This window comes from Mesoplodon mirus, assembly GCF_964341445.2.
Source record: "Mesoplodon mirus genome assembly, chromosome: 5".
Lineage (NCBI taxonomy): Eukaryota > Metazoa > Chordata > Mammalia > Artiodactyla > Ziphiidae > Mesoplodon > Mesoplodon mirus.
The window spans coordinates 137,183,175-137,670,761 of NC_138980.1; the positions used below are offsets into that span (position 1 = coordinate 137,183,175).

A 487,587-nucleotide genomic window follows, 5' to 3' on the forward strand; every position below is an offset into this window, starting at 1 on the left:
CAAGAGTTGTTGGGAGGATTAAAGATAAATGATAGATGTTTTTCTTCTGATGAGACGAGATAACAGAAAAGTACCGTCTTCTTCATAGACTGCAGATCAGATTTTCATGTCCCCTCCAGCTCCACCCTTCTCCCTGCCCTACCCTAGCAGGCTTTTTGCCCTGGGAGGTGTACACTACACTGAGGTGTAGGCAGCAGCTTTGTTGCATTTACCTGATGGGGACATCAGGACATCAGAGGGATGGAGGAGAGTGAAATGAAGTTCATTCCCTCATCTCTTTCCCTTCAGGGTCACCTGAGGCTAGCTGCATCCCAGATAATAACCTCTCTTCTCAAGGCAGCCCACTCTATGACTGTCTCCTCCTAGGGACTGTTGACCCATCCCTCTCCTTGTCCCTTTAGGCTGGGGTGGTAATAACTCCATTATTGGAGTTATTGGTGGTAATAACTCCATTATTGGAGTTGGAATTATTCTACTCATTTAAACTACAGCTACTTCACCATCCTTTGTGGATTCCTCTATTCTACGCACATCTTTTAAGATAGGCTCTTTACTAAACCCTCCTTAAATGATCCTAATATGAGTGTGCTATCTGTTACTCATGGGAACCAAATGGATACATTATTTATTACTGCTTAACTGAAAGTATATTTGCCCAAGATTCTTTTATTTAAAAGAGTTTGGAACTTTTAGGGGAAAAATGTGTGGTTGCTTGTCATTTGATATTAAGAGGAGAAAAATGTATTAATGATGGATGATGATGATGATGATGATGATGATGGTGATAGTTAAGCATTGTCTATGTGACAAGTGTACTCCTCAACACTACTTTATACACATTAGTTCATTTAAACTCAAACACACATAAGTATTATTTTTGACCACATATAAATAACACTTTATTTGGAGATTAACCTCTCATCAGAAGAAATCAACCATGAGAGGCCTCATAACAAAGGCCTTCTGACTCATCTTCCTGATACCCTCCCATGGTCCAATGTCCATACAACATCCAGAATGATCTGGATTACTCGAATCCAGATTATAATTCTCTGGATTATTCGGGCCACTTAAAGTTTAAGTCAGATCATATCCTTCCCCTCCTCAAAATCCTCCCATAGTTTCTCATCACATTTATTTTTAAATTTTTATTTATTTATTTTTAAATTAAAAAAATTATTTGTTTTATTTATTTTTGGCTGCGTTGGGTCTTCATTGCTGTGTGTGGGTTTTCTCTAGTTGCAGTGCATGGTCTTCTCACTGTCATGGCTTCTCTTGTTGTGGAGCATGGGCTCTAGTAGTTGTGGCATGCGGGCTCAGCCCCTGTGGCCCATAGGCTCAGCAGCTGTGGCTTGTATGCTCTAGAGTGCAGGCTCAGTAGTTGTGGCACACGGGCTTAGCTGCTCCACAGCACGTGGGATCTTCCCGGAGCAGAGCTCAACCTGTGTCCACTGCGTTGGCAGGCAGATTTTTTTTTTAACATCTTTATTGGAGTATAATTGCTTTACAATGGTATGTTAGTTTCTGATTTATAACAAAGTGCTTCAGCTATACATATACATATATCCCCATATCTCTTCCCTCTTGCATCTCCCTCCATACCACCCTCCCTATCCCACCCCTCTAGGTGGTCACAAAGCACCGAGCTGATCTCCCTGTGCTATGTGGTTGCTTCCCACTAGCTATTGTTTTTACATTTGGTAGTGTATATAATGTCCATGCCACTCTCTCACTTTATCCCAGCTTACCTTTCCCCCTCCCCGTGTCATCAAGTCCATTCTCTAGTAGGTCTGTGTCTTTATTCCCATCCTGCCCCTAGGTTCTTCATGACCATATATATATATATATATTTTAGATTATGTATATATGTGTTAGCATATGGTATTTGTCTTTCTCTTTCTGACTTACTTCACTCTGTATGACAGACTCTAGGTCCATCCACATCACTACAAATAGCTGAATTTCATTTCTCTTTATGGCTGAGTAATATTCCATTATATATATGTGCCACATCTTCTTTATCCATTCATCTGTTGATGGACACTTAGGTTGCTTCCATGTCCTGGCTACTGTAAATGGAACTGCAATGAAAATTGTGGTACATGACTCTTTTTGAATTATGGTTTTCTCAGCATATATGCCCAGTAGTGGGATTTCTGGGTTATATGGTACTTCTATTTTTAGTTTTTTAAGGAACCTCCATACTGTTCTCCATAGTGGCTGTATCAATTTACATTTCCACCAAGAGTGCAAGAGGATTCCATTTTCTCCACACCCTCACCAGCATTTATTGTTTGTAGATTTTTTGATGATGGCCATTCTGACTGGTATGACATGATATCTCATTGTAGTTTTGATTTGCATTTCTCTAATAATTAATGATGTTGAGCATTCTTTCATATGCGTGTTGGCAATCTGTATATCTTCTTTGGAGAGATGTCTATTTAGGTCTTCTGCCCATTTTTGGATTGGGTTATTTTTTTTTTTTGATACTGAGCTGCATGAGCTGCTTGTAAAATTTGGAGATTAACCCTTTGTCATTTGCTTCACTTGCAAATATTTTCTCCCATTCTGAGGGTTGTCTTTTCATCTTATTTGTGTTTTCCTTTGCAGTGCAAAAGCTTTTAAGTTTCATTAGGTCTGATTTGTTTATTTTTGTTTTTATTTCCGTTTCTTTAGGAGGTGGGTCAAAAAGGATCTTGCTGTGATTTATGTCATAAAGTGTTCTGCCTATGTTTTCCTCTAAGAGCTTTATAGTGTCTGGCCTTACATTTAGGTCTTTAATTCATTTTGAGTTTATTTTTGTGTATGGTGTTAGGAAGTGGAGTGTTCTAATTTCATTCCTTTACAAGTAGCTGTCCAGTTTTCCCAGCACCATATATTGAAGAGGCTGTCTTTTCTCCATTGTATATTCTTGCCTCTGTTATCAAAAATAAGGTGACCATATGTGTATGGGCTTATCTCTGGGCTTTCTATCCTGTTCCATTGAGCTATATTTCTGTTTTTGTGCCAGTAACATACTGTGTTGATTAATGTAGCTTGGTAGTCTAGTCTGAATTCAGGGAGCCTGATACCTCCAGCTCCGTTTTTCTTTCTCAAGACTGCTTTGGCTATTCAGGGTCTTTTGTGAAATTTTTTGTCCTAGTTCTGTGAAAAATGCCACTGGTAGTTTGATAGGGATTGCATTAAACCTGTAGATTGCTTTGGGTAGTATAGTCATTTTTCACAATGTTGATTCTTCCAATCCAAGAACATGGTATATCTCTGCATCTATTTGTATCATTTTTAATTTCTTTCATCAGTGTCTTATAGTTTTCTGATTACAGGTATTTTGTCTACTTAGGTAGGTTTATTCCTAGGTATTTTATTCTTTATGTTGCAATGGTAAATAGGAGTGTTTCCTTAAGTTAACTCTCAGATTTTTCATCATTAGTGTATAGGAATGCAAAAGATTTCTGTGCATTAATTTTGTATCCTGCTACTTTACCAAATTCATTGGTTACCTCTAGTAGTTTCCTGGTAGCATCTTTAGGGTTCTCTGTATATAGTATCATGTCACCTGCAAACATTGACAGCTTTATTTCTTCTTTTCTGATTTGGATTCCTTTTATTTCTTTTTCTTCTCTGACTGCTGTGGCTAAAACTTCCAAAACAATGTTGAATAATAGTGATCAGAGTGGGCAACCTTGTCTTGTTCCTGATCTTAGTGGAAATGGTTTCAGTTTTTCACCATTCAGGATGATGTTGGCTGTGGGTTTGTCATATATGGCCTTTATTATGTTGAGGTAAGTTCCCTCCATTCCTACTTTCTGGAGGGTTTTTTTTATCATAAATGGTTGTTGAATTTTGTCAAAAGCTTTTTCTGCATCTATTGAGATGGTCATATGCTTTTTTTCCTTCAGTTTGTTAATGTGGTGTATCACATTGATTGATTTGCGTATATTGAAGAATCCTTGCATTCCTGGAATAAACCCCACTTGATCATGGTGTATGATCCTTTTAATGTGCTGTTGGATTCTGTTTGCTAGTATTTTGTTGAGGGTTTTTGCATCTATGTTCATCAGTGATATTGGCCTGTAGTTTTCTTTCTTTGTGACACCTTTGTCTGCTTTTGGTATCAGGTTGATGGTGGCCTCATAGAATGAGTTTGGGAGTGTTCCTCCCTCTGCTCTATTTTGGAAGAGTTTGAGAAGGATAGGTGTTACCTCTTCTCTAAATGTTTGGTAGAATTCGCCTGTGAAGCCATGTGGTCCTGGGCTTTTGTTTGTTTGAAGATTTTCAATCACAGTTTCAATTTCAATGCTTGTGATTAGTCTGTTTATATTTTCTATTTCTTCCTGGTTCAGCCTCATAAGGTTGTGCTTTTCTAAGAATGTGTCCGTTTCTTCCAAGTTGTCCATCTTTTTGGCATATAGTTGTTTTTAGTAATCTCTCATGATCCTTTTATTTCTGCAGTGTCAGTTGTTACTTCTCCTTTTTCATTTCTCATTCTATTGATTTGAGTCTTCTCCCTTTTATTCTTGATGAGTCTGGCTAATGGTTTATCAATTTTGTTTATCTTCTCAAAGAACCAGCTCTTAGGTTTATTGATCTTTGCTATTGTTTCCTTTATTTCTTTTTCATTTATTTCTGATTGATCTTTAAGATTTCTTTCCTTCTGCTAACTTTGGGGATTTTTTGTTCTTCTTTCTCTAATTGCTTTAGGTGTAAGGTTAGGTTATTTATTTGAGATGTTTCTTGTTTCTTGAAGTAGGATTGTATTGCTATAAACTTCCCTCTTAGAACTGCTTTTGCTACATCCCATAGGTTTTGGGTTGTCATGTTTTCATTGTCATTTGTTTCTAGGTATTTTTTCATTTCCTCTTTGATTTCTTCAGTGATCTCTTGGTTATTAAGTAATGTATTGTTTAGCCTCTATGTGTTTTATTTTTTACAGATTTTTTCCTGTAATTGATATCTAGTCTCATAGCATTGTATTCAGAAAAGATACTTGATACGATTTCAATTTTCTTTAATTTACCAAGGCTTGATTTGTGACCCAAGATATGATTTATCTTGGAGAATGTTCCATGAGTGCTTGAGAAGAATGTGTATTCTGTTGTTTTTGGATGGAATTTCCTGTAAATTTCAATTAAGTCCATCTTGTTTAATCTATCATTTAAAGCCTTTGTTTCCTTATTTATTTTTATTTCGGATGATATGTCCATTGGTGCAAGTGGGGTGTTAAAGTCCCCTACTATGATTGTGTTACTGTCGATTTCCCCTTTTATGGCTGTTACTATTTGCCTTATGCATTGAGGTGCTCCTATGTTGGGTGCATAAATATTTACAATTGTTATATCTTCTTCTTGGCTTGGTCCCTTGATCATTATGTAGTGTCCTTCTTTGTCTCTTGTAATAACCTTTATTTTAAAATCTATTTTTCTGATATGAGAATTGCTACTCCAGCTTTCTTTTGATTTCCATTTGCATGGAATATCTTTTTCCATCCCCTCACTTTCAGTCTGTATGTGTCCCTAGGTCTGAAGTGGGTCTCTTGTAGGCAGCATATATATGGGTCTTGTTTTTGTATCCATTCAGCCAGTCTATGTCTTTTGGCTGGAGCATTTAATCCATTTACTATTAAGGTAATTATCGATATGTATGTTCCTATTACCAGTTTCTTAATTGTTTTGGGTTTGTTATTGTAGGTCTTTTCCTTCTCTTGTTTTTCCTGGCTAGAGAAGTTCCTTTAGCATTTGTTGTAAAGCTGGTTTGGTGGTGCTGAATTCTCTTAGCTTTTGCTTGTCTGTAAAGGTTTTAATTTCCCCATCAAATCTGAATGAGATCCTTTCTGGGTAGAGTAATCTTGGTTGTAGGTTCTTCCCTTTCATCACTTTAAATATGTCCTGCCACTCCCTTCTGGCTTGCAGAGTTTCTGCTGAAAGATCAGCTGTTATCCTTATGGGGATTCCCTTGTATGTTATTTGTCATTCTTCCCTTGCTGCTTTTAATATTTTTTCTTTGTATTAAATTTTTGACAGTTTGATTAATATGTGTCTTGGCATGTTTCTCCTTGGATTTATCCTGTATGGAACTCTCTGCACTTCCTGGGCTTGATTGACTACTTCCTTCCCCATATTAGGGAAGATTTCAACTATAATCTCTTCAAATATTTTCTCAGTCCCTTTCTTTTTCTCTTCTTCTTCTGGGACCCCTATAATTTGAATGTTGGTGCGTTTAATGTTGTCCCAGAGGTCTCTGAGACTGCCCTCAATTCTTTTTATTCTTTTTTCTTTATTCTGCTCTGCAATAGTTATTTCCACTATTTTATCTTCCAGGTCACTTATCCGTTCTTCTGCCTCAGTTATTCTGGTATTGATTCCTTCTAGAGGATTTTTAATTCCATTTATTGTGTTGTTCATCATTGTTTGTTTGCTCTTTAGTTCTTGTAGGTCCTTGTTAAACGTTTCTATTTCATTCTATTTCCAAGATTTTGGATCATCTTTACTATCATTTCTCTGAATTCTTTTTCAGGTAGACTGCCTATTTCCTCTTCATTTGTTTGGTCTGGTAGGCATTCTTTACCTTGCTCCTTCATCTGCTGTGTGTTTCTCTGTCTTCTCATTTTGCTTAACTTACTGTGTTTGGGGCCTCCTTTTGCAGGCTGCAGGTTCGTAGTTCCCGTTGTTTTTGGTGTCTGCCCCCAGTGGCTAAAGTTGGTTCAGTGGGTTGTGTAGGCTTCCTGGTGGAGGGGACTAGAGCCTGTGTTTTGGTGGATGAGGCTGGATCTTGTCTTTCTCGTGGTCAGGTCCGCGTCTGGTGGTGTGTTTTGGGGTGTCTGTGACCTTATTATGATTTTAGGCAGCCTCTCTGCTAATGGGTGGGGTTGTGTTCCTGTCTTGCTAGTTGTTTGGAATAGGGTGTCCAGCACTGTAGCTTGCTGGTCTTTGAGTGGAGTTGGGTCTTAACATTGACATGGAGATCTCTGGGAGATTTTTGCCGTTTGATATTATGTGGAGCTGGGAAATCTCTGGTGGACCAATGTCCTGAACTTGGCTCTCCCACCTCAGAGGCACAGGCCTGATACCCAGCCAGAGCACCAAGACCTTGTCATCCACATGGCTCAGAATAAAAGGGGGAAAAAAAGAAAGAAAGAAAGAAAAATAAATAAATAAAATAGCATAAAGTTATTAAAATAAAAAATGAAAATATTTAAAAATTTAAAAAATATTAAAAAGTAATAAAGAAAAAGAAAGAAGAGAGCAACCAAACCAAAAAAACAAATCCACCAATGATAAGAAGCGTTAAAGCTATAATTAAAAAAAAAAAAGGACAGACAGAACCCTAGGACAAATGGTAAAAGCAAAGCTATACAGACAAAATCACACACAGAAGCATACACATACACACTCACAAAAAGAGAAAAAGGAAACAAATATATATATTGTTGCTCCCTAAGTCCACCACCTCAATTTGGGATGACTCGTTGTCTATTCAGGTATTCCACAGATGCAGGGTACATAAAGTTGATTGTGGAGATTTAATCTGCTGCTCCTGAGGCTGCTGGGAGAGATTTCCCTTTCTCTTCTTTGTTCGCACAGCTCCCGGGGTTCAGCTTTGGATTTGGACCCGCGTCTGCATGTAGGTCACCTGAGAGCGTCTGTTCCCGCTCAGACAGGACGGGGTTAAAGGAGCAGCTGATTTGGGGGCTCTGGCTCATGCAGGCCGGCGGGAGGGAGGGGCTCGGATGCGGGGCGAGCCTGCGGCGGCAGAGGCCGGCGTGACGTTGCACGAGCCTGAGGCGCGCCGTGCGTTCTCCCGGGGAAGTTGTCCCTGCATCATGGGACCCCGGCAGTGGCGGGCTGCACATGCTCCCGGGAGGTGAGGTGTGGAGACTGACCTGTTCTTGCACACAGGCTTCTTGGTGGCGGCAGCAGCAGCCTTAGCGTCTCATGCCCATCTCTGGGGTCTGGGCTGGTAGCCGCGGCTCGCGCCCGTCTCTGGAGCTCCTTTAAGCGGCGCTGTGAATCCCCTCTCCTCACGCACCAGGAAACAAAGAGGCAAGAAAAAGTCTCTTGTCTCCTCAGCAGCTCCAGACCTTTTCCCGGACTCCCTCCCGGCTAGCCGTGGTGCATTAGCCCCTTCAGGTTGTGTTCATGCCGCCAACCCCAGTCCTCTCCCTGCGTTCCGGCCGAAGCCCAAGTCTCAGCTCCCAGCCCCCGCCCGCCCCAGCAGGTGAGCAGACAAGCCTCTCGTGCTGGTGAGTGCCGGTCGGCACCGGTCCTCTGTGCAGGAATCTCTCTGCTTTGCCCTCCGCACCCCTGTTGCTGTGCTCTCCTCCGTGGCTCCGGAGCTTTCCCCCTCCGCCACCCGCAGTCTTTGCCCGCGAAGGGGCTTCTAGTGTGTGGAAACCTTTCCTCCTTCACAGCTCCCTCCTCCTGGTGCAGGTCCCGTCCCTATTCTTTTGTCTCTGTTTTTTCCTTTTTCTTTTGCCCTACCCAGGTACGTGGGGAGTTTCTTGTCTTTTGGGAGGTCTGAGGTGTCCTGCCAGCGTTTAGTAGGTGTTCTGTAGGAGTTGTTCCACATGTAGCTGTATTTCTGATGTATTTGTGGGGAGGAAGGTGATCTCCACGTCTTACTCTTCTGCCATCTTGAAGCTCCTCCACATATGAGTATTATTATTATCTCCCTTTTTCAGATCTGGAAAAAGCTCAGAGAGGTTAAGTAACTTACGTAAAGCTACACAGAATGCCATTGGAGAGTTGAAATTCTAACCTGTCTATTTGGTTTCAAGATCCATACTCTTAGCAAGGCCTTGCTGCCTCCTAGGTAAACAGGCTGAGAAGGGCCATCACTTTAGCCATCAGTTTTCAGTTAAATCCCTTTGTCTATTCAGATTTCTACAGGTTCTAAATTCCTATAGGAAAGTACCTCTTAATGATGGTCTTTAAATATGTCAAGGCAAATTTGTTAAAAACCTGATTAATTCAGGAAATCTTACCAGGTCAAATCCATCATTTGTCTGATTTGACTGATTAGTTACTTTAAAACCACTGAGTCACTAGTCCACTGGGGCAACTATTCCATGGTTACCCTTAAGGGTACTCATTAAATACTGAATGAATAATTAAATATTTCAAATGAGTTTTTCTCTGATAGTGTGTAAGCTTCCCACAGCATTTAGCTGATTTTTCCCCCTCCCTAGATATGAAATATTTGGTTCACAGTTTATATTATTTCTGTTCACTTCTTAAATTGATCTAGGTGAATAAGATAATTTCACATTTTCTGAGAACTTATGAAATGCTTGGCATTATAACTAATCAGTAAAGGTGACTAAATTCCTGGAGGTATAGTAGCTGAGAACTTAGCATTTGTGGGTCAACTCCTCCCTCCAATCCCCACCTGCTTAAACAAAATCCATGCATACTCAAGGAAATTATTTTTATTCTAAGAACTCACATTTGATTGTGTATTTTTCTCTAACCTCAGGCAGGCGTTTTCATCAACCCCGGAAACAGGCTTTCTTCCTCACTGCCATTTGGGTCCCCAAGTCATATCTAGGGATATTCTTAGCAACAGTAAATTCTATTTCTCTGGCTCCAGCTCCACTTTGCTGTTGTGGGATCTCTGGCCTCCTTAAAGCCATCTCCCTTTTATCTTCATAAATCTTGAGGCTGACTCACACGTGTTCAGACAAATCTTTGAGCCTTGAGAGGGCGCTACTGCAGGTTGCTGGGTGAAGGTCCCTGTCTGCTCTCGTGGGGACCACTGAGTTCTCGTGCTGCTTTAGGCTGGCCTGCCCCAGGGGCCCACACAGACGCTGTGTTCCCCTGGAGTCCTCTCTCCTTTAGTTTTGTATGTTTTATAAAAGTCTGTATAGTTACTTTGTTTTGTTTATGTTTTTCAGTGTGTAACTCACACTACTTTGCACTTTGATATTTTTCAATCATTTGAGCAAAACAAACTTTTTCAGACCTTGCTCACTGTTACTCTTTTCCTTCAACCTCAGACACAAGTCTTCTGAGAAGCTTAGAACAAATCTAAGTGACAGAACTACATGCTGTTAGGACCAGTCTATACATACAATGTCAGAGTTCTTGTGGTTTTTTCAGGCCTGTCTGCCTCATCCTCTTATCCTCAGATTAGCTTCTTTCCCAAAAGGCACTTCAACCCAAATGTAAATACGCCCTATAAGTATGTAAATCATGTCCAGATACAGCTGAATATCAGAAATGAACACAACACATCTAACTATTCTATTTGCTCTTTCTTCGAAGCTCAAAACAGAATTTTCTTCCTAATGTCTGGCGAAGGTGAAGGTTAAGCAATGAGGCTATCATATTCATGTGGCAACTGCTGTAGAATAATTCTTTAATGGTTGCTGCTTGACTAGGTAAACAGTTTCTCTCAACCATTCCTTGCAACCTCTTTGAACCGAAGGGGTATGTTTACGCTAAGTTTACTGAAGAGCCACTGGAATGTCTTCCATGTACTGTAGATTATTGCTAATGAAACAAGAGACCATTATGCAGTGGTCAGAGGGCTTGCAGATGTAGGTAAGATTGCAGCAGTGAACAAAGCTAACTTAGTGATCCCTTAATGCAGCAGTTCCCAACATTTTTGATATCAGGGACGGGTTTCGTGGAAGACAATTTTTCAATGGAAGGGGGTGGGGGAATGGCTCAGGCGGTAATGCAAGCCATGGGGAGCAGCAGATGGCCCACCACTCACCTCTTGCTATGCGGCCCGGCTCCTAGCAGGCTGTGGAATGGTACCACGGCCTAGGGGTTGGGGACCCCTGCCTTAGTGGAAAATTGAGGGGTCCGTAGCTGTACCAGCCAGATCAGGACATACACAAGTCAGTATGCATTTTCATTCCATACGTGTAACTTTAGGTTGTGGCTACCATACCTTTTTTTTTTTTTCAGCCACTAGAAATGTACATTTGAATGTTTAATGAGAAACAGATGGTGCCTGAAATCTCTAACTTACATTTAACAAAAACTGTTTTGGAAATGTTGCTCCTGTATACTTTTACTGCTTTAAACACAGCACCATTGTAACCTGTTTTGATGAATAATTGAAGAATTACTGTCCTACTCTAAGACAGCATTTCAAAGTGCATGTGTTAATCATATACTTGATTAAACATTTCCTTGCCTTTCTCTTCAGAATGCCAATTGGCTTTTGAGTGGATAATTGTTGCAGTGAGAGCAGTGACATTGAAAACAACTATTGCCTGTTTGAATTACTTAAGCACCACCATGAAGAGAAATACCTGTGATTTGCTTTCTCGGAGCAAAAGTGTAAGTACTTTTTGTTTTCATTTATTTTCTAAAACTGTGTATCCACAACTTTTTACTGTTTTCTTTTGGATTTTCATACTGTGCTTTCATATTGAGACTTGTGAGAAATCCTTGGTTAACTTTCAGTTCTCTGACTGTATGCAGCTTATTAACAAATGAAGACTTGTTTGTCTCTGTGGCCTGGTTGACATTTGATGGGAATTCTGTTTCAGCCAGTTTATATGCCTTACCGTTCATTTGTATATGCCTACTGCTATGATACTGGAAACCCTGATTTTTGGATGCAGGCAGAAAATATAAAAAGTTGAAACTGAGGAAATTTATGTCTTGAATATCAAACTTTCTGGGCAAGTTCAAAAGGATAAATTGAACTTACATTACTAGGTACTTCAGTCAATCACATTCTGCAAGTTCATGTACATGATGAATAATGTGAATACTTAATCAGTGGGTCATCACTTCCATGAGCTTTCTACCATGGCATGTGTCTTTAATCCTCTAATCTCCTCCTTTAAATTTTTTTTTTTTTTTTTTTTTTTTTTTTTTTTTTTTAGTGAAAGTCCTCAAGGCCCTGATGGAGATTGTCTTATTTCCACTCAGTGTTCTTAAGGTGCCAAAGTGGTGATCATTTCTAGATTTCTATTAGCTTATGAAAGAGAGCATAAACAAATAGAGCAACTCAAAGAAAGCTACACAAGGCAGGGATGAAAGTAGTCTGTTAATTTCCATCAGGCGAGCTCTAAGAACATGTCCCTTTGTTCATTTACCCAAGGGGAAAAAAGGCATCCAAACAGATGTAGTTATGACGTAGGAACATTCATTTGAAGGCATGAGAAAAACCACAAATGCAAACACATTTCTCTAGTACGGGAACACTTTGTGTTACAACCAGTGATTCTATGGTGATGGCCCAAGGCCATTTTTAATTCTTTCTATAGAATTAATTACCATCAAGCTTTTAAGGGTGAGCAATGCAGGAGTAATGGGGAGGGAAGCATAGTGCCCAGTAGGGTTTTTAAAAAAATGAGGATGTACCCAGAAGTGTGCCAGTTCTTGGACTGAATACTGACTCTGTTTAATAACCAACCAAGGAAATTCAACAAATTCTGAGGGAATGTCCAGATTCATTTGTTTTACTTGTTGGTGTTTAATTGTATGGATTATTGTGTAAAATCAAGGGCCATGGCATGGAGCCTGGAATTCCTTCTATTATCATAGAGCTGCTCATTGTAGTGGGAGGTGACCTGCATACAAATTACCAAACTGCAAACACATCTTTCTGTTACTGAGCTTTTCTTATTATAAGTTAAATTTGAAAGCAAACCATACATATAATACTTCCTTCCTTTATTAAATTTCAGAAACATGTGATGTGAAAAATATGTATAAAGGTGAAAGGGAGAATATTTTGAATAATTAAAAATATATTATTAAACATTTCCCTGTTCTTGGAGGAAAATATTCCAAAGGCAAATGATTAACTGAGCTGTGACTTTAAGGACCTCCGAGTACTTCATGATGCTAGGAGATTTCCTATTTATATTTGCTTTATGCAAAAATTTTCATCTTGGTGGAAAGGCTCATGCTTCCCAGATTAAGAGAATCTGAGTTACACACACTTGTCCAAATGTAAACAGTAGAGCTCTCATTTCACTGCTTCTTAGCTTCTTGAAAATCCACTAGCATAAAGAAAGTGCTTCCACTTAATTAAATGACTCTAAGCAGGAGATTACTGTTTATCCGAGAAAAGAGCCAGACTTTTTGCCTAGTGAGAAGTTGTCACTTTAGAGTTTTTAAATTTTATTTTGCACTGGTTTAAGAATGTCACCCCCACCCCTTAAGTCTTTGCCATAACAGAGTCCAAAATTGTACACTTAGAAGTAGATGTTTCCCGTTTTTGATGAGGAAGGTTTAAAGAATTAATTTGATTTAGAATCTGAGAATATTTTTCTTTGGCATTATGGCATTTGAAAATCCAAAGAGAATGTTCTAAGTGTTAAAATGGGCTCGGCTCCTCCCTGTGTGTCTCTATGTATCTTGCTTCTGTCATTGTGAAAACTTAAGGAACACGAAAGAGGAGGGAAAAAAAGACCATCTTTAGACAGTCACCTTATTTGTTCTTGAGCATTTAAAGCAGTGTTCATATTTTTCTCCTCTCATTCAAGACCTGGTGCAGTGTCCCTTTTAATGACAAATGCTCTGAATTCTTCCTTTATTTGGAAGGGATCCATGAAAAATTTTAACTATAAGAATATAAACAAACCACTTTTTACTTAAAGCAACAGTTTGCTGGTTTTGGAGGATAATTTGTAGTTGCAGTGGGTACAAAAGGGAGGAACTGGGCATATGGACAGTACCAAAGTAGGCATGGCCCCATTGGCTACCACAAGCAGAAGGTTCTCCCGTAAGTTTTGTGGTATGAAGGCCTTACCTCTTTTTAAAGTTTTCAAGCCACCTTTTATTGGACTGGCATTTTATTTTTGCAGGTATAATTAAAGTTCTAACATGACAGCTGTGCATTTTATACCTCTTGGGGTGCTTAAGACTATATTTTTTTCTGGGTGTTGGTTCTCTGTCCAAAAGGGCAGATCTCAAACAGATTTCTCTCTGTGTTAACCTCAGGAAGTGTCTTTGCCATTTATGTAATCTGGGGACAATTCTTGCTGTTCTGACTTTTGCTTCAATGGGACTGAACAAGTGACATTTGCACAACAATTACAAAATCTAAAATTTTAGTGTAAAAGTATTTTATCTCAAAATAGTGATTGGTAAAATGAGGTTTGGTGAGTTATTACTCTCCCATAAGCTTCATAGCTGGAAAATCCCATGTACAAGGGATGCTTTATTTTTATTTACTATTCTGAATCATAACAGATCAACTGATTTCTCTATTTAAAACTTGCTTTCTTCTGCCTCAAATATGTTTTCATGAAGCCACTTAATTTGATCTAGAGCAGCATTTAGTTGTAAACATCTAGAATTTTTTTTTCCCTGCTACCTGCATAGCATAGCAATTTGGGACAAAGACAGAATGGTTAGCATAGAATACCCTTTCTGAGGCTGTTAGAAGATTTTATGAACGCACTTGTAGCAACAACTCTGTTTTTAATTAAACAGTTTAATTTGCTACAGTGGCCAAGACTCTACCCCAGCCCTTTAGTGACCTGAGTTAACTCTGTTGACTCTTTTCAATCCATTGGTTCCAAAGGGAAAGGAGCCATTTACAGTGACCCCATCACCACATCTGTGACTCAAGCTTTCCTTGGCATTTGTCCAGTGAAATAGTAACATAGTATGACTCTTCCAAGGTTAAAAATTTAACTCTTGCAGCTTGTACTTCTGTTGAAAATAATTTTTAAAATAACAGATTTACTAGTCTTTGTATTCAGAATAATAATCATGATCTCCCAACATTAGGTTCTGGCATTTTTCAATATGGATATACTTTCACTGATCGAACTTTTTATTGTCTACCCGGTATAAGGGAGCTGGTGTGATAAAGTACAGCAATCTCCAATGTAGGCTTTAAAAAGAAAATATTAGGAATTCTATTTATATTTACCTTTTACTGTCATCTGCTTTCAAAATCAGTATAGTTTAGAGATCACTGGTGCAGTGAAAATAGTTGTTGAGTTCAGAGATGTGGAATCAATCCCCAGATCCACTGGTGTTTAAAGATCTGACTGTTAGTAAATTACTTAATTTTTTTTGAACCTTAGTGTCTTTATCTGTAAGATAGAAAAATATCATAATGAAGGTGAAAACACCTATCACATAATAAGTTGCTTGATAAATTCTCTCCATTTTGAGGTTTGCAGATGCTTTTTTGTAGCTACAGAGCAGAGTGATAGTATCTGGCCCAGAAATGGATCAAATGGAAATGCCTGGAAATGAAGCAAGTTCTGCTCACTAAAGGGGTTCAAGTCTAGCTTCCAAGACCATTTAGTCAATATCTATATCATGTTAAAGATTCAGGCATAAGATGGGTGGTTAAACTATGTGAGAGTTCTGTTTTCTATCAGTTATGAGTTTCTTTGATCCTAGGTCCTGTTGTACCATTCATAAAACTGAATTGAAAATCAGTTCCCAGGTAAATATAAAATCAAAACATTGGGGCAAAAAGAGTATATTATCAGCTCAGGCTGCCATAACAAATTACTGCAGACTAGGTGGCTTAAATAAGAGAATTTTATTTTCTCACAGTTCTGGAGGCTGAAGTCCAAGATCAAGGTGCTGGCTGATTTGGCTCCTGGTGAGAGCTTTCTTCCTGGCCTTCTCACTGTGTCCTCATGTGGTAGATGAGAGAGAGCAAGCTCTCTGGTATCTCTTCTTATAAGGGCACTAATCCCATTATAAGGACCCCAGCTCATGACCTCATCTAACCCTGATTACCTCACAAAGGCCCCACCTCCAATATAATTACATTGGGGGTTAGGATTTCAACATGTGAATTTTGGAGGACACAACTATTCAGTCCATAACAATGAGTCTGATAATTTTAAGGGATGATATTAATAAGTGACTGTGATATTGGTGGCTGATATTCTGGAGTCCACATATTCTCCCAACCGGATAACACTGAAAACTATCCAGTTAACATGTTTCTCTTCATTTCCTATTTTCTAGATTTTATGTTAGGGGAACTCAGTGATGATTTTTGAGGTTCCAATCAGCTCTCTTCATAAACCTCAGGGGCTAATTTTATTTTTACTTAAAATATTTTTCCTCCCTTTACTATTCCTATTTTGCTTATTTTATACTGTTTGTTCTTAACATCCAATCCAGTAACATAAGTCTCCAAAGTACTTTCTCCTGTCAGTGGGTTTACCAGTTGAGCTAACTTTTTAGAGGTTTGTAAATTTCAGACCTGATTATCTCTGAGCCACCCCAGTTCTCTCTGTCAATGCCACTGCTTTTATGCTAACCAGGAATGAGAAGTAAAGGTACAGACTAGGGGAGAGACACATAAAATTGTCTATATTGATAGTGTATTTTTAAATCAGGGGTTACTTAAAAATTTTTTTTAAGTACTTTTCCTTATAATATCTCTGTTGGTATTCTCTCAACTCATGAATTTTTATAGACCTTCCCGTCTAGAGAATGAACTGGATAAATTTTAATATTTCTTCATTAATCAACTCTCTTATGTATTGAATTCTAATGTATCTTGTAGTATTTTACATTAAATTCTCCATTTCTTAGTACCTTGTATCATTTTCTTCCTACCAGTTGGAGAGATTTACGATATCTTCTGCTCAATAGGATTTGTTGGTTTCTTGACGAAATTGCCCTCATTTGACTTAGGATTCTTTCGGATGCTCTATACTTGGATAAAATTTTCATTCACTAGATGCCTGTTAATTGTCGTTCCCTGTTCTTTTTTGATAGAATTGTTGTTTAGTATTTATTCAAAACTGGAAGCAAATCCTGGGCTGTTTGGAGGGCACAGAGTATCTGGGAAGTACTTAGCATTCTGAATTTAAAGCCCATCTAAATGGGCTTCCAGTTTTGAGACCAGGAGCCGTGAGCCCACCTGGTGAAGTATGCTCAGCAGGCTTCCTAGAATCTCCTCTTTTCACAAAAGACTTTAGATGTCCAAAATTTGTAAACCAAATTTATCTCTTTCTTAAAAAATAATGTTTTCTAGTTATACTTTTACATTGCTGAGTTTTGAGAAGCAACTGTTCTTTTAATGGCCCAGGCTGAGGAATTTGTGCCATTTCATTCCACTGGTGCCTACTTGGAGAGGGGAGACTGAAAAGAAATTTAGAAAAGATGATACATTTTGTTAGGGCACTTCAGAGGTATCTGCATTTGATTGTTCCTCACAATTACTCTGTAAGACTGCTTATTCTGGGGGCTTTATGGTTCAAGTAAAAATAATGGATCCCTTTCCAGACTGGCCTCCTTTCTCTGCTATATCCATCACCACCTAAGGTATGAGATTGACAGAATTGTAACAGCTTAGAATCCTGATGAAGTTAAGTATATAGAAACTGGATTTTTCACTGCTGGTGTCTCTTTAAGTCCAAAGAAGGTCAGAGGAGATACTATTGGTAAAGACGCTTTGAAACGTGCAAAGTACAAAGCAAAACTAAAATAATATTCTTGCTTGTGTCTTTGTTAGCAGTAAACTGAAATGAGAACTTGTAGTTTCAGAGGTTTTATTCCTTTGGTCATTACTCCTGCCTTCATGCTTCATGCTTGTGCTCTTTCTTTACAAAATTCGAAACATATTTATTGAATGGCTACTGTGTGTTAGGAACTGTGCTTGCTAGGCTCTGGGTATCCAATGGGGAGTAAGATACATATGGTCTCTACTCTTATAGAGCATATTTGACAACTAAATTTATAACTGTTATAATATTCTATTTATTATTTCATCCCCCCACCCCACCCTGACTGCCCAAGCCTGTCCCACTTTAATCTTTAATTCTTCCCAGGGATGCTGAAGTCGCATCCCTCTTACACCTCTGTGTACTTGTTCTTTGCATCCTGGGTATCCTCTTTGGCAGGATATTTTAAACTGTGAATAATGTACCATGCTTGTCAATTACGCTCATTGTTTCAGAAACATAGATTATTTTCAAGTGGTTAAAAAGAATTTTTCTCAGATAATCAACAATAGTGCAAGAATAGCCGAGTATAAATGAATGTGAGTATGGAGGAAAGGTCTGAAAGAGTAGGGGCTGATCAGCCACCATTTGCTCTGAAATCAATCACATGACAATTTTAGTGGCCATAGTCAATCATTACATTGTTGCCTTTGAAAAACACCTCCATTTTTTTTCCCCTGATATTGTGATGTGTTTGCTACTTCATTTTTGGACACTTTCGAGTTGGAGTTGAATTCTGAATGATTATATCCAAGAAATAATTGCCTATACTGTACTTCACAATGTAAACATCAAAGATACGTAAAAATGGAGAGAAGTTTTGTTGAGTTGATGATAAATATTAAGGAATGACTCGTACAGATAGTATTGCTCCGTAACAAAGTGAAATTATGAAGAAAAGCATAATAATTTGGTGACGTTTTCTATTAATAGTATATTGCTCCAGAAAAAAATGTTTACTTATAAAGGCCACTTAGTTTTAATTAAAGCCAGTTTTCTTTTTCTTAAGTTAGAGTTAGATGTCATTTTTTATTATTAAAATGGCCACCTATAAGCAAGTATTTTGAAGGTTAAAAATGATGTCAGTTAAACTTACCAATGTGTTTACACAGTTTCCCAAGGTCAGTGCTTTCAAAGTCAGACCAGGGATGGTCCTTAAGGTCCTGAGTTATAGTCCAGGTTTTGCCACTTTGTATCTATGTCCTGGTAGGGGAAGGAGGATGAGAAAACCATAAATCATTAGATTATTATCAAATGCTCTCAATATCTACTATGATTGTTTCAAGGGTAAAATGAGAAAACAGTATTGAAAGCACATTGCAAAGTAAAAATAAACAAAAAGCCAAACCAACCAAGCAAAAACACCCCCAAATAATGTTGTTTGGTACTCAGTTGTAACACATGCTTCTGTACCAAGTGATTTAAGTCTTAGGCATTTTTTAAAAATAGAATTGGTCCACTGATAAACAGATTAACAAAAAAACCTTCACTTTTATTGTTAGAAAAAGTCATTCTTGACAGTTCACACGTTCCCCTAAGTTGTGTATATTAAAAGCCTTAATGCCATGGCCAAGAATGGTTAATGGTTATGTTGTTAGAGCCCCTGACCTTGCTTCCTAGTTTCTTCTATTGCCTAGATTGGTCACACACCACACACATAGAATTTGGGGTACAGGTCCAGTATTAGCACAAGCACTGGGAATAAGACATTTAGCTTATAACTCTCTTATGGTCATATCTGTCCTCCCCGCAAACTCCTTACTATTATGGAAGCCTGGACTTCGGTGTTGGCAATAATGCTTCTGTGCTAGTGATTTGGCCATATTTATAGCCCTCAGCCTCCTGAATTTAATTCAGTCAACAATATTTATTAAGCCCTCACCAACTATTAGACTGTACTACAGCAGTCATACCCCATGGAGCTGCATACCAAATGATACCCCAGAAGTTTGGATAATTAACAGTCCACCAATTCACTTCCAGATTGAGACTTAAGCTCTTCAGAGAATCTGGCTCACTGATCATTAAAAACCAAATGTATTACAACTACTCAAACAATAATACCACAGTGCTACAATAAAAATCATCTTTTCCACAAACTCATTTAAAACAACAAGCTACAAGTTTTACAGGTCTTCATTTCTGCTTTGTACTTTAAAATATTAAATGCCCAACTTATGTTTTTCTAGAAGAGGCCATTACATAGCATTAATTTACCAGCAGGGTTGCATTTCAATATAAGATGAATTATACCAAGTGAGACCTAGATATTGCTCAGAAGCAATAGTCTCTGAAGGGATATTCAAAGATAAACAAGGGTGTTGAGGAAACCATGAGAAATCCCCAGAATGTACACATAGAAAGACATAAAAGATTCTTTTTCTGTTGTTGTTGAATTGCTCATGCAGGAATTCAGAAGATGTATTTCCTCACCCAATATAAATGAAATAATTGGCAAAGTAGTCAGAGAGGAGTATCTCCTCCAGTGGGTAGTGTTGTTATCTATTTGGAGAGCATTTGTATGTTCTGACTTCCCAAAACAGTGCTGAAAAACGTTTAAGGTGAGAAGGGAAAACTGAAAACACCCTCCCCATGCAAATGGAGTTAGATGTTGACAAAAGTGGCTTAGAATAGATATAAGTGAAAAAATTTCTGATAGAGTTTTCTAATGTTGGCACAGTCTTTTCTGAGGAGATTATGAGATGGTCTTATAACAATATCTTTCAAAGTTCTGATCAAGTCTTTATGTTTTTTAGACATATTGTTTGCATAAGCAAGGTCGGTTCTCAGCAGAGAGCATCCCCGTTCCACTAAAAATATTCGAAGGGACTGAATTATCAATGAATCCAGACAGTCACTAAACCCTATTACTTCAATTACTCCCAGAAGAATAACTTCTTAACTTCAGAACATTGAGGGGTTCTGGGTTGAACTATCCAACTTCTGGTTTAAGCTCAGAGATTTAGAATGTTGCAAAGAGTGTCAGTCCCACCCTGCCATCAAGTAAAAATCTAGACACACTACATATTCATGACTTTAAAAAAATCCGTCAGAGAATTGAGGTTGTAGGACAACCAAGTAACCCCAAATCTGGAAAGAGACAGGCAGACACTTGTTAAGAAGAAGAGAAAGGATGCCGTCATTTGCTTACATCAGATGCTATGTAAAGCAGTAAGGAGAGTCAGAGAAAATTTTTAATGAATTGCTAAAGGTTGAGTGTGGGCTAGCGTGAGACTATGGACACACTGGCCGTTGCATAGGCAGGGTTGTGGGGGAATCCTGTAGCAGACTTTTCCTCTACAAACCTCACCAGGTGCTCACGGGGAAGACTGGGGAGAACAGCAGCCACTATTGAAACCAGACCCATCTCCCCAGTGGAATTAAAGAGCTACTCTGTAAAGGGAAGAGCAGTAAGAACTTCTGACTTAGGGTACTGGGGGAAATCCATTGGTGAAGAAGGGAACAGGAAAATAAAGCTCTGTCTTCAGAGTGGGAGGTAAGAATATGTGCTAGGACCAGCGCTACAGTTGGAGGAGGAGCAGAAGCACTTGTGATGACCTCATCCCTGAGCCCCGGGAGCACAGTGCCTACCTAAGACTGAGGCTTAATCAGAACATCAAGGAACACTCTTCTTCCCTGATCTCCCATCAACATCCTAACAAGCATTGAGTGAAAATAACAGTGGAATAGGCTGCAAGAGCTTCCAGAGACAGATTCTCTGGGGGCCCAGCACAAAAGAGAGACCCAAAACTAAGGATGGAGCAGATATTAAGAAAACAACCACTGGAAAGCCATTCCATAATCCAGGGTTCCCCAACCCCCAGGTTGGTCTACAGCCTGTTTGGAGCCAGGCCACACAGCAGGAGGTGAATGGTGGATGAGCGAGTGAAGCTTCTTCTGCTGCTCCCCATCACTCGCATTACTGCCTGAACCATCGATTGCATTACTGCCTGAATCATCACCCCCGCCCCCATCTGCAGAAAAATTGTCCTCCACGAAACTGGCTCCTGGTGCCAGAAAGGTTGGGGACGGCTGCCATAACCTATGCACGTGGTGTTATTAGAGAAACTTGATGCCTGTAGTGCACTGAGGTTAATCATAAGAACAAAACCCCTCAAATCTAGTCCCGTTCCTGACTAGATTAATTCAAATTCCCATGCAAAAGGCCTAGCAGAAGGAAAACTGTGCTCATCTTTAAGCATAAAAATTTATTCACCTCAGTATCCACTGTTCAACACAAGATATCCAATTTTCAGTAAAAAAATATTAGGCAAATAGAAAGACAAGAGAAAATACTTCAAAAGGACAAAATAATATACAGAAGCATCCCAGATATGGCACAAATGTTAAAATTATCAGACTAGGAATTTAAATATGATTAGTATGTTAAAGTTTCTAATGGAAAAGATTGACAACATGTAAGATCAAATAGATAATTTCAGCAGAGAGACGGAAACTATAAGAATCAAATGAAATGCTAGAAATAAAAAACACAGTAACAAAGATGAAGAGTGTCTTTGGGCCTATTAGTAGGCTTGACACAGCCAAGGACAGAATCAGTGAAATTGAAGATAAGTCAGTAGAAATTACTCAAACTGGAATACAAAAAGGAAAGAAAACGTAGAAGAAAGAGAACGTAACAGATCATCCAAGAGCTATAAGTGGTATAGCATATGCATAATTGAAATCACAGAAGGAAAAGAAAGAGAAATTGAGGTAGAAGAAATGTTTGAAGAAATAATGACTGAAAAGTTTTCAAAATTAATGACACACACCAAGTCAGACTCTAAATAAAGCTCAGAGTACACCAAGCAAGATACATACCAAAGTACACACACACACACACACACACACACACACACACACACTCACACTCACAGAAGCATATCATATTCAAATGACTGAAATCAAGACACAAAGAGAACATCTTGAATGTAGAGAAAGAAGACAAATTACATACAGAGGAACAAGGATGAGAATTACAGTAAACTTATCCTCAGAAACTATGCAGGCAAGGAGCCATAGGAGTGGCATCTTTAAAGTACTGAGACAAAACTGTTAACCTAGAATTCTATACCCAGTAAGAATATACTTAAAATATGCAGTAAAAATACTTTATTGGAGTGAACTATTCCACTTTCCTATCCTTTTTTTGTGTCCCCCAAATAACATGCACATATGCTCTCATGATTTTTGCTTTCCTTCTTCAAGTCTGAGAGGCTGAAGATATTCCTCCTGTTCAGGACCAACACCTCCAGCTCCTCAGAGTACTTAGTCAATTACCCCCTCCCTCCTACATACTCAACTGCAGTTTTGCTCATCTCTTTTCTATCTCTCCTTTTGGCCTTGGTAAATGAATTAGATCTTCAATTTGCTTTTGACACTGCTGCCCATGTGTACTTCTTTGGACAATTCCTCTTCTCTTCCTGATATTTATTTAAATATTTCCTTTCAGGTCTGTATGCCCCTTAAACAATGCTGTTCCCCAAGATCCTGTCTTTGGCCCACAAGATATTATAAGATAATCTTACCTCCTTTCCAGTCTTTATCTGTTTTCTGTTTGTGTCTAAATCTCCATGTCCATTTCAGATTTCTAGTTTTAGTTTCAGAATTTTATTCAGTTGCAGGTTGGACATTCATTATCTCCACACATTTCCCAAACTAGATTCATGCACTATTCTTTCTCCTCTCTAAACATGCTTCTGCTTTTCTATTCTCTACTGCATTTGCTGCCCCAGGCATCAAGCCAATGGCCTAAACCAAAGCCCTGGGAACCTTCCTCAACTCCTTGCTCATTATCCCTCCCAACATCTAAACAAGCAACAAATGTTACTGCAGTTATCTGAGTCTTCCTCATTCCGACTGTACTTCCTACTCTGCCAATGACTTGGGAATCACTTTATTTTTCCTTACCATGCTGGGTGTCATTAAAGTATATACCAAAGTAGAGAGGACTAATAAAATTATGTATGTGTTGTATATGTAAGCTAGTAACATTTGTTTCTTTATCCATTTCTGTTGCAGATCTTACTTTTTCCTATTAGCAATGTACTGTCTTGTTTTGAATCTATATCTTTTCACAATTGCTTTTGATTAGAATTTAAACTAGTTCTTAAAGGCTAAATCTGCAACAAAGTAGAAGCTGACTTTATAAGTGTATGTGTGTGAGTGTAGTTTCTATTACAGCCATCATTCATAATTCATTATTTTTTTAAGAATAATTATAGTAAAGGCTGATCGTGCATATATGATTTTGTATATAAACGGATTGGATGAATGTTAGATTTTTATACTAGATATCAAGTGGAATTAAGATCTAATATGTGTGCTAACATGACTAATAATAATAATAACTTATAATTGTAAAATACAATTGTTTCATATACCATCCCAACATTTTCTTGTTCTTTTCATCACAAAAACTTGCAGGTAGGATACATAGTTATTTTTATCCTCATTTTACAGAGATTCGAAATGAACCTTAGTCAGATTAAGTGAGTTAGTATGCCCACACAGCTAGTAATGGAGAAGCCTAGATGTACTTCCAGATCATTTGATTCCAAATTCCTTCCTCTGGTCACTATACCACTGAGCCTCACATATGTAACTGTGTGACTGCAGGCATCAGTTATATGCTAATGCACTTTTACACCATGTGTTTACTAAAAATAAATTGTAACATACCAATTAATTCTGCTGTTTATAGATTGGACAATGGTGTTATATGGTAAACGGTAAACTCCAGATGTTTTTGCATTCTGTAGTGTGACAGAAAATGGAGAAGATTGTTGTTTAGGGAGACATTTTAATTGTGAATGGAGGCCCCCAGCCTTGTTGGAAAGAGAGGTTACATCCTAAGAAAGATAAACCCTTTTGCATAATAAAGTGCTAGAATTTTTTAACGTGCCCGTGGCTGTTCAAGGGAGATACAGTTTGGGGAAAGGCAGTGTTCTGGAGGACTCTGGGAAGTGAAAAGGTGAGAGAAAGCCCTTGCAGGGAAGGAGGCACATGGCAGCAGGTGGGGACTTACAAATGGTTCCCACAGCAGAGATGGCCTGGTTAAAGCCCCTTTAGGAGTACTGAGTTGACGGGTTTTAAAGATTTTGTTTGTTTTATTTTTTTTTTCCCTCAAACCTTTCTTTAAGCCTGTAATTACAACATCATTGTAACAATTTTGCCCCAGGGTGTGAGGAGGAAGAAGGCTATATTCACACTTGAGACAAGGGAAGAAAAGAGCAGGGAGGAAGCAGTGATGGTACATTAGCTGGGACAACTGTTCAGAGGGAGTTGTGACAAATACCACCTTGGTACATGCAAGTTCCTCTCCCTTGGGTATTGCCCAGAAATGGTGGGAAGGGCTCTGAATGTCACATGGTTATCTGGCAAGAGCGCTTTGTTCATTGTTTGTCCACAGAAGTCTGAATACTTGGGGGCAAATACTTTGTGTATCTATCTGTGTGCATGTATGCACACACACACACACCTGTGTGTATACTGCTACTGGAGTTTTTGGCATAGGCTATGCTATTTCAAATTACCTTATAATATACTTTTGTAATACAATATTTTGTAACAAAAATGTATTGAGCGCTACCAAATACCAACACGTTATATATGTTTACTCATTTTAGTTAATCCTCAAAACTATTCTGTGAGTACCATTTTTATCCCTATTTGATGGACAAACTGAGGTACAAAAATGAGCTAGGACTTAACGCTTAAAATACCTACAGTATAAATATTTGAAATAATGGCATAGAATAAGAGGAAAATGCCAAAAATTTTATGTAGGTTTTAACAATAAAACTGAATAGTCAAGTTATTTTAAAATATTAAAGTTATTATATGCATACATCTTGATCAAAAGTAGATTTTAGACTTGTTGTCTGGGTATAGGGAGGGAAAGTATTAAGTTATTCAGTTTCTTTCTTATAACTGTAAATAGATTGTAAGATGGTACCTATGCAAATGGCAGTTTCTCTTAGATAATTGGCCATGTGGGCCATATGACCTTTTGAACATGTTTTTCCAAATGCTAAATTCTAATTAGAGCACGGTCTTTCAGATTTGAGTGAATTCGTCTAAGTGGCTAGATAGGTTTTCATCCTTCCTGGAAAAGAGCTTTATAAAGCACATGTGAGCTTTGGAATAGCAAGAGCTTTTATTCAAATCACTCCTTGCATGAGTTAACCCTTTCTTCTACCTCAGATCAGCATAGTCTTCATCAATGTCCCGTCTCTGCAAAAGATATTTCTCTTTACATATCCTGCACAAGATAATTTCAGGAATCAGCTGAATCTTCTTAGACATATATAGGGTTTTTTGGTTTTGTTTCTTGCTCTAAAAACAATTGCTCTCTCCTTGTATTTGCAAAGGAGTAAACAAGTTTGGTTTGTGTACATTATTTTTTTTAATTTTATTGAAGTATAGTTGATTTACAATGTGTTAATTTCTGGTGTACAGCAATGTGATTCAGTTTTATATACATATACATATATATATATATATATATATATATATATATATATACACACACACACACACACATACACTTTTTCATATTCTTTTCCATGATGGTTTAACACAGGATATTGATATTAACACAGGATATTCCCTGTGCTATACAGTAGAATCTTGTTGTTTATCCATCCCTTATATACTAGTTTGCATCTGCTAGTCCCAAACTCCCAATCCTATCCTCCCCCTTGGCAACCACAAGTCTGTTCTCTACATCTATGAGTCTGTTTCTGTTTCATCATTTGTGTCATCTTTTAGATTCCATGTATAAGTGATATCACATGTACTTGTCTTTCTCTTTCTGACTTAGTTCGCTTAGTATGATAATCTCTAGGTCCATCCTGTGTACATTACTCTTACTTAATCTTTCCATCCAGCTGATGCACACCACGAATGCCAATGTGTCGAGTCCATCTTTGATAGATGGACTCTCCTTTGTTCCAAATTCCACTATAGTTTAGTTTCTGAAGGCAACACAATTTTGCAGCATCTATAAAATAGTTTATTTCAGTAATCATGACCCTGAAATATGTTGCCAGGTACATATTTTGATCCCCAAACTTGAAAATATTTTCATGATTAGATTGTTGTGCTTTCTATCTTGCATGGCTTTCTGTTTTCACTTGAGCTTTCCTAGTTTTATCCTCCTCTTTAAAATTAAATTACTGAATGTTTTATTTATTTCCATTACTGAATACAAAAAAATTAGAGTCAGATGAATGTATTCTTCAGAATTGTATAAACAGTTCATTGTAATTTAGTAAGAAGTTCTCATCTGTTATTTCATCTATGTCATTATATATCATCTATGTCATCATCTGTTTCTCTCCATAGTTTTTCTGAAGCATTTTCATTCTCTTATCAAGTGCTCTCTTTTGTGTGTGTACAGAGACCTCATTGGGATAATTGCTATACAAAAAATTCATATGATGCTTTTCAATTTACAAAGTGATTTTACAAACAGTACCTTATTTGAGACTCATAATAACCTTGTAAATTAGGCTGCGTTATTATCTTTTTTTTTTTTTTGCAGGTAAGAAACCACTTTTATCAGGAATTGGGAAGGCATTTGCAATGAAGACTTTTAAATCCAAACCCTGAGATGTGTTTACTTTCCTTCCCTCTTTTTTGATTTGTTCCCTTCTCTTAATCCTTAAATTATGCTGACCAGTGTTCAAAGACCAGCCTATCAATTACTAGCTGTTACTGAGCTATAGTTGAGCCTTAGTTGTCTCATCCAAAAATAATATAGATTAGAAAAACTACATCATACGCTTGTTATGAAAACTAAACAGATAAGGCATGTTAAGATGTCTAGCACAGCACCATACCATATATAATAGTTGCATAATAAATACTAGATTTCCTTTCCCCTCACTGCTACTTAAACTTTCTTTCTTCTGAAATTTAAAAATTTTTACCAAGTCACCCAGACTAGACTCAGAAAAATCATGATCAGTATAATTTATAAGGTAAAAATGCAGCAGAAAAGAAAGAAAAAACCTGAAAATAGAGTGAAAACTGTGACCTGTTTTCTGTGAAACAAATGTGAAATTGAGTTTTAGTCTTTCAGGTGGGATAGTGCAAACTAAAAATAATTTGCATGTCCACAAAGAATTAGTGAAATAAAATTGTGTTAAAATCCAGAGGAATGGAAGTTAATGAAATAGGTTATTTTATTCTTGTTACTGTAGTCTCTCAATTTCTTTAGAATCTGTCTCTGCAGTAATGAAGGGGAACAAAGGGATGGATGATAACATAACTTATTTGGATTTGGAATGTGTTTTACTTGTCTCTCTCTCAGCATGGGTATGTCTGATCTCATGGGGACTTAAAGAAAACAATATATTTTTGTTAACTGACTGGTGGATTAATGAATAAATTTTAAAAAATGGAGTTAGAAAACTGGCCCATTTCTTCATGTCTTGCTTTAACTCAGCTTTTCCCTTTCTCCGTTCTACAGTAGCAATGAATTCTATCACATAGATAGACTCAGAAACTAACCCCAGCCAAGAATCCCTGTGTTCTTTGTGAGGGAAAAGGATTTAGGATGGTAACTGAATGTTTCAGTTGAAAAAAATTTAGCTAATTAATTTGAGATTTTTTTCCTAAATATTGTATAAACCTATGATGAAATTGAATAATAAGCAGTGGAGGTATGCCTTTTATTTTGTTACAAGGTAATTGATCTTTTCCTTTACAGCTTCCTCATTTTTGTATTTTGCTTAACAAGGCTTTTCTACTCCAAGATTATGGATAATTTCACCCATGTTTTCTAACATTCTTATGGTTTTCTTTTTTCCCCTAAACTTGACAAACAAATTCATTTCCTTTCAATTGCATTAGATGCTGAAATGATAGCTGTTTGAAACAGTTTTTAAAGATTAATAATCCTCCATGGTGAGCTGTCTTACACGTATTGTGATTTGTTATCGTACAGAAGAGGGAAAGAAGGCATATTCCATAGTAATAACAAGTACGACAATAAAAGCTATATGGAGTGAACTGAGAAAATGTATCATTCTTTTTTCTTCTTTTCAGTCATCATGTTGCATGAGGTACAGCCATATTAGTGAATAAGTACTAACACATAAATATACATATACACATACAAACGGTGGAGTGGACTGCCTATTCAGGAGGGGTTCCCAGAAGAATGGGTGGCATGAAGAGACCCATAATGTCTTGTGAGAGAGAGTGGAGCCTAAGGGGGAACTTTGGTTAGAAAAGAGCCAATGGATTATCTCTAGTGAGAGATCAGAAAAGACAGGAATGATAGAGTTGGAAAAAGTGAGTCATCAAATTCTTCCTCCTGTAGATACCATGCCAAGCAGAAATTCTGCCCCAAACCACCAGCCAGGGTAACACTCTTCTTCACAAGCTTTTACTTTTAACTCTGGTAAATCTTGGTTAGATCTTTTGAGTTCTTGGTTAGTCTTCTGTGTGTGACTCTGCCCACACCTTACTTCAGTCACTGCCAGTCAACCTGGAGGTAGGCAGGGTGGTTTGCAACTTGAAATCTAGAAAATCTAGGTCCCAGGGCTTTGGCCCCAATAGCACAAACTTCTGTGGTATGAATCCTGTGCACTATCCAGTGACACCTTTAATTAACAACTGGGTTGTGGCCCTGAGTTCTGTCAAATAGCTTATGTCCTCCTACAATTTCTTAAGAATCCCAGCAGAGTCTAAGTGAGCCAACATTTTCATCACATCTTCCTTGACTATAAGTTACCTGTTGACTAAATCATCTTGTGAATGTGTTTTCATTTTTTAACATTTAGTATTTTGTCCTCTCTATAATCAAGGTATTTATCAATGCATGTAAGGAGTGACATAGACATTCAGCCATATATTTTTTTCTAAACTGGTATCCCCGTATTTTTGCACCATTTACTGAATAATCTGTCTGTTTAATGGAAGTGGAAGTTTTTTGAATAGAAGGAGAAAAGAAAAATGACTTTCAGATTTCATTAGATTTTTTGGTTTTGCCATATAAGGGAGGTTACACTCAGCCTCCTGAAAAATTCCATTTTAAAATGATGTTTAAGTGCTAACCCGTGTCTCTTGGTGATCTGCCTCTTACTTGTAAATAAAGGATTTCTTTTGAACATTTTGTTCTTTTGAACATTTAGTATTATTTTTTACTTGATGTTTAGTATTATTATTTTTTGTAATTTAGGAATAAATTTATTGTTGATACCTCTTAACTCATTGCTTGATTCATCTCCATGTTGAGTTTGGGAAGAAGTATTTTTATTAAATGATAATTTTCTTTAAAAATGAAGTACTACAAATGAGAAGAATAATAGGAGACACTGGAGAATAAATGGTTATTTGGAAACTAATGGGTATTAAAGACAGCTTTGAGGCATTTTGAGGTTAATATAATTAAATGATACATTCATTTCTAGGAAAACCTTCCTCAGCCAATAGATGAGGCTCTACCAGGTGGCTGCTGCTAGATGGCTTTCCTCTCCAATACCTTCTCCTCTGCGTTATGCCCAGATATCTATCAAGGTAGTGCAGGTGCTCTGGGGCCCGTCTTCCCTTCTTCTTTCCTGTGTTCAGTGTCAGTGTTCTCTTCCCCAATCTTACCCCTCTCCTGCTTATCTCAAGGCTGGGGAGGACATGAGAAATAGCTCCTCCTTAAAATAATTGTAAGAAATAAGCTTATAGTCTTGCTTACTAAGGACATACAACACCCAGTAGAGGAGGTATCTTTTCAGAGTCTCAATATGGTCAGTTACTTTGCATTTCCATCCCTTGTCATCCCTTTCCAGCGCCCTGCTACAGCTGAAGTGCTTCCCTGCAGTGAGGAGAACAATTATTATAATCATCAGAAGAGAATAGATATAGTGTAATTTAGGATCACTCAGTTCTTTGTCCATCTGCTTTTTCTGTCTATAGAATCAGACCCACATGTGCTTCTGCACTTGGGTAAATATAAAGATGGATTTCCTATTAGAAAGAGCAAAGAATTCCAGAAAAGGCTACTCAAGATACCAAGTTTCTCAGAGGAAATTAATGATTTCTAACCCTGCCCAGTGAGAAAATAAGTAGAAGTAGGCTCAAGAAATTTCTCAAGAGGTAAAGATATAGAGTAATAAATAGGCAAGACAAGAGGGATAGAAATAGAAGGAATGGGGAGAATGATGATGGAAAGGAGAAGTAAGCACACTTAGATATTTTATAAAACTGAAAAAAAAGCAGTTGATGAAACAATATAACTAGCCCAGGGTTTATCCCAGACTTTGAATTAAAAAGAGATGCCTAAGCCCATCTTTTTCCTTCTTCCTACCTCTTTTTCCTTCTTTCAAAATGACCTTGAATTTCGGTTTGGTAGGTTTTGGTGCAGCTGTTATTTGATAACAACACATTGTGTTTTTCAATTTACTTAGATTGTTTAAAAAACAGATAACTGAAAACCATCTGTTTGTGTTTCTGTGTAATTTGTTCTCAGGACAGGGACTAAGAAAAAATCATTGAAAATCCTGCTAGGAAAGTCTCTCATTAATTTAAGGAGTTCTACCAACTCAGTCTGTAGTACCAGGTGAAAAGGGTTCCAAGCGTGGAGATTTCTGGGAGAAGCAGAAAATTAATTTCTTCCTTTACCCTTTGTGGTTGGGTGGCATTGTTTTTATTCTCCTGGCAGTGTCTCTCACAATGTAATGTGCATTTGAATCATCTGGAAAAATGCATATTATTAAAGTTTACCCCATTTTACCCCATTTAAAGTTTACTGACCAGTTTACTTTGGTCAGTCTGTCTGGGAAGGTCAGGAACCTCCATAGTTAAACAATTCTCCAGAAGATTTGGATGTAGTCCAAGGACCACAGTTGGATGAACATTACTTCTTAGGATGATAAATCTGTATTGTATTTTGGGAAGGCAAATTCAGGACCGGTATTCTGCAGCTCAACTATTACTACGAAGAACTAAATAAAAAATACACACACACACACACAATCCCCAGAACAACTCAAATAGCATCCAACAATGGATTTTAAAAAGGTCCTTAGAGATATAATAGAATATGATCAAACTCAGCTACTGAGACAAATAGGCCAACTCTATGTTGATGTGGAGGAGTAATGGAAAACCTTTCAAAGGATCATAGTTAATTGCAGTTATTGACATCAAGCCTTGGGTTCTGGAAAGTATTATCAGTTTTACACAGTGCTAATCTGCCATATGTGGGACATGCTGAGTAAATCTATTTTGTTGAAGTCCCTTTTGTAATACTGTGCTGTATTTTGTTGGGTATGTGTTCTATTTTTTGGTTTTAACTTAAGGTTTTAACTTAAAAATATTCTCCCCTGCACTTTTTCCCCTTAACATTCTAAAGGACATAATACAGCTTTTCCCTTGTTAATAGTAGAAGACAGGGAGGATTTACTCATTAGAAGATGGTGGTGGGTTCAGCAGGCTGGATCTTTCTCAAGGACATGGATTCTATCACTAAAGATGGATGTGATTTCTGGATGACCATTAGACCTCATTGTGCCTCAGTGTTCTCCTGTGTGAATTGGGGGCAGGGCATAGTGGATGATTTCTGTGGTCCTCTCTAACAATAAATAAAATAATGTGCTAAGTACTTTCATCTGTTGTCTCATGTGAACCTCACTAAACCCTTCATCTCTAGTCAGGAAGATTGTCATTAGAGATAAATTAAAAAGAAGATAGATTTAACAGTACCTGAGTTCACTCGCAGGTGGTAGTGATGAATTCTAACCCATATCTTTTTGCTGGCTAGGGTTGGGTTGTGAGTGTTCTTATTTGTGATTTCTTTGTCCTGGGCTATCTGTTAGTAATTGACTTGGAGTGGAGTGTAAGACTGTGAAGGGGAGGGGAGAAGGAGCTACGTTTCAATCGTAAGACTGCTGCAAGTTTGCCCAGATAAGGAAAATTATTGTTGGGCTGCTTCAACTATGGAATCAAGAAAATGACTGCTATTTGTGCCTCTTGCCATTAGGTGGGGCAGTTGAAGAGTGGGAAAATAGCATTTTCAAGGGAAGTGATTTGTACTCAATGTTTTTCTCTGAAAGTAAGTGGTAAATTATACCTTCCTTTTATAGAGTCCAAACTCTAAAAGTGGCCAGACTCTTAGTTTCTTTTAAAATTCTATCAGCGAGGAAGAAGGGGCATATGGGTGGTAAAGTTAATGTAATGTAATACTCAGGTTTTAATTTTAATATAAAACTCCCATTTAGGATTCAAAAGCCAAAATGGAGTCTGAAGTCAACTTATATATTATACTTTCCCAGAAAAGTCAGTAAAATGTGTGAGGTTGGGAGAGCAAAATAACAAGTTTATGAAAGTCCAGAAAGAGGAAAGGAGCCATGGCAGTTACTGCAGCCCTCTTCTCAATGCCTATTGATTTCCTTTAGCATCCTGGGTACTTAACTGTTTCCCTCTCCTTCCACTTTCTTTTTGGAAAAGTCCATGCCAATTAATTTACCTGACACTTAATGGATAATTCATTAAGAAAACCTTTTGTGCCAAGCACATCATGATGAATTTTGACTGCTAGTGCTACTTGGGCTCTGCTTTGAAGTGTTTTTATTGACCCACTTATAGATTTAAGTTGTTTGCATAGAACTTAAAAAATAACTTAGGAAAATTTCAAACCAGCTCTTTAAAGAATAGTGACTTTATACTTACACTTGTCAATATCTACGTTTAGGGAAAAGTATAAGAGATAAGGAGAGGAAGACAAGAATACTAGAGGTAGGTGAGAGAAATATTCCTGGTTACTTGTGCTGTATTTTCTTAAAGAGTCCATAGGGCTATACTATTGAAGGTAGAGGAGAAATAGTAGATTTGGAAATTTACCTTTCAGATCAAAGAAGCTTTTCATGAGATGAAGCAATGGAATTTTGTAGTTTAGAAAAGAAGAATTAATGAGGAAATCTATTCAATAAATACTTGAATAGATGAGTGGTCAAGCAAAATGTTTTCTGACTTTACCTAACACGTGTATATTTATTAGTATTTTTGTTTGAAGTAGCTAAAATTCCCTGCAACTCACAGAGCTCTACCTTTTTATCAATTCCACATTCCTAGGAAATTTGCATGAGCTTTTTAGAGGATTATAAAATGTAGGAGTAACTAAATTTGATAGGAATCTCTAACGTTTCAAATGATGCTCCTTTGCACAAAGAAACTTGGAGCACACTGGATTTGTACATTGCTATAATTTTAAGTGGTAATCAACATCACTATAAGATTCTCCTAACAACTTCTTCCTCAATTTCCAAGAAGCCAGTGAAAGAAAGAGATTAGAATCAAGTTTGGGCTGCTTTGCCCAGTTGAGTAGTATATGGTGCTAATTAAGTTAACAGTGAAAATATTGAAATAAATATTGAGTATATGATATGTACTAGGCACCCAGCTAAGCATGTAATTAGTTCATGAAATTCTCACAATAATCTTATGAGTTTAGTACTGTTAATTAACACCATTTTTTTCTTCATAGGGTTGAGTCTCAATCCATCTGGTTTATATATATTCAGAGAAAAACTGAATCTAGTGGTCAGGATTAAAGCCAACTTGCTAAGATTATCTGAGTATACATATATCTGGGTAAACAAATAATAATATATTGCATTATTATTTACAGGAAAAGGCTAAATGTATTTGGAGCAGTGATATAGGTTTGGATGACCCAGTAGTTAAGGATCATCATGCTTTCTGAGAAGAAAGGGAATAAAACCTAAGAAACTTAAGATCTTATATTGATTTTGTTTAGTGCCAAATTCTGTAGATGTTGACTATCTTTCTCTTTTCTTTTTTCTCATGTTAACTTTTAATTCAGTCATTTTTTGTCATAAGTTTGTGTCATATAATATTTGTTAATACAGTATGTTTGTATTATATTAAATGAAATAATGACAGTAAAATACTTAGCATGGTGCCTGATATGTTATACATGGCCAATAAATGTTAGCTGTTACCACTAGAATTATATCATGTTGTCCATTAAGGGTTTCTAAGAGAGAAGACAAGGGTTGTTGAAATTTTAGTGAGTTGGTTTTCTCCACTCCAGACTTCTCCATTAATTTATTTTACCTCAAGGAGATTTTAGCTGCTTAAAAACAATTAATGGAAATTGAGATTATGACATAATTGTGAGTTGTTTATATATCCATTTTGTTTTTTCTTTATACCAGAAACACATTTGTGTTCATGTTTGTCTGTTTTAAAATCTCGACCAGACAAACTTACTGGAGAGAATCCATGTCTTTGGGTTGAAAATCCCTGCCATTTGTCAGTTTTCCCATAGGTATTGTTATGTGGATGGCAGATGGATGGATATAGATTTCATGCAGAAGAGTTTTACTTTTATACCCATTTTAGACCTTGATTGTTTCCTGACTTTGCCTCTTCTAAATTGCTCTCATTTGTGAAATCTGGACAGTAACAGCAGTGCCGTAGGTATGTGGTAGCTGCTAGTGAGGAAACACATGTGCAGTGCTTGTTGCAAGCCTGCACAAGACGGCGCTCAATCCTTGGAGGATGTATAGCTGCGGCCACAGTGGTGTTAGAGTTAGAAGGTGTTACAATAAAGAGCAAAATGCCTTGTTGTCCACTATTTCTGCTGGGGAAACTGGCTTTTATTAGTGGTGTACAGAGGCAAAATTCAGATAATAGCAAGAATTTTCTGAGGGGATCTTTCTTTTTTTAAAATCACAATTTAAGAAAGAAAACTCCTATAAATGGGCCAGTAGACTCACAAATAATTTTTGTTTTATTTCATTAGAGAGAACTCATTCTTAACCACTTGTCTAAAATAACACGCTCTTCATTCTCTAACTCTTCACCTTCTTTATTTTTTCCTTGTAGTACTAATCACAACCTGACACATTTTATGGTAATTTTTTTATGGATTGTTTCTTCCCACTAGCTTCATAAGGGCAGATAATTTATTTGCTTTGTTCACTGATGTTTCTCTATAGCCAAGAACACTCCTGGCACCTAGTAGATGTTCAATAAACATTTGGATAATGAATGTATAAATGAAATAAGGAAATTCATGTGGCTAATAAATAATTGAAAAATACTCTGCTTTGCAAGAAACCAATGAAAGTAAAAACAATGTTCATCTATCAGTGAGTGATATGTACACAAAAACATGTATATCCAATGCTCATTAGGGTGAAGTCAAACAGGCATTCATACAAAATTGGAAAACATCTTGCTGGAAAGTATATTGTAAATATGTGTGTCTTTAAAAATATCTCTATACCATATTTTAATTCTAGGAATGTACTTAGGAAAAAAATCCAAAATTAAAAAGTAGTCTTTGTTGAACAAAAGTCTTTACTCAACACTACCGATTTAGTGAAATTAGTTTAAAAATCCTAAATGCCTCAAGGGAGAGGGAATCATTAAATAAATTATGATACATCACTCTCATGGTATACTATGTAAACATTAGATTTAGGTTTACTAAGAGTTTTTAAAACACAGAAAAGCTGAGACCATGAATTTAAGTTAATTTTAAAAACAGCATGAAAATAGGAATATATGATATTATTTTTAAAGCATACATAGAAATAATGAGTTGAAATTTTGCCAAAATATTAACAGAGACTGGGGCAGGTAGAATTGTAGTTGATTTTGTTTTACATTTCTCTATACTTTTATTTTCCAAGTTTTCTGGAACAAAGCTTTTATAACTGAGAAATCTTTATTTTAGACTGATGATAATCTAGAATTGATTATGTTTTATACTATGGACTTACGGTTTTTCATGAAGAAATTAATGTAGACTAATATTACTTTTATTATCTAAGAATGTGCATGTAACTTAAGAATTTCTAAGTAAAATTAAATTTTAGCAAATCACTGAGACTTCTAGGGGAATGCCCACTATGGGAATAAGAAGATCTAAAGTCTAAGGAATATTAGCATATCCTTTTAACCATCAAAAATGTTTTGAACTTTGGATTCTGGTCGATGAAAAGAGAGGAGTAACTTGGATTTAATAACTGGATATATACTACACGGTATTAGAAGGCAGCAGGACCTTCCAGGAAGTGGTAGGAGCAACAATGACTATGGTTCTGTCTTGTCGTGGCTAATCCAGGTTCTAGACAAAAAGTTCTTTCTAGCCTCTTTTTCTAGCAGCTTTGAAGACTGAATCCTTGATTCCTGGATTGTGAGGTACATTTCCAATTCTGGCTCTGCCCCCAGCATTCCTAGCCCCTAAATTGACCAGCTTGACTACACAGGCTCCTCATTCTCTCATGATATGTGTCACTGACCAGAGATTGTGAAACTCAGCCAGCACACTGGGGCAGCAGGCCAAAGCACAACATTTAATAAGAAGACTTTCCTGTCATTTAATTCACTTAGTTCAAAGCTGAATGAGCTATTGGATTTGGTTCAAGAACATGCCCTAATTCTTGGGCTGGTTCTCAGACCTTCAGAAGTGGAAGGCCTTTTAAATTGTTTGATATTCAGTGTTGAGAGAGGAGGGAAGATGCAATAAGAAAATGAATTCTACCTGAACTTCTGCAGTTATAATCTACTGTCCTATCATTTGTTGATGTAAAGGTCTGTGTGTTGTTGTAAATCATCTCCATGCAGCCTAGCACAGTGCCTGTCATGTAGTATATGCTTGATAAATATTTATCAAGTGAATTTCAAACACTTCATTTTCTTTGTTTAATCCATTCATGTCATGGAGCCATTGCATTTTTTTACTAATAATTTTAGAATACAAAACTTACTCCACATTTGAATACAGAATATGTAAAGAACTACTGTAAATCAATAAGAATGAGACAGATATCCCAATAGGAAAATAAACAAAACACTCCAAGAGACACTTCCCCAAACAGGATATCCAAAAGTTCAATAAACATATGAAAAGGGGCTCAATCTGATCATCAAGGAAAAACAAAACTACTATACCACCAAACACCCACAAGAATTGCTAAAATATAAAAGGCAATACCTAGCGTTGACAAGAATGTGGAGCAACCAGAATGCTCAGTCCCTGTCTTTAAGGTTGTGTATTGGTACATGCACTTTGGAAATCTGTTTGGCAGTATTTATTCAAAGCTGAACATGCATATATCCTATGACCCGGCAATTCCACTCCGCAGTACATGCCAAACATAGCTGCATGCAGATGTTCATCAAAAGATTGCACCAAAATGCTCATAGTTGCACTATTTATAATAGACAAGAACTGGAAAGTACCCAGTTTCCCATTAAAAAAAGAACCAATGACTAAACTGTAATATATTCACACAATGTAATACTAATCAGCCATGAGAATGAATGAATTACAGCTACGTTCGAAAATATTGATGAATCTCCCAGACATAAGTTTGTCAGGCACAGAAAAGTGCATGGTGTCTGATTCCATTTACATTAAGTGCAAAAATAAAGTAAAACTATATTTTGATGCTAGCCATGAAGAGAATGGTTATGGGGGGAGTGCTATGACTAGAAAAGCGGTACATGGGGGACTTTCAGGGTGTTGATAATACTCTGTTTTCTCACCTGGGTGCTGATTGTATGGTGTACTCTTTGTAAAAGTTTACTTAGCTATGTGTATATGATTTGTGCATTTTTTGGTATGTATGTTATTTTTCAATAGAAAGTTAAAAGAATTTTTATCATTTTTTTCAATTAACTCACCAAATTTTGATTTTGAGCTTATATAATTTTTTATAGTTTTCTCTATTTTTTTATACAACAGGTTCTTATTAGTCATCAATTTTATACACATCAGTGTATACATGTCAATACCAGTCACCCAATTCATCACAACCCTACCCCCACCCCCCCACAGCTTTCCCCACTTGGTGTCCATACATTTGTTCTCTACATCTGTGTCTCAATTTCTGGCCTGAAAACCGGTTCATCTGTACAATTTTTTTAGGTTCCACATATATGCATTAATATACATTTGTTTTTCTCTTTCTGACTTACTTCACTCTGTATGACAGTCTCTAGATCCATCCACGTGTCAACAAATGACCCAATTTCGTTCCTTTTTATGGCTGAGTAATATTTCATTGTATATATGTACCACATCTTCTTTATCCATTTGTCTGTCGATGGGCTTTTAGGTTGCTTCCATGTCCTGGCTATTGTAAATAGTGCTGCAGTGAACATTGGGGTGCATATGTTTCTTGAATTATGGTTTTCTTTGGGTATATGACCAGTAGTGGGATTGCTGGGTCATATGGTAATTCTATTTTTAGTTTTTTAAGGCACCTCCATACTGTTCTCCATAGTGGCTGTATCAATTTACATACCCACCAACAGTGCAAGAGGGTTTCCTTTTCTCCACACCCTCTCAAGCATTTGTTGTTTGTAGATTTTCTGATGATGCCCATTCTAACTGGTGTGAGGTGATACCTCATTGTAGTTTTGATTTGCATTTCTCTAATAATTAGTGATGTTGAGCAGCTTTTCATGTGTTTCTTGGCCCTCTGTATGTCTTCTTTGGAGAAATGTCTATTTAGGTCTTCTGTCCAGTTTTGGATTGGGTTGTTTGTTCTTTTAATATTGAGCTCCATGAGTTGTTTATATATTTTGGAGATAAATCCTTTGTCTGTTGATTCATTTGCAAATATTTTCTCCCATTCTGAGGGTTGTCTTTTCATCTTGTTTATGGTTTCCTTTGCTGTGCAAAAGCTTTGAAGTTTCATTAGGTCCCATTTGTTTATTTTTGTTTTTATTTCCATTACTGTAGGAGGCAGATCAGAAAAGATCTTGCTGTGATTTATGTCAAAGAGTGTTCTTCCTATGTTTTCCTCTAAGAGTTTTATAGTGTCCAATCCTACATTTAGGTCTCTAATCCATTTTGAGTTTATTTTTGTGTATGACATTACAGAGTGTTCTAATTTCATTCTTTTACATGTAGCTGTCCAGTTTTCCCAGCACCACTTATTGAAGAGACTGTCTTTTCTCCATTGTATATCCTTACCTCCTTTCTCATAGATTAGTGGACCATAGGTGCGTGGGTTTACCTCTGGGCTTTCTATCTTATTCCATTGATGTATGTTTCTGTTTTTGTGCCAGTACCATATTGTCTTGATTACTGTAGCTTTGTAGTATAGTCTGAAGTCAGCGAGTCTGATTCCTCCAGCTCCGTTTTTCTTTCTCAAGATTGCTTTGGCTATTCAGGGTCTTTTGTGTCTCCATACAAATTTTAAGATTTTTGGTTATAGTTCTGGAAAAAATGCCATTGGTAATTTGATAGGGATTGCATTAAATCTGTAGATTGTTTTGGGTAGTATAGTCATTTTCACAATATTGCTTCTTCCAATCCAGGAACATGCTATAACTCTCCATCTGTTGGTATCATCTTTAACTTATTTATCAGTGTCTTATAGTTTTCTGCATGCAGGTCTTTTGTCTCCCTAGGTAGGTTTATTCCTAGATATTTTATTCTTTTTGTTTCAATGGTAAATGGGAGTGTTTCCTTAATTTCTCTTTCAAATTTTTCATCATTAGTGTATAAGATTGCAATAGATTTCTGTGCATTAATTTTGCATCCTGCAACTTTACCAAATTCATTGATTAGCTCTAGTAGTTTTCTGGTGGCATCTTTAGGATTCTCTAGGTATAGTATCATGTCATCTGCAAAGAGTGATAGTTTTACTTCTTCTTTTCCAATTTATATTCCTTTTACTTCTTTTTCTTCTCTGGTTGCCATGGCTAGGACTTCCAAAACTATGTTGAGTAATAACAGTGAGAGTGGACATCCTTGTCTTGTACCTGATCTTAGAGGAAATGCTTTCAGTTTTTCACCATTGAGAATGATGTTTGCTGTGGGTTTGTCATATGTGACCTTTATTATGTTGAGGTAGGTTCCCTCTATGCCCACCTTCTGGAGAGTTTTTATTATAAATGCATGCTGAATTTTGTCAAAAGCTTTTTCTGCATCTATTGAGATGATCATATGGTTTTTATTCTTCAATTTGTTAATATGGTGTATCACACTGATTCATTTGCATATATTGAAGAATCCTTGCATCCCTGGGATAAATCCCACTTGATCATGGTGTATGATCCTTTTAATATGTTGATGGATTCTGTTTGCTAGTATTTTGTTGAGGATTTTTGCATCTATATTCTTGAGTGATATTGGTCTGTAATTTTCTTTTTTTATAGTAACTTTGTCTGGTTTTGGTATCAGGGTGATGGTGGCCTCATAGAATGACTTTGGGAGTATTCCTTCCTCTGCAACTTTTTGGAAGAGTTTGAGAAGGATGGGTGTTAGGTCTTCTCTAAATGTTTGGTAGAATTCACCTGTGAAGCCATCTGGTCCTGGACTTTTGTTTGTTGGAAGATTTTTAATCACAGTTTCAATTTCATTACTTGTGATTGGTCTGTTCATATTTTCTATTTCTTCCTGGTTCAGTCTTGGAAGTTTGTACCTTTCTAAGAATTTGTCCATTTCTTCCAGGTTTTCCATTTTACTGGCATAGAGTTGCTTGTAGTAGTGTCTTCAGATGCTTTGTATTTCTGTGGTGTCTGTTGTAACTTCTCCTTTTTCATTTCTAATTTTATTGATTTGAGTCCTCTCCCTCTTTTTCTTGATGAGTCTGGCTAATGGTTTATCAACTTTGTTTATCTTCTCAAAGGACAAGCTTTTAGTTTTATTGATCTTTGCTGTTGTTTTCTTTGTTTCTATTTCATTTATTTCTGCTCTGATCTTTATGATTTCTTTCCTTCTGCTAACTTTAGGTTTTGTTTGTTCTTCTTTCTGTTGTTCCTTTAGGTGTAAGGTTAGATTATTTATTTGATTTTTCTTGTTTCTTGAGATAGGCTTGTATAGCTATAAACTTATGTCTTAGAACTGCTTTTGCTGCATCCCATAGCTTTTGGATCGTCGGGTTTTCATTGTCATTTGTCTCTAGGTCTTTTTTGATTTCCTCTTTGATTTCTTCAGTGATCTCTTGGTTATCTAGTAACGTATTATTTAGCCTCCATGTGTTTGTGTTTTTTACGTTTTTTCCCCTGTAATTCATTTCAAATCTCATAGCGTTGTGGTCAGAAAAGATGCTTCATATGATTTAATTTTCTTCAATTTACTGAGGCTTAATTTGTGACCCAAGATGTGATCTATCCTGGAGAATGTTCTGTGCACACTTGAGAAGAAAGTGTAATCTGCTGTTTTTGGATGGAATGTCATAAAAATATCAATTAAATCTATCTGATCTATTGTGTCATTTAAATCTTGTGTTTTCTTATTTATTTTTATTTTGGATGATCTGTCCATTTTTGTAAGTGAGGTGTTAAAGTCCCCCACTATTATTTTGTTACTGTTGATTTCCTCTTTTACAGCTGTTAGCAGTTGCCTTATGTGTTGAGGTGCTCCTATGTTGGGTGTATATCTATTTGTAATTGTTATATCTTTTCTTGGATTGATCCCTTGATCATTATGTAGTGTCCTTCCTTGTCTCTTGTAACATTCTTTATTTAAAAGTCTATTTTATCTGATATGAGAATTGCTACTTCAGCTTTCTTTTGATTTCCATTTGCATGGAATATCTTTTTCCTTCCCCTCACTTTCAGTCTGTATGTGTCTCTAGGTCTGAAGTGGGTCTCTTGTAGATAGCATATATATGACTCTTGTTTTTGTATCCATTCAGCAAGCCTGTGTGTTTGGCTTGGAGCATTTAATCCATTCACGTTTAAGGTAATTATCAATATGTATGTTCCTCTTACCATCTTCTTAATTGTTTTGGGTTTGTTTTTGTTGGTCCTTTTCTTCTCTTGTGTTTCCCACTTAGAGAAGTTCCTTTAGCATTTGTTGTAGAGCTGGTTTGGTGGTGCTGAATTCTCTTAGCTTTTGCTTGTCCATAAAGCTTTTGATTTCCCCATGCAATCTGAATGAGATCCTTGCCAGGTAGAGTAATATTGGTTGTAGGTTCTTCCCTTTAATCACTTTAAGTATATTATGCCACTCCCTTCTGACTTGTAGAGTTTCTGCTGAGAAACCAGCTGTTAACCTTATGGGAGTTCCCTTGTATGTTATTTGTCATTTTTCCCTTGCTGCTTTCAATAATTTTTCTTTGTCTTTAGTTTTTGCCAATTTGATTACTATGTGTCTCGGCGTGTTTCTCCTTGGTTTTATCCTGTTTGGGACTCACTGCACTTCCTGGACTTGGGTGGCTATTTCCTTTCCCATGTTAGGGAAGTTTTCGACTATAATCTCTTCAAATATTTTCTTGGGTCATTTTTCTCTCTCTTCTCCTTCTGGGACCCCTATAATGCGAATGTTGTTGCATTTAATGTTGTCCCAGAGGTCTCTTAGGATGTCCTCATTTCTTTTCATTAGTTTTTCTTTATTGTCTTCTGCAGCAGTGAATTCCACCATTCTGTCTTCCAGGTCACTTTTCCGTTCTTCTGCCTGAGTTATTCTGCTATTGATTCCTTGTAGTTTAGTTTTCATTTCAGTTATTGTATTGTTCATCTCTGTTTGTTTGTTCTTTAATTCTTCTAGGTCTTTGTTAAACATTTCTTGCATCTTCTTGGTCTTTGCCTCCATTCTTTTTCCGAGGTCCTGGATCATATTCACTATCATTATTCTGAATTCTTTTCTGGATGATTGCCTATCTCCACTTCATTTAATTGTTTTGGTGGGATTTTATCTTGTTCCTTCATCTGGTACATAACCCTCTGCCTTTTCATCTTGTCTGTCTTTCTGTGAATGTGGTTTTTGTTTCACAGGCTGCAGGATTGTAGCTCTTCTTGCTTCTGCTGTCTGCCCTCTGGTGGATGAGGCTATCTAAGAGGCTTGTGCAGGTTTCCTGATGGGAGGGACTGGCGGTGGGTAGAGCTGGGTGTTGCTCTGGTGGGCAGAACTCAGTAAAACTTTAATCCACTTGACTGCTGATGGGTGGGGCTGAGTTCCCTCCCTGTTGGTTGTTTGGCCTGAGGCAACCCAACACTGGAGCTGACCTGGGCTGTTTGGTGGGCTAATGGCAGATTCTGGGAGGGCTCATGCCAAGGAGTACTTTCCAGAACTTCTGCTGCCAGTGTTCTTGACCCCATGGTGAGCCACAGCCACCCCCCACCTCTGCAGGAGACCCTCCAACACTACCAGGTAGGTCTGGTTTAGTTTCCCCTGGGTTCACTGCTCCTTCCCCTGGGTCCCAATGCACACTCTACTTTGTGTGTGCCCTCCATGAGTGGAGTCTCTGTTTTCCCCAGTCCTGTCGAAGTCCTGCAATCAAATCCCACTAGCCTTCAAAGTCTGATTCTCTAGGAATTCCTCCTTCCGTTGCCTACCCCCAGGTTGGGAAGCCTGACGTGGGGCTTAGAACCTTCACTCCAGTGGGTGGACTTCTGTAGTATAAGTATTCTCCAGTCTGTGAGTCACCCACCCAGCAGTTATGGGATTTGATTTTATTGTGATTGCGCCCCTCCTACTGTCTCATTGTGGCTTCTCCTTTGTCTTTGGATGTGGGGTATCTTTTTTGGTGAGTTCCAGTGTCTTCCTGTCGATGATTGTCCAGCAGCTAGTTGTGATTCTGGTGTTCTTACAAGAGCAAGTGAGAGCATGTCCTTCTAGTCCGCCATCTTGTTTCCAGTGTTGCTTATTATATAATTTTGATCATATGAACTTAGCCCCATAGTGTCTACTGATGTGATCTCATGATGCCATGGGAAACATTAACTGATAAATCCTCTGCTTGAAATGTTTACGATGGAAGTGTAGAGTTTCGTTTTGTTTTATTTTTAACATAAGAGAGCGAAGGGGAAAATATTTTGCTTTGAAGAGAGATTTTTGAAGTTTTTTTTCCTCTATGAGTTTAATCATTTGCTCAGCCTCCTCATTCACATTGAGAAAGGAATGTATATTTGAAAGAGGGAATAGAGCAATACAGTTATTAAATAACTAGGGTGAGTTATCACATAATCCAGATTGTGAATTGTTGACAAGTGACTCTACATTGTAAGAACTTATATGGTTATTTTTTTATTGTTTTAAGGTTAGAAACATAAGTCTCTGTTTGTCAACACTAGTGTGTCCAGCAAAGTGTCTACATGAGCTATTTCCAAGTTCCCATTTATGATAAGGAGCTATGGGGCATGAATACACCCACACTTTTACCTACATATATAGAGATAACAAACTCATCTGGTTACCTAGTTACCTTTTATTGTGTATTCACATTTTTCCCAACACTCAGGGTTATACTTGAAAAAGATTGGAATGCTTGGCCATCCTCTGAAGGAGGTGTATGAGCTTTATTATTGAGGCCAAGTCTTCTACCTTTGTTTACATGAAAACCTAGTAGTCAGGGACCTTGTCATATCTATTTTCTGTAAAGTACTTTCTGCAGTTGTCAAGATCAATAACTCAATTTGTAATGACAGAGAGCACAGAATTCAGCCTTTAGAATAGAAATGGCTGCTTATTTACCTCGTGGAAGTATTCCTTCTGACACTCTTCCACCACTGAGTATAGATTCTGTCTGAGAGGCACTTTTTAAAACTTTCCACCAATTTTTCATGTTGTCTAGCATCTCTGTGATAATAGTAATAATGCATGACAGATTTTAATATTTTATAGTTTACAAAATATTTTCCACCTGAATTTTCCTGTTGGACTTTGACAAAATCCTATAATGTGGTTGTGTATTATGCCATTTTGCAGATGAGGAAACTGAGACTCAGAGACAGAGCTTAGTTTGCACAGCTAAGATGTATCAAAGGCAGGCTTTCCAGCCTAGTCCAGAGCTTTTTCTATTTTATTCCACCCCTGTAAGTTTCACCTTTCATATAGCACTATAGAATAAAAATTATGGATTTAGCATATTATTTAGTTCATTCAGTATATATGATATGCTTTCTGTGTGCCAAATATTGGTGCAGGTGTTGGAGATACAATGATGAACAAGATGGAAGCAGTCCTATCTTGATGGAGATCATAGTGAGTGGTGGGAGTACAGACAAATAACTGAGCAATTAAAATAGGAAGGTGCACCCTGTTTTTATCTTCTTCCATGTACTATGCTAGGATCTACATAGGGTGTCATGGGAATACACAGGAAGGGCACATGACCTTGTATGGTTAAAAGCTTTCACTCTTTTTCTAAAGGCTTCTATTAAATGATACCAGAAAATAGAATCTACTAGATATTCTAGATGACCAGTTGGAAGGGGAAAGTAATATTTGAGCAACATCCTTGAAAATTACATTCAATGGGAAAGGAAGATTATAGCCCAGTAAAAGTAGCTGTTAGGCTAAAGGTGAGTGGCCACGGGTCAGTGTCTGGATTTCAAAATGTAACCCTGAAAAAGAAAAGAAGGGAAACAGGCTCACAGCAAAAATCGGATTAGGCTCAACTGTATTGACCACAGTTTTAAACATAGACAGCTCTGAGGTATCATCAAACACTCATGATGAAACACTGCATTTTTGTTTGTGAAGATTCTCCATAACAAAATTCCTCCATCTGTCTTTAACTTGCCCAGAAAGAATCAACACCCTTAAGGCTTCTTGGGGCTCAAACTATGGCTATGTTCTATCCAAAGCCCTTTGAATTTCTGGTTGAACGCAAATGTACATTAGGGTTTGACTCTAGAAGTCAAACTTATCCGTCATTACTTATGTGTACATCCTGCTATAAGCTCCCAACAACAGCCATGTCCTTGTGCTTAACGATTACAGGAAGAAGGTAACTGTTGAGGACATTGTTTCTGAACCTGAGGTCTGTGGAAAGTTTTCAGGAAATCCTTGAACTCCGAGAAATGGTGTGAAAAATTGTAATGCCTCCTCTGTGCATTCTCCTGGGGAGTATACCCACAGCTTTCATTAGAGACTTAAAGGGATCTGTAGGCTTTACCCTCCTCTCCAAAAAAAAAAATGGTGGCGACTCTTGTGGTAATGACTTTTGTTTGGTGGTGAGAGGCAATAAAATAGCCATTTGAACATCAGATTATTTGGATACATCGTCGAAAATAGGCATCTAGAGAAACATTCTGTTGTAGCCAGCCTCTAAGATGGCCTCCAATGATCCCCTTTCACATTGCACCAAGGTTGATCTCTGTGACCGACAGAATACAGCAGAAGTAATGGTATGTCACCTCTGAGATTAGGTTATAGAAGACTGTGGCTTCTGTCTTGAGTGTTTTCTCACTGAGAGTCATCAGAGAAATGGGGGGAAGCCAGTCAAGACTTGTCTTCCCAAGTCATGAAGACACTCAGATGTGTTCTTCAAATTAAGAAGAAGCCAACATGATAAGGCATGGAGGCCTCTTGCCAACAGCCATCAAAGGGCCGAGGCCTGCCAATAACCATGTGAGTGCCTGTGGCAAGATTCTCCAGCCCTGCTGAGCCTTGAGATGACTGGCCACTTAACTGCAAGCCCTTGAAAGACGCTGCACCTGAACCACCTGACTAAGGTGCTCCTGCATTTACCGTCCTCAGAAATTGTGTGAGATAATAGATGTTTGTTGTTTTAAGCTGCTATGTTTGGGGATAATTTGTTACATAGCAACATATACCTAAGGCACATTATCTTGACTCATCACTATAAAAAGAAAAGTGAGTATGTGAAAAATGATGTTTGTAAAATACCAACTTCCCTGTTAATCCTGGGAAATTAGAGCTGGAAATAAGCACATGCGAGGCACTTCTTTCCTCCTGTTGGTAAATAGTGCAGTGTGGGGCTTCCCTGGTGGTGCAGTGGTTGAGAGTCCGCCTGCCGATGCAGGGGACACGGGTTTGTGCCCCGGTTTGGGAAGATCCCACATGCCACAGAGCGGCTAGGCCCGTGAGCCATGGCCGCTGAGCCTGCACGTCCGGAGCCTGTGCTCCGCAAGGGGAGAAGCCACAACAGTGAGAGGCCTGCCTACCACACACACACACACACACACACAAATAGTGCAGTGTGGCCCATTCACAGCCAGCACTTGGGAACCTGTGTGATCCCCACAGCAAGGAACACCCTCAGGACAGAAGCAAACAAGTTTTCTTTTCAGTGATTTCTTTGTTTCCTTTTAAAAGGCACTGGTTTTCAAATATCTCCTGGGTAAATCTTTCTTATATTACCACCAAACATGATCAACTCACCAGAGAATTCATACTTTGCCAGTGATCATGGGAATTACTAACGTAATCTTTTACAGCAACAATTGTTATCTTTTTCTTGTTACCATTGTGGTTCCTTCTTTATTAGGAAGCCAGCTGGTCCAGCTGATCCAGTTCTTGGGCTGCCAAGGGCATTTTTGTAAAACAGCTTTTTAAAACTGTGTAGGGACTCATTCATTAGTGAAATGTGCAACCAATCAGTTGACTCAATCTTATTTTAAAATGAAATAGAATTTTGGAGTTCAGAGTATAATACATAATAAGGTATTTAATTTATTTTTTGGTTTAGCATTTTTTTAGAGCTATATGTATATTTTTATATCTGTATGTACTACTTGAGAGATCAAATGTAATTTTTAATGTGACTTGCAGTAAAAATGCTTGAAAGTCACTATTCTATAGCATTTTGATTATGGAAACATATAAAAAAATCCAGATTTTTGGAAATATTTCAGGGATGGACTATTTTTTGATGGGAGGGATTGGCAATGCTGGCAGAACCCATTGATGAAATGGGTTTTCCCGAAGAAAATGAATTTTTTTTTTTTTTGCGCTATGCGGGTCTCTCACTGTTGTGGCCTCTCCCATTGTGGAGCACAGGCTCCGGACGTGCAGGCCCAGCGGCCATGGCTCACGGGCCCAGCCGCTCCGCGGCATGTGGGATCTTCCGAGACCGGGGCACGAACCCGCGTCCCCTGCAGTGGTAGGCGGACTCTCAACCACTGCGCCACCAGGGAAGCCGGAAAATGAATATTTTACTCCCAATTACTCTGGAAAGTCCCTAATCCTCAGGTAAGGAAAGAAGCACTATTTTGAGACAGGGCAGAGTGTGTGGAGCAGCAGGCGTTTTCCTTTCACTGGTGCCGGGAGGATCCAAGACTTGCCTGTGAAACAGAGAGTGGGCTGATGTAGGTCCTGGCCACGTGGCAATGGCCATGACACGCAGCACCTGTGATCAGCAGCAGTGGTAGCTGGTGAGGGTGCAGTGCTTGCAGAGCTTCCGGCCCCAAGAAGGCACACCTCAGGCCTCCTGGCAAGTGGAGAGAGGAAGTGAGACTGGCCCTTAGATAAAGGGAAAGTAGTGTTCCTCCCGTGAGCCTGAACAGGGAGCACTGGCAGCAGAGCAGAAGAAGCTGAGCTCAAGAATGGGGATCATTCTCACAGAGGTTGCAAGGCCAAAGAACTGGAGGGAATGTTCCAGAGCCCATGTGAGGCAGAATCCTAGAAAATGCCAAAAAGGAGATGGCTGGTAAGTCTTGGGGGCCAGGATTGGTGGGGTCTTTTAGAGAAAAGCTAATTTCCAGCCCATGAGCTTGGGCTAGCTCTCAAGGAATAGACCTGGGAGCTGCATTAAGTGAACATAGAGGTTCCAAACTTCATGCCTGTCCTCTGCGAGGTAGGGCTCAGGGCAGCCTGTGGAGTATCTGAACACAGGAGAGCTGTGGTGATTCTTCGGTTAGCAATTGATGCTGAGAAATAAATATATACAGAGAAGGAGTGACTGTCCTCTAGGGTCAGCCCAACCTCATAGTCATTACCATAACTAAAGTAAATCTCTGAGCTAATAATGTTATCAGTAACCCTTTCTTTGTCTTGAATGTTGTGTTTTCCTTTGGACCACTTTTTTTTTTAATTTTTAATTTTTTAATAAATTTATTTATTTATTTAGTTTTGGCTGCATTGGGTCTTCGTTGCGGTGTGCGGGCTTCTCGTTGTGGTGGCTTCTCTTGTTGCAGAGCACAGGCTCTAGGCCCGGGCTTCAGTAGTTGTGGTTCGCAGGATCTAGAGCACAGGCTCAGTAGTTGTGGTGCACAGGATTAGTTGCTCCACGGCACGTGGGATCTTCCCTGACCAGGGCTCGAACCTGTGTCCCCTGTGTTGGCAGGCGGATTCTTAACCACTGCACCACCAGGGAAGCCCTGGACCACTTTAAAAATGTAGAAGCCACATGAGGGGTAATATTAAGTTCATAGTTCAACTTTGTGTTAATGAGTGAATCAGATTCCTTTCTGAAGTGAGTAGAGAGTGACAGAGTACTTGGTGGAGAAGGGAAAATGGTGAAGAAAAGGTCAGTGAGGACATCCTTTGCCACTTTGCAATTTTCCCAGGCGGCTGGCCTTGGCATTTGTGCGAATGGCTCTATTTGATCTTGGACACCACAACCCATCCAGCAGGCTGTACCTGGGGGATGGTGGGGTGGGGGGGGGGATGGAACATGAGTCCAAGGGCAAAATTCTGCATGATGTGGAAGTAGATCAATCAACCACACTCACTTATATAACATCTACTACCAGGGACAAAGTTCTGTGCTGAGCAATAAACATAATTCCCCCATAATTTATACTCTTGTTGAAAGAGAGGACATATGTAGCAAAAGTCACCTAATAATAAAAAACAAGTGAACATCTTATTTACATGATATAATATTTAGATGGGTTTCAAGTGAGTTTTTTCAGCACCAAATTCCATGACGTTGTAATTTTTCCTGAACCAAATGCCAAAAGATCTCAAATTCCGATCTTGTTTATTTCAACTGGTAAAATGTAAACACCATTCATTCATTCATTCATTCATTTGTTCTTTCACCAACTATACCGAGTACCAGCTTTAAAGACTCTATGTGAGTTACTTTGGGGGACAGGATTTCTGGAAACTAGAACTCTCCAAACACCTTTCCAAATTTTGTGACATTTTCAAATAGGAACAAGGTTGATTTGGGTCAAACGAGGTTCTTGAAGTAAAAGCAAAGTCATTGCCAATAAGCCAAAACTCCACGGATTGCCATGGAAGCAATGTAGAAATGACCCTTAAGTAAATTAGAACTGGTGAGGACTTCAGTAATTAAAGTCTCTTCCCTGTAGCTTACGCGGCAATCAGGAAGCAAGGGTAGTTTATATCAAGGTCTCAAAAATAAACATACAGCTTGCCAGCCCCTGGAGATGGAGACGTCATTCTTGAGCGTGCTGTATGCAGGGCTCAGAGATAAGTGATGGGCCTCTTCTCACCCTGATTGAAAATATATTAGCTTCTTTAAACCAAGAATTATAGTGATTTCAGTGTTATACTTATAAGGGGTGACTCCTGGGACTTGCATAAACCAAGCTTATTTAAATACTTTTCCAGGAAAGAACATATGCTACTATTAAAGAGTCGTGATAGAACAACTGTAATCCCATGAGGTAAAGCTATCTGAGAATATTCATGTTTGCTTTCAGATATGAGTCCATGATTTATGTGGAATAATTAAGTGTCTCTCTAGATGTCTACTCCAGGGGAGACTCTTGAAACTTTTACCCCTTTCATGTCCAAACTTGTTCGTTATTTCAAGACTGGGAGAATTCCAGTCATACATGAAGTCTGTGATGATATTGAAATTCACTCAGTTAATTCACTGATAAAATTTTTTGAGTGTCTGTTATATGAAAAGTATACAGTTGGTGCTGTATAATGTATACATGTGGACAAAGGCAAAATTCTGTCTCTCGAGGTGCTGAGGTCTGATAAGGAAGAATAACGAATGCAAAGATACCCAATTCCAAAACTGAGAGAGGAAGTTGGTGTGGTCTAATGGGTAAATGAGGAAATGAACTGGGATTTGAGAAAAGGATGGAATTCCAGGTGTGAACACTGGGGAGGAGGGATCTTCAATGGACAAGTAATAAAATGAATGATGGCCAGAATGAAACTAGAAAAAACCTGTTAATGGAATAACGGTGAGCAATTCAGAACAGCCAGAGAATCATCTCACTGTGCAGTGCTCCGTGGCTGTCACCACGTGCCTGGTCCCGGTCCCTCACAGCCCTGCCTGCTAGAGGGAGGGTAGCAGCTTATTCTTTAGAAATGGCGAGCAAGGGAAGGAAGTGCTTTCCTCTTCCCAAGCAACAGGCACATTTAATATGGGATTTCTCTTGGCAGTGCCTTAAGCCATGGAGTTATTTGGCACTTTAGTCTGTGTGTGACAGGAGAGAGAAGAGACGGGAAATAAGCATTCCTTCCAGCATCCCCTCAGATATGAAGAAGCAGGACCAAGAACCAGCTCTTCCTCCCTACTTTGAATTTTAATGTGGACAAGAGCCTTATCTTGCCTTTGCACCCTGGAAAGGGCAGCTGCCATTGGGATGCTGAGTGGAAGAACTTGGAATCCACTTCTGGGGCGAGCCAGTCAGCGACTTGGTGTTTGCGGAGGGTCCAGGGAGGAACAGAGAAGAGCTCTCACCGCTATACTATTCCAGGGTTGCTGCTGAGTCAGAAGAATAAACAAAGTGCTTCAGAAGTCAGAGTATTTCACATCTTTCTTGATTATTCATTTCTTCTCCCAATTCTTACCACTCAGCCCACCAAACCCTCCTTCTTGATAAAATTTTTCTTATTTAATGCTATATCTTATTTAATGTTAGGAGAAGACTGATTTGGGATCATATGTGTATGAATTATATAAATGTGGCTGATTACCTTTTCTGATGGCAAGGCAAGCTTCTTAATTAGCTCTAACATAAATGATTATTATTTTTTTTATTGTTCCATGGTTCTCAACCCAGGCTTCATATTAGAATAACCTTGAGGGCTTTAAAAAAATCCCAATTTCCAGGCTGCTCCCAGGTCAATTACACCAGAGTCCTGGGGTTAGGACTCAGGCATCAGCATTCTTTAAAGCTCTGTAGGTGATTCCAATGTGCAGCTGATGCTGACGACACAGTTCTAAGTGTCTTGAGGGTGAATAATAAACCCAAACTAGTAGTGGATGAAAATATGTGTGCATCTAATGTTTAAGTATCAGATTATTAGCAGTTCTCAACAAATGTATTTCCCTTTTTAAAACAGTCTTCTGAGAAGTGACCTTCATACATGTGTTGGTTGTTTTTTTTGAAAAGGGAAATTTAAGACTTTCTTTTTTTTCCTTTCTTTTTTTTTAGCATCTTTGTTGGAGTATAATTGCTTTACAAGGTTGTGCTAGTTTTTGCTGTATAACAAAGTGAATCAGCTATATGTATCATACATTTGTTATAGAGTATTATTTTAGTGATGTCTCTCTGCTAGTGACGTGAAGCATGTTGCATATAAACTGTCTGGAGACCGTGGTGTTATTTGCAAACATGCCAGAGAATGCAACAGATTTTACAAAGGTTTATGAAAACAATATGCTTCATTTTTGTTAGTATAGAAGCAGCTTCAAATTTAGCCTCCTGTTAAAGAGAAAGCCCAGAGAGCAGAAGTGAGAAGAGTCTGATTCCTTGTTCACTCCCAGCTACTGTGAGAGCCCCTTACTTCTAAGCCTTATGACATCTTTGGCTGTTTCCTCTCTTGACTCTTCAATCAAACGCAAGATCTGTTAAATCTATCTCTGTGATTTCCTTTTACACCTTCATTTCTCCGTTTTCATGGTTACTATCCTAAATCAGACTCTTACTATCTTTGCCTTGGTAATTGTCATAGGCTCTCCACTTCATTTTTTCTTATATGTAGCCTCTAGCTCAAAGATCTGAGGGCATGATGTCTTCACTCACCTATAGTGGTTATCCACTGCCCACAGAAATATTACAACTCGTAAAGCCAGGCATTCAAGCTCTCCATCATCTGGCCCCAGACCTGTTTTCCAAGACTATTCCCTTTGTGTGTAGTTCTGTGGAACTGATCTAGCTGCTCAGTAGTCCTCAGATATGGCTATGTTTTTTCCTGCTATCAAGGCCCTTGCTCCTGCTGGTATTTCTGCCAAAATCCACATCCTATCCAGTATGGAAGGCTCACATTTCATCTGCTTCACAAAACCCTGACCTTCACAGCTAAAAGCAATAGTTTCCTACTGTGATCCCATTACAACACTTTATCTGGACCACTTCTTAAACATTTCTCAAAAGCCCCTTAATCCTTCTGCCTCTGTTCACTTATTTGTAAACTTGGAATAATAATACCTACCTGAAAAATGGCTTGTGAAGAGTAAATAAGATCATATATGAAAAAGCCCAATTTTTAAAGTCTTTCCTTCCTCTCTCCCTCCCTCCCTCCCTCCCTCCATTCCTCCTTCCTTCTTTCCTTCATTTACATACTTGTTTTATTGTCCATTATATCTTTGTAATTTCCTTGTGGGTAGGGTCCTGTGACTGATAAATTCTTGTTTTTTACACAATTCTTATGGTAATGTTTTGCAATGTAAGCCCTCATGTACATGTTTGTCATAAAAGGGCCCAATATTCATGACTTGCTATAGAAGTTATAATCAAGGTTTAGGAGAAGAGATAAAGGTCAGAAGTCCAGTTATTGTTTTGATGGTGTAATAGTAATAACAATTATTATTATTATCATAATTTAAAATTATCCTATGTATTTACCCCAAAACTCATTGAGGAAACTTTTGTAATCTTGAGAAATCAGGAATCAAATTAGGTAAATTGATTTAGGTCAGACAGCTTCTAAGCATTAGGCATGGATTCAGACCAAGGCCTCTCCAACTTGAAAGCATGTGTTATTCTAGCACACGAGGATTGGTTAGATTCTCTCTAAGGCCATGTCTGCCTGGTGGCAATCATTGCAGGTAATCCTTCTTTTTTCACTATAATTGTGTCCTAGGTCCACAGGAAAGCAAGAAGCAGCCATGGCAGGAGGCCGATAAGAAGAAATTCTGAACAGAGTGACTATGATTGGGTAGAACAGATGCAGGAATGAAGAGATTAAACAAGCTCTGGTTATTACCCTGTTTGCATGCTTCTTAGGTTCATGTTAGAGTCCTAAAACAACGCCTGCTGTGACTGCATCCTTAGGAGTGGCAAAAGTCAGTGATCTTCCAAGAGGCAAGTGTGGATTCCTCCTTCTTATTCTCTCCCCAGGTTTAGTTTCTGTGCATTCTTACTTTTCCCGTGGTCAGTAGCTGACCTCTTCCCAAGGGATGTTTGGCCCTAAGGAAGCTAAATGCTTCCTTTGCCACTGGTTATTTTCTGTGCCTCTGGTATGTTTTTTACAGACTCTCCTAATCATGTCATTCTAGAGGGTCTCCTTTCGTAGTTGCTGTTGAGGAGACAGGAGGTCCTGACACTACATTCTTACCACCCCACATCGCCCAAGATAGAAGAACAGATTCTCTCTCTGAGCAATTTGGATTTAGGACACATTGATTCTACTGTCTCTTTACTGGGGCTTGTAATGGGAGGGCCGATTTTCAGAGAAGGAAGAGAGTGACACTGATGTGCCCGGGGATAAATAGATGAGAGACTGTGAGCTCCAGGGAGGAAAAGGAGACAGTGTATAGCTGCCTTGATTCTTGACAGCTTTCTGGGTGGGTTCTAATCTCACAGGCAGCTTAATTGCTTCCCTAGCCTTGAGTTCTATAAAATAATCCTATAGCCTTTTAAATAAATTCCTCCTTTCAGCTTAAGCAAGCATGAATGGGTTCTGTTTTTTACAGCCAAACAATCCTCTAACTGAGAGTTAACTAATTTTTAAACCATTATCAAAATTCAAGCTTAATTTGCTTTTGCTCATGATGAGTCACTAATCTATGTTGGGTCCCCATGATCCCATTCTTTATTAGGATCTACAGTTGACCTCTAGGGTATATTTCATAGCCCTTCATGTCTCTTCTACATAACTGCTTATTTATGGAGTTTCATGATGTTTTAAATACTTTGGTTTCATAGCAAACACATTTCACTTAATCTTTCAGTTCTGCAATAATACTTCTAGGCCAACCCTTCTATTCTACCATTTCTTTCTTCCTTTCTTTTTCTCCCTTTCTCTCTTTCTTCGTTTCTCTCTCCTTCCCTCTCCCCCTTTTTATTCCCTCCCTCCCTCCCTTCCTTCTTTATCTGTATGATATCAGGGAGTAGAAGCATCAGGGAGAACAACCCAGAATTGTAAACTAGAAGTCTTCCTTCATCCAGCTTACTAAATCGACTGAGCCCAGTCACCTAACCTCTCAGGGCCTCACTTTAAGTAAAGTGGGGAAACTATACCCATGTCTCTTCCAGCATGGAAATTCTATGATTCAATGATTCTGTCCCCATTCTGGAATATACCATGTAGAGATAGAAATTAGTGGAAAATTTGTTCAGAGTACATGTTTTCCAAACTTATTTGACCGTGGAATACTTTTTTTTTCTATTGACATATAGTTGATTTACAATGTTATGTTAGTTTCTGGTATAGAGCAAAGTGATTCAGATATATATATTCTTTTTCGTATTATTTTCCATTATGGTTTATTACAAGATATTGAATATAGTTTCCTGTGCTATAGAGTAGGATCTTGTTGTTTATCTATTTTATATATAGTAGTCTGTATATGCTAATCCCATACTCCTAATTTATCACTCCCCCCTCCCCACGATTCCGTTTGGTAACCATAAGTTTGTGTTCTGTGTCTGTGAGTCTGTTTCTGTTTTGTAAATAAGCTTACTTGTGTCATATTTTAGATTCCACATATAAGTGATATCATATGGTATTCGTCTTTCTCTTTCTGACTTACTTCACTTAGTATGATAATCTCTAGGTCCATCCATGTTCCTGCAAATGGCATTATTTCGTTCTTTTTATGGCTGAGTAGTATTCTATTGTATATATATATACCACACCTTCTTTATCCATCTGTCGATGGACACTTAGGTTGCTTCCACATCTTGGCTGTTGTAAATAGTGCTGCTATGAATATTGGGGTGCATGTATCTTTTCGAATTAGAGTTTTCGCCAGATATATGCCCAGAAGTGGGACTGCTGGGTCATATAGTAGTTCTATTTTTAGTTTTTTGAAGAATCTCCATACTGTTCTCTACAGTGGCTGTACCCATTTACATTCCCACCAACAGTGTAGGAGGTTTCCTTTTTTCCACACCCTCTCCAGTATTTGTTATTTGTAGACTGTTTAATGATGGCCATTCTGGCATGGAATGTGGAATGCTTTTTAAATAATTACATATTGATAGAACACCAGCAATAGCTCATGGGATATAATATGCACTTAGATTAAAGAGAACAAAAAATGGCCTATGATAACTTAGTTGCTGCAAGGAATGGTGAAAAACAATTCATATTCTAACTCAATACAGGACCAAAACAATAATACATATTAAACAGATTAAATCATTTTCATTTGTATTGGGAAAATGAAAAGAGACAAAAATAGCTGAAATAAGGTTACATAGTAAAGAGCAATAATTATTAAGAGTCAGCCTATGGATATCAGTAAAAGAAGTGGTTAGATACACTGAAACGTTGATATTTAGATTCTACCTCATGCATTTATGGCTCATGCAATTTCCTGGGTTTCTCTCTATTTCTTCAATACAAATTGTTGCATGAGAATAATATACAAGTCTATATAAATACATTAAATATCTTTTAGAAGAAACGATGTTATTGGAAAATTTTTTGCTTGAAACACCTCAAGATTTTGCAGTTTGAGAAAAGTTGACCTAGGTGAACCGAACGCCATATAGGTTTTCAGTGAGTAGCCTGTTTTTCCCCTCCTGCTCTCTCCACTGCCCACATGCTTGCATGCATGGCTATTAGATTGATTTATTCTCTCCTGGGCTTTTGTATTCTATGACATTACATATATTTCATAACAGTAAGTCTGGCACTGCAATTTTATAGACGTCAGTGGCAGTGGTCCTTGTATAGGTTTAAACTTACCTGATCGCATTATATCCCTTGAAAATAGCCTTGCTATTTAAGGGATTGTCACTGAATCTAGTATGTATGATTAATGTATAATGCTGCCTATTAAGAACTTTGAATGTGTACATTAAAAGAGTTGTAAATTGCACTTCATCATTGGTTTGTTTCTTTCATATATCTTGAGAAAAACCCAATGGCTGTAGCATTGCCATTTTGTGACTAATCCTTCATGTAATAAACCTAAGCTTCAATTATCTTGAATGAATGGTCTATTTAAGAAACCCTTTGGCTTAGTGCTGAACTGTATTCCTACTTAAGGAGCCAAACATCATGGAGAAACTTCCAGCAATGTATAATAGCAGCTTCCTCATTCTGGAGTTTTAAACTTCTACCTTCAGGGGTAAATATATGGATCCTAGAACCATCAGAACTTCCAAGATCTCATTGCAGATACTTGAGTGAGCAGAGTTGTACTAGGATAGAATTGCTAATTTCCAGAGTTGGAATTACTGAGTTAAAATATAATGCTGCTTTCAGCAAAAAAAGCCCTTAATGGCACAATTTTACTATACTGAACACAATTTTATTTGATCCATTAAAAACAACAGCGTGAATGTAGATGCCAACATTATAGTGATGACTAATAATTGGAAGCAGTTACTTATAGCACTTTATACTAGTACATATTTCTTACCATTTATACTAATATTAATTTTTGTGGCTTTAACCTTGGCTACAGAAGGCACATAGCATAGTTTAGTGAAGTTGGCCTCACATTTGTAGGCACTTCAGAATGCATATTTTAAGGACACACACACACTTAAGTTCAGTGAGAAAGTGAATATTTTGTTCAAAGAACAATATGCAAAGAAAGAAATAGCATGAGTACAGAATGAGAAGGACCTCACTGTGTTTACAGTTCTCATGGAAAAGAATAGTTAATTGCAAGTACTAGATGAACCAATGTTGATATATCTGAGCTATCAGTGGAATATATCAATGTGATAAATCTGTCTAAAATCCTCTAAATGGAAACTTCCTGTGAGAGAAAAAGAGCCAACTTTAATTGAAATATTCTTGCTCAGACAAGAAAGTTATCAGAAGTTCATTGTGCACTAACAATAGTCAGACCACCTGTGGAGTATCCTGCTCATTGGCAAGCTAGAGCAGTTTCCCAGTATAATCTGCAGAATAGTAGCTCTTTGTATATTAACAAGTATTATTAGGAGGAAAGTCTGTGGTCAACAAAATTTGGAAAGATGAGCTGTTAAGCAATTCAACCGGTGTCTTTTGGGTAGTACTTCTCAGAGACTAATGTATCAATATACATTGTAAATGTCCAAGATGGGATGACATAGGGAAACCTGGAGTGAAATGGCCTACCCCAGTGTCCTGAAATAATTTGCATTCACCCCAAAATACTTACATTCTCCCTTCATCCCCTGACCCTTCTTCTAGGACTCTGATCCTCCTATCATTGGCTTTCCTGCCACTCTCTTGACTATTTCACTCTCCAGTGGCTGTTTTACTTCTTTTTTTACTTCTTTCCTCAGACACAGACATGCTCTGTTTCATAAAAATAATTTTAATTTTGCTTCTCTCTCCAGATGCATACTCTCTTTTTTCTTCCTCTTGCTACTTCTGGTATTTGATGACTTCCCCCCTTTTCCTCCCCACATTTTCGAATGAGGACTATTTTTCTTTCTTGGATAATCTTGCAGACTAGTATTCCATGGTATATGCCTGGGGGCATGCTCAGTTAGAGATGCTTAAAAGAGGCAGAGAGAAAGACAATGCATTTGAAAATCAGGTATTTGTCTTTCAATGGTTGAGGGGTTCATCAGTGAGAAAGGGGATAGAATTATTCTAGTTTCCTCTAGAACAGAGCTTATTAACCGTGTGTGTGTGTGTGTGTGTGTGTGTGTGTGTGTGTTTGTGTGTGTCCTAGATCCCTTTGGAAGACTGGGTAAGCCTATGAATGCCTTCTCAATATGAGGTTTTTAAGTATAAAATATAATTATAGGATTAAAAAGGAAATTAAATTATCAAAATATTAAGATTAATTTTTCTATAGTGCTATTGTGCATCTTGATTAATGCATCAGGTAACAAGATCTAGTAGGTCTAATGTCTACCATACTTTGTTTTGAGATATTTACAACAACTCTAATAAGAAAATATCTGTGATTACCATCAGTGACAAAGTTATACAAACTACTGTGGTTTGGTGACTATATTCATAATGGAAGGAAATGTTATTTTTCAGTTAGAACTTAGTGAAAATGTAGATGTAATGATTTCCAACCAAATTTATCAACTTCCTGAATTATTTGTGGACACCAGCTTTAAAATCACTTCAATAAATGATGGAACGTATACTTGCAAGGAGTCAGATTTAAGTTTATTGTAAGAAAAAATTTTATAATTGAGTTGTCCAAGACAGGAAAGCACTTTCTCATGAAATAGTGATCTACCTGTCAGTGGAAATATTCAGTTAGCTACTGGATACCAAATGTTGAGAATTTTGTAGTATAATACTAACTCATATTAGTTAACATCTTTTGAGTGCTTACTAGGTTTCAAATACTGGATTAGGAGCAATTTACGCTTTAGTTCTTTTAATCTTTATAACAGTTCTATGGGGTTATCTTCACTTTATAGATAAGACAATTTAAGTTTGGGGATTTGCCAAAAGTTTGCTGCAAGTAAGTGGTACAGTGTGACCTCAAACCCCGAATCTGGGGGACTCCAAAGCCCATGATTGCAGTTTATTTTGGTGGTAATTTTGGGGGCTGATTGGAAAGGTGAGAGAATTGGAGATCTTTGAGAGTCCATCCTCTTCAACTGATAGATGTTAGCAGACTGAAAACCCAGAGAAGTTAGGTGACTTACTCCAGGTGACACACTCCAGGTGACACAATTTGTGGCAGAGCCAGAAATTGGACTTTGATGTCTTGTTTATGGGGAAACATGAGAAGCTTTTATTCTTTGACTTACCATCTGGTAGAAGCCAAACACATCCTGAAGAAAGAGAAAATGGAAGACACTATGGTTTGCAACAGAGTGTATAATCCCTTTCTACTTCTTCTGGACAACACAGATGTCTCAGAGTGCCTTTACTGTGTTAGTGCATTCATTCTTATGAAGACAAAGTTACTTGATATATCAAATAAGGAGCTGTCCAGTAGTAAAATCTGTGCCTTTGATATGTTTATATTATGAATAAAAAAATTGCTCTTGTAATAACCATGTCCTTATCAATTTTTTAAACATTTTTATTGGAGTATAATTGCTTTACAATGGTGTGTTAGTTTTTGCTTTATAACAAAGTGAATCAGCTATACATATACATATATCCCCATATCTCCTCCCTCTTGCATCTCCCTCCCACCCTCCCTATCCCACCCCTCTAGGTAGTCACAAAACACAAAGCTGATCTCCCTGTGCTATGTGGCTACTTCCCACTAGCTATCTATTTACATTTAGTAGTGTATATATGTCCATGCCATTCTCTTACTTTGTCCCAGCTTACCCTTCCCCCTCCCCGTATCCTCAAGTCCACCCTCTAGTAGGTCTGTGTCTTTATTCCTCTCTTGCCCCTAGGTTCTTCATGACCATTTTTTTTTTTTAGATTCCATATATATATGTGTTAGCATACGGTATTTGTTTTTCTCTTTCTGACTTACTTCACTCCATATGACAGACTCTAGATCCATCCACCTCACTACAAATAACTCAATTTTGTTTCTTTTTTTGGCTGAGTAATATTCCATTGTATACATGTGCCACATCTTCTTTATCCATTCATCTGTTGATGGACACTTAGGTTGCTTCCATATCCTGGCTATTGTAAATAGAGCTGCAATGAACATTTTGGTACATGACTCTTTTTGAATTATGGTTTTCTCAGCGTATATGCCCAGTAGTGGGATTGCTGGATCGTATGGTAGTTCTATTTTTAGTTTTGTAAGGACCTCCATACTGTTCTCCGTAGTGGCTGTATCAATTAAAATTCCCACCAACAGTGCAAGAGGGTTCCCCTTTCTCCACACCCTCTCCAGCATTTATTGTTTGTAGATTTTTTGATGATGGCCATTCTGACTGTTGTGAGATGATATCTCATTGTAGTTTTGATTTGCATTTCTCTAATGATTAATGATGTTGAGCATTCTTTTATGTGTTTGTTGGCAATCTGTATATCTTCTTTGGAGAAGTGTCTGTTTAGGTCTTCTGCCCATTTTTGGATTGGGTTGTTTGTTTTTTTGATATTGAGCTGCACGAGGTGCTTGTAAATTTTGGAGATTAATCCTTTGTCAGTTGCTTCATTTGCAAATAATTACCCCCATTCTGAGGGTTGTCTTTTCATCTTGTTTATGGTTTCCTTTGCTATGCAAAAGCTCTTAAGTTTCATTAGGTCCCATTTGTTTATTTTTGTTTTTATTTCCATTTCTCTAGGAAGTGGGTCAAAAAGGATCTTGCTGTGATTTATGTCATAGACTGTTCTGCCTATGTTTTCCTCTAAGAGTTTGATAGTGTCTGGGCTTAAATTTAGGTCTTTAATCCATTTTGAGTTTATTTTTGTGTATGGTGTTAGGGAGTGTTCTAATTTCATTCTTTTACATGTAGCTGTCCAGTTTTCCCAGCACCACTTATTGAAGAGGCTGTCTTTTCTCCATTGTATATTCTTGCCTCCTTTATCAAAAATAAGGTGACCATATATGCGTGGGTTTATCTCTGGGCTTTCTATCCTGTTCCATTGATCTATATTTCTGTTTCTGTGCCAATATCATACTGCTTTGATTACTGTAGCTTTGTAGTATAGTTTCAACTCAGGGAGCCTGATTCCTCCAGCTCTATTTTTCTTCCTTAATATTGCTTTGGCTATTCGGGGTCTTTTGTGTTTCCATACAAATTGTGAAATTTTTTGTTCTAGTTCTGTGAAAAATGCCATTGGTAGTTTGATAGGGATTGCATTGAATCTCTAGATTGCTTTGGGTAGTATAGACATTTTCACAATGTTGATTCTTCCAATCCAAGAACATGGTATATCTCTCCATCTGTTTGTATCATCTTTAATTTCTTTCATCAGTGTCGAGAATCCTGAAGATGCCACCTACTAGAACTAATCAATGAATTTGGTAAAGTAGCAGGATACAAAATTAATGCACAGAAATCTCTTGCATTCCTATACACTAATGATGAAAAATCTGAAAAAGAAATTAAGGAAACACTCCCATTTATCATTTTAACAAAAAGAATAAATACCTAGGAATAAACCTACCTAAGGAGACAAAAGTCCTTATCAGTTTTATCTCCCATGTGTCTCTTTGGCATATTATGAATCCTAAGTAAATGCCTAATGCATGAATGAATGAGTATTATTGCCCAGTTTGCTTTAATTCCTACCTAAACCCCACAAGTAATTGAGTGTAATGCAATAATTCTGTTTTTTTCCACTGAATGATAATTATAATTAAATTTACCATGCGTTTATAATGAAGGAATGGACTGTCCAAATTACTTCAAAATCCAACATGTAAATTCTTTCTGCAGTGGGATTACATATAAGTAATAAAAAATTTAAAAACATTTTTAAAAAATAAACTTTATTTTTTAGAGCAAGGCAGAAAGAAGGCTAGATACAGAGTGTGATTCTGATTGCAGAGGACCTGGAGGACTACATTAAGGAGATGTTAATAGTCTTGAGAAAAATGGGAAACCATTAACAGGTTTTGACAGCTGTGACTTTTATTACTGACCTCATTAAAATTGAGAGGAAGGTACAGAGATTTCCTATGCACCCACTGTCTTATATGAATATTAGAGGGGACAACATTGCTAAATGGCCACAGGTAACACAAAAACTCTAATAAGCTGCAAACAAATGTTTTCATTCATAACACTTCAAAAATCTTGGCCTCAGTTCTGTTATTTTGCAATTTTTTTTTTTTTTTTTTTGAGGGAGAGACTTGAGGGCAGGCCTGGTTTGTTCAACCTGGGCATTCACATAGGGCCCTGCACTTGGATGGGTCCTGTAAATTATGTAGCAGGTCCTAGATGAAAGAGAGATACAAATCAAACTACAATAGTCAAATTACTGATTTGATATGGAAATTAAGCCTGAAAAATATTGAGAACCCAGAAGACATCTCAATCTTCTTAGTAATGCTTTCTCTCATGCATTCAATATTTTTTGTTTCCTGTCTTTTCCACCTATAGAACTTTTTAGGTTCCACCACTGTGTCATTATTGGCACTTTCTTCCCCCCCTCCAGAGACTTAAAAAAGAAGTTATGATTAAGCATATGCAATATCCAAAGATTCCCCAGCATCTTTGCCAAGCTGCCATATGAGCATTTGCATATTGTTATATATAAATATGTATTTAAATGAATTTTTGTACCTTTCTAAGCAAAGAGTATATAATATAAATATCTGCCGTTTTCTTTTCAATTTGAGATAACTATATTTTGCTTAATTGCTATTCAACTCACTGTAGCACAAATATTGATGACAAAATTAGAATTTGCTTTTTACTTAACTGTCAGTCAAAGGAGTAAAATGGAACATTGTTTTCCTCTTCTGGTAAGAGAGTAGCTTAACTATAATTTACTTCAAAAAAATATACTGTTTCCCAGAAAAAGAAAACTTTAAATTATTTTGACCCACTCAGATTTAAGAAAATGCTTAAAAGCAAATTAACTGCTCTTTGACTTTGAACATTCTGTCCGTATCAATGAAATATGGTAAATTTCATCTTAGTAAATCGGTAGGAATGAAAGGTGATTGTGGGCTGTGAGATAAGTGCTGCCCACCTGGGTAGATTCCAAAGTAGTCAGCCTCAGTGTATCAGTTAGTGTAACTGATATTTACTGCTGTAACAGATAAAACCGCAATTCCAGTGGCTAAAACAATTGAAGTTTCTCTCTCATTCATGCAGTCAGTTGATATTTCTGGTCGGTGGGCTGTCTTCTGCCTGGTCATTCAAACACCTAGATTTCTTCCTATGAATCTCTGGCTTCCTATTCCTCTTAAGCTTCAAACATCTCTCCCATCACTAGCTGAATGGGGAAGCCAGAGAGGTTTTCTGTGAGCCGGCCCAGAAGTGGCATACATTGCTTCCACTCACCTTATATTCCCACGTCCATGAAGGGGAAATGATCTAGCTGTTAGCCCAGAGAAGAGGGAATTAATTTTGCTGCCTCTCTGCCTCTCTCTGGTCAAATGACAGTGTGCTATAACCAAATTAATTCCTTTCTATAATCCTTAAAAAAGTGTGTTACATCACATTATAATTACAATAATATGTGCCTGTTTCTTTTGGACAATACTATTCAGTAGACTTCTTGACTGATCTATGCCAAGGTCATTGTTATTGACTCAGGGTTATAATTTTGGATAAGTTATTCCAATATCAGAGGCTTCGTGTGTGTTATTCCATATATTTTCCAATGGCCAGATAAGGGACTTCCATGGCCATCCAGTGGCTAAGACTTTGGCTTCCAATGCAGGGGGTGTGGGTTCTATCCCTGGTCAGGGAGCTAAGATCCCACATGCCTTGTGGCCAAAAAAACAAAACATCAAACAGTAGCAATATTGTAACAAATTCAATAAAGACTTTAAAAATGGTCCACATCAAAAAAATCTTTTAAAAAAATGGCCAGATAATAAGTGGGGCCTTTCCCAATCTTACTAGTTGGATGTAGTTTCTCCTCCCTCTGTGTTCTCATAGCACCTCTTCCTTGGTGTCATTTATAAAACTGTCTCCTGGTTTTCTTCTTTCATTTCTGAGTTCTCTTCACTATCTCCCTTAAACTTCTACTTGGCTGTTAAGTGTTGGGAGTTCCTCAAGCCTGATTCGAGATCCCTCCTTTTTCTTAACCTGTATTTTCCACGCCTCTGATTTCAATGATCACTTATACCAAACTGACTAATTTATATATTCAACCCATTTGCTCTCTGGAGGTTCTGAACTACTGATTTGTCAGTATCACCCATTGAGATACCACTTTATATCCAACATATCCAAAATTGAAGACATGGTCTCCCTTACTGCCTGCTCACTATGCCATATTTTCCTCCTGTGGACCTTGTAAATATGAATATCAACCTTCATCCAATTATCTGTCTTCAACCCTTCTCTTCATTGCTACAAGCATTCTATCACTAAGACCTCTCAATTTTACCTTCCAGTTATCTGTTGAATCCATCCTTCTCTCTTTATCTTTACCTGTGACAACCTATCTAAGCTGCCCCCCCATCTACTCTGTTGTCCACATTGCAATAAGAGTCATTGTTTCAAAACACAAATCTAAGCTTATCGCTCATCATATGCTTTTATCTTAAAACCTGTTAATGGTTTCCCATTGTTCTCAAGACTATTAACATCTCCTTAGTGTAGTCTTCCAGGTCCTCTGCAATCAGAATCACACTCTGTATCTAGCCTTCCTTCTGCCTTGTCCTGATGCATTCTCTGCCTCCCTCTCTGAGCTCCTCCTACATTAATTTTACGTTCTGTTCCTGTCTCTCAGGAACACTTGCTCCCATCTCTCTTTCTCCTTTACTTGCTGAACCTGTCCTCATCCTTCTCACCTTAGAAAATTCACTTCACTCTAGAAGACTTCTCTGAACTGCTAGACTAGGTCAGGACTCCCTACTTTATGCTAACATAGCCCTATATATTTCTTTTGTTTTGTTTTTACTTCAGTAAGTTTCTATTTTTCTACATCTTCCTCTAGATATTTGAGAGCCTATATGTCTATAAACTTGAAACCTTGAGTCTGCAATTGGAAAGACCTGTCTATTGTTCTTTTTTGTTTTTTGTGGGCTAATTTTCTTTTTTTAAAATTTATTATTTACTTATTTTTTTGTAATTTTATTTTTTTATTATTTTTTTCACACACACAAACACACACACACTATATTTTATTTTTACAAGAGATAAACTGATGCCAAGCATTGTAAATGGATGACCACAACAAAAGCAACAGTGATTGCAATTACCAAACACAAAACCCACTCATACTATGTCATAATATTGACATTCAGTCCAGTAATCCTCCACTGTAACAGCTCCTTTACTTTGCAGTGAAAGTTGATTTGTATATTTTTTGCCTCTGAGTCCTTGTGGGATTTTTTTTTTATTCAAACAGAAAGTCACAAAAATTATAATCATCCTCATCAGTTCACTCGGTCCCATGTAATTATTTTTTTTATCTTGATCTTTTGTTAGCACTTTTATGAATTCATCAGTTTTCCATTAGAGCTCTGAAAATGCTTATTCATTCAGTTCAGCAGTATAGTCAGTTACCAGAAACCTGAACTTGTCAGTCTTTTCCATGAATTCCTTGAAGATGAAACCCTTTTATAGGAACATTTTTGCAAAAGCATCAGAGTACACCCAGAACTGTCTGTAAATGATAAAAGACTTAAAAATGACCACAGTTAAAGATTTGATGAAAGTTCATAATAATGCAATTGACAAGGAAATTTAGTTATTTCTGAGACATACATTTTAAAGTAATAACTAGAATTATGACTTATAACATTATACCGGAACATATAAGATTTTTAGAAATTTCATGTAATGTCTGAAACATTAATATTAACATATTTCCATACAAATAACCCAAAGAAAGTTTAGTATTAATTGGTTTTTTGTTTGTTTCTTTGTTTTATACTGCAGGTTCTTATTAGTCATCAATTTCATACACATCAGTGTATACATGTCAATCCCAATTGCCCAATTCAGCACACCACCATCCCCACCCCATCGTGGTTTTCCCCCCTTGGTGTCCATACGTTTGTTCTCTACATCTGTGTCTCAACTTCTGCCCTGTAAACTGGTTCCTCTGTACCATTTTTCTAGGTTTCACATACATGCATTAATATACAATATTTTTTTCTCTTTCTGACTTACTTCACTCTGCATGACAGTCTCTAGATCCAACCATGTCTCAACAAATGACTCAATTTTGTTCATTTTTATGGCTGAGTAATATTCCATTGTATATATGTACCACATCTTCTTTATCCATTTGTCTGTTGATGGGCATTTAGGTTGCTTCCAGGACCTGTCTATTGTAAATAGTGCTGCAGTGAACATTGGGGTGCATGTGTCTTTTTGAATTACAGTTTTCTCTGGGTATATGCCCAGTAGTGGGATTGATGGGTCATATGGTAATTCTATTTTTAGTTTTTTAAGTCACCTCCATACTGATCTCCATAGTGGCTGTATCAATTTACATTCCCACCAACAGTGCAAGAGGGTTCCCTTTTCTCTGCACCCTCTCCAACATTTGTTGTTTTGTAGATTTTCTGATGATGCCCATTCTAACTGGTTTGAGGTGATACCTCATTGTAGTTTTGATTTGCATTTTGCTAATAATTAGTGATGTTGAGCAGCTTTTCATGTGCTTCTTGACCATCTGTATGTCTTCTTTGGAGAAATGTCTACTTAGGTTGTCTGCCCATTTTTGGATTGGGTTGTTTGTTTCTTTAATATTGAGCTGCTTGAGCTGTTTATATATTTTGGAGATTAATCCTTTGTCCGTTGATTCATTTGCAAATATTTTCTCCCATTGTGAGGGTTGTCTTTTTGTCTTGTTTATGGTTAGCCCTATATATTTCTTTCACTGTGCTTAGATATTCTAATCATTTGTATATGATTAAATGGTCAATATCTCTTTTATTTACTGAAAAGTATCTGTGTGCTCATCATTACATTAGCAGTATGTAGAGCAATGTCTGTAGCCAACAAACATTTTTATTTCCAACAGCTCCTCCTTTTTGAATCCCAACTCGTCTATCATCTAGTACAGAGTGAGCCCACAATAAATAGTTATTTAATTAAATTAGATATTAGTGGTTAGCATTTAAGTATATTCAGTTGATTGCATCCTTCACAAAATGGCATTATTGGCCCACCCACTTTGATTCCTAATCAAAATTGCAAGAGTGCCATTTTGTTTCAGACACATAAGGTTGCTATTTTGAAGCACAGTTTTTACTGATAGATTGACACTGTCTTGAAGATATCAGGTTAATTTATTCCTATTTCACTTCTTTATCCATCTGTTTCTAAAGGAGTAGGGATTTGGTAGGAGTAGTAAATACATGTTAACTATTTGTATAATAAAAATTCTATGTAATTTTTAGTGTTCACTGTTAAAAATAAGGAAAGTATGATAGAATAGAAGTAAAATCTTTTCTTTTTGGTATTTAGGGTATTGTTTTGGCATCTTTGACTTGTATTACTGACCTCAGGCTTAAATTTGGTTTTATTTTTTGAAGATAGCTAAATTTGGGATAGTAAGTTATAAATTTTTTGTGGCAAACCCCAGGGTGTCTATATGATCAGACAGGTGCAATTCACTATTTGAGTCAAATGTTGACGATGTGTTACAATTTAAGATATGCTTGATGCTTTATTAACTTGGACACCTAATCTTCTGAAGCTAATGAATGGAAAATCATAACCAAAGGCCTATTTAGCGCAAAAGAACCATGTCTCCAATTATTTCCCTTTCTCAAACTGTTGCTTCTCTGAGGCTAGGATCTTTGAGATATTAAGGGAGAATTTTAGCTCAAAATAGCAACAACAAAAAAGCACAGCACTTATTTTCTTATTTGGATGGTCTTTAGCATTCAGTTCTTAGCACTTATCTTTGCCAGAAATAAAATTTTGTTTTACATTTGTACATTGACAGGGAAGCCAGGATAAAGACAGCACCAAAGAGGGTAAACTAGATGATTCACTAATTCAACAAACATTTTGATTTCCACTATGTGCCAAAAATTCTTCTAGGTAGTGGAAATGTATCAGTGTGGGTAGATAGTTTCTGCTCTCAAGGAGTTTAAATTCTCAAAGATAGGTAAGAAACCAGATGAATGCAGATATAAATGTAGATATAGATGCAACTCTATATCTATCTAATTGTATGTGTATATATATATGTATATACAGTTATATATATATTTACATACATATGTATTTGTGTGTTTTATATATATACATATGTATGTATATATAAAGAGTTATTCAGAGAGCAGATCAGAGAGATCATGTAGGACTGAATAGTCATTGCAGAAGATTTCCCTTTAACTATGAGTGCGATGGAAGACCATTGGAAAGTATCATCCAGAATGACACAATCTCTCTGTAAGATTTATTGGGATCACATGGTGCACTGTGTTGAGAATAGAAAATAGCAGTGAAAATTCAAAGACCAGTTAGAACATATCTTAGATTAGGTTCCACAGAAGCAGAGATTGAGATGGAGATTATCAAGGAAGTGATTGACTATGAGAGTACTCTTAGGAGAAACCTACTAAGAAGCAAGGGCAGCAGGATGAGGCGTGGGGAGAAATTAAGCAAAAATTTATCTTCATTTAAACCCAGCCTTCACCTAAGCCAAACTAGAAGGCGATCTAATCTGGAGGGGCATCTCTGGAATATGAATGGCACCACAAAATATTCCACTTTGAGATAAGAGGCCAGCTTTGTATCCCTGTATCAGTAGATCACTGGGCTTCCAAAGACAATTCTCTGGAGATGCAGCTATGAGCTGTTTAGCAATCAATACTCATAACATCTGGAAGATGAGTGCACCTGCCCAGTAAAGGGGATCTGGACAGAGTACCAATAGTATCTGTACAGAAGAAAAATGCATTATTCCAGGTGGAGGATAATAATGGCTTGGACCAGGGTGATAGTTGTGTTTTTAACAAGACAGACAGACAAGATCTAGATATATTTTAATAGTAGAGTTGACAAGATTTGCTGATGGATTGATGTCAGCTGCCTGAAAGAAAGAAGTCACGGATGACTATATGAATCCTGAACTGAGAAACTATATAGAGTTTTTATTTACTGAGACGAAAAGGGGGAGATCAGGATTTCCATTTTTAATTTGGTATATGCATTCAGGCATATTAGTGGAATAGTTGGGTAGACAGTTGGTTACATGAGTCTGGAGTTCAGGTCTGGTTTACAAATGTAATTTGAGTTCTGATGATTTTAAAGATAAGGAGCTGCTGGCAAGAAGAACAAGAGAAACCAATTCGATGTACTGAGGTTGGGGACCTGAGAAGGATACAGGAAAGGATATTGAGAAGAAGCAGCTGGCAAGGCAGGATGACAACTTAGAATGAGGGAAGTTTTGGAAGTCAAGTGAAGACAGTGTTTCAAAAAGGAAGAAGGGATTAATTGCTGAGTGTTGCTTATTACTTGAGTGACAACTGGGCATTGACTCATGTATTTAGCATTGAGGAGGTCTTGGGTGACCTTGACAAGAGCTGTTTCAGTGGAGAGCTGAAGATGAAAGCATGGTGGGAATGGATTCAAAAACAGGTGGAAAGAGAGGAAGTGAAGATCATGAGTCTGGACAACTCTTCTGAGGAGTTTTGCTCTAAAGAAGACAAAGAATTGAGACAGCTGGTAGTTGAAACCTAAATGGGATTTTATGTTGATTGGAATAATTCATAGAAGTGAATTAGTGATGCATGAAAGAGGGTAATGACTGGAGAAATATTCTTGAGCAGGTGAAAGGAGAGGGGATTTGATATATAAATGGAGGGTTTGGTAAATGTGATGGAGGAAACAGAGGAAATTATTTTCTATTTTGCTCTAATTTTTTTCAGTGAAATAGTAATCAAACTGTCAACTGAACATGAGAATAGGCAGGAAACTGTTGAAAGCTGAAAGAGAGTGTGAAATAATCATCTTTGGGTAGGAGAATGAATGAACTAAGAAAATACAGTAAGATTTCTGGACAGCTGTGAGGGTTTAAAGATTTTAAGGAATAATCTCAGAAAGCCCTGAGTGCTTAGAAAGTTGAGGTTAGGGGGAAGCATTATATTAAAACAATCACAAATAGTTGAAAAAACCCATATACCAGTTTATCTATATCACAGAATTAAAATATTACATCCATTAGAATGTTTTAAAGAAGATATTGGGGCCAATCAGACCCAATAATCTCATTATATGGTTCAGTGCGATGCTGAAAATTTTGATAAGCATATTGCATCGTTATGGGAATTAGAGAATCTGATGATTTGCTTTGGGATATTAAACAATAATGTTTTAGTTTTATCTTTTAGTTATTAAGGTGAAAGGGAACAATGGGCTATTATGTTGTTGTGGGCACATTAGTTAATTTATTTGGAATGTTTCAGAACTTTTCCTTAGCCAAATTTTCTTTTGTGGTAAAATTCAAATGCTGATGGAGTGGCTTCAGAGAAAAATCAGAAATGTCACATGGGACTGGAAATCCGTTTTTCCCCTGCCATTTGATATGTTTATCTAAGAAAAATATGGACAATCTCCTCATGTGTCTAATGCCCATTCCTTCTTTTCCATGGTCACTGAACATCAAGTGACACTTTGACACTGAGATGATGCTGTGAGTTGAAAATACTTTCTTTCAAACTAACATTTGTCAAGCACTTTCCTGCCTTTCCAGAGCCTTTAAATGCATCTTACTAGCAGAAGAGTGACTTGAGAGGGCAACACCCTTTAGTAGCTCACGAGTCTGGCGCTACAGGTCACCCATTGTCCACACCTTCTTCTGGTTCTGAGGAGCAGTCCTTGCATTGCTAGACCCTTTGTACAGCAGACCTGGTTTCTGGGCCCTGCCCTCCTGGCAAATGGGACACCTCACTTTGAGAGCCCAGGGCTAATGTCCTCCATAGGTATCTGAAATTTATAGACATTAACTCCTACCTGGAGTTACTCAGACACATCACCTCTCCTGTTAGTACATTAATGCTCCCCATTAAGTACCATCAGTTCTGTTTTAATGCTTGTTTTGAAAACATGAATTTGTTCTAATGAGATGGACATACTAGGGAACAATTTTGACAAGCAGTTAACAAGTGAGAGTAAATAATTTTAATGGCTCTATGCTATGTATCACCACTGGGATACATAACAATGTTATTTTCTCTAAGAAAACCGAAGAGTTTCTGGGCTTATATATTATTCTTTTATACCCAGAAATAAGGCTTGTCATAATTAATTAAATGCCAAGTCCAGTATACAAGATAGCCACTAAACTTTGAGTCTGCCTAAAGGTCCTATTTTTAGGTTCTGTCTCAAAGTTTCTCCTATTCTCTTTCTTTACATCTTTTCTCAGGGTGAGATCATATAAATCTGTAGCTTTGAGTCCCATTTACATATTGATAACATCCAAATCTCTCTGTATATGTCCAAAGACTAAACTTTTCCCAAGTCCAGATTTTGATTTATATCTGAAGTTACCCGAAGTATTTCAAACTTCTTAAATATAAAATTGTTTAGTATTTCTCCTACTCATTGATACTTTTGCATGTGTCTGTGTATTTGTATGATTATATCACATATATTTATATGTGTTAGGTAAGGTCCTGTGTGCTTTATCTATATTAGCTCATTAATTCCCCCAAACAACCTAATGAGGTAAATCCTCCTATTTTGCCCACATTACAAGCGAAGAAACTGATACAAATAGATTAAGTAAATTGTTCGAGGTCAGTGAAGAAGCTGGGATTTGAATCCAGATAATCTAGACCCAGAGGACATCCTAATTCCAAACTTCAAACAGTCCAGCAGGGCAAAAACCTGTAAGGATTATTTTAATTCTTTATTTGAATCTCACTTAAGCAAGTACATTCCCCGATAGAAAGATATTCAGGCTTTGGTTACAAAACATCCTTTTAAGAGCATTTTGTTTACATTTACTTACTCATTGCTTTTTTGTGAATTCTTGAATCTTACAGAACATTTTTGGTGTTCAGCCAAATTGGAAACTATTATGTGAATGCTGTCCGTAGTATTTTCTTATGAATGTTAACCAGTGCTTCTAAATCACAGATAAAACGTGAACATAAGGTTTGTGTCACCAAGTAACTGATGATAAGGCTGGAATGGTAGATTGAGAGTCAGATTGTGGAACACTTTAAATGACAAACTGATGAGATAGGGGGCTTTATTTTGCTGCTGGTAGCAGTGAAAAATGTTTGCATTCAAGGGCTGATGTGAGGTTCAGCTCATGTTTTAGGAAGAACCAGCTGGTCATGTGCTGGAACTTTCTGAACATTAAGGCATGAACAGACCTTCAGTGCTCTCCCCTCTTGTCTGGTGCTGTGGTTCTCCATCTTTAGTGTATGTCAGAATCTCTTGGAGAAGCTTGTTATAAAATCCTGGGATTGCTTCACAATGAGACCCCAACTCCTGAGAATTTGTTTGAGTAGAAATGGGTTTAAAATGCAGGAAAATGCAGTTTAATAAACACCACACTGGAAGAGTATGATGCAGGTGGTTTGAGAAACACTGATTTAGTGGCTGTGGAATTAATACAAATGTCAGGTAAAAGTAGGGTGGTGGGAAAGTAAGAGGTGGAGTTTCAATTCAGAATGGCTATTTGAGCCCACATATTTTGCTCTCTCCCTTCCAAATGCTCACTGAACATACACACGCACACACGTACACACAAACACAAGCACACAACCCGTATCCACCCTGAAAAATGGGAAAGGTTTCCTGCAGAGGTCAAAAGAGTGAGGTCTATGCACCATATATAGTACAGGGAGGACCAGGCTGAGGAAAGCAACAATCAGCTTGGAATCCCAAGCACAAATGGAAAAACCTTCACGGGAAGTAAATGCATAAAACTCCCTGGAAGAACCTCACCAAATTTTCAAGGGTGGAGGTGGAGGAACTGAAACAAGGGCTGACCATGTGACCAGGAGCATAAGTAAACTTCAACCTTAACAAAGTCTGAAGGAACCGTAGGTCACCAGAGAAGTCTCCTAGGGATGTGGATTGATTGAGTCTGTTGCAGTGATTAGTTCAGGATAAGATTGTTTAAAGCAAGAAAAGATATGAGGATTGATGACAAAATCTTGTTTGGTTTATGTCCACATTTAGGAAATAGGGAAGAGGCAGTCAGCAGAGCTGGTAGGAAACCTGACAGCTATCCAGTGACCTTGAAGCAAATAAATTAGTGGCTTTCAAGAGAATGTGGTTAAATTCCACAAGAAATAGAAAGATCAAATAACATGTAAATTGAGAGTTGATCAATTGTGTGACAATTTGGAGTTCATGGTCATCTTTGTGAGAGATGTTCAGCAGGGTGGTGTGAGCGCAATTCAGGTTGGGGGATTGAAGTGAGTAAGGGAAGAAGAAAGTCATCAAAGGTTGACTAGTATCTCTCTGTGTTTTTCCTTCTGTGAGTTTGGTAGCAAAAGGGAGAGAAAGAGGGTTGATAACTGCAGGAGTAATCAGTGAAGGAATATTTTTATGGGCATGAGGTCCTCTCTTCACATCTAGGAAGAAGAGGGAAGGAGCCAGAGAAGTGAATAGGGAAATATTCAAGATGGCAGGGAGCAAGGTAATGATTGATGATGCAGCATGTGTTGTGGGATCAGAATCTCATTGGGACTAATATAAATCTTGTTCCTGGGTAATGAGGTAGGATATTTCATTCTTATTTTATTATAATTAATTTAATCTTTTGAAAAAGAAATATAGTGACAATAATAACTCCATATTTTCAGTTTATAGTTGAATAAAGACTGATTTATAAAATGTTGACATTGTTATTTTTGAGATGGTAAGGTAAAGATCGGGAAGTGAAAAATGTGAAGGACTGAATTTAAAGAGAATGTGTTGGGTGCGTGCTTTGCAAGTAAGTAGTAATCCAGAATATATCCAGTCTCTAAAAATACTAAAAGAGAAAGATGAGCTAGTAGGACTTGTAGAAGAAAATGGATTGATAACTCTTAAAAGTTGAGGGAAAAAAGAAAAGCCAATCAATTGGTCTTATAAGAATTGCCATTCTTATAAGGATCATTCCTTCATTTGGGAAAAAAATGTTAGTTACTATATTAGTCAGCTTAGGATGCCATAACAAAATGCCATAGATGAGGTGGTTTAAAAACAGAAATTTCTTTTTCACAGCTCCTGAGACCTAAAGTCTGAGATTAAGGTGCCACCATGGTCAGGATCTGGTGAGAGCTTTCTTCTTGGGTTCTGCCTTCTCACTGTGTCCTTACATGACAGAGAGAGAGGGAGCTTGGATTCTTCTTTTTATAAGGACACTAATCCCATCATAAGAGTACCCTCTCCTGACCTCCTCTAAACCTAATTATCTCCCAAAGGCTCCACCTCCAAATAACATCACATTGGATGTTAGAGCTTCAACATGAATTTTGGAAGGACACAAATACTCTGTCTGTAACAGTTACTCTTTTTGAAATTTAATTCTGTTTTCATGTAGTGACATGTGCAAAGGTTTTTGTTTTTTCTTTTTTTATTGAAGTACAATTTATAATATTATTGGTTTCAGTTGTACAACATATTCATAGCATATTCTATAAAAATATAATTCTGTTTTTATAGATTATGCTCCATTAAAGGTTATCACAAAATAATGGCTATAATTTCCTGTGCTGGACCATATATCCTTGTTACTTATCTGTTTTTTATATATAGTAGTTTGTATTTTTAACTCCATACCCCTATCTTGCCCCTCTCCTCTTCCCTTTTGCCACTGGTAACCACTACTTTGTTTTCCGTATCTGTAAATCTGTTTTGCTATATACATTTGTTTGTTTTATTTATAGATTCCATGTATAAGTATTATCATATAGTATTTGTCTTTCTGTGTCTGACATTTCACTAAGCATAATATTCTCTACCTACATCCACATTGCTGCAAATAGCAGAATTTCATTCTTTTTATGGCTGAGTAGTATTCCATTGTGTGTGTGTGTGACATCTTCTTTATATGTTTGTCTGTTGATGGACACCTTGGTTGTTTCCATATCTTGGTTATTGTAAATAATGCTATTATGAACATTGGGGTGCATGTATATTTTTGAATTAGTCTTTTCATTTTTTCCAGATATATACCCAGGATTGGAATCAATGGATCATATGGTAATTCTATTTTTAGTTTTTTGAGGAACAGCCGCAGTGACTGCATCAATTTATATTCCCACCAACTGTATACAAGGGCTCCCTTTTCTCTACATCCTCACCAACATTTGTTACTTGCAGATGTTTTGATGATAGCCATTCTGACAGGTGTGAAATGATTCTCGTTGTTTTGATTTGCATATTTCCAATAATTAGCATCATTGAGCACCTTTTCATATGCCTGTTAGCCACCTATATGTCTTCTTTGGAAAAATATCTATACAGGTCTTCTGCCTGTTTTTTGATTGTGAGTTTTTTGTTATTGAATTGTATGAGCTGCTTCTATATTTTGGATATTAACCCTTTGTCTTTTATATTATTTGCAAGTATTTTCTCCCATTCAATAATTTGCCTTTTCATATTGATTTTTTTTTCTGTGCAAAAGCTTTTAAGTTTAATTAGGTCCCATTTGTTTATTTTTGCTTTTATTTCTTTTGCCTTAGGAGACAGATCCAAAAACAATGTTGTTACAATTTATGTCAAAGAATGTTCTGCCTGTGTTCTCTTCTAGGAGTTTTATGGTTTCTAGTCTTACATTTAGGTCTTTAATCCATTTTGAGTTTATTTTTGTATATGATGTGAGGGAATGTTCTATTCTTGTTTTACATGTAGCTGTCCAATTTTCCCAACACCACTTATTGAAGAGACTGTCTTTTTTCCATTGTATATTCTTGCCTCCTATGTCATAGGTAAATTGATCATAGGTGCATGCGATTATTTCTGGGTTCTCTGTTCTGTTCCATTGATCTATGTGTCTGTATTTATGGACGTACCATACTGTTTTGAGTACTGTGGCTTTGCAGTATAGTTGGAAATCAGGGAGGGTGATATTTCCAGCATGGTTCTTTTTTCTCAAGATTGCTTTGGCAATTCAGTCTTTTGTGGTTCCATGTAAATTTTAGGAATATTTGATCCACTTCTGTAAAAAAATGTCACAGGTATTTTAATAGTTATCATATTAAATCTGTAGATTGCTCTGGGTAGTATGGACATTATAACAATTTTACTTTTCCTAATCTGTGAACACAGGATATCTTTCCATTTGCTTGTATAATACTCACTTTCCTTCATTAGTGTTTTATAGTTTTCAGAGTATAGATCTTTCACCTTCTTGGTTAAGTTTATTCCTAGATATTTTATTCATTTTGATGCAATTTAAATCAGGATTTTTTTTTACTTTCTTTGATAGTTCATTATTAGTGTATAGAGATGCAACAGATTTCTGTATGTTAATCTTGTATCCTGCAACTTTACTGAATTCATTATCAGTTGTAATAGTTTTTAGGTTAAGACTTTAGAGTTTTCTACATAAATTATCATGTCACCTGCAAATAGTCTGTTTTACTTTTTCCTTTCAATTTAGATGCTTTTTATTTCTTTTTCTTGTCTGATTACTGTGATTAGGACTTCCAATACTATGTTAAATAGAAATGGCTAGAGTGGGCATCTTTGTCTTGTTCCTGGATTTAGAGGAAAGGCTTTCAGCTTTTCACTGTTGTGCATGATATTATACACAAAATCATACACAAAAATGGGTTTGTCGAAAATGGCCTTTGTTATGTTGAGATATAGTTCTCTCCATACAAACTTTGATGAGAATTTTTATCATGAATGGAAGTTGGAATTTTGTCAAATGCTTTTTCTGTTGAGTTGATCATGTGACTTTTCATCTTTCCTTTGTTAATGTGGCATATTACACTGATTGATTTGCAAATACTGGACCATCCAGGCATCCTGGGCATAAATCCCACTGGATCATAGTACATGATTCTTTTTATATATTGTTGGGTTCAATTTGCTAATATTTTGTTAAGGATTTATATATCTATATTCATCAAAGATATTGGCCTGTAATTTTCTTTTTTTACAGTGTCTTTGTCTGGTTTTGGTATCAGGGTAATGGTCGTCTCACAGAATGAATTTGAGAGTGTTTCATCTGCTTCAATTTTTTAAAAAAATAGTTTGAGAAGGATATATATTAGCTTTTCTTTATATGTTTGGTAGAATTCACCTTTGAAGCTCTCCAGTCCTGGAAGCTTTTTTAATTACAAATTCAACTTCACTACCTGTGATTAGTTTGTTCAAATTGTCTGTTTCTTCTTGATTCACTCTTGGCAGGTTGAATCTTTCTAGAAATCTGTCCATTTCTTCTAGGTTGTCCAATTTGTGGGTATATAACTGTTCATAGTATTCTCTTATGATTTTTTTGGATCTCTGTGGTATCAGTTATTATTTTTCCTCTTTCATTTCTTATTGTGTTTACTTGGGTCCTCTCACATCTCATGTGGTGAACCTGGCTAAGGTTTAATAATTTTGTTTATTTTAAAAAAAAATACTTCTTGGTTTCATTGCTCTTTTGTTTTTATTTTTGTTTGTTTGTTTTGTTTTTTTACTCTCTATATATTTCCTCTCTGATCTTTATTATTTTCTTCCTTCTGCTGAATTTGGGCTTTGTTTGTTCTTCTTTTCCTAATTCCTTTAGGTGGTAGGTTAGGTTGTATATTTGAGATTTTTCTTGTTTCTTGAGGAAGACCTGTATCACTGTAAATTTCCCTCTGAGAGCTGCTTTTGCTGCATCACACAGATTTTGGAGAGTTTTGTTTCCATTTTCATTTGTCTTGAGGTATTTGCTGATTTTCTCTTTGATTTTTTCATTGACCCGCTGTTTTTTTAGTAATATGTTGTTTAGTCTCCATTTGTTTGTTCTTTTCCCATTTTTCTTTCTGTAATTGATTTCTAGTTTCATATGGTTGTGGTCGGGAAAAAATGCCCTATTTAATTTTTATCCTCTTGAACTTGTTGAGAGCTTGTTTTATGGCCCAGCATGTGATCTGTTCTGGAGAACATTCCATGTGCACTTGAAAAGAATGTGTATTCTGCTGTTTTGGGATGTAATGTCCTGTATATCTCTATTAAGTCTAACTCATCCATCATCATTTAAGGCCACTGTTGCCTTATTGATTTTATGTCTGGATGATCTGTTAATGATGTAAGTTGGTGTTAAAGTCTCCTGCTTTTATTGTATTATTGTCAGTTTTTCCCTTTATGTCTGTTAGTATCTTCTTTATATATTTAGGTGCTCCCATATTGGGTACACATATTCTTTTTTTTTTAATGTATTATTTTAAAGTCTTTATTGAATTTGTTACAATATTGCTTCTGTTTTATGTTTTGGCTTTTTGGCCACAAGGCATGTGGGATCTTAGTTCCCTGACCAGGGATTGAACCCTTGCTCCCTGCATTGGAAGGCGAGTTCTTAACCACTGGACCACCAGGGATGTCCCTGGGTGCATATATGTTAATGAATGTAATATTCTCTTCTTCTACTGATCCCATTATCATTATATAATGCCCTTCTTTTGCTTTTGTTATACAGTTTGTTTTAAAGTCTATTTTGTCTGATATGAGTATTGCTATCCCCACTTTCTTGTAATTTCTGTTTACATGAAATATCTATTTCTATCCCCTCACTTTCAGTCTGTGTGTGTCTTTTGCCCTGAAATGAGTCTTTTATAGGCAGCATATAGAAGGGTCTTGTTACCTCTATCCAATCAGATACCCTATGTCTTTTGATTGGAGTGTTTAGTCCATTGACATCTTTAGTAATTATTGATAGGTATGTACTTATTTCCATTTTATTATTTGTTTTCCTATTTCTTCTCTGTTTATTTTTTCTTTTTGTTTATTTCATTGTGGTTTGATAATTTTCTTTAGTAGTATGCTTGTGTGCCTTTCTTTTTGGCTTTTGTATATGTATTGTAAGTTTTCAATTTGTTGCTACCAAGGGGTTCATATACGTTGACCTGGAATTGTATCTACTTATTTTAAACTGGTAGTCATTTAGGTTCAAACGCATTCTAAAAGATGTACATTTTTACTCCCCTCCCCCATATTTTATTTTTGATGTCATATTTTACATCTTCTTGTTTATTTGTTAACTGTTTATTGTAGTTATATCTGCTTTTACAACTTTTTTGGTTTTTAGTCTTCATATTGGGTTATTTAAGTGGTTGATCCTCAATCACTAATCATTATATTTGTATTTTTTAGTGGGCTCTTCCCTTTCCTGTAGATTCTTCTTTTCCACTTAGATTTTCCACTTTAACATTTCTTTTAGGGCAGGTTTAGTATTGCTGCATTCTTTGAGTTTTTGTTTGACCAACAAGGTCTTTCTCTCTTCTTCAATATTAAATGATAATCTTACTGGGAAGAGTGTCCTAGGTTGCAGGTTTTTCCCTTTCAGCATGTTGAATATATCATGCCACTCTTTTCTAGCCTGCAAAGTTTCTACAGAAAAATTAGCCGATAATCTTATGGGGATTCCTTTATATATGATTCTTTGTTTTTCTCTTGCTACCTTTAGAATTCTCTCTTTAACTTTTGCCACTGTATTTTTGGTATGTCTTGGTGTGTGTGAGCTCATCTTGTTTAGCACCCTCTCTGCATACTATACCTGGATATCTGTTTCCTTTTTTAGGTTTCAGAAGTTTGCAGCCATAATTTCCTCAAATACATTTTCAGTACCCTTCTCTCTCTCTTCTCCTTCTGGGACCCGTATAATGTGGATATTAGTATGCTTATTGTTATCCCATAGATCTCTTAAATAGCTTTCAGTTTAAAAAAATTTTTCTTTTTGCGGTTCTGATTGGGTAATTTCCTTTATTCTATCTTCCAGAGCACTTATGTGTTCTTCTGTATCACTTAGTTTGCTGTTCATTCCTTCTAGTATGTTTTTAATTTCAGATAATGAATTCTTCATTTCTGATTGGGTCCTTTTTATATTTTCTACTTCCTTGTTAAAATTTTCACTTTTTTTCATCTATTATTTTCCCAATTCAATTATTGTTTTTATTACCAATGCTTTGAATTCTTTATCTGGTAAATTGTCTATTTCTCTTTCATTATTTATTTTTTCAGGGTTTTTCTTTTGTTCTTTCAGTTGAGAGCAGTTCCTCTGCCTTTTCAGTTTGCTTAACTTTTTCTGCCTCTAGAAGATTAGGTGACACAGTTACCTGTTGCAGTCTTAAGGGCGTGTTCTTATATGGGAGCATACCTATAGAGACTGCATGTGCCCAGTGCCTTTTATGGGAGAGTTGGATTTGACATGGATGCAATTCACATCTTTCCTCAGGGTGTGCTGGCTGCTATCACCTTGGTTGGGGGTGGAGCTGGAGATGGAGGGGCTAGAGCTGGACCAGGTGTGAGGTGGGACTTTCCCTCTACTCAGTGGCTGTCACCGCCTTATTGGTGACAGGGGTCTGATCCCAAGTTGTTGGAGCAGAAGCCCTGTGGGTCAGGCCTAAGCTGGTTCTGTTCCCTTTAAGTGTGTATTTTCCCCTCTCCCAGCACCAGGACCCTTGTGGGGAGTGTTGAAGCAGGTGGAGAGGGGGCTCTGCAGGCTCTCCACTTGTATTGGTTATAGGCAGAGGTCTGAGTTGCCTGCGTAGGTACCCACAGTTGTTTACCTCACTCTGCTCAGACACAACCTTGGGTGCAAGTCCCCTTTGTCCCTCTGAGCTGATCACTGCCCCTATACTTCACCTCCCTCACCCTTTTGTGGAGCCACAGCACAGGACAGGCAGTGTTCACATTGACTCTTGGTGTATAATGGGCATGAGCTATATTGGAGCATTTGCCATCAGAGTCGTGGGCTGCTTTTGACATGTTGCTTGTGATGTGCCATCTGAGTTACCACCAACAATAGCAGCAGCTACCCCACTCAGGCTTCACCCAAGAATGTGGTCACCTCTGCTTCCCATGACCAAATGTTCCCCCTGGTTGTGGCCACCCTTGATCCAGTGCTATGCTGTGACATGGAGTGAGCAGGGCTGGAGCATCTGTTTGGCTCAGGTCGAGGTACATGATGAGGCACAGGAAACCTGGCAGCTGCTAGAGAAATCCTCTCTTGGCCCTCTCTGCCCTGCCTTGGGGGCAAACCAGCACACATGCACTCCTCATGAGCAGAGTCCAGGCTTCCATAGCCCTCATTGCTAGTCCCAGCAGAACTCCAGCCAGCCAAGGGGGCTCATCTCTCCTGTGTAGAACCCCAAGACTGGGGCACCCAATCTGTGGCTCTCACTGCTTACTCCCCAGCATGGGTCTCCAACCATGTATTCTCCCTTTTCCTCTGAGCCCCCATTCAGGGGCACAGGTCCCAACCTGATTGCTTTTCTTTCCTTCCTACTCAATTACATGTGAATCTTTCTTACAGCCTTGATTTTGTAGGAGTCTTTCTGTCAGATTCCAGTTAGTTTTCATTGACACTTTTTCCACATGTAGATGTATTTTTGACATGTGACAGGTGAGTTCCACGTCCTGTTACTCTGCTATCTCTACTGATTTCCCCCATAACAGTTACTCTTAAATAATCCAATACTAAAGCAAAACATAATATTAAGGTTAATTTAAAATTATATCACTGCTAAATTATAATTATTCAAAATTATTTATGAATACGGATAAGGGTTGGAAGGAAATATTGTTTTGTTAGGACTATGCAATTTTGAGTAATGTTAAATTATTTTTTTACTGAAACTACAATAATCTTGTGGAAAAACTCTTAAAAATATAGACAACTTTGGTTCACACTTGTAGAAAGTTAAATGTTTTATTCAGGGCTCTCAGTTTCACATATTTTGATTGGGTTGCAAAGGGATTAACAAAAATACTGCTTGCTTTAACCATTCTGTGTAGGTTGCTATGCTCATTGACATGATAGATACAAACTGCTATTCAGTCACGTGTAATATAGGAAGATATTTTTGCATTCCAGATGTCATTTCCTGTTGTCACTGAGTTTGCAATTTGTGAAGTATAAGAATTTAATTTTTTCCTGTTCTAATTTTTTGTATCTTTAAGGTTCTTGATTTTCTTTCATTTAGCAACAGCAAACAACTTTTCTCATAAAGAAATATCTCATTAACCCAATTATAGATAATCTACTAGTTTCTGCACTATTAGGTATTTATAAAACTGACAGAATTTAAATATGTTTTCCTTGCTTCTCTCTACTGAGAACAATACATTGGTCAAATTCCTTTATGAGTGACTTTAGAAAAAGTTGGGAGACTTCCAAATGATTATATTGTGCTGATGGCATTGTGTGGTATTTGGGAGTGGCACTAGGCATGAGGAGATTTCCCTCATTAACATCTTTTAGAAGCTCAGAATTAAATGTGTAGAATTTTTATATGCTACCGCTGTGCCTGTAGAACTCTCAGTCTCAACCTTTTTTTTTTTGTTTTTGTTTATTTTTTTGGCTCATTGGTCTGTGGCTTGGCTGAGATAGCTGTACTTCAGGATGCAAACTGAGTTTAGGTCTACTCTAGGTGTACTACCTGGGGCATGCCCTTTCATGGATGATGATAGCAGTGCAAGAAGGGTGATCAGAAACACAGGATGCCTCTAAGTCCTGGCCTCTAAACTCGTACACGTTTGCCCACATTCCGTTGGCCAAAGCCAGTCATATTACCAATCCACCATCAGTGAAGCTGGGAAGTACACTCCATTGACAGTGATCCCTTTCAAGAGAGAAGGGAAACTTGGGGAAATATAATATCACCTACCATACAATATTTGTATAAGTACAAAGAAGTAGGAATCTGAGGTCATTAATATAAACAAAAGGCACCTAAGCAACGTATTGTTTTCTTTCTTTTACATTTAAGCCTCAAATAATTTGAATTGACCTATTCTACAATCCACATAAGCATTGGGTTCTTTTTTTTTTAATTTTTTTAATTAACAAATTTAATCAGTTATACATATACATATGTTCCCATATCCCCTCTCTTCTGCGTCTCCCTCCCGCCCTCCCTATCCCACCCCTACAGGCGGTCACAAAGCACCGAGCTGATCTCCCTGTGCTATGCGGCTGCTTCCCACTAGCTATCTACCTTACATTTGGTAGTGTATATATGTCCATGCCGCTCTTTCGCTTTGTCACAGCTTACCCTTCCCCCTCCCCATATCCTCAAGTCCATTTTCTAGTAGATCTGTATCTTTATTCCTGTCTTACCCCTATGTTCTTCATGACATTTTTTTCCCTTAAATTCCATATATATGTGTCAGCATACAGTATTTGTCTTTCTCTTTCTGACTTACTTCACTCTGTATGACAGACTCTAGGTCCATCCACCTCATTACAAATAGCTCAATTTCGTTTCTTTTTATGGCTGAGTAATATTCCATTGTATATATGTGCCACATCTTCTTTATCCATTCATCCGATGATGGACACTTAGGTTGTTTCCATCTCCGGGCTATTGTAAATAGGGCTGCTATGAACATTTTGGTACATGACTCTTTTTGAATTATGGTTTTCTCAGGGTATATGCCCAGTAGTGGGATTGCTGGGTCATATGGTAGTTCTATTTGTAGTTTTTTAAGGAACCTCCATACCGTTCTCCATAGTGGCTGTACCAATTCACATTCCCACCAGCAGTGCAAGAGTGTTCCCTTTTTTCCACACCCTCTCCAGCATTTATTGTTTCTAGATTTTTTGATGATGGCCATTCTGACTGGTGTGAGATGATATCTCATTGTAGTTTTGATTTGCATTTCTCTAATGAGTAAAGAACTCTCAGTCTCAACCTTTTTGTTTATGGGCAAAAGTTTACGTGTACAACACCAAGTGGGTTGGACACTGATGCTTATGGCTGCTGCAGCCTTAAGAGAGACTATGGGTTATGTGTAATTCTTCAAGCTCCACCTATAACCCATCACTTGTCCTTTTAGAGGCCTGCATTGACACCTAGGCCAGGGACTGTGGTGTGAAGAAGACCTATTCTGGAGATGTGTTAAAGATAGACCAAGAATTATGACAGGTGTTATCCTATATTAGTTTTGTCTTTTATTCATAAATATGGTATTCACTACAAAAAATAACCTCCAAGTTTAAATCTTCTTTACTAAATTGTGATTGTAGAGATAAGGACAGAGATATTTGGGCTATTCCCCTCTCTGCCATTAACATCACTTTGTCAGTAAACTGATCAATAATTCACTTATTTCATATCAGAAGAAACATTTCCCTTTATAAAAGTACTGAGTACCATAGAGATGTTGATACTTTAATATAATGGAATTATGTGAATCTGTTGTCCATGTTTCCAGATCGTAAGTGATTAAAGACCCTAAGATCTGGAAATATGAAGACAAAACACACAAGGAGTACTTTGCCAGGAATTTGAATTCCAATGATCTGGTTCTTTGATTTGGGTAGATTTTATTTAAGTTGTATAAGCTCAGGCTCCTCACTGAGAAACAGAGGTAATATTTATGTCATAGGGTTTTATTGTGAATTACATAAGAGGTAAATGTGAAGTTCTTTGTTCTGTATTAAGTACATAGTAAGTGCTCAAAAATATTAACTTTTAATCATTATCATTTTTTTTGTATCTCCAATCACATGTTTACATAGTCCATTATAATTAAATGTAATCCTTCATTCATAAGTGACACCACTGAGGATGCTTCTATGTCCAATTTACTCAGAGACTGCCTCTTGGTGAGGAGGGAGCATGGTGGCGATTCTTACACTGGTGGTGATTCTGAATATGGCAGTGATTCCTAACCATTCCCATGTTGCCTACCAAGTTCCCTCCCTTCCTTCCTCCCTCCCTCCCTTCTTTCCTTCCTTCCTTCCTCTAATTATAAATCCATATATACAAATATATATGTATACACACACACACATATATATAATACCTTTATCAGTCTCAAATATGGATTAAGAAAGTGATAGCTATATTGTATTTCTTACTGTTTCTAATCCACTATGACATTCTATGTTATTTCAGTAGGATTTTAATGAGCAAACTGATGACAGATGTGAGTTTCTTTGCAGCCTAGTGAGATTTTTGTCTCCATCAAAGAAAAGTGTTTTGGGGCAACATCAAGGATAAGCTTATGGAATTAATCATTTTTTTTCTTCAGTGCACTCCATCTACTAGAGTCAGTAATTGTGTTCTCTGGTTCATCATACTCAGCATAGTGTCGTGACCTCCAGATCTGAAGCAACATATTTTCTGAGAGATGCTGATTGTGCTTCATGAAATTCTACAGGACCAAGTAAATCGAGGATGTCTTTGTTCTGCATATGGCTAATCTAAATTATATAGTCTTAGCCATTAAAACATTAAAATGTACTTGATGGCCAGTTATAGATCACAGAATTTTTACAAATGTGCTTTATATTTTCTAAGCACCAACACAGATTTTTTTACATTTAAAGCAACTACTGTACCACATCACTTATATTTCAAAAAACTAAGTTTCCATCTTATAAAAATAAATACATGGCTGTAATCTACAAAAATCATCAATTAATAACTACTGTGAACTTCTATTGTATGCTGAATCTGTGACATACTACTAGTTACTATGAGGATGTGGGATTTACTGAGTCAGGTAGAGCATCAAGTCCATTATTCTCATGGACTACCCATTCCTTGCATCATAGCTTCAGTTGTGTGAATTCATTTCAACAGACTTTTTCAAACATCTTCCATGTGTGAGGCACTTTTGTTGGTACTGGGGAAGGAGAACAGATGATCTAAATGCTTCTACATACCGGTACAGACAGTCTTCGGACAGTCAGAGGTATCCTTGGAGTTTAACTACATGAGGGGGTTATTGGAGCTCTAAGCCTTCACCAATAGACAGGGAAGTTTTAGATGGCCACTAGAGGTTATATAGTCAAGGGAGAATTTTTTTTTTTGGTTAATACTGTGTATATGTTTAAATGCTTGTGCAAAAATGTCAGCTTAGAAGGAGAGGTTGAAGACATAAGAGAGAGTGAAGAACTGATAGTTTTGGCAAAGTCTCTGGGTAGGCAGAAGTGAATGGAACCTAGAGAAAAAGTTTAGGGACTGGCCTTGTATCAGTGGAGTGATGTCTCTTCCATTGTCTTGGAGGGAAGGTAGAGACTCAGGGAGGCTATTGCCATGTATGCCCTGAGGGAACTGGGATACACAGTGAGCAAAAATGGTATTATGAAAGGAGGCATGTCTGGAAATGTCCACCACCTATGCCTCTGCCTGACCCCTAGACGAGGTACTGCCATGATTCCTTCACAGGGAGCAGCATTAAGACTAAGATAATGGCAATGTAATGTGTGGGACTAGCTGGGAGAAGGTATATCTGAAAGTTTCTTGAGGGGAGAGTCTATCTTATGTTCATCTTTGTTATCTTTGTTGCATCCATCCCAGTCTTGAGTATTGTTGGTACTAAATAAGTTTATGGTATTTGTTGTGTTCAAAAAGGATGGACACATGGTTTGTTAAGAAGCGAGATGATGGCATGAAGGAGTGATAATGCAAACTTGACTCTTCTGCTTCGGACAGGATTTTAATTTGGTTGATACACAGTTATAGTATTTAATGTGTGATTTGGAAGCAGCAGAAGCCCTGATGGTTGGAGCATATAATTAATATTTTTGTAGAAGTTTACAAATACATGATTGGACCTTTTCATATATTAATTCAAAGCAAGTCCATAGGAAATCTCTCTTCAAATGAAGTTGACCTATGTCTCATCTTTTTGGATCGGCTGGTCCAATCTCTATCACTGTAAAGAAGTTTTCAGGGGCTTCCCTGGTGGCGCAGTGGTTGAGATGCAGGGGACACGGGTTCGTGCCCCGATCCCGGAAGATCCCACATGCCGTGGAGCGGCTGGGCCCGCGAGCCATGGCCGCGGAGCCTGTGCTCCGCAACGGGAGAGGCCACAGCAGTGAGAGGCCCGCGTACAGCAAAAAAAAAAAAAAAAAAAAAAAAAAAAAGAAGTTTTCAGATGACGCAGGGAAAATAGAAGCAGGAACCTTGTGAATCTACCCTCCTCTGGAGATTTGAGATGGAGGTATAAAATAAAGGGAAAAAAAGTTACCCTTCTCCATCTCCTAGTGTGAAGAATCCCAGAGTCATTCTTCTTTGTGTTCTCTACCTATACCTTGTACAATATAGACCATAGCCAGGTATTCAGAATTCTCAGTTGACTCGTACTCTGAAGTGGGTGTAAACACCCTTCCTGAGAGTATGGTTTTGAGAAAATAACCTAATCAGATGGTCTTATGACAAGACCAAAGTAATCTTTTTGACTTCCTTCTTAGCTGTAAGCTTACTGTGAAGTTTTCCCTGAAATACAGTTTTCAAAATAATTAGATCAGGGATATGCTATTTTGACTAAGTAGAAAACACAGTAAAGGGACTCACTCAAGTTGTGACTAAAGGTTCACATTGTCCTTATGGGATCAAGATGAGCAAACAACATAATAACAAATCAGAAGTCATACTGTTCACTATATTAGTTCATAAATTTGGGTAAACATAATTCCACAGAGTTCAGAACAGTACTGATTATTCACTCCATGGAGGAGATGTCAAATGTAAAAAGAGCAATGCATATTATTGGTTATAATGTCTGAAACTGAGCACATAAGCATTCATTTTTATTAGTCAATAATGTTTCAGAACGGAAATAGACACAGTCTTTGGACAAGATCTTTATTTCGACATCAATCAGTATTAATAAAAAATCTAGAGAAATTTAATGACTGCCCTCCTCTTCTATTAGCCAAGTCTCCTTGAGGCAGTTGAATTGATCAGAGGTTTAACCAGGTTCATTTGGATACTCCATGCAAAATGTGAAGAAATTGACTGTGGGATCAGTGATGTCCCAGAAGTTAGATTTTCTTTGAAGCCACACAATCAATATAGATGTCATAAAACTAAAATAAGGTAAAAATGTTTTGTACTCAATTGTTAAATTAGCATTTAAAAATTTAATTTAAATTTAATTTTTAGATTGAAGTATAACTAATTTACAATATTATATTAGTTTCAGGTGTATAACAGTGATTTAATATTTTTTATAGTTTATGCACCATACAGAGTTATTAAACTTTTATTGACTATACTCCCTGTACCATACATTATATAACTGTGACCTACTTATTTTATAACTGGTAGTTTGTACCTCTTAATCTGCTTCACCTATTTTGCCCGACCCCCACCCTCCCTCTTCACTTGTTTTTCTCTGCATCTATGAGTCTATTTCTGTTTTGCCATGTTTGTTACTTTGTTTTGTTTTTTAGTTTCTGTATATAAGTGAAATCATACAGTATTTGTCTTTTTCCATCTGACTACTTCACTTACCATATAATACCCTCTAGGTCCATCTGTGTTTTCACAAATAGAAAGATTTCATTCCTTTTTATGACTAACATTCCATTGTGTATATATACCACATCTTCTTTACCCATTCATCTGTTAATGGACACTTAGGTTGCTTCCATCTCTTGGCTTTTGTAAAGAATGCTGCATATACCTTTTCAAGTTATTGTTTTCAATTTCTTCGAATTATACCCAGGAATGGAGTGCTGGATCATATGGTAGTTCTATTTTAGTTTTTTTGAGGAACAGCCATAATGTTTTCCATAGTAGCTGCACTACACGTCTCTGATAAATAGTGATGTCGAGCATTTTTTCACATGCCTGTTGGCCATCTGTGTATCCTTTTGGGGAAATGTCTGTTCAGGTCTACCCATTTTTTAAGCAGGTCATTTGTTTTTTTGATGTTGAGTTTTATGATATTGAGCTGTTTATGTATTTTAGATATTAACCCCTTATTGGTCATATCATTTGCAAATATTTTCTCCCATTCAGTAGGTTTCTTTTTATTTTGTTTTTCCTATGCTGTACAAAAGCTTTTAAGTTTAACTACGTCCCATTTAAAAATTTTTGCTTTTGTTTCATTTATCTTAGGAAACAGATCCAAAAAATAATTGCTCCAATTTATTTTAAAGAGTGTTCTGCCTATGTCCTCTTCTAGGATTTTTATGATTTCCAGTCATACATTTATGTCTTTAATCATTTTGAGTTTATTTTTGTATATGGTGTGAGATAATGTTCTAATTTTATTCTTTTATATGTAGCTCTCCAGTTTCCCAGCACCACTTATTGAAGAGACTGTCTTTTCTCCAATGTATATTCTTGTCTCCTTTGTTGTAGATTAATTAACCATAAGTGTGTGGTTTATTTCTGGGCTTTCTATTCTGTTCCATTGATCTTCACATCTGCTTTTGTTTCAATACCATACTGTTTTGATTACTAGCTTTGTAATATAGTCTGAAGTCAGGGAGCATGAAAAATCTAGTTTTGTTCTTTTTTTAAAGATTGCTTTGGCAATTCATGGTCTTCTGTGGTTCTACATAAATTTTAGGATTATTTGTTCCACTTCTGTGAAAAAAGCCACAGGTATTTTGATAGGAATCACATTAAATCTGTAGATTGCTTTGCGTGATAGGACATTTTAACAATATTACTTTTCTTAATCAGTTAACATGGGATATCTTTCCTTTTATTTGTATAATTTTTCAATTTCCTTCATCAATGTTTTATAGTTTTCAGGGTATAAGTCTTTCACCTTCTTGGTTAAGTTTACTTCAAGGCATTTTATTCTTTTTGATGTGATTTAAACAGGATTGTTTTCTTGCTTTCTCTTTTTGATAGTTCATTATTAGTGTTTAGAAGAGCAACAGATTTCTATACACTAATCTTGTTTCCTGCAAATTTACTGAATTCAATTGTTAGTTATTAGTTTTTGGTGGAGACCTTAGGGTTTTCAACATAAAGTATCAGGTCATCTGCAAATAGTGACAGTTTTACTTCTTCTCTTCTAATCTGGATGCCTTTTATATCTTTTCCTTTTCTGATTGCTGTGGCTAGGACTTCCAATACTATGTTGAATAAAAGTGGAGAGAGTGGGCATCCTTGTCTTGCTCCTGATCTTTGAAGAAAAACTTTCAGCTTTTCACTGTTGTGTATGTTATCTGTGAGTTTGTCATTAATGGCCTTTATTATGTTGAGATATGTTCCCTCTATATCCACTTTGCTGAAAATTGTTATCATGAATGCTGAGGAATTTTGTTAAAAGCCTTTTCTGTATCCAGTGAGATGATCATGTAATTTTTATCCTTTGTTTTGTTGATGTGGTGTATCACATTGGTTGATTTATGGATATTGAACCATCCTTGCTTTCCTAAAGTAAATTTCATCTGATCATAATACGTGATCCTTTTAATGTATTGTTGAATTTGGCTTGCTGATATTTTGTTGAGGATTTTTGCATATCTGTTCACCAGGGATATTAGTCTGTAATTTTCTTCTTTTGTAGTGTCTGTCTGGTTTTGGTATTAGGGTAATGCTGCCCTCATAGAATGAGTTTGAAAGCATTCCTTTCTCTTCAGTGTTTTTGGAATGGTTTAAGAAGGATAGTTACTAACTTTTAAAAAAACCCTTGGCAGAATTCCCCTGTGATGCTGTTTTGTCTTGGAAATTAGCATGCTGGCAGTTTTTTGATTACTGTTTCAATTTCATTACTAGTAATTGGTCTGTTCATATTGTCTATTTCTTCCTGATTCAATCTTTAAAAATTGTGTATTTCTAGGAATTTATCCATTTCTACTAGTTGTCTAATTTGTTGGCATATAATTGTTTGCAGTAATCTCTTATGATCCGTTGTATTTCTATGATGTCATTTGTAACTTCTCCTCTTTTATTTATGATTTTATTTATTTGGGCCCTCACTTTTTTGCTTGATGAGTCTGGCTAAAGGGTTATCAGTTTTGTTTATCTTTTAAAAAAACCAGCTCTTAGTTTCATTGAATTTTACTATTTTTTTTAGTCTCTATTTCATTTATTCCCACTCTGATAGTTATTTTTTCTTTCCTTCTACTAACTTTAAGCTTTGTTCTTTTTCTCCAGTTCCTTTAGGTGTAATGTTAGGTTGTTTATATGAGATTTTTCTTGTTTCTTGAGGTGAGCCTGTATCATTATGAATATCCCTCTTAAAACAGCTTTTGCCATGTCCTATAGATTTTAGAAAGTTATGTTTCCATTTCCATAGGTCTCAAATATTTTTTGATTTCCTCTTTGATTTCTTCATTGACCTATTTTTTTAGTATGTTGTTTAGTCTTCACGTGTTTGTGTTTTTTCCAGTTTTCTTCGTGTAATTGATTTCTAGTTTCATACCATTGTGGTTGGAAAAGATGCTTGTTATGACTTCAGTGTTCTTAAATTTACTGAGACTTTTTTGTGGCCTAGCACGTGAGAACATTCCATGTGCACCTATCTTGGAGAATGTTCCTTGAGTACTTAAAAAATTATATATTCTGCTACTTTTGGATGGCAAGTTCTTAGGTATCTATTAAGTCCATCTTGTTTAATATGTTATTATTATTTTTTTTTTTTGCGGTATGTGAGCCTCTCACTGTTGTGGCCTCTCCCGTTGCAGAGCACAGGCTCTGGACGCGCAGGCTCAGTGGCCATGGCGCACAGGCCCAGCTGCTCCGCAACATGTGGGATCTTCCCGGACCGGGGCACGAACCCGTGTCCCCTGCATCGGCAGGCGGACTCTCAACCACTGCGCCACCAGGGAAGCCCTAATATGTTATTTAAGGACAATGTTTCCTTATTAAGTTTCTCTCTGCATGATCTATCCATTGATGTAAGTGGGTTATTAAAGTCCCTTAATATTATTATATTAATGTCAATTTCTCTCTTTATTCCTATTAATATTTACTTTATATATTCATGTGCTCTTATGTAAAGTGCATATATGTTTATGAATATTATATCCCATTCCTGGATTTCCCTATTTCTAATTATGTAATGTCCTTCTTTGTCTTTTGTTATAGTCTTTGCCTCAAAGTCTATTTTGTCTGATATAAGTATTGCTGCCAAGCTTTCTTTCCATTTTTATTTGCATCGGGTATTTTTATCCATCCCCTCACTTTCAGTCTATGTGTGTCTTTAGCTGTGAAGTGAGTCTTTTGAAGGTAGTGCATAGATGGGTCTTTTTAAAAATCCATTCAGCCACCCTATATCTTCTGATTGGGGCATTAACTCATTTGCGTTTAAAGTGACTACTGATAGGCAAGGACTTACTGCCATTTTTTCATTGTTTTCTGGTCGTTTTTGTGGTTCTACTTGGTTCTTCTTTTAGTCTCTTCCCTTGTGGTTTGATGATTTTCTTTAGTGTTATGTTTGGATTCCTTTTCCTTTGTGTTTTGTGTATCTATTGTAGGTTTCTGGGTTTTGGTCACCATAAAGTTTGTATATATTGACCTATATGTATTTGTTTTAAGCTGATGGTCATTTAAGTTCAATCACATTCTAAAAGCTCTACATTTTTTTTACTCCTATCCACATTTTATGTTTTTGATGTCATAGTTCACATCTTTTTCTGTATCTCTTGACTACTTATTGTAGTTATAGTTGACTGTATAACTTTTGGTCTTTTAACCTTGATACTTATAAAGTTGTTGATCCTCTGCCTTTACTATTTATTTGCCTTTTACTAGTGAGATTTTTTCTTCATATATATTCTTATATCTTGTTATGGCTTTTTCTTTTTCCCTTAAAGGTGGCTTTTTAACATTTCTTGTAAGGCTGGTTTAGTGGTGATGGACTCTTTTAGTTTTTGCTTGTCTTGGAACCTGTATCTTCCTTCAGTTCTGAATGGTAACCTTGCCAGGTACAATATCCTTGGTAATAGGTTTTTTCTTTTTAGCATTTTGAATATATCATGCTATTCCCTTTGGCCTGCAAAGTTTCTGCCAAAATATCAGCTGATAGCCTTATGGGGGTTCCCTGCTTTTCTCTTTCTGACTTTAAAATTCTCTCTTTATCTTTAATTTTGTCATTTTAATTATGATATGTCTTGGTGTGGATCACTTTGGGTTCATCTACTTTGGAACTCTCTGTGCTTCCTTGACCTGGGTATCTGTTTCCATCCCCAGGTTGGGAAACTTTTCAGCCATTATTTTATCAAATACATTTCTACCCTTTTCTTTTTCTCTCTCTTCTCCTTCTGGAACCCATATAATGTGAATGTTAGTATGCTTGGTGCTATCTCAGAGGTCCCTAAAACTATTCTTTTTATTAAACACTTTTTTCTTTTTGCTCTTCTGATTAGGTGATTTTTTTCTATTCTGTCTTTCAGGTCACTTATGCATTCTTCTATATTACCTAATATGCTATTGATTCCCTCTAGTGTTTTTTTTTTTTTTTTTTTTTTTTTTTTTGCGGTACGCAGGCCTCTCACTGTTGTGGCCTCTCCCATTGCGGAGCACAGGCTCCGGACACGCAGGCTCAGCAGCCATGGCTCACGGGCCCAGCCGCCCCGCGGCATGTGGGATCTTCCCGGACCGGAGCACGAACCCGCGTCCCCTGCATCGGCAGGCAGACTCTCAACTACTGCGCCACCAGGGAAGCCCTAGTGTATTTTTTATTTCAGTTATTGTGTTGTTCAGCTGTAATTGTTTTTTTTAATATTTTTAAATTATTTATTGAAGTTCTCATTGAGTTCCTCTATTCTTTTTCTCAGTTTTTTGAGTATTTTTGTGACCATTTCTTCAAACTCTTTATCAGGTAAATTACATATTTCCATTTCATTAGGGTACCACCCCTCCCCTGGGGTTAACTTGCTCTTTATTTAGAACATATTCTTCTGTCTTCTTATTTTGTTTCATTTTCTATGTCTCTATGAATCGGGCAGAATAGTTACCTCTCCTGGTCTTGAAGGTGTGTCCTTGTGTGAAAGTGTCCCTATGCGGACTGCATGTGCCCAGTGACTTTAGCAAGGAGGCTGGAACTGAAGTAGATGCAGACAGAGGCTTCTCTTGGGGCACACCAAGGGCTGCTGCCTTGGTGAGTGGGGCTGTAGCTGGAGCACAGCCCAAGCTGGGGGTTTCCTGGGGCGTGCTGAGGGACAGAATCTTGTTTGGTCTGCAGGCTGGTGTTGGCAGGCTGGTTAGAGTGCCAGGTACTTTTCAAACTTCTGCCTCTGTGCTGGGACTCAGAGTGAGTAAGTTTTTGTGTATACCCTTTAATATTGGAGTTTTGATTTCCTATAGCCCTCCAGCTCTCCCTGTCATAAGCCCTGCTGGTTTTTAAGACCCATTATAGGGGCTCATCTTCCTAGTACTGGTCCTCAGGGCTGGGGTGCCCAATGTGGGGATTGAACACTTCATTCCTTAGGGAGGTCCTTTGAGTTTATGATATCCCCTTCAGCTTTTGGGTTGCCTATGGGTCCTGACTAGATAGCACCTCTGTCCCTCTTACCCTTCTCAATGTGTTTTTTCCTTTGTATCCTTAATTGTAGAAGAGCTACTCTGCTAATCTTTAGGTTGTTCTCGGAGAGAGTTGTTCTATATGTAGTTGTAGTTTTGGTGTGTCTGTGGGAGGAGATGAGGTCAAGGTCTAACTACTTTACCATCTTGATCGCCTCCACAAATTATCATTTAATCATGAATTAAATCTAGATTTTTGGTAAAGAAAATCTTTATATATTATAAATCTTTATAATAGGATAGTCTAGGCATATCCTGGATTCATGTTGCAAACTTACCTCCTGTCATGAAGATATGAGAAATTTACTTTTCCTTTGGATAAAGGCAACTAGCAAACAGAGATGGTTATCCCAATTACAAGGTGAACTTAGGATGAACTGTGTGTGGCAAATAGTGCTGTCAAGTCCTCTTACTTGAGGACTAGATAATACTTATCTTGAGAATATATATGGAATTGGTTGTATCTGCTTGGCTACATAAAATGGTGAGATTTACCTTTGTCTTTGTAATCTCTTAATGGATTTCCTGGGATATGCATCATACTCTGGTTTAAAGCTCATTCAGAAATAAAACTGTTTCTTTCTCTAAAAAAAATAGTCTAAGCATAAAGCAATTATTTATTATTTCTATGTCAGGTGGGAAAAAAACTAACACTTTTCTTAATTTTAGCTTTTTTATTATATTAAATAGTATTACCATTTGCATTTACTTTATCACAAGGTATATTTTTCTTTATCATATATCTTTATAGAAAACCTAGTAATATTCCTGTGTGACTGGTAGATTAATTTTAGATATATCAGTCTAGAAAAGTGAATGCCAGTGTAAGATATGAGTGAAATCTATAAAATACATATTGCAGTTCTTAGGCTAATTAATTAAATGCTAGGCAGGGCAGGGGTGTATTTTCTAGAACATTTTCTCTGACTAGAACCACTGAGTAAAACACATTACCATAGTGATGACTAATAAATAATTACCATCTTTAAAATTGTTTAAGCTCCCCAGTAATATTTCCAAATACAAGAATTACTAGGTAAGATGTTTAACAGATGCATGCTACTTTTGTTTTCCAGCTACATGCTCCAACTAATTTCCTGGCAATCATCACGTTCAGTGCTTACAATATCATCAACATTATTCTTGATATTTAAAATATAACTAAAAATACCCTGGTCAGATAATTTTTATTTTCTTCAAATAATAGCCTTGTTGTTTGCTTTCCGCTCTTTCCCTTCCCAGAAAATCATCTAACCCTAATGAATAGATTTTGAAAAATTTACATTTAGATACTTATCTTGACTTTTACCTATTTATATTTTATAAGCCTTTTTTTTTTTTTTTTTTTTTTGCGGTACGCGGGCCTCTCACTGATGTGACCTCTCCCGTTGCGGAGCACAGGCTCCGGACGCGCAGACTCAGTGGTCATGGCTCACGGGCCTAGCCGCTCCGCGGCATGTGGGATCTTCCCAGACCGGGGCATGAACCCGTGTCCCCTGCATCGGCAGGCGGACTCTCAACCACTGCGCCACCAGGGAAGCCCAGCCTTGTTTTCTTTTAATTCAATGAGAAGGATAGACAGTATGCTTCACTTCAAATCACTCTTCTCCTCTGATGATTAAGACTTGCTTTTAAGTAAAGTTCATTATACTTGTCTCTGTTTTGTCTTAGGTTTATTTCTTTCTGTGAAGCTTCTTATTCCCCTCCTACAAAATACACTTCTGGAGGGCCACCAAATCACTGTATGTGTCCACACCTGTATGAATTACAGAAATGGACAGATTGGTTCAAGTTCGGCCTGGCTACATATTCTTTTTTTTTTTTTTTTAACATCTTTATTGGCCTATAATTGCTTTACAATGGTGTGTTAGTTTCTGCTTTATAACAAAGTGAATCAGTTATACATACACACATGTCCCCAAGTCTCTTTCCTCTTGCATCTCTCTCCCTCACACCCCCCCCATCCCATCCCTCTAGGTGGTCACAAAGCACTGAGCTGATCTCCCTGTGCTATGCGGCTGCTTCCCACTAGCTATCTATTCTGCATTTCGTAGTGTATATATGTCAGTGCTACTCTCTCACTTTGTCCCAGCCAAACCTTCCCCCTCCCCATATCCTCAAGTCCACCCTCTAGTATGTCTGTGTCTTTATTTCAATCTTGTCCCTAGGTTCCTCATGACCATTTTTTTTCTTTTTTTTTCACATTCCATATATATGTGTTAGCATACCGTATTTATTTTTCCCTTTCTGACTTACTTTATTCTGTACGACAGACTCTAGGTCCATCCACCTCACTACAAATAACTCAATTTTGTTTCTTATAATGGCTGAGTAATATTCCATTGTATATATGTGCCACATCTTCTTTATCCATTCATCTGTTGATGGACACTTAGGTTGCTTCCATGTCCTGGCTATTGTAAATAGAGCTGCAATGAACATTTTGGTACATGACTCTTTTTGAATTATGGTTTTCTCAGGGTAAATGCTCAGTAGTGGGATTGCTGGGTCGTATGGTAGTTCTATTTTTAGTTTTTGAAAGAACCTCCATACTATTCTCCATAGTGGCTTTATCAATTAACATTCCCACCAACAGTGCAAAAGGGTTCCCTTTTCTCCACACCCTCTCCAGCATTTATCATTTCTAGATTTTTTGATGATGGCTATTCTGACCAGTGTGAGATGATATCTTATTGTAGTTTTGATTTGTATTTCTCTAAAGATTAATGATGTTGAGCATTCTTTCATGTGTTTGTTGGGAATCTGTATGTCTTCTTTGGAGAAATGTCTATTTAGGTCTTCTGCCCATTTTTGGATTGGGTTGCTTGTGTTTTTGAAATTGAACTGCATGAGCTGCTTGTAAATTTTGGAGATTAATCCTCTGTCAGTTGCTTCATTTGCAAATATTTTCTCCCTTCTAAGGGTTGTCTTTTCATCTTGTTAATGGTTTCCTTTGCTGTGCAAAAGCTTTTAAGTTTCATTAGGTCCCATTTGTTTATTTTTGTTTTTATTTCCATTTTTCTAGGAGGTTGGTCCAAAAGGATCTTGCTGTGATTTATGTCATAGACTGTTCTGCCTATGTTTTCCTCTAAGAGTTTGATAGTGTCTGGGCTTACATTTAGGTCTTTAATCCACTTTGAGTTTATTTTTGTGTATGGTGTTAGGGAGTGTTCTAATTTCATTCTTTTACATGTAGCTGTCCAGTTTTCCCAACACAACTTATTGAAGAGGCTGTCTTTTCTCTGTTGTATATTCTTGCCTCCTTTATCAAAGATGAGGTGACCATTTGTGCGTGGGTTTATCTCTGGGCTTTCTATCCTGTTCCATTGATCTATATTTCTGTTTTTGTGCCAGTAACATACTGTCTTGATTACTGTTGCTTTGGAGTATAGTCTGAAGTCAGGGAGCCTGATTCCTCCAGCTCCGTTTTTCTTTCTCCAGATTGCTTTGGCTATTCGGGGTCTTTTGTGTTTCCATACAAATTGTGAGGTTTTTTTGTTCTAGTTCTGTGAAAAATGCCATTGGTAGTTTGATAGGGATTGCAATGAATCTGTAGATTGCTTTGGGTAGTATAGTCATTTTCACAACATTGATTCTTCCAATCCAAGAACATGGTATATCTCTCCATCTGTTTGTATCATCTTTAATTTCTTTCATCAGTGCCTTATAATTTTCTGCATACAGGTCTTTTTTCTCCTTAGGTAGGTTTATTCCTAGATATTTTATCCTTTTTGTTGCAGTGGTAAGTGGGAGTCTTTTCTTAATTTCACTTTCAGATTTTTCATCATTAGTGTACAGGAATGCAAGAGATTTCTGTGCATTCATTACGTATCCTTCTACTTTACCAAATTCATTAATTAGCTCTAGTAATTTTCTGGTAGCATCTTTAGGATTCTCTATGTATAGTATCATGTCATCTGCAAACAGTGACAGTTTTACTTCTTCTTTTTTGATTTGGATTCCTTTTATTTCTTTTTCTTCTCTGATTGCTGTGGCTAAAACTTCCAAAACTATGTTGAATAATAGCAATGAGAGTGGGCAATCTTGTCTCATTCTTGATCTTAGTGGAAATGGTTTCAGTTTTTCACCAATGAGGATGATGTTGGCTGTGGTTTTGTCATATATGGCCTTTATTATGTTGAGGTAAGTTCCCTCTGTGCCTACATTCTTGAGGGTTTTTATCATAAATGGGTGTTGAATTTTGTCAAAAGCTTTCTCTGCATCTATTGAGATTATCATATGGTTTTTCTTCTTCAATTTGTTAATATGGTATATCACATTGCTTAATCTGCATATACTGAAGAATCCTTGCATTCCTGGGATAAACCCCACTTGATCATGGTGTATGATCCTTTTAATGTGCTGTTGGATTCTGTTTGGTAGCATTTTGTTGAAGGTTTTTGCATCTGTGTTCATCAGTGTTATTGGCCTGTAGTTTTCTTTCTTTGTGACATCTTTGTCTGGTTTGGGTATCAGGGTGATGGTGGCCTTGTAGGATGAGTCTGGGAGTGTTCCTCCCTCTGCTTTATTTTAGAAGAGTTTGAGAAGGATAGGTGTTAGCTCTTTTCTAAATGTTTGATAGAATTCTCCTGTGAAGCCATATGGTCCTGGGGTTTTGTTTGTTGGAAGATTTTTTTTTTTTTTTTTTTTTTTTTTGCGGTACGCGGGCCTCTCACTGCCGCGGCCTCTCATATTGCGGAGCACAGGCTCCGGATGCGCAGGCCCAGTGGCCATGGCTCATGGGCCCAGCCGCTCCGCGGCATGTGGGATCCTCCCGGACCAGGGCATGAACCCGCGTCCCCTGCATCGGCATGCAGACTCTCAACCATTGCGCCACCAGGGAAGCCCTGTTGGAAGATTTTTAATCACAGTTTCAATTTCAGTCTTGTGATTGGTCTGTTTCTATTTCTTCCTGGTTCAGTCTTGGCAGGTTGTGCATTTCTAAGAATTTGTCCATTTCTTCCAGGTTGTCCATTTTATTGGCATATAGTTGCTTGTAGTAATCTCTCATGATCCTTTGTATTTCTGCAGTGTCAGTTGTTACTTCTCCTTTTTCATTTCTAATTCTATTGATTTGAGTCTTCCTCCTTTTTTTCTTGATGTGTCTGGCTAATGGCTTATCAATTTTGTTTATCTTCTCAAAGAACCAACTTTTAGTTTTATTGATCTTTGCTATCGTTTCCTTCATTTCTTTTTCATTTATTTCTGATCTGATCTTTATGATTTCTTTCCTTCTGTTAACTTTGGGGGTTTTTTGTTCTTCTTTCTCTAATTACCTTGGGTGTAAGGTTAGGTTGTTTATTTGATGTTTCTTGTTTCACAAAGTAGGATTTTATTGCTATAAATTTCCCTCTTAGAACTACTTTTGCTGCATCCCACAGGTTCTGGGTCATCGTGTTTTCATTGTCATTTTTTCTAGGTTTTCTTGATTTCCTCTTTGATTTCTTCAGTGATCTCTTGGTTATTAAGTAGTGTATTGTTTAGCCTCCATGTGTTTGTATTTCTTACAGAGTTTTTCCTGTAATTGATATCTAGTCTCATAGCGTTGTGGTCGGAAAACATACTTCATACTATTTCAGTTTTCTTAAATTTACCAAGGCTTGATTTGTGACCCAAGATGTGATCTATTCTGGAGAATGTTCCATGAGCACTTGAGAAGAATATGTATTCTGTTGTTTTTGGATGGAATGTCCTATAAATATCAATTAAGTCTGTCTTGTTTAATGTATCATTTAAAGCTTGTGTTTCCTTATTTATTTTCATTTTGGATGATCTGTCCATTGATGAAAGTGGGGTGCTAAGTCCACTACTATGATTGTGTTACTGTCGATTTTCCCTTTTATGGCTGTTACTATTTGCGTTATGTATTGAGGTGCTCCTATGTTGGGTGCATAAATATTTACAATTGTTATATTTTCTTCTTGGATTGATCCCTTGATCATTATGTAGTGTCCTTCTTTGTTTCTTGTAATAGTCTTTGTTTTAAAGTTTATTTTTTCTGGTATGAGAATTGCTACTCCAGCTTTATTTTGATTTCCATTTACATGGAATATCTTTTTCTCTCCTCTCACTTTCAGTCTATATGTGTCCCTAGGTCTGAAGTGGGTCTCTTGTAGGCAGCATATATATGGGTCTTGTTTTTATATCCATTCAGCCAGTCTGTGTCTTTTGGTTGGAGCATTTAATCCATTTACATTTAAGGTAATTATCGATATGTATGTTCCTATTCCCATTTTCTTAATTGTTTTGGGTTTGTTATTGTAGGTCTTTTCCTTCTCTTGTGTTTCCTGCCTAGAGATGTTCCTTTAGCATTTGATGTAAAGCTGGTTTGGTGGTGCTGAATTCTCTTAGCTTTTGCTTCTCTCTGAAGGTTTTAATTTCTCCATCAAATCTGAATGAGATCCTTGCTGGGTAGAGTAATATTGGTTGTAGTTTTTTCTCCTTCATCACTTTGTATATGTCCTGCCACTCCCTGCTTGCCTGCAGTTTCTGCTGAAAGATTAGCTGTTAACCTCATGTGGATTCCTTTGTGTGTTATTTGTTGTTTTTCCCTTGCTGCTTTTAATACTTTTTCTTTGTATTTAATTTTTGATAGTTTGATTAATATGTGTCTTGGCATGTTTCTCCTTGGATTTATGCTCTACGGGACTCTCTGTGCTTCCTGGACTTGATTAACTATTTCCTTTCCCATATTAGGGAAGTTTTCAGATATAATCTCTTCAAATATTTTCTCAGTCCCTTTCTTTTTCTCTTCTTCTTCTGGAACCCCTATAATTCGAATGTTGGTGCGTTTAATGTTGTCCCAGAGGTCTCTGAGACTGTCCTCTGTTCTTTTCATTCTTTTTTCTTTATTTTGCTCTGCAGCAGTTATTTCCACTATTTTATCTTCCACCTCACTTATCCGTTCTTCTGCCTCAGTTATTCTGCTATTGATCCCATCTAGAGTATTTTTCATTTCATTTATTGTGTCTTTAATTGATGCTTTATTCATCTTTAGTTCTTCTAGGTCCTTGTTAACTGTTTCTTGCATTTTGTCTATTCTATTTCCAAGATTATGGATCTTGGAAATAGAATCTTGGATCAGCTTTACTATCATTATTCTGAATTCTTTTTCAGTTAGACTGCCTATTTCCTCCTCCTTTGTTAGGTCTGGTGGGTTTTTACCTTGCTCCTTCATCTGCTGTGTGTTTCTCTGTCTTCTCATTTTGCTTAACTTACTGTGTTTGGGGTCTCCTTTTTGCAGGCTGCAGGTTTGTAGTTCCCATTGTTTTTGGTGTCTGTCCCCAGTGGCTACAGTTGGTTCATTGGGTTGTGTAGGCTTCCTGATGGAGGGGACTAGTGCCTGTGTTCTGGTGGATGAGGCTGGATCTTGTTTTTCTGGTGGGTAGTTCCATGTCTGGTGGTGTGTTTTGGGGTGTCTGTGGCCTTATTATAATTTTAGGCAGCCTCTCTGCTAATGGATGCTGTTGTGTTCCTGTCTTGCTAGTTGTTTGGCATAGGGTGTCCAGCACTGTAGCTTGCTCGTCATTGAGTGTAGCTAGGTCTTGGCATTGAGATGGAAATCTCTGGGACATTTTTGCCATTTGTTATTATGTGGAGTTTGGAGGTCTCTTGTGGTCCAGTGTCTTGAACTTGGCTCTTCCACCTCAGAGGCACAGCCCTGATGCCTGGCTGGAGCACCAAGAACCTCTCATCCACAAGGCTCAGAATAAAAGGGAGAAGAAAAGAAAGAAAGAAAGAAAGAGGAAGATAAAATAAAATAAATTAATGTAAAGTAAAATAAAATAGTTATTAAAATAAAAAATAATTATTAAAATTTTTTTAAGTAATAACAAAAAACAAAGAAAGAACAAAAGAAGAGTGCAACCAAACCAAAAAACAAATCCACAGATGATAACAAGTGGTAAAAACTACACAAAAACAAAAAACAAAAAAAAAAACCAGACAGACAGAACCATAGGACACATGGTAAAAGCAAAGCTATACAGACAAAATCACACACAGAAGCATACACATACACACTCACAAAAAGAGAAAAAGGGGGAAATATATATATATATATATGCTTGCTCCCAAGTCCACCTCCTCAATTTGGGATGATTCATTGTCTATTCAGGTATTCCACAGATGCAGGATATATCAAGTTGATTGTGGAGATTTAATCCACTTCTCCTGAGGCTTCGGGACTGATTTCCCTTTCTCTTCTTTGTTTGCACACCTCCCGGGGTTCAGCTTTGGATTTGGACCTCACTCAGTGTGTAGGTCGCCTGAGGGTGTCTGTTCCCTGGCCCGACAGGATGGGGTTAAAGGAGCAGCTGACTCGGAGGCTCTGGCTCACGCAGGCTGGGTTGAGGGAGGGGTATGGAGTGCGGGGCGAGCCTGCGGCGGCAGAGGCTGGCATGACGTTGCACCAGCCTGAGGCGCCCCATGTATTTTCCTGGGAAAGCTGTCCCTGGATCATGGGACCCTGGCAGTGGCGGGCTGCACAGGCTCCCGGGAGGGGAGGTGTGGAGAGTGACCTGTGCCTGCACACAGGCTTCTTGGTGGCTGCAGCAGCAGCCTTAGCGTCTCATGCCCGTCTCTGTGTCTGCGCTGATAGTCGCGGCTCGTGCCTGTCTCTGGAGCTCCTTTAAGCGGCACTCTTAATCCCCTCTCCTCGCGCACCAGGAAACGAAGAGGCAAGAAAAAGTCTCTTGCCTCTTTGGCAGCTCCAGACTTTTTTCCGGACTCCTTCCTGGCTAGCCGTGGCTCAGTAGCCCCTTCAGGCTGTGTTCACACCACCAACCCCAGTCCTCTCCCTGGGATCCGACCGAAGCCCAAGCCTCAGCTCCCAGCCCCGCCCACCCCGGCGATTGAGCAGACAGAGCCTCTCGGGCTGGTGAGTGCTGCCGGTCGGCACCGATCCTCCATGTGGGAATCTGTCCGCTTTGTCCTCTGCACCCCTATTGCTGTGCTGTCCTCTGTGGCTCTAAAGCCCGCCCCCCCTCCGCCACCCGCAGTCTCCGCCCGCGAAGGGGCTTCCTAGTGTGTGGAAACCTTTCCTCCTTCACAGCTCCCTCCCCCTGGTGCAGGTCCCGTCCCTATGCTTTTGTCTCTGTTTTTCCTTTTCTCTTTTGCCCTACCCAGGTACGTGGGGAGTTTCTTGCCTTTTAGGAGGTCTGAGGTCTTCTGCCAGCGTTCAGTAGGTGTTCTGTAGGAGTTGTTCCACATGTAGATGTATTTCTGATGTATTTGTAGGGAGGAAGGTGATCTCCACTTCTTACTCTTCCACCATCTTGAAGCTCCTCCTACATACTCTTCAGTCCTGTCTAATGAGTCCTATTCTTCTACCATGTGCTAGTAATACATGGTAGGAATCCTGGCATAGTAATTACTGTCCCTTCTTGAAATAGTTCAACCCTTAATGCCCTTCCTCTTTTATCCATCTTTTCTTGTTTATCCTAACATAAAGTAATAGTTATAAATGAGCTCAGATGTTTGACATTCTTACACATTTCATGTCTACCTAAAAGCAAAGGGGAGTCAGTAATCATCATTTCTTTTGAGTCTGACTCACCAGGAGGAAACGGCGAGCTCCAGGATCTCTGACTTAGGCTTGTGTCTGTTCTGTCATGCAGTGAGACAGCAATACTGACTGAATTATTTTCTGGAAAGTGTTCTTCTGTGACCTGTAGTATTCACAGTGCCGCCCCATGGGAGCTCATAAATTAATGGGAATCATGGTACAAGGACACTCTAAGAACTTCCTTTACTACAAACCCCTTTACCTCCTGGTGAATGATGTTTCTGTTCTATTATTTCTTCTTTACTAAAATGAAGATTACAAGTAGAAATGGAATCAAAGATCGAATTAGCAGGAGGACATTTTCCTTTTCCTGGTAGACTGTAGAGCCGGGTATTCAGTTGGCTGTTTACAATGCATGTCCCTTCTAGTTGGTCATGGCCTTAATCCTCACTGGTTTGAGCACAAGCATATTAATTGTAAAATATATTGAATATGACCCCATGATTACAGACATTCCTGTTCTTAGTAATCCTTAGAGCCGAAGAAAGCCTTCTGTCTGTATTCTGTTCTGACCTTCTGGGTCATTATCTCTATCTTTTCTTTTTTATTAGATCTCTATCTGCCCTCCATCAGTGTGTCTGATAATGCTAACTACTGATAAACTAGCTCCATGGCTACTTCAGTCCTGGAGTCTTAAGATTCCTAGGGAGGGTGCCAGGCACATTAAAATGTAATCCTATCAATTCAGTTAAAGCACTGTTTGTGAAAGTGTAAGTGTCATTCTGCATTTTTCATCTCCCCACCCCAGTCTCCCTTCCACACTTCTTCTATCCCTTCCCACCCTCTTTCATTACCAGCACTGGATAGCTAGTGGGATATGTGAAGGATTTCTTCTCTACCGATTGAATTCAAAAGCCTTGATTTATAACCAGACTTCCAGTGCTTTACTTTGCTAGTAAATTAAAAACCATCTGGACTAGAAGGCCTGGTTAGATAATTTATAGTTTATTGTAATTCTAAAATTAATTATATTTTAGTCCTCTGATACCCTATCTAGATCAGATTTCTAAGATGAATGCCAGACACATCAGGATTCAGTAGCTCCAAACTCCATTGAAATCTTCTCCTAATTTTCTTGGGTTGACTTGAGTATATTTTTAAAAAATTATTTACTTTCATGGTTTGGAAAGACCCAGACAGAAAGCAGCTTCAAGTGTCAGTGGCAGCCGGAAGGAATACTAATAAGTGTTAGTCATCCACAGTAAATTAAAAATATAGTAATAAAGAAAAATTAAACTGCAGTATGTTTGCATGTTTGCTCTATTACCATAAATTCACACTCTCATCTTCTATTCTCTGAAAAAGAGTGGGTGTGGCAAGAAGCATTTGTTAAATTCCATTAGCATTTTTAGAGAAAATTACTCTACTAAATGATTCAGGATTCAGCTCCCAGCTTCCAAGGTTCAACTCAGCTGTGTGAAACATTTTATTTTGTATACAAATGATACCATAGAATTCTTAGGACTTGGAAAGATTTGTTAGCAGCTAGCCCAAATCCTCTTAATTTTTAGGTGAGGTAATGCTAACAATTAGCCCAGGTTCTCATACCTAGCTACTGATGGTGAAGAGGTAAAAATTCACCATTCCACCTTCAGGCTGAATGTTGATCAAAATACTTCAGAAACAATATTTTAGACTAGACTACAATGCCTTGCTCTTGGTAGGTAAATGAACAAATATAAGATGTACCCTGAGATTCAGAATTGGCCCTAATAGGGTCTACATTATTAAAATTTGTTTTTCTCCTCACTTTGTTACTGAATAAGTTCATTTGGAAATGAATAAACGCAGTGATGCAACCAGATATTAAGTCAGATTTCCCAGGCTTTGAATTTTAGATGTGTATTCATTCCGTTTCTCTAGGAAATTTGTCTTTCTCTTTCTCTGCTTAGTTTTGATGTATAACAGATTCTGTTGCACTGGAGATTGTTAAGACTTCATCAAGTGAGGATTCCCTGACTTCTGCCTCCCTGCTGGACCACACAAGTAGCCAAACTAATTCATGTCACATCATTCTCAACCCCACAATGCAAGACTCTATGTAGATCTAACACTGCTATAGCCAGTGATCCTAATTTCCTAGGAACATGATCACTTTGACAATTTGTACATTTGTTGTCTCTGTCAAACTCCAAATCACAGAAAGCTGTTAATTCCAAATCACCTTTTGCAAAACACATTTCAAAGTCTTCTCACAGATTGCTCAGAGTATATTCACTAGAAGGTTAATGTGATTTTCTTTCTTTCTTTTTTTTTTTTTTTTTCAGTACTCAAAAAAGCTTCCATTTTTAATTTAGCTTTCTGACTCTGCTTGTGCCCCCAACACTTTCACAATGATTTTCTGTTCCTCAATAAGGAAAGCATGCTTGATCCTGTCATGGACACATTTAGCACACATGAAACCACCACAGAATTTTAATTTTAGACCACCTCATAGCAACTTTACATCTCACAGTACAAATGCTTCAGAGTTGGCCTGGGCACACACCACAAGCCCCAGCTTTGACTTAGGAAAAAAACTCATGCTCCAGTGTGTATATGTGACCATATTTCCTAAGAGATAATATTTGCCCATGTTTTCCCACTGTAGGCAATAGGTAAATGATAAAAACCATTTAGTGCATAAGCTCATATCACAGAATTTCAGTAGAATCAATAATTTAGTTAAAATTTAGGTAATGTCTTGTCTGAAAAAGTGCAAGATTGAAGAACCCTGAGAAGAGTAACAGTTCCTGAAGGCAGGAATAGGAGGTTCAGATATCTTCACTGTTGTTTCCAGTGTGCTGTCAAATGTGTGTCTGATTTATTGGTGCTATTTCTTATTGTGAAAGAAGAGTGGATTAGGGAAATAAATGCCAGTGTAAATATTCTAGGTCCACTTAAGTATTTGTGGCAAATTTATTCCTTCATTTATGTCTATTTAGTTTGTTCTTATTTCTACTAGAAATTTTTGATTCATTTTTATTGCTCTTTTTATCAACATTAGTACTAAAGGCTATGTATTTTCCTCTGAATGCCGTGTTAGCTACGTAACATAGCCTATGATATATAGTATTTTTCATTATAGTTGTTTTCTGAAAAGTCTGCAATTGCAACTTGTTTTTCTGCTTTGATCTAAAATTATTTAATAGAGATCTTTAGAATTTCCAGGTGTAAAGGATTTTTGTTGTTATTGATCTCTGATTTTATTGTTTCTAGTTTGGGGATTGTGAATAAAGATTATTATCTTTATTAGATATACTATTTTGGAATTATGGGGTTTCTTTGGGACCTAATATGTTATCAATTTTCATGAATATTCAAAGCACTTGAACAGCGGGAGTATTCTTTATTGTTCAGGTACATAATTTAATGTGCCAGTGTATGTCTATAATATCTACCTTATTGTTTATTTGGGGGTCTTCTATCACCTTATTTACTTTTTGATAATTGAGAGACATAAAGTTTCATATTAGTGTGTTTCTCACTATTCCTCCTTTAATCATTTATCATTATGCTTTATGGGAATTGCTGCTCTTATTTTTCATACAGATGTTTATAAGTGTTAGTTCTTCATTGTGAATTATAGAATTCAGCATTATTTATTGTCCCATTTAATTTTTTCTCTAATATTCTACATTGTCTGATAGTAAGATCACAACTTCTGGTTTCTTTTTTCATTTGTATGGTATATCTTTTGTCCGTTCTTTCATTTTTAATTTCTCTGAAGCACTTTAATGTATCTCTTATATGTGGCATAGTGTTTTTAATCTGTAAAATTTTGTAGTCTAATCTGAAAATTTTTTATTGTAATAGGTGATTTAAGTCCTTTACATTTATTGATATGACAAATATATTTGAAATTAGTTCTGTCACATTATTTTATGTTTTACACATTTACATCTTATTTATTTTTAAAAGTCTTCCATTTGTGGTTTATTTTCTTGGATATTTTGTTGTTCTTTTAGAATATGCAAGTTTGTTTCTAGTGATTCTTTTGTATTTTGTGTTTATATGTCTTTCTTTAGATATAATCTATTTTATCTAAAAGAGCATTTGTAAAATTAATTGGTGACCTCTTCCTCATTCCTTTCCTTCTTCTCCTCTACCAACCAATATTAATTAATAGTGTATTTTGCCTAGTATTTACCTTTATACTCCTAAACTTTAAATGATATCTTTTGAATTCCAGTCATTATATGTGAAGCAGTCAGTAGTTATTCTTCCTTGTCTCCTAGTTTTCCTTCTATTTTTCTTAGTTGAGTTACTACCATGCTATCAGGGTATATTATATTTGTATGCTCTTCTCTCAGTCTTATCCTCACTTTTATTTTGCAAATAAATTAGATAAAATAGATTCAGTCAGTACCCATCATTTACATTTTTCTCCCCAAAGTTTCCCAGTTATCCTCTACTAGTTTTCTCAGCAATGGCTGATAGGAACAATATTCCTTAAGTTTGTGGACATTCATAATTCTGTGTTCACAATTTTTATATTTGAAGAACATCTTTGCTTAAAATCTTGTTCCTTGAATGTCTTCTAGGTTTTGCTCCACTGTTTTCTGCTGTTAAAATTTTCTATTACAAAGTCTGGGGCAAAGCTTATTCTAGTTTTTGTTTTTTGTTTCTTTTTTGGTAATGACTAGATAGTTTTGCTTTTAGGCCCCAAAGATTCTTCCTTTATTTTTAATATTTAACATTTAGCAGGATATCTTAGTGTTTACCCTCTGGATCAATTTTCCTAGGTATGTAATATGCCCTTAAAAATTTTGGGGGCGTTTTTAAATTATAGATAAGTATTTTTTAATCATCTTTTTTTTCTTCTTCATTGACTCTATGTATATATCTCCTTTGTTGTCTATATATCGCTTTCCTTTAAATACTCAAAAAATTCTATCTTTATCCTATTGATTTTCTTTACTTTTTTCATTTTTTCCCTCTGTGTCTAATGTGATTTTCAATATGTCTATCTTAACTTATAGTCATTGTAATGGAAACTTTTTTTAAGATGCCTTTTCATTCTTTCTCAATTTCTCCCCTGATTCTGTTAGTTTTTTCTTCCTGTTGTTTGGGCATCTTTTAATCTCCTTTTGGCTGTCAAAATTTTCACTGAATTCTACGTTTGCAATTCTTTTAGATTTACAATTGCTTTGATAATTTTAAAACAGTTCACGGTAGAGTAGCAGTTTGTACTTTCTCTCTACACTTCTGGAACATTTTCCTGATTTGTTTTTTTAATGTGCAGGGGACTTCTGCTGCTGTTTTTCTTTTTTTCTTTTTAATAGTATCTTGGGATGGATGTGATGATCTTATATTTTAAAATAAACCTTAGATTAGAATGAGTTGGATATTCCTGCACCACCAATATGAAGAGGATACTGTGAAGAAGGGTTGGGAGGCACCAGAGTAGCTTTTCTGACTTCTCAGATTAAGGGTCCCCTCCTGCTGCTCTCTGGTGCTTTGTGCAGCCAGGTTCACTTTGATCCTCAGCACCAGGACCCCTAGACATCCTCATTCTTTTCCACCACACCTAGAATGCTCATGGCTGCACTTTCTCCCCAACACACCTGCAGTTTGGTTGGTTTGGGGTGTTTGGGCCCAGCCCATCCTTATAGGTAATTTAGTATTTGTGGGTTTTTTTTTCCCCTCTTTTAATTTTTTTTATTTTGCTAAAAAGGTATTGTGTATGTGTGTTTGTGTGTGTGTGTTTATATGGATGTTCAAGTGTTGAGGGGGAAAGGGTGGTTTCTCACTCTTGCTCTATTCAGTTTTAAAGAAAATAATAGGAGCTTAGCAACACAATGAAAAAGTGCTGAGAGGTAAAGAAGAGAAAGAGCAAGACTCTCAATTCCCATTCCATTTCTGCCATCTCTTTTGTCAAGATAGGCCATGTCTCTCCTCTCCTATACTAGAAAGATGTTCTCACATTTAAGGTCTGTAGCAACGTATGGATTCTATGATTCAATGAAGTTCCATATTATATTGGTTGTTAGTCCAGTTTCTTCTCATGGAAGTTACTTTTTCTGAAGGCAAAGAAGAATTGGCCTGCTAATAGAGAAAAGTGGCACGCCACTACAATGAAAAAAAAAACAGGAGCCCTGGATGGAAAAATCAGGCCTGGCTCTACCTAGGAGGGCAATTAGCATTCTACTCAGCTTTCCATTAATTATTCAAAGAACGATTATGCTCCCTTATGTTTGTTTGGTTTAGGCTCTGTGCTGATAATTTTACTAAGAGTTTGCCAAAAGCAAGAAGTAAGTGGAAGTTAGTCTTAAATCACCATGTCTGGCTGTGACCTGTGATAAAAAATTTAATGGGAATGTTCAGTTTAGATGAGGGTAACAGACATTCATTGGGTACAAGGTACTAGAGATATATTTAGAGCTAAGTTAGAAATAGTTCCTGCTCTTTGAGTAAGTCAGTCATCTTCCTCAAGTAAGTAATCTCACTTCACATCCAGTGAAGTTGCAACTGACTAAGAGAGAGTTTTCTAGTCTCTTTTTATCCCCATTAGCCTATATAAGCAGGTATATATTTAGTTTCTTTCTGGGTCTCAGGGTTCTGTAAACTTCAGAATAGAGACCTTTCTGCCTTGTGTATTACTGGATTCCTAATGCCCATGACAGCACCTGATATAGCACACACACATGTATGTGATATATTGAATGAATAAAGAAATATATTAACAGACAAAGGAGTTGTTACTAACTGATCTCTAACACCATTTTATTGTTCTGATAATTGTGGATTTTTTGTGTCTTTGGAAGAAAGTAAGGTAACAATCATAAACTATACACAAATTTGCTATGTCATCTCAGACACTCAAATATAAAATATCCTATACCAAAATGGTAAGACTGAATTAACTTTAGTAATCAAGGTATACTCTGAACACTGTATTATCTAATTACCTTTTATTGAGAATAAGTTCAGAAAAACAGCTCATAGTTCTTTTTGCTTAAACTGTATATATGTATAGTTTTCAGATATGAATGGGATTTGGAATCAGAAAGACAAAGCTTCAAACTCCAGTTCCTCCACTTGGTCTCTCTTTATGCTTCAGCAAATAACTTGATCTTTACAAGCCTTCGTTTTCTCATTTGTAAATAAATATAAAACTACCTCATAGCATTCAGTGACACAGTATGTAGTACATGGCCCTTATGAAACACTGGTTTTCTTATCTCTCCTTCACTCTTCTTTCATTCTCATTTTCACTCTTTGCCATGCTCGGTACTTCATTCTCTGGCTATGGTTTTCAGGAGAAGAGTATTACTGGATCACTTTCATTTTTAACCTAACACATCACTTCCCATTTAGTTGAAATAAATATCAATTAGAGTTCACACTTCTGAAGCCCTGAAAATATATTATCTGTTCAATTTCCAGTTGACTGGCACAGTAAGAGTCTTGATAAATTTAGAAATGCCCATTTTATTGGTGTTTTGTGAGGCATTAGCTGTTATTCTCAAAGAAGGAAGAGATTTAGTAAGGAGACTTGGGTATGAGATAAAATAACTAGCTGTTTCCTTATAAACTAATGGCCCAGAAGTCATGTAATTAAATACCATAGAGGCTCAGAATTTCATCATTCCCTGACGGAAACATCACAGTTGCCTCAGTCATTAGCTTTTAGGATTTCAGCGCTGACCAGCATATTTCTGGTCTCATTAAAGCTATGCATTAGCATTCAGTGACTTGTAAAAATAAACTTCCTTTTAGATAGTTTCATGTGCCTGTACTGTAAAGAAAATCCAAATGAATATACAGCATGAGAAAGACCACAATTTAAAGGTGCCTTCTTTCATCCTCTATATTCTTGTTCATTCCGAAGCACAGTAAACTTGAGCCAGAGAGCAAACAATTTGTCTTTACAAAATTTGAGCGTTTGTTTTCTCTTTTTTTTTTTTTGTAATATGTGGGCCTCTCACTATTGTGGCCTCTCCCATTGTGGAGCACAGGTTCTGGACATGCAGGCTCAGAGGCCATGGCTCACGGGCCCAGCCGCTCTGTTTTCTCTTTTTGAAAGAAAATGAGCAGCTTATACAGAGATTCCCTCTGTGAAGAATTGACCTAAATTATAATTTTAAAAAATTCTATTATATAGCATTTTGTTTTCTTGTTTCCCCTGGTGAATTTTGCTTTCCATGAAGGTGAAGATAAATGACTAGTGCTCATACAAAAATATAAGTATTTAGCAAAATTAAGTAACTGTATTAGCTTCCTGTGGGTGCTGTAACAAAGTACCACAAACTGAGTGGATTAAACAATAGAAATTGATTGTCTCACAGTTCTGGAGGCTAGTATGAAATCAAAGTACTTGATTCCAAGAGTTGGTTCCTTCTGAGGGCTATGAGAAAAGGATTTATTCAAGGCGTTTCTCCTTGTAGATGGCTGTAGGTGGGTGGCTTCTCTCTATGTTTCTTGACAACATCTTCCCTCTACATGTCTCTGTATTCAGATTTCCCCTTGTTTTATAAGGACACCAGTCACTGGATTAAGTCCCACCCTAATGACCTTATTTTAACTGAGCTATCTCTGTAAAGACCTCATCTCCAAATAAGGTCACATTTTATGGTACTAAGGGTTAGGACTTCAACATATGAACGGGGGTGTGTGGCACAGATTCAATCCATAACAATAACCATTTAAATATGGGTGTTCTTGGGCTTCCCTGGTGGCGCAGTGGTTGAGAGTCTGCTTGCCGATGCCGGGGACACGGGTTCGTGCCCCAGTCCGGGAGGATCCCACATGCCGCGGAGTGGCTGGGCCCGTGAGCCATGGTCACTGAGCCTACACGTCTGGAGCCTGTGCTCTGCAATGGGAGAGGCCACAACAGTGAGAGGCCCGTGTAAAAAAATATGGGTGTTCTTTTCCTTTAAGCTTGAAGTCCCACCTCAATGATAACCAATGCCATCTTAGTGTGTACTCTTTAGAACAACATAAGAAGGATTTCCACATTTTTATTAACATTCAGGTTACCTTCAAGTTTGTTTTCAGTGTTTTATAAACTGCCCCATCAGGGACTCCCTTTAGTCACTCACTCTTCACCACCCATAGGTTACTCCCTGACATCCAGTGATGAGCACTTTGAGATGCACGAAGAATGGAAACTCAGCTTTGCTAAAGTCATACAGTTAGCATGTGGCAGAGGCGAGATTCAAATATCTATCTGGTTGACTCTAAAGTTAGTGTTACTTGTGTGGTCAACAATATTATATTTTAAAATGCTCATTTGCTATTTATCTTTTTAATAAAGATACTGATTTTTTTCTGAATATAAATATAGAAAGTGGTCACTGAACAAAATTTAGGGGAGCTCCCCCAAATTACAGAAATGAACATTAAAATTACCCATGATTTCACCATCCAGAGATAATCATTATATATTAGCTTTCAGAACCTATGGTTACACATTTTTGTGTGTGTGTGTGTGGTACACGGGCCTCTCAGTGTTGTGGCCTTTCCCGTTGCGGAGCATAGGCTCCGGACGCGCAGGCTCAGCGGCCAAGGCTCACGGACCCAGCCGCTCCACGGCATGTGGGATCTTCCCGGACCGGGGCACGCACCCTTGTCCCCTGCATCAGCAGGCGGACTCTCAACCACTGCACCACCAGGGAAGCCCCATGTGTACACATTTTTAAAATTCCATTTATATCTTTATGTCTGTAGAACTACATATATAATTTCACATATCACCAAAAATTCTTTGCAATAAAAATTTTCAAATCTCAAATCATTTGCCCAATTAAAAATCACCCTAACATTATATGGTGAATTATTATTATTATTATTTTTTATTACGCAGGCCTCTCACTGTTGTGGCCTCTCCCCTTGCGGAGCACAGGCTCCGGACGCGCAGGCTCAGCGGCCATGGCTCACGGGCCCAGCTTCTCCGCGGCATGTGGGATCCTCCCAGACTGGGGCACGAACCCATGTCCCCTGCATCGGCAGGCGGACTCTCAACCACTGAGCCACCAGGGAAGCCCTGAATTATATTTTAAGTATGTGAAATAAGAGTCCTTTTTCATCTTACATTCTTCTGGAAAGGCTAATGCACAAGCCTGTAAAGGTACACATGGAATTCACTTTCTCTTCTTACTTTCTATGCTAGAGTCCTAAGGGAGGAGCTAAGACAGAGTGAGGGCAGGGCAACAGCCAGCACTTTGTCTTTTTTTCACTCTTGGTTCATCTCTAAAGCCAGGACTTCTACCCAGGCATGAAAGTATTTGCATAAGTGGCCCTTTCTAGTCCCTTGTGCTGATATAAAATGGGGATTTTTGTCAGAGGAAAGGCCCCCCAAAAATTTGAGGTAGGATCAAGGATAAACCTTTTGGTCATCCTCTTGAATGTAAACAGAAGAGCCCAGAAGAGTATGTCATCCATGGCAACCATATCTAGTTGTTACAGAATTTAGAGAACCCGTTGAATCCTTTCAGAGGATGACCAGCGGACCTATGTTACATCAGATATAGCACCTAGCACAGAACTAAGGACAGGATCTGTGCTGAATATGTCCTTCATGTTTGATACAGTATCATTCCAAGGCCTCTCCAGGGAAATCCCACATCTGCCTCACCATCTCACTTATTTATATTATGTGACTTACACACTTACCCCTACAATGTCATCTCCTGAGCACATTAGATCTGACACTTAACCACTTATAATCTGTTGGTTTTACATTTGACTCTGAAAGTTTTGGTGCAGAAAGGCTGGGATCAGTCCTGATGAAATGCTTGACTCCGGCAGGCTGTCTTTCATAGTGAGGAGGTCTGGCTCATCTGGGCAGTTCCATGGTTGGTCACAACACTTTCCTTGCACACTTGGTTGTTTACAATAGCCCCAGCCTGATGCAGACCCGTGGATCTTGCTCCAGGGCTTGTAAATAAGCCTGGACCCTGTTCACATTAATAAATCTGACCTTAGTTCCAGTTGGTGGTAAGATGAGCTTAATGATGCACTGTTAGCCCTCACTGGAGTAGAGTTAAAGGAACTTCACTGCCAGAAAGAGTGACATTTCTATGGTGGTTCTTCTGAGGTTTTCTAAGGTTGTTTGGAAGCACAAAGGTCCTGACTGTTCCTAGTGCCCTCCCTGCACTCTTGAGTCAACAGTTGTGTGTACATTAAGCAGCAGATGGAATCACTACGACTCATTCACTTTATAACCATTTATCCTTATGCTACCTTATGATCTATTTTTTCAGATCATTGTGACAAGTTTTCTACTCTTGTGGAAAATCCCTTTCATGGTTAAAGCTTTTGGTAAATGCTATGAAGCTTAATAATTCCCTCTACTGAATGGGAATAATTATGCAGTGGTTCATAAAATGCACTCATGGTCTCATTTAGTCATTAGAAAAACTAGAATATGATGCTTAAATGTGAAAAAATTCACAGGCTAAAGAGCCATAATATTGGACAATTGTTTTCTTTCTGAAGCTCGTTGGAGATGGAGTCACAAATCAGTTAATGTTCAAAGCAATTATTTGTTTTAGTTTTTTTTTATCAAAAAGCCTACAGCTTCTTTTAAAAATAAAGCTTCCACATATTCTAGCTTATTGAAAAAGCTATTTGAAAAATTCTACCTCAACCTCCCTATTGTTTTATCTAAAATATTCAAGGTTTTCTTAATATAAATTGTCAAAACTATGTGTTTATTCTCATAATCATTTAACTATTCAGTTTGTGTGTGTGTGTGTGTGTGTGTGTGTGTGTTTGCTATCAGAATAAAAGTCTGGCATTCCTAAGCTGCAGGGTATTTTCAATGAGTGCAGTAGGTAGCTTTCATGCCCTTTTATTGCTAAGTAATTAAAAATGATCAGAGCACATGCTTTTAAAAATAATCACAGATAGCTGTAAACTCTATTGTGTTCATATTGACACACTCTCTCTTCTATTTAGAATTTTCTATCTTGTCATATGAATAATTGCATTCTTTTCAGGTCCACTTTTTACATAGACATGATCTCTAACCTAATTGTCTAAACTAAGCAGAACTCTTCTGATTGCAAGTGACAGAAATCCAACTCAAGGTAGCTTAGCTATTTAAATAATAAAAATAATAATGATGACAATGTATTAGTTATTTTAGCTGGAAGGATATCTGAAGACTTATAAATAAGAGGAATAACTATAGAGCCAGAGCCTCAGAGACTCACCTCATCATTAATGGAACTTTCTTTCTCCATTAATCTCCTACCACTTCTTGATTTCATCTACACACAGGCTCTTTCCACGTGGAAAGAAAGATAATATGACTGGCTGTTCCTGGAAGTTGGGAAGTGAAAAGCAGGAGTAGGAGTCCTGCCAGACTCCTATGAAATGAGGGTGTGATTGTTTCCCAAAGCATGGGAGGCTAAGAAATAAAAAATACCTGGCTATACAACCTAAGGCAATTGTCCCTTTTCCTCACCCTTTGCCCTGATCTACCCAGAATCTGCTCTTCCCAAGCTCCCTTTCCCTCTCAGTGTGCATTCCCACTGGAAAATTAACCTGTGAGTAACCTCTTCAGACTTCCATCCTTAAAAATACAGGGCAAAGTCAACAGCTCTGTTATGCTTCCAATTTCAGTAAATTAAACAAAGCCCCTAGTGTTTTTGTCCTTCCTTATTACTCTCAGGAAAAATTAAATGGGTAAACTCAGGGGTTATATTAAGAACATTTTGTAACAACTACATAAGGCATGGGCACTAAACAGTCAGAACTGGTATCCATCTACATGTTGGCAACGCATCCTAGAGGCCCTGCTATAACCCAGGCTTTAGTTTCCAGTTGCTGGGTAGTGGCATGGTCCCAGGTATCCTGTGGGTTGTGGCAGGCTAATAGTTGGGTATTCAGGGCAGCTCAAAGCAGCTTAGCAACTGCATAGAGACTATCGTAATATTTTTGCAGTAATACGTAACCACTGACTTAACAACCTGGGTTACAGTGTAAGTGTATAGGATTAAGGGTTACTTAAGAGAATTAATTGTGCACAACTGACTTTAAGAGAATTAAATGTTTGGGATATCAGCCAAAGGTGATATGCTTTTTAAGTAGTTGCTCTGTAGCATGTTTCTTGTTTATTTTGTTTTGTTTCTCTTTTCCTGCATGTATTTATTTTGAATGGGTCACTGAAACTCTGGAAATTATATTCAAATTTTGGTGGATAAGTGGTATATGCATGAGTTTTTTTTCCCCCTGAGGAGACTAGGCACTTCTACCAGGTTCTCCAATGAGCCCATTCCACACACACACATACATGCACACACACACAAAATGTTAAAAAAAATCCCTGTCATAAAATGTCATATATATAATCTCCGAAAGTGGGGAAGAATATATCAAGCTCATGTAAGAGTCATGTCAAATAATTAAGTTACAATTTTGAAGGGAGTAGGACCATAGCACATGCCTACAGTTTCTCACTGGAAATTTTTCTTCGATGTTTACAACACCTTTTTGTATGCTTACTCTTGGAGTCGAATTAATCTTTAAATGAGGGATTTATTTTGTGTCCATTCAGCTTAGCCCATTGCCAATTCTGGTTCACATGAACTCATGGGTTAAAAACTACCAATATTATATTAGTCCTCATGAATTTCTCCACAGAGTGATAAAGTATAAAACAAGGCTCAATATCAAAGATAATTGGGCCTAGAGCTTGTCTACTTTTATAGAACATTAGCTGAAAAAGTCTCAGTTTGCAATTTTAATGAAGAAAACTGCTCTAAACTTTAATGGGAATGTCTAATAAGCCAAAAGTTTAAAAGCCAAATGGAGTCAGAGCTGTCTCTTTGATAAATGATAAATTCTGACCTTTGGCTCCAGCCAGGCCAGACCATGTCCTTAGAGTTACTAAAGATAAACAATTGGCAAAGAACACACTCATTATTCAGACTGAAACTTAAACAGTTCTAGGAGTACTTCCTTAAACAGTTCATTTTTATTTTATTTTTTATTAATTTATTTATTTATCTTGGTTGCGTTGGGTCTTCGTTGCTGCACCCAGGCCTTCTCTAGTGGCGGCAAGCAGGTGCTACTCTTCGTTGCGGTGTGCAGGCTTCTCATTGCGGTGGCTTCTCTTGTTGCGGAGCACGGGCTCTAGGTGCTTGGGCTTCAGTAGTTGTGGCACATGAGCTTAGTAGTTGTGGCTCATGGGCTCTAGAGTGCAGGCTCAGTAGTTGTGGTGCACAGGCTTAGTTGTTCTGTGGCATGTGGCATCTTCCTGGACCAGGGATTGAACCCATGTCCTCTGCATTGGCAGACAGATTCTTAACCACTGCACCACCAGGAAATTCCCCCTTAAACAGTTCTATGTGTGCTTTATTTATTAACTTTTTAGGAAAAGCTGTATAATATGAAAAGATCCCTGAGGCCCAGGCAATAAGTGAGTGAGGACTATACAAATTGCAGCCAGTGATTCTATTTTGAAAAGTTAAGGAAAGGAAACTTCTCAGGTGGTACATTTGGTTATGAACGTCCAGGACTCAATTTTCCATAGTGTTTACATTCTTCCTTGCTTATTGCAGCTGATGACCAGGCTCAGATTTTCCCATAAAAATATATTGTATTGAGTTTGTTTTGAAAGAATATAAAATTCTGTAGGTTTACGTTATTAAACTTATAAACGGCTTCTTCCACTTTTCCTTTTTGCATGTTTCTGCTCGAGCCTAACCATTTTTTCCTTGTTGTTTGTTTTGTTTTGTTTTTGCCATTCAACATATCTTGTCAACTGTAGCACTATTTCCATATTTGGTGTCTAAAATTATAAAATTTATTTGGTGTGAGGCGAGGGAGAAATTTCTTTCTAAAGGAACTTAAGCTGAAGTCCTAAAAAGTTCTGGGCTTATTCACTTTGTTAACAAATATTTATTGTACAATTGGAAGTTAGTCATCAGCTGTATTCACAGCAGTGAACAAAATGAACCTGGTCTCTTAGGGCATTTACAGTTAAATGTAGGAAACTGACATGAATTAATCAGGGGAACAAATAACTGTATAATTATAAATGAACATGAGAGCTACAAAACAAATAAAAGATCACCAGAGAACTTTGAAAAAGCGATAGAAGGGGTTACCCCAGATGGAGAGAAGCAAGATGTTGTATTCTTTGGGAAGGAAATATTTTAGTTATGAGCTGAAGAAAGAGAAAGGGTCAGCAATTGTGGGAGAAGAAAAATCTAAGAGGAGGGAACAGCATGTACAAAGATCAGCTGAGGATCTGATGATGGAAGGTCAGTATGGCTACAATGAGTTGGGGTGGGGTGGGGAATGGCATGAAATGAAGAAAGAGGGAGCTTCGTGGCAGCCCTAGTGCAGTTCATGTAACATTCTCCCTCTGTCCAGACGCAGGGTAGGATCCCACTTCCTGCTCCCTCGTGTTTGCGTGGGGGGAAGGGGTGGTGCATGCTGATAAATCTGGCCAGTGAGTTGTGAGTACAAGAGATGCTTATCACTTTCTGGCCAAGTCCTGAAATAAGGCTAGTAATGGATAAGATCACCTCTGCAATGGAGTGGAACTTCCTAGCCGTAAGCAAAATGGGGAGGAAAAATGGTGTTGGGCGCCATATGAGGGGTACCACAGGTCAGGAAGAAGAGAGGAAGGGCTCTTTCAGAGGCAGAACTGAGGGGTACAACCATTTTGTGCAATATTGTAGTAGGTTCCGCTATAGTGTGGGGTGGAGGGAGAGTGGGGAAAACCTTCCTTTAACCGGCAAAGAAGGAAGAAAATGATGGGAAGTAATGTCTAAGACCTTGATGAAGTTACCTTTCTCAATCTCTAATTGCTTCATAGAAATAAAGAAATAAGCAAATAAGCTATAACAAAGTAAAGTATTAGTCACTTTCATGTGCACTGAGAAAATCTCCAGAGGAGCCCAAGGCCAGTGAGGTAGGCTGTTTATCAGGCCTGCCCACCCAAAACTCAAGAACTGGTGACCCCGTCAAAAGAGCAGGCGACACCATCTTTCAATGCTTGTTAGACTCCACCTGGTGTAGAGCTGTGTCTGAGGCCTGCCTGATGACTTGATACAGTACCTTCTCTCATTAATGTCTTCAGGAAGATTTAACACTTGGCAGTCCCTTACTAAGTCAAATCAGGGGCATTACGTGGAGCTACGGTCTTTAAACTGGGCATGTGTAACTTGGGTTATGTAAAAGCCTTACAGAGATTACCTGATTGGGAGTCATTTTAAGAACATCATTTTTAAACCCTCAATTAACATGTGTTTTCTTTCCTAAAACAGATCTACCTGAGAATTAATTTGGATGGAGTCACAAGTTCTCCTTTTCCAGTCCCCTTTTTCATAATTGTCCCTCTCCCATTTTACAAAAAAAGAAGAGGGGCTTCTCTGGTGGCGCAGTGGTTGGGAGTCTGCCTGCCGATGCAGGAGACGCGGGTTTGTGCCGCGGTCCAGGGGGATCCCACGTGCCATGGAGCGGCTGGGCCTGTGAGCCATGGCCACTGGGCCTGTGCGTCCGGAGCCTGTGCTCTGCAGTGGGAGAGGCCACAGCAGTGAGAGGCCCATGTAAAGCAAAAAAAAAAAAAAAAAGAAGAAGAAGAAAAAAAAATTTGACCCTTCTCCACCCCTACTATCACTATGGTGCATTGCTATGAAAAATATCTAATTTTTTTCAGTAGAAATCAAAGGGACAATTTGACATACTGTCTTGGTCGCGGTATTAAAAAAGTGAATCACTCTAATAATTAACAATTTTTTGTGTGCAGGAAAAGTGGTCATCAGTTTTTTCCCTTTTAACAAAATAGAAGGAGGAGCTTTCAAGTCTAAAGCTGATAGAGAGTTGAGAATAATTTTTGATATTACATCATTTGGTTTTGGGGTGTATTTTCTTTCTTGGCGTGTATCAGGATTTCAAGGGATTTAATGATATTTCCATAATAAAACTCCTCCCATTCCCACATACTTATTTATATGTAGCACTTACTATAGAATTAAAATATAGGAATAGATTTCATTCTGAACTTTGTCTCATTCTAACAGTGAGATATATTCACCCACAAATAAGTGAGCAAATTGAGAAATTCAAGACCATCTGTTTCATCAAGATGAATTTCCAATGAAATTTTAGTTTTTATATTGAACAGTTGCTAAAACTTATAAGATGTTTTGAATAAGTATGTACTATATAATTATAATGATAGCTCTACTCAGAAGAAAAATTTGGATGGTACCGAATTACTATGGCATTTAGATTTCCGTGAATACATTTTAAGAAAATTATTTAACAATTTTATTGTAACATGTCAATTTTACTATTGGATAACCCATTCCTTGAAAATATTTACACTTATGATGAAAAAACTAGATTTGACTTGAAAATCTATGGGGAAGTAAATAATTTATCAAAATTATTTTACATAATATAAAACTAAAAAATGTGAAGATCACTGGCATCGAAGGTTTATTCCCAGATATGACCACCTATTCTAAAAATCCTTTTAGATTATTACCAACTATTGCATAGTGTACCCAGTTGGATCATTATGTATGACTGAAGATATATAGAAATTTGAGACATGGACTTGATGGCATGAAATGTTAGCAGGCAACAATAAGCCATAGAGAATTATAGTCCTGCTGAGAATTATCAACCTGTGGCCTTTTGAATTTCCTGGAAGTAGAATTTTTTTTTTTTTTTTTTTTTTTTTTTTTTTTTTGCAGTACGTGGGCCTCTCACTGTTGCGGCCTCCCCCGCTGCGGAACACAGACTCCAGATGCGCAGGCTCAGCAGCCATGGCTCACGGGCCCAGCCGCTCCACAGCATGTGGGATCTTCCTGGACCGGGGCACAAACCCGTGTCCCCTGCATCAGCAGGTGGACTCTCAACCACTGAGCCACCAGGGAAGCCCTGGAAGTAGAATTTTGAAGAGATGTTCTTAAAAAGGTGAATGTGGGTGTCTGGAGGAGTACTAGCCACAAAAGTTTGGGGAGAAAGGCTTCCTACCTTCCTGGTTGGAGTGAAGGCTCACTATTCTGAGGATAAGCCTGTGGAAAAATAGAAGGAAAGAAGAGGAGGACATAAAAAGTTTGATGCAAATGAAGCCAAAGGTTAGAAATAAAATTAAAGCAGATAGGGCTTCCCTGGTGGTGCAGTGGTTGAGAGTCCGCCTGCCGATGCAGGGGACATGGGTTCGTTCCCCGGTCGGGGAAGATCCCACATGCCGCGGAGCGGCTGGACCCGTGAGCCATGGCCACTGAGCCTTTGCGTCCGGAGCCTGTGCTCCGCAAGGGGAGAGGCCACGACAGTGAGAGGCCCGTGTGCCGCAAGAAAAAAAAAATTAAAGCTGATAAACTATTAAAAGAGTAGACTTATGTAGTGAAAATGAACATGGAAAGAAAGTTAAATTAAGAATTAAGAAAAGAAGCTTAGAACTAAAGGAAGGAAAAAATATCAAAGTAAGAAAATCTTTAAAGAACAATTAGTAAACTGTTGAAGGTGAAAGGGTGATAGAAAAAAATGGGTGGAGAATTAAATTTCATGGTGCATGGTGACTTAGTGCCAGGTAAGCAGAGAGCAGTGGGTCCCCTCTCTTCCTTCCAGTAAGACCTGGTAGCTTGCACCCCAAGGAACGGAGGTGTCCTTCTATGGTTAGCCATGTTTCCTTAATGCAGATAGCTCAGGTGGGTGAGTGGCTGAGTTTGGCCCCCAAGAAAGCAGTTACCCTATATTTTAACATTGTATTGGAAAGACTCGAAGATGAGATAACACTGCCTAGATGAAGCAAATGATGGCTTACAGGATGGCGCAGAGAGACTGGGATGAGAGGAATTTGCATCCCCTCCACTCTGTACCTCTTTCACAGTGTCACATTTCCCTCTGGTAGGGCTGGTTGTCTCTGAAAGCTGATAGAGGGAAGTTTTGAGACAATAAAAGAAGAGCCTACATACAGAATAGAGCCTTGCTTCCTTCCTCCCAACCCTCACATAGAAGCAAATCTGTGCCTTCCAGCTTCTGATGCCCTTGACTGAAGAAGGGACCTCTAACAGCACTCTGTCCATTCCATGCATCACTGCAGTGAATGAGAGCCTGAATTCTAGACTAGGTCGGGGCCCAGAGTGTCCCCAAAAATGTATGATGCCCAGCAAGGGAAAGGAAGCCCTGAGGACAGCTTGCCAAGTATTTGGGGAAAGAAAGGGGCAATTGGATGAATGGGACTAACGTCATGTTTATGAGTTTTAACTCTCTCTTTTTTTTTTTGATAAAACCAACTTCTTTTCTAGCCACCCTTAGCCATTGTCCATCCCTCAGTAGCCTGAGCCACACAGCTTCTCAAAGCACAGAGTTTTTCCCCGTTTTCCCATACCTATATCCACTCTGGGAATGGGAATCCTCTTCTCCCTTGCAGCTGCTGCTATTATCAAAGGCCAGTGAGACCACTGTCTCGCCTATTATGGCCTCTTGTCTAAGATGTTCAGTAGGGATGAAAACATTTTAGTAAAAGCATGGATTGCATATGAAATAACCTGAAATCTTGAATCATTTACTTTAAAAAATGACTCCCAGTGTGTCAAGGAATTTGGTGACACTGTTTTTAGTGAGTGTTTCTTAAGTGGGATACCTGGCAGGGATAGGTTCAGATTCCTCCTATGCCTTTTCTCAGAAGCACCAGCCTATGACCACCATGTCACTTAGTATGTTCTTCTGGTAATTTTTCGTTCCTGGGAAGATCATTTTACCTCACGACATGTATTTCTAGAAGCAGAGAAATGTCTGACGAAACTAAACATTTTTGGAAGTTATAATAGGATGTGTGCTTTTTGAGGTCCATGTCAGAGGTTTTCCTGAAAATATCAGGTGAAATTATCTGACATGGATAATGAAACAGTTTCTTCTGTAAAAATAGAATGAAGAAAAAGAAAGAAAAAGTCTTATTACTTTAGTATTACTATACTATCTCTATATTTCAGGCAGAACTTCAAAAAGCCTGTGTTATGATAAACATGCTATAAAGAGCAGGCATTAATTTATGTTGTAAAATGTCACTGACTGAATGTGGATGTAACTAGCTCTCACAAAGACCCTCTACTCAACTCCATGCTGTATTTTGTCACCTATAGCATGAAACAGAACTGTTTGTGCTCAGAGATTTTTTTTCAATGAATATAGTTACTTCATCATCTGACTATAACTCCTCTCTTCATTTGGGCTAAAAAACCAAACCTTCAACTGCGAATAGGTATACAGGGGTGAGTATTTTTTAAAATGAAAGGTGGCAGATACCATTTCCCAAACCCCTGCTGTAGTCAGCTCAGGCTTTATTATATGATAATATACAATGAGTGGCTTTAAGGACAGAAACTTATTTTCTCCCAGTTTTGAAAGCTGGAAGTCTGAGATCATGGTGCCAGCATGGTCAGGTTTCTGCTGAGATCTCTCTGGCTTTCAGACAGCTGCTTTCTTGCTGTGTTCTCCCATGGCAGAGAGGGAGGGCTCTGATGTCTCTTCCTCTTCTTCAAAGGCATTGACCCGTATGGCACCAATTAACCTTAATGTCTTCCTAAGGGCCCCATTTCCAAATATAGTAACATTGGGGGCTAGGGCTTCAATGTATTAGTTTTTTCAGGGGACGCAATTCAGTCCACAGCACCTACTATTCTCTTGCCTCTTATTTCCCTTCCCTTAACACCACCAACTGCAAGTCCAAAGTATAAAACTCCTTCCTAGCTCACCTTCCAATGTAAAAGTGGCTGTGCAGATCAACTCAGGCAAAGAGGTGCTGCTATAGCAAACAGCCAAATTCCAAATTCCCTTTTGGGCACAGTTAGGACAACTAGGTGTATAATCAGTATCACAGAAGTCACGCCTTCTCTGTGACATAGAGCAGTTAACCCTCATTCTGGAATATTCCCTCACTTGCCTCAGGAATTCTGCCTCTAACCAGTGCTGTGATACAGCTCTCTACTGTCTGGGGGAAGCCTCTATGATTAGTCTTAAGCCCAGTGATACATTCTGGAGTTGCAGAATTAATGAGCACAAGTTTGGGGGCCAGTCAGACCTGATTCTGAATATGAGCCATGTTATTTACTACCTGCCAGAACTCAGCAAACTATTTAATCTCTCTAACACAGAGTTTCATTCTTTAGCAAAAGAGAATGACTGAAACTTAGCTTGCAGAACTTTTGCAAATAGAGATAGTAAAGTGACATGCATCCAGGATTATGCCGGGAACATGGATTAGTGACTTGATATGTGATACTGAGAAGAAGGAAAGGAAAAAGGAGAAATCTGCTTAAGGAGTACTTTTAAGTAATCAAGATGATCTTCTCATTCACTAAAAGAAACTACAGCATTTTTAGAAGGAGGACGTTGGGAAAACCATGATGCTTAGTTAAATAGGCAGTAAGGCGCTGAAATTCTCAAAATGTCGCAAATGTGGGGTCCATCAAGACACAGTCGTATTCTAATGGACTTTCTCCTCTTGAACTCCATTAGATTGTCTAAATTTGGGGTATTTTCTTAATTTTTACAAATCATAATAGTTCATTTATTATTTTAATTTCCTTATAACCAATTTATAAGGAAGTTAAAGGAGAACCTTCACATTTCTTCCTTCCATGATGTTCAAGAAACTAGACTGAGCTTTCTTCCCTGTCTCTTTCACTCCTAGTTTATATTTTCAAAGCCAAGTGCAGATACCTCTCTGGGCCCAATCAACCTTCTTTCCTACTGTCCTAGTCTGTCACACAGAATCCCCTTAAGGAATGCATGCTGTCCCTTAGCGGAGAGGCAAGCAGCTGGGCTTAACATCAAAGCATACAGGACAGCTCGGCACTTTTTCCAGAGTTAAGAGACTTCAGGAACATAAATCAGTGAAAGGTGGGCATATATGAGTGAATACATCAGATGTCAGAGGACAGAACTTAGTTGTGTCAAAAGAGGGCAGAGAATGCTATCCTTTTAGTGCTCTTGTTTTTGAAGTTTCTTCTTCCTTTTTCATTATTTTATTGTCTGTGACCATTGCAGAAACATCAGTAATTACAGAGAAGCAAAGTAGTTTCTCTGGAAGAATTATAGGTGGTGATGAATGACGATGTAATCGTGTGACAATAAAATGCTGTATTAAGTACTGAGCTCCCTGCCAGATTATGGAAAGAACGCATGAGTAGATAAAAGCATGATAATTTTCTTTTTTTACTCTGTCTCAGGAGAAAGCAATGCATGCCAGCATAGATGAAAGCAAATGAGATTAGTTAAAAGAAGGAACTTAAATAATGTAGACCAAGCCAGAGTAGTGATTATGAATGAGATGACTCATCTAATGAAAGCATAAATGAGGAAAAGTGTGGTTTCATCTTAGATTTTCCTGGTCATTTTCCTGAGGTGATTTTATGCTTTAGGAAGGAGTCACACAATAAAAAATGAGACAAAGACTTGATAATTATGTGGTTAGTTGAATTAAATGAGTCTAGACCCAAATGGAATATTTCACTTCTGTTTTCTAGGTCAACTGTCTACATTGTTCCAATGAACTGAGTTGGCTGTAAAAGCTCACTGTACTATCAAGAGATCATTCAGAAACATCTCCAGGTGTTAAGTAGAGCTATCATGGAAGAGTACGTTGTGTGCAGGGACATACAATATATTGCAAGATATCAATAAAAACTTTAAGATCATGTAAACTACTCACACAATCACCATAAGGTGTAATATAGAACATGCATGTAAAACATAGATTTCACACATGAAAAAAGAATAAGTCATACACCCTCCCTTTTGTCCCCACCTCCCACCCACTTGCACTGTATTTGCAATAGCCTACCTGTTAAGGATTCAGGATCAAGCATAGATTCTATCTGACTTATCCAATTTCTTAGTAGCAGAATAAAGAGCTTCTTGGGAGAAAGAGGCTTATACTCAAAACCTGCTTTCTAAGTCCCTTTGAGTTGAGCAACAAAGGAAACTAAAAAGGCCCAGAAGTCGCGATGGAAGGTGTGTATCCAAGGTTTATTAGGAATGATTTGCTACTTTATTTGGTTTTCTGTCCTACATTAGGGCATAGGCTTTGCCTAGAGGGTACGAATTACCTGTAGTTGCTGCTCTTTTAGTAGTCCAGTCAGTGCAGAATGATGGATAAGGTGTATAGGACAGCAGTCTATTTGCCTGAGTTTTCGCCTTTGAAAACTCAGCCAGATAGACAACATCACATTTCATTATCTGACCCTGATGAGGCATGACATTTAGATTGGGAGCAGAAATGCCAATATAATTGGAGGGTTTGGAAATGGCCCTTTGAAGAAAGGTGATGAATTATCATTGATTTAATCTAAGAAAAGAAGATGGAGAAATGATACCGGAGGGGGTTAATTTCATATGCAGCTTGTTCAGGAGATTGCATCTTAACCGATTTTGAATGACATGCGCTCAGCTGTGCATGTGGCCTGGTGTTGGTAGAGAGAGTCAAATGAACAAGCTCGAAGGTCTTCATTGGATGTTATTAAATTTTTTAAGTGGACGGGTAGAAAATGAGAAGATTGCTCAGTGCCACAGAAGATTGCTGTGCCTGCCCTTAGTGCTGCCTGGATTTCCTCTAATTGAGAACAGTATGAAGAGAACTCTGATTGTCAAAGTCTTGCTCTTCTGTGAGAGGTAGTTATGGACAGAGGAATAAATGCTGGAAAGCTTGGTTTCTAATGATAATTGCACTCCTTATTAGCTGTGTGACCTTGAACAAAGTATTTAACCTCTCTCTGTTCTCATTTTCCTCATTTGTAAAATAGGCACAACAATAAAACCTACCTCACAGTTTTGTTTCAAATATGAAATGAATCAATATTTTGGGTATTTGGAACATTTTCTGGCACAAAGTAAGCCCTCCATAGATGTTGTTTTCAATGTATATTTTTTCCAAGATGAAAATAGCTTTATTATTTTTCACCTGATTATGAAAGTGATATGTGCTTATTATTTAAAAGATAGATTTTTAGAGAAAGATACAAAGATGAGGAAAAAAATTATTTGGAATCAATTTACTCTCAGATAACTACAGTTAACATCTAGATATTATCCTTCCAGTTTCCTCTGTGTAAAACATACAAAATGTATAAAATTATATTATACACACATGTCATGGAACCAATTCCCTATTGACTCCTGTTCCATCCCACCCCTAAAATAAAAACACATATTGAGCTGTGACACAGTCATCTGTCAGAATCCATTGCTCTTCCAAGACAATATCTTCTACAAACTTTTTCTTGACCAACTCACTCTCTTTTGAATCCCATTATTATTATTCTATGTGTGTATTCCATGTAGCCCTTAACATACTGCTTCCTCCTCCAACCAATAATATTGAATACCTTTTCTGTGTCAGGCACTGTGTGAGGTGTGGTTCTCCAGTGGTGAGCAAAGAGGAGCAGGGTCTCTGCCTTGCTGGGACTTAAGTCTCAGGGAAGAAAAAAATGCACTAATCAAATAATTGTACATATACATGTATAATTTACAGACAGTTGTAAACTTTTAGAAGGACTGTCCCAGAGTAATTGCTCTGTAATAAGTTCATCTACAGGATGAATTATAAACAGTTATAGAAACTGTGTTTATAGAGAGTCAATACATGTTATAAACCTGGTCATTGTAAGAATAACAATTAGGAGGAGGGGGAGGATTGGAGGAAGGAATGAGAGGATAGAAGGAGAGAATGTGAAAATATTAAGATGCTCTTTTTTCTAAGAGGGGAGAGTGAGTTGTCTAAAATTAAATTGTTTGAAAAATAATCCTAATGCCTTCAAAGTTTTCATAATCTCTTTTTTTTTTTTTTTTTTTTTTTTTTTTGTGGTACGCGGGCCTCTCACTGTTGTGGCCTCTCCCGTTGCGGAGCACAGGCTCTGGACGCGCAGGCTCAATGGCCATGGCTCACGGGCCCAGCCACTCCGCGGCATGTGGGATCCTCCTGGACCGGGGCACGAACCCGTGTCCCCCTCATCGGCAGGCAGACTCTCAACCACTGTGCCACCAGGGAAACCCCATAATCTCTTTTCTTAATCCTAAAATCCAATATAATATCCTGTGGTTATATAAAGCTTAACAATTGTATCTTCAAGTTATTTTCCTTCTGTTAACATTAGTTACAATCAAATTTAATAATTTTAAATAAAAATAATAAGTATATAATTCAAAGTTTTAGGAAAATATTTCTCTTTCTCTCTCTCCCCATCAATCTACTTATCATAATACATTCTTAGAAAGATGTCTGGAATCACGTTTGCCTAATGTTAATGTTTAATTTCTTGTGGTGAGATTATGAAACTCTCACTTTCATCATTTTTCTTTATTTGTAACTTATTTGAGGTAAGTATATATCAGTTTTTTAAAAGTTGGTTTTCTTAAGAAAGAGAGATTGAGATGGAGGCAATTATGCCAAAATGGTTGTAACAGAAGCTCCCTTGAAAGTTGTCTTCACAATTAAAAATTGTATCTAAGATGCTTGGCACAAAGCCTGAAATACAGTGATTGATAAATAAGATAACTATGATTCAACTGTGGGTTATTATTTTTGATAGATAAAGAGGTAAGTGAGCCTTACATGGAAGTGGTAGCTGATACATTTTGGAACATTTAAGCCTGAACTGGGTAAGGGGAGGGAAACGGTGGAAAGAAAAATAACATGTTGGGAAAATCATGCTTTAAAGAATTTCCATAATCATTGTTGTTTGCACCACAGAGGGAAGGTAGGAGCCTACACTGTTTTGTCTTCAGTGATTTGCATACCATATGTTACTAATCTCCTCTATTAAAGTCTTTAATCCAAGGTCGTGTAATAGAATCTCTTATTTTTTTCTTTTAGTACTTTTATAGTTTTGGTTTTTTACATTTAAGTGTTAAATCCATCTGTACTTGTGATTATGATTTTGTCAAAAAGGATTATAATGTTTTTGTTCTAAATGGTTAACCAGTTGTTCCATCACCATATATTGGAATGACCATACTTTTCTCATTTACTTGAAATTCCACCATTATTATGGTAAGATTTTTGTGTTATTGTTGTAAGTTTCCACATGTACATGGTCTGGTTTTGACCTCTTTCTGTTCCATAATCAATTTTTCTAGTGCCTTGCCAATACTACCTTTGATTACTACAAATTTATATGAATCTACATAAAGCTAGTAAGAATGGAAAAGAGAAGAGAGATTGGAGTTTTTTAAAAAAGAAAGTAAAATTGGTGCACCTCAGTGGCTGTTTGCATGCAGACGTGAGTAAGAGAGAAGAGTGAAGGATGACTCCCAAATATCTAGGTTGTTTCTAGTTGGGAGGAAAAAAGGAAACAGGAGGAAGCAAGGAAAAAAAGACACAGGAGAAATAAACAGGAGGAAGAGCAAGTCTGTGGGGGAGGATGGTATGTCACATTTGAACATGGTGCATTTGAGGTTTCTGCAAGATATGTAGGTAGAGCAGACTTACAGGCCTTGAGGTATGAGAGTTGCAAATGGAGATGCAAGTTCAGGAGTCATCAGATGTAGTTTGCAGGTGAACCCATAAGAATGAATGGAATGATTCCAGCAGTGTGGACTGGAGGCAGTGGCTGCAGTGATCTTCAGTATGACCGGGGCGCGGGGGCGGGTGCTTCCTCTTATAGTGAATGCAGTTTTCTTGCAGCAGCTGTGGATACTCCTGAGGTAGCCTCAGCTTATTGGTGTAACCTCTTTGCATCATCATAGATCTTTTCATTCTCCAGACTTGGCTCTTTAAGCCCTGGGAAATGTTCTTGTCTAGTATTTCTTTGACAGTAGTAGCTGGAAGTAGTAGTTGGATGTATGATCTCTTAGATGATCTTCCCTATTTCTTCTGTTTCCTATTTTTTGTTTCTCTCTTTTAAAAAAAATTCTACTTTCTATGAACTTTTCTCACATTTGTATTCTACCTCTTCCACTGAATCTCTTATTTTAGCAATCCTGTTATTAACTTTTATTAGCTCTGTCTTGTTTTAGGATTGTTACATTATCATGATACCTTATTATATTGAAGCAATATTTTCTTAAATCTCTCTTAGCATATAATTAGAATTACTAATTAAATTTCTCCAAACTATCTGTTTCATCCGAGGTCATTTTATTTTCTTTGCTTGTGTATATTGGGTTGTCTCCTTCAAGACACATTGCCTTCAGATGCCTGATGAGCCAGGATCATCATTTGATTCAAGTTCAAGAGAGGAAAAACTGAACGGACTCTGACTAGTAGTTTGCTGTGAATGGACAGTTTTATTGGGGGATCAGAACATGCCAGATTGTGGAGATCCTTTGTCTGGAGCTATTACTGTTTTCATTCACTTACTTATTTTAGTGAACTTTTCGTTTCTAGTAAAGAGTCCTTAAATATTTCCCTATGTCAGAGTGGCCTGACTAGTGGGTGTCTGCTTTCCTACAAGGATGGGTAGTGGCTACTTCTACACGGGGAGGCTTAGAATTATTACTCCTATTGCCAGTTCCCCATTTCACTTCTGTTCTCTTTCCTGACTGCATTGTACTTGGTGGTTTGGAATTCTGAGCCATTTTGTTTGTGTAAATCAATCTCTCTTACTTATATCCCCTCAAGACACTCCAAGCTATGGTTTACTCTGTTTCATTAGTTATCACTTCTTTATCTGCTTTGACTTTTATAAGTTTGTCAAAATTTTCTGTTTTCAGATGACTCTCTTCCAATTCCTTACTACCATTATGGTTTTGTTTTGTACTGTTCTCCCCTTTATGACATCTGAGCTGGGGGAGGTAATAAATACATATGGCCATATTAGTCAGGGAAACAGAAGTAATTCTAGGAATTTCATACAAGACAGTATATAATACAAATAATTAAAAACATACACAGTCATTCCAAGAACTTGAAGTTAGGGAATCAGGAAGCTGTTACTAGAATTCAAGAAACCAGTGGTGCAGAGGTCACAAACGCATGCCACCAGTGCTCTCAGATGTCCACAATGCAAAAGTAGGTATTCTTAGCAAAATTCCTAGTGTTTTATGGGTTTTTCCAAATGCCTGTCATGTGTGTACCATTACAATATCACGCAGAATACAGGAAGCACATTTTTGTTGCAAAATATATATATATTAGACAATGCCAAAATAGAGTTTCTCATTTCACTGATATTTCTAGTTTCCCAAAGAGGCTAGAAACAATGTATCAGTATAGGTGACACCACATTATAAATGTATATATTTATACATAAAAGTTTGAGATAAGTAACTGTTCAGGGTTCAAGAACAATAAATAAATATGATTTGGGATTTATTTTCTCTCATAAAAATAAACAAGCAGGACTTTTATACTATGGCGTTACAATGTGGCATCTATCATATGGATGACAACATGCCTTATGCTTTTTTCTCTAAAATATTATGGGGGAGTGAGTTTAGCAATATAAACTCTTTTATTTTATTAACAGTAAACTTGCAGATGTTATTATGGGGGTTTCCAACTTTTATGATCTTTCTTTTATCAGTTCTCACTTACCTTCAATCCATAAAAAAGCTTCTTGTAGAAATACTTTTTTTTTTTTTTTTTTTTTTTCAGTACGTGGGCATCTCACTGTTGTGGCCTCTCCCGTTGAGGAGCACAGGCTCTGAACGTGCAGTCCCAGTGGCCATGGCTCACGGGCCTAGCCGCTCCACGACATGTGGGATCTTCCTGGACCAGGGCATGAACCCGTGTCCGCTGCATCGGCAGGCGGACTCTCAACCACTGCGCCACCAGGGAAGCCCAAGAAATACTTTTTAGCAGCCCTTAAGTTCATTCCATCTTCTCTTTCCTCAAGAGACAAGTTAAGAATGTAGACAACATTTTCTCCGGATATTACTTTCATTTATATGTTTATACATTTAGATTGACAGTTTTCACAAAAACAACACTAAAATCCAAGACAAAAAGAGGAAGCTTTTGTAAAGTATGACTAGTTCTTAAGGGGATGGTATCATTTAACTCTGAAGGCTTTCTTTCTTTCACTTTTCATTGTTTTGGTTTTAGAGACCACTTGTAGAATATTTCTCTCAATGTAAAATGAGCAGATCAAATGCAAAAAAAAACAAAGCCCAGAGTTTAGTACACTGCTCATTTTTATTATGTTCAGGTAGAGTTTTAATAATTTTAAGAAGAGACATGAGTGAGAATAATCAACATAGTTCAAAATGCTCAAAACTTTAGCTATACATTCAGGAGCCTTTAAAATTTCACCTTTTTTTTCAAGTTTCCTTTAAACATCAATTTTTTTTTTTTTTTCGGTACGCGGGCCTCTCACTGTTGTGGCCTCTCCCGTTGCGGAGCACAGGCTCCGGACGCGCAGGCTCAGTGGCCATGGCTCACGGGCCCAGCTGCTCTGTGGCATGTGGGATCTTCCCGGACTAGGGCACGAACCCGTGTCCCCTGCATCGGCAAGCGGACTCTCAACCACTGCGCCACCAGGGAAGCCCCTAAACATCAATTTTTGATGCCTTGCTTTTCCATGGGTTTGGTTAACCTGAGGGTCATTCACAGTGTATTTTCTTGTCTATTTTCTACACTTTAAGTAGAGGATTTAAAACCAATGAACTATAAAGAAGAAGCAGATTTGGAGAATCTTATTAAGTTTCTCTCTGGAACAGTCGTACTCACACAAACATGTTATATACAGTTTTAGGGGCCTATCAACCCTTCTATATATAGCCAAGTTTAAGCTCTTCTTTCTAGTAACACAATTGCAGTCAGTTGTAACACTGTGTTCCAGAACTAGAGACAGGAATTATATAACTTCTCTCTAAATATGACATCTGTTTCCTTCAAGTAAAAAATGGCTTCAGTCATAAGTACCTATATCCGTATCCATTTAAATACACTTGACATTAATGAAACACTAGAGATTGGAATCCAGTATCATATTTATATTAATTAGTCAATATTTATGGAGTTTTGGGCACTGTGAAATTCAAATAATACATATTCTCTACCCTCAGTGATGTCACAGCTAGCTAATGAGAGAAGCCAGCACAGAAAAAGAAAAAAAAAAAAAAAGAGCAATACAATGTCCTAAGTATAACACAGAGATAGTACCACAGGGTTGGAAAGAACTAAAGGTGGTATGGAAGAGGAAGTGAATGAGGAACGGCTTCTGAGAGGAGGTGTTGCCAGAGCTGAATATTAAAAGATATGAAAGACTTATTCATGTTGATATGGAAAAGATTAAAGAAGGGAGGCATGGGTTTTTCTGAGCAAAGAATGCATATTGAAATCACAGACATATCAGCTAAGGCCAGGTATGTGGGGGAATCCAAGTACTTACTTTAGTGTTGTTAAAACAAAACAAATATGAGTCATGGAGTAATGACAGATGAGACCGGAGGGATTGGCTGAGGGGGATCAAATCACACAGGAATAATCCCATATGTGATGCTAACAGTGGGATAGGAGAAGAGGCCTTGGAAGCTACTGACGTATTTTAAGCAGGGGAGGGACATATTAATAGAGTGATTTGTGTTCTTCAAAGATCGCTCTGTTGGCTGCATGAAGAATAGATTTAAGAGGTAAAAGATTGACTAAAATGTTGTTTTCATAGCTAAGGGAAGAGATAAGACCCTCTATCAAGGTAGTAAGAATGGAGAGAAGATAAATTAGATTTAAAAAATTAGAAAGTAAAACTCAGCACGACTTGGTGGCTGTCGGATGCTGAGTGACAAAGAGAAAAGAGTCAGGAATGACTTCTATATTTCTAGCTTGTTTTCCTGGGTGTACCTAGGAAGACTAAATTTTGATAGATGGGTGAAAGAAGAAGGACCCTGCAGAATGTTCTGGTTGGAAAGACACAGAAAATACCCTGCTGGTATCTCAGGATCTATAGTCTCAGTTTCACTTTGTTGCCAAGTTCTACTGATTCCATATCACTCTTTTGAAAAATTTTTTCATGGTTAAATGCCAGTGGCATAAATTTAGGCCTCTAAGACATATACGCCTTCAGATGCCTCATTGCAGAGGACCTATACGACTTTATGTGAAGATGAGGGCATCCTAACACTTGTATTTTGTTACTTCTCAAGTTACAAATCTATGGATATTTGCTGGATTGATTACTGGTCTTTTTTCCATTTTACATAACATCTTCACTGATAATCCTGGCTTGGTATGAAGCTTTTACCTTCATCATCTAAATGTCTCTTAGTTTCCAGTTTCTTCTGTGTAAAGAGTTTGGTTTCATCAAATATAAGCTGACATTCAGTTACCTATCTAAATCATCGGAGAACTTAACATTTTTATTCATCTTAAGATATGGCTGAAATCCCAATTCTAAAGCAATTGTTTATACATGTGAGAAAATTCTTTTCAGTTGGCATTATTAGACATTGGAATGAGTTTCCTAGTAAGATGTTAAATGTGCTATCCAAAGACGTTTTTAGGCTAGATAAGTACTGACTGTGAGTAAAATAGGTATAGTTCTCTCTGGAGAGAGAAAGTCCTAATAATATCGAGCTGTGTATGTGTATGTGTGTGTGTACATACACACACACAAACACATGCACACATGCTAGCTTGTATGTGCAAAGTGGTTTTCACCAAAGGTGGTTGTAAACAAAATGTCATAGATTATAAAAACTGAAAAGGACACTTTATTTTAAAGATATAGGAACTCAGGCCCAGAAAGATAAGGTAGGTTGCCCAAGATTGAGAGCAGAGTCCAGAACCTGAGCCTCTTAACCTCTCTTATAAAATATATCATTGTGCTTTCAAATTATAGATGTATAGACAAGAAGAAACTCTGTGATTATGCAGAACTCATTTACAGCTCCCCAATCCTACCCCAAACAGTCTGCAGTCTCTCTTCCATGGGAAATCCATTGAGCACAAAAACTGATCACTGTGGTTGGCCACACTTTTTTGACAGATTATACTGCTACTGTTGTTTCCCTTCTTTCCCCGTCATTTACATTATGACAGACCTCTGAGCAGAGTCTTAGTATAAACTTCTGATTCTCAGCACACAAGCCTCATTTGGAAAAGATGTTTAATACATCTTTTAAAAAGGCCAGTGGCCTTTTGTATTTTCAACTGAGATAGAAAATGCTGTGATGGGTTCATTCAAGGGAGACACGATATCTTAAATACAATGAAGAAGTCAAGCAATTTTTAGGAGTAGAAGTGAGAGGATGATTCATACGTAAATTTGTATTTTCTTTTATGAGTTTTTTTTGATGTGGCAGTTACCCAGGTTTTATGGTGAGATGAAATGAAAGGCAATGAGCAGTGATTGAAAGATTTCTCATCTCCCTACAATTTTATTAGGAAAAACTGTACAGCAAGGACACAGTTCATGCACTGCTTTCGTTTATTAGTATTTGTATATAAAAGTGAAGTCTTTCATCACTTTTCTTCCCTTCCTCACTTCTCCTTTCTTCTCCCCACCAATACCCCCCGCCCCCCAGCCTTGGTTTCTCTGTTAAGCTTTTCTTTCTTTCTTTTTATCCTTCCTTGTAAGTGATTTTGCTTCTTCATGTTACCACCCTTTGTCCATGGTCTCTCCACCCTATGGTATGAGACGAAGACTGTATATATAGAGGTTAACAGCACCAGCTCTGTAGTCAGGCTGCCTGGCTTTGAATCCTGGTTCTGCCACTTACTAACTAGGTCACCTTAGGGAAGGCACTTAACTTCAAGCTGTTTCCACACTTAACTTCAAGCTGTTTCCATTTTCTTATCTCCTGTTGGATAATAGTGTCTATATCTAAGAGTTATTATGTGGATGAGGTGAGATAATACATGAAGGTGCTTAGAAGGCATGGCACCTGGTTATTTTTATAATACACAGTCATAGCTTCATATGTATATTTATATATATATTTATATTTCTATTTATATGTATGGCTGTGTATTATAAAATGTGTAATATATGTATAATTATTATATATAGTTATATAATAATTTATGTTATGTAATACATATAATAAATATTACATATTTATAATATATATAAACTATGCATAATAATTATACATAATATTTATTATATGTGTATTTTAGCCATTTAATATTAATGAGAAGAAGGAGTTGGTTGTCCTAAACCAATTTTTATAATTTATTTATCTTTGGTTTGAAGAAAGGTATGAGGTAATCAATCACAATCTGACATGTGCACACCTCAGAGACAGTAACCACCCTGACTTGACCTTGTTCCTCCTCTGCCTAGACTCCTATGCAAATTTGTCATCACTGCTGCAAGTTTGGAGCTTATATGAGGCAGCAAAGGGAAGTACGTATGTGTCAACAGAGACATCATTCATAAACTAATGAGGTGGTTTCCTTGGTGATTTTATACTATCCCTTTTCTCATCTATTTAATTAAATTGAACAGATATTTGCCATCTGTCATATACACTGTAAGATAATCCTGCTAAATGAAAAGGTGTGTAGTTTGGTCCCTGCCCTACAGGAGCTGCCAATCTGGAAAAGCTGAGTAATATGCAATGTAGAAGATACGGCTGTATTTGTTGATGCTGTTGATCTTTGTGATGTCCTAAATGATGGAACTTTTTTTTGCTTTCTTAATCTTTGATAATGATTTCACATCTGTAATTACCTCTATACATATATTGAGTTGCTTCTTGATATCTGTGAATATTGCAGCATTCTGGATGCTTTATGATCAGAGTTAAACTTTGGAGTTTCCCATGAACATGTTAGGTGTTCAACCTTATTCCTTCTCCCCACAGTTTTTGTTTTGTTTGTTTCTACAGGTAGACTTTTCCAGGCAAGAGAACAGCATTTGATATAGAGTAAAATGTGCTTCTTTAGGATAGAATAACTTAAACTGAAAAGGCTTATGGGGTCTTGATGAGTACCCTTTAGTTTAGAAGTCAGTTATTTTCAAATGTTACCATTAAAATTGACTAACGTGTAATATGTTTTTAATTTGTCCCTGCAGGGCATAAAAGGGTTTCTGGTTGCCTAAAGGAATTGATTATGCTTGCCTCTATGTACGCTTGCTCTTAGAGGGTGACTGAGACATGACAAGGAGTGACCCATATTTTTCCCCTAGAGAAATGGAGGCTCTGGACAACAGTACCACAAGAATACAGTGTAGAACAATGATTATAGCTACAAAATTCTACGAAGAAATAAGCCAAACACAAGACTATAAACCAACATTTTCATTTTTCAACCAGTGGGATATAGATACCGTCTATAGATCTCATAATCCTAGAGTTTTATTCATGGAGTGATTACTTCTCAGAATAAGACTTCAGAGCAATTTATGACTTAATGGTTGGTGTTTTTAAAAGAGCTAGTAATGATAGTTGATTCATAAAACTCAAGTGATTAATCAAAGGCAGTGAAACTTTCATAAGCTTTTATTTTAATCAGCTAAAATGATTAAAGTATCCTACTTCAAGGTAAGAAGGGAATTTTTTTTTTCTTAACACAGTTATGAGAGAATTCTAGGTTCACTTAATTGTAAGTAAGAATCTTAAAGAAGGAAAGAAAAACTCATTGTTTAAAATAATTCCTCAAAAGTCTTGAAGTAATTGGAACAAGAATACACCATTAGGGTGATGTGAGAGAGTTAAGGCCACTGTTTGTTTTCTGACATACTACTTAGGGACTGACTGGGGCATTGTAGAGAAGTAGTTCATTACATTATAATGTAACATTAGTCTTGAATGCATACACCTAGTATCACCTATACCAATAATGTATAAATGGATAATTTGTTCTTTAAATAGTACCTCATACCAAAAATGCCAATTTAAATAGTTAAGCACCTGCAAAAAATTTCCACAAAGTGTGAAACTTTGAGTAATGGTTGAGTTTAACCAAAACAGAAGGTGATTAACTTATTTGGCCAAAGTTACAGTGAAATAAATGACATGACAGTAGCCATACACAAATTTAACTAGAACCATGTCATTCTGTGTCCAAAGGTGGGATCTACATCCAACCAGCAGGTTCATCAACATTTACCTTTTATGAACAGAGGAAATTGGTGAAAGATTGAGAGATGGGATAATAAAATCCCACTTCACTGGGGGAAAATCAAGCCTCAGCCACATCCTGCTGATGACGTGTTAGCACTATTGTCCTTCTATACAATATGCTTGTACCTAAAAAGAGGCATTGCTTTTTGTGTGTGTGTGGTGAGCTATAAGTGTTTACATTAGAAAAATTCAAAAGAGAATTTTGCTTAGATCTTGATAAAATATGAACCTTGTGGCTGAGGGAAACTATAGATAGATAAATGAGTCCAGTAGTCTTGGACTTGTGAAACTTAAAGAATTCACCTCAAGAAACAAAGATAACTAGACAACTTGAAAGAGGAAGTGTTTCCAGTTTGGTGAGTAGAGTCGAGTTGGCATTCAAAATCTATGTGTTTAGAAATGAATGATAAAAATATAGAACTTACAATATTTTCAGAATTTATTTTCTACAGCAAGTATTATGTTCAAGAATGTTAAGTGGGGTGTCCTGAGCAGCCATTGTACTTCACCTGGCTCTGTTTATTTGTCATCATCCAAAAGAGAATGAAAGGAACCTCAGTACAATAGCAGAAGTTCCTCCTTGTGGCTATTATAATTTTACTGCTGAGGAAAGGACATCTGTGGGTTTTTGACTAGACTAGAAAGCATCTTAAAATTCAGAAATTATAAATAAGTATTTTGGTGTGGGTTAAATTAAAAACACAGGATTACATGGTTTCAGGGCCACAGACATCTTAGACATAGGTAGTAAGAACTTTGTTTTATATGGGATTTTTCAAAACTGAATATGACCTGCAAGAAAAAAAAAAGTGGAAGCAACTAATTTTTCCCAAATCTTCAAATTAATATTGATATAAGCATATCATTTATATTTCATTTTGATTATATGATGTCTAAATTTTGATGTAAAATTTTATTGCAGATCAATTTGATAATAACCATAACACTAAAACAAAGTAGTTGTCTTAAGATCTTTTAGTGTTGTTCAAGAAATCACTTGAAGAATAAAAACCATCAGAATAGGGCTTCCCTGGTGGCGCAGTGGTTGAGAGTCCACCTGCCGATGCGGGGAACACGGGTTCGTGCCCCGGACCGGGAGGATCCCACATGCCGCGGATCGGCTGGGCCCGTGAGCCATGGCCGTTGGGCCTTTGCGTCTGGAGCCTGTGCTCCGCAATGGGAGAGGCCACGACAGTGAGAGGCCCGTGTACCGCAAAAAAACAAACAAACCATCAGAATAAAAGTTGGACACCTATGTTCCATATTTCAATACTAGCTTTGATTTCTTCAGCTGAAAAAAAACTGTATATAAATGGGTTAGGAGTTATATGCTTTCATAATGTGTTGTATGTCTCCTTTGTAACACTCATTTTATTTAATTAATCTATTAGTTATTTGGGGGATTATTGTCCAATATATGTCTTCTCTGTTTTACTAGAAACTTCACGAGGGCAGAGAGAATTCTCCCTCTTGTTCAGCCTTGAAGTTTTGAGACATGGCATAGCCATTGGCACAGCATAGGTACTAATAAATATTAATAGGACCAATGAATGAGTAAATTAATGAATAAATGAATAAATGGGCCTGAAGTAGAAAAGATATGTCACAAGTGTTAATAAGAGCCAATTATAAATTAATGCATTACTCTCTCATTTGAAATGGAAACAAATTAGGGACAACTCATGAACCTTAAAACTTTATGTGAAAATCTACTGCCTATAAAATGAAAATAACAATGCTTGTCTTTTATTTCCCCATTGAAATGTTATAAAAATGGTTTGGGGAAATGTTCAAATGAGCTTTTTAGTTCTGTACTTTATACATCTATTAAAATTTTTAGGTGCTAAACATTTTAACACGTAATGCTTATAGTATACTCTGGCTCCCTCACCTTCAGAATTTTGTAATGGCTTCTTCTCTCTCCAGCCCTACCCACAAGATAGTATTATTATGTATATATTCTTGCTTTGGTTTTGTGCTGTGATGGAGAACCATAAAGTCCTATCTGAATTAACCTCGCATCTAGCTAATTGAAGTGCGTGGGATTCTTCTGGTCTCTGATAACATCTCATAATGAGTTCTCACCCTTGCAGCCAGAGATAATGTTAAGATTTATCATAAGATCAAATATTTAGAAATAGTATGCATTTGGAATTTTGTACGTATTTCATGTTTTCTCTCTCCTTCCCTTGCCCCCACCCTCCTGGGCATGAATGAAATTTTAAGACCATTTATAAACAAAGTACTGTTTGGTTTGAGTAAACCAAAGGACCCTGAAATGTCCAAGTCAGGGTTCATCGACCAGATTTACTTCATCCCCACAGAGGTGGGCACCTAGGCCTGTAAGGACACAGGTTAACTGGGGAACGGAGGCCCTTGTTAGGTCCTCTTGGTGGCTAGACGGCACTGACTCAGTGTCAGGTCATAAAGGAGACTCAGGATTTGTTCATTTCTTTTCCAAAATTCTGTGAATTTTATGACTTCTCCAATGTTCTTTTAAAAAAGATTTTGAAGGTATGAATATATATATGCCTTTTCGGATATATTCATGGGCATTTGCAGAGAAAGTGGAATAAATCATTAGGTTAACATTGTGTGTAAATTTACCAACACCTTTTTAATATCGCATCAGCCACCTTGTTTGTTATTGTGATTCACTCTGCTGATGAGCTCATATCCTTTTTTGTTGTTTTAAATGTAGGAATTACCATATGTCAGGGGACCAGATGTTGCTGAAAATAAACAAAATTTCCTCCTTATTTTAACTTGAAGGCACTGATTGGTGGGTCCTCACTCTGTTATGTTCTGTACGAGGGTGTGTGCACAAATCATAGGACATTTGTGCCTGGATCCAGTGATACATGTTATTTGAAATATTTAGAGCCATGTTTATCTTATGAATTTGCAGGTGATTTCTCTTTTCTTTTTCTTTTTTTTTTTTTTTTTGCGGTACGCAGGCCTCTCACTGCTGTGGCCTCCCCCGTTGCGGAGCACAGGCTCTGGACGCGCAGGCTCAGCGGCCATGGCTCACGGGCCCAGCCGCTCTGCGGCATGTGGGATCTTCCCAGACCGGGCCACGAACCCGTGTCCCCTGCCTCGGCAGGCGGACTCTCAACCACTGCACCACCAGGGAAGCCCTCTCTTTTCTTTTTAATAATTATTTTTTCAGAAAACTAACAAAAAATCCAACAGTTTCACATGAATAAATTCACTTGTTGCACATCAAACAAAAATGAATATGATATTTCCAAGCAATGATGAAAGATGATGACTGTAATATTTCCAGCTAAACTTTACTTTGAAACTCATCAGTTGGTATCATATATTTGATATCTGTTAAATTCTGTAGGCCTAAGCAAACTGAGAAGAGTATAATTAATTTTATTTGTTGTGTAACATTAAAAAATTCACAGTTTGAATGTGCTGGGAATGTTACATTGGCTCCAGTAGAATGGCCAATGGTAGAGATTTAAAACACCAAAGACTTCCTTGTGTCAAGCCTCATACTTGGGAGGCCCACATGATATCACTGAGATTCCTTTGGCAATGCAAACATTGGAATGAGCCTTACTGGCCCCCTCCCAAGAACTAACTTGGTTATTTGATTTATGATTGGACCCTCTCTGTTGGGGAGCAGAGGTGGCCATAATAACTTCTGTCATTAAAGAAGAGCCCACTATGTTATTTTCACAAATCTAATATGTAATTTATTATACAGACCATCGTTTTGGTTTGATGATCCTTAAGTATCTCTAGATAGTATTATTATTTTGGATTTTGGAATAAGACACAGTGTAACCTGATGGAAGGAAGAGGGGGTTTACAATATCACAGAGTTTGGGTCCTGTTGTCATAGTGAGTCTCAGTATGAACAGGGGCAAGTTATTTAACTTCTCTGAGCCTTATTTTCTTCATCTGTAAAATGGAGATAACAGTCTCTCCCCAGGAAGGTTAAAGTAAGGATTAGCTATGATAAAGTATGTAAAATACTTAGCAGCGGGCCTGCCTCCAATATGTGTGCAGTAAGCTACTATCAATTCGATCAGTAAACTCACATAGCACAGCATGGACTTCCTGACTGCTTTCCGGGGACCATGTGGATCCAGCAGAGAAAGAGCTATGCAGAAGCGAGAGCTCCAGGACTATGTCTGGAATCCAATCCCATTGCTCAATGCCTTGATATATGTTTCTAAATATTTTAAATATTATCCTTAATCATTCCCGTCTTTCAGAGAAAGAGAAATGGCTACATAATGCAGGTAAAGTGCCTAGTGTAGTGACTACCACATCATAATGTTAGATATTATCATAATTTTTATTACCAGCTGTGGTAGGCTGAATAAGGGCCCCCAAAGACATTCATACCATAATTTCTGGAACCTGTGAGTATATGAAAAAAGAAACTTTGGCAAAAGAAACTTTGCAGATGTGATTAATTTAAGGATGTTGAGGTGGAGATATGCACCTTAGTTATCCAGGTGGATCCTAAATATAATCATAAGAGGCCTTATAAGAGAGAGGCAAGAAGGTGAGAGATGTAAGAATGTAATGTGACAACAGAAGTAGAAATTGGTATGATGTGGCCACAAGCTGAGGAAAATTGGTAGCTTCTAGAAGCTGGGAGAGGAAAAGAATGGACTCCTACCTGGTATCTCTAGAAGGAACCAAGCCTGCTAACACTAATTTTGGACTTCTGACCTCCAGAACTGTACGAGGATAAATCTGTGCTGCTTTACACTTTTAAGTTTGTGGTAATTTGTTATAGAGACAGTGAGAAATTAATACACTCGCCACCCATAACCATATTTCTAAAAACCTTGAACTCTACCATCCCCTGAAACTATCCTTAATTTGCATGATTCTTGTTTTTGTGTATATGCTCTTCCTATTCACTTCTCCCCACATTATTGCCCTTCTCACATCTTTTTCACCCAGGAAGTTCCTACTTACCTTCTAAGATAGTATGATATAGTCTACCAGTGAAGAAAGGAGTCTCAAGACTTCTTTGAAACTTTGTAGTCCTTTATCTATAGCTCATGAAAAGGACTCTGAGTCAACAATATATATTATTTTTTATTTCATCCAAGAACCTACCCTAGAAATATTTTTACTGGAGAAAAAAAAAAAACTGGGAACAAACTCTGTGTCTTTTTCTCACATGCCTATTGCCAAATTCCTCTCTCTGCTCTGCTTTCACCACTGATTCTAGACATTGTGTTGATGACTGTGATCTTACATGACCCTTCGACTTATCCAGATGGTGTGAAAATGCCCCTCTCCAAAAAGCCCACACCAGTTTTCAGCTTGCCAATGGGCAGAATCTCTAAGTGCTTAGGGTGTCATCAAGAATGATGGACACATCTGCCTGGCAGGTGGGCAAAACTAATACTGAGATTAGTGGTTAGGCTAATGGCAATTACTTGATTTTAACAGATTTTTTAGCTACCTAGTATCATTCACTCTATTTTTATTATAGTAAAAAAATGTACAACATAAAATGTACCATCTTACTCACTCTTTTTGAGACTATATTTTTGAGTCCTGGAGTATAAAAATGGTAGGATAACCAAGGCATCTACTTTCTTGTAGAACCATCAACATTGACTTTTAAAGAGAGGTTTGAATGTCTTGTCTTTGAAATTCTTATTGCAAAGCTCTTCAAAACCCAAAGCAATTATTTATGAGGTGGTTATCAGACATTCGAGATAAATTGCTGGGGATTTTTATGTTCTGGTTCTCAGTATACAACCAAAGGTAGAATTTGACAGTGAAAGAAAATTCTGCCAGTCTCTCAAGGAAAATTAGTGCTTTGCCAAAAAACAGCACAGATGAAAGGTGAGGCACTTTACCAGTGATATGTAGATCTCAGCGGGTAGAGACTCAGTTGAAAGTATATTGGGAAAGAGACACTGTGTGCAGACTTGGATACAGACATTTGTTTTGCCAAATCTGGAGATGATTTCTGATCACAATGGCACTTTCAGGAGAGTCAGATGCTTGATACAGAGATGTTTTATTTGGTGATGATGACCATGGGTTATCCACAAAATGATGCCATATTAAGTTTTCTGCTGACCTGCCTGCAAAGACGTAAAGATTTTTCAAGAAGGAGACCTGCAGTTCTTTGAAATATGCAATATAGATTTCAAAGATGGATGTAGTTTTTCTTTTTGAGGAGCTCTGAACAGCAACAAAGTTTCACAACCTTCTGCAATATCTCCTGCTTTACACTGTCACCTAAAAGGACCCATGAAAAAGTAGCAAAGAGGGGAAAATCATGTTTTTGAATGACAACTCTGTGGAAAGCTCTATGACAGGTGCTTTCATTTACTTCTCACAACTATCTTACCCAGTAAGTTATCCCAGATTGTACAGGAAGCAACTCGGAGAGGGTTAGTGAATTGCCTAGAAAAGGTAGGATTTGAACACGGGACTGTACTATTCCAAAGCCCACAATGTGTTTTATATGACACCAAGGTAACATATCGTGAGAATGAGCATCTTTCCTACTGAGAACAACTGACTCTCTGTAGACTGTCTTACCCTTTGAGTTTATAGAATGGCTCAGAAAATACTGTTTTGGGGTCATGAAAGGGAAGTTTAAAATAATATTGTAATTCTACAGATAAATACATGATAGAGAAGTAGAAAGGATGTAGTAAGTTTTGCCAAAGTAAAAAGCCTGATTTATTCAGTGTGACTATACACATTGATCAAATGAAATGGGTAAATGTCAACTTACCACAGTTTAAAGAGGAATAGACTTATGTTCTTTCCAATAAGTCACTAATTCTATTGGTTACTGTCTTCAAAAGAGTCATCATTTTTCTTAAATATAGCTCAATCTATAATAAGATTTTACTGTATTTCCCTGAATTACCAAATTCTTCTATTTCCAAGGCTCTATTAAAAAGACAATTTATTGTGTCTCTCACTAACCAACTGATAGTAAAATATTGATGCTTCATTATAGCTTCTAAAGATAATGGCTAGTAAATAAAGCTGATTTTATTTTTCGTATAATTTGCTTCAACTTCGCTGATAGTCTGTGGTATATTTCCTATATATATATAATTACATCAGGTTTTGACCGTTTTGTCCCTGAGCTAAATAATTCATTATTTTAACCTTTACTGAATGATCAGTAGTTTCTCTCTGTCTCTCTTATTGTAAGACATACTATTTGCTTTTATCCGTCCTCATTATAGATCCAGATTTGGCATAATTTGGATAGGGATTTTAGTACAGTAGTCCCCCTTTATTCACAGGGGATACATCTCAAGACCCCCAGTGGATGCTTGAAACTGTGGATAGTACTGAACCTATATATACTATGTTTTTTTCCTATACATATGTACCTATGATGAAGTTTAATTTATAAATTAGGCACAGTAAAAGGTTAATGACAATAACTAATAGTGAAATAGAACAATTACAGCAATATACTGTAATCAAAGTTATGTGAGTGTGGTCTCTCTCTCTCTCAAGCTATCTTATTTTGCTTTACTCACCCTTCTTGTGATGATGCAAGGTGATAAAATGCCTACGTGATGAGGTGAAGTGAAATGAATGAGGGAGGGATTGCTGTGCAGCTTTAGGCAACTATTGACCTTCTGGTAATATGTCAGAAGGAGGATCATCTGCTTTGGATGATCCTGAATCATTGAGCTATTATGCTATAGATGGTTGGAAATCCTGGGCAGGACAGAGTGGGACAGCACCAGATTTCATCACACTACTCTGAAAGGCATGCAATTTAAAACTTATGAATTGTTTAATATTCCATTTAATATTTTTGGACCTCAGTTGACCACAGGCAACTGAAACTGCAGAAAGTGAAACCACAGATAAGAGAGATACTGCTGTTAAATACTCTTACCATACATATCTTACAATTTTTTAATGTGGAATTTCAGTAAAAAGTGGTGGTTTAGCAGCAGGTAAAGAGTTAGATTGAAATTGTGTACATGAACTTTTTCTTTTTCCATTAGGCAGGATTAACTGATTGAAATCTACTTTGGTTTTGATTCAAACACATTTAAAGGGAGAATGTACATGTAAATTATCTGTGGGTTTCTCACTGCTGCTGTTCTGAATGTTTGCAGCAGCCTGCAGACTTGCACCAATTTTTGGCCACTGTGATTTCCTGGCTCTTGTTTTGATTTGCTCCACAATGGCAGGATGTGATGGGAACTGATGTGGTAGTGAAATAAAGGAAAGCAAATAGCCCCTGCAATGTTTGATTTCCTGAAGATATATTTGCCACATGAAAGACTTAAGTTTTTTGTTCATAATTAATGTTTGTTCAATCAAAAGACTTCTTCTGTATCAATGGAATAAAGCAGAGTTTCTTTAATTATGAGTAGTGATCTCCCATACCCCTTTTCTCATATACATTTCAAAAGATGCTAAAGACGTCAAAGAAGATACATATCTCTGAATATAAGGAAATACTCTCTTTTTAGAAATAAAATGTGAACGGTTTGAATTGTCCGCTACATTTTTATGTTCTACACCCATTTTCAACAAAGCATTGAATTTTAAGGTGCCATATTACCTATAAATAAAATATGATTGTGGAGTGTGTTTATTTTTAAAATTGTATAGCTCTTTAAGGTTTGGCTTATACTGATTTCAAAACTTGACTATAGGTTTTTATTCTGAATACAGGAATGGTTGTTTCATTGGAAGTATCTGGTTTACAGTTTTCAGCTCCACTGATCCTGGTTATTAACCAAATTTGTCAGCACAATTTGGGTCTTGGTTATTGAGGAGAAGTCTGTGTGATTGGGGCTTAAGGACAGGGGAATTAATTAGATCAATTGCTCTTGACTCCTACCCAATGCTTCAACCAAGCACTTTAGACATTAATGGGTGAAGATTGAAATGATTATATAACCTCCAGTTATGGTCTAAGAGCTCCTTGGTGCATTTACCTGGGTTGATTAAGGATTTTAGGTAGCCAAAATTGAGAATATAATTCACAGTATGACAGGTTTCCACATCACTGAGGATAGTGCTGGGGCTTCCATCCCACCACTGTCATATGCACAACTCACCTTGTCTACCACATCCTCAGTGTTAACCACCACCACAAACACTGTACTCTCATCTCAACTTCAACAATTGCCTTCAGTTTAACTAGCTGGTGCTACAGAAGGATTCTTAATGGATTAACCATAGTCCTAGCCATAAAGGAAATTTCAATTTAGTGGGAAGGACTGATATGTACCCAATTAGTTATACTGGAAAGCAGAGTGTGCTTACTATACTGAAATAGAATTATCAAGTACAATAGATACCTAGAGAAGGGAGAGGGTAGTCTGACTAAAGGGATTGGGGAAGATCTTATGGAGAAGTTGCCAAAGGCTTGACCTTGAAACAAAGACAGAGGTTTATTTACTCAGCAAATCAACAGGTATTACGTGTCCAGAATGCAGGGCTCATGGGAAAGGGCACACTGGGCAGAGATAATATTGAGAGCAAAGATCAGAGGTTAAAAAAAAATAGAGTCTGTAGAATGGAGAGTTATTAGTGTAAAGAATTGGAAGAGGTGGTTGAGGATTATCAATCAGGGGCATTTTATGAAGTGTGCTCATTTTTAAGAGATTGGGATTATTTTCTGCAGTCAGTGGAAACCATGGAAGATTTCGAGCTGGGGAGTAAAATGAATAGAGCTATGACTTGGGATGGATGGATTGGAAGGAGGGAACAATTATACTAAGGAAAACCAATTATAAAAGTTTAACAATAGTTTAGGCAGGCAAGGAAGGACATCTGACCCAGGGTAGTGGCTGCAGAAACAAAGGACTGATTTGAAGAATTTTGCCAAGGTGCATGTTGAGGGGAGGGGAAGAAACACAGAAGATAGAGGAAAGAGGCAAAGAGAATTCATCGAAGGCCAGCAGCCTGACAGAGATAAGGAGCAGAGGAAGAGGGTCTGGCTCTGAGGAATGATGTTGTGTTTGGGCAGATAGAGCATGAGAGATGAGAGAAATATTTAAGGGTCCTCTGCTTAGAAATGAATGACAGTTGAGGCCATGAGAGAGCATGATATTGTCAGGGATAGAATACAGAGCATAGATCCTCAGAATTCTCCAACTCATTCATGAACCCAGAATCACAGAGGAGATCAAAGTTTTAACCCAGGTTCTCTGGTGGCATACTTCAAAGTGCAACATTTCTTTAGTATCATGTGTTTTATTTTTTTAAAAATATGTGTAGATTCTTCCTTCTACTCCATGATCTAGTCACACTTAAATTTCTTCCTGATTCATTCATTAATGGGCAAGATTATGCTGTATTGAGATTCATTTATTTAATCAACAATTCTTTACTGAATGCACTAGACACCATTTCAGGCACTAGGGATATGCCTGTGACTGAAACAAGCAAAGCCCATCTTGGAGCTTACAGTCCAGTAAGATGGAAACCAACAATAGGCAAGAAATTCAAAAAATGGACAGGATTTTTCAGAAAGTAAGTACTAGGATGGAAGCAAAACATAGTAATGGAATCAGGAGTGGTGGGGGAGTGAGAGGGCATGGTCTAAGAAGCTTTTGAGTAACTAGGAGGATACAGTTGAGTTAAGAGCTGGGGAGCAAGTCATCTGGGCAAAAAAATCACATCTGTAAATGCCTTCGGATGTGAGGAGGCTACTATGGAGAACAAAAGGAGGGTAGGGAATTATGGCACAGAATGAAGTTCAAAGAGTGAACAGGGGATTGGCAGACCATGCCAAGAAGTGAATTTTATTTTCAATGCCCCAGCAAATACTGAGGACTTCAAGCAAGGGGATTAATGATCTGATTTAGATTTTTAAATGATTCCTCAGCCTGCTGTGTGGCAAATGAGTCGCATGGGGCCAAAAGTAAAAACTGAAATAACAGCTGACAGGAATGGCTGACGGATTCTTGTAGGTGTTGAGGGAAAGTAATGACTAAAAGATGAGTCCCTATGTTTTTATTCATTGAGTTGATCACTTTCATGTATAATAGGGCTAAATTAAAGGCAGCTAATCATGTATTTTGGGTTCAGCATATCTATACTTTTTCTTCTCTGTCTTGGAGTCACCTTATTCGAAGGAGGCAAATTCACAGATACGTATGGGTACTCAGAAAATCATTCTTAAAGACACGAGCTGTATATGAGGAGCAAGTCAGAATCACAAAAGGAAAGATGATGCCATGTTGTCAGGCTGATCTTGACAAAAGTTTGAATGAGCTCATCTACTTGTTGAGTCGATGGCTCACTTGTCTACTTGTCTAGTAGGAGACAAAGAGTCTCTGATCCACCGGTTAGTTTTTTTTACACTCCCATGAAAATATTCATAAAGGACATTTTCAACAAGGAAATATGAATAATGATATTTGTTTTGTGACTAATGCCATCTTTTTGTCACATGTAAATGACTGAGCCACAAATTATTCACCTTCTGATATCTCTTTTTAACTCTCAAACTTCTATTCCATGTTACAATTTGTCACACTCTATAAAAACCATCACCATAATTTTACCTTGGAATAGTTGAATCATGAGGTTCAAATGTTAGGGGAGAAATCTGCTAAAATAAACCATCCCATGTGACCTGCAATTTGTTAGAAGTGTGAACAATAAGTTAACTCATAACATTTAGGGTTTTTGTTTGTTTTATCATAATGTCTGTTATTTGCATGAAAATAAACTAATGAATGACTGGATTAAAAAACTAACCATGAGTACTATTTTTTGCTTGAGTAAGAATGAATTTAGGTAGTATTGTAAGCTTTCTAAGTCTCTTCTCATTGTATTACAATTTTATCTAAAATGAAGAATATTAAAAATACTGTATTTTGCAAAATTATCCAGTTTTACTAAGTTGTTCAACAGCCTGAGAAAAATCAAGGAAAAAAAAAAAAGAAAACCTTTGAAGCTGTCTCTTGGTAAATGCAAATATTATAAGGATGAGTGTATGTCTGTTTTATTCAGTGTTGAATCCTAGCATAGTGGTTGGCACGGTAGGAGCTTAAAAATATTCTGGATGAAAGATTAAATCATTGGTTGCTGGCACAGTGAGGGGCATAATGTCTTCTGCGCATATTAGTGCTTCCAAAGGCCTCCTTAACATGGATTTGAGTCCAACATTTTTTTCTAGTCAATATCATGCTAACTAAATTGCTTATATTTTGTTGAAGATTTCTTCGCCAGTTCTACCTTCAAGTACTTTAGCAAATAACACGCCTCGACAGACTCCATTATAAGTGTAGATGACTAATAAAGTAGTTAGATCATTCGTATGTGAGTTTTCTTCCTAATATTAGGTAAAAATCCAGTTTATCTTCAGGTTCTTGATTATTCAACAATGGCTTGCCTTGTAAAAGTACACATTGTCACCTTGGTGGCCTGTTTTTGAATCAAAACAGATTCAAGCACACCGTGCTCCACCAAACCTCCCTTGTCTGGAGTTCTGCCTCCTGTGGTGATTCTGAAACAAACCTTGATGATGCTTCATGCAATTTTTTTCTCTGTGTTTTTGAAGCATTGCTCACAGCCAAGATTTCTCTCTCTGAGCTTTTTAACTTTCAAACTGTTTTCAAAATTGGTTTAAATATTATATATTCAATGAGATGTTTTCAGGGAGCTATTTGTCAGGATTTTTCCATTCAGTGGACATCAAGACAGGCTTATTGCATCTCCACAGTGATTGAAAACCTATGTTTTTAAAGGAGCATCAATACATACCTTCTAAATGTGTGGCCAACTGTGCTCACTTCAATTTATCTAGTTGTGGTTGGGGGCTGTGCTCTGTTATTTCGAGCCATCAAATTCCCTGTGACACGCCCTCTGCTTCGAGATTGTTCTGCATTTCCTTTATCTTTTGCATTTTTGCCACTTACAACCTTTTGCTCCAACCATTACTGTTTTTGACCACCTCTCAATATTTCCAACTGAAACTGTAATTTAGAATAAATATATTTTTGAAGCAATAAATAGAGAGTGACACTGAGTTTTCTAAAGTCTGAATCTCTAGACTTGTTGCTGTTTTCAGACTAACTTCAATGGGAAATGTAACTAAACAGAGTTTCATGTTTGTAAATAGGACATTTGTCCAAGTACAATTGTGGTAGGAAGTTTAATCAACTTGCGGGAGCCAAAGGCTTTGTGTGTGTTTGCATGTGAGAGTGTGTGTGTATGTGTTCAATGTAAAATGAAATTAGGAAAACACACTGGTTTATTAAAAAAAAAAAAGACAACAACAACACTTGTTTTTTTTTTTTTTTTTTTCCAAAAAATGACCTGCTCATCTAGAAAGGCACTTGTCACCCTATGTTCAGGGGCTATGAGTGCCATCTGTGATCCTAACAGTGCGTTAGTTCACTGACCCGGTTACAGAGATAGTGACTCTTGGTTCTCCAACAGCTCTAGAGTACTGCACTTTCCAATCGCTCACTGCATGTATCTTCTATTTAGGGGGCTAAAAAATAAAATTTGCTGACCTGAAATAGTAGAATTCTGCTTGCGTCCAAGGGTGCTGTAGTCGAATATACTAATACGATGACTAATATTCGAACATACCATGTTCTTCTCGAGGCTGTAGATGTGCTTTTGCATAACACACAGCCTTGTAATGCATCCCAGCATGAGAAGCAGAGATGCAGAGAGAGTAGATGTCAGGAAACACCTTGTCTTAGGAATGGAGGGAAGGAAAGGACCCCGAGAATCAGAGAAAAAAGTCTGGAAGGTGAGAGGAAAATCAGGAGCATCTGGAGTGATGCAAGTGAGGCAGGAAGACATGTTTAAAATGAAAGCGGTGGTCGGTGGAGAAATGAGGAAAGATAAGAATTGGAACAGGCCCTTCTGAACTGTAGTCTAGGGAATTATTGGTGTGTGGGCTGCAACTGAAGTTGCACAAATAGAATATAACCGCTCTTTCGAAAGAAGATTGGCATTGAAGTAATGAAGACAAAAAGCACTGATGCTTAAGAGTATGGAAGAATGAAGAAAACAATTGAGGCAGAGAAAGGGTTTAAGGAAGATTGAAGGTAGTAATAGCTAACAATGTTTGGCTGCTTACTGGGTACCAGAGTTCTGAATGCTTTAACGAATTCAATCTTCACAATACATCTATGAGATAAGTACTTCTTTTTTTTTATTCAAACAGAAATTCACAAAAATTATAATCATCCTCATCAGTTCACTCAGTCCTATGTAATTAATTTTTTTTTCATCTTGATCTTTTGTTAGCACTTTTATGAATTCATCAGTTTTCCATTAGAGTTCTGAAAATGATTATTCATTCAGTTCAGCAGTATAGTCAGTTACCAGAAACCTGTACTTGTCAGAGTCTTTTCCATGAATTCCTTGAAGATGAAACCCTTTTATAGGAACATTTTCACAAAAGCATCAGAGTACACCCAGAACTGTCTGTAAATGACGAAAGACTTAAAAATGACCACGATTAAAGAGTTGATGAAAGTTCAAGGAAATTTAGTTATTTCTGAGATATACATTTTAAAGTAATAACTAGAATTATGACTTATAACATTATACCAGAACATATAAGATTTTTAGAAATTTCATGTAATGTCTGAAACATTTATATTAACATATTTCCATACAAATAACCCAAAGAAAGTTTAGTATTAGTTGGTTTTTTGTTTGTTTGTTTGTTTGTTTTATACTGCAGGTTCTTATTAGTCATCAATTTTATACGCATCAGTGTATACATGTCAATCCCAATAGCCCAATTCAGCACACCACCATCCCCACCCCACCACGGTTTTCCCCCCTTGGTGTCCATACGTTTGTTTTCTACATCTGTGTCTCAACTTCTGCCCTGCAAACCAGTTCATCTGTACCATTTTTCTAGGTTCCACATACATGCGTTAATATATGATATTTGTTTTTCTCTTTCTGACTTACTTCACTCTGCATGACAGTCTCTAGATCCATCCACGTCTCAACAAATGACTTAATTTCATTCCTTTTTATGGCTGAGTAATATTCCATTGTATATATGTACCACATCTTCTTTATCCATTCGTCTGTTGATGGGCATTTAGGTTGCTTCCATGACCTGGCTATTGTAAATAGTGCTGCAGTGAACATTGGGGTGCATGTGTCTTTTTGAATTATGGTTTTCTCTGGGTATATGCCCAGTAGTGAGATTGCTGGATCATATGATAATTCTATTTTTAGTTTTTTAAGGCACCTCCATACTGTTCTCCATAGTGGCTGTATCAATTTACATTCCCACCAACAGTGCAAGAGGGTTCCCTTTTCTCTGCACCCTCTCCAACATTTGTTGTTTGTAGATTTTCTGATGATGCCCATTCTAACTAGTTTGAGGTGATACCTCATTGTAGTTTTGATTTGCATGTCTCATAATTAGTGATGTTGAGCAGCTTTTCATGTGCCTCTTGGCCATCTGTATGTCTTCTTTGGAGAAATGTCTGTTTAGGTCTTCTGCCCATTTTTGGATTGGGTTGTTTGTTTCTTTAATATTGAGCTGCGTGAGCTGTGAGATAAGTACTTCTAAGGCATGGGGAGGTTATGTTACTCGCCCAAACTCATACGAACAGGTGATGATGTCAGGATAGCAACTCAGAAGGTTTAACTCTGGAGGCTTGCTCTTAACCACTCCATCATATTACCTCTCTGTGCTAGAGAGAAATATTCAATGGAGCATTAATGTCTCTTAGCTGGTCACAGTTAGGGATGAGAATACATGTGTGCTGAGGAATCGGCATTGGAAGGAGGAAGAGGAGGAATGAGATGAAGATGCAAGAGGACTTAGTGTTTTTGAAATAGAGAAGGGGAAGGATATGGCAATTTAAGGGTTTCCACTTGGTACAAGAAAGAAATACCTTATGAATTAGGGGACCAGGGAAATAAAAGAGGAGCTTAAGGAAAATAGATGAATTGGAATCATCACTGTGTGGTATGTGATAGGGAGTCAACTGAGGTGGAAACAAGTGATTACTTACTAGCAGTTAGGGGCCCACACAGGCACAGGGACACATTTGTAGTGGACGCTGTTAGCTTTGCAGCCAAAGCAGAGGAGAAGGAAGATGGTGAGGTGTAACGGGGACTGTGAGTTCTTAGAGCTGGGATACTTTCAAGAACTTCAGTTGTTACCTCTGTCTTTAATAGAAAGAGGTAAGTATGGCAAAAACTTGCAGCCATAATTGGTTTGCACATTTTTTTTTAGTGTATTATGATTAAAGGAAGGCATTTTAAGACCTTACCAAAAATATTGTAAAATTCTTGAGTCTAGGCACACTCCATATGGTCAATTAATTTCCCATTTCTCCTACTGCAGTATTTCTCATGCTACAGAAATTCAGCAAATACAGTGACTTATTGTTATTCAAAGGATTGGAGGGAACCTACGGGAAGGGAGGGATGGCAGAGGAGTCCCTCTGAAGAATTTTTAAATTCCATCTTCTAAGTTAAGTCCATTTTGGAAAAGGAGCTCTTTTTAGGGAGAATGAAGCTGTCAGAACCACTCCCATGATGATTTTTCAAGCTGTTCTATCCAGACTTCTAAACTGGAATCTTTGACAAAACCACAGTGGGAAGACAGCAGCCATTAATACAGTGCCAGGGGTAAAGAGAAGAAATGTTTGGTCCTATTAATTATACAAAAATATTCAATATTTACTGTCAAAATGTGCTTCTTGACAATGAACTTGAAGCAGTCCACCAGCAGAACACATTAAAGACAGAGCCTGTTCCTGATTTTTTAGTGGGTTAAGGAGAGTCGAGGGGTAAGGTGGAAAAGCAATGTCTAGACTTACAGAAGGGTTAATAAAAAGTATGCTTGGTGTATTTAGTACTCTTGCACCTAACACAGAGCCCCAGAAAATTGACTTGGAATTTGATTTCAGCCTTTCATTCAGTATGCTAATGAGAATATAAAATTTGCACTCTTCACATAAATAAACATATCCTCAAATGTGTTATTTTTCTGCATTGGCAGATGGATCACATGCTCAAAATCACAGTGAATTATTATTCTGAGCAGCTTTGCACAGCACTCTGCATCCACTCTTGTTGTTTGCCACATGCTACAGCACTGCCTGTACCCTGAGCCTGGGTCTCAAGGTAGCTACAGTGTGATATTTTCCTAGAACAGAGATAGGCAGGCTTTAATTGACCTCATTATTCTTGGATCCTCAAAGGCTTCCGTGGCTGTGCCCATTCACTAATACTATTCTCTTGGGCTGTAAAGCTGTGCCCAGTTATTCTTATTGCATGTCATCGAGTGACTCGGTGACAACTGCAGCAGCCCTTCTCGCATTCCAATGACTCCATCCCTAATTTATTGTTACTTAAAGACTCTAGGGGCCAATAGAATTTTGTGTAAGAGGGCTGAGCTTTTCCCCTTGCAGTATCTTTGTTTGGGCTTATACCCCTTTCTTATTTTTATAAATAGTCCTTTAAGTGAAGGCTGAAGCCATAAGGTGACCAAATAGCTGTGCTATCTATTAAAAATCCCCAAATGGTCATTATATAGAGGGAAACGTGATCCCAAATAATTGGTTTGAATGAAATTGGGTTTCACTGATTGGAGTTTGGCAAATTCCCAGTTATAGGCTGACCCTGGACTGTCCTCAGAGCTAAAACTCTGAGGGAGAGTAGCTTATTTCTAAGATGGATGGTTAGAAAACAAGATGTTTTACTTACCTAACGCTATGTAGTGAACCCCCAACTTAGTGGCTTAAAGTGATCATTTTTTTTTTCCTCAAGATTTGTTGGGTCAGACATTTGGGCAGGGATTGGGTGGGTGATTCTTTTACTTCACATGGCATCAACTTGGCTGCATCTGATGAGTGGCTGAGCTGGGCTGGGAAGTCCCAGAAGCCTTTACTCACATATGTGCTGCTCATGGTTTCTCTGTATGGTCTCTCTTTGTCTGTAGTAGTCAGGGTTCTCCCAAGAAACAGAACTACCAGGATGTATATACACACACATTTATTTTAAGTAATTGGCTCAAGTGATCATGGAAGATGGCAATCCAAAATCTGCAGGGTGGGCTGGCAGGCTGGAGAACCAGGGAGAAGTTGATATTGCAACTCAGGTGTGAAGGCAGCCTACTGGAAGAGTTCCTTCTTTCCTGGGGATATTGTTCTTTTTCTTGAGGTTGTCAACTGATTGGATGGGTCCCACACAATGATAGAGAGTAATCGGCTTTACTCAGTGTCTGCTGATTAAATGTTAATCTCATCTGAAAATTACTTTCAAATCAGTATCCAGATGTGTTTGACCAAATATCTGGGTACGGTGGCCTAACCAAGTTGACACATAAGTTTCATCATCAAACTCTTCATGTGGTTTGTCATCATTCAGTAGTCTAGCCCAAGCTTCTTTACAGCATGACAGCTTGCTTCCCAGAGAGTGAAAGTAAAATCTGTCAGTAATGGGCTCAAAAGCCCCAGGGCATCATTTCTGTTGCATTCTGTTGGTCAAAGTAAGTCACAGATCTAGCTCCTAGTCGAGGGGAGAAAAATAGAATCACTTTGTGGTGTGAAGAGCAGCATATGTGGACAGGGAGGAGAGGAATGGTTGGTGACCAGCATCACAGCAATTTCCTTTTTCTTCCCTGAAAGTTTCATCACATTACAGAATTAGTTCTCAGGCTCTAAGTCCAGGATCTTTTCATCTAAATCAGGTACATCTGAAGTTGAGCCTTTTCAGGTATAGCTTCTCTTGATCCAGAGACTTGATTTCTCAATAGATTAATATAATCTCTGTACATCCCTATCCACCAACACACAATGATGAGACAAGGATTATTGTATTTCTGGCACTAGACCTGGCCATTCGAAAGAAGGGAAATGGGAGGTACGTAGCAACCATTGTTTCACAGAAATTCTGAAATCCAACTGGGAACATGTTATCAATTCCCTCAAATCTAGGGACAAAGAATGCTTCTTAAGAAGGGCCCAGTTCTCTGGGTGTGATTTTTCTATTCCATTGTTTTCAGTGGCTCTTGGCTCTGTCCTCTAAATCATCCTCCTTTTCCATAAAAAAAAAAAAAAAAAAAGGCCCATGTTTGTAGCTGAGTGGCTTTCTCAGCCTTGTTTTATGCCAGTAAAAGTTTAGAGGCCTCTCTTTTCATTTTGTCCAAGAAGGCACAGTTCCTTTTAAAACTTTGTGGTTTTCCCATGTATCCAATTATAGTCCATTTCATTAAGTAAAAGCTATTCCCACAAATTTCTTTAAGATAGACATTTTCTGACTTTAGGCTAGGAGTCAAGATGCTATGGAGCAACATCCTTAAGATTTTTAGAAGCCCTTATCTTCCAGCTGAGTGTACCTTACAAGGGTTTTAAGAGAGATCTTACTGCCCCATCCTTGATTTGACATTTGCTCTGAGACCACATTTTATCAGCAGCTCTCTGGATTTGCTAGCGGCTCTCTGGATTTGATCAGAAACCACTTCTTACTCTGAGAACCTTTTGCCATCTGGAGGGGCTGAGAACGAGAAATAACTCTATTTTCTAACCCAGCAAGTCCTGGATTGGACTTTGTGGCTTAAAACAACAATTTATTATTTCTTGTGGGCAAGTCTTGCCTGAGAATGTCTTCTGCTCTAGGTGGTATTGATTAGGTCACTCAGTTGGCTACATTTTATAGGTAGGTGGTCTAGGCTGGAAGGTCCAAGAAAGCTTAAGTCACATACCTGGTACCTCTAAGCTCATCTACATGGCTTCTACATGTTAATAATTTTGGGCTTCCTTACAGCATGGCAGACCCAGACTGGTCAGACTTTTTATATGGTGGCTGGCTCCAAGAGCAGGTGTTTTAAATGAACAAGCCCTGTCCAACGTGTAAGTGCTTATCACACCTTTGCTTGTATCATGTTTGTCAGTGTCCTTTCACTAAAGCATGTCATATAGCTAAGCCAGAATCAGCATGGGAGAGACCACATAAGGTTAAAAAATAACAAGAGGTAGCATTTATCGAGGGACATTCATGTAACGGTCTCCCACAGAGAATGCTTTTACTGTCAGACAGAAATAGATCTGTCACTTTCTTCTACCTTTTATTAGTGGCGTGGCTTAGGGTAAATTGCTATACTTCTGGGCTTCTTGTTTTCTGCCTGTAAAATGGAAAACATGATATAAACATTACTAGATTTTTGTGAGAATTGTACACACACACACACACACACACAGAGAATACCCATGGTAGTACTCAACAAGTAGTTTTCACATTTTAGTAGTGTATTTGTCAGACCAGCAGTCAGATATTGAATGCACCAACTGTGGTTTGGTTTTGCCATATCAGGGTCAGTTTATAATCAGAAGCCAGGGCTTGGGTAAATCAATGTGATTGATTAACGGGAAAACTTGGAAAGGCAGGTGGACCTAAGAGAAGATTAGGTCTTGGCTAAAGCTGTTGGTGTTGGTAGAGATGGGAATTTGAGCTCAGGGCTCAAAGTGGCATGAGAATGCCCAGTGATGATGAGGATTGGAACCAAACGTTAAGTCAGTATTTTATGTGGTCCAAAAATGCAGGGTCAAGAAATTGTTATGGATCCAAACCAGATATAGAAGCTTAGGAAGTCATATGGAAATCAGGGACCTAGGTTAGAAATAGGAAATCAAGGGCCAGAATACAAGCAATATGCTTAGGCAAACGGTTATGGGTCCCAGAAGCAAGAGAAAAATTTGATGATTTGCAAAGCTGTTGAGGTCAGACTCCAAACATTATTGTAGCCCAAAGTAGAAATGGGTCTTAGTTTGTGGGCAGATCTTGACCCATGGGTGGAAAATGACATCTGGTTAGAATAGGGTTGGAGCAGTTAGGTAGCTCCTAGTGCTAGAACTCTTTTTCTAGTTGTCCCTTCAATTATTTCAATGAGCTAGTCTTTATCTGCTTGAGAACATGATGTTTTCCTAAGGAGGGGCTTCCCATGAAAATGCTATCAGACTCTAAAGTTGTCTAAGGCATTTGTGGTACCCATATGCTCAAAAAATTGATGCTGTCTCTACCATCTTTTGTTCCAGCTGAAGAATAGTCCATTCTTTGGTTACAGCAATTTTATTCCTTGAATGTGTTCACACCCACAGGGAAATTGGAATTACCAGTGCTACTGTCTGAGGCTGAGTTGCAGAAGTCAAGATTTTTCTGACTCCTTCTGAATATCTTACCTAGACTTGTAGCTTGTCAGCAAGCTACAGCCCACAGGCCTTGTCTTTTCCTCTCAGGTCATATGGATATTCAAAAGTGGAGTCTATGGATAGGTCGTTGACCCATGAGTCAGAGGAACATAAGTTTTCTGGAGTCTCACCCCCAGTGGTGCTGGCAGGTTGGGGCAGTTTCCACCCTCTTTTGTTTGGCATTCCCTATAAAAGATGGAATCTTTTGTGAAATGATTGCTGGAACTAATTGGACCTTTTGTATTTGCAGACCTGTTTCCCTCAGTGAAACTAACAGGGGTGGTCAGGAATCAGAATTCGAATTTTATTCTCGTTGGCACTGTGCTTGCACTGTTGCACTCCTGAAACTCAAGTGCAGATTGAGATAAATTTCTCCTGTGAAATGATACAATTCGCCTGGAAGCATCTGCCTTTTTTGTCATACAGAGCTCACTTTTTGCTGTTGTTGATGTAACTGAGATGATCTTAAGAGGTTTTAGGTTGAATTTATTTTAGGCAATACTAATAATTAGATGTTTTACTAGTCTTTACTATGAAGGTTTGAGAAACCATTACTACCTATAAAATTAAAGAAAGTAAAATAATTTAATACTAAAAATTTACTTTAAAATTGCACATTAGCCAGCTGTACTATGCTGTAGAAAAACATTGTCTATGTACTACTATTTAAGAAGAATATGACATTTCACCATATCTTTATAAATGCTTGATGACAAATAAGAAAATTATATAGCTCTCACCAAATGGCAACTTTTTATCATGTCAAATCTACCTTTGCACAAATAAGGTTTTAGAAGTAAAAAAAAAAAATAGTGAGAATGAGTATGAGTTTGGGGCTTTAAAGCCTCCCAATATTTGATATTTCTGGTTCAAATCATTTATTAGTATTTAGTCATGGCTGTTAAAGGTGTCTTTCAGTTTAAGATCTGGTTATTTTAAGCTGTTTGTGGATACATTTATATTTATGTAGAAAATAATGGGATTTACCAAACGTTGAACACATTTAGAAGCATGAATTTAAGACTTTAAACCTAACACTGCCCTCAATTCTCCAGGCTCTAGACTGTAACATTGCAGAGGACTCAGGACTGTAACTATTGTTCATCTTTCCTTCTTAATTACTTGTTGCAATGAAGTATACACATATAATTGTTCATTCATATAACATTTTGAAATAGGATGTTAAACAAGAACAGTGTTGGAATCATCTGCAACTTACCAATAATGTCTAGAGAAAACCCCTTAACTTATTCATGGTATTATATTAAAATCGGATACAGGGAAACAAAATGGACTTTTTCCAAGGGTAATATATTCAGGTTAGAAAAGGTAGAATAAACATGGGAAATAAGTGAAGTTAAACTAGGTGAAGAAATCCATCCCCCCCACCAAACCCTACCTGATGTGAATGAAATGGCATAGAAAGAACTTTTAGATGTGATCACTAGACCTCTGTAATTAATGCTATAGAGACAAGAACAAAATGCACAAAGAACCTAGTGATCCATGCAATAAGCTTTTCCAAGATGAAGCATGTGCTCAAAATGAGGCAAGAAGAAGTATATAAAATAAATAGACATCATGAACAGTACTATATTCCTCTGCAGTGAGTGGGTTCAGCTTTCTTGGTATATTTGCATTTGATTGCTCTTACTTTGTGAGAAAATAATGTGCTGAGAAAAATCCCGTCTGAACCACCAAAATGCCCCTAGTATATTGGCATCAATCCCTCATTTATCAATTCTCTATGAATTTATTTGCATATAGAAACATGTAGCAGAATACATTGTGCTTATCATGTGCCAGACACTAGTATAAACCCCTTACATGCTTTGTCTCATTGAATCTTCTCAAAAACTGCATGATGTGGGCTCTATTATCATGCCCATTTCACAAACGAGGAGACACAGCCATAAGTAACTTATCAAAGTCTTTGAGGAAATACCTAACAGTATGTTAGAGGTAGGATTGAATAATCCTAATTTTCAGGAAGAAGAGGAAAGTGAATTCCCTCCAGTTATATCCTTAGGGAGTAGGACATTAATCTTATTTCCTTTAGTTTTTTTTGAAAATTTTCCTTTGGTACTTTCTTAGAGGCCTTCCATGGATTCCTATCTAAAATTACCCCTCATTCCCACCCTCCAGATTTTCTATCTACCTTCCCTGTTTTATTTTCTCCTGAACACTTGACACTGTCTAATGTTATATATAGTTCACTTATTTATATTGTTTACTTTCTCTTTCACCACACAAATGAAATTCTACAAAGGCAGGAATTTTTGTCTGTCACTACTGTATATCTGGTGCCTAACATAGACAATGAATTGTTGAATGGATGAATGAATCAAGTGATTGATCTTAGATAACATTCTAAAGTGGACCTTTAAAAAAAATTCTTGTGAGCCTTTAAAAAGAAAGTGGTAGGGCTTCCCTGGTGGCGCAGTGGTTGAGAGTCCGCCTGACGATGCAGGGAACACGGGTTCGTGCCCCGGTCCGGGAGGATGCCACATACCGCGGAGCGGCTGGGCCCATGAGCCATGGCCGCTGAGCCTGCACGTCCGGAGCCTGTGCTCCGCAACGGGAGAGGCCACAACAGTGAGAGGCCCGCTTACCGCAAAAAAAAAAAAAAAAAAAAAGAAAAAAAGAAAGTGGTAATCATGTGGAATTAGTATTAGGTCGCTTATAGTGAAGTGTATCAGATTAAGCTAATTTTCTTTTCCTACAGGACGAATGTATCAAAGGAGTGATATATGCATTACCTACCAGGATTTCAGCAAGCATTTGATCAAATCTTCCATAGTGATTACGATCTTCTTGTGATTAAGATGTAGAAAGGCAGTTGATGGTACCATTAGACAAAGTCATAACTGAGTGGCTGTTTTCATGCATCAGTGTCTGTTTAGAGAGAAGCTTCTAGTAATTGACTAGAGGAGTTGGCCTCTTTTTAAATATTTTATTGGAGTGTAGTTGATTTACAAGTTTGTGTTAGTTTCAGATGTAAAGTGATTCAGTTATATATATGCATATATTCATTCTTTCTTAGATTATTTTCTCATATAGGTTTATCACAGAATATTGAGTAGAGTTCTCTGTGCTATACAGTAGGTCCTATGTGGAATCTAATTTTAAAAAAAGATACACATGAGGATTTGGTCTTTAGGTCTCTTCTGTTCACCATTTTTATTGTTAATTTTGGTAGTGGCATAAGGAGCTAATTCACAGATAAGGCAAAACTACGAGAACAGCTAGTATGGTTATTAACAAAATCAGCATACAAAAAGTACTTGACAGACTGAATGGGAGAGGTAAATATAATAAGACAAAACGTAAGAAATGAACATATTAAAGGAGAGAAGTACTGATTGATGTTGTTTGAGAAGCAATAAGGGAAGAGGTGAGAACAGTTTAACAGCAATTGGAGATTTAGGTGATTGAAAATAGTTTGAATCAATAACATTATGTGATTCCCCTGCATCCCCAAATATTCACTCATTCTTAGGTTTTATAAATAGAAATGGGTCTAAAACAGGAAAGGTAATAATTTGGCTCTATATTTGTGTTGGTTTTCCCCATACCTAGAACTTTGATGCCAATCCTGATGATTCACTTTAAGGAGGACATTGAAAAGTTGGAGTAGATTAAAAACTTGCAAACGTGGAGAGAGAGGTTAAAACTATATCACATGAGTATCTAAGGTGGTAGCTCCAAATGTGTAGGCTTCAGATGTGTTTTATATGGCACACACAGAGGTTTTAGAAATTTGAATTAGTATTAGATGTTTCAAATTGAGTATATGTTTCAGTAAAATATAGGTTTCTGGGTTTTGTTCTTACATTCTTATATGGAAACGAACCATGGAGATGTAGAGATTCTACTTTTGTGCTCTTCTCAGCCCACTTTAAATTTGCTATAAATTCCTGGTTCCTATAGTAATCTGAGTGCTTGACACCTGAAAGAAAAAGCCTGGGGAATGCATGGCCTGTAATACAAAGTTGGAAGTGCAAGAGATACAAATATATCTGGAGAGCTTTCATAGGGCAGAACAATTAGACCTAATCTGTGTGACCCCAGAGAGCTGAACGCTGGTGGTAATTATAGAGAAGAAAATTCCCATTAAATATATCATTTTCTCACAGTGACCTGAGACTTGCTATGTTTTATTCATCTTTGGTTCATCAGTACTGAGAAGAATTTCTGACACATATTGGCACTCAGTGACTACTTATTAAATGAATGAAATACAACAGGTTGTGAGTGGTGAGTCCCATTCTAGGAGCTGCTGGAATGTAAGCTTTTGGAGAAAAGAGATCATTGTTCATTTTATTTACAGCTCTGTACCTAAATCAGTGCAGCCACGTGGTAGGTGCTCGTTAAATATTTGCAGATTCCATGATCAGAGATAAAGGTAGGATCATGGTCTACTTGTCAGTAGTGTAGGAAAAATCAATTAGGTATACATGTGAGGGGTCATAGAATAAGGGGAATATTGAACTAGATGATATTTAAAGTCACTTCCAACCCTGAGAGTCTATCAGGCAAGTGACATGAAATGAGATTATGTATTTTACATCAAATATTAAACAAGGTAAAAGTAAAGTAGAATGTATACGATAAAAAATCTGAGAGGCAGGGCTTCCCTGGTGGCGCAGTGGTTGAGAGTCCGCCAGCCGATGCAGGGGACACAGGTTTGTGCCCCGGTCCGGGAGGATCCCACATGCCGTGGAGCGGCTGGGCCCGTGAGCCATGGCCGCTGAGCCTGCGTGTCCGGAGCCTGTGTTCCGCAACGGGAGAGGCCACAGCAGTGAGAGGCCCGCGTACCACAGAAAAAAAAAAAAATGTGGGAGGCAGATCATTGAGCCAATTATTTATTTATGGTAAGGACAAGAAAATGATTTACTGAATATTTTAATTAAAATAACCAATTATTTAACAGTCTTTAATAATGGACTATATTTTATACCCATATTGATGTCTGTGTTTACTCACTTTTCAGCTATTATTCCTATGTGATGAAAATACATTTTTGTCCCTTTATATTTGTAATCTAATTTATAAAATCCACATTATCTTGAGGTTTGGAGTGATTTGTTATTTTATCCTTCAAGAAAGCCAATAATAAATCAAACCACTGGGAACTGGTTTCAATTTTCATTGTTTGGCATGGTTACTGAAGGTGATGTTCTGAAAAATCATCTTATAACTAACCTAGAAAATAATATCTGGAGTCCAAAATGTGGCAAAGGGACAAAATTAAGTAACTAATTTTTAAATGCTTGTTCTAAAAATTCTATGCATCTTTTATTGTGAAGCTCTAGCAATTTTAATATTCTCAAAATCAAGAAAGAGGAGAAATATTGCTTTATAACCTCAAAGGACAGAAAAGTCTTAAAGCCCTGATTTTGAGTGCCAGGGATGAATGTATCTAGAATGCAGTCCTGAGAGGGGTGTAGGCTAACCATGAAAAGCAATGGCTTAGTAAATTCTGGAAAACTTTTAGTATATCTGAAAGAGATATGGTAATTGATTTTTGCTAAATGTTATTGATAAAGGATAATATTTTCCTCTGAGTATTTAGCCCAGGACAAAGAAAAGAGCACCTAATTGTATAAAGGTTACTGGATATGTAATGGTGGGATTTGATCTATGAGTCATCATTTTTACAGTGCAGATAACGAACAATGCAGAAATTCCTGTCACAGAGTGGTATGCAAAACCTTAGAATCCTATATCATCATCATCATCATCACTATCATCATAATGTGTTGAATGGACACATCTCCTGTCTCTGAGGAACACTTAGCAATTTATGAATTTGTTTTAGTTTTTACAACTTCCTCATAGGGCATGGAGCACCTATAGCTTTAACCCTAGTTTCAAAGTCAGCCTTAGGTAAAATGATGATCTAAGCACTATTTTATTTCAGTGACTCTTCTACTTGCTGGTATCCCCTCCTTGTGCAGCACAGCATCTTATTTTTCTTTCCTAGATTTAAAGGAGAAAATCCTTGACTATTTATATTTTTAAAAAGTATAATGGAAAATTTCAAACACACGCAAAAGTAGAGAGAATAGTATAATACATGCTAAAGACTCATCACCAAGCTTCAACAATTCTCAATACACAGACATTTCTTGTTTCATCTGTATCCCCACCCACATTTCCTTCTACTAGGATTGTTTTGAAGCAAATCTAATATATAGTATTACTTCATTTGGAAGTATTTTAGTATGTGTCTAAAAATAGGCTTCTAAAAAATTACCTCAGAAACATTAAAACACCTGAAAATTTTCCTGATAATTTCTGAATATCTAATTTCTCTGATTTTTAAAATATTTTCTAATTTTTTGTTTGAAATTAGTTCCAAACAAGGTTAATAGATTATAATTATTCTGTGTCTTAATTCTCTTTTAGACTATAAATTTCTCTTTTCTCTCTCTGCAATTTTTTGTTGACAAAACTGGGTCAAATATGCCATAGAAATTCTCATGGGTTTGATTTTGCTGATTGCATCCTTATGGTATCATGCAATGTAGTCACCTGTCCCTTGAACTTTCTAAAATTAGTATTTAAATCTAAAGCCTTGATAAGTGACTTACATTTCATTATTTGGGGAGAATAAATATATTGTGAAATGTAGTTTTTACCTCAAACTTTCATTTATTAAAGATCTGAAATACTAACTATAAATATTTTCAGTGCTTTTGTTATTGTTGTTTTACCACATCTAATTCTTTCTTCATAGTCTCAATCTCTTCCCCTTAGACAACTTGAATTTGTACCCTTTCCTGTGTCTCCTATTCCTACTTCCTCTCTTTCTTTGAACCTTTTCCTTCCTATTTGCCTTCACATTTCTTGCTAGTATTGCAAATGGCGGGAGGTGAAGAGCAGTATCAATAACAGGATACGAAGGGCTGAGTGGGGATGGATGGTAAGTCAGGGAAGTGGTCACATCTTTTGTATCAGAATGCAGTGGTGTTCACTAGTCAGTTCTTTGGTTTCAAATTGTACATTACATATAATTAGATTTGAATGTGGGTGATTTAGATAACCAGAAGATAACATCCTAAAGATAATTATTATGATCTATTTCCTTCTAGTCTGTTAGCAGTGTGTGTGTGTGTGAGTGTGTATTACATATTTTGAGAACATTCTGTATATGTCCTATTGGCTTCTGTTTTTTCCATTTGACAACATGCTGTCTAAATTTCTTTAATAACTTCTTTTTAGTAGCTACTTTGTATTTATGATATAGATATATTTCTAAGGTCATTTGTTTTAGCTGGATGATTTTTGATTGTCTCAAAGTTTTCACCCTTAATTTTGTTACAAATAACACCCTTATTCAAAATGTGGAGCTGCATTGCTGACAACCTTCTTAGGTTAATTTCCAGAGAAGTGGTATTACTAGGTTAAAGGACATGACTGTTTTTTAAGGTTCTTAGTGCACACTGTAAAGTGACTTTCCAGAAAGTTTCTTTCATCTTTTATTTCTCTAGTTGGTCATCTACTCTCTTGATTAATCATAGTATTATTATCATTAAAAAAGTTGTCAACATAATGGGTCAAAAATGGGGATATAATGATCTCATGGAATTTATTATTACTAGAAGGAGGACCCAGTTTTTTTTCTGTGAATTATTATTTATGTTCAAAGCTAATTTTTCCATTGAGAGAAGAGTGTTTTCCTTACTAATTTGTAAAAGAATTTACATAGTAAAGATATTTACCATTTGACATACCAGGTGCTAATATTTTTTCAGTTTATAATATATCTGAAGTTTTATATATTTTTATAAATGAAAGTTTCCAATATTAAAAAAATTCATTTGTGATTTCTTCCATTGTCATTATGCTTATAAACAGTTCCCCACCCCAAAATCAATTAAATGTTTACTTATATTTTATTTTTATGGTTTATTTTTTTATGTTAAAAAAACACATAACATAATATTTACCACCTTAATGGTAATTTTTAAGTGTACAATACAGTGGTGTTAACTATATGTACATTGTTGTACAGCAGGTCTCTAGAATGTTTTATCTTGCAAAGCTGAAACTCTTTACCCACAGAACGACAAATCCTCTTCACCCTTTCCCCAATCCCTGGCAATCACCACTCTACTCTCTGTTTAAGAGTTTGATTACTTAAGATACTTCCTAAAAGTGAAATTATTCAGTATTTGATATTTTGTGACTGACTTATTTCACTTAGCATAATGTTGAAGTTCATCCATGTAACATTTGACAAGATATTCTTTTTTAAAAGGCTGAATAGAATTCCATTGTATGTATAAATCACATTGTCTTTATCCATTAATCTGTTGATGGACATTTGGTTTGCTTTCACCTCTTGGCTATTTTGAATAGTGCTGCTCTGAACATCAGTGTACAAATATCTCCCTGTGATCTTGTTTTCAGTTCTTTTGGATATATACCAAGAAGCAGGTTGCTAGTTATATTTATAGTTATATATATATATATATATATATATATTTATTTATTATATATAGTTATAATATATATAGTTATATTTATATTTTTGAAGAAACTCCATACTATTTTCCAAAGCAGTTACACCATTTTACAATCTCACCAACAGTTCACAAGGGTTCCAATTTCTCCACATCCTTGCCAACACTTGTTATTTTGTCTTTTTGATAGTTAGCCATCCTAGTGTATGAGAGGTGATAGCTCATTGTGTGTGTTGTTTTTTGTTTGTTTGTTTGTTTTTTACTCATTGTGGTTTTGATTTGCATTTTTCCCAATGACTGGTGATATTGAGCATCTTTTCATATGCTTATTAGCTGTTTATCATCTTTGGAAAAATGTCTGTTCAAGTCCTATGCCCATTTTTTAACTGAGTTATTTGATATTTTGTTGTTGAGTCTTAGGTGTTCTTTATATATTCTGGATATTTACCCTTTATCAGATATACTATTTGCACATATTTTCGCATTTTCCTTTGTGCATCTTCTATTGATATTTTCTTTGTGGTTACCATAGGGATTACATAAGATATTTTATAGTTTTAACAATCTATTTTAAACTGATAATTTCAATCAGATACAAAAATACTACTTCTTTACATCCCCCCACACATACTTTATGTTATCAGTTTTATTTATTATATATTTTTGTATTTTGTATGCACTAACATAGTTTTATAGTTATTGTTTTCATATGCTTTTATCTTTTAAATTGAATACCAGGATTTAAATTGATTTGTGTGCCACAGGATTCTGTATTTGTGTAAATATTTACCTTTACCAGAGAGCTTTATATTTTCATATGATTTTGTGTTGCTGTCTAATGTCCTTTGTTTCAACTTGAAGGACTCCCTTTAGCAATTCTTATGAGCCAGATCTAGTGGTGATGAACTCCCTCAAGCTTTTGTTTATCTGAGAATATATTTATAGCTTCTTCATCTTGAAGGACAATTTTGGCAAATATAATATTCTTGGTTGGCAGTTTTTTCTCTTTCAACATTTTGAATATATAATCCCACTCTCTTCTAGCCTGTAATGTTTTTGCTGAGAAAATTCACTGACAACCTTATGCGAGCTCCCTTTTCTCTTGCTGCTTTCCAGATATTCTCTTTGTGTTTGACTTTTGACAGTTTGATTATAGTGTGTTCAGTGTAGCCTTTTTTAAGTTTGACTTAGTTCAAGCTCTTTTTTTCTGGAATTTGGATGTCCAGTTCCTTCCTCAGAATTGGGAAATTTTCAGCCATTATTTCTTCAAATAGCTCTCTGTACTTTTCTCTTTCTTCTCTTCTGGGACTCCCATAATGTGTATATTAGTTTATTTTATCATATCCCATAGTCCCTTAGGATTTCTTCAATTTTATAATGCTTTTTTATTTTTATTCCTTTGATGGTATAATTTCAAATGACCTGTCTTTGAGTTTGCTGGTTCTTTCTTCTGCTTGATCAAGTCTGTTGTTGAACCCCTCTAGTGAAATTTTTCAATTCAGTTATCACATTCTTAATTCCAGAATTTCTGTTTGGTTCTTTTTTATGGTTTCTATCTCTTTGTTGATATTTTCATTTTGTTCATACACCATTTTCCTAATTTCATTTATTTGTCCATCTGTGCTCTCTTGTAGTACCTTAAGCTTCTTTAGGACAATTAGTTTGAATCTTTTAGGTAATTCATAGATCCCCATTTCTTTAGGGTCAACTTCTGGAAATTTATTTTGTTCTTTTGAATGGGCCATGTTTCCCCGTGTCTTTGTGTGTCTTACTTTTTGCTGTTATTTGTGCATTTGAAAAAACAATACTTAGGTTTACAGAGAGTGTTTGTAGACAAGAGGAGGTCCTTCACCAGCTAGCATGGCTAGAAATTCTAGAGGCCTCTCGAAACTTTTCTGGGGATGCATCTTCCCTGGACTTGTGCATGTAATTTCTCAATTAGTGAGGTCTCCCTGTTTCTTTTTCAGGAGTTTATAATCTCTTGCTCCCTCTGGTGTCTGTCTGCAGTACTGAAGATTCTCTAGCACTGCAGAGCTCTCTTTTGTTCTCAGTGGCCCCCACACATCCCAAGTATTCTGGCTCCCCATCAGTGCTCTGAATCAGGTGAGACAGAAACCAGTTCCTTGGGCTGTTTCCCCCCCCACACACACAAAAGGTGTAACACTAAATGTATATTACACTCTTCTCTTCCTCCCCACCCCAAAAGCCATGAGTTGGGCTTTTTCTCCCATTTGCACCAAACTGTGCTGTCTTGGGAGATAGGCTATCACAGTTGAAATGAAATGGCTTTTCTCATGAATTTCAATGTGACTGGTCTTGGCTTTGAGTTTGCTTGGGTACTAAAATTTCTTAGCTGGTTTCTGGAAGTTCTCATAAAGGCTCTTAGGACTGTATGTTGTTGTTAAGTCGGTGTCTCTGTCAAGGAACAAGGTCTGGAGCTTCCTGTTCCACTATCTTGCTGATGTCACTCTATGGCTTACTTTTTTGTATTTAGTACTTTTTTTTTTTTTTTTTGTGGTACGCAGGCCTCTCACTGTTGTGGCCTCTCCCGTTGTGGAGCACAGGCTCCGGACGTGCAGGCTCAGCGGCCATGGCTCACGGGCCCAGCCACTCTACAGCATGTGGGATCTTCCCAGACTGGGGCACGAACCCGTGTCCCCTGCATCGGCAGGCAGACTCTCAACCACTGCGCCACCAGGGAAGCCCTGTATTTAGTATTTTTAATATTTAACATTTTTATTTCCTCTTACATGGTCTACATAGCAATTTTCCCCAACACTGACATAATTGTTCCTCCCGCATTAGTTGATAGTGTTTCCTTTAATACATATTAAGTTCTTCTATAAGAAATATTTAAGAAAATCCATCCATTAAACCAGGTTTTAATCAAATAATGATAACAATTTCTTCATCTTTCCTGTAGTTCTGTGCCTATTATTTCTATTTCCCACATTACTGAATTGGCCAGAAGTTCTTGAAAAGTGTGGACAATCGTACATTTGAGTTAACAACAGTGAGCTTTAGTGTCAGGTAAGCCTGATCTGAAAACCTGGCTTGACCATTTACTAATAGTGTTACTCTAACCTCCCTAAGGTGGGAGGTAAGTGGCAAAATAACCCCTCTAAGCCTCATTTTCTGAATTTGTAAAATGGAAATAATAACAGTCCTTCCTGCAGTTTTTAACGAGGATCAAATAGCTACCTATGTACAACTTGCAATATAATAAATATTTATTAATGATCCTAAATAAAAGAAGTGTTGGGGCACATCCTTGTAGTATTCCTTATTTTAATAAGAATAAAAAATATGTTTCACCATTGACTATAACATTGAATGTAGACTTATATAATATTAACATTCTTCTGATCCTTAGTTTATCAATAAAATCCTTAATAGTTATTTGAACATCAAAGCCAAGAGTGAAAGCTCTGCAGGCTCCTTCCATGTGAAGTGGGAATTTGGCATTACTTTGTCTCCCCTTTCCTCCTACACCTCAGTCTTTATTAGTTTATTCTACAGACTTACTTTACTATTATAAATATACCTTATCAAAAATGATTTTAGTTTTTTGTTTTCATGTTAGTAAATTTTTTTATTAATGTTGGTATTTAAGTATAACTTGAAAATGAAGACACTAGATCTTTGTGCTCCCTTTAATGTTGTGGTTTGGCACCTGATTACTCAAGTGATAGATTTTTCAAAACAGTCAGAGAATAAGCCAGCTAAATTTTAACGTGTTTTTCTAGGAAGACATAATTTTCAGGGGCCAGAAAAACAGTGTTAGCTTCTTTCATGTTGATGTGCTTCTATTACTGTGTATATCGTTGTGAAGAAAATAATTGATAGAAATCATGTTTTTCTTTAAATTTTCTCTGCCAACCAAATAGAATCCACTTCATTTTTCGAGGTCACTCAGGAAAGATACAATGCTATTTACATAAGGTTAAGTGAATCCTAGAGTTTCAGACAGACTTTCTCTTGATGAAAATATACATTAGAATATTACTGAATGAGAAATTTTTCTATTCCTTTTTAGGAACTTTGTAGAAGTTCTGATGAGCAAATTATAGGAAATGGATTTAGAAGAACTTCAGTGATTTCTGTCTGTTCTAAGCAGTTTGAAATCACACTCTATATTTGGATTATGCTCTGTAGATGTATGAGAGCTATCTGCTAACTTTTTGTTAACCAGGGGTGGAAATTTTCATTTTCATACAGAATTCATTTTTTTAACATCTTTATTGGAGTATAATTGCTTTACAATGGTGTGTTATTTTCTGCTTTCTAACAAAGTGAATCAGTTCTACATATACATATATCCCCATATCTCTTCCCTCTTATGTGTCCTTCCCTCCCACCCTCCCTATCCCATCCCTCTAGGTGGTCACAAAGCACCGAGCTGATCTCCTTGTGCTATGCGGCTGCTTCCCACTAGCTATCTATTTTATATTTGGTAGTGTATATATGTCCATGCCACTCACTCACTTTGTCCCAGCTTACCCTTCCCCCTCCCCATATCCTCAAGTCCATTCTATAATAGGTCTGCGTATTTTATTTTTAACGTTTTTATTGGAGTATAATTGCTTTAAAACGGTGTCTTAGTTTCCCCATATCTCTTCCCTCTTGCCTCTCCCTCCCTCCCACCCTCCCTATCCCACCCTTCTAGCTGGTCACAAAGCACCGAGCAGATCTCCCTGTGCTATGTGACTGCTTCCCAGTAGCTATCTATTTTACATTTGGTAGTGTATATATGTCCATATATACACTACAAATCTCTCACTTTGTCCCAGCTTACCCTTCCCCCTCTCTGTGTCCTCAAGTCCATTCTCTAGTAGGTCTGCGCCTTTATTCCTGTCTTGCCCCTAGGTTCTTCATGACCTTTTTTTTTTTTTTTAGATTCCATATATATGTGTTAGCATATGGTATTTGTTTTTCTCTTTCTGACTTACTTCACTCCGTATGACAGACTCTAGGTCCATCCACCTCACCACAAATAACTCAATTTCTTTTCTTTTTATGGCTGAGTAATATTCCATTGCATATATGTGGCACATCTTCTTTATCCATTCATCTGTTGATGGACACTTAGGTTGCTTCCATATCCTGGCTATTGTAAATAGAGCTGCAATGAACAATTTAGTACATGACTCTTTTTGAATGATGGTTTTCTCAGGATATATGCCCAGTAGTGGGATTGCTGAGTCATATGGTAGTTCTATTTATAGTTTTTTTAAGGAAACTGCATACTGTTCTCCATACTGGCTGTATCAATTTACGTTCCCAACAACAGTGCAAGCGGGTTCCCTTTTCTCCACACCATCTCCAGCATTTATTGTTTTAGATTTTTTGATGATGGCCATTCTGACCAGTGTGAGATGATATCTCATTGTAGTTTTGATTTGCATTTCTCTAATGATTAATGATGTCGAGCATTCTTTGATGCGTTTGTTGGCAATCTGTATATATTCTTTGGAGAAATGTCTATTTACGTCTTCTGCCCATTTTTGAATTGGGTTATTTGTTTTTTTGATATTGAGCTGCACGAGCTGCTTGTAAATTTTGGAGATTAATCCTTTGTCAGTTGCTTCATTTGCAAATAATTTCTCCCATTCTGAGGGTTGTCTTTTCATCTTATTTATGATTTCCTTTGCTGTGCAAAAGCTTTTAAGTTTCATTAGGTCCCATTTGTTTATTTTTGTTTTCATTTCTATTTCTCTAGGAGGTGGATCAAAAAGGATATTGCTGTGATTTATGTCATGGAGTGTTCTGCCTCTGTTTTCCTCTAAGAGTTTAATAGTGTCTGGCCTTACATTTAGGTCTTTAATCCATTTTGAGTTTATTTTTGTGTATGGTGTTAGGGAGTGTTCTAATTTCATTCCCTTACATGTAGCTGTCCAGGTTTCCCAGCACCACTTATGAAGAGGCTGTCTTTTCTCCATTGTATATTCTTGCCTCCTTTTTCAAAGATAAGGTGACCATATGTGTGTGGGTTTATCTCTGGGCTTTCTATCCTGTTCCATTGGTGTATATTTCTGTTTTTGTGCCAGTAACATACTATCTTGAATACTGTAGCTTTGTAGTCTAGTCTGAAGTCAGGGAGCCTGATTCCTCCAGCTCTGTTTTACTTTCTCAATATTGCTTTGGCTATTTGGGATCTTTTGTGTTTCCATAAAAATTGTGAGTTTTTTTATTCTAGTTCTGTGAAAAATGTCAGTGGTAGTTTGATAGAGATTGCATTGAATCTGTAGATTGCTTTGAGTAGTATAGTCTTTCTCACAGTGTTGATTTTTCTAATCCAAGAACATGGTATATCTCTCCATCTGTTTGTATCACCTTTAATTTCTTTCATCAGTGTCTTATAATTTTCTGCATACAGGTCTTTTGTCTCCTTAGGTAGGTTCATTCCTAGATATTTTATTCTTTTTGTTGCAATGGTAAATGGGAGTGTTTTCTTAATTTCACTTTCAGATTTTTCATCATTGGTGTATAGGAATGCAAGAGATTTTTGTGCATTAATTTTATATCCTGCTACCTTACCAAATTCATTGTTTACCTCTAGTAGTTTTCTGGTAACATCTTTAGGATTCTCTATGTATAGTATCATGTCATCTGCAAACAGTGACAGCTTTACTTCTTCTTTTCCGACTTGGACTCCTTTTATTTCTTTTTCTTCTCTGATGGCTGTGGCTAAAACTTCCAAAACTATGTTGAATAAGAGTGGTGAGAGTGGGCAACCTTGTCTTCTTCCTGATCTTAGTGGAAATGGTTTCAGTTTTTCACCAATGAGGACAATGTTGGCTGTGGGTTTGTCATATATGGCCTTTATTAAGTTGAGGTAAGCTCCCTCTATGCCTACTTTCTGGAGGGTTTTTGTCATAAATGGGTGTTGAATTTTGTCAAAAGCTTTCTCTGCATCTATTGAGATGATCATATGGTTTTTCTCCTTCAATTTGTTAATATGGTGTATCACATTGATTGATTTGCATATATTGAAGAATCCTTGCATTCCTGGGAAAAACCCCAGTTGATCATGGTGTATGATTCTTTTAATGTGCTGTTGGATTCTGTTTGCTAGTATTTTGTTGAGGATTTTTGCATCTATGTTCATCAGTGATATTGGCCTGTAGTTTTCTTTCTTTGTGACATCTTTGTCTGGTTTGGGTATCAGGGTGATGGTGGCCTCGTAGAATGAGTTTGGGAGTGTTCCTCCCTCTGCTATATTTTGGAAGAGTTTGAGAAGGATAGGTGTTAGCTCTTCTCTAAATGTATGATAGACTTCGCCTGTGAAGCCATGTGGTCCTGGGCTTTTGTTTGTTGGAAGATTTTTAATCACAGTTTCAATTTCAGTGCTTGTTATTGGTCTGTTTTTATTTTCTCTTTCTTACTGGTTCCGTCTCGGAAGGTTGTGCATTTCTAAGAATTTGTCCATTTCTTCCAGGTTGTCCATTTTATTGGCATAGAGCTGCTTGTAGTAATCCCTTATGATCCTTTGTATTTCTGCAGTGTCAATTCTTACTTCTCCTTTTTCATTTCTAATTCTATTGATTTGAGTCCTCTCCCTTTTTTTCTTGATGAGTCTGGCTAATGGTTTTTCAATTTTGTTTATCTTCTCAAAGAAACAGGTTTTAGTTTTATTGATCCTTCCTATTGTTTCCTTCATTTCTTTTTCATTTATTTCTGATCTGATCTTTATGATTTCTTTCCTTATACTAACTTTGGGGATTTTTTGTTCTTTCTCTAATTGCTTTTGGTGTAAGGTTAGTTTGTTTATTTGAGATATTTCTTGTTTCTTGAGGTAGGATTGTACTGCTATAAACTTCCCTCTTAGAACAGCTTTTGCTGAATCCCCTATGTTTTAGGTCATCTTGTTTTCATTGTCATTTGTTTCTAGGTATTCTTTGATTTCCTCTTTGATTTCTTTAGTGATTTCTTGGTTATTTAGTAGTGTATTGTTTAGCCTCCATGTTTGTATTTTTATTTTTTGCAGATTTTTTTCCTGTAATTGATATACAGTCTCATAGCATGTGGTCGGAAAAGATACTTGATACAATTTTAATTTTCTTAAATTTACCAAGACTTGATTTTTGACCCAAAATACGATCTATCCTGGAGAATGTTCCATGAGCACTTGAGAAGTAAGTGTATTCTGTTGTTTTTGGATGGAATGTCCTATAAATATAAATTAAGTCCATCTTGTTTAATGTATCATTTAAAACTTGTGTTTCCTGTTGGGTGCATAAATATTTACAATTGTTATATCTTCTTCTTGGATTGATCCCTTGATCATTGTGTAGTGTCCTTCTTTGTCTCTTTTGTCTATTTTGTTTGATATGAGAATTGCTACTCCAGCTTTCTTTTGATTTCCATTTGCCTGTAATATCTTTTTCTATCCCCTCACTTTCAGTCTGTATGTGTCCCTAGGTCTGAAGTGGGTCTCTTGTAGACAGCATATATACAGGTTTTGTTTTTGTATCCATTCAGCCAGTCTATGTCTTTTGGTTGGAGCATTTAATCCATTTACATTTAAGGTAATTATCAATATGTATGTTCCTATTATCATTTTCTTAATTGTTTTGGGTTTGTTATTGTAGGTCTTTTCCTTCTGTTGTTTTTCCTGCCTAGAGAAGTTCCTTTAGCATTTGTTGTAAAACTGGTTTGGTGGTCGTGATTTCTCTTAGCTTTCGCTTGTCTGTAAAGTTTTTAATTTCTCCATCAAATCTGAATGAGATCCTTGCTGGGTAGAGTAATCTTGCTTGTAGCTTTCTCCCCTTCATCACTTTAAATGTGTCCTGCCAGTCCTTCTGGCTTGCAGAGTTTCTGCTGAGAGATCAGCTGTTAACCTTATGGGGATTCCCTTGTATGTTATTTGTTGTTTTTCCCTTGCTGCTTTTAATATTTTTTTTTGTATTTAATTTTTGATCGTTTGATTAATATGTGTTTTGGCGTGTTTCTCCTTGGATTTATCCTGTATGGGACTCTCTGTGCTTCCTGGACTTGATTAACTATTTCCTTTCCCATATTAGGGACCTTTTAAACTATAATCTCTTCAAATATTTTCTCAGTCCCTTTCTTTTTCTCTTCTTCTTCTGAGACCCCTATAATTTGAATGTTGGTGCGTTTAATGTTGTCACAGAGGTCTCTGAGACTATCCGGAATTATTGTCATTTTTTTTTTCTTTATTCTCTTCTGCAGTAGTTATTTCCACTCTTTTATCTTCCAGGTCACTTATCCGTTCTTCTGCCTCAGTTATTCTGCTATTGATCCCTTCTAGAGAATTTTTAATTTCATTTATTGTGTTTTTCATCATTGTTTGTGTGCTCTTTAGTTCTTCTAGGTCCTTGTTAAATGTTTCTTGTATTTTCTTCATTCTATTCCAAGGTTTTGGATCATCTTTACTATCATCATTCTGAATTCTTTTTCAGGTAGACTGCCTATTTCCTCTTCATTTGTTAGGTCTGGTGGGTTTTTACCTTGCTCCTTCATCTGCTGTGTGTTTTTCTGTCTTCTCATTTTGCTTAACTTACTGTGTTTGGGGTCTCCTTTTTGCAGGCTGCATGTTCGTAGTTCCCGTTGTTTTTGGTGTCTGCCCCCAGTGGCTAAGGTTGGTTCAGTGGGTTGTGTAGGCTTCCTGGTGGAGGGGACTAGTGCCTGTGTTCTGGTGGATGAGGCTGGATCTTGTCTTTCTGGTGGGCAGGTCCACGTCTGGTGGTGTGTTTTGGGGTGTCTGTGGCCTTATTATGATTTTAGGCAGCTTCTCTCTTAATGGGTGGGTTTGTGTTCCTGTCTTACTAGTTGTTTGGCATAGGGTGTCCATCACTGGAGCTTGGTGGTCATTGAGTGGAAGTGGGTCTTGGCGTTGGGATGGAGATCTCTGGCAGATTTTCGCCGTTTGATATTACGTGGAGCTGGGATGTCTTCTGTGGACCAGTTTCCTGAATTTGGCTCTCCCACCTCAAAGGAACAGCCCTGATGCCTGTCTGGAGCACTGAGAGCTTGTCATCCACATGGCTCAGAATAAAAGGGAGAAAAAAAGAAAGAAAGAAAGAAGAAGACAAAATAAAATTAAACAGTTACTAAATAAAAAATATTATTTAAAAAAAATTTTAAGTAATAAAAAAAGGAAAGAAATAAGAGAGCAACCAAACCAAAAAACAAATCCACCAATGATAACAAGTGCTTAAAAACTATACTAAAAAAACCAACCAAACAAAAAAAAACGAAGAGACAGAACCCTAGGACAAATGGTACAAGCAAAGCTATAAAGAGAAAGTCACACACAGAAGCATACACATACACACTCAGAAAAAGAGAAAAAGGGGGAAAAAATATATATATATATCATTGCTACCAAAGTCTACCTCCTCAGTTTGGTATGATTCGTTGTCAGTTCAGGTATTCCAGAGATGCAGGGTACATCAAGTTGATTGTGGAGATTTAATCCACTGCTCCTGAAGCTGCTGGGAGACATTTCCCTTTGTCTTCTTTGCACAGCTCCTGAGATTCAGCTTTGGATTTGGCCCTGCCTCTGCGTGTAGGTCGCCTGAGGGCATCTGTTCCCCGCCCCGACAGGACGGGGTTAAAGGAACAGCTGACTCGTGGGCTCTGGCTCACTCAGGCCGGGGGGAGGGAGGGGTACGCATGTGGGGCGAGCCTGCGGCGGCAGAGGCCGGCGTGACGTTGCACCATCCTGAGGCGCGCCGTGCGCTTTCCCGGGGAAGTTGTCCCTGCATTACGTGACCCTGGCAGTGGCAGGCTGCACAGGCTTTCTGGAGTTGAGGTGTGGAGAGTGACCTGCGCTCGCACACAGGCTTCTTGGTGGCAGCAACAGCCTTAGTGTCTCATGCCCGTCTCTGGGGTCCGCGCTTTTAGCCGCGGCTCACGCCTGTCTCTGGAGCTCCTTTAAGCGGCGCTCTTAATCCCCTCTCCTCGCGCACCAGGAAACAAAGAGGCAAGAAAAAGTCTCTTGTCTCTTCGGCAGCTCCAGAGTTTTTCCCGGACTCCCTCCCGGCTAGCTGTGGTGCACTAGCCCCTTCAGGCTGTGTTCACGCCGCCAGCCCCAGTCCTCTCCCTGCATCCGACCTACGAAGCCGAGCCTCAGCTCCCAGCCCCGCCCGTCCCAGCCGGTGAGCAGACAAGCCTCTCGGGCTGGTGAGTGCTGCCGGTCGGCACCGATCCTCCATGCGGGAATCTGTCCGCTTTGTCCTCCGTGGCTCTAAAGCCCGCCCCCCCCCTCCGCCACCCGCAGTCTCCGCCCGCGAAGGGGCTTCCTAGTTTGTGGAAACCTTTCCTCCTTCACAGCTCCCTCCCCCTGGTGCAGGTCCCGTCCCTATGCTTTTGTCTCTGTTTTCCCTTTTTTTCTTTTGCCCTACCCAGGTACGTGGGGAGTTTCTTGCCTTTTAGGAGGTCTGAGGTCTTCTGCCAGCGTTCAGTAGGTGTTCTGTAGGAGTTGTTCCACATGTAGATGTATTTCTGATGTATTTGTGGGGAGGAAGGTGATCTCCACGTCTTACTCTGCCATCTTGAAGGTCCTCCCACTTAATCACTCTTATTCAGTATAATACTGGCAGTGTTAGACATGTGGTTGTAGGTAGGAGGCCTCAGTTCCTTGCCACATGGATCCCTCCTTAGGGCTGCTTGAGTGTCCTCATGACATGGCAGCTGGCTTACTCCAGAATGAGTGATCTGGCACAAGGTGGCCATCCCTGATTTCACATCAACATGGTCTCAGGCACAAAACTCCTTGTTTTTCCATTTTGTCGTTAAGTTACTTGTTGAAACAACAGGCCCGCCGTCTGCAGGACTGTCACAGCTTTGGCCGCCGGGGCCCCTCCAGAGCCGGCAGCCTCAGTGAGGCCACCCTCCCCTCGGGCTCCGGGGCAGTTCAGTGACGGCGGAGGAAGGAGACCCCGAGCCAGGAGTTCCAGCTCTGTGGAAACACGGGCTCCATTCTGCCAGAATTCATTTTTATAAGAGTGCCTTTTCTATATTGGTATACAAATATCCATTTGAGAATGGGTTGTGTTAGTTTAGTACAATGCTCTTTTCTGAATTAAAAGAACTTAGGTATTTATATTTATTGCCTTGACTTGTGAGTTTCCTATAAGATTATTTGAGCGACCTTAGCATTGGATTTTAAGATAAAAAGATATATATATATATATATATATATATATATATATATATATATATATATATAAAATGAGTAATGAGATAAGGGGATAATATTTGGCATAAGGCTGAGGAATCTTAAGGCAGATTTTCAATTATTGCTTTAGTATATTGTGAACAATTCATCAAGACATAACAGCATTTATGTATATATATATATACACACATGTACAATGTCTATGATATATATATACACACTCACACATAATGTCTACCATTGTATATAGTTCTTTTAGATTGTGAATATAATCTTCAATTCATTTCAATATAACCTATTAAGCTGTACCCTAGTTCTTAAAGAGTTGGTTCAATTTTCAAAAATTGTCTTGTTTATACTACAAATTCGGGCCCAGGGAAACTACTTTTTCAGAGTAAATTAGGAAACTAATTAGACAGCAGCAAGGATTGTAACATTGGAAGTTATAAAAACTAATCTTCAGCTTACTCTGTCTTCTTCCTGAAAAGTCATGCAATGTTTAACATGCTAACTTCTACAATGCTCTGCACAGAATAGGTACTCTGGAGCACTGAGTGCCTGAAATCTTTTATTATTATTTTTTAAAAATTAGGCGAAAATGCTTATCATAATGAAACTATATTTGAAAGAAGTTTCAAACATGGGAATAGACCAAAGCAATCTGAGTGGCTCAGATCCTGAAATTTTAAAAGAAATTCCTTGTTATGGGCTGCAGTCTCTACTTAACTTACATTAGTAGTTACAAACAGAACATTACTAGTAATACCAATATCTAATACTATTTCTCCATTTCCTGATTTCTTACAGTTCAGAAAATGGAGTCAAGTTTGTCTATTTTCTGCATTCATGCCTTCAGCAAGGTTTATTTTGCATGTGTTTTTTGTTTTTTTTTTAACATCTTTATTGGAGTATAATTGCTTTACAATGGTGTGTCAGTTTCTGCTTTATAACAAAGTGAATCAGTTCTACATATACATTGTCCCAGGCACTGGCTGAGTACTGGAGGTACAATAGTTGTTATGGCATGCTCCTCTCCTTCTAGATGTGTCCAAGCTAACAAATGGAATGACACAGGAATTAATCATTTCACTACATCTGGAAGGCTGAAAGCTGACTTGGGGTCATAAATAAAAAGGCAGAATTTATTTGTATTCATTGTCTTGGATAATATTTTCAACATGAGTGTATTAAAGGAGGTCATTGAGAGAACTTGACCACCAGTTGACCTGTGAGCTGGACCCAGGCAATCAGAAGCTGCTCACCCCCTCCCTGGTCCATGGAATGTTCTGCCCATTATTCCCCTAGTAGGAGCAGTTTTCAAAGATGCAGGCTTGAGAGAACAATGTGTTGTTGAGATCATCTGGACAGTATACATAACTGAACCCAGTTAAGGCCTCTATATAATCTTTTCAGATTCTGGCAGCACGTGCCGAGATCTAGTTGCCTTGCGGCCGCCCAAGACAAACCTGTATGTAAGTTCCCTTCCTTATTAATTCTGTCACCTACTGATCTGGAGTGGCCTGTCTCTTTCTTTGGCCTCTCCTTGCCCTCGTGTACAGGGGCCAGGTTCAGATTTCACCTGGGAAGCTCCTGAGGTTTCAAACCAATAGTGTGTAGGGTGAGAAGAGAAATGGTTGAGGATAGCTCGTTGGAGAGTGTCTAGATTCAAGAGACAGTTAACAGGGGATCCATCAATGAGACTAAACAGAACTGATTGGAGAGGTAGACAGAACCCAAAAAGAAATGCCAGATTTACGAGGTAGTCATACCTCTTAGTTTGCCTGAGACAGTCCTAGTTTTCTCCTTTGGTTGATGTCACTTCTGGCTAGCACCCTCTTTCACTCACAAAAGTGTTCATCCTACTGATGCACTCCTAAAGAGCCCTAAGTCCTCTGTTACAGCTCTTATCACACATTGGTGAAGACCTATTATATTTATCTTTCTCCCCACATGAATAGTGAGTACTTAAGGAAAAAGGAAGTGTCTAATTCACCTGTATTTCTAGCACCCCACACACATTTGCAAGGTAGTAGATGCTCAACAAATATCTAATTAAGGAATTACCCAGAAAAGAATCATGTTATAATTAAGATAATTTGAACTCAAAGAGTAGAGATATGATTATATCTATAATACAGCATTAGTTGTAACAAGGAGACTCCAAATTTTAGTGCCTTTCCACAATGGAAAATTATTGGTGGCTCATGTAGCCCAAATTAAGCGTTCAAGTGACTCTCCTCTGGACAGTGACTTAGAAACCATGATATCTCCCATCTTTTGTCTTCACCATCTTCAGTATCCAGTAAGGAGTTCCAGAGGGGGAGAGAAATGAGAGATTGTACTCACAGTTTTTATGGGACAGCTGTGAAAATGGCACATTTCCTTAGCCTGTAATCCTTTGCATATAAGGTAATGCCATGGATGTACCTATATCTACCTGCAAGGGAATCTGGAAATGTGGTCTAGCTGGTGCCCAGAAAGAAACATTTTCTGCTACAATGCCAATGTATATTCACATATATTTTAAAATAATTTCTCTATAGAAAATTTCATATATATGTATATATATGTAAAATATTTATACATATATATGAAACAAATATCAAAAACCCTGAGATTATCAACAGCACAGCAATTTATTTATCACCAGTTATATGTATGTCCCTGCACTAAAGGCCTTAAGTGACTTGCAATCTATTTTGGGAGGGGAAAAAAAGGAGAACAAAGAAATTAATTAACTATCCTTCATAGAGACTGAAGAAAACAGTAATAATAATGATTCCAGCAACAACAACAACATATTTAACACTCACGCATTCGTTGTAACTCTTAATCATTGAGGGGTTGCTTTCTTTAGGTATGTATTTCAGAGAGGCACTTGTCCTAACAGTGAAAAGAATTACTTTCAAGTTATTTTTCTGTCAACTATTCCAAGTAAGTTGATTAGTTACCAAAGACAATTTTGTTTTATTACAAATTAACAGGTTTGCATTAAACTCATTCAAATATTTTAGTGTCTTTTTTCTTTGGATATTGCATATGTTGAAGCTGAATGTGAGATATTTTTGAGTCCCATCAATCACAAGTTCAATGTAGTTTCTTTTTCTTTTTTTTTTTGCGGTATGTGGGCCTCTCACTGTTGTGGCCTCTCCCGTTGCGGAGCACAGGCTCCAGACGCGCAGGCTCAGCAGCCATGGCTCACGGGCCCAGCCGCTCCATGGCATGTGGGATCTTCCCGGACAGGGGCACGAACCCGCGTCCCCTGCATTGGCAGGCGGACTCTCAACCACTGCGCCACCAGGGAAGCCCAGTTTCATTTTTTTATTATGACTTTTATTGTGCTTTTAAACTCAAAATAGTACAAATTTATAGGGAATATAGAAACTAGTAATAAACAACAATATGAAAATCACCACCAACAGCATCACCTAGAGAAAGGCATTTTAGAGAACTGGGATATATCTTTCTAAAATTTTTTCCATAAACATAATATGTTTTGGCGTTTGTTTTTGTTTTAGTGTTATTTTACAAAAATTAGATCACATTGTAATCTTTTTTTCCCACTCGGCATTATGTCATGAATATAATCACATATTCTTCTGCATTATTTTAACAGCCTCATAGTATTTCATAATATGATATATCAAAATTTATTAAGCCAATCCCTCAGTACAATAATTAGATTCTTTATCATAAATAAGCTGCAGTGAACATCTTTTTGTTATTGAGTTGGACCATGTCTAAAATGTCAAAACCATTAGTTCCCAAATTTAAGCATGCATAAGAACCATAGTGGAGACTTACTCAGACTCCCAGGCCCTAATAATAGAGATTCTGATTAGGCAGATCTGGAATAGGGCCTGGGAGTCTGAATTTTAGCAAGTACCTTCTGCGATTCTCACGCAGGAAGTTTGAGCATCACTTTTTTGAGAAATAACAGCTTAGAGATGCTATAAATACTGTCTTTTCCCTCGACCCTTGTAAAAATGTCATTTTCCTACAATAACATGAAATACATTTTGTCCTGGTGATCATTTTTACATTTCTTTCCAAAATAAGGCCATTTAACCTATTACCTTCTACTGGGTAAAGTTCTGTTTCTTTTTGAAATATCATTGATACACATTGATCTGGAATTTTTTAAAAGCCACTTGTTATGCTGTTTTTGAATGAATGTTAGGATATAGACATCTATAGCTTTATCATTTTTATTATCAAGATAAAAATGCTACACTTTATTTTTAATAGAGGTTGTTCTCTCAGAAGAAGTTACTTCTTGAGGTGGTTTTATCTAAAAGAGAATGGCACAAACCTTAAGTCTTTTATCACATGACCTGGGTTATAGAAAGCATTCCTTCAGTTACAATGCTATCTTTATAAAAAGATATTAACTTTGGCCAGCTACATTCAGTGTTTAGCTCTGCTAGACTCATCTTTTTTCTTCTTTTCCACGTTTGTCCCAAGGAAGGATGTCTACACACTTAAGTCATTCATTAACTTCTCTTGAGAAATATGTGAGGCAAATCATGACCTGTTAGCAGTCCCAGAGTGTGGCTGTAGTTTGCAATTCTGTCCTTAAATGAACACACAGAACTTTGTAAGCACATAGAGGCTCACTTTCTCAAACTAAAAGCTAAGAATGGTACATGTGCACACGTTTTCCCTTTATTTTATATATTTGCCATCTCACTAAGCACTGATTTTACCACTGGCTATTATAAAATCTGAGCTGAAAGTAGCCTTAAGGTTCATTTTGTACAATCTCTTGATTGTATGTCTAAGGAAACTAAAGTGCAGAAAGGTTAAATGACTCAACACCACATAAGTAATCAGTGGCAGAGTCAGGCCTAGATCTCTGTCTCCTGACTTAATCAACAAGGATTCTCACTAATTTCCACTGTTTATGTAGGGCTCAATTCTGTTCATTTTTTTTTAATGTGAGGCATATTAAATTATGGTCAATTACTGTGTGTTCAATTCTTTTCTGGAAGTATGCACCTTGCCAGGGACCATACTTGTTAGAGGTAGTACAGAGAAGTTATTAGTTTCAGGTTTAACTAAAATAGATTTGGGTTTGGATTTTGACTTGTAGGGTGATCAGTCATCCTAGTTTGCTTGGGATTGGTGGGTTCTCCTGAACATGGGACTTGCAGTCCTAAAAGCAGAAAGGCCCAGGCAAACAGGAATGTTGGTTACCCTACTAACCACGTGGCTGTGTGACCAGAGCATGTGATGATAAAGGTCTCTGTTTCTTTATGTGTGAAATGGGAAAAGTAATAGAACCTAATCCAGAGTACTTCAGTGAAAATTAAATGAGGTGATATATGAAAAGCACAGCACTCACTAAGTAAACCCAGCACTTGATAAGGACTCAATAAATATTAGTCATTATTATTAAAACTATTTTCTAGTTTTATTGAGATATAATTGACATACAGCAGTGTATAAGTTTACTGTATACAGCATAATGATTTGACTTAAAAATATTGTAAAATGATGACCACAGGTTTAGTTAACATTCATCATGTTGTGTAGATACAAAAAAAAAAAAAAAGAAAAAAATACTTTTTTCCTTGTGATGAGAACTCTTAGGGTTTACTCTCTTAGTAACTCTCATATATACCATCCAGCCATGTCAACTGTAGTCATCACGTTATACATTACATCCCTAATATTTATTTATTTTATAACTGGAAGCTTGTACCTTTTGACCCCTTTCATTCAATTTCCCCTCCCCCACACCCACTCTGGTAACCACAAAGCTGATCTGATGAGTTTGGGTCTTTTTCTTTAGATTCCATGTATAAGTGTGCTCATACAGGGTTTATTTTTCTCTGTCTGACTTACTTCACTTAGCATAATGCCCTCAAGATCCATGCATGTTGTCTCAAGTGGCAGGATGTGCTGCTTTTAAAAGCCATTATTATTACTAATGTTGTTTTACAAAGCAAGTAGATTCCTCAAAGCACAGATTCTCAGAATCTAGATCTTCATATCTAGGACTTGAAATAAATAAACTTTGCGTTTAGCTTTGACGTCTTCTTTACCTTCTGGGTGCCTTCTTTTTTGTTTCTATTTATCCATGAAATTAGACAATAAAACCCAAGGCTGAATAGAAGCCACCATTGGATGTCCTTTCACATTTTTCAAGCTATAAATCAGAAAAAGACAAATTTTCTGTTTTTGGAAAAAAATATGGATGAATGAAGTATCGAAGGCAGTATAGTGCTATGAAAAGATAAAGGGAATTAGCCTGGATTATAATAATAATAGCTGCCATTTTGTTGAGTGCAAACTGTGGGCCATCTATTAGTGCTTCATACACTTTGTATCTCTGATCCAGACAATGACCCTGAGAAGTAAATGTTATTATTATCCTCAGTGTTCAAGTGGAGAACCAATCTCAGTGAGCCTAAGTTACTTGCCCAAAGATGGTTGTATAGTAAGAAGTACAACAAAGGTTCTAAACTAGGTCTGGACTCTGCAAAGTCAATGCACTTTTAACTTATAACCAACAGGCTAATTTTGGAGAAAGTACTTTGCCTCTCTGGGCTAGTTTCTTCACTTGTACAACTCAGAAGGAAAGGAAATTGCCATGACTGCTTATCACATTGCAGGTAATGAGCTATGCACATTACATTCATGATCTCATTTAATTCTTGTGGGTAAATATTATTTCCATTTTTTTGTGTGTGTGGGGGGAATGGGTGGGTCATCCTCCATCCTGACAGGGAGTCACCCTTACCAGTGGAAAGGTTTTTAGGAAAGGGCAACTCCTACTTAGTTTCCAGAGCCCTTCCTTTCCATGTCTCAGGAGATAACCGCTTCAAACAATATGCCAAAGAGACACAGTCGAGGGTGGCCAATTCTGCTCCCCTACACACTTGTCCATGGGAGAGACCCTGCCTGGCCACCCACCCAAAGAACAGAGTCACTCACCGAAGCCCTCCCTGAAACACCACCTTTGGCTCCTAAAGACCAAACAGGGTGTGGAGGATAGTGGTTTGGGACTTCAGAGGGGAGAAAGGCCACTCACACGGAGATAGAAAAGCAAAGGTTTGGCCAACAAATGTGTGCTGCAGAGATGATGGATCTATTTCCATTTTTATGGTAAAGAAACAGAAAACTTAGATTAAGCAACACTCTACAAACACAACTGGCAAAGTGGCAACGCAAGGATTCTAAAACTCAGTGTGTTATCTGATAACATTTGGTGGCTCTATCATTCTGTGTATATGGAGATAATAAACGTTGCCAGACTAGACTTTCCAACCACTTGGAAATAATTATTACTTACGTAGCAGTATATTTTCAACTAGAATCAAAATATTAAATTTTCTATTCGCAAAACTCAGCTGTGATTTAAATATATTTCTACTTGGTACTCAGATGGTCATGTCTTTTTTCTCATTCCCCTCACAAAGTCTTATCATAAAACTTTGTAAAGAATATCTGAGTAACATGTGACATATGAAAATATGTTACAAATATGGTTCTAATTATGAAGAAAAAAATAGGACTCATTTTCTTCCTCTTTCTTCATGTATTTATGGGTATGTAATATGTCAAGATATATATATATATATATACACATACATATATATACACACACATATATGTATGAAATTCCTGCAATTCATTTCATATTTGCTAGAAAAATGTTTTGATTTACCCTTGATTTCATAGAATTCATACACAAAATTCATAAATTCTAAGATTATTGGAAATGTCAGTTAATTGTTAACAACCAAGCCATATCTAAATATACTAGTGAACAACTTTACTATTTTTAAAATAACTCTAGATTTCAGTTATTAGTTGTAGTCTTTTCACCAAATATTGTTCTGTTAATATCATTGCTTTCTAGTTAACATTTTTCACATATAATTTTCCCTCAATTTCTTTCTCCAAAAGTGTAAAGCCATCATGTAATGATAAATCATGGGACTTTTGTTGATTACTGTACTTTCTTGAACTTTTGTCTTAGGCCTCTGAGGAAACACTGCATTCCACTAATGAAGAGGAAGACCCTTTGCGAGGAATGGAACCCTATCTTGTACGGAGACTTTCTTGCCGCAGTGTCCAGCTTCCCCCTCTCGCCTTCAGACAGTTGGAACAAGCTGACTTGAAAAGTGAATCGGAGAACACTCAAAGGCCAACCAGCCTCCCCCTGAAGATTCTACCCCTGATTGCTATCACTTCTGCAGACTCCAGTGGGTGAGTGACCTTGGCGACATTTTCCCATTTTATATTTTAGATGGTGATGGTTGTCTGTGATCTTTTGAGTTTTGTGGCTCATTGCTTGATTTGAGCAGAAGGAAAATGGGGTTTCTAGAGCCAAAAGAAAGAAGGGTGATTTTTTTCCTCAGGTAATGTTGCAATCTCTGCAGGAGGAGACATTTTAGTCAAATTATTTTACAAGGAGGACTTGAAAAGGTATTGATGAATGATAATGAGTATCTGAGGAAGGGGACTTGGACTTGGAAATTGATATTGGTCATAGGTAATTTAAAAGAAAATTTCTTAACAAATGAGAACTAATGGACAAATTACCATGTAGGCATACATATCTGGAAATGGTAGGCAATGTTTATTGATGCAAAGCAAATTTGGAATCAAGAATAGATTGTACTATAATTAGAATTAAAGGAAATATGCAGTTATAGTCATGAGCCTAGTAATTTGGCCTTTGACATTTTCAGGTGTTGCTTACCAGAATACTGTTTCAGTTCCCAGCACATGGCAGTTTTATTCTGCATTAGTATGTATGGAAGAATCAGATGCAATGAGGCCTCCAATTACAAATGTAATATTTCTAGTTCCTACTTTGCAGAGTATTTATATTTTTATTCTTTTTCTGCTGTTTACAATGGAGTTTTTACTCTTTAATAGCAATTCACCAGATAAAATATTGTCAAAGAAAGTGAGGATAGTGGGCACATCCGTTATTTGTTTTTTTGGCCAGCTCAGCTGCATTTTAAGAAGAGAGGAGGAAACCAGTGGGACAGTCTCTTGAGCATTTACTAGGATTACAAGAACAGAGCAATTTGTTATGCTGAAAATGTGATGCTCCCTCATTCTCTGCCAAGTTCAAGGCATATATGTCTAGAGAGGTACCTTTTGGATTTTCCTAAAAGTTGTTAGAAAAGTTGTGGTCAGAAAAAATTTCAGCAGTAACTGTCATCTAAGATATTGAATTTAGCTGTTTGAATTGTTACAGACCAGTTCAAAGCACCTATGTTATTAAAAGTTATGAGGAAACCACTACTAGGTAAATAAGAAGACAACAAATTCTTACTTTGAAGCGATGGAAAGAGGAATTACGTATGTGATGTGTTTGGGTTTTTTTTTTTTTCCCCCTTGGGATAAACCATGTATATAAAGAAGACTGTACACCTGTTAATCAGACACTAAATCAGGTGAGAATTTTATATGGCAGTTTGATCTGAGCATGCTTTGAAAAACACTGTCTCAGAAATCCAATTTCCCCTCATCGGCGTCAACACGACTTCATCTGTGTAGAGAACAGGATTCACTGCCAGGTGTGTCAGAGGTCACCAAGTCCACCCCTATGTTCATTAATTTGCTAGAAGAGCCCAGAATTCAGTAAATACTTGTATTCATCACTGGGATTTATTACAGAAAAAGAATGCAAAGCAAAATCAACAAAAAGAAAGGCACATGGGGTAAAATCTGGAGGAAACCAGATACAAGCATCCAAGAGTTCCTTCTCCCAGTAGAGTCAGACAGGATGCACTTAATTCCTCCAGTAATGAGTTGTGACAACACATGTGAAGTGTGTTCACCAGGGAAGCCTTCTACCAGGGAAGCCTATTAAAGACTCAGTGTGTGTATGAGGTTTTAAGAGTCAAACTCACAGAAACAGAGTAGAGTGGAGGTTGCCAGGGGCTGGGGGTAGGGGAAATGGGGAATTGCTATTCAACGGGCATATAGTTTCAATTACAAAATGAATAAGCTCCTGAGATCTGCTGTACAGCATTGTGGCTATAGTTGAAAAGATTGTATTATGCACTTAAAATTTGGTCAGGAGAGTAGATCTCATGTTAAATGTTCTTACCACGATAAAAAAAATTAAAAATAAAAGATAGATTCAGTGCCCAGAATTTTTATTAGGGGGGTGGTCACTGGGGCACCCTCTTCGTAGCATGTGCCTAAATTCCAGATTCCCAGAAGGAATGCAGTTGTTCAGCATAAACCACATTTTTTTACACAACCAGTTTAGGCAGTTGGCCACTCTTACCAGTTAGGGAACGGTGGGAACCCTCCTGAAATCCAAGTTCACAGATGCCAGCTAAGGGCTCACCTTTCCAACAGGCTTTTCTAATGAGAACAGTTGTAGGCCTTGTATAAACGCTTTTCTGCACAGCAGGTTTATCTAACAATTATTATCTTGCTTTTGCTACCTTTGAGGAAGAAGGGATTATAGTTATAATTAAAATTAAAATGAACTAATTTAAGCCTGTGTTGTATTCAATTAACTTTGGTAGCTCAAAAAATTTGGTGGCTAAACGTGATTTCTCTTTCAAAGCTGGTGTTATATCATGTGCCCTTAAAAGAAACTGATGCAGTATATTTAATATGCCTCTGTGTAGTTAGGCAATGCATATAATTAAAAATCTCAGGTAAAAGCTAAGCTTATTTAATTAAATTTGAATATATTGCTAAAAGCAAATAGCCTCCAAGTGCCAAAGAACTTAGAGGTTCAGAATTGTCTGTATGATAGTACTTCTGTCGGTTCAGAGTTTGTTTCCTTTTTAATCAAGGATCTAAGACTCAAGTATAAGCAAAACAGTGCTTACCATTTACAAATTTATTCAACATCTTGGAGGAAAGAATTTGTCTTTTAGAGAGATGAAACAAGAGTGACTTGTCTGTATCGGAAGGCAGCCAGGAGAAACCATGGATGAGAGTGGCAGAAACAAAGACTAAGGATGTCCTAAAGGGATTCCTATTATCTTTTGAAGCAAAAATAACCTAGTGACAGGGCAGGAATAGAGACACAGACATAGAGAATGGACTAGAGGACACAGCAGGGAAAGAGAGGCTGGGAAGAAGTTAGAGAGTAGCACCGACATATATACACTACCAACTGTAAAATAGATAGCTAGCAGTAAGCTGCTGCATAGAACAGGAAGATCAGCTCAGTGCTTTGTGATCACCTAGAGGGGTGGGATAGGGAAGGTGGGAGGGGGGCTTAAGAGGGAGGGGATATATAGCTGATTCACCTTGTTGTACAGCAGAAACTAACATAACATTGTAAAGCAATTATACTCCAATAAGGATGTAAAAAAAAAAAAAGAAAGAAATAATGAATCAAGTGAGGAAATAATTGATCATTTGGTCCAAAAAATATATATTTGTCAACTGAGTATCTGAGAAATTTAAAAATCAAGAGTATAATTTTCTGGACTATCTAAGCTTTGGAAGGTCAGCAAATGGTAAAGTTAGGGATGACATTCTGTAGCTATTCCAGTTAACCAAGAATACAAGGTTCCTTCACAGCTATCAGAAAGGGCTAATGGGTAATTTAGACTATTTTAGCTAGGTTTTCTACAGCCCCATTTCCCATCATTAAAGGTTAGTAGGCCCCCAGGTCCCACTGTCAACTTACACTGAGACATTGGCAATTGTGAATCTCTGATGAGAAAGAAGACTTTTCATGCCCTTTGGATTTATTTATTTATTTTTGCTCTTTCTTCTGGGATATCAGCACATCAGACACTTGCTCTGTCGAGTATTACACAGTGGGTCTAGAGACTTGTGCTACCCCTTTAGAAAGCCATGATGTGGTTTCTTAAGGGAATGTTGGTGGGCAAAAATGAATGTTATGTACGGCAACTATTAACTTCCTCATGAAGTTCCTGGGTCAAGAGCCTGAGTTCAAGAGGACTTTTTAAAATTAATACTTTAACAGTTCTACTTGGATTTGTTTTAACCAGGCAATATGAATGTGTTCAAATGTCCACTATTTAACAATTCTCTTTGAGTATGCCTAAGGTGTTAGCTTGTGTGTGCTGTGATTTAGCAACATTTTGAAACTTTCAGTGATCAAAAAACAGAATTGTAAGGCCCGGGATGCCCAGAACCTTGAATTCACCCACCAGTTAGTTTTCCACATAGGATAGGATAGGATGACACAGGCTTCATGGCTGTTTATTGACTCTTACTGAAGTAAGAGAGACATCTATTAATGTCTTGAAATGTTATGAACTTGGCAAGAACTTGGAATGTCATAGGTTTCTATATTTCTATTTTAAACAGTTTTCTATCCATTTACTTTCTTAAAAACTTTTTATATATGTATACTTTACATGCAGTAAAATACATAAATCTTAAGTATGCATCTGGATAAATTTTATATATTTGTATACTCATGTAATCACCATATAATTTCCTATCTTCTGTCACTAAAGATTAGTTTTCCCTCTTCTTGGACATCATATAAATGGGATCATATAGTAAATACTCTTTGTGTATGGCTTCTGTCACTCAAAATGGTTTTTCATATTTATAGTGTTGGTGTGTGTATCAATAGTTTGTTCTTTTTTATTGTGGTGTAGTATTCCATTGTATGAATATAACATAATTTATCTATGCACTTTCATTGGTGGCCATTTGGGGAATTTCTAGTTTGGAACTATTATGAATAAAGTTGCTAGGCACATTTTTATACAAGTCTTTTTGTGGGCATATGCAATTATTTCTCTTGGTTATATTCCTGGGGGTACAATTTCTGAGTTGTAGGTAAGCATGTATTTAGTTTTACTACTGTCCAACAATTTTACAAAGTGATGTACTATTTTATCCTCCCACTAGCAATGTGTGGAAGTTCCAGTTGTTCTGCGTCCTTACCAACACTCAGTATTCTCAGTCCTTTCATTTTAGCCATTCTAGTGAATGTATAGCAGTATCTTACTGTGGTTTTAATTTACATTACCCTGATGAGTAGAAATATTGTTTACCTTCTAATATGCTTATTGGCTATCTGGATATCTTCTTTTGTGCTATGCCTATTTAAATATTTATCCAGTTTTTTTTAACTTATTGATTTCTGGGGGTATTTCTGTATTCTAAACATGAGTCTTTTGTTTTTATTGTAAATGAATATTTTCTCTCACATCATGGCTTGAATTTTATTTTCTGTTTACTTTTAATATGGTGGTAATATTAAGAACCTCTGAAATGTGTGTGTGTGTAGGGAAAAGTGTCACCGTGAATGGTCAGGGAAACAAGGACAGTGAGATGGTGGTGGAATTAGGCTGGAGAAAAGAGAAACGAGGATGGGCAGATAACAGGGAAAAACAGTGAAAAGGAAAAGAGTGAGGTTCCCAGGGTGGAGAAGAAAATGGAAAGGGGGAAACGGAGGCAGCTTGATAAGGGCAAAGGAGGTAATAAGAATGACACTTAACCTGCAGGGCAATTGTACTGAGAGAAAAGAAAAGTTGATCCCTTGAATATTGAATGGTGGCAAATAGGACATCCAAGCATTAAGGGGGCAGACAGAAAAGTTAAGAATGAAAAGACAATATGTTCATGGTAGACAGTGGCAGAGTAGTAAGTGGTTTAGAGTGGGGACTCCAGATAAGGTGGTCTGAATTTGAGTCTTGCATGCATCACCACTTCCGAGCTATCGGACCTTGGGAAAGTTCCTTACCACTCCAAGTTCCTAATTTCTAAAGGGCAAAAATAAAAATAATGAGAGTACCTACCTCATGGTTTTATTGTGAAGATAAAATACTTGGTACTCTTTTGGTATGTTATAGCTACTTACTGTATAACCACTACTGCTACTGCTACACTTATTTGCAAAAATATCGGAGCAAATCCTGTTTGTTTTTATTAGTTTCCTTGTTAGAATTGGCCTCAAAGATCCTCTATTAATAACTCTTGGGGTAAAGATGGGTGTTCTAGCAGATTTAGGAGGCAACCAGAAATTTGTTCCTGGTTCAGAAAGTTAAGATTGTTATGGACCTGTCACATTTATGTTAAGAAGTCTAGGTCTTGCTTTTGGCATCAGTCCACAGACATGCCCTGCTTTCAAAGGTTATTCAATTATGTTTGGAATGAGATCAGAGGTCCTCTTCATTCCTTACTTTCTCCTTGTTTCACTTCTATAATAACCCTTGCTGACTTCAACATAGTTACCTGGTCAGAATCCTCTGGAGGAATTAGGAGCTCCCCTTGGCCCCAACTCTGGCACTGGCTTACTTTCCCTGGGTGGTCCATGGAGCCCCCAGATACTCTGAGGAGGATTTAGCTTGCCACACATGGAACGCTTCTTGCACACAAGTAGGAGATTGTGGCAGCAGAAGGAGGGTGACAGGAGATAGTGCTAAATCTCTCTACCTGTGTTTTACTGCTGCATCAGCTATAATAAAATAAAAGCCAAGGAGTAAGTTGTCCCCTTGTGACAGGATGACACACCTCTGGATGGATGTATATTCAGGGATACATGTGGGTGGAGAATATTACAAACACTTTCTCATCACTTGTGCCCCATTACCTGTCTGGAGAAGTACACTGTGTGCATTTGTATTACTATGTCCTATAAAAAAAAGAAAATGAAGAGAAGTTAAAAGAAGAAACGGTCACTCTTGGGGAAAAAAATCAATTCCCCAACATAGGAGGAAGAATTACTTTAGTCAAATAAGGCTTCATATTATAAGGATCTTCCAGAAATATTTCCTTGAGTTATGTGCCATTCACAGAGGAGCTGGTCCCAGATGCCAGTTAGACTTTGGATTCCTTGATCAGCTGCCCATCATCTAATGTTCTTGAGTACACACAGTGCCTTAGTGTGAACATAAAAAAGCTAATTTTCAACATTTTGTTACTGAATCAAAATCCAAACAAAATAAAATGAAGAGAAACAGAAGCTTGGTTAAAACAGACATTTGATTTTTCAAATTTCATCCTTTTAACTTAAGAAAGCATTGACAGTGGGCAGTTCAGATTTGAAGTATTGTGGATATAAGGATTTATGAAGCTAAAGAGTTATATTTCATGGTGAACCCGTGAGACTTGCACCTTCATATTGGATATGTGCTCAAGTTTCAAGATATTTATCTGATAAGTTCTTGCTGAAAGTGATGTGGAAGATCTATAACCCAGTAGGCAAAGATTTCTAAAATGGAAAATGGGCACACATGACTGTGATTATTAAATATCCCTTCAGAAATGTGGTGTTCTTGAGCTGGATTTGGTTTTAAAAATAATCATTGCAAAGTAATAAGGAGGCAATGTTTGCAATAATCGTAAAGATACATGCTATATAAAAAATAATAAAACAACTGGATTCCTTTGTCTTTGATTTTTTTAAATGCAATTTATTTGTATAGTGTTTGTCAAAACTTCTCGGAATATCCACAAAACATCACAAGACTCATTTCTATAGCATTTACTCTTATTTAATTGAAACAAGTTTTACTTTGCTTTGAAATTTTTGAGTTTCAAGATTAACACAGACTCTAAGAGTGATGGAACACTTTGCTATATAATATCTTGGTAAATGACATCTTGAATCTAATCTAAGCTAAGATAAACAACTAAATAGTGCTGACAGTTTTCCCTCACACATCACAGAAACTCTGAGTGTTTTATGGTACCTGTCACGCCCTAAATTTCCAGAAAGTAAAAATATTTCCTATGAATGAAAAAGATTTCCAATAAATGATAATTTGGTTAAAATAAAGAATACGTTAATTATCAAACCCTCATTTATTTTTCAGACTACTGTAGTGCCTTTTCATTCTCGTAGTACTCTCTGGCATCCTAATTAAGGTTACTCAAATGGACTGATACCATACCACAGTATTTTGATCTCTATTTGTATGTCAGTAAAGTAACATGTACTGGGGAGGGTTTACTTTTGTAATCAAAGATTTCTATCTCACCAGGCTCCCATGTTCATAAAAACACTAAACGGAGTGGTGACTTGTGCGTTTAGCACACCAGAGCACCTGGTCCCTGTTTTCAAACTTTTCTATTTCAACTTTACTTGTTTGATAGTATAGATTGGTTAGAGATCCCATATTTTCTAAAAATGAACCTGGTGAAGCATTTAATTTACCATGAAAAGTGATCGAAGAACACGATACTGTGGCAGGCAGAGTGCAGAGCTGAATAAAAAACACTTTAATCATTTCCACCTGAGAATCATCATTTTTCAGCTCCTCAGATAGCTGCCTTTCCACAAACACTACCCTGTTTGACCATCCTTGTATAATCACTGAAGTGTTTGGGGAGAGTTTCCAGTTCTTTCAAAGTCATGTTCTTCTGTCTTGCAATATCATGTTTGTGGGGAAAGAAAGTAGGTGAAAGCACTCTGATTGAATGGCCTTTGTTTAATTGTTATGTGCTCCATAAATGTATGCATTAATTTACACTTAATATTGGACAAAGTGTATCAGTTCAAGAAGAATAAAACAAGAAAAATGCATTCAGTTGAAATTCAGGAAAAGATGAAGTTAGCAAACTCTTCCCGCCTACAAATGAGCACCACAAAATGGAAAAATGATTTCTTTAAAATAAAATTGTATACAGAAAAAGAACTATGAGAAAACTATATGACCTCTTGTGTTAAACACACTTTTTTGTTATTGTTGGTTTTGCTGAAAATCCTGGCTAGTTGGTTAGAATTCTTTCTAACAGCTTAGGATTTAGGTGTTATTTACTATACCAATTTATCTCACTCATTTAGAATCTTTTATCCACTTAAAAGGAATTAAGTGGAGCTAAGCATTGTTAGACCTATTCCAAATCTGTGGAATTCAATCAAAATAGTATGCCATTTAGTTGTTTGATGTCATTTATTTAACATATCTGGATTGACTTTATTTGATGGATTAGCATCATTTACCCTAAAGTTTGTGGCTCTGAGCCTGGCAAAGGTGAGACCTTTGCCCGCATTTCCAAATGGGATTTACCTCAGGGTGTTTTATTCCAACGTGATTCCTAAAAAAAAATGTGACTAATGCTTAATGCCATAATAAATACACAAACACACACACACCTTATTGTATGGAAGCTATACATAGAAACTCAAAACTTTAGTATACATAAATAATAAACTTAAAATATATAATTTAAAATATACAAGTAAGATTTAGAATACACATTTTAGAATATAAAAATATACTTTACCATTGACTCTCTGGACATTTTCCATTTTTTAGTCATATATTTTAGGAGTGTTCTCCTTTCCTCCTCCACTAACTGTTCTGTGCCCTGTTAACATGTGACTCTGGCCTTCTTATTTCTCCAATATTATTTAATTGAGATTAATTTTATTTCTTAAAGTTGTATGTTTCCACACATATTAGAAAATCAAGTTAAATTTTATAAATAAAAAAGAATAACTGCATGTTATATTGGTGAAAATGTTCACCTACTCCATCATGTATCAGTTATGTATTTATGTATTCATGTACACATGCATTCAACCATTAACAAGTGTCTATTTTTTCTACACACCGAGCTATGAACTGGAGATGGGTGGCTCACCAAGACCAACACAGTCTCTTCTTTCATAGAGTTTAGAATTCAGCTCGGCACACAAATAAGAAAACAGACAACTACAATCCCATTTGTTAGGTATAATGCATATATATGACTGAGGACATGCAGAGCAATGCAGGATAATAGGGGAGCAAATTAGCCTAGGCTTATGAGGAACTGACACCTAAGCTGAGACCTAAAGGAGATGGTATCAGGCAGAGAGAACAGCAAAGTCCAATGACAGAAGAAAGCGGGATGTATGTGTTCAGATAACTAAAACTGTTTAGCGTGGCTAGACCAATAGGCCATGTTGTAGTATGGTTGATAATCATTATCATTAATTTTTCAGGTAACCGATATGTGAGGGTTTGGAATATTCTCCAGGAGTGCTGAGCACCCAAGGTATAGGCACTGAGAAAGCAAATAGTTCCGTTGATTCAGAATTGGAAAGTGGGGTTGCAAGGTAGGAAAAACTGGGAAAGGGATTTGAGAGTTTGGCAAGACAGTGAAAGAAGTGATGAATCGTGACACCTAAGCTGAGTATGGAACTGAGTGAATGTAAGAAGGTACAGATATAGAGAGGGTTGAGATCTCTGGCAGGCTCTATGATGTCAGAGAGGTGAGATTAGAATAACTGAACAAGCTGAAAAGTTAGGAGGTTATATTTGAAGGATAGGATGTTTGGGCCTTCTGATTTAAGTTAGGTCATTTAAGGTGGTTTTCAAGATGTTAGCGGGTTTCCAGGGAAGAGAGTGACTGCAGTGGGAAAGAAGTAGTTGAAGAACTGAGAGATTTGGGCATAAGAAAACCCTCCACAACAACACTGAAGTCACACAGGAGAGCAGCAGGGATCAAGATGTCAAAGTGCTAAAAAGGTGGACAGCTTTCAATAAATGAGACATGGAAATCAGGGAGACTGGCAGAAGTCAGTGATGAAGTAGAGTTGATTGGCATCGATGCCAAAAGAGAGGTTTTGCAAGAGGACAGAGGAGTAATGCCCTGCATTAATTAATTAATTAATTAATTAATGCCCTGCATTAATGCCCTGCATTAATTAATGTGAGTAATTAGGAGAGCACCAACCCCATCTCAGGAAGAGGGTCAGGGCACTGAGAACAAGAGCAGCCTCCCCTCCAGTTCACTGCAGGGCCATGATGTCCTCAGCAAAGGGCCATGTTTGAAGGAAGGTAGGATGGTGGGTGACTCTTCAGAGGGGAGGTGAGGATGAAGGACAGTCTGTTTACCACAGGAAAAAAAAGGGTTCCAGAAGACCTAACTAAGAAATTTGGAAGAACAGAGAGGGGCTTTGGACAGAAAAGAGAAATCATAGAGCAATAGAGGGATAAGGAACAGAGGAGGAATTATCTATCTCAGGTAGTTCTCTGAATTAGAGCTGAATTTCAAAACATTTTCAAGAATTGGTCCAGCTGTCCTCTGACAGATTCAGGGAGGCAGAAGTGTAGCCTAATAAGTAAGTCTTTTACAAAGCCTGCAGGGGTTATTCTAGTCCAGATAAGTAGGTCTACAATGGTAGCCTTTGGTTCCTAGTACTTCCATCATCTGTTGGAAACAGCAGCAACTTCTGGTGTTTGGGAAATTTTGCATCTCTCAAGCTACTCAGCTGTGTCCTAGATTTATTACAGTCTGTGGAATATGGGGAAGGATCTGATTTTTTTCATGTGTATTATCTTTTTAGTCAGAGTATTATTTTATTTTCAACTGTTGTTTTTGTTAAAAATATTTAACTCTATTTTGCCAGCTATAATAACAACTTAGGTGTTAATTAGCATTTGGGTTTTTCTTTTGAGAATTTCCTTCCTGAGAAATGATCATTGTCTGAAACAACTCTACTTCCTTAAATATTCTTAAATACTATTTCTGGGATTCAAATACTATTCCAGTTCATCATGCTGCCAGTTGTAGCAGCAAAATCTAGAATAAAAGTGAATTTTATGTGGACAAATTTCATTTGTAGAAAACTTTCTTCTGTAAATGAGACTACTAATGTGACTCTACTGAAAGAACACAAAGGCACATGCATATGTTTTTTTCTTAACTTGGGTGTAATGTATTACTTGCAGACTTTATCTTATAGAAAACAATGCTCATGTTAATTTTAATTCAAAACTATATGATAAGAGTTGCAGGGTTAAATCCTGGGACTAAAAACCTTGATATAATGCCTCTGCAAACACAATTTTTTAATTCTGGTCTCTTCTATGGGTCATTTTTGTTTGTTTTAATCCTCACTACCTGAAATAGTATCTGTGACTAGCAACTGTGGAGTATGTCATAAATGCTTTAGCAAAGGATATTAATTCTACTCCAAAGATACCCACACAGAGAGGGCTTCATTTGTCTTAAAAGAAATGTAAAGGTTGATTGATTCTCAGATTGTTGTTGGTTCTTTACAACAAATAAAGACTACATAGAATCTTTACCTTCTTATTTTGGTTTTTAATTTCTGGCATGTTCTGTTCAGTGTCCACTGGCAAAACTGAGGTTAGGGCTAATGATTTTAGGTTTAAGTGTTTCTATAAAACCGCCCTATAAGCGAAAGATATCCTTTGCAGTGGCAAAACAGTGAATGCATACTAATGAAAATTCACATTCATTGACCATTATCTAGTCATTAAGATGATCGTTATGATAACTATATGGTAACGTGGAAGACCTTGGGAACTTTTGGGAAGAAAAGGAAAATACATAAGTACATCTCCATGTTTAAATTACAGACTGCAAAATATACGCCTGCATGTGTCTAAGAACTGGAAAGCAATATGAAAATAATTAGATATTTTTGAATAACAGGATTGTGTTTTTTTCCCTCTTAATTTCTAGTAATGAAAATATGTGTTTGTCCCATCAGTAAATTACATTAAAATTGTATTTATGATTTATCTGCAATTGCATTCATCCAAGCATCTATAGAGCTTTAGTATATGATAGACACTGTTTCAAGTGCTGGGAGTATATTTTTGAAGAGATAAAAATAAAATTCATGGTATTTTGTTTTTCACATGTAAGTCAACAGGAATATTTGGCAAATATGAGGGGAGGAATACTTGGACTTTTCGAGTTCTCCTGATCATTTTGTGTAACCAGGCTATGCTGGCAGCAGACTCCCCAAAAAGATCACCAGCAGAACATACTGATCAAGCCAGACTAAGTATTAGTCTCACTGAAATAAAGGAGAACACTGCCCTTAAACTTACAAATACTTTAGAAGGGAGAAGTACAGAAAGGATATTTATAGAGTTTTATAGCCTGGTCTTGTTAGGTGGAAAATGGTTGGAATTGAGAAGAATTTAAGGTCCTAGTGTAGCTTTGGATTAATGGGGTCTTAAAGTGAGGTGAGGGTCATAAAGAGGTTTGATGAGCAAACTGTTAGTTTTGAGAAGTAAATTTTTAGCTGGTTTACAGTCTTACAGTTTAAGAGCAAGCATTCCATGGAGCTAGTACCTAAGTTATTTTTGCTTGGTCCCAGGATTTGTTTGGCACTAAAGCAGGCACTTAAGCTTTGACCCATAATTGTTTAGCACTGGGACAGAAAGTATTTTGGTTTTAGTTCTTACCAACTTGTTTATGAGTGAGCCTAGGTCCTATGGTCTGAATATTTATGTACCCCTGAATTCATATGTTGAAATCCTAACCCCCAAGTGGGGGGATGGTATTAGGAAGGGGGGCCTTTGGGAGGTGATTGGTCACAAGGGAGGAGAACTCATGAACAGGATTAGTTCCCTTATAAAGAGACCCCAGAGATCCTTCACTCCTAGCCACGGTGAGAAGGCCATCTATGAACCAGGAAGTGGGCATTAACCAGACACTAAATCTGCCAGCCCTTGACCTTGCTTGGACTTCGCAGAGTCGAGAACTGTGAGAAATGAATTTCTGTTGTGTATAAGCCACCCAGTTTAAGGTATTCTGTTACAGCAGCCTGAATGGACTAAGATACTAGGTTTGATACTCATTCAGCCAGACATGGCCAAAAGACAGGTGCTTTGTACCCTCTTTTTAAATTTATACTATTGTCACCTCATTGTTTGAGAATATAACCCTGGGGATAGTCAAGGGATGAGAGCTCAAGGAAGGTAAGAGCCTAGAGTGGAAAACTGGTTTGGTTGGTTGGCATCTTCTGTTTTGAAGGGGTCTCAGTGTGGTAGGAAAGAGAGCCCAGCCTTCCACCTGGGAAGCTAGAGGGGACAGATATCCCCTCTGCGCACCTCTCTGAAGCAATTAGAGCTCAGTATGGTAAATCTGATGCTCCCAGCCAGGACTTTGAATCTTGAGAGGATGGCTCAGACCCGCCATCACATGTGTCACCACTAAATGTTAGTGGCATGGGGAGGTTGTGGCTACTGACACTGTGACCAGGGCTGATGTGTGCCCAGCTGGTGAGCAGCAGCATCCTAGGCAGACTGATCATGTGGTGTCCTCCTGGCTACTCCTTGTTTCCAATGGATCCAGCTCGTCTGGTTCTTATATTCTCTCTTTTTTTTTTAAGAAGATGGGGTAGGAGTTTATTAATTAATTTATTTATTTTTGCTGTGTTGCGTCTTTGTTTCTGTGCGAGGGCTTTCTCTAGTTGTGGCAAGCGGGGGCCACTCTTCATCGCGGTGCGCGGGCCTCTCACTATTGCGGCCTCTCGTTGCGGAGCACAGGCTCTAGAGCGCAGGCTCAGTAGTTGTGGCGCACGGGCTTAGTTGCTCCACAGCATGTGGGATCTTCCCAGACCAGGGCTCGAACCCATGTCCCCTGCATTAGCAGGCAGATTCTCAACCGCTGCACCACCAGGGAAGCCCTCTTGCATTCTTTTGATGAATTCTTTTGATGAATTCCTTTTCCTGCTTAAGTGCATCAGTGTTGATTTCTATGTTTGCTACCCAGACCCCTGAGAGGTACACAGCCCTTAATAAATGTATTATGAAGCTTCACTGCTCTTGAAACCAAAGTACAGGAGGTGCTGTGACTTTTCCGTTACTTTAATTGTAAAATCAGTAGTAAACGTTAGTGGGGAGGAACGAAAGAGGAAAACTGGTTTTCATTTCAGTGCATTCCTTTTACATAAAAGGGTAACCAAAAAGGATGTAGTAGAGAGAAGAGTGTCTTGAGAAGAGTCTCTTTGTCCCCGGCAAAGTTTGTGAAGCTCTCAATAAGAAGACAAGGACAGGGCTTCACTGGAATTACTCCCTTTTGACTGTTCAAGCCAGTAGGCTTAAAATGGACTCCTAATGAGAGTGGTTTGCACTGCAATTAATTAAGTGCATGAAATTACAAACTGCATGTCTTTTCTCTCTGGAGAATATTCTTCCGCTATAAGTACTAATTTATTTTAATTCCTGTCTCTCTCTGTGTGTCTCTGTATCTCTTTTTAAAAAGAAGTTCTCCCTGAAGGAAAATGAACTCTGATTGCTGTTAGTCCACTGAGAAAGGCTTCCCTTTGAACATGGGAACATACTTCTCGCTAATTCTTCCTTACATGTAGTGCTAAATTTATCAGACTTGTTCCCGATATATTTTTTGAAAATAATGGTGAGGAAATAAGATGAGAAACTGTTGATCAAACTTTTTTAATAGGTGTCCTTGTCTTTTAGAAGTCATTTATCTTTTTTGTAGGGTGTGTGTGCACACATGCACACGCTTGTGTGTGATCTCCTTCAGAAGTACTTCAGAGACAGATCATTTCCAAAACCTTATTATCTTCAGTCTGCAGGGTCAACTCCTGGCAGAGAGGACACAGGCATGTTACCTCAATAGTAGAAGGCACTCCTTTCCTTCCTGGTCCCTCTCTACCTTTATGTACTATCTTAATTATATTCACAGCTTTTAAACCTCAATTATAATTCTGTGCTTCAGGATTTGTATTGTTTTCCCACTTTCTCTCCTAGATTAATATTTATTTTCAGGATATCTGCTTTAGTCAAATGGAAAGGGTCTAATAAGGCCATTCTTCATGAGATGGGAGTCATTTTAATTAACTTAATGGCTTGTTTCAATGTTAAGGGTGGAATTGTGAGGAGAAATGTATGGGTACTTGAATTTTCTAAATTCTTCAGAGTATTAATTGCATATCCAGCACAATTTCTTACAGCTGAGAAAAATCTGGTTGCTTAACAAAAAATGCAGTTAGAATAGTTTTGAAACAGGTTTGGCATTAGCATTCTCCCTTTGAGATCATCTGAACTTTCTCTGATATCTGCCTGAAGTTACTCCCCTGTTTCTAAAGAAGGCCCTGCTGAGATCTACAATTGTCTGGAATATTCAGACATGACCTGCAGATTATTATGCTAAAGTAACCCTTACCTGGAATGAAAGAGGCCAGAGGTGATAAGGGTTCCTGGGCATTTGAGATCCTGAGAAAACTCAGGGGCGACTCTCCATAAAGATCTCGCCCTCCACCCCAACCTGGAGCCTAATTTACCAATTAGGAAATTATATCTTCATTGCAAGATGGTCTCAGCCTTGTTGGCCTGAAAGAGTTAATGCACCTTTAACAAATACAAAAGATCTCTCCTAGTAATATCTTAAACGTGGGGAAAAGTCTTCATTAACAATGGTCACCTAAAGTCCGTTAGATTTCATTGTTCAAAATTAGCACCATTAGCTAAAACCCTTGCCCATTCAAAATAATGCGTTGTCACATAGCACCAAGATCTATTATTAAACTGCCACACATTATTGCTTTAACGATTTGAGAACTATTATTTTTAGAAAAATGACTTTGTACAATACCCTATTAGAGTCTATTTATTGATGAGAAAAACAAAATCGGATGACATTTACAAAAAAGAAATTAGTATCTGTTGAAACATCTGTACCACTTCTCTTATTTAAAGGACATTTTTATCCTGGAAAATGACTACTTCAATTAGCCTCCCATCACAACAACAAAATAAAGTTGTCTTTGGATGACTTCTAATTTGCATTTAAATTATCCCCATGGCAGCATTTTGTAAGCACAAACAAACAAAAGATCACTTGTATGACATAGACCTATACACCTGAAAGAGAAATATATCATCTACCAAATTAAAAATATGGGTCTTAGTAAACACCTCTGAAAAGGAATTATAAGGATCTGCATTTTTTTCCTTCTAGAGTTTATTTTTCTAATAATGCTCCAGAAAAAGAAAATTCTAATATACTTTCCTTGGAGGGGTCATGGGACAATGATGCCATTTGAGGCATATGGGGGTAAAAATCATGTGATGTCCTCAAGTAGAGAGACTTTCTTTTATTGTTCTTTATCTCTACTATTGGCTCTAATGGTCTTTCTAAAATAATTTTATGTCATAAACTAGTATTGACCTGGAGATTCAGTGGAGAGGTGAGGGTAATGAGTGAGATTCTCCCTTGAGAAGGATCAAAGAGTCTGGAGGCTGAGAATTCCAAGATCAAGGCACCAGCGTAGTTGTCTTCTGGTAAAGGCCCTCTTCCTGGTTCATAGCCAGTGCCTTCTCACTGTGTCCTCACATGGTAGAAGGGGCTAGGGAGCTCTGTGGGTCTCTTTTATAAGAGCACTAATCCCATTCATGAGGGCTTCACCCTCATGACCTAAGCACCTCCCAAAGTCTCTACCTCCTAATACCATCCCTTTGGTGATTAGAATTTCAACATATGAATTTGGAGGAGACATAAACATTCAGACCATAGCAGGAATGATATAGTAGAGAGGGAAAAATTGATGATGCAGGAAGTTGTTGGGTCCATGTCTTTGAGTAGCTAAGAGGGTATGGATCTAGAATACAAGAGGATGGCTGGCCTTGGCATCAGAGCAAAGACACTTTATCCATAGTAATATAAGAGAAAGACTATATGATGGATGCAGGTAAGTGGGTAGATGTGGTGGTTGAAAATTATGGAAGTTCTTTCCTAAGTGCTTTAGTTTTTCTTAGCATGTGCAAAGGCCCTGAGGCAAAACAGAGCATGGCATAATTAAAGAATTAAAATAAGGGAAGTATAATTGAACTATAAAGTAAGCAGTCACATGGAGCAAGAGAGGCTGAAGAGGTAGGCAGCATCCAGAGGTAAGCCAGGCTAAGCAATGGGAAACCAGTGAAGAATGGGGTGAAATCAGACTTGCCTTCTTAAAAGATCACTATGGGTGCTGTTAGATTAGATTAGAAATTGGAACAAGAGTGTCCATGGAGAGACTAGTGAGAAAGCTATTGCAGTAATTCAGTGGGGAACAATGGCCCAGTCTAGAGTAGAGGTAGATTAGAAATTGGAACAAGAGTATCCATGGAGAGACTAGTGAGAAAGCTATTGCAGTAATTCAATGGGAAACAATGGCCCAGTCTAGAGTACAGGTAGCAAGTAAAAAAAATGATCAGCTTTTGAGAAATATTTGCAGGCAGAATAGATAGACTTATCTCTCCTCTATTTGGGTGTAGAAAAGATTGCCTACATAAAGAAAAGAACAAATAGAGAATAGAGCATTGGAGTGGACATAAATGCTCTGGAAGGAGGATTGAGACCCTGGTTTAGGACATTGAGTGAGGAAGCCGGGCATTGTTGAGGAGAGCCAGGCGTCACAACTGGCTAGTAGTCAAGACCTGGATCCACAAATTTATATGGTGTGGAAGGAGGGTACATTCTCCATTAGGTTAGTCTGGCTGGGCCTAAATGCTAGTTACTTCTGATTTTTTTTTAAAAATCATGAAATTATATTGACTAATTTTACTTTTAAGAAAAAATGTTAAACTTTCCATTTTCATAGTGAGACCAAAGTAAAGCTCAAAATCTTAAGGGGAAAAGAGTCAGAACTTAACAGGCAGATTGTTGATTGACATGGTGTCAGGCTCTAGGCCCATCACAAAGACTTTTCTTTGCTCTTTTGAAGTTTTTCTCACAGAAGCACTTGCATTTTAATTTCTGCATCCCTCATAAGCAGGTGTAGAACACAGACTCTGTGAGTAAACCTTCTCTGTACATCTTGCAGATGCAAGTGGCCTGCAATATGCCTCCATCCTGAACCTTGCTAGATATTTCTGCACATATGAAATTATAGCCCTGCAGACTCTGGTAAAGAGATTACTATTAGATGGAGTTATGAAATGATTATAGAAATAAAAGAAGAAGAATTGGTTTCAGGAACCTAGTCCTATTAGACCAGGAGAGTTGAAATCTTCAAGAGGTTTTTAAGCTAAAACCCCAATGCTTGGAATGAGTCACCCCCCCTGAATAGGACTGTGTTTCTCACCTGAGCAATAGGAAGAAGATATTATTTTTTAATAAAAGCCCACATTAAATTAGAGGAAATGTCCATCTAACTATGAAGTAGAACAATGGAAAGATTAGAATAAAAAGCCAAATAGGAAAATTTAAGGAATCTGATTTCACAGTAGAGGTTTCTAAACTTGGGTGAGACTTATCTTTCTGATTCTAAAGTTAAATTAAGATAAAGAATCTGCATGTTGGAAACCAGCCTGTTTTTATGTACCATTATTTTCCTGCTTTTGGTATGGCTTGACACCAGTGTTTTCTAGTGAAAGTTCCCTTCTCTAGGCTGCTAGGAGAGCAGAGTGGAGTATGTAATTGCTGTGGGTGTGGGTGAGTACATAAAGGTGTGAGTGGACAGGTGTGAGGGGAGAGTGGTTATTCAGTCTTATTTCAAGCCTTGAAAACAGTCTTGGTTAAAATCTTCAAGTCTGTGAAATGAAGCATTGGGGGACTTAGAATATTACTGAGATAAAGGAATGTAAATCTTGTTCCCACCTGTCTGAGATTTTTGGCCAAGATGGAGAATGAGAGTGTAATCTTTGGGTCTGGAGTGGAACATAGAAAGAGCTTCAATTGCCCATATGTTAGTAAAAAAAAGAATGTGGAGAGGAAATATTGTATGACCTTCTGAGCCAAGCTTCTCTCTGCTATTCTTCAATGCTTTTTCCCTCTTAAGAAAAGTGACTCTAATTCTGTCTCTTTCTTTAAGGCCTTGGCTTCTCTGGGTTCTAGAGGTCCTTATGTGCATGTTCCTGTCTCCTCCTTTCCAGTTTTTAGTCTCCTCTACAGAGCAGATGCAAGTTTGAGGGGAGAGGGCAGCAGAGGCCTGGCCCTGAAGCTACTTCAGTAATGGTGTCCTCCTTAAGAGCAAAAATAAGTATTTCTAGTATACTATAAATCAGGTCCAAAGTAGGTGCTGAAAATGAGAAAAGAAATCATGAGAAATTACAAACTCGAGTTAGCATATATCACAAAGTATTAAAAGTCATAATGTATTATTAACTGCCCAACATAATTCTGTAATACCTTTTCCTTATACTTTTGGCTGCATATTATTTGAGTGTCTATTTTTTAAAATTTTATTGGAGTATAGTTGATTTACAATGTTGTGTTGATTTCAGGTGTACAGCAAAGTGATTCAGGTATACATATACATATAATTTTTCAGATTCTTTTCTCATACAGGTTATCACAGAATATTGTGCTATATAGTAGGTCCTTGTTGGTTCTCTATCTTACATACAGTAGTGTATGTAAGTTAAAATGACACTGATATTATAATGCTTTCTATGGAAAAGTTAGGAGATAATTCAGACTCTTCTTTAGGATAGTTGTTTCTTAAAATTATTAATTGTTTAGAAAAGTTAGGTAATAAATGTCATATAAATTGCTAAAGCTGTTGAATTTGGAGAAATCTTTAATATGTGTCTTTCATATTTGAGCTGTAAGATCTGTGGGCATTTTGGTGTATGTGTGGTGACTAATCTTATATACTTCTGGTTTAACTGGCTTAGCCGTTTGTCACTGAGGTCCTCACTATAGTGTCACAATTGGTGTAGATGAGTTTTAGATCAGCTTCATCAAGGTCAGCAATTTATGTCAAGTCTGAAAAAAATTTTTAAGTTTTTCAGTGTGTTAGTTTGATTCACTCTTTTTCATTAATTCAATTGTTAAGCAATCCAAGAACCAGTTCATCATTTCTATTTGAAATTTTCTCTCTTCCTTTTAATAAATTATCACGTCTGAGATAATCTGAAAAAACTGTTACAATTTGCTGCTTGATAGCTGAACCATTTCTATTGACTTATTCATTCAGTCATTTCATTTTCCCATATTCCAATGATTGTATTCAAAATTTTCTCTTATTTCTCCCTTGGTTCTTTAATTAAAAATTTAAGGATTAAAGAAATGTATCTTTCACATATGCACAAATCAGGAGTCAGTCATTTCTCACCTGTCTTATTGAAACATTGAGAGCATCTTTCCAAATTCACTTCTTGAGATTGGAAGAATTTTTATTTTACTTCCACAATTTTACAAAAGCATAGAACTAAATAAACGCATTGCCAGGACCCGACCCCAGAGCCTTGGAAGGTGCTTATGCAAACAGAGATCCCTGCCTCTTAAGCTGCATCACCTTCACCATAAACCTACCTCTGCTTCGCCTCTTTTCCCCCACATGTCCCACAAACACACACAGGTACACACACATATTGTTTCTTGTGTATTTCACTCTGTGTGTGTACTATAAGGTTACTGAAAACTTTTAAAACATCAGTCTAAAATGAGGTCTCTGCTATGGTTAAGGTACAGCCCAGGCCACAAGACTAAGGCACTGGACTGACGGGTTCTAGGAGCTGGATGGAATCTTTGTGAGAAAAGGCAAGGGGGCAAGTGCTTTCTCCAAGTGTTCAGGGGCCCCAGAACTGTCCTGTGGACTGAAAGCTGTTGATTAATTTAACATAATGCTTGCTTGGGGCCACCCAGAACTCATTTACTCCTGTTGTATGTCTATGTCCTATTGATGTGGTGGCCTTCTGCTTTATTATTCAGGGTTTCCTGTCACCTAAGCCCTGGTCCACTCACCAAAATTTAGGGCTCTTGCCTTTGTATCATTGTCCAGTTCAAACTTGACTCACTTGCCTTTCTATCTTTGTTTGTAGGGCCTAGAAGTGCAAGAGGTCTTAGAGGTGAGCTTTTATTTTTCTTTCCAGAAGAGTATCAGATAACTTTATCAGTGAGGAAGTGAAGCACAGCCTCCTCTGATTGCAACACAAGAGGACTTGGGGAACAGAATACAAAGAAATTCAATTACTCCTTTTGATAAGTAGCAGCAGTTCCACAAAGAGAACATGTAGACCTTATTTGGTGGTACATCTTCCCATGGAGAAGGGAGATCTGAATGAAGGGACCTTCAGGTAGGTGGGGAGGATGGTTGTAAAGGAAGGAGAGGTTCTGTATACTAGAGGACTTTCCACTGTGGGAGGATAAAAAGGATGGCTGCAGTAGGAAGAGGATCGGTATGAGAAATAGCCCAGCACCTGCCTGCTACAGAGAGGAGGTCCTCTTAGCTGGCTCATGTTATGATTAAAATGAGTGGGACAACATATTAAGCAGGTAAACTCCCATATTGGGTAGAATTCTCAGGCTTGGCCGAAGAGGAGCTGAGTAATCCCTGCAGTGTACTGAAAGCTGGAAGACTGAGCAGAGTCAGGCCAATTTTTGTGATATCCCTAAGGGATTTCCTTCCTATTTTGAGCAGAATGGACTTGGATTGGGCAGCTTGTTCCTGCAAGTTGGCAGGCACCCACTGAACAGAATAACTGATTTGCTGCTCGGGCTGCATATGCCAGTTGAATTGCCAAGCAAACATTGCCTGGGAGAAATACCTGTTAAAATTGAAATGATAACTGGCTAGATGGATTGGACACTTAACTTTTTCGACTATTATTATACATAACTTTTTTAAACATTTTTATTGGAGTATAATTGCTTTACAATGTTGTGTTAGTTTCTGCTATATAACAAAGTGAATCAGCTATACATATACGTATATCCCCATATCCCCTCCCTCTTGCGTCTCCCTCCCTCCCTCCCTATCCCACCCCTCTAGGTGGTCACAAAGCACGGAGCTGATCTCCCTGTGCTATGCGGCTGCTTCCCACTAGCTATCTGTTTTACGTTTGGTACTGTATATATGTCCATGCCACTCTCTCACTTCATCCCAGCTTACCCTTCCCACTCCCTGTGTCCTCAAGTCCATTCTCTACATCTGCATCTTTATTCCTGTCCTGATCCTAGGTTCTTCAGAGCCTTTTTTTTTTTTTTTTTTTTTTTAGATACCATGTATATGTGTTGGCACACGGTATTTGCTTCTCTCTTTCTGATTTACTTCACTCTGTGTGACAGACTCTAGGTCCATCTACCTCACTACAAATAACTCAATTTCATTTCTTTTTATGGCTGAGTAATATTCCATTGTATATATGTGCCACATCTTCTTTATCCATTCATCTCTCGATGGACACTTAGGTTACTTCCATGTCCTGGCTATTGTAAATTGTGCTGCAATGAACATTGTGGTACATGACTCTTTTGAATTATGGTTTTCTCAGGGTATATGCCCAGTAGTGTGATTGATGGGTTGTATGGTAGTTCTATTTGTAGTTTTTTAAGGAACCTCCATAGTGGCTGTATCAATTTACATTCCCACCAACAGTGCAAGAGTGTTCCCTTTTCTCCACACCCTCTCCATCATTTATTGTTTATAGATTTTTTGATGATGACCGTTCTGACTGGTGTGAGGTGATACCTCACTGTAGTTTTTTGTTTTTTTTGGTATGCAGGCCCCTTACCATTATGGCCTCTCCCATTGTGGAGCACAGGCTCCGGATGCGCAGGCTCAGCAGCCATGGCTCACGGGCCTAGCCGCTCTGTGGCATGTGGGATCTTCCCGGACCAGGAAACGAACCCGTGTCCCCTGCATTTGCAGGCAGACTCTCAACCACTGCGCCACCAGGGAAGCCCTCTCATAGTAGTTTTGATTTGCAATTCTCTAATGATTAGTGATGTTGAGCATCCTTTCATGTGTGTGCTGGCAATCTGTCTGTCTTCTTTGGAGAAATGTCAATTTAGGTCTTCTGCCAATTTTTGGATTGCGCTGTTTGTTTTTATCATATTGAGCTGCATGAGCTGCTTGTATATTTTGGAGATTAATCCTTTGTCAGTTGCTTTCTTTGCAAATATTTTATCCCATACTGAGGGATGTCTTTTCATCTTGCTTATGGTTTCCTTTGTGGTGCAAAAGTTTTAAGTGTCATTAGGTCCATTTGTTTATTTTTGTTTTTATTTCGATTTATCTAGGAGGTGGTTCAAAAAGGATCTTGCTGTGATTTATGTCATAGACTGTTCTGCCTGTTTTCCTCTAAGAGATTTATAGTGACTGGCCTTACATTTAGATCTTTAATCCATTTTGAGTTTATTTTTGTGTATGGTGTTAGGGAGTGTTCTAATTTCATTCCTTTACATGTAGCTGTCCAGGTTTCCCAGCACCACTTATTGAAGAGACTGTCTTTTCTCCACTGTATATTCTTGCCTCCTTTATCAAAGATAAGGTGACCATATGTGTGTGGGTTTATCTCTGGGCTTTCTATCTCGTTCTGTTGATCTATATTTCTGTTTTTGTGCCAGTACTATACTGTCTTGATTACAGTAGCTCTGTAGTATAGTCTGAAATCCAGGAGCTTGATTCCTCCAGCTCCATTTTTCTTTCTCAAGATTGCTTTGGCTATTCGGGGTCTTTTGTGTTTCCATACAAATTGTGAAATTTTTTGTTCTAGTTCTGTGAAAAAAGCCATTTGTAGTTTGATAGGGATTGCAATGAATCTGTAAATTGCTTTTGGTAGTATAGTCATTTTCACAGTGTTGATTTTTCCAATCCAAGAACATGGTATATCTCTCCATCTGTTTGTATCATCTTTAATTTCTTTCATCAGTGTCTTATAGTTTTCTGCATACAGTTCTTTTGTCTCCTTAGGTAGGTTTATTCCTAGGTATTTTATTCTTTTTGTTGCAATGGTAAATAGGAGTGTTTCCTTAATTTCTCTTTCTGATTTTTTGTTGTTAAAATATAGGAATGCAAGAGATTTCTGTGCATTAATTTTGTATCCTGCTACTTTACCAAATTCATTGATTAACTCTAGTGGTTTTCTGGTGGCATCTTTAGGATTTTCTATGTATAGTATCTTGTCATCTGCAAACAGTGACAGTTTTACTTCTTCTTTTCCAATTTGGATTCCTTTTATTTCTTTTTCTTCTCTGATTGCCATGGCTAGGACTTCCAAAACTATGTTGAATAATATTGGCGAGAGTAGGCACCCTTGTCCTGTTCCTGATCTTAGAGGAAATGCTTTCAGTTTTTCATCATTGCAAATGATGTTGGCTGTGAGTTTGTCCTCTAAGGCTTTTATTTTGTTGAGGTAGGTTCCCTCTATGCCCACTTTCTGGAGAGTTTTTATCATAAAGCGGTGTTGAATTTTGTCAGAAGGTTGTTCTGCATCTATTGAGATTATCATATTGTTTTTATCCTTCGCTTGTTAATATGGTGTATCACACTGATGATTTGCATATATTGAAGAATCCTTGCATTCCTGGGATAAATCCCACTTGATCATGGTATATGATCCTCTTAATGTGCTGTTGGATTCTGTTTGCTAGTATTTTGTTGAGGATTTTTGCATCTATGTTCATCAGTGATACTGGCCTGTAGTTTTCTTTTTTGTTATGTCTTTGTCTGGTTTTGGTATCAGGGTGACGGTGGTGTCGTAGAATGAGTTTGGGAATGTTCCACCCTCTGCTATATTTTGGAAGAGTTTGAGAAGGATTGGTGTTAGCTGTTTTCTAAATGTTTGATAGAATTCACCTGTGAAGCCATCTGGTCCTGGCCTTTTGTTTGTTGGAAGATTTTTAGTCACAGTCTCAATTTCAGTGCTTGTGATTGGTCTGTTCATATTTTCTATTTCTTCCTCGTTTAGTCTCAGAAGGTTGTGCTTTTCTAAGAATTTGTCCATTTCTTCTGGGTTGTCCATTTTATTGCCATATAGTTGCTTGTAATAATCTCTCATGATCCTTTGTATTTCTGCAGTGTCAGTTGTTACTTCTGCTTTTTTATTTCTAATTCTGTTGATTTGAGTCTTCTCCCTTTTTTTCTTGATGAGTCTGGCTAATGGTTTATCAATTTAGTTTATCTCTTCAAAGAACAAGCCTCTAGTTTTATTGATCTTTACTATCGTTTCCTTCATTTCTTTTTCATTTATTTCTGATCTGATCTTTATAATTTCTTTCCTTCTGCTAACTTTGGGTTTTTTTTAATTCTTCTTTCTCTAATTGCTTTAGGTGTAAGGTTAGATTGTTTATTTGAGATTTTTCTTGTTTCTTGACGTAGGATTGTATTGCTATAAACTCCCCTTTTAAAAACTGCTTTTGCTGCATCCCAGAGGTTTTGGGTAATCGTGCTTTCATTAACATTTGTTTCTAGGTATTTTTTTATTTCCTCTTTGATTTCTTCAGTGATCTCTTGGTTACTGAGTAGCATATTGTTTAGCCTCCATGTTTTTATATTTTTTACAGTTTTTTTCCTGTATTTGATATCTAGTCTATAGCGTTGTGCTTGAAAAGATACTTGATACGATTTCAGTTTTCTCAAATTTATCAAGCCTTGATTTGTGACCCAAGATATGATCTATCCTGAAGAATGTTCCATGAGCACTTGAGAAGAATGTGTATTCTGTTGTTTTTGGATGGAATGTCCTATAAATATCAATTAAGTCCATCTTGTTTAATGTATCATTTAAAGCTTGTGTTTCCATATTTATTTTCATTTTGGTTGATCTGTCCATTGGTGAAAGTGGGGTGTTAAAGTCCCCTACTATGATTGTGTTGCTGTCGATTTCCCCTTTTTTGGCTGTTAGCATTTGCCTTGTGTATTGAGGTGTTTCTATGTTGGGTGCATAAATATTTACAATTGTTATATCTTCTTCTTGGATTGATCCCTTGATCATTATATAGTTGCCTTCTTAGTCTCTTGTAATAGCCTTTATTTTAAAGTCTATTTTGTCTGATATGAGAATTGCTACTCCAGCTTTCTTTTGATTTCCATTTGCATGGAATATCTTTTTCCATCCCCTCACTTTCAGTCTGTATGTGTCCCTAGGTCTGAAGTGGGTCTCTTGTAGACAGCATATATATTAGTCTTGTTTTTGTATCCATTGAGCCAGTCTATGGCTTTTGGTTGGAGCATTTAATCCATTTACATTTAAGGTAATTATTGATATGTTTATTCCTATTACCATTTTCTTAATTGCTTTGGATTTGTTATTGTAGGTTTTTTCCTTCTCTTGTGTTTCCTGCCTAGAAAGGTTCCTTTACCGTTTGTCGTAAAGCTGATCTGGTGGTGCTGAATTATCTTAGCTTCTGCTTGTCTGTAAAGGTTATAATTTCTCTGTCAAGTCTGAATGAGATCCTTGCTGGGTAGAGTAATCTTGGTTGTAGTTTCTTCCCTTTCATCACTTTAAATATGTCCTGCCAGTCCCTTCTGGCTTGCAGAGTTTCTGCTGAAAGATCAGCTGTTAACCTTATGGGGATTCCCTTGTATTTTATTTGTTGCTTTTCCCTTGCTGCTTTTAATATTTTTTCTTTGTATTTTATTTTTGATAGTTTAATTAATATGTGTCTTGGCGTGTTTCTCCTTGGATTTATCCTGTATGGGACTCTCTGAGCTTCCTGGACATGATTGACAACTTCCTTTCCCATATTAGGGAAGTTTTCAACTATAATCTCTTCAAATATTTTCTCAGAACCTTCCTTTTTCTCTTCCTCTTGTGGTACCCCTATAATTCAAATGTTGGTGCGTTTAATGTTGTCCCGGAGGTCTCCGAGGCTGTCCTCAATTCTTTACATTCTTTTTTCTTTATTCTGCTCTGCAGTAGTTATTTCCATTATTTTCTTTTCCAGGTCACTTATCTGTTCTTCTGCCTCAGTTATTCTGCTACTGATTCCTTCTAGAGAATTTTTAATTTCATTTATTTTGTTGTTCATCATTGTTTGTTTGCTCTTTAGTTCTTCTAGGTCCTTGTGAAAGGTTTCTTGTATTTTCTCCATTCTATTTCCAAGATTTTGGATCATCCTTACTGTCATTACTCTGAATTCTTTTTCAGGTATACTGCCTATTTCCTCTTCATTTGTTTGGTCTGGTGGGTTTTTACCTTTCTCCTTCATCTGCTGTGCATTTCTCTGTCTTCTCATTTTGCTTCACTTACTGTGTTTGGGGTCTCCTTTTCGCAGGCTGCAGGTCCATAGTTACCGTTGTTTTTGGTGTCTGTCCCCAGTGGGTAAGTTTGGTTCAGTGGCTTGTGTAGGCTTCCTGTTTGAGGGGACTGGTGCCTGTGTTCTGGTGGATGAGACTAGAATTTTTCTTTCTGGTGGGCAAGACCATGTCCGATGGTGTGCTTTGGGGTTTCTGTGAGCTTAGTATGATTTTAGGCAGCCTCTCTGCTAAAGCGTGGGGTTGTGTTCCTGTCTTGCTAGTTGTTTGGCATGGTGTGTCCAGCACTGGAGCTTGCTGGTCGTTGAGTGGAGTTGGGTCTTAGCATTGAGACAGAGATCTCTCGGAGAGCCCTGGCTGATTGATATTATATGGGGCCAGGAGGTCTCTAGTGGTCCAGTGTCCGGAAATCAGCTCTCCCACCTCAGAGGCTCAGGCCTGACACCCAGCCAGAGCACCAAGACCCTGTCAGCCACACCGCCAGGTACATGGGGACTTTCTTGCCATTTGAGAAGTCTGAGGTCTTCTGCCAGCATTCAGTAAGTGTTCTGTAGGAGCTGTTCCACATGTAGATTTATTTTTGATGTATTTGTGGGGAGGAGGGTGATCTCCATGTCTTACTCTTCTGCCATCTTGAAGGTCCTCTATACATAATGTTTTAATTTTGAAAAAATGTCATGTGCATGTGATAAAAATTCAAACAAGAAGATATATTAGAGTATCTTTTTCTTACCCCATATTCTCCATTTTCCAGTCCCTCCCCTGAGGCACAACTACCCTAGTGTTTATGCATATAGAAGCATGTATAACTAACTTTCATATATTAAATACTGCCGTGGATGATTTTAGAGTAGGCATATAATAGACAATTTGATTGTACTCATTGCAATCACTTTAATGTATTTTTTTATTCCAGTATGCTTGCTTTGTTTTAAACTTCAGCAATTGTAAACTTTATGCCAGTCTAGGGGATAAAAATCTGTAAATATTTATGTTGGAATCTTAGAAGTCAGTTATTTTTTTAAACAATTTATATAAGGCATGTTCACTGAAGAAAATTTGGAAAATATAGAAAAGTGTAAAAAAGAAAATTTAAAATAATTTTACTGTACAGGGAACACTACTACTAATTTGTATTCCTTTGTATATTATATGTATTTACATAATTTTATTTATATGCAATAATATTTTAATATAAATTTATAATTTAAAAATTAAGATAATATTGTAACTTTTTTATATGTCACATTGTTTTTCACTTAGTATTTTTTAACTTTATTGAGGTATAATTAACAAATAAAATTGTAATATATTTAAAGTGTACAGTGTGATAGTTTGATATATGTATACACTATGAAGTGAGTCTCACAGTCAAGTTAATTAATTTTCGTTACCTCACTTAGTTACCTTTTTCTTTTATGAGAATGCTTAAGATCTACTTTCTTAGAAAATTGCAAGTATACAATACAATATTAACTATAGTTGCCTTACTGTACTGTAAATCCTCAGAACTTACTCATCTTGTGATTGAAAATTTGTACCCTTTTGCCAACCTCTCCCTATTTCCCCCAACCCCTGGTAAGAACCATTCTACTCTCTATTTTTATGACTTCAGCTTTTTTTTTTTTAAGGTTTCACATATAAATAATACCAAGTCGTATTTGTCTTTCCCTATCGGGTTTATTTGACTTAGCATAATGCCTTTCGGGTTCATCAAATGATAGGATTTCCTTTTTTTAAAGGCTGAATAATGTTCCACTGTATATATACCATATTTTCTTCATCCATTTGCCCATCAACAGACATTTAGGTTGTTTCCATAAGATGGCTATTGTAGATAATGCTGCTATGAACATGGAAGTACTCATATCTCTTTGGGATAATGATTTCATTTCTTTTGGATATACATCCACAGGTGGGATTGCTGGATCATATGGTAGTTTTAATTTTAGTTTTTTGAGGAACCTCCATACTGTTGCCCACAGTGGCTGTACCAGTTTACATTTTCACCAGCATATAAGGCTTCCCTTATCTTCACGTCCTCACCAACATTTAACTCTTGTCTTTTTGATAATAGACATGTTAATAGGTGTGAGGTGATATCTCACAGTTATTTTTGCATTTGCATATTTTGCATTTTCCTGATTAGTGATGCTGGGCATCTTTTCATGTACCTGTTGGCCATTTGTATGTCTTCTTTGGAAAAATGTCTGTTTATGTTCTTCACCCATTTTTTAATTAGGTTATTTAGTTTTGTCCTATTGAGTTGTATGAGTTCCTTATATATATTGGGTATTAACCCCTTATCAGATATCTGGTTTGCAAATATTTTCTCCCATTCCCTAGATTGCCTTTTCATTTTGTTTATGGTTTCCTTTGCTGTGCAGAAGCTTTTTAGTTTTATGTAGTCCCAACATGTTTATCTTTACTTTTGTTCCCTTTCTTTTTGTTGTCAAATGCAAAAGACCATTGCCAAGACCAATGTCAAGGAGATTTTCCCTGTGTTTCCTTTTAAGAGTTTTATGGTTTCAGTTCTTATGTTTAAGTCTTTAATCTCTTTTGAGTTGATTTTTGTTTATTGTGTAAGATAGGGGTCCAATTTAATTATTTTGCATGTGAATATACAATTTTTCCAGGCCATTTTTTGAAAAGACTGTCTTCTCCCTGTTGTGTATTTTTGGCAATTTTGTCAGAAATTGATTGACCATATATGCATGGATTTATTTCTGGGCTCTCTGTTCTATTCCATTGATCTATATGTCTGTTTTTAATGCCAATACCATACTATTTTGATTACTATAGCTATATTACAAAGCTATAGCAATTCACTTAGTATTTTTATTTAACATTCTTAATGTGTTGTTTGGTATCATAAAAATTCTTCCAGATAATGATTAGTTTGCAGATTAATATTTTATTCTTTAATTTCATTGCATTTGTAACAGATTATTTTAAAATTTTCACCATTACAAATACTTATGCACACAAAGTGTTTTGAACATTTCTGATTTCCAACTTGGGAAAAATGTCCAAATTTGGAGAATATATTCTTCTAGGTTTAATACAACTGTACATTATGAATCAGATACCTGTTACATAATTTCTGATAGAAGATTTAAACAAATATTTTTGTGCATCCCGTATATTCCAGGCATTGCCCTGTGTATCATTCACATGCATGAATTTACTTAATGCAGGTAATCACTAATCTTCACTATGGGAACCAAAAAGAAAAGGGCTTATAGCACATATATGTCATTCTTCTGAATCTGTCTGAAAAGTGATCTCTTACTAAGTACTGTAGTAAAATCTTGAAAGATAAGGAGAGTATCTTCAGGTCAGTAACTTTCTGCAACTGGGTCTTTGGGAATAAGAATGAATTCTTTTTTTTTTTTTTTTTTTTTTTTTTCTTTTTTTTGCGGTATGCGGGCCTCTCACTGTTGTGGCCTCTCCCGTTGCGGAGCACAGGCTCCGGATGCGCAGGCCCAGCGGCCATGGCTCACGGGCCCAGCCGCTCCGCGGCATATGGGATCCTCCCAGACCGGGGCACGAACCCGTATCCCCTGCATCGGCAGGCGGACTCTCAACCACTGCGCCACCAGGGAGGCCCAAGAATGAATTCTTATTCAATATGTTAGTGCCACAGTCTGGGCTAAAATATCTTTAGATCTGCCATCTCTACTAATAACATCCATTTTTGACTTTTTAGTCTTTCCTGCTTTTTCACCACTACCTTTGAGTCTGAATCGCCCACCTGAACACATTGCTTCATGCTGAATGCTGCTCAGAAAACTGCTGAAATATTAGTTCAGTAATCCTGAACCAGGATGTTGGCTTAATATGCTAAAATACTTTGGAGGATAGTTTCCTTTTTACAATGTCCAGTTCTTCTCAAAGATATGGCAGTAGTAATCCTGACTATATCATTTCTTGCTTTTCCCCTCCCTCTTCAAATAAGGATATTAACACTTTCCAAGGAATTGAGCATTTAGTGAGGTCCACGTTTAGCCTGACTGTTGAATAACTCTTCCTTTCCCTAAGGCTTGTCACGTTTCTTCCCTTATTCTGAAATATGTACAGTTTAAATTGTATAGGTAAGGCAGGTGGGAAAGTATTGCTACCTTTTTATTATCATTTATACAGATGTATTATAGACTATTACAAATGTCTACAATATTCCTTGTAATTTATAGTACTGTGAGCAATATAAATAATTTCATAAGCACTGGCCCTGCTCAGTCTTTGTAATATCTTGTCAAAAGTAGATTGAGAACTGTGAAATTATGTTAGTAAATGCAAATTTCTAAGCTTACTGAAAAATATATTCTGCAACATTAAGGGTTGCTTTTATGATCGAATACTGTTCAGCTCTATTTCCAGTTTTATCAAGTGAATGTTAATGAGGACTTTAGTTGGCTCCAGCAAAGTTATTAGTTTATTTCTTGTGAAAAATATGAATTAAACTTAAGGCGATAGTCTAAATGCTTCACTTTTATGGTTTCAAAATTTTACAGAATATGAATATTTAACAAATAAATATTTTTGATGCATTTCATTAGCAAAATACAATTTACAGTTGGAGTTTTTCTCCTCTGTATAACTAAAACATGATTCCAAATCTCATGTTTGTGATATAAACATTAAACCATTTCTTGAAGACTTGGAAATATTTCTATATAAATGGCTAGAACAAATATCGCCTTATAAAGGTATGAGACCAGGGACTTCCCTGGTGGAACAGTGGTTAAGAATCTGCCTTCCAGTGCAGGGGACATGGGTTCAAGCCCTGGTTTGGGAAGATCCCACATGCCGCGGAGCAACTAAGCCCGTGCACCATAACTACTGACCCTGCGCTCTAGAGCCCTCGAGCCACAACTACTGAGCCCACGTGCCACAACTACTGAAGCCCCAGTGCCTAGAGCCCATGCTCGGCAACAAGAGAAGCCACCGCAATGAGAAGCCCACACACTGCAATGAAGAGTAGCCCCCGCTTGCTGCAACTAGAGAAAGCCCGCGTGCAGCAAGGAAGACCCAACACAGCCAAAAATAAGTAATAAATAAATACATTAAAGAAATAAAAATAAATGTATGAGACCAGAACTTATTTGGTGAATATTTTAAAAGCAGTTTAGCAAAGAAGATGGTAAAACATTAATATGCCCCCCTTTCTCCAAGATGAAGATACAAGGAATGATAGATGGCCATGAGTTCCTTTCTAAGGGGATGTGTTAGTTATCTACTTCTCCATACCAAAATACCTCAAAATTTAGTGATTTAAAACAATAATAATATTTTATGATATCTCATGGTTTCTGTAAGTTAGGAAATTGAACAAGGTAGAGTGGAGATGGCTCATCTCTGCTCTACCACATCTAAGGCCTCAGCTAAAACTCTAAAGGTTGGCAATTGTAATCATTTGAAAGGCCATTCACCCACATGTCTGTTGGTTGATGCAGGTTGTAGACAAGAGGCTTCAGTTCTTCTCCACGTGTTCTCCCTCTCAGGGCTAGTCTGAGCTTCTTCACAGCATAGCGGCTGGGATCCTGGAATAAGCATCCCCAGAGAGAAAGAGCCTGTTAGAAGCAGAGTCCTTTTTATGATCCAAACTTGGAAACTACAGAGTGTCACTTAAATCATACTTTATTGGTTGGATCAGCCACAAGTTTTGTCTAGGATTTAAAGACAGAGAGCATAGATCCTGCCTTTCTGGAGGGGGAATATCAGTCGCAACATAAGAGAACATAAGATCTATAAATTTATCTTTATATAATACAATCTGCTATGGGTGGGTGCGGGTAGGTTAGCTAATGCAGCTTAGGGTTTTATTGAGTGGGACATAAAAGTTTAGGGCCACAAGTGATGGGGCAGGGTTGGGGACAGAGTAAGGATTTTATGGGCTGTGGATTTAAAGGGGCAGAGAGAGAGGAAAGGTGAGAATCTGACATTCAGAGATGGACTTTGAGGGAAGAACAGAGATATTTAAAGAGGGTATTCCTAATACACTTAGCCACTACTCTAAACTGCGATGTGTTTGGTAGAAAGCATTTCAATCTTTTTGCATTTGACATATTTTATTGATATTGGAAGTAAAAAGATAGTGTAAATTTATCGAAATACATGGAAAAATACATTATTTACTTCTTATATCCCAAAGGATTATTCTTTAGTTATTCTCTTCTTCTGTCTACGAACAATAGCTATTACTAAAGCTGAGGCTACACAAAAATATAAAGAGCACAATATTATCTTTATCTTTTTCATATAGGTTTGTGGTAAGAATTGAGTAAATTAATACTTACAAAGAACTTAAGAGTCATGCCTGGCATATAGTATGAACTCAATAAACATTGCTGTTGATGATTTGAGAATGATTCTTTTGAAATTTCTCTTCTGCCTTACCACTCAACTGACATCATTGCTTAAGTGTTTTGGACCAGACATGATGTTACTTTATTCAGACCCATGCTGGGTTAACTGTTGTTTCTTAAAAAATAACTGGTACAATTTTTTTCTTACCTATTTAATTTTAAATTACTCAGAAATGAAGCAAAAGAAAAAAAGAAGAAATAAAAAATATATCAATAATAAAATAAAACTAATTTCTTGGTAAGTCAAAAGGTAATGACAAAATAAACTTTAACTAAATACAGAACTTGATAGAGGAGGGATTTACCCACCAAAGGTCTAGGCTCAAACAGTCAAGAGAGAAGGCAGCCCAGGTTGTACTAATTGATATCCCAAGCTTTGCTTCTTCATTCCAATAGCAAACCCTTAATCATGGTTAGATACTTATCTATTCATTCATTCATTCAACAAAAATTGAGAAACTGTGTTCCAGAGACACAAGGATAAATAAGATATCTGCATCCAGTCTAGGAAAATCTAGCATCTATTTCATAACAATCATAAATACGGACCGAATTATAAAATAATTCAAATCATTTATAAAATATGTTTTCTTTGTATGAGTTTATATAAACACCTATAATTATAATAGCTGGAAGTGCTCTCTTATATTTTTATCTGCCCTCCCCTGAAAAAAGATGGAGTTAACTAACTAGCTATGGGGCTGAAGATATTGGACCACACACCTTGGTGCATAGTCTGTTGGTAGCCTTAGATCAGAGATATGTGGCCTTTATCCAAAGATACTGTGAGATATACAGAGCAAAAACCAGAAAAGTATGACCTTTAAAATGAGTCATGAAGAAAGAACCAAAAATCTCAAGATTTCTTAATGCAAATAACATTTAGGGTAGATACGGTTAGAACAATGTAGTACTCTGTTTATACTATTTTGAAAATCTTACTCAAAGAAGCTTTAATTCTAATATTTGAAGTGGCCCCCATATATGTAAATTTAAAACATATTTAAATGTTTATTAATCACATATAAATTAAACTATAATGTTTGTGCTATCATCATAAAGTAGGTTTAAATTTAAATATATCTGTGTTGCCCTTTAAAGTAATATAAAGCAATCAATACACCAGCGGCCAATGTCTTATATATGAGGAATAATTGTAAGGTAACATGAACATTTCTCTAACTCAGGTCTATACAAAAACAGGTTTGTTGGATTACTGAGTGGGCAATTTATGTCATCTCAAATATAAATCAGAGCAGGTGACTTTCTATGGGAAAGCTGTTGCTTAGTGTTAAAAGTAACATATGTGTGCTTGACATAATCATGATGTATAGAATTGAACCAGAGTCAGGCCCATGTGGTCATGGCGGTATCAGGAATGGACTTTCTACTGGCACATGACTAAAAATAACACTATCTTATTAATCTCATAGTTCTCCTTCCTTCTTCAGTAGTTCAGCCTGTAAGAACAGCCAGCCATTACAATCTCTGCACAAAATTAGAATTGCACTGGCACGTGACATGAACAGAATCTCACTGTGTCTTATAGCTTGTCCAGATAGTTGGTAATTCATGATAAAATTCTTTTATCATGAATGAGAGCATATATCATGTAAAACAACCAGAAAAACCTATCAGACATTCTTATTTCTCTCTCCATTCTTACTTCTCTCTCCCTATCTCCCTCTCTCTCTTTCTCACTCTTTTTTATTCTCTCTCCCTCTCTCTCTCTCTCTCTCTCTCTCTCTCTCTCTCTCTCTCACACACACACACACACACACACACACAGCATTCTAATGAATACTGAGAATACGAGTTTGAATCCCCTGCCGCATACTAGCAGTATAATCCTGGATGTTTTACTTAATCTTGTTTTGCTTTGGTTTCCTTATCAGTAAAAATGGGGACCAATAATTGAATATTACCTACTGCCTCGGGTGGTTTTGAGGATGAAGTGACGAAATATGTGTAAGATGCCTGGCACCCCTAGTGAGCATTCAATAAAAGTTGCCTTTAACTAGGTGGGAAGATTGAGGCCCAGGGAAATCATAACATGATCAAGGTCACTAAGGTTCAAGGCTAATCAGGATTAGGATCTATATAATGATTCCGAGCTCAGTGTTCTTTCTTTTACGCTAAATTGTCTCATGAACTGGCAGCTAATGATATACTTTTATTTTTTTAACTTTTTGTATTTGTATGTCTTTTCTCCCCAACTAAATTATTAGTGTCCTAAAAGCCAAATGCATGGGTTAATGACTTCTTTATCAACCACAGCCTCTAGTGGAGAGTTCTTGCTATTGGGAGCTCAGTGTTCATTTGTTAATTATGAGCTTTTGACACAATCTTCAACCTAAAACTATTTTATTCATCCCATAGTTCTCATTCCTTCTTTAGTAGCTCAACCTGTAAGAACAGCCAGCCATAACAATCTCTGCACAAAATTAGAATTGCACAGTGCACAACCACTGACTACTTCCTCTGTAACTCCCTAGATAAGAGCATGCAATTTCCTACTAGATTTCTGCAGTATGAAGAAAATAATATAATTCATCTCTGCTTTTGCTTCTGCATATATAGAATTTGTATACAGCATTACTCAATCACAAAAGAATTCCATTATAATTTAGTTTATTGTTATGTAAATTCAGGCATAACCCAGGCCACAGTATCATCCCAAGAATATAATGAGTACCAATAAGGAAAAGCTGGTAGAATATCTCAAGAGTGGTGATTATTTTTAGCTTTGGATAACAACTTTTATATAAAGGAGCTCCACTCACAATGCATTTATGGCACTATGAAGTACACTCACTAGTAAGGTAATATTTAGGGTATATTTTATACATCTCTATTAGAATGTACTAGTGTACTAACCATTGCAAATTACCACCGTGATTGCCTTTGGAGTTACTCTTAAGGGTCAACCATATCCTTGAAAATCAGTTTCCTAAACAAACTTCCTCTTAAATATGCCTTTGAAAGGTTTAAGCTCCTCTCAGTAATGGCATTTCACATTTCAAGAACTTAGAAGCATTCAGCAGCAAGTATGTGTATCCTACAAGTTTCAGTCTTCTCTTGATCCTCAGGATGTAGTTAATATCCATGTGAGGGAGAAGCTAGTAACGGACTTGCAGGACCAGATGGGCCAGTTTGTCCTTCTGTAGACCTAAGCCCTTGAGCCCATTAACTGGCTCTCAAGAACCTCCCCAGCCTTCTGGTCCTGAGCTGCGTAATTTATCCAGGAATTCGTCTCCTGTTTAAGTGTGAATTGGGAAGGTAAAGGTTACCCTTCCCAGGTTAACCCAGGTTAAGAGAGAAGGAAAGGACTTGCTGAGCCTTGCCTTCCAAGGAACATCAGGACGATATTCAAAGGACAGCAAAGTGCTCTCTGTAGGAAAGTGCTGGCAAGTTATATTCTCTTGTGAATAGGAACCCTTCAGACGACTTGAAAATAGCCAAATGCAGCAATATAACGACCAATTTCAAAGTTTGCTGACATATGACACTCCTCTAGGAATTCTTGGTTTCCAGCTGATCTCATTAGCTACAAATAGAATCTTCTAAGCTTTATCAGGATTCTGTCATTTTGTTTGAGAATCCAAACTTTTCTGTTTGAAAACTAGGGCAAAACTCATTTCTGTATCAACAGGGATGTGAGAGAAAGAGCATACAAGGAAAGTTATTGTATTATAAGTGTGTAGAACATAACAGTTTTAAGAGGAGAGACTTCCGATGAGCCCGAATAAATACCAGGATATAACACACAGCCAAAAAGAGCTTCAATTTACACAATGTAGCAATGGACCCATTAGGATAGAAATCATAACTCATTAATTTAAATAAGAGCCCCTGATATGCGTGTAGTATTTCACCAATTAGAGAGTGCTTTCCATGAGTCATTTCTCACATTAGATGACTCAGGGCAAGTGAGGGCCTGGGTTTGATAACCTATTGGGCAAAATCAGCCCATCACTGTTGTATCCTGGTAAATGCTAATGAGTCTACAACTGGATGAAAATGGCTTCCATGTTTGAATAATTTTCTTTAAATAAAGTTAGGGAAGATGGGTGTCCTTCTTCAGTGCCTACCATGTTAGAGATTCAAGATAGTTCAGAAAGTCTTTTGGTCCAACACTCTGACTTGTGAAAGATTAATCTTGATAGACCATTAGTCTTTTTCATTAGTCTTTTTCTTTGTTCACCAAGGCATAGTGGTATCAAACTCCTTTAGTTACATGGAGGCAAGAAGCTAATTCCCATCTTTGCTGTAATAATTGCTAAACATGAGAGTTGTGGGGATGAGCTCTAATTCCAACTACTTTATTAGATTCTACCATGGTCCCTGGTAGGTTGCTCTCCCATCACTGTGCCAATATTATTATCTGTGACTTGAGGCTAGCAGAAGGGCCAGCTTATCTGAGTCTCAGCAGTGGGAAGACAGGGACAACAGAGATAGATAATTTGAGCAGAATGAGCAATATTAGCTAGAATGCTGCTCCCATGCCCACTTTGGGACCATCTACAGTGGGGAAGGCAGCTCAGACATGGGTCAGTTTGTTCAGGAGACCACACATTAAAATCTGCTGAGTTGTTCCTCATCATTTTCACTTGAAAAAAAAATAAAAGAGATGACTCTTTTGTGAGGCCATTAACTCCCTAACATCACTTTGTCACCTCTCCTCCTCATCACTTTATTGGCATCAGGCTTTGGAATATGGTTCCCACATGGAAGATGCTTCTCTTTTATGTTTTATCCAGGTCTCTAGCCTAGCCTATGGTGTGCAAATGTTAGAAAGGAGAATGAAAGCCATAACCGTGTAAATAGATACTAAGAGTGGGAAGAAAAACAGGAAAGTGATCCTTCCATGCTCAATTTTAGCTGAATATATGTCGTCCATATCTTTGTCTCAGTCACTGTTCAGAAGTGAAATATCCTAAGATTAAAGGATCCCAGATCTTCATTTAATCCTGCCTCTTAAGCTTAGTCTATGTGGAAAACAGCACAGACTCTAATTCAAGCTCTGTAATAAAAGGCCCGGCTGTGATCCAAAGTGTTTTCAATATTTTTCTGATAGACTTTTAGTGATTTTTCACAAAAAGCACTTGATTTAAATGTTATTATTTCATCTTTTAATGTTTTAGTCAACAGTAAATGATATTGTCTTCTGATACACTCCTTTCAAAGTGCTAGGAGAGCTTATGGCAAACTGCCATTTCAACCATTTATTCTGCTCCAGTAATGTGGTATTGAATACATAGAAACTGGGAAAAACTAAACTGCTTCTATACACTTTCAAAGGAAGCCACAGAAAAACCTGGCAAAGTAATAATGATGAAATTATGTTGCTTTTCAATAGATTGATGTATTTGATAACATTCCAGAAAACTTTGCACTTTAACATTTTAATAGATCAGAATGCATATCTTAAAAGATAACCTTAAGGTCCAGGGTGGTTAGTCATACTTCATGTCATCTATATTTTGTGGCATTTGGAGTCAAACACATCCAGTTCATATTCTACAAACACTTCAGAGAAAAGAAGGTTAAGGTGGTAGGAAGGAAAAAGATAGGGAGGAGAGGAATAAGAAGGGATGGAGGGAGAGGAAGAGAGAAGACAGTAGGAAGGAGAGAGGTAGATGGGAGGGAGGAAGAAGAAATACCTGAAGTCCATGTAGGGTCATCTGACACGTGGTGCTGGAGAGTATCTTCATCTCCAGTGAATAAGGAGGGAATTGCAAGGGGATCAAATAAGAAGTACTCCTGGATAAAATCCCAATGCAAGACTTTCTTGAGACTAAACAATATTCAAAACTGGAAAAAGTAGGAGAGTTTTTGAAATCTATCCAAAGAGATTTAAAAATAGCTCAGGTAAGGACCTGTTAAAACAAGAAAGGGGACTCATGGCTCTTTCTCATCTTCCATACTTTACTCCCTTGCATTAAGTTAACACTTCTCTGGTCTCCCTCGAGATTAGCCAGATTCATTGGGAGGAAGGTACATGTTCCCTGACTCTTTTAGGGTGAGTCTGGGGACTGCTCCATGGATACTGTTTTCAAGATTTCTTCTACAGATATGACAGCATATTAGTGTGTTATTTGGCCCCAAGTGGCCTTCCCTCTTGCATTTCTTTATTTGTTTTTCATTCTCTTACTTCCCTCAGCCGCCATCATTGTCCCTGTGGTACAGCGTAAGTGCTCCTAGCAACTGTAACTGCACATTCGTTGTTACTGTATGATTAAGGTATCTGGCTATTATAAAATGCTAATACTTAGTATTTTGCAACCTCATTCCTTTGGAGTGGAGGGCGATGAGGACACCTGAGAAAGGGTCAGAGTTCAGAACCAAATCCAGCGGAGTTCGGCTTTCATTTGGAGTGGTCCATTTTTCGGTGCTGCACACTTGAGCCAGCTGTACCCCTCAGATAGGAGAACAGGGCTCACCAAGTGATGACTGGGACTGCAGAGCATTTTGAGGACAGGAAGGGTTGGACTCCTTAGATGGGTCCCAAAGAGGAAATGATGCTTGCCAGATGGCGGTGGAAGTGGCTACACATGGGACTAAGAGGATTGGAGCCTGAACCGTAGATGAAGGTTCTTCCCTAAATGATATACTCAGCCTTAATAATAAGTTAATAACAGGGTCCAGTCAAGAAAATGGGTTGGGGTAAAAGTAGAGCTTTCAGAAGGCAGGTAGGAGAAACATGCAATATTAGTTTAGTTGAAGTTTCCATTGTTGATACAATTATTGTTGTCACCACAGCAAAAATATTAAGAGCTCCTTTAGCTACCTGGTCTAGAGTCAAATAGGCAAAGTGAGAATTGGGGCTCCACTATTCACTGACTTCCTCACCTGGGACAAAGCACTTATCTTCTCAGAATCTCAGTATCCTCCCGTGTATGAAAGGCTAATAATAATCCTTACCCACAGGAAATTACACCTTTGTCTCCTCTCAACTAGATATTTTCCATGAGAATTGAAACATATTCAAGATCTTCTGTGTTTAAAACAAGCAAAGAAAAAAAAATAAAACAAAACACTTGTTTTTGCTCAAATTTTTCCTCTTTGTTAGGGATTCTCTCAACCTTTGGCACTGGATAATCCATTATTGCCAGGCTGCTCTGTGCGTGGTAGGATGTTTCACAGCAACTTAGGATGAGCACCCATGAAAGCACTCCCCCAAGTTGTGACAATCAAAGATGTCTGCAGACATTGCCAAATGTCCCATGGGGGGCACAGCCTCCCCAGATTGAGAACCACGGCTCAATGTCTGCCCCACTCCTCTTCTGCCCTGCAAACCACACTTTCCCACAGTTTTGCCTGTCTCACTATCTTTATTCCCTTCCTTTCCTGTCACTCCTGACTCTATTCTACTCTGTCTCTTATCTCCATTTCACTAATAAAATGGTCCTTATTCAGATGAACAATAAACTTAGTACCTCCAAATATAATGAATCTTCCAATCCTTCTCTTATTTGATGTCTCAGCAGAATTCACTGCTTTTAGCATCCCTGCCTTGAAATGTTCTGTCCTTCAGGGTTTCCTAACACCACCCTCTCTTGGCCTAATCTGTGAGGTCTGGGACACCTGGCATAGCTGGGGCCTCTCTGTGGACTCACCATCCCCTAGGACACTAGCTCAGGCTCATTCAAATAGTGGTAAAAGGGTTCCCAGCATCAGGAGAGGGCAAGCTTCACAGAGCAAGCACTTAGCAAGCTTCTGCTTATATCACATTTGCTAGCAACCTCTTCTTGGCCAATGCCCAGAATCAGTGGGGAGGGGCAACTCAAGGTGGAGCCATAGGGAAAGGACCACCTTCTGGCGGACAGCTGGAGGGGCCCTGGTGACTAGTTTCATTCCCTGGGGAAACTGGTGAAACTTAAAAAAAATTGTTTAAAGCCCTGGAAATGGTCCTAAGGACAAACTGCAAATGAAGAAACATCTATCCAAGAACAGCTACAAAAATTCAGTAACAAAGGTGCAAGGCTGTGCTATTTGGACCAAGACTGCTCCCTCTCACGCCCTTCCCAGTTCAGTGAGGTGGAGACTCCACCCCAGACTGGTACAGCCAAGAATGTGGGACTCCCTTTCCTCAACACCTCCCAGCCAGAGGGCTTTCTTCCCAGGAGGAGCAGGCCTTCTGTATTTCTCATCCTGCTGCAGTGCCTGTTGCTAAGGTTAAGCCCTGGATGAGTGCAGTCAAGAGAGGGAGGGGCTCCCTCTTCCATTTTGTCCCAATTGTGGAATGGAAACACCACCTTGTGCACAGAATGTGAGGATGCTGAGGTCCTCATCCCCCTCCCCTGGGCTCCTGAGATGGTGATTCTACACCAGGAGAGATGAGCCTAGAGGACATCAGGCTGCTGTCCCCAGGTCCCCACTAAGCTCAGCTTCCAGAGTGGGAGCATCCCTCAGTCACACTGAGAGAAGCTTGTCACGCTCCCCACCCCCGTCTCCAGAACCCTGGTTTAGAGATTTTGCCTAGGAGGAGAAGCAGTCCGTAAAATAACTAGTTCTTAATCTCTTTCCAAAGGAACTGACTTAATTTGCAACAAAGCATGGAGAAATTCAAGCTTAAGAGCACTCTCAAGAGCAATGGAGGCCGTGGTGAAGTTGGGAGAGTCAAGATACAGGCTAAATTGCAGGCTCATTTTTAGGAGAGAATTGGGAATTGGACAACTGGGAGGAGCCCTGCTGGGGTCATAACAAATACTGAACACTAACCTCAGAAACTATTCCTTCAAAGGGGCCATGCTTTGGTTGTATTTATTTGTAGAACAATTTATGCTCCAGGCCCTCTCTCTACCACCACCACCAGTACTTTAGCCTAATCTGTCATCTCTTACCTGGACTACTACAGAATCCTCCTCACTGGTGCCCAAATAAAGAACACCCTGCTACCTGATGTGCAATCCAATATCTACAGCTTAGCCAGAAAATCCTTCGCAATTAAAAATTAATCATGTTGTGTTCTCCCCCCTCTACAGAGACTGGAAAGAGACTTGGCCCTTCAGTGATGTTTGATTTAGTACTGACAATCTCGAAGTCTCATTTCTTGCCATGTCTGTCACTCCCTTCAGCACCATGATAAAGCTTCAGCCCCTCCTCTGTTTCTACCCACCCCCAAGCCCACACTCTTCCGGAACACCTCTTTTACATTTTGTGCCAGACAGGTGATGCTGGAGGGAATTCTCCTCTATAAAATGCCTGTTCCCTCTCTGCTCTCTCTCTCTCTGGTCTGGACCTCCTCCCAGAGAGCTGTCCTCTCCCCCTTCACTTGGTAGAACTCCCCACCTGTGTGAGGAATACATTTTTCTTTGATCCTGTCAAAGGAATAGTATCACAAGTTTTGACATCAGAATTTAACCTTGAGAGAGAGCTTCCCATGTCACAGTGAGGAGCAGTGATCCCCACTCCTTACCATCTTTAAATTCTTTCATGGCTTTCGTTTCATTTACTTTTATGATAAAGTCTAAAATCCTTGGCTTGGCCTACAAGGTATGGTCAGTCCCCATCTTGCTGATTTCTTTGCTTCTTTCACATTGGTCATGCTCCCCACTGCCCAGTTGTCCCCCTCAGGACATGTATACCTGTTACACTCTCTGCCTGAAATGCTCTTCCCCCTCCTCACTCCTTCTGGTCTTTACCTGGTTTGCCCTTAATTAGTTTAAATAACTCAGCTCAAAAATCACTTTTTCCATATATATGTGTTAGCATACGGTATTTGTTTTTCTCTTTCTGACTTACTTCTCTCAGTATGACAGACTCGAGGTCCAACCACCTCACTACAAATAACTCAATTTCGTTTCTTTTTATGGCTGAGTAATATTCCATATATATGGGATCTAAAAAAAAAAAAAAGGTTCTGAAGAACCTAGGGGCAGGACAGGAATAAAGATGCAGACGTAGAGAATGGACTTGAGGACACGGGAAGGGGGAAGGGTAAGCTGGGACAAAATGAGAGAGTGGCATGGACATGTATACACTACCAAATGTAAAATAGATGGCTAGTGGGAAGCAGCTGCATAGCATAGGGAGATCAGCTCAGTGCTTTGTGACCACCTAGAGGGGTGGGATAGGGAGGGTGGGAGGGAGATGCAAGAGGGAGGAGATATGGGGATATATGTATACGTATAGCTGATTCACTTTGTTATACAGCAGCAACTAACTTAACAATGTAAAGCAATTATACTACAATAAAGATGTTAAGAAAAAAAAAATCACTTTCTCAGAAAGGCTTTCCTCCCAACTGCGGTCCTCCCAACTAGGTCAGATGTACTTTTTCTTCATAGCACTGATTTTACCTTAAACCTTGTGTTTATTTATGTAATTATTTGATGAACATTTATCTCCTTCATTAGATCATGACCACCATGAGGTCAGTGATATTATGTTTTTCTCACCATTGTACTCTTGGTGCCTAGGCCATTGTCTGGCCCACAGTAGATGCTCTGATAAATATTTGTTGAGTATGGAATAAATGAAGACTCTTCGAAGCATAATATATGTATAATCTCAAAGCAGAAATACTATATTAGTTAGAATAAGCTAGGTTGTGCTGTAATAACACCCCTACCCACAAAGTCACATACATTCCAAATTTCAGAGGCTTAAAACAATGAAGGTTGATTTCTCACTCATGCTGCATTCCCCTTGTGCTTTAGCAGGGTACTCTGTTCCATTTTATCTTTATTCTGGGACTCAGGTTGATGGAAGCTACCACTTGAAACATTGTCTACTTCAGTGACAATGGGAAGAGAGACAGGAATGTTTCCATACTGGTAATTAAATACCCCAGCAAGGCAGTGACATACTTCATCTCCATATGCAATCAGTTAACCAGAACTAGTCCCGTGGCCCTGCCCATCTATAAGGGGACAGGGAAATGTAATCCTCTCATGTATTGAGAAGAAAGAACCAGATATGTGTGACCATTAGAAGTCTTCCCACTGGTGTATTAGTATAGAGCTGTGTGTGATTAAAGGTCAAATTGAATTTGAAGGATGAGAGAAAAACTCAAGAGGACATGATAATTGAACTGGGCTGAAGAATGAGATTTGGAGAGTCTGGGTGAGGAAGCATTGCCAGTAGAGGAAACACCATGAACATAATCAAAATGTATATATGAGTATGTATCTAGGTCATGATAAAGAGTGATCAAGCTTGCTGAAGCAGAGAGTGTGTTTTGGGGGACCATGGGAAATGAGACTGGAGTGACAGTTTTGACCATTGGCATACCCATGCTCCTCTCTTAACATTTTTGTTCATAACATAAAAATATCCTCAGAGTAAGGAATTCAGTATATAGCATTGGACATATCTGTCACCTCGACTTGATTGTAATTTCTTCATTTCTAAAATTCCAGATTGTCATCTACTCTCCCAGGCTCTTTCTGGTTGACCCAGCAGTCCAGAAAGAGCTTCACCTGACTTAATCCCTCTTTTCAGCTCACTCAATTCATGAGCAGGTAAACACCAGTGCCACTGTTATGAGTGGAGTGTCTTTAATCTCACCTTTAATTGGCACTTCTAGGGGCTTAACTGAGTGGAGAGACCCTTAAACAATGATACAAAGTGAAGGATAGTGTCGAATAATAGGTTTTATGAAAACCTGGATGCAATTGAAGGACATCATTCAATAAATCTGCCCCTAGAAGCCAGTAATACTCAGTCAATACAATCTGACCTATTTTCTCCCACCTTACATTTGTTAGTTGTCCTGGCACTGGAAAAGAAAAAGAAAAGGCACACTGTCCCAGTTACACTAATAGGAGACAAATATTTGGGGAAAATTACATTTGAATAAAAGTATTTGTTAAGCAGAACATTTTCAACCATTAATGGAGAGAGCTATGTTTTGCTTAATATACCCTCTGTTTGTTGACCCTCAGAGGGAGCATAGTCTAGTAGCTAAGTGTGGTCTCCAGAGCCAGCCTGCCATGAGTTAAATTGAAACTCCACCATTCATCACTGGGTGAATGGTATTTAATCATGACGTTGTTATTAAAAATCATGAACGTTACTTAATCATGGTTATATGGTGGTTCCGTTCGGCTAGGGACTGAGTTCTGTCCCCTTAATAATTCATATGTTGAAGTCCTAACCTGAATGTGACTGTATTTGGAGATAGGGCTTTTAGGAGATAATTAAGGTTAAATGAGATCATAAGGGTAAGGTCCTAATCTGATAGGATTAGTGGTATTCATTATAAGAAGAGGAGAGAGAGGCCTCTTTTTCCTGATGTGAACAGACCCAGGAAAGGCCTTGTGAGCACACAACAGAAGACAGCAGTCTATAAGCCAGGAAGAGTATTCTCACCTGAACCCAACCATGCTGGCACCCTGATCTCAGATTTCCAGACTCCAATACTGGGAGAAAATACATTTTTGCTGTCTAAATCACCTAGTCTACTGTATTTTCTTATGGCAGTCTGAGATGACTAATATACTCTCCTATAAAATAAGATTAACAATTATGCCTATTTGATAGCACGTTTGTGGAGGATTGAATGTGTTAATATATGCTGAGGTCTTAAAATGATGCTTGGTGTACAGTAAGTACTTAATAGACATTAGCTAATCTTGTTGACATTTCCCTCCCTAATCCCTCATTTGGTAGTGTCATATTTAAGAATTCTACTTCTTTAGTCAGATCTGGGTTGGACTCTGACCTCTGCCTCTTATAAGCTGTATGACCTTGTTCAAGCTACTAACTTCTCTAAGTCTCAGTTTTATATGTGTACATGGGGATAATAGTAGTGCTGCCTGCCTTTTAGGGTTGTAGTAAGATTTAAAGGAGATATGCATGTAATTGCATCTGGCATTGAGTGGTAGATTTGAGAATGAAAATCCTGTCTCACAGCCTGGTTATTATCTCCTAATGTGAAGTAAGGAATCCATATATATATTGTGGAAGACAGGGGTCATGTATATCCTTATGCTGAGATGTAGAAAAAGAAGTATTATGCACAACCCTGCTTCTTAGAATTTAATGAATGAGTTGCCTGAGGAGCATGTTAAAATGCAGGTTTTGACTCAGGAAGTCTAGGATGGGACCTGGAATTCTGAGGCTGCTTGTCCCCAGGCTACTCTGAGTAGCAAAGATGTAGATGCTTTTAGCAATGGCGACTTTGAAGATTTTTGGCTGTTTTTTTATTTTGTTTGGGTGTCCATTTTTGTGTTCATTCAAATGTACTCTGGATGCAAGAATTTTTTTTAATACAAATGGGAAAACAATTAAAAGTCCATATGACAAAGACTCAAATTGTGTACATCTTAAATTTAAATGCTTCAATTTCTTTCTCCATATGTTATGTCTACCTAAATCATTCACAATGGCTTTATTATCTACACTTTTTCCATCAAATGGGGAAGTAGTGGTCCTTGGAATTTATTCTAGTCTTTATCTTCCATAACCCACTTCATCATCCACCTCACCCTTCCTAAAAAACTCACCTTGTTTTCTGACCACTACTGTCTCGAGTTTTCAGTCCTCACCCCCTAAGTAAGTCTGGCATGAATTCTGTCCTCTGTCATCTCTCTTGCTCTCTTCTTGGGAAGTCCCATCCATCCACTGCCACAGATTCAATTGTTACTTCAGGCCTTTGGAATCACTCCCTGATCAACATCTTTTGTCTTGAAGGTTTTCCTAAGTTTTAGTCTTACACACTCAATGGATTTGATATTTATGACCTGCCAACCCTTTAAACTCAACACGGTGAAAACCAAAGTCTTCATTCTTCTTACCTCTAGACCCCAGGTCAACAACAACCAGGTTATTTTACTCCCTTTATCAAAACTTTCAGTGGCCCTCTATTTACTGTGGAATAAATCTCTAACTCCTTAGTCTGACATTGAAAACCCTCCTCTCTCTAACCTCAACTTTTTTTCTACCCATATTTTCCATTGCTCATTGATATGTGGCTGACTGAAGTTAGTCAACATCCTCCTGTTTCCAGAACATGCATTGACATTCTAGCCTTTATGCCATTTTTGTGCTGAGTTAAACACCCTTACACTAATCTTTGCTTATCCAAACACTACGTATCTCTCAAAGCCTATGTGAGATGCTACATCCTTTGTGGTATATTCTCGATTCCCCTCCCCGATAGGAATTCCTGCTCATCTTGTGTGCTGCTGTAACACATGTTCCGTGCTGTTCAGATGGCACTTCCCACTATGCTCTGTATTATAGATCTAATCAAATGTCTGCCACCTGAAATCCCAAGTCCTCCAGCTTTCTGGTATCGCTACTTTCTTTAGCAGCTAAAGAATATGGCTCGAGCCCCACGCCTTGGAATGACAGACTCTGACTTCCTTCCTTCCCTTTTAGGCTCACATTCCTCTGTTACATTTAGGGGAGGGGAGAGTTGTCACCTATCTGTTCCAAGCCAGTTCACTCTAGAACTCAATTCTCTTCACTTACCCAGGTCCTAGAGCTACTTCTAGCTCTGCCTTCAGACTCTGCTTTCTTCCTGGTGGCCACCGTCTAGAATGTCAGAACTCCACGTCTCCTCTATTATTACCCCAAACACCACCAACAGCAGGGTAAAACTTTTATTTTTTATTTTGTTTTTATTTATTTTATTTTTATTTTGAAAGCTTTGGGGTAATACAAGCTAATTATAGCACAAAGGAGTCAACTGGAATGTGAATGATGGAATAGAGCTCCTAGACTTCTATTAGACACTCCCTGAGCAAGTCTAACTACAAACATGGGGCCCCCCATCTCCAGACTTTTCCTCTCCCATCTCCTCTCCCAGGGTCATAACTCTCCCATTATGCCAGAGTTCAACTCCTTTTACTTCTTCATTCAGAATATTTCATCATTTCTGTTATTTAAAATTTGCCTGTTTAGATTATACTTAAGAGAGTCTCACCTTCTATAATCAAATAGGTTCTTAAGTGTTTTCCAAAACTTGATAGCAATTCTGTCCCTCAGAAGAATTCTACAGTCCTGAAATTGTCTTGGATCAGCCACATCAAAGTAAATTAATTTTTATAACTACAGTACAATGAGACATGCAAAATTTTTATCCACTTACTCTTAGATGTATCTCATTTTTTTCCATTTTGGTTGAAAACATATTTAGGGAAGGAGCATATAACTCCAAACATTTGATTCATCCCAATATGAAAAAAAGAGTTCAAACCCTTAATTCACCAGGTGTGAGGTTTATGACTTTGGACAAGTAATTTTCCTTGGGGATGCTCAGTTTCCCGAGCTATAAAGTAAGTGTAATAGTATCTGCCTCATATAATTATAAGGATTCAGATAATTTCTATAAAATCATTTAGAGTCCTGGCACACAGAAGGAGCCCTGTTCTTAGTACAAGTTTAAAATATTTGTTGAAAGTAAAAAGGTTACTCCAGTGAGCTCTAATAAACTTTGTGTTGGGTAGAATGTTTATTGCAGGATCCCAAAAGCTATTTGATACTCTTGATTTTCCTGTTTCAATCTCATCATGTTTACTGGGGAGTCAATTCCATAGAGTTCTATGCTTAATTGAAGAGACAGGAAATCACGACTTTAAAACTTTCAGTGTTAAGAGTAAATGACACATTAGTTTAGAGACATATCAGTAATTATGGAAGTATTTTCTCAAATTATAATGCTTTCCTCTGACTTACTGCTTGCAGTCAAAACCACTGAATTAATCTGAGCAGGATCAGGACTTTGGATCTAAGGAAAATCACTTAAATTTGAGGCATTATGTATGCAGTACAGGATGTTCCAGCTGCAAATGTTCTGAATCCTGTTTAAAAGCAATGGTGCAGGGGACCAGAGACCCACCTCCAGACCTCTGAGTCCCATAAAGTTTGGGCAGGCCTCCAGAAATCTGATGCTGCTCCCAGAAGGAGGGGATTCTCATAGTTTCTAGAAGGGTTAACGACTCTCTGGGGGTGAGAGATGGGGAGTGGAAATTCAGATGAGGAAATTTCCATTATGCCGTGAAATTGCACAAAACCCTACTGCAGGAAGTGTTCACTAAAGGTTTCCCAATTTTGTTAACTAATCTCTCTAGCTGAAATGCTTTTTCCTCCATGTCTGAAATTTCTCCCTGTCTTTTAAAGTACAACAGAGAAGCAACTTGGTGCCTGTAGCCTTTCCAAATTCTCCCAAGTTGGAGTAAATCACCATTTCCTCCTTTATATTCTTAGAGCATAAAATAAAAGTACTTACCAGAACCTTTGATTACTGATGATTGGTGGAAGGTCAGTATAGTGCAGTCAGGCTCAAATTGGAAAGTCAGATTTCCGCTTACCAGCTCTTAGGCCCTGGACAGGTTATTTAACCCCATTCTTCATCAGTTTTCTCACTGTTATTTCCAATAAACTCCTGGGATATTAGGTAGAAAGCTCTTTGATAGCAGTGACCATATTGATATGGTCATGAAAGTCATAATGGTTATGCTTTTAATATGTGATTTACCTGAATGTGGATGGTTTCTAAAAATAAAGTAGCTTTTAATGGTACAATTTAGAATGTGTGATGAGATCAGAAAAGCATGTAAACCAAATTACTCAACATATTTTTGTAACTTTTATTCACTTTTTTATGTAACAAAATAAGGCTAAATCAACTTTTTAAAAAAACATGGAAAGGATCATAAACATAATTTAAACTTTGCAATTGTCATATATAAAGTTTTCCTTGCACAAACATGTCAGGAGGCAAAATGGGAAAGATAAGTAAATATTTTGCAGAATTCTCTCTTCTTGAAAAGTATTACAGAGATTAAAATTCATATTTCCCCAAGGATGTTTACTTTGTGAATGGCAAAATAAATATGGAACATTTCACCTCAATGCAGTTTTTTGTTCTCCTCTGAAAACTTTTTAAAAAAAGAAAGGACGAGAGTAAGAATTTCTGAAATATCTGTTACATTTGTTATGGCAATCACTGTGATCCTGCATAAAGCTTTTTTCTTTTGTTTCTCTTGCTTGGAACCTAAAACTGCCAGTACTTTAACTTATAAATGAAAGTTCATTTAGCCATATTTTTGCATAATGTTGTTCAAAACGGTCATTACTTTCAATGACTCTAAGTAAAATTTCTGCTTTTGTTTCTGAATACAGCATCCCTAGCACCCTCTCCTTGAGCAAATGTACATCCACCCCACCTGGTTTTCTGCACCTTTCTCAGCATAGGTAACATTGGAAGAGTTCAGACCCCAGGATAAGATTGATTCCATATTAGTTTCCCAAGGCTGCCATAGCAAATTATCACAATAAGGATGGCTTTAAACAACAGAAATTTATTCTCTGACAGTTCTGGAGATCAGAAGTCTGTAATCAAGTTGTCGGCAAGACTCGTTCATCCTGGAGGTTTTAGGGGAAATTCCATTTCTGGCCTCTCTCCTAGCTTCTGGTGGCTCCAGGTGTTCTTTGGCTTGTGGACACATAACCAACATCTTTGTCATCATATGGCCTTTTTCTCTGAGTGTTTCTCCTCTTCCCTTCTCTTCTCTTCTAAGGACATATAATTGGATTTAGAGTCCACCCTAATCCAGGATGATATCTCAGGATCTTTAACTTAATTGCATCTGCAAAGATCCTTTTTCCAAATAAGTTTACATTTACAGGTTCCAGGTGGATATATCTTTCATGGGGTCAATTTTCAATCCACTACAGTTTGGTTTGGACTAAGGCTATGTTCTTGTCAAAGACATACCATGCTCAAAGGCTGTATTTGCATGAAACCAACATTCCTTCAGCACTATTTGACTGCACTGCTCAAGCTTACGTTATGACTTCCAAACAGAGATAGCTAGAGCTTCCTTATTCATTGACTTTGAAGAGAAGCATTTTCCAAGGGAAGGGATATCCAATTCTTTTCTGGCCTTTTTTGTAAGATGGGCTTGGCTTGTGTAATAACTATGCTTGAGTCAGGTCCACTGATAGTCCATCAGGATGGAGAAATTGTCTCCAAATATGATGGGAATAAATACGGATATCAAGATTTCATAGACAAATGCATTTGTATGTTATTAACCAAGTGCCCATGTGCTTGCCTAAATCTTTTCACATTTTTAGACACAACATATTGGGGAAAATAATGTTAAAGAGGATGTAATGTCTAATTTTTAGGATTCTGTGGGGCAGGGACCAATTTTGAATAAAGAAAAATATTGTAAATGAAATATACTTAAATTATTTAAAAGTTTTGTACCAAAGGCTATTTTTTTAGAGTTAATCAAAATGGAATGGGTACGAAGATGGTGTGTTTTGAGATGCAAAAGAATTGACCTAAAAAAGAAAAAATGGTATGACTAAATGGGTATGGATGGAGTTCCTTTTCTCCAGATAGAAAAGGGTGTACATGAGATTCTTCAGGGATTGCTAAGACCAATATTATAATTTTTCTGAGGACTGGGGAGGTGCAGTAAAAATGTCTAAACTTTTTCAAGATTATACTTTTCTGGCCTGTAGTAAGCTAAGCTGATATGAGTAACATATAGTACGAGTATTAAAAGAAGATTATTTTTCATATGAATACATACGAAATTAGTGCATTTTCAGATTGTAAAAAGTAAATACACACACACCTACAGAGAGAGAGTCTTTAAATACATCGATCTTTTCATGACCCAGGAAAGAATCTTTATTGAAACTCTTTTAACTGTAGCCAAAAATGTTAATGTCCACTAAATTTTTTGACTTTGCTTCAATTTGGGGATGGTAGTTGTAAAAATGAGCAAGGATATTTGATCTAATGAAAGACGTAGCATTTTAATGTCTAGACCTGTGGGGGTGTCAAATTTTATACTAAAAGATAAAGAGAGAGACAGAGGTAGTTCCAGGAATAGGATGAGAGATTTGTGGCCTGGTATCAAGCCCATATTTGTTCTGTTTCAACCTTTTACAGGATAAAATAAGTCCCAAGGGGGTAGGAAAAGTGATCAACAAGTTTCTTCCATTATTTCCATCCTTTATCCCTATTTATAAACTCAAAAGTTGTGAAATTCCCTCTCCATCAGATTCTGTATATCCAAAGAACTGTCTTGAAGGAGAATTTCATATCAGTCTTTTCATTTTTAATATCTGGTCTTGGTGCTTATTTACTAAGTCCCCTGGGTAGCCTCCTGGGTCAATTCAGGGTATAGATCAGGTCAGGAAACCTGGTACTGAGCCCTCCAAATCTTTGGTCAAACTCCATACTCACACAGTCATATTCACTAACACACTGCTTACATCATACAGCTCTACAGCTTGTCACCCAATTCAAATCCACTGAGCACGATTCAGTCTGAAAATTTACTTTTATACCAAGCACATAAACAAAATGAAATACAGTTTAAGAAATCAGCTCATAACATTTACAGTTAAATTCATTAATCAAGGTGGTTTATGGAAATGCCGCATGCAAACTGTAAACTTCATAAGTATTCAAGCACCGAACAACTAGACAATCACATTTCTGAGTAATAAATGCTTCGTCTTGGCGGCTTTATTTCAGTATGAGAGATGTGGAACATTCCCATCCACCAGCTCGCATTCTTATTTTGAAACTTTTTAAACCATGCATATCATCAAAAAGAACCTTTGTTTTGGTGACGTTTCTATTCCATATGTTCTCCATTTAACTTCCTCTCTAGATTTACATTCTTTGAGACTAATTAGCACCTGCACCTGATTTCAGAAAGCAGCACTTGAATCAAACCAAGCGTCTTTGAAGGAAAAAAAATACCGAGTTCCAAGATTTCTAGTTAATAAATATGGACAATATACTTTGTTGATGTTCTCATTCACGTGTGTCTTCCTAAAGTATGAGAATTTACGTGTACTTTCTTTTGGTATATACAAATCTAACCGCACTGGTAGCTTCATACTATATACTGCAATGTACTTTGTCTGGCTGCCGGTTTACATTCTGTTACAAGAATTTCATTGACCAAATGCAGGATGGTATTTACCACATTCACATTGTATGTTGATGAATTAGTTTCACTTACCAGGTTTGGGAGTGAAGAGAAGAGTAGCTCAAGGAGGCCCAGGTAGTCATGAGAGGCTTGGCATTTGAGGAAACATTTAAACTGGATCTTGAAGCATGCTTCAGGAGATCAAAGAAAGAAAGAAAACAGAAAAATTTAGGTAGGAGCGAAAGAAAAACATGTGTTGTAGAGTAGGGACAGAATATGGAGGGGAGAATAATTTTAGGCAGGGGGAACTGCAGCTCAAATGCTTTCAGAGGCAGAAGTGTCATCAAACTAGCGAAATGCATTCATCCTTCAATTTCAAGTGTTAACCAGCTCTACATAAACTGAAGCCTCCTTCTTCTGTGCTGCCATATCTCAATTATGGCAGTCGCCTATGTATTTTCTAATTGTTGCAAATCTGTCTTCCACCCGGACAGTTGAAGGCAGAGTCTGTGGTTTTTCATGTTTCTCTCTGGAGTATGCCCCACTGTCTAGTATCCCTCTACTGAAGGCCAGCCCACCTGGCTTTGAATACTTCCAATGACTCGTTACTTCACAAGGCAGCCTTATCCCACAGTTAGAGGACATTGATGGTTATGCAGTCTTTCTTTATGTCTCATTCTTCTGCCTCTTGGTAATGTTGACAATTTGTTGCTAGTACTTCTCTGGAGTAACAGTAGGCCTCTCTATTCCATGTGCTCTGCTCGCTAAGTCCAGTGGATACATAGAGGAGAAGCCATGATTTCTATTCCTGATAAGTTCCTTCTTCAATATATCCATCCTTAATTTCTTCATCCTCACCCTATTTTCTACTCCTTTCCAAACTTCCTCTTTATTCATCCATCAAGTATTCATACAACAAACAAGCATTTTAGAGCCAGTAAACACCAGACACAAGCACACATAGTTTTTATTATTCTTCCAAATATTGGTTTTGATATCTGGGCTGTCCATAGTTCTCTGATATTAAAGAATAAATTAGAAATAAGCATGATAGTCCAGATACAATCTGACCAACACAGAGTACAGTGAAGTGCCTTTTCCCCATTGTGAGGGTTCTTTTCCTTGAATGCCAGCTAAGATGGCTTAACTATTACAATTTCAGCAAACTGCATCTTATATGTTAGTTCTCATAAAAGCTGCTTAAAGCCAGATCTCTCTCTTATTATAATTTTTTATTTTTCTTTGAACTAAATGTAGAAGTTTACAAGTATATATGTTGAATTTCAATTTTCTTGATTCCTTCAAAATTTCAAAATAGCTTTTAGTCTACAATATATTTTGTTTTGTTACCCACAGAATTGATAAACCAGCCTTCCTTATCTCCACCCAAGTCATTGATAAAAATATAGAATTGAAATCCTAGACTTTATTTGAATCGTGTTTCCAAGTTGATCCCAAGCTATTTAGTAATACTCTGAATACAGTGTTCAGCCAGGAACCAGCGATTAATTCACCCAACAGCACAGTCATCCATATCACATTTCACAATTTATCCATAAGGATGTCGTGGAAGGCTGTCAGGAGCTTGCTGAAATCAATACCTCTTAAACCTTCCTCGAAGCTAAAACTGTATCAAAAAAGGAATTGAGGTTAGTTGAACATGACTTGCTCTGAGTGTTATCTCAAGTGTTCACTGCATACTCTTTGAAATACTATCAGTGAGATGCTTAATAACCTATGTTGTTTTTTTTTCCCTAGGAATCAATATCATATATTTAAGAGTATAGTTTCCAAATCTACCCTGTTTCATTTTGTTGAAATTCACAAATTCATAACTTCAACTTTTAATTTTAAAAGTTGGGCCTTATGTTTAATATGACTAAATACCACTATTAATATTATGAATACATAGTCATTAGTATCATTTTCCTTTTAGAGAAACTTCATATGTTTAAAAAATGCATTTTGTACCCAAATTATTTTGAACATGGGACAATATTTTGAGGTTTTTTTAAACATGAGATAATGTCTGTAATTTATAAAGAAGATAAAATGTTTGGACTGTGGCTTTGGGAAAGTTTTCTGTAAGAGAAAATATATGTGAAATGTTTGAAGTTGTTTTCCTTAGTACAAAAAAAATCACTAAAAATTACAAACTAATCTCAACTTAAACCTTGTTATCAGTGTTATTAACCATTTCTCAACAATATTTCAGTGATTTCACCTCAAAACAGTCTAAAACAGATGCTACTGAGAGTTCACAGTGATGGTACATTGTATTTTATGATTATAATGGGAAAAAAGTGCTCATAAATTCAGAAAGTGCAATTCTGTGGAACTTAGTATAACTTAATGTCCTTGAGGGCTTGAAGTTTTATTAATACTGATAGCTTGTCCATGAAATAGAATATACCTTTTTTAGAAGATAAAAGTAAGCTCTTACTGAAATCTCGGTTTTGATATTTCTCTCAAACATCTGGCAAAATGCTTTAAGGAGGATTATTTGAAAGTGTGGCTAGACAGAATTTAAATGCCCATTTTGATTTTCTATGTGTTTTTTCTAGGTTCTCACATTTTCTTGTTTATCCATAGTTTCCTTCAGGAAATCAGTCTTCTCCCTGTCCATTGCCATTTTCATCTTTAGTCTTGTTTTAGCTCATTTTTGTTTTTACTGTTTTGAGTTTTCCAGTATAGCTTCAATGCCATTCTCTAAAGATTAATGTTAAAATTACTTCTTAGGTTATCAAAAGAATATTATTAGTCATCTTAAACCCTTATATCTTTAGTAACCATGATAATGGTAATGTTTCAATCGTTACATTTGATATGCTGCCCAGTTTGAAATGTTGACGTCAGAGGGGAGTATGCATGAGATGGGCTATTAATCGCTAATATTTAGTGAAGGCTCTTTATGTGCCACACACTCTTCTTAACATTATATACCCATTACCACATTTCATGTTCGCACCAATTCTATGCCTTAGGCGCTTTAGTTATCCCTTTACAGATGAATAAACTGAAGCTTAGAGAAGTTAAATAACTCACCAAAAGGCACACAGCTAATAAGCAGCAGAGCCAGGATTCAAACCTTGGTAATCTGACTCCAGAGTCTGTGCCCTAAACCACCATTCCATAATGAAGTGGATTTCTAACTTACCCTAGATGTTACATATTACTACTTCAAAGCCAGGGAGACAAAAGCATCTTTATAGTTCAGATGAATACAGTGTTCATATATATATATTTAATTTTTTTTGGATGTGTTAGTTTCAGATGTACAGCAAAGTCGATCAGTTATACATATACATATATCCACTCATTTTTTTAAGATTCTTTTCCCATATAGGCCATTACAGAGTATTGAGTAGAGTTCCCTGTGCTATACAGCAGGTTCTTATTAGTTATCTATTTTATACATAGTACTGTGTATATGTCAATCCCAGTCTCCCAGTTTATCCCTCCCCCCCCATCCCCTGGTAAGCATAAGTTTGTTTTCTACATCTGTAACTCTACTTCTATTTTGTAATAGGTTCCTTTGTACCCCTTTTATTTTAGGTTTCACATATAAGCAATATCATATGATATTTGTCTTTTTCTGTCTGACTTACTTCACTCAGTATAACAGTCTCTAGGCCCATTCATGTTGCTGCAAATGGCATTATTTTGTTCATTTTTATGGCTGGGTAATTTGGGTAAAGAAGATGTGGTACATATATGCAACAGAATATTACTCAGCCGATATATATTTTAGCTGCAAACATCAAATACCTCAACACAGCCCATTTACATTGAAGGAGAACTATATATCCAGCACTTCGGCATTTCCCTAGGATGGGGTATATAGGAACAAAAATAGTGATTGTGATAGATAGTTGTTCTTTCCTATGAAGTATGGGCTTGGGAAATGGCAGAAATAAGAATTGCAAATTGATAATTATTAGCTTATCCATTTTGGTATTAGTTATTATCTAGGGCCATATAGGGTTATATAGGTTTTGAACCAGGGTAGGATATTGAAGCTGATGACAGGGTTTTATTTAGAGGAGAACCAATATACAAGAGGTATGTCTCTTCATGAGGCTCATCAATGCCCCAGCATAGGTTGTTTTCACTAGCTCAGTATAAGGTTTTGTCTGAATTTTATTTATGGATTCAGTGCATGTGTTTAACATTTAAACAATAAAAGTTCATTTTATATAATCTTAGTTAAGTTGTTCTTCCCTGCATCTTTGGTTGTTAGAGAAAGTTAATTAAAATTTACCATGTGCAGTAAATAAATAAATATATATAATATGCCTCATTTAATAAAGGGGAAATGTTATCAGAAATCATCTGCTCTATGACTAAAGAGACCAACACATTTACAAATTAATCTTTGCCAGGTTACCAACTGGATATTTGTGAGGTTAAAATGTGTGTGCATTTATGTGTAAAATCATTTTGAAAAATAAAAGTTCTTAAATATTCATTAAATGTCTACTATGTGCCAAGCCCTGAACTGAAAACAGAAGAAAACTGTGCGAGTTCTCTCCCTCAAGAAGGAAGAAATAGAACAGTAAATGCATGATTACCAGGTCCAGTGATTTGCATGGAGTATTCTTCAAGTACAGATGAAAAGTACCTAAATCAGACCGGATAGAAGAATTCCAGATATGGCTTTCAAAGGATGTACATCTGATCTGAAAGGCATTTATTAGTAAAGCACAGCTATAGTTAATGCAATTTGCTTGATAATCAGGAATTGGCACATTTGATGAAAGAAAGACTTTCTTGTAGAAAGTCCATGCAGATTGCATGGTGTGGATTTAATTGGTCCCTAGGAAAGACTTGGTTTAGAGGAGGGAAGGTGAGAATTGAGTAATATAGCCCTGCTCCAGGCTCAAGAATATTTCTATAGCCTTACTCCAAACACACATCCTAAAGCCAAGATGAAACTCTTAGATTGGAATTGGCAATTGGCTGTTTCATGGATATAAACTTAGCAGATTGTTGATGTTATCAATCAGCTTATGAAGTAGCTTGTGGAATCTATCCAGCTGTAAATTATTAGAAAGTAAAATTTTTTAATTTGAATTCAACCAGTTTTCAAAAAAGATGTTGTTGTTACTAAATTCTGCTGTTTTCTCCCCAAAAGACAGTTTGCTTATATTTATGTGACTTGATGCACATATGTATGTGATTTTTGAGTCTGTCTGTGATATTTGTCAGAACGATTTCACTTCCTCAAATATTCCATGTATTAGTTTTTTATTGCTGTGTAACAAATTACCATAAATTTAGTGGCTTAAAGCACATTTATTATCGTACAGTTTCTAAGAGTTGGGAGTCCAGGAATTGCTTAGGTGGATTCTTTGCAAGGTTGCAATCAAGGTGTCAGCCAGGGCTCAGTTCTCATCTGGAGGCTTGACTGGAGCTGGATCCACTTCCTAATTCACTTATGTTTTGGTAGAATTAACTTCCTTGCAGTTATAAGACTGAGGGTCCTAGCTTCTTGGTGGCTGTCGCTTAGAAGTCACTATCAGCTCCTAGAAGCTGTGCTCAGTTAATTTCTAGGTTGCCCTCTCTGTAGACCCTGTACAACACAGTAGCTCATTTCTTCAAAGAAAAATAGAAATAAAGCAAGTTTGCTAGCATGACTTAATTTCATATAACATAAAGTAAGGAGAGACAGCCCATCACCTTTGCCATATTTCGTTTGTTAGAAGCAAGTCACAGTTCATACTCAGGATGAGGGAATTACACACAGCTGTGAATATCAAGGGGGCTACTTTAATGCCACATTCCAGAAAATAAAATCTATTCCAGTTCTAGGCATGTTTGAAAGGTTTCCAAGTAATCAGATAATCAACTTTAAATAATCAATTGTTTGAATGGCATCTAACTGTTGCATAAACAGGTGCCTCTTTATAAAATAATACGTGCACATGCACGCACACACACATACACACACACGTGTTTTAAAGTAGAGACAAAGTATACCAGGAACTGACTTGACTCTATGGGTTTTTTTCTAATATTATTTATATTCCAGACCATGTTGGAAACACATTTTCTTTCAAATGATGGTTATATTTCTGTCCATATTGTATATAATGCTATTTTCCCCCCAAATTTATCCCACCATTTTCCTCCTTTTTGTAGGACTGATGTATATGTATTATAAAATCATAGGTCATTATATTATCATTTTAGAAAGTGATTAAATTTAGAAGACTGATTATACATTTTGATTTTCTACATAAGCATATTTTAATTACATTTACTGTTTATGGCAGTTTGTAAGAGGAGATGTGATTATGTAACATTTTGTTCTATATGATTTTAATAAATGTTATATTTTTATTTTTATATAACAAAATCTATATTGGCAAGTATATTAAGTTACATTAAATGTCTACAAATGGTCATTTAGGTAAAATAACTTTCATTGGAATAGCGTGCTCCTGTCTTCCAAATTCATTCTAAATTTAGTCAGCAATACTTATTAAGCAAGCATTAACTATATTCTAGAATATAGAAACACAAGGGTGACCAAGTCACATTTCACTTGATGCTCTTAATTCTCAGGTTGAGGCTGGAAGAATATTAATATAGAATAATTAGTGAATGAGGACATTAAAAGTCCAAGAGTTTAATTAACATATTTTAGGTCATAAATTTAGGGAACCTGGAACTGGAACTGGAACCTAGGTCTTCTATATCAAAGTTCAATGCCCTTTCACTGCCTCTTATGACTCCTAAGTAATGAATTGACTTCCATTTCTTAGAGAAGGTGATTAGTGTACAACTGTGAGAAGGCTGAACCCTTTAAAATGGTTTCTTCAGAAGCAGTTAAAACGTTGTGTTGATCCATACAAATTATTTGACCTAGTTCCCACTGAGACCAGCTGAGCTGTGAGTCAGCTGGTGATGGTTAGAATTCAGCTTAGAAACATGAAACAGAATGAGGTTAATTGACACATATCAAAATCAAACCTGTGACTGGCCTCTTGAGTACCATGCTAGCCAATCATGCGTGTCAATATAGAATTCAGTCTATATGCTGCTTTTTCCCATCTCCTTTGACCTTCGCTCATTCTGTTTATCCGTATGTAATGAAAGACATCTTTAAGAAGTAATCTGTTTAGTTTCATAGGTTTGCAAAACATACTATATTGCCAATCTGTTTGCAGTGATTCTTAAAACTATTTACTAAAACTTGGTAATATGCAGAACCATCAAAAAATTTTTCAAACATAATATCAGTGTTAACAATCAGTGAAGCAACTATTTGATTAATGGTCCTTTAAGCAGGTTTTAAAGTTGAATTATATGTAACTTCAATTGGCTTGTCAGATTCTAGTTATTAAATGCATTGATTTCATGCTGGGAAAACTCTTATTTCCCTACAGTTCTTTTAACAAGTGCAACTGGCACATATTATTTTGACCGGAGTTACTATATTTCTTATTGTTCATTGTATCTGTGCATCTGTTTCTTTTTAAAATTTTTTTTGCCTAAACTTGGTTGCATGAGGTAAATTTTTCTCATATTAAGAAGACTTCCGGTAAAAATATAATTAAAGGCAGAATAGCTCATTCTTTTACTTCAGTTGTATATATGCATACTTTTGTTTTCTTGTTGTAGACATTGTCAAGTAGTATTTTTTGGTTGATATGTGAGCTTATTGCCTAGATTATTTTCCATTTAGCTCAAGTCTTAGTGTATCAGGTAGGATTTCTAGGAGAGGGCTCACTATTTTCCTTTTCTCCTCCAAATGTAAAAGTTTGGAATAAAGGTTTTTCATAGATTATACTTCGTGGTTGACTACCCATATTTAGGAAGGGTGCGTGTGAGGTGATGAACAGAGGTAGAGAACAGAAAAAACCTGGTTACCGAGAATTCTGGAGAGTAGATTAAAGAAAGAAGAAAAGGTCTGGGGAGAAATTATTTATATAGGTATATTTCAAAGAAATAAATATTATATGTTTCAGATTTAGATGAATGTGATCTTAAGGGATTATGTACAAGCAAACACCCCACTTTGTTTTTCTGGAGTGATAATATTCTTGATAATTCATGTCACCAAAAAGAGATAAGCATTTTTAAGAAGTGAAAATTACCTTCAGAGAAATATATGATTTACTCATATTTCCTATTAAGAATAAATTACACAAATATGAGGAGGAAATTGATACATTCCTAACATAATGCAATGCTATAGTCCCTAGTGAGGAAAAATGTATGAGAGGATGTTTAATCTCACATAATTGGGAAAACAATAAGAACAATGCCAATTATTTGCATTACAATCCAGAAATAATATAAAATTGAGGTCTTCATGCCCAAACTGTCCTAACACTAAGGCAAACCATATTCCTTTCCAAGGTCTACTGAAGGCTGCAGCTGCTAAAAAGCTTATTCCCAGGGTTCTCCAAGATGTAGGCTTATCAAGTTATTGAGTCCTCTTAAGCAACTACCTAATGTCAGTTACTGGCAATAAATTTCAAAATGATCTTATGTGTGATTGAACCATCCCTTCCCTTGGTTTCTAGGATGATTTCTATTTCTTATTCTTCATTCTATGCACTGTCCTTTCCCCAGGTTCCTCCTAATTTACCAAACTCAATTTGGTTCCTTGTAATTTACCAAACTCAGTCTTCAAACTTTCCCTTCACTCTCTGTAGTCCTGCCTTAGCTGGTTGCCCACTGACAACAACTCATAAACCTATTTCTCTAGCCCCAACCACAAATGGGAGTCAATATGTCAATCCTAATACAGAATTTCTATAAGGAAATGTAAATATTATACCCATAGACAAACACAAGTACACTATATTTTCTGCACTCTTCTTGAAGAACTAATAGATGTCTTAAACCTAATCTGCCCTAAAACATACTCTGAATTTACAGTCTCCTAACCTGGGGCTCCCTCAGCACCCTAACCTCACTGAACAGGAGCATCATAATTCTAGTTGCTAAGACCAAATGGTTTTGATTTCTTTTCTTTTTGACACACGACATCCATTCTGCAAGCAAAACATAGCTAAACCTTGACTATTCTCACCATCTTCCCAACTACTTCTTCAAACCTGGTCAGTTAATTCTCAGATCAATGATTGAAATAGCTTCCTGTCTGTATCTCTACCTCCATACTTGCCACTCCATGATCTGTTCTTAACATGGCAGCCAGAGTGTGAGCCTCTTAATATGTAACTCAGACTGTGACATTTCTGTTCTCGAAACCTGCCAAGGGCTTCCATCTCATTCTGAGTCAAAGACAAAACCTCTCCCCACAAACACACACATACACAGAACCCGAGCTCAACTTTATCTCCCCTCATCCCTCACTTGCTCAGCCCACTCCAGTCATACAGGCCTCCTTTTGCTGTCCTGCCCTGCCTCAGGGACTTTGCACTGACCATCCTCTCTACCTCTAATGCTTTTCCTTAGTTCCCCCCAGGTCTCAGCTCAAATACCACCTTATCACAGAGGATTTTTCTGACCACATAAGACTGTACAGTTTCCTCTCCCCCATTCTTTATTCCCCATGTCTTTATTTTTCTCTGCAGAACTTATCATCACCTGATAGAATTTGCTTATTGTCTCTTGTCTATTTCAAGGATGATAGGAATTTGGTTATTTTTATGCCATACTCCAGTATCCAGAATATGTAGTAATTATTCATATTACTTAAATGTCGTTTAATTAAATAAATCATTTTTACAACTGATTTGCACAAGTGGGATCATGTCAATTCTAATTCAGAATTTCTGTAGAGAAATGTATGTATTATACCCAAGGTAACCCACCCTATCCTTAAAATATATTTAAGAAATATAAATATAGTTTATTCTATTAGACATGCATAGAGAAATAGAATAGAAATATAGAAATAGTATATAGATGTTATCTGATGGCTTGTTATCATATGGTTTTTAATATTGGATATAGCAAAGGATAAAGGATGTCTCTTAAAAATTACAACTACATGCCAAAAACTTCTGACATTACTCTGATCGCACTTTAAGGCTATTACTATCCTTGATCCCAGTATTGGCATTTCATGTTTGTTCCACCAAGTTTTATTTTCTTTTTAAAATATTAAATATTTAAAATATACAGAAGCTATTTTTACAACTAATTTGCACAAGTGGGAGTCAACATATCAATTGTAACTCTAAATTTCTACAGAGAAACATGCATATTATACTCTAGGTAGACAAACACAAGTATGCTATATTTTCTATACTCTGAAAATTTAGTATCTTTATTGTCACAGAAAGTAATTACCTGAGTTGTCTCCACAAAAGCCCTAATATTTATAATTAAGGTTCTGGACCACAGCCTTATTTTACTTTTTATATATTAAATTTTGTATATCTTTCTTTTTTCTCTCTTCAGTAGAAGTTTTATTAATGCAAATTTTAAATGTATTTGTCTGGCTCTCTCACACACATGAAAAGGAGTTGCATTTCCCTTTTCTACTCACAGAACATTATAACAACTGCCACATCTACAGACTCATGAGGCCAGAAGTGTCAGGCTCTGGGAATTGTCTACCAAAGTACTTGAAAGATCCAGTGTTTCATAAAGAGTACAATTGGGATTAATCAAACCATCTTGACCATAGAAGTTTTGCAGTTTTTTTAAGTAGAAAATGCTCCTTGGCAGTTGTCTCATCTAACACCTTCCGTATAACAGTGGGAAAACTGAAATATTCCCCACGTACTTGAATAGTTGCTGGCTTGATTTAGTCTCATCTACAATAACTTGGTGTCCATTCATTCAAACTGGCCAAACCATTCTTTAAGGCTGCCATACTAGCCTACTTGTTCCCTCTGTAATGATTTCCTCCTGATGTTTGTATTCCTGGTTCCTCCTCCATGTCATTTGGATCTCAGCCTAAAAGTCACTTACTCAGAGAGCTCTTCCTTGGCAACCCAATCTAAAGCAGCCTTCAGTCACCTGCTAGTACATCCCTTATTTTAATTCTCAGAATAGCATGCCTCACCATTTTCTTTCTGGAGTGTTTGTGTTTTTATATATAATGTGTTTATTGTTCACCTCACTACATTAAATACAGATGGTAGCCAACCTGATTGTGTTGTTCACTGCTATATCCCCAGTGACTAGAACATTTCCTGGCAGTTAGCTGGCGCTCAAAAATCATTTGTTTAATAAATGAATGTTGTGATCTCTGTTACTTCTTATATTTGTATAAATGATTAAAAACCGTTAGGGATCCAAGAGTGTAGAACTCACAAATGTGGACTCCCTTCCAGCCTCATCATGGGTCATTAACAAAGCACCAGATTAACTGACCTGATCTTCATAGGTCATCAGGGTAATGTGCCCAGGCGTTTTGATATTGTTAGACTACTCTGTGATAAACATATTGATCACAATATGTTTATTAGTTTGATGATGATATGCATCTCCCATTACCAAGCGCAGTCTTGCTTTCCTGCATCTGAAAGAAGAAAGGACTAATTTATGAATGTTTTCCTTTCCAAGAAATATTTTACTCAAGTATTTTAGATGAGTTAGATTAAAATATAGAAAAATCAGCTTTAATATTTTTTTCTGGTCAGTAAAATGGGTTAAGTATATTAATTCAGCAAATGCTTTCTTAATACCTACCATGTACCAGCTCTTCTCTCATTGAATTTTAGGGGGAAGAAGACAATAAATAACTATACGGCAAGTGCAGTTTTCAACCCATTAATGTAGCATTATATCCTTACTACAGTTCTTTCATGTAGAAATTATTATTCCTTTTTTTTAAACATCTTAGGGAAATTAACCTCAGAGGAGTAGACAACATACCCAGATTCGTACTGATAGTGGCAGAGCTGGGTTTTGAACTAAATTTTTATTACTCCAAAGACTCCCCTTATAATTTGTCAATTGAAAAAAGGAAAATTCTATGAAAATTTAAATAGCAATAATAACGAAATTATTGTGAGCCTTATAAAACATTAAAATAATTATAATTCATACAAAAAATAAATTACCCATTCAAGTAGAGAATTTGTATGTTTTGGTCATAGAAACTAAGGACATAGACATTGCTATAATGCATTACTTTAAATGTCTTAAAAAAGGGATCATTGTGTAAATTAGACCTCATCAAAAGATGATTTAGATGCAAAGTTTATCAGTTATTGTCCAAATAGTCTCATTAGAATAGCTCAAATTGCTTTACAGTGTTTAATAGGGTGGACATTAGATTCTGATAGACAGATAAGCCAATCTTTCAGTCAACCAATGCTCCTTTGCTAATCCTTCAGCTAGCTTATTGTCTAGTCCCTGACAGACTGTAGTGTGGACCCTAGCCCTACATCATGTAGTCTACTGCATTGTGAATTCTGACTTTGTGTTTTAGACATGGTATCCTTTGGAGGCAAGGAGATATTTGCAATTATAAGTATTATGGTTAAATGATACCAATAGGGAATGTGGGCTCTGTGGTGATATGAGAGCCATACAACTAAATTACCAGCATCTATTTGGGGTGTTGAGAGCTGTAACTGAGAAATGAGGCATTTTGTGATTATGTGACTGGCCAGAGTGATACTTATAACTTCAAGTTCTACTTCACAGTTGAACCAGCCACCAAGATCTTCATATGATATTTGCACTAGAGTGTTAATGCTTCTATTGCTGGCATTTTGTCTGATTTGGGATTAATTCCATTGTCATGAATAGCTCTCTTTGGCAAATGAAAATGAGAGAAGTGTAAGCTAGTAAAATTAGGGAATCTCAATGCAGGATATGTGCAATTCCAAAAGAATCATCTCTATCAGCCAAATAATTGGTTAAGTCAATGGAGACTTAATCAATTTTTAATTTATTTAGTCATTTCAAAAACATTTATTCATTGTTTATAGGTATGCTTGCAGCACAGTTAGATACACAATATTCTCATCCTCAGAAATTTCATGATCAAAGTGTGAAAATGAGACACACATACATTAAAAATTAAATGACAATTCAAGAAGAGTCACAGGCAGTCTGTGATTAAGTGCCATGTGAATAGTATGAACAATAAATGATATGAGCTCACAGAAAGGAAAGATCAAGGAAGGCACCATGGAAAAACTTGGAATTGCCTTGCTTTGGGATTGCATTGCAATTGGATTGGAGTTGAAGTAAGTAGAAAGTGTTCCAAGCTGGAGGTGGGGGAAATTAAAAAAGAGTTGAATGCATGAAACTAGGAATTAGCTTGTCATCTACGGGAGACAGTGGAGGACTACAAAAGTAGTTCCTGACTATCTTGTGGGGGTCCTTGATTGCCAAGATGAGCCATTTGGACTTCATCCTGAGAATAATGGTAAATCATGGTAGAACCTCTACAGAGGAGTGGAAGGACAAGGAAAGTGCATTAGAATGACGAACCTGATAGAAGTGCTCACACTTTCCTGAAACTAGGGAGAGATTAGAAAGGAAGAAAGCAGTTTGAACAGTGTTTCTTAAACTTGAATGTGCTTAAGAATCCACCTAGGGAGCTTATTAAAATTGCAGATTCCTGAGCTTTACTCCAGAGATTCTGATTAAGTCTGGAGAGGGCCTTTAATCTCTATCTAAACAAGGATCAATGTGATTCTGATTTAAGTGGTCTTCAAACCACAATTTTGAATAATACTAAATTAAAATGCTGTCACAATAATCCAAGAATTAAGGTTTATACTATAATTTTGGAAGTAGCAATGAAAAGGAAATGATGACTGTAAAATATACAGTTAGGGAAGAATTGATAACACTTAGAAATGTTTGGATATACAAAATCAAAGGGAAGACATAGTCTAAGATGATATTAATGTATTTAATTCAACATATTGGATAATTTTTTTTTTACAACTAGATTTGCTAGTCAATTAATTCACCTAAAAGAGTCATGCATATAAAAATAATGCCCAAGTGTGAACTAAGGAGAAAATATAATATGAAATAATGAATATGGTAATACACATAGATAAAAAAGAAATCCAGAAAAATTAATCTACCATTTTGTATTATATTCAAATATATTCTAATGCTTATTTTTCCCATTATGGATTTAACTCTAGTCAAGGTTCCTGAATTCCTTTCATCATTAGTTTTTGAAAATAGATGTAGAATTCTGTTATCCACATCTTCCCCATTTAGCTAAGAGGGCAACTCTAGGGAATGTACTGGAACATCTCTGTCATTATGGTTATCCTACATCCTCGGGTTGGGGAAATAATTATAATTAAAAGTCCTGGGAATGTAATGTACAGCATGGTGTCTATAGTTAATAATACTGTACTGTATGTTTGAAAGTTGCTAAGAGAGTAGATCTTAAATGTTCTCATCACAAAGAAAAAAGATTACCTGTGTGGTGATGGATGCTAACTAGACTTATTTTAGTGATCATTTCATAAGGTACTCATATCGAATCATTATGTTGTACCACTGAAACTAATACAATGTTATATGTCAATTATATCTCAATTTTTAAAAGTAATAATAGTTTCCTTTTCCTAGAGAATTATCTGACTATGAACCCCAGTTTTTGGTTTGGACAATATAGTTACTGGAATTATAGCCCATAGTGGGTAAAATACACAATCTTGGACCTTATTCTCAGCTGTTTCTAAGACAAAGTCATAAGAAAATCTTGAGGAGGTAATCAACGTTAGGTTCTAGCTTATGCCATTAAGCCATCAGGAATGGTAGTGATGAAAGGTACAAGAAAAACTGAATTTTAAGTAGAAATTATAATAATTATCAAAAAATTTTCAGTCTCAGGTTGATGCAAATTTTGGGGTCATGGTGCTTCCACTGAAACAGTAACCAATACTCAACACAAGTTTTCCAAAACCAGTTCCACCTTTTCTTTAAAAAATTTTTGAGTTTCTTTATTTCATACCTTCCTTTACACACGTAAACAAATTTCTTGGCCTTTCAGTTAATAACATCTGAGTATTTTTATAGATTACCTTTAGAGTTAGTGTGAGCTATAACGTGGTATTAGGGACTGGAAATGTTTCTTTCACATGCGGGTTGCCTAAAATTACTGAAATTTCAAAGTGCTTGGTTCCACCATGAGAAGGAAAATAAATAAATCCAAGTGCCTTGAGGAGGTAAAACATTGCATATACATCAGTTTCAGTTAAGGGTAAATAATCATATTCCTTCATGCTTTAAAAGACTGTTTGATTGAAAGAGGGAAGGCTTTGACTTCTCAAAAGGGATGAAGGAAGACAGGTAAAGAGAGGACTTGAGAGAAGTTTCAGTTGAGGGGAAAAGGGAGTAGCAAGGAAAGGCTGCAGACAGAAGGTGAGCAGTCTTTATTTGTGCTGGGCAGCTGGGAATTGTGAAGAGGAGCTCTTCCTGTGGGGTGAACTACCTGAGTCAGAACTATTCTCTTGAGTTCACACCACCTCGTGCCCTGGTTCCCCTCTTGGGCTGACTTGGAGGCTGCCGAATATGTCTTCTGTCTGGGACCTTGACACTCACTTTTGTCCCAACATGACAGGGATTATTTCCTCATAGAGAGAACATTGGTGGTTTGTTAGTGACAGAACTTATCAAATATTTTCTTATTCATTAGAGGTTAGCAAACTGTTTCTCAATATAAAGACCTATAGAGTAAATATTTTAGACTTTGTGAGCTATACGTATAGTCTCTGTTACGACTACTGAACTCTGCCATAATAGTGTGAAAGCAGTTAAATGCTTAGATAATCAATAAATGAACAGATATTGTTGTTTGCCAATAATACTTAATTTACAAAAACAGGTGGTAAGCTAGATTTGTCCCATGGCCATAGTTTGCCAACCCCTCTTTTACTGTAATATATGGTATTTCTATTGTGGACTAATAGACTGGCTTAGAAAGCTAACTACTTTTCCTAGCATAGTTTCCCTAAAGAAATGGTTCCAGGTTAAAAATAGATAGGAACCGACCCAGTACTAGATTTGGTAAATTCCTTAAACAAAGAAATGTAAAAGGCTTTGGAAGTACATAAATAGTGTCTAGAAATTGAGTTAAAGTATTTTCTAGTTGTGTAAATTTTACACCTCTTTCTTATCTGTAAAGTAGGAATAATAATACCTACCTGATGAAAAGGCCATGACCATCAATTGCCATAACATAAGTAACTGCCCATTACAGCAACATCTGACATATAGTAGACCTTCAGTAAACGTTAGTTTTCTTCCTTCTTTTCCATATGCCAGAAAACACATATGGAGTAGAAATAAAAGTAGAAAAAAAAAGCAGAGTAGAAGGCATAACTAGCTTCACTTTTAAGGTACAACAGCTTTTTATTTCACTAAAGTATTCATTGCTGGCTTAAAGGCATAGTCCTACTACTACTTAGACACAGCTCATAATTTTCAAGAGCTCTGCACCTAACATGACACTGTAGGGGTTATTGGTTCTCCATTTCCCTCATTTCCTAAATTATATGTAATAAATGTATATATATGCACATATATTTAAAATTATATATATGGGTACCTTTGTATACATATATTACTTATATGCCAGATACTGTACTAAGCTTTTTACATTTATCTTCTTATTTAATCCTTACAGTATTTTACAAAGTTGTTCTCTTATCACCCCCATCTTATAGATGTGAACTTGATAAAGAGGTTAATGTAAACTACCTGCAGTCATTCATGTAGAAAGTCTCAGAGCTGGTACTGAAACTCAGGGCTTCAGGCTGTAGTGTCCATTTTCTTAATAATGATGAATGGTATACTTTTCAAAATAAAAATAATATTTAAATACAGTGAGACTACTGTTTTGACCATTTTGACTGAATACCTTCATCCATTTATGGGTTATTTGCCCAATGCTAATGAAGAACTGTGTTGAAAACCCAATGTGTGGTTTATAATTGGTCAATTCGTCCCTATCTTTGAACCTGCACAGAAGCCACTTGCAAATAGATCTAGATCTCCATTTGGCACACTCCACAAAGCCTTCTAAACAATTCAGTGTGTTCACATGATGAGATTTCCATTATTTATGCATGAAGAAAATCTGCCGTTTTCCATTTTCCACGCACTGAGCCGGGGGCAGGGAGTGGGGCGGAATTATTCAGCCTTAGTAATATTAGACCACGGCTCTTCCATTTATTTGAAAATGGTCGTGCCGTGCTGAGGAGAATAATAGTTCAGATCCTTCTCCTTCCTCCAAACATTATGTCAAAACTACATTGATCAAAATAAATAAAATCTTGTATCATTGTGTCAAGGGTGTAAGAAGATAGAGTAAGCCAGCACAAACATTAAAAATGAACATGTTGGAGAGTCTGCCTTGAACTGTGAATTCTATACATTTTTACCTCTCCCAAGGTTCTTGTTTTCTTCTATTCTACTTACCAAGTTACATGGAAATTTTACACTTCTATTGAAATAAACAGCACCTTTTCCCCATTTTTTTCAAAAGGTACTATTTCATTAAAAATTTTGCATTTACAAAGAAAAGGAATAACTGGGCTGCAATTCAAGTTAGTTTGTGAGTGTACCCCAGGTACTGATCTGAATTCTCTTGTTTGGAAGGAGCATGTATTCCTTGAAGACAGATTAAGAATCTAGTCTTTCCTCAATGCCAGGACCCCCTGTGAAGTCTTATTTACCTCAATTCTTAACGACAAACTGTAGTACTGCTGAAAAATAACATATTTGTTATCACTTGAGGAAAAGCCATTTGATATAATGAGCTAAGCTTATTCACCTTTCAATTAATATCTGCAAGAGCTACAGTGAGATTTGAGTTTGGTGATCTTGGATACTTTTCTAACAATATTCAGAGACCACCACCACCCCTTGAAGGCTAATGATTTAAACTTGAACAATCAGTCCTAGGATGACATTATTCCTGTGAAGTGGGAGTGAATTTCCCTATCTATCACAGGTTTCTAGTTTGGGCACCTGAAAGCTGGGTTCCTGTTGAAGCTCTTCTCAATGTGTTTCCATACTTAATTGCTGTCTGATTCAGGGAGATAAGAGAGGAAGAAAGCAACAAAAAGAAAATATTTGTCTTTTTATGTATATTATATGTACATGGTATAGCACAGTGTTTGCACAAGATCTGGAGTAGACCTGGGTTTAAATTTACAATCTCATTTAATAATCATCATCATAGTTATAACAACAATAACAACAAATTCTTACTGCGTGCATAAAATGGCAGGCCTCAAGTTAAATGCTTTCCATGAATTACTATATTTAATTCTCACAAAATCCTGTCATGTGTATTTTGTCACTATCCTCTTACAAATGAGAAAACTAAGGCTCAGCAAAGTTACAAAACTTGCCCCCAAATCACACAACTTTTGGGGATTCAAATTAGTTCTGTTTGATTCTTATACCCATCATCTTAACTAGAACATTCCATTCCATTCATGAGGAAATTAGGAACATCCATGCGCACAAGATATGCTAATAGAGGGGCAGGTACTGGAACTGCAGAGGCATCAGGGAACTAGAGGGAGAGCTCTGTGTGCCCTTTGAAAAGTTATTACCTTCTCTGTGCCTCAGTTTTGTTATCTGTACAATGGGGATAGTAATAAATTCTTGAAAAGCAGTTAGAACAATGCCTGCCTCAGAGTAAACTCCGTAAATATTAGTTATCGTTGGAATTCAGGCATCCTGACCTCTGTTGTCCTATACTGTTTACTCCTTAGAACAGATAGATACTAGATGAATGTATGATTCAGAGATGTATCACAACTTTTTTTTTTTTTAACATTGGCTTGTACACTGTAGATGGGTGAATTGTATGATATGTGAATTATATCTCAGTAAAGTAGGTGTTTTTAAATTTATTTATTTATTTATTTTGGGCCGTGTTGGGTCTTCATTTCTGTGCGAGGGCTTTCTCTAGTTGTGGCAAGTGGGGGCCATTCTTCATCATAGTGCGCAGGCCTCTCACTATTGCGGCCTCTCTTGTTGCGGAGCACAGGCTCCAGACGCGCAGGCTCAGTAGTTGTGGCTCACAGGCTTAGTCGCTCCGCGGCATGTGGGATCCTCCCAGATCAGGGCTCGAACCCGTGTCCCCTGCATTAGCAGGCAGATTCTCAACCACTGCGCCACCAGGGAAGCCCCATCACAACTTTTTATACATCAGAACAGTTTGGAGAACCTGAGGTTATATTAAGATAGCAATTTTTTTCTCTGTCACTATCCATATTCTATTTTAAATTATCTTAATTCTCCTCTCTTTTATGCTAACCCCACTTCTTGATCCTTAGGCACGTATTTTGAGTTCTTGTTAGTTGCTTCAAATCCCTGCTGTGATGTTTGTTGATGGCTAAAATGTTAGATGATAAGGAACGTTATATTTTAATGGCAGATATTTGAGAAATTAAAATGCTTCCTGATCCTAGGAAGGAAACTTTCTGCTGATCAAGGGGATGTAGGGGGTAAATATTTAGGGATATAGGAATGGACAATCACAACCAAAGAATGAAGCACACTTGCCTTGCATTTGAAAGCTACAGATATCTTTTCACAAATTTTTTATTGTTTCAGCATCAATTTAAAAGTTAAACTTTGAAAGATGAATTCTATTTTAAAGAAGTTTGCAATTATTTTTAGCTCAGAATGCTATTTGGATTTCCCACATTTTTTATGCTGCCACAGTTTGGAAAGTTTGTCCAGTGATTTATTTTGGGGAGTTTACAAATACAGCATGCTTAAAACATAGCCTATAGCTATCTCTTCTAAATATGGAATATTTGGCTCCACACTGCCCGCTGCTTATTCCTACCCTCCTCATTTTATCTGTTCTGTTGGTGATAATGTGGGTTCTCTGCCCTGTCGATGTTTGTGGGTTTTTATTATGCAGTATTCAATATGTACAAAATAATCTTTGTAACATGTATAGGTTATAGAGCATATCATTTTTGAGCTACAATATTGTCAATACATCGCATCTTCTTTCTCCCATTGACCATCTCTTTCTTCCTCACCAGGTAACAACCACACTACATTTTATGAATTTCGTAACCTTTTTACCTTTAAATTCTTCATAAAATATCACATATGTATGTATTCTTTAAAATCTTGCTAGGACTTCCCTGGAGATCCAGTGGTTAAGACTTCGCCTTCCAATGCAGAAGGTGTGGGTTTGATCCCTGGTCGGGGAGCTAAGATTCCCACACGCCTCTCGGCCAAAAAACCACAACATAAAACAGAAGCAATATTGTAACAAATTCAATAAAGATTTTAAAAATGGTCCACATCAATAAAATCTTTAAAAGAAGTCAAATCAATTCATATCAAATCTTGCTGCTTAAGTATGGTCCACAGATCTGTTGCATTGGTGTCAGCTGGGAGCTTATTAGAAATACAGAACCTCAGCCCCAGATCTATTGAATCAGAATCTGCATTTAATAAATAATCAATTCATATGCACCTTAGTTTGAAGAGCACTGTGCCGAATATATTATTTTGTTTTCCATGGAGTTTTTGCTTATTTTCTCATTTGTTTCTTGTGTTTGAACTTAAGAAGAAGGGTATAGTGTTTGTAGTCATCTGCCACTAGCTTTGTTAACTTAACAAGGCATTTCTAAGATTCATCCAAGTTGTCTTGAGTAGTCATTTATGGCTGTGTGATGTACCATTTGTGTGATTATCCCAGAATTTTTTTTCTTTTATTGATAGAAATTGAGGTTGTGTCCGGCATTTTGTTATAAAGCATAATCCTACTCAGGTACATGTCTCCTGGTGTGTGTGTGTGTGTGTGTGTGTAAGAGACTCTCTATGCTAAGTACCCAGGAGTGGAATTGTAAGTAGTAGTCCATGTAAATGGTCACCTTTACCAGATAATGGTAAATTTTTTCCCACCAGCAATGTATAAGAATTGCCATTGAATTCCCATCTTTACCAACCATAGTATCATCAGCCTTATTACTTCTTTGCCAACTGAGTGGACATTGCATGCCTTCTCACTGTGATCTGTACTTGCATTTCCCTTGATTACTAATAAGATTGATCACTTTTTCTTATGTTTAATGACCATTCAGCTTTTCCCTTTTGTGAAATGCCTTTTCATGTATCTTGAGTATTTTTCCATTTTTTTCTTGATTTCTAGGAGTACTTATTTTAAAATAATCCTTCAAGAATTACATGTATTGCAATATCTTCTCCCAGTTCATGACTTGTTCTCTCACTTTCTTAATGGAAGTTCTACATGTTAATGTAGTTTGGTTTATTAATCTTTTCTTTCACTGTTAGTACTTTTTGTAACATAAAAAGGAGATCCTTCCTTGTATAAATATCATAATACTATTCTGCAATACTTCCTTCTAGATATTTAAAATTCTAAATATCTAAACACATGCTTTAATACAATTGGAATTGAATTCTGTTTATTATGTGAGGTAGGAGTCAAGATGCATTTTGTGTGCTATAGGTAACCAATAGTTCCAGCACTGTTTATTGAACAACTGCTCTTTTCCCAATAGGTGGACATGCTATCTCTCTCAAATAACAAGTTCTTACATATTATAAAGGTCTATATCTGGGAACTTTATTTTGCTTCATTAGACATTTTATTTATCCTGTGCTAATACTTTACTGTCTTTATTAATACATATTTAAAATAAGCATTAATAGTTGGTTGGGAAAGTACTCTCACCCATTTCTTCCTCTTTGTTTTTCATATAAAATTTTTATAAGCATGTAGATTCCTTGAAATGTCCTGTTGGAATTTGGAGAGAATATTATTGAATCTAATAGATCATTTTGTGAAAATTTTTCTTCTTTATCTGATTTCTTCTATTCATGAAAATGGTATATCTCTCTACTTACTTGGGTCCTTTAAAAAGTTTTTTAAAGTTTAAAAATTTTCTCCATAATGTTCTTACATATTGTTTATTATATTTATTCCTAGGAACTGTATGTATGTACATATGTATGTATGTATATGTGTGTGTGTATATACAGCATTTATCTGTTGCTGGTAAATGGAAGAACAATTGATTCTTGTAAATTAGTCACCCTTCTAAACTCTCTTAACATTCTAATAATTTGTCTACAGATTTCTTTGTGTTTTATATGTAGATAATGATATCATCAGAGAATAATAAGTTTTGTTTCTTCCTTCCTTTTCAATCCATATATCTTCAATTTCTCTGTGTGTGCGTTTTGTCTTATTAAGTTATCTAGGATGTATAGTTTAATTTTTATTAGAAGTATTGATAATGAGCATTTTTATCTTGTCCCTCACAAAAGATATTTCTAATATTTCAGCTAATATCTTTCCAGCTCTCCACTACAATATTAAACTGCCCATCCACTGATATTATTAAACAACTCATCCATTGACATTTTAATTTCAAAAGTTCTATGTTGAGTTTCTCCCTTTGTCATCCAGGCAAGATCATGCTTTTACAACTCAGTTTGGCCAGGGCTCAAGTCCAGGCTTTGATGCTAAACAACTATCTGAACTTAGGCCAATGGTTGTCTTCCTGAGCTTCAGCTTCCTCATATGGAAGATGAAGTTAATACTAGAAATCCTCCATTTTAAGGACCCATTCATTACAATATTCAACTCAATTTAATAGGAACTTTGTAAAATGCAAAATATCATCTTAAATTTAATTTTCTGAAACAAATGGAAAATGTGTACATTTTGCCATACCAGTGTCTACCACGTTACTTTTCATCATCTCAAAGTGTAGGATTAAGTCTTCTTAACATATAAAGACTCTTAACTATTTTTGGTCTTTGCTAGTTGGGTCTAATTTCATAGTAACAGGCTACTTCTTGTAATCTCTTTTTCATCTTTGAGATTGAGAATGACATTTCAAGGCATGGTGATTCATTTTTTAAATTTAACTATCAAACACTAGAAGTTTAGCATCCTCTCTTAAAAGTCAGCTAGAAGCTTTGACAGATGGACATTTAGCACCTGAGTAATTATCCTTCAGGTCTCACAAATCAGTCACTTTGAAAGTTTTATGATATCTTCTGAGGGATAATATCTATTCATTTTAAGTGTGTTGCTGCTATATGATTGGCTGTGATTTTGGAGTTATTTTAATGATAAAACAGTATACAACTTGAAGCACTTTGAATATATATATATATATATATATATAGTCTCTCTCCCTGAAAGAAATATTTTCTTCACTAAGAGTAAAAGTTTGTCTCCCAGGCATATTTTCATAATTTTCTACATATAGAGTAACATCTCTTCAATTAGGCATAGTCTTTTGAAGACATTTTAAATGATTATTAGGTGTCTGAATATAATTTAAGTCTAAAATTCAACAATATGTTGCTCTATGAAACAAGTAACAAATCCAAAGTTCTTACCATGACCAACATGGTCCTTCTTGATCTGTCCTCATTTCCAGATGGCCTCCAACTCACTTCACCTCAGGCCACTGGTCAGCTTAGTATTTCTCAAATATAACAGACTTGCTGCTATGTCAGTGTCTTTCCACTTGCTTTTCCCATAACCTGGAGCACTGTCTCACTCCCTTACTTCCTTCAGGTTTTTACTTAAATTCTACCCTATCAGAGAAGGGTAGGATCTTCCTTGACCACCATTTCCAAAATACTACTCTCAAATACCATATTCTAAGTTCTTAATTTGCTTCAATTTGTTTTATAGCACTTAGCGATATCTGACCTATTTATATCTTTGTCTGGGTGTTTATTCTGTCTCTTCCAATTAGAAAAGGAGAACAAGAACTTTTCTGTTTTCAATTCTTTTACTCTAGAACTTGGTGTTTGGCACATATTAAATTTTCAATAAATATTGGTTGAATGAAGTAATTAATGTTGAGACAATCAGGTGCACATGTGTTTTCTATGTAGAGTTAAGGTCAGCCAGGCTATACTCAACATCTGCAGGAGACTAGCACTGTACTTTTAGTCTCTGTTGAAAGACTCATTATGATTTTCAAACTGTTAAAATGTGAAGAAAGAAGTGCATTGTTAAAAAGCTTAAATAAAATAATGCATGAGAAGTGCTTGGCAGAATGCCAGAAGTTAAATATTCAATAAATGCAATAAACTTACTTCCATCTGAATTCAGCCTTTCCCATTTCTCTCCTGTCACAATGGAAGTGTTGGCTTTTGTCTAGTTTAAGGCAAAGGCTTCCATCTCTATCTTAGAGTTTAATCTGCCCTCGCCTTCTCAGGGACAGCTCTCTTACCCTCCTTCTTCCTCTCATATCTTTGACTTATTCTCTCTTTGCATCCTACCCATCAACCTTAAAACCTGATCCACCCAGAAAGGGCCCCTTTTGATAACTGACACAAAGTCACCATATTGGCTTGAGGGGGCACTTCATAAGAGGTGATTCATCATCAGACGTTTGCATACGCCTACCTGCCCTCACAGATTTGCAGAATCACTTGCCATTTTCTGAATGTCCAATGCCCCATAATTTCTCTCATCTCTTAAGTTTTTGCCTATGTCAGTTTCTGCCCAGAATGCTTTTACCCTTTGACATTCCCCAAGGCACACACATACACAGTCACACAAATATATTCATACAAAATGAGATTAGCTAATTCCAATTTGTACATAAGATCTTGGTCTCAGCTCAGATACCACTCTCATTGTGAAGACTCATTGGGCCTTAAGAATTGAATATCCCTCTTGTGTTTCCACAGCAGACACTACATATCCCCATCAAAACTTCTCTCTCTCTCTCTCCCTCCCACTCCCTTCCCCCTGGCTTACAGCTACTTATGTATTTATTTCCCCTACAAAACACTAAGCTCCTTGAAGACAAGTATTTTTTCATGTTCATCCATGAAATACCAAAGTCTGCATGGCAATTAGAAGATAGTATATAAACTATATTTTTTAATTTGAATTGACAAATGGAGTGGTGTCATTAGAAAGTTACAGAATTGCTTTGTGGTAGTACTGAAACCTATGGACCAACCAACAAGTTGCTACTGAATTAGCATCAATATGCTAGTCAAAGGCAAATATGCTCAAGAGTAGCATTTCTTACTTTAACATTTATTGCATATTGCCGTTTGTTTCATATCAGAGAAAAAATACTGAAAATGGCTTAATATATTGGAAATAATGGGATAGAGACTTTAGTACTAGTATTTATAGTGGTAATATTGACAATATATACTATTTAATATGTGTATAGATTTTTACAATTTTCAGAGTACTTTTATGGCTCAAGGAAATACTAAAAAACATTGAAAACCTAGGGGAAATCTAAGACTGAATGCATCCTTTGGGTATTTCTAACCAGTCAGCAGATTAGCCTTATATAAGACAATATTGATGATTAAAATTTCCAACTTTATGCTGTTTGGCATTGAATTAATGCACCCTATCAAAATAACATGTGTGTTCAAGTATACATAGGATATATGCAAAAAAATGTTTCTTATAGAGAACAGTATGGAGGTTCCTTAAAAAACTAAAAATAGAGCTACCATATGATCCAGCAATCCCACTCTTGGGCATATATCTGGAGAAAACCATAATTTGAAAAGATGCATCCACTCCAATGTTCACAGCAGCACTATTTACAATAGCCAGGACATGGAAGCAACCTAAATGTTCATCAACAGAGGAATGCATAAAGACAATGTGGTACATATATACAGTGGAATAGTACTCAGCTATAAAAAAGAATGAAATAATGCCATTTGCAGCAACGTGTATGGACCTAGGGATTGTCATACTGACTGAAGTCAGACAGAGAAAGACAAATATCATATGATATCATTTATATGTGGTATCTAAAAAAAGGGTACAAATGAACTTATCTACAAAATAGAGTTACAGACATAGAAAACAAACCTATGGTTACCAGGGTTAAGAGATAGGGAGGAATAAACTAGGAGATTGGGATTGACATATACATACTACTATATGTAAAATAGATAACTAACAAGGACCTACTGTATAGCACAGGGAACTCTACTCAGTAGTCTGTAATGGCTTATATGGGAAAAGAATCTAAAAAATAGTGGGTATATGTATATGTATTACTGATTCACTTTGCTGTACACCTGAAACTAACACAACATTGTAAATCAACTATACTTCAATAAAAATTAATTTAAAAAGCTTCATTGAAATCCTCCTCCCATCACCAAGTTAGAAATGGACTCTTAGTTATTGTAACTTACCACTTAATTCTGTGTTCTGGATAGAAATTATGCCTAACTTTTGATTGACAACATTTCTGCCAGAACTCTCCATCATTATTGGCAATAATGTTCTCCCTTGTTAAGTGCCCAGCAGCATGTTGAGTGATTGACTGGCTCTCTAGGGCAGATTGGAAAGGTGTTGGCAGAAAAGGGTGGTGGTAGTGTTGTATAATACTCTGTCTCATGGTAATGGCACCAACTAACTGCTTATTTAGGTTTATTCAGAAAAAGAAATACACTGATCACTTACCTGGACTTTACAATTATTGTGTTCATAAGGGGCATCTTTGAAAGCCTTCACTACTCACCATCAGCATATCTGTACAAAAAGTGAAAAGTCCAGGTTATAAACATGCTTTTAGACTGTCCCATAAAACTCCAACATCTATGATCATTCAGCGGGGAAAATGGACAATTTATATGACATATAAGCACAGAAAACCAATGAGTCAATTGAATATTTCCGTGTTTTGGTTGTTTCAAATATGAGTAGGCACCCCCTAGGTTAATGAGAAGAGTTTTTAAGTAGAAGACTTGGAGTGCTCATTTTTAACAGTATAAGACTTTCTTTTAACATAGAGACAACTAGAGTAATAGACAAAGTGTATATTTTCATGGGATCTGGGCTCTTAAACTGTTTTTTCCAGAAAGTGAGTCCCAAGGGGAAGTCAACAAAGAGCACCTGCAGTGTCTTTGCAACCACATAATAAGGGAGTAGGTCTGGATCAGTAGTTATTGATATATTGAAATCACCTAAGGAGTTTTTTTAAGTGCTCATGTCTGGTTCCTCTTCTGAGAAATACTAATTTCACTTGTTGGGGCACAGGAATGATTTCTAAACTTTAGTCTGAACCAGAATCACCTGGCAAACTTGGTAACCATACAAAGCCCCAAGCGCTATCCTCATTCAAGGAACCTGGGCCTTTGGGTGCTTGATTTGCTCTCCAGGTGATTCTGATAACATCCCAGTTTGAAATCACTGGTCTAGCATTCAGCATCAGGCATTTTTCAAGTCCTCTCGGTGATACTCCCTAGGTGCAGCCAAGGTTGGGAACCAATGATGAAAATAATATTTCGGATTCTTCCAAGTCTGGCAGGAATAATGAAAATTGCTAGCTTTTATTAAACATTTTTAGGAAGTGGTAGACTGGAATCCAAGATGTCTTCCCTCAGAGGTCACACAATAAACTACTACTATCAATGATTATAAGAGAAAATTATTATAAAAGAAATTATAAGAGAAATTGAAAACTCTCAAAGTTGGGAACATGTTAGAAGGTAGTATTTAAATGATTTTTTTATACGTAAAATATACTCGACTTATAATTATATAATAAAACAAAGAAATCTTTTTTTTAAATAAATGGAGAATATAAGAAGAGTTCACGAATTAAAAGGAAGTTGAAAACTGACAGTTTTAGAGAAGCAGGTTAGATTTGAATTCTATTTATTCCAGAAAGAAGATCATAAACTGCTTGTACTAGTACTATTTGAGGAGTGAAACTAAGAATTATGGATAGAGATATTTTGTCATAGTTATACTGAGGAGCAAGGTGGCAAGCATTTCAGGGGAAAGAAGAAATTTGTACACTTCTCTGAAATGGTTGCAAATGTTAATAACACAATGAATTAAAAGAAAATAAGCCGTTTATACTCCATAACACTTCCTTTTGTCTCCTTTCGTGTTTGGAAAGATACCAGCTCAATGTCTTCCCAGGCATGGAAAATGCTTTGTCTACTGCCATTAGTCACACTTGTGTCTATAAAGGGGAGAGAGAGTGCCTCAGTCAAGTATGTTTTCAGTCGTATACGGAGGGAAGTGGCACTTGGGGGACTGCCCTGTTCCTCTCAAGACATAGCCTTTCTCAGGTTTTGTGCATGGGCCACGTATGGCAGAGTGCCAATACCAAAATGTTGGAGGAAGGGACATTTCCTACCATAAAAAGCAAGAAAAAAAGCCCATAAAGAGATGCCAAGGGTCTTTTTGCAAAGGATTAAATCTAATCCTCCCACTTAGAGAAGGGGACACTTGGACACTTTATAGACTGTTCTTACTAACAAGCCAAGTGAGCATTTATTTTCATTGATGTGATTTCCCAAATGGTGTTTACACTGATCATTCACTGTATGGAGAACACTGGATTTTCAGCACTCTGGAGAATCTGTGAGTTGGTTCCTGATTCTGGTACTTTAGTATTCACTATATGATATGCATAAAATGTACGTATTCAATTATGTGAAGATTGAGTGTGTGCAGAGAATGGAATAATTATGCTGCCAACAAGCTATTGTGAGCCCTAAATATATTTATATTTCAAATAATGGATGGTTCTGTAGTAACTCCCACAAAATCTAATTCTAGGATTATTTTAACAGTGAGTAAATGACATATGATCTTTAAGGAATGTGGTAATATAAAAAAGGTACAGGAAAAAGTATATATTGCTCTGAAATTCTCTTGGCTTCTCCAAAATATTCACCTTGGCAGGAAAATACAAATTAAAGGAAGACAAATAAAAATTGAATTTGGATTTTAGTGTCAAATATGACTCTAATTTCTGTGGAACAATAATGATACGATATGTTTTAAAATGCTTTCGTACTAGAGCTGTGTTCTGTTGGAAGTGGCAGAAAGGCAAAATTCCAGGCAGGCGCTGATGGTGGAAACCACTGACGATAACCAGAGGTTTGTAAGAGAAAAGGTACCCCAACCTTAACTGTGGTCAGCTAGCTCAGCCATGGCAACGGGCTCGCCTTGATTTCCAACTAGGACCACTGCTGGAGATCTTAATCACAGAAGCAGCAGCAATACAAGCTACCAGTTGGAGGAAGGTCTTCAAGAGGAAACACTGGGAATTCTCCCTGCTATGATCCACACAATACTTAATCCTATGTCAGGGACAGAGACTGAACTAACCCTAAAATTGGATCTTCATGCCTAGTTTTTCAGCGACGTACACACACACCATTCTGGGCAACTTTGCCAGGTCACATCCCTCTTTGGAAGCTCCAGCACGGGGCTCTTCGTCAACAAGCTCTGAGAATCAGCCCGGAACCACCAGACTCCATTTCAACAAGAGGATTGAGGCAAGCGGAGGTGAAGAGGAAACCTCAGGGGCAGTAGGGGCTGTCGGGGGAGGGAGGCGGGGGCACGGGAAGGGGAAGGATCAGGACAGGTCTGACTCCTGACTGCCTGGGGTGGTTTTGGAGAAAGTCACAGCTCGGGCTCACCACTCTGGAGCTGTCCAACTTTTCAGCAGCTCCGGGATCGGGGTTCGGGGGCCCTGGACCGAGGAGGCGGCTACTCGTGCCGCTGCTGCTGCTTCTGCAGCTCCAGCTGCTAACAATTCCTGCTCTCGCCGCCGGCGCCCAAAGGAAGGAAGGCAAGAAGAAAGCGAGGAAGGAGGCACAGACCGCTGGGGAAGCCGCGCACCGCGCTCCCTAGTCTGGGTGACTCGGGGAGCCCAGGAGCGTGTCTCTGCCCAAACCACTGTGGTGGGAGCCCTGTCGCGTTTTGTGACCCCTCCCGCTGGCAGAGCCCCCTTTCGGTCGTCTCAAGCCTCTGGTGGCTTCAAGTGGGAAGCTGAGCCCAGCCTCTGCTCGGCTCCAGAAGCGGCGGCGGCGGCGGCGGCGGCGGCGGCGGCGGCGGCGGCGGCAGCATCGGGGAGGCGCTCGGGCCAGCGCGGCGAACCGGGCTGGGCAGCAGGGCGCGGAGCCGCGAGCCAGGATGGAGGCAGAGGGCAGCAGCCTGCCGGCCAGGGCGGGCAGCGGCGAGGGCAGCGACGGCGCCGGCGGGGCCGCGCTCAAAGCCCCCAAGCACCTCTGGAGGCACGAGCAGCACCACCAGTACCCGCTCCGGCAGCCCCAGTTCCGCCTCCTGCACCCCCATCACCACCTGCCCCCGCCGCCGCCGCCCTCGCCCCAGCCCCCGTGCCCCCTGCAGCCGCCGCCGGCCCCCCTGCCCCCGCCCCCGCCGCCGCCCGGGGCAGCTCGCGGCCGTTACACCTCGAGCGGGGCCACGGGCCGCGTCCGGCACCGCGGCTACTCGGACACCGAGCGCTACCTCTACTGCCGCGCCATGGACCGCACCTCCTACGCCGTGGAGACCGGCCACCGGCCCGGCCTGAAGAAATCCAGGATGTCCTGGCCCTCGTCGTTCCAGGGACTCAGGCGGTGAGTGGAGAGCGCCCCCTCCCCTCCGCAGGCAAGGGACCACCTCCCCGGGGTTCAGAATCTCCTCTGTGGTCATTTTATCACTGGCTTTCCCGCACCCAGGGCCAAATACTATTCTGGGGATTGCGGGAGGGCGAGCAGGGGCGTGTCTGTCCTTGCTGGAAAGGGTATGATTCAGGTGTGTGTAAGAGACCCCAAAGTACGGCGTAAATGTTGAGTGTGCGTGTGAGTGTATGAGACAGGGAGAGGGAGAGGGACAGGTTCCCAGTGGTATATACCACCCACCGCTCCCCCCCCCCCCACTTCCATCCCACCCTGGCGAGTGAGACTAAACAGGCGAATTCCCTTTTCTCCGGGGGTGGGGAGAGGAGGAAGGGTGAAGGAAGGGAGGCGGGGGGTTTCAGCCAGGGAAACACCCAGTAATCTGCAACCCCCAGAGTAAGAGGGGTTGGCGAGGCAGGGGGTGGGGGAATGGGTGAGAAAGCTTGGTCCCAGAATTGTGGCTAAAAGCCCGAAAACAACTCTAGTTTCTCTTTGTCAAGTCGGGAAGTAAATTGAACAGCGAAAGGGGAGAACAAACACGTGGGTGACCTGGAGAGTTTGGAGCAAAATGTTCAGCAATCCTTACGAGAGGGAAGGAGGGAGGGATGGAAAGAGGGAGGGAGCGAGGATGCTGTGGGAGTTACACTGTGTCGGTGTGTGGTGTGTGCAAGCATTTGTGTATCGAGTCGTCCCTGCAAAATCCCAGGAAGAAAGCACCTCGTTTTAGCAGAAGGCAAGGCGTCGAGATTTGATTACAGTGATTTTCCCCTTAACGTAAATTGCTCCGGAAGACGGGGCAGGGAAGTGGCATTTCACCCGGAGTTTTAATACCAATAGATGCCGACTGCTCCAACTCCAAGGAAATGACTAGTGTAAGAACCAGTTACAGCTGCTCTGAGTAGTCAGCTCCAGATTCTCGACTCAGGCATGGTGGTGGAAGTTGGGCCGGCAATGGGTTCCTTTCCTGGCAAGCCAGAAACAGCTCCTTTTTACCCTGTCCCAGGCCCTCCAAGCCACGAATCCCCTCCCCCGCACGGACGCGAGTACACACAAATGTTTCAGGAGCTGCAGATCCTTGGCACACCTAATGGCAAAGTAGGGCTGTCATCACTAATCTTAGACTTGGGCAGACATTGATGGACTACAAGTCCAAGTCACATATCTGGATCATGGGTAATTGTAAATTGTAAATAGAGGCTGGGTGGGGAAACAGGAAAACCTGGGGCTGGGATTGTTTGTCCAAGTCTAATTGACAATAGGTTGGATTTATCAGAAAATCTTAATAGTGTTCAAATGTGTTTTTCTGAGTTTCTCTCTTTCTCTTTCTCTCTCTCTCTCTCTCTCCTTCCTTCCTTCCCTCCCTCCCTCCCTCCCTCCCTCCTTTCCTTCCCTTTCCTTCCCTTCTCTCTTTATGTTGTATATACTATGCTCAAAGGGAATCCAGTCCAATAGAACATCCCAACCCTGATGTGCACACATGCTTCTCACACCCTTTCCCTTCCTCACACCCCCAGGTACTGGACATTGTTCCTGGTGATGTCACTGTACCTGTAAGATATGAAGAGTGAGAATTGTAGTTAATATCAATTCAGATCAATTTAAACTCTGAAGATTGCTGTGATTTGCAGACATTCATAAAATTAATATTCAAGTTTCATTTTTATAGCCCACACTGCTAAAACCCTCACGCAGTTTTACCCTTTGTTTGAACAGGTGGGTGTCCTCCACTTGGGCTGAACAATACGTCTATATGGGTCCCCAAAAGTGGAATAAAGGCAAGAATGGCACTTTGTATATTTGACCTATGAATAGAAAATTTTTGTGAGACTGAGCCCTTAGTAAACATTAAATAAGAATAAGAGTTCTAGCTTACTCTGTGGGTTGATTGACTTTGTAGAGTCTCTTACTTAACTTCCTTTTTAAAAATAAAATAGAATATGTCTGAGAGGGTGGAGGGGAGAAAATGAGCTAATTGGACTAGAGGTATTGCATCGCTGATTTGAATTTATTTTTTGCTGTGTTCTCTACACTGATTAATTGTTCTATTTGAAATTTGTTAGTTGAATGGTTTACAGAAAACTAAGATGTATAATATTTACACATAGCTTCCACTGTGGCTCATCTGATAAATCATTGTCATCCTATTTAAGGATCTTTACATCACTTATGTATTTTCTAAACCCTCGAACATTGCATGTCAAGATTTCCTTAATAGAGTTGCTTTTACAAATAAATGTATTTTTCAAGGGGGCATGGATATTACTTGCATACTTTAAAGAGAATAGTAGCAATGGTTTAAAATTATCCCCAAAATCACATTAATTATTTGAACCTATTAACGACACTGAGATGAAATGGCACTATGTCCACTTTATAGATAAGAACACTGAGACCTAGAGGATGTGAGTGACTTGTTCAGTAACACATGGACTATAAGTGTCAGAGCTAAGACTAAACCCCAAGTCTCCTGACTCAACAAAGGCAATGGGTCCTGCTAAAATAAATGTGTGCAGAACCTGGGTGTGTTGACAGAATCAAGAAATATATAAAATGGAACATGAAGTTTATATTGATTGGTACTACAGTTCATAAAGTCCAAATGGACCAAAAATGAGATATGGTTTAAATCCACTTTTTAAAAAATTGACAGCATAAGCTACAGAAGTAGTGAGAGATTTTAACCCTTATTTTTAACTTTTACAATCCTGGCCGTGACACTGGTGTTGTTAATGATTACAGGAGAGGCAAACCAGTGTATTTGTTCACTTCATATAATATAATAATAAATATGAAACAGTGAATTATCAAAGAATCAGATAATTAAATATAATCAGAACATTTCAGGTTGTTTTTAGTGATCTTCTAAAACGAAACAAACGTGAGACATGCAAAGAGAGTGTGTGCGTATGGCACATGCCTGCGTGTGCCGTCATTCAAGTGGAAGGCTAAAATTGTCTGTCAAGTTAATGTCTCTAAAAAGCCTCATGGATGGATGGATGAATGATTCCCTACAGGTTATCAAGAAAAATATGTCTTTTAAAAGGCTATTTTTAGCATGTATAGCAGCATTTCCAGATATTACCATCTTGACTGAAATTTTGAGAATTAGTTACAGTGCGAAAAGCACTGGGAAAGAGGTATATACTTGGTTTAATGAAGAAGTTTGTATAAACAGGAAGGAGGTAATCCTCAGACATTTCATGATCTGTTCTTTTGATTCCATGGAAAAATGTAGGTATGTTAAACACATTTTTTATTAAATTGTATCTAACAAGGTAGATTCATTTTTTTAATCCCAATGTAGAAGTAATCTGAAATAATAAAATTACCAGAGGAATGAGTCTTTATGTTACCAAGAGAACCAAATGAAATATTAACAAAATTACACTCTTTAAAATATATATATATATATCAAGTTAATCATTTTAAACTATAGTTCCTCAAAATGTAACAGCTGTTTAAACTGATAAATGATTTAATTATTTATTTGATTTCTTTTTACACAACAAAATATTTTCCTTATCGGTAACATGCTTTTCTAAATCTACAGGAGCTGTACGTTCTCAGTAACAAATTAATGCTCTACATCATTAATCATCAGAAGAACGCAAATCAAAACCACAATGAGTTACCACCTCACACCTGTTAGAAAGGCCATTATCAAAAAGACAAGAAAATAACAAGTGTCCGTGAGGGTGTGGAGAAAAGAGAACCCTCCTACACTGTTGGTGGGAAAGTAATTTGGTACAGCCACTGTGGAAAACAGTATGGAGGTTCCTCAAAAAATTAAAAATAGAACTACCATATGATCCAGTAGCTCCACTCCTGGGTATTTATCCAATGAAAGGAAAACTCTAATTTGAAAATATATATACACTTTTATGTTCATTGCAGTATAATTTATAATAACCAAGATATAGAGACAGTCTAAGTGTACATCGATGGATGAATGCATAAAGAAATTGTGGTATATATAGACAAAGGAATATTATTCATCCATAAAAAAAAGAATGAATCTTGCCATTTGATAACCCAGGTGGACTTTGAGGGCATTATGCTAAGTGAAATAAGTCAGAGAGAGAAAGGCAAATACCTAATGATCTCTCTTATATGTGGAATCTAGAAAAATAAAAACTAAAACTAAAACAAAAAACAAGCTCACAGATACAAAGAACAGATTTGTGGTTGTTTGATGTGGGGGGTTGGGGTGGGAGAAATGGGTGAATTTTTTTTTAATAAATTGAAAAAATAATTAAGGTTAGAAATTCAAATATCATAGGTGACCCTTGGACATTATAAAAATATTCTAGGTGACAGAGATGTAAATATCAAAAAGTAATATTTGATATAGGTATTTTAGAAGGAAAGTAGCTAAGAACTATAATTGTGCTCATAAATCTCATGCATATTATAAAAGACTTGTTTGACATTAGGTTTTAAAATGTATTAGCATAATATATTAAATGAAAGGAAAAATTAATTCTATTGTAATATTTAAATACTAAAAAATTCAGGTTTTAACTTTTCTACTCTGGGTTATAAAGGATATTTCTCAATCAATCAATATGTTTTATTGATTTTTGTCAAAGTTTTGCAGTGTATTTTTTTCTTCATTAAGGGGTGTCATGGTAATCTGAGTTCATGATGCAAAATTTGGATTTCACATTATCAAAATAACTGATTGAAAACTTGATCATTTAAACTCTCTACATCAGTGTGTCTAAGACTTTGGATTTTAGGAAACAGTAACTTTAAAAAAAATATTGGACAACTGACACAAAGTTGCATCTTTAAATTTTAATATGTAAAGGCATTAAGGATATTATTTAAATATTTTATTATTTAAACAAAAAAGTAAGGCAAAATTCATGTTTTTCACATTTCCTACATATTGCCAAAACAGTGTTAGCCTTTTTTTTTTTAAATTTATTTTTAAAAACACTAATTTCAACATTTCTGTGGGTTCTGAGACTTTGGTACTTCAGAAGAAAAATATCATGAATCCATTACATTTTTTATTCCGAAATTGCATACCTTCCAAGTGGAGGGGGGAGTGGTGAGAGAGAGCAGGTAGAAGGGAAAGAGAGGTAAGAACCTGTCTGCCAAGCATGGAGTATAAATAAGCCCTTCTCTCATTCTGATTGGACCATCTTGGTTCAGTTGCCCACTTATGGAGCAGTGACAGGGAAATATATAACCTGCAGTATCCACAAGATACATTTCTCTAAAACTATGCTAACTCTATGGAATGTCAAGATGGGGAGGGACTTAAATTTAAACTAACCTGGCCTACCACTGCCCAGCTTTTACACTGGAAGAAACATGTGTCCTTTGGGGTTAAATTACTTTACAGAATAGTTTGCTGGCAGAATGAGAACTACAGTTTATATCTCCCATATCTCCTGACAATTACTTTACATTTCTCATTTTGGCTGTGTTTTAACAGTGACTGTCCCCATCTCCCAAGCTATATAGCCTGAAATCAAAAGTTTGAAAATTACTCTTAAAAAACATTTGTGAGTAAATGGAATCTTCAAATATTGGCAAGAAAAACCATTTCAGAAAACAAAATATTCTTTCACTTTCCAACTTGGATACATTCATACACACGCACGCGCGCGTACATACAGTGATGAATTTGTCACTGATTTCTATCTCCAAACTTGAATGTGGTTTTGGAAAAGTATCTTGGGAAGAGTTCTTAAACATCATATAGAATAATAATGGAAAAAGACTAAATCCTGTTAGCACCTTTTGGTAGTTATTCAAAGGCCTCAGATCTAACACTGGTATAATTATGTCCCTCTTACAGCTTATTATCCATCTACAAGTTTAAAAATATACAATATGTGAGTCTATAACTTGATTTCTGTTAGTCCTGGCTCATAGCAGGAATGTTGCTAAGGGATTATACCAAATAGCACTCTATTATATTTCAAAAGATGTTGTGGTTAATTTTACCCTGAGGAACATTTTTCTACATTTAAAAATAGGAAATCTAAATTTTCCCAAAGAGGGCATTTCACATTATTTTTCAAAATTCATCAGCTAAATTGATTTGACCCCATATACTCACATACCACCATCACCACCTTAGCAAACCACTTTGGAAATTAAATAAGAAATAAGGTATGTTTCATCATCTATATAAGCATTTACATTTATTGATCTGTTTCAGTGTGTGTTATCACCGTTCATCCAGTGGTCTGAAGCCAGTGGTAGCCTTAGGCTCTTCCTCTCCCTTGACTCCTGGATTTCAGAGACAACCAAGATCTTTTGATTCTACCTCAGAAATATCTCGTGTATTTTCCATTGTCATTTCCCTGGTTCAAGCCTTCATCATCTGTCCCCTAAACAGTTGCAATAGCCTCCTAAGTAGTCTCCAGATCTAATCTCTCCTGACTGCAATCTGTTTTACACTCCAGGCCACCCAGTCTCATCCCATTGTCTGAAATGCTTGTATGATTTCTTTCTGCCAGCAAGACTAAAATCTCAATATCTTAGTCTGACTTTTCAAAGTGTTAGCCCAGCCTCTTTCTCCCAAAAGTCTTGCTATTCATCCTCTTCTGTAAACCCTGTAAAATCAACACACTCAGCTTCTTGCCATGTGCTGAGCTCTCTATGCCTTTTTACACTTCTTTCTTCTGAAGCCATTTCTTGCTTCTCAACTGCTTCCCCGATGCCTTACACCACCTCTTCCTTATTACAAATTAAGTTTGAAAAGTCTGAAAAAACTCATGAAACTTTTCAAACTTAATTTGTATATTACCACTTGTGTGGATATTCCTACAAACAAGACTCTTTTTCTCTCCTGGGCTTTCACATTGCATTTGTGCATATATCTATACTCTAGCAGCTACCAACTGCAGTTTTATTTCTGTCTCACCCATTAACTACATCAGGATCTTTCACAGAGTATGGTTTATATAGGTCCTCGACAAATGCTGTGGTTTTAAATGGGGAGCTAGTAATAATGAAACCTTGCCTTTTCAGTCTGTGCTCTCTCAGAGAGGATACATTTGATTTCCTTAATAATCTCTATGAGGTAAACAGAGCTGGTGATATTTTGCTCTTTTTTTTTTTTTTTTTTTCCGCGGTACGCGGGCCTCTCACTGTTGTGGCCTCTCCCGTTGCGGAGCACAGGCGCCGGACGCGCAGGCTCAGCGGCCATGGCTCACGGGCCCAGCCGCTCCGCAGCATGTGGGATCTTCCCGGACTAGGGCACGAACCCGTGTCCCCTGCATTGGCAGGCGGACTCTCAACCACTGCGCCACCAGAGAAGCCCTGGTTACCCTACTTTGATTTGGATGCCTTAAGTGCTTGTTCCCTGGTCTTTAGAGAAACTACATTTTGGTTTCTTTTTCCCAATTTCTCCCTCAAATACTTCTTTCTGACTTGGTTGGCCCCTACAAATGCAGCCCTCAAGCAAGTCCAACTTGATTAACCCCCAAGGTTGGCTCAGAATTCTGGGGTACCGCAGCCCAAACTGGATCCCACTTATTCGTGACATGAGAATGGAACCAAAGGAATAAGAAAATTCAGTCTTGGTATCCAGCTCTCTGATTTTCTGGCACGATCATCTACTTCAGTTGAATGCTCCAAGATAAGCTAGTTACCAGATGTAGCCTGATAAATACATGGATTGTCCCCTTAACTATGGACCAGTTAAATAGTAGAAGTTACTCACCCAAAATGAGGTTGGTGTTTTACAGTAATTTACTTGCAACCCTTCTCTCTGAAAGTAATTAGAGAGGCAGGTCCCTCGTCTATTGAGACTCCTCCAAATTCACAGCAGTACTGTCTTTGTTTTCCTATTGTTATTGTAGTTGTTGTTATTTACCTAGCAAGCAGGTATGCTTCCAGCTCATCTGGAAGCAATTTAAAACCATTAGAATATAAAGTGAGAGTTTGGAGCCCTCTATATACATTTTTGTTTTACTACCACTCTGAAACATTCCCACCACCTGGGCTCTTTCAGCTGCATTGAGGGTTAGGTTATTGTCTAATGACCAGTAGCCAGGGGTCCCTACTAAAATCATATAGCTACTCATCATGGAGGTTTACTACAGATGCTGAATAAAGATCATCAAATACTGAGAAATACCCATGTTATTCTTAGCAGATTTTTTGAGAAGTAATAAATAGTATGAAGATGACCCTCATATAAAATGTGAGTATAAGAAACAACCAAGAAGCTATCATATGCATTAACTGAAATAGCCAATAAGTCAATAGATCCACAGCTTGTGGGAAATAGAAAGTTCTCTATGGTTTCAACAGACTAGACCAATCTTTGTGTCTATGTACCTTCCCACACAAGGGCCTCTGTATGTATTGTTTCCTTTGCCAGAGATGCCCTTTCCACCCCATCCAGTAGCTTTAATAACACCTATTCATACTTCAGATCATAGCTCTAACATCACTTTTCCAGTAAAGACTTCTCAGGTCTCCTAAACATATTGTAATACCTTATAGTTCTTTTTTATTGCATTCATCATATTTTAAAAATGCATGTTTAATTGTGTAATTTGATTAACACCAATCTCTTCCACCAGACTATCACGCCCTGTGAAAGCAAGGAGCCTGTTAATTTTGTTCACATCCAAACACAGTACTTGCACACTGCTCGCGCTTAAAGATTTGTTAAATAAATAAATGAGCCTCAGAGCTGGTAAGGTTATCAAATATATAAAGCTAGGAATTTATTATTATTATTATTATTATTTTTTTTTTTTATGATACGCGGGCCTCTGACTGTTGTGGCCTCTCCCGTTGCAGAGCACAGGCTCCGGACGTGCAGGCCCAGCGGCCATGGCTCACGGGCCCAGCCGCCCCGCGGCACGTGGGATCCTCCCGGACCGGGGCACGAACCCGTGTCCCCTGCATCGGCAGGCGGACTCTTAACCACTGCGCCACCAGGGAAGCCCGGAATTTATTATTAAAAGAGAGCAGAGGGTTTCCCTGGTGGCGCAGTGGTTAAGAGTCCGCCTGCCGATGCAGGGGACACGGGTTCGTGCCCCGGTCCGGGAGGATCCCACGTGCCGCGGGGCGGCTGGGCCCGTGAGCCATGGCCGCTGGGCCTGCACGTCCGGAGCCTGTGCTCTGCAACGGGAGAGGCCACAACAGTCAGAGGCCCGCGTATCGCCAAAAAAAAAAAAAAAAAAAAAAAAAAATAGAGCAGAAAACAGTTCCAATTTAGAGAATCTTCAACACATGCTTTTTCAGTTAGAGTTAAGAAATTACTATTTTCTTTATTTGATGAAAAGACACTTGCATGTTAGCAGGTGTAAGTATCACTTCTGGAAAGAAGCCTGCAGGATAGGAAGTCAGTAAAGAAATAGCATCACAGACTGCCAAGATTGTGATGTTGTAGAAGAGTTATATTTAAGGGGCTAGCAAATAAAAATGAGAATAAAGGCATTAGATACTAATTTTAATGCTACTTTATGATTTGTTTTCATAGTTACTTAATTCATTTCAGTGTTGGTGGTTTATATATTATTTAACCTTTATTAATAAGTTAAAAGTACCCTGCCTAAAACTCATTGTTTCTGTGAATCTGGTTCAAACAAATAAAAGTGTACATAACTTTTCAGCATCTAGTAGCTCTTTGACTATAAAATTCAAGAGTAAAAATAAATAGATTCCTTGCTCAAGAATGTAATCGCTAATCCAAAATGATCTAAGAACTTTAACAATCATAGGAAAGAGTATACACCATTATACTGACAAAATGACACTTCAATTTCATAAATGTTGTCCTTGTACTTTGTGTATTAATTTTACTTTTGGTGTAGGAAGGCATGGAAGCTGTTGGCTCAGTCATTATTTCTGTTGACATGAAATATTTTGTAAACCAAACTCACAAAAAAGTTTATGGAAAAATTAATAACAGGTCACATAAACACTTAATAATCACACTACTGCAATATTTCAGAAAAAATATATACTTAGGAAAAACAGTTTTGTGTTTGTTTGTTTTTAATGGCAGCTGTGACATGGGGACCCTAGACCAAACTGAATTATTATTTACTCTCTGGTGGATGCCATTCAATTTTCAGTGAGTTCAAATATAATGATTATATATCTCATTAATTAGACACAAGATGGAGAAAATAATAGTATGCTTTCTGGTATATCATATATCAACAGTACTTTAAAAAAAAAAACCCTACTTTCTTAGTGAGCTTTAAGACCTGACTATATGAGCAGTTGAAGTAACTAGACCGCTGAACTGGTTGATCAACTTGGCCAGCAAGTTCAATGTAATGTTTCCCCTGAGATTTTTTTTTTTACTGATTTGACCAAATTAGAGTATTGACTTGACAATACTGGATCATATACTCCTTTGAATGTCACAACATCTGCTGGAACTCATGAAACATTTCAGAAGTGTTTGAATCCATCAAGAAGCTATTGAGGACATAGTGAGGGTTGGTGGAAAGGAATAGCATAGACAGGCATTGGCCCTCAACCAGGCTGGCAGCCTGTTTATTGCTTTGGATGCTTCTTGTGTCTAAGCATTTGCTTTAAATATTTGATGTCGTTAATTAATGGGTATTTTGGATGGTCTATTATAAAAATCTGCTTATAAAAAATAAATGCAACAAATTACAAATGATAAAGGACCAAACTGAAATACAGTAATTTTCTCCTCAAATGTCCACTACCAGTTTGATAACCAGAATATTGCTGTCATCTGATTTGTATTAAATAATAGGAATTGTTAGGTAGGTAGATAAAGATTGTAGTACCCAATGGTTAGTATTTTCTAAGGCACCAACCTGAGAGTAGTTCAATACACGTGGAGTCAGGCTGACTAGGGTAGAGCTGGCAGGGAGAATGGGAAAAGGAGGAAATAAGGCTTTGCTAAAGGTTTCTCAACTTTCCTCTAAAGATGTTAGAGAGGCCCTGATAGATTTTCATCAGGAATATTGTGTGTTTAGCTTTTAATTTTTTAAAACTTTTTCTGGCAGATATGTGGAGCATGGAGTGGGAAGAAATTGGAGGTGCGATTTAAGAGTTTATTGCAGCAAAACAGATAAGGGATAAAACCATGATAGTCTGAAACTAAGGCTCTGGCAGTAAGAATGAAGAGGAAGAGATGAATTTAAGAGAGATTTTATAAATGTGTATTATGTGACTTGTTGACTGACAGTGCTGTTACATAGAAGGATTTTTTAAGTTAAATGTATTTGTGAAAAATATAATAACCCATAATTTCTTAACTAGGAATCTGGTACAACAATCTTCCCCAATCTGATTTTCTAATCTCAATTATTTCCATACCCATCCATTCCTTCAGCCACTGGTGTGTGTGTGTGTGTGTGTGTGTGTGTGCATGTGTTGTACAAAATTACCACTCTTTTGCTTCACGTTTTAAATCTTTTGAAAACGTGCTTAAGCTTTTCCTTGCTTTTCATCAATTGTATTTGTTTTTTCATATTTACCATGAGCTTTTACCTCTAATAGTTAAGACTATTTGTATATAATTTGCTAACTTATACTGCCAAGCCTTTGCATTTGATATACCTCTCACAAACAAACAAACCAAACAGCAACAATAAACACCGCTTACTCTTTTTTTTGTTTGTGTCTCTTTCTGAAAGCTCATTTTCTCTAGGAAATGGTCTATTTCCATATTCTTATAAACCATACCCAACAAGGATAATTCCTTAACTTTTTCTTAGAATTTGAGTACTTTGTTACCACATTAAGTTGTTAGTGTAAGCAATGATATTTGCTTTCAAACCTTTTTTATTGTTATATTTTCACATATTTTGGTTCTATGTACATATCTTTTGGCTCTATGTATATTTTCATACTACTATTAATGTATAAAACAGTTAGTATGTATTTATTTTCTTCTTTGTCAGCTTTCTTATTTCCCTTCATCCTATCACTCAGAATTAAGATATATGTAAGTACGCAGCAACAATTATTTTCCCTTTCCAAGATACAAAAGCTTTTACATCTTTCTAAGATAATATTGAGAGCAGCCATGTATAAAGTTTTAAAGACTTTTTCATAATGGTTTAACATATACTGTCCCAATTGACCCTCATATAGAAGGTTTTTAAGCTGAAGTGAAACATAATGTATTCTAGAAAGATTCCTCTGATGCTATCATAGAGGAAGATGAGGAACAGAGCAAAACTGGAGGTGAGGAGTCTAACTGAGATGTTATGACAAAAATCCAGGAGGAAAGGTGAGAAAGGTGTCAATTAGAGCAGCAGAAGAAGTAAGAATGACATTAACAGGCTAGGTTTGTCCGTCCCTAGCATTCAATTGGAAAAAGGTGGGTGGATGAGGAATAAAGACGAAGTGGAAATCTTAGGCTACATACTTGGTCATCTGGGTGGATGATGGTATCACTGACCAGGTCAGGTGAAGAAAGTTGATGACTTCAGTTTGAGTTTGCCTGTGAACATACACATAGAAATGTCTCATCGATAAGTATCATCATCATCATCATCTCCTCAGCACAACCATGTATTGATTAATTCTCTAGGCCTGTTATTCCTAAGAGCTTTACAAAGACCATATTTCATTTATTCCTTTCAACAGTCCCTGAGGTAAATACTATTGTTTCTATATACAGACCTGGAAAATGATACCTATCAAGGTTACTCAACTTGTAGATTCACCTAGCTCAAAGTCCTCTGACTCCAAGTTCTGGTTCTTTCAATACTTCAGATTTCAGAGGTCAGAGGAATGGGAGAATGATGTAGATTGGTTTGGGAGTTCTTAGCAAAATATAAATGGCATCAATAAAAGCACCCAAAGAAGGGATGTCAGTGTAGAAGTGGCATAAGGAGAGAGGCCAAGACAACACCAACATTTAAAGTACAAGTGGGAGAAGAAGAGCAAGGGTGGAACCTAAGGAGGAGTCCTTGCCTGTGCTTCTTCAAGCAACACACAGATTCTTCACTGTGTTCAAAGCATGAACGCTGGACAAAGGACAACAATTTGTTATCGTGGATGTATACGAAAACAAGCCTACTATCGTGATTGGCATATCAGGAGAAGAGCTTAGGATCTGTGAACATTTCCTGGAGTTAGGTATGTGGAATTCTTAATCATTAATATATGGAAAGAGAAGGTTACCAAGTACCAGGAGCTTTCTGTATTACCTGGTAAGGGAGGACATGTGTGGAATCTTATTCCCCAGGCACTTATCGGATTGGAACCTGAATGCTGCTGCATAGAGTTACTCTTTAAAGAATCTGATTGTTTACTGGTCTAAGAAAACGAATCAAAGCTTCAAGTTAAAAAATTAGAGTTGACGTTGAGTCACGTCAGGGTCAGGTGAATGTGCCTTTTGCTTTACATGAGTTCTATCTACATGAGCAAGGTTGGGGGGCCGCCAAGTCAGGTTAAAAAGTCTTGGGAGCAGTTGAAGGTAGGGGAGGTCAACTGTGGATCTCGACAGAGTCCGAAGAAGAACCCAGTCCTGACATCATATTTTTCTTTGTGTGAGAAAAGAGTGTACTATTGCTGGTTACTTTTTACATAAAATATTACTTTGGATTCTCCAAATACTTTTAAAAATAGGTAAGAAATAACCAGTAGAAAGAGAAAAAAACACAATTATTTTTCTTCCAAAAATATTATCACTCTTGGGTTATAACTCTATTATCTACAGCCTTTCCAATCATGTTAAGTGATTGTCTCTGCAATAAGAAGGCTTTTTTGGCAGCCGAGGTTTCCTTCTGGTGCATGTTAGAATTCTCCAGTCTTCATATTTCAATTTTCCTTCAAGGTGTGGGAAAGGAACTGATGTGATAAAATTTCCTGTAGTCTCATGGGAATAGACATGTTTGCACAAAGAACCTGGAGATGCTGAGAGGTAGAGTGAAGGGGCATCTTCTGAACACAAACATTTCACTGGAATCACCAACTCTGAATCTTACTTCTCATAAATGCAATTGTGAACAAAGGATCAAGGCTGTTTTGTATTAAATTACTTGATTTTTTAAATTTCAACACCTCCTTTTGACTTAAGAACATTTTGTTAGAAGTCCTGGCATATCACTGGTTTTCAAAAATACACAAAGCAGCCTTTAAAAGGAATGAAAAAGTCATGGATCCTGATTATATTAGCAGATGTTTTTCTACTTGCATACGTTTGTTAGTTTAGAGATATTGATGGGTCATCAAACTGGTATTTTTTTTTTTTTTTTTTTTTTTTTTTGCTGTACGCGGGCCTCTCACTGCTGTGGCCTCTCCCGTTGCGGAGCACAGGCTCCGGACACACAGGCTCCGCGGCCATGGCTCGCGGGCCCAGCCGCTCCACGGCATGTGGGATCTTCCGGGATCGGGGCACGAACCCGTGTCCCCTGCATCGGCAGGCGGACTCTCAACCACTGCGCCACCAGGGAAGCCCCAAACTGGTATTTTAAAGCTGATTCTCTCCTCTTTCCTTCTGCAATATATTGGATGAGCCATCTTTGCAGGTAAAAGTTGTCAAATATTGCCAGTTTCACATGGTTCAGCCTAATAGAACTTCATATCCTTTTAGGCCTTGGATAAGAGAACCCTTGTTGTATTTTCTTCTTCCTGATTTTTGGCTTAATCCAGGCTTCAGCATATTTGGAGTGGCAAATCCCACTCCTGCATCTGATGAGCTGTGCAGTTAGCAGCTCTGACACTTTCTACACGGCTCAAACAACCACAGCCCAAAATGTGAGTGTGGCCTTAAAAAAAGGCTATTCCAGTGTGACCACCAGATTGCTTCACAATCTGCCCAGTCATCCCCTTGATTGTGCCATCCTTAAAAAGTCTGTGTCATCTGGGTATAGAGAATGAAAAGAATGTTCTCTTGCTGTCTGCTTACATTCTCAGAATGTTCCCTTCTAAACCACAAACTAGAGAATTGGGATTAGACTTCTTTAAGACTTGGGTCCAAGTAGTATGTTTCTTTTCCCCTGAGAATGTATATTCTGTAGACATGGGAAGGGGTAAGAAATGAAGGACAGGAACAAGTGTTTCAGCCCCAGGTACCTTTGGCAAATCATATGTAGTGTAGCTGGTTAGACGTGACCACTTTGTTCTCAAGAATATTTGGGGATGGACAGATATCGTCTCCAAGTATTTCTTCACATCTGAGAATTGTAGAAATAGAGGTGGCATATAAAAATCCTTCCATTTGCATTGAGGGACCCAGATTCTATGTCATTTCATATCAGTCAGCAGGAGTTATTTCTATGATCTGTACTAACTCAGTTGTCTGCATATAAAAATATTTCCTATTGACAGCATGGCCTTCTATTTCTCCTAACTTTGTTTATTAGCTGCTAGTAGATGTTAACTTTATTGCTCTCAGATGTACCCATTCCCTGAGATCAAGCTCACCCAGGGAGCTTTCATTCATTATTAAAGGGCAGAACGAGTACTGTCTTCATGTCTTACCATTGGGCAAATGGGCGGAGAAGGAGCCAGAACTCAGTTTTATTGAACCATTATTATGCCAGGCCCTTACGGTAATTATTATTTCAGCTTCCAAATTCTGTTTGCCAAAAATTATGATTTTAACCAATCTATCCAAGGTCATAGAGTTAGTCAACAACTTCCCCTCTCAAAAATGTTGCTGATTCATGATAGAAACTTCATTTTCAAATTAAAAATGATTTCCTGCAAGGGAAGACTCTGCTGAGTTATGTTTTGTTTTTTACCACTCTTCTGTTGGAAATCCTTCAGTGGTTTGCCATTGCTTTTAGAATAACGGAACAAGGTCCGTAAATGTATCCATGATCTCCTATGCACAGCTGGTGTCCCATCTCTTGCATTTTTCCCCATCACCTCACAGTCCAGTTCTATTCTTTGTACTTCCTGTCCTTCCTTCCCGTTGAGGATTCTGGAGAGCACGTCCACGATTGGAAGGGAGCGTGGGCTTGGGGGCTTGTGAGGAAGTTATGGACAGAGAGATGAGTTAGAAACCTTGTTTTTTCCAAAGAAGAGCTAGCGAGTGGCAGCGAGATAGAACTAAAGAATATGATGAAAAAGGGTTAAAAAGAAGTCGTAGGACTTGGTGATAATCTGTTAGAAGTGATGTGGCGCAATGAAGCATCAATGATGAGGCTTAAGTTTCTAGTTGGACCCCTAAATGAATGTATTTGTCCTTAAGATGGGTAGGAGAAAAGATGGGGCAAGTCTGGGGGTGATGGTAAAGAAAGCAAGTTTGCTTTTTCTCCCTTGATGACAGATTTAAGTGTTCGTGGATGTGTACACACATTTATGTGAGCATTTGTGAACATTCATGGATTTTTCTTCCAATTCTACTGAAATTGTACTAGTTAAGCTACATATATGCTTTCAGCATGGTACCTTAGATCATTTTATCAATTTTTATTGCAGTATAGCAATTTACTACAAACTTAGCAACTTTAAAACAGCACACATTTAGTATGTCATGGGATTTTGTGGTCTGGAGGCTGGGCTTGGCTTAGCTGGATCCTCAGTTCAGTGTCTTGAAAGGCTTAAGTCAAGGTGTCAGCCAGGGCTGGAGTCCCATTAGAGGCTTCGGTTCACCTTTTAGGCTCATGTTGGGAACTTATTTCCTCACAGCTGTAAAATTCATGAAACTTGCTTATTCTAGGCCAGCAGGAGAAAGAGTCTCTGACTTCTAGGCCCCTGTTTGAAGGGCCCACTTCTTAAGACAGTTCCCTGTCCCCCCCACCCAACCCCAGGATAATCTCCTCTTGGATTAATTTAAGGTTAACTGATTAAAGACCTTAATTCATCTGAAAAATCCTCCACGTTTGCCACGCATATTCCACTGGTTAAAAGCCAGTTACAGATTTTTGACCATTCTCAAGGGAGAGAATAGTGCAAGGGCTTGGGTGATCGGGATCATCTTAGAATTCTGTTTACAACAGCCATGTTCTATGTTTATGCTGGTATGTGTGGGTGTGTGTTTGCCTGTGGAGATCATTTTACAAGTATCCAAAAACGGGGCAACTACGTACTTCTTTGCCTGCTTATTTGTGACTTTTTTCCCTGAAGTTTCTCCAGAGTCTTCTACTCCCATTGTTAGATGTCTCTTCTGCTGTACTGTCCTGACTTCACCTTTCTTAGACAAGGAAGCATTAAATTTGGCTCTGAAGTGTACATGTCAATACACACTCCCTGTCTTGGCAGCAGTGGTGAGTAAATCATTAATGATCCAGAATGAGTTTCAGCAGTTTGGAGTGAGGCCACGGCCCATATGTTTGACGCCACCAGCCTGATATTTATATGGAAACTATATCAATAAAATAAATAGATAGTCTCTCTTTAAGCATGCATTATTACTTTTTATTGTATGTAATGTTCAGTCATTCTTGCAGTGGTGTAGATAGATATTAACCCCTTCTTTGTCCCACCTACCCCAGCAAGGTTAAAAGAAAAGGTGATGGTAATGAAATGGTCACAGTGGACTTATTTTTTGAGCTCCTGTCAATATATTGGGTGAGCTTTTGGGAATTAAAGGCATAGTTTTGTTTATATACATGTTCCATATGGCATTCCATAAAAGGATTAGAGATGGCTTACAAGATAGATTTCATGTTGGTGTAATATAAGCAAAATATAATTGGAATGATGCAAAGAAGAGAAAGCACAAGCGTCAACATAGTTAATGCCACTGAATTTATTTTAACTGTTATAGTCGCAGTGGGTCACTGTGGCAATTTAGTTTGTTCTCATTAATGCAAAAAAAGAAATGTATTAATTCCTTGGGGAAAACAATGTGTTTTGGGGTACTAAAGTCTAACGTTTTTTTTCCACGTGAGACTTTATGAGAAACTCTAGATAACATAATAAACCTTGTCCTAATAGCATGTTGGCAACAAATCCAGATGCAACTATCATAGAATATGTGCTGAACTCAGGAGAGATGACTCAAGTGCTAAACTACTGTGGTCTCAGTGGACTATTCTGGCTATTAACTGATTCTTGGATAAAACTCGTAGAATCAGAGCATTGGAGAGACATTAGTACATTTCTTAGATAATCATCCTGAAATTTTACTTCTCCCTGAAGCTTTTGCTAGCAACTTGGAAGAACATTTCAAAGTAAAACTCTCTGTGTGGACCTAGAATGTTATATCACACGTTGCTGATTGAGATCAGGGAATATTCTTTGAACCTTATACAGGCAGATGGTAAGGTCCACTTTCAAATGAAAATCACAAGGATCCATTAGTCTGGATGTAAGGCCACCTTCCCCTGCATCCAGTAAACATACCAGTAAAACTCTACAAGTGTATGTAATAACTTTCAACAGCTTCCTGTTGCTCTCTGTATAAACACCGAAATCCTTCCCATGGCATTCAAGACTCTACGTGACCTGACCCCGGCCTATGTTGATAGCTACATCTTGCATCATTCCTGACACTGCTCTCTGTGCTTCAGCCACACTGACTTAACTTCAGCACCTGGGGCCTATTACATTCCTCCTGCCTCAGGGACTCTGCACATGCTGTTTCCACTCCAGGAAAGAACTCCTCCACCCCGACCCTCCCTGTCTATTAACTCCTACACTGCCTACAGGGCTTAGCTGAAATCTCACTTCTTCTGAGACCATATTCCTGATTCCCCAAACCGTGGCAGGTGGCAGGCCCTGGAATATGCTCTCAGAGCTTACTTCAGTTTTATTTCATCAATGTTAGTCATTTATGACTTTTTGATTAATGCCTATCAGCCAGCTCCAGGAAGACAGGTTATAGGCTTGTTTTGCTCACCACTCTATTGCCTGCCCAGAGCACAGTAAATGAGCATAATGCACATTCAATCAAAAGTTTGCTGAAAGGATAAATTACTGTTATTTATTGCCATGTTAATTACAACTTTTGTTAACCCCTTACAAGCTTCCTCTCTTAGATGCTACAATTCCCATCCTACAGAAATGGACTGGTGTGAATACAATAGTGGTTTTAGGAAGAGTAGGGAAATCGTTTCATATGTCTTAAATTAAAATATTAATATGTTGGAGCTAGATTTTTATTTTCCAAAAAGATAATCTTGTTTGGCCAGTGTTGAAAACTAGCTGGGCATAGAAGAGTATTTTGCTCAAATTACTCCATTGGAAAACTGAACTTGGTAGGCTGTTTCTCCTAGAATATTGCTTTTATCAGGCACTGTTGCCTTTTTTGAGCTTCATGAACCTGTGTTAGGACAGGCACAAAATATTGCTAATGGAGTTAGACAGTTGTGGAAAGTGAACTCAGCTAAAGAAGGTGATTTATTTTTTTCTACCATGGCAAGTCCATTGTAATGTTCTGTTTTCAGTCTGACCAGGGAATCCCAGTGCCTGATCCCCAAGATGCTTTTAGGGATTTCATGAGACCATAAATATTCTTATAATGATACCAACATGTCATTTGCCCTTTTCACTGTACATGTTCTTAGTGGAGTTCTCTAGAAGCTACATAATGTGACCCATGTCATGTTGCAACAGACTGAATACGGAAGGAGATATGAGAATCCAGCTGTCTTCTATTACACTGGACATTGCAAAAAAGGAAACACATCACTGTTCTTAGTAATATTTTTGGAAAAACAATTATTTTTAATAAAATGTGTTTTTGTTTTTTTAAAACAAACAGGTAAATAAATATTTTAAATAGTCTCAGTCTTAAGTTTTAACATAATAAATATTTCGCATAAACAAAATTCTTTGGGTTTTAGGTAATTTCAAGACTTAAAAAGATCCTGAGACCAAGATGTTTGAGAACCATTTCTCTGAGCCATGTTATTAACACAATGTACCCACACTGACCTGACTTTGCAGCCTGACTATTTTTAGATAGCTTCTCCTTTCAAAGCCTCTTCTAAAAGATTGATTGATTAATCGGTTTGAATAGGTCCTACAAGCACATGAATAAAATCCTCTTCCCTACCAAAAGATGTTTGTGAACAGTAAATCCCCTTGTCCCCTCAGTCTCTTGGTTTTCCAGTAACCTCTCCAGGTGACTTCCATTTGTGCATTTCCTGACAAAGACCTTTGATGTGTTTACCTAAATGCTAGGATATAATAGACCCCCATTCTGCTTCTTGCTTGTGTCTCTTAATGGTATAGCAAGGAGATTTATTCCTAACTGTGTATGTAGATCTACCATATTATTTTAACAGTTGCAGTGAAGTCCACTACGTGGATGAGATATAATTAATTTCATCAATCTACTGGTGGATATTTAGACTGTTTCCATCTTTTGCCTTTACCCCAGTGTTCCAATGACTATCCTTTTACTTATTTGTGCATATAAAGTAAACATATCTGTATCATTAATATTTGGTGACAGAATTTCTAAGGTAGAAGAAATATGTATTTTTAAATTTGATAGGTATCACTGAAGTGTCCTTCAAAAAAGTAACACCAAATTTACCATCCCATGACTATTTGTACTTATTCTCAATATATTTTATAATAGCACTATAAATTTTTAGTATTTGACACTTAGATAAGTGAAAAATAATATCTAATTGTAGTTTTAATTTTAATTTTTCTTTTTTATGAATGAGGTTGACTTTTTTTAGCTGAAGGGAAATGGAACAATATGTTCTTCTCTTCTTTTTCAATGAAGCCCGTTAGCTTCCAAAGATAGGTCCTCATCTCACACACTGTCTTTGAACTACGTCAGGTCACAGCAATGCACTCTTTTTTTTTGGTAGGCATTCTTTATTTATTCTTGACTTTAAGTCAAATAAGTATTTCAAAGGTATCACCAATTATAGTTGTTATGCATTTTCCAGTAGTTAACTTTTATCAAGTTCAGCAAATTAACTTTTTAAAAGACTTTATTTTTTTAGAACAGTTTTAAATTTACAGCAAAGTTGAGAGGGAGACACAGAGATATACCCCACACATGCATAGCCTCCCCCGTTATCAACATCATTCACCAGAATGATACATTTTTTTGTTTTTACCAATGATGGACTTACATTGACACATCATAATCACCCAAAGTCCATAGTTTACCTTAGAATGCACTCTTGGTGTTGTACATTTTATGGGTTTGGACAAATGCATAGTGGCATATATTCATCATTATAACATTAAACAGAGCATTTTCACTGCCTTAAAAATCCTCTGTGCTCTGTCTTTTCATCCCCATCCCCGACTGACAATCACTGATATTTTCATCGCCATAGTTTTGACTCTGAGGAAATTAATTTTTATTTTCTGTTTTCTGAGGGTTTTTATGCTGAAAGGGTGTTGATTTTTACCAAAAGCTTTTCCTGCATTTCATCAAATTATTTTTCTGTTTGCTCTTCGAGCATTAACAGACACTAAATACCTTTTTGTTTCTTGAATGCTAAACCATTCTTTCAGTTTTCAGATATACCACACTTAGTCATGATGTAATACACAGATGGATTCATTTTTTAATATTTTATTTAGTGTTTATGTGTCTATTTTCATAACCCAGTTTGGCTTATAATTGTTCATTTTCATTCTCTCCTTTTCTGCTTTTGATGTCAAAACTAAACTAGGCTCATTAGAGAATTGAATACTTTTTCTGGAACATTTATGTAAATTAGAGATTATATGTCCTTTGAAAGTTTGTTTTTTGAAATTTGGTTGAAGGAGATTTTTAATTGTTTATTCAAGTTTTAAACAATAATTGTAGGGCTTGTCAGGTTTTCTGTTTCTCTGTGGGTCGGTTTGAAGAGAATTTTCCCTAAATTTAATTTGATTAGCATAAAGCTCTTCGTAATCTCCTCTTTTGATGGTTAAAAATATTCTCACTAAAAAATGCATTTAATTACAACGGTGGGTACCTGTCATTATACATCTGTACAATGCAAAGGCATTCTGTATGATGAAAAAAGCCAAGCTTTGGAGAGAAACAACGCGTTCTTGAGGACCTCCTTCCCCAGCTCTGGGGCCCCATCTCCTGCTCCTTGCCTCAGACCTTCCTCTCTTTACACGCCTCTGTTAAGTCAGCTTCCTGTCTTATCCTCTGAAATCAGAGAGTCCTTAGGATTCCAGACATTGGTGACCCAGCCATCTAGTTTGACGTTTACTTGCAAATTACTTTCAAGGACTGAAGTCAGCCTTTACTCTCTACCGTATGAAATCATATGTACTTAGGAGGAACTTTTATTTTAAGATAGGGAAACACTGCTTAGTTAGTCTCTAGGGGGAAATCATAATTAATGAAAGAACTGTCTGATGGAAACCTTAGTCTAACAAATCATCCTAAAACCTCATTAGATATCATGTACTCTCTATGGACGCTGTTGAAGAGACACTTGATTAAGACAATCGCGACAACTTCAGCTTTGCCTGTCTCGTGTGCTCCAGAGACTCCTCAAAAATCAAGAAAGACTTTCAAAAGGAAGGAATGGCTATTTATGTTTTAGAGATACTATTGATACTAGAGCTTTGCTGTATTTTCATGTACTTTCCTATGTAAATTTACATAAATGTTTGATACCTCCTTTATTCTGTTTTTTTTTCTTTTTTTTTTTCCTGTGATGAAATAAGCAGTTTCTCCCTTGGTTCTGTTTATCCCAAGATATTTCTGGAATTTGGAATCAAGAAGAAGAAGTGTTTCTTATCTGTGATGAAAATGCCTTTGTTCCTTTTATTAGAGTGTGATATTTTGGATTCAACAATTATGCCTTAGCACCAAGGTGAAAATATTGCTTTAGATAAAGTAGGTGTGGGTGAAACCTTAAAGTATAATCAGAGAGAATTCAGATAATAAGATTTTCAGTGAACAAGCAGACAAATAGGAGGCAATAAATATGTGTCCTGCCTGCTGCAAATTTTTAAAATAGTTTTACTGGCAAAATAGAGTTCAATGTTATTGCTTAACTTTTTCAACTGCTTTAAACAAATGGCACAGATGATCAAGAACACAGTGGAGGGCTTCCCTGGTGGCGCGGTGGTTGAGAGTCCGCCTGCCGATGCAGGGGACACGGGTTCGTGCTCCGGTCCGGGAGGATCCCACACGCCGCGGAGCGGCTGGGCCCGTGAGCCATGGCCGCTGAGCCTGCGCATCCGGAGCTTGTGCTCCGCAACGGGAAAGGCCACAACAGTGAGAGGCCCGCGTACCACCAAAAAAAAAAAAAAAAATATATATATATATATATATATATATATATATATATATATATATATATATAATTTATAAATAATTTAAAGATAGTTTTTTAGACAATAAAACCAACATCTAGGTAAATTCAGCTTGCTTTTATGTAAGTTTTCTCTACTGAAGAATTCTACAAAAATGTTTTGCACATGAATTGCCCCCCTTCGGTTTTAAAGTCTACCTAGTTTAGGCACTGAGTGCTCACCACCTGCATTTTAAATATATCTTACAAATCACCCCCAGAAAGACATGCAGAGAACACGAGGCTATCTCACAGAAAGCCGTAGCTCCCTGCCCTTTCCTGGTAACAAGGTAGTTATTATTCCTTGCAGAGCTTATCTCAGGAAGAGAGTGTGAGGTGACCTGGAGTGGGACTTGCTAACTCCCAGGCCATTCAATGGCATTGTTTGCTGCTGCACTGGGCACTGCGGCAGCCTGTCAGCATCCTGCTCAGCTTTGAGTAGGGTCCACTGGAGAACCTAGTGGGAGTGAGGTCATGTATCAGCCTGTACCAGCTAGTCCTCTCTGCAGCCCCACGTGTTGCCAGCCACACAAAGGAACAAGGCCTGCAGGGCGTGTCTGTAATCACTATCCTAAGGGCATGCTCCACAGGCATCTAAGGGGGAAAGGTACCACCAGTCTGTTGGGTTTGTTATTCCCATTGAGCTACACAGGAAATACCACCAGAAATAACATGTTCAAACCCAGAGGGTAGTCTGCTGTCGGCATTCATAAGCACACATCACACAGTTCTATCCCTCTGCACAGATGTTTACGAAGCACATTGAAATACCCCCTTGCATTCCAATTAATTATTAGCCAACGCTGAATAATCATTGTGAGAGGATAGAAGGGCAAGTGAAGTATGAAGCGGCGCTAGTTTATTTTTAGAAAGCTATTTCTTTAAAGTGTTGATTGATGGGACAGGTGTTTAAAAGCGTTTGTCAGAGTCAATTCATAGGAAATCTCTTTCACGTGCAGGTTACAGCCAAAGAAGCAAAAAGCCTACACATTTTACAATTTCAATTGCAAAAAGTCATATTTTTGGACTCGTGTGGGTATTTGAAAATATTAAAGATTCTACCAGGTCCGGCTAAAGCTTTTAATGCTGTAAGATTTCAGACTCCCAGCAGACCGTCGCTCAGCATCCTCACACTCCACGGACGTCATCTGAGACATCTGAGAACGTTCGGGTGCACGTCCCACCAAAGCCCGAGGCTGCCCTGCTTGAACCACGAGGTCACTGAACAGAAAACAAATCCTTTTCTGAAGAGCCTCCAAGAGGAGGATATTTCGGTTAATTTCAGCTCCCTGCCAGCTGAAAAGAATTCTTCGGTGCCCTGTGCTCTTCCCATGAATGCTTCACGCGGAGCAATGCTCAGTGACTCACCCTTCTAGGGAGCCAGTCATCCCTTCCATCTTTGAAGTTCTTTTGGATTTCATCAATGGCATGGAGGGATATTTTTAAAACAATGTAGATTTTTCAGGACTGGCAAAAGGCCTCCTCTAGTTGCAATGCTGACACTATCACAAACATAAATTATGATGGGGGGAAAAAAAGGATCCTAAGCTAAAAATTTTGGAACTAAAAGATACCTAACATTTGTTATCATTTCCAGAGCTCAGGTCAATAGACAGAGATAAGTACCAAAATAAAATGCAAACTTCCAGGATAAATTCAGATAAATGATAGAGGATGAACAACTATGCAAAAGTAACATAATGCCTACAACAAAAAACTGGTCCAGTGGTTGTTTCAGTGAACTGGTGGCCTTGATAGCAGCAAGTGTTTGTTCTTATCAAACTGAAGCCAAAGATATTAGACTCCTTAGCGAAAAGTTGCTTTTTAGTGGTATTTGGAGGAGTGATTTACAAGCCTTTAAGCGTATGGGAATATTTTCTATACTGAACACATAAAAAAATTCTTCTAAAATATTGTTTTAGGCCTAAATTAGAAAAAAAGTAAGATATTAATAAAATAAATGATATAGCATTGTTCAGATATGTAAATGACAGGCCAGCATTATATCTGGCTTCGATAAGGGAAAATATACTTCTGGGATTATCTTTTCAAAGTCTGGCAGTCCATTTATGAGCACCTGACCAAACACTAGACTCTCATGTAATTGAGTATTAGAAATGCCAGTTTGGAGTATGTTTGATATTCTAGCAGGAAAATTAAAACAAGAGAGTAGATTTTTTAAATAGCTAATATAAAATTTAAAAATTACTGAATTTGGGTGCAAGAAGATCATCTACTGCCACAGTAATTCTAAACATTGCTCAGGTCACAGATCCCTTTGAGAATCGTATAAGAATGAGGGCTCTCTCCCCACTAAGAAAAAAAATAGACTTAAAATTTTTCTTATGTATTAAATCAGTGATTTGGAAGTTGATCTTAGTGTAGAAAATCATGGTAGCCTAAGAAAAGAAACGCCGAATTTATCTAAAATAACTAGTCCATAATTTTCCTTTGCGCTCTTTGGTCTAACAACACAGAAGCTCTAAAATAGTGTTTATCATTTGACTTTGTTTTGAGCCCATGGGTTCCTCATATTACAGATAAGGAAACTGAGGCACAGAGAAGCTAAGAAACTTCGGCACAGTATTAAATCTGCTAAGGTAGAGCTGGGATACAAATCCAGGCCGCTGACTCTAACACACTTCCCTTCTCACAGCATGTACTGTGGTTAAGAGTGCCCACATCTGTGCTCATAGCTACTCCATGACGTAAGTCTTATTAGCATCCCTCTTTTACAGATGTGGAGACTGAGGTACAGAGAGGTCAAGAAATTTGTCCAAGGTGACAGAGCCAGGATCCAAACTCAGCCAATCTGTTTGCAGAGGTGGGAGCTAAACCAAAACACTGTATTACAGACACAGATGCACACACAGAGAGACTCACAGACAGACACACACACTGAACACATGAATACACATTATACATGTTAGAGCAGGCAGGTAAAATGGGGATGCTCAAGACTAGTCAGATTATGAATGACTTTTTCCTTCATTTTTCTGAGTTTCAAAATTATTCTGAGTTTCAAGAATTACTTTTGCATAAACATGTTCAATGTTATTAAAATTTAACAAACCTGTTGATAGCTTAAGATAGGTTTTCCAGTCAAAGCTGCTAGCCTTATGAGACATGATTTTGGTGGCCTAAGGATGTAGTCTTGGGTGCATCCTGAGAGACAGCTCATGATCAGATGTGGACATTAAGGGGTCATCAGATGCTAGTAGGGTTGAGTGGTCCTCTGACGAGTGAGAAGAGAGGCCCCAAACCCTGGGCTGCACAAATCACAAGAGGGCAAGCCTGCTGCTCTAAGTAAACTCTTAAGATGAGCTGAGAGAGAAACTCTTAAGTTTGGACTACTTCACAATGTTGCCTAAGGTCGGCTCTAGACAGGCCGTCACTAGCTATTCTCTTACTTCTTTTGGGCCCACAGTCAGCAGGAAAGCAGCCCTGATTTCATCAAGCTTTAAAAGAATTTTTTTTAATGCGGATTCAGAGCCCCGTACCCACTGTTTTCCTCCCCTAAGTTTGAGAATGTGCATCTTTGACAAGGATCCTCCCCAGGGAACCACAATGCAGAGGTACAAGAACAATGCTTTGCAAGGTGTCTTCACAGGGTGAGGTTAGTGACCAACACGAGGGATATTTAAGATGAGGAAGAACATTAGCCATAGAACAAGAAAGCAGATGTTCTGAAAAATGGGACATTTAGCTACTCCTCCCTCTCTTTTTCTCTAAGCCATTGAAGAGCCACTCAAATTGATTACTTTGCCATTGGTTTGAATGGTTGCTTGATTTAATTTAGTGAATTGAACTTGAAGTTTGGGGAGTGGGGGAGATTCGGTAACCTAACTGGGAAATAGATGTCTACTTACCATTTCAGCATTCTTATCTATTAACTGGTTAGCAAACTGGTTTGGAAACTCTTCCAGCTAAGGCTACTTGAGGCTTTGTTTTAAAAAATTGGATAACTCTGTAAAAAGTTGCTGGTCTTTAAAAATGAACTGGACTCCTTGATTCCCAGATTTCCACTAAAAATACTGCTAAGTTAAACATAAGCTATTGTCTGAATTTAAAATAAATTTAGAGTAAAAAAGAATACTCCAGTTTGGATTCCTAAGAGGACCCTGAGTTTGTTTCACTAGCAATAGTATGTATATTTGTTGTTTATGGTTACTTTCTTAGTAAAAGCTAGTTAAATGTGAATCTCAGATTTCATTTTTAGTTTTTGATTAGAATGTGGTCTTTTAGGGTTTAAACCTCTTTTCATTATGCAACTATATACTTTAAAAGTGATTCATTTGATGCTCTGTTCAGCAGTTAGCACAAATGTTGTCACTACATTAATTATTAATTATGACTACAATAGTAACTATTAACTTTAATAAGTAAAATAATTGGTCCTTATTATATAGCATATTTAGTAAAAAATATGCCTCAGTGGGGTGTGTGTATATGGAACAAGATGAAGATTTCCTACCTCGTCACAGTATTTCTCAGTTAAGATGAAAGTGCTCTCAATGAAATCTCATTGCATTATTTGCTTGAAGACAAATCAGTAACCAGTAAGTTATTTCAGTGCCTCGAGTTTTCAGGATTATGCATCCATCTACTTCATGATATCCCTCTCCATGGATCCCAAGGTCATCCCCATCAGTGCATCCTTTGCACAATCTATCTGTTCTTACAGTAAAAAAACCCCAGCCTTCATTTTTCTTTGTTTTCTCAGATGGTTTTATTTTTTCATTGCGAATTAATAATAAACTTTAATTAATTTAATGGGTTTTTTAAACATCTTTATTGGAGTATAATTGCTTTACAATGGTGTGTTAGTTTCTGCTTTATATTCTTTTGGAAATGTGATGCATTATCTCCAAATCACTGGGACCAACACAGTCCCCTCTTACGCTAGTCCCTGTGTCTAATGTCTCATTGGTTTCTCCTGTACCCTTCTTACTTGCATTATGCCTATCAAGTTGGAGCAACCCATGACTTCACAGGCTCCGGTTCAACCTATCAAACATCCCATCCTTCCAGAATGCTGTCGGGCTCAGGATTCTGGGGGCTTCTTCCAACTACAAGCCCTGCATGCCCATCTTTAGCAGTAGTCATCATATTTTCAGAGTACCAACTTGTAAACTTGATTAGGCCTGAAGCTTAATCCATGTTGAAGTTTTCTGGGGACCCAGACCCGACCTGATAAGCTCTTACATACACACTCAGGACCTCATCCTCCGTGATCATCTTGGGCTTCAAGTACCATCTCCATTAGTGCCTCACTTGTGTGGAATCTCAACACAGTACTGCTAATCACACCCTTTTTTTATCCAACAGTGGAAACACAAATTCATATTCTCTTAGCACACACTAAAGTAGTTGGTTTCAGTTCATGTTTAGGACATTTGGTTAAAACTTAACTTGGTTATTTATCATCCTGTTCTTTAAAAAAAATCATTAGACATACTTTTAAAAAATCAGAGAATAGTCTTGCCTTATAAAGACAAAGGACATATTCTTGGTACTTTTTTTTGAGAGTTGCTAAAGCAAGAATACCTGCTACCTTTTGAACTGCTTGGAATTACTTTTGAACACCTCTCAACAGAGATTTTTGTCTGAAGCCTTGTCAGACAGAAAGGGATGGAGATGATGGAAATCATATGAATTGATGCAGTGCATCCACTAGAAATTGCCTCCTCTTCATTCCTGCACTGCCTATGTTGACATCACACATAAAAGTGTCCTTTAGGAAGCAGAAAAAACGAAGCTGAGAAAATGAGACAGCTCTCATGTCTTTATGAAATGTATCTAGGTGGCAATTACTGGCAAATAGCTTCTTGTTTGTCATGTATTAGGTTGAAATTTTGCTTGAATTGGTTCTCCCAGGAAATGAAAGATGTGTACTTCTTACCTGTTTGGGAAAGACAAGTTCTTACCAAAGATTATAATGACTATCAGTGCTTTCAGTTGTCTTCACAGGTAATGAGTGAATCTGTAACAATTATTGCTTACCGTCAAAACATAAATTCCAATATTGCTTTAGTACTGGTATAACATTTGTTCTATAGCTTCCATTCAATATTGACTAGCCTATAGTAGTCCCTCAGTGAGACCTTTGTAAAAAGAAAAGTCATCCTTCTCATTGTTTCACCTGAGTATTTGGCAAAAAGATATAAGGTCCCACTGAGACTGATATCCATAGAGAAGCTGAATATTTCTGTTAGATTCCCTCACAAAGGCATCAGGAAACTATATCAGTTAGCTGTTACTGTGGCTTAAACAACATTTTTTCTAACAAGTCTGAGGGCCAACTGGTGTTCAGTTGATCTATTTTGAACATGTGGATAGTACTGTGAGTGTCAGCTAGTGTCAGCTGACACTGATACAAGCTGGGAGTGGCTCTATTCCACCAACCTCTCACCTTCCTCCTAGGACCATGGGCTTGCCTGAGAGAGTTCTTCTCAAGGAGATGGAAAAGATAGAAGGACACAAGCCCAGTACACAAACACTCTTTCAAACCTCTTTCCTTATATTTGCTAACATTCCAATGGCTGAGGGCAAAGTCAAGGGGTGGGGCAGGTTTTCCCACTCCTGCTGAGAAGGCTCAGCAAATTTACATGGCAAAGAATGTGGATACAAGGAGTGGGGAATTGGGGCCAAATGATGCTTCCTTCCACAGAGAGATGGGACAGAGGGAAGTTCTAGGATTTCCAGTCCCTTTGTTTCAAATAACTAAAAAAATTCAGAGTTCAACTATGAGGGCACCAAGAAGGGAGGCCAAGGTCAGCCTTAGCACCTTCACAAATGCATAAGGAGAACATTCGCCTCTCAGATACCCATCTATCTATGAAATGTACCTATTTCCTATCATGGACCAAAGTAAAACTCAAAACTATTGAGATATTTGTCTTTGTATAGAAAAAAGTTCCAAATAGAAATCAACTCCCCTTCCCTTCCCTTCCTTCCTTCCTTCCTTCCTTCCTTCCTCTCTCCCTGCCTCTCTCCCTTCCTTCCTTCATCTTTCTTAAATTCTGATCTTTTGCGTATAGAGTTAATGAGGTCTCATTTGATGCTTATAGGTCTTTCCCACCCATGTCCCTTAGCATAAGTTTTAGGCATCTTAGAAGCAGTCTGGCTGATAGATTTACTGGTGCATCAAACCCATTGAGAAATGGCTTCAAGAGTTCCATCTTTTGCAATATTACTAATTCTAAAGTTAGTAGTTAATAGTTCACAAAAATAAATACTGATTCAGAAATGGGCTTGCTCGTCAGGGAAATAAACCTGGTAGCTTTTAGTCATAATTTATTTAGAAACCCTCCCATGTTATTTTCAGAGATGAACTTTGAATTGAAGAAAAATTCAAGTATTCTTTTTCATATAGTTTGAAAATATAATAGCCTTTGATGTATTTTGTGAGCTAGAATCTTTAAAAGCAAAATAAAGAATGACTTCTCTGGAGTTAGGAAGGCCCCAGTAAATCACCCAAAAAAACAAAAACCCGATTAGACACAAATGTGATTTCCCAGAAAGCATAACAACAACAACAAATTATTGTTCTTTGTACCAGACAGGATGGGAGTGTTCCTTGCTCTAGGCAAATGCCTGATGTGTAAATCCACATTGGCCAAGGGCATAAGGCCAGATGTAGATCTGCATCCTCAGCAGTCATTCCAAAGGCAGTCATTTCTATTGGCTCCCAGCTCTTCGCTGACTTTGCACCCTTACTGGGCATTTCTTTGTTCTGAATTCTGGAAGGAGATTTAGAATCTGATAGGTGACAAGGATATTGTCTGGACAAACAAGGCTCTTGTACGTGATAGGAAGAATGCTGAAGTTTATTGCCTTGTTTCCTTCCTCCTATTTCTGAATCTGTGATGCTAGGAGCTCTTATGTAAAATGCAGTATTCCTGCCTCCTACCACGTGGGTAGGTTGTAGAAAAATAGAAACCTTATTAAGACTCATTTTCTTTGAAATTGACTTTTCTGGAAGAATGTTTTTGAAAGAGGACTAAGCATTCAAGCTTTCTAACAGAAGTTTGAAAATAATGCAGTTCTAGTACTCAGAAATGAACATTTTGAGACTTCATGTCAACTTTCCCTGTATTGGAATATATTTCTGGGGAGACCCTTGCTTCTGTATTTTTTCCTCATGATTTACTTCAGTTGAAATTTCATCCAGATACATTCTTTTTCTTCTTTGGCACATTATGCAAATTAACAGCAAAATTCAGTGACAAGAGGTAAAGGTCTCTGTATTCAGCCGGTGCCACATCAGTAATAGAGTAAGGTAATTACAGAATTACTTGCAGCTACTATGACTGTGAATTCTCTACTATTCAGAGGAAAATCTTTTATGTACTCATCACTACAAGATTTATTCTTCCACTGATGTGTGGGAGATTGATGCATTTAACTGTCCTACTCATTGATGGGAGAAGCACTCTCCCACAGAAATACATTTTTTTTTTTTTACATTCATGTGACATTTAATCCTGACTTTATTTTTTTCTCCACTAAAATAATCTCTTGTAGACAGTCTTCTCTTCATCTGTATTATGAGTATGAACATTAGAATGGCTCAGTAGGCTGGAAGAGCAGACATATCTGTGTATAGAATTCCAGTGCCAAAAGAAAAATATCATTTATTGTTTTCTACTTTGGATAAATAAAAGCAATAGCAACAGTCATTGTCAAGAAGAGGAGGTGAATTAAATGATCTCTAAGTATTCTTTCAGCTAAAAAAATGTTACAATTCTCAGTTATTACAAGGAAATAATAGTACTGAACTGGAATTGTGAGCTCTGTGTTCAGTCAAGTTCCCTCATTGGATTGCAGTCTCATTTTGGAGGAATAATTCCCATTTGATCCTTTAGTCTTAAGCTATAATATGTCCTACAGTTGTCATGTTTCAGTGAACAAACCAGAAAAAGAATGACTGAATCATATGTAACTCTTGTTCAATCCAAGGGCAATAGCTTAGAATACTTAACTCATAGTTTAAAATAATTATTTTTGTCAAGGTCAAATTAAGTCTTTTGTAGATATCATAATTATGGGAATCAAAAAAATGTATTTGTGTGAAACAAATGCCCTTCCTTACCAGACTTGCTATTAAGAGATGTTAGTCTCCTACTGAATGGTGATAATTTCTTCTTCTTATCTCCTAAGAATACATTGTGAATGAAAGATTATAGGAATAGAGTGTTCTCATTTCAAAGACATCACAATAAACATTGATCCTAGTAATAACTGTGAATGTTCCATATTTAAATAATGGGTGGATTATAAAATATAATCAAAATATTTCATCATCCCAGGTTTTTCTTTGGAGCATAATTCTCTGTGAAAATTAAGTTCTTCTGTAAAAATTAATTTGGGTGATGGGACTTTCACAAGTTCCCTCAGAAAGTGTGCTTGGAACTTTTCCTATGATATACATGCTTGGATTTTTTTCATCTGATTTTCTTTTTATTGCTCATTTTGACTTTCAGATTTTTAAAGTATTGTTACTATGTTTATCCTTGAGTGTAAAGGGGGGGCTTGAGAAAATTGATGTTTCAAGTTGGAACCTTATTAGAAGGACAAGCACACATGTACTGATAGCAGCAAAATAAGGTTCAGATATAAAGTTTTAGAGAACTAACTATAAAAATGAAATCCACAGAAATCCAGAAGAAAATATCTTGAATACCTATATAATCGTGGATGTTTGAGGTAACCACCTCCAAGCACAACTTCAAAGGCAGAAATTATAAAGGAAAATATTGATATATTTAACTACATAAATGTTTTAACACTTAATTTACTTGAAAGAGGATAAAGATAACCAAAAAGGAAATCACAAATTGAAAAAAATTTGCATAGACAAAGGGTTAATACATTTAATATATAAACAGCTCTTACAAGAGAAAAAAAGGATGAACATAGCAATTTTAAATGTGTAGAAGACATTAATAGGTTGACATTCACTAATATAAATATGTCAAATAAACATGAAAAATTAACTTCACTACTCATGAAAGAAATGTAAATGAAAACAACCAAGGTACCATTTTCACCTATCAGAGTACTGTAAAAATGATAAAGTGCTCATACCCTGTGTTGTCACAGTGGAGGAGAAAAGGGTCCCCTTTTCACTCTTTGGTCAACATATAAATGTCTACAATATTTATTGAAAAGTTTTTTACTTTATCAAATACTTAAATTTATTTTTATATTTTTCACCCAATAATTATACTTTTGGGAATCTGTTCTAAAGAAACAATCTAAATTTGAAATGATACATGTTCAAAATTTTTATCAAAGACAATAACTTAAATCCACCACAATAACTCATCATAATTATATAAATTTATAGATATATAAATTGTGTCCAAATGACAAAATACTATATACCCACTAAATCATGTTATAAGACAATATTTTTATTGGAACCTAGTCTCAATATTTTGTTAACCAAAGAAGAGCAAGGTAAACACAGTATGTATAATGTATTATCTTTGCAAAAACATAGACATATGTTTATGTATTTTTAACATGTATATGTTAAAATGTATGTATATTTTTAAAGATTGAAATGTAGTACACTAAAATCAAATATTAATTCCTGAATAGTAGGGTTATTTTTCCTCAGGTTTTTTCCTGTTTCTGTCTCACTGCAGCATACTCTTGTAGTTTAAAAATTATTAAGAGAAGCAGTTAAACATAGCTTAAACACAATTTTAGTAGCACAGGGAAATTATTTTATTAATGCTAGTTAAATGTAGATGAAAAATACAACATTTTAGTGGCAGGAATATTTCAATTTTATTACATGTATAGAAAGCTGTTAAGAGTGTTTAGCTCTAAATATGGGGGTTATGAATTAATTTTATATCCTTTACTCTTTATTTCAAAATATTTATAGTAAGCATTTTAGATTTTTATAATCAAAAACAAATTACTTTTAGGACTCCCTTCTAAACTTGTTTGCTTATTTTCATTCTCAAACTGTATGTCCGGTATGGCTTCAACATTTCCAATCTATTTTCCAAACAGTAAATTTGTCTTGAAATTCAGTTAAAAATTAGCAATGAATTGAAGTTGTGGCATTTAAATTCCTCATCCCAAAATATAGTCCCTGTTCCCCAGTTCAAAGGAGTCCTTAATATTATAATTTCCACTGTGTGTAAGAGACATGTGTTTCCACTTTGTCATCATCTGGTCCAAAAGGAACTTTATTCTATTTTGCTGCTCTTTTCTGTACAAGGCATAAAGAAAGGTGTTAAGGGAGTGTTAAAGATAATGCAAGGTGTTAAGGAGAAGAGCCAGGAGAGAGAAGAACTCTTAATCTTTTCATCTGGTCCAGTTGTCAAAGTCTTTTGTCTTTAGCTATCATTTTTTTCATCAGTGACATGTAATCCACTTAACCATGGGAACAAGAATCACAGGTTTAGCCTGTGCTTGTCTGCAAACCTCCCCTTAAATACTACTGAACAACTCTTCTTTCTTTCTCTTTTTCTTCTGTTGCAAACTGAAGAGAGGCTCAGTCTTTAGAAACCATCCTTTACACCTCTTAATTAGCTACTTATTTCTGCATATGCCCCAAACTTAGCAGCTTAAAACAACATAACATTTTATTATGCCCACAGTTTTTTGGGGTCAGTAATTTGAGAGATGCTGAACTGGATGCTTCTAGCTCAGAATTTCTCATGATATTACAATCAAGATATCCATCAAGACTGTATTCATGTGACGACTTGACTGGAGCTGGAAGATCCACTTCCAAGATGGCTCACCCACATGGCTGGCACATTGATGCTGGCTCTTGGCAGGAAGCTTCAGTTCCTTGTCACGTGGTATTCTCTATAGGATTGCTTAAGTATTCTCATGGCATGGGGGCTGTTTCACAAAGTGTGAATGATCCACAAGAGATTAAGATGAAAGCTATAATACCTTTTAGGATGGAGCCTCAAAAGTCATACAGTGTTACTTCTCAAATATCCTTTTGTTCACACAGACCAGCCCTGTTAAGTATGGGAGGGGGGACTACATAGGGAGTGAACCACAAGAGGTGAGGATCATTGCATGTCATTTTGGAGGCTGGCTCCTAGTAGAGGAGTCTGCCCTCTGACCCTCAATGATTCACATCCCTCTCACATGCTAAATACACTAACCCTCTTTGGTGGTCCCCCAAATTCTTATTCTGTTATAACATCAGCTCAAAGTCCAAGATCTCATCATCTAAACCACGTGTATTAGTTTTCTCTTGCTGTGTAACAAACGAGACAAATATAACAGCTTAAAACACACCCATTTATTATCTTACAGTTCTGTAGGTGAGAAGCCTGAGCACAGAGGTCTGGGTTATTAGCTCAGGAGCTCACAAGGCTGAAATCAAAGTGTTATCCAGGGCTGCAGTCCTTATTTTGAGCTTGGGGTTTTCTTTCAAGCTCATTTATGTTGTTGACAGAGTTCAGTTACTTGCCATTGATAGGCTGGGGTTCCTAGAAGCCACTGCCTTTCTGGGTCATGTAGCTCTCTCCACAATATAGCAGTTTTCTCCTTCAAGGCGAGCAGAAGAATTTCCCTGCTGCTTATTCTGACTTCTTTGACTCTAACCTTTAGATCCAGACTTAAAATTTGGGATGATCAGATCAGGCCTACCAGCAAAATTGCAATTTTCATTAACTCAAAGTCAACTGATTAGCAATCTTAATTGTATCTGGAAAAATCCTTTTTGCCTTATAAAGTAACAAAATCAATGGAGTGGTATTCCATCATACTCACAGATTCCATCAACACTCAAAGAGTGAAAAGTTCACAAAGAGATGGGAATCTTAGAATATGCCTTCAATACCAGGTCTAGGTGTAGGCAAGATAAATCTTTATTAGTTTCCTGTTATTCTGTAGTGAGTTACCCCCAAACTTAGCAGCATAAACAATAAGCATGACAAACAACGATATAGCAATAAACATGATTAACTTCTCTCAGTTTGTATGGATCAGGATTTCAGAAAGATCTTAGTTGGGTGATTCTGGATTGAGGTCTTTCATGAAGTTGCAGTCAAGAAGTCAGCCAGGGTTACAAACATCTGAAAGCTTGACCAGAGCTGGAGGATATTCTTCTAAGGTGACTGACTCACATGATTGTCAACTTGGTATTGGCTCTTGGTGGGGTGGGGTCTCATTTCCTCTGCAGACAGGCTGCTTCACTGGCTTCATGAATGTCTTCATGACATGGTGGCTGACTTCCAGTGGAGTGAGTGATCAAAGAGAACAAGGTGAAAGCAGTAATATCTTTTATGACCAAGCTTCAAAGAGTTATACACCATCACTTCTGTCAATTCTATTGGTCACATAGGCCAATCTGATATAAGGTAGGAGGGGCCATGAATACCAGTAGGCAAGTATCTTTGGGGCTGTCTTTGAGGCTGGCTACTCCAACCTCAGTTAACAACAACAACGAACTGAACAAACGCACTTATATTGAGGAAAGAGGTTTCTGAAATCTGTTTCTGTCTATTCAGGTTCTCATCTCTCTCTGTCTCTCAGACCTCTGCCATACCCTTATAACTTCTGGCCTTGTTTCCAGTGGCATCCCTTTTAAAACTCTTCAAAATGGTCCCGCTATAAAGCATGGCACCTCCTACTTTCATAACCCTATAGGTAAAGTTCTTAAGGCACTCTAGGCAGTAATCTGTGCCTACATCTCTTGCTTTCCTTTTTGCTCCGCTCACCCTTCAAACTTTTTTTTATGTTTCAGTCATGCTAAACCTCTTATTGTTTCCCCCCAAATACTAGGCTCTGTCATGTCTCTATTTGCCTTTGCTTATCCTGTTCTCCCTGCCAGAAATGAGTGACAAGTAGTAGTGACCATGCATTTCCTAAAAGCTAGGCAGCTACTGTGCTAAATCACATATTGAATAGTCCAGTTTCATTCTTACCACAATGTTATGTGGTTACTATTATTATTCTCATTCTACAAATGAGCAGTGCTAACCCTGTATGCACAGTGGTTAAAAACACAGACTCTAGCGAGGAATTTGGAAGTTCTACCATAAACTTCTTTGTTATTTCCATGCAAATAGATTGAAAACACCAAGTTTTATTATTCTAATTTACTAACCAATTTTAGGTACGCCCAACCAAATCAAGTTGAATTTTATTTTTTTTAAATATGTGTATGAGTGTGTGTATGTATTGAAAGTGGAGAGTAGAGGGAGAAAGTGGCTAACCTGAACTTTGATTTTCCTTTCCTGTGACAAAGGAGGTTTGGGTATGTCAAATTGTTAAGTGATCAACACATTAATCTACTTAGATCTTCAGTATGGACAGAGGTATATTTTGTCCACTTCTCTCTTTCCAAACATTTTTCCCCAATGTCACAAGCAGCTTGCTTGCTTCATATTGCCAAGTAAATGTGTCAATTCCACATGTTTATAACCCAGACCATTAGAACACTGCCTAAATATTGTACTTTCAATATTGCTTGCTTTTAGCAATGAATCATAACACCCAGCCTAACTTAAAAGAATTCAACGTTATTCAACTTCAAATCATAACAAATTTGAGATCTACCAAAGAATTTTTTAACATTTTTTAAGCACTGGACATTTAAGAAATGTTATGTTAAAAACAAAACAAAGTAAAAAAATTGACAAAAACACTATGAAACTTCAGGAACTACAGTGCGAACTCTCTTTTGTCTGGTTTAGCACTCTCACAGAAAATTGAAAACTACATTCATTTCTGTTTCCTTTAGTATTGGTAAAACCTCACTGATTCTAATTCAGGAAATTTGACATTTAGGAAATCAGGCTGAAGCTCATCTTTTTACTATCTAAACCAAGTAAATTAATAATGTAAATAAGACAGATGAGTGCAGCTTGCAGGGACACTCATGCCTTTGAGCAGCACATGTATATATATGTGTGTATGTGTGTGTGTGTATATATATATATATATTATATATATATATAATATATATATAAAACAATGAGTTTAATGAGCACAGTGCATTCCTACATGAACTCTTTGACTTTACAAGTTATTCGTATTTTACTGGAAATATTAAACTTCATGTCTTTTTGTTGCTCTGGTACTTTTTAAATTTTATATTTTTATTATCAAAGTTATGCCTTAATAGCTTAAAATAGTATGAAACAAAACAGTTAAACCCCTGGTCCATACCACCCAATACTCTAGAGGTAATTTCTATTAAATAAAAAAAGATTGCTTTCTGGAGAAAGCAATCTATACTCTAATATTTTTAATATTCTTGGATGATTGTTTACTATAATAGGCTTACGTTGATGAGTCTTTTACTTTTATCTTACTTTCCTCACCTGTCTTCTGTGAAAAGCATGAATTTAACACATTTTAGATTTTAAATAGCTATGTAGCTTCTTCTTTAGAGATGATATTTGTATCATTGCCTTCTTTTAAAAACATTTTTGATAATAGCCATCCTAATGGATGTGAAGTACTATCTCATTGTGGTTTTAATTTGCTTTATTCACTCTTAATCCCATCATTAACAGTTATTTATTTTTAACACTGGGATATGTTTTCCATTTTTTATGCATAATTTTTTTATTTGGGGTCATTGGATATATATAGTTGTAGCTTGGCAATCTGCATTTAACAGCATTAGAAGAGTACTCTCCTATGCCATTAAAAATTCTTTGTGAACATTATTTTTAGTGGGTGTAAAACCTTACAATAGAGAAAGACATATTCAAATGTGTGTGTGGGCCCATTTTAATTGAATATTGGCATACTGAAAAGAACAGACCTTAATGGAACTAGCAGTCTTAATACAAAGCAGATTCTAGCCTCAGACAACAGGAGTGCTGTGGCTACAATGAAACAGGTGAGTTTTCATAACACCTTCTGTCATTACATTAACTTCTTTAAACAGTAAATTCACTTGATATTACAATAAACAAAGTTAAGAACAAGCATTAGGTAATTTAACCTATCAGATATCCCAAAGCAGTCATCTTTCACTGGAGGTTTATTCTTTGTGTCATTAGATGTCTTTTATTTTTTTAAGAAAGGTTTTAAAATAAGAATACTCTTTAGGGATTAAACCGACCAGATTTTATCATTGAAAACATGTTCACAGTTCAGTTAAGCCTGGCTTTCCTCTGGATATTCACTCTTTAAAATGCTCACCAGTGGATCTTTAAAACATCCTGTTGATGGACTTCCCTGGTGATGCAGTGGTTAAGAATCCAGACACGGGTTCGATCCCTGATCCGGGAAGATCCCACATGCTGTGGAGCAGCTAAGCCCGTGTGCCACAACTAATGAGCCCTCATTCCACAACTACTGAAGCCTGTGTGCCTAGAGCCCGTGCTCCACAAGAGAAGCCACTGCAATAGGAAGCATGTGCACTGCAAGGCAGGGTAGCCCCCACTCACTGCAACTAGAGAAAGCCTGCACGTAGCAATGAAGACCCAATGCGGCCAAAAAAAATTAATAAAATAAATAAATTTATTTTAAAAAATCCTGTTGAGATCATTGTCAAGAGCTCAGTGATATATTATGAAATAAAATGCACTTACAATGGAATAATTGAACCTTCCTGCCCCATACAGGAGATGCATTTTTATATTTATGGTATTCACACTAAGAAGTGGTGCTGAAAAGCCCAAAATATTATATGATTTTTACTGGTTTTGAGGCAGAGGAACTGGCACTGCCTTGATTTTTGTATAACTTGATGCAAGCAAATGCTTTCAGGAGGGACTTTCAGAGCAGATTTCTGTCAAATTTTCCATATGGAGTTACTGGGCTCAGGTTATAGAGGTTTTCCTGGTTGTTAGCCTGATTTAGGAATTATCAGTGCTCTCCAGGATTTTCTCCTAACACAGAGAGTGTGTAAGGGAAGAAATTCACACCTCAGGAAACCAGTAAAGTTTGATATTTGGGAGGTTTCAATGGTTCCCAACATTTCTGAGATACTATCTCATGAAGAGCTTCATTGGCAACAGCAAAGATGGTTCCTGTTAGCCCTTGAGCACAGCTAATAGTCTGACACTTAACCTTGTTTAATGATCCCAACTGTCCCTTTCCCTATGCTCATTGACCCAGCACTCCCCAAAGCCCAAGACCATACCAGCTACAAGGCCAGCCTGAGGAATGAGGTTGAGTCCAGGGCAGACACAGAAATCCACTTTACTCAATAACATCTTGGTATATTGTAGATACAACTTTGAGTTTACCTACTTCAGAGGACTGTGGGTGATGAAGTGTGGGATATTGTGGGAATGAAGATCTGAAAACTTTTTTCACTAGAAGAAGAGGAGGGGGAGGGTACTTGTGGGGAGGAGGAAAGCGAAATCCCATTTTGAGAGTTTTCATGTTCTGAACACTAGAAAACACCTCCTTCTCATAACACTGAGTTCTGTGTGAAAGGCAGCCCCGTTGTCAACTGGCTTTCCTTGAGGAACGTCATGTAGATGGATTTTCCTTCCTGTCTCTCACCTATGAAGTTCACGTTCATGTTCTCATGTCACCATCACTGTCAATGATTTTTTAATATTATGATGAATCATCCTAATGGATTAAGGCAGAGGTTAAAAATTGGCCCCCTTAGCAAAATTATGGATTTTATTTTAAAAATCCAGTGTTTTCAAAAAAATCAGAGGAACTTACATAAAAATCAGATTTTCTGTTTCTCTTGAAAACAAAGCCAATCTGGCAACACTCAGCTCATGTTCCCATCTCCCAAGAGTGATGCATGTTGAAAAGTGGCTCTTGCTTGGGGCTCCCTCTCTGGAGCCCCAGTGGAGTCCCCACCTGCTTGCTTTATGCATTTGCATCCCTGCTTAATGCCTGAAGACATCTGAGTTTTCTACCCCTCATTTGGGTTAGGGAATTTACCAGAAAAGGTCCCCCCCCCATACACTTTGAAGGGTCTTTCTCATGCAGAGCAGAGGACACCAAGCAAACATGTTCTGGTCGTAAGGGCAAGTCCTCTGAGAAGCAGTAAGGACAAATATCTTACTGATTTATTCAATAATTCTGAAAAGTGAGAATTAAAGCAACTATATCATAATCATCGCTGGGATATGTTTACAACACATATGCAGGGCCTCACCTCAAACCTAAGGGAATCAGAATTTTGGGGGGAAGAACCTGACATCTGAACATTAAAGAAGTATCCCAGGTGATTCTCTTAAAACATAAAGGTTGAGAATTATTGAATTCTTCCTGGAGCTGACAGCTCTTTTGCTTGGAAGATCCAATTAGAAGGAACCGATGGGCCTTAGGAAATAATCTTAACTTGCCAGTCCAGCAATGCTGAAGATGCAGAAGTTTTTCCTTATCAAAAGCCAATCGATGCTGACCATTTTAAGTGAGTGTCGAGCATTAGATCAGGTACGAAAGTGAATAAGGTAGATAAATATGCAGTTTTGTATGTAACAGAAAGAAGGTTATTTTTTTTCCTCATCATCATAAACAATAGGGAATCATTGAGCCATGATGTTTATTTTAGCTGCATTATTATTTTAACCCCTATCTTTAATGTGGAGTTAAAATATCACACATCTGCTTGCTTTCATTTCTAATATGTGGAAAGTTTTCAGCTTGACGTAATTAGCATGTAGACCGCGCTCCTCCTGTAATCTCCCAGATGAGTCACTCCACCACACCAGCACAGAACTGCTTCTAGGATCCTGTCTGCTAACCATGCTATGAAACCCAGAGGAAAAAACTTGTGTGTTTTCTTCAGAGGTAATAAATAAATGCAAAATTACCATAAATATGCAGTTTTATTCACTCTAATTTTTACATAAAAACTGACAAAGCTGCACACAAATTGGATCTAGATTCAGGTTCTGTATCTACACAGCTAATGCACACATGAATTATTCAGTGAAATTTGCTTCAGTGGGTTTTTCTGAGTCATCTCGATACATGGCCAGTTTCAGATAATACATTAAACATTATGCATTATGGTCAAGTCACTATATATTGGTTCAAACTACATCCTGTGTTGGTAAATCTGTTAAAATTCAAGTTTGCGTTGTGGTTCACATACGTCATCTCTCCCTGGATGTCCCTATATATTTTAGTCATCAAACAAACATATTTTCACCTCCTTGAGCTTCAGTATTCACAGTCGTTCACTGTGTTGGGGATGTGCAGGTGAGAAAAGAGATCATTGCTATCCCCCCTGTGATTGCTGTGGATGGGGGAAGTACAAAGGAACCAGGACAATAAACAGGAGGGGCAGGGGAGGCTCTTTGAAGGAAGGGACCTCAGAGCTCAGACCTGAAAGGTGAGCAGAAGTTGCTGAAGGAAGAGAGAAAGGGAAGGCATCCATTTCCTATTGTTGGAGGATCACACCACTGCAGATTCTGTGACTTAAAACAATACTTACTGGTAGCATCTTTAGGATTCTCTATGTATAGTATCATGTCATCTGCAAACAGTGACAGCTTTATTTCTACTTTTCCCATTTGGATTCCTTTTATTTCTTTTTCTTCTCTGATTGCTATGGCTAAAACTTCCAAAACTATGTTGAATAATAGTGGTGAGAGTGGGCAACCTTGTCTTGTTCATGATCTTAGTGGAAATGGTTTCAGTTTTTCACCATTGAGGACAATGTTGGCTGTGGGTTTGTCATATATGGCCTTTGTTATGTTGAGGAAAATTCCCTCTATGCCTACTTTCTGGAGCATTTTTATCATAAATGGGTGTTGAATTTTGTTGAAAGCTTTCTCTGCATCTATTGAGATGATCATATGGTTTTTCTCCTTCAATTTGTTAATACGGTGTATCACGTTGATTGATTTGCATATATTGAAGAATCCTTGCATTCCTGGAATAAACCCCACTTGATCATGGTGTATGATCCTTTTAATGTGTTGTTGGATTCTGTTTGCTAGTATTTTGTTGAGGATTTTTGCATCTATGTTCATCAGTGATATTGGCCTGTAGTATTCTTTCTTTGTGACATCTTTGTCTGGTTTTGGTATCAGGGTGATGGTGGCCTCGTAGAATGAGTTTGGGAGTGTTCCTCCCTCTGCTCTATTTTGGAAGAGTTTGAGAAAGATAGGTGTTAGCTCTTCTCTAAATGTTTGATAGACTTCGCCTGTGAAGCCATCTGGTCTTGGGCTTTTGTTTGTTGGAAGATTTTTAATCACAGTTTCAATTTCAGTGCTTGTGATTGGTCTTTTCATTTGGTAAGGTAGCAGGATAAAAAATTAATGCACAGACATCTCTGGCATTCCTATACACTAATGATGAAAAATCTGAAAGTGAAATTAAGAAAACACTCCCATTTACCATTGCAACAAAAAGAATAAAATATCTAGGAATAAACCTACCTAAGGAAACAAAAGACCTGTATGCAGAAAATTATAAGACACTGATGAAAGAAATTAAAGATGATACAAATAGATGGAGAGATATACCATGTTGGATTGGAAGAATCAACACTGTGAAAATGACTCTACTACCCAAAGCAATCTACAGATTCAATGAAATCCCTATCAAACTACCAATGGCATTTTTCACAGAACTAGAACAAAAAATTTCACAATTTGTATGGAAACACAAAAGACCCCAAATAGCCAAAGCAATCTTGAGAACGAAAAATGGAGCTGGAGGAATCAGGCTCCCTGACTTCAGACTAGACTACAAAGTTACAGTAATCAAGACAATATGGTACTGGCACAAAAACAGAAATATAGGTCAATGGAACAGGATAGAAAGCCCAGAGATAAACCCATGCACATATGGTCACCTTATCTTTGATAAAGGAGGCAAGAATATACAGTGGAGAAAAGACAGCCTCTTCAATAAGTGGTGCTGGGAAAACTGGACAGGTACATGTAAAAGTATGAAATTAGAACACTCCCTAACACCATACACAAATATAAACTCAAAATGGAGTAAAGACCTAAATGTAAGGCCAGACACTATCAAACTCTTAGAGGAAAACATAGGCAGAACACTCTATAACATAAATCACAGCAAGATCCTATTTGACCCACCTCCTAGAGAAATGGAAATAAAAACAAAAATAAACAAATGGGACCTAATGAAACTTAAAAGCTTTTGCACAACAAAGGAAACCATAAATAAGATGAAAAGACAACCCTCAGAATGGGAGAAAATATTTGCAAATGAAGCAACTGACAAATGATTAATCCCCCAAATTTACAAGCAACTCATGCAGCTCAATAACAAAAAACAAACAACCCAATCCAAAAATGTGCAGAAGACCTAAATAGACATTTCTCCAAAGAAGATATACAGATTGCCAACAAACACATGAAAGAATGCTCAACATCATTTATCATTAGAGAAATGCAAATCAAAACTACAATGAGATATCATCTCACACCAGTCAGAATGGCCATCATCAAAAAATCTAGAAACAATAAATGCTGGAGAGGGTATGGAGAAAAGAGAACATTCTTGCACTGTTGGTGGGAATGTAAATTGATACAGCCACTATGGAGAACAGTATGGAGGTTCCTTAAAAAACTAAAAATAGAATTACCATATGACCCAGCAATCCCACTACTGGGCATATACCCTGAGCAAACCATCATTCAAAAAGAGTCATGTACCAAAATGTTCATTGCAGCTCTGTTTACAATAGCCAGGACATGGAAGCAACCTAAGTGTCCATCAACAGATGAATGGATAAAGAAGATGTGCCACATACATGTAATGGAATATTACTGAGCCGTAAAAAGAAACGAAATTGAGTTATTTGTAGTGAGGTGGATGGACCTAGAGTCTGTCATACAGAGTGAAGTAAGTCAGAAAGCGAAAAACAAATATCGTATGCTACCACATATATATGGAATCTAAGGATAAAAAGAAAAAAATGGTCATGAGGAACCTAGGGGTAAGACGGGAATAAAGACACAGACCTACTAGAGAATGGACTTGAGGATATGGGGAGGGGGAAGGGTAAGCTGGGACAAAGTGAGAGAGTGGCATGGACATATATATACTACCAAACATAAAATAGATATCTAGCGGGAAGCAGCTGCATAGCACAGGGAGATCAGCTTGGTGCTTTGTGACCACCTAGAGGGGTGGGATAGGGAGGGTGGGAGGGAGGGAGACGCAAGAGGGAAGAGATATGGGAACATATGTATATGTAGAACTGATTCACTTTGTTCTAAAGCAGAAACTAACACACCATTGTAAAGCAATTATACTCCAATAAAGGTGTTTAAAAACAAAAACAAAAAACAAAAATACACTTATGATCTCACAGTTTTCCTGGGTCAGGAGTGTGGCTCAGTCTTACCTGTGTTTTATGTGCAGGGGCTCATGAAGCTGCAGTCAGGTGGTGACCAGGCACATTCATTTCTGGGGCTGAGGTCTTCTTCTCAAGCTCCTTCAGGTTGTTGGCAGAATTGAGCTCGTTGCAGTTTTAGGACTTAGGCCCCCGCTTTATTGCTGGCTGTCGGCCAAGGCCGTTTTCAGGTGCTGTAGGCCGTTGGCACTTCCTCACCCTCTCACAGCCCTTCCTACAACACAGCAGCTCACCTCTTCAAGACCAGCAGGCCGACGTCTCGCTTCAGAAAGGGCCCACTTCCTCTTTTAAGAACTTGCTTCTGATTAAGTGAGGTCCACCTAAGATAATCAGCAGAGTTGGGACCCTGAATTCCGTTTGCAAAATCCCTTCACCTTCTCCAAATGCTGTAACCTAACCATGGGAGTGACATCTCATGTTCATAGGTCTGGCCCACATTTGAGCGAAAGGGACTACATAGGGCAAAGATATAAAGAGATGGGAATCTTGGGGGCCATCTGAAAATCGTGCCTACCACGGGGAAGGATATTCCTGGCAGAAAGAACCAAGTATATGAAAGAAACCTAAATGAAAGCATGGCATTTAACGGTGTCTGAGGGTAAGCCTGGAGTGCTGACCAGGGCAGCCCAAGCAGGTCAAGCTAAGAAATGTGGACTTTATCCTCAGAGTATAGAGAGACCACTGCTGGGTTTAACTTCCCATGTATGCATACGATAGTATGCAACCAGTGAAGTACCTGTTTTCAGAGTATCTGAAATATTGTAATATGGAAAACTTTATACAATAAAAATTGAAAAATCGGGATATGTGTTTATATTACATACTATCCATTTTGGCAATGTCTATGCATATTTGAAAAGACTAGAAGTAAATACAGCCATCTGTTAGCCATGGATCTGGGTGGGAAATTATGGATGTTAGCTATTTCTGGGTGGGGAATTATGAATGATTTAGAGATTCCTTGTCCTTTCACTTATTTCTAAAATTCTCCACAATAAACAGGTATTTCTTTTATAATAATAATTAATTTAAAATCTACTTGTGGTACTTGCAAAAGCAAATGAATCCAAACACAGTTCTCTTTGAAGTTGGTTGAGAATTTGGTGCTCCAGATGTTTTGACAGGTGGCAAAGCAAGGTCAGGAATTAGCTGCACATGAGCTGTACGAAGCTGAGGACCAGTCAGTGGAAATGAAGTCCAGGCTCAGCCAAGGGTGACAAGTATACCAGACCTACCTAGGTTTGTCTCATGACTAAACAATGGGCAGGAAACTCGGTCTCTAAGTTCTGGGGGTATTGAAGCAAGCAACCTCCCTCTACCTCAGTTTCCTTATGTCTAAAAATGCAGGCGAATGAGATTCTATTCTTGTCCCAGGACTCCTTTGCAAGTAATACACAAGTAGCCTGAACTTCACCTATCAATCAAGTCCCCTTCTTCCTGGAGGAGTTATTGAAACAGTTCTGCTTACCAAGCACCCACTGAACATGGATGAGCTCAGAGTCAGGGCGAGATGCTGGAGGTGTCAAGTGCTATTTTATAAATGGCATCACCTGTGTCCTATGGCCAAGTCCATTCCAACTTTCAGAGGTGCTCATTTGGGAAGAGTCCTTTAAGAGCCAGATGGGAATTTGGAAATAAGTAACACTGACAACAAAATCCTTCAGACACATCTTCAAGTTTCAAGAGAGCAGTTAACAGAAAAGAAACATGTATTTTTAGAAGTTGTTTGGGAGGTGAAAGGATTTTTCGTGGGTGGGGGAAGGAGAGCAGAGATTGGGTAGAAGAGATTGTTTTCCTTGGTTCTGCAATATCTCAGGGATCTTTGAGTCAAAATATAATGAAATGAGACTTTGCATCTCTCTTGCTTCAAAACAATGAAAAGCAAGTACACTAGAAGGTGAATTGGTCACCGAATAGACCACATTTCTAATAGATGGCAAGATGGCTAAAATAAAAACTCTTGAAATACATATTTTAAAATTAGATTTCTGACCTTCGATAGGGCTTATCATGCTATTTATACTGTAGCAGAAGGAGCTGATTTTTCAGTAGTTGCCTCATCAAAGACATGACTCACATTTCCTTAAGCATTTACACCATATGTTTCCTGAGGTATAAAAAAAAAAAAAAAAAAAAAAAAAACTAAGGTTTTTCTTTTTTCTATGCAATTAATGAGATGTGAACAAAAAGTTAGAAGAAATCATTTAAAAAGTATACTTCTGGGGGCATGCAGTTTACAAATGTTGATTTATAGAAATTGAAATTATATTAACTCTGTGGCCAATGTAGCCATTTGGTAGATTTATGAATATAAATCAGAAGTAATCATTGTGATTCTAGTTTTACCACTAAGAAAAAAGACAGAATTCAGAGTTTAGCAATGAAACACAGATACTACTGAAACTCACTTAATATTCAGAAATGTGAATTGGAGGTTAGAAAGCTTTTGTTAAACAAACTGAAAAGAATCATTTTAACATTTAAAAAGAAAAATATTACTTTAATTAACACTTAGTGACATTTTTGCATGTGTACAAGCTGTGACTGTAAGATAATGGTTCATACTATTTTGTGGCCAGTGGAAATTAAAACGATTTTATTTTTATAATTATTGACAACAGGGGCCATTTTAATCAAATATCTTTGCACAATACAATATGGTTGTTGTAAAACTCCTAGGAAATGTATATTTTATTTAAGAGATGGGGAAGTACATATAGAGAAAATCATTAATATATGAAAATCAGGGTCCCAACTAAGAAATCCCCCTAGTTTCCCACGTGGTGCCTGAATCACTTGACATTTTATTCCATGACTATTTTTTTTAGGACAGTAGATTTAGGCATAGAAAACAGGTTCTACACATGTAATAAATTTATGTCTTAAAGGAGGTGCGATGTTTCCTGTAACCCTTACTTGCCCCTGGATTGCCCTGTCCTAGGCTGTTCCTACCTCTCATGTTACCTGGCTTTGGAAAGGTATTGCCATCCTTCCAGTCACGAAGGTCAGAAACCTGCCCATCACCCTTAACTCCTCCTTATACCCTCTACCTAATTGTCCCCCAAGTCCTTTGACTTCTACCTTCTCAGTATCTCACAGATATATTCTCTCTCTCTCTCAACTTTATTTTTTTTTGAGCAGTTTTAGGTTGATAGCAAAATTGAGTGGGAGACACTGAGATTTCCTACATATCCCCTGCCCGCCGACAGCATAGCTTCCGCTATTATCAACCTCCCCGCCACAGTGGCCCATTTGTTATAACTGATGAACCTACATTAACACATCATCACCCAGAGTCTATAGTTTACATTAGCGTTCACTAATTACACCCTACGGGTTTGAACAAATGTATAATGACATGTGTCCACTATTACAGCGTCATACAGAATAGTTTCACTGCCCTAAAAATTCTCTGTGCTCTATCTTTTCATCTCTCTCTTCCCCCAACCCACTGATCTTTTTACTGTCTCCATAGTTTTACCTTTCATAAAATGTCATATGTTTGGAATAATACAGTGTGTAGCCTTTTCAGATTGGTTTCTTTCACTTAGTAATGTGCATGTAAGGCTCCTTCATGTCCTTTCCTGGTTTGATAGCTCATTTCTTTTTAGCACTGAATAATTTTCCATTGCCTGGACATATCACAGTTAATTTATCCACTCACTTCCTGAAAGACGTTTTGGTCACTTCCAAGTTTGGGCAGTTATGAATAAAGCTAGTGTAAACATCTGTGTGCAGGTTTTCGTGTGGACGTGAGTCTTCAACTCCTTTGGGTAATCACAGATATTCCCTTAAGTTCGACCCCATTATCTCTGCCTCCTCATTCACCTCCCTGACTCCCGGTCTTGAGCTGCCCTTACACCTCTCCCCACCAGTTTACGCCCCACCTCGCCACCAGGGGAATCTCTCTTAAATGAAAATCTGATTGGTCACTTCCTACTTTTGAAACTTCAGTAACTTTCTAGAACCTGTTCCTGGATACATTCTCAACACCTCACCTTGGCAAATAAGATCCTTTTCTTATTTCGCTTCTGCTTATCCTCACCTTTTGGCACCTCCCCTACGTCTTTCTGCAGCCCCCTTCTCACCTTGCATGCACTGAGTTTTAGTCTTGCCAAACTATCTGCAGCTCCTTGAGTGGGCCTCCCTCTCTGCACGGCAGTCTCCTGCCCAGAGATACTTTCCCTTCCACCCCCGCCCCATCTGGGCAACCTCTACTCTTCATTTAAGTCTAGCTCTGAGTATATGTTTTCCCCTTTAGGATGTACTCTTTGTCCCTTTAGCATATTGGAACTAGGGCTTCTCTGTTATCCTGGCATCCTGTGCATCCCTCTGTTGTAGCTTTTATTTCAGTGAATCGTAATCATGTATTCACCAGTATAGTCTTTCTTTTTTTTTTTTTTTTTTTTTTTGCGGTACGTGGGCCTCTCACTATTGTGGCCTCTCCCGTTGTGGAGCACAGGCTCCGGACGCGCAGGCTCAGCAGCCATGGCTCATGGGCCCAGCCGCTCCGCGGTATGTGGGATCTTCCCGGACCGGGGCACGAACCCGTGTCCCCTGCATTGGCAGGCGGACTCTCAACCACTGCGCCACCAGAGAAGCCCAGTCTTTCTTTTCTAGCAGAGTAGATTTTGTATGGCCAGGGACCCCAACACACTGGCCAGATCCTAGCGCTGTGCCCGGAACACAATAGTCATTTCACAATAGCTGACAACTGAGTGAGTATATACAATGAAAACAACCACCTGCCTGAACATTAGGGAATATAAAATTAATATATTATTATGTAATATATTATATAAATAAATATATAATAATTATATGTAGATAATTGAATATTAAAATAAAATTAAGCTTAACTCTGACACTTTCTGTAATGTCTCTGTGTCAGTTAGAAGTGCTTTTGCCTGCAAGAAAACCCTACTAACAGTCTTTTAAACAAATAAGGAAGTCTGGAAAGAGCTGCTGGCCTTGGGTCAGTACAATGGTAGGGCCGGAATCCCTGTGCTTCTCTTGGCTTTTCTCTAATGATCACAAAATGGCTGCAGCTCCAGCCATCACATCCTCTTTCAATTTAAGAAGGAGAAAGGCAGCAATAACCACTTCTGTCTCCTTTATCAGGAAAGCAAAGTTATTCTGGAAATATCCACCATTCTTTCATTTATTTCTCTTTGGCTAGAACTATATCAAGAGGTCAGCCTAACTGTAAGAGAAACTAAGGAAATTGGTGTTTAGCATTTCCAACCTCAATATTGGAAATGAGTAAGAGATGATAGTTTGGGAATAGGTGTGGGATTAGGCAGCCAACAGTGTCCACTACACCTTGGGGCAAACCATGATACTTCTTTTACCCTTTGGTTCCCCTTTTCAGAGTGAAGAATTAAAATGAATGATCTTTCTTCCAAAATCAACTTTCTTTCATTCTACAATTCCTGTATTTTTCTTGTTCATCGTGGAATTACCTTCTACATCTGAGAGTTAATCCAAGTCTTTCCCTGATACTTTACATTTAGAGAAAGCCCTGTCTAAGGAAGAAGCCCATCCTTTTTCAAGAGCTCCTTTGTTATAATCTTTCCATGAAAAAGCCTGAATGATACACACCAGATTTCCTGCCTCTGACCTCACCAATCCCTTTGCTGTGTGGCAGCCCCTGAGACTGTTTATGACCGTTACCACGGCTTCTCTGAATCTGCTCTTTCCCAGGCTAAAATTCTACTTGCTCCAATAGTTTTACAGATAATCCCACTTTGTACTCTCACCACCCTGGTCAGCTGACACCAGACATACTCTCTTCATTTACTTATGATTCACTGAACAAATATTAATGAGTTTAAGCCATGTGCCAGCACTGTTGTGGAGACTGGTGATATAGCAGACAACAAGGCAAAGAAGGCCTCTTCTTTCATGGAGCTTACAGAGGAGTAGTAGAAGGAGGCAGAAGATAAACTGCATGCATGCACACACACACGCACGCACGCGCACACATACACACGCACGCACATACACGCATACACACACACACGCACATACACGCATACACACACGCACACACATACACGCACGCACACATATACACACACGCACAGACATGCACACACATGCATGTACAGACACACATACACACACACACACTTATACAGACAAACACACACACCATCATTCAGATAATCAGTGCCAAGATAAAAATGACACAGGGATGAATGGGAAAGGGAGAAGGTGTATGTATGTGTGTGTGTGTGTGTGTGTGCATGTGCTTTATATTTGGTCATCAGGGAAGGCATCTCCAAGATCTGATTGAGGAGAAATAACCTGCAAGGAAAAGGAAGAGCTTTTGAAGCAGGGGAAACTGTAAGAGAAAGGTCCTGAGTGGAATGAGCTAGGCCTGATATAGGAACAAAGATACTCAGAGGAGGAGAGTTTGGGGGATGAGCCTGATAAAGTATTACAGAGATCCCATCATACAAGATACTGAAGGCCAGGACATGAATTTAGACCATATTCAATTGTACTTCAGTATCATCTGAAAATGTGTCTGGACAAAACTGAATACACAGCTGCACATACAGCGTGAAGGGAGCAGTCAAGTGTACAGCATCTCCTTATACTGGGCACTGCATTTCTATTAATGCACGCTAGGATTCGGTGACTTTTTTGGAAGCCATTCTCATCCCCACTGTGATTTCCTGTGCACTCTTTGACATCCACCGCTCACATGTCTGAATATTACTTGAACAAGAGAAGCTGTAGGTGTATGTGATGCAAGGAGTTATTAAAATGATTCATATCACACTTCCACCATATGAAAAATCATATAGAGTCAAAAGCAACCCAGCTTGGGGAAGCCTAAATCACATACTTGAAATTCAGTCAGTCATTGAAATGAGGTAATCTAGTCCTGAAAATGCATTTCTTGAGAGCTTTCCTCCTAAAGCAAAATTGAGTGATAAGAACGAAATGAAGTCTAAGCAGCCCCCCCAAACAGAAAAGATTAAAAAATTGATGACTCCAACCAGTCAGGAACCGGGGGAGAGGAAAAGAGTTATTGGTACTTAAGTTGACATGCGTCAATTAAATGTTGGATTTCCACCTTCCAGGGACCCCAGTTGTCTCTCCTCCAGCAGCCTTGGGTTTCTCTCTGGACTGTGCAAGTCAGGCCTCAGAGCTGACAGCTCTGGTGACTACGTGCTCCATTTTCCTGCCAAGCTGCAAGCATAGGTGCTCTCCAAGGCAGCCTGTGAGCCCCTTCCCTCCTCTGGCTCCACTCCTGCCCTGCACACTGCATCTGCCATTCAGTAACTCGGGCAGCAGGGATGCTGAGGACTCTCCTCTCCCATATGGCACTGAGTTTCATTTCATCCTTTTCCTCTTCCCTATCAGTAGGTATTCTGGAAGACAGTTTTATGATGACACTCACAGCTAGCATTAAAACCAGATAAAAATAAAACAGGATGTCAATAAAGAACTAATGATGTGTGTCTGTGTAAATGTATAATAATAATAAAAAAAGAGATATCTGTTTGCAAAGGTACCATTTTAAAGTCATGGGGCTTTAAGTGAAGCTGCTTTATAAATGGACCAACATATGTGAATGTTTGCCTACGTCTCTCAGCCATGAAAATCTCCCTGTAGACAGTGGGCTCTGAGGTGAAAGGCACGCTATGGGTACTAAATAGTTCACCAGAACACCTTCGCTAAGTGCTAACCTAACTAACTACTTTCAAGACAGAAGTTTTGGGAGGACAGCTGACAGCAATTTAGGGGACATGGAAAGAAATTGTTAAACAGGCTGGTGATCTGGCATTTCCTAAAGTCTGGATTCAAAAACCAAGGGCAAACAACAAAGTCCTACTCTATAGCACAGGGAACTACATTCAGTATCCTGTGATAAACCATAATGGGGAAAAATATGAAAACTATACATATACTTTGTATATATAAATATATGTATATAAATCACTTTGCTGTATGGCACAAATTAACACAACATTGTAAATCAACTACAATAAAATTTTAAATAAAAAAAATTTTTTTTAATTCAAAAATAAAGCAGGACTTCCCCTGTGGCACAGTGGTTAAGAATCTGCCTGCCAATGCACGGGGACACAGGTTCGATCCCTGGTCCAGGAAGATCCCACATGCCAAGGAGTGACTAAGCTCGTGCGCCACAACTACTGAGCCTGCGCTCTGGAGCCCATGAGCCACAACTACTGACCCCATGAGTCCCAACTACTGAGCCCACGAGCCTAGAGCCTGTGTTCCACAACAAGAGAAGCCACCACAATGAGAAGCCTGCGCACCACAACGAAGAGTAGCCCCTGCTTGCCAGAACTGGAGAAAGCCTGCGCACAGGTACTAAGACCCAACGGGGTCAAAAATAAAATTAAGAAAAAAAGAAAAAAGCAAAGGCAACTAGAAAGAGAAGTCAGTGCTAGCCTTGTAGGAAAGAAGTAGATGCCCAGCATGGAGATAGAGAAATGCCTGGAAGGATTTGGGTGAGAATGGTGTTGTCAGTAATGACCTTGGTTTAGCGTCTGTACAGTGTGGTGGAAAGACCCTTGCACTGGCGGGCAGGAATCCCTCATGGCTCCTCTCCTGACCAGTTGAATGATATTTCTTACCCTCTTTGAATCTCCTCTCTTCTGTGTTAAGTAAGGGGCTAGTCCTGGTCAGATGTAGTTCAAACTGTATGCTACATAATTGATGGATTCTGTGGTGAGGGGTGGTATGCTTTGGGATGGCAGGTGGTGAAGGCGAGTTGTGAGCAGGTGAGGCTTTAGGCTCTCTCCCACTCTCCCCACCCCCCTTTTCAACTAGAACAACTCGACTTTTACCTCATTATACACTGAGTTCTTTGTAAGATTCTAGTTTAAAAAAACAACTTTCAATACTTAAAAAAAAAATAAAGCTTGTAGACATCTAGATATTGAGTAAGATTCCTTCCAACTCTAAAATATGATGCTTCTAACACTCTAATTAAAGTATGTAAATGATATACAACTATCTATGGGTGTTAGCAAATTGTCAGTATTACTGAGCAGTGATAGTAACACTGAAATAAGAGAATGGATCCTAGCAAGAAGAACATCTCAATGAGCAATGCATATTGATAAGCTGTGGATAATGTATAGTGCAGATAATGAGCACATTTATTACTTTTATTTTTCAACAAAAGATTGGGGGACATTCATTTGTCAGGAGCTATGGGGTTCTATCTGTGCTTGCCACAACTACATGGGAATTCTAGAATCTGCTGGTGTGTCCCTGAGTGCAAAAGCAATTTTTTTGAACTTTTCAAAGGTTGTTTATTATTTTTTTTCTGAAGGTCTGGAAAAAAATCTCATAATTAATATTAAACACTCAAATATTTAGGTACTGATTTTTATTTTATTTTATTTTACTGGAGTTTAATTGCTTCACAATGTTCTGTTCATTTCTGCTGTACAACGAAGTGAATCAGCCATATGTATACCTATATCCCCTCCCTCTTGGACCTCCCTCCCATCCCTCCCCCCATCCCACCCATCTAGGTCGTCACAGAGCACCGAGCTGAGCTTCCTGTGCTTTATAGTGTGTTCCTACTAGCTAGCTATTTTACACATGGTAGTGTATATATGTCAATCCTAATCTTCCAGTTCCTCCCACCCTCCCTTCCCCGTCCTGTGTCCACATGTCCGTTCTCTATATCTACATCTCTATTCCTGCCCTGCAAATAGGTTCATCTGTACCATTTTTCTAGATTCCACATATATGCGTTAATATGCAATATTTGTTTTTCTCTTTCTGGCTTACTTCACTCTGTATGACAGACTCTAGGTCCATCCACATCTCTACAAATGATCCAATTTTGTTCCTTTTTATGGCTGAGTAATATTCCACTGTATATATGTACCACATCTTCTTTATCCATTAATCTGTCATTGGACGTTTAGGTTGTTTCCATGTCCTGGCTATTGTAAATAGTGCTGCAATGAATATTGGGGCACATGTGTCCTTTTGAGTTATGGTTTTCTCAGGGTAGATGCCCAGTAGTGGTATTGCTGGGTCATATGGTAGTTCTATTTTTAGTTTTTTAAGGAACCTGCATACTGTTCTCCATAGTGGCTGTATCAATTTACATTCCCACCAACAGTGCAAGAGGGTTCCCTTTTCTCCACACCCTCTCCAGCATTCGTTGTTTGTAGACTTTTTCATCATGGCCATTCTGAACAGTGTGAGGTGATACCTAATTGTAGTTATGATTTGCATTTCTCTAATGATTAGTGATGTGATTTCTCTAATAATTAGGTATTGATTTAAAGCCCATAATATGTGCTCAGGTGTGGAAAGAGACTCATTCATCATTTAGCAAATGTTTCCTGAGTCCCTAGCATGGAACAGGCATGTTCTCAGCACTTGGATTCATCATGAAACAAAACAGATAACACACATCCCAGCCCAAGGGGAGCACCCATTCCAGATGGTGGGCTGAAGACTTAGACACACAGGATATGTCTCTTTCTTGCAAGAAGCTTAGAGTCCAGTTGGGAACATGAAATGTCAAGGCATACAACAATTAGAGACTGAAATAGGTGGTGTGGACCCCAAGTGCTACAGTAGTTTCAGAGGAGGCAGATAGTTGCACTTGGGTAGACCTTGGACAGGGAGTAGAATTAGATAGCCCTGGACTTAGTGCCTGGTACACAGTAGTACTTGCTCAAATATTGTTGAGTAAATAAAAAACCAGAACGGACTGGCTAGGCGGTTCCCACATTGAGGTAGTAGGAAAGTAATCTTGGGGAGTTAGAATGAGCCTAGGTGAGGGAAGCCTTGAATTCCAGGTAAAGGTTTTGGAGTCGTGTGTGGGGACAAAGGTTGAACATAACACATAGAAGCAAGAGTTTGAGTCTGTCCCCAGAAAGCCTGTTGCAGGCAGGTGTTCTGGAAACAGGGACACCTGTCAAGAGCTTTTCCTATAGGGCATCTGTGAGGACATGGTGGCCTTGGCCTAGCAGAGGCAGATGGCTGAACAAGGGACAGAAGTGTGAAACCATCGTCTTGGGACATAGGGTATACTGAGAGGGAGAGGGAAGGAAGAAGTGAGGTGGGAGTCTCAGGTTTTGGAGGTGAAGAAGCTACTTTCTGTTTGAGAGGAAATGATGCTCACAGGTCCCGGGTGTGAGTCCTGGGGCTACCACTAGAAGTGTATGACCTTTAGCAAACTACTTAACTTCTCAGTGCCTCAGTCTCCCCATCTGTAAGATGGGAGTGATGACATAGCACCTATTTTAAAGCATAGGAGTTTGTAAGAAGTAAACGGGACACTGAGGAGAATGTCCAGCAGAGACTCAGAGGGGAAGAGAGGCAAAGATGGACTGAGAGGGCAGGGTGTCTTTCTGTGCCACCCCATCCCCCGCTCTGCACTGAGAGCGCATGTGAGGTCACTGAGTCACATCTTCCGCCCTGCAGTCAGGGGCAGTGTTCCTCTGGAGACTCCTGACTTCACGTGGAGAGCATGGGAGGGCAGGGGTCTCCTGTTCCCACATCCAACTTGGTGCAGTGCCTTCCACACAGTAGATGCTCAGAAGGCTGACAGAGCCAGGATTCAAATATTTATCTAGTGAATAGTGCCAATGATAGGTGTGGGGACAATGCAATAGTGTCCTTAGGACACTCCAGAGTTAGTAGAGAGTGGGAGTTTGAGTCTGGATTGAAACTCTGGTCTTCTGGATTCTGACATGCTGCTGGTTTCAAGTAGCTGCTACTTTGTGTTCTGTGACAGACAGATTTGCAAAATACTCAGATGGTCGCTTGACCTGGGAGAAGAGTGGGAGCAGCAAACGTGGTTCCCTTTGGAGGAGAGACTGTGATTCTGGGAGTGCGGTGCCCAGAGCATCTCCTCCTCATGTCCCCCATCCACTCTGACCTGGCGGGCCTGGGGCCTCCTTCCAAGGACAGGCCAAGGAGGCATGGCAGTTCTTGAAGCGGTCTCCACCTCAGGAAGGGAACAAAGCTTCCGGTGGGTTTTCCTGGAACATGGCTAGTGCTTCCCTTCACAGGCCAGGAAATCTGTCACTGCTTCGGGCTCTTCTCCAGTCTCATTTTGTATGTGTTGTGCAAGAAGTATGAGGTGTACATCCCTGTGTCTACCTTCTATCCTTGCTTCTTTTTATCTAAAGTACCTGTAACAGCCTGCCACCCCTGACCCCCACTCCCAGCCATCTCTCCCTTTGTGATTAAGGAAACCCCTGGGTGCTAATTCAGCACTTACACACTAATACATCTTAAAGTGGTCAGCAAGGTGCTTTTGTGAAGAGCATTTCATTTGGTTCTCACTGCAACCCTTCTAATTACTGAGGGTTGTTGTTCAATGCTCATTGTGCCTATTAAGAAAGTAAGCCCCACCCAAGGGGATTTCTAGAGTGATGTAAATGTTCTATGTCCTGCTAGGGGTATTGGTTACACTTATATGTGTATTTGTCAAATTTGATCAAACGGTACATTTAACACCCATGCATTTCACTATGTGTAAGTTACATCTCAATTTCTTCAAAAAAGTAAAGAAGTTATACCTGGAAAGATTCACTGAATTGCCAAATATCACGAAGCTGGAAATCGAGTTGAAAGAGTTTTTATTTGCAGCATCTGTCGGGACTTCTAAGGAGTGTGAACCTGACAAACAGGACACTTCTCTTTGCTTCCTGGAATGCCTCCTTAGTGGAAGAGTAAAATAGAAATCACAGATGATGGATGGTCCTTGAGGGTGTGTGTAGGGGGAAGATGGATGAGAGAGCCAAGGTGCCTCTGAGTGGGAGAGAAACTAAGGAGGAACCAAGGTGTACAATGGGAATTTTATCATGGATCTGTCCAATGTCACTCCTTTTCCCCATGTCAACAGAAAACACTTAGCACCATCTGGTTCAATCCTGTCTCTTCTCTCTCTCTCCATCTCTCTCTCTCTCTCTCTCTCTCTCTCCCTCTCCCTCTCTCCCTCCCTCCCTCTCCGCCCCCCCCCCTTTCTGCCTATCTGTCTGTCTTTCCCTCCTTCCTCATAGATTCAGGGCAAGGTAAGAGTCAGACTTGAGACTTCAAACCAATTCTCTTGTTTACACTCTGCCTTTTAATCTGTTTATAATATGCTCTGACTTGCCATCCACATGTTCACATCCTTGGTAGAAGAGATTATTTCCTATACCTCTTTGTATTTACTTCTCAGCATCAAAATGATCTAAACCATTATTTTCTAATTATACCTTCAATTTTTTTGCTCACTTCAAAGAAATACATATTCCTTGCAGAAAACTGAGGAGATACTGATAAGCTAGGAAAACCATAATATCAGAAATGAGGGCTATCGTTTAGAACACAGTCACATAAATCATAAATAATGTGCTCCATGTCACAACAGTGCTGCTGATGATTGTTGTAATGATGGTGATGATGATGATAATGATGATGATGATGGTGATGACTAACACTTACACCTGACTGTGTGCAAGGCACTGTTCTAAGCATTTATATATCTTAAATTGTAATCTTCATAACAACCCCAAGAGGTATTATTATTTCCCCTTCCTTTTTATTTTATTTTATATGATTATATAGATGAGGAATCCAAGCAGAGATGTTAATTGTCCTGGTCATGGTCACATGACAGAAAGTGGCGAAGGTGGGATACAAGAGAGTTGGACTCTAGCTTTAAGGGTACAACTAAATTTCAACTTTGTAGCAGCCCTAGGTGATAGAGACTGTCTTCCTTTATGTTTTCCTTTTCTAGATTTCTTTCTAGAATAACTCAGATGGTTAGTGGCAGAGTAGATTTCAAACTCAGTAGTATCTTCTGTGAGCAGAAGCTCTTAACCACAAAGCTTGTAAACAGACTCCAGCAGATAATCACTGTTGACCTTTATATAAACGATAAGCACCCTGCTTCTGCACCACCGCCCTGAGAAAGGTGGTCACCAGCTCCATCCCCATGGCATTGCTGCAGAGTATACTTGCTTCCAGGACTGTGACTCCTGTGGGGATACAGCCCCCGTCAGCAGAGGGTGATGGAGAAGGACAGCCCAGAACAGGGGAGGGAGAAGGATTTATTTTAGTAACATTTAAACTCCTGCTGTGCCTACTGCCTTAAAGTGGCTATGAACTGTGTGTATTTCAAGGCAAGTGAATTAAAGGAGTGTTTTGTGTTAAGGAGCTTACCGTTTGTCTCCTTTGCAATGAAAAAGCATCTCTTTTAATTTGCAGGATTACAGGGGACAGTGAAAATTCGTAACTAGGTGACTTGTAATGTCAGTTAAGGAATGACTAAATAACTCCTTTCTACGTCTTGAATATTATCAAAAGTTCTTCAAAGACCTAGCAGTATTACCAGACCCTATGCTGAGTGTTAGTTTGTAGTTCCTGAAATTTTAGTTAAAAACAAACCCCTTGTTCATTGTTTAAAAAAAGTAATAGAATGCTTCAGTGCAGCACCAGATGGAACATTTTGTGGTAAACAGGTTAGCCATTGCCTGCTGAGCTAATAGACCCTTCTAGAGAGCTAGCTGGCCCAGAAGCAGATCTGCAGGCCAGGTACCCTCCTTCTCTCCATCCACACAATGCTTTGTCCTCTGATCCCATGGCCAGTTGGAACTGGGATGGACATAAAGTAAAAATCTGCAAAGTCCTAGGTGAGATGCTAAAGATTCAAAATAGCTCTGGTTAATGAATGGAGGCCCGTTTCAGATCCATGACTGGAAAAAACAGAGGCATTATCCTGCTTGGAAAAGTGGAACAGAGTTTGCAATTGAAATGTTACTCATGCATTTGCTAAAGCTTTCAACAGAGGGTCATTCATTGTGATTCTAGCATTTGAATTCAGAAAAGCCAATTATCCAAACAAAGGACTAGAGGAAACAATAGTACAAATGTATTTTAGAGGAAATTTCCTCTCCCCTAATCCTTCTTATCTGACATATAATTTTAGTTTTACGTGTTGAACTGAGGAGAAGGTATGGTGATGTCGTTCCCCTCTGCAAGGTTAATTTTACTGAGGTTCTCTCCAGACTCTGGCGTTCAACTGGTCATTTGAGCGACAGAAAACCGACAGAGCCAACTGAGACAATAATTTCCCCTTTACTACATGTAAATGGAATCTGAATTCAAATGCTATTACATGAGTGCCATCATTTCTCAACCTAATATTTTTCTTTTCATTAAAAACATTTTATTTTTACATCTGATTTATATGCCATTGGGTGTTACATTTTAAAAAATATATTAACAGTAGTGACGAGGACCTTGCTGGAAGAAAAATAACATACGGGCCTTGATTTTCATCCTGTGACACCCTGAGAGGATTTCTCCATATTATTTTCTCAGAGTTCGGTAGTGTACAAATTAGAGAAAGGGATGTGACTTGAAATGAGTCTGAGAATTGTTTTCAGCTGATTCAAACTTGCTGGAGTTGTAGCAATCTTGAGTTTCCTAAAATTGGTAAATTTTACCTTGAAATCCTTGAAGTCTCAATTCCAATGAACTAATCATTGTTGGGGCAGGGGTTCCTCTGTGTGTGTGTGTGTGTGTGTGTGTGTGTGTGTGTGTGTACTTGTGTTTATATTCTTAGCAGGTAGCTAAAATTCTTTTATTTTCTCCTTTGTAGTGTAATGTAAAGTAAGGGTATTCATATTCTCCCAGGAAGCAGCACTTATCTGTGCAAAAGAGTTCATAGTACAAAGAATGTCAGTGGGTTTGCTATTCAGAATTCTGTCTTTCTCTCTAATGTCAGCACTATTCACTCCCAAATCTGTACCACACCCAGGGAAACTGAATCAAGGCAAGTACTGGTCTCCACCTGGAAGAGCTTCAGCCCCTGGAGCATTCTGCCCACAGGCAGGACTACAAATGTTCCACTTTTCTCCATGAAGAAAAATGTTTTGTTACATTGTGGCCTCAGACTGAACAAACTGTATTCTTTTTTTTTTTAATAAATTTATTTATTTATTTATTTATTTTATTTTTGGCTGTGTTGGGTCTTCATTTCTGTGCGAGGGCCTTCTCTAGTTGCGGCAAGCGGGGGCCACTCTTCATCGCGGTGCGCGGGCCTCTCACTGTCGCGGCCTCTCTTGTTGCAGAGCACAGGCTCAGTAGTTGTGGCTCACGGGCCCAGTTGCTCCGCGGCATGTGGGACCTTCCCCGACCAGGGCTCGAACCCGTGTCCCCTGCATTGGCAGGCAGATTCTCAACCACTGTGCCACCAGGGAAGCCCCAAACTGTATTTTTAAAGGAGGGACTAATACACCAACTCACTCTGGCAAGATTTATTACTTTGTAAGGACAGACAGAGAATTCCTGGGATAAGGATCGGGCCTGTTGAATTCTTCATCTTAATTTATTGCTTTTCCTTCTACTCATAAACACAGAGTGATAGCTAGGCCACTGCACTATTTGTTCCTCATGGAATCTTCTAGGCACACTAGGCAAGACTGTGTCTGCGTTCTCTGGTTTATACACATCATCCACGTGCAGAATTATTCTGATAATTCAAGCTGGAAATAGCATGCCCCATAGAGTCTCAATAGTTCAAGCAAATTTATTATTATTTACTAATTATTACTATAATTTTATTATTATTGATTAATCCAACTTATTCCGAGTGTACATGCATGCACATGTGTGCAGGGACAGCATACAAGCTGGAAAGAAGGTGCAAAAAACAACTTTGAAAAAGTTAGTAATGATTGAGCCATAGGCCCTGTGATAAGTAGCGTTCACACACACCATTTCCTTTAATCACTGTAAGCCCAGCTAGGTATCATTCTCGTGCACCATAGTGCTGTTTGTACCCTGAATAAATGTGTCTGGCTGAGGGGGAGAGTGGGGCTCAAATCCAGGCTACACTCTTCTTGCTAATCCAGGTATCCAAGGGGATGCATCTACGCAGAGGGGAAGCCTTTTCTAATATGCAAAAAGTCCCCAACTAAGTTAATGTTGTCCTGGAAATGATTATCCTCATTTTACAGATGAGGAAATTAAAGATCTGAAAGATTGAGTTGTTTCTCAAGAACATGTATCCAGGAAATAGCAAAGCAAGGACTCAACCTAAACCAATAGAGCTCCAAAGAGCTCACCCCAACCCCATCCCCCAAACCACTGCCACTTCTTTCAACTAAATTGCGTTGATTCAATTACTGGAATAAGGCTTGGTGTGCCATTTAAAATGCAAGGACCATCTGGTTGTGTATTAGTATTTTTAGATCGTTTTCTGAAAGTGAGTTTTAATGGGGAGGTGGCAAGAGACAACCAGAAGACAGTTTTGAGGTGGTAGATGGGAAAACGCTCAATAAATCCCCCCCAAAACTCTACCTCCTTTAGAGTATTTGAGAGGAGAACCCCAGCACATCTGCTGAAATTTCAAAGTGAACTGTTTACCTAATAGGGTGTTCATTGATTACAAGCTATTAGTGACTATTAACCTATGAAATTGCATTTACAGTTCACAAATATATTTGACTTTCACAAGCCTTCCTGAGGAACAATGATCAGTCAACACTCTTTGCCTAAAGGGTGTGATCACAGAGCATGAAGCATGACAAATGAATACGCAGCCTTTGAATTTGGAGTTGACAAAGGATCATGTTTCACAGGTTGGCACATGGATCTTCCCCCTACTCCACACAGCCTCTGAATTCCATTTACAACTTTGCAGGATTGAATGTCAAATTAAAATATAATCATTCCATCTCAAATAGTTCCCTGTACAATGATCTCATTTTTAAACTTTCACTAATGTGGTTATTCTAGTGCAGTTATTATCATCAATATATGTGTGTAAAAATGTCAATGCTGAACAGCAGATAATATCTTCTAATAACATGTAACAAGGATGAGCTGCTTTCCCATAGAACCTCACACTTCTGGTGGACAAGGTGGAAAGTGGAGGTGGAGGAACATAGCATTAGCTGTTGAATATAAAGCAAAGACAATAGGCATTCAGTCAGTTTGTCATTTTTTGGTATTTCTGCTGTAGTTTTGCTGTTATTTTGGTTCTTTTTATAGTGGGTGGATTTGTTTATATGGAGAAAAGTGTATTTGTTTATAGAGAGAGGGAGGTTGAATGTGTATTTGGTTATTTCAGAGAAATGCAACTTGGTATTATGAGCATTTAATTCTACAGGACAGTCTCCAGATCCCTTTGATGTAGAACTTTGTTGTGCAGATACTATTGATTCCCTCCCCCAACCAATTATAAACACTGCTGATTTCCTGTCAGTTAAGATCTTGACATAAAGGTATTTCAGACCTGCTCCCTTAGAGCTCTGTTGCCTGTCTCTCTTGACTGTAATTATTTTTATTTTATTTATTTATTTATTTATTTATTTATTTATTTTTGCGGTACGCGGGCCTCTCACTGCTGTGGCCTCTCCCGTTGGGGAGCACAGGCTCCGGATGCGCAGGCTCAGCGACTATGGCTCACAGGCCCAGCCGCTCCGCGGCATGTGGGATCTTCCCGGACTGGGGCACGAACCCGTGTCCCCTGCATCGGCAGGCGGACTCTCAACCACTGCGCCACCAGGGAAGCCCTTGACTGTAATTATTGACTTGGCATATCAGTTGACATATAAAAGGGAGAATCAGATTGCCTATATTTATCATACATAATATTCATAACCTATATGTAAGGGCTGGGCACAGTAATTTTTGTAATCTTTCAAGTGATTTTCAGAAGATTGCTTCTGATGTTCTCTTCTACAGCTCTGCCAGTCATACACACATACACACACACACACACTGACACACACACCACACCACCACCACCACCCTATTTGGAACAAGACTTCAGAACAGTAAAATCTGAACTGACCGTAAATTTCAAACTTGCTCCTGGACACAATGCCTGCAGTGGAAACACTGTAACTGCTCAATAATTCCAGAGGAAATTTCTCTTTACTTTAAAATCAGTAAACTTCTCTCTATGTCCCTAATGCCTTCTCAGAAAGTTCTCCCTGATCTTTCTCATTTGGAATTTGAAACTTATTTGAAACTTACCTTGACTCAACCTACCCGTCTCGCTCTAGGTGTCTATGGCCATTGCTGCTTCCTCTTTCAAATCCCAAGCACTTCAGGGGTGGAAGACAGAGTTGGGGGGTGGGTCCTCCTTTTCCTCCTTTGTCATTTCCACATTATTCTTCTCTCTCTTCCCTGGAGGCTCACGCTAAGCTGACCGCCCTTTCTCACTCTGTGTGCTCTTCTTCACTGCCTTTCCAGAACCCTCCACGTTAGTCAGTCTCCCTTTCCACCTTAATTCATTCCACAGGCCAACCCATTGATGACTGGAGCCGCGTGGCTTCCTGAGCCCTTCGCAGGAAGAACCTTCTCTCCACCACAGCGGCCAGCACACCCTTACCCTTACATCACTGTCAAAATGCAAAACTGTTCCACTTCCACAATCACTAGTCCAGAAAGCCTGCTCTCCAGGCACCACCCTTGTTTCCCAGTTTAACTATGCTGTTTCTCACTGAGACATCTGGGAATTCCCTAGCGGTCCAGTGGTTAAGACTCTGCACTTCCACTGCAGGGGCCGCAGGTTCGATCCCTGGGCAGGCAAATAAGATCCAGCAACCTGATCAGCATGGCACAAAAAAGAAACTCACTGAGACTTCTGCTTCACAAGACCCTCACTGAACCCTCCAGTGGACCAGCCTCATCCTTACTTTCCTTCAGGCCCCTGCCTCTGCTTCAATAACAATGGATCCATTTTTATCTGTTCCGTATATTGGTATTCTATCCTGGCTTACTTGGAATGAACACTTCTTCTAACGAAAATACTCAGGCATCTCTTTCATCTTAGCAAGGAAAAAACAGAGGCACAGAGAAGTGAGGTGATCTCTTTCCAATATTATTTAGTGACAAAAGTTCCCTGATAGGGCTTCCCTGGTGGCGCAGTGGTTGGGAGTCCACCTGCCGATGCAGGGGACGCGGGTTCGTGCCCCGGTCCGGGAGGATCCCACGTGCTGCGGAGCGGCTGGGCCCGTGAACCATGGCCGCTGAGCCTGCGCGTCCGGAGCCTGTGCTCCGCAACCGGAGAGGCCACAGCGGTAAGAGGCCTGCGTACCGCAAAAAAAATAAATAAATAAAAAATAAAGTTCCCTGATAGCCAATCCATATTCCTTTCACAGTAATACAAACTACCAAACTTTAAAAATAAGATAAGAAGCCATCTTTACATGAATGTTTAGGTTTTTGATATTTCAGGTCTGTTTTTGTAATATGCTAATTTTAAGAATTGTTAGCTTATTAAAAATCTCATTAATTACATATATATGCAATTATATGTTAAGATATGTGTAATTATATAACATACATATGTATACAAAATCTCCTACGCATATAGTTACACATATTCTGTAGAAGCAATGGCTTTTAATTCATGCCTTTGAAAGTAATGACCACTGCTGATTTCCGCAGTATATAAACCTAGACACAGTGGGTGAAGCTGCTGACATCTTTAGATGCTTTTGATTCTTGCATCCTGATGTCATAAAAGAGCTTTTTTTTAAAGAGCATTTTAATCGGGCTTCCCTGGTGGCGCAGTGGTTGAGAGTCCGCCTGCCGATGCAGGGGACACGGGTTCGTGCCCCGATCCCGGAAGATCCCACATGCCGCGGAGCGGCTGGGCCCGCGAGCCATGGCCGCGGAGCCTGTGTGTCCGGAGCCTGTGCTCCGCAACGGGAGAGGCCACAGCAGTGAGAGGCCCGCGTACAGCAAAAAAAAAAAAAAAAAAAAAGAGCATTTTAATCATGACTCATTTTCCAATTTCCTTCCTCCCTGATCCCAGCATCTTTTCCTGAAACACACACTGTGCCTGGGTTTCCATGAGGAACCCAGGGCAGTGATGCCAAGGAGTTGGAAGTGTGTCAGAATCAAGCAGAGGGGATCCTCGCCAAGGCATCAGAACATCTTCTGTTGGGTCTGTGGAGTTTCTCTTTCACTGAGAGCCACGGATGGCCAGAGCTGACCTTAGGCTTCTTCCTGGAACTTCTTAATGTTGTTTCATCTTTGGATGCCATACTTATCCCTTCCAGACCAATGGTCTTTTCTAGCAGGAAAATCTCTGGGATAGGTTGGCTACCATTACTCTTTGAGCTGCTCCAGTGTTTACTTAAGTTGAAAGCCAGGTACATACATCTTTCTCTGTGAATGGTGGCTGTTGTTGCCATTTTGCTGTATCCATGTTTCTGTTTTTCATCAATCTCTGGTTTTGTCTCACTTGTATCCTTTCTTACACTTAGTTGCAGAGTCAGAAACCTTCATAATCAGTGTCCTCCTATTCATCTAATCTACTTCGCAGTTTGCTGCACTGTGTCAACTCTACTAGGATGACTGTTCCCTTGAGACTAACTACTAGGCAACCTGCGCTTTCTTCTTGCTCTGCTTCTTAAGATTTCACTTTCATTTTAAGACAGTATATAGCTCACAGAATGCAGAGCCTTGAGAAGCCAATATGTAAAATAGATCCAAGAGCTTTAGAGTCAAAGCTGAGTTCAAATTCAGGCTCTGATTCCAGGGTGTGACCAAGGTGGAGCTGTATAACCTCTCGAAGCCTCAGTTTTCTGCGACTTAAAAAGGGGATTGTAATACTTAGCATTCTACCACTCCTCAGATCAATGCCTTGATTCATGAGATAATGCATGTAAAACCCTTGGTGCAGCACCCGGTGCATTGAGACATTTAACACGTACAACCAACACAAATAACATGTGCTGTGTTATCATTATTAAAAATAACCAATTCTTTCAGATAATCTTGCCCTTGGCTACCAAGCTTGGAAGGCAGTGGTATTGTTCATCTCATTTTCCTAGTTTTACGATCACTGGAACAACCAGTCTGGCCTCAACTTGACCATTCTATCTGTACATACTACCTTTTAAAGTCTATTGATACTGTGAGGGTTTTTTCCCCAAAGCTAAAAAGTGGTTTTTCTGTTCTAGTGTTTTCTTGGCAGGAAACAATAATTTCTAAATAAAATGCCACTTCTAAACCAATCTCTTAAGAAAAATAGATTATTTTTGTTTCTGACCTTTTCTTAATCCATTTCAGAAGCTAATTCTTTCTCCTCTTTAAACAAGTTATAAAACCTTCTATATTTAATACACTGAGGCTTCTAGTCAAACCATTGCTGTCCCAAAAGAAAAGCCTTTTTAGCACTTTTACAGCTTCTTGCCATGTGCCCTAGCAAATGGTGTTGAGGGATGGTTTCTTAACCATTAAAATGACATTCAAAAATGCTTTTATTTTGAAGGATTACTAAGAGATTTTAAACATTTCTAGTTAGAAAAAAAACTGTTTAGCTGCGATCTGAACCCATCAGAATAAGCAATTCTGATGACTCTGTTTTGTAATTATTTATACATAAAAGGCAAATATGCTCTTTACCTTCTTGGTCATATGTTTAATGTTTTTCAATTTTCTATATGCTCTTTATTTCTTTGTCAGTGTAGAATATTCTAACTTGTTAATGCTCAAAGGGCAGCAGAAGGCTACTAATAAAATGTACAGAAGATGTTTGGTAAATGCTTTCTGAAGATGATGATGATGGTGATAATGATGATGACCACAATGATGTCTAATTTAAAGTAATCTTTACTCCCTAATCTTCCCCCAAAATGTCTCATACTGTTACCAACCAGTGTTCTTGGCCTCCTCAATTAATCAAAATTGATTAGAGGCCAGACCAGAAATTCAGGCAAGGCTTTACTGGGGCCCCTGCTATAGCAGGAGGGAACGAGAACAAGTAACAGGTTCCCTTGCTCACTTGCTCCCCAATGGGGTGATGAGCTTCTTCCTTATATGCAGCGAGGGTAGGGGTATGTCCAGGGGTTGGGCCAGAGGGTTGGCTTTGGTGGTCTGCCCACCGCTTTGGTGGTGTTGTTTGCAGGGGGCATGTGCAGTACCCTGCTTTTGCTCCTAGCTCTTCAGAAGTGGCGGTTGGGTTTTTGGTCTTTTTGTATCTTGTCCATAATTTGCCCCAGCTGTGCATGCGAGCAGTTATTTTTAGTTCCTTATCGTTTCTTTGTATTTTGTTGCTTGAGGAGAGTTTGTCCAGGTGCAAGCACTGCAGCAAAGAATCCCAAGTCCCAAGCCCCAGCCTGTCTCAATACTCGATGAGTGTGTGTGTGTGTGTACTTTAAGCTGTAGACTTTACTTTATTGGATGGTGATGAAAAGATCACTTTGAAATAAATAGATTAATTTTCCACGCTATTTTTCATGCTTGGTTCCTGGACTTTTTAGAAATTACTCATTTTAAAAATCTTTGTTCACTTTTCAACACTTTATTCTCTGAGTTTTATGTTTCTTTGTTTTAGGCTTCCAAATAACACAGAAGTTGCAGAAAACCCAAAAGGTATGAGTCTTGTCACATCCTTTATGGATGCTGCTTTAAGTGAGGGGCAGGAGGCTAACAGAGGATGAGCTGGAACACCAGCAGGGGAGCCTCCCTCTCCTCGGGTCCTTTTCGGTCCAGTTACAGGTGAAAAGATGGTATCCTTCAGCCTGTCATTCGAATTCAAACATAGAAAAGATCTGTCCATTCTCTTTTATGTACTTCTTGCCAAGATGAACGAGCCTCATACTAGGTCTTGTACTGATGTTTCAGCTGAAGTGGGCTGTACTTATAAACAGAGCACTGGTCAGGGAACTAAATAAGGATGAGCACTTGTTAACAGTGTGAAACTGAGCATTTCAGATATATGTCCTCCTACCTTAGGATTTTCAAAGAAACAAACACTAGAGGAGTTTTCTAAATTAAAAACAAACCCCACCTTTCCAGGGTGTGTCAAAGAGAGAGGATGAATTCTAATTGCACATATGTCCATATGTGACCTGCATATGACCCAGGCTTACTAGTGGCCTCTTTTGCCCTCTTACCTTTTAATGAACAAGGAAAATGCAAATAAGAAATTTAAAAACTACTTAATTAGATTATTAAAGATAACCTGGAAGAAGCAAGGGATGTAAAAGAAAATTTTTTAAAACACTTTTTATATGTTTCAATGACCTAGAGAAGGTGGACTTTTATTTTAATGAAGTATCCATGCCTTAAAAAAGATTATTATAGCAAATATGTGAAGGGCTTTGATATGTCTTAACATAAACACTGACAAAATATTTGTGTCTATAACCAGTCATTTTGAATTTTCTTTTAATGAAATGTACATCAAAGTAAGACCACTAGTTTTTGTGGACAACCAGAAACTCAAGATCACTTGCAAATAGAGTTACTTTTCGTTCTTTGTGGCATCCTTGACAAACTGCAATATTGTGCTCCTGGAATGTGGGGAAAACAGCTACGATGGATGATGTAACAGGAGCTCCCCCCACCCCCTACCCGGACAGCTGGCTTCAAAGATAATTCATTGTGACAAGAGTGAGGAAGTAACCCGCAAAATTGTGTCCATGGGAAGTAATTTACATAATTGGGCATAGATATAAATGGATCTTTTCCTACGTTATTCTTCTAATATAGAAAAATCTAATCTACCAACAGCTGACTATTCAATAAAGAACCTGATTTTTTTAACAAACCAAAAATTATATATTCTAATGTGTGCTGTTCTTCTAAATAATATGTTTCTGTGACTGTATCCTTCAACCACTGTTACAATTGCTTGATGTATGTGTGTGTGTATTTATGTGTGTATGTATGTGTATATTTATGTGTGATTAATGCTTAATCCCTAGCTACTGTCACTTTAGGCTCACACCATGAACAACCTAAGAAAGTCTCTCTGATAGTCTTTGCATCAGAAGTGCCAAATATTTCTTTATATCAAGGGTAACGAATGTGTGTCAAATACATATGACTTCTACTACTCTCACATTATAAATTTATTTATTCCAATATTTTTGGCCTCTGATCCAAGATAGCCTAGCAATCTTTCTGAAGGAAGTGTTCCAGACAGCTGCCACAGATGAATCAGAGCTGGCACTTGAAATGGAGCCTCTTTGCCAACCCTTTTATACACATAACTTGCTTTTTACCCCACATGTGATACTCTGTGCTGTGTCTACTTGGTTCATGGGATCCTACCTTCATATAGTTCTGTTCTTTGGAATCTTTATTAGTGTCATATACTAAGATATAGGATAGGGTTAAGCCAACATTATTTGGCTCTTAAAAGGATTCTTGCTGAGGTTTGGCAATACCTGCCAATTGAAAGCTCCTCCAGCTTGATGACCAGGCTAGAAGTTTTGAATCAGCAGCAAAAGAAAGAACTAAGCATATAAGAAAAATAACATAGCAGACTCTGAAGATAAATCTTAAAGAGGATCTGCAAACTTTTTTAAGGCATGGATACTTCATTAAAATAAAAGTCCACCTTCTCTAGGTCATTGAAACACATAAAAAGTGTTTTAAAATTTTTTCTTTTACACCCCTGTTTCTTCCAGGTTATCTTTAACAACTGATTATTTCCTGGATCCTTAGCTCTTTACAAAAATGAAAGAATGAAGTATTTTCTATAACATGTATCTGGAAGTTTTAATATTAGATTTGTAGTTTCACATTTTAATGCCATTATTTTTCAAGTTTTATTTTGCTCTATCTCTAGATTCTTCCTTTTCTTCCTATCTATCTCTCTTTTCTTTTTGATTTTGAAATTATTTTAGATCTTTACAAAGCCACTCTTTTTTTTTATTAGGCCTCAAATTATTTCCTTTGCTCCATTTTTTAAATTTCTTTCCATTTGTTTTTCCCTCTACTATCAAGCAAGCATTCATATTTTTCATTAAGTACATAGTTTCCCCTAACCTCTATAAACATTATGTGAAAGTAATATGTTAACAGATACATTAAGACCTCAATTAACTGTCCTAATACAAGTGGAAATACAGAGATAATTCCAAGAGCCTAATTTTTATTTTAATGTATTTTTCATATGTACATTTTAATGTGAGCTTTTATGATATTATTTTTCAGCCCCACTGTTTCAAAGAAAACAATGGAGGCCTTTTGTGAAGACCAAATTCATGTTGAGTTATTTGGACATCCAGTTTCCCCAGTCTTTTCTGCAGTGTCCCTATGGGAGCACCTAGCATCACCAGTCAGAATGAGACCGAGCCCTGTCCTGCCTCCCCTTTCTGTCCCTGGTCTTCTCTTTCTAAATCATCTTTTCCTGATGAACATTTTCTGTTTCTGATTTAACATCCTCTAGCTGGGCAGTAAAATAGAGTGAGGGTCATACAAAATTGTGAAATATATAAACAGACACTGATGGCTTAATGTATCAGCAATATGCTGCATAGTTGAACTTGAAAGTAAAACTAATAAAGATGACTGAAGTTGAATTTTAGTATTATGTGATCAGATAAAGACGTGCTTTAATGATGCTAAGATGCTTAACCCTTTCAGGCTGCTGCAATAGAATACTTCTTCAGAGATCCTTAACTCATTCTTGTGAAATCAATTTTAAGAAAACCTGAGTGGTTGAACGCATCAGGAAATTTTGGCTCATAAACTACCTTTATTTGTTGATTCATACTTGTCCTTTTTACAGGATAAGTGTCTAGTTTTAAGTCAGGTGAATATGCAACTGGTTTTAACTACTATTGCTGACCTGGCCTTATCTTTTTACCAAGTGTGCCTTAAGCCTTTCTCAGCAGAAACCGAACCATTTTTTTTAGAAGGCTAAAAATCATTTCAACCACAGAGGCTCTCAAAACCTTTCACTTGACCATAAGCTCAAAGTTCAAATCAGATAATTTACCTTAAACCTGGAAGGGGAGCTAACTATATGCCCCAAAATTCAGATTGAACAACTTTCTAGATGTTTTTTGTCTGATCGTTCAGACTCATCCCCATTAATGTCCTTTGATATCCATTTCCAGAAGCTATTTCTGTTAAATCGTAATTGTTCTTAAGTGTCATGTCATGAAAAGCTCTTAAATGTCATAATAATCAGTCAGATTATTCAAATAATTTCTCCATTGTCTATTCCTATTTGGCACTAATTTGATAATAGGTCTTCCTTATATGGGTGTTTTCCCTTTACTGTCAAAAAGAAAAAAAAGCAGTATGTTCTATCTATTTTCCATTTTCCCAGCTTTTACTCCCTTGCTTGGAATTGACTTCCATAGAAAGTGCTATACAAACCTTAAGAAACTGGTCTTTATGATCCCCGAAACTTGGCTCTTGTGTGAAATTGTAAGAATTGAAATAGGCTCTTTGGTACTTGATACTTTTCAAAAAAATTCTCAATTTTCCAAACTTGACTATATTTCTGACTTCAGAGATCAGTAAGAACATGAATGAGATTAATTTTGCATGAATGTTTTTCATGTATACAACTTGGAGGTCTTCAGAGGAAAGAAGCAATATAAATCTCATATTCTATACATAATTTTTGCATTGCTCCCTACTGTAAACTTTGGTAAAGTCTAAAACTTCAAAAAAATTTGTATACTGTAAAAATTGAGGGTCAAAGATTGATTAGTCATTCATTTTTATTCATCGAAATTTTTATTCCTTAAGTCTCGGCCCTCAGCTAATTGCTAGGGACATGTAGATGAACAAATGCCTAGACTTTATGGAGTGAGGCATCTCCTGGAGAGAGAGACATGCTTACAAAATCTTAGTAGGCCCATGTTTTAGTTCTCTTTCTTTTAAATTTGTAATAGAAATTGCCTCCACTCCTGATTCACTCCTATCCATGGGGAAAAGATTGATTTATCAGACCAGTGAAGGAAAAATTCATTGTTTCAAGGATTCCTCTTGGTTTAAGTCGTGCTTGTGCATTAGAAGCCATGGGTCATGAGAGTGATCTTGTTTGCTTTGTTCTCATTTCACACGCTTATCACCACCCCTCCTAATGGACCAAGCCCTCCGCACAGGTGGCCTTGTTTTCTTTGTCCTCACTCTCCTGGCTCTCAGATGGGTGAGAGGGAAGCATCAATTTATTATAAAAGAAATGAGTCCATGTGCTCTGCAAGCATCCTCCTTCAGCTGCTGTGTCTCAGGACTGAGACTTGAGAGGGAGTATTAGAAAGCCTGATTCTGCCCTGATACAGGGATTGGTGTCGATTCACATTGTCAAACTCACAAGACAAAATAGACTTCAACCTAATACTGTATTTGCTTAGCATAATAGAAGGATGCAAGACAAGAGATACATCAGGTAAAGCAGCTTCATTTCATCAGGTGGCCCAGCACCTAGCCAGTACACAGCTTCTTTTGCTCTCATGGAGTATGGATGGCTGCCATGGACAAGAGCTAGGTGCATCAGGTCACTTTAACACAGAGAAGCTGTGTCCTCTGTTTCCATCTAACCTTGAAGAACTGTTCTAGTTCCAGAAGCCCAGGCTTCCATGCCACCCATAGCTCCCCTGCCCAGGTGACAAGGGGGACACAGTCTTCCACGTCTATCTTCACTCTGTCATTTCTGACAAAGAGCGCCATGAGAAGGCAGACTCTGAGATGATTCTCCCAGGCAGTCCTGGATCAACCCAGACCTGATCTTAATCCTTTACTCATAATGTCCAATCCATGTTTACCAACAGTAAAGATGATACTTTGATCCTTATCTGATGCCTTTGTATATTTACCATTTTCTGACCAATGCACCACTGGGAGGTCTCTGAGGAGCCAGTTACAGCCCTTTCCCTCTGAGTTCAGGACAGTTGAGACACATCAATTGCAACCATTGACACACATGACCAGTGTACATCAGACTTTTTCCATCTTGTCAGTCAGGTAAATTAATTGTCTTCCTGTGGAGAGGTCTAAAGTGTTACTCTAATACTGTTACCAACCCAGGAGTGGGATCAAGAGTCTCCTCACAGAAACTGAGATGAAGAAATAGGTCACCTCTATCTTAAGAGTAGGTTTAATGCTATGATAGAGGACCATCCAAAGTGTAAGTTGTGTCCAAGGATGCCTGGAGGAGACCCACTTCCCATAGCAGTGAGAATGTGAGTTAGGATGTGAGGAATGAGTAGAATTTTCTAGTGAGATGAACAGAGAGAAGGTATTTCATGTAAGGATTTAGTAGGTGCTGAGGGGGAGCTGAACAATATCATGGAGATCGTGGGGAACACAAAAAGACCAGGGCTCTTCCCCCAAATCCATACTTATATTATGAAATCAATTTTTCTCACTCAAGATAACTAATTGGTTTACTTCAATCATTTTAAGCCCTTGAAATTGTATGTAAAGATACGTATTCAACCGTGGTACGTATATACAATGGAATATTACTCAGCCATAAAAAAGAACAAAATAATGCCATTTGCAGCAACATGGATAGACCTAGAGGTTATAAACAGTAAGTGAAGTAAGTCAGACAGAGAAAGAAAAATATCCGATATAAATGAACTTATTTACAAAACAGAAACAGACTTACAGGTTTTGAAAACAAACTTATGGTTATCAAAGGGGAAATGTAGAAGGGGAATAAATTAGGAGCTTGGGATTAACATACACACACTACTGTATATAAAATAGATACCCAACAGGACCTACTGTATAGCACAGGGAACGCTACTCAATATTCTGTAATAACCGATATGGGAAAAGAATCTGAAAAAGAATGAAGATATGTATATGTATAACTGAATCACTTTGCTGTACACCTGAAATTAACACAACATTGTAAATCAACTATACTCCAATACAATTTTTTTATAAAGATAGGCATTCAAACTACTCAGGAATTCCACAGAGACCTCAGAATTCTTTGAACTATTCTCTCACTCACAAAATATTTCTTGAGTACCTACTATGTGTCGGGCACAATTCTTTCTATAAACACAAGGAAGGAAGCAGTGAACAAGACAGGCAAGTTCCCTATTCATACAGCCATACAGCCACCATCAACCACATGTGACTATTGAGCACTTGACATGTGGTTTGTCCCAGTGGAGATGGGCCAGATGAGTAATGTTCACACTAAATTTCAAAGATTTTTGTATAAAAGGAAAGGAAGTAAAATATCTCATTAATACGTTTAATATTGATTACTATTGAAATAATATCTTAGTTGTATTGAGTTAAAGTATACCATCAAAATGAATTCTATTTGTTTATTTTGCTTTTATATTGTGGTTACTAAGAAATTTACAGTCACGTAGGTGGCTTGCCTTCCTGTTGGACAGTGATGCCCTTGAGAGAGAGGAGTCAAAATATAAACTCGTTCACAAATAAATGAACAAGATGATTTCTCATAGCGCTAAGTGCTATAAAGAAAATAAAACTGGGCAGTGTGATGGAGAGTGACAGAGACCATGTTAAGTGAATCTGCCAAGGAAGGCTTTTCTGAAAAACAATTTTTGCTGACATATGGATAATATGCCGGAGCCAGCCAGGTGAATTTCTATGGGAAGAACAGCATTCTAGATAGAGAAATGGCAAAGATCCCAAGAAATGGCTTGTCATCCTCAACGAAAACAGAAGTCCAGTGGGGTTAAACAGTATTGAGCCAGAGGGAGAATGGTATAAGATGAGGTCAGAAAAATAGGCAGAAGCCAGTTCCTTAAGGACTTGCAGACCTGGAAATGATATGGGACTTATTCAAAGTGCAGTGGAAAAAGCACAGAAGGGTTCCTAGCAGAATGGCAGGAACTGATTTACATTTTTAGAAAGACCTCTGTATCTGCTTTACAGAGAATCAAATGCAGACAGACAAGATGGGAAGCACAGACACCAGAGGCCATTTCAGTAGTGCTGGCTTAGATTGGGAATAGCAGGGGGTGACATAGAAGTGAACTGAGACTCAAAACACTTTCACCTTCCAACTTTCAGAATCTTGCTGATGGTTTGGATATGGAAGGGAAAGGATGGAGATGGATGAGCAGTTACTCCTCTTTCTGATGTGAGCTGTAGGTGGTGGTGCCATTTACTGAGATGAGGAAATGACGAAAAGAACAGATTGGGGGATAGGTATTTTGTTTTGCCCATGTTAAGACTGAGATTCCTATTACAAAGTTAGGAGTTGTCAATGTAAGTTTGGAGTTTGGTGGAGAAATCAAGGTAAAAGATGTAAATTTAGGAGGCAGCTTATGCTTCTTTAAGCCATCACCTTAATTTATGTTTCAGCCACTTGTGACTAAAGGACTAGATACTGATATTTTTCTGTATTATCAGCTTCTTACTGAAACATCCTTTCATCCAAGTCCAACTTAATTCCATAAACTTTTACCCAAAAGTTGCTAATGTTAATCTTTCCTGGAGTAAGAATAACAGGATTATGATGAACAGTCAGAAAAGTATGTTCAGAAAGTTCTAGTGTTGACTAGTGGACAGGAGTTCAAGAGTCTGCTTAAGGCTTTCAAAAGGGGCCTCTGGGGAAGATGAGGAACCTTCAAACCGGCCAGCTCCTCTCTAGGCTAAAGCTTTGCTGGACAAGCTTCTGTCCTTCCCTCCATTCTTGCTTTTCACAAGCATCAGAGATACTCTAAAAGCATCATTGTTAATGTTTTTCAAAGAATGGAAAAAAAGGAAGCATTATAAGCAGGAAATCATAAAAGTGGGTGAAACTGCTTTATCAGCTGGAGTCTCCAAATGAGAGAATCATACAGGAAGGCTTTAAACTAGGGGCGTGAGAGACATGAGTTTGATTTCATTAGTCTTTGCTAAGAGATGAAACTTTTTGAAAGCTCCAAGGCCCCCTGGGGTCTGAGTCCATAAGTGATGCCACATAGAGCAGTACAACTCTGATGAAGCTTTAGCTAGTCTTGAAAAGAGTGGAGGACACAGCAGCTTTGGTGCTAAAGAAAAGCAAGCATGCTTTGTTAAAAACACTGATTTGTAAGGATGGTTGCCCATTCTGCAAACCCCAGACACACCTCTTTTAGGTGACAAGGCCATTAGGAAAAATGGTAATTTGATGAGCCAGGATTTTAGTAGTCAGTCACCAGGTGAGAAAAGCATTTTCCATCCCCACTGCTGAACAGCCACTTTGGGATCATGATGCCACCAGGAGAAGACCATAGTCTGAGACAATTGTTAGTCCTTGGCTGTGATACTTAAAACTGCCAAGTGGCCAAATGGCAAACATTCATCCAGGGCCTGCATAGTCTAAGCATTTTATTCACAGTCTACTCTTTTCCCCTCTATTCTACTCTTTCCCCCTAATACAAAGTGAGCCTATCTATCTATCTATCTATCTATCTATCTATCTTCTTGTATAATGAATATACAAAAGAAAATTAGAAAATAAGATGCAATAGTTCTGCTCATCAAGATCATAAAAATGTTTGTTTCAATAGAGTTGTCTGCATTTACTTGAACCTTCACAAAAGTGTGTTTCCCTATCTCTAATTTTTTAATATAAAGTTTAGTAATATATGCCCTTTCTAACAACATATAATAAAATAATATATATAATAAAAATAAAGTAAGAGAATATTATGCTGTATATGAACGGACCAATTTCTCCCACTCAGTATCAGATTGGATTAACAAACAAGCAAGCAACTGCGTAAACCTCTCACTACAAAACACATACACACATCAATCGTTATAAATAATTTATGGGAAACATAGTTAAAATGTATTTTTGTAGATTGAAAATAAATAGTCAAAGACATATAAAGCAAATGTGAACCAAAACAATGCAGGAGTAACAATATTAATATTAGATAAGGTGGAATGTAAAGTTTAAACAGCAACAGGATAAAGAGAGAACTTACGTGATAAGGAAGATAAAATCCTTGGCATTGAGGAGTTGGCTGGTACCAACTCATGAGAGCCGATTGTTAACATTTATTCCCAAGTCCATGTTTTATAACATCACATGGAAATTGGCCTTGGTGTGATTATTTACACCATGGAAATTGGCAAATGACACACATCAAGGCCTCCTTCACCCCTCCTCCACTTGTTAAATATTTACCTGCACATCCATGGTTACAACTGATGAACTTAAAATTACCTGAAATGTATATGTACTAAACAATATAGCAATTAAAACTATTTTTTAAAATTTATCAGAAATGTAAGAAAACTTTATTTAAAATACATAATCATATTGGCATATTTCAGTTTACTTCTTCAAAATTGTACAGATCCCCCAAAATTAAGTAATAACATAAAGGAATTTAATAATATAATCCACAAATTTGATAAATGAAATATATAATACTTATTATATACAAGTGTGTAAATAGATGTCAGTTTAAAAGTGAGAAAATTTTAACAAATAAGGAAGCTATGATTGGTTTGAAATACTATTGTCTTTTTAAGTATCACTATCTGATTTAGTAGGATATGAGAGTTAATCATGTCATTTTCCTGTTTAATTTTGTATTTTAGCCAAAGACTAATTTACATTTGCTAAAAAATTATATTTAATACTGGTGAATGGTGGCTTAGATGTTCTTGACATATTTTATATATTACCATAAACCCTAACCAAATTATGAGTAGTTATCTCTCATTGAGACATTAAACACAAACTTTAACTTAATATTTCAATGTTAATTTAATACCTTAAATAAGATATAGATATATATTGGAGGTGAGTACTGCTGGGCCAGGAGGAAGAAACCCATAAGAATGATTATTCTTTCTTTCTTTCTTTTTTTTACAAAAGAACTACAGTGTCCCATTAAGACTTTTTCTGCATGTTCTTGTCAAAGGAAGGAAAGATTTTTCACTGACACCCTTGATTGCTAGTTGGTCACATGATTACTCTTCAGGAAACACAAGAGACCCATCTGAAAGCGGGGTAGGAGGATTTAATGTAACTTCCTACTTAGAAACCGAGATTGCCTGTAACAAGCTCCATCTGATTCCTTCAACACTGCACCCAGACAGTTTCCTTTCTCTAAATGTCAATAGGACAGAAATGAAAAGAAAATGTGAGAAGAGGTGTCTGAAGTTCAGAAAACATTATCCTTGTCTGAGATGACTTGTCATCATTTGGGGATACACTGTGGAGAGTATCCATGTACCTAGAAGAGCGGCCCTTAATAACCACTTGAATAAATGAACAGATAGATAATAAATGACAGAAGTAGGCAGAGGGCCAAGGATACATGACCTAAGAAACAGTACCATTGTATTGGAGATTTCAGAAAGTGGGAAAAGGCAATGGCATGAAATAGAAACACTGGAGAAGATATTTAAATATTGGATGGTTTTTCACAAAGCAACTGTCCATAGCATCCTTACCATCTCTTATGGGATGCAGACATTCTTCTCGTCATTCTCCATACAGGGACATTGCCATTCTGACATGTCAAGGGACTGTTCAAGGTCAAATAATTATTGAAGGTAAAACCACCAGCATGTGGCAGTAGCAGAAAATAAACACATCTCTTCGATTATAAATCCAATAGGCATTTCAAAACACCACTGTTTCCTCTAGGGAAATTGCCTCAAACAGAAATCAACACATTCTATTGCAATTTTAATTTGAAAGCATTTGCCTTAAAACTGTCTAATTCCTGGTTCTTTTTTACGACCTCCATTCTCATCCTAATTTCATAGCTATTGAGGGGAAAGCAAACTACTGTCCAGATATTCTTGCTAAAGCACCTCACTTGAAAAAATCTTTTCCCCACTCAGGTTTTCATGTGACTCACAGTATAATCATATTAGTAAGAAAGATTTTGTTTAGTCATACCTGGTGCCAGATTTTCCCCAAAAAAGCAAAATAAAATGATGTGTAGACTACCTGGTTTCCACAGAATAGCATAGTTGGTCCTCTGTATCCTAGGGTTCCATATTCACAGATTCAACCAACCTTGGATTGAAAATATTCGAAAAAAAAATCCAGAAATTTCCAAAAAGCAAAACTTGAATTTGCTGCACACAGGCAACTATTTATACAGCATTTACATTGTATCTACACCTATATACATAGCATTTGCATTGTATTAGGTATCATAAGTAATCTAGAGATGAGTTAAAATATACAGGAGGATTTGTTGTAGGTTATAAACAAGTACTGTGCCATTTTATATAAGGGATTTGAGCATCCACAGATTTTGGTATCCTCGAGGACCCTGGAACCAATTCCCTACAGATACCAAGGGATGACTATACAAAAATCAAGGAGAACAACTCTGCTAATGTAAGAATAAAGTCAGTATTTATGAGTAACAGGCCTGTTTGACAAGCAGCATTGCAGTATATAAAATTCCAATGACAACATATTAAAAATACAGTAATTGTCTAGAAGAATGAGAGAATAAAGCAGAAGTCTATGGAAACTAGCGGATTCAGAGTCCTTTGGAAGAGAACGAGGAAATAGCTGCCTGAACACTGTCAGAGAGATACTTACTGACCACACTTGCACCCAGTTTTACCAGACACTGAAAAGGAAAAAATGCTCAAGAGGAAACAACATGCACAGCTGCTGTCCTTAGGAAACTTATGGTCTGACAGTTTCAAAACAATTTCACTTCACTTTATGTAATTATAAAAAATGTCTCCATCAAAGGAAAACCTAGGTGAAAACATTTTTCAATATTATTTACTCACATTAATGCACTCTACCTTTGCACAGAAGTAATTTCTTTAAATATCTACCAATATGAGACAAGTATGGCTCCAAGTGGATGATGCCTGCCCACCTAATCCCTCTCTCCAGTTCCATTTGATTGCTTGTGTTAACAACAGAGTTAGTCTCCCCATATTCACCTCTGTCTTTTCAGTTCTCCTTCACTTCTGCTTATCTCTTTCTTGTTTTCTCTTTTCTTTTTTTCCATCTGTTTTTCTCACTCTTCCTCAGGGGCACTTGAAGAAGCGTCTTCATCTTCCTAACAGTTTTTGGTTCTAGAAAGATGTTTCACCTGCACCCTGACCTATAAGGAATGAGACAGCCAACAGGTTCCCAGGTGTGTTCTGGTGTCTGTAAGCAGAAATAATTTGTTCCATCAGGAGAAAGCCTTTGTCACTAATGGTTTGAAAATCATGCAAAGGACTTTCCAGTTTATAACACATGGGCTTCATCACTGGTTTTTTTCCTCTCGTGGAGCTGGGGGGTGGGAGGGACAGACAAGTATAAGTAATTTCCCAGAGATGGTCAGGGCTAGGGTGCTCAGAGAAGATTTAATTGAAAGGTACCAATTCTGAAATTTCTTTTCTAATATTCGGTCTATGGCTTTCCAATAATAATAACAGTAGTAGTCGTTGTTGTTATAATGGTAGAGATAGTGGTAGTAACGGTAGTTATATGATAGCTAGTGTTTATTGAGCACTGAATATGTGTCAGGCTTTGGGCCATATGCCTTAGATTTATTAACTCATTTAAACCTCCCAATAACCCAATGAGGTAAAGATGATTATTATCCACATTTCACAGTACAGGGAACTGGGCTTATCCAAGCTTACACAGCAAGGCAATTATCAGTTACACACCTCTCCTCCCTGCAAGAGAACAGTATATTTCCCCAAAACATTCTGATGGGGCAGTCTCATTTGCTTCTGAAGACGGGTCCTGTCATATCCTGATTGTTACCATTCTTAACCCTGAGGCGAGGGGCTGCCTTTGAATGAATCTTAGCTTCATTCAGCTCTTTGCTCAAAGTCCCCTCCTCAGAGGGCCTCCCTGACTGCCTCTTCATCATCTCTCCTGTCCCTTTCCTCTGCTCGGTTTTAACTCTGAGCACTTATCACTACCTGAACTGTCTTAGTCTGCTCGGGCTGCCATAATAAAACACCACGGATTGATAACAAATGACAGACTTTTATTCTCTCACAGTTCTGGAGGCTGGAAGGCTAAGGGCAGGGTGCCAGCGTGGTCAGCTTCAGGTGAGGAACCTCTTCCTGGCTCACAGACACCTGCCTTCTCGCTATGTGCTCACGTGGCCTTCCTCCGTGAGTGCACAGGGAGAGAGAGAAAGAACTCTCTCTCTTCCACTTCTTATAAGGCCACCAATCCTGTCAGACTAGGGCACCACCCTTATGACCTGAGAGGAGAGAACAGGTTCACAGTCGAGGGATGACTCATCCTTGAACATTTACCCCCCTTTAAGAGGAAATTTCCTCTGCCAATTAATGCTGGCTTCCCCTCCAGGGCTTAAGCTTCCATGTGCTCCTTGCTTGGCATGCTGTGGATCTAGGAACATCTGTGTGGAAATTCATTTTAAAATGTGCATGCTCAGGTTCTAATGGCATGGAGGTTGCCTTCTCCCACCCACAGCACCTCTTGACACAGGCCTCCACGTGTGAGGAGAGTGTTTGGCAGAAAGACCGGGTATTCCTTAGGAAGGAACTCCTTCTAGGTTTTATGGAAATCCTAGGGTTCTTCCTTGCCTCTTGAGTGTGGAGCAGGGCATCTATGCACACACTACCGGTAGTGCTGCTTATGATGTTGGCGTATAGCTTAGGTCACAGGGAAAATCTACACTGAGTGTCCCCTGGAAGCCTGCAAAAGACTCATGGCCCATGTTTATGCTATTGGATATACTTTTCATAGCTTACATTTATATCTAAATATTAATATTAGTGTTAACTTAATATTAATGATTTTATCTTCCTGATCATAAAAGTTAGAAGTTCCATAAGGACAGGGATCTAGTCTCATTTGTTTTCTCCCAAGAGCCTAGCACAAAGTAATAAATATTTGTTGATTGGATGAATGGTCCTAAATCATGTTATGAAGTGATGGTATTTTATTGCGATTTTACAGATGAGAAAAAAACTAGTGAGTTTATTGAGCTTGTGCATAGTTTGTACCAGCCTTAAAATAGAACAAAGGTCTCCTGATCCATAGGAACTTCTGGTAAGCAAGAATCCCAGGATCCTGTCTGAATTTAAGTTCCACATATATGTTAAATACTTAATAAATATTTAAATGAGTTGAAAGAATGAATTAGAAGTTTTAGTTTTCTTAACATGTACCTCATGTGACACTCGGCAATCCCCTCACTATGAGATCTCTCAGGCTTTATCTGAATATGCTCAGTAAGAGAGAAATCACTAGTGCCTTAGGCATGACATTCCTATATTTTGTCAGTTCTAAATGTTGGAAGTTGTTTTTGTATGCTTGGAATATTTCACAATATTTTACAATTTTCACAATAAAATAATTTCAGGTCTTATGGATAAAAAATATTGAACAAGACAAGGCTAAGAACAATCATAAAACTTGAAATTAGAGAGGCTTCATCGAGCTAAAGTGAAATTATAGTTATGCAATCAGAAATGGATCTGTTTTTCAGAGCTACCATTCAGACTACCTTTTCAGTTGGTTCTGAAACTCACCAACCTTTCAGTTCACAACCTTTTCAGCTGGTCCTTAGTTATAGCACGTGAGACTTTGTGAAATGTTCTGTCGGAATTCGATTTCATCCAGGTCTGTAGCATTCTCCTGGCCACTTGTCTGATTTGTATCAATAATAATAGCTGGTGATTACATAGCACCAATCTGAGCCCTGCTCTGTTCTTGGTCCTTTATGTATTTTAGGTCATTTAATCCTTACAACAACCCCATTTCCAGGGTGCTTTTATTATACCCATTTGACAACCCAAAAAATGAAGGAAGAGAGAAGTTAAGTAACTTGCCCAGGTCACACAGCCAGGAAGTGGCAGAACCAATTCAGATCCCAGCAGTCTAGCCCCAGAGCCTAGGCTCTTAACCACTGTGCTGCATAGCGCACTGCATACTCGTGAATCCTTGTGAATCATGCTGGCTCACCCTCTAGTGTTCAAAACCCATCTGCTAATTAGTCGGTTCTAAAATATTTTCAGGGACCAACACCAAAATCACCGGTGATATAGCTGGAGAGATGGATCTTTCCCTCCTCTGGAAAGATTAGGATTTTCCTGATTGGGGTCCCCTGTCAGGGCTCCTTGTCCCCACAGCCTGAGTCACCTGCTCAGCTTTTCTCAGTTCCCTGGAAGGCAACTTTCACCTATTATTTCTGTCCTTTTTTGCACACTCTAGCACACTCTCCCTGATGTTGAGAATTCTCCCTGGATGTCTCTTTTCTTGATGTGTACAGTGTTATTGGGCTAAATTCCCTCATTTGTGTTATTACTCAGAATCTGTGCAAAACTATGTAGACACACAAGACTGTGTGTTGCTTAGTCATGTCCCTGTCCTTCTTACTAGTGCATATCTCTTCAACACTTTTTGTTATTGTTGTTTTCTCTCTGCCTCAGAGCCCTTCATTTTTCCCATTTATCTGAACATCTTTTTATCCTCCTGACCACATATTCAGCTTTGCTGTGATGGATTGGGAATTACATCTCTGAACAAATGCAGGCTTTCTGGCCTTGTAAAATGAAGCCTGTCCCCAGTGGAGAGCCTGAACCACCATGATTGTAGGCAAACTCCCATGGATGGGAAGAGATCTGGGTTTTTCTTTCACTGGTGCAACTTTCAACTGGAAGCAGAGATGAAAGCCCCAAAGGTCCAGGTCTGATACTATAGAGTCTCTGGATATATGTCTAAGGGTTCTTTGATTGGCATCCTTTGTCTGCTTGTGACTCACTGGAACTGGCTGGCAGATGGTAATTTCATCATATTCTAAGCATGGGTTTTCAGAAACTGGCACCCCAGTGGTTGACCAGACACTTTGATACCACTATCACTTCTCTATCCCTGGTTGAAAAATGCTGTAGATCTAGGGAAGAACTCTGTAAACTTACTCTGTAAAGAGGTGATGGTAAATAGTTTAGGCTTCAAGGAACATAACTATCTCTGTAACAACTACTCCACTCTAGGTCGGGATGAAAACAGCCATCGACAATGAGTAAACAAATGCGGTTGGCTGTGTTCCAATGCAACTTATTTACAAAGACAGACTGTAGGCTGGATTTGGCCCCGGGGTCCAAAATTTGCCCCTCCCTAGCATCAAGAAGGAAGAAGAAGGAAATAGGACATACCTAGAGGAGGAGAAAATTGTCACTAACCCACTTCTCCCAGTCTGGCATTGATTTTTTTCTGAGTCCAATAACTAAATAACCTGCTCCTGGGGGTGTGAACCTCTTACATAAATTTGGGGCCAGAATATCTAGTTTTACATTATCTTGAGTTATTTTTCCATTTTGTTCTGTTTCAGATTTTTAGAGGTAATTTTTAAATATTTCAGCTCTGATACATGAAGGGGCTGACAGTGCCCCTCTGAGGCCAAGATGATGGTTGCAGTCATAACTAGAGGAAAATATCTAGGAGTTAAGACTGGGAAGGACAAATCACCTGGCCCAGTGATATGCCAAGCATTGGCAACCTTGAAAGGGATACAATTTGATTTTATTGAAGAGTTTTCTTGCACAGGCCTGTGGTTTTTCTACATTGCTTTTGTAAGTACGGCATTTCCCCCCTGCTAGATTCTTATCTAATGTTCTTATCATTGTACGGAAAAAAAAAAAGAAAGCTGAAAGTCTCAAAAATAATTTCTTACTGTCTTAGGAATTCTTTTCCTATTTGTCTGTTAACAGCAAATAAATCTACCTTATTGAATTACTATTAAAGTAGAGTTTCATTCTTTGGGCAAAAAGTAACCAATGACAGGCACCTTTATTTATGTGTGTGTGTGTGTGTGTGTGTGTGTGTGTGTACACACATATGCATGTGCAAGTTGGACAGCAAAAGGAAATTAATTGGGGAGGAAAACATTAAAGTTAAGAGTGGTAGGTAGTCATTATCATCTAAAGTCTGTACACACAGACATAGGCCTTGACAGCCATATGGGAGGAGTTGGTGCCCTGATGATATTAACAGAGACGTCAACAGTTGTTGGTGCGTTAGTGCAGGAGAGGCCTGAACCAATACAAAGCTGATGCACTTAGCAATCTTTGCCAAAACTCTATGATGGTTCTGAGCAAGACAAGAAGGATACGTTTGCTTAACAATAGGAGCAAGAGCCCTTGGGCCAGAAGCAAATGTCCAGAAAATTGTCACTTATATATGGAGATTAGGTGCTTGGAAACAAATCGGGGAAAATCTTAGCAGCAAACCTCATGAGTGTAGAGGAGATAAACAGTCCTGTCAGCATCAGAATTTAGAAATATTACTTCGTGTCCCATTTAAAGGGAGCATAGAAGGCTGACCTGGCAGAAACCGGGAAATGGTTTTGCTTCTGTCCAGCCAGATTAAGCCTGGCCCTTTGCAGCCCCTTCTACTGCATATATTACGGCCAGAGAGAGCGAGCCACTTGGGGCTGCTAACGAGACGTCTGCAAAATAATATTGGCTTGTGATTCAGGCCAAAGATAACAGAAGGAAAGCTTAACATTCCCTTGTCTGTAGGAATACCCTTCTTGATAGACTAGATTCTTTAAAAATTTTTCTTTCACTTGTTAAATTTGAGGATCTCCTAATGTCTTGAAATTGAGTCTATGAATTTATAAACAGGCTAATGACCATCCTCCAGACATGCCTTCACATCTCTCAGGAACAAGGGGAAACGTGTCTTGGGGTTGGAGACATGGACTTGACATTCATCTCCAAGGTTGGGATGATTACAGTGCAGAGGATCATCCAAGAATGTGCCTGTAGGTGGAGAAGGGAGAGATGCCCAGGAGAGAATCCTGGGGGCATTTGAACTCAGAACCAAAGAGAAGAGGAAAGAGCCTGAAAACAAGAAAGGCTGGATACAGAGAAGATACAGATGATAGGTGAGACATGGGAAAGTGTGAGGTCACAGATCTGCAGAGCCTGGACTAGGTCACTCCCATCACCCTGGTCCCAGCCCTCGTGACGTGGAAAAGTTTTCTACTTCCTTGGCTTAAAGTTCTTCAGTTTTAAAGTTAACAGGGATCTGAGGGAATTTATTGCTAAATAGTGTGGAAAGTGCCTTCACAAATAACACGTCAGCAAACCCCAAAACATCGCAGAGAGCAATTTCTACACATGGGAAAACAGAATCTTGGAAAAATGGAGTCTCTTGCTCATAGTTAATAGTGGAAACATTCAAACCCAAGCCTTCTAAGTCTACTAAAGCTTACACAGTTTTCATTCTGTTCTGTTACCTTTTGCAGCCAGATGGGAGGTTGGCCTGAGACAAAAGGAGGGTGTGCTATGAGGAAGAAGGGATATGGGTGATTGCTCCTGGGAGGTTTGAGCTCATGGAGAGTAGCTGTGGGCGGGAAAGCAGGTTGCAGAATCATCTGGTGGCCAGGGCGCGGGCCCAGCAGGTCAGGGGACTTGAAAAGAGTGACAAGAGTTTTGAAACATTCACTGAGGTAACCTGAGAGAGCGTTCTCCAAGGGTGATTAAAATGACCACCTAGGACACAGCTGAAGTGAGACAGGACGTAGGAGGCTTGGGTATTTGGGGTGTGTGAGTTTCCAGCAGAAATTAACTGAACAGTAGTGGGAAAAGCGAGTTGGTCCCTAACTGGATAGAAGAGGAAAATGAGGACACGAGCTTAGGAGGCTTTCTGATGAGTCTGAAATTCTCCAGGGGAAATCCCGCTTCTTTCCCTGGACATCGTCCATATCCCATGTTCTGTGCGACAGCACAAATTTCTAGAACATTCTAGAACACATACAGATTTCCCTCTGCTCTGTCATTTCCATTCTTTCTCCTTTCTCCTTGGTTTCCTGCCCTGGCTCTTTAGTTTCACTCCACATTCTGCACCTACTTCTTTAACTTCTTTCTGCTTTCCTCCAAATTCTTCCTAACTGATTATGCTACTTTCTCATGTCAACTTATGCCCTATTATGTATTCAGGAAATGAGGCCCGCAGGAACAGTGAGTCCATTTTCATTTTGAGCCAGGAATATCTGTCCCACAGCATTTGCTTAAGGTCAGTAAACATAGAAATCATTCTTGATTTTCCCACTGTTGCCCATAGCCACAAATATATGCAAATGAAAAATGCACTGATTTTTTTAAACGATGCAAATAACTATACTGAATTTCTCATTGTTTTATTCTTTAAATAAGACAGAAAGCCTGAGGATAATATGGAGGAAGGAGGGAAATGGCTAAAAGGCTGGAGGCTCTGCAGACCAGATGGTCTGAGACTGCAGTAGTCCTGAGGCTGGCAGGCATGGATGGGGACAGGAGTGAGAAGTGGTGGGCTCCAACTGGTGGGAGCACAGCATGGACTATGTGTCTAAAGAGCTGAGCTAGGGCTTCTCTGGTGGCGCAGTGGTTGAGAGTCCGCCTGCCGATGCAGGGGACACAGGTTCGTGCCCCAGTCCGGGAAGATCCCACATGCCGCGGAGCGGCTGGGCCCGTGAGCCATGGCCGCTGAGCCTGCGGGTCCGGAGCCTGTGCTCCGCAACGGGAGAGGCCACAACAGTGAGAGGCCCGCGTACCAAAAACAAAAAGCTGAGCTAGACCTTGGAGATGCCCCTAGAGATGGTCAATCTCTGTCAAGCCACCTTTTCATTATAAGTTCCAGGTAGAAATGTATCATCATTTTAAATTTGGTGCAGCACTGAACACACTAAGGAGAAATCAATATATGTTAATTTACTTACTGTACTAAAAAAGAAATAAATTTAAATAAGTAATGAGCAGGAACCATTCTGTTCCACATCCTACTTTATAATTCCCAGCAACTGTACACATTTGTGAGCATAACTGGCTCATGTACTTGATGGATAATTGTCTGTAACGCTGTAAAAGCCAAGTGACCTTTCTACTGAAAGACATTTTTAAGTGAGACTGTTTTGGTTCCCTGTAGAATTGGTTTTTCACGCTCATGTTTGATATTTCTAAGAAGTAAGCGCCACCTTCTGGCTACTAAGAGGATTGTCGAGCAGCCAAACGGAGTAGCCTGTATTTTTTGACCATTCTTAACCAGAATGTAGAATTTAAATTATCTTTCAGTTTCTAAAGCCTAATAATCCCTTAAGGATCCACGTGACTTTTGGGAAGTCCCCTTTTCTCCTTTCAAGCAGTATGTAATTTTTATTCCATGTGAATCACCTTCTCTAATGTGAGCTGTCTTGATAATAATCAACAATACCCTACCACAATCAGGAAGTTCCCATACGTTCTCCAGGCAGAGGTGGGTCCCCGGCCCCAGGATACAGTCTAATAGTTTAAAGGATATACTAACCCTGGTGCTCTAACTTGGAAACTAAGTCTGAGGTGGGACAGAGTTGTACACAGAGGTCTTCTTTTTTTGTGGCCTCTCCCGTTGCGGAGCACAGGCTCCGGACCCGCAGGCTCAGCGGCCATGGCTCACCGGCCCAGCCGCTCCGCGGCATGTGGGATCTTCCCGGACTGGGGCACGAACCCGTGTCCCCTGCATCGGCAGGCGGACTCTCAACCACTGCGCCACCAGGGAAGCCCTGAGGCCTTCTTGATAGAAGTGGATTTTGTCCCTTCCTCCATGAGGGAAAAAAGTACGGTTCTCGTCAGTAGATTAATCACTAAAATTGGCCTTGATACAAAATCCAACATAGGCATCACCTGCACTTCTGGAAATGTACCTGTGAGATGCATGTTCAACCTCTTAGCACATGCTTATAATCCAGGCAGGTAATACTGTATCCCCAAAGTGCTCCTCTTCGGTGACATTGAGAAAATAGGAATTACCTAGGGTAACTTTGACAAATGGTATCTGTAGTATTATCTTCATGCTCTCAGTTTTATTTGCTTCTTTCTTATGAAATTTGTACTTGAAAACTGCTCCAACAATTAAAAATTAGAGGGTCAGGTTTAGAAGTTCTTATACAACTAGCAAAATCATTTTCTAAATTGCCTAGAAACAATAAAGACTTTAAAATCCCAATTTACATGGGTCCATATCAGTTTCTTTGGCTTAATTTAGATGCATTTTTTTTTCTCAATTTTGAAAATGATGCTGCTATCTACAAAATCACTAGACTAGGAACCAGCTTGACAGTATTTAACTGATACAAGCATCTCAGTACCCCCTCCTTCTTAAGGGGGAGAATGGTGTCATTAGCAACGTCCAACTCGCTGCTAAGTCACTGCACTTGAATTTCAAGAACAACTTTTCATCTCCCATGAACTACGTGTACACGTTAAATTTCTAAGTTACAAGGTGTGGACTACCTATGTCCCTAGAATGTTTTGTAATAGTGCCAAGGGGGAAAAAAAACCACTTCTTGCAAACCAAGAAGGACCTAGGGGTTTCACAAAATTCTTCCCCCATCTAAAGCTCTAAAAAACCATGTTGGTGCTACCTGTCCTTAGCCATGAGACTTCTCTATGGAAGTTCTTGGGGTGCGTTTTGGTGGGACACCCCCTCTGTGGGCAGCACTTACAGGCGTTCATGGAATGGGCAGAGTTGAAAAAGCTGGAATTATATTCACAACCAGTGTTTGCTTAATGCTGTAAAAATGCTACAGAAATGGCCAGAAAGTCTTTGGGTATCTGGGGAAAACCAGTCCTTTGAAATGTTTGATGTGTAAGCAGAATAATGAAAGCTTGTCTGTTTCCTGTACTTTTATCACACACATACATCATACATCATAGTCAGATTGGGATTTAATTGGTTGGAATGTGGCCCAGGCCTGGGAATTTTTTAAGGCTCCCCAGGTGATCATAATGCACTGCCAAAGTATTAACAGGCTCTGTGCAAACAAGAACTGTTCCTCATGTGGCAGGAGAGCTAGACCGCTGTATGGTAAATGAAAATTCTAGGCTTCAAGGAGTAGAGACTGTTAGGGAGAGAAAAGAGATATTGGGTCAAAGAATTAGACTCAGGACGGTAGGGGAGAACAGCCAACCTAAAAAGTGAGAGAGGGCCTCCCTGGTGGCGCAGTGGTCGAGAGTCCGCCTGCTGATGCAGGGGATGCGGGTTCGTGCCCCGGTCCGGGAGGATCCCACATGCCGCGGAGCGGCTGGGCCCGTGAGCCATGGCCACTGAGCCTGCGCGTCCCGAGCCTGTGCTCCGCAACGGGAGAGGCCACAACAGTGAGAGGCCCGCGTACAGCAAAAAAAAAAAAAAAAAAAAAAAAGTGAGAGAATTCTATTGATGAGGAGGAAATGATCTGAACTTGGAGTGACTGCTGAGAGGGCCATCACAGCTCCCATAAGATGTCTGTAGACTAAGAAAAATCAGAATGGAAGCCACAGGCCATGGGGCTCAGTAAACCTGTTTCCTGAACAGAGTGGAGTTGAACTTGGTATGTGCCTCCTATTCCAAAATAATCTGTTCTCCTTCACCTGCTTTCACTGCTTGCAGATGGATTACTCAACACGACTTTGCTGACACGAGGACTTGGTATGAAAAATGAGAGAGGAGATAAGGGTCTAGGGCAGTGTTTGGCAAATGAATCATGGGTATGAATCATCTGAGGAGCCTGTTGAAATTCAAATGTACCAGCCCAGCCTGAGACAGTTTGTTTCAGCATGTCTAGGGTGGGGCTTGGAGCAGGGCTACTTCTGTAATTTGTGAGGTTGTGAGATAAGAATGCAGATGCAGGGCTACACATCACATGTCTAAATATTTAAAAGTTATAAATCACACTAACAAACTGTTAAATCAAGGAAGCTTGAGCCTCCTTCCTTGATAAATAAGCCTACATACCATGACCTGGAAGGTCAAGTTCAAATAGAGAGGCCTAATGTTTAGATCCTATCATCTCCCTCAGTGTCAAAAGTCTATCCTCCCACCTTGACAAATATGCCTTCCTTATAGTCTGGAAGGCCAGGTTCAAATTTAGCATTTTTAAGTCTCTCAGTGTTGGGGGAAGCAGCCCATGGCCCACTCACTCTGCTCTATCCATCCGGCTCCACCTGGAACAATGAGGCACCTCTAAGCATGTGTGGGGACATGCCACGCCACACGCCCAAGTTCTGACACCAAACCTTCTATCCTTACCCCCCAAGCAGCAGCCCCTCAGGCCCAGGGGTGTGCACACTGGTGACATTTCTGCCCCCTAGAGGCCAGATGGGGGAATGGGACTGCATGGGCCCAGTGGGCAGGCTGGGCCATTTGGGTAGGCAATTCCAAGACCCATTTCCCAGGTCATGGTGTAAAAGGAGCACGCGGCCTCTGTGTGGGCTTGTTCCCAGGTCCCACCAATGCCCCCCAGGAGGCAGGGTTGGAGAAGGGGCAGTGCAGACCCTCCCATGCCCCCCAGGGCAAGGCTGCCCTTTGCCTGACCTAAGCAGGGCATTGAACCCAGGTGACAGATGCTTGAACCCTGGTCTTAGATGCAGTGATCTTAGGAGCACTGATCTTACAGAACCGGCAGCAAGTGGTCTTGTTGGCTGCCATTAGGTCATTGTCACTCCTGAGTCACTTGAGACAGTCAAGGCACCTGAGCTGGGAAATCCCTCCCTTTACTATTTCCCCTCCCATCTCCATAACTACTTCCACCAAAGAAAGTCAAGGACAAATCCTTTCTACCCCGACTCCAAATGGTATTTAAAAAAGAAAGTAGCCAGGGCTTCCCTGGTGGCCCAGTGGTTGAGAGTCTGCCTGCCGATGCAGGGGACATGGATTCGTGCCCTGGTCCAGGAAGATCCCACATGCCGCGGAGCGACTGGGCCCGTGAGCCATGGCCACTGAGCCTGCGCGTCCGGAGCCTGTGCTCTGCAATGGGAGAGGCCGCAGCACTGAGAGGCCCGTGTACTGCAAAAAAAAAAAAAAGAAAAAAAATAAAGTAGCCATTTTAATAGATGTCTTTCTCACTCTTAAGATACTTGAGTTTTCAGAAAACAGAAATAATAAACTTGAATCAAAGAGAGGATATAATTTCACACTAATGCAATATATCTGTTAAAATTTACACCTTATTGACTATCAGCTGAGAACTTTACACTTCATTAAAAATCCATTAGGACAATGACCACACCTTTAGCTCTTCAGTAGATGCCTTCAAACCTTATTTGTTTCAAAGAAACAAGGCTTTCAGCAGGCACTCCTGAGTGTAAGTGGCAGTGTTGCTCCAGTGTTGAGTCCCCAGAAGAAGGCCCAGCTGTGTCTAGGGAAGCCTGTGACCACAGCCAGGTCGAGTCGGTCAGCACTGCAGCTTTGGGGCAGCCCAGGGAACCAGAGCTCCATGGGGCCAGAAGACAAGAAGCTGAGTTTGTCACTCCTTTCATTAAGTTAGTCCCTCAGGCTGCAGTAAGATCCAGATATGGCTTTAGGGAGAAAAGCTACATAAATGATGTTCCATCAACTTTGTAATTTATTAAAGCACCCATGGAGGGTTGGGCATCTCCTGAGATTCCTGTGTAATTGTTCTGTAATGAGCCCAGATATCAGTGTTTTTATAAACCTTCCAAGGGATACTAGTATGTATGCAACCAGCATTGGGGACCACTGGTTTAATGAACTGGCTAACATCAAAGATTCTGAGATAATGAGATGGAGAACAGGTAGGTCTTGATGAGAAGGGAGGAGGGAAGAAGGAGGAAAAGGGGCATGGGGAGCAGTGGGGGGAGGGTACCAAGGAAGCCTTAAATCAAGACTGAGGGCGGGACTCGAGATGGTGGCAGTGACCCTGACAGGCTGGGGGACAACGTGCAGGCACAGACCACCAGGTGGTTATTTAGGGCACCATCCATGACCTTATCTACTTCCCAGGATGCCTTGTCCTAACTAAGTGCACACTGAGGCCAGAATGAATTGCCCAGCACGACTGGAAACTGACCATTCCCTTGGTCCTCTTTCAAATGTTTAGAGTCCAAGGACCACATAGTACTCTCCACTGGGCTTCGTCCACTGCAGTGGATGACGTGCCCCAACTTTCCAAACACTTACTGAGATCAGCACCCCAACATCCAACGTTTTTAAATGCCAAAGGGAAGGAAGACATCCTGACTTAAAATTCAAATGCAGCATGAATCCTATTCTTACATTTTTGTAAACTTTGTATGGAAGAACACATGAATACAAATGCATCAAATACAAGTGTAAAGGTCAGTAAATGTTCACAAAGTGAACACACTGACGTCACAAGCACCCAGGTCAAGAAATAGCCTCCCTGGAGCCTCCCTCCACTTACTAACCCACCAGATACTAAAACTGGACTTACACTAAAAATTTTGTATTTGTTTCCTGTTTTGAAGCTTTATGTCGATGAAGTCAGAATCTATATGCTCTCGTGTCTGGCCATTACGTTTGTGAAATCTTTCCATGTTGTTGCATGAAATTATAGTTGGTTCACTCTTGCAGTTGTATCATATTTCTTCTTTTTTTTTTTTTTTTGCGGTACGCGGGCCTCTCACTGTTGCGGCCTCTCCCGTTGCGGAGCACAGGCTCCCGACGCGCAGGCTCAGTGGCCATGGCTCACGGGCCCAGCCGCTCCACATCATGTGGGATCTTCCCGGACCGGGGCACGAACCCGTGTCCCCCGCATCGGGAGGCGGACTTTCAACCACAGCGCCACCAGGGAAGCCCAATATTTCTATTTTTTAATAAGGTGAAATATAGAGTTAGGGATTAAAGAGAAAGGGCGATATGATCATGTCAGATGTCTAAGATATTATAAGTCTTATACAAAATATAAGTTTGTAAATGTTTCTTAGTACCTGGAGTCAGCAAATTTGCATTGACATCACTGTTTACTTAGTCCTGATATTTTTTCAATAACTAGTTTTCTATTTTAAAACCTTAACTAAGACTGCTGTCCTCTTGAGTGGTTCTCAGCAAAAATGATCTGGTCAGTGTTGAAGCATCAATGAATATATGACCCTGTACAGGTATAATGTCTCTACTTCAGCAAACATGATTGATATAATGGTCAATTTCACATAATATCATTCCAAGGACATCCTAGCCCATAGAGAGAATTTTATTCTCAAGAAAAACCTTAAAACGGTGGTTCTCGGGGCTTCCCTGGTGGCGCAGTGGTTGAGAGTCTGCCTGCCGATGCAGGGGACACGGGTTCGTGCCCCGGTCTGGGAAGATCCCACATGCCGCGGAGCAACTGGGCCCGTGAGCCAAAATTACTGAGCCTGCGCGTCTGGAGCCTGTGCTCCGCAACAAGAGAGGCCGCGATAGTGAGAGGCCCGCGCACCGCGATGAAGAGTGGCCCCCGCTCTCCACAACTAGAGAAAGCCCTCGCACAGAAACGAAGACCCAACACAGCCAAAAATAAATAAATAAATAAAGCAAACTGTCAACAAGTAAAAATAAACACTATAAAAAAAAAAAAAAAAGTGGTTCTCAAACTTCAGCATGCACCAGAATCCCCTGGAGGCCTCGAATCACCTGGAGCACTGGTAAAAACTCATTGCTGAGTCCCATCCCCAGGCTTCTGTTTTGCTGGTCTGTGGTGAAGCCCAATGATGTGCCTTCCTAACAGGCTTCCAGGTGATGCTGACACTGCAGGGCTATGAACCACATTCTGAGAACTACTGCCTTAGAGCCTGCAAATAAAGTTATGTGTACATTCCTTTCCCATATCCCATATGTTCCCTCCTGCCATGCATTTGTTTTTTTCAAAATCCTTGGAATCAGCCAGGTGGCGGTATTAATGTTGTTATCGTATTAACCCCCCTACATCATTAACATCCATTATTGCTCTGCCCTGCAATACAACTTGGCTTATAACTCATTTGGAGCCCGTATTTCACTTGGAGCTTGTACTTCATTTTTCTTGATTTACTTGCATATCGGTGACCCTATCTGTCAGCTCCTTAAAGGCATCTGGCCATGGGGCCTCCCTGGTGGCGCAGTGGTTGAGAGTCCGCCTGCCGGTGCAGGGGATGCGGGTTCGTGCCCCGGTCTGGGAGGATCCCATGTGCCGCGGAGCGGCTGGGCCCGTGGGCCATGGCCGCTGGGCCTGCGCGTCCGGAGCCTGTGCTCCGCAACGGGAGAGGCCACAGCAGTGAGAGGCCCGCATACCGCGAAAAAAAAAAAAAAAAGGCATCTGGCCATGTACTTGTCTGTATCCTGGCAGTCCCTAGCAGGGAATCCTGTGGGCACTACTGAACTCATTTTCTATATTCTCTGCTGGCCCATTGATTTAATCCATATCGCCCCTGCTTCTCACCTGCATGTGCTTTGTTCTTCTGCATACATACCTATAAAATGAAGCTTTGCTACTTGCTGTTATAAGAATAGGGAGGTTATAACAATACTCTGTGGTCATATCATGACTGGTCCCAGAAAAGGGCATTACTTTCATGCTTTAAGATATGTATTTCTCAACTAAAGTGTTTCTCAAACCTGGTGCATATTGGCACCACCTAAATAACTTTGAAAAATGTAGATGTCTGGATCCCATTCCAGTGGTTCTCTTTTTTTTTTTTTTTTTGTGGTACGCGGGCCTCGCACTGTTGTGGCCTCTTCCATTGCGGAGCACAGGCTCTGGACGCGCAGGCTCAGCGGCCGTGACTCACGGGCCCAGCCGCTCCACGGCATGTGGGATCCTCCCGGACCAGGGCACAAACCCGTGTCCCCTGCATCGGCAGGCAGACTCTCAACCACTGCACCACCAGGGAAGCCCTGAGTTTTTTTCATATAAATTTATTTTATTTATTTATTTATTTTTGGCTGCATTGGGTCTTCGTTGCTGTGCACGGGCTTTCTCTAGCTGCGGCGAGCGGGGTCTATTCTTCATTGTGGTGCACAGGCTTCTCATTGCAGTGTCTTCTCTTGTTGCGGAGCACGGGCTCTAGGAGAGCGGGCTTCAGTAGTTGTGGCTCACAGGCTCAGTAGTTGTGGCTTGCGGGCTCTAGAGCACAGGCTCAGTAGTTGTGGCGCATGGGCTTAGCTGCTCCACTGCATGTGGGATCTTCCTGGACCAGGGCTTGAACCCGTGTCCCCTGCATCGGCAGGCAGATTCTTAACCACTGCACCATCAGGGAATCCCCCAGTGTTTCTCTTTTAATTGATGTGGACTGCAGTCTGGGCATAGAGATTGTGCAAAACTCCCAGGTGATTCTAATACATAGAAAAGTTGTAGAATTTCTCAAGTACCTTGTTTTTCTGATGAGTTTCAAGAGAGCCACATTTTTTTCCGGAGTGTTATTTTCAGAAACACCTATCCTCACTTTATTTCTGTGCCTCCTGTGGATGTTTTCCTTTTGAATCTTGCTTCCTTAAACAAGAAAATGTAATGAACTGCTATCTACATGTTGCACAAAGCATTAAATTCATTCTGAGTCTTGGATAAACTTGCTCTAAGCTAGAAATAAAAAATAACAAACGCTGTTGAGTTCTGTATTTCCTGTCGCAATTTAGCTAGCCCATAAGGCCTTGGCAGGAAAGATTTGTTGTTCCTGTAATTAATGACTAGAACAGGATTGTTTGGAGTAAATGATTCGTTTTGAAACAGTCCTCTAATTTCCAGGGACATTTTCTCATTCTAAAACAATTACACATAAAAACAAAAGTACCACTTAAATACCAAGATTTATAACATTGCCATGTCATTCCAAATGTCATGACCTTGTTTCTACTACCCCACTGGTTTGGAAAAATAAAACAGATGGATTGCAGCCTAATGAAGCTCCTTGAAAATAGCTTAAATTTGATCAATCAGAAACTAGTTGTTTCCAACCTAATTGATGTTGTAAAAAGAGTCAGCTGATTTCCACCCCATTGCCAAAGTTGATAGATAGCTCTCACCAGATAGAGGACAGTCAGTTCCTAGAATAAACCTAGGAAATAGATCTTTCTCAAATAATGATGGTGTCAGTAGGTCTAACCTATTAAACCCCTTCTATTTGGTCCTTTTTAAAAGCTGGGCTCTTGTAGCTCAGAATAATTAAACATGGGGTGAAATTTAATTATGGTTTATTTATACCTATTTCATAATTTAGAGCCATCAGTCTATATTACTTACTGAAACTGCTAAGAAAAATGTTAATAACACAATAGGATTTCTAGAGTGATAAAATTTAGGACACAAGGTATGATAGTTGTTCTCAGTTCAGTCATTGATTCGATGTATAAACTTGACAAATAATGTCTTACCAACCTCCTCCTCACCTAGAGATTTTAAGACTCATAGTGGCTAATATTTATGTAGCATATTAGAGTTTATAAAGTACACATTTCGTTACACTTTCTCCCAAACCCAGGGAGACTGAAGAGCAACAATTTGCACATTGCATATTTTTAAAACATGAGTCTCAGAAAGGTTAAGTGAATAACCTAACATCAAACCGACTGAAGTGTGTGGAACTAGGGAACCACCCAGATTTTCTGACTCTCAGTTGACTAATTCTATTGTACCGGCTATACCAGCTACCTACGGAACAGCTAATTGAGAAAGATGTGACTGATAGTGAAGAAAAAACACAATTCTCAGGATCATTGTATTTTGATCACTTTTATAAAGGATGTTTTATATTGTACAGTCAACTTGACATCAGTAGAAATGTCCCTGTTATGGCGCTTTGTTTAGATTGTAAACAGCAAAGCTATAGACATACATTTGGAACTACCGGCAACATCATGTAGGTTAGATAATTAAGAACAGGCATGCTTGCCACTGTATCAGCATTTCCTATATGGAGTGATGAATTATTTTCTCTGGTACTAAAGGGAAATTAGACAGATCTTCTTTTCATTTTTTTATCGCGTTTTCTTCGTTTTTCCTTATCACGTTTCTTTCACAGTTATTTTTTCCACTTTCCCAGGTTTTGTAGTTCTTCCAGAAGGCCACTAGAGGGTAGTCTTTAGTCAGTAATGTCACATACACTTGGGTGGGAATGTTGATTCTGATTAGAAACATTGCATGAAGCTGTCCTCCCCTGGTGGGCACAGAGTTAAGGACTCGGTGATTTAAGGGTCTTCGTTTTGATTTTTAGTGACTAAACCCTCTCTTGGTTCTATACAGACCCTCGCTTCCAGATACTATTTATCGAATAGTTTTTTCTTTCCCCATCCTGGCCTTATTTAAAGGATGAAGTATCATATGTCCTGCCTTTGATGGTGGTTTGGTCTAAAGTCCTTCAAGGCAAAGCTGATTGCTCTGGACAGTGTGTTCTGGGGAAGCACAACAGTAGGCTTAGAGACTTGTGCTGCCAGCTTGGGGAGCAATAGGAATTTGTATCTAGAACTAAATTGCAGAATACCCCTGTACCACCTTTAGTATTCAAATGGTTTTCTGCTAATGATACCACATTGCCAAACCTTTACAAAGCTACTCTGGACAATCCAATCCAAGTCTTCTGTTTTATCTAGGCAGTCTGATTTCCCCAGCAAAAACAGAACAAACAAAAATTTAGTCACACATTCATTGAGTGATATGGCCCAAAGGTTTACTGTATTACATTTGTCATCAGTCAGCCAAGCATAGAATCTAAAAGTCAGCCGTTTCCTGTGTTTTTCCCCAGTGACGGTTGATTCTTCCAATACCACGAGTTTCCTTTACAAACTCACTTTCATGACCAAACCTGTGTTTCAGGTTCTCATTCTTTACATACTCAATCAAAAATGAGATGTCATTCCTTCTTTTATTCAGTTAATCAAGTCCTCCTAATTCTCACGTTCTCCAGGAATTTTCTGTACAATCTTACTTCATGTTCCTACTTCCTTAAAGTTCTCTCACTGTTGAACATAAGCATTTATATGACACACCCTCATATAATCCTTCTTTGTAATCATTCTCTGCAATTAACAGAGCTCCAGGATGGAATCAGACCCCAAGGTTACCAACTGAACTGTTCATCTGCCCAGTGCAGGGGTGGTGGTAGTTACTTGGGTGTATGAACATGAACTTTCAGTTGCTCAAGAACAACCAAAAGCTTGGTTTCTAGTTGCCCAAGTTAAACTTTAGTCGAGATTTTTATTGTTTATGGTATATGGAAATTCTTCCTCATAGGAGTCAACTGAGTTCACCCTGTTTCCTAAGATCTGTTAGATAAAACTGGCTCAAAACCCCATTGTGCAGCTTGTGAAAAGTCCCATATTCTCTCCAAAGCTTTTAAGAATTTCCAGGGGACTTAGAGCCTACCTCCCGATCATAGCAGGTCCCAAGTCTCTGCAACAGCAGAATAGTTCAGTTGAGGGAATAGCTCACAGGAGCCGTCACTGAGCTCCCTTTTCACCACAGAGGCCAGTGGTAGAATTGCGTCTCTCTCTTCATTTTCCCAGACACCAGCCTTTTCTTTACCCTGGACACAGGCTTTTTCTTTCTCCCATGAAAGGAAACTCATCTACACATTTATGTATCTATCAGACCTTATTGATGATTTGAGGAAATAAAAGCAATTTACATTCACAAATAATGTGAAGTAAATAGTATTTAGACGTTCATAGTCTTGGACCTAGAGATGATCATACTAAGTAAAATAAGTCAGACAGAGAAAGACAAATACCATATGATATCAGTTATATGTAGAATCTATACATGAACTTATTTACAAAACAGAAACGGACTCACAGACATAGAAAACAAACTTATGGTTACCAAAGGGAAACATGGGGAGGGATAAATTAGGAGCTTGGGATTAACGCATACACACTCCTATATATAAAATAGATAAGCAAGAAGAACCTACAGTATAGCACAGAGAACTATATGCAATATCTTTTAATAACTTATAATGAAAAAGAATCTGAAAAAGAATATATATATTATATATATATATATATATATATATAACTGAATCACTTTGCTGTACTCTAGAAACTAACACAACATTGGAAATCAACTATATTTCAATAAAAAATAAAATAGATGTTCATAGTCTTATAAAGTAGGTTACCCAGTCATGTCTACCACTAAGGTGCTAGTTTTCTGCGATTTTGCTTGGCCCTTCTCTCCCTTCCTTGCCTTCTGTATCTCTCCTCATCCAAAAGCTGCTCATAGGAGCTTCACATTTTTCTCACTTAATGGGATTTAGCACTTTACCTCTCTCCTTGTGCTCCTCCATCTTTTAACTTCCAGACTTACCAAGGTGCTCAACAAAACAAAATGACCTTTCATTTATTAGTGCCTCCCTCATAGAAGATATCATTGGTTACAAATAGCTGGGGGGAGGGAGGGGTGTGCACATGCTTACATAGGATAAGATGATCAAGTTGAATTGAGCCTTCAACTTATCTTTGATCTGGAAATTCTATACAGCCCATCTTAGCATTGATTCATTCAACAAATAATTGTTGAACACTTACTTGCAAAAAGAAATACAGTTCCAAATGTAAAATAGATAATTAGTGGGAAGCAGCCACATAGCGCAGGGAGATCAGCTCGGTACTTTGTGACCACCTAGAGGGGTGGGATAGGGAGGGTAGGAGGGAGGGAGAGGCAAGAGGGAAGAGATATGGGAACATATGTATATGTATAACTGACTCACCTTGTTATAAAGCAGAAACTAACACACCGTTGTAAAGCAATTATATTCCAATAAAGATGTTAAAAAAAAAAAAGAAATACAATTCCTTCTCTGTTGAAGCTGACAGTAGAATGAATAATCAAAAGTTACAAGTGGCCGTGACTAGTTCTAAACTCTAATAATCCCTTTATAGGAAGGCTATGCAGTGCTTTGAGAAACTATAACAGGAAATGTCTTAGTCTTCTTGCACTTCCATAACAAAATACCACAGACAGATGGCTTAAACAAAAGACATTTATTTTGTCACAGTTCTGGGGGCTGGAAATCTGAGGTCAAGGTGCCAGCACGGTCATTTTCTGGTAAGGGCTTAATTCCTGACTTTCAGACAGCTGCCTTCTTGCCATGGTGGAGAGAGAGGGAACAAGCTCTGTGGTGTCTCTTCTTAGAAGGGCACTAATCCTATCATGAGGGCCTCATCCTCATGACCTCATCCAACCCTAATCACCTCACAAATACAGTCACATTTGGGGTTAGGGCTTCAACATGTGAATTTGGTGGGGGAGGGGGGGTAACATTTAGTCCTTAACAGGAAAAATCAGGAAAAAGAGAAAATGGGGCTGTGGCTTCATCAGATTTACTTTAAAAGATCATTCTGGCTGTGCTGTGGGGAAGAAATGGCAGAGCTTGGGTGTAGATGTTGGGAGCCAGTTAAGCCACAGTTGCTGGACCCCAAATGATGGTTGTTTAGACCTGAGTGGGGAGGTGGTGGCAGAGATGGTCCAGTCTATTAGCTCTGGCCTAATCAGTATCTCTTTGTCTTCTTCTCCCGTCCTTCTACCCATGCACATAGACTTAGTCTGTACACCTTATTTCCTTTTCACGTTCTAATAATTCCTCTCAACTTTCCTATGTGTAGGAAGGGACCGGATATTCCTTTCCTTTCTCCTTTAAAGTCCTAGGATTTCATTTCTGGTAGGTTGGATAACTATCTACCACTCACAAATATTAGTCAAATACTTTACAAAGGAAGTGGTAAATACTTAAAACATTAACAGAGAAACTAAATTAGTGAGTTGTTTTTTTTTTTGTTCTGGATGATAAAATACTTGTAATATGCTATATAAATTCTCTGTGGACACTAATGCTCTAAACAAGTAGCATTATGCTTTGGTGTCCATGCTATTATCCTTCAGTTAAAACTTCAGTTTTTGACAAATTAAGGTGGCACTAAGATACCAGTTTCCACTTCGTTGACTGACAGAAAGCTAAAAGTTTGGTAAGATATTCTGTTAATGGGGTTGTGAGGAGTTTGCTGGTGGGCTTGTGAGTTGGGCGATTGACAGCAGCTATTGATGCCTAACTGTCAATTACAAATGCATATACCTCTTGACTCTGCGATTCCACCTCTGCAAATTTATTCCACATGTTACTTTCACATATTTGAAATGACTTATGTTCAAGATTATTCTTTATAGAACAATTTGTAATAGTGAAAGCTTGCAACCAACACAGAGGCCCTTCAATAGGTGAGTGGTTCAATAAATTATATTCCATATAATTGAATAATATGCTCTTTAAGTAGATATGGAATAATCTCCACAAATGATAGGTGAAAAAAAGGACATTATAAAATGGTATGTATAGGAGGTTACATTTTGTGTAAAATTTAGGGGAAGGTATAATAATTCATACTTATATATGTGTGAAGATATTTCAAAAAAATATACTATAAGATAATAAGTATTTACCTGTAGAAAAAAGGGAAAACTCAAATGCAAAACAGAGAAGATACATATAGAGCTTTCTCTATGTGTGTATGATTATATATGTATACATGCATATATGTATATGTGTATCCACACATATGTATTTATATGCATATGTCTTTTTTATTTTCAATCATGTTTAAGTATACTGCCCATACAGAAAAATACATTTTTAAGTGCCAGTGTTTGTTTTTCTGTTTTAAATGGTGTTCTCTCATAGCTAAATAGTTAAGACTCCAGGTGTTGGAGACAAACTTCATGCTTCTGAATTATGCCTCTGACACTTACTAGCTGTGTGACCTTGGGCAAGTTACTTAACCTCTCTGTACCTCAGTTTTCTCTTACATAAAATGAGAATAATCACAGTTGTTGTTTAGTGGATTTAGAGTTCCAATTTGGCAAGATGAAAAAGTTCTGGAGCTCTGTTGCACAGCAACTGTGAATATACTTAACACTACAAAACTATACCCTTAAAAATGGTAAATTTTATGTTTTTTTAACCACAATTAAAAACAATTTATTTTTTTCATAAGGGTAATCATAGTACCTACCTGTAACTTTGTTAGGAGGATACATCAATCAATATGTGTGAGGCCCTTAGGGCAGAGCCTGACATTCTGGAAGCCTGGGGGGTTTTGAGCTAATCCATGTTGGAATGCAGAGACGGCAGGCTATGTATCTCCTCACCCTTGGAGCTTCCACAGTGAATCTGTGTCAGTAGTGGTCCCTCTGTTTCTAGATGAAGCCTGATTTTCTCTGGGTGTATTATCAGACATTTATTCCAAGGTTAAAGTGTGATCCTCAGGAATATAGAGGGTTGATATATTTATATTGCTAAAATCCCCCTTTTAAAAAGCAATATAAAATTTTATGCTGAAAGGAAGGCTTAATAGCTCGAGCACAACACAATAGCCTCTCCAGAATATTTTCATTTGCCGGGAGAATCAAAATAGCTGGTCCTCCCATGCAGGTGGGTAGCCCTCTCAGGAACTGGCTCCTGCGATTTCATAGAGCAGAGCTACGCCATTCAGCAAGTTGCCTTCTCTCTCCTTTGGCATCTCCATAACATGACTATGATACCAGCTGATCTAACTTCTAGATTTTCTCATAACAAATATTCTATTTCCCATAAGCAACAAGATCCCCCATTTCCCTGGGTAGAGGGTTTATCTCCCTTTACTTTTTTAGCAGCTTCTCAACTTCTGACTTGGTTGAGTTTTCAGACATTTTCTCTCCTGAATCTACTAAGCACTGCAATTTAGGTTTGGCCTAACAAATCAATACAACAAGTCAGATGTGTGTGACAAGGAAATTGAATTTCCATCCCTGCAACCAGTTCTGAACAATAACCGCTGAGAAGATAAGCTTGGTTTATTCACTAGTAGTTCAGTATTATGACAGGTATGGTCCAAATCAGAGCTCAACCACCTTATTTTGAAATATTCCCAAGTCTATGAAAATAATGACTTTGTACATAAAATATTTTGTACTTTTCTGGGTAAGTAGATAGTTTAGTGGGCTATCCATATTCTTGAATAGGATCTTCACATTTGGTATCTAAGTCTTATATTTCTTTCCATGGAATGAAATGCTCCAGAATAAGAGATCTGGAACAAACTACATACAAATAAAACATAAAGTAAGTGTCATCCAAAAAGATGAAAAGCAAATAAATAAAACTTTTTTGTTTTTAACTTTTAGGTGTTTGCCTTTAAATATTTTTTAAATGGAAAGCAGTTATCTGCCATCAGTAATCATAACAATAGATAAAATTCAGTTAATGTTCACCATAGGTGAAATGCCATCCTGAGTGCTTCAAATGCACCATCTCTAAGAGTCTGCACAACACTCTTCTTGAGGAAATTGAAAATCAGTGAATGTCAGCAGCTTACTGAAGGTTACACACTGGGCAAATGGCAGAGATGAGACCCAAACCCAGGCAGTCTGATACCTGAGGCAGGGTTCTTAGTCATAGTGCTCCACAGTCACTATAGCCATTTTTATTTTTCCAGTCATAAACACTGCTTAAATTTCTATGAATAGTAATTTGATTTTTTTTTCCCCTTCTCTGGACTGTAAATTTGTGTAATTCGATTTCTACGGACCTTTGCACTGAAGACAATATCCGAAGTGGATTTATTTTTCAAAGTTATGATGTTAAGTGACTCTCGTGTCATCTAAAAATTCCTCCCAAGAAACCAAACCCTCCCTCCTAGTCTGTTATTTGACTAAAGTTCATATAGCCAGCTGTATTAGTTTCCTAGGGCTGCCATAGCAAAGTCTCATAAAATGGATAGCATAAAACAACAGAAATGTATTGTCTCACATTTCTGCAAGACAGAAGTCTGAATTCAAGGGGTCAGCAGGGCCATGTTCCCTCTGAAAGTATTAGGGAAGGATCTGTTCCAGGCCCCTCTCCTTGGTTGTAGGTGGCTGTCTTTTCTCTGTGTCTTTATCTCTTCTTATAGGGACACCAATCGTATTGGACTAGGACCCACCCTAATGACTTTATTTTAACTTGATTACCTCTAAAGACCCTTTTTCTAAAGACAGTCTGAGGCTCTGGGGGTTAGGATTTCAGCATATCTTTTTTGGAGGATACAATCCAAGCTGTGACACCAGCTTCTGAATCAGAATAGTGGGTGGAGTAGAGGCCTTGTACTGACAGGGTCCTTACCTTGTGGCGTGGCCTGAAGCAAGTTTCCCTTCTGTGGAATAGGAGATTGGACTGTCTGACCTCTACCCTAATTTTTTTTTTTTTTTTTTTTTTTTTTTTTTGCGGTACGAGGGCCTCTCACTGTTGTGGCCTCTCCCGTTGCGGAGCACAGGCTCCGGACGCACAGGATCAGCGGCCATGGCTCACGGGCCCAGCCGATCCGCGGCATGTGGGATCTTCCCTGACCGGGGCATGAACCCGTGTCCCCTGCATCGGCAGGTGGACCCTCAACCACTGCGCCACCAGGGAAGCCCTCATTTTTTTTTTAATTGAAGTATAGTTGATTAACAATGTTGTGTTAGTTTCCGGTGTACAGCAAAGTGATTCAGTTTTATATACATATATGTGTATATATATATATATATATATATATATATATATATATATATATTCTTTTTCATATACTTTTCCATTACGGTTTATTATAGGATATTGAACATAGTTCCCTGTGCTATACAGTAGGACCTTGTTGTTTATCCATTCTATATATAATAGTTTGTATCTGGTAATCCCAAACTCCCAATCCATCCCTCTCCCACCCCACCTCCCCTTGGCAACAAGTCTGTTCTCTATGTCTGTGAGTCTGTTTCTGTTTTGTAGATAGGTTCATTTGTATCGTATTTTAGATTGCACATATAAGTGGTATCATGTGGTATTTGTCTTTCTCTGTCTGACTTACTTCACTTAGTATGATAATCTCTAGGTCCATCTATGTTGCTGCAAGTGGCATTATTTCATTCTATTTTATGGCTATCTACTCCAATATTTTATGTCACAGTTGAGTTCTATTTTAACAGAACAGATGCAAATATTAAACCTATTTTTAATAGATTTCCTCGCTGCGGTAATTTCGTAAAAGTTTTTGGCAAGGGGGCTTCATCTTTCCTCTTCTACCCTTTAGCCACAGAGATAAGTGCCTACCCTCACCCACCGAGGTCTTCTCTCAGTAGGACCAGCTTGGGGGCCACAGAGGAGAGGACGTACCCAGCATCTTGCCACTTTTCCCTCTCAGACCTTCTTATTTTCCCCGTTCCTCTTCTCTCACAGAGACAGACCAACAACCTCTTATTATCTTCACATATGGAGGCTCTTCTATGACAGATTTCCAGAAAAACCAAAAACTCTGTTAGATTCTGAAGGAGCTCCCTGTTGAACTGTGAGTGCCTCATCAATATTTATTGAGAAAGAAGGTTGGCCTTTGACTTTAGCCTCTGTGACATCACCAGATAATTCCAACAGCAAACATTCTTGGAGAACTACCGGTAGCAGAGGCTTCTGTTGTTCTCACCTAATCTTCCCAACCTGCCCTAGGACGTGAGACCTAGTGCTGCAGTTGAGGAAACTGAGTCTCAAAGATATACAAGAGCGCCTCTCAGTGGACACAGTGGGTGTTAGGAGACGGGCCAGGTCAGCTCCGGTAGCCTCTCTCCAGAAAACCTCAGTCACTCAGGGATTCTGCTCCAGGCTGGTGAAGGGCCGGGCTGCCCACTGGACCAGCCTCTGTCTGATCTTTCGCCTCTACCCACCCAGTACTTTAATTCATTCTTGGATTTTTTTTTTTCTTGCACAATAAATTAGTAATTCAGTAATTTTTAAGATGTTATTACTAAGAGTTGTTTTAAATGCCTTAATTATGTTTTGTTGGTTTTACTATGTACCTTACCAGAGGCTTTTGCTTTAAAGCATGGTGTTTGAAGACAACATTTTTTAAAAATAGAGACAGGCAAGAAGAGTGGTGAGCCATGTGTGAGGGGAAAATTGGTATAATTACAGTGAACATTTATGGGTCAGTGGAACATAAGCCCCGAGGGAAAGACTCCGAAAATGGGGCTCCGCGAACCAGGAGGCCAGGGGAAGCCCCGGGGGACTAGGCTTTGCTGTGCCAGCAGCACAGATGGCATCTTGGTAAATGGTGGTTCTTTTGTCCCTTCTTTACAAACATCTTGAAGAGGCACATATATATATGCCCCATTTCTGCTGAAGAATTTTTCTCTCCGTGTGTCTCATTCCACTTTGTCGCCAGATATGATTATTCTTCAAGCGTTCTGAAAAGGAAGATGAGGCCAGCTGCAGGGCTTGCTGAATTAGCCCAGAGATGGCTAGTGGTGTGTGTGTGTGTGTGTGTGTGTGTGCAAGCACACAGGCAAAGTCCCACATTGGATACTACATGGAAACCTGCACAACATTGGAGCTATTTACATTCCTATATTTTCATGAGGGTCCCCTGGAATAGAGATTAAATCAGATTTCACTGTGGATACCTAAGTAGTAACATTTTGAAGATGTATTTGCTATCGTGGCATGAATAAACCACTCAGGGGGAAAATCATACCGAAAAATCCCCTTTGTTCATACTTCATTGCTGAACAGGCAGATGTTCTTCAGAAGGCATGTGTCCTCATTCCTCACGTAGTAAACAGGTCAAGTGGTTAATCATTTGACTAGAACTTTCCTTTGCCATTAAAAGTACTTAGACTACATTTCAAATCCCATTCCTTCCTTTTAGGTAATGAGCCATTAGGAATGAACCTTCATTCCTTAAAAGGCTAGATGCTCAGGCTCAACTGTGTTGGCAGCTGACCTAAAACAACATGATTATGAACACATTTGGGTTCTTGTTTTTTGGACACATGGAACTGCCAGTGAAGTTCGAGATGGTAAGAGTTAGCTACTTCCTTATCATTTCCTTAGTTGGTTAGAAGGAAAGCAAACCTCAGATGAAATTCTGATTTATGTGAGGATATTCATTAACTAAACACTTATAATCAAGCAAGAATGAAATAAACATGTCAGAAGACCGATTCTGTCTGTCCCTCTAGGTGCTTGCCCACCATTTTCAAGCTTCACTGAAGGCAAAAAACCAAAATTCCAGTCAATATTTTGTCATTATTGTAGAAAAAAATGTTCAGTATTCACAGCTGGACACTGGGCATTTCCCAAGGGGTGGTTCTCCATCATTCTGTCTCTGAGTTTCTCTCTTCCATGGAAATCCTGCACACCCACAGCATGAACTGGGACTCCTACAGAGACTGTCTGTAATCAGACCCCTTGTCCTACTACAACTACCTTTTGGACATTGCATCTGACTATCTTGTCACTTGAACTCTGTGTTTGTCAGCAGGCTTCTCTTTCCTGCAAAGTCAGCACCCTTCTGATGTCTCTATTCCCGCTAATGTAGCCATCACCCCTTCTGGGGCACCTGAGCTTGAAACCTACATTCGTTTTTGAACAGAGCTACCTCCTCCAACTCCCAGTTCCAATCACTCACTGAGCTGCCTCAACTCTTCCTTCCTATCTGCTCCTTTCCTTTGATCTCTACGCTCAGCCAGAGGCACATCACCAGAGGTCAATAGCTTTTCTCCATGTCTTCCCCATTAGGTTATTTTATGTGATGCCAAACCAGCCTTCCCAAAACCATCTCAATTAGATCATGCTCCTGTTTAAAGACTTTCCATGAGACTTCATTTCCTAGTGGAAAATGTTCGAACTGCTTGACATCATACCCAGGTCCCAGTAGACCTTTACTGCTTTGTTTCTTCCTCCTTCACTATGTAAACCTCTATCCAGCTGGACTGTTGAGTCACAGCCCCTCAAATATGTCACAAGCAGTGGGCATCTCTTGTTAGGTTTTTTTTTTTCTTGATGATCTTGCTTTCCTCATTTAATTCATACCCATTCTCCCCAAACACACACACACACACACACACACACACACACACACAGAACCTGTTTTAGCTTCAAAGCTTTTTGCTAAGTATTTCAAGTGCCTGGACCTTGTAATTAAAAACTAAATGAGTAAACTGGTTTTAAAGGTAGACGTTGCCACTTACTGGTTCTAGTGTGGCCTTGGGCATGTTATATAACATTTCTGAGCCTTGGTTTCCACATCAGTTACAATGGGACTAAGGCCTACCTGCACGTTGCTTGTCCTTAATTCATTTTAGTTCCCTTTCTCTACCACATTTTCTTCCCAGGAAACCACTTATGACCTCACTAATCATAGATTTCTCTCTCCTCTGAGCCCATAGCACACCCCTTTGGAAAATCATCATTTGCCTCTTTGAGGAACCCCTTGATTCTTCTTCAGTGTCTCCTGGGACCACACATTGTGTCCTACACTAGGGTGTGTGAATTCCTTGGCTACAGTGCTCTGGTTTTGTGTGGTCATAGCACCCAGAGCACGTTGTCTCACGTTCTATCATTTGTTCTCACAACATCTTAGGAGGAGGATGTAATCACTGTTTGGTAGAAGGGAAAGTGAGAGTTTAGAAGGCTGAAGTAAGTTGCCCAAGGTCACTCCGAGAGCAAGTGGCAGAAGTACTTGAATAGCCCGGAGCTATCTCCTCCTCCCTCCCAAAGCTGTAGCCTTGGGGCAGGAACTTATTTTTTATTTCTTGTATTTCAGTATTTAATTTTGTAACCATTATAGGTCCCAGTCCTGACTAGAATTGAAATGGAATTCTATGAATATTTTTGAAGGAATAAATAAATGAATACTACAGACCATATTAATAATTCAAGATAATCCTGGGAGTCTGAGGGCCAATTCTCTGTATATAGGGTGGTGGGTGCCTTGTGCTTGGTCTCCCCACCATTTACCCTGTTTCTCTGAGGGTTAACAGCACAATGTTCCCATTCTAAAACATAAAATCATGAGGTGAAAGGAAGCATTCAATGCCATCAGCTGAGAAGACCCAGAATTCACATGCAGGTTCTCTAAAGTGGCTTTGTGTAGCTCAGAGCACTGTGAACTCCACCATTGTGTTCACAGTTTTTATTCCTTTGGCTAAGATCAAGTAGAGTGTTTGTTCCTGAGGCTTTTAACAGCTGACTTCTCCATCCAAGGATAACATTTTTAGACTGTATGTGCATTACAAAATATTAAGCTCCTTGAGACAGCAAAATTTTAAACAAGAGATTTATTTGAATCCTCTTGGATGCCATTCTTCTATCGACATTGCTCCTATAAAATGCCATAAGAGATCATTCTGTGATGCTGCTTGTACTCTGAGCCTGCATACCAGGAAGTGCTCCTAAGACAGCGAGGGATAAGGAGCGTTTTCTTCCTCACAGAGCATTGACATTGCATTTTTGCCTCCCTGTCAGCAACACACACACACACACACACACACACACACACACACTCCAGGATAGGTGGAAGGTGGCTCTGAAGAACCAATGTAGCACACAAAGTAAAACTACCACCAAAGAAACAGATTGCACCTACCTGGGCGGAACATGAAGAACAGAAGTAGACAGACTTTTTCATGATACATAACAAATTTTCAATTACTTGAGTTTCATATTAATGTCAATTAAAGAAAAGATAAAGGAGGCAGATAAGAGGACAGAGAGTATGGAAGGGGAGGAAACAGAACTGAGGCAGAGGGTGGAATGAAAAATGAGGACAAAGAGAGGAAGAGGAAAGAGAAAGAAAACGAAACATCACGTCAGCAGCTCCTGGGTTTGGAGGTGAGCTCGCCGGTCGTAGTTCAGCAGCTTTAGTCACACATCCTGTTATTCACTTCAGGCATCAGGGTACATTTTCACTACCCTTTGAAATTTCCATACTCTCTACAATGATCTTGTAGCAATCTTTCTTTACTGGGAAACTGCTTATCTGCTCTTATTTTCAATCTCTGACTTTTTTTTTTTTAAGGTTTTATTTCTGCACAAAGCCCAGACTGTTTTGAAATGGGTAAAATGATGCCTTTGGTCTTGACTCTTTCCCTTTTAATCTCAATTTTGGGCCACTAGAACAATTCCCAAATATAGTGGAACGGCTTTTTGATACAAGAATTGAAATACAACATTTAAAAATATTATCACTATTATCATTGTTTTGTTGTGTTTAGTCATTTGAAAGAGGACAAATTTTGATTCAGCAGAGCTGTGTTTTAATCTGGGCTGTTCATTTGACTAAACTATGGTCACCTGTAAACCCCAGCTTTCTTGTCTACAGAATAGAGAGACCTCGTGCCTCTCCAGTTGGCATGAGGATGCCATGAGGCCAGGAGTGCCCCATCACAGATCTGGCATAAAGGAGACAGAAATGAGTCAGTTCCTCCCTCCCAACCCCCGCTCCAATGGCACTCCCACCAACTGAAAAAAAAGTACATAGAGAATTCTTCCTGCCTTTTACTTTCCACTAATCACACTGAATGGAATAATTACATTAGCTCATAAAGCACAAAGCCATTTTCAGGGCTGCAGCTCTGTATACTCTAAGCTCAGAGCAATATAACTTTGGTTGTCCATGAAATTTTACCTGGATCTGATTCTGCTCCTAGAAGGATACTGACCACAAACTCCTGCTTTGCAGAATCCTGTATGACCAGGTAAGGATGCAGCCACTGGCTATAAAGTCCACCTGGAATCCAGAACACTTATGGAACTAAATCAACGATTTCACCTTTACCTTTGATTAAAATATCACTTCTGGGGCTTTCCTGATGGCTCAGTGGTTGAGAGTCCACCTGCCGATGCAGGGGACACGGGTTCGTGCCCTGGTCCGGGAAGATCCCACATGCCGTGGAGCAGCTGGGCCCGTGAGCCATGGCCGCTGAGGCTACGCATCCGGAGCCTGTGTTCCGCAATGGGAGAGGCCACAACAGTGAGAGGCCTGCGTACCGCAAAAAAAATAATAATAATAATTAAAAAATAAAATAAAATAAAATATCACTCTACCCACTCAGGGCATATTTTTCACCCCCATCAGGAATAGATTTTATACCTGTATAAAGCTTAAAATACAGTGACTAATTAAATACACTGTGTGACTTCAGGGAAGCCAAGAAAATTACAATAATTCCAAGTAATACGGTTTTCAGCAGACAAAGCCCAGAGAATCTTGAATCTTGGAACTGGAAGGAACATAGATGTTCCTTTTTAGCCTAATCACTTACCCAGGACAGAGACTGCCTTGATCACAGATCTGATAGCTCTTCCTGGGAACATAGAATGACCTAACATGTATTGCCTTTCAAGGCAGCCTGATGTGTCATGAGATGGCTCTGGTCATTTAGAAACCCATCTTTATAAGGAGCTGTTTGTCTGCCTCTCTGCACTGCCCATCTCTTGCTCTTCATTCTGAGTAAGAGATTTCTGCTAATTTTTCTTCCTTGAAATGACCTTCATTGTTTGGAACAACTGGCATGTCCTCTCTAAGCGTCTTCTTTAGGTTCAACTTTCTGGTTTTGGAACGCTTCTCTCATGAAATATTTCAAGACTCATTGACACCCCCATTCCTACTAAAAATGTGGTTATCTACATCAGGCAAACCCTGACCCAGCTGGGAGAACAGTGAAGTGATTGTCTCCTGGAGAGTATTTTAACTGTGGAGGTCAAAGTTTATTTTAGATTATTTTGGTTGCTTTTTTTATTTCACTTTTTTTCTTTTTATAAAACCCACACCACTACTTATAATAAGCTCATGACAAGTGAACCTTCTAACTCTTTTTCTCCTGTACCTATATAATACATTTTTTAAAAAAGAATCTTCATCCTAAATGTTGCCAGACCTTACCAGCCTATGGCAACGAATGAGGTTATGTTAGCTTTAAAAGTTTTAATTTCATTAGCTTTCCCCACGTTTGCTGAAGTAGCTTTCTATGCAACACATCTGATTATTTCAGGGAGTCCCCAAGGGTGTCCCAAAAGAACAAAGTCCCCATTTGTTGGAATCACCTCTCGTCCACCAGGCCGAGCAGCTCTCTGCATCCCCAAGGCTCAGGGGGTCCTGCTGCTACCCAGCAAATCAGATGGACACCACAAGGCCATGCCTCTACTTTACAGCTGCTTCACTGACATTAAACCTTCTCCCTTTGTTCCTGATATTGCACAGAATTACATGCAACATCTCTTGACTTCCAGCTCTCTGCTCTCCCCAAGGTCCAAAGATGTGTCCCTGGGAATGCATTCAAGTAGCAGGTGCCATGTTCCCTTCCAAATGGCTCTCCCATCTGAGAGCTAAGGCTTGTTATTGGGCTAAGCCCCCGGTGCCCAACACCTCCCATTGTACAAGGAGCTCTCACCAAAGAAACCACTAACCCCCCTGCAAACAGCCTTTGATTAGATCTTTAAAACCATGTCCTTTATTCCTCTTGAAAGGAGTATTGTACCATGAACAGTTTTACTGGACCATTAAACATTCTTCAAAGTCATCATTTTTAATTCCTCCATAATCTCCATCTAATGGACATACCATGCTAGAGTATATTTACCCATTTTTCTATTGCTTAGAATATGGGGTCTTATACATGCATAGCTTATTATTTTAAGCAAATATTGTGCTTTATTCTTATTATACTCTTAATTCAGCTTATTGTTTAGCAATTTGTAGATAATTTCATACCTTAATTATGTCATATTAGCATCATTTCTAGCTTTTGGCTTTAGATATGCATTTTTAAGATGAGTCTCTAAGTTTTTTACCATCACACCAAATTTTAGGTGCTTATAGATCCAGATTTTATGTGTCAGCCTACGGAGCTTCCATAGCTTTTGAAGTGAGATCTCTGTATAAAAGAGAGTCATGAATATGCCTTTTGAGTAAATCAAAATCTCACTTGTAATTTCAAATGTCACTGAATATTAATGTCAGCTGCTAACTGTTATATTTCCTAGTAATCACTTCAAGCCCTTCTCATTAAAAATACATCATATAAAATGAATAATAAAATTAAAAGAACCTGCAGATATGGTCTAGTTCAAGGACCTAATTTCAACAAGTCATTTATCACCCTCCTTTTATATCCTAGGGACAATACAAATATTTGGGATAAAATAGTAAACCCCAAACCCCATCTTTGTGATATGGGTGATTGGTAGAGGAGTGAATAGAAGTGATAAAGGTGTGATTCTACTCTTTGGTAGGAGAAGGATGGATTCCCAAAGCAAGTAACACTTAAGCCACACCTTTAAAAAGAGCAAAGATTTCAGCAAGTGATTATGTGGGTTGGGTAACAGACTTGAAAGGGCATGGCACATCAGGTACTGAATTTCTGTAGCTACAGCAATGGAGTCCCCAATACCCTCCCTGGTACCCTGAAATGAAGTTGCAAAGATGTGAGTCCAGTAGTAAGAACCTTGGTATAAGGAACATAAGAAATGTATATATTATCTACCATAAAACAGGAAAAAATATCAAGGTTATTCAAGTAGGGGAATGACATGTTTTAGAAAGACATTTTTGATAAAATTATGGAGGATGGATTATAGGCTGGGGGCAAGAGATAAGGCTTTTCTTTGTCAGTATGACAGACTATTTTATTAGTAAAGCACATAACTTATGATAGATCTGTGTGAGAGGAAACAGGTTCATCTCGACTTGTCCAAGGTTTTTGGGAAAATGGAAAGCTTTTTGATATTGCTTTGTTCATTTACATGTGAGCTGTATTAGACTGGCCCTCTATGTCTCTTGATGAAATCTTTAAATAGACAGAAAATAGAAAAAGGTGAAAGAGGGTATTGGAACCTCTGTTACCTGAGTTTTGGAAGATAACTGATCCAAAGCTAGGGAAACTCAACATCTCACCAATCCTATGTTTCATTTGGTTGAACGATGTGTCAAGAGAATGCCTCAGGCCTCCTTTGTCCATTAACAGGCCAGTTGTGAGTCACAGTCTAAACATGAGGACATATTCATTTACTTTTTCATAGTCATGGCAATGAGACTTCTTTATGCCCAGAGTACCATCCTGGCCTAAAGTCTCTATGGAAAAGGTGATTTTCTGCCACAGTCAGAGAGCAGAATGTCAAAATACAACCTAAGAGCTCCATCATCATTCTGCTAGCCGGAGGAAGCTGAGGTTTTACAGCTGCCTGGAACCCACATGCTTCATGTGATGTGAATAAGCACTGTTAATTAGCTGCTTTAGGATTCTCAATGCCCTGTGGCTTTAGAAACACTTGTTAACCCACAGCGGGAGGAGAAGAGCTGGAAGCAACTGGACTACAGCCTGAATTTATTATAATTCAATTCTATAACCACCTTATCTTTATGAATCCCAGTTCAGAATCTGTTGAAAATTATGGTTGATTTCAAACATTCTCAGTGACGCATCCTGAGAGAACAGGAAGATTGCAATTCAAGGTTTCTTGAAGCTACAGAAATGTGGAGAGCTGCAAAACTGATTGATGGTGCTCTCTGGACCCACGCAGGCACTTTTCCATAGGGTAGAAAAGGGATGCCAGGGTGGGGAAGAGGGAATCCAGTTGACGTGGAAAGGCTCATGTAGAGCGCCCAGGAGTCTGCATTTCTGATCTCCTGCCAAAGAAACACTGCCAGTGCCCACCCCCACCCCCTGCCATTCTCACTGCACAGAGCTGGAACTCAACAAACCCATAATTCTTCTCCTTATTACAATTCCCCTGACATAACCTAACTACTTGAAACCTAATCAAGAAAACAACTGTTGTCACTGGCAACAAATGCAGGAGTTGCATCACAAGTAAACCACATTCTTTACTCCACAGAGCAGAACGTTAGAGTAGAAACTTCAGAAACGTGTTGCTACCCTTTGTCAAGTACATATCATCTAATTAAAAAAAGCCTCATAGGAAAGTCCATATCATTTTTTTTTTTTTTTGCGGTACGCGGCCCTCTCACTGTTGTGGCCTCTCCCGTTGCGGAGCACAGGCTCCAGGCACGCAGGCTCAGAGGCCATGGCTCACGGGCCCAGCAGCTCCGTGGCATGTGGGATCTTCCTGGACCGGGGCACGAACCCGTGTCCCCTGCATCGGCAGGCGGACTCTCAACCACTGTGCCACCAGGGAAGCCCCCATATCATATTTTTAAAAAGAAAACACATGCAAAGTTTAGCTGTGTTGACATCTTTCCCTTAAAGGCTACTACGAACTATTTCATCTAAAGATGGCTCTTGAAACAGCCACTTGTCTGTCTACTGAACTTGAATAACAGCAGCCCTTCCCCATCCTCATCCTCTTAAATAACACCAAGAAACTGAAAGGTACTTCAGTAGCTCACCATCCTTGGCTGCAGCTTAAGGAGTCAGGTTCCCTTCTGAGTACCAGGAGAAGTCAGTGATCCAGTCCTAATTATCTTTGCACCATCTTACATAGTATAAGCCTGGAAAATAGTAGGTGCTCAATAAATGTCTGCTGAATGAATGAATGGGTGAATCAATGAATGAAGGGCTAATTTTTAGGAATAATCTTCCGGTGAACCTTTTACTAGGAGAAATCTGCTTGTAGTCACAAATAAAAAAAAATATATACTCAAATTGGGGGATTATAAGCAGTTTTTCCATTCCCTGAACTATAGGCACTCTTATAGGCTTCTTGTTGAGCTTTTGAAATGAGAGATTAAGAATTAAGTTGGAAACTAATATGCTAGTACATGATATTGCAAACTGTACATATCATACTAGTGTTTGAGACCAGAATGTCTTTGTAGTTCATAAAATTTTCCAAAATGTTGTGTCCATTTTAAAGTAGGCTAAGTTTATGACATTAATTTGGTACTAGAAAAATAATGTTTTTAAACATTGAGATTAATTAGCTTAACAAATAAAAAAGGTGATCCCCGGTTTACTACTATACAGATTTTTTAAGTGTATATTTCATCCTGTTCCCTGATATGCCCTTCATTATAGCTCTCTGTTGGGGCCTGAAAATTTTTACTCTTTACTATTTACTCTTCTCTTTCAGTCAGAAAGAACTGAGAGGATTTTGAGTCTCCTTTTGCACATTTAGAATAGCATCTGGCTCTGACTTTGATCTTCGGTTTTTAATCCAAGAATATCTGAGGACTTTGATTTACAGCTATAAATGTTAAAAAGAACAATCCTTTTTTTTGGAAGTTGCTTCTCGGAATCACAGAAATGTACTTCCTTGTTCTCCTGGAGAGTTGTGGGTTGAGGGAGGGAAATCCTATTCCCTTCCCTGATTTGCTGTCACTTATCTCTCTTGTAGAAAAGTCCTGTTTAAATCCTGGGTTAGCTCTTTGTGAACTCAGGCAAGTTGTCTGGCACTTCTTGACTTACAGAATGTCACTGTTAAAATGGTTCTAGGGTCAATTAAATGCAACCACCTATCAAATTATGATTTGTAAGTAAATATATATGAATTGCATCCTGCTCCAATGTAGTCAGAAACTGATATCTTCCATTTCATAAAAAATGAATCTTTAGATCACAAATGAATTGAAGATTAGTATAGGAGCCTGACCAAGGAAGACTTAAGAGAGGGAAAACGTGGGAGGAAAGCTAAGATTATATAGCTAGGGAAGACAAGGATGTCCTAACATATCTTTGATTAATAGACAGTGCTTCTTCACAGAGATAGAAAGCAGATGTTTAACTCAGGATGGAGTAGAATAAATGGCCTTAATTTATAGATGCAGGTGCTGTTTTGTACCAATATTTCTCAACCTGGGGTTACTCTCAAACTTGGCTGCACATTGGAATCACCTGAGGAACTTTAACAAATTGCTGATGCTTGGTCCCACCCCCAGAGATACTTACTTATTTGGTTTGGGGCCTGGCCTAGACATTGAAATTAATAAAACTCGCTAGGTGATCCTCATATGCAACTAAGGCTGAGAACCACCATTCTATAGACTGAGAGATAGTAAAATTAGGCCTCCTGGTGTCTGAGATTCTCCTTATTATAGTTTCTTTAATAGGTTTGGACATTGTTTCCAAAAGCTCCTGGCTAACATGAATTATATTGCTTTGGGTGGCAATAATGCATTAACACATTTGTACTATCAATCGGTGTTACATAGTTTGGAAGGGGCCTTGAATCAAAAGAAAGTTGGTGGAAGGAAGAAAAAAAGGAATAGGGAAAGTCCCAAAGTATTAGAAGCCTTGCAGGAGACGAAGGGGACAAATATAAACCCACAGAACAAAAAGGAGATGTTGGGTCATCACATTTTGTTACACAAATTGAATTTAAAGTTCACTGTCTTTTATCCCTGGTTTTAATTACCACATGTCTCTAAATACATTGTCACAAAATTCTCAAGGATCATTAGAATAAAATAGCTTATAATTCACTATTTCTTGAGTGAATGCATAAATTGTAGCCCTTGAGTGGAGAGGGTATTGCAGATGTCTGAAATGTCACTGAGCATATTTGGTCCATGCCACATGGTTTTGGACAGGACCAAATATCAAGGACCTTTTGGCATGGACCAAATGTCTTATGGACATTTGACACAGGACAAAATGTTTCTGCAAGTATCAAGGACCTCTTCGTGTGGACCAAAGGTCTTATGGACCAGATGTCTTATGGACCAAATATCATATGAACGTTTTAGACAGAACCCAATATCCAAGACCTTTTGGTGTGGAACAAATGTCTTGTGAATGTTTTGGACAGGACCAAATGTCCTGCAAAGACATACTCAAAACTCATCATTTTCAAATTATTTTACTACATGTTGTTATTATCTATGCTCTTGAGGCTATTTGTCTATTGTATCTGTATGGTGGGAACACTACAGAGTCAGGAGCTACTGTTGGAAAGCTTCTCTTCCCAACTCCATGTTCAGTGATGACATGTTGGTAGCTTGAAATTTGCTGTGGTGGAGGTATTTATGTCATAGAAATAAGTAAATGCTACAAATTTGGGATTGTTTGTTTTGTTGCTTGTCTAGACTTAAGAGTAATGGAAAAAATGTTAACAATGCAGGTTAAAGTTGTGCGTCTGTAGACATTACATTGTAAAGAGCACAAAAAAATTGAGGAACATTCTTCTAGAATTTTATAAATGTTATCTGATGCAGCAAAGAAATTTCCCAAGTCATTGACAAATGAGTGGAATTCCAACATACATCTTTGTTGCTTCACTTTTGTCTTGTTAATGTAAACCAAAATATCGACCAACAGTCATGCAGGAACTACACTCCTTTTTCAGTTGCAACCTTAGTTTGGCTACATATACAAGAGTTCAGCAAAAATCAATGAATGCATTCTGTGAGAGTCAACTGGCTTTATGGAATTTACAACTAAAGACTATTACGCACTTTTTATTATTTGTAAATTGTGTACTTTACAAAGTTTACAATAATGTTATATGTATAATTTTTCCCAGAAAGCTGGTTGTTAAACATTTACAACACCACTACCAAAACTCCCATGAAAAATAGTTGCCACCACTACTCACTTGCAAAATGTAATTAAAGTCACAATACAATACTACTACACCTTTACCAGAATGGCTAAAATTGAAATGACTGAAAATATCAAGTGTGCACAGGAATATAGAGTATTTACGCTTGCACAGTGCTGGTAGGAGTTTAAGTTGGAAAGATCACTTTGGAGAACTGTTTGGTAGTATCTACCAAAGGTAAACCTACATGTACCTATGATACATACATCCACTCCTGGGCACCTATCCAACAAAATGAGTGCCAATGTCTGATAAAATAGATGAGCAAGAATGTTTATACCAGCTTTATTTATACTAGCCCAAACTGGATACAGTCTAAATGTCCATCAATGGCAGAATGGATAGAACAGCATTTTCTATAATTTGATCTGGGTATTGGTGACATATGTAAGTACACATTAAAAAAATCAAAGTAGACACATGAATTTTGTACTTTATGTAAATTTAGGATATATGTCATTTAAAAAGTAAACATTTACTTAAAAATGGCCCCCAAGACTGACAGCAATTTCTCAGTGTAGTCATAGCATAGTAGGTTTTTACCACTTAGACATGAACTTGTGACTGTCCCCCTCTGGGGCTGTGCAAGGTACAACTTGCAAGCACACATGCTGCAGCCCTGACCACTGTAGTCGACATAATCTTCTGCAAATGCAGCTTTTATAACATTAGTGATTTCTCTTGATTCTGTGAGATGTTTGCAGTCAACTAATAGCCATAAATCTGAATTGCTGCTGATAATTTTACTTGAGCTACAAGATTTTACATTTATCCAAATTGATTTTAATGTTGTTAAAGTTTGATCTGCTTCTCCACCCTGTGAAGATTTTCTTTTTCCTTTTCTTTTAAAAAATATTTATTTGAAAATATTTATTCTTGGGGTTTGATTGTATCATCTAGGAAGGTGGTTTTCAAACTTGACTGATCATCAGAATTACTAGAGAAAGTTTCCTGGACCTCAGCTCTCTTGGTTCTGATTCTGGGTTTGAGTTCTGACTTCTGTTTTAACATCTCCCTTAGAAAATTGTAATGATCAATCTGGTTTGGGAAACTACTAACCTACCACTTTAGCCATCCTTCCAGCTTTGTGTAAGAGTCAGATCTGATAAACATAAAGTATGTATCTTAGAGTTTGTATCTTAACATACTTATAACTCTGTATATGATGGCAGTGACTGCTCTGCAGGATGATCTGGACTCTGTTAGTCCACACCTTTTGGGAACAGTTGTCCAACTCTTATGAATCTACCTACCCAACCATGTAGCCCACTTTGCTCCGTTGTTCCTACAAGTATTTTCTGAAAGATCCTGTCCAATGTCTTCATGAAAAGCAGATGCAACATGCGACAGATATTCATTCTCTGACCTTTAGCATAGTCACCTTCTCTGGAAGGGAAATGGTATGAATTCTAAATAATAATTTGACTCCTGTATGCTACCTGCATCACAGAAGGTTCACGACTAATTGCTTAAATAATTTATTCAAGAGTTTGCCAGAGATTAGCATGAAAGTTACCAGTCTCTAATTTTTGGAGACCCTTGTCTGTTCCACCTTTTAACTATAAGGCTCTAAAACACTTCTGCAAGTTTCCAATACCTCTGCCTCTCTCTGCAATCCCTAAATCCTCCCCAAGCAGGTGACCCTTACCAGTGAAGAATGCATAGAATGGCATTGGGTCGAACAGTACAGCAGGTAGAAATGCATAAACAGTATGTGTCTTGCAGAGCATATGTAGTTGACTTCACATATTAATGAGTGTTAACTGATTTTACATAAAACCATTCCTGATTTCTTCTTTCTCTTAGTTCAAATATTACCCAATCTTTACAACTAATATTTACAGTATTGGGTGACCTATTCTAAGGAATAATGAATTTTACCAGTGAAAGGGACCTCTGTGGTCGTCTATTCCATCACCATCCTTTTCAGATAAGAACACTGAGACCTAGAGAGTGGAGAATTTGCCTCAGGCCCTAGGACCAGTAGTTGAAGAGTCAGGATTAGACTCCTGGTCACGTGCTCTTTCAATCACACAAAACTATTTATCTAAGAATGCTGCAGCAACACTACTGCCAGACTAGGATCCAGGGAGTTTACAAATTCAGTCCTTATCTGGACCATTAATTTTGTTCAAGGAAACGGTTCCACAAAATAGTAATAAAGTCCCGGCCAGGCACTGAAAAATTCTACACTGATGTATAAAAGAAGGATTAGGCAAGAAGGATAAATGCTCAGCACAATCTATCTTTATTATAGGAAAAGCAATTTAAAACACATTTTACTGAGTAGTGCCGGAACATTTCTGAAAGAGAAAGTTAATTCTTTTTCCTTTGAAAAAGCCTTCTATAACGTGTAGATATTGTCATATTAGAGACACTCCTGGGAAATGCTTGGTCAACTAAAATTGTTAAAAAGCTAAAACTGAACACTGACTTGGAAGCAAAATGAAATATATCTTCCCACTTTTGTGCATTTTAATGGTAGCCATGGATGCCCTTCTTAATTTCTTCCACAATGAAAAATAGAAGATATTATTGAGTGGGAAAAAAAGGCTTTGCCAGCTAGTGTAGGGAAAGTGATGGCAACATCAGGCTGTTTGAAGAAAAAATGTGGGGAACTCAAACCCTGCTGGTGGGAGTGTAAATTGAATCAGCCACTTTGAAGAACAATTTGGCAGTTTCTATTAAAATGAAGAATGCTTTCTCTTGTCATTTAACAATCCTACTTCCAAGTATCTATTATTCTTAAAAAGTGTCTTGGAATATGTGCCCAATGAGGAGTTTGCAAGGCTGTTCATTATGTGTCACAGAGAGCAACTGGACACCTGAATGTCCAGCAGTAGGGAAATGGCTACTTGAACTGAGAAAATAGCCATAGTATGGAATATTGTGCATTAGCTAAAAGTCACGAGGGAGATCTTTGTTGAATGAAAAAAGCAAGTTGCTGAATAATCAGAATGGTTATTAATATGAGATTATGCTTTAAAAAAGCCTCAGAAAACAGTAATATATGTTTCTATAAGCACATAACTATTCATGAAATCACATGGAGGTCTAGAATTTTGCTGCCCAGTATAGCAGCCCCTAGCCACAGAAAGCTATTGAAATTTAAATTAACACATATAAGTAAAAATAAAAATTCAGTTCCTCAGTTGCATTAGCAAGAATTGAATAGGCACATTTAGCTAGTGGCTACTATAATGAGGAGTAGAGGTCTCGAAAGATAAACACAACTGATAATAGGGCTACCTGTGAGGGCCCTGAGTTTGGAGATGATGGTCTATAGCTACTTTTGATTTCTGGGTGACTTTTAAAGATTTTACCCATAGATTATATATGATCTGGATAATTTAAAAGTAATACATTTGTAAAATTGAAAGTATGCCTAGCAATAGGATTTCTAAAACATTTCAAACTTTTACTATGTAGATCAGTGCAGATTCATTAGGGCACACTGTCCTTTTAGCCAGTTAACTGTCTAAAAGAACAAAAAATACTCAAACAAACTACACACACCATTTTTCCTTCCTTTAACAAGTGTCTGCTGAGTACTTCCTATATTCTAGGCATTTAAAGTATGTAGATGAAGAGTATTGCCTGCCACATCAGTAAACAAAGGATGTTGCAGCCATCAAGTCATCAGCCACTGCAGCCATCCCATGGTGCACCCTGAGGGGATTCGGGATGGAGAAAATAGCATACTGGCCCTAGATAGTTAAGGTGTATATCAAAGGAATGGCTTGAATGAGCCCAGACTCGTGCTTCTTCCCATACTTAGAAAATTGCTAGATTCATTAACTCGAGATGTCTGGTTTTTCTTTAATTAACAATAATCTTTTGATGTTCCAACTACCTGGGTTTTTTTTTGTTGTTGTTGTTGTTGTTGTTTGCAAAAACCCTTATATATCCTGGCTCCTCCCTCACCTCTTTGGAAGAGTCGCTCAGAGCCATCTGAGAGGCTGTCTCCCAGGCTTAAGCCCTCACTATGTCTGCCAAATAAAACAATTCTCAATTTTTAGGTTGTGCTTTTTCTTTTTTTTCAGTCAAAAAGTACAAGGATCTCGAGGCAAATGCTTCTTAAAAAAAGTGTATTCACCATGGGTTCAACAAGAGGCTTTCTTTGTCATTCATTATTTTTCCTTTGTAACTGATTAAATAATTACTGGTTGGCTTTATGCAATGTTTATATAATTACAGAACATAAATGGTGGTTATTAGATTAGCTAGAATGTAGGCTTTTATACTAGTGTAATACTTATTTTTATTAAGGCTGAAAAGTAATTATTCTGGAAAAAAAATCAGATTTGGTAGACATAATTTAGCAATCATTTGAGCACTTCAAGGTCAGGATAACTTCACTGAAAGCACCAGAAAGAATGCATATACCTGCTTACAGTTATTATATGTAGATATACTATGGGACTAGGTGTATTGAGTTGATGGAAGCACAATCACTTTTTCGATTAATTTTTTAGATAATAGGTCAATAGTATGGTAGTGAATCTTGATGAAGAATGTTCTTGACAATGCTTCATATACAGTAAACAACACTGAAAGTCCCAGCTAACTCTGAACACAGCGAAGAATGAATCTTGTGTCCCCAGATATACAAAGATCAGCAGCCTCATTATATTCATAGCACCGAGTCATAGTATTTGTCCAATGAAATGCTTTCAGATTAATTAAATTATACCCTGGAAAGAGTCTATTAGTCTTAAATAAGGTTTTCCTTTTAATTTTAATGAATAATATAGAAACAGGCAAAGAATTCCACCACACTTGCAAAAGAATCTGTTTTTCAACTTCTGTCAAGTCTTTTTTCCTTCATCTTAAAACATGGATCTAATATAGGAAAATTTGCTTTTAGAATTGAATCTTTTTGAATGTATGTGCTCATCTGAAAAAAACAGTTTATAAAAGTGATTTTTAAAAATTCATTATTTATTAAAATATCAGCAACAAATTTAAGCACTACATGAATGGCTGAATATAAATTTAAAATACCACCACCTGGGTACAAGTTATTTGCTAGGAATCTCTACTTATTCTAGTAGCTGGATACTTATGGAGGGATCCATCATGAACCAGCATTTATATCACCTGGGAGCTTTGGAAATCCAAAATCTCAAGCCCCACACCCCAGACCTACTGAATCAGAATCTGTGTTTGGCATGGTCTCCAGGTGATTCTTAGGTACACTAAAGCTTGAAAAGTAATCATGTAGCCTTCAGTTGCCTTTGTGCATCTTCTCACCAACAGTGCCATCTAGACCAACCCTTCTCTGGCCCCTGAGCCTGTTTACAGCTTTTCAACTATCATGCTCTCTATAGAGTTGTTATTTAGACTCACAAACCCAGCTATGTCATAGCCTCTTACAGCCTCTGTCTATCTCATAAAGATATCTCATAGCTATCTCATAGCCTCTGCAAAGTTATGCCTTTTACAAGGGGAGATAGAGTGCAAATTCAAGAGGAGGGCAGAATTAGCCTCAGAGCAGGAGCATAACAATTACTTTGAGTCTAATAGAAGATGGTACCAGGGCAGCACCTCGAATACTCATAGTTCTGTTGAAAGCATTCTGTTTGACTGCAGTTCAATAGAAAAAAAAAGAAAAAGCAGCATAACAGAAGCCAGAGAAGGTTCATATTATCTATCAGCTATGTTCAAGAAGATGTTTGTAGTAAGTCCAGGTAAGGGTTCCTGGGAATACCCATCTCTGGACATGTTGGAAGATGCAGTGGATTCAGAGCCAAGGAAGTATGCTTTCATAAATCATATTAGCATATTAAAAGACTTAGAGATCTTATTGCAAGGAAATGGGAAACTATTTAATTATATTCAGCTCAGCCCCATGTATATATATATATGTATATATTTTTTTATCACAAAATGCTTTTTTTTCCCATGCAACACATTAAAATTGGCCCAAACTAGTCTTTGTGAAATATGAGTGCACAAGTTTCTCTTATTGCCTAGAACGTGAGTTAAGTCCTGAAGTTTTAGAAAATCTAACATTATGTAACAGTGAATATACCTATCTTTGTAGTTTCACTATTTTAGAAGTAAAACAATGCTTTGATTCCAAATATTAAATTAACTTAGGCATTGCTCTCCCACTCTGTCTCCCAAGATGTGACTCAGATGTCAGAACAAATTTTTTTACCTAGTTAGGGAAGGAATTTTCTCAAGTTTCAGGACCATAAAAGCATTAGTAAGGCACCTGGTTAGTGCAGCACACTCTTATTTTCCATCTTCAATTTCATAAATATTAAATTTATCTTTTCCATTTCTCCCTTAAAAGCACCATCTGTGGCACATACCATCACTACATGCAAATGGAAGAGGACATAGTGCCTCAGGACACACTTGATAACAGTTTTTCTTCAACAGCAACTGAAACTTGCCACTGAAGACAGCATCTAATTTTCTTTTTGTGCATTATAAAACCCTAGTCAAGTTATAGGACTCTTAAGTAGACAACTAAGTTCCGGTGAAAGTGAATGAACTTGTTCAGGGTGACTTAGCTAGTTAATTACAGAACTGGGACCAAAACTGTGGTTTCTGTGATGCCTTTTGTACAGCATCCCAATGAATGACTAGGTCTCAGAAGGTTCCTTACAGTTAGACACGAAAAGTGTCATCCCTAAAAACACGATTTGTGGGCTTCCCTGGTGGCGCAGTGGTTGAGAGTCTGCCTGCCAGTGCAGGGGACGCGGGTGCATGTCCTGGTCCAGGAAGATCCCACATGCCACGGAGCGGCTGGGTCCGTGAGCCATGGCCGCTGAGCCTGTGTGTCCAGAGGCTGTGCTCCGCAATGGGAGAGGCCACAACAGTGAGAGGCCCGCATACCGCAAACAAACAAACAAACAAAAAACAAAAAAAAACACAATTTGCTTATGAAGGATCATTGTCTAAATATGTTAAACTTTAAAAAACAAATTGCCAGCTACAATTATAATCCTCTGAATTATAGACTTTCAGTGAAATACACTACTTTGTCTCCTAAACACCATATCCAAAAAACAGAAGGACTGAAACAGATGTTATGTGTCAGGGTCAGAGGGAAGCTTTCTAGTTATATTATGCTAACTAGAGAAAGACTTTAAAAATCCTTTCCTGGGGCCATTGGGGGATGGTTACTGAGACTGAAAAACAGAGATGAGGAATGTGTTCCTAGGTGTCAAGCTTTAAATAGATCACCGTTGTGTTATATTCCTCTGAGCTTAGGATACATGTTGGATTTTGTTCACTAACATGTCTATTATGTGCACAAAGACAACAAAAGACTCTGAAAGTCTACCCAAGTTCTTTTGTCCATTCAATGTCCATTGTTTGCAATACAATGGACAATTTTGGGGAGTTTGGAGATCTTTCGGTTATGAAGAAATATCTGTCAGAGACTCAAAATACCATTACTAATGGGCATTGATTGGGGTTTGGAAATATTTTTGCTTCAAAAACTGTTGTGACAGATATTTTGTAGAGATTAGGTTTGCACATATCAAGTTACTTGAATTCATTTTGCTAAGAGTTTCTTTATTAATTTGCTTGACTTTTATTTTTTAAAAACACAGGGGCAGTCTAGTGCAGTGGTTACATGCATGGGCTCTGGACTTGGACTATCTGCTTTAAAATCCCGACTCTATTACTGGGTGTATATGACCTTAAGGAAGTTATTTAATTTTGGCTCCTCAGTTTTCTCAACTTTAAAATGAAGGTAGTAGTACCTGCCTCATTAGAATGATTATGATGACCAAATTAAGTAACAATGCAAAGTGCTTGTGCTTAGGGTAGTTGGTTTTGCACTTAAATCTAGAGAATTGCTCAGTCATTCAATATGCTAGGGAATAATCCACTATAGATATAGTGGAATAGGGGATTCTTTTGTCTGCAAGTTGAAGGCAAAATGCCTGGCTATTCTTCTCATTGAAAGAAGACCCAGAAATATCACATATTTTGTTAAAATTTTAGTGGCCATCAAAACCTATTGTCTTTATTGAAGTTTGACTGATACTTAGAGAGAGCATTCTAGTGTTTCATTTTAGCAGAGTAATCAAGAGGAATTCTGTTCTAGTATTGGAAGCTTTTTTAAGTGATCGTATCAGGAGAAAAGGAAAGAGTCTTGAGTCTTGTGTTGCAGTTTTTTTTCTCAGAAATAAAACAAACATGCCATGTTTATGTTGCTGGTATAAATTGTGCCCTATAAAATGGTAACTTTTCTTTCAAATTAAATGTTAACTTACTATTTCAATAGATAGATCCCTAACATTTAGCTTTAATCTAGGGGGGAAAAAAACCCACTTAACTAGATTTAATCTAGTAACAAAACCCATTTAATCTTTTTATTAAAATGAATTGACCTTGGAAGAAGACATTGTCTGCTCAAAATATAGCTCTAATATAAATCAAGCAGTTATATTTCTTTTGTTCAACAAACCCCAGGTCCTTTCTTTTACCTTTGCCTTTTGATGATTAATTAGGTGAACCACACTTAATTAGATGGAATGTATAGTTGATTAAGTTAAGAAAAATCTAATCTATTTTTGACTTCCTTATTGACCTGAATGCTCATGTATAGCCAAGGAACAAATCCTTCTAATTCTTATGTGATTAGCTCCTATCTTTCCATTTCTACACAAATTTATATTGAAACAGAACTGTGACAATAAGCAGTCTTCAGAATCATCCATCTCCAAATTATAATACACATTGCCACCAAATTAATCTTATTTGAATCTCTCTGTATATTATTTAGTTATATCCAAAATACATAAATTTTTACTGTTTTTCCATAGAAGTCTACAAATCCAACACCTCTCACCTCCACTAGACTATTTACCCCCCCAAAAACATCTTATTATTATTCGTCCACATGTACTTTCTTTTAAGGCCTAATTTAAGTCCTGCTTCTTCTTTGAGTTATTTTCCACTGGTCTAGATATATATATATAGGTTACTCATTTAAATCTTTGAGGCACTGATTGTTTCTATTATTAGTTTGATATTTATCATTTATTTTCTCTGTTGGAGGGGTTGTATATATCTTTTATTTTCAAATAGATACTTTACTGTTTTTAATCTCTGCCAACCAGCCCAGTACCTAATAGATGTTCAATGATAATGATGATTTGAAAGCCCTGCTCTACAATGTTCAGATATGCTTTGAGATATGGGGATAATATAATTTTTTTTTTTTTTTTGCGGTACATGGGCCTCTCACTGTTGTGGCTTCTCCCGTTGCGGAGCACAGGCTCCGGACACGCAGGCTCAGCGGCCATGGCTCATGCGCCCAGCCGCTCTGCGGCATGTGGGATCTTCCCGGACCGGGGCACGAACCGGTGTCCCCTGCATCGGCAGGTGGACTGTTAACCATGGCGCCACCAAGGAAGTCCCGGGATAATATAATTTTATCATCAGAATTTATAAGGATATAAATTCAAAATAAAAAAATAATCACATTGAAAATATAAAATAAAATAATTTTCAAATATGTTAGTTTGTAAAGTGGAAAACTACCATGGAGTTTAATGAAAACGTGTTCATATCAAAGAAATACAGGCATGTAGATGAAAAACACTCAGGAATTCCACCTCAAGCTGCCCTCACTTGAATACCATGCCTTTGTAAGAAGTTCATGACTTGGCAGGCTTCACAGGCTGTCACCATATATGTCCCAAGTGAAGCCAAGGACAGAATTTAGTGTTAACTAAACCAAGAGCTCAGGGCATTCAGATTTCTACTATTTTCCATAGACATATTCATCATTGATTTTAAATATTAAATCAGCTTTCCTTTCGGGGTGGTTTGATACAGAGTTGAAATAAGAGGCCCTGGGACTTCATAGACAAACCTCTGTTGTGCATTGTTGAACTAATGGCTTTGGGTAAGTTATTTAACCTCCTTATGACCTCTTCAGTAAAACAGTCTTAATGAAATAACACCCTAAGAGTTATTGCAAGAATTAAATGAAAGAAAATGCAAAATACCTGGTATATAGTTGGTATCTACTACGTGTAAATAAATTTCTGTAAGTTCCTTGTATCAGTTAGTGGCAGGTTTCATTTACTGGGTGTTTATCCTGTACCAGGCACTCTTCATATACTTTTGTATCATGGGTATTAACACATTCAATCTTTGCAGTATTCTTATGCAACAGCTATTATTCTCATTCTGTTTCACACATGAGGAACTAAGCCATAGACAGAGTACACAGCTAGTAAGTATCATAGCTGGGGTTCAAAACATGCTTTTGGGTTCCATACGTACCCTCTTAACTGCTAGACAACATAATTTCTCCCACTATCAGATCATTTCCATGGACCACATCCTGTGGACAATTTAAAAAGCAGTCTCATTTTAACACACTATTTACCTAACTAAAACATGGTTGGGAGAAACATACAATGCATTCCATAGTCAAGTATAACTCATTTTAATTTATCCATTCTTTTGAATTAGCTGTACCATTGCTCCATTTCAGCTGTGAGAAATCCAGCCTTGCTTGATCTTACCTGGGCAAAGGCACACTTTGAAGTCGTTGTCCCAGAACCTGTGCAAATCTTATTTCTTTTTTGTTTTGCTGCTTATGAATAATTAATTAAATAAATGCTTTCAAGGATTCCAAAGAAGCTAAAAAAACAGATTTTGAAAATCCACAAAAAGGTATCTAGGAAAACTTTTGATAAGTTAAGAGATGTTATCTGCTGTTCTAGGCGTGGGTGCTTTTATCAAAACATTTCTCCCACTTTCAATTTTCCACTCATTAAAATCTAAGGCCTTATTTGGCTGTCACTTGCAGTACTGTGTTTTTTGGAAAAGTTTCTGGCAGCTAGTTTTTAAAAGATTTTGTTAAAAAAAAAAAGAAAGAAAGAAAAAGCAAGCTGTGTAGTCCTCCTGTTGGAAGAATTCCTCTGACCTTCTGCATTATTATAAAGAGAATTGCCAATTTATCCAGGCCTCCCCCACCTGGTTATCTTCAGAGCTTTACAATGTGTGCTTTTCCTAAGGCAGTTATTTTCAAACATGATTTTGCAACACTGCAGGGTTTTTCAAGCTATTTCAAGGAGGTGGCAAAGAATTCTCAAAACCAGATTAATTTTATTTTCAAAAAGGAGCATGCATGCTATAAATCATTGGGGGTATTCAGGAGGGTAATTGTAGATGTCAGGAAATTGAACAAATAATGATAAAATATGGGCACCTGTACAGAAGTAGACAATTCTGCTTCTACAGTGGAACCCTTTAACATGCACCAAGCAATGGGAGATTTGCAGAACGCCTTTTTCAGTCTTAGTCTGTGTTTAACCACAACTCTCAATGATTTGTTAATAGAATAGTGTTGTATCTTGTATTTCAGTGTAGTTGTGATCATCCACAAAGTGCCTTGTCTCTTTGAGCATCCACACGGTTTGCCAATTATGAGAAGATTAGCGTGTAAATATTTTACTCCTCTTAAGGGAAGGTCACTGTAAGCAAGAATAGAACCTAGAATTCTCTGAACTCAATGAATTTCCCAACATAGATCCTATATCATTCTCAGTCATATCAATCCCTTTATTTGGTCACTGAGAATCACTTTTCTCTACTTAGAGCCAGGCATTTAAATATCTTCAGCTTCCAGGCTCTCCTCTGGGTACCTGGGCTACACTTTGTCATGTTAATTGTTTTGCACTTTATCTGCCCTACTGGATTATAAAGTCCTAGAGGGCAGGGACAGCATGGGACTAACCTTTAAATATCCTAGAGCACTCGATATAGTGCCTAGCACAAAATAAATGCCCACAAGTGTTTGTTGAATGAAACTACGTCTTTAGAAAGTGTGAAATTTTTTTCTTCTTTTTGCCATGTCAGTTTACTGCCTACTGTTTTTTTCTCACTTTATCCTGTTATCTGAATTTTTTATTTCTACAAACCTGAACAGGGTTTATTTTATACCTACTGATTTCAAATTTTTTTTCTTCTTGAAAAAAACTTGCTTACTTCTTTATTGGAACTGCACATTCTAATTCCTCATCCGGAGTGCACTTCTTTCTTAATTTCCTTTCCATTAAGTTTTGATGTTTCCCCTCTTCAAGCTTTACTGCAACTCAGCATTCCCTCTTTACTTATGTATGCCATTCTCATTGTATTTTTCTGCCTCTGATAATTTCACCTTTTAGGTCTTCTGGTGTCTTATTCTGAGCATAGTGTAGTCCTTTCCATTAAATTATAAACTCTTTGAGGGTAAGCACGCTTACGCATACCTGTTTTGCACAACTCCCAATGTAATTGTCAGGCCCTCAGCCCATTTTACAGAAATTGGCTATTCATTTTAATTATTACTTAAGTGTGTGTGTGTGTGTATAAAACAAATTTGCTGATTAAGTCATGGTACATGTGTCTCATTAAATTATTATAGGTACACCAAGTGGTGACCCTGTGCTTCTGTGAACAGAACATCAGAGTATCCTTTTCTGTAACATTTTAAAGGCAAGAAATTAAAACTTAAGGTGGAACAACCAGGGAAGACAGTAGGAGGAACCCTTAGAATTGACCTAATAGTAATCATAGAAACCAAAAAAAAAATTCAGTCAGACTATTCTATTCTGCATTTCCTAACTCCTTCTTAAGTTACTGTGTTTTAAATTTTTAAAAAATATTTTCTTAGATCCTGAGATATGTGATTTGATTCCAATCCTGAGCTGTCTGTAGCATCACTAGGCTGCTGGGGACACCTATAATCAAAGGTTTGGATTCCCTTCCAAATTCAGTTCTAATGTTTACACTTCTGGTGTCCGTATAATGAGATTTAACAGGCCTTGTCACCTACTTACTTGAATTATTGTAATATTTACATTTTTTCTCCAGTAGCAAACTAAATAGGTAAGAAATAATATTTTCTCTTTTATTTTAAACCTCCTTTGAGTAAGTTTGTTGAAGCTATTCTGACCACGAATAAAAATCTTATATTAAAAACATTTTAGGAAATAACTATGAAAAGCTAGATTTATTTCTTCTATAATTGAATAAAAATGTATATACCATAAGCAATAATTGAAACTCTAAAATCATTTTTAGTCCCCTATGAAAACAATCTGTTCCTCTGGAGGATCATCAGTTTAAATGCAAAGAGATAACAAATACCATTCGTGTGTGTAACTGTGTTGTTCCACGCTTTGGAAGGGCCTTCATTAGCAAGGCTAAACAACACAACACAACCTGTAATGTGTTCCATATGCAGTATTTTGAAACCTTTTGTTTGGTTTCTAATTAGAGAGAAAGAGGGAGGAAAAGAAAGAGTTCATTTTATTCTCTTGCAATTTGTTTTATAAGGTGCATCAGATTGAGTTTAGCCAACAGGGATGTTTTTCTCCTTGTCTAGCTCATGTTTGTTTATTCTCTCCTTATAAAAACCAGGGACTAGCAATTTCTTTTATGAACGCGGACCGAAGGGGGATAAATAGACCTTGCGGGAGAGGAAGGTCAAGTTCAAAGTTTTTCTTTCCTTTGGATTCAGGAATAAGCAAATGGAAAGACTAGCCAAACAACCAGCAGCAGGCATCTGATGGTTACGCCCTCCCCCCAGGACTTTTTATGTACATAAGCAGAAGTCACAGGAGCAGCTGCGGCGCATTAGTTCCAATAGTTTAACAGGCTGCCTTGTAGCGCTGACAAAAGCCTCGCTCGCCGTGGCTTCCCTCCATGTTTCTCTGCCCTGCGAGCTCGGCGGTGATCTTTGGCAGGGGCTCGGCAGAGGAGGGGTGACGTTCAAGAGGCTTCCGCCGTGGAGTGCGCTCGCCTCCTCTACTCCCAGCCCAGTCTCCGCCGAGAGACTGAGGCAGGCGACCGAATGAACTAGCCGCGGCTCGATCCGACCTGCTTCCCCGGACGTCTCCCCGAGAGTCCGAGGAAGGCAATCACTGGAAAGAGGCCAGGGAACCACGTTGCCCTGGATCGTTGCCAACTGTACAAAGTTGACCGGGAAAATGGCTCAGCAGACAGCAAGCCCGGACACCTTAACAGTCCCTGAAGTGGATAATCCGCATTGTCCAAACCCCTGGCTGAACGAGGATCTTGTGAAATCCTTGCGGGAAAACCTGTTGCAGCACGAGAAGTCCAAGACAGCAAAGAAATCGGTTTCTCCCAAGCTCTCACCGGTGATTTCGCCGAGAAATTCCCCCAGGCTCCTGCGCAGGATGCTTCTCAGTAGCAACATCCCCAAACAGCGGCGGTTCACAGTGGCACATACGTGGTAAGGTTTGCACGGATTATTAGACATGGTGGCCAGGTGCCCCTGGTTGATTTTTGCGCCTCCCGCCTTTCACTTTAGGGGTAGGGAGGGGAACGTCTTCGTCTTCACTCCTGACCCGTGATTTATCGGAAGTAATCTACCTTAATAAATCCCACAGATGTCCAAGTAAGGGCAGGAATCCTTGAGATTGGTAATAGGAGCCTTTGAGGTGGGTGGTTCTCAAAGTTCAATTCCTATTGCAAGTTCCTACAAGAAAACTGAATTCCAGATGTCAAGTAAGAATGCAGTTTTTTTTTTTTTTTTTTCCCTATACCTATGTGGTGGCGTTTCTTTGAATTCCTAAGCTAGTAGTCCTGCCAGGTCCTGCAACAGCCTAGGAAAGAAAGGACCAGAAAGGAGAGGAGGAAAATCATAGTTTGTGCTCTTTTCTGCATGATCCCCAATTAAACAGAGATGTGTATGGAGTGTGTGTGTGTGGGTGTGTGTATGTGTGTAATGGTGTGTCCCAGTAAAACCCCTCCTAACTACTGACTTTAATATATTTGTAATCTCAACGTGCCTTTTCAGTGGGTTTAGGAATGCCGTGCAGAAAGTTGCAGGCTGGTACTCGGTAATACTGCCGTGTTCTTTGAATTTGAATTCTTTGACTATTTTGTCAATATTTTTATTTACGAATGTTTTTATCTTCTATATAATAGGTGAATTTGTTTTATGCATATGGTACCACGTAGGTTTCTAGACGATTCTTGATATTTTCATGCTCTTGTAAAAACAAATATTAAAATAAATCATTGTGTGAGCTTATTATGGTGTTTCTGCCTGAAAAGAGGCAATTTTAGGCTATGATCAGAGAAAGAGGGGTCTGTGATACACAGTTGGTTAATTTTAGGCAGTAGTAGGTTCTATGCACTACTTCCACAGTTTGGCAAAATGAATATTAATTATGATGAAGAAAACAGACATAACAGAAAAAAATAATGAATATGTTCGTTGAGAAACTGACTGAATGATTTTTATACAGCTTTTCCATAGAACACGAAAGAGTATGCCAGGAATGGAAAAAACAAAACAAAACAGAACCAAAACAAGCAAACAAACAAACAAACAAAAATCCCCCCAAAAAACAGAATCAAGACTTCTAGGAAAGAAGCAGCAAGAAATAGAATCAAAATCTAAACTTAAGCCACATGGCCCTACCCAGGAATGCATTCATGTCATAGATGAAAATAGGCAACAAAGGAAATAAAAGGCATGACCCACCCAAAGAAATGTCTGACCTCAGAATTGTCATTTTAAATAGCTAGATCTCTGATCGGGGAAGTGTTCTTATTTTCCCTAAGATTTTAACTAAGTGGCATTTCTAAGTTTAGTTCTTATTTTCCCCAAGATTTTAACTAGAGTGGCATTTCTAAGTTTAGTTAGATATAATGCTCGTAAGAGGGGTAAGAGAAACACTGCTTTTTTTCAGTCTTAAAGAAATGATGGAAAAGGATGACTTCTCTCTGAGGAAGATACTATTGAAAGAATTTGTCAGAGATAAACAGTGAATGAAAGGCGTAGATCAACACTAGGAGGTGCTCTGAGGAGAGGGACGGCTTGAGACGGAGCATCAGATGCCAGAGCAGGAAAGCTGGCTGGAGTTCAGACAGGGTCAGGGCCAGAATTTTGGTATGCAATGCCCCTTTTGGTTGAAATGCCTTTTTAATTACAGTTCCTTAATTGTACCTGTTGCTAAATGAGTAAGCCTCCACTCAGACACTTGATTTCTATCTGAGTGAAGCAACCTCGAGTTCAGCTGAAGGTTATCGGAACTATTTGGACATGTTGAGATGTAAGGAAGGCAGGAAATCTCATGAAAACAGGCTTTCTTCTGAAATTTCTGGCACTTCCTTTTCTGATGCTGTTTGGAGAGACTCCAAGGTCACAATTTCTGCCGATCTTTCATTGTGGTGTATCAGGCCTCCAGCAGATGAGGGAGGCATCAAAAGAGCAATGGACATGAAAAAGAAAAATCATGATACCAATTCTCAGTAACGAAGGGGAGACAATATCCCTCATGGATAAAAAAGCATCCAGGGGCTTCCCTGGTGGCGCAGTGGTTGAGCGTCCGCCTGCCGATGCAGGGGACATGGGTTTGTGCCCCGGTCCGGGAGGATCCCACATGCCGCGGAGCGGCTAGGCCCGTGAGCCATGGCCGCTGAGCCTGCGCGTCCGGAGCCTGTGCTCCGCCACGGGAGAGGCCACAACAGAGAGAGGCCCGCGTACCGCAAAAAAAAAAAAGCATCCAGCAAGGGAGTTGGAAAGAGTGCCTCATATTTTCCTTATTGGTTCAACAAGCCACAAGACATTCATAATATCCACAGGCATCTTTCGACAAATATTGTTCCATCTGTGCTTTCATTACTTGGACTAAGCATGATCCAGAATTTAAAAAATTTATTCCAAATTGTGCTGCTTATATATATATATATATTTTGCTATCTAAACTGCTGCTACTACCACAACCATAGTCAAATCCTCCCCTCCTCCTAAATTAAATGATCAGCCATTTAAATACACACCACGTGTGTTCCTGCCACAGAATGTTGGTTCCTATACCTGATATTCCTTTCCATCCGATATGCATATATTTAATACCTACTGAGTCCAAAGTGTTTAACTTGTACGTACTGATCACAAAGTTGAACAACAGCTGTTCCTTGGTTTCAAATTATTTACACTACAGTAAAAAAATCATATTGGAAGGCCTCTGATTAAGTTCAGGTAAACATTTTGCTCTACAACATACTCTCCAAATCTTAGTGGATTGACACAGTAAATGTTTATTTCTTGCTTCTGCTTCTTGTGGGGAGCTAGCCTGCCCTGGGGTAATTCAGGGACCTCAGGTTCTACCATCTTGCGGTTCTTCTATTGGTAACACATGGTTTCCAAGTTTGCCAGGCTCAGCTGAATCGGGGGAAAGGGCACAGAAGATGGCATTCGTGAGTTTTTATGAGGCAGGTCTAGAAGTGCACACATTACTTATCCCAGTATTCCCCAGATAGAACTCAGTCCTGTGGCCACATATAACTGCAAAGGAGGCTGGGAAACCTATCTCAGCCACGTTGCCAGGAATAAGGTAAAACATCTGGTGAACAGCCCACCCATGTCAGTCACAATGCAGTAACAGCTACTGGTTCACCCTCTATACCATAGTTAAATTCATAGAGTCATATCTATGATGACTGGTCCTTTAACATCTCTGCATACCTCCTGGATGAGGATTATACAGAGCAATTCTATTTTTTCACAAGTCTAGTGACTGGGAAGTCCTTGCTTACATACAGTTGAAATCTCCTTCCTTGTAATTATCATCCTTGGTTCCTGGATCTACTTTTTTTTTTTTAATTTGTCTGCGTTGGGTCTTTGTTGCTGCACGTGTGCTTCCTCTAGTTGCGGCGAGCGGGGGCTTCTCTTGTTGCAGAGCACGGGCTTCAGTAGTTGTGGCGCATGGGCTTAGTTGCTCTGCAGCATGTGGGATCTTCCTGGACCAGGGCTCGAACCCTAGTCCCCTGCGTTGGCAGGTGGTTTCTTAACCACTCTACTACCAGGGAAGTCTCCCTGGATCTGCTTTGAAAACCCCACAGCTTGAATCTCTCCTGTCTTCCATAACTTAGCCCTTAAAGCAAGAGGCTTGGAATAACCCATCAGAGAGCCAGGACCCTGCTCTATTCATCTTGGCACACCCATTAATCAGTAATGTCAATGTTATCATGCTTTTAAAAAATTATTCTCTTTTCTTAACTAAACACCCTAGGTTATTTCACGTTTATATGCTGTAGTTATCAGGTTGATCCTGGTTGTTCTTAAGCAGACTTCACTTGGATTTTCACAACCCATTTAAAGAGTATTTTACTGAATTGATACAATACTCCAGGTGCCGTGTGACTCGGACAGAGAGCATCTGAGAAGTCAGATTTCTTACGTTTAAATTTTGACTTCCCGTTTACTATTGTGATTTTTGAACAAGTTGCTTAACATAGGCTTGTTTCTCTGTTGCCCAATTTCCTGGGAATAGTAATTGTATCCACTTGGTGTTGTGGTTTTATTAAGTACAATTATGTGTAAATGAAAGTGTTTTGCACAGGGACAGACATTTAATGAGGGTCATTATATAAGCTAATATTTTCTTTATTATGTGTCCATTAATCCAGTCTTGCTCAGCCTGAATCTTTAGGCTCATGTCTACATTTTTAAATGGTTACCCTGTCAGTTGTTTGTGGATGGGACAATGTTTTTAGTAATAATTATATCCCTAGCTAGTGTTCATTGAACACTGGTGTTCGATCTGGTGCTCTGTGTTAGATTAGGACCCTCTTGTATTCATGCTTCTCATCACTTTGTTTTACCGTGTTTACTTAATGTCTAGTACTTTGTAGTCTGGTGATTATAGACCAGACTCTGTTTTCATCAGAGTAGGGAATTCCCTCTGATGTCAGCATGAACGTAGGGAATTCCCTCTGATGTCAACATGAACGTAGGGAATTCCCTCTGATGTCAACATGAACGTCAATGGAATTTCTGGTGAAGAAAACTTTCAGTGTTAAGTTTACTTCTGGAAAATCAGTCAGGCAAATCTTTATATTTTTCAGTTTTTTTTCCTTACTTTACACTGGGTTCTGTGCAGCAAATGAAGGAATGTGTTCTAGAGTGTGTAAGTGCTACTAGGCAATAGGATTTCTTTGGGCAAGATACTATCCAGGTAATACCATATGTCTTATCTTTAAAATTTCTGTGTATGTGTGTGTTTTTAATTACAACATATCCAAAAGTAGAAGAGGCAGTTAGTAACGTCCTTAAACAACAAAATAATTTCTTTAGGTGGATTTTTGAAAGGCATTTTTCAGGAGACTTTTAGAGAATCTTAAAGATTTTCAGGGAGCTAGTTAAGTGTTTTGGGCTATAATTTTTAGTTATTATAAATTTCTCTTTACTGGGCATTGGATATAAAATTGCTCATGTTTAAAAGTAAACATTTGCTTTCTTGAGCCATAATTTCTTCAGCAACTACAGTTGCTCTCATGGTTGTTGCTTAAGAGAGAAATATACTCTAAATTTTCTTCAAGTTACAGAAGGATCCAGAAACCCTTTATCACCTATAAAGAAGAAATCCAGCCATTTAGAGAGTTTATAGGTCACACACAAACACACCGCCACACACACCCAAGTAGATTTTCAAAGCTATTATTTAGGAGTTCTATTTGAGACTCTTTCTTCTTTGTTCCAACTCTCCTACATTTGCCTGACTTAACTTTAAGGTTATCTTCTCTCTGCCCCTTATGGTGAGGATACCCAGAGAAGGGCATTGCTGGTGCTCTCCTAGGAGCTGGGAACCCAGAGGTGGGCTGTGGTTATAATGTGATATAAGGAGGTGGGGAGGAAGTTTCCGGGGGAAATTTTCTGGGACGCACAACAGGAAGTAATGCCAGCAGGTTAGGTGGAGCCAGTTGGCTGAGTCTTTAGCTGTCTCTGGTATAATTGGCTGTGTTTTCTGCAGTAATCTTGGGGCACTGCAAGTTAAGGGTGTCTGTAACTTTTGAAAAGCATGCTTAACCTTTCCTAAAATCAGAAGACCCCAGGAAGATATTCATCTTAAAAACTTGTCAGTTGTCTTTATGATATTTAAGAAATTACAAAATAAAAAATTTTGTAATTTATAAAATAAAAATGTGACAAATAGTTACTGAGGAAAATGAAGAAAACAATGAAATAACATGGCAATTTATGACTCATATGTACTTTCTGTGACCTTTGACATTTACCTTAAAGAGAAAAGAGATTAAGTGTATCTGTACGAGCCAAAGTCAATTCTGTCAATACTAGTGGTGAAACTACTTCCAGGCAAAAGCACAGTCTTTTTTATAAACTTGGTAGAAATGCTGAATGAGAAGAAAGTAAAAAATTGAATCTCAAAGTTCATTAAAATAATTTTTAAATCATAGCTTTAATTTTAAAAGTTATTCTTTATATAAATGTCTTTATAAATAACAAGCTCCTTTGAGGTTAGGTAATTAGTTGAGCTTCAGAGCCTCAGCACTTTTTTTTTTTTTCCTTAGACAGGAAGCTACCAAAATTGTTCTTCAAGTAGCAGTTTCAGGAAGAAGCTTTATTGTCACCAGTGTGGCAAAGTTATGTCGTTGTTTTTTAATGGTTTTGCTTTTGAAAAAAATCATGTTTTTAAACTGTGTGGAGTTTAGCATAGTGGAAGCCATGTATTTCCAGCTCTGCAGCCACTTAATATTTGACCTTAGTTACTCAACCTTTTTGAATTGTAGACTTTTTATTCATAAGTCATATGGCTATAGAGGCATTTGATATTTACAAGTAAGAAACTGACTAATTAAATTTACAAAGTGATAACAAACCACAGTACATTTAAGATAAGTAATTAAAAAGAAGTTCCAACTTGCTGTTGTAAGCTAGTGAGGTGTATACCTCATGGGTAAAATGCTTTAATAATTCTGTGGCTCATAAAAAGGCTGCAGGACCTTCAGAATGAAAGCATTGGTGTTATTCACTCTAGAACACCATCTGGAAGCCATGATTTAGGGTAGGAAACGTGGAAATCTGTAGATAATAAGAAAAATTCAAATTTAAAATTTTCTTTTACTGTATCTTCAATTATATACCATCTTAACACACCAATCTCTTCTACTATATATAAAAAACAGGAAAAAGATCATTTCATGTTCAATTTTAAGGACATAAATGCTGTCCAGCTACTTCAAATGAAGTACTTATTTTCAAAATGAGATCTTGAGTTGATATGAGACCAAATTGTTTGATTTCATTTTGGACTAAAAACTTTAGGTTCATAATAACATAACTTTATAATCTTAGACTTATTATCATAGCCAATAATGATTTAGTTCCTGCTGTGTGTCAGATACTTTATGTACATTAACCTTTCAAAACAAACACGGTTAAATTTAAGTATTATTAGCTGTATTTTACACATACATATGCCAAGGCCAGAGAAATTGGTACATAACCAAGATCATTCAGCTATGCAGCCATGAAGTGAGTTGACTTAAAACTTAAACTCAGGTTTGCCTAACTCTCCACCGTGTATTCTTTCAGCATTACCTTCCTTTGGGCTAAGAATCACATTCACATTTATTTCCCTACCCAGCTTGTATATCAAAGCTGCAACAGTGCATATTCAATGACTTCACAGAATGGTGGTTAGTTAACAGAAAGGTAATAACAGACCCTTTCTTAGTGTGGAATCTCAGTTTATTTGTTTAACACCTGTGGCTTATATGAATGTAGACTTTTTTTTTGACAAAAACATGTGTATGTGGAGGAGAAATATATGTCCTTGATGAAGGAAGGTTTTAAGGTCAACAGAAAACATTCTGTTTTAGAGTAGTTTTAAACTAAGACTGGCATCAAGACAAAACCAATTGGAGGATAATTTTACTTTCAATGATTCAGAGAGAAAGGCATGAAAGGCCTGAGCTCTAAAGAAACGATTAAGTCAGAAATCTATTAAGGTTCGGTTCCAGAAGAGCCAGCTGGAAATGATGGTCTGCAGGCTCAAGTCACTAAGCAACAGAGCAGCAAACTGCTTGGTAACCAGAGCTGGCTTGACTCACAGGCTGACTGCAATTGACCGGCTGGCTAGACAGGAGGACCACAGCCCATCTGACCTCAAAACACTCTTCTTCTACTCATCCTCCAGCTTTCCTGCCCAGTCCCCCCATCTTGGAATGGTCTCTTTGACTTAACAAGATACCTGCTTTCAGAATGGAAATATCTCTGGGACCATAAGTACATGCTATCTGTCTTCTTTAAAAGGGCATTTCTGAGATTGCTTTCTTTGGGCCAGTGTATCATAAATAAAATGTAAAGTTTAATGAGAGGAAAGAAAGTGAAAACATTGGGATTAATGGCTCGACTTTGGGTTTTCAGGAGCAAATGTGTACAGGGCCAAATTGCCTACTTCATTTGGTGAGATCTGTCCTTGAACTCTGAGAACACAGTGTTGCCATTTATTTAACACTTTCTGTCTTATGCTGTCTTCTTTTTCATGAGTGTGTTTTGACTGTGCAGCTGGACTGTAAGTTCCTAAAAAATAGGAACCCTCACATACATCAATCTTTGTATCCATTGTGAGGGGCCAAGTGCCACCTGTATAATATATATTTAGTGAATACTTGTTGTTTAATTGAGAAACATACCCTCAATTGCTGTGGCTCTTATGCTGAACACCTGGGAGATCTATAGCCTTCCAGCCTAGAAGTCCTGGTGATGTGTTTGATTGCCATAGTCAAAGAAGTTTCAAACGCAATGATTAACCATTTGTTTGGAGTTTGTTTGGAGTTTGTCACCACAGCTCTGTGTGTATGGGTTTACACACACCTAGACGGGTATGATTTGACTTTAGTATACATGAATGAATCGGTATATGACAGTGTCACTAATTTGGCAAATATACGCATTTTAATAATTTTTAGTTTATACTTTGAAAATAATTTATGCCTGTTGTATTTCTGAAAAAATATGAAAATATATTTATGATTCTTGGTAAATGACTGAATAACTAGCTTGTTAAACTCTTATGACTAATTCTTATCTCTTAGAATTCATAGTGGTTCAATTATACACAAGACTTACGCTAATAAAAGAAATGCCAAGATTTTGAGGAGAAATTTGAAACAAAATCCCCAAAACACCCTGCACAGTTTTTTGTTTGTTTGTTGTTTTAGTATGAAATTTGGAGAAATTTAAACTGACAGAAACAAAGTACCACTTCTCCAAAGTACATCTTCAGAATAAGTAAAATTGAATAACAGAAATTTTTTTTCAAGAGATTTAACAGGTTATTTTAATGTAAGTATTTTGTCCGTAGTTCACACCCACTTTTACCTTGCAGTAATTTCAAACCAACCGATTTCCTATCCATTAGTCTTATGAGATAGCCCTCTGATCAAATTAGCTATCATTAAAATAAAGTGGCTTCCTCTGTATATTATTATTAGGAGGGTGCATGGGTATTTTTTTCATTTTCTTATATAGCTGATTTCACATTTATACTTATAAATGGTAAGTGTGTATTGTTGACCTTCTGAAGAAAGCAACTTTCTGCTTAATAAGGTTATTTGGATTATCATTTCTATTGTTTACCTTCTTTAGTTTTATAGTGTTTGTTTTACTTTGCAGTGTGATTTTTTTAATGACTTTCTCCTGAGTGTGTGCCAAATAGAACAGTGTATGATTTATGGGTAGTAATGACTAAAACTTATATGAATTGGAGGCGGATGACCCACAAGGCAGAATGCTATACGGCTCACCTCTGAATAGAACCAGGCTTCTTTGATAAAGCCCTCTTACAATAGCAATAGCAGTATCATTAACGGTGCACTTATTCCTGTATCACCTTCCCAGTTTAAAGTACATCTGTGGGTCATTCGTACAGTGTTGTATTTAATTTTTTTTAGTTGATTTATATTTTTATTTAAAGGCATATATGTTTAAAAATGAGGCTTTATATCCTTACTATAAATTGGAAACCAGTGTCATTTATCATACATGGAAGATAATTGAACAAAAATACAATGAATAAAAGCTAAATAGATTCAAGTTTAACTGGATACTATGACCTGCTAGAGGGTCTGAGTCTGAGGTCTGCTCTCTCTTTGTTTAAAATAGCAGTTAGTAAGTAATGTAGAGATGTGAAAGTCCGATTGAGTCCTTCTCCTTCAGGTAATAAGAATGAGTGAAAGGATTTGGGAAGGAAATCACTTTCTCATTATTTAATTCAACATTTTGAATTCAGTAAATGACATCCCTTATGCTTAAAACCATCTTGGTGCATCAGATTCTCTAATGTATCAACCCAGTGGTCCTAAACCACTGATACTTCCACTGTTGGAAGAAGGACCTCGGTTTTTGTAGGGGTTCTTTGGGTCTGAATCCCTTAGTTGGAGGTAAATGCACTGAACTTGGATTGGGTAATTCCAATTACCCAATTGAAAGTCAAGTGTTGGTACCCCATTTTTATCACCCTATAATTATTAATTTCCTACCTGGTAGCTGCAGAGATGCAAAGAAGCTCTATGGAAAACTGCTATACCTGCTAATGGCAGTTTCTAAGTTCCACTTCCAAAGGGCACAATCATGGTCTTTTTAAAACGGCGAGGATCTCTGTGCAAATAGGTGAAAGCTGAGGTAAGCTAGGAGCCCAATTTTTCTACACCTCCGTAATCTTATGGAGGATTTACTTCCAGACTAGAACACCCACATGGGACCGCTGCCTAACTTGCAGGGTTCAGTGTGAAGTGAAAATGCAGAAACTCTCGTTCAAAAGAATATTAAGAATTTCATGAAGGCAACAGCAGAGCATTCAGTCCCACACAGGGCACTTCTGAGAGTGAGGCCTGGTACAACTGCCCAGGTCACATCTAGGAAGCCAGCTCTTCACCCACAGCAGATCTGAGAGGGGGGGCCAGTTAAGAGCTGGATTTGGTCTACTGGTCATAGTTTGCCAATCCCTGTTCTACAGGATAAAATTCATACTCCTCAACTTGGTGTTTAAGTCTCTGTCATCAGCTGCAAACTCGTCTCCACAATCTTCTCTGGTATTATTTCCTATAGATTCTTCACAGTCAATCATCCTGGAGCTGAATCCAGAGCAGAGGTTCTCAACCTCGATGGGCCAAGGCAATGCTTTGTCATGGGGGCTGTCCTGTGCACCGTAGGCTGTAAGAGCATCCCTGGCCACTACACACTAGACGTCAGTCACACCCATCCTGTAGTAAAGGTCCAGAATGTCTCCAAACATGGTCAACTGTCCAGTGGGGGCAAAATTGTCCCTGGTTGAGAACCACTGATCTAGAGGATAAGCTTTCACTTTATTCACTAGTGTATTCCTAACACCTAGCATAGTCTTGTGATACAGAAAGAGGTCCCAAAATGTACTGTCTGGTCCAACTCTGCTACTCACTTACTGTGAGATCCCAGGGGTATCATTTAAACTCCACAGGTCACAATTAAGTGCATCCATAAAATGGAACTATTACTAATTCATTCCTTACTTCGTGGAAGTATTTAAAAATTCAAATGATATACTTAATGAAAAGACTTTTGGAAAAGAATAATGTACTATTCAAATATCATGTAAAAAGAGTCATGGAGGAACACTGAGGGTGATCTGAACCCATTGATATCTAGAGGCTTAATTCACCTCCTACTGTGTGTACTCTATGAAAATTGCTGTATGTGATGCTATCGGGGCATTGTTGTCTTTGCTCTCAAGGACTGTGATCAGATGGGGATAAAATACAATTACTCAAATAACCATAAAGCAGTAGTTGCCATAACTAAGTACAAAGAGTGGTGGAGTTTATAGGAAAGTAGAGATTGTTTCTAACGATGGGAATCATGTAAGACTTGAGATGGAGTGTGAGATAGAGTAGTCACAGAGAAGGCCCATATTGAGCTTTTTCTTAGCTTATGTTATTTAATATTCATGGCAACTTAATTAGGTTTATGTTTAATTGTCACATTTTACAAAGAGAAAAACGGGGCCTAGAAAAGAATTTGATATGAACATGAAGCATAGAGAATTTCAGTAGGAAGAGAACTGGAGTGAAGTATGGAAGGACAGGAAGTGGTAGGAGGTAAATTCTTTTCAGTAAAGGAACAACATGAACCAATATGGGGATTACATGGGATTTAGGGGAGATTGGGTACAGCATGGAGTATCTTTACGGAAAGCGACTGTAAAGGAAAGCTGGAATCAGGTTTCAAAGGTCAGCTAACATTCTCTCTCTCTCTCTTGCACACACACACACATGCACACCCCACAGATTTATATGCTTAAGGGAAACACAATCAATTTTATCTTCCTTAACAAATAAAAGGAAGTGACATTTTGAGTTATTACCCCATGCTAAGCTTGCTAAACCACAAGTGTATGCCCCGAACACTCAATGGTTGGAATGTGAGATTTAGTTCAATTAGATCAGTGTATACCATCTTTCCGCTAGCTGTGCCTTCTACTCCTTCTAAGATAATCCTTCAGAAATAGCAGAAAACACGGTTGTATTTCCATTCAAATGAGTTGTGTTAATTCCACTGGTGGCACTTGTGTTCTGATGCATAGAGCAGAGACAGAGACTTATGTGAGGACTGTACCTGCCTTTTCATTAAATTGCACGAGAATATAATGCTTAAAACACACATCTAGCAGTTCTGATGGACTGTACACAGAAAACCATTTCACTCTTAAGGTATTGATACTCTGTTTCAAGACTGGCTTACCAGGGTAAGAATCAAGAGCTAAATTTCTGAGTGTCTACTCTGTATCTGTCACTCTTCTGAGGATATAACACTGAGCCAAAAAGACAAAGTCCTGCCTCCATGGAGCATATATTCTAACAGAGAAGACGACAATGTATAAATAAATATTCCAGTAGGTCAGAGAATAACAAGTACAATAAAGAAGAAGAAAACAGGGTAAGGGGATAGAGTTTTATATACTTTTTGGGGGAGGACTCTCTGTAAGGTGACTTTTGAATAGAGGTCTGAAGAAGGTGACTGATTACCTCGGGGAAGACCATTTCAGGCAGAAGAAGTAACAAGTGCAAAGGTCTGAGGGATGATGTGATTAGTGTGTTTGAGGGAGGGGGACGTTATAGAAAATGAGGTCCAAGACATAGAAAGGAGTCAGGTCATGTAGTGTTTTAAGGCTATAGTAGGATTGGGGATTTTTCTTGGTGATGACCATGATGTTTTGAAGGGAGAAGTGTTAGCAGTGGGAGTGTCTGCCTCAGGGAGAAACACAGGCTGTCTTAAGTTTTGAAAAAATCGTTCAGGCTCCTGTGTAGAAAATACAGATGTGGGGCAGAGGAGGAAACAGGGAGACCAATTTAGACTGTTGCAGTGATCCAGGTGAGATATAATGGTGGTTCAGAGGAGAGTAGTAAAAGGGAAGGTAGTTAAGAAATGGTCACGATTCTCTCTGGAAGCAGCAGAGGAAAGCAAGAAAGATACCTACTTCTCCTGTAGAGGAGGTGGTACAAAAACATGGAGGGGAAGTAGCCACCACATCAGAAAGCTGAAATAAACCAGCATCCTCAATGGGCGGCCATTAGTGTCAGAGCAAGGATGTGCAAATTCACACTGGAGAGTTTGGAGGGGGACTGGGGGAGGGCTGGGGACTTAAATCAGACTAGGGGATTTACAGAGCCAGCTGGGGATGAGAGTCTGGTGATGAACAATGACTTGGCAGTCTTGGGCTTCTTGTGGTGATGACTGTGTGTCAAAGACAAGGATCTCATTTGAGGCCATGCAGTTAGACAAGTACAACTCTCGGGCTAGGATGGCCAGTCTCTTGGGTCTACTTGTTTTAATTCATTCCAGGCACCCTAATTCAGCTGCAGTGCATTGATAGAAATGGAGGAGAGAGGCAATGAGAACCGGCTGGCCAGGTCGCCAACATTTCTGTTTGGTAAAGCCATGTTCTTCCCATCTCTTTACCATACATTCATGCTCCAGGGATGAGAAGTGTGACAGAAGATGCAGAAAGGTGATTGGGAAATCGCTAGTTTCCAGATGTATGGCCCTAGGGCAGATTTTCTGACATGAAATTACCATTTTTTTCCCCCTGCATTGGATACAAAATCTTGTTCTTAAGCCTGATGTTAAAAAATAGATACTGAAGAACTGAAAAAAAATATTTCTGAAAACATATATGTTGTACTTGCCACAATGGTTCATACATATAGTTGTTACAATGATACTGCTTTTATTAAATAAATAGGTTTTATGTGCAGGCGTAAATTATTTTTTAAAGAGAGCAAGACCGTGCCGCATTTTAACATTTGTTCAGGGATGTTTTCATGATCATACTTGTAAACAAAACAAATATGAAAATGGGTAGAACATAGCTTTCTGTTTGGAGTTTGAACTGTTGGTTTGTATTACCTGCCTGCAAATGGATATTAGGTGAACCTGGATGTTATTAGGAAATACGATCTTCTGAGTCTTAGGAGGTTGACCTGCAAAGCAGCCTGTGCAAACCTTTTTTTTTTTTTTTTTTGCCCTAAGGGAAAGGGCGAGCCCTGGCACCTTTTCACCTGTAAGGATTATGTTGCTTTTGCTGTGATTGATTGGTTGGCTTCTCTTCCAGAAATGCTCCCGGCCTGTGTTTTATGTTCTGACAGAGCCACGGCTTTGCTGTTCAGCACGTCACCCCCATGAAGACGTGGGTAGGCTTTTGTGCATTAGCTCTTGTAGCCTGGGAAGCATATTTCAACACACCACCCAGAATTGGCTAGAACATGCCTGTCACTCCCAGCTGACTCTGATGACGCTCTTGCCAATGTAGATTTACATCAACATGATTCTCTACTGGGAGAAGCTTGTTCGGAATATATAGGGTGGCCCATTTAAAAGAGGCATAGCATCAGTTTGAAGAGAACTGTATTTTAAGGGAAGTGTCATAAGAAATACACTGTCAATTAAATGCTCCACAGAGCTCAGAATTGTAATCAGCATCACTCAAGAAGATTTTCCCTTCAGAAATTGCATGTTACTCCAAGTTTTAGAGAGTGCCTTATCCTGCAAAGAGAACCCTTCTATTCTAGACTTTCCTTCTCAGCATGCCGAATTTCTAGCCTCTTCTTTCCCTATCTACGTAATTCTAACCTCAAAAGTATGAGATGCAGTATGATGTGACAGCATTGCTTGTTTACCTGCCCAAAATTCAGTTTGTCAATTCAGTGGGTAAATAGATTTTACTCTTAGCATGAAACCCTTTGGCATATGTCTATCTTGTTTTTTGACTCATCTTCAATATCCTAATGAATGTTTGGGATAGGCGTATTACTCAGATGTGTGGTGCTATAGACAGGAATCCAGACACTCAAAAATAAAACCTGTTACCATAGCTATTCAGAAAAAAACACAAAACTGTCTTTGCTGTACAAAAGAAAAATTCAATATCAGTGGCACATGACTTGTGATTACTATTATTATGACCCTACACTGCTCACCCTTCATTTTCATTATCCTAGTCTATTCTAAGTCATTACAGTAATGGATACAACTGAATGGGTTTGCAATTTTACCCCTTTCTCAGGACAACCAGCAGGATTTTCAATGACACATGCTTTGATCTGTCTGCTTTTAAATCTCTTAAGCAGGGCAGCTCTCAACAGCTTCCTCTCAGAAGATTTTACAATCCTAATAGACCTCATCATGAGTTCTATATTTATGCTTGTTTAGATGCATCAAAGTCAGGCTCTATACCAGGGGCCACCTAGAAAGTTAAGGTCGTCAGCTTCTTGTTGTAGCCATGGGGTTACCGTCATGCCTACTAATAATGAAGATCGACCTTGTAAAGTGATCAAGAGTTGTGGGCTGCAGTATAGGAATATTAGAAAATGTTCTGCCATGTTGTTTCTTCTGCTGTATTTTGGCTAGAGTTAATACTATGGTCACAGTTAACTGCAAAGTGTTCTATGATGTCTGTATATAGTGCAGAGGGAAAGAAAAGATGTAGAAATAAGAGTCTTCCCCTGTGAATTAACATATGAAATCTACACTTAATGCAACAGAGCCAAGATGCAACACTTTAAAGAGATGAGTTGACAGGCCAATGAGATTGCTGGGAATTTGAATTGGCATAGAAGAGAATCACGAAAGAAAAAAATTGGCAGTGCTTTTCCAAACATTGTGCATGAGAGAGGAACTGTTGGTTACTAGACTGGCATTAAACATTCAAATTATGTTAATAATCTTACTAATAGCCATTTTTATCTATCTATCTGTCTATCTATCTAATCTATCATCTATTTATCTCTATCTTTTGTTCTGGTTCCCCTTTCACCAAGCAGTCTTCTGATTACAGTCTTCATTGTTCTATAGGACTTCCTACTGAGAGGGAGTGTATTGGGTCACATAGTTGAAGCATTATAATCAGAGCAATGATGTAGTGCTTAATGAAAAGAAGTTAATTGGCATTTGGATTCCCGTTCCACAGTTCCATGAGCTTGTGTGATATGGGTTTGCTTCTGAGAGAAGAGGTCTCTCTCATGTGCTGAGAGATTCCAGTTTCTGAATCTCCAAAACTCAGTGCCAGATTCTAATCTTTATAGTTTCTCCAAGGTATTGCCAATCCCCAGGGCCTTTGGAGAGAAATATCTGCCAACCTTCTCAGGTGAAACTCTTCTCCACTGCCATGCCCTGAACATTTTCACTAAAAACCATGGCAGAACTAAATACACATTAAAGCTGTAATCACATTGAAAATGAGGAAAAGGTGCATTGTTTCATTTCCTTAATCACATTCCTCAATGGCAGCTGTTTAGTGAGACAATCATGACTTATGCTTTGAAATTCATTTTCTGATACATCTAACAATTAGCACAGGATTTGTTGGTTATATTTTTGTTTTTATGATGATACAATATCTTAAAGAACTTGGTCAGCTGCTCTAGAAAACATGTTTAGTACTCAGATGCGGTGTTTGGAATTATCCGGACCCTTTTCTTTCCCCTCTCAGATCCAGTGGCCTAGCGGGTTCCCTGAAATATTATAGTTTTCACTCCAGAAAGTTTTATCTTCTATGGAGTTTCACATTTTAATGGGTGTTTTTGAAGACAGAAAAGCCTCTGTAACCCACGTACATGGATCTCCGGTTGTAGAATCACAGATTTGCAGGATAGAGTTCAGATCAACCACATTAACAGTGGTTGATTACCGTGCTTATTTCTCATAAGCACTGTACACCAAAGTTATGTCTTTTTCAACAATATTTACGACATCATGGTGACATGTTGACTGTTAAGACTGTGACAGAAAAGGGTGAGAGGAAGTGGTGTAAAAGTGAAGGTAAGTGTTGAAACAAATTGAAACATTTGTTCTCAGATAAATGTCCTCCAGAGAAGGGCATCTGAGTTAGTTTCCTAGGGCTGTCATTACAAATTACCACAAACCTGGTGGCTTAAAACAACTAAAATTTATTCACTCACAGCTCTCAAGACCAGAAGTCCAAAATCAATGTATTGGCAGGGCTACACTCTGTACAGAGGCTCTAGGGGAGAATCCGTTCCATTCCTCATCTGGCTTCTAGGGGTTACCGACTTCCTTGGTTTGTGGCTACATCACTCCAATCTTTCCCACTGTCTTTATATGCCTTCTCTGTATCAGTCTTCCCTTCTGTGTGTCTCTTATAAGGATGCTTGTCATTGGATTTAGAGCTCTCCTGGATAATCTAGGATAATGTCCTCATCTCACAATCCTTAATTTAATACATCTAGAACCATTCACAGGTTCTGGAGTTTAGGATGTGGACCTATCTTTTTTTTTTTTGGAGCCACCATTCAGCCCATTACAGTGTCTAATGGTGTGCCTTGTTCTGGGAGTCCCTGGGAAAGCCATGCACATAGTATGAGGTCTGGGCCACATCCATATGGACAGTACTTTCTATCCCAACAGCTCTTAAGGATACCAGGTTGACTAGCTAAGGCAACAAGGTTTCTTAGGGCAAGAAGCCAAGAACACTTGGATTCCTTTAAGTGAACAATTGTCATCCAGTCCTACTGTCTTGATGTTTCTTCTCAAAGGCTCAGGAAAGGGATGAGAGAAAGAGAAATGGGGAATGTTATTTATTTTTCATATAGAGCTCTTTTGAAAGAGGAAGAAAAGAAAACTGTAGGCAAAATGAGTTCAGAAAGGAGAATGATGAGTGTTTTTCCAATGTTTTATGAATGTTTGGTCCTGATCTCAGTGACTAAAATTAGCATTTTAAAACCATAAATGTAATACATGTTTATGGTAAAAACCCCTACAAAAGGTAATGGTGTGTGAGTCCCCGTGTGCCCTTTCTCAGCCCTCTCAGCTTTCCATTTGCTTTCACCAGAGTAAATACTATTAACATTGTCTGGTGTAACCTCCCAGAAATATTTTAATTATATTTAAGTAAATTTAATAAAAATATTGATAATACTTACTAAGTAATTTCTATGTATTAAGCACAGTGCTAGGTATTTTCAGGGATTACTTCATTTAATTCTCACTACAAACCTAAAAGATACATTTCTATCAAGTGATACATTTCTATCAAAAGATATGTTTCTATCAAGTGAAATCATTGGTCCAAAGACATTTTAAATGTTAAAAGTTATTGGCAAACTTACTTCTAAAATTGTTTCATCATTTTACACACCTATAAACAGTATGCCCGCGGACCTCTTTATCACTCTCACCGTCACTGAATATGATCCCCTTTATTTTTCATCACTATTATGGATGAAATATAATATCATTTATTATTTACTATTCTGTTTTATGAGTGAGTTTAGCATCTTTTCATTATTTATTTGCTATTTCTTAGTCTACTGCCTGTTAATATATTTCATCATTAAAAAAATTGGGATAATAACCATTTTGTTCATTGATTTGTAATAACTGAGTATATTTAGGAAATTAACTCAAACTGTTTGAATATTTTTCTCAGTCTATTTTTTTTCCTTTGGCTTTATAGTTTCTAAAAGTCATGTATAAATATTTTAATTTTTTATTGTGCTAAAAAACACATAACATACAATTTATCATTTTAACCATTTTTATGTGTACAGTTTAGTGTTACACATATTCACATTGCTGTGGTACAGATCTCCAGAACCATTTTGTCTTGCAAAACTGAAGCTATATACCCATTAAACAATAACTACCCTTTCCTCCTCCTACCAACCCCTGGGAGCCACCATTCTTTCCATGAACTTGACTACATTAGGTATCTCATATAAGTGGAATAAACAATACTTGTCTTTTTGTCACTGGCTTATCCCACTTAGCATAATGTCTTCAAAGTTCACTTGTGATGTAGCATGTGACAGGATTGCCTTTTTAAGACTGAATAATATTTCACTGTATGTAGATACCACATTTTGCTTGTCTGTCTGACTGGCAGTGGATATTTGGGTCGCTTCCATCTGTTGGATATTGTAAATAGTGCCGCTATGAAAGACCCTGATTCAGTTCTTTTGGATATATATCCAGAAGTGGGATTGCTAGGTCATGTGGTAGTTCTAGTCTTAATTTTTTGAAGACTCTCCACACTGTTTTCCATAGCACCTGTACCATTTCACAATCCTACCAACAGTGCACAAGGGTTTCAGTTTATCCACATCCTCATCAATACTTACTTTCTGTTTTGTTTTTTTTTAATGTCACCATCCTAATGGGTGTGAAATCATATCTCATTATGGTTTTATTGCATTTCTCTTATGATTAGTGATATTGAGCATCTTTTCATATGCTTGTTGAATTATTTTTCATCTTTGAAGAGAAGGCTATTCAAATCATTTGGCCAATTTTTAATCAGGTTACTTGATTTTTTGCCTCTAAGATTTTTTTTTAATACAGCAAGGTTTAGCAAACTTTCCTCCATGTGCTGCTTTTATAACATGTTTAAGGAGTGTGCCACTCCATTTAAAAATCATCATATTGTTTTTCACCTTACTTTTATCCTAGTTCTTTTAAGGTTTCTCTTTTTGTATTTAATTTTTGATACATCCTCATTTGTTTTGATGTGAGGAATAAGGAAAGTGTCCAGCTATTTTGGACCGCTTCCCCAACCCCAACTTATAAAATAATCACTGATCACATATTAACTTGTAAGATTTGGACATTTTAAGTAGGATTTCTTATCAAGTGCCACTTTTGCCACACCTACAACTGTAATGATTATACTAAGTGCAATGGTATCTTGCTGGATTTTGTTTGCATTACTCTAAATGGTAAATGTTAGCTATTAATATTTAACAATACTTGGAAGATGGGCTTAAAAACACTTTATTATTTCCTTTTTTGAGCCCTATTTTCTTTCAAAATAAATATTAACTATGTTTCCCAGTAACACTCCTTCTGGGGGGAGTAAACAAGGAGAAGTGTTTTCAGTGACAAGGGAGGCCAGTGTGAAAGAATGACTTTTACATTGTAGACTGATTCTTCTTTCAAATGTGAAATGGTGACAGAGTTTCTACAAAAGAAGAAGAGATGTCTATTTCAGGACATCTATCTAAATGTACTTCTTGGGATAAATTTACACCTGCACATCTGGGAGGAAGATGTAAAACTCTTGTGACTATGTGAAATCAAACTTACAATCTTAAGGTACAGAGAGAAAAATAGGAGTTCTGGAATTGGTTTGTTCAAGGCCTGGCTTTACTATAAATTAGCTGTAAGACTGAATGTCTCCTTATTCTTCTAAACATTGGTTTTCTAATTTGGTAAATAGGGATACATAACACACATGAAAATTTCTAAAAGGTTGTTTAGGCAATTAAACCATGTTAATTTGTAGGATTTGTACTTTATACAACATGACACGCTAAAAAGATGATGATGATAATTGTTATCAGTAACAACAACAATAATTATGGTGAGAGATGATCCTGCTGGTGCAACACACATTCTTCAGTCCATTCCCAACACAATACGCACTCCTGAGACAGCAGGGCTAGGCTCCTAATCCCTACATTGTAGAAAGACCCATTACATTTATGAAGTCATCTGAAGCATGAAAACCTAAAAGGTTACTAGTAAACTATTAAACTTAGATGACATACTGTTAGAAAAAATTTCCCTAGCCAGTTTTTCTTATTCTAGTCTCTTCTTTATTACACTAACAGTGGAGGTTTATTAACTGCTCGAAATATGTAATTTCAAGTCGCTTGAAAAGAAAGAAACTGGGTGTGTGAAGCTAGTTTTTTTGGGGGGGATAAAATTAGTCGCCTTTATGTGATGCTCCCATCTTTAAATTAAGAGCATCTTTTCTCCTCTGACTTGAAAGGAGGAAATTAGGTTCTGTGAAATGAAAAATATATGAAATTGAAAACTAATATCCAACAGAAATGTCTCAAGACAACTTTGTAGCCAGAGCTAGTTCTCTTTCATTGAACTCTATTACTATGAAACACTGAAATGGTCATAGTACAATTAGAATTATTAAAAGCTCCTGTTATTAGGCACAGCCACTGAAATTTTTTCTTCCATTAAATAGCAACTGTAGGAATGAATTTCTTTAAGCTGAGCTTATTGCCTGGGTAAAGGGTTAAAAAAAAAAAAGAAGGAAGATAATGTCAGCTGTTCAGAGACATAGAGGAAAAGGGGACTTGGAGAAATCATCTTAAGTTTTGCGATAATAACACGAGGTCCAGAGTGGTACAGAAAAGTGCTCAAGGGTACAACTTAGGGGAATGTGAGATATAGAACCCAGATTATTTGATACAGCCCAGTGTTCTTTTTAGTCTGACCCAGAAGCCTTGGGGGATGGGGCTGGAAGGAAAGTAGGGAGAAGTCATCATTAATTCATCACCTCTACTTAGTGGCCACTTGTTTTATTTTTTCTATAACTCTTGTTTAATTTTTTCTATAACTCTTGTTTAATTTTTCTCTTGTTTTGACCCTGGATTTGGAGTGCAACATCGCATACCCGATTTCTATTTGCGCTAGGTGCCTTGAGTGCAAGAAGCAATTATGTAGAAATGAATTAACAGACCAATTTACTGTAAATCTAGAGACCTTTGTTGTTCCTTCTCTGCCACTAGCTAGTTGTGTGACCTCAGACAAATGACTTAAATTCTCATAGGCTCCATTTCTTCAAATGTAAAAAGAGGGTGTGGGTAGTTCATCTCTAAAGTCCTTTGTGGTCCATAATGCCTTGCTCATCCATGTCCATCTTTACCTGGATGATTCCATAGGTTGCTGAAGAAGCAGTAGTCACTAGGTTCTTAGTTACTGATTGCATATTTCCCTCAATCCACTATACTTCAATTAAAAAAAAAGAAGAAATAAATGAGTGATGGTAACAGGAAGGAAAACCTCTTCCGTCTAAGTTCTGCATAACTGTGCCACTATTTATTGTTTCTGTACAAGTTATAAATAGGTCAAGAATTTAAAAGTTTGTGAGAATTGCTTATTGCCGCAAAGTGTACTGAAGACTGCTTATAAAATAATTCCACATCCTTTTCCCCTCACTCGTTTCTATTTTAGAATAAAAATGCCAGGAGGAAAAATAAATGGATGACTATTCCAGTAAATACACAGCAGTAGATTATTAGGTTATTATTAAAAATAGTTTAAATATGTGAGCACTTTATAAAACAAAGAATAAATGATAGAAGGTTTTTATGTATTTGGAAAGTCCAGACTGCTAGTAATTTTCTGTACTTAACCAAAAAAATGGGCAACAGACATGAAGGTACTAAATGACTTATGGATTAATTCATTATTCAGTTTCAGAATACCAACAGTAATATAGTATTTCCCACTTTTATAAATAGCTCATGTAGAGTGTTTCTCTATAGGTCTACTAATTCTTACTTTCGAGGGTGTATAAAGAAGAAATATTTATAATGCAGTTGTATGGGGCCAGGATAATTAGGATTCAGACCTTCAGCCTCTAATCAGACTTTCTGTGCTTGTTTAAAATAGTATTTGAAAATCGTAAAGCAAGATTCAAATTAAAATTTAAAACATTTAAAAAGTATTTCGTATTTTCATATATTATTCTATGAACTTCTATAACATGATTTTATACTCTTACCCTTTATTCAAGCATTTTGGATATTTAACTGTTTTCAATGATCCTAAAATAAATATCTTTGAAGATCAGTCCTGAATTGTTGCTTTAGGATGGATTCTCAGAAAAGTGATGCATGGAGTTAAAGAAGATTTTAAGAGACACTGTGAACTGCTTTTCAGAAACTGTTACTAGTGTGTTGGTAGTATATCATACAGCCATATCCCTGCATTATTCCAAGTATTGACTACTCTACACTTAATAAACATTTGCTAAATTAGTAGGATGAAGAATACTATCTAATGTTTCAATGGGTTAATAATGAGGCTAAATTTTTTATATGTGCATAGGAATTATTTATCTCTTCTTTGTGAATTACGTATGAGTGTTATTTGTCTATTGGGACATTAATCGTTTCTTTCTCTATCTCGTTTTTCACAGAAATATTTTTCTGTTTGTTTTTTGACATCTAATTATTTACATTGACTTTTGATGTAAAGGGATTTTTTTCAAACTGTAGGCAGAAGAATTATTTGTCTTTTGAAGATTTTTTAATATAAAATTTTAAATCTAATTTATTTATTTTTGGCTGCGCTGGGTCTTCATTGCTGCGCACAGGCTTTCTCTAGTTGCAGCGAGCGGGGGCCACTCTTCGTTGCAATGTGCGGGCTTCTCATTACAGAGGCTTCTCTTTTTTATTTAAAAAAATTTTTTTACATCTTTATTGGAGTATAATTGCTTTACAATGGTGTGTTAGTTTCTGCTTCATAACAAAGTGAATCAGTTATACATATACACATGTTCCCATATCTCTTCCCTCTTGCGTCTCCCTCCCTCCCACCATCCCTATCCCACCCCTCTAGGTGGTCAAAAAGCACCAAGCTGTTCTCCCTGTGCTATGCGGCTGCTTCCCACTAGCTGTCTATTTTACGTTTGGTAGTGTATATATGTCCATGCCTCTCTCTCGCTTTGTCACAGCTTACCCTTCCCCTCCCCATTTCCTCAAGTCCATTCTCTAGTAGGTCTGTGTCTTTATTCCTGTCTTACCCCTAGGTTCTTCATGACATTTTTTTTTCTTAAATTCCATATATATGTGTTAGCATACGGTATTTCTCTTTCTCTTTCTGACTTACTTCACTCTGTATGACAGACTCTAGGTCTATCCACCTCATTACAAATAGCTCAATTTCATTTCTTTTTATGGCTGATTAATATTCCATTGTATATATGTGCCATATCTTCTTTATCCATTCATCCAATGATGGACACTTAGGTTGATTCCGTCTCCTGGCTATTGTAAATAGAGCTGCAATGAACATTTTGGTACATGACTTTTTTTGAATTATGGTTTTCTCAGGGTATATGCCCAGTAGTGGGATTGCTGGGTCATATGGTAGTTCTATTTGTAGTTTTTTAAGGAACCTCCATACTGTTCTCCATAGTGGCTGTACCAATTCACATTCCCGCCAGCAGTGCAAGAGTGTTCCCTTTTCTCCACACCCTCTCCAGCATTTATTGTTTCTAGATTTTTTGTTTTGATGATGGCCATTCTGGCCAGTGTGAGATGATATCTCATTGTAGTTTTGATTTGCATTTCTCTAATGATTAATGATGTTGAGCATTCTTTCATATGTTTGTTGGCCGTCTGTATATCTTCTTTGGAGAAATGTCTATTTAGGTCTTCTGCCCATTTTTGGATTTGGTTGTTTGTTTTTTTTTGTTACTGAGCTGGATGAACTGCATATAAATTTTGGAGATTAATCCTCTGTCAGTTGCTTCATTTGCAAATATTTTCTCCCATTCTGAGGGTTGTCTTTTGGTCTTGTTTATGGTTTCCTTTGCTGTGCAAAAGCTTTGAAGTTTCATTAGGTCCCATTTGTTTATCTTTGTTTTTATTTCCATTACTCTAGGAGGTGGGTCCAAAAGGATCTTGCTGTGATTTATGTCATAGAGTGTTCTGCCTATGTTTTCCTCTAAGAGTTTGATAGTTTCGGGCCTTACATTTAGGTCTTTAATCCATTTTGAGCTTATTTTTGTGTATGGTGTTAGGGAGTGATCTAATCTCGTACTTTTACATGTACCTGTCCAGTTTTCCCAGCACCACTTATTGAAGAGGCTGTCCTTTCTCCACTGTACATTCCTGCCTCCTTTATTAAAGATAAGGTGACCATATGTGTATGGGTTTATCTCTGGGCTTTCTATCCTGTTCCATTGATCTATCTTTCTGTTTTTGTGCCAGTACCATACTGTCTTGATTACTGTAGCTTTGTAGTATAGTCTGAAGTCAGGGAGCCTGATTCCTCCAGCTCTGTTTTTCGTTCTGAAGATTGCTTTGGCTATTCGGGGTCTTTTGTGTTTCCATACAAATTGTGAAAGTTTTTGTTCTAGTTCTGTGAAAAATGCCAGTGGTAGTTTGATAGGGATTGCATTGAATCTGTAGATTGCTTTGGGTAGTAGAGTCATTTTCACAATGTTGATTCTTTCAATCCAAGAACATGGTATATCTCTCCATCTATTTGTATCATCTTTAATTTCTTTCATCAGTGTCTTATAATTTTCTGCATACAGGTCTTTTGTCTCCTTAGGTAGGTTTATTCCTAGATATTTTATTCTTTTTGTTGCATTGGTAAATGGGAGTGTTTTCTTGATTTCACTTTCAGATTTTTCATCATTATTGTATAGGAATGCCAGAGATTTCTGTGCATTAATTTTGTATCCTGCTCCTTACCAAATTCATTGATTAGCTCTAGTAGTTTTCTGGTAGCATCTTTTGGATTCTCTGTGTATAGTATCATGTCATCTGCAAACAGTGACAGCTTTACTTCTTTTCTGATTTGGATTCCTTTTATTTCCCTTTCTTCTCTGATTGCTGTGGCTAAAACTTCCAAAACTATGTTGAATAAGAGTGGTGAGAGTCGGCAACCTTGTCTTGCTCTTGATCTTAGTGGAAATGGTTTCAGCTTTTCACCATTGAGGATGATGTTGGCTGTGGGTTTGTCATATATGGCCTTTATTATGTTGAGGAAAGTTCCCTCCATGCCTACTTTCTGGAGGGTTTTTAATCATAAATGGGTGTTGAATTTTGTCGAAAGCTTTCTCTGCATCTATTGAGATGATCATATGGTTTTTCTCCTTCAGTTTGTTAATATGGTGTATCACATTGATTGATTTGGGTATATTGAAGAATCCTTGCATTCCTGGAATAAACCCCACTTGATCATGGTGTATGATTCTTTTAATGTGCTGTTGGATTCTGTTTGCTAGTATTTTGTTGAGGATTTTTGCATGTATGTTCATCAGTGATATTGGCCTGTAGTTTTCTTTCTTTGTGACATCCTTGTCTGGTTTTGGTAGCAGGGTGATGGTGGCCTCGTAGAATGAGTTTGGGAGTGTTCCTCCCTCTGCTATATTTTGGAAGAGTTTGAGAAGTATAGGTATTAGCTCTTCTCTAAATGTTTGATAGACTTCGCCTGTGAAGCCATCTGGTCCTGGGGTTTTGTTTGTTGGAAGATTTTTAATCACAGTTTCAATTTCAGTGCTTGTGATTGGTCTGTTCATATTTTCTGTTTCTTCCTGATTCAGTCTTGGCAGGTTGTGCATTTCTAAGAATTTGTCCATTTTTTCCAGGTTGTCCATTTTTTTGGTATAGTTGCTTGTAGTAAACTCTCATGATCTTTTGTATTTCTGCAGTGTCAGTTGTTACTTCTCCTTTTTCATTTCTAATTCTATTGATTTGGGTCTTCTCCCTTTTTTTCTTGATGAGTCTGGCTAATGGTTTATCAATTTTGTTTATCTTCTCAAAGAAACAGCTTTTAGTTTTATTGATCCTTGCTATCCTTTCCTTCATTTTTTTTCATTTATTTCTGATCTGATCTTTATGATTTCTTTCCTTCTGCTAACTTTGGTTTTTTTGTTTTTTTTTTTTTGCGGTACGTGGGCCTCTCACTATTGTGGCCTCTCCCATTGCAGAGCACAGGCTCTGGACGCGCAGGCTCAGCAGCCATGGCTCACAGGCCCAGTCGCTCCGCGGCATGTGGGATCTTCCCGGACCGGGGCACAAACTCGTGTCCTCTGCATCGGCAGGTGGACTCTTAACCACTGCACCACCAGAGAAGCCCTAACTTTGGGGTTTTTTTGTTCTTCTTTCTCTAATTGCTTTAGGTGCAAGGTTAGGTTCTTTATTCGAGATGATTCCTGTTTCTTAAGGTAGGATTATATTGCTATAAACTTCCCTCTTAGAACTGCTTTTGCTGCATCCCGTAGGTTTTAGGTCGTCGTGTCTCCATTGTCATTTGTCTCTAGGCATTTTTTTATTTCCTCTTTGATTTCTTCAGTGATCACTTCGTTATTAAGTAGTGTATTGTTTAGCCTCCATGTGTTTGTATTTTTTACAGATCTTTTCCTGTAATTGATATCTAGTCTCATAGCGTTGTGGTTGGAAAAGATACTTGATACAATTTCAGTTTTCTTAAATTTACCAAGGCTTGATTTGTGACCCAAGATATGATCTATCCTGGAGAATGTTCCATGAGCACTTGAGAAGAATGCGTATTCTGTTGTTTTTGGATGGAATGTCCTATAAATATCAATTAAGTCCATCTTGTTTAATGTATCATTTAAAGCTTGTGTTTCCTTATTTATTTTCATTTTGGATGATCTGTCCATTGTTGAAAGTGGGGTTTTAAAGTCCCCTACTATGATTGTGTTACTGTCGATTTCCCCTTTTATGGCTGTTAGTATTTGCCTTAGGTATTGAGGTGCTCCTATGTTGGGTGCATAAATGTTTACAATTGTTATATCTTCTTCTTGGATTGATCCCTTGATCATTATGTAGTGTTCTTCTTTGTCTCTTGTAATAGTCTTTATTTTAAAGTCTATTTTGTCTGATATGAGAATTGCTACTCCAGGTTTCTTTTGGTTTCCATTTGCATGGAATATCTTTTTCCATCCCCTCACTTTCAGTCTGTATGTGTCTCTAGGTCTGAAGTGGGTCTCTTGTAGACAGCATATATATGTGTCTTGTTTTTGTATCCATTCAGACAGTCTGTGTCTTTTGGTGGGAGCATTTAGTCCATTTTTATTTAAGGTAATTATTGATATGTATGTTCCTATTCTCATTTTCTTAATTGTTTTGGGTTATTATAGGTCTTTTTCTTCTCTTGTGTTTCTTGCCTAGAGAAGATCCTTTAGCATTTGTTGTAAAGCTGGTTTCGTGGTGCTGAACTCTCTCAGTTTTTGCTTTTCTGTAAAGGTTTTAATTTCTCCATCAAATCTGAATGAGATCCTTGCTGGGTAGAGTAATCTTGGTTGTAGGTTTTTCTCCTTCATCACTTTAAATATGTCCTGCCAGTCCCTTCTGGCTTGCAGAGTTTCTGCTGAAAGATCAGCTGTTAACTGTATGGGGATTCCCTGTGTGTTATTTGTTGTTTTTCCCTTGCTGCTTTTAATATTTTTTCTTTGTCTTTAATTTTTGATAGTTTGATTAATATGTGTCTTGGCGTGTTTCTCCTTGGATTTATCCTGTATGGGACTCTCTGTGCTTCCTGGACTTGATTAATTATTTCCTTTCCCATATTAGGGAAGTTTTCAACTATAATCTCTTCAAATATTTTCTCAGTCCCTTTCTTTTTCTCTTTTTCTTCTGGAACCCCTATAATTCGAATTTTGGTGTGTTTAATGTTGTCCCAGAGGTCTCTGAGACTGTCCTCAGTTCTTTTCATTGTTTTTTCTTTATTCTGCTCTGCAGTAGTTATTTCCACTATTTTATCTTCCAGGTCACTTATCCGTTCTTCTGCCTCAGTTATTCTGCTATTGATCCCTCTAGAGTATTTTTAATTTCATTTATTGTGTTGTTCATCATTGATTGTTTCATCTTTAGTTCTTCTAGGTCCTTGTTTAATGTTTGTTGCATTTTGTCTATTCTATTTCCAAGATTTTGGATCATCTTTACTATCATTATTCTGAATTCTTTTTCAGGTAGACTGCCTATTTCCTCTTCATTTGTTAGGTCTGGTGGATTTTTATCTTGCTCCTTCATCTGCTGTGTGTTTCTGTGTCTTCTCATTTTGCTTATCTTACTGTGTTTGGGGTCTCCTTTTTGCAGGCTGCAGGTTCGTAGTTCCCGTTGTTTTTGGTGTCTGTTGCCAGTGGTTAATGTTGGTTCAGTGTGTTGTGTAGGCTTCTTGGTGGAGGGGACTAGTGCCTGTGTTCTGGTGGATGAGGCTGGATCTTGTGTTTCTGGTGGGCAGGTCCACGTCTGGTGGTGTGTTTTGGGGTGTCTGTGGACTTATTATGATTTTAGGCAGCCTCTCTGCTAATGGGTGGGGTTGTGTTCCTGTCTTGCTAGCTGTTTGGCGTAGGGTGTCCAGCACTGTAGCTTGCTGGTTGTTGAGTGAAGCTGGGTGCTGGTGTTGAGATGGAGATCTCTGGGAGATTTTCACCATTTGATATTTTGTGGAGCTGGGAGGTCTCTTGTGGACCAGTGTCCTGAAGTTGGCTCTCCCACCTCAGAGGCACAACACTGACTCCTGGCTGCAGCAGCAAGAGCCTTTCATCCACACAGCTCAGAATAAAAGGGATAAAAAGTAGAAAGAAAGAGGATAAAATAAAGTAAGGTAAAATAAAATAAAGTTATTAAAATAAAAAAATAATTATTAAGAAAAAAATTTTTTAAAGTAAAACAAAAAAACAGATGGATAGAACCCTAGGACAAATGGTGAAAGCAAAGCTATACAGACAAAATCTCACACAGAAGCATACACATACACACTCACAAAAAGGGGAAAAGGGGAAAAAATAATAAATCTTGCTCTCAAAGTCCACCTCCTCAATTTGGGATGATTCGTTGTCTATTCAGGTATTCCACAGATGCAGGGTACATCAAGTTTATTGTGGAGATTTAATCCGCTGCTCCTGAGGCTGCTGGGAGAGATTTCCCTTTCTCTTCTTTGTTCGCACAGCTCCCGGGGTTCAGCTTTGGATTTGGCCCCGCCTCTGCGTGTAGGTCGCTGGAGTGCGTCTGTTCTTCGCTCAGACAGGACGGGGTTAAAGGAGCAGCTGATTGGGGGCTCTGGCTTACGCAGGCCGTGGGGAGGGAGGGGTATGGAGTGCGTGGGCGAGCCTGCGGGGGCAGAGGCCAGCGTGACGTTGCACCAGCCTGAGGCGCGCCGTGCGTTCTCCGGAGAAGTCCGTGGATCCTGGGACCCTGGCTGTGGCGGGCTGTACAGGCTCCCCGGAAGGGTGGTGTGGAGAGTGACCTGTGTTCTCACACAGGCTTCTTGGTGGCGGCAGCAGCAGCCTTAGCGTCTCATGCCCATCTCTGGAGCTCCTTTAAGCAGCGCTCTTAATCCCCTCTCCTCGTGCACCAGGAAACAAAGAGGGAAGAAAAAGTCTCTTGTCTCTTCGGCAGCTCCAGACTTTTCCCCGGACTCCCTTCCGGCTAGCTGTGGCGCACTAGCCCCTTCAGGCTATGTTCACGCCGCCAGTCCTCTCCCTGCGCTCGGACCGAAGCCCGAGCCTCAGCTCCCAGCCCCGCCCGCCCCGGCGGTTGAGCAGACAAGCCTCTCGGCCTGGTGAGTGCCGGTCGGCACCGATCCTCTGTGCCGGAATCTCTCCGCTTTGCCCTCCGCACCCCCGTTGCTGCGCTCTCCTCCGTGGCTCCGAAGCTTTCCCTGTCCGCCACCCGCAGTCTCCGCCCGTGAAGGGGCTTCCTAGTGTGTGGAAACCTTTCCTCCTTCATGGCTCCCTCCCACTAGTGCAGGTCCCGTCCCTATCCTTTTGTCTCTGTTTATCCTTTTTTGTTTTGCCCTACCCAGGTACGTGGGGGAGTTTCTTGCCTTTTGGGAGGTCTGAGGTCTTCTGCCAGCGTTCAGTAGGTGTTCTGTAGGAGTTGTTCCACGTGTAGATGTATTTCTGATGTATCTTGATTTTAGAAGGCTTTATTTCCTGCCAAGGACCTCAGAGTACTTTTTGAGGGTACCAGATTTCCAATCAGCAGTAGCTAAATAGGAGGTGTTTCCACAGCCTCTTGGAATTTCCTGCCTGTGTTGGAGGGTCTCCTGCAGAGGCAGGGGGTGTGGCTGTGGCTCACTGTGGGGACAAGAACACTGGCAGCAGAAGTTCTGGAAATACTCCTTGGAGTGAGCCCTCCAAGAGTCTCACGGTGGCTTTTCTTGTTGTGGGCTCTAGGTGTGCGGGCTTCAGTAGTTGTGGCATGCGGGCTCAGTTGTTGTGGTGCAGGGGCCTAGTTGCTCCGTGGCATGTGGGATCTCCCTGGACCAGGGATCGACTGGTGTCCCCTCCATTGGCAGGCAGATTTCTAACCACTGTGCCACCAGGTAAGCCCTGAAAATTTTTATTTTCTACTTTCATTCATAAAAAAGCTTTCTTCAACCCCAAATTAGATTAGAATCCAGTTTTCTTTTCTAGTTTTTTTTTTAACACTTTGTTTTTAATTACTCTGCAAATAACTAAAAGAAGATATTTAGTTTAAAATCTGTGTAAAATTAGACCATTTTGATAAAAATTGAAAAGGATACAAGATTTTTTAAAAAGATTAATGTCTATCTAGTATTTATTTATTACACTACTGTCATCAAAGCCTGGAACCTAAATACATACCTAAAGGCATTTTGTAAAATATCAGAAACTGTACAAAAGCAAGAATAGTCATAAAATAACATCTTAACATTTTTAAAAGCAGATTATTCCAAATGCCGTCTCCTCCAAGAGGACCGCTTTGAAAGCCTAAGCTTTATGTTATGCCGTCAGTCATTGGATTGGAAAAAATAAAAAACAAGTCATTGGACGGAATTCTAAAATAGTGCCATAATTAATGAAATGTTTTTACATAAATACAGAGTTAGTAAAAAGAATTTCAAAGAATATAGCAATGCTAAATTGTTTTCTTGATAACTTCTAATTGCTGTAAAAAAACTATAACCTAATACAATAATATTCATTTTTCATTATATTATACATATATTATATTTAAAGTATTTTATTAACAGATATTTTTCTGATTAACAAAGTAATATATTTGTGCTAAATGTTTAAATGCTGCAAAAAATGTGCAAAGAAGAACCAGGTCTGAAATTTTTAAAAATGTGTGACCTTGGGCAAATAACCTAACCTCTCTATCATTGTCAACACCTATATAATGAAGACATTGAAATGCACAATTTCTTAGTACTCTAACAGGTTACAGTATTGTGAAAAACTAGTTATACATCTAAGAAATTAATAAAAATGTTTCGTTAAGTTTAATACATTTTTGCAGTATGTCAAATCATATTGTTAGCATTATCTATAAAACGTCAAATATCCAGTTAATAGACTTTTATCTGGAGCCCAACTTTATATATTTTCAAATATATGAATACTTAAAATTACTTATATAAAATATAAAATATCTTGTTATTGACCCAATGTTGAACTCATTATCTGGGTTTTGCCATTTTTATAAATAATACAAATGAATGTGTAGATTTATGCATATATGAATCTATATAGATAGTAACTCGATATATACATAATATACTATATAGAATCAAATATTACGGCTTTCTTTGGCAAAGTCAGCATTAGACAACTGTATTTCTCAAAACACACTATTTTAAATTGAAAATATGCAGAGCCATATTTTTCTGCCAGTTGATATTATAAATTATAGATTTATTTACTGCTACTGCTGCTGCTGATGGAATCCTTTAAAATTTAGTCAGTGAGAGATACTATTGCTATGACATATATTGCTTCAAATATCTACATATATCAAATCAAATATGCATAGGTTTTGGGACCAAGATTATTTGAATAAAGGTCTCAATTTTATGTAGATACAGTGAACCATACATGGGCATATGCTGACATTTTTGTTCAAAACATTTGTCATGTACTGTATTTTTTGGTTAGGTTTGCAGAGTACAGGGAAATACATTATAAGAATGACAAATTTTGAATTAAAAAAATGGATTTTATCCCCCATGAATGGGAGAGCAAAAAGTGGTATGATAATATTTGCCTATTACAATTAAATGTATTAGTAAAATATATAAAATACAGTTACAAAAAATGACATTATTATTAATTTTCTGAAGTGGAAAAGAAGAAAATTTTAAAAACAATGATAATCCCACCTTTGAATAATTATTCTCTAAATGTTAAACATTTGAACTGCTTCCAGATTTTTGCTAGTATAGGTAATACCTATACCAGCTGTTGTGAACATCTTTGTTTGCATACATCTTTTAACTTGTCTGGAACTGATTGCTTACTTCATGATTTCTGCTACATTTTGTCACATTGCTTTTAAAGAAATTTATATCAAGTTACAATGCCTCAGCAATATTGTGTCATTTTAACCATACTGAATACTATAATTTTCTTAAAGTGTTTGCCTCTTTGGATGGCATAAAATGCTATCTCAATATTGTTTTCAGTAAGGATCGGTATTTTTCCGTTTGTTTGTTTTCCTGTTGTAATTCCATTTGCCTGAACCTGCTCAGAGGCTTTCAGCATCTACCTAGTGGATCAAATGATTGTTCGTTTCTTATACATGTAATTAGTTCTTTGCTTTCCATAGTTCTTTTCTTTCCCCACAGGTTTGATTCTTTGTTTTATTTGAAACAACTGTTTCCAGGTCTTTTGCTTTTTATTTTAGTGCTTGAAATTTTATTGTAAAGAGGTTTTCTTTCTATAACATGTTCTACTTTATAGTATGTTTGCTTTTCATATTTAGAAAAACTAATTATAGCCCATTTGACTATAGTAAATAATGCAAGATATGTTACCTCAGTATTATTTATAAGATCTATCATTCTTTCTTGTTTTGTAAAGCCTGTTTAATATCTGAGTTTAATATTTTGAGGGGTCCTATTGCCACTGACTTAAGAAATAGAGACACAAGGGTCCCCCTCAAGTGTTAATCTTAGAAATTGTTTGACATTATTTCAAGATATTAGCCGAATAGGTTAGAACCCACACTCTGGGGTGCAGATAACCTGAATACACTTAATAGAAAACAATGTATTTCATCCAAGCACCTTCCCTGCCATTACTGCTCATTCCTTTACATTCATCTCAAATCTCATCTTCTAGTCTGTGTGTCCAGATTCACAGCTTTAAGATTTATGTTTCATAATTGCAAGGTCAGTGTATGATGCATAGATGGGATTCTTACTCAACTATTCCCTTGGTATTCAAATGAATAACTTCTTTCACCAAACTTTTCAGGAGACAAGGCCTGTTGAAGGGTAACACTTTTAAACAAATATCCTGTGGGCAGTGGGTAAATCTGAGGTTTTCTTGAGTAGAAGGAGCTCAAAACCTCAATATAGGATTTATGGGGTTTAAGGGATTTTACAACACAGTGCTTATGAAAGTATGCAATTCCTATTAAAGATTTCATCCATAAGCATGACTGTGGGCACATCTTGGGCCATGCTCTCCCTGGGAATCTGTAAAGCCAACTTGAGATTCAATCATAGACATTGCAGACAAGCTTTTGGACGTGATTGGACTACCTAGGTTAATCTCTGGGTCAGCTGCAGGGAGTTTTCTTCATCTCTCCCTCACATTATTTGCAAACCGTTTTTTTTTTTTTTTCTCACTATGTTTTTAGCTGTGGCTTTCCTTTAAAAAAGAAAGAGGAAGAGGAGGAGAGGATGGGAGAGAAAGAGAGAAAAAAAGAAAGGGAGAGAGACAGAGACAGTCTGCAGTATACTCCATGGAATGGCAATGAATTAATATGTAAAATTATCCCAACATTTTTAATTCCTTCTTGAGAGTTCTCTTATCTCTATCTAGAAGATGTCTGATAAAACAATGGACTTTACTTTGTTGATGAGGTATTTGATCATTTTGTACATGTTCATGTTCCAAAATTGACAAGGAGACCACAGCAGACAAAATCAAAACATCTTCCTTTCCTTTCTGAGCCTATCTTAGTTATGCAGCACTTGTAATAACTTAAAGGAACTTAATACTATTGTAAATTCTTAGGACAGATAGACACAACAAGGTAGAATAGTTGTATAATTTATAAATTGTATGTCATTTTCTGTATATGTTTGAAAAGTCCAAAATTAGATATAGTGCGGATTCTATTCTATTGAGTCTGTTGTTGTGAATGCAGTAGACAATATTTTATGCTACTTGTTCTTTTCTTAAACCATAAACCATGGTTTGAGCATAGTTTAAGGGAAAAAAAAAAGAAAGGAGTTTTAAATAAAACCATATATGTGTGTACGTGTGTGTGTGCATGCGCATGTGTATACGTATTTTGAGGATTATGGCTCTACCTCTGTCCCTGGGGGAATTTTTTTCCATCAGACCATAAAATGGAACAGAGGTTCAGATTATCTGTTTCACTACATAAACGTTTATAATCCCCTAATCTCTGGTTTATGAAAATCCATAAGAATTCCCTACTTAGATTAATACAGATTTAATCCTTAACCCTTTGGCTCAAAATTCAAATTTACTCTTTCTATAATAGTCAAGAAGTTTTTGTCAGTAAGAGCCTCATGAAGAATTATTATTTCAGCATTTAAAAATTGATGAAATTGGTACTTTCTACTTTATGTGCTTAAGATTCGCTCATAAAGGTTAAATGGTGAAGGCACTGAGGACTGTGAATAGGGAGGGAAGAAAGAGGAAGGAAAGGATGGTGATAATGGTGTCTTTTCCATTCACAGAGAGAAAATTATGGTTGAGGTAAGTCATCTGACGTTTCAGGTTTTTGGCCATTAGTTAAAGTGTAGTCAGAATCACATACTCAGAAGATTACCTGCATTAAAGTGAGATTTCAGCTTTGTTTCAACATAGCAGATAATGTCCTAATCCATGTAATCATAAAGAGAAGCAGAAATAAATCTAATCCTAAAATTTTTCAGTCGTCCTTCCCTCTTCATGGAACATAATTCATGTATATCCATGTTCGGGTGGGGAGGCATTGAAACTGATTATACTACATCTCACTAATGTATTCTTCTCTCTCACCTGATAATATTTACTGTCTTCTCAAAAAAATCTAAACTCTTCAAGGAGTTCTTTAAAATCCTAGTTCCATTTTACCTGTTCAGGATTTTCTCTCATTTTTGCATATATTCCAACTCAACAGTATTTATGAACTTCCACTGGTCTTTGATTTTTCCCTTCCCTATGCTTGATAGCACCATTTATCAAAATCCATCCCTCAAGGCCTTACCCAAATAGTACCTCAAATTCTAGTTACTTATCATCTAATGTGAGGGTGACCTTTCCATTCTGTACAGAACTATTATTTTCTCCCTAACGAGCTTACACGTGAAAATAAAAAGTGTCTTATTTATCTTCAAATCTCCACTGTGCAATTTTTCACTCTCTTATATAGAACATTACTCATCATATTTAGAGGCTGAATAAATGATTAAGTGGATACCACCAGTGGGTCCATGGAATTGACTTGAGTGAAATTTGTATAAAAGGCACTTAATAAATATTAAATGCTGTTAATTCGTAATTATTCACGGATATATTATTCACATTATAGCTGTAATATGACTTGAAAGGTCATATTTACATAATGAATGATTCTGCCTGATGAAACCTTTAGTTGACATAAATAGGTTCATAGTTTGTGTCCATCTGACAGAGATTAGAAATGAAACCTCTGTAAGTCAGTTTTATTGTTTAATTACCACCAATTCCCCTTTACCATCTTAGTCAAAGGCTTGTAGCTGCTTTGCCTAAATCTGAAAGCTGATACTGATCATTCCCAGTGTTTAATGGGGGAGCGTGGAAAAAGCTGATCCGGAGATTAGAATCCAAAAGGTCAGGAGTTTTCCATTCCTCCTTCCATCAGATATTCATAGTGGAGTTTTGTTAATTTGTGAATTAAGTTGTTTGGTTAATTCAGAAAACTTCCTGATGAAAACAAAGGCCTTTTGGTAGGGGGAAATTCTGCCTTTTTGTGTTCATTCTCTCCCTCTCCCTCTCCCTCTCTCCCTCTCTCCCTCTCTCCCTCTCTCCCTCTCTCCCTCTCTCCCTCTCTCCCTCTCTCCCTCTCTCCCTCTCTCCCTCTCCCTCCCTCCCTCCCTCCTCTGATGTTTGAAATACACTGTGTAATTTACAATCAATAAAATCCTAAAAATATGGCTTTCACTAAGGATACGAGCATAGATTAAGATAGAGGATTTCAGAGAAGGTTGGGTTAGTTGATGGGTTTATTTTAAGCCTTAGATAAAACCACATACAGAAAGAAGAGAGTAAATTTTATTGAAATTCACACTGTACAGTAAGTACAGAAAATTTTAGGGAATGCAAGATATAATTTAATAATATATAGTTATTATTTTGAAATTAAGAAGGCAAATATAAAAGCATTAGCTTACCCACCAGGACCTGCGATGATGTTTGCCTAGCAGTGATCTTTGTGGACAGATTTTGGAAATAGTCAGCAGTTTTATTGTCTGTCAGCATTTGCAGTGGCAAGGATTGGGATTTACTTGATAAATTCATGCTAGATAAAACCTTTTGTGCATATTAGCATGACTACCAGTGTGCATAAAATGCAATAATAACTGCATTCAATTATAATGTATTTTACACCAAAAGAATTAATCGTTTAGGAAAGGAAGCAAGAAATGAATTAGATGACTTACAAATATTTCTGCTTTTCTTTTTGCAATTTCTAAGATAGGTAATTTCCGTATATTTACTTTAAAAATGCCTAGTGCCTAGTAGGCAAAGACATGACTGAAGGAAACATTAACTCTAATAAAAGCTAAATGAATGTATCCAAATATAATAACATTAGGAAGAAGGCAGTCGCTTGAATTATTATAGCCCAACACCAACTCTTTTAGAATGAGCTTGTGCTCCTCTTTTAGAGGAGCTTGTGCTTTTAAAGGGAAATATTTGGGGGTGAACAACATTGTGCTTGTATAAATGAGAATGAAGGGGGGACTGGATTTGGATATCCAGTCAGCAATACCTGCCATACTCTTGTAGTTTAGACGGAGCTAAAGTTGATGAGATTGGAAAAACAATTAGCTGATGATGAAAAGCAATATACCCAAACCACCAACTTATTAGGAAAAATAGCTTTTCTTATCTAGTATCCAAGATTGGTGAGGAGAAAAATAAAATGAGTGTTTTCAAACAGAAAATCAGGTGATATTACCTGTACACAATTATGTTAAGGATCTAATACCAAAAAAAATGAGCTAAATTTAGATTAGTGACAAGTTATTCATTTTCTGCACTATCAAGACCTCCTTTGTTTCATAGACAAATGGTCTAGCGTAATTGGCACAAAGCCTCTGTGGCACATGACTAGCAGAACATACCAAATGGACAGATTTGGTAGTGATTTATAGCTGATACAGAAATGAAAGGGGAAAATGAGGTAACTCTCTGATTTATGGCAGCCCCTATTCCCCTTATGGTCTGAAATAGCTTGATAAATGAATCTTAAAGTTGGAGCTAGCTTAAATGATAAATGTTTCAACTCTCCACTCTTCTATGGACGTGTAAGTAAATAGAGTCTGAAAATAAAGTTTGTAATCAGAGTAATTTCATTTTTAAAGCTTGAAAATTAGTATATCTATCTTAACCAATAGCTAATATTATTAAACAAAATCTCTGTATTCTATTTTTTTTAATTCCCCTGATCTGTACACAGCCAAAATGTTACCTCTCTTTATCTAGGTTTTCCCCAGTTCAGTGTCGCTCAACCATTGCACATATTAGAGCTTCACCCCTGCTTCTTCCTCTGCCTCTTTTCTCAGTGATAGAGATTTTAGCTTCTCTCCTCCCCAGTCTAGTTCGTTCATTCCTAGAGTTTTCTGCTTGAGGACAAATTACACTACTTGGTCTGTAATGTCATTTGGATTGAGCAAGGTTCACTCTGTGTTGACTGGCTTAGAAGCTGTTCATTCCATAGTCTGTGGAGTGCCTCTAATGTGTCAGGGCTGTCCTAAGTGCCAAGGGTGTGAAGATGAAGAATATTTTATTTTAGCCATCTGAGGGCTCACAGTCACGCTTCTATTTGGGGGCTTTAGCTGCAACTGTGTACAAAAGACTCATTATGATGATATTTGACCTTTGAATAGGTCCCATGGGGCATAATGAATTGGTCTCATTGCAATTCCCCCATGCCCAGAGAAGTTAAAATTGGTATTTTACATTAATTTGTAGAGGGCATAAAATCCAATGTTTTATATCTTTCATCTGAAGTAAGTTTCTTGTCATTAACTTTGCTTCTGTTTATGCTTGCAAGGTAGCTACTCCTTTTTTCCTCCATTGAGAATCTGGCCATTATTCCCCACCATATCTGAAAGGGTTCTTGGGTAGTTACTGGCCATTACCAGAGATAATTCCATTTTACTCATGGCAGGACATGAATAGTCTGGAATCTAGAAAAGTCTTGCAAAACATCCCTTTGTAATTCTACTGGGTGGGGTTTGCATTCCAAACAGAATCTCCTTTTTACTGTCTATCCCTAGCCCATGCTCTAACCCCATCCTATTAAGAATGGAATAAATCTAAGACATAGTCTCCTCTGATAAAATTGATAGTTCATATTATTTTATGATAGGTTATATTAATGCATATCACATTAGTGCATTGTTTTTGCTAAGATATCCTCCACTTCTCCATCAGGGATAAAGAGGGTGAAGAAGACACAGAACTCTACCACACATAAAAACAATAATTAACCACTTATATTTTGAAGCTCCAAAATAGGGTCGGCTGATGCTTGCAACAGAAATATACAGTGGCTTCAACACAAGAGAGGATCAGGTCATGTCTTCTTCTTCCCAATCATTCAGGGACTAGGCTGGTAGAGGCTTTAATACATGGTTTCCAAGGTTGACCTTGGGGACATCACCATTCCAGATAGCCAGAAGGGAAAAAGCACAAAGGAGTCTGGATAAAAATCTATCATGTGATTATACCTAATTGCAAGGGAGGCTGGGAAATGGAATCTAGCACGTGTCCAAAAAGGGAAGGATTTTGATGAGCAGTTAGCAGTGTAATCCCTTTTACAATGACAAAGTAGCTAAAAATCAGAAGTGATTGTACTGGAACCTGATCTTTTGACAAGTCCATATTTTCATCTAAATCTGTAGATTGCTTAAGTGTAACAAGCCTCCCAGAATTTCAAATACTTACTAAGTAGGCCTGGCAAATGATGTTATTTATAAAACTGCTTTCTCCAAAGTTGAAGTTTTAGTCCAAAACCAGACCACAATAGAATGAGACAAATTATTCTAAGGTAACATTAGGAGATATATACAAATATTTTTCCAGGATCAGTGATGATATTCTTTTTCTGACAAAAAACGTTTCAGGAGGTAATGGCCTCTGTGAGACATGCTGAAGACCTGGAAAATACTTGGTATTTTTAGGTGCAGTGCTTTGTAAATGTAAGATCTGTTCTAAATCTTCTTAGATCTTATTTTCTTTCTCAAATTCTTTAGCTGCTTTCTAGATTTAGAAAAAGCATCACCATGCTATTGCATGGGAAATTTACCTCCTAGCAACTCATTTATTTCTTTTAGGGATTCATCTTTCTTTGTAGCTTTGTAGCTTTGTATCATAGCATAGCCTATATATTATGTGAAAATTATACATATTGTAAGTATCCAGCAACTTGAACGTCCTTGCTCATGTAACCAGATCCCAGATCAAGAAGTAGAACATTGGAAGTCCCCACCTCTCATTCTAAGCTCCTTTTCTTCTCTTTTCCAGTTACTACCCCCTCCTTTCAAGGATGGTCACTATCTGCACTTCCCATAGAATAGACTAGTTTGGCCTCTTTTAGTACTTTATACTAATGGAATCATGCAATATAGACTTTTTTGTGTGTGACTACCTCCTTTTGTTCCACATTAGTTTGTACAATCATTCATATTCTATTGTGGAAATAGACTATAATTTATTTATTCATTCTACTGTTGATGAGCATTTGGGTAGTTTATAGGTTTGGGACTATTACAAATACTGCTGCTATAAACATTCTAGTTCATGCCCTTTGGATAAAATAGGTACATAGTTTTGTTGAGTATGTAACTAGGAGTTGAATTGCTGGTTTACAGGATATGGATAAATTCAACTTTAAAAAATACTGCCAGTTTTCCATAGATGCTGTACCAATACACTTGGGGATTCATTTTTTTTTTTTTTTTTTTTTTTTTTTTGCGGTACGCGGGCTTCTCACTGTTGTGGCCTCTCCCGTTGTGGAGCACAGGCTCCAGACGTGCAGGCTCAGTGGCCATGGCTCACGGGCCCAGCCGCTCTGCGGCATTTGGGATCTTCCCAGACCGGGGCACGAACCCGCGTCCCCTGCATCGGCAGGCGGACTCTCAACCACTACGCCACCGGGGAAGCCCGGGGATTCATTTTTAATTAAAAAAAAAATAGAGGCCAAAATCTGCATTAAAATGGAGCTCAACTCTTATTTGCCCCTTTTAGACATGTAACCTCTGTTCTCAGTGGGAACCTTCTCCCAGGGTATTGTAGACAGACTCCAAATAGGATGTGATGAGAACAACTAATTAATGATAGTTATGTGCTTTCTGCTTTCTAAGTATTCTGTTGTATGTGTAGGCTTGAAATACAAATAATAATTTTGTGTTGGTGATATTACTATGTTCATTCTGAATATTGCAATAACCTCAAATAATGGTCTAGCTCATGCTGTTTTTTTCTTCAGTTCTGTCAGCAAACTGATAATGATTTGAAAATGCATTAATTAACCTTTGATGCCATATCTCCTTCCCAGATCTTTCATTATGTTTTTCTGTTTTCTGCAGACTTATCATTTTTCTAAGGCCTCTGTAAAATGCTAAATTATTAATTGAATCGTGACTCCCTTACTTTGAAGAATGGCTCCTTTTGTACTTTTCCTGTTAAAATCTTTTCTGTGCAATGGGATATATCTACAAAGTTGTAAATGTCCAAATACTCCTCATTTCACTTTGATTATATAAGCTCGACTTATGTAGGGAAAGAAAACCAGTTCAGATGTTAGACATCCCTCTGAAGAATGTGAGATAAACATAGATGCACTGGTATTGAATTTTCTAGATCTACTTTCATAGGTATTTTCCCAGTGTAAAAATAGAGGGAAAAAATACTTAATTTGCTGTATTAGTGATTCTTCTAGTAAACGTGTGTGATATAGACTTGTGATTCTTGACCTTTGCATTTTTAAATACTGATTTTAAAAATGCAGTGACATATTAGGTTGCCTATTTCTGGTTTGCCAAGTGAGGTCATTTAAAAAAAAATCTTACCCTCCACTCTTATCATTTCATAAAATCACAAAATATTTAAAAATTTAAAAAGTGGTAACAATCATGTCAGAGTAAAAGATAGTACTTTAAATGGAGTAACTATAGCTGAATGACAAATACTTGCAACTGTTGTTATTTCTCTCTTTTCTATGTGGACTGGTGAAAATTTTCTTAAGGAGAAGCTTTGGTGTTTAGAAACTACTGAAGTAGATGCTCTGTTAAAGGCTTTAAGTGAAAGTAGATTTTTCCAGTTTTAAATTTTTGAAAAGCCAAGTGTGGTCGACAATGAACAGCATGAGTTGGAAAGATCCATTGGTAAAACCACTCAGTCTATAAAGGCCTGAATGTATCAGGCCAAGGTGCTTCCAGAATTAACCTTCTCAGAATGATCCTGCTCTCTTGCCCATTCTTTTACTCTCTTTCATTGAAAGACAGCATGTCAACAGTTTCTTCATAAATGTAAGATGATGCAGTATGTCATTTGTGAAACTGATGCACACATCTTGAGTTGTGTGAAGATAGAATAGTATTTTCAGAGAGAAATTCTCTAAACAACTTCATACTAATAAAATCTGGGAACCAAGAATATTATAAGCATAAGATGTGGATGTCTTATCTAGAAATAGAAAGTGTTTTCATGATTTTTACATTTTTCATATAAATAACATATATACTGTGACAGCTGAGATTCTACAAAAAAGTAAAAAAACAGCCATTCAGTTGAAATCTTGCTCCACTCTTGGAGTGGTGGACCAAATTAAATGAAAATCGTTAGTTGTATTTTACTAACTATAGAGGATGTGCAGGAGACAAACATTCAAACCCAGCTTTATGTACTGTACTGTACTCTACTACATTCGTCACGGGCAATCTTTTTCCCTCTAAGTATTATCTATCATTAATAATTGTCTGTGTATGATAACTGGGGGCCAAACCATTCAGAGAACCTAGCTATGTGGTGACATCAAGAGCGAGGTGTTAATCTGTGCTACCAAGTGCAGAAAGATCTGCCTGTTCGTGCCCCACTAGGTTCAGTATAAAGTTTCTTATCACCGTGCATTTGAATACTTCAAATGGGATAAAGGGAAAGAGAAATGCTGGAGTAGAAAATTTCCTTGTTGGAGCCTCCTGGGAGAAATGCTATAGAGAGATTTTTTTTTCCTGGTATTTAAACATAAATTCCCCTGGAATTTGGTGTTTTTCTTTTTTTTTTTAATTTTTATTGGAGAATAGTTGCTTTACAATGTTTTGTTAAATTAATAATGTTATTTTTGTTGTTTTTGGCCACGTGGTGCACTTGCGGGATCTTAGTTCCCCGACTAGGGATTGAACTCCGGCCCCGGCAGTGAAAGCGCTGAGCCCTAACCACTGGACTGCCTGGGAGTTCCCTGAGTTAATAACTTTGAAATCAAACCAAAAACTTTTTTTCAGATTACATTGGTGGGACATGGGTGGCAGAGGATGGGAGTGAGAGCATATTAATTATAGTATGCTTTTATGTTGTATTATGCTTTTATATTATATTGATATTAACATGAAGTTTAGTGTCACAGTTGATCTGGACTCAGGTTCTAACTTCATCTCTTCCAAACTGTGTGACCTAGAGCAAGGCACTTAATGTGTCTGTGCTTCAATTTCCCATCTAACAAACGAGGATAACAGAGTTACTGACTATGGATTAAATGAAATAAGACCTGCAAAACCTGGTACAGGTATAAATTGACTCAATACTTAGTGCAAATGCTATTGTTATTTGCTTACATGTGTGAAGAGAAAGTAAAAGGAAGAAAATATACAAACTTTCTAATTCAGTGGAGCTAATGGTAGTCTTTTAAATTGCAGTTCCTTTTTCTCTTCTTTCCACTGTATTTTTATCATTATTAGCTACCAGATATTGAGAGCCTACTGTATGTCAGACACATGAAATACATTGTTCTCTTGAATTCTCAACTCTGTGAATAGGTCTTACTTAGTTCCAGATTACTGATGAGTAAATGAGACTCAGAGAGGTTAAGAAACTTTTCCAACATCCCATAACTAGTTGACATCAGAGCCAGGACCTTCAGAAGGCTGTGGGACTTTAAATCCATGCTCTACTTACTCAGAATTAATAGCTATTCCAGGATCCCATCCTGACTTCTTTATCTTTTTGTTTGTTTATGTTCTAACCGCTAATTTGAAACAAGTTCTCTGACTTGGGTAGACCCAGGAATCTTTGCTCCTGAGGAAAAAGGAATTGTACATGTCTCATTACAGTCTTTTTTTTTTTTTTTTTTTCCTTCAGGGATGTAATCAAACATCAGTGAATAAAACCAGCCCACACATTTTATTTTCCCTGAGGCATATTGCTGGGGGAGTCTATTTCCGATTTTAAGAAATCAACATACACTGAACCAACTGTCTATTTGCATTTAAATTGATAGGAGCTGAGAACTGTGAATTATGTTCCACTTTTCACTTCCAAACATTATTGGTCTTGATCTTAGGGTAGAAAACTTTGTTCTGCTTTGGATGTCTCCTAAGTAAGTTTCCCTAAGCAAAAATGTCAGGGGGAGGGCTTCCCTGGTGGTGCAGTGGTTGAGAATCCACCTGCCAATGCAGGGGACACGGGTTCGATCCCTGGTCCACGAAGATCCCACACGCTGTGGAGCAACTAAGCCCGTACTCCACAACTACTGAGCCTGTGCTCTAGGGCCCGTGAGCCACAACTACTGAAGCCCGTGCGCCTAGAGCCCATGCTTTGCAACAAGAGAAGCCACCACAATGAGAAGCCTGTGCACTGTAATGAAGAGTAGCCCCCACTCACTGCAACTAGAGAAAGCTTGTGCGTAGCAACGAAGACCCAATGCAGCCAAAAATAAATAAAAATGTCAGAGGACAATTTTTGGATTAATCTAGGAAAAGTCAGCAAAGATAATTTTAGGAAAGAACAGTTCTAAACTTTTAGAACTGCTTTTAATATTAGTTATAATCTTGAACCCTCTATTATGGCATTTATCGTACCTTATTACTTGCCTTATGTCTTGTCTTTCTATTTGACTGGGTGATGGACTCTATGGGGTTAAAAAGGTGTTTTGTTCATCTTTATTTACCAGTTATTGGTTCATTTCCTGGCACATAGCAGACACTCAATACGTTTGTTGAATTAATTGATTAATGAATTGACATTATATAGATCATTTGATCTATAGTCAGAATTTATTTTATTTTATATATGTATGTATATATTTAATTTATTTTATATATGTACGCAGTATGTATGTGTCTTTGTGAGTAAAGAGAATCTTATCTTCATATTATTGAAAAGTTGTATTATTTGTGATATAAATAGTGATATAAATGATCTATAGTCAGAATTTATTTTATATATGTATGCAGTATGTATGTGTCTTTGTGAGTAAAGAGAATCTTATCTTCATATTATTGAAAAGTTGTATTATTTGTCTGCAGCTTTTATTCCTTTAGCTAAATTTACATCAACATTGAATTGAAAATAAAATGATGCTGTGTTGGTCCATAGGTAGGTTATGTGCTTATGACAATATGGTACCAAGCTATGATTCATATACAAATTAGATTAAAATATTTTTTTTTTTGCGGTACGCGGGCCTCTCACTGTTGTGGCCTCTCCTGTTACGGAGCACAGGCTCCGGACGTGCAGGCTTAGCAGCCATGGCTCACGGGCCCAGACGCTCTGTAGCACGTGGGATCTTCCCAGACCAGGGCACGAACCTGTGTCCCCTGCATCGGCTGGCGGACTCTCAACCACTGCGCCACCAGGGAAGCCCAAATTAAAATATTTTACATGATTAATATGTTCACACATCATCTAATACCTGAAATTTATTTAAAAAGTGAAAGCATTGGAATAATATTACTTTCCCTAGAAGCATTTAATATTTAATAGCATTTAATTTACAAAATGTTTATTGAAAAACCATTAATTTTAGAGATAATATATTGTTGGAGGGCAGGTGTGGGTGGGAAAAAGGGAATGGCAGGCACTGTGCTAGGTGCCTTTTAATGAATGGCAGGCACTGTGCTAGGTGCCTTTTAATGAATTATTTCATTTAATCTTTGTAGCAGCCTTTAGGATGGTCTTATCAACGATTTTATGGAGATGCAGAGAAGTTTACTAATTAGCCAGGGTCACATAGTAGGCTGAAAGTGAACTTTAATCAAAGTGTTCCTGTTTCCAAATAAATAAGTCTTTTGGGGACTATCTGTTATTTGTGTGAAAAAAAAAAAAGCAAAAAACAACTAACCTTGATGTTTAATGGAATCAACAAATCTAATTGTTTCCTAATTCCAAAAGTTCCCAATGAAATTCAAGGCACTATAACTCTTAATGATTTAAATTAAGCACTTAAAATGTAAATGCTAACTTCTTTCTCAATTAACATTTAGGATTAGATTTACTGTTAACATTTACAGAGAGTCAGGGCTGTAAATCAATTTTATATACACTGTATCTCTTTGATCATAATTGTCATATTTGCAAGCTGACAAGAAGAATTTCACTCTACTTCTCCCAAGTGATATGTCTCCTTTTGGGGGCAATGAATGAAACTCCTCCAGAAAGTCTTTTTACTGGTTTGCTTACTCTTGTTTCTTAACATTTCAAGGGTTCTTGATGTGTCTAAAAAAATATTCAGCAAACTTTCAAGAGCATCTACAGGGTGTAGATGTGGTGGGCATGGCCTATTCGTGACTAAGATGATGCTTCACAATATCGACCAGCCCTTCTAGTCCAGGCGTGAACAAAACTCAGGGAAAGAAACAAGTGATTGTTAAATAGAGTGGAGATTGCAAAAACTACAGGCTGTGTGAGATCTGACACTAGCACAAAGGGATGGCTGAGCAGCTTTGCCTGAAGAGGTGATGTGTAAATGGGTATTTATTCCCACAGGCCAACCAGAATGAGAAGGGAAATTCTGGGAAGAACATATGCAAAGGTGATGATGAGAAAGGAGGGACAGCAGGGAAAGGGTCTTAGAGAGGTAGTCAGATTCCCAAAGTACCATTAAGATATTTCAAGATAATATTTCATTATTATCTCCACTTATATGAATGAGAAAATAAGGCTTAAAAATGTCCAATGTGACAAGAGTAATAGGAAGCAGTTGTCAGGGTTTGATGCAAGTTGTGTGACTCAGCTTTTAAACTCTACTTGATAAGAGGTATTATTTATAATATCATTATATATTTTTATTGCACTTCAGCAAAATCATAAACAAAACCTCAAGTGCACTAAAGTTCCAGGAATATAGCTGTGTTTGTGAAGTTATTTCTAGCAATTCTTGGCATTCAGACAAATTCTTCCCAACTTGAGAAACGTTGTGAGGTGCCTGGCAATTCCTTGTGCCACCACCTGATGGCGCACTCACATCCACTGCCGGAAAAAGGGTTAGAGAACAGAGGACATCCACTCTCAAGCCAATGAGAGTATCTCTTGGCCTCATGGCTTCAGAATATGCACTTTTAATTATGCATAACCAAAATGCAAATAAACAAAGACATTTACTTTCTAACCAACATCCATTCTGTTTCCTGTCTTGTTTAAATCATCTTTCCTCACTCTGTCAGAATAATTTGAAATCTTTTTAATGAAGTGATCCTGAGATTTTATATTCCATAGATTGAATTCCTGTGTCTAAATAATCCTTGAAGTAGCCACTGATGTCTGAGCTCTTCCGAATATAGAAACCTCCATACTTTGGGGATTGTAACACCCCAGCCTGCTACCTCCAGACGTAATTAGCTGGGAAGCTCAGCCAACAGCCTACTCTGGAGCAGTCTTCAGGTAGGTCTTAGAATCCTCAAGGGTAATCAAGTGTTGTCTCCTGTTGTCCCCATCCCGCAAGCTTTCCTTTTTCCAAGTAAGGACTAAAGGAGATTAAAAAGCATGGCTGGGTGGGTACCCCTTTAAGCCCATGACTTTCTGCTACATGAGGGGAAGGCAGAAAAACAAAAAACCAAAAACCACAACCTGATAGAATGCTCTGTGACCTGGATTTCAGCTCCTCTATCCCTTCTCGGTATGAACTTATTTATTATTTAATGTAACTAACTGCAAGGAGAAAAGTTAATCCGTGGCTTCTGCTTTCCCTGAAAGCACTTTTCCAAACCTAGCTGCCATATCAAATGCCTGCAGTGTTATTTTGAACAGTTACCTAAGTGCATCTCAAAAATTCATCTACAGGGCTTCCTTGGTGGCGCAGTGGTTGAGGATCCACCTGCTGATGCAGGGGACACGGGTTCGTGCCCCCGTCTGGGAAGATCCCACGTGCCGCAGAGTGGCTGGGCCCGTGAGCCATGGCCGCTGAGCCTGCGCGTCCGGAGCCTGTGCTCCACAACGGGAGAGGCCACAACAGTGAGAGGCCCTCATACCGCAAAAAAAAATGCATCTACAAAGGATGTGTTCAAATATTTTCCACTGTGAAAACTCATACAGGTATTTTTGTTACAGGCTATCTTCTGGGGTTCCAGCATAAAGTACCTCACCCAAATACACTCAGGTCATTCCTGCAAAGAACAGTGCATCCATACCCATTTTCCCCCATACCTATTAATATGTAAATGATAAGTCTCACACATCACAACTTTTTGTTTTGTTTTGTTTTTTGCGGTATGCGGGCCTCTCACTGTTGTGGCCTCTCCCATTGCGGAGCACAGGCTCCGGACGCGCAGGCCCAGTGGCCATGGCTCATGGGACAAGCCGCTCCGCGGCATGTGGGATCTTCCCGACCCGGGGCACGAACCCGTGTCCCGTGCATCGGCAGGCAGACTCTCAACCACTGCGCCACCAGGAAAGCCCAGCAACTTTTATTTTCCTCCTTATGGGATTCCCACATCTATATTTATCCAAATTAGTAAAAGAGACATTCCCTAAGAATATAACAACGGTCCATATTTATCTAGCATTTATTCTGGGCTAACTGGATTAAATGCTTTGTGTGCAATATTTCATTTAGTCTCCACAACATCCTATGAGGTATTTACTCTCCTTTTCTTGTAAGGGTAGGAAAACATGTTTAGCTATTTAAGTAATATGCCCACATTCACACAAGTGGTCATGGGAGGACCAGAGGACCCAGGAGATTTAAGCCCGTGTTTCATTATTACTTCCCAGCTTAAATTCTGGAATTTGACTGCTCTAGGAAACCCCACATATGCTTGTGTTTTAAGATTTCCTGTCTATCACCTGAGAACATTAAAGATATATGCACCTCCTCTTTTCCTATTCATCCACTCAACTGGACCTTGATCTGTGGGATGGAAAATTGCTTTGGCTTTGATGTGACCTCAGTGCCCTCTGTATTTGACACAGTGCTCGGTCACATCCTGATCAGCTTTGAAAACATAAAGATTATTAGTTTTTAAAGGAATCCGAACTGTGACTATATAACAGTGAGGCAACTGTGAAAAATAAAAACATTATTATCCACATTCTTTTCTTGAACTTCCAGAGTCGTAAAGCAACAGTAAAGGGTAAGGCCATTCATTCTGTTTGTGTATGTATTGAGTTGCTACTATGTGCTTTCAAAAGTGCAAGTGTATGAGCTCAATTAGATTCAAATACCTAGTAATACGCCGGGCAATAAGAAGCTTAAATATTCAATATGTAAAAGTATTTCTCATTATGAATCTTTCCTATACTGATTAATGATTATATAAGGGAGAATTGATGAATCCCAACAAGGCATATTTAATATATCCTGAGACAGTTTTTTCTATTCTCCCTAGGTTTCTGGCAGATAGCAGACAGAACCCAAAAACAATCTTTAGAGAATCAGAATAAATAGAACTATTATGGAAGCATGTATAGGGATAGAATTAAGGAAACAGCAGAACTGGAAAAGAACTATTGGAAAAAGGGAAATTTTTATAACAATGAGTCTTATTAAGGTTCTAGAATATTTTAAATCAAGTTCAAAAAGATTAGACTTTTAGTTGCAGTGTACTTTGACTTTTTTCAACCTAAATTATTCCTTTAAATTCAGATTATTCATCCCCCAAGATGGATGTAATTTCGCACATCTATATTAGAGACTTCTGCATTTCTCACTCATTGATATGATCAAAAACATTTTATTTATGTCAAAAGAAGAGAAATGAAGACCATTTTTCTGGCATTGTCCTAGAGCCACATTTTCTTGCCTTATTAGCATTTTATTTCAAGCAATAGATTAAACAGAAATGCTTGTGACTGAATGAAGATAAATTATAGCATATGGGAGTATTAGAATCTATTTTATTGTCCTGAATAGTGTCTTCTGCTGTTTTGTTATCCAAAAGGGAGTATTTGGGGAACAAAGATCCTGACACATTAAGTAATATTCAAGATGCACAGCCCATCACTAGACTGTCAGAAGGCCGGGCTTGTCACAGATTTCAAGGGTATTATATATGATTGTCACCACTGCTTCTGGTCCCTTGGCTGCACCCCTCCTGATGTGTGACTTGCATTGAGAATGTGAAGGCACACAGGACGTTTGTAATCCAGAGTCTACATAGGAGTCTGTGATGCATAGCTGGCAGGTACAGATTTCAGCGTCTTCTACTGTAAAAATTCAGAATTTTTACAATATTTCTGACTGCCTTAGAGTTTAGAGTGATACATATCTTTTATGAAGGATTCTAATTATTTAATAATTATTGTTACGGAATATAATTTTGTCATAGCTTTCTTTATATATTCAGTGTTTAAACAGCATTTTTAGGGGAGTATAGGATGGAGAAGCAGTATAGCTTGGTAACAAAAGTCATGGGATCTGAAGCCAATCTACATTGGAAAATTACTAAGCCTCAGTTTTCTCATCTGTGAAGTAGAGATAAATACTAGTATCTATCTCACAGGATTGTTGAGATGATTCAGTGAATTAATACACGTACAGTACTACCAATAGCGCCCAGCACATAATAAACACTCATTAAATGTTAGCTTTTATTATTATGTTCCTAATTGACACATATAAAAACCAGGATTAGGTACTGAGAGTTCATAGAACTAATTAATCTACAGATATTTTTTGTGTATCTCTGTGCCTATGCCTGAATCAGGCATCGTACAGAATATAGTGAAAGGAACTACTCTTATAAGCTGGCATTAGAAGGAAAGGAATAACACATAGAACATAAGTAATTGTTGTGTAATTCAAACTCCAAGTCCAATGACCTATAAGAGGAAGAGGAGGTCACTCAGGGCTGTAATAATCAGATAAGATTCATTGAGTGTTGAACTTGAACTGAGCCAGGAAACTTAGAAATTTTAGTTTAAAACAAGTCTGAAGGTGGCACAGCCCTTTATAAGAACATTCTGTACCCCTTGCTCCTGTAGGAATTTCTCTTAAGTTAAAACTGCTGGCTTCTCAGCTCTTTGCCATTCTGCTAAATCAGAATCTTTCATACAAGAGGACAGTGCTTAGGAATTCTGCATTTGTATGAAGTCCAGGTAATTTTTATCCAGCAGTGAAGAGTCTATCTTAGAGAAGGCCAAGCTTATTCAGGCCCTTATTTAGGCCCTGTGTAATTCATTTTCAGCCAGTCTTATCCTTGAATCTTGAGAAGAAGCAAAATGGAACAGCTTTCTTCAGCACCTGGCTTAGCCCTTACCTCTTTTTTGAAGAAGTCTTCCTTTACTGATCGGTGTTTATCATTCTCTCTCTCTCTCTTTTTAGAAGACTTGGTTGTTTTTGTTTTTTGAGCAGTTTTAGGTTCACGGCAAAATTGAGAGGAAGGTACAGAGATTTCCCATATACCCGCTGCCACCACACAGGCACGGCCTCCTTCCACATTATCGACGTCCCTCACCAGAGTGGCACATTTGTTAACAATGGATGAACCTGTACTGCAACAACATTATCACTTGAAGTCCATAGTTTACCTTAGGTTTCACTCTTGATGTTGCATTCTATGGGTTGGGACAGATGTATAATTATATGTTTCCACCATTATAGTATTTTACAGAGTGTTTTCACTGCCCTAAAAATCCTCTGTGCTTGGCCTATTCATCCCTTCTTGCCCACCCCCAATCCCTGGCAACCACTGATTTTTTTTTTTTAACTCTCTCCATAGTTTTGCCTTTTCCCAGATGCATGTACATGGAACAATACAGAATGCAGCCTTTTCAGATTGGCTCCTTTCACTTAGTAATATGGATTTATGGTTTCTCTGTGTCTCTTCATGGCTTGATAGCTCATTTTTTCTTAGTGCTGTATAATGTTCAATCATCCAGATGTACCACAGTTTTATTTGTCCATTCACATACTGAAGGTCACCTTGGTTGCTTCCAAGTTTTTAAAATTATGTATAAAGCTTTTATAAACATTTGTGTGCAGGTTTTTATGTAGACATAAGTTTTCAACTCTTTGGGTAAACATTAAGAAGCATGATTGCTGAATTGTATGGTAAAGGTATGTGTAGTTCTATAAGAAACCACCAAATGCCCTTCAAGGTAACTGTACCATTTTGCATACCCATCACCAATGAATGAGAGTTCTGTTGCTCCACATTCTCACCATGATTTGGTGTTGTCAGCTTCTGGATTTTGGCCATTTTAATAGATGTGTAGTGGTATCTCATTTTTCTAGTTTGCATCTCCCTGATGACATGTGATGTGGAGCATCTTTTCATATGCTTATTTGCCATCTGTATATCTTCTTTGGTAAGGTGTCTGTTAAGGTCTTTGGCCCATTTTTTTGTGTGTGTGTGTGGTACGCGGGCCTGTCACTGTTGTGGCCTCTCCCGTTGCGAAGCACAGGCTCTGGATGCGCAGGGCCAGCGGCCGTGGCTCACAGGCCCAGCCGCTCCACGGCATGTGGGATCTTCCCGGACCGGGGCACGAACCCGTGTCCCCTGCATCGGCAGGCAGACTCTCAACCACTGCGCCACCAGGGAAGCCCTGGCCCATTTTTTTAATCAGATTGGTTTCAGTTTTAAGATTTCTTTATATATTTTGGATGACAGTCGTTTATCAGATGTGTCTTTTGTAAATGTTTCTTCCCAGTCTGTGGCTTGTTTCATCATTCTCTTTTTTTTAATGCTGACGTTGAACACTTTTATACTGTAGCACTTAACTCACTGAATTATGACTGTTTACAGTTTTATATCGCTGAACTAATAGTGTTCTCTTAGTCTCACCTTAAAATTTAGTTGCTACTCAGGAAATCAGTTCATCTTGAAACTTGAGAAACCTACCATCCCCTGAGCTCCTTGTTTAAAAAGCAGATTTCTAGATTCCATTGCTCAGATATTCTCTAGTTGAAATGAGCATTTACAACAAACATGTAAATAGTCCACCATTTTCTTTCAAAATAAAAACCCAACACTGAAAAATGCACATGAATGAATGTGTGACAGAGCTGAAGTGACAGCTTTAGAAGGGAGAATAAACATGGCATTTACAGAAGATAATGAGAAGACCAGTGCTTTGGCATGTTGGATACAGTGGCTAAGGATAAAAATAGAGTTGGCTGGGTAAAATTCTGGGTGTCCTTGAGGAATACTCAAAGGAATTTTGAATTGAATGTGGTCCCTTGAATGAAGTGGTAATTTTGGAGTAGAAGAATGAGGAAGGCTGGTACCCCCAGTAGATGTCTCCATGACTCCTAGGGGAAGTTGGATCAGATGATCTCTCAAGTTTCTCTTGACACTGAAATTGTGTAGCAGTATCATTCATAAAATTATGTAGATATTAAATTGTGTTAACAGTTTGTACTTAGGAGGTGACACTTTCTACTTAAATAAATTTTATTTAAATTTTATATAAATTAGAAATTTCGTTCATTAAATGGCTGTCTATAACAATGGATCAGTATGTGGAAGGTTTACTTAAAGTTTGTAATAATAGGCTGGACCAGGTAGCACCAGCTCATGAGAGCCAATTTTTACATTTCCAAGGATTTTTGAAAGCCAGTTGTTTGGCACAGTCATTATTAAATTATATAAACCTGCAATTGAATAAATTATATAAAAAGCAGAAGTAATATATACTCAAAGCTCATTACTTACTAATTATTTTACTGCATATTACTATGACGTATGCTCTTGAGGTTGTCAGTGTATCTGTGTGGTGGAAGTACTATATAAGGAAGTGATACTGCATATCTCTTTCTAACTCTACATTTAGTGGTGTCACATTGGAAATCAGACAAGGGAGAGGTATTTATACCATGCAAATTGCCGAAGCCTACAGATCAGGGCATTTTCCCCCTGGAGAGCAAATGGGTAAACATATATTTACCAGCACACCAGGGGCTACATGTATAGAAAGATCCCATTGTTTTGGGTAGACATTCATTTTGGTCCATGACATAATTCAGAAGGTAGCCCATTCAGTCATGCCCCAGTTCAGCATGCCCCCCCTTTCCGCAGCTCCCCGTGTCAGGCTAGGAACAAGAGGATTGTTTTTAAGATCCACAAGTGAACTGCTTTAGTTGTAAAACAGAGAGCAGGTGCCTTTTGGGTACTTCAATTTCACGTCTTTTCAAAAACATCTCAGAACCTTTTTCAAAAACTGTTTTCCTTCCAAAGTCTGATGACTGTGCCTCTATTTTATCATCATTGACAGCTTTTGAAATTACTAGAATTTGAAGGACGTTTGCAATCTCTCTTGAAAGCCAGGGAGACTATAGCCATGGTTGCAGAAAACAATGGCTTATTCCCCCTTTCACTGTAGAAAACCATTCTTTATCTTTCTGGAAATAAGAAAATGAAATGTTTTGTGAGGTCAAGAACAATCTCAAGATTTTTCTGATAGCCTGTATTCTGACAATGTGGGTGTTACTCTAACCTTATAGTTCTGCTATAGAAGTCCAAGGATCTTCCTCTTGCAAGGACCCTGAAAAAAAGCAAATTGTGCTTATAAATGTTAGGTTCTGTGCTTGTGCTGAAAGCTAAATGAATGGCTGAGCATTCTTCAGGCATTTTTTATTTCTCAGAAATGCCTTTGAGGGTTGTAATCCTTACTTAAGCAGACATCTATTTAAGGAAGGATTCTGGAGAATTTTCCTTTCATGATTTTTCAAAAATTAAGAAAGGTGTTCACCAGTCTGTGACAGATTTGTTGTGAAAGAGAAATGCGGCTTCTCAAAGGCAGTGCTATGACTTCGATTCAAGCAGACATAATTAAGGTGTAAACATATCAATTAGTTTGTTTTGATTAAACTTTAGATGGAGATAGAGAATCAAGTTCCCTGAGGTCAAAATAAGTATTCTTACTCTGAAATGAATGGAAATAGAATGTCCAGAAACATAAAGACAAGGACCTAAACATCACTAGAGAGGCCTTGAAGGTAAATGGAAGTATCCTTGGGAATTATTTAGTGTTTTCCAAGCTCGGTCCTCAGACCACTTGAAAATGGAGCTTATAACACTCTACTTTTGGTTGTCTACACCTAACCAACTGTACTGTATCAGAGCAGGTTGTAGGGGTGGTCAGAAATTGTGCAATTTTTTCACAAGGTCCGTGGAAGATTTTTATGTCCACTAAAGTTATAACCCACTGATTTAGAAACCGTAACTGAGAATTTGTTTCAGTTTCTTCAACTGCAAAGTGGAGATGGTAAAAGTAGGGTTGTTGGCAGATTGAATGAGTCAATATATGTAAAATGCTTAGAAGATTATGCTATTTTAGAGTAAATGATATGTTATCAGCTATTATCACTACTATTATTATTGTTGCTGTTACTTTTGTCAAGGGATTATCAGTGTTAGCTGGCATGGAAACAAACTAGAATGCTTCTAATCACTGCAACTATCAGAGGCCTTAAATATCTTAATGAAGCCAACACACAGCTGAAGAGCTCTCCTCAATTTAATAAATCCGCGATGTTGAATAGCCATCCTAATAATTTTCCATAGTTTCCTACTGAGCATGTAAATTTTTTGTTTAAGCACTGTATTTTTCTGGAAAGGTTATATTCCTTTTTATTACTGCAGAAATGTTAGATGTCATTCTAGAATCATGGCTGTGTCTTTACCTTGCATGTGGAATTCAATATTTATATTCTTTACAAACAAAAGACATGTATAAAAGATAATGATGGGCTGACAGTGAGTCAGAAGATACGATGTTGATTTACGTGGGTTCCCCCAGTGGCTCCATTCTTCACTGGAGTCACTGGTCCCTGAGGCAGGGAAAGCATCCCTGAGTGGCCTTGCTCTGTGAGTGAAGACACACACATCCTCTCCTGGACAGTGGGCACTTCTTCCACGTGAAGGCCATGCTGATTGAGGTGCACTGAGGGTCATGAAGTGGATGAAGTCTTTATGCTGCAGGGCAACAAAATGAGAAAATACCCTGGGGTCAATTAATGTGATTCAGCTGGGAGAGAATGATGGCGGGGAGCATTTCTTCTGTTTTCCGTCAGTGACACACCCATCGTTTCTGCTTGGCATTGAGCTTTTTTTAATTTTAATTTTTTTTATTGAAGTATAGTTGATTTATAATGTGTTAGTTTCAGGTGTACAGAAAAGTGATTTATATATGTATGTGTGTGTGTGTGTGTATATATATATATATATATATATATATATATATATATATATATATATATATATATATTCTTTTTCAGGTTCTTTTCCCTTATACGTTATTACAAAATACTGGGTAGAGTTCCCTGTGCTTTACAGTATGTCCTTGTTGGTTATCTATTTTATATACAGTAGTACCTGTTAATCCCAAACTCCTAATTTATCCCTCCGACCCCTTCCCCTTTGGTAACCACAAGTTTGTTTTCTATGTCTGTGGGTCTATTTCTTAATAAGTTCATTTGTATCCTTTTTTGTATCACCCATCATTTATGCTTGGCAGTGAGCCTAATGAGGAAAAAATTTTTATCAGTGCCTAGTAATAGATGCTTGACTCCATGCCAGTGGAGAAACCAGTGCAGATTTAGAGCCAACCTGGTAGTGATTTTATGTGGTTTCTCGTATATGCTTAGTAGCCACACAGTTTTTGTTTTGTTTTGTTTTTTAATTGAGTTGTAAGTGTTCCTTTTTTTTTTTTAACATCTTTATTGGAGTATAATTGCTGATTCACTTTGTTGTACAGCAGAAACTAACACAACGTTGGAAAGCCACACAGTTTTGAGTTACGTTGTATTTGAATAAATAACTTGTTTATTATTGGAGTTTTGTGTTTTGTATTAAGAGTGATGATTTGGAATTGCAGAATCAAATAGTTTTTTCCTAGATTCCAATGACATACTGAAGAAGTTGAGACATTTATATTTTAAATAATTACTCCTCAGATCTATTGTAAGATTACATAAAAATTTGCATGTAAAGTGGATTCTAATGTGCTTTACATGACACAGAATATTTCGTGATACAGCTCAAGAATTTTATAAAAGTGTATTGGATTAGTTATTAAAAGATACGTAGGGGCAAATAGAATGTACCTCAATCTAAAGAACATGAAAATGGTTTCTGGATTAGCTTGTTTATGTATTTAACAAACAGCACAAATTTTGTGTCAGTATATGGCACATTGAAAGTACAATGTAAGTGCCTGATATAGCAAATAACAAGAAACCCTTTTAGATAGCTAATACTATTATTAGCCACATTATACAGATAAGGAATTGGTTGCACAGAAAGGTTAAGTACCTCTCCCAAAGTCACACAGCATAGTAAGTATGATCCATATAGGTCTTTTATAGGAGTTTGTTAGAATCTAGGTAAATGGCTGTATAGCCCTGGTAAACAATCATCTAGTGGTTCACTAGGTTAATTCAATAAACTTATAGGCAGAGCTAAGGCTGAACCTTTAACACGCCCTTCTATTTCCATGGCTTTCAGACATGTTAAATGCTAAGTGAAGCAGGATTCCCTGTGAACACCTAATAAGTCTTTTTCACTGTTCCCTTTTCAGTAACACCTTTCTCATCATGTAGTTGTTCTTGTCTTTTTTTTAATAAAAGAAAATACTACTATGTATTACTAATTTGTATTTAGTTGATTTGATTGTGTAATAATTACTTAGTTATAAATTTATCTTGGTTCATTATGCTCTTTGTACTGTAAGTTTTCAGTCACTCTGTAATAAACTAATTAGGTCATGTTATTGATAGAACCAATGTTTTTACAAATTTATCTTATAGGCATTTATAAAAATGTGCTTATGTACAATTATAAAAAAATAATTTTATGGATACCATAGGCAGTTTTAAAAATATAAAAAATATAGAAAATTCAAGACTCAATATAATAAATACATGTGCAGACCAATTAGAATCAAATTTTTATTATCTTGTCATTTATATTTTAAAAATTATAGATACAAGTTAGAATCCTCTTATTCTGCATCCTGATCCCATTTCACCCTGTGCAGTCAAGCACTGTCATGCAATTAATGTGTATATTACTTATTCATTTTTATGTTGCTTTTGCATACATGCATACACACATATGCATCCATAATATTGTGTTATGTTTTATGTGGTTATAAATTTTACACAAATTACATATCATGCAAGTAGCATTCTACAACATGCTTTTTTCACTCAACAGTATTTTTTCCATCCATTTTGTGACTGTACACTTCTTTATTTGCCTGTTACCTCATTGGTGGTTATTTAGATCCTTTTAAACTTTTTAGTATCAAAAACAGTACTGGGGGCCTCCCTGGTGGCGCAGTGGTTGAGAGTCCGCCTGCCGATGCAGGGGATACGGGTTCGTGCCCCGGTCTGGGAGGATCCCATATGCCGCGGAGCGGCTGGGCCCGTGAGCCATGGCCGCTGAGCCTGTGCGTCCGGAGCCTGTGCTCCGCAGCGGGAGAGGCCACAACGGTGAGAGGCCCGCGTACAGCAAAAAAAAAAAAAAAAAAAAACAGTACTGGAACACACCAGTGAGGGCATGGAGAATTGTCTGTTTTAGTCCCAGAGATAATCCCAAGCAAATAAAACTGTGCACTCAATGAATATTTGTGAAATGAATAAATGAATGACTAAACACTGCAGTGAACATCAGTGGCATGTTTGCTTGTGCACATTTGGAGAGCTTCTTTGAGGTACATAACCAGAAGTGGAATTGCTGGGTCTTAGGGTAAATAGGATTACCAATTTCCCTGAGTAATGCAGTTATTCTCTGAATGGTTGTAAGTTTACTCTCTTGTAATCAGCATATGAGTGTTATCTGTCTGTGGCATTGTCACCACCATTTTATCAGATTTAAAAATTGTTGTCTATTTGTTAGATATCTGTCATTATTGTTTTAATTAGTTACTTTTGTCCTTATTGCTAGCAAAGTTGTGTATCTTCTCAAATGTTCATTAACCATTTTTTTCCTGTCAGTTTTTGCATCTAATTTAAACAAGACTATTATAACTTTTATCATGTGTTCCTAAAACATATACTTATGTCACAGAAGATCTAAGGGTAGAATGACGATGTGTATGCCAGACCACTTACAATTTAAATTTATAGATGATAAATAACTTTAACCACTAAATATTCCACAGTGTATAGTAAAACATTAATGCTGAACTATTCACTCACAAACTAGTTAAAAAAAGTCATCTTTGTTTCTTTATCTATAATGAACATAGAGCATAAATCTTAGGCCCTTGCACGGAACCTTCTTCTAGTTGCAGTAATTGTGAAATGAATTTTATGTACAGTTCTTTGAGAGTTAAACTTACTCTATAAACAACCATATAGCAAATACATCATAGTCCTAGTATATTTTAAAAATAGCTTAAAGGTCTTCCCTGGAGGCGCAGTGGTTGAGAGTCCACCTGCTGATGCTGGGGACACGGGTTCGTGCCCCGGTCCGGGAAGATCCCACATGCCGTGGAGCGGCTGGTCCCGTGAGCCATGGATGCTGGGCCTGCGCGTCCGGAGCCTGTGCTCTGCAACGGGAGAGGCCACAACAGTGAGAGGCCCGTGTACCGCAAAAAAAAAAAAAAAAAAAAAAAAATAGCTTAAAGCTCATTGGACAGAATACATATCAGTTTTTATCAGTACTTCTTGGGCAGGATGAATTCTGTAGGCTAGTAATAAATCTTTGGTGACAGTAGTAGGGTTTTAATTGGCAACATTAAAACTTTGGATTTTCATAAAAACAACTTACACGTGCAAAACTTAACAGTTATTTCTGTATTTGTATCATTGTGGTTCTCTGATATGTGAAGACTAAGCGAGAGAAAGAGAGAAAGATATTGAGAGAGACAGACAGAATGAAATCATTTAGACCAGAGAGGCAGAATAAGATTGTGAGATTATGGAAAGAGAATGAATATGGTAGAAATAGATGGAGCTGGAGATAATGAGGAATTATTGTTCTTTACTTATGAGTCTGCCCCAGGATGACTTAGTTTGATGTTATTTTAGCCATCTCATAGCAGTTTATACCCTAAAAGCAGTAGAAAAAAATGCTCAGTTTCTATACTATCTGAATGTTGTCAGTGCAGGTCCAAGTATCAGAAGTCAAATTCAAAGTCACTGGGGAAAATTCTGAAAAACTCCTGAAAAAAAAAAAAAGTACCTTGATTTTGATAATATAATTGACAAAGGAAATTGCAGTCAAATATGAAAGCTAGTGAAAGACTGCATGGATAAGTAAAATCCACAAATTATCATAAATGCCATTTGACTGTTTCCCCTTTTTTACCCAATAAGAAAATTTCATGAGAATTGCTATCAATAAAACTTCAACATTACATAAGCTTTATAAGCTTCCCCCTCAACTAGTCTCCCCAGCTGAGGCACCAACAACGAATAATGTGTCCATAATATACAGAAGAAGGAAGATGTATAATAAATATATTGATAATATACTATCCATTAAAAATCCTGGAATAATTCAGCATTGAAGGTGATGAAGGCATGAGAACAAAGCTTTATGGATTAAAGAAACAACAACAAACAAACTGCGAAGTGTGGGTCGATTGTAGTAAATGACTAACAATCCGTTCTGATTGTGATTCCCAACCAGCTTTTAGTCGGAGCCTTGGGCACAGCAGCTCAATCCTAGTGGGGGGGAAAAATGCAGACAATGTGAAGGGAGTGGAAAGAGCAGAACAAAGTATGATGAAAGACCTGAAATATTATGCAACAGAAGAGTATTTACAGCCTGGCTAAATAAATGAGCATATTAGTTACTTTATTTTTAAAAGAGAATAAATGCTTCAAGGGAAAGAGATTTAAGGGGTGATACTAAGGGCAATTATGAGAATTCCTGGGACAAAATAAAGGGTTTTTTATCAAGAAAAATTCCTGGGAGTATGATCTTTCAGAATGCAGAGAACTTTCCATTGAAGTTATTAAGAATTCCCTTAAGACATAAAGACGTTGGTAAGACACCCATAGAAAACAGTGTGAGAAATAGCAGAGTGGAACTGTTGTAGCTTTTCATCTGTAAGTCCTCTTAGAAAAGGCATGAGAGAACTTTTTGAGAGTCACTAGATCAAATAGTTAATACATTTTGTTTTTGAGTCTCTGTTCCTTATTAGCTGTGAGAAAGGGCAAATTACTTCCACTTGCTACATTTTAGTTTTTCTTGTCTGTAAAATGTGCATAGATTTATGGCACCTTATTAGGCTATTGTTAATATCAATTATAAAACCATGTAAAATTTTTACCATACGCCGGTGGCTGTCAGTGCTCCATGTGGGTAGCGATTGGCTAACCCATTTCTTTGCTGTCTAATTGAAAGTAGGATATGTGACTTTTTTTTTTTTTTCTGAAATAGTGAGCTATTTATTGAAAAAAAAAAATGAAAAAGTCCTGGAGTCAGAAAGACCTAAATTTTTTTTAATTAAAAATTTTGTTTTTAGTTTTCTGCTCTTTTTTTTTTTTAAATTGAAGTCTAGTTATTTACAATGTTGTATTAGTTTCTGGTGTACAGCAGAGTGATTCAGATATTATATATATTCAGATATATATGTATATTTTTTCACATTCCTTTTCTTTATGGTTTATTACAAGACATTAATATAGTTTCCTGTGTTATACAGGAACCTTGTTGTTTATCTAATTTATATATAGTAGTGTCTGCTAATCCCGAACTCCTAATTTATCCCTCCCCCAGCCTTCCCCTTTGGTAACCATAAGTTTGTTTTCTATGTCTGTGAGTCTGTTTCTGTTTTGTAAATATGTTCATTTATGTCATATTTTAGATTCCACATATAATTGATATCATATATTTGTCTTTCTCAGATATGTGACTTTTAAATATCAAAATATGACATCTATAGGATTTATAGTAAGAGTGCTGATATCAGTGAAATATATTATTAGACTGGATCTTATTACTTCATTTTTAATGTTGACATTAAGTTAAGTATTACTTTTGTTACTTGAGATTAGCCTTTTCTTTTCCCTTTTCTGAGAACAAGTACAATTATGTTACTAATGAGATTTTGAGAGATTAGGGTATAATAGACATTCTCATTGAATTATTAACATGCCAAATTCTAGAGTTTGGTCCTTTGCAAGAATTCCCACATTTCATTTTAGATAGAGTGAGTTCTCTGCAGCAGTGGAGGCTTCAGAAGCTTTGTGCGTTCTTTTGTCATATCTTAAGTTGAGGTTTTCCTACTTCCCTGCCTCCCTTCGAGTATAAGCCCCTTCTGCACTTTTCAGCGTAACCAGGTCCGATCTCAGCTGTAAAACTCATCTGACTTCTCCGTGTAACCGTTCTTGCCTCATCCCTGTCTCAGCCCCTGACTTGAATTCTTCCTATTTCCCTCCATACTGAACTAGCAGAGTACTGTTTAGTTGTGTAATTGTTTATGTACTTGTGACGTGTTCTCACGCACATATTTACTCTGTCCCATTTAGAATCAGAAAGCTCTCAAGGATGTAAAGCACATCTTCTCTTTCCCTAATAATCCCCAAAGCCCTCGATGCCATGCTATGCCCCCAGAAGGGAATCAGTAAACCTGATACAATGGATCGGAGCCTCCTCTTCGCCCCACATTTGCCTTAGGTGGTCTCCTGCAGAGCTCTGTGTAAAGTAATGGAGGCTTTGGATTTGTGCTCTCATGCTAATGGTTATTACTTCCTTTATTTTTGAAAAACCAGTTGTTGGGCTCTAAGCTAAACATGCTATTTTCTGCACCCAGCAACTCTCCATGAGAAGCTGCCTCTCAGTCTTATGCTCTCCTAGGCCATCCTCCTCCCCCCATTAGGAGAAGGATAAGAGGAAGTTGAAATATTTACTCTGAGATGGAGAGCCTTGAGCACTTGAGCCCCGGGACTGCCTCTGGACCAATGTTTCTGTTCAGCTTCTCCCAGGTTTTTCAGCAAGAGCTGTCAGAAACCAAGTTTGTGCCCGAAGAGCACCTTCATCTGTAATTTCCATTTCTCTCTACTCCCTGCTGTGTTTCTTGCTATCTGGAAACTTCTCGCAGAGTACCAGGCTCTTGGCACCACTAATCCTTTTCCTCTCTCAAATGCCATATTCTTCCTTGGAATGTTAGTTTCTTTTTCAGAAAATTCTATCTTTGTAAAACTACCCAGAAATCAATGTTAGGCTTTCAGCTGTGAAATTACTTCAAAGAATGAGTTAAAGCAAAAGAGGTGTCATTCTTTTGAAGAGCTTAGATTTTCTGTTTATAGAGAAGAGTTCCTGGGAATTATGTGCTTAGCTGAAAGTATTAAACACTTTTTTCTTCAACATTAATTTTTCTTCCTGGGTTTACAGAGGAGAAGGTTACAAGTTAAGGGCTCTGATCATGGTTTATTCTCTAGCTTGGTCATTTGAGGCAAGTTCCTTTACATTCATGGACTTCTGTTTTTCTCTTGTATTGATATAAAATGATGAGAAGTGTCAACTGAAAAACAATACACAGCCTGAAAGCTGAGAATTATGTTTTATTTGGACTTGCTAAGGACTTAAGCCGGGGAGACAGCCTCTCAGACAGCTCTAAGGGACTGCTCCGAGAAGGGCTAAGATATATAGGAGTTTTTACAACCAAACAAACAAAAAACAGGTAGTCAGAACATCAAAAAATTACTGTTAACTAAAGAAAAAGCAGACTTCTCAAGTTAATAAATTTAGCACTTTTCTATGGATGGAAAGATGCACGAGTCTGGGCTCATTGAAATCATTCCTTTCATATGTGCCTTAACTATCTAGGGCCAGTATCCTGTTTTCTCCATCCTGAATCCCCTCAGGGTGCACCATAGGTGTAGCTGCAATGGCTGGTGGCTTGATGGCTGCAACATCCTTTGCTCACTGATATGGCAGGCAGCATTCTTCACCCACAGTAGAGTAACATATGAAAAATATATTCTTTAAAGCACCTTTCAAATTTAAATGTTATTATTCTACCACCAAATTCCCATTCTCAACACCAGATAAGACTTAGTATTAGTGTTGCTGAAAAAAAAAAAATATATATATATATATTTGTCTGCGCTGCTTGGCATGCAGGATCTTAGTTCCCTGACCAGGAATAGAATCCGTGCCCCCTGCAGTGGCAGTGGAAACGTGGAGTCTTAAGCCACTGGACCACCAGGGAAGTCCCTATTGGGGGATAGTCTTGATTAAAAAAAAAAAAAAAAAAGATGATCCACATGAAAAAGAAAGAATTTTGAGCCAATGCTCAAAACTTTAGTCAGGGTGACTTTCATGTCCTAATTTGAAGTAAGCAAGTGGAACATTCATTAATGGGAGGCTTAGGTAATCCCTCTTTTATCAAGATTAATCACGTATTTTTACATTAGTCATTGTGAATTAATATAGCAATTTGATCCTTCCTAGTTATCAGGTTCTTTTTGATGACTGTCTTAGCCTACATTAATTAGAAGAGACTAAAGTACATAGGTCTCCACTTCACAACCAAGCCATTAGGTATAACATAATAACAAAAGCAAATATTAGATTGAATTGTGATTTCCTCTGTCAACTGAAAACCATGCACAACCTCAAAGTTGAGAATTATGTTTTATTCAGTGGACATACTGAGGACTTAAACCAGGGAGACAGCCTCTCAGATACCTCTGAGGGACTGTTCTGAAGAGGTAATGGAGCAGCCAGGATATATAGGAGTTTTTGCAGAAAAGAAAAAACACACCAAAAAACCCAAGTAGTTGGAACATCAAAAGATTACTGTCAATTAAAGAAACACCAGACATCTCAAGTTAATGAATTTAGCCCTTTTCTTTGTGTGGGGTGGGATGGCTGCAGTGCCTGATGGCTTGATGGCTGCAACATCCTTTGTTTACTGACTCGGCAGGTGGCATTCTTAGTCTACACCCTGCAGGCTCTTGCTGTTGAAGAGGTACAAACTGCCATCCAGCCTGTTTTCCTAAACTCCGTAGACTCAGCAATCTGTCCTTTAGACATCCTGATAAGTGTCTTAATGGAAGATTTATGCCAGGCTGATGTGACAGTGTTCTTGGGGCAGGATTAGCTCCGTCTCTAGTCAGAATTTGGTGACAGATTCCACTTAAGGCAACAAGACACAAGAGCCAGTTGGAGCCCTAGGTGGAGGACACCATTTAGATTCCTGTATATCCCTGTTCATCAATGGTAAGGGTACAGTTTTTGAATCAAATGACATTTCTTGAATTCCACTCAGTTCACCTGTGAGAATGCTTTGAGTTACAGCTCAAGATAGCAATAGTTCATGCTCTTACGGATAGCCATTTTTGGCCTCTCTCTCTCTCTCTCTGTCTGTCTGTCTCTCTGTCTCTAGTACACACACACACACACACACACACACGCACACTACACTACTTGTACTGAAATACTTTAAGATACATTATTTCAAACTGTATAACAACATAATAAAAATTTCTAGTAGTACCAAAGGATATGTCTCTGTTTGAGTACAAAACTATACAAATTTTGTGTAACTTTCTCAAAGTAGTTAATGAATATAAAAATATGTATGTGTAGATAAATCCCCCCCTTTTTTTACATAAATAAGAACATGCTATAAATACTGTATGTACCTTGGGTTCTTTTTAACCATATAAATTCTCCTGGATATCTTTTTATAGCAGCATATATAATACAGCTCTGTTTTCCAGTATATATATTGTGTGAATATATTTGTATAATTTATAAATTAATTTATATTTATCATTTATAAAGTAATCCATATTGGTTACATGTCCAACATTTTGTATTTTTCACTAGTCTCTGACTGAGTGATCGTAATTATGTGAGCACTCCCAGTTTGAAAATATTAGGTCTAATTGAAATTGATAAGTTCTGTCATTCATGAGACCATAGATTGGCAAACTTTTTTTTAAAATAAAGAGCCCAGTTAATAAATATTTTAGGCTTTGGGGGGCCATAAAGATTCTGTTTAAAAACTGTTCTCATAGCACAAAAGTAGCCCATGGCAATATGTAAACTAATGGGCATGGCTGTGTTACAATAAAATCTTATTTCAAAACCAGGCTAGGGACTTGGTTTGGCCTGAGGGCCAGAGTTTGCTGGGCCCTGCAACTAGACCAGCAACTGGAAGTGACCAATTTGTGGATGAGTTTCCACAAGACCGCAAGCTCCATAAAGGCAAGGATCGTATATTTTCATGTCCAATTCCCCCCAGTGCCTAGGTGAACAGTGACTCAACAAATATTTTTTGAATTGAAGAATTAATTCACAGAAGAGGTATAGAATCAACCCATTGTTTTACCATTTACTGTCTCTGAACATGAGCATGTTGTTTTTAGCTGAATATAAATGTATCACAGTCTCTGGTTATCCCTCATATGCATAGCTAAGGAGATGTATAGGTTTTAAACATATGCTCTTACTAATCATAACAAAACAATTTCACCAAGAAATAGAAAAGTTTTTAACAAAGCTGAGGTGCCTACTTCATGCTGTAAGTTCCTGCTGTCTTGGCTGATACTCTGCTATAAAACTTTACTGGATACTGTGTTTGTATTACTGGTTTCATTCAAAGTGTCTCATTATGATTGACCCAATTTGTTTTCTGTTGTCCATAACCAAAAACAATTGAGCATCACTGATACGCATACTCTCTTCTTTAAGTTTTGAGAAAACTACTCAGTAATGTTTATTAGGAGCCATTATTTTTATCAAATATATATATATGTTTTATCAAATATATATATATTAAAGAGAGAGAGCTAGAAAAAGGATCTGTGTCTCACTATGATACAATTCTGTGCTCTTCCTACTGCTAGTTCTACCCTACTATATTGAAAATATCTATATAAATGAGTCATGTCTTGTAAGCAGATGTGCATTCTAGAATTCATTTCTTCCTAAACCATGAAGCACCATCCATAAACAAGATGAACTCCCTGAAACCTCTGTAAGCCACACTGAGAGAAGAACATAGGTCAGGTAGAGCTGTGTTTACATTCTGGGCTAGAGAGATAGTTCTAGGCCTGATAGCCTTATAACTTCAGCCCAGAATGTCAGGCTCCCATTACTTTGGCCCTTTGGTCCAATCACATTGTTTCTGATATCCTAACCTTTAATTATTTGAATTCCCAATCTTGCTCAGGAAGGTGAGCCTTTGCCAGGTTAGTCAGCCTTAAGCTAATGGCTGAAAGGATTGTCATTGGCCCCTGCATCCAACCCAGTTACTTCCTGATCTGAAGTAGCCAAACCAACTGGGGCACAAATAACCATGAAATCTTCACGGCCACACTTTCCCCTGGCTCTGAGAGAAGCTTCAGGAAAAATAACAGAAATGAACTTTTGTAAAGGGATTAGCTTGTGTGAAGAACATTATCCATAACGAAATAAATGGAACCTGGTGACTCACCAGGCTAGCCTGCAAGTCACCAGCGTCTCTGGGGATGTTAGGGTCTGTATTTCATTTCTGCAAGTTTAAAAACATCAGATAACTCTGGAAGGGTACCAGAGGTCAAGGTACAGGTCTACAGATGGATCAAGGAAACATATCAGACTTAATCTCCAGAATTATCCTCTGAGATTGGTAGTACTGTTTTCTTCATTTTGCCATTTGCCCAAATTCTTGCAAGGATTCAGATACAGACCATTGAACTCCAGAGCCCTGCCTTTTAACATTGTGCTATAATCCACCATTTAGAATAGTGGATCCCACAGATAGGTAAATAGGGATCACTGGACTGCTGTGCTAAGCATTATCCTATCAAATTCTTGGGAAGAATAAATACCATAATGTATGTGGGGTGCTGTGTACAATTCCTGGCACCAAGTTAAGCACTAGAGAAAATGTAGCCATCCATATTAGCAACTCACATAGGCTCTGGGCGGATTATCAGGAAAAGCCTTCTTAATTTTATTCAATACAGTGTTAAAATCATCTAACCAAGTGCACAATGAGATATATATACCATAACCTGGGAAAACTGTCTTGCTTTCTGTTTTAAAAGAATTGAATTCAGTGAGAAACAGCTTTTAATGGTTGAAAAGTGAGAAGTGTAGGGAATAAGAGACTCTTTCCTGTGTTTATATTTGAGGCTTGCCTTTCTTACTTTCAACTTTATCTTCATAACTGCCTCCCCTCTGGGTCTGTGTCTTCTTCAGTTTAAAGAAGGTGGCAAGACAAGTCCTAGAACATTTTGTTTGTGTGTAATTGACATGACAAATGATGGGCTCTTACCTAAGAGGCCCCAGATAAGAGGTTGGTTACTAATGCAGGGGAGGACCAGTGGGAACAATTGTTTCTGGTCTCTTATCAAGCCCAGAACAATCTTTCATTTACTATATTCATGCCTCAAGAGCACAGGCAATATTAAATTCCAAAAAAAAGGAAAAACTCTCCCACAGAAACAGCTGTGTTCATTACACAGCCAGTTTACTACAGTGAATTGCTAGAAATGGAAAAGTTTCCATTTCTTTGTGTGTTTATCCTTGATAGTTGTCTTATAAAAACTGCCTTCTGTAAATAAGGGAAGGCTGGTTTTAAACAGCTTTGACTAATATCTGTAGTTGGAGTATTACGTTCTACAGTTTCAGAAAATTAAAATAAATCTGATAGAAAGACATACATCTTCAAAGAAAATTTTTTGAAGCATCCTGGCCACAGAGTTCCATTTTTTCCCCATCTTACATGTAAATTGGATTGTGTTCCTTTTATGTCTACATTGTCACTTAGTCTAAAACCTGAGAGATGCCATTTAACCTCAGAGTTGGACCCCACTGAAAGCTTGCTTGTGGACACTATGCTGTCTTTGTGTAAATGTTCATTGCTGATGCATACTACAATGGAAAAAAAATTAGTTTCTTGAACACCAGAAAATACCCACCTGTTAATCTCACTGGGTTGTAGCAAACAACCCAATGGATTGGTGGATTCTCTGAGAGTAGGGACTTAACTGTGTTCTCTCCAGGTCTTATTCAGTTCCAAGCACAGTGCTGGTAATTCTTGAAGTTCTCAGTCAATGCTGAAGAACTGAAAAACAATCCACAAAATTCAGATGACCAATTAGCTAGATACGCCCTGATACACAATTCTGTCCCTGGCAGAAGTATTTGCTGATTAGGGAAATGGAGTAACTACTACAGACAGCCAGAATCCCATTAAGCATGGTGCGTTAATTACAATAAATAAAAATTTGGTGCTTGAGAGAACGAGTTTTGCAAAGTATCCATATTAATATCAGAGTGGCCTAAGCCTTGGGGAGATGAGAGTCCTCTGCTTTGATTAATAAAGCTGGGCTTTTGTTTTGTTTTCTTGTTTGCATTGTAAAAGAAGAGTTGTTAACTTGTCACCTACATACTATTGTGTGAGTGACTAAATAAAGGTAAAATCCCAGGTATATTCCATAGTGTTGACAATGACTGAATGTTCACTCTGATGGGAAATTTGTTGGTTGAGGGACTTATCTCCTTCACACTCCTTGAAACCTTTTTCTTCATTCAAATTTTCCTAGCTAGTGTCCAAGTGTTAAATTTCCTGTTGTGTAATATAGACTGTCTCTGTTTCTGTCTCTGTCTTTCCCTCCCCAGCTTGGCATCAGGGATATCTAATGAAGTTTGCTCAGTCCCCTTGGCCCCTGTCACAATATCAGGCAAATGCTAGACGCTGAATCCGTGTTTAATGAATTTCTCTTGAATGGATGTTATCTTACTTCAAGTCATTCGTGCAAACATTGAAGAGGACAGACAGAGCTCTGCTGACCTCCTCTAGCAAACCACTCTCTAGTAGACCTCAACACATCAGTCTGTACTCTTTGGTTACAGTTGTTCAACCAGTTACTAATCTAACTAATTGTAACCGGTTGAACAACTGAACCCAAAGGGTGCAAAGTGGAAACATTTCATTGGGAAGTCGGCTCTGGACAAAGGAAACACCACCAGACCCCCTTCAGTATGCAAAGGGGAAATTCCTTCTCAAGTAGAAGCTCCATGGTGCCTCTCTGAATTATCATTAATTTGTAATGCTGTGTGAGTCTACGTGTATCATCTGTTCTTTGAGTGAGGCTTATTTGAAGTGTAAGGTGCTGCCTCCGTAGAGGGTGATACTAACCAAGTGTTAAATAACTGTTGTCTGAAAATAACTGATGATATGAACAATAAAAAGCTTTTAAAAATAAGACATGTTTCTTTTATTGATAGTCGTCCAGTCCGTCAAGGTTGAAGTGAGATATGCAATGTGAGATGTAAAATCTGATGTGAAACGGACAATAATTTGTGGTTTATATGAAGGAGTGTATCCATGTACATTTATGCTTAAGAACAGGAGGCTTTTAGGTCATTATTCTAAAGTTTGTTTAGAGAATAAATTTACTTTTTATTTTCTTTAAAATAAATTTCTTTCTCTTGATATTGTACCGTATTTGCAAAACGTTCTGGTAAAGCTATTGCTCATTGTTTCACAATGTTTTCTCTGTGAGGACCCAGGGAACATTTCTACCTGATGCTTCAGTATCAAGAATAGCCCCATGTTGTCTGAATAACTTCAAACTGTAAAAGATTATGTTCTCTTTTGGCTGCTAAGAAGCTCACTTTTCACCTATGGTACCTGTGGGATGCATTTTGAACAATAACTTTGTTTTCTTATTTTTCCTTAGCACCACCAAATCTCTTTTTTTTGTTTGTTTTTAAGGCAGACTATAATTCATAAATGCATAGCAAACACAAACCTGTTTTTAGATGAGATTGCTGTTGATATATGAATTCATCTATCATCCAGCTTCCCACCTTATTCTCTCCTGCCATATTTCTATTGACTAGGGCTCTCTTGTGCCATGAAGAATTGATTAACTTTTGCCATGACCTCCATGCCCAGGCCACACTTAACATCTTTATGCTCCTCTCTGCCTTCAGCCCTCTGTATCCACCTGTAGGTGCTCTTTCTCCTGCGGGGCCTCAAACCTGAATGCAAAGCTGTCCAGTAGTTGAGCTGTTTTTCATGAGAAATCCAAGAACCTGTAGCATGGGTGAATTTGACAATTTTGCCAAAACCTTGAAGTGTTGTGAGGAAGATTCACACTGACCATGCACCATGCAGCCTTCTTTTGTCTTGCTGGTCTCATCTCCTCACCTAGGCATTCCTCTTGGAGTCTTAGCTTTCTAAAATCAGCACTTCTACTCTCACCATGAGACCTGCCCTAATTGTGAAACTCCCTGGGTCTGTGTTAGAGGGCTTCATCCCCCACCCCATCCCTGAATTCCAAGGAATGACATTTTCTCTGCCTTATTTACATTTGCTTTTTTTAAAAAAATATCTTTATTGGAGTATAATTGCTTTACAATGGTGTGTTAGTTTCTGCTTTATAACAAAGTAAATCAGCTATACATATACATATATCCCCACACATTTGCTTTTCAGTACTAATTGTTCTAGATAAGGGCATTCACTCACTCAATCATTCACGTAACAAATCTCTTAAATGTATCTACTATGTTCTAGATACTGGAGATACTAGCATAAATAAATACCACAAATAAAGCCCATCTCCCTAAAAGTTCAAGTTGAAGGAGTTCAAATTGGGGGGTTAGAGAGCAGAGATTTAAATAGATTAGAGGAAAAATACGTGGTGAGTGCCATGATTAGCAATATGCACAGGGCTTTATGGGAGAGGGTCTCACCTGGAGTAGAAAGGTGTGATCTCAGGTGAGTCTTAAGGAATGAGTGTGGGCTTGGGGGAGGAGAAGGTGGAGGTTCCAGGAGGAGGGGGCTAGCAGGAGCAGAGATGTTGAGGCAAGGAATCACATGGTGTGTTTGCGGAAGGGTCATTGACAAGATCTGAAGCTGGAAATAAACAAGGCCTGATTTCTAGGGACCTTGTGTGCCAGGTTAAGGACTTTGAGTTTGTCCTGGAACCATGAAGTATTCCAAGTAGTGGGGGGAGGGGGCAAGGTCAGATCCTGGAGGCTGAATGGAGAATAAAAATGCAAGGACAAGATTGGAGGCCTGGAGTGTTAAAGGAGGTCACTGATGTGGCTTGGGCGAAACATCACAAGGGCATAAGCTAGGTTGGTAGTTCTAGAGATTGAGAGAAGGGCGTTAATTCCATGAATGTGTAGTAGATATACTTGTCATGTTGTACGAGTGTACTTGGGCGGAGGGGACTGGTCATTTAATAAGTAGTTGTATCACTGGTGGATTGGTGATTTCCTCAGTTCTTGCCCTTTCAAGGGAAATAAGTCAGTTGAGAGATGTAGAGCATTTTTAAGGTAGCAAGAGTTTTATTAAGCAAAAGCGGAAGTATGCTCTCGAGAAAGGATGAGAGCAGGCTGTCTGGAAACCAGAAACAGCCCTGCAATGGGGCAGGGATAGGTTTTTTAGCGTGGTGGTCCCTCCCTGTGTCCTGCGTCATTTGACTGACAAGCTGATTGACAGCTTTAGGTTATATAACTTTTCTCCTAGTGCGCAGGCGCTTACCCGTAAGCTCCCAAGCAAAAGCCACGGTGGCGGGGGTGGGAACTGCAACGCTAATTTGTGACAAATGTGGCACAGTGAACCCCCGGGTACCTTGAGTCACCCTTTAGGTCTTGGTGCGCCCTTGCCAACCTGTGCTGGAGGTTTTAATCTTGCTTGGTCCTGATATGGCTGGAAACATAGCGGTGGTCCTTGACCACAGGAGGGAGGATCTCTGGGTGTGTTCCAACCAACAGTGTCCAGGTGAGGGAAGGAAAGATGACTCCATCCAGGATGGGGCGGGACCTGCTCATGTCTGACTAACTGCCTAACAGTTATTGGTCATTGGTAAATAAGATGCAGAAGAAGGTGAGGTTTTGGGGCAGGTGGAGTGAGTTTTGGAGAGAGTAAGGGGCTTGAAGTTCTGTAGAGCAGGAGGATGGGGAAATCTAGGAGGCAGCTAAGTATCCAAACACCTCATGTATACATTTATATATAACATGGATAAATTTATTCTCCTTCTTTGCCCATTTATTGGGTATTTTATATAAATATAGCTGGTAATTTTTTCCTCCCATATAACTTTTGGAATGCCATAACGTGAATCATGAAGAGATGACCATTTCTATTTAATCTCTGCAAAGCTGCATTCTTATTCTATTTTGATTCATAATAAAATGCCTAAGTTGGTATTTTCTAACCTGAGGCACACGATTTATAGAAGGAAAATAAAAATGTCAAAGGTATAACTGCCCAAACTTGGGATGTTGGTAAAGTGATATAATATCAAAAATGTTTTTGTGGTTAGCTGACTACTGAAAAGTTATATTAGTTGTGTTTACAATTAACGGATGATTTCTCTTTAGGCCAGAACCAATAGAGATTGTAATCCCTCAGCCCTGCAATTTTGAATGTTTTTGTTCTCCCTTTTGGAAGTTTTCTAGGTATTCTTAGTTGGCAACTGGAAACAGTTCAGTAATGGCTATGCAGCTTCCTCATGCATGGTATTGAAATTTGTGACCAGGGATCCCTGTAGAGCTACTATTGACATTTCAGCCCACTCTTAGATTAAATCTACCTATACAAGCTCAAGGGATCCTGCCTGGGTCTGTCTGATCAATACTCTATAGCGCCTGTGCAGAAGAAACTACTAAGATTTTCTTAGAAGGTAGACTGTTGAAATTGGATCTAAGTAGTTGACAGTGATTTAAATGAGGGATATACTGACACTTTGCATCAATCTAGACTTGGGAATAGTTTGAAAAAAGTAAATTGCTTTTTGTCTCAGCTTTGAGGGGATAGAGATGTTAAATATCCCTTGTTCTCTATTATTGCTTCTTAAGTATTTATCAGGAAAGTGGTATAAGTCAGTCCATAGACAAGGCTCCCCTGACCTTTGATCATCAAATCATCCTCCCCATCTTCCTCTTTGTTGCAGTCACTGCAATCATCATCACCACCACTACCACCATCATCATCATCATCTCATTGTCATCATCACATCATCATCACAGATAGCTCCACTTCTTGGGTGCTCAGGTTTGCCTGTGTTTGAATTAGGCATTATGGATCCAAAGCCCATGTTCTTAATTTCTACTCCATACCTCTTTTCTAATAGCCCAGAGACTCCCATGGGTGGGCAAAAGGTTGGTGCTGTGCTTTTAAAATGGACTTGAGATCTAGTAAGTTTTGTTTCTATTGGTGTCTTTTATATAATTTTGGAAGGTAATGTGAAAAGACTCAACCTTTTGAATTTTTTAAAAAAATTTGAGATACTTGTAACCACCAGCTATGTAGCTATAATTTATTGCCACATTTAGTGTATTAAATCGTAACAGGTATTTCTGATTCTTACTCCCCACTTCTCCCTTAAAAAAAAGCATTTGTTAATTTAGCATACCTCCTGTCTGTTCCATGAAACTATAATTTCTTACAGAGCTATGAGAGTAATACATTTCCCCAGTTCTCAGTAGAAATGAATGGGTTAAGAAATTCTGCTTCAAGATCTCAGATGGTAAAAGCCATTGACACTGAAAGCTCTTCTGCTTCCTCTGATGGAGAATGGAGAATGTGGTCATTGAGAAGTACAAAGTGTACCACATACCTAACAAGCTAATTGCCCACTTTGAGGCCTCTCTCAGGTCCAAGTGCCAAGTGAAACCTCTGCTCTCAGGGAAATTAGGCAACTGACACAGAGATTGGGTTCCTTAGCCTTATCTAAATCTGTGATGAGCTGGTGATAGTCTGTGCTAATGAAGATGATTCTTTGAATCAAATGCTTGTTGATGTGGGTCTTCTGAAGTAGAATGTTGATTTGATATTGCCATCCCTGTCACAAGAGCTGCATATGTAATTATGGTTTCGCTCTAAATAGATTTGCTTTTGGACTCTAAAGCACGCCCTGTTACTTCATGTGCTTGCTATCTCCCAACCTCAAAAAAAAAAAAAAAAAAAAAGAAAGACGAATAAATCCAAAATATCTTTAAGCACCATATGTGGGCTTGCATTCTTTTTACATTTAGTGTCATAACATTTTCAAACAACATATCAGTTTGTAAGTAAGGTCCCTTGTGATAGGATTTGAGCATGCATGCATGTGATGCTTCCTGTCTCTGTCCTACCTGACACTTCATGTCAGTAATGGTTTTAAATGGCCCAGTGGGAGATCAAAGCACAAGTCAACCTTTCAAATATCCATACAGTGTAGAAAGTCAGGGACCAAGGTTATTAGCACGTGATCTGCTAAGAGGGGACAGGGCTATTTCCCTCCCCTCTAGTACATACCCGGACACACCTCAGCCAACCATTCACAGTTTGAAAAACATGATGGGCTTCCTCTGGTCCCTGTAGAGGATGCTGCTCTTTCTCCTTCCTTTCCCTAGCATCCTGCTGCTTCTCTCCAATCTCCAGGTCAAAGACCAGCTCCTCTCAAAAGCCTTCACACAAAATAAGGAGCCGCTCAAAAGCCTTCAGGCAAAATAAGTCAGAAAGAGAAAGACAAATACCATATGATATCACTTATATGTGGAATCTAAAATACGACACAAATGCAACAACTCACAGATACAGAGAACAGACTGTGGTTGCCAAGGGGGAAGTGGGGTGGGGGAAGGAAGGATTGGGAGTGTGGGATTAGCAGAGGCAAACTATTATATATAGGATGGATAAACAACAAGGACCTACTGTATAGCACAGGGAACTATATTTAATATCCTGTGATAAGCTATAATGGAAAAGATTATGAAAAAGAATGTAGATATGTATAACCGAGTTACTTTGCTATACCGCAGAAATTAACACAACATTGTAAATCAACTATAGTTCCAGAAAACTAAAGCTAAAAATACATAGACTGTTACTTGTTATAGTCAGTTGCCAGTATGTGATTTGTAGGAGCAAACGACCATGGGGATGCAGAGTACTCTTTGGCCCTGCTTCTCAAAATGTACTGTAGGCACATGGTCCCTCCCAATCCTTTGACTTACTTTGAAAGCAGCCTCCCTACTAATCTTGGGATCTCTATGCTGGATCTTTTACTTCAGACTGTGGCAAGAAGAGCATGGACTGGTTGTGCATTCAAGTCAGAAGTCCAGAAGCTCTCTTGATGGTTTCCCACCCAGTTATGGCATATTGCTGTAATCCCACACAACAGCTGAAACATCTTTTTCTCATTTCTCTAGATTCCTGTAGCATTTGATGTCTCTACCATGTAATTGACATTTAATTCTAAGTTGTTTTGCATCATTTTATGGTTATTTCAAGTATAAATGTCTTGCCTTCCTCAGAAGATTTTTTTAAAATTCCTTTTTAGAACCAGGGCTCCCTGCACAGTACCAGGTAGAAACATGGAGTAAACCACGAATACTGACATCACCTCAAAGTTACTTAACCTCTTCTCAGCAAAGAAGGCCAGTCTGGCATATAACTCATTCTTCTAACCTGTACCTACTTTATAGAGGAATAAATACACTGAGTTAGTGGGAGTTTGTGAATGAAGTGACCAGATTTTTAATAAGATAATGCAGTTTTTTTTTTAATTTAAAAAAAGCTGCTAAATGAGAAGTAGATTTGGAAATGAAGACTGGGGTTGGGCAAGGGTAAAGATTTGTGCCACAACTTAGTGCTGGGAAAATGTCTGGCTTAATCTAATGAATAAACATGACTGTCTTTGAAGTCTTCCATCCCTTCCCCACTCCTCAGTATCAATTCAAATGCTATCCATGTTGGAGTTACCACCCCTACTTATCTCCACACTTAAGGCAGCAAACTTTGATGTCTTATTTTCATATCCATTTATCTCTTAGAACTGATATTCAGTAGAACAAAGGTAGAATAAATTTATCTATGCCTAAATCCTATTCATAGAAGATTTCAGGCTTATTGTAGCTGAATCTTATTTAGGCTCTTTTCATTTACCTTCTCACTGAAAGATGGATGGTTACCTAGAACCTTTGATACTAAGGTGTGATAAACTACTTTGCTAGGACATAGATAAAGAAAAAATCACTTTCCAGTTACTTAACAGGTACATCCCTTCATATCTTGTCTAACTTATGGGCCAATAACTGTGCTCTGGGACCCTCTTCAGAGTCTTTACCAGAATGGAACCAAATGCATTTTTTAACTCCTTTTAATTAAATTTTCATACCACTGAGTCCAATTATCTCTAAGGGTAAACAGTGAATCCACAATAAAAAGTTCCATTTGTTTCACTAAAATTTGTAGATACGTGTGACATTTTAAAATTTTAATTCAATTTAACCTTGAAACGAATGAACAAAACTTCTTAAAACATTTTTTTAAGGTTTATCACATTTCTTTTTTTGGGGGGGGGAGTTAACTTTAATAACCACATCTAGTATATAGCACAAATCTATGTGATGCTGAGAAAAACATCCATAGGTATAAAGATTGTTCATTTAAAAATTCTGAAATGAAGTGTTATTTGGTAAAGACTGTGGACATTTGTATGAAGCACTTCATGTTCCATTTGTTTATTTTACCATGTTACCAACTTATGGAAATAGGGACTTGAATTTCTACAGGGCAACTTGCTCTTGGAGTTAATTATTGATAAAATTAGGTCTTTGTATATGTTTTGAATACTAAAATATGAGATAAATTGGTGGTTATTTCTTTGTGAATTTGAAGCCCCAGGTATTTCTTATGTTTGTTTTTCAATGTTCTTTCAAATAACCAATCCCCTTGTTTGTGTTCCTCACTTAAGCTACTTCTTTCTTTAACATTTTTTAATTAATCTGAATCTCTAAGAGAGTGACCAAAAACCTGAAGAAAACTGAACTGTTAAATGGCGTCTGCTAACTGTTTCTTGAACAGTTGAAGGATTTTACCTTTAGACTAATATGCCATTTGAGGATTTGGCAACTCCATCCTTTTCTTGTAGCTCCCCAGCCATTTGTTTCAGACAGGCCCCTTCTCTCTCTTACTTGAGAGCATTCAGTTCTCATCCCTAGGCAATCAGTAGAATAAAGCACTGGTGCTGGGCCGTTTGCAGGAGGAAAGAAATAACCTATACATTGGAGTGCTTTGTTATGCAAATATTTCTTGTGTTGAGATACAGCCTGAGTACATTTATTATATATCAATAATATTCATTTGCTTATTATTTATTCATTCAACAGATGTTATTGAGCTATGCACTAGGCATTGTTCATTCTTCTAATTTTCAAAATTATAATCAATTCTATTTTTATAACCTATTATTTAACAAAGTACTAATACTGGGATCTTTCTTTCCAACTGAGTTTTGGATGTATAACATAAAGATCATGAGATCAGGCTCTAGAATCAGAGAACTTATGAAAGTTCCAGCTCCCAACACTTTTTAGCTGTGTGACTTTGGACAAGTTAATGAACTTCTCTAAGCCTCACTTACTTCATCTTTACAGTGGTGATAATAATAATACTTACCTCACCTCCATTTTCTGAAGAGTGAATGAGAAAATGCACGTAAAGTATATTACACTGGGCTTGGCAGGCAAGAAAGTACTCAACAGATATTTTTTACTATTGTTATTAAGTCATAGTGCTTGGCTACTTGATTGTTATAATCTTTCTCAACATTTATCGAGCATATACCTATAAGTGTACTCGAAATAAACTTGGACAGTCAGAGAGACAGCACCATCTGGCCTGTTGTGTTATAAACAAAAACCCTAAAACTGGATCTGGCAGTGGTGAGGGTAACAGATGCTCTGAATGCCTTCTAGAATTTGTTTTTCACTATATGTTTAAGCTGTGATGAATGTCATTAATGTCATCTTTCCTTTTATTTTAGGTAAGTACATCACCATTTTTGAAACTCTGTGCAGATGGGTAAGTCTTGCTGTTGGAGCTTTTCATGTTGATTTGCATACTTGGAGAATCTGGACCAGACAATGTGCTTATCACGGTCAGACAAATGCTTTTATTTTATTCAAGCAGAGATCTGGAAAGATAACACACACATTCCATCTCTGTTTCAAATCTTTGGCAGAAAAAAATGCATTCATTATTTTAAATTGGATAACATGTTATGTTTAATCTAAATAATTGAAGATTGAGTTTTTTACTCTGTCAGTAGAAGGCAGAGTATTTGAGACTTTAGGAATGAAAAAATGATTTCCTTTCAATTAACAATTGTAAAAGTCTCTCTGAAGTAAACATACAAACCTTTACTTTTCTGCTTGAAAATGAGGAATCTTCTTTTTTTTTGGGTGAATAAAAGTCAGGTATTCCATGAGTAGATTATATTAATGAGACATAATTTTGTAGCAAATAGAAAATGTGGCGAATAGTCCTTCAAGGTCATGTATACAGAGCATTATAGAGAGAATTACTGTTATGAGTGAGAGTTTGCGTAGTTAATTTAGTATTTCTATAGTTGGCTGTGATCTATCTCCATAGAAACTGAAGTGGAAGAAAAGACCTTAAAACAAGGGATTTAGTATAGACCTAAGTTGGATGTGAAAGATGATTAAGCTATGAAACAACTCACAAAAGGAAGTTATGAAGGGCCTCCCTGGTGGCGCAGTGGTTGGGAGTCCGCCTGCCGATGCAGGGGATGCGGGTTCGTGCCCCGGTCTGGGAGGATCCCATATGCCGCGGAGCGGCTGGGCCCGTGAGCCATGGCCGCTGGGCCTGCGCGTCCGGAGCCTGTGCTCCGCAACGGGAGAGGCCACAGC

The 487,587-nt window shown here is 38.0% G+C and overlaps 1 protein-coding gene across 1 annotated transcript; it reads left to right on the forward strand.

The window, feature by feature from the left end:
- Window positions 1–43,388: 43,388 nt before the first annotated feature.
- On the forward strand, window positions 43,389–487,153 carry LOC309803776 (3',5'-cyclic-AMP phosphodiesterase 4D-like). Its single transcript, XM_082620488.1, has 3 exons — window positions 43,389–43,505; window positions 189,419–189,648; window positions 486,702–487,153. Exons 1-3 carry the CDS (start codon window positions 43,452–43,454, stop codon window positions 486,703–486,705), a joined length of 288 nt encoding a protein of 95 aa, XP_082476614.1. The 5' UTR covers window positions 43,389–43,451; the 3' UTR covers window positions 486,706–487,153.
- Window positions 487,154–487,587: the final 434 nt, after the last annotated feature.

What these genes read in the sequence shown, in the direction of transcription:
- LOC309803776 (XM_082620488.1), top strand. Translation starts at nt 43,452, where the DNA reads ATGGTGAGCCACAGCCACCCCCCACCTCTGCAGGAGACCCTCCAACAC. An exon ending in AGACCCTCCAACACTACCAG is followed by an intron (nt 43,506 to 189,418) that starts GTAGGTCTGGTT and finishes CTTTTGTCTTAG; the next exon opens with GCCTCTGAGGAAACACTGCA.